The sequence below is a fragment of the Diabrotica virgifera genome, chromosome 5, assembly GCF_917563875.1.
Source record: "Diabrotica virgifera virgifera chromosome 5, PGI_DIABVI_V3a".
Taxonomy (NCBI): Eukaryota; Metazoa; Arthropoda; class Insecta; order Coleoptera; family Chrysomelidae; genus Diabrotica; species Diabrotica virgifera.
In genome coordinates, this window is record NC_065447.1 from 95,881,262 (window position 1) to 96,457,977 (window position 576,716).

Sequence of the window (576,716 nt, forward strand, 5' to 3'; positions counted from 1 at the left end):
AAATGTACTTTTTAACACGCATATCATACAATATTTTTTCTACAAACGTAATTACAGGACAATATCTACAAAAACTTTTACTTGAACTTTACTGACATTCCAGTTTTATATTTTTTTGACATTACATCAAAATTGCCTATACGGTCAATACGAACTGCAGTGCCTTAAAATTTTTTTAAAGCACTAGTGCCTTAAAGTAGCATTTTTAACGCTCGTATGGAATGCTAAAAATTGCATTTTTAACACGGTTGTAGAAAAAATACATTGTTACTTTACGCACACTTTAAACACTTCACGCACTGCTATCTATAATGACAGTTTTCACAAACTAAAAACTTATACATAATATGACATAGAGTAGATAAATTATATTTTTCTTTATAAACAATACATTTTCTCATGTAAAATATCATATTTAATTTTTTTTTATTAGTAATTTTATTTTTCAAAGGTTCAGATTCCAGTTGGAAATCCCAATTTACTTACTGAGAAGGAACTCTAAGCATTCGCTGATGCCGAATAAGGTTTATAACAAACAACTAAATGTATTTTTCAAAAAAAAAATAAAAAAAACTGTTTTAAGTGTATTTCCCTTGTGTCGTACAAAGTACGCCATGCGTGTACTTATGTTATAACTTGATGCGCGGGTAGTGAAAGGTTAAAAATGAACTGGGATATACAATCCATTCAACATTTAAAATTAGTATGATTGAATAGATATTTTCAATATCTTTCAAAAGAGATAAAATTTGCCAAAATTAAAATTATGGGCCAAAGAGGCTCTGTAATGTCGTTTGTCACTGTTATGTCACCCGCTTAAGTGACATAACAGTGACAAAAAAGCCTAGGTCCATTCAGTCCTTCTTTCCAAATTTCAGTATTGTAAGTATACCCGTTCAAAAGATAGGGGAGGGGACTTTTGACTAGAATTGTTTATTGCTTGTTAGCTAAGTATCCTTTGAGAAGAATAATGTACTCATCTATGCAAAAATAGTAATAGATCTCACTTTCCATTGATTACCTTTTTTGTCATTTTTTCACTCACATCCGTAACATGCAAATAGAGTTGCCAATCTATGTCTGCTCATCCCAATATGCGGATTATGTTGATCGATTAAGAGGATTGCCGTGTCCAGTAAAGCCTCAGTCTTGAATAATTGATAAAGTCCGTAATAATATGAAGCTTAACAGAACGTCTCATCACGTGTCCGTAAGTGTTTACATTGCTTCCATTTTTGTAAAGTGAATACATATTTGCCTAACTCGACATTTGAGTAGAAATAGTCCAAATAATAATATTTATTGCTAATAGTCCAAGTAATAATTATTACAAAGGAAAACTACAATTATTGTAGTTTTCCTTTCATGCATTTGGTGACAGATTTAGTTCTCACAGCTTGATAATTATTAGGTACTTACCGGAATTTTTGTTGTACTAGGTAAATCATAAAATTCAGTAAAAAAGGTGGGTAAAAGATGAGAGTACAAAGGGCTGTTTATTATTTACTATTTATTGTTATTTATATAAATGTAGACTTAATTAACCTATGAAATTAGTGGAGTAAACTTGCTTGCGGTTGGACCAATTACAAACAAGCTTTACGCCGCGCTAAATTTGAATTACTCCTCCTATTTAAAAACTGAACCATAGCAGAAGTAAGGGTCGCCAACTTCTTGAAAATTTCAAGATCTTGTCTTGATCTTGTCTTGATTTCAAACCAAGATCAAGACAAGAAGTAATTTTAGATTTCAAGACAGGACAAGAAATTTTATATCAATACCAAGATTTCTTGTCAAGAAAACAAGAAATCTTGAAATATCTTGACTAGTAATGAAAACTCTAAAACGTATTAAAAGATAACATTATTTTAACATAACATAACATATTTTAATTTATTGAACACTTTTTTTGCTAAAACGATTTACAAAAATGCCTAAATTAAAAATAATAGTTAATGATACTTACCTAATCATGTTGAAAAAAAAACTGCAAACTAGATTTTATTTTAAATAACAAATTTAGCGCATTTCTAAATCGAAATTGATAAGCCACGAATTAAGGCAGATAACATTTCTCATCGAGTCAACGCCTAGCAGATTTCTTGGCTTTGTTATTGTTAAAGCTGCTCTTGAAAATAGCATTTCCGCAGGTACAAATGTTGCTGGCGTTCTGAGAAAATCCTTGGCCATTTTCCATAATGACGGGTAGATATTTTCGTGTCTTCTCCACCAATTAAGTATATTTTCAGACCAGTATATTCTGACCTAGGCTCATTTATGTATTTTTCAATTTCATACTTCCCAGACTGTAAGTTATCATTGTCAACTTTCTTAAATAGGTAAGTAATATCTAAATCACATTCGTTTACTTTTTTTTTCAGACTAACTGCTGGCTCTGGTATTGGATTCTCTAGATTGTTTTGGGATTTATTAAAATAGTAAGCTTTAAATATTTGTTCAGATTTTTGTACTACCTCTGATTGTAGAAGCTTTCTTTAAGATGAAGAGGAAAATGCCTCTAATTTATGCCAAGGATCCAAAATAAGAACTATACAGTATATCCAATTAGTTTTGTTATAGTGTTTTAGTATTTTATCTCTCGCAACTTGAATGAAGTAAATAAATTACTCGTCGGTAGTGTCTCTATCAATTTAATTATAAAGTTAATGAGCCCAATATTTCCAGTTTGTCTAAAAGTAAGTTTACTCCAATTACCACCAATGGAAGTGTGCAATTTTTTCCCCTTCGAGCCTTCGAGTATTGAATAAACTGTTTTAAAGCTTCTCAGATACTGACAAAATTTACTGATCAGAACCCATTCATTATCTAATATTTTGCATTTATTTAGATTTTCGATCGCAACTCCCCCCAGTGGCCGTGTTAGCACGCAACGCAATAAAAAGGTCGCCGGGGAATCACCGGACCGCGTAATCAAGGAATTTCAAGATCTTGAAATTTCTTGAGTCAAGACAAGATATAAAATGTCAAGAAAACGTCAAGACAAAATTTTTTTAAATTTCTTGATTTTTTTTTCAAGACAAGACAAGAAGTTGTTGTCAAGACAAGAATTCTTGTCTTGTCGACCCCTAAGCAGAAGGATGGGTGAGAGTTAAGGCGCATATTAGTTATAAAAATAAAATCTCTCAAAACCATTACGTTGTTTAAATTTAGTCATCTGCAATATGGAGATACCTACACGTGAACGAGGCAAACTTCTGCGGCCTTATAAGTAAGGGTAGCAAATGGAGTTGAATTAAAAAAATATTAGTATAAGAAGAAGACACTCATGGCTTCAAATGGTTTGGACTAACATCAATCGAGCTATTTAGAAACGCCGCAATTATAAGGGCACGTGAAGACGAAGAATCTAAGCTGTACATAGATGAAACTATAACTATTGTTTTGGGTAAGTAATATTTTTATAAACATTTATGGGATTTGTTTTGCTATCTAAAGGCAAGAGAAATATAAATAGTTTAGGCAAAAAGGTTATCAGTAAGAGGGGCGAAGTCATTATAAGGATCCAGATAAAACATGAATATATTGAACAAGTGGACAAAATGAAATACTTAGGAGTCTGGATTACGAAAGATCTAAATCCGGAATCAGAAATTCAATTAAGAATAGAACAATTATTAGCAAGAACTAGAACCTAGAACCAAGCTATGGGAAGCAATGTAAGGCATCGAAATCCCACGAAGATTAATAAAAGCAGTAAAAGCACTCTACAAAAATATCACAGTAGCTATCAAAATGAGCAATCGAATACGCAGTCCATTTAAGACGACAAAGGGACTACTACAGGGCTGCTCCAAATCTCTTACCCTGTTCAAAATATTCCTGGAAAAGACCCTGAAACCATGGAAAAGAAAGTGCGAAGGAATGGGTATACCAGTAAGGAATGAATATCTATATACCCTAAGTTTTGCTGACGATCAAATAGTGATCGCACAAGAGATGACCTCAGTTTTATGATGAGGAAACTGGAACAGGAATATACAAAGAATGAGATGGAAATAAACCTAAAGAAAACTGAATACCTAATGTCCTGGAATAAGAGAGATAAAGATTTTCATAAATATTACAATAGGTAGAAAATATCCAATATCGAACTGGGTCAAGATTGTGTAATATCGACTAACATTTACCTTGATTGTTTATTTAAATATTTAGTGTACGAATCTTTGAGCCACGGGTGCTGAATAAGCAACCCGTGTATTTGTAAAAATAACATAGTTCGATTGTCAAATAATACAATGCAAAGATTAGAATAAACTTGGTGTTCGTCGAGGTAAGATGTTTCATTCTCCCTTAACTACTTAACATTGAAAAGAACCTGAAGATTAGAACCACTTTAGTTACCATTGCATTCCACATATATTACATGGCGGTCCAGAAGGTCTTTGTTAAGTAGTTATTGTACTTAGTTAAGTGTACATTTTAAGAAGAAGTTAATTAAGAAATAAGAAGATGGAAAATAAAAGAAAAATTAAAATAAGGGAAACTTAAGTTAGAAAAAGTTAAGTAAATCTAAACTAAAACAATGGGAGCGACGAGAAACTGGAAGAAAAAAAGAAAATTGGGGTAAAGTATCTATCCCCCATAGATATTATTAGCTGATAGATGGAATTTGCGATGCCCACCAGACTAGACATTGGAGACACGTCGACATGGACGAAAATTGGGAATTCTGGAACCATGGAACCAGCCGACGCGGCGTCAGGAGGACGCACATCCACGAAATGGACAGTGGTGGACAAGGACAAAAGTGCGTGATGTGTGAGTAATTTGACTATATTGTATTTATTGCTTTAATATTTCTCATATATTGCATATAGCCTAACATAAGAATAATTTTTATTTTGGAATGCAATAATTATTATTAAATTAGGTCATCAATTAAATTTTTGAATTTTTACTAAGTACATATATAAATATATTCAATAATTTAGATTTAGATGGTTTTTGATCAACTACATTGATACTTGATATTAAGTTTTATTGTTAACGAAAATAAAAGGTTATTTTGCAATTCTTTTAATAGAAAGAATGCAACTATTTGATGATACTATGATACGTAAAAATAATGATTTAATTTTCAATTTTTTTTTTCTATCAAGCAAAATATGCCATTTAAAAATTTTTATTTGTGCGAAGGTATATTTATATTTACATATTTTCAAATGTTGACGTTATTTGACCGTGAAAACACGGATAAAGAAATACTATGATAAGGAATTTTGCTGACAGAAGATATATACACGATTTAAAATTATGAATTGTATTATTATACACTAGAAAAAGGTGTAGAAACAGTTTTATAATAAAACAAGATACCTATTGAGAGTATAATTGAAATAATTATTATTTGGATTATTTATAAGAAAAGGAAAGAAAATATTTTTAAGAAGTTGGAACAAAATGGAAAATCCAACATAATGGACAAGAATAATTTCGACGGAATATTGAGTTCCCGAATAAACTCAAGGATTAAGAAGCAAGATTTAGAGATTTTTTTATTTACCGATGATATGACAAAGAAATAAAACCTAGAAAGGAAAAAATATAGCAAAGAAACTATGAAAAATTATGTAAGACTGAAATGATCGACAATTGATATGATTTTAAATGAATCGATTTTATAATTACAAAGAATATTATCCCATACAGTAACTAACGAAGATTCAAACAGCATTCATAGATGCAATCGGAATAAACTATGAATATTTTGACAAAACGAAAATTTAAGGACAAGTTAGTAAGATGTAAAAAAAAAAAAAATGAAATACTGAATGACAAAAGTTATTGATAAAATAATGAAGTACCTATCTAAGGAGACATTATTTTGAGACATATGCATATCATATATAAATATACTTTAAATTTTTATATTAGAAATATATTTAAATATTTGAATGAATAATATAATTTATGTAAGGCTTTATAACAGGTATAACTAGAGAAATAGAGATAAGACTATTGTGTTGTGACGTAAAAGTGACTATACGCGTGAAGAAACTGAACTTCTATTTAACTAGTAACAAAAATTTAAATTAACTAATTAGGTATGGTAGGTTTTTCTCATTAGTAGTTTTTATGTAAATATTTTAATAGACGTCCAGACTTGATATTAATTAGGTACTCAGCAATTGCAAGCTGAAATTTTCTTTATGTTTATAGGAGATTTCCATGATATTTTTTCCAACAAAATATAGTCTATTTTTATTACCACTTTCTTTCGAATTTTTTCATTAATGAATACTGAAGTTTTTAGATACCGATAACAATCCTTTTTGTTTTGATTTAGTTTTAAAAATTTTTAGATTTCGATTTTTTAATATCGGTCGAATTTTAGTACAAATATGATGTTTAATGTTTTATGATAAATTATTGAGATAACTGATTTTTTTAAATATATTAGAAGCAAAGCTAATTAAAGACAATTTAGACAATATAAACTAACTCTTGTCAAGAAAAAGGTACAAAATGAAGATCAGAAGATTTTAGCATACCCAGTTTTTGTTTTGAAGTAATCCTATTCTCAACTAAGGGGGAGCACTAGGTTCAGACAGGAATTTAGGGATGCGAGAAGTAGAAAAAGATTTTCTTAAGCGCACAACTATCCATTTTGTCTTTTTGGAACTAACCTTCTCACGACTAAGGACGTGCAAAAGGACCGGAAGCAAAGTCAAGGGTATAAAGTTGCGGAAAAATACCCACCAAGTAGGTAAGGGTTAGAAAATGAAGAATTTTTAAAGTAAATGATATATAAATATATAATTATGAAAAATGATATGAATATGTATGAAGGAAGATATTATATGAAATATGAAGTAAATGATAATAAAGAAGAAATATGAATAAGAAGAAGAAGAATAGTACACTATGAAGAAAGTACTAAGTATAAAGAAAATAAAGAAAATATTATTAGTGTGAAGTAGGTACCTGACAAGAAGAAAAAGAAAAAGTAGAAGAAGAAGAAGAAGAAAAAAGAGAGAATTTTTAAAAGCAGAATATGTAAAAATTTGAGAACATCAAAAGAATTGTCTTATAAAAGTCTAGTAACAGAATAAGAATTAAGAGAGTAAATTAAATTTTAAGAGTTTAAGCTGTAATTTCTTTTTAAATCTTTGAGTTAAAGTAAAGTATAAAATATAATTTCTGAGTGTAGAATTTCGCGAGTAATAAGAACAGAAATATGTAAGAATAGACAATATTTTACATTATCGAAGTTTGTGTTTGTAAATTATGTATATGTATTTATGTTTAGGTTTAATTTTTCAAGGTAATGTTTGTGTTTTATTGGCGTATAGAAGTGAAAGTGTAAAATAAGCAAACTTGTACATAGTTTCACTTTCATTTGGATAGGTCAGTATAATAATATGACACAATTTTGACGAAGTATAAAAAATATATTTGTTAGTAAACACACCGTAAAATTTATCCTTATACCAATTAAAATTTTTTTTCATTTCGTAAATTAGATAATAAAAAAAAATCTTAAAGAGAGGAAGGATGGTGTCCTGGAATAAGAGAGATAAAGATTTTCATAAATATTACAATAGGTAGAAAATATCCAATATCGAACTGGGTCAAGATTGTGTAATATCGACTAACATTTACCTTGATTGTTTATTTAAATATTTAGTATACGAATCTTTGAGCCACGGGTGCTGAATAAGCAACCCGTGTATTTGTAAAAATAACATAGTTCGATTGTCAAATAATACAATGCAAAGATTAGAATAAACTTGGTGTTCGTCGAGGTAAGATGTTTCATTCTCCCTTAACTACTTAACATTGAAAAGAACCTGAAGATTAGAACCACTTTAGTTACCATTGCATTCCACTTATATTACACTAACAACCGAGAATACAGAAATAAAACAACTGGAAATAGACGAAGGTAAACAAATCAGAGGAACAGATAAGTAAAAGTATTTAGGTTTTATAATATAAAACAAAGGAACAACTGAGGAAGATATAAAAAATAGACTAGGCCAAAAAGAGACTTCATACGAAAATTGAACCCGATACTGTGGGATAAGAACATCAGCATAAAAACAAAAAGAAGAATATATGACAATAAAAACATGACAAGAAGTATCCTCACTTATGGGTGTGAAGATTGGACAATAAATAAAAAAACCAAAAATAAAATAAGACCAACACAGATGGAATTCCTAAGGAGAAGCTGCAAAGTAACAAGGAGAGATAGAATAAGTAACATAGAGATTAAGAGAAGAATGTTAGTGAACTCAGACATAATAGACTACATCGAACAGAAAAAATTAACCTGGTACGGACATGTCAGAAGAGCAGACCAAAATCGGTGGATAAACCGAATAACAGAGTGGAGCCCGATAGGAAAAAGGAAGAGAGGCAGACCCCGAAGATCCTTCAGAGATGAAGTAGACGAAGCAATGGAGAGAAGAAATCTACACGAAGGGGACTGGCAAGGCAGAAAGAGCTGGAGAGAACGGTTGAGTGAAGGAATACAATGAAAACTGTGGAAATCCTTAGTATATATTATACAATCAACAGCAGCCTTTTTGAAGATGAGGAATTTTCTGAGTAATCAAATCGGATTCTTTAAGAACGAAATGATATTGCACAGAATGGGAAGAGTCAGAGAACTTTCGACCTCTATTAAAACGCGAAAGGTGCCACATATTTGTAAGCATATTTGGGGTAATTACATAGAAATGAATTTTTACAAATATCCTAAAAATTTTTTTTGACATTCAAATCAGCTACTCAAGGTAATGTTGCTAATGCTAATGCATGCTTATTATTAGTACGAAAAATCTTGACGATTGCCTGCATAAATAATAGTCAACGTACATACACATACTTCATAATAGAATACTCGCTTCCTAATTTCCAGCATTCAGCTTTCAGGCATGTACAATGTACATATCTAAAAAATGAAAATATTTGTATAACACAAAGTTTCACTCAAATTTAATTACTAAATTTAAGCGAAACCAGACTTCTTAATTAACACGTTGGAAGGAGAATTTTAATTATAAAAGTACAAAACAGGCAACTTAAAGTAAATATTGTCATTGAAACGCAAACTCTTGATTTTCTATTAGAAGTAAAATTTTAGGATGGTGACCTAACGCACATTCCCAAAAAATTTAATTTGAAGAATGTTCTATTCTCTCTCTCTCACGCATTGAACTCTAGTTCATCTGATTTAATCCAATTATAATGAAAAAGGCTAACAATGGCTGCTGTATCACAAGAAACCTGTAAAACATGAACAAAATATTATAACGTAATTACTGTTAAAATAATACTCTCGGTTCGTTTATACGAATTGTCCCGATTAGCAACTCTAGATGGCCCAGGATGGAGGAATCTACAGGATTCTCCAGCTCTGCATACACCCCTAGAAAAGAAGTAACAGTCTACTGTCTTTGAAGGGTATGACATCTTCGGGTTCATGCAATACACAGTTATTTGTATGCCAGTTTCTCTGAAGATCACTTCAAGCATGCTTCTCACAATCTTCCAATCCAGATTCTCTATTAGATGGCCTATTTTTGGTAAAGCCAAATCTTTGATGTCATAATTACACACGATTTTCTTTAAATTAGTTAGAGCATGCCATATTCTCTCGTAGCTTGGCGTGTCCGTATAAGACTTCCTGGTCACCATATACAGCAATGATCGAAGACCATCTTCCAATCGCAGTACTCTTCCAATTTTAGGCTGCTGATTTCTTAACTCGTCCAGGCGGCCGAACTTTCTATTGAATACGGACGAGATTCCTTTAGTGATCTCGAGGTTTTTGGGCAACACAGTAGGCTAGAGTTACGTTTTTTGGAACATTAAACAGATCCTGCTGAACTTCTGTGGTCACGCTGAATCTAGCACTCTTTCTCTCTGCGTAATTTGACATAAATTCCTTAAAACTTAGTTGTGCGGCATCTTTCATCTCCTGTTGGAGGACTCGTGCTTCTTCTGTTTCATTTGAGCCAGCATACGGTGCAAGACGATTTATGTGAATAACTTTTGATTTACCGTTTAGCAACTTCTTAATTCTGTATATTAAGTCATCTATTTTCTTCTTAACTTCCTACGGACCTTCCCATTGTCTGCAGTTTAGGACACAAGCCTCGACGACGTTGTGGATTATAAAGCCAGACAAGATCACCTACTTCGAAGTTTTCATTCTTGCATCGAGAATCATATTGATCTTTCATTCTGTCACTGGCTATCTGGATGTGTTGTCGTGCAAGTTCATGAATGTTGTTCATTCGTAACTTCAGGCGGTCGACGTATTCTTTGCCTGCAACATGTTCCTCGGAAGGTCTGCAGCCAAACTCTAGGTCGCAGGACAAACGAACTTCACGACCCAACATCAGGCAGGTTGGTGTTTGACCTGTAGTTTCATTCACGGCCGAGCGGTATGCCATCAGGAATAAATGTGTTGTTCCCAATCTCGCTGATGTTCAGATACAACTTTGGACAAGTGTTTAGCCATCGTTCGGTTCATCCTCTCGACCATCCCATCTGATTGAGGATGCAGGGGTGTTGTTCTGGCCTTATTAACACCAATCAATTTACAAACGTTTTGGAAAAGAGCTGACTCAAAGTTTCGCCCTTGGTCGGAGTGGATCTCCAAGGAAACACCAAATCGGATGAAGAATTCTTTAACAAGTACATCTGCAACGGTAGCGGCTTCTTTATTCGGTAATGCCTCGGTAATGGCCTCGGTCCATTTCGTAAAATAATCCATGGCTACCAGGATGTATTTATTTCCAGCATCGGTTTCTGGAAATGGATCTGCAATGTCGGTTGCTACTCTTTCCATAGGACTGCCAACATTGTACTGTCTCATTGGTGCTCCCTTTTTACCAACTGGACCATTACCGGATGCGCACAGTTAACATTTCCGGCACCATCTTCTTACATCATCTTTACAGTTCACTCAATAGAACCGTTCTCGAACCCTTTGCAGAGTCTTCGTGATACCAAAGTGTCCACCTGATGTACCGTCATGCAACTGACGCAATACTTCTTACAGTTTACTTTTAGGTACAATCAACTGAAGCTTAGATTCCGTACCATCATCTTTCTCAAAGGTTCTGTACAGAAGATCATCTTTTAGTACCAGGCAATTCTATTGGCCCCAGTAGGCCTTGACTTCTGGACTACATGCACTAATGCTCTGCCAACTAGGTCTCTCATGTTGCCGCATCCATTCCAATACTCTTTTTATACATGGATCATCTTCTTGGGCGTCTTGTAACTGTTGGGGCTGCCATTGCTCAATAACGACGGTGGTTCGTCTCACAGGGCAAAGCTGCTCCTTTACTTTAAGCCGGTCATTAAAACTTTCACGGCATGGCCGTATCAAGAAAGCATCTGTATTTGAACCAACTCTTCCAGCTCTCTTCATGCGTCTATTCGGCATCGTGTCACGAATCACCCTCCGTACCATTTCCACCAAACGTTCATCTTTTCTCTTATCGCCTTTTTCCACGGTTATTACTCGATTACTTCGTGAAGCTTGGCTAGCTGCTTCGTGTTCCAAGGCAATAGCAAGTGCTTCGTCTAAAACTTTCGGTCTTGCTAGTCGTAAAGCTTTCTGTAGTTCACTATCTTTCAGCCCATTGACGAAGGTATCTACCGCAATTTCTTCTAAAACGCTGTCTGGCACCTCCGGATAAGCCAACTGCACCACACGAGCCACATCTGCTTCAAATTCTCACTTGCTCGTTGACTTCTACTTCGCAGTTGTTCTTTGTATACTTGTTGTAGATGGGCATCTCCACAGCGTTTTTCAAGACGAGTGAACAAGGTCTGGTAACATTTTTCTTGACCCTTAGGAATTGATCTTAATATATCTGCAGCATCACCTCGAAAATCAGCAGTCAAGGAAAAAGCCTTTTCTTGTTCGGTCCAATGATTGGCGGTCGCAGTAGCTTCGAATTTTCTAAGGTATATGGACCAAGAAGTCTTTCCATCAAATGGTGGTAATTTGAATCTCATATTATGCGACATTTCGTCTCTCGGTAGTTCATCTTTCACTGCAGGATCTAAAGCTACTGCATTAACTGACGGTTGCACTTTTGTATCGGTTATCATGCTCTCTAATTCTTTGATCTTCTCTTCTACGGCTAAAACTACTGCATTAACTGAGGGTAGAACCTTCGTATTGGTTACCATAGTCTCTAGTTGTTTGATCTTCTCAAAGTAAAAGTTTTCCTCCAACACCAAATTGTTCTATATGGTCCACGTATTGTTCAGTAAAAAGTTACACCATTTTGAGCGTCCGGTTTGGGGGGGAGATGGGCGAGAAATCGGTAAATTAGTATTTTTTTTAAGTTTTTCGTAAATATTTATAAAACTATACTTTAGTGTAAACAATGTTCTATACAAAAATGCTCTACATAAAATTTAAAATAAAAAAAATAAAAAAGGTTTTACACATAATTGTTATAAAATCAACAGTTGCAGAGTAAAGGAGGGTGAAAAGTGGAGCTTTTCGATAGTTTTTATATTTTTTGGGCCATTCCCTACTGATTTTCTTTAACAGGATTGTGTTTTATAAATCAAATTTGCTATTTTAGTGGCCGATGGTATATTAGTGATAAGCCCTTGAAGAAACGTCAACCTCACCACCCAAAATTATCATCAATTGCCCAAAAAATATAAAAAGTACCGAAAACCTCCACTTTTCACCCTCCGTAACTCTGGAATCGTTAATTTTATAACAATTATGTATAGGACCTTTTTTGTTTTAAATTTTATGTAGAACATTTTTGTATAGAACATCGTTTATGCTTAAGTATAGTTTAAGAAATATTGACGAAAAACTACTAATTTACCGATTTCTCCCCCATCTCCACCAAAATTGGACGCTCAAAATGGTGTAACTTTTTACTGAACCATATGTGGACCATATAGAACAATTTGGTGTAGGAGAAAAACTTTTATTTTGGATGTCTGGGTTAGGCCTTTTTTTGGACCAATTATACTATACTACCTCCCTAACTTTGGAACCGTTCATTTTAGAAGGATTATGCATAGGAACTTTTTTATTTCAAATTTAATGTAGAACATTTTTGTATAGAAGATTATTCATGCTAAACCGCACAGTTTTAGAAATATTGACGAAAAACCTAAAAAACTACGAATTTACAGATTTCTTCCCCCTCTCCCCCAAACCCGACGCTCAAAATGGTGTGACTTTTTTCTGAAAATTATGTGGTCCATATAGAACAATTTGGTGTAGCAGGATAACTTTCACTTTGGATGTCTGGGTTATGCCATCTTTTGGATCAATTCTATCATACTAATATGACTATTTGAAAATTTTAACATGTTTATTTTAATATAAGTTAAATATTCGATTTTCGAAAAAATAGTATGTATACCTTGTAGGAAAAGCCACATTCCCGGACTCTGTATTGCCTTGTCTCGGCTTGTGCCTCGACGGCAATCTACATCGTCCGGAAATGTTAAGCTTTTCCTACTAGGTACACAATGTACCATTGGCATTCAAATTATTATCTCCTCAAAATAATTTTGCTAATGATAATCCTAATTGATACTAATTATTAGCATGAAAAATCTTGGCGATTGCCTGAATAAGTAATACTACTCTGGGCTAATTAGCAAAATACAAGGAAAAGTTATTTACCAGCAATTTTATTGCTAGAATCGAATCTTATTATTGTATGTATTAATAATATAGGTATGCAAAGTCCGCAGATAGTGTGCTACTTTTTTTATAAACAAAATGGCGCCCGAAAATCGTGTTTTTTTTTTTTTCAATTTTTGCTCTATAACTCCAAAGATTTTAACTTTACACCAAAAACACTCAAATAAAAATTCTCCGCAATTAAATTCTACACAGAGACGTGTTTTCCCCGATTCACTTCGACGAAAACTTTCCCCGGAAAAAGCGGGTTTTTCCAACAAAATCTTTAATTTTCAACTAAATCTTTAGATAAGTAATTGTTAATCAACAACTAAATAACTTGGTGATGTAAAAGCCCTTTTTGTATTGATTATAATTCCAGAAGCCGATGGAAATTGATTGAACAGTTTAGCAACAATTGAATTGTAAATTAAAAATTTACGGTCGCTATAATAACGATAATAATTATGATGAATAAGAATAATAATGATTTTTTCAGAAAAAGACACCATACCTATCTAATATACTTTACAGAATTGAAATTTGGCTATTGAAGCGGCCTCAGGAATATTTTAAAATTATAAACAATTTTTTGGCTTATAAACAAATAGAATATCTGGAGAAATGTTAAACCAAATTAAATTGTGAAAACGGTATTCGAAAAACAGCGTCAGGACGCTTCTTTTAAAAGAACAGACGTTTAATTGTGACGAGTGGTTCCTGAGATAAAACCGGTGAAAGTTGACCGGAATTTAAGGCAAAGATATAAACAATAGGATCATAATTTTCAAACATCACCTTTTTATTTTTGTCCTCTTTCTCCATACCAATTTTTATATCTTTAAAATACTCATAACATATATTGTTATAATAACAACTATCGATAATACGTGTAAAAATTGCCAAAAATAGTAAAATTCCAATCAAAAATTAGGTTGGAGAAAATGTAACCCTCAAAAATTTAAAATCGGTATACGTTAAAGAAATGCATTTTCTCGGCTTCCCATGGAGCAATTCCCTTCATTCTTTTTTTGATCCCTAATAACTCGAGTAGAGCCATCGAACTAACGCATTATTAAATGTCAAACTTGCTTTTGTTTTGTTATAATAGATTAATTTATTTATAAGAACAGAAAATTACATATTTTTTCCAGTTGTAGGCTTTTTTTTAGATAAACTTACTACAAGTGTACCTTTTAAAGTTGAAAACATAAATATTCTCATTTGAAAGCTGTATAATTATTTAAATAATTTTTATTTAAACAAATTAAAATTTTGTGTTATAATAAATAAATTAAATTATTATAACAAAACAAAAGCAAGTCTGACATTTAGTAATGCGTTAGTTCGATGGATCTACTCGAGTTACTTGGGAACAAAAAAAGAATGAAGGAAATTGCTCCATGGCAAGCCGAGAAAATGCATTTTTTTTAACGTATACCGATTTTGAACTTTGAGGGTTACATTTTCTCCAACCTAATTTTTGATTGGAATTTTACTATTTTTGGCAATTTTCACACGTATTATCGATAGTTTTTATTACAATAATATATGTTATGAGTATTTTAAGGATATGAAAATTGGTGTGGAGAAAGAGGATAAAAATAAAAAGGCGATTGTTTGAAAATTATGATCTTACTGTTTATATCTTTGCCGTAAATTCCGGTCAAATTTGACTGGTTGTATCTCAGGAACTACTCATCATAATTAAACATTTTTTCTTTTGAAAGAAGCGCCCTGCCGCCAATTTTTGGAATATTGTTTTTACGATTTAATTTAATTTAATGTTTCCCGAGATATTCTATTTGTTTATAAGCCAAAAAATTCTTTATAATTTTAAAATATTCCTGAGGCCGCTTGAATAGTCCAATTTCAATTCTGTAAAGTACATTAGATAGGTATAGTATCTTTTTATGGAAAAATCATAGCTACTCTTATGCATCATAATTATTGTCGTTATTATAGTGACCTTAAATTTTTAATTAACAATTAAATTGTTGCTAAACTATTCCTTCAATTTCCATTGGCTTCTGGAATTATAATCCATACGAAAAGGGCTTTTACGTTACCAAGTTATTTAATTATCGATTAACAATTACTTACCTAAAATTTTAGTTGGAAATTAAAGATTTTGTTGGAAAAACCCGCTTTTTCCGGGGAAAGTTTTCGTCGAAGTGAATCGGGGAAAACACGTCTCTATGCAGAATTTAATTGCGGTGAATTTTTATTAGGATATATTTGGTGAAAACTTAAAATAGTTGAAGTTATAGAGCAAAAATTGAAAAAAACACGATTTTCGGGCGCCATTTTGTTTATAAAAAAGTAGCACACTATTTGCGGACTTTGCATACCTATATTATTAATATATACAATCATAAGATTCGATTCCAGCAATAAAATTGCTGGTAAATACCTTTTCCCAAAAATGGCCTATTCTCCGATAATCAGCCCAGACTATACTGAAAGTTCATACACATTTCATAATAGAATAGTTGGTTCTTAATTTGTAGCATTCAGCTTTTGAGTATGTATAAAAACAAAAATTAAAATATCTGTATAACACAAAGTTTCACTCAAATTCTATTACTAGATTTAAGCGAAACCAGACTTGTTAATTAACTCGTTAAATGCAGACTATTTTAGTTATAAAAGTACAAAGGGATAAAACTTTAAAAACAGGCAACTTAAGTAAATATTGTCATTGAAACGCAAATGCTTGATTTTCTATTAGAAGTAAATTCTGCACCCGATAAAACATTATACTACCAGTTTATTACACGTCAGGAATTTCAAATAAATATTTGCCGATCTTGTCTTCTTCTTTAATAAATAGTAACGCTATTCCCAACCGAAACATCAGTATTTGCTATCTCAATTCCAGGGGAACTGGCACATTTTTTCTTTTTGTTTACTACCGTTCATTTCGATTGCAAACAAATATTTGTAAGAGAATATCTTTGGAGTAGACTTATTGATAAATATTAGTTCAGCCTTTGTGAAAAAAACATCGATTTCAATAATTGAAATCTTAAATCCACTGGATATCATAAAACTGATAGAAAACATATATGTAAGAAATAAAATAGAAATGAAAGTCAATGGAATAATAACAGAACCCATAGAAACAAACACAGGAATCAGGCAAGGATATTCACTAAGCCCTCTACTGTTTAACATAATATTGGATGCAATAATAAAATAAGTGAAGAAAAAAGAGGATACAAAATGGGCAATAGAGAGATAAAAATACTCTGTTACGCTGATGACACCGTGTTAGTAGCAGAATGCGAAGACGACCTACAAAGATTATTGCACGAGTTTAACATTAACGCAAAAGAAATGAATATGAAAATATCAGCCCAAAAAACAAAAAGCTTAGTAATTGCCAAAGAACCAATAAGATGCAAATTGGAGTTAGATAATCAAATTATACAACAAGTAATGACTTTCAAATATCTGGGAATTAATCTATCAGCCGACAACAATATCGAAGAAGAGGTAAGAGACCAAATAAATAAAGCCAGTAGAACGGCCGGATGTCTAAATGACGCAATTTGGAGAAACACACACCAAGATTGGAAACAAAGGACCGAATATATAAGTCAGTTATTAGGCCAGTTATGACTTACACGGCCGAAACAAGACCAGATACAAGCAAAACACGAAGACATCTGGAAACCAATGAAATGAAGATCTTAAGAAGGATTGCTGGAAAAGGACTACAGGATAGGGTAAGAAGTGAGGAAATCAGACGCATATGTGGGGTAGAAAATATAAATACCTGGGTAAAGAACAGAAAAGAAGAGTGGAATGAGCACATAAGCAGGATGTCTGAATCAAGGATAGTAAGATTAGCCAGGGACAAGTCACCGTTAGGCAGGAGAAGTATAGGACGCCCAAGGAAAAGATGGAATAACAACTTAGGGGCAGAATGAAAGGCACCGTTGAAGAAAAACAGGCAGTACTGCCTATATAAAATAAGAAGAAGAAGAAGAAGAAGAAGAAGAAGAAGAAGAAATCTTAAATAAATTTTAATCAATCTTAATGAAATCTTAATTAATTAATGCTTCAGCATTCATCTGGCTTGCAATTTTTAGAAACCATGGAGGTGTTACCAGGAAAATAGTCCAATAAGTTTTCAATTAAATATCTTTTAGGAATATTTTTAATATCTTTCAATATTTTTAGTATTTCTATTAGGTTGAAAACTTTAAAAGTTTGACTTAATTAAATTAATTATGTATTAAAAATCTTATACAGATGTTTAAAAGTCCTTAAAGGTATATGACGAGTGGCTTAAGCTTAATTATAAATCCGTAAAGACGTACAGCTGATTGTGCTTTGTTTTTGTTATCAACAATCATAAATAAAACATTTTTTTGCCTACCGAATGCTTCTTACGATCTAAGATCTACTCTATAGAAGATCATATACCTACAGTGATGAGTGCGCTATTAACCGGCAAAATAACGCAAAAGATGGAAAGCACAATACATTGTGAAATAAAAAGAGATGAAACTAGTAAAGGTGGAAATTATTGATATAAACGTATAAACTAATATTACATTTCATAGTTTCCCACCTTTAGATGTCTTTGACAGGAGTATTTTATAAAATTTTCCTGTCACAGAGACATTAGTCATACTCCTCCGATACGTCTAAAGGTAGGAAACTTGTTAATTTATAAGTTTACATCGATAATTTTCACCTCTACGAGTTTCATCTCTTTTTACATCACAATGTATTGTTTTCCATCTTTTGAGTTATTTTGCCGGTTATTAGCACGCTCACTGTATTCGCTCCGTGCGTGACCATGGTGGGGATACACGAAACTATGCCAGCGTCCGTAGCGGCAAAATATGACAATTTTGGCGAATTTTTGTAATGGCAGTGTCATTATGTTCGTTCGCGGACCCTGTCGGCGACTGTCACGATAATAGGCGAGCGGGAGATACCTCTAAAATGACCAGGTGCTGACCACGGAAAGGTGAATGGCTAATTTTAGACATATTGTATGTTTTTGACGGTGCTGAAAACGAAAATGAGATTTATTTTGAATATTGTGTGGGGGAACATTGCTAAAATCGCAATTTTACCCTAAAAATAAATAAAAATAAAACCATGTTTTTTTGCGTTTACCTCGCTATAACTCTGTTCCTTTTTAATATTTTTTTCTGAAATGTTTACAGTGTATAGCTCTAACATTTCTAAAGACAACGGTACCTGCTCTAAGCTTTAATTCTTATTCTGATAAAGGTAATGAATTTTTCAAAGGAACAGGTGCGGATTTGTGCATTTCAAAGTTTAATCGCAAAAGTTGAGTGACGAAATTTAAAATTTAGCCTTTTAATCAAGTTTATGTTAAAACAGAGGGTACAAAGAAGTTTTCTGGTAAGTTTTAGATCAAAATGTTTTGTAGAAAAGAAATAGTGCAACTTTTATTGTCGACATTAGAAATCCCCAATATAACCGTTATTTTTCGAAATACTACCCATGGGTGGTGAATGGCTAATTTTGGTCTTAGATTATGTTTTTGACGGTGCTGAAAATGAAAATGAAATTTATTTTAAATTTTAGGTGGAAGAATATTGTCAAAATCGCAATTTTACCATAAAAATAAAAAAAGTGAAATCACGTTTTTTTGCGTAAGTCGCTACAAATCTGGTCGATTTTAATATTTTTTCTAAGGTTTGTACACTATATGTTGCTAACTTTTTTGAAGACAACAGTATCTTTGTTAAGATTTTAGTCGTATTCTAGTAAAAGTTATGAATTTTTTAAAGTACAAGTTTATGTTAAAACATAGAGTACAAAGAAGTTTTCTGGAGAGTTAAGTTACAAATGTTTAATAGAAAAAAAAATGGAGCAACTTTTAATATAGACGTTATACATCCCCAAAATAACACTTATTTTTCGAGACACTGGCCATGGGAAGTGAATGGCTTATTTTGGTCTTATTTTATATTTTCGATGGTGCTGACAACGAAAAAGAGGTTTATTTTCAATTTTATCTAAGAGAACATTGTCAAAATCGCAATTTTAACATAAAAACGAAAAAAAAGTGAAGTCACGAATTTTTACCTTTAACTCACTACAACTCTGTTCCATTTTAATATATTTTTTTTTAAATTTCTACAGCATGTATTTCTCACCATTGTGAAGACTATGAACGTAACCGTAGTCTTTCAGTATTTTCTTTATTAAAGTTATGAATTTTTAAAAATAAAAGGTGCAGATTCTTGAATTGTAGAGTTAAATCGCAAGGATGAAGTGACAAAATTTAAATTTTATCTATTTGATTACGTTTATGTTAAACCATAGAGTTCAAAGAAGTTTTATGGCGAGTTTTAGGTCGAGATGTATTATAGAAAAAATATGGTGCAACTTTTAATTTTAAGAAAAACGTGGTTTAACTTTTTTTATTTTTAGGGCGAAATTGCGATTTTGACAATGTTCTCCCACCTAAAATTCAAAATAAATTTGATTTTCGTTTTGAACACCATCAACAACATAAAGTAAGACCAAAATTAGCCATTCACCACCAATGATCAGTATCTCGAAAAATTAGTGGTAATTTGGGGATTTATAACGTAGATATTAAACGTTGCACCATTTGTTTTCTATAAAATATTTTGATCCAAAATTTTCCAGAAAACTTCTTTGTGTTCATGTTTTATTTCTGAATTTGATTTAAAATCTATATTTCAAATTTTGTCAGTCAAATTTTGCGATTAAACTTTGCAATTCACTAATCTTCACCTTGTACTTAACATTCATAACTTTTACTAGAATAAGACTAAAAGCTTAAAGCAGAAACCATTGTCTTAAAAAAAGTAAGCGATATATAGTGTACACACTTTAGAAAAAAATATTAAAACGGACCAGAGTTGTAGCGACCTAAACGCAAAAACACGTGATTTATTTTTTTTTTTATTTTTAGGGTGCAATTGGAATTTTGACAATATTCCCCCACCTAAAATTTAAAATAAATTTCATTTTCGTTTTCATCACTGTCAAAAACATAATCTAAGACCAAAATAAGCCATTCAACACCCATGGTCAGTATCTTGAAAAATAAGCGTTATATTGGGGATTTCTAATGTCGATATTAAAAGTGGCACTAGTTTGTTTTTTATAAAACATTTTGATCTAAAACTTACCTGAAAACTTCTTTGTACTCTCTACTTTAACATAAATGTGATTAAGAAGCTAAATTTTAAACTTCGTCACACAACTTTTGCGATTAAACTGTGCAATGCACAAATCCGCACCTTTTCCTTTGAAAAATTCATAACCTTTACCAGGATAAGAATAAAAGCTTGAAACAGGTACCGTTTTCTTCAGAAATGTTAGAGCTAAATACTGGTAAAAATTTTAGAAAAAAAAATTAAAATGGAGCAGAGTTGTAGCAAGGTAAAAGCAAAAAACGTGATTTATTTTTTTTTATTTTTAGGTTAAAATTGCGATTTTGACAGTGTTTCCCCACATAAAATTCAAAATAAACCTCATTTTCGTTTTCAGCACCCTCGAAAATATAAAATATGAATAAAATTAGCCATTCACCCCTCCGTGGTCAGTATCTCGAAAACTAAGTGCTTTTTTGAGGGTGTCCCGCTCGTGTATAACGCATGAGCACTTTAGTTCCATATTGCATTTATTTAATATATTATCGTTTATTGATAAGTATACTAGTCTACATACATAAATAAAAATTAATGTTTGTATGTATGTATGTACCTTATAGACTCGCAAACTATGCATTTCATCATATGATGACCTGAATCAAAGTTGTTTTACATGAACCCGGGAAGGTTTCTGAGTTAGTACGAGTAACCTAAGTGAAAAGGGGGCTTGCCCACCCATAATTATTTTTTATTTTTTTGGACAAACTTTTCTTTTTTAATTTTATATGATGTAGAACCAAAAGATACATACAATCCTAAATTTTTACTTTTTTAACTTCAACCGTTATTTTTTAATAGCCATCTAAATATTTCCTCTTCTTCTATCTTCTATATAAATAAAAATGAATGTTTGTATGTATGTATGTATGTACCTTATAGACTCGCAAACTATGCATTTCATCATATGATGACCTTAATCAAAGTTGTTGTACATGAACCCGGGAAGGTTTCTGAGTTAGAACTAGTAACCTAAGTGAAAAGGGGGCTTGCCCCCCATAATTATTTTTAATTTTTTGGACAAATTTTTCTTTTTTAATTTTACATGATGTAGAACCAAAAGATACATACAATCCTAAATTTTCACTTTTTTAACTTTAACCGTTATTTTTTAATAGCCATCTAAATATTTCCTCTTCTATATAAATAAAAATGAATGTTTGTATGTATGTATGTACCTTATAGACTCGCAAACTATGCATTTCATCATATGATGACCTTAATCAAAGTTGTTGTACATGAACCCGGGAAGGTTTCTGAGTTGGTACGAGTAACCTAAATGAAAAGGAGGCTTGTCCCCACATGATTATTTTTTATCTTTTTGGACAAACTTTTCTTTTTTAATTTTATATGATGTAGAACCAAAAGATACATACAATCCTATATTTTCACTTTTTTAAATTCAACCGGTATTTTTTAATAGACATCTAAATATTTCCTCTTCTTCTATCTTCTATATAAATAAAAATGAATGTTTGTATGTATGTATGTACCTTATAGACTCGCAAACAATGCATTTCATCATATGATGACCTCAATCAAAGTTGTTGTACATGAACCCGGGAAGGTTTCTGAGTTAGTACGAGTAAGCTAAGTGAAAATGGGGCTTGCCCCCCCCCCCCATAATTATTTTTTATTTTTTTGGAGAAACTTTTCTTTTTTAATTTTATATGATGTAGAACCAAAAGATACATACAATCCTAAATTTTCACTTTTTTAACTTCAACCGTTATTTTTTAATAGCCATTTAAATATTTAACATATATATTGATGTGATCTTGATTATTGATATGAGATAATATTCTTATATGTTACTTAATTTAATCAATGTATTAATACTAATCTAATTAATTAACCAGATCACATATCAATATGTTTTCAATCTCAGGGCGAATTATAAATTAATTACTTACTTTCGTGGCTTCTAAATATTTCTTAATGGTTCCTAATCGGGATAGAAAAGAAAAGAGTAAAAAAAATACACATATGGGTTACAATTATAATCAAAATATTTTTTATTTTATTTAAAAGGCAATCAATGCTTAATATTTGCTATTTCTTATTATTCTTAAACATAACATTTACAAATGGGAATCTTATTTCCTTTTGGTTTGCAATTGAAAGTTTTTATTAACATTTAACTATTAGGAGTTATTAGGAACAACTCTATTTAAGTTTGATGAAGCTTTTCTGATATTATTGATTATGTTATTCAATTTTTTATGTGGAATTTAATACGAAAAACCCATACATTCATGTCCAAACAAATGAGACTGACCTTTTCTTGGTGAACTGAAAATGTCCTCACACAAGACCCGTTTCCTGCTATCCTTGGCTGCGATCAAACCTCGTCCTGGCTTCCAGTAATGTTCTCCTTTGAAAAACTAGCTCGTATAGCTCTCGTTCCTGCGTCTGTCGTGATGCTGTGTTCTACCTTTCTCGAAACTGCTATCAGCTACCGGGACACTCTTGGCTCAAGGAGGTTCTTTTACTCTCGACCTGGCCTACTTCTCGTTCCACGATAGATACTCCACACTCACGGAACTACATCGGCTTTCTCACTCTCCGTACACTACCGTCTACTACTCGACTTCACTTCTCGACAGCTCAAAACATTCTGCTCTCACTTTGTCATCCATTCCCCTACTTTCTAAATATCCCTTCCAGATTCACAAATCAATCTTCCACCACCAACTCTCATTCGTAATATTCCTCAAAACCAATTTTTAATCTTTCTAAATATGCTTAATGGATTTCAAAAGAAAATATTTAATTCCCATTCTAAAATACTTTCTAACTATTTACAAATTTTAATGACCTATTCTCTCTTTCAAATGAGTCTTATTTAGCATAGGCTAATGATCGAAACCTTCCGCGAAAAACGATAATGAACTATCATCTATTTCACTGAGTTTTATTTAGCATAGGCTAATGATCGACCTTCCGAGAAGAACGATAATGGTACGCGTCATTCACTTTGTTTATCTAAGCACATTGTTCCGAGTTTCGTACGCTTATTCTAATCACTTCTTAAAATTACATATAACAATTTGTTGTATACAGGTTGTTTTAAATTTATATGCCCGTGGTTGAGAAAATTGAAAATATTTTATATTAAATTGAATTCTGTTTATAATTATCAAAATTTAATTTTCATATCAAATAGAAATATAACAATATATAAATGTGTAAAATTCTCCGGTCGCAGTCTTTGTTGCCATACTCCTCCGAATCGACTTGACCGATTTTTATGAAATTTTGCAGATATATTCGACCGGACTCGGAGTAAGTTGTTATCTATATTTCATACCCATACGTCATAAAGGGGTTGCGTATGACGTCATAACTCTCACAATAATGACGTGAAAAATACGAAATTAAATAGATATACTCCTTGCTATTACGAGCAGAACCTTACTGAAATGTTTTCTCTAGCGCAATCGGTTTCTGAAATACAATATCTTAAGCCGTAGAAATATTCTGAGGACAGAAGAAGAACGAGCAACACATTTAATCGAAGAAAAGTGCAACTGTTTAACTTTTGGACATAAATTGGGCAAAATATGAATTTTTTAATTTTTCGAAATTTTCAAAAAATATTTCTGAACCGAATTTTTCTGACAAACGGCAATCAGGAGAAAAGTTTTGAGCACACGAAAAAAACAAGCAAAAAATTATAAAATTTTATTTAATTTTAATTAATTTTGTTTAATTTTACTTAATTTTATTTAATTAAAGTATTTTATTTATTTCCGTTTATTTATTTCATTTTTAATTCCATTTTTTTTAAACTTTATTTCATTTTATTAAATTTTATTTATTTGTATTAGATTCTATTAACTTTTATTTAATTTAATTTTTTTTATTTATTTATTATTTTTATTTGATTTTATTCAATTATAAATACAGGGTTGTTTTGAATGTAGATAAAATAAAGCTATTATATTCATTATAAGATAAACAAATTTAAGATTGTAACTGTTGCAGTACAAACTTTATTTTGTTACTTCTAACTAAACTTTATTACTTCAAATATCATGTGTAATTAATTAAAAATAATAATAAAACCTCATTCACATCGAGCATTTTTTGTTTATTTATTACGAATTCCTTTTGTTTATTTTGAGTTTATTGTATACAAAAGTTTGTTTATATCTATTGAGGCAGTACGAAGTCTGCCGGGTCGCGTATTTACGTTTCCGTGTTCATTTCAAGACCGAGTAGTTTTGAAATCGGCACGTAAACGGCGGAGCATATCTGCTTTCAAATACGTGTCCATTTCAAGACGTTTAATTTTGAAATGCGCACTGGTTTGTAAAAGAACTTCGCGCGTAAAATTATCACAAATACGTGTTAAGTTGTAACATTATTGTATTTTATTTGAACTGTTTATCACAAATAGCGCCTATCTGCAGAATAACAAATTATCATTCATTGGATCTGTGGAAATAAAACAATTTTGTTTTTTGTTACCAAAGTTACCTTCTTTTTTTCTTTATAATTGTTCAAAAAACTTAAAGTAGTGCCAAAATATCCTGTCAAAATAAACTATTACGATACGTATACATTTTGTAGTAATGCACAACAATATAAGTAGGTACTAAAAGTGTTATATTAAAAACATATTTTAGTTTCAGCTAAACAATTATTGTTCAGCAAACATATTTTATATTTAGCTATTTTTAAAGCTATTTTTAATGAAGGAATATCAGAGAAAGAACAGGGTATATCAATAAACGGAGAAATCTTGAAAAACATAAAATTCGCAGACGACACCGCTATTTTTGCAGACAGTTTAAAAGCACTCCAACGATAAGTACCTAAATATATTAAATCAAGTCAGTATAAAATATGAACTACGAATGAACGTTAAGAAAACCAAATTCATGATTAATTCTAAGCAACATACAATAGGAAGGCTAAATATCGAGGGAAAAATCATAATTTTTTTATGTAAATATATCATTTGGCATAAAATTGGTATATAGGAGGTATTGGTAGTAAGGAGTCGGTTTGTTATACCTAATGGTGTAAAATGTTTGAAGTATGTAGTATGAAACACAAATAGGTACATTTATTTGAAAGTATTTTTTTTTACAAACGTACATTATAACAATAGTATTAATGTTTCTTGCAACAGATTCATTGTTTTTAATGTTTAATGAAATATTATGTTTCCTTTTTTGGGATTCTGCTTTTGTAGGTCTGCCTGATTGAATTCTTCCACTACAAGGTAAGCCTCTATCTTTGCGTCGAGCGATCGATGTAGGCTGTACATACACGGATTTTTCGAGATCTTATAATATTATTTTCACAAATAAATGATATAATATTCGATGGAGTTTTTAGTTGCGACAAATTAGACGGCAAATGATAATAGACCTATTAGTTCTATGCACTTATTTGTAGAATTCCAACGCCACATGTTTCGGTACAAACCCGTGCACATTTCGGGGGTTGGCGCTTTCAAATCAACACCTTTTTGGAACTAGATATGTATCACCGTTTCGGTGTCCGTTTCAAAACCGCAATGTCTTGAAATGGACACGTAAACGGAAATACGCTGCCGGGTCAGCTAGTATAATAATAATTAATAATATTAATTAGTAGTAAATATACCTTGTATATTTATCTATCAAGAGTATTATTTATATTATTTAAAAGTGCGCATGCTCCACTTGTGGTGGACTAGTCCCTGATTGTCTCCGCGAACACACTTATTGTTTGTATAACAAATTTTATCAAAAATGTTAAATAAATGTTACATATTAACTTCAAATATATCATATGTGCATCATATGCTTAACGTCAAATTGTGGTCGCCAAAAATGTCACGCGACTACGCTAGGTGTCGCGTCAGTCATGCACGGAGCGAATAATAATTATCTGTAGATGTTATATCTATTATCTGTAGATCATAGATATAATCAGCGAAATTCTCAATTACAATGCATAAACAATAATTGATCCAGATAGCTGCAAAAAACCATTATTTTACGTTAATTTATAAATATTAATAACTGTTTTTTGCATATTGACATGTATTATAAGTTTAAATTGTGGCAATTAATGGGTCGTTGAAATGTGCTATGCTTCTTTTCATGAGCATTTTTCAGTGCGTCACAAATGATAGAAAAAAGTTAAGTACGTGATAATATACATTTTAGTGACATGACATTTTAGTTAAATCTGACAGTTGTCACATTTTATTTGCAATTTGGCAAAAAAACAAATCAATTGTGTTTATTGCTTTTATGAAATGGTATTTTCTTTGATTTGTACATACATAATAATCAATTGCCTCTTTTACCATGAGGTGTCGAGGATTCCTCCTTTATATAATACTCTCTGCAAATTTACGCCACTTCTTCCTATCTGCTGCTTAAACTTTTGCTTCTTGCCAGGATGTTCCTCTTTTCTTAAGTATTTCGTTTACACTAGTGTTCCAGCTTTTCCTTTTTCTGCCCCTCGTGCTTTTACCCACTGCTTTGGCCTCCCATGTCATTTTCACTTGTCTGTCGCCACTTTGATTTGTATAGTCTTATAAATTGTTCAGATTATATTCGTAGATATATTATATAATTCGCAAATTATTTTATTTTCGATTAGGGCGCCATCTGTTGACAACTAGAATAAATGTTATAAATGTCACTGACGAAATGTATTCACCGACTTGCGTTTTTTTCTGTCACATACAATTTAATGCGTTAGAAAGAAATCGAAAAACTGTGACGCACTGAAAGATCCTCATGAGAAAAAGCATACATTTTAAATAGATCGACTAAATATTTATAGGTTATTTAATTTGTTTATCCCGCAAAACGACGATTTAAATAATTTTTCCACCTACCTCTACCGAAAGTATACTTTTCCGGATCTGATTGTAGGGAGCAAAGCTGTACTTTTCCTCCCTAGGGAGGAAAACTAAAAGTGACGTCATGGTATTTCATTCATGAAATATAACTTATTGACGCCCTGTACAATATCTATTTTCTATTACGTAAGTATCCATACATTTTAACGTTTATTTATAAAACACCCTATATTTTGCAGAATGGTAAAAAACAGTAAAATGTTATTTTGATTTAACAATGTTTACATTAATAATTTGACTTATATTTGACAATTGACAGTTATATTGTTAGTTTTAGTTTTAATAAATTTTGTTGGTTAGTTACATGAATGAATTAAGTAAAAATGAAAAATGACTTGTTATTAATTTGAGGAAGGTGGAAAAACCATATGTATAACATGGGAGTAAAGTGCCTTTTACTCCTTTGAATGATTACTGCCCTCCGCTACGCGTCAGGCAGTAAACTTCATTCTCGGGAGGAAAAGTAGCACTTTCCTCCCTTGTTATACAAATAGCTATTACCTACTCAAACAGTGGCTCAAACGTTCTTTGAGGCTTCAGTTATATGATATATTAAAAGACTTTAAGATTTTATCAAAATTGATATTAGAGGACACCCACAAACCAAATGGACTGACGACCTGAAGCGTGTTATCAGTAACCGGATGCAAGCGGCATAAGACAGAGATAGATGAAGAGAGCTGAGGGAGACCTATGTTCAGCAATGGACGTGTAAGGGTTTATGATGATGGTATTAAAAACCGTTCGAAAGGGCTGAGTTTTAGCTTATAAACCTGTATAACAACCTTGACATGTCACATGCTTGTAAGTAGACTTGCTTGAAATTACAGTCGAACCCGCTTATTGGAATAGCCTTTGTGCAAGGCAAAAATATTGTTATAACCGGGATATTCTAATAATCGATCATTGGTGGCTAGTCGAAATAAGTGTTACCGAATATACGTAATAATATTATTTACATACTACGCCAATGTGTAGTTTTACATACTATGCCAATAAGTAGTTTTATTACATACTATGCCAATATGTATATCATATATGTACCTACATAATCAGTGTATGTAAATGATTTTAGGTCTGTTTACGTCAATAATACAGTAGTGTAACTAGTACTTATTTATGTATGTGTTAAATACCAAATTACATTACATGTATGTGAATGAATACATTAGGTAATTAATATGAAATGTATGCAATATGTAGATATGTAAATATTTTCTTATTAAAATGCATATATAACAAAATTACTTTTTTTTTCTTGAGAAATTATTGGTAATTATAGCTTTTTCGCTGTTAATCCGTGTGGTCATCCTTAATCCATTGGTTGAATAGAAGTTTTATTGGCGTCAAGAAATGGATTGTTACATTCTTGTTGTTTTCTCTTCTTTTCGAATTTAACAAAGCCATAATTCCATCTTGCAAACAAGTAGGTACTCTCTGAGTGAATTATAAATAAACTGCTTCTAACAATTTTATGACAGGCAACAGTGCCTTTGTGTAGACAAATAAAAATTATTTTATGACCCATGCATTTGTCGGCCTTGCTAAAGATCGAATTGGTATTCCTAACAAAGTAATAAATATTTATTACCCTAATAATATCTAATCCAGCACTACAAACAAGCCGTTGACGACAAACCATAATACCAAACATACATAATTTAAATTTTTAGTAAATTGTAAAAAAAAAATATTCTTTGACCTGCAAAATAAAATATGCTAATAAGCGGTATTATCTAGTTAGATCCTATTCCAATAAACAGATAAATTTATTAAGGAGTAAATGGAAATGTTTCGGGAACTTGAATTTATATTCCATAAACCGGGATATTCCTATAACAGGGATTCTAATAAGCGGGTTCGACTGTATTGTTCTACAATTCACAATTTCTGAGAAAATTTATTGTTATACTAATTAGTGTTCTCTATTCGAGTTTTCTTCAGATCTTTGAGTATCCGATGAGAGCGTTAACTCTGATTATTGGTCACGTGGTATACTCTGACGTCGCATTGGCCGATCTCATAATGTAGGCTTATGTATTATTTACAAAAATAAGATATAATTTAAAATTTTACTATTGATTTTGTGCTATAATATCACTATAATTCGGTCTTCAATCTCTATGAAATATAGATTTTTAGTGATATTCACCAAGCAAAGATTAGGTACTTTTGGGAACCATTGTATTTTGTATAATAAAAGTGGTAAAAGGATTGTAAACACTATAATAGTGAAAGGGGGATATGCAAATTCTTTGTGATTTTAAAGTGTGTCTGGTTGAAATTAAGAGGTGGATTTCAATAATAAAGCAAGAAAATATAGTGAAGAAAAAGAACTGAATTTATCGCCCATTGGAGAGGGCTTTTACATTATGCCACCATGAGAAGCACTGTCGACCCCCTCCATGTCAATTCTCCCAGCGGATACTGGGCAGTCTATTATTATATTACGTTGCACTGATATCGGTATCTGACAGTTGTGGCAAATCGGCTGTGTCCTTTGATATTATGTATCCATGTGTAAATTCCATATTTAATTTGATTTGGGATTTGGCCCACATTTGTGTTTTTAATGGAATTTATTTGGATTTGATGGTTGTATGGACAAAAATTCCGACTCCACCACTGGATATGTGTCGAGTTGCTCCATTTTTTTTATAAGGCTTATGATGAAAGCAACTACGATTTATTTAGAGAGTCCAATTAAATTCATTCTTTAATGGAACTTGGATGGCTTTTATAGCCATATTGAAAACATTAAAATGCTAATCAATGAACTATCACAATTTAGTGTGGGTTTACAATAAATTCGTCTTTCCAACAATCAAGTAAGTAACACTAAGAGGAGATTCATATGGTGGATTTATTTTCTTTATAGTTCTTGTGATAATATTTTTTATGCGTCGATCATTTAATTTTGAGTGAACCATAAGGTGTACCTGTAAGCCGAAAAATCTTCAGTATACCTACTTTTTGCTATGGCTTCAGAAAATTTTAATCCCATTATTACAACGACGCGCGACGTCGCAAAATCCATTAAAATTTTATAGTATATCGAGGGGGTGCTGTCGTTAAAATGTTTTCAATTGGCTTTAATATGGCTTCTACATCTTAAGGCAAGGCGCTCGCCAACGTGGCAACCAAATGGAGTGGCAGTAGCGTGAAAGTGATGTGGTGACCCCTTGGCAGGTAAAATTGCTAAACCTGTATCAACATATGTAGTCGCATGTATCGGAAGGTCGCACTTATGTTTATACAGGTTTAGCAATTCTACTTGCTGCTGGGTCGCCACATCTCTTCCACGTCATTGTCACGCCATTTGGTTGCCACGTTCATGAGCGCCTTGCCTATAGTCTGGGCTGATTATCGGAGAATAGGCCATTTTTGGGATAAGTTATTTACCAGCAATTTTATTGCTGGAATCGAATCTTATGATTGTATATATTAATAATATAGATATGCAAAGACCGCAGATAGTGTGCTACTTTTTTTATAAACAAAATGGCGCCCGAAAATCGTGTTTTTTTTCAATTTTTGCTCTATAACTCCAAGATTTTAACTTTAGACCATAAACACCCAAATAAAAATTCACCGCAATTAAATTCTGCATAGAGACGTGTTTTTTCCGATTTACTTCGACGAAAACTTTCACCGGAAAAAGGGGTTTTTCCAACAAAATCTGTAATTTTCAACTAAACTTTTAGATAAGTAGTTGTTAATCAATAATTAAATAACTTGGTAACGTAAAAGCCCTTTTTATATATATTATAATTCCAGAAGCCGACGGAAATTGAATGAATTCAGCAACAATTGAAATGTTAATTAAAAATTTACGGTCGCTATAACAACGACAATAATTATGATGCATAAGAATAACTATATTTTTTTCATAAAAAGACACAATACCTATCTAATGTACTTTACAGAATTGAAATTTGACTATTTAAGCGGCCTCAGAAATATTTTAAAATTATAAACAATTTTTTGGCTTATAAACAAATAGAGTATCTCGGGAAATATTAAACTAAATTAAATTGTGAAAACGGTGTTCGAAAGACAGCGGCAGGATGCTTCTTTTAAAAGAAAAAATGTTTAACTATGACGAGTGGTTCCTGAGATACAACCGGTTAAAGTTGACCGAAATTTACGGCAAAGATATAAACAATAGGATCATAATTTTTAAACCATCCCCTTTTTATTTTTGTCCTCTTTCACCACACCAATTTTCATATCTTTAAAATCCTCATAACATATATTATTATAATAAAAACTATCGATAATACGTGTGAAAATTGCCAAAAATAGCAAAATTCCAATCAAAAATTAGGTTGGAGGAAATGTAACCCTCAAAGTTCAAAATCGGTATACGTTAAAAAAATGCATTTTCTCGGCTTCCCATGGAGCAATTTCCTTCATTCTTTTTTGTTCCCAAGTAACTCGAGTAGAGCCATCGAACTAACGCATCATTAAATGTCAAACTTGCTTTTGTTTTGCTATAATAAATTAATTTATTTATTATAACACAATATTTTAATTTGTTTAAATAAAAATTGTTTAAATAATTATGCAGCTTTCAAATGAGATTATTTATGTTTTTAACTTTAAAAGGTACACTTCTAGTAAGTTTATCTAAATAAAAAGCCTACAACTGAAAAAAATATGTAATTTTCTGTTCTTATAAATAAACTAATCTATTATAACAAAACAAAAGCAAGTTTGACATTTAATAATGCGTTACTTTGATGGCTCTACTCGAGTTATTAGTAAACAAAAAAAGAATGAAGGAAATTGCTCCATGGGAAGCCGAGAAAATGCATTTTTTCTATGGATGCTATAAAATGTGCAACTTCTCTCACTACTTACATACATTCAAAACGAACAATTTCTCAGGCTGTGAGAAAAGTCGGCCATTGCAGTGAGAAATATTTTTTCTCACGGGTTCCATACGTAGAATCGCGGTTTCCATGGTAACATGCACAATACAAACACAAATATCATAGTGTCAAATCAAAACTTACCAGGAATTACCTTTTAAAACTGTTCAAATATAACTGGTAACTATAATTTTAAATAAATATTCTTCTTTAAGTTCATCTTTTATCGAAGGTTGGAAATCATCATGGCAAAGCGGACCTTGTTGACTGCCGCTCTAAATAGCTCTGCACTACTGCATTCGATCCATTCCCGTAAGTTCTTAAGCCAGGATGTTCTTCGTCTTCCCACATTTTAAATAAATAAAAGTATACAAATATTAAGAATATTAAATACCTACATATGTGTATAATATGTATTTTATTTCAATTTTGGCATATAATCTACATAAAATCACCTAAATTATTTAATTTTGAAGTTTGAACTCTTGACAAAAACGCATCCATAGAAAAAGTACAGTGTACAACACGTGAGAAAACGACATATTTCTCCCTCGCTTGATTTGCGGCCCTCGCCTCGTACCTCGGCTCGTGCCAACAAACTTCTGCGCTCGTGAGAAATATGTCTTTTTTCTCTCTTGTTGAACAATATACTATTGTTAACGTATACCGATTTTGAACTTTGAGGGTTACATTTTCTCCAACCTAATTTTTGATTGGAATTTGGCTATTTTTGGCAATTTTCACACGTATTATCGATAGTTTTTATTATAATAATATATGTTATGAGGATTTTATAGATATGAAAATTGGTGTGGAGAAAGAGGACAAAAAAAAAAGGTGTTGATTTGAAAATTATGATCCTGTTGTTTATATCTTTGCCGTAAATTCCGGTCAAATTTGACCGGTTATATCTCAGGAACCACTCATTATAATTAAACGTTTTTTCTTCTAAAAGAAGCGTCCTGCTGCTGTCTTTCGAATACCGTTTTCACAATTTAATTTAGGTTCATATTTCCCGAGATATTCTATTTGTTTATAAACCAAAAAATTGTTTATAAATTTAAAATATTCCTGAGGCCGCTTAAATAGTCCAATTTCAATTCTGTAAAGTAAATTAGATAGGTATAATTAGATAGGTAATTAGATAGGTCTTTTTATGAAAAAATCATAGTTATTCCTATGCATCATAATTATTGTCGTTATTATAGTGACCGTAAATTTTTAATTAACATTTTAATTGTTGCTAAACTGTTCATTCAATTTCCATAGACTTCTGGAATTATAATATATATGGAAAGGACTTTTACGTTACCAAGTTATTTAATTATTGATTAACAACTACTTATCTAAAAGTTTAGTTGAAAATTAAAGATTTTGTTGGAAAAACCCGCTTTTTCCGGGGAAAGTTTTTGTCAAAGTAAATCGAAAAAAACAAGTCTCTATGCAGAATTTAATTACGGTGAATTTTTATTTGAGTGTTTTTGTTTTAAAGTTAAAATCTTTGGAATTATAGAGCAAAAATTGAAAAAAACACGATTTTCGGGCGCCATTTTGTTTATAAAAAAAGTAGCACACTATCTGCGGACTTTGCATATCTATATTAATAATACATACAATAATAATATTTGATTCCAGCAATAAAATTGCTGGTAAATAACTTTTCCTTGTATTTTGCTAATTAGCCTAGAGTTTTGTCGGTGAGGATTTTTTGGCGCTATAAAAGCTTTATTCCGATTTCTAGTTTCTGAGGTCATCGTGATTATAGCGAACATATTCGAGGAACTAAAAATTATGATGGAGGAACTCGCAGACAGTTCCGAATACGTCGCGTCGTCTTAAAAATAAATTTGAAAAAAACATAAACAATGACAAACACAGATGACCTCAGACGTATAAATGGCAGCTAGATAAAAGCAAATTCACGAATACATCTAGGTCATCATCATCATCATCACCCCATAGTCGTCCACTGCTGAACATAGGCTTCCTCGAAAAACTTCCATTCAGATCTATCCTGCGCTGCTGCAATCTAGTTGGTACAAATCCTCTTTATGTCGTCAGTCCATCTTGTGGGTGGTCTTCCCGGGTTTCGTCTATCCGGTCTCGGTCTCCATTCCAAGACTTTTTTGGTCCACCTATCATCTCTCATTCTAGCGACGTGTCCTGCCCACTTCCATTTAATTTTGGCTATGTGTTTTATTATGTCTTCTACACCACTTCTTCTACGAATTTCTTCGTTTCTTACCCTATCTCTTAACGTTATGCCCAACAATGATCTTTCCATTCTACGTTGCGTCACTTATAGTTTTCGTGCAGATGTCCTTGTTAGGGTGTGTTTCTGCGCCATATGTAAGAACAGGCAGGACACATTGATTAAAGGCTCTTCTTTTTAAGCTGATAGGTATATCACCTTTAAAAATAACACGTAGTTTTCCATATGCTGCCCATACCAGAGTTATTCTTCTTAGCAGCTCAGCAGTTTGATTGTCTCTGCTAATTTTTACCGTATATCCAAGGTATATGTAGCTGTCAACAACTTCAATTTCGACGTCTTCTACCTTTAAAGGATGGCTCGGAACTAAATTCGTCATCATTTTGGTCTTTTGGTAATTAATATTTAGACCTACTTTACGTGCTGCATCGCGGAGTTCATTCAACATATCATTGGCAGTTTTTAGGTCATCTGAAATCAGAACAATATCATCTGCGAATCTTTATTTTCCCATTCCAGTTATTTCAAAGCATGTTCAAGTACATACAGTAATGAACAACTTAGGCGACATAAGCCCGATTTCACCAACGATACCTAAATATTTAAGAATTACCTAAGGGGGTTTAGGTACTTCCTAACTCTAAAACGGAGTTCACCATACGATAAGTATTGCCTAAACCGCTTAAGCATTACCTTACGGTAGGATACGTTTTTAGATCTCCCTAAACTTTAGGTATTACTTATCGTTGACAGTCAGGTTATATTTTTACAATTTTGACTAAAATGTACTTGTGACTTTTGTCAATAATTTGCTTTTTACCTTAATTTTTCAGTTATTCTGTAATATTAGGTTTATTAGTTGCAACTGTGTATTTTATTTTATATTAATAATATATTATGTGTTGGAAAATATAGAAAATCATTTAGAATTTAGAGTTTTTTACAGGTCTATTAACAAAATTATGTAGTCTACCTACTACCTAACAAACTAGTGTTTCAAAAACCCATTCATGATATCACTAAAAGTGTGTCATTAAAAATTAATAATAAAAGAAGCAATTTTCAACATATTATTTATTTTAAAATGATTTCATTAATGACAATTCAACTAACTTTCATTTTTCGTCATACTTATGTGAAATATACAACTCTTTTCTTTTCCTCCATTTCCCTGTACAAATAACATACAAAACTTAATTCACAAATAACTAACTATGTACTAAATAAAATAACTAAACAGTACAAAACTTAATAAAACCAACTTGGCAAACAAACAATAATGACAAATAATCTAAAAAGTAATGTAATGTCATCTGATTCTTCTTTTTATTTATCAAAAATAGTTCAAACGTACCCGAATTAATACCTAGGAAAGAATTTCCTAGATAAGCAGTTCTTTTAGTTGTGAAACGCTATTGTTCTTAAGTATAGACCTAGGAAGTGCCTATCGATAAGAATTACTTAATAAGGCAACTGTTTAGGTATCGTTGTTGAAATCGGGCAATAGTATCCCCCTGTCGAATACCTCTCCTGTATATATCTTATTAGTAGGACCGTGCAGATTTATAGTTGTTGTAGCATTTCTGTATATATTTTCTATAATATTGGTGTACCTATGATCAATTCGACACTCTTCCAATGCCTTAAGTAGTGCGGGTAATTCGATAGTATCAAACGCTTTATGGAAGTCTATAAACGTTAGAACTAGAGGTCTATAACAGACTCTAATGTCTATCTCTAATGACTCTAATGTCTTCTAATGTATAGACTACAATAATTGTATTCAATTGATTTTTCAATCAAGACTTTGATGCACTGTAGGTGGTCATTTGTACCGTAGTTGGGGCGAAAACCAGCCTGTTCTTTTGGTTGGTACAGCTCAAATTTTGCTTCCAATCGATTGGCTATTATTCTGGTGTACAGTTTGTATGAATGGTTGAGTAGAGAAATTGGCCTGTAATTCTCTAGGTTCATGTTGTCACCCTTTTTATGCATAAGAATTGTAATTGAGTTATTCCAAGCTATAGGAATTTTTTGACTATTTATGCAGAGATTTAAGAGGTCTTGTATTTTTTTCAGAAGAGAAGTTCCGCCAAGTTTTATAGCTTTTGTAACTATTCCATCATCTCCCGGAGCCTTGTTGTTTTTCATTTTTTGGAGTGCATATTGTATCTTATCTTGAGTAATTTCTGGAATATCCTCAGATCCCTGGTTTTGTACCTTGTGTCTATTTTCTGGATTTATGACATTGTTAACTTGGTTTGTGTATAATATAGTGTAGAACTCCTCGACTATTCCTAGTATTTTCTGGAATTTCTAGTATTTCTAGTCTGTTGTTATCTCACCATTTACATCTAGGTACCTAGGCCAAATTCTGAAACTTGACAAAGAAAACCAAAGTGTGGAAATCACTAGAAGAGTAAGACTGGCATGGGTAGGATTTGGTAAACTTACTTGGATACTTAAGACCCGCAAAATATCTCAATACTTGAAGAGAAGAGTGTTTTACCAGTGCATTCCATACCTGTTTACCATCATACATGATGACATATAAATGTCAAACATGGACCCTAACCAAGGCCAATATGCAAGGACGCCCATATAAAAATTTTTAGGGGGGGGGTCAAACGTGAAGATGTTGCACATTACATTTTGTATATTTCGGATGACAATATATACAGTAGACTCTCTATATAACGAACACGGATATAACGAGGTTTCGCTTATAACGAGGTACATTAGGTGTGCCATGAAATTCCTATTGAACTATAACGCTCTATAACGAGGCATGTTTGGTTACAACGAGGAAAATTGAAATCGAAGAATACGTGTTTTTACCTGTTTTTAGCGTTGTAATGGTCATAAATAAATAAATGCCTCAACTGCCTGTACATAGAAATGCCCAACATCTGTCTTATTATCGAGGCCAGTGCTCTAATAAACTCGGCCACCTGTAATAAACTTCTGCCTGTTTATCGACCGATATTGAATATTATAGGAAATTTACAATTTATGACGGCGAAGTCTCATTGTTTACTGTTCAGGTTGACCATCGACACCTAATAAACTACGTAAGAGGCATCAAAACAAAGCATCATATTATTGTTGTTTGATATAACGAGATCCGCTTATAACGAGATAATTAGTCCACCATTTCAGTTCTCGTTATAGAGGGAGTCTACTGTAGTTTAAACCACCTAAAAAACCTAGTTTGAACCCTGTTGTGAGAAATTATTCATACATTTAAATACTAGACCAAGTTTTTAAATGGAAATGTCATGGGTACCACAAAAGTTGCGCCTCTCTTTAAAACCCGTTTGAAAAGAATACAATGCTTGCAAAGCCCTGCCTTCAACTTTGGCGAGTAGACTAACCTTGAAAAACCTGGTCTGACTCTAATTTACTCTCTTTTAACGTGGATAAGATAGTAGCATTATCCTATAAAAGTGCTCTTCAACTCCTGCTTGTTAATAACAGCCAGATCTCTACCGTTGATTCTGTAAAATTTCTTGGTATTTTTTTAGACAGCAACCTCAAATAGTCCCTTCATATCGATTTGTTAAGTAAGAAACTCGCCTCAGCCTGCTATGCTATAAGATCTATTTCGAAAGAACTCAATTTAGCATCTTCTAAACTAACATATTTTTCTTTGTTCGAGTCTCATCTTCGATATGGTCTTCTTTTTGGGGTTCTAGTACAGCTGCCCAATTAGATGTTATTTTTAAATTACAAAAAAGAGCAATAAGGTATCTGTTTGGCCTCAGAAGAACAACACATTGCAGAAGTTACTTCAAAGATCACGGCATTTTAACCCTTACATCTTTATATATTTTAAAAACTGTTTGCTTAATTCGTAAACACATGCATGTCTTTCCAGCAAGGCCTCGTCATGACTACTCCACCAGAAATTCAAATTTTGATGTCTATTTACCGATCCCGTCCTCTGAGTTAGTAAAGAAATATATATTATATTCCGCAAAAAAACTATACAACCATCTTCCTTTACAACTCAAATCTGCAACATCTTTCCCCAAGTTCCGTAAAATGACAAAAGCTCATCTATCTAAATGACTAACTAAGAAATTACAGTAATGTACAAGTAACCAAACTTATCTATATTTGGGTGTTACATGCAGCAGCTTAAACTTATTAGTTCCTATGTCTATAAATAGTTTACTTTGTTGTATATTCACTTTGCAATTTCTATAAATTGTTGCAATATATCGATTTTGTTTTTTTTTTCTTTACTTTATTAACTTATATTTTGTATTTATGTATATTTTTTTTATATTGACGATTTATCAAATTTCAGAAAATTGTATTTGTTATTGTTATTGTTAGATATTATTTATTTATTTTTTCTGACTTTAATTAAGCTTTGTCCATAAAATTTGTATTTTCAGTGACAATAAAGCATATTTCTATTCTATTCTATTCTAACCATGAGTATGTGTCGAACCAAGTTTTTACTTTAAAATCTTAAAAAGGAACCCCCTTTTATTTTTGCAGATTTAGAATCCTTATGAAAAATAAGTCACATATATTCCAAACATTTTTAGAATCGTTGATAGATGGCGCAAATTAATCGAATTTTCCGATTATAGCGCCATCCGTCAACAATTCTAAGAAAAGTTTCAAATAAATTTTACTTATTTTTTGAGGAGGAAACCTAATCTGCAATAAAAAACGGGGGTTCCTATTTAAGATTTTAAAGTTAACTTTCACCCCCACCTCCAGAGTGTGGAATGAAAAATCCTGTTTGGTGTCATTTTATAGATTTTTGAAAAATATTAAACACGTGTTTTTTAGTTTTTCATTTGGAAGTATATTTCTCGAGATATTAGACCGTTTCTATAATTTTGCTATGGTATCACGATATATCGTTTTTTCCGATTACAGCGCTCTCTATCCACAATTCGCAAAATGGCTCGAATAAAATTTGCTTATTTTTACAAGGAAAATCCAAATTTGCAACAAAAATTAGGGGTTCCATTTAAGATTTTAAAGTTACCCCCCTCTCCACACCCAGGGCCGAAATGGTGGACTTGTTTAGTGTCATCGCATAGATTTTTGAGAAATATTTAACACATATTTTTCAGTTTTTCGATCCTATGTTCATTTCGCGAATTATTCGACCTTTCCGCTACTTTTGGGACACCCTGTATATAACACTCATTCGTCATGAAAGATCACCTGTTTTTCATTTAAATAAAATTGTTCTGTTCATCATAATGTACACTTTAAAATAATCTACTTACTAAAAAAATACTTTTGCAAATTAAAATTTGACTATGTTCAATCAATTTTAAAAATTATTTTTCAATATGAATTTATTTCTGCTTATGAAGATGATTCTATTCGGTGTACACAAAACTTAATATAGAAAACAAAATATTTTATAATCACTTCACAGATTTTACACTTTATCTTTATAGTGCCAGTTCTTTAAAGACAAATGGCTCATTAGTGATTATCGGTCAGAGATCGGATTTATTGCTGATATGATTTTCTTTGCAGTATTATAAATGATTCATTTAATTTGTAACTTTGGGTGTCGATTACAGTACATTATTATGTTCCCACGTTTCTAATCTCTTTCAATGTTTTCGTTAATAGCATACCGTGACTGTCCGAAATGTGTATTATGCATATTCCATATAGACCGCTGTCGCAGACACACAGATTTTCTGTTAAACTATTAATTACCCAATATGTGAATTTTTTTATTAATAAATAATATGTTGTTTCCAATTTATCTCTCAAAATTATCCAATAATGTTTTGACAAAAATACGTTTATGTAATATAAATTTAATTTTTGTTCTTTCCCGAAAAGCTAGGGGGGCGACGCCCCCCCTGCCCGTGTGTATGGGCGCCTATGCCAATATGAATAAACTGGCTACAACAGAAAGGACAATGGAAAGAGCAATGCTAGGTATACGACTATCAGATAAAAAGAGGAACGACTGGGAAGATAAAAAAGTCGAGGATATCACAACAAAAATTGTCAAACTTAAATGGAGCTTCGAAGGCCACACCGCTAGACAAAAAAAAAACAACGTTGGAATGCCACAATACAGTATTGGAGATCATACGCAGGTAGACCACCAAGAGGAAGACCACAGATGAGATGGATAGATGACATAAAAACAATAGCAGGAACAGCCTAGAAGTATGTTTCTCAGGATAGAAGTCGATGAAACGAGTTGGGAGAGGCCGATCTCCATAAAAGTACGATAGAAGACTAAGAAGAAGAAGATATCAAATTTAACTTTGACGTTTTTCAACCCAATTGTTTGCCCTTTAACCTTTTTGGTGTTTAATCTTTTTGGTGTTTAATCTTATTATATTCTTAGATATTGAAGGAGCATGACTCAGTTTGTTTATCAACCTTAAAACATAAAATGGTAAATTTTTTTCATATGCCAATCGCTTTCGTTAACACAATAATCGACTTCTATACAGATAGGGTAATTTATATCAGAGATCATAATAACAAACTAATAGGACCTCGACATAATTATCACGGTATACCACAAGGCTCAGTATTATCACCAATTTTATTCAATCTGTACACCTCTGACATACATAAGATGCAAATAAACAACATCCCATTTAAAATCATACAATATGCAGACGACTTTTGTGTCTATACAGAAAGCAAGAAATATGAAAGCGGTATTCAAAACCTAAGTAGAGTTTGTAGTTCCCTCTTTCCATGGTTCTTAGAGAACGGCTTAAATTTATCAATTAACAAATCAGCAGTATCTGTCTTTACAAGACACAATCTTCCTATAAACCAAGTTGTATTACTTAGTGATCAATCTTTTAAATTTAAAAATAATGTCAAATATCTGGGCCTCATTGTGGACAAAAAATTAACTTGGAAACAACACATACAATATATGCTGGATAGATGTAATAAAGGTAGTAATTTCCTTAGAATGACAACTAGAGTGTGGTGGGGCTGCGATGTTGAAACATCTTTATTGTTTTATAGAACTTATATACGATCCATTATAGATTATGGTGCTACTCTCTACGGTTCTGCTCCAAAAACCTTTTAAGAAAAATTGACGTTTTCCAAAATTCTGCCTTGAGAATCTGTTTAGGTGCTATGAGATCTACTCCCATACAACCAATACATGTTGAAGCTTCTGAGCCTCCTTTGGAGATTAGAAGAGATTTACTAAGCGAGAAATGGGTACTCAAAGCACACTATACAAATTTCGAATTATTTTCCAGTATATGTCATTTTAACGAATCAGATCTTACTCACAAGTATTGGATTAAAAAACCATCTCCGCCTTTATGGACTGCATTACAGAACAATCCTATTTTTTCAAAGGAATTGAACACAGTAGACAAAAACTTAGACTACTTCGCTCTCTTCCATAAAACTGATGTAATTATACCCACATACAACGAAAACAACATAATCAGCAACAATATCCTGAGATTTATTTTGAACTGCTACAGTGATGCCACAGTTATATACACAGATGCATCTAAATCAAGAGAAGGGACTGACTGTGCTTATTTTTTACCCTCAGAAGGTTGCGAATACAAGTACAAACTTCCCAATGAGTTTTCAATTTTCTCTGCGGAATCATTGGCCATACTCGAAGCGTTGAAATATATTAAAAACTCTTATACTAAAAAAACGTTAATTCTTTCAGGCTGCCTATCAGTTTTACAGAAAATTAAAAACACTTTTTTACCCAAAACATTTAGTAATCCTTACATATTTTTAATAAAGGATATGTTAAAGCGTTTAGAAGATTCTGACTTCAATATAAAATTTATTTGGGTTAAGGCACATATTGGACTCAAAGATAATGAATATGTAGACTAATTAGCTAACTCCAGTATAACATCAGGCACTTTATTGTCATATTCTTTATATGTATCAGACGTTATTACTACTTTTAAAAGAAACCAACTATTGATATGGAAAGATCAATGGAATCTTTACCGCTTAACAAACCCCACAAGATACACCACTTAACAACCAGTAATTCCACAAACTTGGTTTAAGAGTTTTAAAGCTCCTCGTAAATTTATAACAACTATAAATCGACTACGTTTTGGGCATGCTTGCTATCCAAGTCATTTATATAAAATAAATGTGATTGAAGATGATAATTGCAAACATTGCGGAAAACAGGGTGATCTTGATCATATCTTTTTTGAATGTAATAAGTTTCAACAGCATTCAAACTCTCTCTATAAAAATTTCATTAAACGTAATATGCATGCACCATTCAATATCCAGTCTCTGTTGGCTACAGGCTCACAACAAATATACAATAGCATTATATATTTCTTGTCAGATACACTCACGATCCTATAAGATTTGTACGCGGGAGTGTAATTTTTTATGATTTATGTTTAGATTTGCATCCTTTTATCATAAATGTTATATCACTTTATCAGAAATCCATCATTGTTTTATTGTATTTTGTGTTTAATGTATTATTACTGTATTCTGTTATTTATTGTATTAGTATATTGATTCTGTTTAATTTTGTATTAGGGATAGGATTGTATATTCTTTGTTGCAGCTGGCTGAATGACTAATGTCTATGCCATTAAATAAAAAAAAATCTTATTATATTTATATTCATTTTTAAGAATATAAAATAAAGTTATACTTTCCAGCAATCAATGACGGGCTAAAAGGTTTATATTTTACTACTAAAAATTAATTGATTGGTTGACTTACCTGTTAAGGAGGGACAATCATATTTGTCCTATCTTACATTTCGAACATTTGTACTTATGGTAGTGGTCTTTTCGGGCCGCTGATCACAGTTTAAAGAAGCAGAAGAAGAAAAAGAAGATTATTAAGCTTCTTGACAAGTGACGTCCGCGCATCACTGTTTTTTTTTATTTTATTTTTATCGCACAAAACATGGGTGGGTTCAAAGGAATCAATGGGGGGGAGCGTACAAATGTTCGAAATGTAAGATAGGACAATTATGATTGTCCCTCCTTAACAGGTAAGACAACCAATCAATTAATTGTCCTTCACATAACATTTCGAACATTTGTACTTATGGTAGGCTGTTGAAAGATTAAACAATATTGTGCGATAAATAAACAAATGTACATTGCAATCCAAAAATGAATAGTACTTAGCAATTTTTTTTTTTTTAGAAACTTTACACAAAATATATACATATGTATACCTAACTAACATATTAGAGCAATTATTAATTAAGATTCATGTTTATATTTTAATTATTTGAGATGTGTACCTTCAACCAGGTACAAATAAACATAATAAGAAAATTAATGTTCTTACTAATATTAGTAACCTACACATGTAATATAATTACAATTACATACAATTACATGGACTCACCAGACAATACGGTTTTGCAAAGAGTCCGTAATCTTTTGCTAGAGGTTTATTATAAAAAATATTGAATAGTTGATAATTTTCTGTCCATCTCGCCGTCTCTCTAATATCTTCTATAATCCAGTTCTAACTCCCGCTGAGGTAGATGCATGTCTGACACTATACACTTTAAAAATATTAGTGTCTATATTTTTAATTTAAAAAAATGTTATATCCATCTACTCAACGCCTGGGTAGATGTTGCTTTATACGTCTCTTTTTTTTTGTTTTAGTTATAAACAAATTGTCTTCCGATTGAGGACGAATGTTTTAGAAATCTCTAAACACTCTCAACTGTGTTTTTTGTTTTAAATAGGTTGATATTTATTTATTTATTATTATTATTATTTTTTTGGGGAAGTCTTTATCCTATGTTATATCAAAATGTCAATTTTATCTTGATCCATGAAAATATTCTGAATTTTTATTAGGTACAGGGTTTGCAACCTCTGAACTGAAGTGAGTGCAATCAACATTACAAGTTTGTAAGTAAGATCTTTCAGGGAAAGGCTTGTGAGACGAAATAATGTTTCTAAATAAAGTAATACTGGTAGAGGGTCCCAAGTTAATTAATATTTGGGCAATTAAGGTTTGAGGTTATATATACATTTGTAAAAAAGTTTAAAAATGTTTTTATAATATTCTAGGATATCTTCTATCAACACCAATGCAGCACTGTGAATGTTTATACGAGCTATAATTATAATCCTGTTCTACGATAGATTTAATAAAATTAAAATTTGATAATTCATAAGCAAAATGGTTATTATTTTATACTAAACCGTCACCATCTCTTGAAAACTGTATCATACAGATTTAGTGATTTGTTGTAATATATGGGATGGAATCCTCAGGAATGCCTTTTCTTAAAAAGCTTGCCTGACAAGAATATGGAAACCCAAAGGATGTCCTGGATATAAAAGCCCAAAAAAAATTCTAGATTAAATTTTTATCAGGTCCATAATTATCTTTTTGGTTGTGTAAGGTGTGGTGGTCAAAGGTTGTGTACCAAGTCTGAAAAACATAAAATTTAAATTCATGCCAATCTAGAGTTAAGGCATTGGCTTTCTCTGATCCGGGGTCAGGGTTCAAAATTACATACCTTGCACATTTTTTTTAGAATATGTGGCAAACATATCGATTTCTGGAATAAGAAGCTGCTCAAAAATTATAGTAACACAATTATCACTTAAAGAATACCTACTCTGTTTCTATTTTTAAAGATCTTGATTCCGAGTCAGGCAAAAGCATTTTTTTTTACTGTTATAGATGCAAAAATAATTTTTAAATTCCTATTTTCACAGAATTATTAAACTTTATACTTTATACACAGAATTTATTAAACTAATCTTTATTGTTTTATAGAACTTATATACGATCCATTATAGATTATGGTGCTACTCTCTACGGTTCTGCTCCAAAAACCTTTTAAGAAAAATTGACGTTTTCCAAAATTCTGCCTTGAGAATCTGTTTAGGTGCTATGAGATCTACTCCCATACAACCAATACATGTTGAAGCTTCTGAGCCTCCTTTGGAGAATAGAAGAGATTTACTAAGCGAGAAATGGGTACTCAAAGCACACTATACAAATTTCGAATTATTTTCCAGTATATGTCATTTTAACGAATCAGATCTTACTCACAAGTATTGGATTAAAAAACCATCTCCGCCTTTATGGACTGCATTACAGAACAATCCTATTTTTTCAAAGGAATTGAACACAGTAGACAAAAACTTAGACTACTTCGCTCTCTTCCATAAAACTGATGTAATTATACCCACATACAACGAAAACAACATAATCAGCAACAATATCCTGAAATTTATTTTGAACTGCTACAGTGATGCCACAGTTATATACACAGATGCATCTAAATCAAGAGAAGGGACTGACTGTGCTTATTTTTTACCCTCAGAAGGTTGCGAATACAAGTACAAACTTCCCAATGAGTTTTCAATTTTCTCTGCGGAATCATTGGCCATACTCGAAGCGTTGAAATATATTAAAAACTCTTATACTAAAAAAACGTTAATTCTTTCAGGCTGCCTATCAGTTTTACAGAAAATTAAAAACACTTTTTTACCCAAAACATTTAGTAATCCTTACACTTTTTTAATAAAGGATATGTTAAAGCGTTTAGAAGATTCTGACTTCAATATAAAATTTATTTGGGTTAAGGCACATATTGGACTCAAAGATAATGAATATGTAGACTAATTAGCTAAATCCAGTATAACATCAGGCACTTTATTGTCATATTCTTTATATGTATCAGACGTTATTACTACTTTTAAAAGAAACCAACTATTGATATGGAAAGATCAATGGAATCTTTACCGCTTAACAAACCCCACAAGATACACCACTTAACAACCAGTAATTCCACAAACTTGGTTTAAGAGTTTTAAAGCTCCTCGTAAATTTATAACAACTATAAATCGACTACGTTTTGGGCATGCTTGCTATCCAAGTCATTTATATAAAATAAATGTGATTGAAGATGATAATTGCAAACATTGCGGAAAACAGGGTGATCTTGATCATATCTTTTTTGAATGTAATAAGTTTCAACAGCATTCAAACTCTCTCTATAAAAATTTCATTAAACTTAATATGCATGCACCATTCAATATCCAGTCTCTGTTGGCTACAGGCTCACAACAAATATACAATAGCATTATATATTTCTTGTCAGATACACTCACGATCCTATAAGATTTGTACGCGGGAGTGTAATTTTTTATGATTTATGTTTAGATTTGCATCCTTTTATCATAAATGTTATATCACTTTATCAGAAATCCATCATTGTTTTATTGTATTTTGTGTTTAATGTATTATTACTGTATTCTGTTATTTATTGTATTAGTATATTGATTCTGTTTAATTTTGTATTAGGGATAGGATTGTATATTCTTTGTTGCAGCTGGCTGAATGACTAATGTCTATGCCATTAAATAAAAAAAAATCTTATTATATTTATATTCATTTTTAAGAATATAAAATAAAGTTATACTTTCCAGCAATCAATGACGGGCTAAAAGGTTTATATTTTACTACTAAAAATTAATTGATTGGTTGACTTACCTGTTAAGGAGGGACAATCATATTTGTCCTATCTTACATTTCGAACATTTGTACTTATGGTAGTGGTCTTTTCGGGCCGCTGATCACAGTTTAAAGAAGCAGAAGAAGAAAAAGAAGATTATTAAGCTTCTTGACAAGTGACGTCCGCGCATCACTGTTTTTTTTTATTTTATTTTTATCGCACAAAACATGGGTGGGTTCAAAGGAATCAATGGGGGGGAGCGTACAAATGTTCGAAATGTAAGATAGGACAATTATGATTGTCCCTCCTTAACAGGTAAGACAACCAATCAATTAATTGTCCTTCACATAACATTTCGAACATTTGTACTTATGGTAGGCTGTTGAAAGATTAAACAATATTGTGCGATAAATAAACAAATGTACATTGCAATCCAAAAATGAATAGTACTTAGCAATTTTTTTTTTTTTTAGAAACTTTACACAAAATATATACATATGTATACCTAACTAACATATTAGAGCAATTATTAATTAAGATTCATGTTTATATTTTAATTATTTGAGATGTGTACCTTCAACCAGGTACAAATAAACATAATAAGAAAATTAATGTTCTTACTAATATTAGTAACCTACACATGTAATATAATTACAATTACATACAATTACATGGACTCACCAGAAAATACGGTTTTGCAAAGAGTCCGTAATCTTTTGCTAGAGGTTTATTATAAAAAATATTGAATACTTGATAATTTTCTGTCCATCTCGCCGTCTCTCTAATATCTTCTATAATCCAGTTCTAACTCCCGCTGAGGTAGATGCATGTCTGACACTATACACTTTAAAAATATTAGTGTCTATATTTTTAATTTAAAAAAATGTTATATCCATCTACTCAACGCCTGGGTAGATGTTGCTTTATACGTCTCTTTTTTTTTGTTTTAGTTATAAACAAATTGTCTTCCGATTGAGGACGAATGTTTTAGAAATCTCTAAACACTCTCAACTGTGTTTTTTGTTTTAAATAGGTTGATATTTATTTATTTATTATTATTATTATTTTTTTGGGGAAGTCTTTATCCTATGTTATATCAAAATGTCAATTTTATCTTGATCCATGAAAATATTCTGAATTTTTATTAGGTACAGGGTTTGCAACCTCTGAACTGAAGTGAGTGCAATCAACATTACAAGTTTGTAAGTAAGATCTTTCAGGGAAAGGCTTGTGAGACGAAATAATGTTTCTAAATAAAGTAATACTGGTAGAGGGTCCCAAGTTAATTAATATTTGGGCAATTAAGGTTTGAGGTTATATATACATTTGTAAAAAAGTTTAAAAATGTTTTTATAATATTCTAGGATATCTTCTATCAACGCCAATGCAGCACTGTGAATGTTTATACGAGCTATAATTATAATCCTGTTCTACGATAGATTTAATAAAATTAAAATTTGATAATTCATAAGCAAAATGGTTATTATTTTATACTAAACCGTCACCATCTCTTGAAAACTGTATCATACAGATTTAGTGATTTGTTGTAATATATGGGATGGAATCCTCAGGAATGCCTTTTCTTAAAAAGCTTGCCTGACAAGAATATGGAAACCCAAAGGATGTCCTGGATATAAAAGCCCAAAAAAAATTCTAGATTAAATTTTTATCAGGTCCATAATTATCTTTTTGGTTGTGTAAGGTGTGGTGGTCAAAGGTTGTGTACCAAGTCTGAAAAACATAAAATTTAAATTCATGCCAATCTAGAGTTAAGGCATTGGCTTTCTCTGATCCGGGGTCAGGGTTCAAAATTACATACCTTGCACATTTTTTTTAGAATATGTGGCAAACATATCGATTTCTGGAATAAGAAGCTGCTCAAAAATTATAGTAACACAATTATCACTTAAAGAATACCTACTCTGTTTCTATTTTTAAAGATCTTGATTCCGAGTCAGGCAAAAGCATTTTTTTTTACTGTTATAGATGCAAAAATAATTTTTAAATTCCTATTTTCACAGAATTATTAAACTTATCTGCAAATGTTGAGTACTGTACACTACCCATCTTGTTAATGCAAGACAAAGCTGTTGCGTTATTTATTCCTAGCAAAATGTTACAATTCCTATATTCGTTGAAAAAGGATTTCAAGCCACTATATGCTGCTAGTAACTGAAGTACATTTATATGTAGTTGTTGTTCATGACTCCAAAAACCATGAGTTTTGTTATCAATGCAGCATACCCGCCATGCTAAAAGATATATGCATCGCAAAATATTTCAAGTACATACCTAATTGGATTATTTTATATTTTGCTCACTAATTGGTATGTTATTTAACCACCAATTGTAATCGTTTTTAAGTATTTAGGTATGGTCATTTTAGTGTTATAACTATTAGTTTATGAAAGAGGCTACTTTTCTTTTTTATTTATTTATATATTTTTTTTTAGTATAATTTTCCATATTTAACTCCCATAAATGGACGAACTGTTACAAACTGACCGATTAAGGCTGCAAATGATCTTATTTTACATGTACTTTTATTTTTGATGTTCTGAATACTATTAGATATTTTTTTTTGTCAGCAGGTGCAAAATATATCAGGTTCGAATCAAACGTAAAACCAAGAAAAGTTATATTTTGTGTGGGTTAAAGTATACTTTCCTTTTTTTTTATTTATAGTAAATCCCAAGCAGAAAAAACATAGAAAATATTTAAACAATATTTTCTATACATTTTAAGTATGATTTTGAAATTGGTAAATGGTCCTCTAAAAAATTGACAAAAGTAAAGCCTCCTGTTATTAGACTATTTAGGGCTGGTTTTAAAGTTTTTGTAAATATAAAAGCCGAGATATTATTCAAACCAAACGGTAAACAGTTTAATTAATATAAAAAAGTTCTGTACTTAAATTTTAAATATTTTTTAGAATTTGAATGAACAGGAATAGCAAAATAAACAACTTTTAAATCTATTTTGGCCATAACCCTTGAAAATGAGCTTGAGGACTGACCTATTATAGTCTTCCAGCTTAAAATATGTGGCTTCTATAAAGCAATTCAATTGTTTTAAATTCAAAACAAAATATCTGATTTCCGTCTTTTTTGGGCACAAAAAACTAGGCAAAATAAATTGTCCTTTTGTATGTGAAGAAGGAGAAATAATAATTTTTAATTAATTACTTTTCAAATAATTTTTTTTTTGTGTCATACGACCAGTTTGGGTCTATGAGAACTTTTGGTACTCTCTCTTCAGAGGGCGTTGTTTTAAATAAAATATTAAAACCTTAGACCCAACTTAAAACTTTGTTATCTGAAGTAATGCCTTTCCATATTTTAATACAGTTAGCCATATTACTCTATTAATTTTTATTAACCTTTAGTATGACATCCTGGTTGTTCTCATTTGCTTTTGGTACTGCTGTATGTTCGATTGTTTGTATCTCGATGCTAGTAGAGGGTGATTTGAGTACTGACTTTGTCCAATTCTTGGTCTGCTCAAGGTTGGATTGAAGTTTAAACGCTGCTGACTAAAGTTGCTAGATTCTGAAAGAACTCTTGATGGATGCTGAGTGGAAACAGCAGCTTGGCTTTGTGGTAGAGTCTTTGGATAAACAGTGGTCTTTTGTGGCTTCGTAATGACTTCGAGATGACTTAATAAAGCTGATTTTGTATCTTTGTTTAATATTTTTGACAAAACCAAACAAAAATTTATTGTAAGTACACTTAATAACTTTGTAATATCAAGGTAGACGATAAAAATCAATGCAGAATGTGCAAAAAGTAGTTAAATATATTTTATTCTATTCTAAACTTCTGGGCTACTATAAGTAACTCTGCGAAATAGGAGTAGCTCAAAATAAAGATTTTCTGGGCTACTAAAAAAAGTACCCTCTTCTAGTTTTATTGTTTGAGGACAAACCAAACAAACATTTAATGTAAGCAGTAAACTTACTACCCTCCTAATATGAAATCTAGGCAAAATGTGCACAAAGTAGTTGAATAAATACATTTTATTGTATTCTAAACTTCTGGGCTACATTAAAGTACCTCTGATAAATAGAAGCAGATAAAATAATCATAAAGATTGTCTGGGCTGCTAAAAAGTACCCTCTGCTCTAATTTTATTGTTTGAAGACAAACCAAACAAAAAACTTGGTGTAATTAAATTTGCTTGTAATCTTAAATCGAAGTATAATTTACAAAAGTAGTGAAATAAATATAATTCTATTGTATTCCAAACTGCTGGGCTACTGTAAAAATACCTCTGAGAAATAGAAGCAGATAAAATGATCATAAAGATTGTCTAGGCTACTAAAAAATACCTCTGCTCTAGTTTTATTGTTTGAACACAAAACCAAACAAATAATTTAGTGCAAGTAAACTTGCTTGTAACTTGAAATCGAAGTAAAATTTACAAAAGCAGTTAAACTAATATATTTTGTTCTATTCTAAACTTCTGGACTACTGTAGAGTACCTCTGAAAAATAGAGGCAGGTCAAATAATCATAAAGATTTTTTGGGCTGCTTAAAAGCACCCCTGCTCTAATTTTATTGGTAAACCCTTTATTTTGTTCTATTTTAAACCTTTGGGCTATAATTTTATTGTTAAACCCCTAATAATGTAGTCTGTATTACTTTGGGCTATCTTAAGGTATCCTTATTGACACAAACAATATAAATTTTTGCATAATATCATGTCTGTCGGACATTTTGCTACAAAATAAACATTAATAGGAAAACCAGTGCAGTGTGGCAACATAGCGCCTGTTACATCTCTGTGTGTTTTGACAAATACTATTGACGTTTTGAGTATTTCGAATAGGGAAGAAGGCGAGATATAGTAACTATGACAACAGAGAAAATATATTGATAACAACAAAAAAGGACCCCAAGTTTGAATTTGATTAAAATTGTCATTTCGTAAATATTAAATATTTATAGTTCGATCTATTCACACATAATTTAATTTATCTAACATAAAATAATTCAAAAATATCTTATAAATAACTTGGTCTTTTGGGATAAAACCCAAAAATATCATATAAATACCTTAACTCTACCAGTTTCTGTTGCAAATTTTCATATTTCCGCCTCTTTCGGGATACATAATTATTCCCTGATGACTTTTGTGGTATTTTAAACACTTTCTAATAATTTTTATAAAACAATTTGGAAAACACTTCTGATCAGTACACGCACAGAAAAAAAAAACAGTGATGCGCGGACGTCACTTGTCAAGAAGCTTAATAATCCTCTTTTTCTTCTTCTGCTTCTTTAAACTGTGATCAGCGGCCCGAAAAGACCACTACCATAAGTACAAATGTTCGAAATGTTATGTGAAGGACAATTATAATTTTTTGATGCAATCGTTACACCGAAAAATGTGTGTATTTTAAATTTTACTCATAATCTATTTTATTTAAAAAAAACATACGGTATATCCTTTATATTTCTTGGTATGTAGCCTAGATATATCAAAGTAGCCAAAGAAAACATCGGAATTATTTGTAATCCATCTTAAAGTGCAGCAAATGCAGTCGCATTACGTATCGGGCTGCATCTTCTAAGATTTATTACCAGCACACACAAGAAGTGCTTTAAGAACTAAACAGATATTGGCAAGACAAATGTAGTAAAGGTTTGTAATATATGTGCCTAAAATAAATTAAATGTGTGGAGCGACTAAGCAACAATTTAAATTACAAGATTTGTTACATATTTAAATGTAAATGCGTACAACTTTTCATATTGTTCTAAAATTTTACGCAGTATGTCTTTACACATTAAATTAATGATTAAAAGTGCAATTTTAAACGTCCAAGTATAAATAACACTTACAAATAACAAGAAGCAGCAGAAGGAATGGATGATTTAATTAATATATACTTAGTGTTGTATACAGTGTTGCATATGTTTAATGTAGGTAAATATAAATATGATTGTGTGTTGGCTACAGGTGACAAGGGAGTGGTCTTGTCACTTGACGTTGACACTTAGATTTAGATTTAGATATACTTGTAATCTTGTAATACATGTATATACATGGAGTTCATAATAAATTATATTATAAAACAAGATATTTATTTATAATATTTATATTACCAATATACCAGATATAACATAGTGTCAGGTGAAAAATAACAGTATGATATAACTTATAACAGTTATAAGTGTGATGTGAACAATTTACTATAAAAGTAAATTTCAAGGTTCCTAAGAAAATGGAGGGAATGACTATGGTGAAACCACCAAAAAAGTTGATACTAACTGGAGAAGCCGCTAATTGGAAAAAGTTTAAGCAACAGTTCGAAATATATATGAAGGCAACCCAATATAATCAAAAAGATGATGAAACAAAAATAGCAATATTCATGAATGTGGTAGGAGAAGAAGCCCTAGATATTTATAATACATTTGATTTAAGTGCCTCAGATAGAAAGAAATATACAGTACTAATACAGAAGATTGAGGAGTATTATTTACCAAGAAAAAATGTAATAATGGAAAGTTTTAAATTCTTCAGTAGAATTCAGAAACCTGGAGAAACTTTTGATCAGTTTGTAACAGATTTGAGAGTCCAAGCCAAATTATGTGAATTTGGAGAACAAGAAGAAAGGTTGATTCGAGATTAGTTATAATAGGTAGATGATAACGCCTTACAAGAAAGAATGTTACGAGAAATAGATTTAACTTTAAGAAAAGCAATAGAAATGAGCAGGGCTACAGAGGCAGGCAAAATTCAATCAAAATTTTTGCAAGAAAAAGAAGTCAATGCTGTTAGAAAAAATGAGTTCCCACGTAATAAGGTACAGAATGACCCAGAAGGAAGAACTTTTAGCTGTGGTAGGTGTGGCAAAAATCACAGACCAAGAGAATGTCCAGCTTATGGAAGAAAAGGTGCAGCATGTAATGGATGAATCATTTTGCAGCAGTGTGTAGATGATACAAACAAGGTGAAAGAAACACTGGTACGAACACAAGAAATAAGGTATTTGAGTGTACTGAAGAGGAAGAGGACACTTTTTTAGGTTTAGATTCTTTGTTTACAGAAGTAAGTACAGAAAACAACATAATAGATAGTTTTCAAAGACAAAGTCAACAATGGTATCAGAAAGTCGAAATAGGTAATTTAAATATAAATTTTAAGTTAGATACAGGTGCTGAATACAGCGCACTACCAGAAAAGTACTTTTAGAGTTGAGTAAAACGAATAATATAGTATTGGAAGAGACTAGAACAATGTTAGTTGTAGAGAGTATAATGTATAAGAGAGTGTATAATGTGTTCTATAATGAGAGTAGATTTAAACCTTTGGGATCAGTAACACTAGTTGGTAAAATAGGCTCTGTTGAGGCCAATATTAAATTTCTGGTAGTGAATGTGGCATCAGCATATTAGGGTTACAAGAGTGTAAAAAGTTTAATTTAGTTGAACGTGTTAAAGTAGATTCTGTAACTAATAGTCAAAAAAGCCACATGAAAGAAATGGGAAAATTCTTAAAGAAAAATGTTGAGGTTCTTTCAGGGCTGGGAAGTATAGGAAGTTATAAAATAAGGTTGGCTGAAAATGCTGAGCCTGTAATAAAACCAATTAGAAGAACTCCAGAATCAATTAAAGATCAGTTAAAGGTTACTTTATCAGATTTGGAAAACAAAGGTATAATAGCAAGAATAAATACATCAACATTGTGGTGTCACAATTTAGTAATAGCAGAGAAACCCAATAAGACTTTAAGGTTGTGCTTAGATCCTAAGGAATTAAACAAATGTATACTAAGAGAAAGATATTTGATTCCCAGTCCTGACGAAATCTATAATAGATTAGCGGGTAAACAAGTCGTTAGTGTTTTAGATTTAAAAGATGGGTTCTTTCAAGTAGTACTGTATAAGCAGAGCAGCTACATATATAGATTTGGTACTCCTTTCGGTAGATATCGTTTTAAAAGAATGCCTTTCGGCATAACATCAGCACCGGAGGTAATGCAATAATTAAACACCAAGATCTTTGGTGATATACCAGGAGTTGAGGTTTATTTTGATGATATCATTGTAGCAGGAGAAACCAATAAGGAGCATGATGAAATAATGGAAAACGTTTTACTAAACGCAAAGGAACATAACATTAAGTTTAATAGAAGTAAAGTTACAGTATAAAGTGGATCATGTAAAATATGTTGGTCTAATAATTTCTAAAACAGGAATTAAAGCAAATAATGAACAAGTTGAAGCAATATTAAGTTTAGAATCCCCTAAAAATGTAAAATCTCTTCAAAAGTCTTTAGGAATGGTAAATTATCTGAGTAAGTTCATACCAAGATATTCAGAGGATTCATTTCCTTTGCGTAAGCTGCTTAAAAAAGACATAGAGTGGCATTGGGGAGAAGTTAAATAAAAAGCATTTAGGCTATGAAAGAAAAAAATTAGTTGCGCTCCTACACTTAGCATTTTGGACAAGAATAATGAAATAGTGTTGCAAACTGACAGCTCAAATATGGGGTTAGGATCTTGTTTGTTACAACAGGGGAAGCCCATTTCGTTTTATTCACGAAGCTATACAGAGAGCCAAATTAGATGGGCTCTAATTAAAAAAGAGCTGTTTGCAATATATGCAGGAGTGGAGAAATTTCATCAATTTATTTATGGAAGGAAAGTAGTTGTGGAAACGGATCATAAACCATTGATTGTCATAGTAAGAAAATATATAAGTAAAATTAGTACTAGATTGCAGAGAATGGTGCTCAAGTTATTAAAATATGACTTAGATATTAGATATATACCAGGAAGTAAGATGCATGTGGCTGACTTTCTGTCCAGAAACTGCTTAACAAATAATGCTAAGGATGAACCTACATTAGCTGATGTTGTTCATTGTATTGAAATTGACCTTCCAATATCGGAGTCTAGGTTGAAACAGTTACAGTCACATTCAATAAAAGATGAAGTTTTTAAACAGGTTGTTAGTTGGTATTTTAAGGGATGGCCAAAAATAATAAAAATATTGCTGTTACTGAACTGAAAGAATTCTATAAAGTCAAAGATGAATTGCATGTCAAAGATTGTATAGTGTATTTTAATAATAAAATAGTAGTACCAAAGTCTATGAGACAAGAAATGCTTAATCTTTTGCATGCAGGTCATACAGGAATAACTAGATGTAAAAAAAGGACTAGCAGTTTATTTTATTGGGTTGAATCATGTAAGGCCTGTGAAAAATTCCGACCATCAAATACAAAAGAACCTCTTATGTCACATGATATTCCAGAACTGCCATTCTTGAAAGTAGGTGTAGATATAATGTATTTTGATGGCAAAGATTATTTAGTTCTAGTAGATAATTTATCTAAATGGATAGAAGTAAGAAACCTTAGAGATAAAACAGCTCATAGTGTGACTGTAAAACTTAAAAACACTTTTGAAATCCATGGTATTCCTAAATTTATAATTGCTGATAACATGCCATTTGCTAGTGTTAAATTCAAGGGGTTTACAGAAAATTATGGCATAAAAGTTATTAATTCAAGTCCGAGGTACCCAAAGTCAAACGGTTTAAGTGAGAAAGCAGTAGGTATAATAAAAAACATGATAAAAAAATGTAAAGAAAGTAAGTCTGATTTTTATTTAGCATTGCTCAATTACCGTAACACACCAGCGGCTGGATTAGATGTGAGCCCAAGTCAGATATTGATGAGTAGAATGCTAAGAAGTACCATGCCATTCACAGCAGAAATGTTAGAACCTAAAGTAGTAGAAAATGTTAGAGATAAATTGTTAGAAAACAAACAAAAGGTTTTTTTTTTTTTTTGAGTGAATTTGATGGCCTTGGCCGAGCCAATTAGCCAGACATTTTGTTATTTTAAAAACAAACAAATTTGATTTTTCAATCAGAGGAATTTTTTCTGTATTTCTAACTCTAAATACATAACAAACTAACATTATTATCTACAATTATTATCTAAATAATACTCTGATTTGGTTGTTCATTTTTTTTTTGTAAATTTTTATTTTCTTTTGTATTTTTTTTGCATTTTTTTTTATATTGTTAATTTGTTTTTTTTATTAATTTTTTTTATTGTTATTTTTAACAAAAGGTTGAAAAATATTATTATAACACAGCTCATGAAAGAGCTCCATTGCAGCCGGGGGATGATGTGGTCATACAAAATTGGCCTAATAGAACGTGGTCTTCAGCTAAGGTACTAAAGAGTCAAGGGCCCAGGTCATATGTATTAGAAACAGACACAGGTAATACTGTTAGGCGAAACTCAATTCATGTCAGAAAATCTAAACACCATTGTAATGTGTTACCAGATTTCTCTGAGAATGTGACAGAGGTTGATCCTTGCATTAGTGCTGTGGCTGAGCCTTGTAATAATGAAGCTGGTTATGTGACAAGGTCTGGTCGCAGCATTAACAAACCAAGTAGGTTAAAACATTATGTTTTGTAAAAAGGGGAATGTTGTATATAGTGTTGCATATGTTTAATGTAGGTAAATATATGATTGTGTGTTGGCTACAGGTGACAAGGGAGTGGTCTTGTCACTTGACGTTGACACTTAGATTTAGACATACTTGTAATCTTGTAATACATGTACATGGAGTTCATAATAAATTATATTATAAAACAAGATATTTATTTATAATATTTATATTACCAATATACCAGATATAATACTTAAACTTAATGGAGTAACGGGTAAAAATTAAAAATACGCATATAGAAAAGTATAAATAAACACTTACTAGAACAAATAAAAGTTAGATATGTCAGGGAAGCATGGATGGTAAAGAAATGCAAAGAAATATAGGCAATATAGTAAATACACAGTAACATAATACGATCGATTTAACATCCATATAGACAAGGCGAAAACAGCGGGTTAGTTTAATATAACTATATAATCAATGAGTCGTGGGGCAATACCCAAGAGATTGGATGTCGCATCGGAAAGACCAAAAGTGCATTCTTGACTATGAGCTCTGTCAAGCTCTGTGACTGTGAGCTCAAGAGCCATGATCTCACCCTAGAAACAAAAATATAGCTCCTTAAATGTTACGTGTTATCAGTGCTTCTATACGGAGTAGAAACGTGGACATTGAAGGCGGAAACTCTATCAAAAGTTCAGGATTTTGAGCTATGGTTGCATAAAGGGACCCTAAAATACCATGTACAGACAAAGTCACCAATAAAGAAGTGCTGTGGAGGATGAACATAACCGCAGACTTGGTTAACATTGTGAAGGGCCGTAAGCTGCAGAACTTGGGACATATCATGAAAAAGCAAGGCAGATACGAGCCACTCCAATGCATTTGCAAGGTAAAATTGAAGGAAAATGGCCCCAGGATGAAGAAGAATATCCTGACTTGCTAACCTGAGAGCATGGTACAGAAAGACCTCAACACAACTATTTCGTAAGGTAACCTAAGAAATCATAATAGCTAGAATGATCGCCAACGTTCGGAATGGACAGGCACTGTAAGAAGAAGAAGAAGTCTGAATATTAAATGTGCCTGCGGGATCAACTTCCCTAATTACGATTCTCCACAAGTTTCGTTCTTCGGTCATACCAATATTAATTCTATTTGTCGACATGTCCTCCCTAAGCGCCTCCTACCATGTTTTCTTTGGTGTTCCTCTCCTCCTCCTGTCACGAATTGGTTGATCAGCTACTATTAGTATTAAGTGATTAACGTCTTGACTTTGAACATGCCCAAAATTTCTCAAACTGTCTCCTCTTGGCGTCAATCGTTGCCACACCCTAATGTACCCATTCTTATTATTAAGAATATATCAAATATCATATTTTAAGAACACGGAAACAACTTTCGTTTAACCTTTTCCTAGACGAATAGACGGAATATGATTGCATATTGTAGAGCCCCTTTCATCTTCTTTTTTGTCGTCTCCTTGTCTTATAAATTGTAAAAGGCAGAGATTAAGAATGCTACCAGATAGTGGTTCCACGAGAATTTTTAGATTTATTGTTAAGTTCATATTCATTCTTAAGTTTATCAGTTTTTTGTCACTTCATTCATCCATCTAAGCATTCTTATTTACGCTATATGCATTCGATGTTTCTTTCCCTTAAACTGCCTACCATTCTTTTCCGTACATCACAGCTGAACTTATTACAGTTTTATGGAATTTTATTTTCAGTTTCATTGGAATTTTTCTTTCACACAACGCACGACTTGCTTCCTTCCTTCTTATCCATATAACCCTAACTGTACACTGTACAGCATGAAACTCTATCGAAATCTCAATTATTACTCTATAATATCGATCCTAGGTAATTAAAACTGTAAGTTTTCACAATCATTTCACCATCCAAAGTTATCATTTTATTTGTACTTAATAACTCTATCTTTAAATGAACAATTCAAATTTCAAACCCTCATATTTTGTAATAAGAAAAATTCCTATTATTTTACGAAAATTATTTTTTTCTGAATTTGGGGTCAAAAACGAACTCCCTTGGCCTTCCATGTTCCAATTTTATATTAAGTAAATACCGTCTATTATGTTGAATTGTTTGTAAGAAACATTCCACTAGTGAAAAAAAGTTGTTTGTTAAATCTGTGGCGACGTAAATTAATGTATATTTTAAAATTTCTTTAGTTCTACGTTCAGGATGATCATTCCTGTTTTGGTTCATTTGTGATTAAAATATGGTTTACTAATGTTTTTCTACAACCGTGTTAAAAATGCAATTTTTAGCACTCCATGCATGCGTTAAAAATGCTACTTTAAGGCACTAGTGCTTTATAGTATATTAAGTATGGAGAACGGTAAGGGTTTTATACCGATCGAAGAAAATTGTTTGGAGGAGGAGCGGACGACGACTCCAATTGTTGTCTGAGATCGGTTACCCTTAACGTTCGACATGCTTATAACGTTTTTTGCACGATTGATACCATTATAAATTATAAAATTAAACATTTTCGTCATATTGACTAGTTTCATTCAGTTTATCAAGATAGATACTTTGGTTGTTAGGTAGTAACTAGGGTGCATAACAACAATGGAGAATTGAGTTTTTATTTAGTTGTCAATAATTTTAAGTACAATTTTGATTATTATAAATTAAAATATGAGCGAAAGTGAATTTGAAGAAATTGAACGGGCTTGGGAAGAAGGGTGTTCTGCAATTATTCCCGAAAAATCCAAAATCCGTTATCAAAATACCTACCAAGGTTTTAAAAAATGATGCGAAGGCAAGAATTTAAGAATCCAAGAAAAGACTCTATTGGCATATTTCGTTCAAAGACATATGCAGTTGAAAGCTCCTGGAAGCCTCTTGGCAGAATATTCAATGATTAAATCCACCGTTTTTCTTTATGACGGCATTGATATTTCCAAGTTTTCAACTTTGATCGCGTATTTGAAGAGAAAAAATGTTGGCTATAGGCCTAAGAAAGCGAGTATTTTTACACGGGAGCAATTTAAAAAATTTCTGATGGAAGCACCGGATGAAGAATTTCTAGCTCACAAGGTAATATAAGCTAGTTTAGGTAAAAGAAATACTCTAATCAAGATTTTTTCATAATTTGTAGGTCGCAATAATATTGGGAATATCTGGTGCCTGTAGAAGAGAAGAATTATATAATATTACTATGAATGACATCCAACAAACCGATGGTTTAATGATTGTAAAAGTACCCAATACAAAAACGAATATCCAGCGTACTTTTACAGTCGTTAATAAACCAGACGATGAAATTCCATATTTAGAAATTCTGTAAAATTATATAAAACTTCGTCCATTACAAGTAAAATCAAATCATTTGTTCTTAAGATACGCCAAAGGAAAATGTTGTGCTCAAGTAATAGGGAAAGGGACAATCGGGGGCTGGCCTTCTCAAATTGCCAAATTCTTAAATTTGCCTAATCCCGAGAACTATACTGGCCATTCGTTCAGGAGGACATCAGCAACGCTTTTGGCTAATAAAGGTGTTGATGTCCTCGGATTAAAGCGTCATGGAGGTTGGCGTTCATCGACAGTGGCAGAAAGCTATGTAGAAGATTCTCTTAAAAATAAAATAGATTTTGCCGAAAAAATATTGTGCAATACTAGTAATACTACTAATGTATGCGATTCTGCAGGAGTTTCTGTTAGAAGTGAAACCACAGCCCAGACAAGTGGGATTCCATTAATTAATTTAACAAATTGTACCATAAGTTTCAATATTAATAAATAATTCGTTAGTTTTCTTTATTCTTTCAAAAAATAAATTAAAATTAAGAGATTTTTTAACTCGACGGTAAGTGAATTACTTATCGTCGAGTTGGAGTACTTACCGTCGAGTTGGATTACTTACCGTCGAGTTGCTAGTAAATGTCACCTACTGACGTAAAATCTGTCACGATAAACAGTCAAAAATGATCAATCGTGCACAAAAATATTTTTAAGGCACTGCAGTTCGTATTGACCGTATAGACAATTTTGATGTAATGTCAAAAAAATATAAAAATGGAATGTCAGTCACGTTCAAGAAAAAATTTTTGTAGATATTGTCCTGTAATTACGTTTGTAGAAAAAATATTGTATGATATGCGTGTTAAAAAGTACATTTTTAAGGCACTCATGTGTGCCTTTCACATGCGTGCCTTAAACGTGTACTTTTAACACTTATATCATAAATAACTATTATTTATCATTTATTGATACAATACTAATATTAAAATTACGAATACATTATTTTATTTCTTAAAACAACTTAATTTTTTTGTCAGTTGTTGACTTGGGGTCATTTTTTACCAAAAAAGGTTGGTCATCGGATGGTTAAGAGCCTGCCAACACTGTTAAAGTTTTCGTTCTAAATCGCTTTTACTCTTTCCTGTCAATCTTACATGATCAGCATACATTAAGAACTAAGGAAAGTTATTACTCTCTCACATCAGTATTAATACGAGTTAATACTTCCTTATACATCTCGCTCACAATCTTTAAATACGATTACACACACATTCATCAGGAACTCCTTTTTTACTTAGCGCCCACCACAGATTCTCTCGATGAACTCTATCATATGCTTTATCAATAAATACCATATTATGAGCCTTTGTTTCTTTATTGCTGTATTTTTACATCAACTGCCTTACAACAAAAATTAATTCTGTACTTAATGTGTCTTGCATAAAGCCAAACTGATTATCAGATATTTCGGTTTCTTCACGTATCCGTCTATCAAATTACTCTCTCCCATAGCTTCATAGTGTGACTAGGTAGTTTTATAGTTCTGTTAGCCAACTTGTCCCTGTCTCTTATAAATGCTTTTCATAAGTCCCCAGGAATATCATCTGGTCCAACTGCTCTACCTTCGTCGTTTGTTACTTTAGTGACCATTGCTGTTTATGTCATGTTATTTTTACGTTGATTTTTTAGGCTCTCTTCAATATTTTGGTTTAGTTTCGCTTTTTTACATCTACGTCCAGCACAAGAAACGTCTGTTGTTGGCTAACAGTCTCACTTACTATTACCTTACAGTCCTCACATTCACATATGTATATATTCTATTGTTGTCAGAAAATAGTCTATTTGGGAGTGATTTATTCCACTTTTTACGTAATAAGTTGTCTTTCTTTTGAAAGAATGTGTTAGCAATTGCGCTACCTAATTCTGTTGCTAATTTCAGTAAATTATTATCGAATATCTACAGTGATAAGTGCGCTAATAACCGGAAAAATAACGCAAAAGATGGAAAATCTAATACATTATAAAAAAAGAGACGAAACTATTAGAGGTGCAAAATTATCGATAGAAACCTATAAATTGACATTATATGACATAGTTTCCCACCTTTAGACGTATCGGCGAAGTATGACAAATGTCACTGTGACATCAGAATTTTATAAAAATCTCCTGTCACAAACATCTAAAGTTGGAAAACTATGTAATGTAATGTAAATTTATACGTTCCTATCGATAATTTTACACCTCTACTAGTTTCAGCTCGCTCCATTTCACAACGCATTATGGTATTTGCCCAAACGGGAATTTTTGCAGTTACTCGAGCGCGTCAGATTATCATATGGGGAGAAACCTTGTACCCTGTAAATGTACCTCTACTATATATTGGCTCTTAATAAAGGGGAGTTTGTTAAAGGGGGTCCAAAAAAAATCTATCATTAGAAAAACTCGAAATCGTCAGATTAAGATAAGGTAAGTTAAGTACATGCAAAAGAGTGTATATTTCAAAAATCAGAAAAACTAAAAATGCATGTTCAATATTTTTCAAAAATCTATCGAATGATACCAAACACGACCCCCCACGCAGAGAGGTGGGGGGTAAATTTAAAATTTTAAATACGAACCACGCGATATTTCTCGAAATGAATATGGGATCGAAAAACTGCAAAATACACGTATTAAATATTTTTAAAAAATCTATCGAATGGCATCAAACACGACCCCCCACGGACGTGTGATGGGGTGTTACTGAGACCCCAATTTTTATTGAAGATTTGGATTAGTTACGTAAAAATAAGCAACTTTTGTTCGAAACAGTTTTTCGAATTATTATGGATAGATGGCGCTATAATCGGAGAAAACGATTTTCAGACCTACTCTTCACAACCCAATAGGTTCCCAAAACGCTCAAGTAACTGTATATTTAGCATACTTTCCTTCCCTATTATTATGTTTTCCATCTTTTGCGTTATTTTGCCGATTATTAGCCCGCTCATCACTGTATACAGTCAACACAAAAATTATCCAAAGAACTCAATTAAAAATTCTACGCACCATCGCAAATGCCCCGTGGTACATTTCCAACCAAACCCTTCATACAGACCTAAACATCCCGTTAGTCAGCACAGTAATTCAAGAAAGAGCCAACAGACACCACGAGAAATTGGAAGGCCACCCCAACCAATTAATATTACCATTACTGCAGCCACTAAACAACAGAAGGTTGCGAAGATTATGGCCCATAGATCTTCGCTGAAACTGAGGTGAAACCGCTGGGTGATGTACCTCATAACGCCATTTTAGTGTACAATACTACATTGATATAAGTTATTGTACTTGTTATCAAATTAACTCATAGAATATGCAATTCTGATTGTTAATAAATGCTTACGAAAAAAAAACTGTATACAGTCTACATCTTTCATCACTGTACACAGTGATGAGCGCGCTTATAACCGACAAAATAACGCAAAATATGGAAAACAATACATTGTGAAGTAAAAAGAGTTAATACTAGTATGGTGGAAATGATCTATTCTTCTTCTTTAAGTTCCATCTTCTGTCGAAGGTTGGAAATCATTATGGCAATGCGGACCCTGATGACTGCCGCGCTATATACCTCTGCACTACTGCATTCGAATCATTCTCTTAAGTTCATAAGCCAGGATGTCCTTCGTCTTCCCACATCTCGCTTTCCACGGATTTTGCCTTGCATAATAAGTGGTGATAATGATTATTTTTGCCCTCTCATTTCTCAAATTATCAGTAGAATTGCACAAGAGCTCTAAAATTATTGAATTTTTCCCGAGTGACACTTTGACAGTTTTAATTTCAGGAGCCGAAGGCGAGTGAAATTATGCCAAAGTGTCACGAGGGCAAAAATTCTATATTAATTTTAGAGATCGAGTGCAATTTGTTGCGATTATTTCATAAATAAAATTTTTCAACACCAAAATTTTATTGTAATTTATTTATGTAAGTACAAATTTGTACAATTAAACACACAGTTGTTATAAATATTAATTTGACGGGTTGAAAGTCATCACTTTCATAATTTTTAAAACATGAATTGTCATTAATGTCACTGAATGTATTTTTTCGTAGCAACGAAGGGCATCTGACGTAATATACTTGACGACGGGAAATTATCAAAAATTATCGATTTAATTTAGATTTATGTAGCTTTCTATTGGTCAGAATCTCCTATGAATGAAATAATCGATATAAACGTATAAATTAACTTTACTTTAGGAGATTATACATACAGTGAGAACGTTTGAGTTGGAATAAATTCATTATCTCGAGAAGGGACGAAACTGGAGAGAAATCCTAAAACAGGTGGATTTTTATTTTTAAATTATGATTTTTGTATCATGCTAGCGATGATTTTTTTAAATGAGGGTAAGGGTCGTGTGATAACTCACTTGAAAGGGTATTTAATTCTCTATTCAGTAGTATAAACGTTAACATAATTATTTATACAGGGTGTCCAAAAAATTTTTAATTAAAATAATTGAGACAAATGGAAGAATGTATGTAACTCATTTATTTCAAAATACATCTGAGTACCGTCAGAAAACATATCTTCTTCTTCTTCTTTTGGCATCATAAACCTGGATGGGTCTTTGCCTGTCTGGCTATGTCCTTCCATTCAGATCTCTCTTGTGCCCTTCTCCTCCATTGTTTTATATTCATGGTTTTCAGGTCGCCTTCCACGTCATCCAACCATCTCGTCTTGGACATACCTTTATTTCTTCTTCCTACCTGCTTCCATTGTAATATCTTCTTTGTCGTTTTCGTATCTTCTTGTCGCTGAACATGTCCCAACCATGACAGTCTTTGACTTTTCACAAATCTTACAATATCACAACCTTCATTTAGTTCATTAACCTCATCGTTTCTCCTAATTCTCCATGTGCTGTCTTCCTCTTACACCGGGCCATATACTTTTCTTAGTATCTTTCTCTCGAATGTCCTGAGTAGGGCTTCATCTTTTTCGTCATTACCCAGGTTTCACAACCATAGGTTACAACGGATCTAATCAAGGTTTTGTAGATAGTCATTGTGGTTCTTTTATCTAGTAATTTCGATGTCATCATTCTTTTATTAGCATATTATGTAAGATTTCCACTGGAAATACGTGCATTAATTTCGCTAGTTACGGAATTCTTTTGATTAAATTTTGTGCCCAGATATGTGAAGGCATCCACACGTTCAATAGTATAGGCTCTTGCTATATTATTTTCATTCTCAGGTGTTCTTTTGATGGTCATGTATTTAGTTTTTTTCTCGTTTATTTTAAGCCTTCTTTTTTGTGCTTCAGGATCAATTTCCTTCAACGTTTCCATTAGTCGTGCCTTGCTTCTATTAATAAAGGCGACATCGTCTACATATGCAGTAATTTCTACTGCTTTGGTATTCATATGGCTGGTTACATTGGTTTTTCTGATGACTGCCTCAAGAACTAGGTTGAACAGCATGGTTGAAAGTGCGCCTCCCTGTCTTACCCCCATGTTGATGTCAAACAGGGGAGCCAGTTCTTTATCTACTCTAACTGCGGCATTTGAACCTACTGACTCTATTTGGCCTGAATCCATTTTGGTAATCACTCAGAAAACATATAGAAATATTTATTTGGCAAATAAACACTGTATTTCGCTTAAATTCAATGTTAAAACTGCCACCACTTGTCTCCTAGCAGTTTAAACATTGAATTTAACCTAAAAGCAATGCTTATTTTTGAAATAAACATGATTACCTGTTTTTTTGACAGTAGTAAAATGTATTTTGAATTAAATAGTCCTGTCGCCAGGGGGGGGGGTACAACGGCCTCCTTAATTCAGATGGACTTACCCAAGTTTTTTTTATATATTTTGACCCGCAGAAGAATTTTTTGGGTAAAAGTTGATCCGGATGTCGATAAGATTGTTATAGACAAAGAACTTGAGGAATTACATAACAGCGATTTCTCGCAAAACAAAACATCTTTTTGTATTTTCTGGGTCATTTTAAGCAAAAAATATTCCTACAAGTTTTTTCGTAGAATGCATAGTTTTCGAGATAACCGCGGTTGAACTTTCAAAAAATCGAAAAATTGTAATTTTTGAACCCGAATAACTTTTGATTAAAAAATAAAGTAGCAATTCTGCTTACCGTATTTGAAAGTAAGTCAAATTATATCGGTTTTGATTATTTGCACTGCTAAAAATTTATTATTTTATTGTTAAATAAAGCTATAAACACCTAGTATGTGAGTGATGTTTTGTATGATTTCTCATTTAAAATCGAACGAGTAGTAGTTCAGAGAAATAAGGAAAAAAATATCATGTTGGTGACACAACCCCCTCCAGGCCGAGACCAAATTTTTTGAGTAGTGTGGACATCTATAATAATAACCTATATGTTTCCTGCAGCCGATTTGGATGATATACATAGTTATAAACAAATGAAGATCAAAAAACGCTAAATTTTCGTTTTTTTCGTCTATTGCCAAAAGACTAAGCATTTTAAACAAATTTGGAAGTAAAAAACTCATAAATCATATAAAAAACTTTAATATAGCATCCGCTGAATATGTCTATCCTTATTGGTTGCTTAGAAAATTGCCAAATAATTCATAAATTTTGAGTTTTTATAAATATTTATAACTTATGTAAAAATTAACTTAGAACCTTGTTATCACACGGAATGCTGGGACTTCTAGGTATTAAATCATACACTAAATTTCATAATAATTGGTCAAATAGTTTAAATGTTATTTAATTTGTTTATCCCAAATTCATTTTTTTTTGCAACACTATAAGTCAGAAAATGATAAAGTTACAGTAACACTTTGGATAGTTTATAAAAGAAGAAGATTTATACTAATGACTTAATTAAAAAAAATTACAAAAAATAATTCTAAGTATCGCAAAATTATTTTGCAAGAACATGTCGATTTTTTGCTTATAAACAATTAGAATAACTTTTTAACCATTACCCGTAGAAAAATTATTTTTTCATATTTAGAAAGACTGAATTTTTATACAAATTTAAAAAAGAAAAAAATGTCCTAGGACAATTAGGGACGAAGTTGCCCCCCCTTTTTTAATTCACAACAGATTTCTTTATAACAATTACGAAATCAAATCAGTCACATTTGAAAGAACATACTTCAGAGTTTTATTATACCAAATATAAAAAATATATACTTTCAAACAAATCGTCCACAAAGCTTTAAAATGTGACCCTTAAAATCGGCCGGTCTTGAAACTTGGGAGATCGATGAGAAGGGGGAAGGAACTGTTAGCTGTATCTCTTGTTCTCGCCTATGGATTTCGACGTTTCTTTTTTTAATTTGTATGTACTTTTTGCGTACAATACGACTATGCATTATTTAAATAAATTAATTGTTATATACACCATCAAATTTGTTTAAACAATTTTTTTTCAATTTTTTTTAATAATATTTGAAGCAATTTTAATTACAAAACATAAATATTTATGAATAATATAATAATACATAGTTTTTTATTAAATTTAGTAATAATTTAAAGTATGAAAAACAAATTATCCCATTCAATTGTTTCTTAAAATAGTATTGGTCTATGGAAATCAGAAAATCTCAAATAAACTAAGTTTTATTTTTTTGGTAAACATGCTATTAGATGAATGAAAAACTGAACCACCAGTTACAGAACTACCAAACAAGAGATAAACGTAATTGATTGGGGTTGGAAATTAAGCTAAGAACCGTTAGTAACAATCCAATCAACAGATCTTCTTTATACCAGATATTTTATTAAAATAAACAATCTGCTCTTGCAAAACTGGTTGCACCGAGTACTTGTTAGTACAGAGATATAAATAGTTTATGGACTTCGATAACCAAAACCTCAATCTTTCTCTATTATCTATTTTGGAGTTTCTTTTTTAATCTGTATGTACTCTTTGCGTACGTTACGGATATGATTTTTGTTGATAAAGTGGTTATTTAATTAACTATGTAAATTGTGTAAACAATTTTTGGAAATCATTTTACGATATTGTTAGGATAATTTTGTTGGCAATCATAGGAGTGGATCATATGCACTTGACTCTACAATAACTTATAATAAATAGGTAACTGATAATTGTTACTTTTTTCACAAAAATACAAGTATTCCTAGATAAATCTCGTTTAATTTTATTTTAATAGTCTTGTTATCATACCAAAATGTATGAAATATCTTAATTTTTGTTTTTTTGCCATCTTAAAATTATAACTTTCAATGTTGCAAGATAGAATTATTACAATATTGTAGAAAATTTCTGAAAATAATTTTGTTCTTTTTATCCTCTCTCTAATTTTGTTACATTTCATTTTTCGTTTATCTAGCTACTAGCGAGTATTTGGGTCACCTGATGAGAGGTCATAAATACGCATTACTTCAAAATATAATGCAAGGAAAAATAGAAGGAAAACGGAATCCAGGCCGTAGAAGAATGTCGTGGATGCGGAATTTGAGAGAGTGGTTTGGCTGCACCACTAATGAACTTTTTAGGTCAGCTGTAAACAAGGTCAGGGTAGCCTTGATGATTTCCAATCTCCGATGGGAGCGGCACAAGAAGAAGAAGAAGAGGAGCTAGTAGCATGTTTATCAAGAAATAAATCCTAGTTCATTTGAGATTCTTTATTTTCAATTCAATATTACATATAAGCCAATTTTAGATTTAGGAATAATTGGAATAAATAGGAATAAATACAGGTCATAAATTTAATCGCATATTCTGGGACCAAAAATAGGCCGATTGAACTTACTTATCTTAGTATAAATATGCACATAAAAAAAGTTACAGCCCTTTGAAGTTACAAAATGAAAATCGATTTTGTCCAATATATCGAAAATTTCTAGAGATTTTTTATTGAAAATAGACATGTGGTATTTTTATGGCATGAGCAACTTACAAAAAAATTATAGTAAAATTTTGACACCTCATAAAAATTGTATGGGGGTTTTGTTCCTTTAAACCCCCCAAACTTTTGTGTACGTTCCAATTAAATTATTATTGTGGTACCGTTAATTAAACACAATGTTTTTAAAAGTTTTTTGCCTCTCAGTACTTTTTCGAAAAGTCAGTTTTTATTGAGAAATTTTGAATATTAGTCAAATCCACCACATATTTGTATATGGTTAAGTACGATTATGGAGACTTGGTAATCGTATGAAAATTTATTTATTATTTACATTTTTAGGTATATTTTGAACCATATTAAAAAGAAGCCACATCTTGATAAAAGGTGCCTTATCGAAAAAATACTAGGAGACAAAAAAGTTTTAGAAACATTGTGTTTAACTAATGGTACCGCAGTAATAGTTTAATTGGAACGTACACAAACATTTGGGGGATGTAAAGGAACAAAACCCCCATAAAATTTTTGTGGGATGCACAAATTTCACTATAATTTTTCTTTAAGATGTTCCTGTCATAAGAATGATACATGTCCATTTTCAATAAAAAATCTCTAATAGTTTTCGATGTATTGGAAAAAATCGATTTTCATTTTGTAACTTCAAAGGGCTATAACTTTTTCATGTGCACATTTGTATTAAGGTAAGTTAGGTCCAATCGATCTATTTTTGGTCCCAGAATATGTGATTTAATTTATGACCTGTATTTTTGTTACGCTCTGTATAACTAATGTCTACGTTTTACAATAAAGGTTACATCAAATATTATTTAAAAAATTGAAAAAAAATTGTTTAAACAAATTTGATGGTGTATATAACAATTAGTTTATTTAAATAACGCATATTCGTAATGTACGTAAAAAGTACATACAAATTAAAAAAAGAAACAACGAAATAAATAATTGAGAACCAGAGATACAGTTAACAGCTCCTTCCCCCCTCTCGTCGCTATCCAAAGTTTCAACGCCGGCCAATTTTAAGGGCCATATTTTTAAGCTTTGTGGACGATTTCCTTGAAAGGAAATCTTTTGTATACTTGGTACATTAAAACTTTGAAGTATTTTCTTTCAAATGCGGCTAATTTTATTTCTTAACTGTTATAAACAAAGCTGCTGTGAATTAAAAATAGAAGGGGGTTAACTTTGTTCCTAATTGTCCTAGGACAATTGTTTTTCTTTCTGAATGTGTATAAAAATTCAGTCTTTTTAAATATGAAAAAATAATTTTTCTACGGGTAACGGTTAAAAAGTTATTCTAATTGTTTATAAGCAAAAAATCGACATGTGTTTGCAAAATAATTGTACACTATTTAAAATTATTTTTTGTCATTCTTTTAAAATTAACTTAATAGCACAAATCTTCTTCTTTCAAAAACTGTCCAAAGTATTATTGTAACCTCATCGTTTTCTGACTTGTTGCAAAAAATATTAATTTGGGATAAACAAATTAAATAACTTTTAAACTATTTAACCAATTGCTTTGAAATTTAGAATATAATTTAAGCACCAGATGTCTCAGCATTCCGTGTAATAAGAAAGTTCTGACTTAATTTTTAGATAAGTTATGAACATTTATAAAATCTCAAAATTTATGAATTATTTTGCAATTTTCTAAGCAACAAATAAGGATAGACATATGTAGCGAACGCCATATTAAATTTTTTTAAACGATTTATCAGCTTCTTACTCTCAAATTTGTTTAAAATGCTTCACTTTTTAATAATAGACGAAAAAACGAAAATTTAGCGTTTTTTGATCTTCATTTGTTTATAACTATGTATATCATCAAAATCGGCTGCAGGAAACATATAGGTTATTAATATAGATGTCCATACTGCTCAAAAAATTTGGTTTTGCCCTGGAGGGGGATGTGTCACGAGAAAAGTCTTATTTCTCTGTACTATAGGTAGAGTAGCTACAAGTGCAAGCGAGGCAATTTCTACGTAGCATGCCTTAAAACGCATGTATTAGGCACGGGAAACACTATGTGTTTATAGATTAGTTTAACAATAAAAAAATTAATTTTTAGCAATGCAAATAATCAAAACGGATATAATTTGACTTAAACTTTCAAATGCGGTAAGCAGAATTGCTACTTTATTTTTTAATCAAAAGTTATTCGGGTTAAAAAATTGCAATTTTTCGATTTTTTGAAAGTTCAACCGCGGTTATCTCGAAAACTATGCATTCTACGAAAAAACTTGTAGGAATATTTTTTGCTTAAACTGACCCAAAAAATACAAAAAGATGTTTTGTTTTGCGAGATATCGCTGTTATGTAATTCCTCAAGTTCCTTGTCTATGACAATCTTATCGACATCCGGATCAACTGTTACCCAAAAAATTCGTATTCTACGGGTCAAAATATATAAAAAAACTTGGGTAAGTCCATCTGAATTCAGGAGGCCGTTGTACCCCCCCTGGCGACAGAACTAAAATAAATTGCTTACATTTTTCTTTTTGTGTAAATTAATTTAATAAAATTTTTTTTGTACACCCTGTATAAATAGTTATGTTAATGTTTATACTACTGAATAGAGAATTAAATAACCTTTCAAATGAGCTATCACACAACCCCTACTCTCATTTAAAAAAATAATCGATTACGTCATCACGCCCAGATGGATGACGTCACTATTAGTATGATATATATGCCAAAAAGTAATAATTTAAAAATAAAAATCTACCTAAAATACTAGATTTGTTGTAGGAGGTATATTTTAAAATACCCTAAATAAGGGTCACAAGAGAAAACGTTTTCGGATTAAGAAATCCATAATCAGTGTTTCTAAAAGCCTTAAAGTTAATTATGACCTAATTAATCGAGAAAAAGTTAAAAAGTTGACAGGGGTTTAAAAAACAAGAGGCCATACTTACAAAAAATAGCATGCCTGAGCCACCAAAATGTTTTGGGTAAAAACCCTTTAAACGTGATTAATTATGTTTTGTTACAACATGTTAATATACTTTAATATACCTTAAACTATTATATTAACATGAAACACAACATAATTATTGTTCACATTTAAATGGTTTTTACCCAAACATTTTGGTGGCTCAGGCATGATATATTTTGTAAGCATGGCCTCTTGTTTTTTAAACCTCTGTCAACTTTTTAACTTTTTCTCAATTAATTACATTATACTTAATTTTAGGGCTTTTAGAAACACTAATGATGGATTGATTAATCCGAAAACATTTTTTTCTAATGTGACCCTTATTTAGGGTATTTTAAAATATACCTTTTACAACAATTATATGTTTGTGCTTTATGGTATACAGCCAGCTACAGGAAGTTTATTTTCCTCGTGGATTTTTCAAAAGTCTACCTGTGTCAGAATTTCTCTCCAAATTCGCCCATTGTCGAGATAATGAGTTTATTCCAACTCAAACGTCCTCACTGTATAGCTTCCCAGCTTTAGACGTATCGAATGAGTATGACAACGGTCACTGTGACAGGAGAATTTTATAAAATACTCCTATCATAGACGTATAAAGGTGGAAAACTATGTAATAATATAATGTTAATTTATACGTTTATATCGATAATTTTCACCTCTACCAGTTTTATACCTTTTTATTCCACAATGCATTATGTTTTTCATCTTTTGCGTTATTTTGCCGGCTATTAGCGCGCTCATCACTGTATATTATATTAAATAAAATATAAATCAAATATTACTAATACTTGTCCTAAAAATAGGACATGTACCGGGTGTCCACTTATATGTATTTTCCCCCATTTTAACTGCCTATAACTTCTAAACGGTTCAAGATAAAAATATGCAGTTTTCGCTGAAATGTTTTATTTTAGTAAAAGTTTTGTTTGAATTGATTGAATTTTTTATATCGCTTTCAAATACGAAAAAAATGGAGGATTTTTGAAAAAAACGTTGAATTTTTTTTAACGGAACACCCAGTATATTTTTTTTAATTGAAGGAAAGGTCATTCGCCTATCCAGCCATATGAAGTTTTAGAAAATCGGTTGTCAAATCACTGAGTAATTAATTTTTAAAATGAGAGGTGCAACGTAGATATCACATACCTAAATAACATTATAAGCAAACTGATATTATGTTATGTGATATCCACATTACATCTCTCATTTTAAAAATTAATTGCTCTGCCATTTGATAACCGATTTAAAAAAATTTTATATCGCTGGATAGGTAAATGACCATTTTTTTAAGTTACGAAAAAATATACTGGGTGTTTTAATAAAAAAAGACAACAACGTTTTTTTTCAAAATTCCACCATTTTGTATTTAAAAGCGATATAAAAAATGGTCATTTACCTAAAAACTTGAAAAAACGTTCATTAACCTATCCAGCGATATAAATTTTTTAAAATCGGTTGTCAAATGACTGAGCAATTCATTTTTAAAATGAGAGATGCAATGTGGAAATCACATAACATGTAATATCAATTTGCTTAATTATTATGTTATTTAGGTATGGGATATCCATGTTGCACCTCTCATTTTAAAAATTAATTACTCAGTGATTTGACAATAGATTTTGAAAAACTTTATATCGCTGGATAGGTGAATGAACTTTCTTTCAATTTACAAAAAATATACAGGGTGTTCCATTAAAAAAAATCAACAACTTTTTTTTCAAAAATCCGCCATTTTTTTTTTCGCATTTGAAAGCGATAAAATAAATTCAATCAATTCAGACAAAACTTTTACTAAAATAAAACATTTCAGCGAAAACCGCATATTTCTATCTTGAGCTGTTTAGAAGTTATAGGCAGTTAAAATGGGGGAAAATATAAGTGGACACCCGGTATTGTAAATTACAAATTTTTGCTTAAATTACCATAATATTTGTGATATGCAAGCTGAATAGCTTACATTTTAGTTTAATTTTGCAAAGTGCAATAAACATCGTTTCCAATATTTTGTGCAGTAGATTTGATACATATCAATAACGTATTTTCCGTATTTAACAACGGAAACAAATAAATCATTGTAATCTATTGATAAATTTGTTTCATGTCATAAGTTCTATTCATTAAAATTTACATAGGCCAATTCATCGCCAGTACATATTTTATAATATATGTAGGGTATGCTGCAATATTTTATAGCGCTCTGGCAAAATTGGAGTGTTCGAGATCCAAGTTTCTGGAGATGATCATGAATTTGGTATTTTTGGTATTAAGTGACAAGTTGTTGAAGATCGGCTATGTTGTCACAAATTATAACACCATCATCAGCATGTCGTATGTTCTTTTTATACATCGTATCGTATGTTTTTATACAGATTGCTGCCATCTTGGTCATTCTTGTGTCTCGTCTTTCCTCCATTAGTAATAGTATTTCGTCTGTCATCCATTTTTGCTTTTTGTTCTTTTGTACCCTAAGTTTATCATAATGTCTGTTACAGCACTTGTAATCGTATTCCATGTTGTTGCTAGATCTTCGGCAATGTTTGTCGTCAATGTTTGAATTTGTATGTTTATTTCATTGATTATTTCTACTTGCAACATTGGGCCTTTCAGTTTATTCATTGCTATTTGTTGTTGAGTTTCAGGCTTGTTCTTGCATGAAAGAGTGATATTTATGATGGACACAATTAGTACGTGGTCAGAAGGCACATCTGCCCCAGAATATGTGCAAGCTTATTTGACAGTTGTGCTGACTCTACCGTTGATGCGAATGAAGTCTATCTGATTTCTTATTATGTTTTAAGCTCTATCGGCTGCAGATTTCCAAGTATAAAGGCAACAGGGATGGAGTTGTGGAGTTGTCCCAGGGTAGGAAACCATGTTCTCTATATTCATAACTCTCATAGTTTCTTCCTGACAAAATTGTATAAGTCGGTAGCCCCTTAAGTTCCTTGTTTCAAGACCATAAGGTCCAACTACGTCTTCAAAGCTGCCCTTTCCTATTTTGGAATTAAAATCTCCCATGATTATATTGACATCATGTTTCTTTGTCCTTTTGAGCAATTCTTTGATTTCATTATAAAAGTTTTCCATCTCTTCACTTGCTGCATCTGCAGTGGGTGCATAAAACTGTATGATGTTGAGATTATTTGGCTACAAACTCTGTGACAGCTCTCATCAATTTTTTAGTTATCATAATCCCGACACCTTTTCTATGATCGCAGTCATCATTGCCCGAGTACAATAATAAAGTTCCGCTTTCTGTAGTACATTTACCTGTTCCACCCAGTCTTGGGAAAAAATAATGAAGGTGGTATCCCGTTGCCTTCCTTCATGTCACTTCCGGACTTAGTTTTCAGCCGCCCACTGTGGAAGAGACGTCGTTTGCAACCGCCCATTCTGGGTACAGGCGTTGCTATTTTCACCATATATGGCTACCCTTACTTAGTTTAGCCTACAGACCAATGCATTTGCCCAGGGTATGGCACGTTGGGCCATACGTGAAAGTTGGGTGTCTAATGGGGTCCAGTTATTAAGAACCATCTCTCGTCTCTGACGCTCGATGTGGTCGTTCGGACGAAGGGTACTACCTCCATCACACCACCCTACACCCCAACAATTCGCACATCCAGTTCAATACCGCTACAACTGCAAATTTATAAATTTAACAGAAGAGGTAAATGAAAATATGAGTGACGGGTTTTTTCTTCTACAGAATAGATATTTTAAGACAAGTAACAATTGAATATTAGAATATTAGTAATTCAATAGCATACCTATAGATATGTTTTAAAAAAACAAGAAATATTTAACCGTTACAAATATTTGTAGGATATGGAGGTATTGCATTACTTTTTTAAATTAATCAATAACCATAACTGCTACAATTATACACATTAACAATAAAAAACGAGATAAAGTTATACATGGTACTTTACTAAAGGGTGATTCATTTAGAGGTGATATTTTAAAAAGAAAAAACAATGAAAAAATGAATTTTATTTTGAAAATCTTTATTATTGTAAAAAACCATTCCTTACAATTACTTTTTAAAGATAATTTCTTTCAAAGGTTGACCATGACTGCGGTTAAGACGGTCCAGTCTGAAGGTCTAATTCTCGATGACGCCTTCGAGCTTCTCGATTGGTATTTGACCAATGATTCGAGTAATACTGGCCTCCAATGCCTCAGTCGTAGCCGGTTTATACATGTAGACTTTGGACTTGAGGTAGCCCCAGAGAAAAACGACTAGACGTGTGATGTCACAGGATATGGGCATCGAAGTCACTGGTCCGAAGCGTGAAATAAATTGCTCACCGAACCGTTTTCTCAGTAAAGACATGATTTCACTGGATGTATGTCAATTGGCGCCATATTTTTGAAACAGAATGTCACTTAAACTGCGAACTTCAATTATTTCTGGTACCAAATAGTCCGTTATCATGGCGCGATAATGGTCTCCATTCACAGTAACATTCTGGCCGGTCCAAGACATGGACCGACGATGACACTGGTCCATAAACCACACCAAACAGTAGTTTTTTCTGAATATATTGGCAACTCTTGAACCCCTTTGGGTCGCTCATCACCCAAATACGGGCATTTTGTTTATTCACGTCCTCATTAAGAGAAAAACTGGCTTCATCGGAAAACATTTCTTTCGCTCTAAGCGCACGAAACACATTCCTCATTGAATGCCTATTTTCGTAAAACAGCTAAATAATTTCTAGAGGTTGTGCCGAGTTAAGTCTTTCTAGGATGAAATGTCAAACAATACTGAATAAGAAATCAACTTTATAATATTATGATACCATTCATGCACGATCTCCCAACAAATCCTCACCAAAAAAAGTACCTCTTAATGAATTACCATTTACATAAATTTAATAATAAAATTATAATTGTAGATACACCGAGTGTCCACTTATATTTTCCCCCATTTTAACTTCCTATAACTTCTAAACGGCTTAAGATAGAAATATGCGGTTTTCGCTGATATGTTTTATTTTAGTAAAAGTTTTGTCTGAATGGATTGAATTTTTTATATCGCTTTCAAATACGAAAAAAAAATTGCGGATTTTTGAAAAAAATATTGTTGACTTTTTTTAATGGAACACTCAGTATGTCTTTTTGTAATTTGAAAGAAAGGTCATTCACCTATCCAGTGATATAAAGTTTTTTAAAATCGGTTGTCAAATCACTGAGTAATTAATTTTTAAAATGAGAGGTGCAACGTGGATATCACATACCTACATAAATAACATATCTATGAATTATTGATATTATGTTATGTGATTTCCACATTGCATCTCTCATTTTAAAAATTAATTGCTCATTTATTTGACAACCGATTTTAAAAAAATTCACATCGCTGGATAGGTAAATGACCGTTTTTTCGTAAATGGCTATTTTTTATATCGCTTTTAAATAAAAAATTGCGGATTTTTGAAAAAAAACGTTGTTGACTTTTTTTTATTAAAACACCCAGTATATTTTTTATAATTTGAAAAAACGGTCATTTACCTATCCAGCGATATAAAAAATTTTAAAATCGGTTGTCCAATGAGTGAGCAATTAATTTTTAAAATGAGAGATGCAATGTGGAAATCACATAACATAATATCAATTGGTTTAATTATGTTATTTAGGTATTGATATCTACGTTGCATCTCTTATTTTAAAAATTAATTACTCAATGATTTGACAACCGATTTTAAAAAACTTTATACCGGTGGATAGGTGAATGACCTTTCTTTCAATTTACAAAAAAATATGCTGGGCGCTCCATTAAAAAAAGTCAACAACGTTTTTTTAAATATCCGCCATTATTTTTTTCGTATTTAAAAGCGATATAAAAAATTCAATCCATTCAGACAAAACTTTTACTAACATAAAACATTTCAGGGAAAACCGCATATTTCTATCTTGAGCCTTTTAGAAGTTATAGGCAGTTAACATGGGGCATAATATAAGTGGACACCCGGTATTATAAATCACTTACAAGAAATTACCTTAACAAACTGAAATAAAACGACTGGGTACTTTTGCAATAAGCTTTTTTTTGCATAATTCCAGTAAATGCACTTTTGTTTCCTCTCTGACGGTAAGGAGGCTTTTGGTAGGCTGGTTTTAAGTTATATTGCTCTAAAATATTATTATAATCAGAAAAACGACGAGTAGAAAGGTCAGTAGTTTTATAGGTTGTATCGTCAAAGCTAGTTCTGTGAAAAACTTTTGTAGGAAAACACTTTTCTACTTTAAGAAATTGTATATTATTCCATACTACCTTCTCGTTATCGGAATTTTTGGTAAATTTTTGCCCTACAATTTTTAAAATGTCCTTGAAAACAAAAAATTCTTCATTGTTCATGTCGTTCACTTTATAGGGTTTACCGTTTTTTTTTTTGGCAGCACTTATTAGCGGTGGCCACTGAGATGGAACATATAGTTGATTCCAGGAATCTTTACCCATGCGTCATCATTTAAAGCATACGAAATAAGTCGATGATAAGCCGGAAATTGAAATTTAATGTCAGCAAGTGACATACTTTCTCGCTACCCTGTATACACGGTGTTCCAATGAAAATTTGACCCCCCAAGAAACTCAGAGACCAAGAGTTTCTTCACAATTTAAAAAACCTCGTCAATTTATATTGGAAGAGGGATTTTTATTCGAATTTTCATGCAAAATGCATGCCCTTAAATGTAACCCCCTACTGCCCCGCATCAACCCCAGGTTTTTTTACATAGAAAATGTGGTCGAGTGGCAAATTATTTGAAAGGTATTTTTTCTCTCTACATGACACTCCATTCTTTGAAATTTTAGGAATAACTTTGAAGATAATTTTGGATTTAATTAATTTATTTGTTGAACATCATTAATAACTAAAACATAACATTTAATTAAATTAACCAATTAAATGTTGGAAATAATCTCCTCTGGCCTCCATCCAATAACACATTTTCAATTCAGTCAATTTTCAAAGCCTCTTCGTATATTAGCAAATACCTCAATATTGTACATATTATACAGGTTGTAACAAAAATACAGGTCATAAATTAAACCACATATTCTGGGACCAAAAATAGTTCGAATAAACCTAACTTACCTTAGTACAAATATGCACACAAAAGAAGTTACAGCCCTTTGAAGTTACAAAATGAAAATCGATTTTTTCGAATATATCGAAAACTATTAGAGATTTTTTGTTGAAAATGGACATGTGGCATTCTTATGGCAAGAACATCTTAAAGAAAAATATAGTGAAATTTGTGCACCCCATAAAAATTTTATGGGGGTTTTGTTCCCTTAAACCCCCCCAAACTTTTGTGTCCGTTCCAAATAAATTATTTTGTTCTGAAGCTATTTCCTTGTGGCATTTTTATGATTAATTATTTATATGGGAAATAAGCCACAACTAAAATGAAAAAATAATTTTATTAACGTTTCGACGTCAATAAGTAATATTTTGTATTTTGACAACGGCACCCGATTTGGGCGTCGAAACGTTAATAAAATTATTTTTTCATTTTAATTGTGGCTTATTTCCCATATAAATAATTAAAAATAAATTATTATTGTGGTGCCATTAGTTAAATTCAATATTTTTAAAACTTTTTTATTTCTTAGTATTTTTTCGATAAGGCAGTTTTTATCGAGTCGCGGCTTCTTTTTTAATATGTTTACATAAACATTTTATGAGGGTCTTGTTCCTTTAAACCACCCAAATGTTTGTGTACGTTCCAATTTAACTATTACTGCGGTACCGTTAGTTAAACACAGTATTTTTAAAAGTTTTTTGCCTCTATGTATTTTTTTGATAAAGCATCTTTTATCGAGTTGTGGCTTCTTTTTTAATATGGTTCAAAATATACCTAAAAATGTAAATCTTAAATAAATTTTCACATTATTACCAAGTCTCCATAATCGTACTTTACCATATACAAATATGTGGTGGACTTGACAAATATTCAAATATCTCGATAACAACTGACTTTTTGAAAAAGTACTAAGAGACAAAAAAGTTTTTAAAAACTTGTGTTTAACTAATAGCTCTACAATAATAATTAAATTCGAACGTACACAAAAGTTTGGGGGGTTTAAAGGAACCAAACCCCCATAAAATTTTTATGGGGTGTCCAAATTTTATTATGATTCTTTCTTAAAACACTACTGATATAGGAATACCAAATGTCCATTTTCAATAAAAAATCTCTAATAGTTTTCGATAGATTAGAAAAAATCAATTTTCATTTTTTAACTTCAAAGGGCTGTAACTTCTTTTCCGTGCATATTTGTACTAAGGTAAGTTAGGTTCAATCGAACTATTTTTGGTCCCAGAATACGCGATTAAAATTATGACCTGTATTTATTTACCAGCAATTTTATTGCTGGAATCGAATCTTATTATTGTATGTATTAATAATATAGATATGCAAAGTCCGCAGATAGTGTGCTACTTTTTTTATAAACAAAATGGCGCCCGAAAATCGTGTTTTTTTCAATTTTTGCTCCAAACTCCAAAGATTTTAACTTTAGACCAAAAACACTCAAATAAAAATTCACCGCAATTAACTTCTGCATAGAGACGTGTTTTTCCGATTTACTTCGACGAAAACTTTCTCCGAAAAAAGCGGATTTTTCCAACAAAATCTTTAATTTTTAACTAAACTTTTAGATAAGTAGTTGTTAATCAATAATTAAATAACCGTAAAAGCCCTTTTCATATATATTATAATTCCAGAAGTCTATGGAAATTGAATGAACAGTTTAGCAACAATTAAAATGTTAATTAAAAATTTACGGTCGCTATAATAACGACAATAATTATGATGCATAAGAATAACTATAATTTTTTCATAAAAAGACACTATACCTATCTAATGTAGTTTACAGAATTGAAATTGGACTATTTGAGCGGCCTCAGGAATATTTTAAAATTATAAACAATTTTTTGGTTTATAAACAAATAGAATGTCTCGGGAAATATTAAACTAAATTAAATTCTGAAAACAATATTCGAAAAACTGTGGCAGGACGCTTCTTTTAAAAGAAAAAACGTTTAATTATGACGAGTGGTTCCTGAGATACAACCGGTCAAAGTTGACCGGAATTTACGGCAAAGATATAAACAATAGGATCATAATTTTCAAACCATCACCTTTTTGTTTTTGTCCTCTTTCTCCACACCAATTTTCATATCTTTAAAATCCTCATAACATATATTATTATATTAAAAACTATCGATAATACGTGTGAAAATTGCCAAAAATAGCAAAATTCCAATCAAAAATTAGGTTGGAGGAAATGTAACCCTCAAAGTTCAAAATCGGTATACGTAAACAAAAAGCATTTTCTCGGCTTCCCATGGAGCAATTTCATTCATTATTTTTTTGCTACCTAATAACTCGAGTAGAGCCATCGAACTAACGCATTATTAAATGTCAAACTTGCTTTTGTTTTGTTATAATAGATTAATTTATTTATAAGAACAGAAAATTACATATTTTTCCAGTTCTAGTTTTTTTTTCAGATAAACTTACTACATGTGTACCTTTTAAAGTTAAAAACATAAATATTCTCATTTGAAAGCGGTATAATTATTTAAACAATTTTTATTTAAACAAATTAAAATATTGTGTTATAATAAATAAATAAATTTATTATAACAAAACAAGAGCAAGTTTGACATTTAATAATGCGTTACTTCGATGACTCTACTCGAGTTACTTGGGAACAAAAAAAGAATGAAGGAAATTGCTCCATGGGAAGCCGAGAAAATGCATTTTTTTAACGTATACCGATTTTGAACTTTGAGGGTTACATTTTCTCCAACCTAATTTTTGATTGGAATTTTGCTATTTTGGGCAATTTTTACACGTATTATCGATAGTTTTTATTATAATAATATATGTTATGAGGATTTTAAAGATATAAAAATTGGTGTGGAGAAAGAGGACAAAAATAAAAAGGTGATGGTTTGAAAATTATGGTCCTATTCTTTATATCTTTGCCGTAAATTCCGATCAACTTTGACCAGTTGTATCTCAGGAACCACTCGTCATAATTAAACATTTTTTCTTTTAGAAGAAGCACCCTGTCACTGTCTTTCGAATACCGTTTTCACGATTTTTTTTACTTTAATATTTCCCGAGATATTCTATTTGTTTATAAGCCAAAAAATTGTTTATAATTTTAAAATATTCCTGAGGCCGCTTAAATAGTCCAATTTCAATGCTGTAAAGTACATTAGATAGGTATAGTGTTATTTTATGGAAAAATCATAGTTATTCTTATGCATCATAATTATTGTCGTTATTATAGCGACCGTAAATTTTTAATTAATATTTGAATTGTTGCTAAACTCTTCATTAAATTTCCATCGGCTTCGGGACTTATAATACATACGAAAAGGGATTTAATGTTACCAAGTTTTTTAATTATTGATTAACAACTACTTATCTAAAAGTTTAGTTGAAAATTAAAGATTTTGTTGGAAAAACCCGCTTTTTTCGGGGAAAGTTTTCGTCGAAGTAAATCAGACAAAACACATCTCTATGTAGAATTTAATTGCGGTGAATTTTTATTTGGGTGTTTTTGGTCTAAACTTAAAATCTTTGGAGTTATAGAGCAAAAATTGATAAAAATACGATTTTCGGACGCCATTTTGTTTATAAAAAAAGTAGCACACTATCTGAGATAGAGAAGAGAAAATTTAATATCTACGAGACTATGATTAAGAGTAGTTTATTATATGATGCTGAAACTTGGAGGCTTACAGAAAAAAACAAAAACAAAATTGAAGTAGTGGAAATGGATGCAATCAGAAGGTCATTACGTATATTCAGAAGAGAACATATTATCAGAAATGAAGACATTTAAAATCGAATGGGAATAGAAGGAACAATAATGAAAGATACAGAGAGAAGACAACTGATCTGGTATGGACACGTAAACAGAATGAATGACGAGAGACTTCCAAAACAATGTCTGGAATGGTAACCTCCTGAACATCGGAAGCGAGGGAGACCGAAAGTTAATTGGACCACCGGCATCCGGAAAGCGATGAGCGCGCGAGACCTCAGGGATGACCTGTGCCAAAATAGGAAGGAATGGAATTTGGGAATCGGACAACGCCTCAAGACGTTCTAAACCGATCATATATATATATATATATATATATATATATATATATATATATATATATATATATATATATATATATATATATATATATATATATATATATATATATATATATGTAAAATATTATACGGGAAATAAATATTCTACCTTCGTCTGTGCTGCCATCTTGGGAACGTTTTCGCTGTCTACAGCTCATCAGCCAAGCTCTCAGAACAGACGAAGATGCAGAATATTTCCTCCGTATACCCGAGGCCGTAAGACAGCCATGCAGTCCTTATGGGACTAGCGCAATCTGAGTTAGTTAGAAGCAACCTACCTAGGTAGCAACCTACCTAGGTAGGTTGCTTCTAACTAACTCAGATTGCGCTAGTCCCATAAGGACTGCATGGCTGTCTTACGGCCTCGGGTATACGGAGGAAATATTCTGCATCTTCGTCTGTTCTGAGAGCTTGGCTGATGAGCTGTAGACAGCGAAAACGTTCCCAAGATGGCAGCACAGACGAAGGTAGAATATTTATTTCCCGTATAATATTTTACATATTATTTTCATACTTTTTAAAAAGTAGAAAGTTGCGATTATTTCCTGCTTGTTTGACGCCGTAGGTATTTTTCAATAAATACCAGGTGACATCTCGTGGCCTCAAAGTAGAGGCACAGATCGGTTTCGTACCGAAACGAGCAAGGTAGGTTGCTTCTAACTAACTCACATATATATATATATATATATATATATATATATATATATATATATATATATATATATATACTGTTTTCGTGACCTTCTCCGTATGACCTAAGATAGTACTCTACCATAAAAACTTTTTCTGCAAAACTGACAACCATTCTGAAGCACTTAACATTATCACGACATTCACATACGTTATATCGACGTTCGGAAACAACTCAGCGCCTGAAACATACAAATTTGAGGCTGTTTCAGTTATGTTTATTTTGCCACATACCGTAGTTCTTAGTTCCAAACAACTTTTCATAATAACAATTTTCAATATTGTGAAAGCTACTTTACTCTTGAGCGAAATTCATATTTTTTGACATACCTCGTATGATATTCATAAAATTTGATATATGATGGTTGAATCTTAGGTTTTAGACCATGCAGAGCTTTTTATGGAGAATAACTTTTTTTCGTAAAATTATTAATCACATAATCTAGATATACAGGGTGTAACAAAAAGGTGGGTCATAAATAATTAAATCACATATTGTCGGACATAAAATAGTTTGATTGAATCTAACTTACCTTAGTACAAATGTGCACATAAAAAAAGTTACAGCCCTTTGAACTTACAAAATGAATATCGATTTTTTCCAATATATCGAAAACTATTAGCGATTTTTTGTTGAGAATGGACGTGTGGCATTCTTATGGCAGCATCATGTTAATAAAAATAATAGTGAAATTTGTACACCCCATAAAATTTTGTGTGGGTTTTCTTTCCTTAAACCTCCCAAACTTTTGTGTACCTTCAAATTAAATTATTATTGTGGTATCAACCCCGTTCAACCCGTATAACCCAGTTAAACCCAATGTTTTTCAAACTTTTTTGCCTTAGTATGATCCAGAAGATTGTCATGTTAGAATGGAACTGAGCAGGACACATAGGAAGAATGGAAGCAACTGTTGGACAAAGCGAATTCCCGAATGGCGACCAAGGGCAAGCAAAAGAAGTAGAGGCAGACCTCAAACAAGATGGACTGATGATATCCTGCGAATGGCTGGCCACGATTTTTTTTTATTTTTTTAACATCCAACGTTTATTGCAATCTGTCTAATCACAAACAATAAGCAATACATATAATTATTGAAAAATAACACAGATGGAAGCCGCCCAGTGGCGAGCACGCAGTAAGACATATAACATTATAATTTTAAAATAAGACATAACAATTACTTGGAACATAATACATAGATAAAATTTAGTATAGTGGACAGTTCAGACAATAAAAATATGATTATTAAAGGTCTAAGGAACATGAATAAAAATACGAAAGAAGTTTAAAAAATCACTAAAACTAAAACATGATTATTTCACTGCACCATGACACTGCAATCTGTTGTTGCTCTGATGTCCAGATGTACTAGAGGTCCAAAGGGTCAGGTCTTTTTAATCGTCTTTCATGAGAAATGTTGAGCAGGTCCGTGGCGAGTGGATTTGGATGGCAGGATAGTCTGGTCTTATATCTAGAATTTACAGCAGATATTGCTTCGCTAACTGTTGGTAGCTGTAGGTCGTGGTGCAATCTCTGGTTCGTAACATACCAAGGGGCATTGCAGATCTGGCGCAACACTTTTGATTGGAACCGTTGAAGTTTTTGAATGTTGGTGTTACTTGCTGTTCCCCATATTTGTGCTGCATATAGCCACACCGGTTTTAAAATACATTTATAAATCATAATTTTGTTCTCCAGGCTAAGATTTGATTTCCTACTCATGTACCAATACATTTTCCTGTAGATTAGGCCGAGTTTAAGACGTTTCTTCCAGATGTGGGTGCCCCAATTAAGTTTACTATCTAAATGAATTCCCAGGTATTTTACGGCGGTATTGACTGGTAGTGGAGTGTTATTTATAGAAACCGGAGGCGCGACACCTTTTTTTAAAGTAAATGTTATTTGTGTGGATTTTAAACTGTTGACTTGTATTCGCCACAATTTAAGCCAGCTCTCTAGTTAAGTCAGATGATTTTGCAATACCTCGGATGCTTTTGTTGCTATAGGATTTGAAGCCATTATAACTGTGTCATCCGCATATGTAGCAATTGTTGTATTAATGGTGGTTGGAAGATCCGATGTGTATATTAAGTAGAGTGTTGGTCCTAATATGCTTCCTTGTGGAACTCCAGAACATATTGGAAACAGGTTAGTAATTTCCCCTCCTCTTTTGACTTGAAAAAATCTATCTGTCAGATAGGATCTTAATAGTGAACTTACGGGATAAGGAAATATGGATTTAATCTTGGAGATAAGACCTACATGCCAAACTTTGTCGAATGCCTGTGAGACATCTAGGAATGCAGCTGTACGGTAATTTTTGTGTTCGAGCGAATTTCTGATAGTTTTTACTACCCTATGAATTTGCTCGATGGTACCATGTTGTTTCCTAAAGCCAAACTGATAATTAGGTAAAACATTATTGCTGTCTAATGTAGGCTCTAGTCTTCTCAGGAAAAGCCGCTCGAACACTTTGGATATAATAGGCAACAAGCTTATTGGACGATATAAAGATACTTCCGCGTGATCCTTATTAGGTTTTGGGATTAGAACAATTTGAGCTACTTTCCATTGGAGTGGAAAGTAACCTGTTTTTAATATTGAATTAATATATAAGTAATTAAGCTTACACCTTCGTTGGGTAGATTTTTCAGTACCAATCTAGATATTATATCATACCCAGGTGACTTCTTATTCTCCAGATTATCAATTACTTCTTCTACTTCAGATTTCTTGAAAATTTTAATAGGCAGAGCCATTTGATATGGTGCGTTTATGACTTCATGAATATCTTCTTCTTCTTCAGCTGAGACTTCCCTCTGATGCGGTTGAAATACCTCGCATAAATGATTTGCGAAAGTATAAGCTTTATCTTTGTCAGTTTTAGCCCATGTGCCATTTGGTTTCCTGATTGACATATTCATTTGTTCGTTTTCTTTAAGTTTTTTGTTAGTTTCCACAGAGAATAATTTGTATCATCTGAAGGTGAGAGGTTCTTTAAATAATTGTTGATTCCATTGTCTTTATATTGGATCAAGTTTCTTTTGAGTAATCTGCAAGCTCTATAGCTCTATTAAAATTTGTTTTATCTTCTGGGTGCCTAGTGAGCTGCCACCTCTTTCTTAGTTTTTTTTCCAGTATAAGTGTATTTATGTGAGCAGGATACGACTCGGAGTTGTGTGTGTAGGTAATTTCTGGAGTGGACGACCAGGCAGCTTGCTGAATAACTGTAGTTAAGTGAGTGACTGCATTTTCTATGTCCCTGTCACTTTTAAGAGGCAAGTTTAGGTTAATGGATGATTTTATTTCGTCTCTATACCTATCCCAGTTTGTTCTTTTATTACACAGTGTTAGAAGTTTAGGACAATTGTGAATTTGGCTTAGTAGGTCTATGAAGAAAGGGGAATGATCCGATGATAGGTCAAAAGAAGGAGAAATTTGGACAGGGGTGTGTGTTATTCCTTTTAGTATAGCGAAATCAATAAGATCAGGAATTTTTTGTCTATCAGTGGGCCCATAAGTAGGCTGTCCAGTAGAGAGAGGAGTTAAATGATTCACATTAATACTTTTTAATAATTCTCGCCCTCGTGAGGTTATGATTCTGGAGCTCCATTTGTGATGTTTGGCATTGTAATCTCCAGCAGCAATGAAACGGTGTCCGAGTATCTCAAAAAATTCAGTAAAATGATCAGCTTTAATTATTTTATTCGGTGGACAGTAAACAGCAGATAAAATAATCGAATCTTGTGAATCTTCTACCGACACTGATGTGGCTTGAATGTTAACTCTGCTAATTTTGTTTATTTCATGATGCTTAATATTACTTCTTATAATAATTGCCGTACCTCCATGGGCCTTTCCTAATGGATGTTGAGTTACATAGGTTGAATATTTGGGAATGTTAAAATAACTCTTAATAGTCATGTGTGCTTTGGAAATAAACATAACATCTGGATTATGAGAATAAATCAAAGCTTTTACTTCGCGAAAATGATTAGTTAAGCCATTGGCATTCCAACAGCACATCTTAAGTTTAGTGTTGAAGGTTAAGCTTAGATATCAGAGACATTATTAGATCAAACATCTTATCCATTCTTTCCATTAGTTTATGTACCACAAGTTCTAAATTGTTTTGTATATGTTGGGGAGTTGCTGTTTCTATTTCATGAGTAGTCTCATTTGTGTTAGTTGTATTTTTATTATCTTTTCCTGCAGCAATGTTCGCATAACTGATATTTGGTTGAGTGATTGACGAATGTGCAACACGAGGTGGTTGACTTGCGTTTTTTTCTCGAAGCGATGGAAATTTTTTCTTTTGCAGTTCTTTGTATACAGAACATCCCTTGTAGCTTGCAGGATGATTCTCTCGACAATTTACACATTGGACATCTTTTATATTCTTTTCTTTTGGACATTTAGACGATAGGTGATCTCCTACGCATTTTACGCATCGCGGACTCCTGTGGCAATAATTGTGTGTGTGGCCAAAATGTTGACATCTTTGACATTGGGGTAGTTCCCTCTTCGCATGCGGTGCCTCAACTGTGACAATAGTGTTAAGTAATTTCGTGATCTCATATATATCTTTATTATTGCTGTGAATAGCCAGTTCTATATTAAATAATGGCAGATCTCTCTTTGTACCTGTTTGCTTAATATTAGAGATATTCAGTGCAGTATGCCCGTGCTCCAGCAATGCTTTTTTAATGTCTTCTGGATCTGTTGAAGGATGGATATGACGTATAACAACTCGGAATCCTCGGTTTTGTTTTAGTTGGTATGTATGGTACTGAGTATTTTTTTCTGATAGAGATTTTACGATTATTGAGTAGGTTTTTGATGAATCAGCTTGAACTTTAATTGATTGTTAGCAAGACATTTTAAATTATATTTACCTGGAGTTTTCTGCTGTAGTAAATCCTGTAGTGGTTTGATACGCTCAACATTTTGTATAAATATGGGTGGTGGCTGTTCCTCTCTTCGGTCTTCCAACGTTACAACTTCTTCACGAAATGCATCATTTTCAAGTAACTCGTATCTGTTAGATGTATGAATAGTTTTACTCAGCCAATAATCATTGAGTGCAGCTTGTTTGGTTTTTTTCAAATTGGGACTGTCGTCATTGCGTTGACGTTTATTGTGGTGGACTGCTACCCATTCACCATCGCTTTTTGCTGCATCTGCATTTGGATGTTCTTGCATTTTATCTATTTGAAAATTTGATAAATGTGATTGTAGATCGTTGTTGCATGTTTTGACTATTTTCTGCTGTTCGAATGGCGACCAAGGGCAAGCAAAAGAAGTAGAGGCAGACCTCAAACAAGATGGACTGATGACATCCTGCGAATGGCTGGCCACGAATGGATACAAAATCAGCAAATAGATATGAATGAACACATCTAAGGGAGGCTTACCCGACGATGGATTTTTAGTTTAATGTTTATTTTGCAATCTGTTACATCATACAATAACAACAAGCATACATGATAATTGATACAAATCCATCCAACGATGGATGGAAAAGCTGTTGATGATGATGATGATGATGATGACGATGATGATGATGATGATGATGATGATGATGATGGTTATGATGATGATGATGATGATAATGTTGATGATGATGATGATAATGATGATGATGGTGATGAACTTAGTATTTTTTCGATAAGCCAGTTTTTATTGAGATATGTCTTCTTTTTCCATATGTTTCAAAATATACCTAAAATATGTAAATTATAAATAAATTTTCATATTATTACCAGGTCTCTTTAATCTTACTAATCCGTTTGAATTATGGAATGGATTATACAAGTGTTCAAAATATCTCGATAAAAACTGGCTTATGGAAAAAGTAATAAGGGGCAAAACATTTTTAAAAACATTGTGTTTAACTGATGGTACCACAATAATAATTTAATTGAAACGTACACAAAAGTTTGGAGGGTTAAGAGAACAAAACAAAAAGCAAAACAAAAGTTTTTGGTTCAAGAATATGTGATTTAATTTATAACTAGCCTTTTAGTTACACCCTGTATATAATAGTTTATTCAATATCATTGACTTGATTTTTTATTCAATTATAAGTAATCGTTAATGCCGTAAAAATTATTCATTCTTCAGTAAGTTTTTGAAGGATTTTTATCTGTGCTGTAAAATATTTGTATTTTGCAACGTCTCATTCGAATGCATTTCAAAAATAAATAAGCAATTACTGAACATTTCGAGTGGTTTACAGTCTGAGAATTCAATTATAACAAATGAAATCAGATGACTTAACTCTAGAATTTCTCAAACATCTTCAAGAGATGATTTTTCATAGCTATAAAATAATTTGCTTAATACTTCAGTTTTCTTAGCATTTTTTGATAACAAAAATAAAAAATCCCATTCGTGAGAATATAAAAGTAAATTGAAACAATTTTCGAGAAAATAGCTATGCAAATTTTGATGGAAATTGAAAATTCATGCGATAATTTTTATTTAATGTGTTTTATAATATAATTCCAGAAGAAACTCAGTCCCTGGATTTTAATTCCCTCGTTCCATAAATCATAGAGGTAGAAAAATATTATGGAGGGTAAGAAAATGAAAACATTAGGATAAAATATTTTTTTAAGATAGTATTTCCGTAAACCATTTTGGAAGAATAATTGGATGCTTATGTTGAAATAATTTACTTTTATCTCTCTTTTCAACAGAACTATTTTTTATATGGTAGTAGGTATATTACATTTCAGCGTTCTTGACAAATATAGTATACGTACCACTACAGAAATTAGATTTATATTATCGGTCGTTTCTGTGAAGCGTTTTCCCATTGTTTTTTACGGATATGTTTTTATATATATTAAACCTAGGTTGTCTATGTATTATATTTAGTGCAATCGTTAGAAACGAAAATGCCAATGAACCCCCAAAAATCATATATCTGAATTTGCCGAGAATGTTATTTTGTGACCCAAGAAGAGCAAAAGAGTTTTATCTTAAAAAACACTCCTACCTCAATCATTCCTCGTAGAGGGGGGGTATGAAAACATCGATATACCAAGAATCTGTACTCCGTAGAGAAATAATTTTAAACAAAAAAATAGTGTCTTTGTCTTGTAGTGCCTATCCATTTCGGATGTTGGCAACGGCGACCATCATAGCAATCTGTACTTTGCACACTGCTGCTCTGAAAAGATTTTTAGTTGTTGTGTTGAAACCCGTACGTAGAATTCTCAGAAACTACGTTAAACTAATAAAAAAAGTTTTAAAAAAATATAAGCCTGTTTGAATTTTTCCGAAACAATGCATATTTTCGTTCTCTATTGACTCCGATAAATAGATCTCTCGGCAGATTATTTTGATCATGTCTCTCAATTTCTTTGCATATATTTTGATAGTACTGTTTTGTGTCGGCTTTGCACCTTCGTTTTATTTCTTTACTGAGGTTTCTTAAACTAGCTTTTTCCCTTTTACTATGTACACCACTTTAACAAAGATTTCGTCTATTCTAAATGGTTTCCTCTCATATCTAGTCTTTCCGTTTCACATGATTATTTATCTTTGGGCGATCAATTGATGTTGTTACACAATGTTAAACAGTCTTCCATATTTCTTGTGATGTTCCGTTACTAATAGAGTGTATTCTCTTAGGTACTTTTTGGACAAGTTCGTACTTTTTCCTTAGTCCAATTATTTTTGTCTCTCTTCGTTTGCTGGGCTCTTTAAGTTTAAGATTTACTCTGGCTACGAAGAGAGTATGCTCGGAATCGCATATCCCCCTGGATATGAACTGACTATTTGAATTAACGACCTCCAGCGAATATTGGTGAGGATCCAGTCTATTTGTTTTCTAGACATATCTCCAGGACTTTTCCAAGTATAAAGTCGACGTACATAGTGTTTAAATTGAGTATTCATAATGGAATAGTTGGCTTTGATAGTAAACTCGATTAAACGGTCTCCTTATTTGTTTCTCTGCCCTATGCTGAACTTTCCCAGTACATTCGTTAAGACATCATTTTGTGTAGTGTATCCACGGGTCTAGGACGTTTCATCGCCGCCGTTTCGATGCCGCCAGTTCGATGCCGATGCCGGCCGATTCATCGCCAGTCAATTAATAGCTATCTGATATATTTCCGAATTTTCGACAGTTACAATTATTAGTTATTTTTAGTATTAATTAGGTATTCTAGGAAATGCGAGATATGACTGCGATGAAATGGACTGGCGATGAACCGGCGGCATCGAAACGGCCGGCGATGAACCGGCGGCATCGAAACGTCCCATTCCGGTATCCACCTTTTGCTTTAAATCGCCACATATTAAAATCCCTTTATTTGGTATGTTGGCGATTGCCATTTCCAGTTTTTATGCCATCTGATGTGCTGATTGGTGCGTAAACTTGTATGATATAAAGTTTATGTGGTTTTCCTTCTAGTTTAAGGAAAACTATCTAATTGTTCACAGCTTTAAATTCGACGACCGACTTTTATAATCTTGGTGAGACCATAATGGCAACACCTGTATAGTTCTGGGTCTGACTACAAGAAAAGTAAATATAATTGCCATTTTGTTTTCTGAAATGACACTTTCCTAACCAATGAGTTTCAGCTAGTCCAGAGATTTCTATATTGCATTCTGCTAGCTAGGTTTCAATAACTGATAGCTTACCTCTGATCGTATTTAGCCCTTTACAAGGCCCTTTACACTTGCAAAGGGCTAAAGACATAAAATGCAGTTGACAGTAGGGGGAGGAGAGAATGGGAATGAGATGTCTGTGAGGAAGTTAATGAGAATGGAACATGAACGGGACCCAGAAAGAAAATGAGGCTTTTTGATTTGGTTATAATATAGATGAGTGTTATATGTTGGTAATGGCAGACTGAATAGATGGGGATGAGGGGTGGGTTGTAAATAGATGAAAACTTAGATAATATGGATATGTATGGATGATAATATCAGTGATTTATATGTATGTTATGGATGGATGAAAACGGTTTGATGGGTGAAGATGAAATAGTTATTTATATACCTTCACCGGCAGAGAAAACGGGCACAACAAAAAAATGGGTTATTTTTAATGTCTTGTATTTCCTAAACCTGATGTCCGATTTAAGTAATTTGTTTAATATGTTATAGCCTTATTCTTTATCAATATCGCTGTAATAATATTGTTGCTAGACAGGTACATTGTCATTGTATAAAGGGTGTACGAATCAAACTGTGTTTTTTTCTCAAACTTTGGAACACCCTGTGGAATGTTCTAGCTTTTATAAAATACTGAAATTATAATCAAACTATAGCCTTGGGTTTTCTTAACAATCTCTTTTTTGACTCATTCGCTTATGTTGGATAATAAAAAAGTTAAGCACTTTAACAACTACCCCTGTTTTTCGTTAATACAAGGTGTTTTTAAATAAGTACGACAAACTTTAAGGGGTAATTCTGCATGATAAAATAATGACAGTTTGCTTTATAAACGTATGCCCGCAAATGCTTCGTTTCCGAGATAGGGGGTGTTGAAATTGTTCTTACAAACTGACGATTTATTTATTTCTCTAAAACGGTTTGTGATATGCAAATGAAATTTGGTAGATTTTAAGAGGTAGTTATTGCGCATTTTTTTGCATACAACTAAGAATTTTATATTCACCATTGGCGTGCATACGGGTATAAATATTTTACATATATCCCGTATGCACGCCAATGGTGAATATAAAATTCTCAATTGTATGCCAAAAAATGCGCAATAACTAGATCTTAAAATTTACCAAATTTTATTTGCATATCACAAACCGTTTTAGAGCAATAAATAAATCGTCAGTTTGTAAGAACAATTTCAACACCCCCTATCTCAGAAACGAAGTATTTGCGGGCATAAGTTTATTAAGCAAACTGTCATTATTTTATCATGCAGAATTACCCCTTAAAGCTTGCCGTACTTATTGAAAAACACCCTGTATTGACGAAAATCAGGGGTAGTTGTTAAAGTGCCTACCTTTTTTATTATCCAACATAAGCGAATGAATAAAGAAACAGAATGTTAAGAAAATCTGTGGCTATAGTTGGGTTTTAATTTTAGTATTTTATAAAAGCTAGAACATTCCACAGGGTGTTCCAAAGTTTGAGAAAAAAACACAGTTTGATTCGTACACCCTGCATACAATGACAATGTACCTGTCTAGCAACAATATTATTACAGCGATATTGATAAAGAATAAGGCTATAACATATTAAAAAATTTACTTAAATCGGACAACAGGTTTAGGAAATACAAGACATTAAAAATGACCTATTTTTTGGGGTGCCCGTTTTCTCTGCCGGTGAGTGTATTAAGAGCGAAAAGTGATACATTATTGCTTGAGAGTAAGAGTTACCGCTCGACGCGTAGCGGAGAGTGGTAATTACTCCAAAGCAATAATGTCACTTTGCGCTTGTAATACATACAACATTTTTTCTACAATCACTTAATAAAGTGAAACTATTTTTAAATCATTAACTTTATTGTAACTATTTTATATCTGTCAATATAATGTCATAACATTAACTTTTATATATCTTTCAGTTTGAATGTTCAATGTGTTTGTATTGTATAGTTCTACGGTTGCTACGGACGACGACCGTAAAATCAAACTTTACGCGCTAGAGCGTTAAAGTGACGGTACTCAGTAAACGTCAACTTTTCGTTGCCATTGACAAGCGAAAAAGTTTTCTTTTTCAAGTGATTGTAGAGAAAGAATGTTAATGTGGATTGTAACAAATCAATTATTATAAGTGTGAATGTGAACATGTGAAGGAAGCAGTAAAAGGGGGTGGAAAGTAATATTGTAAATGTTACTGTCAACTTCAACTTATGGCAGGTTTGGTTTTAAACCCGTAGGGATCCCGGCAGCCTGCAGGGTTCTTAGAAATTAGTCGCCTTAGTCGGAGCTTGTGTTTTTTAATGATATATACCCCTAGATTATTTAAGACATTTTTACACTTCAGTCACGCTCACTGTGACCTCTTTTTAAACTTACACAAATTACAACAGCTACCAACAAGTTAAATAAATTCGATAACTTTAAATCAACAAAAAAATGCTTTTCTAAATCCTGAGTCTATCGATAATATTTTCGAATACAAATAATTTGTGTAATGTGGTTTGCCTACCAACTTCATTGACAATATACGTGAAGACATTTTTATAACTAAAACATCTAGTTTATTTTAATTTTAATTGATTATTTTTCACAGTGAAGTGAATGTAATTTAACAAGTTGTACACCATAGTCTTCAAATTTGGGAGGTTAAATTTTCAACTCCCTGTGGAACTTTCATTTCTGTCATGTCATCGTTCAAAAGTCCCTATTCATTTCATTGTCACTTGCCACCATACTGTCATGTGAACAAGTCGTATCAGAGCTCAGATGGTACCGAGAGCGTAGTACATGGAATATTTTAAACATCGAAACATCCATGCTTTAGTTAGCATATTTCATCAATGTTTCCTTGACGGATTAGTTGTAAAGGGTTTTTACCCTCATATTTTTGTAATTTTATATTTTGGTGTATAGCATGTTAAATCACGTGAGTATAACTTACAACTTTATTTAACCGTAGTCAAAATTTTAAGAGCTTTGCATCATTTTATCAGGTAATATTCATTTTAGGTAAGTACTGATGATGATTGGTCAACCAATCGAAAACTAGTTCTGTGATGTAGCCCTTTTTAGGGAATTTAAATATATACCTTTTATAAAAAAATATGAGTTTATCCGAATCGTTATACAAGGGAAGGTGAAAGTAAAAGAGGACTGGAGAAATGACGTATTCCTAATTGAAATTTGAAGTAGTGAAGTGGAAAAACAACAGAGAGCTCTTTAAAACTGCTGCAGATATAGTAAAATAGACCATGATGATCGCCAATATCCTTAAAGCATAAGTCACATTAAAAAGAAGACACAATAATTACAACAATATAGCTAACGACAAAACTGATGTTACCTCAAAAATTAGGTGGTTATAGTGGACCGGATATCAGGCCAGAGCAAATGAAATCTGCCCTGCAAGACGTAGTCTGTTGCAAAACCCAGTGGAACTGGATGATGAGGTAGACAAATGTTGAGGTGAATGGATACTAGATAACTATGCTGGTAAAATCTATGTGACAAAGTAACATTAAGGTACTGCAAATACAATAATGGAGACACAAGCTTAGAACGATCTTGGCTTAACTAGGGTCGTATCAACAATATAATCATATGTTATTTAAACGTTCTAAATTTGTGATCCCATGATATTTAACGTGTTATCAGCACCTGTGTTAACCACCGTGTTATCTTTATAAAATTAAGTAAAAACTACTTTCTCCTATATACACAGCTCCAAGAAATTAACGCACCACCTTAAAAATGGGTCATTTTTGATCTATTGAATTTCCCAAATCTATTGTCCGATTTAAGTGATTTCTGTAATAGATATATTATGGCTTTATTTTTCAACAATATCGATGTAATAACATTGTTGCTAGACATTAAATTGTCATTTTATACCGGGTATACACATCATACTGTGTTTTTTTCTCCAAGTTCGCAACACCCTGTGAAATATTCTAGCATCAATAAAATACTGAAATTAAAACCAAACTCTAGCATCTTGTTTTCTTAATATTCAATTTTTGGATTCATTCGCTTATATTGGATATGAAAAAACTTAAGTACTTTAACATCTAACCATGATTTTCATCAATGTATCCTGATTTTCTGCTTAGTTCAATAAACAAGCCTAAAGTACTATAAACAAAATTAACAATTTGGTAAATGTCAAATTGTTATTTAAAGTAAAGTTTTAATTAAGTCCCTAACTTTTTTGTTTTTGTTTATATTTACAACAGACAAATCTTCGGGCTTCGAATTGGCCACCGCATAGTTCGGATCGCATATTTACAAATGCTCTTATACTACGGCACCAGAGTGCCGAAATCGGTTAGCCTTTGAAATACACTATTACGCTACAAACCCTCATTGATTTAGGCACCTAGTAAATTATAAGACATCTATTAAATTATGGTGCCTAAGTTTTTATTGCAATTAATTACAGATTTAATTACTCGTATACAGTGCGTCCATAAAATAATGCATAAATTCATTATTAACTAAATAAACGACATTATTAGAAATTACCGAAATAGGTCGATTTTTGATATTAATTTATGATTTTTTGGTATATATATCATACTAGTGACGTCATCCGTCTGGATGTGATGACGCAATCGATGATTTTTTCAATAAGAATAGGGATCGTGTGATAGCTCATTTGAAAGACAATTCAATTCTCTATTCAGTAATATAAACATTAACATAATTATTTATACAGGGTATTCAAAAACAATTTTTAATTAAATTGATTGACACAAAAAGAAGACTTTGCGTAGTTTATTTAATATAAAATACATTTTAATGCTGTCAGAAAACAGAAATAAAATGTTTATTTCAAATATAAACATTACTTTTTGCTTAATTTCAATGTTTAAACTGCCACCCACCTGCCTCTTGACAATTTGAACATTTAATTTTAACGGAAGGCAATGTTTATTTGCCAAATAAAAAAAATTATTTCTGTTTTATGACAGCAGTAAAATGTATTTTTAATTAAGTAGATTACGCACATTCGTCTTTTGTGTCAATTAATTTAATATAAAAAAATAGAACACCCTGTATAAAAAATTATGTTAATGTTTATATTATTGAATATATAATTGAATTGCCTTTCAAATGAGCTAGCACACGACCCCTATTCTCCTTTAAAAAATCATCAATTACGTCATCATGTCCAGACGGATGACGTCACTAGTATGATATATATGCCAAATATCATAAATTAAAATCAAAAGTCGACCTGTTTCGGTAATTTCTAATAATGTTGTTTATTTAGTTAATAATTAATTTTTGCGATCCTTTATGGACGCACTGTGTACGAGAAATTATATCTGTACCTATAAATAAATAAAAATAAAAAATATTTATTTCTTTTTTATTCAATTTTTATAGTTTTTGTTTTATTTGTTTCTCAGGTTGGGGTCAAAAAACACATTCTTAAATATGCTAGGTTTATTGCAGTTTAGACATTTCTACAGTGCGGTGGAATAAGTGTTGCCCCCCCTGTTAACTTGTTTATTTTAAGAATATAAGCAAAACGCTCGGACAGGTCGATTTTTAAACTAATCATAGTATATCATAGCATCAACGTTTCGAACTTTACGAGATCCCTCTTCAGGTGACAGGCATAACTTTGATTTTTTTTAAATGGTAAAGTCCATCATGTGACACCTCATTTAACAGCTTTTAAAATACTGATTTCAAAAATGTATAATACTTTTTTCCTTTTTGAGATCGCAGGCCCAAAATTTCGGTCGAACTCTTTTTAAACGCATTTATTTTTTTCGAATTCTGAGAAAACTAATAAGTATTTTTGAAAAATTTTAACGCAGAATGAAATATTAGATTATTAAAAGTTTCTTTTGAATGATATATTTGAAATTAAATATCACACTAAATTTTCTCTTTTTTCCACCACTGTGACTTATTAAAATAAACAATATAGGAGTTCTCAGGGACTTTGGACCATCGAGAATACTATAATATTTCATACTGCGTTTAAATTTTTCAAAAATATTTATTAGTTTTTTCAGGATTTGAAAAAAATGATTGCATTTAGAAAGAATTCGACTGAAATTTTGCGCCTACGATCTTAAACAGGATTAAAGTGTTATACATTTTTGAACTCAGTATTTTAAGAGTTTTTAAATGAGGTGTCACATGATGTACTTTCCCATTTAAAAAAATCAAAGTTATGGCTGTCACCTGAAGGGGGATCGCGTAAAGTTCGAAACGTTGATGCTATAATATACTATGGTTAGTTTAAAAATCGACCTGTCCGAGCGTTTTGCTTATATTCTTAAAATAAACAAGTTAACAGGGGGGGGGCAACACTTTTTCCACCGCACTGTATATAAAAAAATAAAAGTAAAGCAACAAAATGTACCTATGTATCTATACAAATAAAAATAATATTGTAGTAGTTATGTTATGGAATAAGAAATTTATGACTATGAATCTGCAATCAATCACAAACAAGTCTGGCTAATTGGCTCTGCCAAAGACATTTTTCAGAAAAGAAAAGACATTTCTATTCCTATTTTCAAGCAATAAATTGAAATATAAATATACAATACTTACAATAATAATATTAATTGCAATAAAAATTTAAACACTAAACACCAAAATTTAATAGAAGTATTATAATTTAATAGGTGCCGAAATCAATGAGGTTTTGTAGCGTAATAGTGTATTCCAAATGCTAACCGATTTCGGCACTCTGGTGCCGTAGTATAGGAGCATTTGTAAATATGCGTCCGGATCTTAAATAGATCAAAAATATGTGCGACATAATTGACAGAAGACAAGACAGCGTTTGCCACCTCCTAGAACCGTACAAGAAGTAGAGTACTTTTGTATTTTATATTCTAGCTGAGTATTATGCTTTTCCCGATAGATTGTCCAGATATGCGTTTATATATTTTAACTAATATTATTACAAATCCTAAACTGATCTCTTTAGATAATAAAGTATAATGACAGATAAAACAAAATACCATTTTAAACTTCTTTTTCAATAATACCGCCCCAATTTTTATCATTATGATAAAAAACGCTGCTTCCAGTTCTATAATCTCTTTTCTTTCTGAAACCCTAAACGCAATGCTCCAGTTAATTTTCCCCGATTTATTCCTCTCTTTGAACAAATCGGCATTTTTCTTTATTCTACCTGCTCCAGCGAGTTATCTTAAGCAATATATCAAGACAGCCCCCATCAGAGAATAAATTTCGGTGACTGTAATGCTGTTTCGGATGGTCCTCTTCCAATCAACGGGTAATTAATAATCTCCATGGAATATATGAGGCTCGAATTAGGCATGCTCTTAGGATTTAATATCGCAAAAACCCTTGAGTGATATATTGTTGGGTCAGATGATTTCGCCTGAAAACCTTCCCTTAATTGACCGAAAATACGGGAATCTCCATCTTCCGTAGGAAATTTATAGCCCAGTTGTAGTCCTATATTTAAAACTGAATAAATTTTATGGATTAATGTTTGACTTTTAAAAACTTAGAAATTACAAATCATTCCGTAATCCGGAGAGAAAGGGATCCGAAAGTAGCTTTGGCCCTCAAAGAGAATTATACGGTGGGTTTATTTTTGATGGAGATATATTTAAAAACTAGTAGATAAGAGCTAAAAAGTTTTCGCATTCGAAAATTTTTTAAAGCTAATTGTATAATGAATATTGAACAATAGGCTTAAATAAATACAAAAAACTTATTTCGTTATTAATTAGAGGAAACTTGTTTGGTAAAAAGGAGTATAGTAAATATGGGTGGGTCGAAAAAAATAATGTTTCATTTTTTTATCGCTATACCGCGGAAAACTTGCCTTTGGATATATAAGTGAAATGCAAAGTAAAATAAAGTTATATATTGAACCCCCAGCTAGCGCATCATACTTAAAATTTAATTTTTTTTTTCAGAAATCAAGACATTTTTCAATTATTTTTACAATCTTAAGCCAATAATATTTGAACGTGCTATAGTGAAAACTGTTTAGTTAATAGTTGAAAAACGCTGGACGGAAGGGCCGCCCGAGGACTTTATCGTACCGATCTATTATCGTTATCGTACTAGATACTGGCATTCTATAAAAATAACAAAGTTACTCGTTATTTTGATATTTTAGAAACACCTTGTATACTTGAAAATATTTTATGGTACGCATCATTAATTCCCGCATTTGAGAAAATGTTCGGGGACACACTATAGATTATTGCATAAATCAATAGAATATTAGTCATACTTTCATTTCAAATTAGTTAATTTTTCTGAGAAATTAATAGTTTACAATATTTGCATTTTACTGCATGGATTGTAATGAAATTTTGGGAGTAGCCCAAGGCCCAATCTCCTAATTCAAAGTCTATCCTATATACTATGGCGCTTTTATCATGGGGGCGGTTCTCACCACTTCTCGGGGATAGAACATTTTTATTTTCGAATTGCATGGAGCAAAAGGAAGAATTTTAAGAAAATTTAAAAATGCGCTCTATAATTTGATCTCATTTTTTTCACCCGTCCAACTTTTTGAAAGTAGAAATAACACTATATTAAGAGGTATTGCAAAAGAAAACAATGCATTTAAATTCTAGTGAATGAGGGGTTAAATGTATGTACTTCTCATTTTTCCTTAAAGTACATTAGTCATATATTTTTTGCACCATATCTCGCTTAGTTTGAATGTAACCGACATTTAACGGTGCTCGTTTTAAAGGCCTTTTCAAACACTACAAAAGCATGAACACTTTGAGCATGCACCAAAAAACAAACTCTTTTTACCTACCATATCTCTTTTTGTATTATAAATAGAAAATTTACGAAGGAACGAATCTCTTTGTTATTTATAATTAAAAAAAAATTTTATATAGTGTTTTTAGTTTGATGCATAGTTTTTAAGGTATTCACAAAAAACCGTCCGAAAACGTGTCATTTTTAAATGAAAATGGCCAATTTTCAACTACGCATAACTCAAAAAGTATTGAGTTCTCAAAAAAAGTATAGATCAGTTTTTGCTTAAAAATAGGTTCTCTAGCCACTTCCATGCTTATTTTGACCAATAAATTTTCCACTCCCTTGAAGGGGTGGGAATTGCCCCAAGATAAAAGCGCCATAGTATATAGGGTAGATTTTGTTTCTTGAGCTATTCCCTACTTACTGTGAAAATATCAAGTACATCGATGTAGTAGGATGGAATTCGGAGGCAAATACCCTCATTGACTGCCCTATAATAATGCTCTGCTATGATCGCGTGAGAGGGGACACACACAAGATTCTAGCAAAATTTCAATTTTCTGTAACTTTTCGAGTTTTTGAGTTACAGCAACGAGTTTTATGTCATTCGAAAAATAATTTTACATTCTTTCAAAATATGTAAAAATATACAGAGCGTATGTAAAAAATTAAGATTTTTTTTTCATTTCCCGCTAAACCGGAAGCCATATTGTGGGTAAAATTTATTATTCTAATAGATAACAAAGTACTATATATGTCTACCAAATTTCAAATTTTAGTTTCTATTACAGAGGTAGTTACGGGCACTCGAATATTTTTTTATAAAAAATTCATAACTCCCCTACTATGAGGAGTTAAGAAATCTGACCAATGTTATTCAATTTACTGATAGGGCATCCAAAATATATCAAAAAATAAACAAATTCGTTGGAGTTATTTTTGAGAAAATTTAGTTCAAATTTATATCAAATTTTGACCCACTAAATATAGGCAACCCATAACTTTTTCTGAAAAACGATAATATTCTTGTTATAGCCCCATCTTTAGGCTATATAAGTGTTTTTTCAAATTAAATTTATCTTAAACAAGTTTTTAGATTGGTAGGGAAATGTATAGGGTGGGCGGTCGGCCATGCTGGCCGCCATTTTGGATTTGGAAATGTCAAATTCCGTATTTCTATTTAACTATCGATGAGCTAACTTTAAGTTAAATTTCATTCGTTTCGGCCAAAATTTGCAAAAATGGGCCCCAAATAACCCCTCTATTTCGGCCCCCCTTTGAGAGGTTTTTTTCAAAAGATTAGTTTCTCGACAAAATTCTCTTAAACTTACTCACACCGAATTTCATCAAAATCGGTCCAGTAGTTTTTGCTGGGCGGTGGCGACATACGTACGTACGTACATACGTACGTACGTACATACGTACATACTTCCTACATGTTTTTTTATTTGCTTTTTAGACTCAGGGGGACTCAAAACGTCAAAAAAAAGTGAAATCTGAAAAAAAAATTTTTCACGATCCTATAACTTTATCTATTATACTCATACTGCGTATGTAGTACGATAAAGTAATATTATACTCATACTGCGTATGTAGTACGATAAAGTAAAATAGGAAGTAAATTTGAAACAGACAATATTTTTTAATTTGCGGTAGCGCAAAATACTCAAAAAATTAGTAAATTCACATATTAGCACCTTAAAAAAGAAGGTGTGGTCTAGTATGATGTGTTGGGTATTAATAGCACAATCGATTTTTTGTTCTTTTACTTTACGCTCCATTTAATTGGAATAGTATTATTATAGTGTGTTTAAAGTTATAAAAGGATATAAATAAAACAACTTATAATTTTAATAACATGTTTAACTGAAACAAAAAACAAACAAAATTGTTTATGGTAAACGCAGAGAACTTCAAAACGCAAACCCCTCCACGGTCTTTATTTCTATGGAAGGAAGGATAACACCCTTGTAATTGAGAAAGTCAACAAAAAACATTTTAGAAGAACAATAAAAGAAGAACATTATTAGATAATAAAAGAACCTGGATCTACTTTTGTTGGCCACGTCACACCTTCAAGGGGATCTGCTCAAAATATTGCTTATAGTATTATCTCTTATATGACTGAACGTGGCATTTTTTTGACTGAACATGGGTTGGAAAAATGGTGTGATTCGCTCAATTGAAGAAAACGTAAAAATACCGCTGCAGTGGGCAATAGGTCTTTTGCAATTCAACGAGTTGCCGCTCCGGCATTTATTTCAAACCCTTGATGGTGAAACAACTAGGCCAAAGTCATTTAGTGGCCCAATTGGCAACCAGCTTAGTAAGTGTGAAAAACATCCAATTGTTGATTTTGTAAGTGTTGATTGTGAATAACCGGACATTAATCGCAATCTTTTGTATAAAGATCAACAGTATCTTCTAGAGATAAGCTGTGCGATAAAGTCAGGCAACTGCCCTGTGGACTTACTTATTTGTTCGAGAACCACGTCCACCTTCCCACTCTCGAGGGTTGACTACAGCTAAAAGAGTTTTGAGACTGTATGTAAGTGTGGAAACGCCTTTAGTTGAACATAAATTGTTAGTATCCTTCATTCTTAAATCATACATGCCTGTATGGTTCAAAATAAAGAACAGCAAATACATAACAGATGGACCTGAACACGTTTTTGAGGTTTCAAAAACGTATGTTTTTTTTCAAAAACGTAAAAAAAAACAGTAAATTTTCTACTGAGTATAATGGTTGATGGCACATAAGAGGATTAGAATGCCGAATAATAACCAAAGCAAGGATGTTGCTACAAAAACAGAAACAATTAGGGTTTTTCGACCTCCAAAAATCAACTTTCATGCGACTGACTATATTGACTTAATTGATTGGAACACCACTGAAATTATACCACCACCACTGTTACGGAGAGCCTCTGATGATGAAGTTTGGGCTAAAATCACTGCTGATGAAACACCCGAGGATTGGGACTTTGTAAAATGTCCATGTCATACTCAAGCCGTGAAACGCTACGTCAAGTTAATGACCGAAGCATCTAAAAAATTCTTCGGTGCTAAGGAACGAGATGCTTTCGTAAGATCTGCCGTAGCATCCAGAGCTTCGATGCCAAAATTTGACAGCAAGCGCAGCTTCAGCATACCCAGAAATAGTGAGTAAAAAACTGTTTCTAAAGTCACAATTTCATTTAATTTGTTGACACTCTTTGGCTACAATTTTGTTTCTTTTTTGTTTCAATTAAATAGGTATGTTATTAAAATTATAAGTTGTTTTATTTTTATCCTTTAAAAGAACAACAAATGGACTCTGCTATTAACACCCAACACAACATACTAGACCACACCTTCTTTTAAGGTGTTAATATGTGAATTTTACCAATTTTTGAGTATTTTGCGCTACCGCAAATTAAAAGATATTGTCTGTTTCAAATTTATTTCCTATTTATTGAACTATTAACTAAACAGTTTTCACTATAGCACGTTCAAATATTATCGGCTAAAGATTGTAAAAATAATTGAAAAATGTCTTGATTTCTGAAAAAAAACTAAATTTTAAGTATGATGCGCTAGCTGGGGGTTCCATATATAACTTTATTTTACTTTGCATTTTACTTATATGTTTACCCCAAAGGCAAGTTTTCCGCGGTATAGCGATTAAAAAATGAAACATTATTTTTTTTCGACCCACCCTAAAGTATGTTTTATCCTAAAACGGGTACCGCCTAAACAGCACCAGGTACGCAGATGACATCATAATCTGAGGACAACCTAAAAGACATACAAGTCCTTATGAACAAAACACGTATTACAGTTTTTTTTTATTTAATGGCATAGACATTAGTCATTCAGCCAGTTGCAATAAAGAATATACAATCCTCTCCCTAATACAAAATTAAACAGAATCAATATACTAATACAATAAATAACACAATACAATAATAATACAATAAAAAAAATGATGGATTTCTGATAAAGTGATATAACATTTATGATAAAAAAAGGATGAAAATCTGAACATAAATCATAAAAAATTTCACTCCCGCGTACAAATGTTATAGGACCGTGCGTGTATCTGTCAAGAAATCTATAATGATATTGTATATTTGTTGTAAGGCTGTAGCCAACAAAGACTGGATATTGAATGGTGCATGCAAATTAAGTTTAATTAAATTTTTATAGAGTTTGAATGCTGTTGAAACTTATTACATTCAAAAAAGATGTGATCAAGATCACTCTGTTTTCCGCAATGTTTGCAATTATCATCTTCAATCACATTTATGTTATATAAATAACTTTAATAGCAAGCATGCCCAAAACGTAGTCGATTTATAGTTGTTATATATTTACGTGGAGCTTTAAAACTCTTAAACCAAGTACTTTGTGGAATCACTGGTTGTAAAGTGGTGTATCTTGTGGGGTTTGTTAAGCAGTAAAGATTCCATTGATCTTTCCATATCAATAGTTGGTTTCTTTTAAAAATAGTAATAAGATCTGATACACATAAAGAATATGACAATAAAGTACCTGATGTTATACTGGATTTAGCTAAGTAGTCTACATATTCATTATCTTTGAGTCCAATATGTGCCTTAAACCAAATAAATTTTATATTGAAGCCAGAATCTTCTAAACGCTTTAACATATCCTTTATTAAAAATATGCAAGGATTACTAAATATTTTGGACAAAAAAGTATTTTTAATATTCTGTAAAACTGATATGCAGTCCGAAAGAACTAATGGTTTTTTAGTATAAGAATTTTTAATATATTTCAACGCTTCGAGTATGTCCTATGATTCCGTAGAGAAAATTGAAAATTCATTGGGAAGTTTGCATTTAAGATGCATCTGTGCATATAACTGTGGCATCACTGTAGCAGTTCAAAATAGATTTTAGGATATTGTTGCTGATAATGTTGTTTTCGTTGTATGTGGGTATTATTACATCAGTTTTATGGAAGAGAGCAAAGTAGTCTAAGTTTTTGTCTATTGTGTTCAATTCCTTTGAAAAAATAGGATTGTTCTGTAATGCAGTGCATAAAGGCGGAGATAGTTTTTCAAACCAATACTTGTGAGTAAAATTTGATTCGGTAAAATGACATATACTGGAAAATAAATCGAAATTTGTAGAGTGAGCTTTGAGTACCCATTTTTCGCTTAGTAAATTTCTTCTAATCTCCAAAGGAGGCTCAGAAGCTTCAACATGTATTGGTTGTATAGGAGTAGATCTCATAGCACCTAAACAGATTCTCAAGGCAGAATTTTGGAAAACGTCAATTTTTCTTAAAAGGTTTTGGAAGCAGAACCGTAGAGAGTAGTACCATAATCTATAATGGATCGTACATAAGTTCTATAAAACAATAAAGGTGTTTCAACATCGCAGCCCCACCACACTTTAGTTGTCATTCTAAGGAAATTACTACCTTTATTACATCTATCCAGCATATATTGTATGTATTGTTTCCAAGTTAGTTTATTGTCCAGAATGAGGCCCAGATATTTGACATTATTTTTAAATTTAAAAGATTGATCGCTAAGTAATACAACATGGTTTATAGGAAGGTTGTGTCTTGTAAAAACATATACTGCTGATTTGTTAATTGATAAATTTAAGGCGTTCTCTAAGAACCATGGAAAGAGGGAACTACAAATTGTACTTAGGTTTTGCATACCGTTTTCATATCTCTTGCTTTCCGTATAGACACAAAAGTCGTCTGCATATTGTATGATTTTAAATGGAATGTTGTTTACTTGCATCTTATGTATGTCAGAAGTGTACAGATTGAATAAAATTGGTGATATTACTGAGCCTTGTGGTATACCGTGATAACTATGTCTAGGTCCTATTAGTTTGTTATTATGATCTCTGGCATAAATTACCCTATCTGTATAGAAACCGATTATTGTGTTAACGAAAGCAATTGGCATATGAAAAAAAAATTACCATTTTATGTTTTAAGGTTGATAAACAAACTGAGTCATATGCTCCTTCAATATCTAAGAATAGTGCTGCTAAGTAGTTATTTTTAGTTAAGTTATTCTGTACATCTACAACAAGTGTTGTTAAAGCGTCTAGAGTTAAAAAAAACCTTTTGTGACCAAACTGGTTTACTGGGAGTAAATTCTCTTTTTGTAACCACCAATCTAATCTACATTTTATAAGCCTTTCTAAAGTTTTAAATATACAAAACAGTAAGGATATTGGTCTATATGAACTTCCGTTTGGGTCTTTTCCGGGTTTAAGAATAGGAACAACTGGATGTTTTTCAAATAATCGATAACTATATTTTTTGGATTATATCATTGAAAACATTTAAAAAAAGTTTTTTAGCAACATCTGGTAGGTCGGTTAACATGGGGTATTTTACGTGATCTATACCAGGAGAAGTATTTATGAGGTTTTTAAGGGTAAAATCTAATTCAGTTTCAGTAAATGGTTTTAACAGAAAGTGATTATTTGAATGATGACTTTGTGTAGAACGTGTAGGTGAATTTTAAGCAAATGGAGGACATACTTTATTAAAAAAGTCGTCTAATAGATTATCATTGAAGGGTTTTATACTAATAGTTGCTTTTCGATTCATTTTGTTGGCTTGTGACCATATCTCCATCGCAATAACAGAGGTAAACAACGTTAATTGTAAGATCAAAACAAAAAACAATAAAATCAAGGAAATACATAAGAATAGATTATATGCTTACTGTCCGAGGACACAGTGAGTGACAGTGAAACGGGAACAGTGTTGATGTAGAACATTTTTTTTGTACCTTACTTTATTTACTAATTAGTTATAGGAAATAAATATTTAATTTTGTATCGATTAAAACACAGTAACCAGTTGGTGGCGCTATTAAACAACAATTTTCTTCCTTGCATGTAGTCAGAAAATTTCCCGAAGGGGATGGATGTAAGGGTTTATCAACATCCAAAATTGAGATCAACACATATTCGTTTAATTCTTAAATGTACTAGAAACGAAAACCAAAACATACACATTTGTTTACATTTTTACTGGGTCACCTAGTTTTGTTAGAAGCACCAGTCGACGATATTGCATAGTCAACTAATTCATATTTTCGTATGTCATGGCCACGCTGAGTCGACAATATAAACAAACTAGATGTTATAAGTTTGTTTATATAAACACGAAGGTATGGTGATTCATTCTAATTCATTTATATTATTAAAAAGAACATTCTTAATCCAGATGCTCTAGCAGATGGTTTTACCGCGAGCACATCAACTATTTACTGTGGTCTTTATAGTTGGTAATAAATAAGCAGTTATACATATTGTTTAATTTAGTAACCCATATTGGTAGGGGGTAACTACCCCCAACTACCCTAAGGTGTTTCCCGAGGGTGCATACCCGCATATCCGTGACATGGCCCGAATTACGAAGTCGTGTCCCGGCGTCCCGGACATGGTTTCCGGGCCATTCGAATTTTCAACGTTTAGGTAAAATTCTAGTTTGAAATTTTGAAAACGTTATTCTTCTAAGAATTCACATCAAATTGAATTGGTGGCACGAAAAAAAGCCGACAATTTCTAAAGTGAAATACTAATACGACATCCAAAACGCATGCATTTCATATCGTGGTTTCATAGTTCTACGAAAACTAAAACGGTAGACTTTTTTTCGTTTCTGTATTTTAATTATGTTCTTCTGAGATAAAAAGGCCCGATTTTCATTGAAAAGTCCCGGATTTCAGGTATTTTTTTCAGCCTTGTCCCGGATTCGACGGAATTGGAGTTGGTCACACTAGGTATACAGCCAACTACAGGAAAACCTTTTTCCTTATGGATCTTTAATAATACATTAACAATAATTTTTCTATTCTCATACTATAATATATCAATTATGATGTCACTACCTGTATCATAATGAACTTCATTATGATAGAGATTTTCAATATGATACAGATTTTTAACCAATAGAATCGCGATATGACATTCGCGATAAAGGTGGCACACGCGCAGTAACCAATGGCGAGTCAAATATATACGCTTTGATAGTTCTCAATATGTAAACAAACTGTCAGACTGACAAACTACTTAATTTGTTTACGTTACAGAATTAATAAAGTTGAATATATTTTTTTGTGAACGATCATAGAAAAAATCGTGTATACAACTAGCATTTAATTATCATTATGAAGATCGTACTCTATACGAAACTAGCCGCTAGACGGCTCGTTTCGTATCCCTTATACTCGCTTCATAATGACCATCATTAAATGCTCGTTGTATAATATACTATTAAAAACCAGTCACATTTTAACTGGCTTTAATAAAAATCGTCTTTTTGTTCTACGAATATTTGACATACCGTATATGAATTTCGCACCAAATAACATTCCAAATACTATAATGGTTTTATTTTTATTTAATAATACAGTAACAAGTATTTTAAAATTAATCTCCTTTTAACAGACTCTAATAAAAACTTATCTTTTTCGGTGTACGAATATTTAACATTCCGTTTATTAGTTTGAAACCGAATAACATAACGTATATGCGTTTGGGACCTCGCCGCCTATTGGTTAAAATATGACCGCGTGCTGAAACGAACCAATAGAAAACTCCTGTATAATATAATTGGTAGGTAAATTCCCTACTATAACCAATAAATTGTAAAAATTGTTTATTTACTTTTATTGCGTTTACTCAGATAAAAATATGATCTAATCACTTAAAATAAAGATGTTACACTTTGCTATTAGATTTGAAAAGTGTGTAAAAACTCCGAGACATTATTCAGGAAAATAATATTTAATTGGATACGATTGTTTTAATGATATACAAATTAATTTTTTGTATTATTCATCTTTGCGGTTATCCTGCCAAGTTGTAAACGGTTTTAGATTAGTGTTTTTTTAAGCATACTCGACATGGTATGGCTCAGAAAATTGTGGTGATATGAATATGTTTGTATAACACCCTGAAATAATTTTGCAGACACACAATTTAATTTTTTTATACGAAATAACTATACAACCATCCTGCCTCTTTGAAAATAGATTTATATTAACCTTCTTGAGATATGTGCGAAATGGCATGACTTAGAAAATCGTGTAATTTTCCACGAATTTTCTTACAAATTTTTTAACTATATATATAGTAAAAAAGGTGTAATTAACATCCTGCCATTTTGAATAATGTCTACTAAAATTATTTGTTTTATAACACAATTTATTTTATGACTTATAAAATCACGAACCAGAGTGAAAATTTTATACAGCATTTTCCAAGAAACAAGTGCAGTTAAACATTAGGTGACGTCATGCCAACATTTTTTTTGGTCATTTTGAAATAAATATGATTAATTTATTAAGTTGGCAGGACTTAGAAAATTATGGAAATTTCATTATTTTCATTACATGTTTGTATATCTGTATACTTCCTTAGTCCTTTTGCAACCGTCCTGCCCAAAAAATTTTCTTCATAAAATAGATAGTATCCTGTTATTCTATGGATATGGCAGGACTTAAAAATTCATCGCAAATCCCAATTTTTTTTTTCGTGGAAAATCTAATTTTCACAGGAAAATGTCACAGGAAACCCGTGGATTTTTCCACAAATTGTAAGTACCTTCTCTAACCTTCCAGTATTGCAAAGGGCAGGACTTAGAAAATCGTGGTTGAACTTCTGTTAATATCTCCCGGTTTATAAGGGATGATGAAAGGGGAAAGTTAGTGCAGTCATTAAAGGTTTTCACCTCCTATTTTGTTAAACCTCCATCGATTTGTATGAAAATTGGTGACTAGTTAGAGCATACCTCAAGAAACAGGTGCCACTTGCACTTTTTCCCTGGTGGTGAATACCACCCCTTCCCGCGGGTGAAAACTATTTTGTTAAAAATAACTCCACAAATCGATAGAGGGACAAATTTTAAGTAAAATTTGTTATATCTTGTTATTAAAATAAATCAATACTTTTTGAGTTATTAAAGATCAAAGATTTGTCTATTTAAGATCATATTTTTATATTATTTCGATATTTAATTGAATTTTTTTTTTTTCATTATAAACTGAAATTTGGGGTGTCCAATAATGGGTAAATTTGACATATTCGAATACACTTTTGCTAAATTTATAATACCGAAATAATATAAAAATAATATTTTAGTAACATACAATTAATTAATATTTTCTTTCTATCATCCGTAACTTCACGCATGTGCTCTTAAACAGACAAATCTTTCATCTTTAATTACTCAAAAAGTATTGATTTATTTTAATAACATGATATAACAAATTTTACTTATAATTTGTCTATAGATTTGTGTGGTTTTTTTTAATAAAATAGTTTTCACCCGCAGGAAGGGGTGGTATTTACCACCAGGGTAAAAGTGCAAGTTGGCACCAAATCGGTTTCTTGAGATATGCTCTAACTAGTCACCAATTTTCATGCAAATCGATGGAGGTTTAACCAAATAGGAGGTGAAAACCTTTAAGGACTACACTAACTTTCCCTTTCCATTCCTTATTGCTACTTCCTGTATCCACTGAGGTGTCAGCCTAAAAGGGGTCATAATTATCAATATACAATAGACACATTTCACATGTTAAACTCCATATTACTTATGATAATGATTTTTTGGCTCTAGCTCTTAGACTATTAGACCGACAGCGGTGAAACTGGTGGGGTAAGAGAGAAGGAGAAGGCAGTTTTGCCAGATTTCTCCCAGCATTTCGCACTCTTTCTGAGCGGCATAGAAAACCTTATTTTGAGAATGACCTTAGCGTTAACATTCCTCCATCGCCCCCTCTTGGATCCGTCGCTGGAAAGAACTGAATATGGATACAAAATGAAAAAGCGATCTTCCAGAAGGGCACTTAGAAATTCAGAAAATACTAAGAAAATAAATTAGCTGTGCGATATATATAGACCACAATAAAAGTTAATCTTTTACTATCAGAAATATAAAATATCAATAAAGTAATGACTACAAAATAATTTATGTTAATATATTTAAGTGCAATTTTATATTAACAGTGCTATTGCTTTTAATGAGAACCAGTATTAGGTATATTATCCTAATGTATTAATAAAAAATAAAATTAGCAAAAATATCCATTTTCTTAAGGTCTTATTTATTTTATTAATTAGATTTATAAATTAAGAACGTTATTGGAACTACAAGTATAATAATGGTTATTATTTATCATTGATTAATATTTAAAATGCTGCTTTTCTTTCATAGAAAAACAATAAGAGCGGTGACAACCGCATGTATATTTTATAAATGTCGACAAAACCAACGATATGTTGCTTATTCAACACAAAAGTATTTAGATGTTTGTTTTCAGAATTCACTACTTATAAAGGTAACTAAAAATCCTTATTTTAATCAACTTTTAAATATTCTAGTTTTACCATCAACGATTAACACGTCATTACACATACCCGCGGCCACTTGCCGCAATTCCAGATTGCGGAAAATTCTTCATATACTTCTATTGTTCGTATTGTAACGGTTTTTACTTTAATAAGTTACAATTACAAAGAAACTAGCGGTTAGTATTTATATACAACTTTATTTATATAACTGTGGAGACGAATTTATTTTACAGACTAACAACTCTTAAAAATTGACATCATTATATATTAAATACAAAAATAACAAACATGTTCTTGAACGTTCCAGAAAAACGGAACCGCCCATCACTAATGAATCTGTGGACTTGACTATAGAATATCGACTATCGAGAAATCGTTTCTTCACTTGTACGGTGAGTCTTTGTTCCAGATGTCTCCTTAAGTGAGTGGCTGTCGAGACGGAGCCTGTTATTTGCGACCCCTCGGTCGGTAATTCGGCACACTACTCCCTTCTTAAGATCTGACCGTACCGATCAGAAACTCTAGATGAAGGCCCAGGATGGCGGAATCTTCAGGATTCTCCAGCTCTGCATACACGATCAAGAAGAAGTAAACAGTATACTGTCTTTGAAGGGTGCGACACCTTTGGGTTATTGCAACACACAGTAATTCGTATGCCGGTGTCTCTGAAGATCACTTCCAGCATGCTTCCCACAATCTTTCAATCCAGATCTTCTACTGCATGGCCTATTTTTGGTAAAGTCAAACTTTTGATGTCATAATTACACATGATTTTCTTCAAATTAGTTAGAGCCCGCCATATGTTCTCGTAGCTTGGCGTGTCCGTATAAGACTTTCTGGTCACCATATACAGCAAAGATTGAGGACCATCTTCTAATCGCAGTGCTCTTTCAATTTTAGGCTGCTGATTTCTTCCGAGATGACGAGATTCCTTTAGTCATCTCGAGGTATTGGGCAACACATTGGGCTAGAAAGACGTTTTCTAGAACACTAAACAGATCTTACTGAACTTCTGTGGTCACGCTGAATCTAGCACACTTTCTCTCTCCGTAATTTGACATAAATTTCTTAAAGATTGTCTGTATGGCATCTTTCATATCCTGTTATAGGACTCGAATTTTCTGTTGGAGGACTTGGGTTTCTTCTGATTCATTTGAGCCAGCATATGGTGCAAGACGATTTATGTGAATAAATTTTGGTGTACCGTTTGGCAACTTCTTAGTTCTGTATATTACGTCATTTATTTTCTTCTTAACTTTATACGGACCTTCCCATTGTCTTTACAGTTTAGGACACAACCCTCGACGACATTGTGGATTATGAAGCCAGACAAGATCACCTACTTCGAAGCTTTCATTCTTGCATCGAGAATCATATTGATCTTTTATTCTGTCACTGGCTATCTGGATGTGTTGTCGGGGAAGTTTATGAATGTTGTTCATTCGTAACTTCAGACGATCGACGTATGCTTCGCCTGCAACATGTTTTTCGGAAGGTCTGAAAGCAAACTCTAGGTCGCAGGGCAAATGAACTTCACGACACAACATCGGGCAGGTTGGTGTCTGACCTGTAATTTCATTCATGGTCGAGCTGTAGGCCATCAAAAATAAATGAATGTGCTGGTCCCAATCTCGCTGATGATCAGATACAACTTTGGATAAGTGTTTACCCATCGTTTGGTTCATCCTCTCGACCATTCCATCTGATTGAGGGTGCAGGGGTGTCGTTCTGGTCTTATTGACACCAATCAATTTACGAACGTTTTGGAAAAGGGCCCACTTAACTCAAAGTTTCGCCCTTGGTCGGAGTGGATCTCCAAGGGAACATCAAATCGGCTGAAGAATTCTTTAACAAGTACCTCTGCAACGGTAGCAGCTTCTTGATTTGTAATGCATAGGCCTCGGTCCATTTCGTAAAATAATCCATGGCTATCAAGATGTATTTATTTCCATCATCGGCTTCTGGAAATGGACCTGCAATGTCGATTTCTACTCTTGAAGAATTCTCAAATAAAAATAATAATGATAAACAAATTATTTGTATGGTTGGTACAATATAAATACCGTTGCAAGTCATTATCTAAGTCAGAGATCTAAGATGACATTATCGCCAAATTACAAAAAAATTTCTGATTTATATTAAATCAAATATTTATATCACATAATTATTGGAGAATTGGATTATAAAACAAAATAAATTAATTTTAAATGTAAATAAATCAAAATATTAGACGTAGAAAACAAGGATTAATTAAAGATATTAAAACACATTTTGTGCCACACATATTTCCCAAAAAGTTTCATGGGGCGCCACAACAAAAAAGTTGTTTAACTCTTGGAGGCCATGTCAGACAGATATTACTGACGAAAATTTTTACGGTGATGCCATGTCGGTCATACATGACTGACAAGATAGTTTTTGAATACCCTTCTATCACTCAAAATTACGTGAGAGTATATGGATTTTTTATGAAATTGTGTTGTTGTGGCGTCCAGTGATAACGGAGGATAAGCGTCCAGAGTCCTTCATTAAAACATTGGTGGCGCTGCAAGAAAAAATAATGAAAAATTAAAAGAAAAATTAGTTTTTACTTTTGCTAGTCAGAAGTGAAACAAAACCAGGAAAATATAAATGTATTACGTATGAATATTTTTAAGCAGTCCATGCACATATAAGGTTGATCAGGACAACCACAGCAATAAGTCATTGCTTTTTTCACCTTCTTTCTGGCTTCCGATCTTCCTAGAGAACCAATCAAATGCCTGTGACAAAGCTTGCAAATACGACGAATTTTTTGGTCTTTGATCAATGCATGGTCTGATTTTTACATGGGTTCTTCTTTTTATGTCTGTTTTATGTCTAAAATTTGTTGAACCATCTGTTCTCTGGACCTTCGTATATGCGTGGCAACGAATGACATGGCCTCTACCAAAATAAGTTTTCGGACACGTCAGTCACAATTGGGTGACGATTTTAAATAAACAAAACTAATGTTTTTTACATGCAATAATTTTTTACCTAAAACATGATAATCTAGACGTAATAGCTATTTGTATAACAAGGGAGGAAAGTGCTACTTTTCCTCCCGAGAATGAAGTTTACTGCCCGACACATAGCGGAGGGCAGTAATCATTCAAGGGAGGAAAAGGCACTTTAGTCCCATGTTATACATATGGTTTTTCCACCTTCCTCAAATAACAAGTCATTTTTTCATTTTTAAATAATTTATTTATGTAACTAACCAACAAAATTTCTTAGAACTAAAAGTAACAAGTAGGTACAATTTAACTGTCAACTGTCAAATATAAGTCATATTATTAATGTAAACATTGTTAAATCAAAATAACAATTTACTGTTTTATACCATTCTGCAAAATATAGGGTGTTTTATAAATAAACATTAAAATGTATAGATAGGTACTTACGTAATAGAAAATAGATATTGTACAGGGCGTCAATAAGTTATATTTCATGAATGAAATACCCTGACGTCACTTTTATTTTCCTCCCTAGGGAGGAAAAATATTTTCCTCCCTAGGGAGGAAAAGTATATAAAAGTATATATAGGAAAAGTAAAACTTTGCTCCCTACAATCAGGTCCGGAAAAGTATACTTTTGGTAGAGGTAGGTGGAAATAGCTATTTGTATAACAAGGGAGGAAAGTGCTACTTTTCCTCCCGAGAATGAAGTTTACTGCCCGACGCGTAGCGGAGGGCAGTAATCATTCAAGGGAGGAAAAGGCACTTTACTCCCATGTTATACATATGGTTTTTCCACCTTCCTCAAATTAATAACAAGTAATTTTTCATTTTTACTTAATTTATTTATGTAACTAACCAACAAACTTTATTAAAACTAAAACTAACAAGTAGGTACAATATAACTGTCAACTGTCAAATATAAGTCAAATTATTAATGTAAACATTGTTAAATCAAAATACCAATTTACTGTTTTTTATCATTCTGCAAAATACAGGGTGCTTATAAATAAACGTTAAAAGGTATAGATACTTACGTAATAGAAAATAGGTATTGTACAGGGCGTCAATAAGTTATATTTCATGAATGAAATACCATGACGTCACTTTTATTTTCCTCCCTAGGGAGGAAAAGTACAACTTTGCTCCCTACAATCAGGTCCGGAAAAGTATACTTTCGGTAGAGGTAGGTGGAAAAAACATTTCCCTATATCTTCTTTTTTTTCTGTGGCCTCCCACGAACTTTATTATAAAATGCCTGTGGTTTCCAGTGAAACAACGCTCTCCCTCATATAAATATGACCGACAAGGCCCACAGCAAAAAATTTCTATCAGTCAATTTTGGGTGACGTGGCAGACAATGTGTTGAAAATGAATAAAAAAAGCAATAAATATATTAAAAAAATTATATATTAGTAAAAAATAATAAAACTAAATTTTAAGTGTCAACACCGCAACAGTCAAATAAGTGTTACCAATGTATGCCAAAATGTCACCTTCGTTCGATCGCAGTTAAAGTGTGATCCGGAGAAGGTGCTTCATAAATAGGCTTTACAATCCAATTATACAAATTAAATAAAACAAGTTATGCTATAAAAATAAAACGGGATAATACCCGAAGGTAGGCTGTATACCATCTAGTTAAATAAAATTAACATGAAGTAAAACACCCTAGTGTAGTGTAGTGTAGTAAACATAATCCGAATGACAAGAATTATAGTAGTAAGGACGGCGAGAGACGGTTCCCCAATAGGAAGACGATCAGTGGGAAGACCACGAAAAATATGGAATGACAACTTACTGGAGGCACATTGAAAAACAGACAGAGTAATGTCTATCTAAAAAGAAGAAGAAGAAGAAGATATTTTATTACATGCGCGTAATAATATTTGCAGATTTCTATTAATCTAATTTAAAAATATGTTATAGCATAACTTAAAATTAATATGAAGTAAAACTCCCTAGTGTAGTTGGTAGATTTAATAAAAATTCTAAAAATTTTTAAAAATCCAAACGGATTACGTTCATAACGTTTTCGGACTTATCAGTCCATCATCAGTGAACCTAAAAGTAAGTAATCTCACTTAATAAAATTGAAAAAGGGGTGAAATTTTGAATGTTAAAATATTGAAAAGTGTGGTTAAGATTACTTACACTCTGTCCTTGCTAAATAGCCACAATGCCAAACACTGGTCAAGATGTATGTTCTAACTACATCTAAACTAACTAACTATGTTCTAACTACTTCTAATTACATCTACATAAATTTCACCATGTAGTTAGAACATACATCTTGACCAGTGTTTGGCATTGTGACTATTTAGCAAGGACAGAGAGTAAGTAATCTTATCCACATTTTTCAATTTTTTAACATGCAAAATTTCACCCCTTTTCAATTTTATTAAGTGAGATTACTTACTTTTAGGTTCACTGATGATGAACTGATAAGTCCGAAAACGTTATGAACGTAATCCGTTTGGATTTTTAAAAATTTTAAGAATTTTTATTAAATATACCAACTACACTAGGGAGTTTTACTTCATATTAATTTTAAGTTATGCTATAACATATTTTTAAAATAGATTAATAGAAATCTGCAAATATTATTAAGCGCATGTAATAAAATATCTTCTTCTTCTTCTTCTTTTTAGATAGACATTACTCTGTCTGTTTTTCAATGTGCCTCCAGTAAGTTGTCATTCCATATTTTTCGTGGTCTTCCCACTGATCGTCTTCCTATTGGGGAACCGTCTCTCGCCGTCCTTACTACTCTATTTCTTGTCATTCGGATTATGTTGTCGTTCCATTCTACTCTGCTGCTTTTCACCCAGTTTTTAATGTTGTCCACCTTGCATCTCCTTCGTATATCTGCACTTCTAACTCTATTCCACAGCGTCTTACCATCGATTTTTCGCAATGTTTTCATCTCTGCTGTTTCTAGCATTATTTTTGTCCTTTCTGTGTCAGGTCGTGTTTCTGCCGCGTATGTCATTATTGGTCTGATGACTGTTTTGTAAATTCTGCCTTTCACTTCTTTTCCGATGTTTTTATTTCTCCATATTGTTTTATTCAGACAACCTGCGGCTCTGTTTGCTTTATTCACCTGATCTTCCACTTCTGTTTCGAGCTCTCCGTAGCTGCATAGTGTGATGCCTAGATATTTAAACTCCATGACTTGTTCTATTATTTGACCCTCCAGCTCTAATTTACACCTTATTAGATCTGCTGTTATAACCATGCATTTAGTCTTTTTTGGGAAAATTAACATGTTAAATTTTTTAGCGGTTATATTAAATTCGTGCAGCATACGTTGCAAATCATCTTCACTTTGAGAGATTAGCATTGCGTCGTCTGCATAGCAGATTATTTTAAGTTGTTTTTCTCCCATTTGGTATCCTTTTTTTGTTCTTACTTTTTTATTATTTCGTCCATGATCAGGTTGAACAACAGAGGATTCAGGGAATCTCCCTGTCTTATCCTATTCTGGATGGATCTTCAATTGGGTCAGTTAGTTCTTCATCTACTTTTACTTTTATTGTGTTTTTCTGGTATATATTTTTGATCGTTTTAATTATTCCTAGAGGTACCTCTCTTGCGTACAATAAATGGATAACGTCCTTTAATTTGATCCTGTCAAATGCCTTCTTAAGTTCCACGAAACATAAGTATGCCGGTTTGTTGTATTCTAACGATTTTTCTTGAATCTGCCTCATTATAAATATAGCGTCGGTGCATGATCTTCCCTGCCTAAAACCTTGTTGTTTTTCTGCTAATGTTATAATTTTATTCAGTTTGTTTGTTATCACTTTGGTCGTTAATTTTAGTGTTGTGTTTAATAAATTAATTCCTCTGTAATTCTCCGGGTCCGATTTTTCTCCGTTTTTGAAGAGAGGTATTAGGATGCTTGATCTCCATTCTTGTGGTATTCTGTTTTGTTCTAAGTATTATTTTTTGGATTAGTTTTAATAATTGTTTGGTCAGGTCTTGTCCTCCATACTTTAGGGGTTCATTCGATATTATGTCCTCTACAGGTGATTTTCTATTTTTTAATTTACTTAATGCTTCCGTTACCTCTGCTTCTTCAATATTTATTTCTTCGTTTGTTGTCACTTCAGGTGTTGTTGGTTCGTTATCGTTATCTTTAGCAAACAGAGGTCGAAAATAGTCTGCCCAAATTTCCTTCTGAATGTGTTTCATTTTTATTAGTTCGTTCATCTCTTTTCTTTGTCCTCTGATCATTCTCCATATTTCCTTTTGTGTTCCGTAGAAGTCGTGTTCCATCTGTTTTGAGAAACTCTCCCAGTGTTCTCTTTTTATTTGTCTGACTAAAGTGTTTGTTTCGTTTCTAATTCTTTTATAGTGGTTGTATGCCTGTTGTGTTTGTTGTGTTCTGTATTGTAAAAAGGCTTTCTTCTTTTCTTCACATTTTATCTTCAGTTCCTCTCGAAACCACGGGGTTTTCTTTTTTGATATATTGGTATTCGTTACTTTCTCTCTCCAAGTGATCCTGTTGCTGCGTTAATTATGTTACTTTTGAGTTTTCCCAGCTTTCCTCGATGAAATTTTTTCCTCGATGAAATTTCCTCGCTTTCTTTTTCTATATGAGTACTCCGTGGATTCCGTACTTAGTCCTTCGATTTTGATTTTTGTTTGTGTTGGTGCCACTCCCTTAGGTGTGAAGCATTTCATGGTGATTCTAATTTTACATAATACTAGGCTGTGGTCATTACCTACATCTGCTGAGTTGAGGCATCTTACGTCAATTATTTTTATGGATGTATATCTCTGTTAGTTACAACATAATCTATCATAGATCTTTGTCCACGGGTATTATTGAATGTATATTTGTGTTGGTCTTTGTGGTAAAAAAGGTGTTGTTTATTCGAAGTTCGTTATTCGTGCAGAAGTTTATCATCAGTTCTCCATTTTCGTTTTTGACATTCTCATTATGTTTTTGTTTAATTCCAGGTATTACTTGGTTGCCTATTCGAGCGTTAAAATCCCACAGTATTATCAACTTTCCTCTAACTTAATCTACTACTTGTTGCAATTGATCATAGAATATTTCCCTTGTTGTTTGGGGCTTACTATTTTCTGGGCCGTGTACTCCGATGATGTTCAGGTTTTCCTTCTCCATTCTAATTTTTGCTGCCACAATCCTTTCTAACACATATTGACACTCTTTGAAGTTATTTTGGTATCTTTGGTGTATTAGTAAGGCTACACTCTCTTTGGTCCTGTTTTCTTTTGCTACTTGTAACGGTCACGTTACAAAATTAGCTCTTTAATTATTATTATAATTATTTTCCCTCGGTCTCCATTTAAATTCTCTAATTTCTCGTATAGGACTACTGGGGTGACGTCATACCTCGGTGATGGAACGTACTCCACCTATCGAGAATGATTTCGTTTTCTGAGAGAATTTGACGTTCACCTTGGCGGAGAAACGTCTCTCGTTCGTCACTTGGTTTGTGGCTGCTAATTAAGTGGGTTGGTTTGGTACTTGGTACTGGTACCATGAAATGGCGAATGAGTTCCATACACCTTATTTTATAACATCTATCCAGTTTTTTAAGTAAAAAGTTACCAGCAAGGGTTGTCTGGAGTTAGGGAGACATGTGTGTGACAACTCCTGTTGGAGCCTAATAGGAATCATTCGCCATTTGGAAGAAACCCTAACATGAAACCGTAGCCCTTTGACCACCTAGGGAAACCACTGCAGCTACGGCCATACGGCCAAGTCACCATTGGGAGTATGTCGATTTGGGAGCAAGCTATGGGAGCGTTTCAGCTCAATTTTCGTCTTGGCACCTGGGCCTACAGGAGTCATGGGGTCGCACCATCCTGGTGCATCATTTTCTAGGATGCAACCGCAACCTCGTTTGGGAACATTTAGTGAGGTGTTTTAGTAACTATTGGTTTTTTTTATATTTCAGACTATCTGTTAAATACACTATGTTTTTTTTCCAGATTTAGGTTACCTCCGGTTTTTTTTGACATATTTGTATATTAGATTATTTGGTTCCCAAACTTTGTATCTACGGTAACTTCTTGTGCACAGGAATAAGCCTAGAGAAAATTAGGTTTTTAATACTTTATTATTGCTTTGATATTGGTTTATGTAATTCGGTTAAATTTATTTTGTAATATAACTTGCTTGTTTCCCAAATATTTTACTGTTATTCGCTTTATTCCATTTGTTCGGTTAATTTAGGTCATCGTCGGTATTTATCTCAACTTCATTTCTACTTTAGTCAATTGTATATTTAACTTTATTTATTCATTATTGTATTTTCCCTTAGTGAGGCTTGGTCCTATTTATTTGTAGTATTTTCATCTTTGTCAGTTTCCTTTAGTTGTACGTAGCAGGCGTACTATAACCATTTGGTAGAAGACTTATGTAATTTTGTACCCTATATATATGTAAGAGGTATTTAAGTTTATAACAGATAACATTATTGTTGATATCTTTAAAATATATATAGCTTCTTGTATAACTTATGTCATTTTAGAGTTACATGATATATGCTTGTCTAACTCAGAGATTGTTAAAAATCTAGTAGTTATTTTAATAAATATTTATTTATTTTGTATATCATGAATTTTACTACTCCTTTATGTTCATTATTACAGGTTTGATATATTTAATATTTGACAGCAGTATAAGATACCTGGGAAAATGATCAAAGATCATTTTCATGGCGCCCATGATTGTTAGATTTATTTATCTTGTTCGTTTTTAGTCATTATTCATCTCCATTCATTTTCAGTACATTATTCTTATTTTATTATTTCATCTTTTAGTCATCATTACTGTCTATATAGAGCTACTGTTCTTCGACAGGCATGCAAACGAGCCGTATCCATCCTTGAGTGTCAAGTTGCTCTCTTGCATCTATAGCTAGCCAACTCTATTCAGTTTGCCTCTGTCTCTTCCCACTTCTACTTCTATCCCTTCTAATCACCCTTTTCTTTACACCCCACTCTTTCTCTTCATTTTTATACCAGTTCTTTTCTATATTCTTTTTCCTTACTTCTGTTGGAGTATATCTTTCTTTTTACTTTCACTCCAACAGAAGTTTTCTTCTTTTTGTTACACTGGCTGCCCAATGCGTGGTGCCAACCGTTTTATGGTTCTAAGACAGTAGTTCTTTTAGTTCAATTTTCTTTTATTGGAATTTTCTGTTTTATTAACTTTTTGATATCTTTGTTACTTCTGATTTATTTTTGGTCTTTAAAATTTTACGAATACTAAACAGGTAGACTTATGCTGCTTTTGGTTTTGATTAGTTTATTTCGATACCTCATTTTTAGTTTTAGTGGTACAGCTCATATCTTAGTTTGGATTTTGTATTTTTATTGGAAACTTATTTATGTATTTAGATTGAGTATACATAACTGACATTATGTTCTATTAGTTAAATTTTTATTCCTTCTACCAATGGTAGTACGTTTGCACGTACAATTAATCATTGACTATATGCATATATTTTTTTTTCTAGTGTGGTTATATTTTACACCTAACTAGAAATTATTTTCAGTATTTAGGTATTTTATTTACTTTATTGATTTGATTATTTATATATTTTGCTGGCATTTTTGATTTGCTGGTGTGTCGCTAATATTTTCTCCATATGTATCTTTGTCTTACAAACTTTAGATTATATGTTATATTTGTTATTTTTGATATTTGGGTTGTTTGGTAAGACAGGCACACACCACAAAGCACAATCAGTCCACAACATTAGCTTCTACACATGATACGTTGAATTCGCATGGTTCGGATGATTACAGATGGTCATCCAAATTATTTTTCTTTAATTGGTAGTGTTAAACATGACAATTATAATTATTGTATGGTAAAGTAGTTCCATTATCCATCTCAGTTTCTAGTTTTATTATTGTTGATAATAATATTATATCAATGTGGGTACCATAATATAATGCTCATAGAAATCAGATACTTTAGGTTGAGATTTAAATATAAATTCTTTATTAGTTAGGAAACATTGATTCTATTTTTCTATTAAGTTATAGAACAATCTTCAGAAGAAGATTACCTTAACAGTGTTGTTCAAGCTAATCTCTTCTTCTGTTTGTCTTTAGCTTAGCTCAATCTTTAGTATGGTTAGAAATTTTAGTCTAATTTTTTTTTCCATCTGATAATGCAGGTACCTACATACATTGCTTGATTTCATCTTTGGCTTAGTTTTGATGACTTTTATTTATTACTTATTAATTTAATTATTATGTAGTACTTTATGTATGAGTTTATTTTTTTTGGTATTAGGTATGGTGCATTTTAATTATTATTATGAGTCAATATTATTAATTGCTAATCCTGTCAGTAGGATTATCCAATTAATAAAAACTTCACTTGTATTTTTGTCTAGTTTTTGCACACCTAACCCCTAAGTTAGAAGGGTTGTTGAGTATTATATATTTATATATTTGGATAGGTGAACTCATACAAGTACCTACTCTTGGTTAATATGGATATTATTATGGAACTATATGTTATGCACTACATGTCAGATTACCTATGTGTTATATATTTTTGAATATTTGATTACCTACTATTTTTTTTATATTATTTTTATATCTAGTTATGAATTTGCCATATTGGAAAGATGTGGTTTTTAATTTGTTATTGGGTTACTCTATTAACATTTGTCTCCAATATCTTAAACACTTTATAATAATTTGTATCCTTATATCCTACACACTATGATTCTGGAATTAGTTTGGAAGTTTGAGGTATGTACGGATTCTTAAGTCTCTAAGTCTGAATGTATGCATGGTATGTGGTTGTACGCATAATGTATGTATGTATGGATGATGTATGTAGGTATGGATAATGTATGTATGTATGAATGATGTAAGTATGTATGGATGATGTATGTATTGATTTCTTCTTTTGGACTAGTTTGTCATTACTCTGTTGATACTCTGATTTGTGAATGCGTGGGTTCGAGGTTGTTGCTCAGCAACTGATCACTGCTGTTCGATTGACTTCGTGATCTATGTCTTTCATGGCTAAGTACGCAGATGTTTTTTTAATCATAATATTTCTGGTCAGGAAATGTTGGCCACATTTCCTAACCATTCTTCTGTAATTAGTCCAATTATTCCAGTTACATTTTTACCATTAGATAGGGAAGTATTTAGTTCATATTAGGTCTTTTACTTCATAGCATGTTCGTACTTTGATAGTTGATGGATAAACATGGATAAATATCTTGCGCACTTGTTTATAAATCAATGCTTAGGCCATCCCTATATATACACAGTAGGTTCGTTAAGTCAGTATTTGGAGTGTTTAGACAGATGAGTTGTTCATTTGAGTATATTCCCACTTCTTTCCTTAGGCATTAGTTTTGTTATTCAGATTCTGGAACCTTTCCTGCATAATTCCACGTATGTGAGAACGCATGAATTTGCAGTTTTATTTAAAATTGTGCTCGTTCTCGTCAATTTTTTTTCCCTATCACTTATCATATTTTTTTTCTTCCTATTATTTATCATAGTGCCATAGACCTTGTAAGTTCACCATTCATTCTGTTTTCTTTCTTACTTATTCTTATATTAGTACCTTATCTGAGTCTGGTTATTCTCATACATCTGTTGTAGCAACATGCTATAGTTCGCGAATACCAGCACGAATTAAGTTTATGTAGTTTCTATAATATCTTAGTCAATACACTTTAGGTATTTATCTTACTTTTGATTTAGTTAGGTTACATCTCTGTTACTTAGTCTGTTAGCAATATTTATTCTGACTTATTTTGATTACTTAGTTTGGATAGGTTCATATTACCGGATGAGGGTGTATGTAGACCTAATTTATTTATTTTGTTCAGTATTAGTTACCATTGGATCCAATAATTTAGTTTATTTAGTATTAGTAAGAATTGGTCCATAAATTTGCCTGATCGTTCTTCTTTGGATACTCCTATATAAATCTGGTGTCCATTGATAGTCCGATTCTGGATAAGTGTCCGATTTTTTATTTATTTTGTGTATTTGGTTGGATAGGTTCGTATTACCGGATGTGGGTGTACGTAGACCTGATCTGTTTATGTGGTTTGGTGTTGTGTGAATTGGTCCAAAAATTTTCCTGGTCGTTCTTCTTTGGATATGCCTTTTATGAATCTGGTGTCCACTGATAGTCCGACTTTGGATTAAGTGTCCGATTCCACATCTATTTTGGTTATTGAGTTTTGGATTCCTTTGGTATGTTTATTATTGGTATTATTTGACATTAGTGAGAATTGTTCCATAAATCTTCCTGATTGTTCTTCTCTGGATATACTATTATGAATCTGGTGTCCATTGTTAGTTCAGTTTTGGATAAAGTGTTCAATTCTTTACTTATTTTAGTTACTGTTTTTTATTCCCTTTGATATATTTACTTGTGATATGGTTCGAATTGGCTCACACCTTTTCCTGGTTGTTCCGTCCTTGGATATATCCTTTATAAATCTGATGTCCATGGATAGTTCAATTTTGGTTTGGTGCCCAATTCGACACTTAGCATTATTATGAACTTTAGTGCAATATTTAGTTTTGTTTTGACTTTTAAGCAATATTATGTTAATATTTGGTAGCAGAGAGTAACATAGTAATCTTTTAGTATGAATTTGAGTAATTTATTTATTTTTCCTGATCATTAGTTTATTCTTATTGGTAATCTTGCGAATCAACGTGGATTGTTAGACTATTGTAAATTTAGTTGTTAATATTTTGAAGTTTAGAAAAAAAATTTTATGGATAAAATTTTTTTTCCCGAGTAGAAGGGGATTGTAACGGTCACGTTACAAAATTAGCTCTTTAATTATTATTATAATTATTTTCCCTCGGTCTCCATTTAAATTCTCTAATTTCTCGTATAGGACTACTGGGGTGACGTCATACCTCGGTGATGGAACGTACTCCACCTATCGAGAATGATTTCGTTTTCTGAGAGAATTTGACGTTCACCTTGGCGGAGAAATGTCTCTCGTTCGTCACTTGGTTTGTGGCTGCTAATTAAGTGGGTTGGTTTGGTACTTGGTACTGGTACCATGAAATGGCGAATGAGTTCCATACACCTTATTTTATAACATCTATCCAGTTTTTTAAGTAAAAAGTTACCAGCAAGGGTTGTCTGGAGTTAGGGAGACATGTGTGTGACAACTCCTGTTGGAGCCTAATAGGAATCATTCGCCATTTGGAAGAAACCCTAACATGAAACCGTAGCCCTTTGACCACCTAGGGAAACCACTGCAGCTACGGCCATACGGCCAAGTCACCATTGGGAGTATGTCGATTTGGGAGCAAGCTATGGGAGCGTTCCAGCTCAATTTTCGTCTTGGCACCTGGGCCTACAGGAGTCATGGGGTCGCACCATCCTGGTGCATCATTTTCTAGGATGCAACCGCAACCTCGTTTGGGAACATTTAGTGAGGTGTTTTAGTAACTATTGGTTTTTTTTATATTTCAGACTATCTGTTAAATACACTATGTTTTTTTCCAGATTTAGGTTACCTCCGGTTTTTTTTTTGACATATTTGTATATTAGATTATTTGGTTCCCAAACTTTGTATCTACGGTAACTTCTTGTGCACAGGAATAAGCCTAGAGAAAATTAGGTTTTTAATACTTTATTATTGCTTTGATATTGGTTTATGTAATTCGGTTAAATTTATTTTGTAATATTACTTGCTTGTTTCCCAAATATTTTACTGTTATTCGCTTTATTCCATTTGTTCGGTTAATTTAGGTCATCGTCGGTATTTATCTCAACTTCATTTCTACTTTAGTCAATTGTATATTTAACTTTATTTATTCATTATTGTATTTTCCCTTAGTGAGGCTTGGTCCTATTTATTTGTAGTATTTTCATCTTTGTCAGTTTCCTTTAGTTGTACGTAGCAGGCGTACTATAACCATTTGGTAGAAGACTTATGTAATTTTGTACCCTATATATATATGTAAGAGGTATTTAAGTTTATAACAGATAACATTATTGTTGATATCTTTAAAATATATATAGCTTCTTGTATAACTTATGTCATTTTAGAGTTACATGATATATGCTTGTCTAACTCAGAGATTGTTAAAAATCTAGTAGTTATTTTAATAAATATTTATTTATTTTGTATATCATGAATTTTACTACTCCTTTATGTTCATTATTACAGGTTTGATATATTTAATATTTGACAGCAGTATAAGATACCTGGGAAAATGATCGAAGATCATTTTCATGGCGCCCATGATTGTTAGATTTATTTATCTTGTTCGTTTTTAGTCATTATTCATCTCCATTCATTTTCAGTACATTATTCTTATTTTATTATTTCATCTTTTAGTCATCATTACTGTCTATATAGAGCTACTGTTCTTCGACAGGCATGCAAACGAGCCGTATCCATCCTTGAGTGTCAAGTTGCTCTCTTGCATCTGTAGCTAGCCAACTCTATTCAGTTTGCCTCTGTCTCTTCCCACTTCTACTTCTATCCCTTCTAATCACCCTTTTCTTTACACCCCACTCTTTCTCTTCATTTTTATACCAGTTCTTTTCTATATTCTTTTTCCTTACTTCTGTTGGAGTATATCTTTCTTTTTACTTTCACTCCAACAGAAGTTTTCTTCTTTTTGTTACATACTTCACTGTACATTAGTATATATTCGCCTAATTTTGACTGGCCTTTTCCTTTCTTTTTGGTCTCCTGTAGAGCGCATATATCTATTTTTTTCTCTTTTAGCTCTTGGGTTATTTTTTGATCTGTAGTGTTAAGCGATCTTATGTTCCAAGTGGTTATTCTCATCTGGGTTTTGGAGGTTTTTCTCTTATCCTTATTTCTTGCCGTGGTCGTCTTCATATTATCAATCCGGTTTCAAGGCTTCATATTGTTTCTTTGAGCAGTATTCGTTTTTACTATTGGTAGGTTGCTAACCTTGCCAATCACCCTCCACATTTTATCCAGGCTTGAGACGCTGTGATAACCGCAGAGCTACTCGATCCACCCCGCAATTACCCTAGGCAGTGTAATAAAATATGCCTAATTAAATTCTAGTGTACTTCGCTAAACGATTCTAAAATGGAACATATAGTCCGTCCGCTATAACTTTTCCCATGCGGTACGATTCATTTTCAATCAAATCAAGTCAAAAGAGAAAGTGAAACGTACGCCGATACGTACGCCAGTATACAAAATGTATACATATACACATCGACGTTTGTTTCAATTTAGGTTTTGACTTAATTTGACTGAAAATGAATCTTTTTTCCGCATGGGAAAAGTTATAGCGGACGGACTATACTTACGTCTTAAATATTTTTTGTTGGTATCATCTGACGTCACTTGCTACGATGCGGTTGACGTGCCACTTTATACTGTATTTGTATTGTACTAACAATGGTAACATAATGTTGGTAACTAAATTTGTCTTAGGTGATCCATTTTGGTGGATGGCTAATTGGGGTACAATATGTTATCGTGGTCCTTTTTGGAGATATATTTCAGGAGTAGTGTTTTATACGCATGCTGTAGTTTTATACGCCATTATTACTTATGTACTAGTAATGAGACCACATGAGGCGATATTCAGAAATTGCGTTGCTTTAAGTGGATGTGCAATATACGTAAGTATTAGCTTTATTTTTAAATACTCTGAAAAGTCTCAGATACAAAATCCGCCATTATAAGAAAAATTAAAATTGTAAATAATTTTTTAAATCTGAAAACTTTTCTTGTTGGATATTCTTTCTGGTACATCCATAATCTGTGACTTTTACAATTTATATGACCACAGACGACGAATATAGAAAACGAAAAGGACTCTACTATATGCAGTCACATTCCGTTTTCATTCGCCTAGGAAAAGACACTGTTTCCTAGACGAAAGACATTTCCTAGTACTCAAATATGACCGTTATGCATGCCGTCGATTCAGAGGTATGCACAATCCCTGGAGAGCTGTTTCTGTCTTACAGACTTCCTCAGCATAGCTAGCGTGCACACCTCTGTAGCAAAACCAAGCCAAACCATCTACTTTTTTGGGAGGTGGAAATCTTCGCAAGACCGTCTGGAAAGGTGTCCCAGGTGTGCCGGATTCGGTCCATCCTATCTGTATCACGGACCGCCTACCGATTAAACCAGCCCCTTTTTTCTCGAGCCGATGGGTCTGGGACCGCTCTTGGTAATCATATCTGACCCGTCGACCTTACTCATAGCTCCCCTGTGGCACTCTTAGCGTGCATTCCACTAATTAGTAGGCCCCCTGGTCGCCCCGCACACCCCGCACCAGGCTGGTCAGCGAAGTGACCGTCTGGCGCAACCCGGGCGCAGGTAGGACGACCGGGATACCCCCAACACCAGATGGAACTAACCAGAAGATGGCAGTTGGCAGCTACGAGTAACTTTAGTCGTTCATATTTTCATATATGCACTCTTTCTCGTCCGCCCCTTCATACTTTCTCTCATTCACCTCCAATCATTCATACTTTCATCTATGCACGCTTACTCATCCACCCATTCAATTCGGAAATTAAAATGGGACGATCTGTGTAGGTCGAATGTAAAAGGCCCTTCCCCACTTACTGTTCCAGAAAACGATACAAAACATAACACAAAGGGAGAAGCCAGGGTGAAAAAAAGAGGAAAAAGAGAAGAAAATAGCAGAGATACAGTGAGAGAAGAGAAAATAAAAAGAAAATACATAAAGAATAAGGAAATAAACAAAGAAAGGACAGAGAAAAAGAAAAGAGAGAAAACAAAGACAGGAAAAACCGAAAAATAAAAATTGTTCGAAAGAACTATAAACTTATATAAATAAATTTAAATAGGTAAATAAATGGGATACGATAAAATAAATAACTAAAAATATGTAATAGTAAAATAAGTAGATAAAAATGGGCAGCCAGCGTGGTTTGGATGTAAAGGATCCATGCCTCCCCCTCGCTGGCTGCTCAACCACAGCACAAACACATTTTAAGAAAAATAAATATAAGCGGTCATCCCGCTTGTAGCCGCCTCTATTTTTCTTCTTTGTGCTTTATTGTCTTTGTGACGAAGGCAATGATCAGTTCAAAGTCTCGTGTGCTGTCGATAGCTCTATCGATCAGCTTATGGGGCTCACCTAGGGGAGATCCCAGGCCCAGCTGCAGTTCGGTACGCCCCGTGCGATACGCAGGGCATACAAACACGACATGCAGCGCGTCATCCACCACCCCACACTCGGGACATAGATCGTCCCTAGTTTTCCCAATACGGTGGGTATATTGTCGAAACGATCCATTCTCCGTCAAAAACTGTGTAAAGTAGTAGCTGACGCGCCGATGCCGACATCCGTACCACCTCACTACATCCGGGTAGGGATCCGGATTAGGGATCTCGTCCAGGCGTCCTTTCCGACTTCGGCTGCCCATTCTCTCTGTCACGTCTCTAAACTTCTAGCTCTCTTCAGTGGCCCTGAACTTATGACACCGTTGCCCCTTCGGTACATTTGGACTCTCTCCCTGGCCAGGATGTGCACCGGCACAGATCCAGCCACCACCTCTAAGGGAATTGTTAATACAGTCCTGTACGCGCTACACACCCTGATCAGGAGTTTCCTTTGAGCCCTCAGAAGCATGTATTTATAGTTTTTCATCCGTAGGACCTTATGGCACAATAGGGCCCCGTATAATATTATGGATAGTACTGATTGTAACATCACTAGCCTCTTCTCAGATCCGGGCCCCCTATATTTGGTATTAGTTTATTCAGCGTTGAGGTCCTCTCTTCCGCCTTTCGAAATGCTTCTATCACATGTCCTAATGTCAATCTGTCGTCCAAAGTTATGCCTAAATATCTTACTGCCCGTTGGAGTCTTATTTCGGAGCCTTGATATCTGAAATCTGTATCATTCCTTTTTCTTGTTCCCCTCAAGGTTATTATTTCTGTCTTGTCTACTGCTAACTTTAAATCGTTTTTCTCTATCCACGCCGAGGTGTTCTCTATAGCTTTATTTACTTTTTCCGTTATAACCAGATTCGTATAATTTTCCACCAGTAAGGCTAGATCGTCCGCGTATGCTATCGCTTTAACTCCTGTTCTCTTGTAAATTTCTAGTACCCCGTTATATAATAATATATTCTAAAGTAAGGGTCCCCTGACTGACCCCTGGGGTACTCCCGTGGCCATTTGTTTTCTTTTTCTTCTTTGGTATGCATACGGGTCTTTTAGATAGATAATCCTTTATTATGTTGGACACAAATTTCGGAGCCCCACATTCGACTATTCGGTCCACCCACTATGAGGCCCCAGTTTGCTGAATTAAAAGCGTTTTTTGTGTCCAACAGAACAACGACCACCCATCTTTTTTTGCTTGCCTTAGCCGCATCCCTTATCCAGGTAGCGGTATCGACTGTCGATTTACAATCAAGAAAGCAAGCAATTTGATTTAACCCGACCTGTGGGAGATGTTCACCCTATCGAAAATGTACATTCGGGTGTAACAATTCATTGGAGCGAGGTGTTTTGACCCGAGTAAAACAGGGATTACCCCACCTCGCTCCAATGCCCCAGGCCATCCCTCCCCCCATAGCACGCTGATGCGCGATGGGGACAAAACTATCGTAACCAAATGCTCTTCACAATGGAATCCTGGGTAATAAGATTCCAATGTGTTGCCCTAATCGAATTTAAAAAAACTAGGCCAGCGTGAAGCGCTCTATGCCTTTATCTTCTGATTACTTATCCGCGGAACTAAAATTGCTTGCTTGGGCCCCAAGACATTGTACCAAGCCCCACTGAGCTCTGTCCAATGACTTGTTGCTCAAGTTTTATGGGTATTTTTTTTATATTTTTTTGGGGGCTTGCGCCTTTTTTGATATTTTTTATAATTGTCTTACCTTAAGGTGATCGTGGTATTGGACCTACGTTTGTGTTAAGTTTTTTTTCGGCACTTGTTGTTTTCGAGCTACGAACTATTCACTGTTTTCACTATTTTACTTATTTATCCCACTTTACACTATTTGTTGTTTAGGACGTTTGTGCTTCCACCGGTGGAAAGCGTCGTACCTTAGCATCTCTCGCAGTATTGGGCTTTGATGGTGCTCCAGCTCCGAGAATTTTCCCCTGGCCTTGTCTGTCATCATCTCCGTGACTCTAACTTGCTGTAGTTCTCTGAAGAGGAATCGTTCGGCTACGTATTTTGGGACTTTGGCTGCTTCTCTTAGGCTGTTGTTGTGGACCGCCTGTATCTTCTTTTTTGTTGTATCACACACGTGTCCCCATGCGAGAGATGCGTACGTTAATATCGGAAGTATTATACTATTTTTATAAGCCTTATTTTAGTTTTCAGTCTTATTTTACTTTTCTTTCCTGTGAGTCCTGTTAGTGTGACTGTCGATCTACCTTTCCTAAACCATCTAGTTATGTGGAATTTCAAAGATCATTTAAAATCCACTTTGGGACGCAATCAACGACATCTCCTTACTAAACTAAAAAGGCTCAGATAGAAAATCCACCATAATAATAAAATTTTTTTTTTTTTTTATATATGGCTTTGGCAGTTTGCCATACAGCCAGTTACATGTTTTTTTTAATCTCATTAGGAGCAATAAAAAGTTTATGAATTATTTTCAATTAAATATAGACTAGAATAGATAAATTTAAAGTTGGAAATCAATACAACAATTAGTGAAAAGAAGAGAAAATTTTATATATATACATACACATTAACAAGGGTCACACGCTTCACGTCCAGGGGCCCATCAGGACATTATAATATAAAACATATACAGGAAAACTAGGCCACGGTAAATAGGATTAAACATATAAAGGAGAGAAAAACAAAGGTAAACAGTAAAAACAAATTATTATTATTTTTTTTTAACTAAAGAAAAATATTACATTTGGCCAAAAAATCGATTATGCAGTCGTAAATTAATCTGTTTTGAGTCGCTAGAGCAGATAAAACGTTAAACGGAGATTTACCGGTAATGTGAACTATATTATTATATAATAAGGTGGATTCCAGATTATTTTTGGCACAACCAAATAATAAAAATTAAAATGGTAAATAATTATTTAAATCGGAAAATTTTTCTTGTTGGAAATTCTTTCTGGTACATCCTTAATCTGTGACTTTTACAATTTATAAGGTAACAGACGACGAATGTGACTGCATATAGTAGAGTCCCTTTCGTTTTCTATATTCGTCGTCTGTTGTCTTATAAATTGTAAAAGTCACAGGTTAAAGATATACCAGAAAAAATTTCCAAGAAGAAAAATTTTCAGATTTAAATAATAATTATTTACCATTTTAATTTTTATTATAGTGCTGGATTCTCTATCTGAGACTTTTCAGTTTATTTAAGAGATGTCGCTGATTGCTTCCCAAAGTGGATTTTAAATCTTCTTCTTCTTCTTATATTAGGCCTCCTGGCCTGTTCTTAACCGATTTTGAGCTTGTATTCGTAGCTGTGATGTTGACTGCCAGCTATCTTGCCACCTTTTAAAGGGCCTTCCTATTGGTTTCTTGCCTGTTGGCTTCGACTCCCTGGCTATACGGTCTATTCTGTCGCTGTCCATTCTCGTCACATGCTGATTTCACTCTCGTCGTTTCTGTATTCCCCACCGAACTATATTACTCCGGTCAACTTACGCATCCGAGGCTACAAAAATTACCATCAAGCTGAAAATTGGCAGGATTGTTAAAAATACCATCCTAAATGAAATCTAAAAAGTCCTCATAAATCCGACCCCTGCTAAAAATTTTACGCGGGGACAAAATTCACCAAATATGGTTTTTAGCGATTTTCAGCGAAACGGTAAGTTTTATGGTAAAATTAGTGCTAACAAAAAATGTAGATTAGATAATTATCTATAAAAAATGCCTTATTACTTTTTTCCTGGGAGCCACCGTTTTTGAGATATAACGATTCAAAAAGTGGTAATCGTCATAATATGCGCACACGTTTCCACACCACCTTTGCGGTAGTGTACTTAGCGCGTTTTTTTAACGTGGCTTCCCCAGTAGGCCTATTCCACGGATCTGTTATGATTCAGTTTAATTTAAAGCTATTTAGTAATTGATATTAGCAAGGGTTAAAAATGATTAAACTTTATAAAGCGGTATAAATTAAAAAAAAGGGAAATTTATCAAACTGGTTCATAATTTTCTAATACTTCTGCTTCCCTTGTTCTTCTTCTCATTGTTCTTCTTCCTGTTCTTCATCTTCTAGTTCTTCTTCTTCTTCTCCTTGTTGTTCTTCTTCTTCTTCTTGTTCATCCTGGGTGCAAGTAAATTGTCCCAATAATGACACATCGCATGGCTCCTCGATAGAATCAAAAAATGAATCCTCAATTGTTGGTGATTCAACATTGGAGCATGACCGGTTTTGACAATTAGTGCATGCTACCGAACAAAACAGTCCAACTTCTTTGCAACCACATTTAGCGCTACATCCCTTTTTACAGTTGCAAAAAATTGTGTTCAGGAGTTTTTCCAGCGCAGGGGGGAGTAAAGTTTGAATGGGTTCTAATGAACTGTCGACTAATTTCCATCCCCAGTCTTTTGGATCTAGCTGATAACCAAGTCACACTTGGACTTGGTAATATACCCGAAAAAGATGTTGATGAGCAGCCGCTGAGGTTGGAGGAAGACAAGATAACTGCACTTGTTTTTTGTTTCGAGTACTTTTAAAAAAACATGCATATCGAAACTTATCTAAGCACGTAGTTTTATTAGGCGCTCCATACATAGAGAGAGAAGAGATGGCCATTTTTTTTCACGCTCTTCATTACATTCCTGGCCGCACAATAAGCATTGTTTTTTTTAAACAAAAAGCTAGTTCACTTACACGTGCTCTAGTAAGAGGAGGACTTTTGGTCGATGTACTGGCTTCTTGTTTTTCATATTGTCTTTTAATAGCTGCAGCAATAGAACACTTTCGAGTATAACTTTTACGACACTCCACATGTATGGTCACAGATTTCTGCTGTTTAAGAAATTCTAAAATTCCATCAGCTCTTTCAGTACTTGCATTGATTAATGTTTTTATACCACGTTCAACAGTAACAATTTCACCTTCAGTTAAAATTTTAGCGCAAATAAAACAATATTCTGACATTTTTGTTATAACAATGAAAATAACACGAAATACACGATAAAAAAATATAGGTTTAACACGTATTTTCACTCCGGAGTAGTACTCGGACTAATTAATACCTCGAGGGTGTCATCTACCTGAAGGATTTCGCCACCCAGGAAAATTACGGTGTAATTTGCATAAGTATTTATTAGTACTTAGCAATAAACATTTTGCCTAGAAAGTTGTCTTTCATTATTATATTCAAACCCTTCTGAGAAGAGAATAGGTAGGGTGATTAGATTAGCTGACGAACGTGTTTATTCCGACAAAACCCATCTTTGCAAATTTAACTAAGGCATAAATAAAAAGAATTATTATAGTTAATACTTTGTCATTTGTTGTATTTTGTTGTGTATTTTTGTTGGGATTAAGCCATAAAATTCAAATAATTCTTATTATTTTCGCGTTACATTATACACGATAAAAAAAATATAGGTTTAACACGTATTTTCACTCCGGAGTAGTACTCAGACTAATTAATACCTCGAGGGTGTCATCTACCTGAAGGATTTCGCCACCCAGGAAAATTACGGTGTAATTTGCATAAGTATTTATTAGTACTTAGCAATAAACATTTTGCCTAGAAAGTTGTCTTTCATTATTATATTCAAACCCTTCTGAGAAGAGAATAGGTAGGGTGATTAGATTAGCTGACGAACGTGTTTATTCCGACAAAACCCATCTTCGCAAATTTAACTGAGGCGCATAAATAAAAAGAATTATTATAAGTTAATACTTTGTCATTTGTTGTATTTTGTTGTGTATTTTTGTTGGGATTAAGCCGTAAAATTCAAATAATTCTTATTATTTTCGCGTTACATTCACTTTGTAAAAATTTTTTTGTTGGCACTGTAATATAATACAGCTTATGGATTGCATCCCTCAGTAGACCGCAAGCTGTATAGTAGAAACATTATCATATTTATAATCTTATATTATTATGTGTAATATAAGTTAAGTTGACCGTAGAATATTATTTTTAATTGTATTACAGCTTCAGTGATGTATATACCTATACCTGGTGTACTAATAGGTACATATATGACGATTAGAATTCTTTCAACTCTTTGAATCGTTGTATCTCAAAAACAGTGCCTCTTAGGAAAAAAACTGTTAAGATATTTTTTATAGATAATTATCTAATCTACATTTTTTGTTAGAACTAATTTTACGATAAAACTTACCGTTTCGCTGAAAATCGCTAAAAACCATATTTGGTGACCTTTGACCCGCGTAAATTTTTTAGCAGGGGTCGGATTTATGAGGACTTTTTAGATTTCATTTATGATGGTATTTTGAAAAATCTTGCCAATTTTCAGCTTGATGGTAATTATTGTAGCCTCACTCCTATTTTTGAGTCTAACTAGACCGGTCTATATCTTGTATGTTAGAGAGATCTCATCGTTCTCAGAGATCAGAGATTCTGTCGTTCGGTATTCTGTCTCTCAGTGTTTTCCCAGTTATTGACCTCAACGTTCTCATTACTGATGTTCTCAGTATCCTCTTGGTTTCTGCTGTGTCACATTTTGTTTCTATCGCGTACGTCGTGATCGGTCTTACACATGATTTGTATATGCGTACTTTCCCTTCCAGCCTCATATATTTGTTTCTCCAGATGACATCCCTCAGACATCCTGACACGTAATTGGATGTATTTATTTGTTTTCGGACGCTTTCTTTAATATCTCCATAACTACATATTTCGACTCCCAGATATTGGAATCTCGAGACTTGTTCAATTAGTTCGTTGTTAATTACTAATTTGCATCTTATGGGTTCCCTTGACACTACCAGGGATTTTGTCTTAGCTGTTGATATTTTCATGTTGTAGTTCTTCGCCACTGTATCGAAAGTTTGTGCCATTCGCTGTATGTTATCCTCGTTATCGGAGATTAAGATTGCGTCGTCAGCATAACAGAGGATTTTTATTTGTTTTTCTGCCATCTTATATCCTTTTCGAGTATCTTTAATGTTTTCTATGATTTTGTCCATTACGAAAATAAAAAGCAATGGGCTCAAGCTATCCCCTTGTCTGATTCCCGAGTTGATGTCTACCTCCGATATTAGTTCATTCTCGACTTTTATTCTGGTTTTGTCCTTCGTAATAATGTCTTTAATTATCCTTATCACCTTGTTGGGCTGATGTTTCTCCTTTAGCAATCTTAGCACATCTTCCAATCTTACACAATCCAAGGCTTTAGTCAGATCTATAAAGCACATAAATGCAGGTTTATTATATTCCAGTGCTTCCTCTTCTAGGATTTTAAATTATCTTTGAAATTCCACATAAATGGATGATTTGGCTTGATTCAGAGGGGTGCACGCTAGTTCTGCTGAGGAATTCTGTAAGACAGAAACAGCTGTCCAGGGATTGTGAATCCCTCCGAATGAAAGGAAAGCATAAACCGTCTTTTTCTTTTCTGTCTTTACTCAGATTTGAGTACAGTGGAACCCCGATAAGTCGGCCCCCGATAACCCGGAACTCCGGCTAACCCGGACCGATTTTTATCAGACAAACATTTCAACAATAAATATGTATTGCTGTTACAAAATCTCGTAAACCTAATTCATTCATTTGGTGACGTCAATATACGAACGAAACGATTGATGAATCCGACATTACTGAAAATATCAGGGCAATCAGGGTGCAGATGGGACCCTGTCGCGCAATTCGCAGCAAATAAAATAGTCGTATGTTTTTGGCTTCATTTTATTTCGTTTATACATACGCATTTTCAAGGTTCACGAGGTTTTGTACCAACTCTATGTAATATAATATTTGAGAGATAATGGAACCGGATTGAACTACATATAACATAGTAAAAATGACTCATGGTACACCACATTCATTGTCGAAAACAACATGCACCTGTATTATCCTTTATTTTTTTGAAACTGTCTGTGTTAGCATTGTTTAGAAAAGACTATTAAAATTCTTTTTTTAACAATGGTCTTAGTCATCACTTTTATTAAATAACATAACATCAGAGACGGTATTATGTGTAGTAAAGTCGTATTATTGTTCGCTTCCGTTTTGTAATCGTTCGTAAATTTATTCAGATTTTGTGTTTGTGTGTCTTTTGCTATAAGGGCAACAAAACGTAAAAATGTTGTAGTGACAATGGAAAAGAAACTAGAAGCATTAAGTAGAATTGATAAAGGTGAATCTTGCAGCATTATATTATGGTGTCGGTACATCTACAGTATCGGATTGGAAGAAAAATAGAACTAAAATCGAAGAATTTTTTTTTCAAAATGATAACAAAAGACAGTTTAATCGGTGCAAAGCTAATAAAGCTAAGAATGAGACTTTTGACGACGCTTTGTATGTGTGGTTTTTTGTGGAATGCGAACGTGGTTTACCAGTGTCTGTGTGACAATTATAACGGAGTTTATCTGTAAGCATACCATATTTTATTAATTTTTACCATTTTCTCCGGCTAACCCGGATTTTCGATAACCCGGATCGGCCGCGGTCCCAATTAATCCGAGTTAACGGGGTTCCACTGTACTAGGAAATTTTTTCTGTCCTTTTCCTAGACGAATAAAAACGGAATGTGACTGCATATAGTAGAGTCCTTTTCGTTTTCTATATTATTTGTCGTCTGTTGTTATAAATTGTAAAAGTCACATATTAAGGATGTACCAGAAAAAATTTGCAACAAGAAAAGTATTCAGATTTAAATAAATATTTACCACGTTAATTTTAATTATAATGGTGGATTCTGTATCTGAGACTTTTCAGTTTATTTAAGAGATGTCGCTGATTGCATCCCAAAGTGGATTTTAAATTATCTTTGAAATTCCACATAAATATATGGTTTGGCTTGGTTTTGCTCCAGAGGTGTGCACGCTAGCTCTGCCGATGAAGTCTATAAGACAGAAATAGCTGTTCACGGATTGTGCATCCCTCTGAATCGAAGGTAAGCATAAACCGTCTTTTTCTTTTCTATCTTTACTCAGATTTGAGTACTAGGAAATTTCTTTCTTTCATTTTCCTAGACGAATGAATATCAATCAGAAGATCAATAATTGACCTAAAAATTAATGAAAACATTATTGTGTTAATTCCTCATCAAATTACTTAATTTTTTTTATAACACCTGTACGATGTTTGCATACTGCTATCTGGTCACAAATGACCAATTATCAGCTATTCTCTGACCTAACTTAATAACAACAAATACTTAAATCTAAGGGCATACCCTATGGCTTACTCTTATTATATCTATCAACTAATGCACTACAATTTACATGCAATAACATCACAGCACTATGCTCTGCTTTTTACACTAAACTGTTACACATTTACACTAACTCAAATGGTTTTGTCCTCTTGAGTTGTCTGTTTAATTCAGTGTTGTCAAGAAGCTGGATTGCCTCGACATTCACATGACTATGCAGCCTCTGCTCGTGACTTGCTGCTGTTCTCTTGATCACTTCGGTCACAGTTTCCATACCCAGGTCCTGGTGGAGGTTGCTGTTACGGATATACCAAGGAGCATCGACAATGTTCCTCAGTACTTTGTTTTGAAATCTCTGGATAATATGTAGGTTACTAGCTTTGGTACAGCCCCAGAGTTGGCACCCATATACTCATATTGGCCTCAGTACTTGTTTGTAAATGGATAATTTATTATGAATGGATAATGCTGAATTTTTTCCAATCATCCAATACAATTTCTTATACCTCATATCTAGCTACCCTCTTTTCTTTTTGACATGAACTTTCCAGCGCAGCCTCGCGTCTAGGGTGATGCAGAAGTATTTTGCTGATGTTGCATAAGGAACTTGGGTATCATTTATTCTAACTGAGAAATTTTCTATTTTTTTATTTGTGAAGTTAATGTGTGCCGATTTAGACTCATTTAATTTTATTCGCCATTTTCTGGTCCAGGTATGTATTGTATTTACTGAGAGTTGCAACTTATCAGTCGCTTTTTCACTAGTGTCTCCTATCGCTAAATTAATTAAATGGAATGTTTTCTTTACTTCCTGAAAGAAGCTGATTACATGATAATATAAATAACAAGATAATATATTACACATCCGGAAGTCGTGACGTAAGTGGAGACCTGCAAGTTCGTAATGGTTCGTAATCATTCGTAATGTCCGATTAGTTTGAATTGTTTGCGGTTGTAAGCTAAGTATACTTTATATTTTATCTTTGACAGTTATTTTGACAGGAATCACGACACTAATTTTTTTTCGAATACATTGAAGTTTAATGTTATTTTAATAATTGAATAATTTCATCACAGAATGCATACAAATCCCATTTAACTTACACAAGAATTCAAATTCAACTTCCGGTCTCCAGTTACGTCATCATGCGTTATTTATCATCTCGTTATTTATAGTATCATGGTTGATTATATAATAATCTAAATTGATGCCTGCAGATATATATTTTTTTATTACCACAAATCGCACCTCCGCTCAAACAGTGTCACAACTAAAAACAAAATAAGTAAAAAACGGTTTTATTGTACCAACGGTTTAATAAAAGTACAAAATATTATCTCAAACATTGTTACGTCTAAAGTTAAAATATTTGTTGTTAGATGACACTAGCGTCGTTATATGTTTAACCAAAATCAACGATGCACTGAACATAAGCAGTGTCACAGCAAGTCATTTGTCCATCTAGCCTTAGGCCGATGTCACATTATGCGTTTTGACCGGATGCGGTGAAAACGCATCCGTTTCCAACTCAACCGGACCGACATGTCACACTATGCATTTAGTCTGGTGCAGTTTGTAAGCGCGTACCGATGACTCAAAACGCATCCGTTTCCAACGCAACCGGACCGATCTGTCACACTATGCGTTTTCACCGGATGCGGCGGAAACGTATCCGGTCAAAACGCATAATCTGACATCGGCCTAATATTCTGTATAAAACGTCTTTTGTCGAGAACAATAATAATCTGCGAACGTGCTCAAGAAAAGTTATACTTTTATTTTGCAGTATTTTTTAGTGTTGTTACTTATATCTGAAGTTAGATTATTAAAAATATAACTCCGGAAACCCGATAATAATATTAATATTATATTCTGCACTAAAAAGACACTTTTAATAAATAATATTATTGTGTAAAGCTTTCGTTATTTTATCTGCGTAATGTCATAACTAAAAATAATATTTTTTTTTATATTTTTAGCAGAATTGATACACTATTTTGTAGAGATTAAAGAACCATTGAAACTGACTAAAACAGTTATTATACTAATTTTAACATTTTTTTATTAAACCCGAAAAAGGTGTAGCCAAAATTTTAAACGTCGTATTCTCTATACTTTGCTTATTTGAATTATGACACTGTTTGAGCGGAGGTGCGAAATGTTACTGGGTCCTTTTTAATACGACTTTTAACCCGTAACTGGTATAGTGATTTGGTTAACTATCTAAGGTATGTTGGGTCAATGGTGACCAGCGAGTCTAAATCCTGCACAATTTTAAATAACTATGCGAAATATATTATGTTGTCATAATAAGTTTATTTTACTAACTGTACGTTTAGGAAAAATAAAAAACAAGAAAATAAATGGATCCAATTTCATCATCATCATTACCTTTGTCTTATCCCTATGAGGGACCGGCTTCCCTAATTGCATTTCTCCACACAATTCTATCTTGGGTCATATCAATATTATTCTCCTTTACCTACATGTCCTGCCTATTCGTCTCCCCCCAGGTCCTCATTGGTCTTCATCTCCTACTCCTTCCAGGAATGTACACTTCAGCAATTCCTCGAATTGGGTGAATAACGCCTCGACGTTGAACATGACCAAACCATCTTAACCTATGCTCTCTCATTTAGGCATTAATTGGTGCCACACCTAGACTTCCCCTAATATACTCATTTTTAATTTTATTCTTTTTTTTTGCCACTCCACTCATCCATCTTGTTCCTGTTTCTTTTTCACTACCAAATATTCAGTTCCGTACATCATAGCCGGTGTTATAAGTTATGACTGTTTTATAGAATTTTCCCTTCAAGCTTCATTGGAATTTTTCTGTCAGACACAAAAATCGCTTCTGTCCACTTCATCCATCCAGCCCTAATTCTACTTCATGCATCTCCATATATTTCTCCCTTACTCTGTAATACCGATCCTAGATACTTAAAACTATTGCTATTCACAGTCATTTCACCATCCAAAGATACCATTTTATTTGTAGTAACTTCATCTTTAAATGAAAATTCCAAATACTCTGTTTTGTCTTACTAAGTTTTAGACCTTTTTCCTCCAGAGCTTGTCTCCACTGTTCCAGTTTTTATTCTAAGTCTCTTTCAATATTTTCTACTAACGCTACATTATCAGCATACATTAAGCACCATGGAATGTTACCCTGTAGTTTCGCTGTTATCAAAAATTAGATACAGATTATATACGTTATTGAATAAACATTGAATCTTTTTTACGTTGATACAAAAACTAACAAAATATTAATAGAAGTATTTAAAAAAAATCATCCTGTAAAAAAAAACAAAACTTAAGACAAAAATGAATAATTATTTTGAATTTCATTGCAACACGAAACTACAGCTGCATTATATTCTAGTTTAATTAGAGAGTGCAGCAAGCACCTCTAACGGTTTCGAAACGTATTAGAGCAAGGACACACCAGGCGACGCGCGTCGAATCGACGTCGAGGCAGCGTAAAACACATGGCGCGGTATAACAGCGGCAGCTATGCTACGATTTAAAGTATTTGTATTTCGTTGTTGCCAAATTTAGTCACGTGTTGGCTGCTGTACGATACGATGTCTGAAAGTTATGACGATTTGGCTTTTGTAATAAATACAAGTTTATTTTATCTTAGATTGAAGAAAAAAAGAAACGCAGATATTGGATACATCCCATCATAAAGGAACGAAATTATAAGGGATTTTTTACACATTATATTAACGAAATTAATATAATAAAGGCCCAGAGATGTTTTTTAATTTTACAAGAATGTCTAAAAAATCTTTTCAGGAGTTATTAGTGAGTATTAAAGAGCTGTGTTCAAGAAATAAAACCGTTACGAGGGAAAGCATATCACCTAAGGAAAACTATTTATAACGCTAAGAGGCTGTCCATTCTATGGTACGCCACTGAGCAAATACAGGTGTTAAATCGATGCCCCTCTATTGTACCCCATCTAGTGGGAAATAGTGATGTTTCACAAATTAATATTATCAAAAAAATTATTCAAATTAAAGCCAAGGTACGTATCGAGAAAGACGAAAACCAGAATATACAAAACCGTAATAAGAACAACAGTCACCTACGGATGTGATACATGGGTGCTAAATAAAAGAGAAGAAAAAATGATATAGAGTTGAGAACGGAACGTACTAAGAGCTATTTTCAGGGGAAAGAATACAGATACAGAAGACGGCTGGCATACAAGCACCAATCAAGAGTTAAGGATGCTTTACAAGGAACCAAGTGTAACAAGATACACAAAGTCATAAAGAATCAGGTGGGCAGGTCATGTCGAGGGGATGGATAAGGAAACAATGCCAAAGATGGTACTGCACAGAAGACCAGTTGGGACTAGGAGACGAGGTAGACCAAGAAAAAGACGGCAAGACAGTTTCAGGAGGGTATAGTATCGATGGAAATTACACACTGGAAAGAGGAGGTGAAAAATAGTATATAGTGGAGAACCGCAGTTCAGCAATTTTTACATAGACATCAAATACAATTATATATAAAATTCTAAATACAAGGCCTGTAGAGCATAATAAATAAAATAATAAATAAAGCCTGTTTTTTTATCATTCTGTTTGAATATTCATCAATACGCATATCCCAAATAGCTGGTCTCATCTGAATTTCATTAATTAATTTTTCTACATCTGTACTTCCCATCACCAAAACACGATCTGACAACACTCACTACAGAATTCGCTAGAAAACAGCTCAAACGTCTGTGTTTCACCACGATACACGCATTTATGATATGCCGTCGAAGTCATAAAACCGATTGGCGGTGGATGGGTTCCAGGATATGTCGCCAGAAAGACGCTGCATCGAAAATTTTAAGTTTTAATTCTTAGAGGTAACACAGACGGGGCGGCGTACGTCGACTGAACCCCCGCTGAGATGTCGACAGCGACGCATCCCTTACTATACTTTGATGCAGTAACACACACCAGACGCTCTTAAAATCTTCGATGCAGCGGCTTACTGGCGACATATCCTGGAACCCATCCACCGCCAATCGGTTTTATGACTTCGACGGCATATCATAAATGCGTCTATCGTTGTATGACACACACGTTTGAGCTGTTTTCTAGCGAATTCTATAGTGAGTGTTGTCAGATCGTGTTTTTGTGATGGGAAATACACATGTAGAAAAATTAATTAATGAAATTCAGATGAGACCAGCTACTTGGGATATGCGCATTGATGAATATTCAAACAAAATAATAAAAAAACCTTATTTATTATTATTTATTATTTTATTTATTTATTTATTATTTTATTTATTATGCTCTACAGGCCTTGTATTTACAATTTGAGATAATACAGGTTATGCTAATAATTTATATATAATTTTATTTGATGTCTATGTAAAAATTGCTGAACTATAGTTCTCCACTATATCCTATTTTTCAGCTCCTCTTTCCAGTGTGTAATTTCCATCGATACTACACCTTCCTGAAACTTTCTTGCCGTCTTTTTCTTGGTCTACCTCGTCTCCTAGTCCCAACTGGTCTTCTGTGCAGTACCATCTTTGGCATTCTTCCCTTATCCATCCTCTCGACATGACCTGCCCACCTGATTCTTTATGACTTTGTGTATCTTGTTACACTTGGTTCCTTGTAAAGCATCTTTAATTCTTGATTGGTGCTTCTATGCCAGCCGTCTTCGGTATCTGTATTCTTTCCCCTGAAAATAGCTCTTAGCACGTTCCGTTCTCAACTCTATATATTTTTTTCTTCTGTTTTATTTAGCACCCATGTCTCACATCCGTAGGTGGCTGTTGCTCTTATTACGGTTTTTTATATTCTGGTTTTCGTATTTCTCGATACGTACTTTGGCTTTAATTTGAATAATTTTTTTAATCAATTTAACACCTGTATTTGCTCAGTGGCGTACCATAGAATGGAATGCCTCTTAGCGTTATAAATAGTTTTTCTTAGGTGATATGCTTTCCCTCATAACGGTGTTATTTCTTGAACACGGCGTTTTAATACTCACTAATAATTATTTTATTAATGTTAATATAATGTGTATAAAATCCCTTATAATTTCGTTCCTTTATAATCGGATGTATCCAATATCTGCGTTTCTTTTTTTCTTTAATCTAAGATAAAATACACTTGTATTTATTACAAAAGACAAATCGTCATAACTTTCAGACATCTTATCGTACAGCAGCCAACACGCGACTAAATTTGGCAACAACGAAATACAAATACTTTAAATCGTAGCATAGCTGCCGCTGTTATACCGCGCCATGTGTTTTACGCTGCCTCGACGTCGATTCGACGCGTGCCGCCTGGTGTGTCCTTGCTCTTAGTCTCTCATCAGGAGGCACATATGCTGCTCCCTCTGACCCAACCAGGACAAACCCCGGCGTACAGTTACGGATTGCAACGAACGAAATGGCAGGGATTCCCAAGCGGCAACTTCTAGCAAAAGACTAAATTTTCAATCTAATAGCACATAAAATAACATCAAAAATATTACTCTACATCCCACCAGATTTAAAACAATGGGAACCTTCTCTGGTTACACCTCCGAGGCTTCTACAATTTGCAAGCCATAACCGATGCTGAGACTAAAGAAGATGAGAGAATTTTAGAATTTATAATTCGCGTCCCATCTACTCAGCGCGGTAAAGTTCCAACGAGAATGGTTCCCTTCGTACTCCAATCAGAGTAAACATGTAAATCAAAAATGAATAACCATTTTTAATTTCAACATGAAACTCTAGCTGCATTATATTCTAGTTTAATCAGAGAGTGCAGCAAGCACCTCTACCGGTTTCGAAACTTATTAGTCTCTCATCAGGAGACACATATGTTCCCATTGTTTTATGTGCTATTAGATTGAAAACTTAGTCTTTTAAAAAATTAGGAATTTCAGTCAACAAGTCTATAAAGTTATAGGGTGTTTTGTACCTTGAAATTATTTAAAGAGTTAAGTTTTCAAAAAATAGCCGCCCGCATGCACAATAATTGCCATAGAGATCAACTGAGGTTACTGTAAAGAATTCATAGCTGGCCAGAGTGACCAGTGCCGTACGCCGATTGCAATATTGGTTAAATTGTCATTTTTTAAATTTTGTTGGTTCAATATTGACCCTCCATACCAGTTGAGGGTTAATAGTGAGCAAAATTGTACGTTTAGTATTTTGACCAAAATCTACCTTTTATATTTGGCCAAAATATGTAGCTTAAATCAATGCTAACTTGTTTTTTTATTCTTCTTCTTCTTTAGCACATTTCTATCCAACTTTGGACATAGGCCTTCCTCAAATCTTTCCATTTCCGTCTGTCCTTGGCTGCGCTTTTCCAGTTAGTTCCTGCAGCTTTAACAATATCGTCCTTCCATCGCATCTGAGGTCTTCCTCTTCCTCTTCTTCCTGTCCACGGTCTCCAATTTTGTATTTCAGCATTCCATCTTTTATCTTCCTCTCTGGCATTGTGGCTCGCAAATCTCCATTTTAACCCTGTTATATGTTCAGTTACATTTTTTACTTTTGTTTTCTCTCTTATCCATTTGTTTGATTTTCTGTCTTGTAGTTTTATTCCCAACATGGATCTTTCCATTTTTCTTTGAGTTATTTCTATTGTGTTTATGTTGGTCTGTGTTAATGTCCATGTTTCTGAGCCATACGTCAGAACAGGAAGGATGCACTGGTCAAATACACGGGTTTTTAGGTACTGTTGTATCTGTGTACTTTTTAGTATTTATCTTAACTTTCCGAACGCTGCCCACTCCAAGCGGATTCTTCTCTGTACTTCAATTGTTTGGTTCTCTTTATTAGCTTTGATTATTTGACCTGGGCATATATATATATACGGTGATGAGCGCGCTAATAACCGGCAAAATAGCACAAAAGATGGAAACCGTATGAAGTTGTGAGATAAAAAGAAAAGAATCTAGTCGAGCTGGAAAATTTAGCGATATTAATCTAAAGATTTACATTATACTGATTGTTCCCACCTTTAGACGTATCAGAGGAGTATTGTCAACTAAAACTCGTCCGATACGTCTAAACAATAAATATAATGTAATTTTTTAGGTTAATATCGCTAAGTTTCCCAGCTCGACTAGTTTCATTTCTTTTTATCTCACAACTTAATAAGTTTTCCATCTATTGTGCTATTTGGCCGGTTATTAGCGCGCTCATTTCTGTATATTCGTCAACAACGTTAATATCAACATTATTTATATTTATATTTATTCTGTCATTTGTATTTGTCATGATTTTTTTTACTCATGTTCATTTTTATTCATATCTTCTCTGATGCGTGTGTTAGTTGAGTCAGCATTGTGGCTAGTTCTTCTTGGTTGATTGTATTAAGGACAACATTGTTTTTTATTACCTTTTCGTAAATAAAAATACAGTTCGGGTGGTTATAAAAATGTTCTAAATATAAATCTACGTCTAATTTCAGCTACTTACAACATATGGCACACTTATGAGAAATTACGAACAAAACGTAAAAGCGATGAAGGAGATTGAAAAACTACATAGTACATTCACTAGACCCCCAAGTGAATTACTTTTAAAGAAGATGATTAGATCTAGTGTAAGATTTCGAAATTTTTCAGCAATATTTGTAGTAATAACAGGTGTGATAAATATATTCAGCTTTATGATATTTGAGGACCGGACCAGAAGTTTCCTTTATATATTTATAAAAAATATCTTCTGTGACAGTATTATACTAAAAATAGCAATTTGCACTTTTATATTTCCACATAGTTGGTGTTTTGGAACTATGCCTATGTTACTTACAAACTATTATACCTGGCATTTTGAGTACAGTTTAAAAATGTTAAAAGAACAAATGCAGATGTGCACAATCAACAAAACAGGGCATGCTCATACTCTTGATCCTTTGGATTGCTCTATGTGCCAAATAACGATAAAAAGTGAGCTAAAATATTTCTTAAAACAATATACTCGTATAAACAGGTACGTTCCTATGTAAATGGTTTTTTCTTAACTTAATTTTTATATAATTAGTTGTTTGTTTTTATAGTTACACTTCTAGTAAAGTTATACTGCTAGAAGTTAGGCGCGATTGGGAGTGAATGTAAATGTGCGCGAATTCATAAAAATTGTTGGTGCCACGCGCAGATACCTTACACGTTCCCTCTGATTGGGTATACCAATATCAAAACTTATCCAATATGGCGGCTGTGGTTAAAAATGTGTTGTTGTCAATTTCGTTGTTATGGTTAAGGTGTGTTTTAAAAGTTGTGAGAACAAAGACAAAAGTGAGTTTACAAACTCTAGCTAAAACTAAACCTATTTACAAAATTCGTTCCTATTTTTAGCCCAGCCGTTATTTCTCGAAGATTCTGCCCATCCCTAGTTATTGTCCCGACATTCGGAGAATTGCTCGTCTTCCGTCCCGCTACATCGCGTCTTATCTAGAAAGATCGGCGTGGAATGCGTGTGTGGAGATGGGACCTGTTATACGAGGGTCGGTCAAAAGTAATCTTTTGTTACATTGCTCCCCTCTTAAGATCTGAGCGTCCCGATCAGCAACTGTAGATGGCCCAGGATGCCGGAATCTACAGGAATCTCTAGCTCTGCATACACCCCTAAAAAGAAGTAAAAATCTGCTCTCTTTGAAGGGTATGACATCTTTGGGTTTATATAACACACAGAAATTTGTACGCCAGTTTCTTTGAAGACCACTTCAAGCATGCTTCTCACAATCTTCCAATCCAGATTTTCTACTTCATGGCCTATTTTTGGTAAAGCCAAATTCTTGATGTCATAATTACACACGATTTTCTTCAAATTAGTTAGAACACGCCATATGTTCTCGTAGCTTGGCGTGTCCTTAGAAGACTTTCTGGTCACCATATACAGCAAAGATCGAGGACCATCTTCCAATCGCATTTTAGGCTGCTGATTTCTTAACTCGTCCAGGTGGCCGAACTTTATTGAATACGGACGAGATTCCTTTAGTCATCTCGACGTCTTGGGCAACACAGTGGGCTAGAGAGACGTTTTCTGGAACACTAAACAGATCTTGCTGAACTTCTGTGGTCACGCCGAATCTAGCACACTTTCTCTCTCCATAATTTGACATAAATTTCTTAAAACTTGGCTGTGCGGCATCTTTCATTTTCTGTTGGAGGACTTCTGTTTTATTTGACCCAGCATATGGTGCAAGACGATTTATGTGAATAACTTTTTGTTTACCGTTTGGCAACTTCTTAATTCTGTATAATACGTCATTTATTTTCTCCTTAACTTCATACGGACCTTCCCATTGTCGTTGCAGTTTAGGACACAAGACTTGACGACGTCGTGGATTATAAAGCCAGACATGATCACCTACTTCAAAGCTTTCATTCTTGCATCGAGAATTGATCTTTCATTCTGTCACTGGCTATCTGGATGTGTTGTCGGGCAAGTTCATAAATGTTGTTCATTCGTAACTTCAGGCGGTCGACGTATTCTTCGCCTGCAACATATTCCTCGGAAGGTCTGCAGCCGAACTCTTGGTCGCAGGTCAAACGAACTTTACGACCCAACATCAGGCAGGTTGGTGTCTGACCTGTAATTTCATTCATGGCCGAGCGGTAGGCCATCAGGAATAAATGAACGTGCTGGTCCCAATCTCGCTGATGTTCAGATACAACTTTGGACAAGTGTTTACCCATCGTTCGGTTCATCCTCTCGACCATTTCATCTGATTGAAGATGCAGGGGTGTCGTTCTGGTCTTATTGACACCAATCAATTTACAAACGTTTTGGAAAAGGGCTGACTCAAAGTTTCGCCCTTGGTCGGAGTGAATCTCCAAAGGAATACCAAATCGGCTGAATAATTCTTTAACAAGTACCTCTACAACGGTAGCAGCTTCTTGATTTGGTAATGCATAGGCCTAGGTCCATTTCGTAAAATAATCCATGGCCAGCAGGATATATTTATTTCCAGCATCGGTTTCCGGAAATGGACCTGCAATATCGATCGCTACTCTTTCCATAGAACTACCAACGTTGTACTGTCTCATGGGTGCTCTCTTTTTACCAACTGGACCATTACTGGATGCACACAGTTCACATTTCTGGCACCATCTTCGTACATCATCTTTACAGTTCACCCAATAGAACCGTTCTCGAACCTTTTGTAGAGTCTTTGTAATACCAAAGTGTCTACCTTATGCACCGTCATGCAACTGACGCAATACTTCTGACACTTTACTTTTAGGTACAATCAGCTGAAGCTTGGATTCTGTACCATCATCACTCTCAAAGGTTCTGTACAGAAGATCATCTTTTAGTACTAGGCAATTCCCAGTTATACTTATACATAATAGTCCAATCTGGACTGAGGAAATAGACGGACGTAGGTTTCTCAAATAGTAATAGTCTGGGCTGATTATCGGAGAATAGGCCATTTTTGGGAAAAGTTATTTACCAGCAATTTTATTGCTGGAATCGAATTATAAGATCCTATATATTAATAATATAGGTATGCAAAGTCCTCAGATAGTGTGCTACTTTTTTTATAAACAAAATGGCGCACAAAAATCGTGTTTTTTTAATTATTGCTCTATAACTCCGAAGATTTTAACTTTACAACAAAAACAATCAAATAAAAAAATCCAGGAGGCAAATAAACTTCCTGTAGCTGGCTGTATACCATAAATCACAAAAATACCAAGTTTCTTGTAAAAGGTATATATTAAAATACCCTAAATAAGGGTCACAATACAAAACGTTTTCGGATTAAGGAATCCATCATCAGTGTTTAAAAGCCCTAAAATTAAGTATAACTTAATTAAATGAGATAAAAGTTAAAATTGACAGAGGTTTTCAAGAACAAGAGGTCATACTTACAAAATTTGCATGCCTGAGCCACCAAAATGTATCGGGTAAAAACCCTTTAAATGTAAATAATAAGGATGTTTTACATATTTATATAAAATTCATTGGATGGTATAGATAAACCTGGATGTTACCCAGGGCAACACAGGACTCTCCTCACGTGGTTGGAACTTTTTTTGGAGAAAACCTCACATATTGGATTTCAATGGCCAACTGACAATTGAATTCAAGAGCAACCCAAAATGACATCAAGAACTGTCAATGTAACCTAGTTGTAATATTACTTCAGCCACAACATTAAAGATTAATTTAAATATTTTAAGATAAAAAACAGTATCAAATTTACAAATAGTAAAAATAAAAGATGTTCACAAAATATGAAAGATTTTATTCTAAAAATAATGCATTAATTAAGTATTCAAAATAGGGAAATGTAATGTTTACGTTACAGGAAGTTATGCAGTCAACATTACCAATAGGTGTTGTATTGGTGGTATAAAATTGTCAATACGATTAGACAAATAATTGTATAGGTCTTATACTAGGAACACAAAATAGTATGTAATGTGTACATATGTGTACGATTTTAAGAGTATTGATGAAATGATGATTGTTTAATGACTGATAACTTTCTTGGTAGTCGAACCCACATAAATTGTATAATGATAGAAAAAGTGATATGATAATTGTAAAAATACTGTTTTGTTTTTATTTGATTTTTATCTGAAAATGAGACTAAAGTAACTTGATGAAACTGAGTCCTCCAGAGACCTGACATCAAATTGGTTAAAAATGAAATGGTTGTAAAATATGGGGGGGAGTAGGACGGTATGAGAAGTCTGACAGAGTATGTTGTGATATTGGACCATGGAAGATGTGTGTCTTCTCTGCTACACCATTCATGACGACCACATACATCTATTTCACTCCCAATTGCCGATAAGCAACATCTTACTTTAACTCTTTAATATTCATTTGTACCTCATCCTCTTACATCCTCATTATTTCACACCAGCTTTAATTTTCCAAAATTTAGCTCCTACATCACATATACAACCACATCCATCAGAATTGAGTCTCATTCCAGCCACCTGCCTTCTTAGCCTCATCTCATAGCTTATAGATTAGATAACTATTATTTCATAACAACACACTACACATCTTCCATGGTCCAATATCACAACATACTCTGTCAGACTTCTCATACCGTCCTACTCCCCCCCATATTTTACAACCATTTCATTTTTAACCAATTTGATGTCAGGTCTCTGGAGGACTCAGTTTCATCAAGTTACTTTAGTCTCATTTTCAGATAAAAATCAGATAAAAACAAAACAGTATTTTTACAATTATCATATCACTTTTTCTATCATTATACAATTTATGTGGGTTCGACTACTAAGAAAGTTATCAGTCATTAAACAATTATCATTTCATCAATACTCTTAAAATCGTACACATATGTACACATTACATACTATTTTGTGTTCCTAGTATAAGACCTATACAATTATTTGTCTAATCGTATTGACAATTTTATACCACCAATACAACACCTATTGGTATTGTTGACTGCATAACTTCCTGTAACGTAAACATTACATTTCCCTATTTTGAATACTTAATTAATGCATTATTTTTAGAATAAAATCTTTCATATTTTGTGAACATCTTTTATTTTTACTATTTGTAAATTTGATACTGTTTTTTATCTTAAAATATTTAAATTAATCTTTAATGTTGTGGCTGAAGTAATATTACAACTAGGTTACATTGACAGTTCTTGATGTCATTTTGGGTTGCTCTTGAATTCAATTGTCAGTTGGCCATTGAAATCCAATATGTGAGGTTTTCTCCAAAAAAAGTTCCAACCACGTGAGGAGAGTCCTGTGTTGCCCTGGGTAACATCCAGGTTTATCTATACCATCCAATGAATTTTATATAAATATGTAAAACATCCTTATTATTTACATTTAAAGGGTTTTTACCCGATACATTTTGGTGGCTCAGGCATGCAAATTTTGTAAGTATGTCCTCTTGTTCTTGAAAACCTCTGTCAATTTTAACTTTTATCTCATTTAATTAAGTTATACTTAATTTTAGGGCTTTTAAACACTGATGATGGATTCTTTAATCCGAAAACGTTTTGTATTGTGACCCTTATTTAGGGTATTTTAATATATACCTTTTACAAGAAACTTGGTATTTTTTTTACTCAAATAAAAATTCACCGTGATTAAATTCTGCATAGAGACGTGTTTTTCCCGATCTGCTCCGACGAAAATTTTCTTTGGAAAATGTGAGTTTTCCCAACAAAATTTTTAATTTTCAAATAAAGTTTTAGATAAGTAATTATAGTCTGTTCGCTAAACTCAGACGCAACTTTCTAGATATCTTAGTCAGTAATTTTGCCAATTTTAATAAAATTGGCAAAAAGTAATTACTAAATAGTTAATAATCACTAAATAGTTAGTAATTTTTCAAATTTTTGCAAAATTGGCAAAAAAAATAAACTATCGACTAAAATATCTAGCCAGTTGCGTCTGAGTTTAGCGAACCGACTATATCTACCAATAATAATCAAGTACAGAAGATACAGACTATTCGTTATGGAAAGCGGTTGAGAACTTAAAAAGACAAAATGAACAAATTCCTCCGATTCGTAAAAGAGACCGAACATGGGCACGCACTGACGAGGAAAAAGCAAATACCTTCCGAGAATATCTGGAGGAAGTCTTTCAACCTCTTCCATCGCAAAATACGCCTGAAATAGATGCTAAAATCAAAGAAACTCTTGAAGCTCCATATCAAATGTCCCAAATTCCAAAACTCTTTAAAGTCAAAGAGGTACATGAGACAATCAGAAGAAGCTTAAATCCAGATAAGGCTCCAGGGTTTGATCTGATCAAAGGCCGTCTTATTAAAGAACTCCCAAGAAAAGGGATTGTGCTAGTAACAACAATATTCAACGAGGTGCTACGATTAGCACACTTCCCTGCCCAATGGAGAGTTGCCGAGCTTATACTTATTCCAAAACCTGGAAAACCAATAAATGAAGTAACATCATACAGACCAATCAGCCTGCTGCCAGTCCTTGGTAAACTCCTAGAAAAGCTACTCATAACCCGACTGACTCCCATAATAGAAGAAAACCACCTGATTCCTGAACACCAATTCGGATTCAGAAAGGATCATAGCACAATTGAACAGATCCACAGAGTAGTGGACGAAATAAATGAAGCATTTGAGCAAAAAAGTTACTGCACGACTGCTTTCTTAGATGTGAGTCAAGCTTTTGATAAGGTTTGGCATGATGGACTACTATTTAAATTAAAAAAATCACTCCCCCACACACTGAACATTATTATGGAATCCTACCTAAAAGAAAGATATTTTACTGTAAGGTACGGACAGACAACATCAGAAATCACATTAATAAAGGCAGGGGTACCACAGGGCAGTGTTCTTGGTCCACTTCTCTCTTATGTACACAGCTGATCTTCCAGTAAGCAACCAAACAATCACAGCTTCCTTTGCAGACGATAAAGCGATAATGGTCAAACACAAAGACCCAGTCATAGCCGCAAGAATTCTCCAACAAAATCTAGTGAAAATTCAGGACTGGACAAGAAACTGGAGAATCAAAGTCAATGAAGTAAAATCAGTGCAGGTTACATTTACCAAATGCAGAGGTACAGTGCCACCTGTTACACTAAATGGACAAGATTTGCCTCAATATGACAGCGTTAAGTATTTAGGGATGCACTTGGATAAAGGACTGACCTGGAGAAAGCACATTTTTAACAAACGAAAACAACTTGGCTTAAAACTCAGCAAACACTACTGGCTATTGGGAAGACAGTCAAAGCTTAGTTTAAAAAACAAATTATTGGTGTATAAAGTATCCTTAAAACCAATATGGACATATGGTGTACAACTATGGGGTACGGCCGCAAACTCAAACATAAAGATATTGGAACGCGTCCAGTCGAAGGTACTACGGACCATAACAAATGCACCTTGGTTTATACCTAACAGAGAAATCAGAGACGATCTTCAAGTAGCCACAGTAAAGGAGACAGTGAGTGAATACAGCAGCCGCTATTTGGTAAAATTAGAAAACCACCCTAATAATCTTGCACTAAACCTGCTGGATAATAGTGAGCAGACTCGGGGACTGAGGAGGCACAAACCACTGGAGCTACCACATAGATTCTAAGCAGCAGTGAAGTGAAGTGTCGTGCAGTGCAGTGCAGTGAACTACTTACCCTTTCAGGCCACAGTTCAATAATTTAAGAGGCTAGTGGAGTCTTTGTTATCATTGGATAACAAATCCAAATTTATACTTACACACCCCTTTGAACAAACAACTAACATGCTTATAATTTTTTTGTATATTGATGGCATGTAGTGAATAACCTATAATAAAAAAAAACCAATAATTAAATAATTTGGTGACTTAAAAGCCTTCTTGGTTTAGATTATAGTTCCAGATGCTGGTGAAAATTGAACGAATATTTTAGCAACAATTCAATTGTTAATTAATAATTTACGGTCGCAATAATAACCAAAATAATTATGATACACTGGTCAAACTTTGAAATCTTATAAAGATGAGATGCCTATTTAACATTTTCTCGACAAAATATAAATTTTTAATTTTTTTTGCATAATCTTTAAATGTTTTAAAAAATATAGTTATAAACAAATTACCGTTTCTCAGAAAGTTTTTATTATATTATAATTTTAAAAAATAGCTAAAATGCGCATTTCAAATATCTTGAAAATTAATGCTTTAAAACCTTTTTGCAACCATTTGCAAAAAAGTTATGAAACAGCAAAATAAACATACGATTACTACGGTGTTTATAATTTTTTTAATTCTTTCAAAGCGTAGAAATGAGTATAAAGTACAAGCTAATTTTTTACAAAAAAGTAACGATTATAAGTTTAATGGCTATATTTTAATTAAAGATTATAAATATATTTTTTTGTAATTTACACGCGCGAAAGTAGAATAATACAGTACTGTAGCTAAAATTTTCACTCGGAGCGACGACTGGCGGTCGCGCGACGTACACTTTTAATAAATAATGTATGCTGCGTGTCAGTCGCTTCGAGTGAACATTTTAGCTCCGACTCTGTATCAGGCCTACTTTTGCGCTAAAAATTACAAAAAAAGTATTTTTAATCTTTTATTAAAATATAACCATTTTCAAGACCTATGAAATACGCATTTTAAGTATGTTTTAAAATTAGAATATAATAAACAATTTCTGAGAAATGTTAATTTGTTTATAACAATTTTTTTAAACATTTAAAGATTATGCAAAAAAATGAAAAATTTATATTTTGTCGACAAAATATTAAATAGGCATCACAACTTTATAATCTTTCTAAGTTTGATCAATGTCTCATGATTATTTTGGTTGTTATTGCGACTGTAAATTGTTAATTAACAATTGAATTGTTGCTAAAATATTCGTTTCATTTTCACCGGCTTCTGAATTTATAATCTATACCAAGAAAGCTTTTATTTCACTAAGCTATATAGTTATTAATAAATAATTACTGGCCCAAAAAAATTATTTGAAAATTAGAGATTTTGTTGGGAAAACCCACATTTTTCGAGAAAAATTTTCGTCGGAGCAAATCGGGAAAAACATGCCTCTATGCAGAATTCAATTGCGGTGAATTTTTATTTGAGTGTTTTTGGTGTAAAGTTAAAATCTTCGGAGTTATAGAGCAATAATTCAAAAAAATACGATTTGTCGGCGCCATTTTGTTTATAAAAAAAGTAGCACACTATCTGCGGACTTTGCATACCTATATTAATAATACATAGGATCTTATAATTCGGTTCGGTAAATAACCTTTCTTTGTTACTAATTAGACCAGCGTATTATAATTATTTTTTTTTTTCAAAATTTAAAGATTATGCAAAAAAAAGAAAAATTTATATTTTGTCGATAAAATATTAAATAAGCATCTCATATTTATAATCTTTATAAGTTTGATCAATGTATCATGATTATTTTGGTTTTTATTGCGATCATAAATTGTTAATTTACAATTGAATTGTTGCTAAAATATTCGTTTAATTTTCACCGGCTTCTGGAATTACAATCTATACCAAGAAAGCTTTGACGTCACTAAGCTATTTAATTATTGATTAATAATTACTTAACTAAAACTTTATTTGAAAATTAGAGTTTTTGTTAGGAAAACCCGCATTTTCCGAGGAAAATTTTGGTCGGAGCAAATCGTGAAAAGCATATCTCTATGCAGAATTTAATTGCAGTGAATTTTTATTTGGGTGCTTTTGTTGTAAAGTTAAAATCTTCGGAGTTATAGAGCAATAATTGAAAAAAATACGATTTGTCGGCGCCATTTTGTTTATAAAAAAAGTAGCACACTATTATTGCTGGTAAATAACTTTTCCATGAATTTTGCTAATTAGCCCAGAGTATCATAACATGTGACGTGATAGTGACAGATGACGTTGGGACATAAATGGTGCTCTGTGACTGCCTCTTCTCATTACTCCATCCGGTCTTTGGTTATAAATGTGTTATGATGACTTCATCTCATACATTCTCTCTAAGTGGCCTAGCCACTGAAGCCTGTTTATTTTGATAGCGGTACAGCTCAAAACAGTAACATCTCTATACCATAATAAACCGTTTTGTTGCACGACTTTATAAATATATATGTCTGAGGATTTTACTTTAGGATTTATATTTTTAGAGTCCTGTATATCAATATTTTAGTTCTTTTTGTGACTGTGTGTGATGTTAAAAGTTTCTTTAATCCATCATCATCATCATCATAATCATCATAATTATTTAACCCGGATCTAGCCACTGCTGAATATAGGTCTCCCTCAGTCTACCATCTTGTTGGCGGACGACCTCTATTTCGATATGCTTCTTGTCTTGGTCTCCAGTGTATTATTCGCTGTGTCCATCTGTTATCCGACATTCTGGCTATGTGTCCAGCCCAGTTCAACTTAGGGTCATAATTCTTGCTATGATATCTGTTTCTCCTGTTCTTCATCTTATTTCCTTGTTCGTAATTAGATTCCTAAAAGAAATGCCTAACATTGAGCGTTCCATGGCTCTTTGGGCAACACAAATTTCATTTCGTACTTTCTGGGTTATTGTTAAAGTTTCTGCACCATATGTAAATACTGGTAATACCCAATGATCAAAGATTTTTTTTGGACACATAAGCAATTTTGACTTAAGGACATAGCTCAGCTTGCTGAATGCCATCCAAATGAGTCCTATGCGGCAGCTTAGTTCGCACGTTTTATTATCTCTTCCCATAACTATCTTATGTCCTAAGTACTTATAAGACGTGGTTTCTTCAATAGGCATGCCATTTACTGAAATCTTTTCACTTAACACAAGAAAACATGGTACAGTTTTTTTTAAGTTGGAATCTCTTTCAAGAAAATTTGCAATAGTTGCACAAAACTTCAGTCTGCTGTCGGTGTTGCCTACCAGCCATTGTTGCTGGTAAATTGACTTTAAAGTGTTACCAATTTTCATTTTTGAAAGTTCGGTGAAGTGCAATTTTTGTCAATCCAAAATTGTTACCTATATGGAGAACTGAGGCAAGAGTAAATTTAATACCACTCAACGTAACATTTTAACGATCATACATAATATATTATTTACTCATCGTGTTTGGCCGTTCTGATCTATACTAAGCGAATCTAAATCGCTTCCAATTATATTAAATTTCCTGTAGACTCTAGTTACGATTGTGTGATTAATGTTTTATTCTGGATATTAGTCATACTTACGGCGAGAAATCAATATTCTTCTTTTTTTACGTGCCATCTCCGCGATGAAGGTTGGCAATCATCATTGTTATTCTAACTTTTGGCACTATAGCACGAAAAAGTTCAGTTGAGCTGCATCCAGCTCAACTGAACTCTTTCGGGCTTTCGGATCTTTTGTGTCCGTCTTTTCGGGTCTTTCGAGAAATCAATGTACATTGATTTTATTTGATGATGTCCAAAGTATGTGCAATGTACAACGAAATCAATGTTCTTCTTTACGTGTCATCTCCGCGACGAAGGTTGCCAATCATTGCTTTTCTAACTTTTGACACTACAGCCCGGAAGAGTTCGGGCTTTCGGGTCTTTCGGGGCGGTCTTTTCGGATCTTTCGAGAAATCAATGTACATTAATTTTATTCGATGGTGTACAATGTAAAATGAAATTATTTCATTAATTACGTACCAATATCATATTATTTTACTTAGACTGCTTGATGATATGATGATAGTAGTGAGACATATACCTTCATTCTTTTTTAGTGCTGTAGCATTTTATATCCACATAGTTAAATGGAGATTCATGGCTATCGTTTCAGCTGGCGCTTACTTTATGGCAACATCGTTGGTGTATATAATGGTAGGTCAAAAACAGTCCCAAAGTTTCATATAGTCGAACCGTTTATTAGAGTACCGGTTATAGGAATATACCGCTTTAAGAAATAGAACATTGAGGTCCCAAAACGTTACTATGTACTAGCCACCACTGATCGGTTATTAGAATATGCCGGTTATAGGAATACTTTTACCTCTTTAATAACCTTCATACCGCATGCGTGGCATAAAGGTTATTCTAATAATCGGGTTTGACTTTAGTTAAATCCGTAACTTGTGGCAATAAATATGCACAAAAAAAGATAAACAAACGTCTGTTGTTCAGAATCGGAAGAGACATTTCTGTGTATTTTTTTTATCAAATCACAAATAGATATTAGATAGGGCTAAAAGAAAACAACAAGACCTACTAGAGCTAAACTAGAACAAAATGGATATGAAAAGAAAATAATACAACAGAGAAACAATTTGCTGGAAAGGGCGCCACTTTATTCGTTCACAGAAACACAAAGAAATTAATGTCCGACGGCTACATTATTTGACAAATAATGACATGATTTCGAAGTCAGTTACGTATGATATAATGCCCTAGGGGTATTAAATTTGAAAAACTAGTTAAATACTCTCAAGCTGACAAATAACAACCTAAGTAAAACTATGGTTGCCACAGTTACGTTACGACTATTGCTGGTAAATGTACTTATTTGAAAACTAATTTGGCCAGAAAATGAAGCTAAAAAAATGGCAAAACCTCGAAATTTTTTCGCCCAGCATCGATTTGTTCAAAAATTTGGGATTAGGCTCATTTTACCCTCTAGATCATTTTATATATTGAGCCGTTGTACGCTTTTGGTTTTTTAAGGGTGAAAACTACACCTAATTGTAAAAACTTATAAAATAACATTTTAAACCTGTATATGATCAACATTTGGTTTTTATTAGGTAAATAATGATTGTTTTATGCTTTAGGATAAAATATAATAATATTTCAACCCTTAAAACCACCCTTGTTGGAGTTATACATAAAGAATTTATTTATCCTAAAAGAATGATTTCGGCTTGCATCGATTTGCATAAAAATTTGGGATTATGATCATCACACCATGTACTTCATATTCTATATCATGCGCAAGGGCGTTGATTATTTTTAGGGGTGTAAACTACCCCTTATTATCAAGAATTATTTAAAAACATTTTAAACCTTAATATGGGTCAAATTTGGTTTTGATTGGTTATGTTGTATTTTCATTTAAATTTGAATTAACTTATTTACACGAGGAAGGCAAATAGTCCCAACTCTAGTTATTTTGCCTTTTATCGCGATAGAAAAGAGGTTTGCTTTAATGAGTGCAAAAACTGGAGCCTAGTAGTGTTCGTCAAAAGTAAGAGAAGCTAGTGCCTCTATAATCAATGGCTCGCAAGTTGTTCTACAATCAACCGCTCGTAAGTTGCCACTCAACCAACGGCTCGCTAGTTTGCCGGTGTAACAGCCTAGCTTGTAAGGCTTTTTTTGTGTACGGACTTGGTGCAGTGTTAAATGCAGGTGAGGGCCCTCTTGAAGACCAAATGCAGGGATTGAATTGGTAAGTGGACCTCTTTGCGCCTCATTTAATTCATCATTTTATTCCTTTTTTGCTCATGTTTAAGTTTTTTTATTGAACCGGTGTCAAAACTCCTTTAGAAAACAAAGAATCAGCCCCTATTTGAGATCGTAACATCAAAGATCGCACATTTTGGTCCTTCGAGCCGGATATTGTTTTTTGAGGTGTTTTGATAGTCGGTTTTTTAAAGAATTTAAACTTTATTGCTTTTATAATTAATTGTTCAATTATTGTTGGGGTGGCTTGTTTTTCCTCGCTTGTATACAAAATTGCTTGTTTACAATTAATTTTGAATAATATAATAAAATTTGCATTTTGAAATAACGCCCAAAAAACATTGCGTACAGTTTTTGCTTCTTTTCCTGTCTAGCAGGTAATGTCAATTGGTTGACCTTGAATGGTTTTCAGGTATTCAATACACAGAATTTTGTGAGTTTTCAAATTTTAACGTCCTCGCCTTTACGGCAGCTTGATAAGGATTCTTGTTTTTTGATAAATTTATTAAGTTTAATTGTTTAGGTCATTAAACTTGTAAAATATTAGCTATTTGAATTTATTTATAGTTAAAATTGCGTTCTCTTTATGCCAGTGGCAGCTCGACCAGGGGATCGTTGATTATTTGTATTTTTAATTTTATCGTTGATTACGTTAAACAAATTTTTATTCTTTTTTCTCCATAATGGCTGATAAATTGAAAAAATATACGTTTCAAAGGAGAATGGCAATGAACGATTTAGAAACGTTATTGCGTTTATCCAGTTCTTCTCTTACAGAGGTTCATAAGCAGTCGCTTTTTCGTGTTCGGTACTCAGAGTTAGACGATGTTTTGGAGAGTTTTAATAAAAATCATCAAAACATCGTTACAAATCTTTTGAACTCTGAACCTACGGATGCTCAATTAGATTCTGAGGACATTATTCGTTCCCAATTTTTAAATGATTATTATCAGATCAAGGCTAATTTCGCGGATCTCTTTGAAAATGATGATAATAGTCAAAAAAATGTGCAAAATATCGCCGCTTCGAATGCAGTACAACCTCCTAGTAATGTTCGCTTGCCGCAGTTAGAATTAGTTAAATTTTCCGGTGATTTTACGTCAGCAATTACTTTTTTTGACTTGTTCGTTGCGCTTGTGCACCGTAGACCTAACGTTGATGATACGGAAAAATTAACGTATTTGATTCAAAGTTTAGAAGGGCCTCCTTTAAGGTTAGCTAAATCCTTGCCTTTAGCTAGAGAAAATTATGTTAGGATTTATGATAAATTAAAAAATAGGTATTTAAATATAATATACGTTTGCGTGCAATGGCACATTGGTGCAAAATTGAAGAAGCTCCCGCAACTATGTTTAAGAATTCTGATAGTTATAGTAATTTAATTGATACCTTTTCGGAAAATTTATCAGCTTTAGAAAATTTGGGTTATAAAATTTCGGATTTTGTGTTAGCTTACAAAATTCTCACCAAGCTTGACGAGGAGACTCACCAACGTTTTGAATTATTACATGGGTCTAGTGAAATGCCTACTTTTATTCAATTATCTGATTTCCTGGAAAGTCAATGCATTTCGTTTGACTCATCCTTGTTGTCGCCTTGTTCTCCCAAGGATTCTAATAGAAAAAATAAATCGCCTTCTAAACACAATGCAAATAAAAATGGTTCTAAAGTCAATAATCGCTATAGTTTTTTTTCGAAGCCTAATGCGACGACTTGTTTGTTATGTTCTGCCGATCACCATTTAAAAGATTGTTCTTTATTTTTAAATAAATCTCCTTATGAACGGTACAACGCTTGTAAGAGAATGCGTCTTTGTTTTAAATGTTTAGAAAAACACGATTCTCGTAGTTGTAGTGTCACCTCTCGTTGTGGTCATTGTAATTCATCCCACCATAGTCTTTTACATTTTAAAAGTTCTGAAAGTGCCACTCACGGCGCTACTTTTGTTGCTGCCGCTCAGACTACTGCTTCTTCTGATGCTCAGGTTAATACTGGAACATTGAGCTCACACGCTGCATCATTAGGTAGTGTTGCCTCAAAAAACTCGAGCGTTTTGTTAGCTACTGCTGTGGTAGAAATTATGGATGGTTGTGGATTGTATCAACCTGTTCGAGCTTTAATTGATGGGGGCAGCATGAGCTCTTTTGTATCTCAGTCTTGTATTCGTCAGTTAGGTATTAGACATTCTTCTGCTACCTTATCGGTACAAGGTATTGGTGCTATAAAAAGTACAGTGGTTGGTCGAGTTGATCTTCAGATAAAACCTGTGGATAAAGTGGATCCTATTTTTAATTGTGAGGCGTTTGTGTTGCCAAAAATTTGTGAGGACCTACCCGTTGTCAGTTTGGATGGTGAGCATTGGTCTTATATTGCTAATTTAAAGTTGGCAGATCCTCGGTTTCATCTATCTGGTAAGGTGGACTTATTGCTTGGAGCTGATATCTTTTCTCAGTTATTATTAGAAGGTAAAGTTCAAACTCCTAGAGGTATGCCTGATGCTCTTAATACCGTTTTTGGCTATGTCCTTATGGGTCCCTGTAGTTCGGTTGCTATGACATCTGCCACCTCGTTGTTTTGTCACGTGGATCAAATGGTTTCGTTGGAGGAGTCTGTAAAGCAGTTTTGGAGTTTAGAAACTGTTCCTGAAGTAGCATGTTCAGCTCCTGAAGATATTCTTTGTGAGAAAAATTTTGTTGAGAATGTTTGTCGAGACGGCTCTGGTCGTTATACCGTTGCTCTACCTTTCAGGGAATTATCTCCTGTTTTTCCAGGAATGGTTGAGTTAGCTGTAAATCGTTTTCTTTCCTTAGAAAAAAGGCTTTTGAAAAATCTTAGTGTTTATCAGGAATATTGTACCTTTATGAAAGATTATTTGGATTTGCATCATATGGAGCTTGTGTCAGAAACTTCTCGTCCATTATCTTGTTACTATATTCCTCACCATGCTGTATTAAAACCTGTGACTACCAAGTTGCGAGTTGTATTTAATGCTTCTGCTCGAATTGGAAATCAGAATTCTCTTAATCAGTGCTTGTTTACTAGAAAGAAACTACAACAAGATATTTTAACTATTTTATTGGGTTTTCGACTTCATAAATATGTGTTATCCACGGATATTAAGCAGATGTATAGGCAGATACGAGTTGAGAAAAGTCATTGTGATTATCAGAGGATTGTTTTTAGATTCTCTCCTGATGAAGAGTTACAGGAATTTCGGCTATTAACAGTAACTTATGGTGTATCGTCTGCTCCTTTTCTTGCTTTAAGGACTTTGTTGCAGCTGAGTGAAGATGAAGGTAGAGAGTTTCCCCTTGCCGCTGAAGTTTTGCGTACGAGTACTTATGTTGACGATATAGTGTGTGGTGGTGATACCTTAGAAATTGCGCTAGATCTTCGGAATGAGTTGATATCCTTGTTATCTCGAGGTCAGTTTGAATTGCGTAAGTGGTCGAGCAATGATATGCGATTATTAGAAGGTCTACCGGAGTCGCATATTGGTAAGAAACCTATTTCTTTTGATGATAATAGTTGTTCGTCACCTCTAAAAATCCTTGGACTTGTATGGAATGCACAGTTGGATTGTTTTTCTTTTGAAGTGACAGCTCTGGACAAATCTTGTACTAAGAGAAGTATGTTGTCTGAATTGGCCCGAGTGTTTGATCCTGTAGGGTTTCTAGCTCCCATGACTTTGTTCACGAAGCACCTTATCCAACGTTTATGGTTGTCCGGAATCGACTGGGATGACTCTCCTCCAGACTCAATTTGTAAAGTTTGGAACCAGTATAAGGAACAAATGTTATCCCTTGCACAGCTTGAAATACCTAGGTGCATGTTCGTGTCCAGGTATATTTGTTGTGAGGTACATGGGTTTTGTGACAGTAGTGAAAAGGGTTATGCCGCTGTTATTTATTTGCGTTTTGTTCTACCAGATGGTCAGGTTTGTGTCTTTTTTGTTTGCGCGAAGTCAAAAGTGGCTCCCATAAGAACTGTAAGCATTCCACGTTTGGAGCTGGCCGCTGCAGTTCTACTATCTAAACTCATGCAATTTGTAGTCAGAGTATTAGATCCTAAACTTAAAATCGCAAAATTTGTAGCTTGGTCCGATTCTCAGGTAGCTCTAAGTTGGATAAAATCCTCTCCTCATCGTTGGAAAACTTTTGTTTCTAACCGGGTTTCATATATACAGGAACGCCTTTCTCCTAATAGTTGGTTTTATGTTCCTTCTGCTCAGAATCCCGCTGATTTGGCTTCCAGAGGTGTTTTACCTGCTCTAATGTTGGAGCAATCTCATTGGTTTGCAGGTCCTGAGTTTTTGTATAACACCGATCCCATTCCAGACGCTTCCTGTTGCTTTTCTGAGTGTGCTGAAATGCTTGATGAGGAGCGTACGGTAACTTTGGCTTGTGTTAATGATGATAATTTTCTTGAGAATCTATTGAATGACATTTCCGATTTCTCGTTTATACGACGACTTATAGCTTGGATGTTGAGGTTTGCTTGGAATTCAAAATTCCCCAATGATAAGAGAGAAGGTCTCTTAAGTTCAAAGGAACTTTATGAGTCGTTGATTATGCTAGTTAAATATACTCAACATCGATATTTTGAAAGGGAGTTCGAGGGAAATGTTTTTTCCAAACCTTTGCGAAAGTTGTCCTGCTTTATCGATGATCAAGGAGTATTACGGGTTGGCAGTCGTCTTAGATATTTGTCTGTTTCGATTGATAAGAAATTTCCTTGCATCCTACCTCGCGAAAGTCCATTAACTTATTTGCTGATTGATTATTACCATAAACGATACTGTCATGCTGGGCTGCGTACAGTTAGTTTTTTGCTTGCCCAGTCATTTTGGATTTTGTCTCCTAAGCGTGCTATACGCTCGGTTTTGTCAAAATGTATACAGTGTTGGAGGCCCAATCCTAGAAATTACCAACCTCCAATGGGTAACTTACCCCTAGTTAGAATTCCCCAGGTTAAACCCTTCCTGAATTCAGGTATGGATTTTGGTGGACCGTTTTATGTTGTGATGAATCGATATCGAGGAGCTAAATCTTGTAAGGTGTATCTTTGCCTCTTTGTTTGCATGGCCACCAAAGCTCTTCATTTAGAGTTAGCTAGTGATTTATCGAGTGAGACTTTTCTCTCTGCTTTGCAGCGTTTCATAGCTCGTCGTGGTAGGGTTGATAATTTATATTCTGATCGTGGCAGTAATTTTGTTGGCGCTGCTAAATACCTTAACCTCATGAAAAATGCTGCTTCAAATGTAAATATTTCCTTCCATTTTAATGCTGAATCTGCTGCCCACTTTGGCGGTTTATGGGAGGCGGGAATAAAGTCAGTAAAGACGCACCTAGCTCGCGTTATAGGCGATCAGATCTTGTCATATGAGGAACTAAACACGGTCGTAATTCATATTGAATCGTATCTTAATTCTAGGCCCTTGACCCCTATAAGTTCTGATCCTAATGATTTGTCAGTTCTAACGCCGGGTCATTTTTTAAATCTAGAACCTCTTTCGGCTGTGTTTGAACCTCTTGATGGAGCGTATATTCCTGCATCTCATTTGATGAGATGGAAGTTAATAAATCAAATGCATAAAACTTTTTGGGAACGCTGGAGCAAAGAATATTTGCATACTTTGCATCAGCGCAGTAAATGGACTTCATCCGATAATTTAAAACCTATCGAACTAGGAACGATGGTCCTTATAAAGGATGATAATATCCCTCCGTCGCAATGGCGTTTGGGACGAATATCCCAAGTATTTCCGGGACAGGATGGAATTATAAGAGTTGCGGATGTTAAGACCACAAACGTAATTCTTCGACGCCTCCTGGTCAAGCTGTGTCCTCTGCCTATCTAAATAATTCCTTAGTTTTTTTGTTGATCTTGTTATTAGTATGATATTGTTTAATTTTTTTTGGGATTTATTCCAAAGTGCCATGATTTAAGTTATTTTTTTTTTGTTTATTAGCTTGTAATAGTTTTAAAATGCACCATTCAAAGCTGCATTTTGGTGGGGGAGAATGTTGTATTTTCATTTAAATTTGAATTAACTTATTTACACGAGGAAGGCAAATAGTCCCAACTCTAGTTATTTTGCCTTTTATCGCGATCGAAAAGAGGTTTGCTTTAATGAGTGCAAAAACTGGAGCCTAGTAGTGTTCGTCAAAAGTAAGAGCAGCTAGTGCCTCTATAATCAATGGCTCGCAAGTTGTTCTACAATCAACAGCTCGTAAGTTGCCACTCAACCAACGGCTCGCTAGTTTGCCGGTGTAACAGCCTAGCTTGTAAGGCTTTTTTTGTGTACGGACTTGGTGCAGTGTTAAATGCAGGTGAGGGCCCTCTTAAAGACCAAATGCAGGGATTGAATTGGTAAGTGGACCTCTTTGCGCCTCATTTAATTCATCATTTTATTCCTTTTTTGCTCATGTTTAAGTTTTTTTATTGAACCGGTGTCAAAACTCCTTTAGAAAACAAAGAATCAGCCCCTATTTGAGATCGTAACATCAAAGATCGCATAGGTTAAATATTGATTGTTTAACCCTTCTCCGGGCAAGGTGGGTCCAACGGGCCCGAGACGCCAATTCTTTTATCATAAACTGATAAAAATAATTTTATTGCATTTTATGCATCACTGAATTTGTTTAGAAATATGTTTACTTCAACATAGTCATGAGCTATTCAAAATATTCATTATCATTTTTGAAATTATTGCGTCGAAAGAATTTTGTCACGTAAACGGGCAACACGGGCACGTCGGACCCTATTTGTGTTTATAACTAAAGTCTAAAATTTTTTTACAGAAGTTAATCTGGCAGTCAGGTAATGTTTTTGTGGATTATCTAAACGACTTTTAGGATTCCGGAAATCCAATAATAAAGTCTAAATGTGGAACAAACAATGTAAACATCCCTTTGATGTGAACATCAAAGAGATGCTTACAATAGGTGTTATATCTATTCTAAATGAATTTTAAAAACTGATAATCATTGGTGGAATGCAATAATATTTTTAGGTAGGTACCTGTACATATTTTGAAATAAATAATGCATCTGCTATCAGTCGTTTGATATCGATGTTAGTGTCGACAACTAAGCTCCTAAAATTATATTGAATTACAGTGAAAGTAGATAGTGCGAATAAGATGTCCCGAAAATCATTATCTGCTGCAGAACTGCAAGATATTGCAAATAAAAAATAAAAAAATGAATAACCATTTTCAATTTCGTTGCAAAACGAAAATACAGCCGAACCATATTCCAGTCCAATCAGAGAGTGCTGCAAGCACCTCTACCGGTTTCGAAACTTATTAGTCTCTCATCAGGAGGCACATATGCTGCTCTCCCTGATCCAACCAAAACAAACCCCAGCGTGCAGTCCCGAATTGCAACGAACGAAATGGCATAGATGCCCTAGCGGCAACTGCTAGCAAAAGACTAAGTTTTCACTCTAATGGCATATAACATATCCCACCAGAATGAAAACAATGGGAACCTTCTCTGGTTACACCTCCGAGGCTTCTACAATTTGCAAGCCATACGGATGCTGAGACTAAGGAAGATGAGGGAGTATGAAGGGAACCAGTCTCGTTGGAACTTTACCGCGCTGAGCAGATGTGACGTGAATTGTAAATTGTAGAATTCCCTCATCTTCCTTAGTCTCAGCATCCGTATGGCTTGCAAATTGTAGAAGCCTCGGAGGTGTAACCAGAGAAGGTTCCCATTGTTTTCATTCTGGTGGGATATGTTATATGCCATTAGAGTGAAAACTTAGTCTTTTTTCTATATTGCAAATAATTTATAGGATTCAGATGATGAAAAATCTCCTGCAGTAGGTGGCATTGAAAGTGACTGAAATGGAAGATCATCTTTCGGAAGCAAGTGAAGAGGATGATCAGCAAGTAGTATTGAGTGATAATGAAGAAGAATGTGTAGCTACAAGTTCCCAGATTTCAGAGTGTGTAATTTTTGAAACTAAGGATGGAATTAACTAGAAGAGTCAACTACAACCGACAGGACGTATGCGATCCTGTGACATAACAAAAAGCAAAGTGCACAAAGTAATGTTAGCCACTGGTCAAAGTGTAGATGATCCTGTTGACTCCTTTTGTTTGTTTGAGGACGAAAAAATTGTGAACGAAATAGTGAAGTGTACAAATAAAGGAGCCGAAATGTTATGGGGATAGAAGACTGGAAATATTGCGACTATACAGAGCTACATATATGCCTTTATTGGACACCTAATAACTTCAGGTAGATCGCTCTCTCCAGGTAGACCGCATACTATAGTAGCACCTAGTAGTTTCTTAGTCTAGACAATTTAAATGTACCTTTAATAAAAAACCAAAAAAGAATATTAGAAATATATGGGTTAATATGAATAGTTCATTCAAGAATAGTGCTGGGCCCAACGGACCCGAGTTGCCCGGTTAGTAAAATGTGTTGCCCGGATAAGGGTTAGGATATAATATAATATTTTAACCCTTAAAAACCACTCTTAATAACATTGCAATTTTTATAAGTAATTTAATAGATTTTTACAGAAAAAAAAACCGTAGAATTACGTACAAAAACATTGATTTACTCAAAAATACGAATTTACAAATACAAATACCAATACAAATAGTTTTTTAGTCATCTTCATCGAGATCGATATCATCTTGCATTTTCGGGCTGGTGGGAGAGCATTTAATGCCAAACTTTCCACCTTTTTAAGAGGAGTGGATGGACATTCAATTGCTCCAAAATATTTATTAAGGACCACTGGAGCAATAATATAATAACACAATTAAAGAGAATTCCTTCGATAATTTATTTAATAAGTGTAGGTACTGTACTGAAGTAAGGGCTGATTCGAACATTCAAAACTGATCGCAATTCTAAATACAACGAGATTTATACAAACATTAAAAATATTTACAGTGCTTCGGGGGCGTACACACACATAGGGTTGAGTGAAATTCAATTTCACACACATTCAGAAGCGCGAAAATCACACTCGTCTTCACCTCAGAGAGGTCATTGTAAGACTGTCGTGATTTTAAACTATGAAGGGTTCACGCGGGGAGATATTGAGACAGAAAAACTAGTCTTAACAACAAATAAAGGTTCACATTAGGGGAACGAAAGCTAGTTTTCAAAACGCGAATACATTCATTTAAAATTTTTATATAAGTTTTAAAATATAATAGTTGGATATATTTAGAATAAAATAAAATAAGTTGTTTTTACAACATACTGCCCCCCGTTTAAGCACTAGCTTTAACATTACAAAGCACTAAGAAGAGAAAAGATAAAGAGAGAATACGAGTAATAGTAAACAACTTAATATAACAATATGAGTTAACATACTAAACCTAATACATAAGATTAACTTAAGCCTTCACTAGGAAGGGGCACAATTTAGTTATTGTGCTTTTGAAAATCCTTAGTCTTAATCGAGGCAATCCGTACGCGGCCATCTTTACCCGGAAAGACTTTAATCACACGTGCCAACGACTAGTAGAGAGGAAGGGTAATATCTTCTTTAACTAGAACACGGTCATTAGGTAGTAAATTTTTAAACGGGAGAAACCACTTTGGGCGATTTTCCATTTGATTTTTCCAAAAAAGCTGCTGGAGTTTAGAGAGATTCTGCCAGATGCTAAGTCTATTTTCCGGGATAGATTTAAACTTCTGGTCGGGGAACAAGGTGAGAGACTTTCCTATTAAGAAATGACCAGGAGTGAGATATGTGAAATCGGAGGAATCGTTAGAGAGGGCACAAATGGGCAGAGAATTCAGTACGGCTTCAATTTGGGTGAGTACGGTAGGGATGGCGGTTTTTGACAAAATACCGGTTTTCGGTTATACCGTTTTTTTTTGCTTACTGTTTAACCTGGCGGTTAAAACCGGCCAAAAAACCGGTTTTTTAAAAAACCGATTTTAGGTTTTTTTAATCCAATAGGTTACAAAGTTACATTTACAATGCACTTTAGTTTGCGATACTCCATTCGACTCGATATCAATATGATCAAAATTAGTACTTTCGAAAGAACATGTATTACTTTTAACACGTTTGTATATTTGCAGAATAGGTACATCTTAACTCATTAAATACTTCCTGTATGAGTGTATCGTTTTGAAAACGTAGGGAAATTTTTGGAGATTCGTATTCGTAATCAGTAATTCGATATTCATAGCCAGCGCATTATTTTTGGTAATCAGAAAAAGTCATTCACCCACTTTCAATGTCAAGAGTTAAGTGTGAAAAATAGATGATGTTTGCGTCTAATTCACCCAAATCACTTCTTATGTAAATATTATGATTACAAATACCTTTTCAAGGAAATATTATAATAAAACTTAGTAATTGTTTCTAGCTGATGTGAGATTGTACTTTCAGTTTTCTTTTGTATTTGATAAAATAAAATAAAATTTGAATTATGGTTTTGTTTGGAATAATTACTTGAGAATAATAATTATGATTGGGATCCAAAATAATACCTAACCTAATCCTTCTTCTTCTTCTTCTTGTGCCACTCCTATCGGAGATTGGAAATCATCAAGGCTACCCTGACTTTGTTTACAGCTGACCTAAAAAGTTCATTAGTGGTGCAGCCAAACCACTCTCTCAAATTCCGCATCCACGACATTCTTCTACGGCCTGGATTCCGTTTTCCTTCTATTTTTCCTTGCATTATATTTTGAAGTAATGCGTATTTATGACCTCTCATCAGGTGACCCAAATACTCGAGTTTTCTTCGTTTTATCGTTAATAAAATTTCTGGGTCTCTTCCTATCCTTCGTATTACTCCAAGATTTGTGATTCTTTCAACCCAACTTATCTTCAGCATTCGACGGTAGCACCACATCTCGAAACTTTCAATATTTTTTATGTTGTTCTGTTTGAGAGTCCAGGCCTCTACACCGTATAATAGCGTGTTAAATACGTAGCCACTTAGCATTCTTAATCGTAGAGGGATGCTTATATCTATGTTGCAGAAGAATTTTCTCATCTTTATGAATTTGGCCCTGGCAATTTCGATACGTCTTTTTATTTCATTGTTTTGGTCTCCAGTTTCGTTTATTAAAGTTCCCAAGTATTTATAACTTGATACTTTTTCAATTTGAATGCCGTTTATACTAATATGTGCTGGTTGTGTCATGATTTTACTGAAGACCATATACTTGGTTTTTTTGATATTAATGTTTATGCCATAATTGTTGCAAGCAATATTTATGTTTGTAAGTAATCGTTGTAATTCTTCTACTGTTCTTGCAACTAGTACAGTGTCGTCTGCGTATCGAATATTATTTACAACCTCTCCATTGATTACGATTCCTTCATTTGCTTGCAAAAGGGCTTCCTGACAGATGCTTTCACTATTTACATTAAATAGCAGTGGTGACAAAATGCATCCCTGTCTTACTCCTCTACGTATTTCTATTGCTTTTGATATCTCGTTTTCTATTTTGATGTTAGCTTTCTGATTCCAATATAAGTTGAGAATTATTCCTAATCCTAATCACCGTAAAAACCTAATAACCGGTTTTTACTTTAAAAAGAAATAACCGGTTATAACCGGGACAAAAAAACAATCGGTAAAATCGGTTATTGCGAAGTAAAAAAACCGGTTTTAGGTGTAAACTGGTAGGTTTTTCCCATCCCTACTAGAGTACGGTACTGAACTCTTCAAGTGTAAGTTTGAGGTTACCTCACAATCTGTAAATGTGATGTTTAGCGCTTTTTATAGCGCTTTCCCAAAGTCCTCCATAATGAGGAGATCGAGGTGCTATTGTTTTCCAACGATTTTGAGAGGAGGCGAGAAATTCCTGGATGGAAGATTTCGTTTCATTATTTTTTAAGAAATTATAGAGTTCATAGAGCTGATTTTTAGCACCTAGAAAGTTGGCCGCATTGTCAGAGAATATAGTCTGTGGGAGACCTCTTCGACTGATAAAGCGTTTGAGTGTTAGAAGAAACGCTTCCGTTGTCAGCCCACTGACTAATTCCATGTGAACAGCGCGTGTGGACATGCAGACAAACAGAGCTATGTACAGGGCCGTAACTACCATTGGGGCAACCGGGGCAGTGCCCCGGGGACCCCGACCAAGGGGAACCCTGTGCGCAGATTATAACGAGGAAAATAAAAATATGTATTTTAAAAACCGATCCCAACGAAATATTGTCAACTGACACAATTTTAAAAAGACCGCAACATAGTTTTAATTTTTTACTGGGGAAATTAGTCTTTTAGGCTAAAATGCAATTGGCACAGAACAGGGCCCCTGAGGCCTGAGCTAAGCTGGGGCCCCCGAGACCTTAACATAAAAATTTAAATTATTGCTTAAGAAATTATTTATTTCGGCGTAATAAAACCTAAAATGCCATTGGAAGAGGGGGGCCCGGGCTAAGCTGGGGCTCGGAGACCTTTCATAAACATATAAATTGTGACTGAGGAAATTAGTTATTTTGGCGAAATAAAAACTAAAATGCAACCGCAATAGGGACCCCAGGTGCCAGCTACTTTGTCTTAATCAATTTACCCCAGACCACATCTTGGTACGTGAAAGGAACCACATATTGAAAAGAAAGGTATACATAAGATAAAATGGGCACATTATAGGATCAGTCCCACCAGTACACTGACCAGCTTCACTGAGTGTGCTTGGCTCGCACTGCAGTAACTTAAGGCACCTTAAGGTGCTTTTAAATCAGAGTGAGAGTGAACACGAACGAAGGAACGAATTCGTAGGTGTTCGCTTGGTTATTCGTTCGGTACAAAGTAAGACCATTTACATTGTAACGAACGAACGCATTCGTTGATAATCCGTCCGCAATATCAGATACAGATGAAGCTGTAATCATTAGCGCTGCTAATTTTATAGTTATTGCAGGACATGCTGAAAAAAAAAAATGAAATAAGAGAGTGTGGTGTTCACATAGGAGAGAAAATGCGCTTTCAAGGGGTTAAATATCAAACATTTTTCCTGACCCCCTCTTGCGCTGGGGGTAAATTCCCCAGACCTCCCGGTAGGGGGCCCCCAGATCACATTTTCCCCGGGGCCCCCAACATCGTAGTTACGGCCCTGGCTATGTATGACTTTATTAGGGGACTCTTACGAAGCTTGGAGGCCTTTATTAGAAAGGGACCGCCAAAATCCCAACCTACATGAGTGAAAACTTGAGACGAGCATGAGCATTATTTGGGTGAATCAGCTATGATTTGAGCTGAGGGCTTGGCATTGAACTTGAAACAAACATGACATTCATGGACTATCCTCTTAATTTCATGCAGACTATTTAAAGGCCAATATCTAAGGCGCAGTTGGGAAAGAGTATTCTGAGGGCCTGCATGATGGAGCCTAAGATGTTCTATTTTGAGTATAAGACGAACAACATGATTTCTTGAGGGGAGGAGGAGAGGATATTTTTGATTAAAGGTGACTTTTGAGTTACTAAGATGTCCACCTACATAGAGCATTCCATCTTTGTCAAGAAGAGGAGCAAGTTGTAGAAGAGACTTGTTACAGATAATCTTATTGCCTTTGAGATCAGCAATTTCTGAGGAAAAACATGAGTTTTTAAGTAATTGTATAATTTTCATATCCGCATTTTGAAGTTCAGATACTTTAAGAGTACCGGATGATTTTTGGGTGCGAGATTTTGCGTTATTAGCAAATCTGAGTAAATAAGCTATAGTTCTTACATACTTCGTAAAACTGGAGTACCTTTCAGAAAGCATGTCTAAAAAATCAACTTGAGCATTTCGAGTGTGAAGAACAATTCTTCTTTCTTCAGGTAATTTATCAGAATTAAACTTGGGACTATATTCAGACAAATTTAGGTCAAATTCTCGTAAAAACTGAGGATCTTGAAACCAAGGAGTGGAATTGAGTATGTTAGAGGGCATCATTCCTCTGGAGAGGATGTCAGCAGGGTTATCTTTAGACTTTACGTGTCTCCAATGAGAATGAGAAGAATTTTCTTGAATCTGAGCTACCCTGTTGGCGAAAAAGTGATTCCATCTAGAGTGATGGGATCTGAGCCATGCCAAAACTATTTCAGAATTGCTCCACATAGAGCTAAGAGAGGGCAATTTATCCTTTATGGTATCAACCACCCTAGTGGTAAGTTTACTAGCCAATTTATCCTTTATGATATCAAGCACCCATAAGTTTCATCCTAAGAAGCGTTACGGTCTTTAAAGGAGCAATACGGCTTTTTGAGGCAATGAGAAAACAAGAGCATTTTTTGAATTGTACATAACCCGTATAAAACAACAAGCCTTTCAAACTTGCGTCAGAAAATGAGTGAATTTCAACAGAACAAATTTCATGACTTGAGAAAATAGGTCTGGGTATACTCATATCCTTGAGAGCAGAGAGATCAGTCACAAATTTTAACCATTCATTTAAAATATTTGAATCTTCGGGATCATTCCAATTTATATTAGAAATCCAAATTTTCTGCATAATAATTTTAGACAGCACTGTCACGGGATTAATGAGCCCTTGTGGATCAAAAGTCTGAGCGATAATAGAGAGTACTTCCCTTTTTGTGTACTTATCCTAGATTGACCATTGAGGTACAGAAATTGAAAATGTATCAGTACTGGGGTTCCAACAGAGACCTAAAACCTTATTAGAAGCATTCTCTGGTGAAATAGCATAGGCAGAGTTTGTGGAGAGAGAAGAAACATTTTCCAAAACATTTTAGAGTTAGAGCACCATTTATGAAGGAAACGCATGCCCTGTTGGGCAGGTCAGTTATCTCAATACGAGCCTTTAGACGAGTTTGGAGTCATTGGCTCCATATAGAATGTCATCTACATAGCAGCCTGTTCAGAGAGCATCGAAAGCCAATGGGTAGTTGCTTTGATGAGTTTTAGCTAACTCCACCAAACAACTGGTACTCTGAAAGCTTGCGGCTTTTGTTCCATTAGTTACGGTTTGAAGCTCAAGACATTCGATGCCCTGTTCTGGCCAATCCCGCCACAGTATATTCTGGAGGAATGTGTGATGAGGATGAATTTGTACTTGCCTGTACATCTTCTGTATATCAAAGGTGAAGACAGACGTATAGAGTCTAAAACGAAGTAGAATATCGAAAAGATCAAGGTGAAGGGTTTTTCCTTTCAGTAGGATATTATTAAGAGAGTAGCCACTAGAACTCTTCGTGGAGCCATCAGAAACCACCCTCAAGTTTTTTGGTTAGTTATTCTTCTTTTATGACACAGTGGTGAGGTAGAAAGTATTTATTTTCTAAGTGAAAATTTGTGAGAGAAAGAGGAACCTTGGAGACAGGAACATGATGTACCCTAAGTGTGTGTTCTGGAGAACAGGGAGTCCTTTGCCCAAACGTATCAAACCGTCTAACAAGAGTTCGCTATATATGTCACTGGCAAGAAGAAGATCTATACAGAGATCAGGGACAGAGTTGGAGGGACTGCGAGAGTGACTGCCGAGGGAATGTTGAATTTATTTCTGTTTATGGATACCTGAGGGAGTCTACAAGTCAGATTATCTAAAATAGCACAGGAGACTTTGAAGCCATTACCGTTTCCTTTGTATGGAAACACTTCCAGATCGACCATTTTGTTCGAGAATAAACTATGTTCAGAGAGAGTAGAGATTTGCAATCTTTTTCTGTAAGGAAAGAGATTCAATTTTTGAACCAACTCTTTAGAGACGAATGACGACTGAGATCCGTTGTCTAAAAAACATCTAGCGTGTATGGTTACGCCATCCTTCTAGTAAATAGTAACTAGAGCGGTTGCTAACAAAACATCCCGCTTTACTGAGAGAGCAGAGAGAGAAGTCATCACATTTGAGACCTGAGAGGTTTGAGATTGACATAGAGAGCCAGAATTACTTGGACCGGCTTCACCATCAGACCAAGCGTTTTTTACATTGCGAGGAGTTGAATGATTTTGTATTTGAGAAGACCTACTAGAAGAAGAGCTATTCCCATGGTCATTGTGTTAGAGTGAATGATGCCTACCATTGCATACATTACATGAGCGTTGAGACGAACAATTTTGAAAAAAGTGTTTAGTACCTAGACAGTTGCGACACATTTTATTTTCATTAACAAACTTATACCTGTCCTGTAAGAGAAGATTAGCAAAATATGTGCATGCATAAATAGTATGTGTAATATTATTACAAAACGAGCATGTTTTAGAGTAAGAATTATTTTTACCATTTACCGAAGAGAAGAGAACCGTTTTAGAGGGAGCTTTATTAACTTTTTTATCGTTATAATCTGAAAAGTTTAACTTTTCCATAATGCCGCATTTTATCTTTTGACCCTACCTCGTATTCGAACGACCAGTGAGTGGTAAAGTCCACTTTTTGTAAGAATATTTCTATAAGCAGGAGATCCCAATGCTCGACTGGTACATTCATATTTTTTAGCGCGAGTACGCTCTGTTTTGCGGTGACCAAAAATTCCCGTCAGGCCTTTGCATTGGCCTAGACCAAGGATGGAATTTTCAATAGCTGTTTATGTAAACTGTACTGTACTGTACTGTACTGTACTGTAAGTGTACTGTACTGAAGTAAGGGCTGATTCGAATATTGAAAACTTATCGCAATTCCAAATATAACGAGATTTATACAAAATAATATTTATAGTGCTTCGGGGGTGTACACACACAGAGGGTTGAGTGAAATCAATGTAACGTTCTACTAATAACAAAAGAGCGGTACATTTCCAAAATACGTAATTTTGCACCAGACCAGAAGCGCGAAGAAACACACTCGGCTTCACCTCAGAGAGGTCATTGTAAGACTGCCGTGCCGTGATTCTAAACTATGAAGGGTTCACGCGGGGAGATATGGAGGCAGAAAAACTAGTCTTAACAACAAATACAGGTTCACATTAGGGGAACGAAAACTAGTTTTCAAAACGCGAATACATGCATTTAAAATTCTTATATAAGTTTTAAAATATAATAGTTGGATATATTTAGAATGAAATAAAATTAATTGTTTTTACAACACGGGATATTTGAATTTTTTGAAAAAAAAAATCGTTTTATTAACACAATACATATTATATTGTTATATATAGCTCCTTCATTTTTAGTGATACAAAAGTTTTTTCACAAATGATTTTGTAGGGATTTTTGAAGAGGTATAAGAATATGTAAATTAAATTTTATAAGATCCCTTAGTTTTTAAGTGAGGTGAGTTTAAAAGGCTCGAAAAAGGGGATGTTTGCTCTTAAATAGAGGATTTAAACAGCTATACATAAAATCTATGTACAGGGAAATTAACTGTTAAAAAAATCTACAATTTAGTAATGTATATTGTTTTCGTATCTCTAATATTTTCGGAGATATTTTGAAGAAAATGGAAAAAATACGAAATTGTAAAAATCAATTTATTTTGTAACTCCAATTTTTCTAAAATTAGGCCTTTTAAATAGGTCAAACTTCTTGAGGCTATTCATAATACATATATAAAAAGAATTCCATAAGAGTCAAGATCAATTTTAATTAGGAGAAAAGTTAGGGGGTTGTTTTCACTGATTTTTTCGTAGAAAAAAAATAGGCACCGACGTTATTTTGATGACAAGTCATTTAGTTTTTATGGTAGAAACTTTTTCCTTCTTTTTTGAAGCGTCTAATGGTAGTCTTTAAAAAAGATTCTGTAAGTTTTTCTCGAAAAATGCAAAGTTTTCCCGTTATTATTCTTTGAATATTTCAAATTATGCATTTGATGAAAAAAGCTAACCTTTTTAGTATTTTGAGTATTTTGACAACGGCACCCGATTTGGGCGTCGAAACGTTAATAAAATCATTTTAATAATATTGTGGCTTATTTCCCATTATAAATAGTTAAAATTGTAAAAATGCCACAAGAAAATAGCTTCAGAACAACATTAAGCTAACCTTTAACATGCCGTATCTCTGTTTTTGATGGTCGTAGAAAAAGAATGAAAAAATAATTTTATTTATGTTTCTAAAAGATATAATTTTGATATCTACAGTTTTTTTGACTAAATGCATATTTTTCGAGTTATTCTGAAAAAAAAAACCTCTAAAAAGTCGATTTTTTCATCGAAAAAATGTTACTTTCAACTGCCAATAACTCGAATAATATTAGTTTTCAGAAAGAAAACGTAAAGAACATTTTTTTTTATAATTACTTTTACCATCGATTTACATGGTTAGGTTCCAAGGTATTAGCATATAGTGGCATGATATAGAAAATTATCCTTGAGCTATTCCCTAGCTTCTGTCAAAATTTAAAGTAAATCCATGCTGAACGAAAAAATTGCGAGCCAGAAAGCTTTCATTTCTTGGCCTAAGTTAATTTAAAATTTATTCAATTTTCTTGCATATAAAGGATAATTTAGTCGGACATTAAACGTTGAAGGCACCACGGGTATTATAGATAATAACGCTTTTAGTCAACATATATATCTCTCCGGCCAAAGGCTTGTAATACCCTTGGTAACTTAATAACTATTTTTTAATTAAAAATCAAATATAGAAATAATTATCATCAAGTGACAAATAATAAATAATATTAGCTCCCTTATTTCGTCCTTTTTAACTTGATAGACCAAGAGAAGATTGATGATTAAAAATTAAACAAGACTAATATTGTTATAATAACAAATCATATTTATTGTTAGTTAAAAATAAAAAAACCAATGTTGGACCTCTTTCTGATCTAATATTACCTATTATGTGTCCAATTAGTACATAAACCATTTACAATGTTAGATACCTCTATTGTTGAAGAGATGGGACATTGATTACTCTACTACAGGCAGATTGGATATGTCCATAAATTAATTATTATCACTTATCTCTCTTTCTCTCTATTGCTTTTCCTCATTATAGAGTATTGGGCGATCTCGCGTTTCTTAGCAAAAAGTGAAGGATGGCTGATTGGCTGCATCAACGCAGTTCTTAGCACTTAAAATACTTTAATTAACTTGGAGAACAAAACAGCTACAAGGACAGATCAATTTTCCATTTTCTTTTATAAACTACTATGAAAATTTTAGCTATTTATGACTTGTTTTTGCAAAATTCATAAACAAAAAATTTCCAGCAACTTGATTTTTATTCAGCTAATTGCACTCTTTACTATATTTCCTGGAACCGACTTAATTTAACATCAACTAATTTTTCACTTGCCTGTCCGTTCCGAACGTGGGCGATAGTTCTGGCTATGATGATTGTTCGATCCTAATTGGTATAAAACATTTTAAATTGTCAATATAAATTAAAATAAAACAAGTACGTATAATATTTCACGGGGGACGAGTAGTTTTTGGAATCGGTAACCCATAACAACAGTCAGTTAATTAAACATCATATCAATCAAATAATTTCAGCCAGAAAAACATATACTTCTGTGGAATCTACGTTCGCTTAGTGCAGTGGAATGCGCTGAAATAAAGCAACTAATAAACCATCTTTAGTTATTGTGAATTTCCTACAGCAGAAACCATTTTGCAAAAGAGATAGGACATCACGAAAAGTGCTTAAAAACCCCGTTGGCTTTTTACATTCCTCCAACGAAGAAAAAGGGTCCAGAGCAAACATTGGTCCTTCGAGCCGAATTTTTTGTCACCCGAAGAAAACATCAATCTCTTCGTCTGAATTTGGTACCTACAGCTTGCAGCATCGAGAGGTAGGGTTAGAATATTTTATTCACATATTTTAATCTTGCTTTGAGAGTATATAATTTATTGGCATATGGTTTTGTTTTTGTTCATATTCTATCTACTTTATCATACAAATATTAAATATTTGGCACATTTCTTTAAAAACCAACTATATTTTTGGATTTATACAGGGTGTCCAGAAACTCTACCGACAAACGAATACAGGAGATTCCTCAGATAATTTTAAGACAATTTAACCCAATTCACCTAGTCCGAAAACGCTTCCTAAGGGAGCTAGAACTCTTTGAAGATGGCGTCTGGTAATTAGTTTTTCTTAAATGTCTCTGGAACGCTTCTATTTATTAAAACAAAAATTGGTATGCATATTTATCTTCCAGAGATAAATCGATTCCATCCATTGCAAATTTCTATTACCAGTCATAGGCGTCCGTTTTGGGTAGGGCAACTGTTATTTTATCACATAACTTTTATGTCTTTAACTTTTGAGCATTTTTGACTCTGGATTATTAAATTGTGAGGTATTCTTGTACTAAAAGGTACTCTTGTTTTAAGTCGTTAGGATACACCGTTTTCTAGAAAAATCAATATAAACAATTTTCGTTTTTTAAATTTCAAAAAAAAACTAATTAAAAAACCGAAAACTTGTACGTTTAATTATATTCAAGAGATAAATCGATTTCATTAATTGCATTAATTGCGACTTTCTAGTATCTGTCATATGCGTCGGTTTTGGGTAGGTAAACGGTTATTTTATCGCATATCTTTTTTGTCTTTAATTTTGAAGCATTTCTAACACTAGATTATTAAATTATTAGGTATCCTAGTAGTAAAAGTTACTCTTGCTTTAAGTTGGTAAAATACACCGTTTTTTTTTGAAAAAATTTTTGATTTTTTTTTAAATTCAACAGACGAAAAATTTTCATATCGATTTTTATAGAAAACGGTGAGTCCTACCGACTTAAATCAAGAGTACCTTTTAGTACTAGCATACCTCACAATATAATAATGCAAAGTGAAAAATGTTTAAAATTTAAAGACAAAAAAGTTATGCGATAAAATAGCCTTTACCCTACCCAAAACGGACGCCTATGACCGGTACTATGAATTCGCAATGGATGGAATCCATTTATCTCCGGAAGATAAATGTGCGTACCAATTTTTGTTTTTCTAATTGTCTTAACCCGCCAGTGGTCGCTATATGAGATTTTCTCTCACGGTTTCAAAAAATTGCACAGAATTTTTTTTCTGGGAAATTATACGCTCTGTAGTTCCTTCTAGTCTCCTAACTATCCTCCCTCGACAATCTAATAGACTCGACCGCTTAGATAGTGACTCAGTTGACCTAATATCACCCAATTGTTGAGTCAGCGCGCTTCAAGTGAGACATTCTCTCATCAAGCGACCACCCGCGTTACGAACTGTACATAAAAGTTAATTTTATTTTGGCACTTAAAACCTGAAGTAGTGTAAAAAAAATTGTAATTATTGTCATCAATCAATTTTTCCAGAGCATTCTTGTTATATTTGTGTGCTGTGCCGTAAATTATCAAGATACGGAGATTGATTAATATTTGTTTAATTCCGATTATTTCTTTTTATTTTATTATATTATTATCTATATTATGTTATATTATTTTTTTCTTATTATTAGTTAATGAAAAAAGTTTAAAAGCTGTTTTAAAAATTTTATTTTGTAAAAAAGGCAAAATTTGGATATGTGAGAGAAAATCTCACGCGCGACCACTCGCGTAACAATCTACCTAGCGACCAATGCCGGGTTAAAATTACCTGAGGAATCTCCTGCCTTCGTTTGTCGGTAGAGTTTCTGGACACCCTGTATATTAAAAAAAACTTACTTCTTTAAGATAACTAACATAAATATTGAGATAAACACGTTATCATTTATTATTTATATAATAATCTACAATTTTATTCATATTAATTAATACATAATATACAACAATCAGTCTACCATAGCAGCACCCATCGAAGGGAATATCGTTTATTTATAATATAATCAACGCATTTCAATTCAATTTACTTATAATAAAGACATCCTAAGCATTATTAATATTTGACCCAACACAGCCATATCACAATCCTTATACTTAATCCACACCTTCAACATTTTATTTTTTATTGTTTACTTATCTTATCCACTTGGTACTGCAACTTATCTAGCAATATTCTTATTAATTAGTATATTCCACAAAACACAGTAAATTTATAACCTTCTCTCAAACCTATTAGCGTAAATTAATTGATAAAAATGGCTAATGCTGAAAACCTTAAACATTTTGCAGCTCCTCGTGGCACTGTTAAATCCACAGTGACTCGTTTTAACACTTTCCTTGAAAAATGTGTAACTCCTTTATCCGAAAAGAAGAATGTGAAGTCCATTTTCAATCTACCACAATTCGTGACGACATTGGACGTGTTCAAGTGAGTCTTCCTCTTAAACGTCAAATTGCACAACAAGGCAAATCTTATGACATAGCTTTTAAACGATTTATATCAATCGAAAGGAAGCTTCAGAAAAATCCCATTCTAAAACAAGCCTATTGCGAATTTGTGTCACAGAACATCGAGTTTGGACACATGTCTAAAATTTCGGATCTCGAACCTGATCCTTCTCCTTCGTATTATTTGCCTCATCATGCTGTCGAAAAGAATGATAGTCTTACCACTAAAACTCGTATCGGTTTGATGCCTTGTGTCCCACTTCTACCTGTATATCACTAAATCATACACTCAAGGTGGACATTGTTGTTCAAAGCGATCTTTTTTCCATATTGCTACGATTCAGACAGCACAACTTCGTATTTACCGGTGACATTGCCAAAATGTATCGTCAAGTATTGGTCGAACCAGCACAGCGTAACCTTCAACGCGTGATATGGCGAAATTATCCTTCCCAGGAAATTACCATCTATCAGTTAAACACCGTGACATACGGCTTGGCAAGCTCATCATATTTAGCTACTAGATGCTTAAAGGAAATTTCTATACATTAAGCTGAACCTAGATACGTATGTCGATGATGTGGTCACAGGTGCTTCAACTGAACAAGGTTTGATTGCTCTTCGTCGAAACAAATTTAATATTAAGTTCCTATGGCTTCAATCTAAGACAATTTTCGTCAAAGAGTACGGCCCTGCTATCAGATATAAATGTAGACGATCACAAAGAAGAATATATAATAACAGTTTCACCAAACAGTAAAACTCTTGGCATATCGTGAAATTCCTTAACTGACTCATTTATCTACAATACAAAGATAACAGCAAATCCATTCATTATTACAAAAAGGACAATCCTATCAATCAGAGCTTCTATTTTTTTATCCTCTAGGTTGTCTTGGGCCCATGATCGTTCAAGCAAAGTTTCTAATGCAAAAATTATGGATTCAGCGACTTAACTGGGATGACCATATTCCTGTCGAACTCTATAAGATCTGGAAATCGTTTATAGACAATTTTACTCTCATTAATTCTTTAAATATAACTCGTCAAGTCACCACGAAAGATCCCACTTAAATTGAGCTACATGGCTTTTCCGATAGTTCAATAAATGCATATGAAGCTTGCATTTATGTACGATCTATTGATATACACGGTTGTATAGTTAGCAATTTACTGTGCGCTAAATCACGTGTTGCTCCGTTAAAGGCTATTTCATTACTAGAGAGCGGAATATATTTAAAGTGCATATAGATGCATATATTGCATATTTTCAGACAACAAACACAACATTGCATATTTAAGCTAAACAGGATTCATTTTGCATATTTTAAAAATAAATTATATAAACAACGTAGAATGAAGTAAACACTTCTGTTGTATATAGGTATATTATAAATTTATTAAAAAATTTTTAAAATTCATCCACAAGGGAGTGGTTGTACAAAACGTTTTCGGTCAAACTGACCATCCTCAGTGTAAACCTGGAAATAAGTGAACCACTTAGATTGAAATGCAAAAGGGTGAAATTTTGACAGTTAAAAAAGAAAATGTGGTTACTTACGTCCAGTGTACAAGTAATTGAAACTAGCCACTTGAATAGGTGTAAAACCTCAAAATAACATTATTGCTACATTATGAGCTGTATAGTAATCGACAATAAGTCGATGTCTTAAGATTAAAAATGTATCACATGTGGATGTATGTCATCCTTGCTCGGAATTAGCACAAGGTTGTGATCAGGTGAGAGGTTAACAACCAACTGATTAGACAGATTGGTGCCTGAAAATTCATGACAAGATGTCAAAGAAGATAGGTGGATTTCTCAAATGTCAACCGAAAAATTTTTGACAATGTGCATTAATATTTAACTTAATTATTCAATTGTGAATATGCAACTATTAAATTTGTTTGATATGAATTCTAAATTGTAAATAAAGGTTAATAAGCTATAATGATATATTCATTAGTGCACCGTAAACAAAAGCAAAATTCTACTCATATGCTGTGACGTCATAGACTGTTTGTCTACTGTATAGGACTGATAATAATTATATTAATTTGAGCAAAGTTATAATGAATGAATATTATTGAAAATTATATAGAAAATTTTTAAAATTTTTTTATCAAAATATGATATTTTAATAGAGTAGCAGCTGTAGAATTGGAAGAAATGCCAATAGGGAATGGTCGGTTGCATATGTTTCAGGGAACCAAGGAATATAATGAGAAAATACCAATCTATAGATCTGTAATGTGAATTATTGGAGGTATTAAAGGAAATGATATTAAAAGAGGGAAGTGGAATTGAAAAAATGTATGTACATATCTTAATCAAGAAATCTTCTCTAAAAATATTTTGTTATGACTGAATGTAAAAAGTTTGTCCCATATAGAACTATTGAAAATCTAAATTTAGAAAAATTATTAAAAAAGGTGATAAGGTAAGTTGCCTATGTTCAGTGGACAAATAAATGAAATATAATTACTGTTTTGAAATTAAATTGTGTGAATTGTTAAATGGATAAAGACTGATATTAAATTAGGAAAACTGCGCTGAAAGAAATGTACATGTTTTGATCAAAGAAGAAAATTAATTTTGATTGTAAGCTCTAAATGTAAAAAGAATATGTCACATATTAAACTATTGAAATTCTAGATTGAATATTGTATTGACCAAAGTTGATATTAAGTAAATTTATTAAATGTTGATAGCTGAGATTTATTTTTTAATTTTAGTCTAAATGAAAAATAGAGTGAATCAATTAAAATGTTGGAAATTCAACAAAATTTTTTGGTTATTGTCTATATTAGAATGTCATATCCGAAAAGATCAAGGGTTCTCTAAAAATATTTTGTTATGACTGAATGTAAAAAGTTTGTCCCATATAGAACTATTGAAAATCTAAATTTAGAAAAATTATTAAAAAAAAGGTGATAAGGTAAGTTGCCTATGTTCAGTGGACAAATAAATGAAATATAATTACTGTTTTGAAATTAAATTGTGTGAATTGTTAAATGGATAAAGACTGATATTAAATTAGGAAAACTGCGCTGAAAGAAATGTACATGTTTTGATCAAAGAAGAAAATTAATTTTGATTGTAAGCTCTAAATGTAAAAAGAATATGTCACATATTAAACTATTGAAATTCTAGATTGAATATTGTATTGACCAATACAATATTCAATCTAGAATTTCAATAGTTTAATATGTGACATATTCTTTTTACATTTAGAGCTTACAATCAAAATTAATTTTCTTCTTTGATCAAAACATGTACATTTCTTTCAGCGCAGTTTTCCTAATTTAATATCAGTCTTTATCCATTTAACAATTCACACAATTTAATTTCAAAACAGTAATTATATTTCATTTATTTGTCCACTGAACATAGGCAACTTACCTTATCACCTTTTTTTAATAATTTTTCTAAATTTAGATTTTCAATAGTTCTATATGGGACAAACTTTTTACATTCAGTCATAACAAAATATTTTTAGAGAACCCTTGATCTTTTCGGATATGACATTCTAATATAGACAATAACCAAAAAATTTTGTTGAATTTCCAACATTTTAATTGATTCACTCTATTTTTCATTTAGACTAAAATTAAAAAATAAATCTCAGCTATCAACATTTAATAAATTTACTTAATATCAACTTTGGTCAATACAATATTCAATCTAGAATTTCAATAGTTTAATATGTGACATATTCTTTTTACATTTAGAGCTTACAATCAAAATTAATTTTCTTCTTTGATCAAAACATGTACATTTCTTTCAGCGCAGTTTTCCTAATTTAATATCAGTCTTTATCCATTTAACAATTCACACAATTTAATTTCAAAACAGTAATTATATTTCATTTATTTGTCCACTGAACATAGGCAACTTACCTTATCACCTTTTTTAATAATTTTTCTAAATTTAGATTTTCAATAGTTCTATATGGGACAAACTTTTTACATTCAGTCATAACAAAATATTTTTAGAGAAGATTTCTTGATTAAGATATGTACATACATTTTTTCAATTCCACTTCCCTCTTTTAATATCATTTCCTTTAATACCTCCAATAATTCACATTACAGATCTATAGATTGGTATTTTCTCATTATATTCCTTGGTTCCCTGAAACATATGCAACCGACCATTCCCTATTGGCATTTCTTCCAATTCTACAGCTGCTACTCTATTAAAATATCATATTTTGATAAAAAAATTTTAAAAATTTTCTATATAATTTTCAATAATATTCATTCATTATAACTTTGCTCAAATTAATATAATTATTATCAGTCCTATACAGTAGACAAACAGTCTATGACGTCACAGCATATGAGTAGAATTTTGCTTTTGTTTACGGTGCACTAATGAATATATCATTATAGCTTATTAACCTTTATTTACAATTTAGAATTCATATCAAACAAATTTAATAGTTGCATATTCACAATTGAATAATTAAGTTAAATATTAATGCACATTGTCAAAAATTTTTCGGTTGACATTTGAGAAATCCACCTATCTTCTTTGACATCTTGTCATGAATTTTCAGGCACCAATCTGTCTAATCAGTTGGTTGTTAACCTCTCACCTGATCACAACCTTGTGCTAATTCCGAGCAAGGATGACATACATCCACATGTGATACATTTTTAATCTTAAGACATCGACTTATTGTCGATTACTATACAGCTCATAATGTAGCAATAATGTTATTTTGAGGTTTTACACCTATTCAAGTGGCTAGTTTCAATTACTTGTACACTGGACGTAAGTAACCACATTTTCTTTTTTAACTGTCAAAATTTCACCCTTTTGCATTTCAATCTAAGTGGTTCACTTATTTCCAGGTTTACACTGAGGATGGTCAGTTTGACCGAAAACGTTTTGTACAACCACTCCCTTGTGGATGAATTTTAAAAATTTTTTAATAAATTTATAATATACCTATATACAACAGAAGTGTTTACTTCATTCTACGTTGTCTTAACAAAGGTATACAGCCAACTACAGGGTTTACCCTTTTAATGTTTTAAATTATATAAAAGTTTAAAATTTTCCTCTCTTAGTTGGAATTTTATAACTTCGATATGAACGAGCTCGTTATTTATCTATCTATCGCTCATTATTATCTATCTGGACTTTCCCATTACTACCTGAATTTAACAATTATGGGTGTTCCCAGAAAAATATTATTTTATTAGCGTAGCAAGTCGTAGGTACCTACCTGCTTCTAAGGGTCTAATATTTATTTTGTCAGTTTCCGGCCAACATTTGTTTAAAGTAAACGTTGTATCGTATTTAGTGTTTTTGAAGTGATTGGTATACATTAAATTTAAATATGTCTACCATTCAAAAAAGTGCTTGGATAAAGTGTTTTCCCGAGTTAAAGCTAAGTGGAGACAAAGTATTTTGCAAGGCCTGTTCCAAAATCGTAAGTTACATTCATTTTCACATTTCATTTTTTAAATGAGGAACTGACAAACAAAAGCATTTTTAATTATAGTTTTTTACCAGATCTAATAAAGTCATTAGAACAAAGGAATTTACAATTAAGTGATTCGGTTAATCTTGTAAACACTTTTTCTGCTCATTGTCAAAAAATTCCCGGAAATACAGGGATTACAATTAGAAATAAATTAAAAAATGTTTTAGAAAAAAATGAGGGCTTCGATTGTTTGAGGAAAGTTGTACGTATATTTGAAGGCAACTTTTCTGAAGATCTTACGACTTGGCAAATTAGTTTACTGCCTAAATTAAAATATTGTCCTATAACATCAGTAGATGTAGAACGAACTTTTTCTGTGGCCAAACACGTTTTTAGTGAGAGAAGGCAAAAGTTGCTAGTTGAAAATTTTGAAAAATATTTGATTATAAATTCATACTATAATTTAGATTCTTAACTTAATTATAATATCAGTTTTTGTGTGTCATTTCATTTGTTTTTATGTGAAAAATAAATATGTATTAAACATAAATGTAGGTTGAATTTTTTAAACATAAATGTTTATATTTAATATATTGTTTTATTTTTGAGTATTTTTAATATGCATTTGCATATTTAGACAAATTTAGAAAAAATACCTGCATATTTGTAGTAAAAGTAATGCATATATATGCGCATATTTTGGTAATGTTGTGTTGCATATATTCCGCTCTCTATTCATTACCTAGACTAAAATTGTGTGGAGCACTTACTCTTGCTCGCCTAACTAAAAACATAATCGAATTTTTAGAACATACTTTCTCAAAAATTTATTTCTATACCGACTCCAAAATTGTTCTATGCTGGTTGGGTCTTGAACCTCGTACTTTGAAAACATTCGTATGCAATCGTGTATCCGAAATCCAGCAATTGACAAAAAGAGATGAGTGGCATCATATACCCTCCAATTTAAATCCTGCCGACATAATATCTAGAGGAGAGCTAATCCGTCCGAATTGCACGAATGTGATTTATGGTGGCTTGGACCTTCATTTTTGTTGCAATCTCAGGATACTTGGCCCTCAAACAATCACATATCGAACTTCACAGCTCATACTCCTGATCCAGATTTAATGGAACTTAATCCAAAATCTATTGTTTTATCATCTCAAGTATCTCCTTCAATCTTAATATCTTCACTAGTTAATAAATATTCTAGTTATACTTAACTTCGGAACGTTCTGGTCTATTGTTTTCGATTTATCCACAACGCTAAGACGTCAAGGAAATTCCCGATAATTGGAGATCTCACCTTAACAGAGATGGTCCAAAGCACACATCATCTTGTTAGACACGTTCAGAGAGAAAGCTTTCCTGAGGATATTCACCAATTAAAGTCTCATGGTAAAGTCAAACCTTCCAGCAAATTAAGCTCACTAAACGTATTACTTGACGACCTAAACATAATCAGGGTGGGAGGTCGCTTAAGACACGCTTCTATCCAATTCTCAGCAAAACATCCTGTTTTACTTCCACATAAGCATCCGCTGACAGAATTAATTATATTTTATGAGCATAAGCGAAACCTTCATCCTGCAGCCCAAGCGAAGCTATCCTTCGTCAGACAATCCTTTTGGCCACTAAACGATAGAAATGTGGTTAGAAATGTTCTTCGTAAATGTATTCCATATTTTAGAAGCAATTCTCAACCCATGGACAATTTAATGGGGGATTTACCTGCCTCTCGAGTCAATATCTCTCATCCCTTTGCGCGCTCTGGCGTCAACTACGCTGGACCATTCAAACTTAAGGAATCGAAATTTCGAGATCGTCGATTTACTAAGGCATATATTTGCGTATTCGTTTGCTTAACTACTAAAGCGATTCACATTGAATTAGCTAGCGAATTAACTTCGGGATGCTTCTTGAGCATCTTAAGACGTTTTGTTGCGAGACGAGGTCTACGCACCAACTTGTATTCAGATAATGGTACAAACAAATTTCACTGGAGCTAACAACGAGCTGCAAGGTATATATAATGTTTTAAAAACAAATGTTATCCAAGATTTTTCTCAAGAAAATAAAATAACATGGCATTTCATTAATGCCAGTTCTCTACACTTTGGAGGGCTATGGGAGAGTGCCATAAAATCAATAAAAACTCACTTATACCGTATTATAAACAATGCCAATCCTTTATCCTATGAGGAATTGTATATACTCTTTTAGTACAGATTGAAGGTGTATTAAAATCTCGACCCCTGCTTCCTATGAGCAACGATCCCAATGATATGGTTCTGTGATCCCGTTTCACATGGTTCCTGCTATAGACTATGAGGATTTTCCGATCAACCGGCCCATCCGATTTGAGTTCTTGCAGCACTTTTGGTCGAGGTGGAAAAATGAATACTTGCATACTCTGCAGCAACGAGCAAAGTGGAGATATACTCCAGATTAATAAGCTAGACACTCGGTAGCTCGGGACAATCAAACATCCAGGTAGCTGACTACTTTTTTAGTTATTGTAGACCTATAGGAAGAAAACCTACCTGTTTCCTGCCTAGAGTTCGCGTCCGTTTATTAATTATTAACAATTTAGTGCAAAAATCGCGATTTTTTCGATTTTTTGCACTCTATTCAAAAGCTAAATAGTTGACATAAAATTACAAAATTCAGTTTTTTTGAACATTGAAAAACCTTCAAAATGCCGATTTTTGAAAGTTAAAAAGTTAATTTGTTGCTACTCGCAAACTGCAAAATAAGTGAAAATCGTTATTTGTTAATAACTTTTACTAAAACTACCTTAGAACTTTAGTGTTTCACCCAAAGTTGGGTATTGGGGTACTTAACAAACCCTCAAAATTTAAAACCGATCCATTAATTAGTTTAAGAGTTTTTCTAATTGTTTATCCCAGAGACCTTTATTTTGCAATAACATAAGACATAAAATAATGAAGATAGGGCAATGCTGCGTATGCCAAATGAACGTAAAAAACTTGTGCTATCAAAATGTATTAAAAAAAGATAAAAAATTATCTAATATAGTCAAAAATCCTAATGCCAAATTTGTGAAATTTTGTAGCTTATAAACATTTGGAATAACTTTAAAAATATTGTCCGTAGAAATCATTTTAAATATTAGAAAAGATGGTATTTTACACGATTTTTTTAAAAATGTAGTTCAATTGGTGACTAGTCGTGGTAAGTGAAGTGGTAGCTGGGAGCCGACAAATGCACGAGTTCAAAAACTAAAAAAGGCAACTTAAAATTTTCTATATCTCGGGATTTACTGAATATATTTTGATCGTTTTTTTATTAACGTAATTTTTCTGTACATTACAAATTATTATGCAATTTGTCTAGACATTTATTAATTAATAAACAGTCTAATTTGTTTAACCAATTTTTAAAAAAATATTTTTTTCCCAAAAACCCATGATTTTAATCATACTATCGTTATTAACCCTCGTAAAGCCGTGCTTAGATTCTTACGTAAACAATGGTGCGAGGTGCATTTGTACGCCATCTGTATATCTATTTTTTTTATATGTGAATATCATGGAAATTGATTTGAAAGATAACTAGGACTTGTTTATTATAGTATAAAACATAATTTTACAAACAAAGTACCATTTCTTCTTAAAAAATATATTATCTTTGCAAGATAAACACATGAAATTTTTCACAGAGTTAGCACCACAAAGATTTTACACATAATACAGTTATGTCGGGACTTTCGGTCTTTTTTCTCTGACGTAAGTAACACCGACCTTATCCCATAGCTCTGTTAGCTCCAAGTGGAAGGAACACCATAAACGTCCAATTCAGGATATTAAATTTTCATCATTTGCACAATACAGTAATTTTTCCAAAAAAGCACGTAAACGTAAAGCGTTTTAGATGCTGCAATGGGTATAATGTGTTCAGAATTGAATTTAATGCGAATAAATAAATGGACAAAAATAAAAAAAATATTAAAAAAGATAGGTGAGAAATACGAGGACTGGGGTGCAGCTGCACCCCGCACCGCCTTACGAGGGTTAATCATAGAAAAAGTTAAGGTATACTTTAATAAATAAATTATCTTCAATAAATAATTATCTAATAAAAATCATTTATTTATTAAAGTGTATTTTAACTTTTTCTATGATCATTAATGATACTATGATTAAAAAAATAGATTTTTGTAAAATAAAATATTTTTTCAAGATTTGTTTAAACAAATTAGACTGTTTATTAATTAATAAACTAATAAACAAATTGCATATTTGTAATGTACTTAGAAATTATGTACATACAAATTAAAAAAAAAAGATCAACATCCATTGAATTAATCCGGTGATACAGAAAATTATGTTCGTTTGAAATTGCATTTTCGGTATTTTAACTCGGTGGATTTGTAGGTTCCCCCTTGTAATCGTTTGAACTATATTTTTGAAAAATCGTAGAGGGTACTGTGAAGGTACAATGTTTGTGCAATTTTTTTAAGAAAAAATAAAAATCCCATTCTTTAAAATTGCATTAATGAGATTCCTTAATTATTATTATAAACAAATTAGCTGTGAATTAAAAAAACATAGCTAACTTTGTCCGAAATGACCCCAGGCTAATTTTTTTATTTTAAAATTCGTGTTAAAATACTATATTTTCGAATATATAAAAATATTTTTTCTACGGACAATATTTTTAAAGTTATTCTAAATATTTATAAACTACAAAATTTTAAAAATTTGGCATTCGGATTTTTGACTGCATTAATTATTTTTTATCTTTTTTTAATACATTTTGACAGTATCACTCTTCTACTTTCATTTGGCATACTCAGAATTGCCCTATCTTCATTATTTTCTGTCTTATCTTATTGCAAAATAAACAAATAGGATAACTCTTAAACTAATTAATGGATCGGTCTCAAATTTTGAAGGTTTGTTAAGTACGCCAATACCCAACTTTGCGTGAAACTCTAAAATTCTAAGGTAGTTTTAGTAAAAGTTATTAACAAATAAACATTTTCACTTATTTTGCAGTTTGCGTAGCAACAAATTAACTATTTAACTTTAAAAAATCGGAATTATGAAGGTTTTTCAATGTTCTAAAAAACAGAATTTTGTAATTTTATGTCAACTAAATATTTAACTTTTGAATGGAGTGCAAAAAATCGAAAAAATCGCGATTTTTGCACTAAATTGTTAATAATTAAAAAACGGACGCGAACTCTAGGCAGGAAACAGGTAGATTTTCTTCCTATAGGTCTACAATAACTAAAAAAGTATTCAGCTACCTGGATCTTTGAGTGTCCCGAGAAAATCCTTATCAATCTGGAATAATATAGCAAAGACACTGCCAAATTACAAGGACAGATGGTGCTCCTGAAGGATGATGGTCTTCCTCCGTATCAATGGTCCCGTAGACGTATAAGTGCTCTCCATCCAGGCAAAGACGAACTTGGCGCGTCGTGAGTGTCTCTACCCCAAATGGAACTATCAAACGTAGCATTACTAAACTGTGCCCGTGACCTGATGAACAATAATAGTCCTGTCGCCAGTGGGGGTACAACGACCTCCTTAATTCAGCTGGACTTACCCAAGTTTTTCTTATGTATTTTGACCCGTAAAACACGATTTTTTTGGGTAACAGTCGATCCGGATGTCGATAAGATTGTTATAAACAAAGAACTTGAGGAATCACATAACAGCGATTTTTCGCAAAGCAAAACATTTTTTTGTATTTTTTGGGTCATTCTAAGCAAAAAATGTTTTTACAAGTTTTTTCGTAGAATGCATAGTTTTCGACATAAACGCGGTGGAACTTTCAAAAAATCGAAAAGTTGCAATTTTTGAACCCGAATAACTTTTGATTGAAAAATAAAATAGCAATTCTGCTTACCGCATTTGAAAGTTCAAGTCAAATTCTATCGGTTTTGATTACTTTCATTGCTAAGAATTAATTTTTTTATTGTTAAACAAAGCTATAAAAACATAGTGATTGAATGATGTTTTCAATGCATTTCTCATTTGACAATTTCTTCGTAGATTACGTACATTAAAACGCATGCATTGGGCAAGGGAAGCACTATGTGTTTATGGCTTTGTTTAATAAATAAAAACTTAATTTTTAGCAATACAAATAATTAAAACCGATAGAATTTGATTTGAACTTGCTATTTTATTTTTGAATCAAAAGTTATTCGGGTTCAAAAATTGCACATTTTAGATTTTTTGAAAGTTTAAACGCGTTTATCTCGAAAACTATGCATCCTACGAAAAAACCTGTAAGATCATTTTTTTCTAAGAATCACCCAAGAAATACAAAAATGTTTTGTTTTGCGAAAAATCGCTGTTATGTAATTCCTCAAGTTCTTTGTTTATAACAATCTTATCGACACCCGGATCAACTGTTACCCAAAAAGTTCGTGTTCTACAGGTCGAAATACATAAAAAAAACTTGGGTAAGTCCATCTGAATTAAGGAGGCCGTTCTACCCCCCCCCTGGCAACAGGACTATAAGCATTCGTTTTCTATTTTTTTACTGTAACTGAAACAACTAATTTTAAATTTTCTTTCATATAGTATTTAGGTATGTATAAGTATTGTATAATAAGTCATTGTAATTCTGCAAGCCACAGCCTAAGCGAGCCGGTTTTTAAGTAATTAGTCACTACCTGTCTTTACTGAAATGTATCCCTAGATAATCCCTTTGACAATTTTTGTTTGTTATACCACATTCGGATTTGAATGGAAACATCTGTACCAATACGATGTTGCCACTTATATATAGTCGGTTTGTAAACCCACAGATTTCTAGAATCATGCAACTCGTTTGAAAAAACTTGCCTTATAAATAGTCCAGGGCGCATCTGTAAAAATATGAGTACATTTGGATGTGGAGAGGGGACTCGTATTTATTGCAGAAATTGCTTGGAACTAACTCATAATAATAATTAAATTATCATCCCACTCAAAAAGGTCCGGAACATTGTTTAAATAATCAAAAGGTCAAAAAATAAAGAATAAACTCGATTTTTTCTTCGTTTTTTGATTATACCTAATTTTAAAACAATTTATTTCGGCGAAAAGCTGCGTCGACATAAAAATTGCGCAATTAAATTTCCGATAAGACAGGATTGGTCAAAAATTTTAAAAATTGTTACCCTTGTTGCAAAATATCAATAATTACGAAAAAAAAAACGTAAAAAACAAGTATTCGCATTTTACTTTTTGTAACCATTTATACTACACTTAGGTACTTTATGGTTTCCCCTAAAAAAACTTTGGAATATGGCTAAATAATATTGTAAATTTTATTACAATAATAGGTTCAATAGATTTTGCAAAACAAATTGTAATCTTTGTTTCTCAAAAAAATGCAATTTTTCAAAATTCTGCAGGACTGAAAATAAAGCAGAGAGCAAGTTGGTTTTTTTACATATAGAAGATCACTGTACCTTTCATTTGCAATTTGCAATTGATGGGATTAGATGCTAAGGGGTACAAGTGACAAAATATTGTAAATTGAGTTAAGTGCACAAAATAATACTAGATATTACTGTAGCAATATTTACTGTAATAACTTATAATTATAATGAAACTAGCGGTTCGTATTTATATACGACTTTATTTATATAACTGTTCAAGTAGTAGTAATATGGGAATTTGAAATCCAAGATGGCGGACAGTTGGATGGCTAGGTGGATGACGAGGTGGCGTTGGGGCTGTAGAAGTAGCCTCTGGATGTACAAGAAGTGTGAAGAAGTGACGTCAGAAGGGGTTGGAGCCGTAGAAGTAGTCTCTGGATGTACAAGAAGTGTGAAGAAGTGACGTGGGGTAGCAAAGTAGCCTCTGGGAGGGTAGCAAAGATGGCGAGGTAGCAGCCGTTGAGCCTCTGGATGTACAAGAAGTGACGTGGGGTAAGTAGCCTCTAGGAGGTAGCAAAATATGTAGAAGTCTGTGGGGGCGACGTTATTTGGTAGCAAAATATGATGGATGGGGGAATGCAGGGACGGGGGACGCAGGGGATGTAGTTACGACGTATATATCGATTCAAGCCAAAGATTCACAACGAAAATTTCATAGTTTATATTTTATTAATTACACCGAGAATATTCTCACGACAAGGCATGTAGTATTACAGGTTTTTTGAAAATAATTTCAGTTTTCTTTAATTCTACTGCCATTAGTGATTTATCGAAAATAACGCAACTATGAAACTTCGGGCTAGCAATCAAATTTCGAGAACCTACGCGTCCCTCCCATATATTAACTAGTTTCACCAGCCCATGCTTCCTCTGGTTTTCCATAGTTTTTCCGAATACAGCTTTGTTCACGAGCTTATAAAGAATTTTTTCAAAGCTTGTTGTAGCTTGAGTCCTCAATTGTGTATTAAGAGCAATGTAACTTTTCAACCAAGTCATTTGCTTGAATCTCAATACCTTATGAATTTTAGTAAGAACTAATCCATGCGATATAGCCTGTTTGAAGTTCCTGTAGTGAATAATGTAGTTAGTTTTATTGTACAGAGTGGACAAAAGTTTAGATTGATTGGAACCGGGAGGTTTGCAATGTTCTACACAAAACAGTAAACCTTTATGGTAGTCTGTAAGTTTTCAGGGTAAGAGAGATCAACTTCAAGAATGAATCCCTCTTTTGCATCGTCAGGTATTGACATAACATCGATATTTGGTTCATCCCAATGGAAACCTCCATAAGGGAGACGTTCACTCATCGCCCAACCATATAGGTTGTTAACATCAAGGTACATGAGATATTTAGAAGGTTTAGATGGATCCTAATTCATCATGTATTTGTTGTTAGCCTCTCCCATATGGTTACAACACTGTGATCTACCTCTACGAATACCCTGTTTATCGAATAAAAGCATATCATCATGTAAAAAATTCATGTAAAATTAATAAATGTTCAACCCATGAACGTTGAAGTAAGTTTAAAAGATGCTACTCAGAAATGTCACATTTATAATGGAAATTTTTTGGATAAGGATCGAATTGTACGAGATCATTGCCATCTGACTGGTAATTTTAGAGGATACACACACAATGGATGCAACTTCAATTATAGAAAATCATTTGTGGTTCCAATAGCATTCCACAATATGAGCGGTTACGATTCTCATTTCATAATAAAGAATTTAGCGAAAATGTACAGAATATCCATTTTACCAGCCAACAAAGAAAAATATATTAATTTCACAGTCTACCATGAAAAGACAAACATTCGTTTCCGCTTCATTGATACTTTTAGGTTTATGGGTAGTTCATTAGATATAGCCGGTTCGCTAAACTCAGACACAGCTGGCTAGTGATTTTAGTAAGTAATTTGGTCAATTTGGTAAAATTGGCAATAAAATAACTACTAAATATTTAATAATTACTAAATAGTTAGTAATTTTGCCAATTTTGACAAAATTGGCCAAAAACAAAAAAAATTACATACTAAAATCACTAGCCAGTTGTGTCTGAGTTTAGCGAACCGACTTTAGCTTACTTTCAACGTTAAAGCCGGAAAATTTTGGAATTTTAAGCAAATTTAGATGATGAAACGTTCAAATTATTAACTAAAAACGAGTGTTCTTTTATGACTATTTAGATAAAATTGAACGGCTGGATGAAACAAAGTTGCCGAATAAAGAAAAATTTTACAATAAACTGAACGATGAGCATACATCAGATGCAAATTATGGTCACGCTAACTTGGTGTGGGAGAGATTTAACATGAAAACTCTTCAGGATTACAGTAATTTATATATGAAGACAAATATACTTCTTTTGGCTGTAGTGTTCGAAATTTTTCGAAATATATGGGTTAGATCCAGGACACTATTATACCATCCCAGGTTTTACATGGGATGCAATGCTCAAGTATACACGGTATCACTTGGAAACTATACAAGATGTTGATATGCTTTTATTCTACAAACGGGGTATACATAGAGGTATATCACAGTGTTGTAACCATATGGGAGAGACTAACAACAAATACATGATAAATTAGGATCCATCTAAACCTTCTAAATATCTCATGTACCTTGATGTTAACAACCTATATGGTTGGGCGATGAGTGAAACTCTCCCTTATGGAGGTTTCCATTGGGATGATACAAATATCGATGTTATGTCAATACCTGACGATGCAAAAGAGGGATTAATTCTTGAAGTTGATCTCTCTTACCCTGAAAACTTACATGACTACCATAAAGATTTACCGTTTTGTGTAGAACATTGCAAACCTCCCGGTTCCAAGCAATCTAAACTTTTGTCCACTCTGTACAATAAAACTAAATACATTATTCACTACAGGAACCTCAAACAGGCTATATCGCATGGATTAGTTCTTACTAAAATTCATAAGGTATTGAGATTCAATCAAATGACTTGGTTGAAAAGTTACATTGCTCTTAATACAAAATTGAGGGCTCAAGCTACAACAAGCTTTGCAAAAATTCTTTATAAGCTTATGAACAAAGCTGTATTCGGAAAAACTATGGAAAACCAGAGGAAGCATAGGCTGGTGAAACTAGTTAATAAATTGGAGAGATGCGTAGGTGCTCGAAATTTGATCGCTAGCCCGAAGTTTCATAGTCGCGTTATTTTCGATTAATCACTAATGGCAGTAGAATTAAAGAAAACTGAAATTATTTTCAATAAACCTTTGTATGTTGGAATGGCAAACTTAGAACTTTCTAAAACCTGCATATATGAATTTCAATATGACTATATGTTACAAAAATTCCCATTAAATAAAGATAAATTGCTTTATGTTAATACTGATGGATTGATTTATGAAACTGAATGTAATGATATATACGAGGAAATGATTAAGACTGACATTCATAGATTTGATACAAGTGATTATCCTTCAAATAATCCTTGGAATATTCCTTTAGTTAATAAAAAAGTGCCAGGTATAATGAAAGATGAGAATAACTCAAAAATCATGACTCACTTCGTGGGTCTTCGTTCAGAGCAATACACCTATTAAGTGACAGGAGAGAAAGACGTTAAAAAGTCAAAAGTGTTAAGATGAATGTGGTAAAGAAGAAAATTAGCTTTGATGATTATTTGAATTGTTTGAAAAAAAGATTTGACAAGTGAATGGAAGCAGAGTTTGGAAGAAGTTGAAGAGATTAGGAGAGAAAATGAAGTAATGAAAACTAAAATTAGGGTGCTAGAATATAAACTTGAAGCTATGGAAAAGAAAGAACGTCGAAATAACATTATTATCACCGGATTTGAAACTGCAAGAGATACTAAAGAGCTAAAAGAAGATATAGAGAATCAGTTGAAAACTTTTCTTGGAACAAACTGTGAGATAAAAGAGATAACGAAACTGAATAAGATAATGTGCAAGTTAAAATTGGGTACATGTGGTGATAAAGCAGACATAATGAAAAATAAAAGCAATGTAAGACATATTAAAGGAAGAACACTTTTTATTGATGACGATTATACGATCCAAGAAAGAGAGATTCAAAAACAACTAAGAGAATATGCAAATGAACAGAGACAAAAAGGTAATGTTGTAAAAGTTAAATACCAGAAGATCATTATAAATAAAGAAATATGGAAATGGAATATGGAAACGGCCACAATTGAAAAAGAGAGCAACAGAGCTAATAAAAAAAAACTAATAAAACTAGAGGCGGACAAAATGATGACAAATTCAGCAATAAAAACGAAAAAAGGAGTGGAACTGAAAGTTATAGATAAAAAAGAAGAGGTATGGAGAACAGCGACATGGAATGTTAGAGGAATAAGTGAAAAAGAGTTATAATTAGTAGAAACCCTTAGCAACACAAACTATGCTGCAATAGCCATCACTGAGACAAAAAAAGGGAGCTGGGACACAAATAATAGAAGATGGAAATCTATTAATATACAGTGGTGTAAAGGAAACTGAATACGCCAGAGCAGGGGTAGCCTGTTTGATACCCAAAGATAAAGTAAAAGGTATAAGAAATTGGGAGTTCATCAATTAGAGACTGTTGAAAGTATCAATGGATTATAGTAAAAGCGATATTATAACTTTGATTGTAATATACGCACCTGGAGAAAGTGACAAAGCTAACGACAAAAATCAATTTTGGGAACAACTACAGCAGACAGTAGAAGATTATGAGGGAACACTCATAATATTGGGAGACTTCAACGCTACAGTGGGAAACGAAAGCATGAAATGGCAAGGAGATATAGGTAGGCACGGAGAACATACAATTAATAAAAACGGGAAAAGGTTGCTAGAGATTTGTATAGATAATGATTTAGTATTAGCCAACAATTTCTTTGAGCACAAAGAAATACACACGATAACAAGAGCAATGTCCAGCAAAAATTAAAAGTCAATAATAGACTTCATAATTTTTTCCTCGGGAAAAAAGGAGTAAAGTTAAAGATGTCAGAGTGAAAAGAAGCTATGAGATAGGTAGTGACCATTATCTACTAGAAGGAGTATTCAAGAATAACAACAAAGTCGAAGACCATAAGCAGATACAAAACAAACACTATAGCGGAAGGATAAGTACCTATAAGCTAAGAAACTTGCAAACAAGAAATGAGTATATAGAAAAAACTGAAAAACAGTTTGCAAGGATTGAAAAGAGAAGACAAAGTAGAAATGTGGAAGAAAAGTGGATCAGATTTAAGGCAATACTATTAGAAATAGCAGGGTAAGTTTGCGGGTATACCAGAAGAAATAATCATAAAAAGCAGACAAGCTGGTGGAACAACGGTATTAAGAAAGAAGTCAGAGAAAAGAAAAGGCTATGGAAAATGTACATACAAAAAAGAAATCAAGAGGCTTACGATAAATACAAGGAACAGCGAAACAAAGTTAAAGTAAGGATAAAACAAGAAAAGCAGAATGCCTGGGAAGAATGTGGAAGAACTATGGAAGAAAATAGTACCCAAAATACAAAATTATTTTATAGAGTATTAAAGAATATGAGAAGTAAAACGGAAATTAAACTACAGCAGGTAAAAGATAGAAACGGAAATTTAATACCTGAGGATGAACCCATCATAGAAAGGTGGAGAGATTACTTCAAGGAACTTTTAAATAATGAAAATACAAGACACAGACAGCAGATCAAACACCTGAAAGAGGGCAAGAAGAAGTTCAGGAAACTAAAATAAAGATGGAAGAAGTTGAATATGCACTAGAAAAGCTAAAAGTTGGTAAAGCAACAGGGATCGACGTAATAGATGCTGAATTATTGAAATAGCTTGGAAAACAGGATAAACAAGAATTACATGACGTACTAAATTTAGCGTGGACAAACAAAAAAATCCCAGAGGATTAGAACATTTCAATAATACTGCCTATACACAAAAAGGGAAACACAAAGGGCACAAAGAGTGCAGTAGTTATAGGGGTATATCACTTCTCTGCTCAGCGTTGAAAATTTACGAAATTATTCTAGAAAAGATACTAGGAGAAATAGTTGAGCCTCGACTGGCAGATATACAAAGTGGATTTAGACCATCACACAGCGTACAAGATCATATATTCACACTACAGCAAATTACTGAAAAACACTGTTAAAAACGATACACTGTACCTGGCGTTTTTAGATATCAAGAAGGCGTTTGACGTGGTCAATAGAGAAGGAATATGACAAAGCCTGATAAACAAGGAAGTAGATTAAGGACTTTTAATTTTAATAAAGAGCTTGTATCTCGACACAAAAAACCAGGTCAGGACAAGTAACTTAATCTCAGGCGAATTTTCTAACAACGATGGGATTAGACAAGGTGGGGTGCTGAGCGCACTGTTATTTATTTCTGTTATGGATGAAGTTATTAAAAAGTATTGGAAAAAAACAAAAAACTGCGCTATAGTGTATAGAAATCGGCAGCAAATAAAAATTGAAGCCTGTGCATTTGCTGATGACATTGTATTAGTTGCAAGAACTGAAAAGGCTCTCGCAGATAACATAAGAATCTGGTCTGAAGAACTAAAAACTACAACTTAATATTAAATATGGAGAAAACTAAAGTTATGACAATAGCCAACAATGAAGCAACTGTAAATATTGAAATCGAAGGGCAAAAAATCGAGCAAGTAGACCTCTTTAAGTATTTGGGAATAATGTTAAACAACAAAGGTACACAAGAAGATGAAATTGGAAACAGAATAAAATTGGCAACGAGAACTTATTATTCACTGTATAAAAATTTCCTAAACAAAAAAGAAATATCGAGAAAAACCAAAATGACAGTATATAAAACCGTATATATGCCAATTACAATATATGGGGCAGAAAACTGGGTACTTAATGACAGACAAAGAAAGAGATTACAAGCTACAGAAATGAGACACTTAAGAAAAATGGTGGGAGCAAGAAGATTAGACAAAAGAAGAAACGAAAATATAATACATGAATTACAGGTAAAATCGCTCAAAGAAAAAGTTGAAGAAAAGAAGTTAAAATGGGCTGGACACATGATAAGAATGAGTGGTGACAGAATAGTGAAAATGACATGGTAGGCCAAAGCAGTGGGTAAAAGCACGGGGGCAGACCAAGGAAAAGCTGGAACATCGAAAAGAAGCAAAAGTTTTAGCAGCAGATAGGAAGAAGTGGCGTAAAGGCTATAGTGGGATAAGATGGTCAAAAATGCCCCCGCACCGATCAGCCCCGCTACTTATGTTTTCGATAAAGGATATCAAATTAAGCCCTCATGCAAATTTTTAGCTTCCCAGAGGTCCTAAAACGTCTTAAATCGAGAAAAGAATAATTTTTAGATTTTATTTTTTGTGAGCGCAATTTTACTTTAAAAAATCTGAAAAAATTCAAGACGTTGTATCTTTCGAATATAAAACAACCTATTTTTTTCAGATTTTTGTAATAAAAAATGAGCCCAGGAAAATTTTTTGAAATTTTCAAAAAATTTTTAGGTTATGATAATATGATTTGGCCAACTCTTTAATAGTATTTTTTTGAGTACTTTTTGCCGTTCTTTTAAATGGCAGAGGCAGAATTTTTAATATCTGAGCGGAAAGACCGAAAAAATCGAAAAAACCGTTTTTGGCTGTCTCGAGATGCATCTCGGGACAGCCAATTTTAGGATTTAGGATCCTGACTATAACAACTGAAAAAGAACTAAAATTGTGAATTTTGTCATAAAATTTGGTATGTGGGGTTATAATAATATTTGGAACAACTTTTCCAAATAACTTTTATCGATATCTGTAACGCGAAGCAAATCGAATCGCATATCGAAAATTCACCCCGTTTGTGGATTCGCAGTAGGCCGCGTTTAAAATTTAAAGTTCAGTTGACTATTTTAAAAATTGTGAACCATCACCCTGTATGACTGTGCAAAATTTCAAATCTGTATATATTTTTATAGCCGAAACATAGGGGTGTCTTCATCTTAAATGCGACACACTGTATCTTATCAATTTGATAATTTATTGCAACTAATATAGTCGTATTTTTTATAGATTCAAAATATACAATCAAAGTACTGACTAATTAACTAATTTTATCATAAAAAGTTCAAATTGATTGTATTGAAGTATTGAACCACTTATTAATATTAATAATTAATGTGTATTAATAATGTGTATATAATTATGTGTAATAATATAATATAATATACAGAGTGAGTTTTATGTATGGAAACCCTCAATTATCTCCGAAATGGCTTGCACGGTTTTTATGGATTGTGGGGTTTTCTAATGTGGCCGATATTATAGTAATACTTACATTGTTGTCAGATCTTCCGTTTTTCTGAAAATCTAATTAACTTTGTTATTTCAAATGGAACACCCTGTATATTTTTTGCGTTTTGAAGTCCTTAACAAATACTGATTATTTTCCATGTTTTATTCCCTATACCTAAAGGCCATAATTTCGGAGATATTGCTACATTTATTTAAAAAACTTTTTAAACAAATTATAAAAATCAATTTTTTCGGCCTGTGTAGACATTATTATACGTTCTTTGGACCATTGGGACCACTGGGAACACAAAAGTTCTCTTGTAATTTTTCTCTAAAGTTAATCGTTTTAGAGTTATAAATAATTTAAAACTGAAAAGAAATCGAATAATGATGATTTTAAAGGTTCAAAAACAAAAATAAAAAACATTATTTTTGAAACTTCGGAGTACACAAACCCTTCTTCCAGGGGCTCGCTATAAAATTTTTTGGCACGATTTATTCTAAAACATTGCTTTTTAATAAATGTTAATGAAGCGTATATGAGAGGACGGGCGATCGGGCTGCATTAACAACTAAAAAACAATATTTTAGAATGAAACAAGCTCAAATTACTTATTGGCAACTGATAAAATAAGGCTTTAGTTTGAATTTCTATACTTGGCAGTTTCAAAAATAATATTTTTGATTTGTGTTTTTTAACCTTGAAAATCGTAATTATTCGATTTCTTTTCAGTTTTAAATTATTTATAACTCTAAAACGATTAACTTTAGAGAAAAATTACAAGAGAACTTTTTTGTTCCCAATGGTCCAAAGAACGTAAAATAATGTCAACGCAGGCCGAAAAAATTGATTTTTATAATTTGTTTAAAAAGTTTTTTTAAATAAATGTAGCAATAACTCCGAAATTATGGCCTTTAGGTATAGGGAATAAAACATGTAAAATAATCAGTATTTCTTAAGGACTTCAAAACGCAAAAAATATACAGGGTGTTCCATTTGAAATAACAAAGTTAATTAGTTTTTCAGAAAAACGAAAGATCTGACAACAATGTAAGTATTACTATAATATCGGCCACATTAGAAAACCCCAACCCACCACAATCCATAAAATCGTGCAAGCCATTTAGGAGATAATTGAGGGTTTCCATACAAAAACTCACTCTGTATATTATATTATATTATTACACATAATTATATACACATTATTAATATACATTAATTATTAATATTAATAATTGGTTCAATACTTCAATGCAATCAATTTGAACTTTTTATGATAAAATTAGTGAAATAGTCAGTACTTTGATTGTATATTTTGAATCTATAAAAAATACGACTATATTAGTTGCAATAAATTATCAAATTGATAAGATACAGTGTGTCGCATTTAAGATGAAGACACCCCTATGTTTCCGCTATAAAAATATATACAGATTTGCAATTTTGCACAGTCATACAGGGTGATGGTTCACAATTTTTAAAATAGTCAACTGAACTTTAAATTTTAAACGCGGCCTACTGCGAATCCACAAACGGGGTGAATTTTCGATATGCGATTCGATTTGCTTCGCGTTACAGATATCGATAAAAGTTATTTGGAAAAGTTGTTCCAAATATTATTATAACCCCTCATACCAAATTTTATGACAAAATTCACAATTTTAGTTCTTTTTCAGTTGTTATAGTCAGGATCCTAAATCCTAAAATTGGCTGTCCCGAGATGCATCTCGAGCCAGCCAAAAACGGTTTTTTCGATTTTTTTGGTCTTTCCGCTCAGATATTAAAAATTCTGCATTTGTCATTTAAAAGAACGGCAAAAAGTACTCAAAAAATACTATTTAAAAGTTGGCCAAATGATATTATCATAACCTAAAATTTTTTTGAAAATTTCAAAAATTTTTCCTGCGCTCATTTTTCATTACAAAAATCTGAAAAAAATTAGGTTGTTTTGTATTCAAAAGATACAACCTTTTGAATTTTTTCAGATTTTTTGAAGTAAAATTGCGCTCACAAAAAAATAAAACCTAAAAATTCTTCTTTTCTCGATTTAAGACGTTTTAGGACCTCTGGGAAGCTAAAAATTTGCATGAGGGCATAATTTTATATCCTTTATCGAAAACATAAGTAGCGGGGCTGATCGGTGCGGGGGCATTTTTGACCATCTTATCCCGCTATAGCCTTTGCAGAGAGTATCATATAAAGGAGGAATCCTCGACACCCATAATGGTAAAAGAGGCAATCGATTACACTCGACACTTTGAAGTTTGTGACTTTAAGAATCATGATCTAGAATTGAATATTTCACCTGAGCTTTGTCAGGCACTTATAGAGTGTGAAGATTTTACAGGTTTTGCAAGTAACGACTACTATTGCTTATGGTTTAGGTACTATAAAATACCGAAATATAATTTGCTACTCTGTCGAATGTGTTACAGAGTATTTAAATTAATTTTCTCTAATCAACAAAAATACCTTCAAGCCGAATCCGATTATTTTCATATTAGTTGCTTAGCTTCAGACTTGCACTTGGTATTTATAGAAAAACGCTGGACGGAAGGGCCGCCCGAGAACTTTATCGTACCGATCTATTATCGTTATCGTACTAGATACTGGCATTCTATAAAAATAACAAAGTTACTCGTTATTTTGATATTTTAGAAACACCTACTTAAAAGTATTTTATGGTTCTACGCATCATTAATTCCTGCATTTGAGAAAATGTTCGATGCCATATTTCGGGGACACACTATAGATGTGTAGATTATTGCATAAATCAATAGAATATTATAGTCATACTTTCATTTCAAATTAGTTCATTTTTCTGAGAAATTAATAGTTTACAATATTTGCATTTCATTCTATTTCGATTACGCCAGTCAATGCGCGAGATTAAGAACAAGATATTAAATCGCGTTTACACGATGGCAATTGGCGAGACAATTGTCATTGGACAATTGTCATCACGTGGTTGCGGATTGTCGGAGGCCAGTCCAGTTGAAAGAGAAGATGTTTACACGGGGCCAACTATTGCCACGGCAGTAGACAGCTAAAACATGGCCGACTGCTCGTCATCTAGAGGGAACTGGCAAAAAACAAGACAGCACTACTGGCCTCCATCGTTCACACGGCGCCAATTGTCGCGACAATTGAGATTTCTAGTGGTGGGGGGCTCACTGGGAATTTTGGGCCAATTGTGAGGGCAGTTGGCAAGGCAATTGGCCTGAAGTGTTTACACGAAGACAATAATTTCATGCCAGTCAGTTGTCTTCTGACAATTGTCTCGCCAATTGCCATCGTGTAAACGCGACTTTATCTCCAAATTCTATTCTACTGCATGGATTTTAATGAAATTTTGGGAGTAGCCCAATCTCCTAATTCAAAGTCTATCCTATATACTATGGCGCTTTTATTATGGGGGAAGTTCCCACCACTTCTCAGGGGTGAAATATTTTTATTTTCGAATTACATGGAGAAAAAGGAAGATTTTTAAGAAAATTTAAAAATTCATTCTATAATTTGATCACATTTTTTACAAAAACCATTCATTTTAAACCCGTTCAACTTTTTGAAAGTAGAAATAACACTATATATATTAAAAGGTATTGTAGAAGGAAAACAATGCATTTAAATTATGGTGGATGGGGAGTTAAATGTATATACTTTTCATTTTTCCTTAAAGTACATTAGTCATATATTTTTTGCACCATATCTCGCTTAGTTTGTAAGTAACCGACATTTAACGGTGCTCGTTTTAAAGGCCTTTTTAAACACTACAAAAGGTGTTGGTAGCATTATACACCTAAAACCTACCGTTCCTCTGTTATTTCAAGTTGAATACACCAATTTGATCATGCACCAAAAAAAAACTATTTTCACCTACCTTATCTCTTTTTGTATTATAAATAGAACATTTACGAAGGAACGAATCTCTTTATTATTTATAACCTAAAAAATATTTTATATAGTGTTTTTAGTTCGATGCATAGTTTTTAAGGTATTTTGGCCAATTTTCAACTACGCATAACTCAAAAAGTATTGAGTTCTCAAAAAAAAGTATAGACCAGTTTTTGCTTAGAAATAGGTTCTTTAGCCACTTCCGTGCTTATTTTGACCAACAAATTTTCCACCCCCTTGAAGAAGTGGGAACCGCCCCAAGATAAAAGCGCCATAGTATATAGGGTAGATTTTGTTTCTTGAGCTATTCCCTACTTACTGTGAAAATATCAAGTACATCAATGTAGTAGGATGGAATTCGGAGCCAAATACCCTCATTGACTGCCCTACAATAATGCTCTGCTATGAACGCGTGAGAGAGGACACACATAAGATTATAGCAAAATTTCTATTTACCGTAACTTTTCGAGTTTTTGAGCTACAGCAATGAATTTTATGTCATTGGAAAGGTAATTTTGCATTCTTTCAAAATGAGTTAAAATATATAGGGCGTATCTAAAAAAATTAAGATTTTTTATTCATTTCCGGTTCAACCGGAAGCCATATTTTTGGTAAAATTTATTGTGATAATAGATAATAAAGTACCATATATGTCTGCAAAATTTCAAATTTTAGTTTCTATTAAGAAGGAAGTTACGGGCACTCGAATATTTTTTTATAAAAAATTCATAACTCCCCTCCTATGGGGAGTTAAGATATATGACTAATGTCATTCAATTTACTGATAGGATGTCAAAAATATATCAAAAAATAAAAAAATTCCTTGGAGCCATTTTTGAGAAAATCTAGTTCAAATTTATGTCAAATTTGACCCCTTAAATATAGGCATCCCGTAACTTTTTCTGAAAAACGATAACATCCTTCTTATAGCCCCATCTTTAGGCTATATAACGACTTTTTCAAATTAAACTTATCTTAAAAAAGTTTTTAGATAGATAGGGAAATATGTCGGGTGGGCGGTCGGCCATGTTGGCCGCCATTTTGAATTTGGAAATGTCAAATTCCGTATTTTTATTTATCTATCGATGAGCTTACTTTGAGTTGAATTTCATTCATTTCGGTCAAAATTTGCAAAAATGGGCCCTAAATAACCCCCCTATTTCGGCCCCCCTTTGAGAGGTTTTTTCTAAAAGCTTAGTTTCTCGACAAAATTCTCTTAAACTTACTCATACTGAATTTCATCAAAATCGGTCCAGTAGTTTTTGCTGGGCGGTGGCGACATACGTACGTACATACGTACGTACGTACGTACGTACGTACGTACATACTTCCGACATGTTTTTTTTATTTGCTTTTTAGACTCAGGGGGACTCAAAACGTCAAAAAAAGTGAAATCTGAAAAAATTTTTTTTGCACGATCCTATAACTTTATCTATTATACTATACTACGTATATAGTACGATAAAGTAATATTATACTATACTACGTATATAGTACGATAAAGTAATATTATACTATACTACGTATATAGTACGATAAAGTAATATTATACTATACTACGTATATAGTACGATAAAGTAAAAAATCCTCCTGGTGTCAAAATGGTTTTTGTGAGACACTCTTCGAACTAAAACATAGATATGATTGTGAGGAGGATTTACATGGGAATCACAATAAAAAAGTAAGATTCTCAGTCAATTAAAATTTAAAACCTTCTTGGTAAAGACGTTCTGTAGATTTCTAGAATTTCTTGTATAACATATTCTTTATACAGTATGCCTAAAAATAAAGTATACCGAAAATGAAATATATAATTGAACAATTAAATAATTTATAATTTATGTGTCTAGAGTGCTAACATTACTTATAAGTAGAGATTATGTGTTAAGTATGTCCTCCTTGAATTACAATAAATTTTTCATATCGCTCTTGAAGATTGTTAATCATTGCCTTACAAAAATTACTTGAAATTTCATTTATAACTCGACGAATGTTATCTTTCAATGTGTTAAAATCATGCGGAATTGGATTTCTGTGAATCTTTTCTTTAAGAATCCCCCACAACTACACATCAGGTGGTGTAAGATCGGGTCAATTAGATGGATAGGGGTAATCACTTACCCCTCGTGGAAAAAAATTTTAAACCAGGCCTATCATTTCGACCTACTCCGTATGAGCGAAAGTAGGTCTCAACAATAAATGATTTTTCTTGAGCACTTAAAACCATCATCAATATAATTGTTACACCACTTTTGTGAGAAAACGTCGAATATTGTTTTGACTTATACAAAATACTTTGATCTCTCCATGGCAACTGTGATCAATAGCTTTCATCTCGGTATACTTTATTTTGGGGCATATTGTATATGTAAAATGTAAAAGTATTGATCATAATCACAAAATAAAAGAATTTTTATAAAATATTGTAGATATCTACATTTTTTTAAACATATTCTTTATAAATGTATGTAAAATGTAAAAGTATTATTTACTTTTCTTTAGTTTTATTGGTCATAATCATAAAATAAAAGACTTTCTTTTAAAAAATATTCTTTATTGTTATTTACCTTTTCCCAATACAAATCCCCATTTAGACATTAATCATTCATAAAATAAATTTACTTTAGATAATAAGGATTTCAGTTGTTTTATTAATCCATTATCAGGACAAGGGAACCCTCACATATTCCAGTTAAAAGTACCTTTTTTAACGACACTTCTTGTAAATTCATTAAACTTGTAATAAATATTTTGCTTTAAGAAATATATATGTCCATTAATGTAATTAAATGCCGATGTAATATCATTTGGTATTCCTGGAAAAACATCACTTATGCGTGCTCTAGAAATAATGTCTTTATATCATTAAATTCAATAAATGAGCCATAGTCCATTGAAATGTTACATTTAGTGTGCATTTCTTAGAGGAGTCAATTTTATTTTTTTAATGGGTAGGGGGGTTCAGTAGAAGCTTAAGTTCAAGTTTTTGGCGTTGAGACCCTTGTCCCCCGGCCGCCATCTTGGAAAAAGAGGTGCAAAGGGCTCTCGCGCTGTATCTCCCAAACTAGCAATCCTACAGAAAAGTTAATGACACATGAAGTGTAGCAAATTAAATTTCCTATAATTTTATATTTATTACTTTTTATCGTCAAGTGACCAACAAAAAAGTTATAAACAAAAATAAGAGAAAATTTTGTAAGAAGTTTCCTTTTGGAAGTTATAACTTTTTTTCAGTTCATTTCACAATAAAATAACATCATAGCGATTTTGTAGAGGATTTTTCAATGAACAATTTTCACTATAAAGTTGTTTAATTTTATTTATAATCTAGGTTTTACAGCGCTCCAAACTTGACCAGATTCTCGAATTCTCATACAAGAATACAATACTTTTCTATCTATATATTAGACGAGCGGCATCTACCGTTATGCCGACCACGAAAATCAAATTTAAGGTGAATGACCAATTTTAGTCCATTTTTTGTTTTCAAGGTCGCTGAATCCGAATATAAAGTTTATTTTTATCTAGAGTTGGTGGAAGATGTTCAAAAATCAAATTTTATACAAACATGCAAAAAATCAATTTTGATGATTTTTCAAATTTACCTCGCTGTATCTTTGGTCGCTGTAAATATTTCCTTTTGAAAATTTTACTGTGTCATCTTCGAGGTAGGTAAATAATAATGAAATTTGTCCGAAATGTTTAAACACATTAAAAAAGGAGTTGTTAATTTTCAATCATTTTGTCATCATATTTCGTTAGTTTCAGGTTTACTTAAAAAAGTTGAGTGACAAACTTTTTAGCTTATAATTTTAACCAACATAACAATAAAACATAATTCATAAAGAAGCTTTTTGGAAAATTTTAAGTCAGAATATACAATAGGAAAAAAGTTATGCTACTTCATAGACAATCGACACACCCCAAAAAACGCTTAGATCTCGAGATCCTGACCACGGTGTATGAATGGCTAATTTTGATCATACTTTATGATTTGGATATCAAAAATCGTTTTTTTTTCTTTTCTTAAGAATTTTGCATTTTGCGGTTGCGTCATTTTTCTTCTGAACCGGCGAATTTGTCCTCAAACAACTTCTTGGGCCTTTTCTATATATGCTTAGGGTTATAAGTTTTATAATGGGGAGAAAGGTCAAAAACAGATTAATAATAGCATAGCAATGTTAAAATCATAATAAATTGTATAAATAAAAAATATATATAGATAGAGAAGTAAACCTAACTTTTGTTTTTATTGTATCCCTATAAGCATTCAAGAATCTGGCCAAGTTTGGAGCGCTGTAAAACCTATATAAATAAATATAATTAAACAACTTTATAGTGGACATTGTTCGCTGAAAAACACTCTACAAAATTGATAAAATGTTATTTTATCTTAAAATGAACTGAAAAAAAGTTATAATCTCCAAATGGAAACTTGTTAAATTTTTTTTACATATTTTTGTTTATATCTATTTTGTTGGTCACTTGACGATAAAAAGTAATAGAAACAAAATTGTAGAAAATTTAATTTGCTACATTTTTTATTTAATTAGATTTTCCATAGAGTTGGTAGTTTACTAGATATACCGCGAAACTCCTTTGCACCCCATTTCCAAGATGGCGGCCGGGGGACAAGGGTGGCGACCCCAAAAACTTGAACTTAAGCTTCTACTGATCCCCCCTGTACATTAAAGCAATAAAATTGACTCCTCTAACAAATGCAAGGTACGGCTTAAAAAATGTAACATTTTAATGGAGTACCATCAAAACAAACAAATTTTTTTCCTGAATTTGTTAGAAATAAACCGTTAATATTTCTTGCTTTATTTACTTCAGGTACCATGTTATCTGTATGAATTCTTAAGCTAGGAAATGCTGCTGCGTATATACGATTCCTGCTTACACCAATCAAATCTCCATTGGTACTTTGAAAAACATGTGCTACGTTCGTAATTCCCATTGGAAAATATCTTATAAATTGTTCAGCATTAATGGATATCTTTTCATTATTTAAGTCATATTTCCATACCAGATCCTTACTTACTATATACATGCGGTATGTTGGAAATGATGGAGCAAATGTTAAAAATATTAAATCTGGGTATTTCAATTCGCATACATTCGTTATTACATTTTGCTTCGATTTATTGCTCCTAAATCTATAAGTTGTGGTCGTCTTTGAAGTTGGTGCACTACTTCTAGTAACTCCAGGTTAAGTTGGAATAGATGTGGAATTACTTTTAGGTCCATATAACAATTCTAAACCTCGTCTGTCATCTTCAGATATGTTGGTAGGTAAGATTTGATACCAAGTATACATTACAGCTTTCTTATCATTACTACCTAAAGTATGACCAACTTCATGAAGAAGGGTTGAAAAGAAATTTGTTCGACCTTCTGCTGTAGAATTCAAACTAAAATTTCAACTAAGATTGCTATTCAAATGAATTTCTATGCATCCAGATACTGGTGGAAAATAAGCATGTGCTAATACACCACTTGTAAATTTAAAAGGACATTCGTCATTGCCCTGACAATTATATCGAAAATAGTGCTCTCTTGGAACTACTGCTATAGTTATATCAGGATTTGGATTTGGCATTTTCAGATAAGTATACTTAAATTTTGATGATTTTTCCCATAGTTCAAATACTCTTTTAGAGACTGTCAATGATTCAGAGGTTGCTTGTGGAAAATACCATTTTTAATCAAATTTTTTTTATGCTGATTTTACAGCAAAATAATTGTGTCCTTGTGTACATCTTGGTTTCTGCATTAACTCCACCGTTTCTCTATTAACTTTTCCATCCACCGGTAAATTATATCTTTCTTGAAACTGTTCTAGTGTTTCAGTAATATCAGTGTTTGCAGTTTCACTTGTGGTGATGTAACCATATATTGTTCTAACCATGACAACGCATTTGTCTCAGTAAAATTTCCACCTAAGCAAAAACGTATGCTGGTTGCGATGAGCAGAACAACCTTATTGATCGAATGATACTGGTTCAAATAAGAAAGTATCAATGTAACATAAGTAAAAATGTTGACGCTTACGAACACTTTGACCCCACTAGCCAGACATAAAATAAAACATCAGATATATATTTTTACAAGCTTTATTAAAAATTTTCAAGGTCATTAGCGATCCTATGTTTACAGAAAAATATAAGTTGCCCTAACACTATATGTTGTAAAAGATATCCTTCACGTGTAAATACATAAAATTTTTGAATGGCGTCTGAAAACGTATAATTTTGATTACTAAAACCATCGCGAACGATATTAAGCGTGTTATAATAAAAATGTGGAAATTCAATAGTCTCTAGCATTGTCAGATATGGTGTTAAAAGTTCACTATTTGATTTCAAAAGGGTTTTCACTTGCATTTCTGAGAGACAAATGTTAATGTCGTGCTTGGTTATTTCGAGGAATTTCATGTTGTCGGAGATTATTGTTGAATTCTGCAATAGTCACCGCACTGAACTTCAACAGGATCATCAGGAAAGTTCACTTTCCCATAGAAAAATCTATTCTCATTGAGTTGGGTAATTAATTATTCCCATTCATAGGTACCGAAAGATATTTTCTGCCATGGTTATTTCCACATAATTACAGCAGGAGTATATGTCCTCGCTGGACTTAGACCACATCCAAGTTGGTATGATCCATTTAACAACTGTGTGTACAGCAGATAATGGGTCTCGTTCTTGGCTGCTTCTTCGTATTTCACAAGAAGAGCATCCAGCTCATGATCGTAGTCTTGACATACGATTGATGTTTCGGATGATGGTGAAAGGGTGACATCATACTTGCCACCGCTTGAGTATCCAGTATCTTAGGTATACGTTTTTACTAGCTAACTATCTGCAACAAACTGAGAATGAAAAACGTGTTTCTACATGTTTTTCCTCAATTTTCCATCTGTTCCCCCACCCTTTTAGATGACGGCTTCATTATCAATCCAACTATTATGTTTTGCATCAAGGCCAAGCCATTTGACGTACATTTTTTTACCTTTACGGCGTAAAACTTTTTCAATTAAGTAAATATCAGGATTGGCTGTTTTTTGTAGCTCTTCATCGTAAAAGGGTCCTTTGATCGGTGCACCTTGCATGTCTTCGAGCATGTACGTTGCAGGGTTGCTAATATTGATTTTGGTAACTTTAAATAATTCTGTTGTCCAACTTGGAACGTATCTCTTGTCGAATAACATTTTGGTTTTGCTGATGTGTACAATGTCACCAACCCTAAATTTTTGTGGACCTGCGATTTTTAAATGCGTATACTTGTTTTTTAAAATCTCCTTTTCATTGGTTTTGTTCACTTGTGACGGTTTGTACCGCGTTTTTGAATGCTTTGTATTGTTGTATTCAGATGTTACTTTGGGTAATATGTCAATCCACTTATAAGTGCCGTGTAAGCTGAAATTCTTGTAAAGTTTGGATTTCAACGTTCTAATGACGCATTCAGCCATGGCTGCTTTCATGGTAGTGAAAACAGAGTAGTGATTTATTTTATGTTGTTTCCTTAAATTTTGAAACTTGTTGTAAAATTCAGTTCTCTGATCCGACTGCAGATTTTCCGGTGTTCGTTTACTGCGTGCGAGGATATCCGAAAATGCTCGAGTCAGCTCCTCACCCGTCTTTGTCTTTAATGGACGAGTTCAAAGATATTTCGAAAAACAATCAGTAACAACTAAAATTAATTTAAAATTTCTATTGTTATGAGATTGAGATCACATTTCAGCCAAGTCCATCTGCCATAAATCGTCTAAGCCTTTAATGCTTGTACGTTGCCTCGGATAATTTTTTCGAGCAGGCTTGTGCAGCTCGTTAACTAGTTGTACTGTCTCTTTGGAATACGCCATGTCTACCTTCTAACACTGTTTACGTTCTAACGCTTTAATTCGTTGTTCAATAGGTTTCATGCAACTCGTCCATCAATTGGCTCTTTAGACAATTTTAATATTTTCGGCGTATTCTTCTACTACCTTAAGACGATTGTCTAAATCATGTGAATTAAGATCTGTTGTTTTAATCTTTTTTCCATTTCCAACGATTTCAATATATTTTGTGCGCTTTGGTTAGCAGCATCTGCAACGTTCTTATTCATTTCACGTTTAAATAAATCTAGATCATTTTTAAACTTGTGCACTTGTTTTGACAAATCGGATATTTTCGCACCATTCACTTTGTTCTCATCAGACAACAAATTAATTTTTTCATTAGAATCACTTTCCATTTTACTGATGGTGTCTAAGATTTTTTGTTCAAGTTGAACATGTTTTGTATTACATTCTTTGCGTAACAAATTAAACTCTTTTCTTACAAATGACTTGACATGAACAATGTGGTCATCTACGTATTTCTTGTTGGAAAGATCTGTACCAGCTACAGGAGGATACCGTTCAATATCCTTATTTACTGTATCTGGTTTTGTACATCCAAAATAGATTGTTTTAAGCCTTCACGTAGCTTTTTACCAGCTTGTTCATTAGAACGATAATGATGGCGACCAAACTTGTCAACACTCATATTGGAAATGATAGTACAATAATCTGACCTGACATTAATATATAATATCCTGCTTCAGGTAATTCGTTGATAATGGCAACAATTTCGTTATTGAGGGACGTGTTTCCTGCTCCTTGGGAAGCAATCAACAAATTGGGACCCTCATGAAGTTCGTTTGGGTCATCCCAATACACATATTCTACATGATCACCGTTGTATAACAAATGCGTCGGTAATCTTGAGCCGACCTCTTCTCCACCAGATACTGAATTACGACGAAGTGATTTATTAAGATTAGGTTTAATAATTTCACCCACTTGCAGGTTTTGGTTCCCTTTAGTGAACCATCCCGTTTTCTATGAACATCGGTTAATTCCAACACTGAAATATATCGTTTAGCATCGTCCTCAGTGTAATAATCAGGTTTTTTGTAAAATATTAATTCATATAGCCCACCAGTTCCAACAACATAGTCTCTCCTTTCGTCAAAATCCAACCATTATGAGTGAAATCAATATCAGTTTTTTCCAAGTTTCCATTTGGCAGTTGTAGGATCATGAGTTGGATCGTATACTGTATCTATTTTATCTAAGTACTGCCAATGATCTTTCAGATAAGGACGAATTAGAGCATGGTATGGTTTTATTGGTTTATTTCTATGTGATCTTCGTATTCTTCATCTGATTTATTATTGTTTTCAAATACCTCTCCATCGCTGATAAATGATGTATTTCTTATGGTGTTGATATCTTCTGCACCTTTTTTTTTAATTTCTTCTTCTTCTTTTTCCATTGGTTCTTCTTTTTTAATTGGCTCCGTTTTAACGTTAGCATGGTATTGTGATGTTTTTGCTAGAACACCGGTTATGGGTTTAAACATTTTTTCAAAGTTTTATCGTCCACAGATTTACCTAGTTTTAAAGCTAAATACTTTTAGCAAATAGCTCTAGCTAATTCCGCAACTTTTCGCTTGCGTAGAAGCACATGTCGAACATGTCGAACTTGTCGAAACCTTTACGATATCGTCCGTTAGAAATGTCAAAATCCTTAACAATAACAAATGTACCATATTTGTCCTTCCAACATTCAGAACAAAATTGTTTAAATTGCTCAAATGTCATGTCAGGAGAGACGTGAGCGTCAAATACGTGTTTTAAATTGAGCTTATCCTGTATAAACAATACAATAAGGTTAGCATTATCACATAGGAGTTGTTTGCTTGCTCGACTCTAGGATTGACATAGGTATGCACAATCGATATTTTTATGGCTTCCCATACAGTAATATTCACGTATTGTTTGTTGCGGATCCGTTGATACATCATCAAATATTAATACAGAGTTTGGTTTGGCTTTACCAGGACTTATTACGGCATCATTGTCTTTAAATGGGAAATAGGTCTCTTTCACAGATGCCAACACTTCCTTCAGAAACTGATACTTGGGTTGAAACAACGACTTTGAATAAACCTAAACATTTTGAAATTTAGCGCCATTCGGGTCAAACAATAGTGCCAACATAGCATTAGTTTTTCAACACCCACTTGGGCCACATATGATAGCACGAAAAGAATGCGGTAGCAATGTACCATGTTTACTGGTTCTTCTCACGTTATGGCTTGATTACACGTAACGAGTACAGTGGCGAGACAGCAAACTGTTACTAGGCCGAGACAGTGGTGAGGCGAGAGATGGTTTATACGTCTAGCCATTTATATTACTGTCTAGCCATCTGACTGGGTCGAGTGCTCGGCCGAGTACTCGGTAGCATGTTTATACCAAATGAGCGTTTATACCGATGAAAGCCAAACGAAAACTCGGTATGGGTGTGAAACGTGGTAAAGGTGTTAGTTCATTTAAGCGACATGTGCTGCAACCAATTATCAGAAGATTGAAACGTACTCCTCCAGCACCAAATCTGCGTAAATCAGCCCTACTTGCTCTTACAGCAGTTATAACAGCCGTTAAGAACGTAGGTGGGAAAAAAATGTGCGGGTTCCAAGAATTATTCCATTTGAACCAAAATCAGGTGGTATTTTACCTTTAATCCCTATCTTTGGAGGCTCATCAGCTCTCGGTAGTTTGAGGGGAGGTGCGAGCGCCATCGCCAAGACAGTAATCGACTCAAAGAATGCTCAAAAGAAACTAGAAGAAGATAAACGTCATAATAAAACAATGAAACATCTAGGCAAAGGTTTATACCTACGAAAAAACGCTAAAGGTGGTTTTGGATTATACTTGAAGAAGTCAAAAAACTCCTGCTGAAGCTACCTAATAGACACTTAGCCAATGTGGACTTGAATTAATTTGCTAAACAATTAAAAATTTCAAATTTTCGTGGAGTTTTTATGAGGGACAATTTACCTCATACCCCCCGTAAACACGAATGTGCTATTATTAATCTTGATATTTCCAAGAACCCTGGTACACATTGGGTAGCTTACCGAAAGATAAATAACAACATTGATTTATATGGTTGCTTGAAGCCACCACGGGAACTAGTATCATATTTGAGTGGTGGAAAAATTTTCTATAATAACGATGCATACCAAACTTATAACCAAATTATATGTGGACATTTATGCTTAAAGTTTCTCTACAATGGAACAATCTAACGACATCTTGAGACGTGCCACATGCATTTTTATGGAAAATATAACGAGCGGTGTGTGGTATAAACTACCTCAAGATATTCGTCTTGCACTAGGAGATCATTTACCTTGCAGGAAAGATCATAATAAACATGAATGGATTGATATTTCCGGCAATATGAAATCTACATGTGTATTGTGTGGTGCCTATGAGAGTGGGATCTATGAGCAAAATGTAAATAAGACAAAACCATGTAACAGTATAATATATTTAACATATATTGATATTTAACTTACTACATCCTAAATTAAGTATCAGTCATGTCTCGATTGTTAACCTTGACAAGTACTACAAACGAATTTTCGTTTACTCCTCAAGTGCTCCTTGTACTTGATCCACTTCAGCAGTGTTATATAGCAGTGTTGAAATTTTATACATTTAATTCAATTCCAAATATCGATGGTGAAAAGTTTTATTTCTATGAGCAAAATGATCGTAAAAAGTTGCGACATATCGTAATTCCATCAGGATGTTATGAAATTACCGATATCGAAGCGTGCATTCGAAATGCATAAAACACTAAATACAATTCAGTTCAGGAGTTCACTTTAAAACCGAACAACAATACGCTTAAATGTGAAATTTTTTGTCACGAGCATACCATTACTTTCGAGAAAGATGATGATAGTCTTGGTAAATTATTGGGTTTCTCCTCCGATAGAATATTGGCACCAGGTAAACTGCATTCATCAGATCAACCTGTAAACATTATAGAAGTATCGAGTCTACTGTTTGAATGCAACATTACCGAAGGAGCCTTCTACGAGGACAGACCTGCGCACATTATTCTACATTTTCCAATAAGTGTTGATCATTGATGAACGTCCTCATAACCCTATATACATACCAGTAAGCAGCAGCATACGTGAAATTACCAAAAGTACCGTTAGTGTAGTCGATGAAGAATTAAGACCAGTCAACTTTAGAGGGGAGAAAAGTACTCTGCATTTGGATTTTAAGGAACAATAGATGGGTTTAGATATATAACACAACTCTACATATCCATATCCATTAGTCTCACACGGATCCTGTATGAAACGTGACGTGTCTGCTGCCAATAAAGTTATTCTTGTTTTCATTGGATTACGGCCGAAGGATGTCAAAACTTCACTATATTCGACGCCAGGTCCAACAGCAGGAACCTCAACCACATATTTTCGATCTTTACCAGAAACGCCGGTTCGACAATACTATTAGAAAAGAAGAATTTCGTACATATACACCTTACATCAAGTCATTTAACAATAGTAACATTGTCGAGTTTATCATAAATCAATCAGATGCATTTTTTGCGATACACGACATACTTTTAGAAATTAAATAAAGTATAAAGAAAGCTTGTACCGGAACTGTTTCTCTTGCACCGAATGCTGGAGCTTTCTTGTTTGATATTTGTACATACATCCAAATTCATATGACATGGAAATCGTTCGATATCCAGGTGTAGTCAGCACTATCCGCAGTTTGTTGTGTTACACACCTGAAGATTCCAATTTTCTCAGTACTGCAGGATGGAACTATCCGAATTCTCTTCATTTATCGGAGGACACCTTTAGTTTACTGATTCCAATCAAACATATTTTTAACATTTTCAACGATTACAATAAATTAACCTATGGTCGTCAAATGTTTCGGTTTGTACGAGCACGTAATGATAGAAACTGCATTGTTGTCCAAGAACCTAGTGGTTCCACAACAGTAACAACAGTATCATTAACCATCGCCAGCATGGAACTCAAGGTCAAACATGCCGTTCCCAATGATGATGTGAAAATCGACTTAATGACTCCGATTAAGAATAATACACCGATAACTATACCTTTTCGTAAATGGGAGCTCAATGAACTACCTTCAGTTACGGCAGGATCTCGACGAGAGATATGGAGTGTAAAGACAACTTCAGCTGTTGAACGTCCACGCTATATCATTGTAGCTTTTCAAACTTCTAAACGAGATGATATTCACGCTGCTCCAACGTGATTCGATTACATTAGAATGTCCAGCGTACGAGTGGTTATTAATGGTGACTATTGGCCTAACGAGAGAATGCAATTGGATTTCGCAAAAAATGATTACGCTATAGCTCAATACAATTTTACTGAATTCTTTCCCAGTTATGCTCGTTCGTCAACACAACATCCCATCTTAGATTACTTTGCATTTAAAAGATATGCTTTGTTTGTTTTTGACTGTCCCAATCAGGATGATACATCATTTAGATCAGGAACGGTTGATGTTAAGTTGGAAATCGAAGCAGATGAAGGTTTTCCAGCATTCACTAGAGCGTACTGTTTAATTGTTCACGACAGCCTACTTTCAGTATTGATCGCCACATCATAAGGATCGCATTAGTTGACATACAGGGATTCACCGTAGATGGGTGCTTTGTACCCAAAGAGCTTACCATTGAAATTAGCCATAAACGATGTCATTATATATTTACGTCTCCACAACCGTTTGCTACATTGAGTAATCAAGATAAGAAGACTGTGTCTTACTTGGAGAAACACCTGCACGGCCTTCGGTATCCTAATGGGGATGTTGAATATTCAAAAATAAATGAAATACTAGAATCTAAGTTGTTGTATGCAGCTGACTACATCTACGTTCACGGAGAACAAAAAGTGGAATTTTTACAAAAGAAATGTCAAATTTTTGGGGTTTTTCCCACCATTATTGACTTTTGTAAATTTGATGATACGGCCCTTGATACTGATATTTTCTTGAACGTTCCAGAAAAACGGAACCACCCATCACTAGTAATCCGTAGCCTTGACGGTCGAACATTCACGAGAAATCGTTTCCTCAGTTATTCGGTGAGTCATTGCTACAGATGTCTCAGTACGTTAGTGGCTGTCGATACGGAACCTGTTATTTGCGGTCGAAATTCATTACACTACTAAAAATTTAGTGGCAAAGAGATACAGGTGAATTAAACTACTGGTGACAACATATCGCAGGTTCTAGTTTGACTACTTACGAAATATTTAAAAAGAGTTTGCGGCTAACAGATATAACTACACTTGAATCCCTTTTCCTGTAAGGTATTGGATATTAAAAAGTGACAAAGTATTAAGTGGCAAAGAGAAACAAGTGTAAAATTTGAAGCAAAGTGGTACAAGTGCGAACGTTTTTTCAAAACTTAAAATATTTTGAATGAAAATAAATATTAACTCTACAAAAGCTTTTACAATAATTAGTTAAAAAAAAAGAATGTATAAAATTAATTCAAAATAAGTCCATAACTGATTAATTCGCTGCAGAATTTACTTTGTAACTTTACTTTGACTTCGATTTTCTCCACTTGACCATTTTATTTGTACCCCTTAGCATCTAATCCTCTCCATTAAATTCGGTTAATTAGGACGGCGCCGGTGTCAGGAATTTATTTAAATTTTTAAATAAAATTAATTTTTTTGCTTATAAACATATAAAATACATTTTAAAATATGCAATCAAATTAAATTTATTAAACCTCATTAGAAATGTTTTTATTAAACGTTTCTTAAAAAAAAGTTTGGTGATAAAATCTATAAAAAAATAAAAATAAAAATTTGCATTTGCAATCGAACCCGTATATATTAGGTTGTGAGTCAAGGTCGTTAAAATGTACCCAATTAGACATGCGATCTGAACGTTTAAAATTTTTTGGCAGTAGTTGGTCATAATATTTGCTTATTCTCTGAATTAATTAAATTAGTTTACTTTTTGTGGAAATAAAATATTAAACAATATATAGAAGAAGAAAATAATAATATATTAGATCAAAATTGGTAGATTTTTGTTGGAAATCAAATTGTGTACCTATTTTACATTTTCCAAACAGAATATAAAATTTTTAATTACAACACTTAAATATTTACACTTACGTACCAGTTGCTTTTAAAAACTATTAAAAAGTCACAAATATAAACTTACTTTTGTCTCTGTCCTCACAACAATAAAAACTAAGTAAATTAACAATTATCAACAACAACACATTTGTTTGTCTACAGTCGCAATATTGGATCATTTTTGACAGGTCATTGGAATGCCCAATCAGAGCAAACGTATCCGCTGTCTTGCGCGTAGCACCAAAAATTAATTTTTATTTAAAAAAATTCCTGACGCCGCGCTGCCTAAAGATTTTAATTTTGCAGATTGCAAACGAAAGGTACAGTGTTCTTCTATATGCAAAAAAATTGAAACTGGCTTTCTGCTTTATTTTCAGTCCTGTAAAATTCTGAAAAATCGCATATTTTTTTTGCGAAAGCTGGATTGCAATTTTTTCTTGAAAAATCTATTGAACCGATTTTAATGAAACTAACATTATTGTTTTATTATATTATAACGTTTATCCGGGTGAAATATGAAGGTTCGAAGTGTAGCATAAATGATTGAAATTTTTGACAGGTCATTGGAATGTCCAATCAGAGCAAACGTATCCGCTGTCTTGCGCGTAGCACCAAAAAATAATGTTTATTTAAAAAAATACCTGACGCCGCGCTGCCAAAGATTTAAATTTTACAGATTGCAAATGAAAGGTACAGTGTATATGTAAACAAATTGCAACTGGCTTTCTGCTTTATTTTCAGTCCTGTAAAATTCTGAAAAATCGCATATTTTTTGCGAAAGCTGGATTGCAATTTTTTCTTGAAAAATCTATTGAACCGATCTTAATGAAATTAACATTATTGTTTTATTATATTATAATGTTTTTCCGGGTAAAATATGAAGGTTCGAATTGTAGCATAAATGGTTGAAATTTTTGACAGGTCATTGGAATGCCAATCAGAGGCAGAAAATTAATGTTTATTTAAAAAAATACCTGAGCGCTGCCCAAAGATTTAAATTTTGCAGCTTGCAAATGATAGGTACAGTGTTCTTTTAGGTAAAAAAATTGCAACTGGCTTTCTGCTTTATTTTCAGTCCTGTAAAATTCTGAAAACTTGCATATTTTTTTTGCGAAACCTGGATTGCATTTTTTTTGAAAAATCTATTGAACCGATCTTAATGAAATTAACATTATGGTAGGGGAGCCCATGCGGGGAATTTTGCAGTTACTCGAGCGCGTCAGATTATCATATGGGGAGAAACCTGGTACCCTGCATATGTACAGCCGGTTCCTAAAAAAACTGATACGACTCTTAGTAAGATTTGATCATGTTGAGCAGTGTATTTGATTGATCTGACATTATATTTATTATGACAGACAAATAATAAAATAAACAAACAACAAACAACTGATTACATATTATGTTAATTCATAAATTGTACTAATTATTAAGGTCTAAATGTTTATATTATTTTGAATTCCTGTATTTTATAAAGAGTATATAAATGATAGTTTTTACATCGAACAGATCACATAATTATTGTAAACGTGGATTATACAACAAAACAAATTAATATTCAATTCAGCCCTGTAACTTATTAAAATAAATATTATAGAAGTTTTCAGGGACTTTCAGCCCTCGGTAATAATGTAGTCTTTCATTCTGAGTTTAAATTTTTCAAAAATATTTATTACTTTTCTCAGAATTCGAAAAAAATGAATACAATTAAAATACATTGAGAATTTTGACATGCGTCACAATTTTGCATTAACCCAATGTAAAATTCTAAACTGTTGAATTCCAGCTTCCCTAATTATTTGACATCAAAAGACATTAGAAACTATTTGTAGAGGATTGAAATTTGTATTAAAAACAACTGTTAAAATTGGTCTACGTAATTAAACATATTCCAAATGTATTTTGTAAAATATTTATTTATTTAATCATGATATTTTGTAAAAATGTAATACATTTCAGTTTTCAGCCCAAACTTAGGCCACACACAATGCAATAATGTTCACATTTTTGAACTGTCAATATTTTTATTTTATCATCTATTGTTTAAAAACAATACAGTTAATAAGATACCCTCAGTTGCGGAGAAAGTATTAATAATAAAGATTAATAATAATAATAACCGTGGAACAGAATAAGCTATCTGACAAATTTTAAGATTTGGCAGTGACATTGACAGTATGTAAATATTAAGTATTTATCCTTCAAAATACACTGCTCAATTTTCTACAAAATACGCTTCAAGAGTCGTATCAGTTTTTTTTGGAACCAGGTGTACCTCTACCATATATTGGCTCTTAACACAGGGGAGTTCGTTAAGGGGGGCCCGAAAAAAAAATCTATCCTTAAAAATACTCGAAATTGTCAGATTAAGATTAGGTAAGTTAATTACATGCAAAAGAGTGTATATTTCAAAAATATGACGATTTGATCGGGGCATAAGGAAATGGGCTAGTCAAAAAGTTTCACAAAAAAAGCGAATATTTCGCGAAATGAACGTCAGATCGAAAAATTAAAAACTATTTTTTCAATATTTTTCAAAAATCTATCGAATGATACCAAACATGACCCCCTACGGAGAGGGGTTGTAACGGAACGTTACTTAATGAAAATATTTTAATTAAAATCAGTAATAATGTAATCTTTATAAAATGTTACTTTTCTATCTGGTAACACCGCCAACACTGCACATTAGTTCCACGAGTAGCCACTGTCGTAATTACCAAAGACTGTCAAATTTTTAAGTTTTACTGTTAGCTCAACCTTCAAGTAAAGAAGTTATTTCTCCAAGTGGCCGATGGCTGTTTAAAAAAAAAAGAAAATTCAATTTTCGTTATTACTTTAATGCAGAATATGGGAATTACGTTGAAGGAGGAAAAAGTATTGTTTTAGTTGTTTATTTAAGAAGAATAGTATATTAATTTGGTATAATTTAGACAATCGCTGTCGGGTGAGTTTTTATCTGAGTTCATTCATGTAGGAAGCCATATTGCCGACCGGTAAATTTCTAATTTTCATAAATTCTTTTCATTCCTTCTTTTCATTATTATATATTTCGACAAATTCCTTATAGGTACAACTTCTAATACCATTCCCAGCTTTAAATAGACATGTTTCTACATAAAATTCCATAAATTTATTCAAGGTAAAGTTTTACCAGATTTTGTACAGAATAACAGTACTTCTTATAATGGATCCTGACCAGTTATTATTGGAGGTTTAACTCCCAACTTAATTCCTGTTACCATAAGATTTAATACCCAAACTAACAATGAGTTTCTATATTTTTAGCCACTTGGCAACACTTAAAATTTCATCCCCATAACACCAGGGAATGAATCAGGAGCTTTAGCAGCAGTCACTGGGTAGCATAGGATATGGAATCATCTTTTTGAGTTGGGTCTTCGGTTATCAAATTTTATTGGACATTTGGAAAGGACTTTACGTTTCTTACGTATTCAGGATTGAAGTCTGTTTGGTGTTGGACAGTGGTTTAAGTATTTTTTTTTATTATTATCAGGAACATTAATTTTTAATCATAGTTGGGACATTAAATATTTATTAAAAATATCAGATTAAATAAGTTTACATTACACTCCACTTAAGTTTATGTTTAACATATTTTTCCAAACAAAAACAAAAGAAACAATTTAAATATTTTCAATTTTTTTAATAATATTAATACCTCCTCTTCAAGGCTTAAATTTTGCATTTTTTTTATCAATTTATTTCTTTTGTTTATTTTCTCACTCGTAAAGGTAATTGAGCTCAAATATCCGGCGAAAATTTGGTGATTGTCTTTTTTATATATTATAACTAGTGATGTGAGTTGTAAAATTACATAACTTACGTTACATAAATTACACGTAACTTACGGTAATATTACATGATACCCGTAACTTAATGTAATTTATGTAATTTTTGGAATTTACGTAATTTATGAAATTTAACGTAACTTATGATAAATTTACATAAATTACCGTAATTTATGTAATTACTGGTAAAATTACATATATTATGGCAACTTATGCGCGCGCAATTGTCGTAAGTGCGGTGCGCCGGTGCCGGCGCGCGCGAACCAGTGGGTGCTATTACGCTCGTCGCTCGTTAGTCGTTCCTTAGTCTGAGTCAGGCAGGTTATGTTTACATTTCTGTTATTGTATGTGTAATGTGTATGTATAAGTTAGTTTTCGACTGTTCTTTCTCTATTCATTCACGCAGCGTTGGTTACTTTACATTTATTTATAAGGAAGCACAGAAACTATAAGGTAAGAAATATATTATTTCTACAAACAGCAAAACACGTGCCGGTGATGTCCATAGCAACCTTAGATTGGGAAACACAGGGGCGGGCCTATCGCATATCGACTGTACGTTAAATCTAACGCGCGTCATTTTATATGTGGCTACAGTACTTAATTCTGAATTCGGTTTACCAAGTTTTATTCGATTTTTTAGATTAGTTTACTGTACAATAACTATAAGAATGATAGGAGCAACGGGGTACTTGTGCATGTAGCATGTGTAATTGAATTACACTGACATAACTTACTAAATAAAAAATTTTGATAACGTTGAGGGCAAAATAATGTAGTTGTCCGATCCAGTATTCTGCTTATTCGAATTTCATTAAATTGTTACACAGATTCAATTTTAATCTTTCTTCTATTTAAGGATGCCTAACAATTTTTTATGCCCTCGTGCCCATCAAATACTTTGAAAAATAATGTTTTTTCCCTTCTTAATGTTTAAGTCTACCTGAATATTTTTTTTAGGTCATAAAACATGGTGAAACGTAAGACAGATATCTGGCTTTATTTTGAAGTGTTACCTGCGGGTTCTTCTAATCAAAAGACCATAAATGTGAGGTGTAAATTTTGCAAGAGTGTACATGCAAAAAATGCTACAAGAATGAAATCTCATCTTCAACAATGCACTTATGTGCCGCATATGATAAAACTTAAATTCAATATTTTAACTCCAAAGTCAAAGGGGAATCACTCTAAATTTCCATTTGAAACATCCATGAAAAAGATCACATCGGCAAAATTGGATAACGATAACACTGATGCTGCTTGTACATCATCAACGGTTTCCACAGCATCAACATCTGCTTCTGATAACATTCATGTGGAAACACCTGTTTGCACAAAAATCAACAGAATACAATCATTTTGTGATCGAATGACACACGAACAAAATAACGAATTGAATATTTTGCTTGCTAGAGCTATTTACACCAGTTCAGCACCACATTCAATTACCGAGAATGAAGATTGGAAATTGTTTTTTAAAAAAATTAGACCTTCATACACCTTACCATCGAGATATATGTTATCAAATCGTCTCCTGACCGAAGAGTACGAGCGAGTTGAAGTTCAAGTTAATGATAAAATTAAGCAAGCTGACAATTTATCATTGCAATGCGATGGTTGGTCCAACTTGCGAAATGAAAGTGTAATTAATTTCATTGTTACAACACCCGAACCGTTATTTGTCAAATCAGTACTAACAAAAGCAGAGAAGCATACCGCAGAATATATAACAAAATTAATGGTTGAAGTTCTGGAGGAGTATGGACCTAAAAAATTTTTCGCTATTGTGACTGATAACGCAAAGAATATGAGGAAGGCTGTGAGACAATGTGAAGAGATGTATCCCCATCTTGTATCATACGGCTGTTTAGCGCACACATTACATTTATTGTGCAGCGATATTTTGAAATTATCTTCAATAGAGACACATTTGTCACATATTATACATATCGTTAAAACTATTAACCAGTGTCAAGTACTGAGAGCTCAATTCACAGAAATAAGAAATGAGATGAAGTGTGGAGTGTCTCTTAGCCTACCTGTAAAAACAAGATGGGGTTCACATGTAAAATGTCTTCAAGATCTGACTAAATGCAAGTCCGTCCTACAACGTCTAGCAATATCTCCAGATAAAACAATTCAAGATAGAATACGCAGCGCAAAAGCAAATTTACTTGATGAAGGATTCTGGATAAATTCTAGCGCTCTTGTTGAATTGCTTAAGCCAATTACTGAAGCAATAACACGTCTTGAAGGAGATTCTTCGTCAATTCATTTGGTTTGTGAAACTTTCGCGAAAATCGGTAGTAACATATCTACTCATTTAGAATGCGTGAAACTAACGGATTGCGAAAAAACAGAAGCGATGGATAAATTTATATCAAGGAAGGAATACGCCCTTCAACCGATCCATTTTGCCGCAGACTTACTAAACCCTCGGTCTGTTGGTGCAAATTTATCATCAGCCGAAAGGATTGAAGCGATGAAATACATTACTACTATGTCAACCACGACCACGATAGAGATTGGTGATGAAGGAGTGTCAAAGATTACTGAGGATTTAGGAAACTATTTAGCTAAAACAGACTTTTTTGGCGAAACATTTTTATGGAACATACTCGATAATGTCTCTTTGGTTACATGGTGGAAAGGATTTTGTGGACATTCATGCCTCTCCAAAGTTGCAGTCAGGATATTGACAATGCCGTGCACTTCTGCGGCAACAGAGAGAAGCTTTAGCTCCCAGAGCAGCATTCATACGAAGAGAAGAAATCGCCTAACAACTCAAAGGGCAGCAAATTTAAATTATATACAATATAATTCAAAATTGCTGAAACGTTCACGACAACATCACATACAAAGTCAATATCCTATAGAAGAGACTGTACAGAACAACGTTTCGATAGAAGGTAGAAACTTACAGAAGGAGATAGAAGTAATTGAAAACCATATTTCCGAAGAGGAAGAATTAGACGAGGTAATTTTAAATTTAGGCATTTTTTAGATATGTGATATGTGCATGTGATATATGCAGTTTGCTTCTTTTCCGATTTTCCAATGCATTCCACCGTTTTCGAATAAAAAATTATAAATCTTATGTTTTCAGACAATATCATCATGGCATTCAAATACAACAGGAAATGGAAATTCCGACGATGATTTTAATTTTGCTGACTTTGCAATGACCGATGATGAAATTGATCAAAGAATGGAAACTAGGGAACAGAGACCAGCACGCATTTTGAGACAAAGCAAAGTGAACATTTTAGAAAACGTCTTAATGAAATCGGTAAATTAGTGTAAACACATACATATTTATTGTTTATATTCCAAAATTATCAATTTCAGGGTAAAGGCACAGAACAACCCCAAAAAAAAACGGAAGTCGAGAAGGATACTTCAGATGCCGAAAACAAGGTAGTTAGATCTGTATATATTATATTATAAACCCATTATTTTTACTCTCTATGTTTACACTTTCCTATTTAATTTCAGGATGCAGTTCTGGATTTGCCGGAGATAAAAAAAATTACACAAGGCTCATTGGAAGAGCAAACAATTGAAACTTCGACGTTTTATAACAAGAAGGTCTCCAGTTGTCTGCGAAAAAGGAAGTTGTGATTTATAAAAGCCGCTTAAAACAAAACTAAAGAACCTATGTTTTCATTTCTTTATTATTTGTATGTATTTCTTATCCACTTTTCTTTATTTCATAAGTATGTAGTTACTTTGTGTTTATTATATTCAATATGAATGCAAACAATTGATTTTTTAATACAATGAACATAAATTACATAAGTTACATAAATTACATCTGGTTTGTAATTTTTGGGTAATTTTACACGTGTAACTTACAATTTCTGAAATTACACGTAATTTCACATCGCTAATTATAACTAATTAACCTTGGCTTTCATCCCCCTCAGGTTAGATTGACCATTTAACTTGCATTTTATTATTGTAACCGCACGCGAAAGTAAGGGGTTCTATCTCAAGTAGCGTGTCGGTTCATTTTTATTTTATAAATTGGATTTGCCACTTCAAACGAATTTTTATGGCTGGACTTAAGGCTGTACATAATTTTATGTTAAAATATTTCTTGGGTTAATTTTAGGGTATACATTATTGGTATAATAATTTATTGTATATATTGATAAAAGTTAAATATACTATTGATTGGGTTGTATAACTTTTTTGTTACCTAGTTTGTTTGTCATGTTCACCTATAGTCACTAATTTTATTCGCATAGCAACTAACTAGCACTAGTGCAAAAATATTAGATACCTGGGAGAGCAATATAGTCAACGCTCTCCTGGCGCCCACGATTTATTGCTATTCTGCTATATTTTCTAGTCTCTGTTCATCTTAATAACTTCTTTTATAGCCTTCATCTATATTCTGTAGATCTACTGTCTTTGACGGTATGAAAATTGGCCGAAACCATCCTTGAGTATCAAGTGGTCATTCTCTTATACACCCTGCTAGCCTAACTACGTTCAGTTTCATCCTTTTACTTCTGTTTCTGTTATTAGTTCATCATCTGACTCTTTTCAATTCTGATTCTCATACAAGTACTACTGCAAAGGTAGTATTTTGTTACATGGCTTCCCAACGTAGAAGTCCCTTCATTTTAATACACTTGCTTTCCTTTTTTTTCCTACTTCTGTTGGAGTTTATATTATGGCAACAAACTTTTACTCCAACAGAAGTTTTTCTTTATTTGAAATTTTAGATACAAATCCCGCGACATTTCGCAAAATAAATATCAGATCGAAAAATTGCAAAACTGCACTTATTCAATATTTTTGAAAATTCTATCGAATGGTACCAAACACCAAGGAGGTGGGGTGTGGGTTACTTTAAAATCTTAAACAGGACCCCCAAATTTTTATTGCAGATTTGGATACTTTACGTAAAAATAAGCAACTTTTATTCGAAACATTTTTTCGAATTATGGATAGATGGCGCTATAATCGGAAAAAACGATTGTTGGAAATGAAAAATAAAATAAAAAATGGAAAGTCCCCACTAAAATGGAAAATTTTACTTAACTTTTTTTGGTTTTAGGACCTAATAATCACAACCCAATAGGTCCCCACAGCGCTTAAGTGACTGCACATTTAGCATACTTTGCTCCCCTACAATTATTGTTTTATTATATTATACCTAACGTTTTTCCGGGTGAAATATGAAGGTTCTAAGTCTAGCATAAATGGTTGAAAAAAGTAAAATGCAAATTCTTGTTTTTTCTTGGTTTTGCAACAAGGGTGACAGTTTTTAAAATTTTTAACCAATTCTATCTTGTATGAAATTTATTTACTCAACTTTTATGTTTGTGCAACTTTTCTCTGAAATGAATACTTTTAAACAGTGTAGGAAACAAAGGTTGAACCTTGCAAAATGGACACAAAACCTTGCAAAAAGGTTGAATCTTGCATTTTTGCAAGGTTGAACCTTGCAAAAAAACTATTTTTTTTTCTGGTATATCAAGGGGTGCTTATTATAAGACTAACTTTTTCTGAAAAAATTTCGCCCCGTAACCTCCCTTTTCCTCCTTTAAAGGGGGTAATTTGTGGTTTTTGCGGAACGTAGCCCTTCCTCTAACTTTTACAAAAAATTTCTTTTATAGAAATATGAAGATGACTATATTTTTACGATTTATTTCCAACACCATCTCTCTATCATCCACCGTTTAGCGGGGGTGGCGCCCTAAAGTTGACAAGTTTTTAAAAAAGATGTTTTTAAAAAAAATATAGTTTTCCCTAACTGTAACGGAAATTAAGAAGAAATCATGAGACAATTATTCACAAATAATTGACTGATTTTTTGGTATAGGTTTCACTTAAGGGTAATTGCCCTTTTTTTAATTACAGGGTGTTACATTTTAAAAAACCTCTTTTTATACCATCTGAACCGTTCATGCTAGAGTAAAAAGACTTTCAGCGATTACCCATGTACTGGTGCTATTTACAAATTTGTATAATGCACCCCCATTTTTTCCCCGGAACCACCCCAAAAAAAAGAAGAATTAATAAATACATTTATTTTCTTGGAATCCTTCACACACAATACCCTTTATTAATATGCTTCATATATCATTTTGTGGACGTTATTATTACCCATACATGGACACCAAAAGCAATTTCCTAGTGCAACCCCTGTAGCAAAAAAAAATAAATAAAATGGGGGGTTGAAAATTTTCTTTTGTTTTTTGCTTTTTAATCCATATGAGCATATGCTTCATCAATAGTGCTTTTCAAAAATATATATGGTTATTGCAACATCTCTGCGAAAACCACCCCTATCCTTGAAAATATACTGCAGAAACTACCCCTATCCCTTGGCGAGCATGTTTTTACGATTTTCTCATTACCTATGTATTCTTTTTAAACAAAACTTATACAAGGTTAAAGACCACTATTTACTCTAAAAATTATGTCGTATTCATTTTTTCGTATAAGCAACCGTTACGGCACAAAGGCGCCGTAAACCTCATATATGCTTTGGCTGGCTCCAGTTTTTGTTTTTTTTTTTCGTCATCTGTTCGTTTTATTGATAAAGTACTTATGCAAAATAAAACAACACAGTGTAACCTACAAATTATGACTTATGCACATTTTACATTCTTTGCTCCCCAAAGCCACAGTGGTGGCCCAAAATAAATTTTTGCCTATTTTCGCCACCTACATGCATTTTATTGCATTAATGCTACCTTAACAGCACAATATTTACCCTTAAGTGGTCGCTACGCAGTGGCGGATCCAGGGAGGGGTAATGGGGGTGACCACCTCCCCCCTCTCATACCAAGTGATATAATATTCAAAGATTATAAAAATATTCATTTATTTTTATAGAAATTTAACCAATTGGCACCCCCCTCTTAACGATGCTGGATCCGCCACTGTCGCTAAAGCATAAAAAGTCATTCTTATAAAAATAATATTAATATAAGTATTTCTATAAAAATAAATGAATATTTTTATAATCTTCAAATATAATATCACTTGGTTTGAGCGGGGTGGGGGTGATCGCCCCCATCGCCCCTCCCTGGATCCGCCACTGCTTAGCGACCACTTAGGGGTGAATATTGTGCTATTAGGGTAGCATTAACGCAATAAAATGCGTGTAGGTGGCGAAAATATGAAAAAATTTATTTTGGGCCACCACTGTAGCTTTGGGGAGCAAAGAATGTAAAATGTGCATAGGTCATGATTTGTAGGTTACACTGTGTTGTTTTATTTTACATAAGTACTTTATCAATAAAACAAACAGATGACGAAAAAATAAACAAAAACTGGAGCCCGTCAAAGCATATATGAGGTTTACGGCGCCACTGTGCCGTAACGGTTGCTTAAACGAAAAAAATGAATAGGACCTAATATTTAGAGTAAATAGTGGTCTTTAACCTTGTATAAGTTTTGTTTAAAAAAAATGAATAGGTAATGAGAAAATCGTAAAAGCATGCTGGATAAGGTATAGGGGTAGTTTCTGCAGTATATTTTCAAGGATAGGGGTGGTTTGCGCAGGGATGTTGCAATAACCATATATATTTTTGAAAAGCACTATTGATGAAGCATATGCCCATATGGATCAAAAAGCAAAAAACAAAAAAAATTTCAGCCTCCCATTTTATTTATTGTTTTTGGCTACAGGGGTTGCACTAGGAAATCGCTTTTAGTGTCCATGCATGGGTAATAATAACTTGCACAAAATGATATATGAAGCATATTAATGAAGGGCATTGTGTGTGAAGGATTCCAAGAAAATCACTTTATTTATTAATTCTTCTTTTTTTTTTGGATGGTTCCGGGGAAAAAATGGGGGTGCATTATACAAATTTGTAAATAACACCAGTACATGGGTAATCGCTTTTTACTCTAGCATAAACGGTTCAGATGGTATAAAAAGGGGTTTTTTAAAATATAACACCCTGTAATTAAAAAAAGGGCAATTACCCTTAAGTGACACCTATACCAAAAAATCAATCATCTATTTTTGAATAATTTCCGCAGCCTTCCTTTTTAATTTCCGTTACAGTTAGGGAAAAATATATATTTTTTAAAAACATCTATTTTAAAAACTTGTCAACTTTGGGGCGCCACCCTTGCTAAATGGTGGATGATAGAGATATGCTGTCGGAAATAAATCGTAGAAAATATAGTCCTCTTCATATTTCTATAAAATAAATTTTTTGTAAAAGGTACAGGAAGGGCTACGTTCTGCAAAAACCATAAATTACCCCATTTAAAGGGGTGAAAAGATGGGTTCCGGGGCGAAATTTTTTCAGAAAAAGTTAGTCTTATAATAAGCACCCCTTGATATGCCAGAAAAAAAAATAAAACCGGACTTGTGTCCATTTTGCAAGGTTCAACCTCTGTTTCCTACACTAAAAGTTAAAATCAAAAAACGAAAAAAAATCCAATTTCTACTTAATTTTTTGATATTTTGCTTATTTGAATAATGCTGCGGACCTTTTTGAGAGGAAGGATAACTCAATTATGATGAGTTACTTCCAAGCAATTTTTGTAAAAAATATGAGTCACCTCTCCATATCCATCGCAAAACAGATGCGCTCTGGACTATTAGTGTTTTCTGCCTTCATTGGAATAAATAAATTTCCGACGCAGATCAAACAGTTGCGAATCTAATATACAAACAAATTTAAAATGCAATTCTTCTTGCACAATCCGATCAGATTCACTGTGTATTTGATATTTGAATGCGCACTGTTGTTGACGTTCGGTTTTCCAAATTTTCTGTTTATTTTGGTAACGTCCCACCAAGTACAATACTTGCATGGTACCAAAATATAATTCAGAAAATCTCAAATACAAAGTGAATCTGGTCGGACTCTAGGAAGCAATTGATGTAATGTATACAGGGTTTAACAAAATTTCTTCTTTCGGATAATTTACAGAATTTAAACAAAACTGAAAAGCCCTTTTTCGGAATTTTTGCAAAGTCACTCTTTCTCTAATAATTTATTATTACTGAGTGTCGTTATTTCCTACCATACGAAGAATTAAGGATAGAGGAGGAGTATAAATTTTATATAAAAAAGTTCATCTGAGAATTAAGAGAATTCATTAAGAGAAAATCAACAATAAATTTTAAAAAAATATAAAATCGGTATCTTAATTTTAAAGTAAATGTCATATAAGTTAATTTATGTTGTATTTTCAGAGCTTACGTTCAAAAGAAGTAATACCGTACTTGGCACTTTTGTTAATAGCAACTCTAGTAGCCTTCGTTTTTTCAGAAGGGGGCGAAAAGATAGAAGAAGAGGTAAGAATATTATGTTTATAATTAGACATGTTTCAATACAAGTTGCTTCTCAGTTTGACTTGACTATTCCTAGTTCGACTCAACTCCAACTAAAACGAGCAGTAAGAGTTGATTTGAAAAATTTAATTCAACTTTTACTAGTTGAAGTAGACTCTTTCTAATTCTTGTTAGTACAAGTAAATCGCGAGAAAAATACAATCAACTCTTACTAGTTTGATTTGACTATTCCTGGATCGATTCAGTAAATGTAGGTTTTACGAGTATAATCTCAAGTGGTTTTTTGATGAGTGTGCGTCCCTTTGTTTTGACCGTTTGAATTACTTATCACGATTTGAACATATCGAGTAACTTTTAATTTAGATAAAAAAAATCGGTTTTAGAATCGGCTGTTTGTGTGAATCAACTCTTCCTAAATGGCATTGGGAAGAGTGTACTTTTTATAGTTGGAGCCTACTTTTACTAGTAAATATATAATAATAATAATAATAATATTAACCTGTGGTATAAGACCATGCAGAAAGCTGTACTACTCGCGACGGCCAGATGCGTACGAAAATTTCTGGGAGATACACCTGTGTTCCAAGTCACCTAGGGCTCGATAACACGGAAAGAGTCCCACCAGAGCTCAATCCTTTTGATACCGTAGGTATCTGGGATGAGTCAATTTTCCCCTTAGAGGGTGTGTGAGCCGTATGGCTAAATCTGGGATAACCTGTGGGAGTTTTTTGTAAGTTCTTTTATCAGGCGCGGCCCCCTGCGAATGGGGGATGCTTTATGGGTATTCGTAGCGCCAATACCCAGAGAGTAGCAGGGATAATTGCCGTGGAACAAAAACTGACACCTGGCAGTAGGTATAAAATGCACACCCATGAGAATGGAGAATCATAATTTAAGTTTAGAATCGCTGCCTGGGGATCGCTAGGGCACGTCTGGAGCCGGCGCTGGACGTGACAGCATGCGGGACGTCGGTGGCAGGGTGTTGAGGAGGCGGGCCCCTGTCATACAATCAACTACAGCCCAACCACAACCACAACCACAGGCGAGCCAAACAACAACAAGAGCTCCACCCGCCGAAGGTACTGCGCTGGATCATCAGCCGGCGCTCACTCAAGCGGGACGACCGAGGCAGCGCATGAAATGGACTGTGTCCATCAATGAGAACATTTTGCGCTTCTACTACAAGGTGACAAACCTCGGTCAAGAAACAATCGGCTACCGACAACGGCTGTATGCCGAATTTTGCAGGACGTACCCAGATATTCAAGTATCGGAGCAACGAGTATCAGACCAATACCGGGTAATTATAAGAAACAACCTTATCCCAGAGACTAGACGCAATATCATCAGAAGCGAAGTCGAACGGGAGATTCATAACGACGTTGTAATTGAAGATCAAGTCCCCAATGAAGTGCATGAGCAGATTCCTGAGCTTGCCATACAAGAAACTCAACCTGACAATACAGAGCAGGAAAACAACGAGCTACATGATAAACTAGTAAGCGAAATGGCACGTGCTGTACAAGAGTTTAATGGAACAAACCCACTTAGCAGACCCCCGCTACCACGAATAAACTCTTGTAAGAGACTAGGTGTGCTTTTACAAATTGTGAACACTGAAGACCTACCCAATTATGTCGTAGAAGCCCACACATTAGAGTATCTGCACATGCTAATCTACTGTGCAGCAACAGCAATGGCTAATGTAATGGGCATTAAGATCAGAACACGACGGGGTTCTAATAACGGAAGGACTGGCAGCAGAATTGCACCCTGGGAAAAAAGACTGCTCGGAGAGATTGAATTGCTGCGTAGGGATATTGGTCAAGTCACAGAATATATACGAGGTGTAAGAAGTACAAGAGTCATCAGGAGAGCTGAAGAAATAATACGGAATACTGCAAGACACTCAAGATACGATCCACAAAACAACACAGCCCAAAAGTGCCTGGATACGTTAAAACAAAAACTCTCAGTTTATTCAGGAAGACTAAGAAGGTACAAAGTGAGTAACAACCGAAAATCTGACAATGTCCTTTTTGAGACTGCTGAGAAGGCGTTCTATCGAAAACTCAATTCCACCGTAGAAAATCTCGATAAGTCTTATCCAAGCCAAGAAGAAATTCATGAGTTTTGGGGAAATCAACTTTCCACACCAGCTGCTCTTAACAACAATGCAGGATGGATAGAAGATACGGCACAGAACTGCCAACAATACACTACTACTCTCTACGAACCCTTCACCACTGAAGAAGTCTCAAATATCATCAGAGAGCTTCATAACTGGAAATCTCCTGGACCAGACGGAGTTCAAAACTTTTGGCTCAAGAAGTTTTGGAGTGCTCATGAATGCTTATCAACATTAATTAATTATGCTATTTCTAATCCGCAGGATATACCATCATTCCTAACTCAGGGAACCACTTATTTAATACCGAAGGATCAAAATAACACCCAAGATCCAGCAAAATACCGCCCAATTACTTGTCTTCCAACTTTGTATAAATTGGTCACATCCTATGTAGCCCGGCGTATCTACCAACACTGCGCGCTGAACAATATCATAGAGCTTCAACAGAAAGGATGCGCTAAGGGTTCCATGGCCGGCAAAGAACAACTTATCATCGACTCAGTCATTTCTAATCAAGCATATTCCAAAAAGAGGAACCTATATACTGCTTTTATTGATTACAAGAAGGCCTTTGATTCAGTGCCGCATGAATGGCTTATAGATATATTGAGAATACATAAAGTCGATGATAATATAGGGACCTTTTTACAACATGTAATGACAGAGTGGAAAATTAGAATTCACCTTCAAATACCTGGTGAAAGTAACATCGAAACTGAAAATATCGCAATCAGCCGGGCCTGTTTCAAGGAGATTCGTTGAGTCCTCTGTGGTTCTGTCTAGCTATGAACCCACTATCTCAGCTATTGAACTCCACAGATGCAGGTTTTAGCATCAAAAATAACAACAATGTGGTGGCGAAGCTTAATCATTTATTGTACATGGATGATTTGAAATTAATGGCTTCCACTCGAAACCAACTCGACGAGATGCTAAAAACTGTAGAAACTTTTTCTAATGATATTAGTATGCACTTCGGACTAGACAAGTGCCGTATTTTAAATATAGTCAGAGGAAAAGTACAGCCCGGAGGATTCGATATGCAAAATGGCCAGAACATCGAGGCCATGGGTGAAAACGATATGTACAAATATCTTGGAGTAAAGCAAGCGCAGAAAATTGACCATAAACAAATGAAAAGAGAGATAACTACTGAGTTTATACGAAGGGTAAAACAGCGGCTTCGCTCACACCTTAACAGTAGACATTTGATTAAGGCACTAAACACCTACGCACGTTCCGCGCTTAGCTACTCATTTGGTATTGTTAAGTGGACAAAAGCAGATATAGAAGCTCTTCAGCGAAAAGTACGAACACACCTCACAAAGGCACAAAAACACCATCATAAAAGTGCAGTAGAAAGAAAAACATTACCACGGAATCTAGGAGGAAGAGGACTTATGGATATAGGTGAGCAATTAGATAAACAAATTGCTAATTTAAGAACTTGTTTTCAGATGCAGGCTGAGACATCTACTCTACATCGCGCTATCTGCGCAGTAGATGACACAACACCGATCAAACTGTGGGAACCAGAAATGAGCATAAACCACCTTACTAAGGACGAAAAAGTGCGCGCCTGGATGGGTAAACCCCTGCACGGGCGATATCCCAATGAGGTCAGCCAAGACTATGTCGACAATATAGCGTCGAACTACTGGTTGACATCAGGAAAGATGTTCCCTGAAACGGAGGGTTCATTACTGGCCACTCAGGATCAGGTTATACCAACCAGAAATTACCTGAAATATATCATCAAAGACCCTCAGGTTCAAAACGACAGATGCCGATATGGATGTCAAGCCCAAGAAACCATCCAACATCTTACAGGGGGCTGCCAGGCATTTGCTGCAACTGAATACAAGGAACGGCATGATGCAGTAGCAAAAATCCTTCATCAAGAGATAGCTATCAAGCTACTACTTCTCCAAACAGACTATCTCCCGTATTATCAATACGTCTCTGAGAGTATGCTTGAGGATGGCAACTACAAGCTATACTGGGACCGCACTGTGCTCACAGACCAAACAGTGGCACATAATAGACCAGATCTCGTACTAGTTAATAAATTAACAAGACAAACAACACTAATTAATGTGGCGATACCTAACAACAATAATCTACGTAGTAAATTTACTGAAAAGATCGCCAAATACAGAGATCTAGAAATTCAAATACAAAGGCAATGGAGAATGCAAAGTACCCAGACGATACCGATTATTATTTCTACTACTGGAGTCATCCCGAATACCCTCCTCGAAAGCATAAAAAACCTGGTCTGAATGAACATCTTTATAAGACCATGAAGAAAGCTGTACTACTCGCGACGGCCAGACGCGTACGATAATTTCTGGGAGATACACCTGCATTCCAAATCACCTAGGGCTCGATAACACGGAAAGAGTCCCACCAGAGCTCAATCCTTTTGATACCGTAGGTATCTGGGATGAGTCAATTTTCCCCTTAAAGGGAGTGTGAGCCGTATGGCTAAATCTCGATAATAATAATAATAATAATAATAAACTCCTGTGGGAGTTTTTTGTCAGTTCTTCTATCAGGCGCGGCCCCCTGCGAATGGGGGATGCTTTCTGGGTATTAGTAGCGCCAATACCCAGAGAGTAGCAGGGATACTTGCCGTGGAACAAAAACTGACACCTGGCAGTAGGTATAAAATGCACACCCATGAGAATGTAGAATCATAATTTATGTTTAGAATCGCTGCCTGGGGATCGCTAGGGCACGTCTGGAGCCGGCGGTGGACGTGACAGCATGCGGGGCGTCGGTGGCAGGGTGTTGAGGAGGCGGGCCCCTGTCATACAATCAGCTACAGTCCAACCACAACCTCAACCACAAGCGAGCCAAACAACAACAAGAGCTCAACCCGCCGAAGGTGCTGCGCTGGATCATCAGCCGGCGCTCACTCAAGCGGGACGACCGAGGCAGCGCATGAAATGGACTGTGTCCATTAATGAAAACATTTTGCGCTTCTATTACAAGGTGACAAACCTCGGTCAAGAAACAATCGGCTACCGACAACAGCTGTATGCCGAATTTTGAAGGACGTACCCAGATATTCAAGTATCGGAGCAAAGAGTATCAGATCAATACCGGGTAATCATAAGGAACAACCTAATCCCAGAGACTAGACGCAATTCGATCAAAAGCGAAGTCGAACGGGAGATTAATAATCAAGAACATGTTTTAGATCAAGTCCCTAATGAAAGCCTCGATGAGCAGGCTCCTGAGATTCCCATGCCAGAAACTCAACCTGATAATACACAGCAGGAAAACAACGAGTTGCGCGATATTCTGGCAAACGAAATGGCTCGTGCCGTACAAGAGTTTAATGGAACAAACCCACTTAACAGACCACCGCTACCACGAATAAACTCTTGTAAGAGACTAGGTGCGCTGTTACAAATTGTGAACACTGAAGTTCTACCCAACTATGTCGTAGAAGCTCACACGTTGGAATATTTGCATATGCTAATCTACTGTGCAGCAACAGCAATTGCTAATGTAATGGGCCTTAAGGTCAAAACACGACGGGTTACTAATAACGAAAGAACTGGTAACAGAATTGCACCCTGGGAAAAAAGACTGCTCGGAAAGATCGAATTATTACGTAGGGATATTGGTATAATCACAGAACACATACGAGGTGTAACAAGTAGAAAAGTCATCAGAAAAGCTGAAGAAATAATGCTGACTACCGCAAGACACTCAAGATATGATCCAGAAAACAACACAGCCCATCAGTGTCTGGATACATTAAAACAAAAGCTCTCCGTTTATTCAGGTCGACTAAGGAGGTAGAAAGTTAGTAACAACCGCAAAAGCGACAATGCTCTTTTTGAAAGTTCTAAAAAGGCGATCTATCGAAGACTCAATTCCACTGTAGAACGTGTCGATAAGACTTACCCACGCCAAGAAGAAATTCATGAGTTTTGGGGAAATCAACTTTCCACGCCAGCTGCTCTTAACAACATGCTGGATGGATAGAAGATACGACACAGAACTGCCAACACTACATTACCACCCTTTACGAGCCCTTCACTACTGAAGAAGTCTCAAATACCATCAAAGAGCTTCATAACTGGAAATCTCCTGGACCAGACGGAGTTCAAAACTTTTGGTTCAAGAAGTTTTGGAGGGTTCATGAATGCTTATCAACACTAATTAATCATGTTATTTCTAATCCGCATAATATACCATCATTCCTAACTCAGGGAACCACTTATTTACTTCCGAAGGATCAAAATAACACCCAAGATCCAGCAAAATACCGCCCAACTTCTTGTCTTCCAACTTTGTATAAATTGGTCACATCCTGTGTAGCCCGGCGTATCTACCAACACTGTGCTCTGAATAATATCATAGAGTCTCAACTGAAAGGATGCGCTAAGGGTTCCATGGGATTGCAAAGAACAACTCATCATCCACTCAGTCATTTCTAACCAGTCATATTCCAAAAAGAGGAATCTTTTTACTGCCTTCATTGATTACAAAAAGGCCTTTGATTCAGTGCCGCATGAATGGCTTATAGATATATTGAGAATATATAAAGTCGATGATAATATAGTGACCTTTTTAGAGCATATAATGAAGGAGTGGAAGACTAGAATTCACCTTCAAATACCTGGTGAAAATAACATCGAAACTGGAAATATCGCAATCAGCTGGGCCTGTTTCAAGGAGATTCGTTGAGTCCACTGTGGTTCTGTATAGCTATGAACCCACTATCTCAGCTATTGAACTCCACAGACGCAGGTTTTAGCATCAAAAATAACAACAATGTGTTGGCGAAGCTTAATCATTTATTGTATATGGATGATTTGAAATTAATGGCTTCCACTCGAAACCAACTCGACGAGATGCTAAAAACTGTAGAAACTTTTTCCAATGATACTAGCATGCACTTTGGACTAGACAAGTGCCGTATTTTAAATATAGTCAGAGGAAAAGTACAGCCCGGAGGATTCGATATGCAAAATGGCCAGAACATCGAGGCCATGGGCGACAACGATATGTACAAATACCTTGGAGTAAAGCAGGCGCGAAAAATTGACCATAAGCAAATGAAAACTGAGATAACTACTGAGTTTATAAGAAGGGTAAAACAGCTACTTCGTTCACAGCTTAACAGTAAAAATTTGTTTAAGGCACTAAACACCTACGCCTGTTCGGCGCTTAGCTATTCATTTGGTATTGTTAAGTGGACAAAAACGGATATAGAAAATCTTCAGCGAAAAGTACGAACACACCTCACAAAGGCACAAAAACACCACCCTAAAAGTTCAGTAGAACGAACGACATTACCCCGGTATTTAGGAGGAAGAGGACTTATGGATATAGGTGAGCAATTAGATAAACAAATTGCTAATTTAAGAACTTATTTTCAGACGCAGGCTGAGACATCTACTCTACATCGCGCTATCTGCGTAGTAGATGACATAACACCGATCAAACTGAGGGAAGCAGAACTGCGCATAAACCGCCTTACTAAGGACGAAAAATGCGCGCCTGGATGGGTAAACCTTTGCACGGGCGACATCCCAATGAGGTCAGCCAAGATTATGTCTACAATATAGCGTCGAATTACTGGTTGACATCAGGAAAGATGTTCCCTAAAACGGAGGGTTCATTGCTGGCCATTCAGGATCAGGTTATACCAACCAGAAACTACCTGAAATATATCATCAAAGACCCTCAGGTTCAAAACGACAGATGCCGATATGGATGTCAAGCCCAAGAAACCATCCAACATCTTACAGGGGGCTGCCAGGCATTTGCTGCCACTGAATACAAGGAACGGCATGACGCATTGGGAAAAATCCTTCATCAAGAGATAGCTATCAAGCTTTTTCCAAACGGACCATCTCCCGTATTATCAATACGTCCCCGGGAGTATGCTTGAGGATGGCAACTACAAGCTATACTGGGACCGCACTGTGGTCACAGACCAAACAGTGGCACATAATAGACCAGATCTCGTACTAGTTAATAAATTAACAAGACAAACAACACTAATTGATGTGGCGATACCTAACAACAATAATCTACGTAGTAAATTCACTGAAAAGATTGCCAAGTACAGAGATCTAGAAATTCAAATACGAAGGCAATGGAGAATGCAAAGTACCCAGACGATACCTATTGTTATGTCTACTACTGGTGTCATTCCGAAGAACCTCCTCGAAAGCATAAAAAGGCTGGGTCTAAATGAACATCTTTACAAGACCATGCAGAAATTTGTACCACTCGCAACGGCCAGATGTGTACGAAAATTTTTGGGAGATACACCTGCATACCAAGTCACCTAGGGCTCGATAACACGGAAAGAGTCCCATCGGAGCTCAATCCTTTTGATACCGTAGGTATCTGGGATGAGTCAATTTTCCCCTTAGAGGGAGTGTGAGCCGTGTGGCTAAATCTGGAATTTTTATAATAATAATAATAATAATAATCTTAGCTACTCATTTGGTATTGTTAAGTGGACAAAAACATAGATAGAACATCTTCAGCAAAAAGTACGAACACACCTTACAAAGGCACAAAAATACCATCCTAAAAGTGCAGTAGAAAAACGACATTACCACGGAATCTAGGAGGAAGAGGACTTATGGATATAGGTGAGCAATTAGATAAACAAATTGCTAATTTAAGATCTTATTTTCAGATGCAAGCTGAGACATCTACTATACATCGCGCTATTTGCGCAGTAAATTACACAACACCGATCAAACTGAGGGAACCAGAAATGCGCATAAACCACCTAACTAAAGACGAAAAAATGCGCACCTGGATGGGTAAACCTCTGCACGGGCGACATCCCAATGAGGTCAGCCAAGACTACGTCGACAATACAGCGTCGAAATATTGGTTGACATCAGGAAGGATGTTCCCTGAAACGGAGGGTTCATTACTTGCCATTCAGAATCAGGTTATACCAACCAGAAATTACCTGAAATATATCATCAAAGACCCTCAGGTTCAAAACGACAGATGCCGATATGGATGTCAAGCCCAAGAAACTATCCAACGTCTTACAGGGGGCTGTCAGGCATTTGCTGCAACTGAATACAAGGAACGGCATGACGCAGTGGGAAAAATCCTTCATCAAGAGATAGCTATCAAACTGGGACTGCTCCAAACTGACCATCTCCCGTATTATCAATACGTCCCCGAGAGTATGCTTGAGGATGGCAACTACAAGCTATACTGGGACCGCACTGTGCTCACAGACCAAACAGTGGCACATAATAGACCAGATCTCGTACTAGTTAATAAATTAACAAGACAAACAACACTAATTGATGTGGCGATACCTAACAACAATAATCTACGTAGTAAATTTACTGAAAAGATCGCCAAGTACAGAGATCTGGAAATTCAAATACGAAGGCAATGGAGAATGCAAAGTACCCAGACGATACCGATTATTATGTCTACTACTGGAGTCATTCCGAAGACCCTCCTCGAAAGCATAAAAAAGCTGGGTCTAAATGAACACCTGAATAAGACCATGCAGAAAGCTGTACTATTCGCGGCGGCCAGATGCCTACGAAAATTTCTGGGAGAAACTCCAACATACCAAGTCCCCTAGGGATCGATAACACGGAATGAGTCCCACCAGAGCTCAATCCTTTTGATACCGTAGGTATCTGGGATGAGTCAATTTTCCCCTTAGAGGGAGTGTGAGCCGTATGGCTAAATCTGGAATAAGGACTTTATTTAAGGGAAAAAAATTTAGAATCAGTTACAATACAAAAAAATATTCCCTATCATGTCCTGGTTAGGCGCAGGTCTAGCTCAAATCTACTTAACTGAACGAAACCAGAACCCTAATACATTTCTATTTTTTGTCACTTAAAGATATGTTACACAAAGGCTTTTATGTTAATTTATACTGAAAAGAAAATTACGGATTGACAACTAATAAAATTGAATCCATGTTTTATTGAAGTTATACTTTTTTAGGCGCGTTGTGAGTAAATTTATATGTGCGCTAATTCATCAAAAGTCTTGGTCCTGGACGCAGCTTGAACGTTATACGTCCTCTGATTGGGTAATTACAATGATCTGTCAACAATTGTTCAATATGTCGGTTAATTTGTTAATACGTCAATGGTTATGGGTAAACAAATTTTGTGAATATTAGTTTTTATTGTTTGGGAGGACAGAGAAAAAGCAAGTTTATAATTGTAGTGACTTTTAAATAGTTTTTAAAAGCAACAAGTAAAAATTACATACCTATTTGGAAAATGTACCTACCTACCTAGTAGGTAATGCTTTGATTTACATAATTTGATTACCAACAAAATTTCTACCAATCTTCTTCTAATATATTGCTTTTTTAGTTTATATTTCGTTCAATTTTAATATTTTAATTCCGCAAGAATCAAACTTATTTGATTAAACTAAGAGGATAAGCAACTGTCAAAAACATTTAAAACGTTTAGTTGCTATATCTTCCCACATTATTCATATAGCTTGGTACCTAAATTCTGTGGTGAGTTCAAAATCTAACAACCTGATAGACGCAGGTTCAATCCCCAATTCAATTTTTTATTTTTTTATACACTTTATGATTGTAAGTATATTTATTATATTTTTTTTTCAGAAAATTAGAATTTTTGTCAACAATTATTGTTTATCAATCATTACTTTGTGTCATTTTTCAATGTGTTTGCCTGTGTTTTACTCTTTTATTTTTTAATTTTTGGTATTGTTTAATAAAAAGTTTTGGAAAGTAGTAAGTATTAACATTAGTTTAATATTTGAATAAAATACAAATAAACTGTTTAAAGTATATTGATTTCGTTAAAATCATATAATAGAAGTAAAATTTCTTACGTGCGTACAAAGTACACACACTTTTTTTTTGGTCTACAAATTAGATAATAAATTAAAAATTGATAATTTAGTTGACTTTTTATGATTTAACAACTGTTTACTTATTATGACATATTTACTTATTTTTACTTTATCGTACTATATAAGTAGTATAGTATAATATTACTTTTTCTACGACCGTTTAATAACATGCTTATTATTCGCTACTTTTTCATAGATAATAGCACTCATTACTGTACCCGTGAGTAATAATGCATTACTCACGGGCTGAAGTTACTTACGGGTCATTACTCACGGGCTGAAGTTAGATTCAAGTGACGCATGCCACTTTGAATATTAATCGTATATAAACTGCAAATAAAATTGCTTAAAGTGGTTTATTTAATACAATAATTATTGTAATTTATTTAATGTTGTTCTGAAGCTATTTCATAAAAAATACGTAATTGTAATTTATATCAATAATTAACTTCGAACATTTTTTAAAGGAATTTTAACTGTAACAATGTCAGTATATTTTTTACGTTTATATCTTGTTTATATCTTGTTTACTAAAAATTTTGACGTTTATCATTTATTTAAGTGAGAGTGACATTAGCTCATTTTGTTTATGTTAATTGGAATTTATAACTAATATTGTGTTTATTTTTCAAGTTATATTGTGTTTATTATGTTATAACATATTATGTATAGTAGTTATATTATTATATTATATAGGGTGTCCCAAAAGTAGTGGAACGGTCGAATATTTCGCGAACTAAACATCGGATCGAAAAACTGAAAAATACGTTTTCAATCATTTTCAAAAATCTTTCCAATGATACTAAACACCAACTCCCACTACACCCTCTGGAGGTGGGGTGGGGGGTAACTTTAAAATCTCAAATAGAAACCCCTAGTTTTTCTTGCAGATTTGGATTCGTTACGTAAAAGTAAGCAACTTTTATTCAAGACATTTTTTCGAACTGTGGATAGATGGCGCAATAATTGGGAAAAACGATTTATCCTGATACCATAGGTAAATTATAGAAACGGTCTAATATCTCGAGAAATACACTTCCAAAGGAGAAACCAAAAAACAGGTTTTTAATATTTTTCGAAAACCTATCGATAAACACCAAAAATGACCCTCCAACCCACCCCCTGGAGACGGGGTGGGGGTAAATTTAAAATCTTAAATAGCAACCCCCACTTTTAATTGCAGATTCGAATTCGTCATGAAAAATTAAGCAACATTTATTCGAAACATTTTTTAAAATTGCTGATAGATGGCGCTAATAAATCGTATTTTTCCAATTAAAGCGCCATCTATCAACAATTCTAAAAAATGTTTCGAATAAATGTTGCTTAATTTCTCATGATGAATCCGAATCTGTAATAAAAAGTGGGGGTTGCTATTTAACATTTTAAAGTTACCCCCACCCCACCTCCAGGGGGTGGGTTGGAGGGTCGTGTTTAGTGTTATTCGATAGGTTTTCGAAAAGCATTAAAAACATTTTTTTTGGTTTCTCATTTGAAAGTGTGTTTCTCGATATATTAGACCGTTTCTATAATTTACCTATGGTATCAGGATAAATGGTTTTTTTCAATTATAGCGCCATCTATCCACAGTTCGAAAAATGTCTTGAATAAAAGTTGCTTACTTTTACGTAACGAATCCAAATCTGCAAGAAAAACTACGGGTTTCCATTTGAGATTTTAAAGTTACCCTCCACCCCACCTCCAGGGGGTGTAGTGGGGATTGGTGTTTGGTGTCATTGGATAGATTTTTGAAAATGATTGAACACGTATTTTTCAGTTTTTCGATCCGATGTTTAGTTCGCGAAATATTCGACCGTTCCACTACTTTTGGGACACTCTGTATATAGTTAAATGTAAATATACATTATAACTATTGAAATACGTCCACCAACAACAGCCATTTCCTTTTATAAGATTAATTGACAGTAGGTACAAATTTAAGATTATAATTTCGGAAACGAATAGAACTTATATTGACTATTTCTAGTTGTATTTTACAATAAATAATAATTTGGTAATAGTAGGCAACCAATTATTCAGCCACGTACTAGGGGTAAATAGCATTTAGGTACTATTGTAAATTATTATAATTTAAATCTCGAGTAGTTGATAATTAAATTTTTTACTAATTAAAATAAAAAAGGTCGTAGAAAAAGTATAGTATTCTACTCGCATGTAATAGCTATTACTCACTCTGATGAAATACGACACTCGCCTACGGTTCGTGTCGCAAACTTCATCATCGTGAGTAATAGCCATCATTACATGCTCGTTGAATAATATACTATTATCGTACTATATACGTAGTATAGTATAATAGATAAAGTTATAGGATCGTGCAAAAATTTTTTTTAGATTTCACTTTTTTTCGACGTTTTGAATCCCCCCCGAGTCTAAAAAGCAAATAAAAAAACATGTCGGAAGTACGTACGTACGTACGTATGTCACCACCGCCTAGCAAAAACTACCGGACCGATTTTGATGAAATTCGGTATGAGTAAGTTTAAGAGAATTTTGTCGAGAAACTAAGCTTTTAAAAAAAACCTCTCAAAGGGGGGCCGAAATAGGGGGGTTATTCATGGCCCATTTTTGCAAATTTTGACAGAAATGAATGAAATTCAACTCAAAGTAAGCTCATCGATAGGTAAATAAAAATACGGAATTTGACATTTCCAAATTCAAAATGGCGGCCAAGTTTTTGTTTTTCTCCACAAAGTTTAGTTTGGAATTATTAATTCAAATACTTAAATTTTTTTAAGAAACTCTGTTTTGCTTTGATTACCAAAAATCTTAACACAAGATTTGTCAAGATTTGGCTTTAAATTATGATCCAAAGAAAGCTGATAAATCGTCTGAAGATCCTGGGTACTCCTGAAATTCTTTATAGTCCTCTAATTCAAAACATACATACATTTGAGTATCGTCAGCAAACGTTTGCAGTTTGCAAAATTTTATAGATTTCAATATATCAAACGTGTAAATAAGAAATAGCAAAGGACCCAATATCGAACCCTGAGGAACGCCAGTAAGTATTTCTGCTGTATTAGAATACATATTATTAGAGAAAATTGATTGAAATCTGTTGCTTAAATAAGATGCAATAAGCAAAAATGATTATTCGCAAAATCCATAGTATTTAAGTTTAGCTACCAGCAACTCATGGTTAATAGTATCAAACGCTTTAGAAAAATTCAAAAGTACCAAAGCAGAACACATTTTATTGTCATATGCTCTAAAGATATCATCCAATCATTTATTGTTAGTGCTACTGATGTTCCAAAACCTTTACGAAAACCACATTGTGAGTTTGGAATTATTATGTTGTTCATAGTAAAATAGTCATACATTTGTTCATAAAGTACCCTCTCAAATATTTTTGACAGAGCAGGGAGAATACTTGCCACATTGTTTGATTTGCTTGTCTAGATAATGTTTAGAAGAAATGCGTTCAATGTGCTTCCCCGTTTAGGATTTTGTCCTCTTCAGGGTTTGAGGTGAATGTATTGTGTTGGCAGCAAAGCAAACAGTCCGAAAACCACACCGGGACAAGCGCCGTGTCCTGGTGTTCTTGGATCCTGGGTTATGCCAGACGGTGTTGTCCAGAAGGCCAGAAGCCAACAGAGAAGAAAGTTTGATGGATTGTTGTTGGTTCCATAGACATTTACGTGTACTGTCCGTGCTTTGCTTTCGACCAAGCTCCCTAGAAACCATTGTACAACGACAGGCGAACCTGCGTCCCTCGTCGGCGGTCAGGAGGTGGCTTTGAGCGCAGCGTGGACAGTGAGCGTTCGAGTGGAGAAAATAGTTGCGGCTATTTTCTTGGGACGAACAGGTATAATTGTGCAATGAAGTTGGGAAACCGCAAAAAACCAACTTCTCCCTGTTCGGGGTAAGGAAGAGGAAATGTTAGAGGTGGGTACGGAAGGCTAACGGGGTAGCCTCAAGGATGTTTTCGTACTCTACCGGGAGTTCGTCAATGCATGTTTGCATTAGAGCGGACGGTACGTGAATCTTTTTGCGTTTGGGCTTTCGGTAGAGTACGTGGCCGGAAGATGAACAGGAACATTTGAGAGATTCTTGTGTGTCGGAAGGGGGGCCGTTGATTACTTTGATTGTGAAGTTCCTGTTCAGAGAGTTTATTCTCTCGGTGATTTTGGGGATGTTCGAGATGTTATGGATTTCGTTTGAGGGATATCGCCAGTGCTCATAGTTACATCTGCGCAAGACTCTGCGCTCCGTCCTCAACAACCTCTCTTGTTTTTGTCTTGAGCAAAGAGAGTAGATACATGATTTGTACTCCATGACGGGTCGAATAAAGGTCTTGTAAGTGTGAATGAGAGTCTTCTTGTGTGTCTTGCCAATTTTTCCCGAGAGAGCGTTGAGAAGTCTGGCCCTGTTCCTTACCCTATCTAAAGTTGCCTTTAGATCTGCGTCCCAGTTGAGAGTCCTGGTAAACAGTACTCCCAAATAGTTCACAGTCGGGCTAACAACAAGCCTTTCTCCCAACAAACTCAGAGGATATTGGTCGTCTTCATTGCGAATGATTCTATTTGACACAGTAGGGGCGCGAAACACAATTGTTGTTGTTTTGTTCGCGTTGAGCGTGACTCTCCACTTACAACACCATTCGCCGACACCGTCCAACAGAGCCTGTGCTCTTCTGAAGAGGAGTCTTGGGTTGTATCGAGAGGTAGTTGAGAGCAGAGTCGTGTCGTCTGCATAGAGAAACAGCCGAGTACCTGGGATATTTTGGTTAGTGATGTCGCTGTTGTAGATGATGTACAACAGCGGCGCTAGGACTGAACCCTGGGGAACTCCAGCTTGTGGAGTGAAGGGGGTGGACTTTTGATCGCATATTTTCACTCTGACAGTACGGTTGTGGAGGTAGGAGTGTACAATTTTGGTAAATTGCAATGGAAGCCCGATGTCCAGAAGTTTCCGAACAAGCCCGTCGTGCCAGACCTGGTCGAAAGCCTTCTGCACATCCAGAAATGTGGCTATGGCGATAGAACCATCGTTGATGGTTTGAGTGACTTTGGTAGTGAAATCTATTAATGCATGTTTGGTAGATTTACCTGACTGGAATCCATATTGGAATTTTGGTATGATATTGTGGTTTTCGAGAAAGTTATTGAGCCTCTCCTTTAGGATTAGCTCAAGAACTTTACCCAGAGTATTGATTAATGAAATTGGTCTGTAGGATTCCACGTCGGTTGGGGGTTTGCCTTTTTTCAAAAGCATGATGGTGTTGGCCACTTTCCAAGGAGTAGGAAAATGGCTGTTTTTGAGACATGCATTGAATATTTTAGTTAGAAGAGGGATGATACTCTCTGGAAGTTTTTTGAGGCACCTTCGGTTGATGCCATCAGGTCCGGGAGCGCTGTTTTTGCCGATTTGGCAAAAGCTCTCCGTTTCCCTGTCTGTGAGGGGGTCCATGATAGGATCATAGACTGGAATGTGGTGGTTGAGAGTAACATTTACAATGTGTTCTGTGTTGAATTTAAATATGCGATCAAAGTTCGGGTTATCTGGCGTTTGAAAATTGTTTTGAAGCGAATTTTTGAATGCTTCGGCTTTCCCTTCTGGGGAATTGACTATGTGATTGTTGACCAACAGATGAGATGGTTGAGATAATTTTTGTTTTGTTAGGACTTTGAATTTTTGCCAGAATTTACCTCCGTCTCTGTAGTCCAGTTTTGAGGTAGTCTCTTCCCACCGGCGAGCCGTTAGGACAGATATCTCCCTCTTTATCCTGGCACAGATTCGGTTGTACTCTGTTTTGATTAGTGGGTTTCTGTTGGCCTTGTATTGACGTAGAAGACGTCGTTTTTGTTGAATTTTGGCAATGATGTATTGTGGAAGTGCCGGTGATGTATAAGTTATTTGTTTGAGTGGAATTGCGTGCGTGATCGCCTCAGTGATGAGGTTCTCGATATTGGTTGCACTGGTGTCGATACTATCGTTAGTATCGAGTTCGCCTAACATTGGGAGATTTTGTGTGATGAAGTTTTGGAATTCAGTCCAGTTAGCGTGACGATAGTCTCTTATAGATCTTGGAGGGTTTGGTTGTTTTGGAGTGAGAATGTCGGTGTCGACAAGAAGAGGTACGTGGTCTGACGTTATCGAATCGCCTATGTGGCATCTATCCCCGAACCGATCCAGAATGTTACTAGTAACTAGGATGTGGTCGATAATAGAGGCCCCATTGGCGTTCAAAAACGTGAATTCAGTGTTGGTGATTCTTGAAATGGGAAGGTCTAGTAGATAATCCGTGAGGCGGATGCCTTCTGGGTTTTGATGGTGATCACCAAACTGTGTATGTCTACAATTTAGGTCACCCATCAACACAGCCTTGCCGAGCCTCGAAAAGTACTCTAGCAAATGCCTGTTGAGTGGTTGACCCGGGTGTTTGTAGTAAGAGACTATCGTGAGGGTTTCGTTGTTGGGGATGTGCACGTCAATTGCCAGGAAGTCCACATCAGGTGGACGAAAATTTTGTGGGAATGTGTGTGTGTTGTGCGGTATTCCGTGTTTCACGAGAATACCATTCCCACGTGAAACCTGACAGCGGCTTCGATGGATGATCGAATATCCTGCGAAGTGTGGATCGTTTTTCGACAGAGTATCTGTGAGTGCGAGGATCTGGATGTTATGCTTCGACAGGATATTCTTGATGAGGGGTCTCTTTTTGGAGAGACCCTGACAGTTGACTGTGCCTAGGGTGAAATCCATAAAGGGAGGGTGTTTAGTGGTTGGAGCGGAATGTCACCGTGACATTGCTCCCGTACCCGTGGACCACTGTCGAGTGGTCGTAGACTTGGCTAATCAGATTAGCCGTGATTGCAGCGATATGCTCACGAAGTTCAGGCAACAAGTTAAGCAACAGAGCGGTCTGAATAGACAAGATGTTTTTTGTTTCTGTAGGGAGTTCGAAAGGGGGGAATGATCTTTCGATCGTAAGTGGCTGAATTTCATGTTGGGCGGAGGGGATGGTGTGTCTTTGAGGACACTTGTTGGAATATGCGGGGTGGTCACCGCCGCAATTCGGGCATTTTGGTTCCTGCTGTTTGGTGCAGGCGCTGGATTTATGGTTGCCGCCGCAGTGGGGGCAGACGAATGCTTTTTGTGGGCATTCGTCGATGGAATGTCCGTTGATGCAGCATTTGCTGCAATATTTTGGAGTGGGTATTGTAGGGTCGGAGCCATGAGGGAGTTCGGCATTATAGATCTCGCCATCTAGAGTTATGCCTCGGCTCAGTGCTGACGTGAATTTTTCCAAGGATTTGGTCACCACCTTGATCACTTTGGAGTCCTTGCCTGTTTTATAGGATTTGACTCTCCACAGTCTTTCGACTGGGAATTGCTGTTCTGTGAGCAAGTCGGTGACCTCCTGCTCGGAGTAATCCACGTCGATTCCAGTTATGCAGAGGAGATAGGTGGGCTCTTTTGCGGAAGTGTTTGCATTTCTGCTACGGCTATGGACCGTAACCATGGTTTGGCCAGTTGCTGTGTGGATTGCTTTCTCGATATCCCCTGCATTTATAGGATTAAAAAGTCGAAGATGTGCGATTCCATGTGAGAGGACTTTGCAAGAGTGAATTTTGTTGGACAAAAGAGTGGTGGCATTTATTTGCCGAAAGAAGGTACGTTTGTTACAAAGATCTTTTGGGAGATCTTTGATTAGATATTCGGACAGTGTGGGATCGTTTATGGCGTTGATGACGTTTTGATTTCTGGCTTGGGTTTTGGGGCGTGGATTGGCTGCGGCATTGGCGTAAGACATTTGTCTTATTTGTCTTCTCTGGAAGACGAAATCGTTGGGTTCAGGATTGTTTGCAGTGCTGATGGTTGCTTGTTGTTGTTGAGAAGAGGGTTGCTGTTGAGAAGATTGTTGTTTCGATTGTTTGGGTGCTTGTTTTGATGGTTGAGTTGGGACTTTTGGTATTGCACCGTGAATATTCCGAGCGCTCTGAAGTTGAGGACCAGCCTGTGCTGGTGTTCTTAGTGGCGGAAAATCGTTAGCATATCGCTGCAGAAGGGGGTTGGAGGCGTCGTCCTGCTCGATGCGAAGGTAGGCCTCGCGATACTTGTTGCGGACGATTTGCATCTCCGCGCTAAGCGTCTCGAGGTCTAGCTCCGCCGTGAGCCGGTTGTAACCTCTGGATGGGGGCACAGTGCCTTCCTGATGCAAGGAAGAGAACTGGTTGGCTGTAGTGGTGGTGGTGGTGGTGGCAACGCTTGTCGCGGTCGTCGTCCGAGGACGAAGCGACCGGGTGGAGCTGACTGACCTTACCGAAGAAGGCATTACAAATGGGTGAGGATGCAAGTCTAGCGATCGGAGGGCACCTCAGCCTCAAGGTGTTCTGGGGGGTAAACCCCAGGGATAAAGGTGGCTTGTCCACCCCTCCGTGCTTTTCCGGCGTAAGACAGTGACTATAATTACCTGGTGGGTGCAGTTTACCCTGCCGCTGGTGGGTCCCTCGTTGAAAGCCTTTTTCGCAGTTAGTTTGGCCCCCTTACTCGCACTTGTTCTTGTAACCGTATGTGAACACTAGGTAGAGTTCGGGGCGAGCGTGCTCGCTCGAGCCCAGGGCCAGAGTATTCCTCTGAAACCCAGTAATCCGTCTACCTTTTGGTTTACACGGCCAAGCGTCGTTGGTTTTTCACACTGGTTCCAAACTAATAGCTTAGGGCTAACCGTGCGCCGCTTCTTCAGCACTTGGTGCTCTCAGGCTTCTCGCTGTTCGTCGGTAAGAGTGGGGTGTGCACGCAGTGACCTTACTCTTCGACGTCCGGGACGAGAATGGGAGAATACTTATAACTCTAATGTATTTATAACTTGTTGGGTTGGGGTTGGACGACTTTGGGAGTGGCCTTCCTACAGAAATTTTCCATTGGTCTGTAAAATAGATTATCTCGATGCAACAGTTTATAATCTGTGTTTAGTCTGGGCAGATTATCGGAGAATAGGCCATTTTTGTGAAAAGTTATTTACCAGCAATCTTATTGTTTTAATCGAATCTTATGATTGTAAATATTAATAATATAGGTATGCAAAATCCGCAGATAGTGTGCTACTTTTTTTATAAACAAAATGGCGCCCTAACGTGTTTTTTTTTTCAATTTTTGCTTTATAACTTCAAAGAATTTAACTTTACACCAAAAATACCCAAATAAAAATTCACCGTAATTAAATTTTGCATAGACATGTGTTTTTCCCGATTTACTTCGACGAAAATTTTCCCCGGAAAATGCGTGTTTTTTCAACGAAATCTTTAATTTTCAACTAAAATTTTAGATAAGTAATTGTTTATCAGTAATTAAATAACTTGGTGGCATCAAAGCTCTTTTCGTATAGATTATAATTCCAGAAGTCAATGGAAATTGAATGAACAGTTTAACAACAATTGAATTGTTAATTAAAAGCTTACGGTCGCTATAATAACCACAATAATTACAATATATAAGAATAACTATGATTTTTGTATAAAAAGACACTGTACCTATCTAATGTACTTTACAGAATTGAAATTGGACGGTTTAAGCGGCCTCAGGAATATTTTAAATTTATAAACAATTTTTTGGCTTATAAACAAATAGAATATCTCGGGAAATATTAAATTAAATAAAATCATGAAAACGGTAGTGGAAAAAAAAGCGGCAGGACGCTTCTGCGAAAAAAAGTTTAATTGTGATGAGTGGTTTCTGAGATACAACCGGCCAAATTTGACCGGAATTTACGGCAAAGATATAAACAATAGGATCATAATTTTCAAAACATTACCTTTCTATTTTTACCCTCTTTCTTCACACCAATTTTTATCTCTTTAAAATAATCATACCATATATTATTATAATAAAAACTATCGATATTACGAGTGAAAATTGCCAAAAATAGCAAAATCCCAATCAAAAATTAGGTTGGAGAAAATTTAATCTCAAAGTTCAAAATCGGTATACGTTAAAAAAATGCATTTTCTCGGCTTCCCCTGGAGCAATTTTCTTCATTCTTATTTTGTTCCCAAGTAACTCGAGTAGAGCCATCTGACTAACCCATTATTAAATGACAAAGTTGCTTTTGTTTTGTTATAATAAATTAGTGTATTTATTAAAACAAAATTTTTAATTTGTTTAAATAAAGATTGTTTAAATAATTATACAGCTTTCAAATGACAATATTTGTGTTTGTAACGTTAAAAGGTACACTTGTAGTAAGTTTATCTAAAAAAAGTCTACAACTGGAAAAAATATGTAGTTTTCTTTTCTTATAAATAAATTAATCTATTATAACCAAAACAAAAGCAAGTTTGACATTTAGGAATGCGTTAGTTAGATGGCTCGACTCGAGTTACTTGGGAACAAAAAAATAATGAAGAAAATTGCTCCATGGGAAACCGAGAAAATGCATTTTTTTAACGTATACCGATTTTGAACTTTGAGATTACAATTTCGCCAACCTGATTTTTGATTGGAATTTTGCTATTTTTGGCAATTCTCACTCGTAATATCGATAGTTTTCATTATAATAATATATGTTATGATTATTTTAAATATATAAAAATTGGCGTGAAGAAAGAAGATAAAAATAAAAAGGTGGCGGTTCAAAAATTATGATCCTACTGTTTATATCTTTGTCGTAAGATCCAGTCAACTTTAACCGGTTGTATGTCAGGAGCCACTCATCACAATTAAACATTTTTTCTTTTAAAAGAAGCGTCCTGCCGTTTTTTTCCAACACCGTTTTCATGATTTCATTTAATTTAATATTTCCCGAGATATTCTATTTGTTTATAAGCCAAAAAATTGTTTATAATTTTAAAATATTCCTGAGGCCACTTAAATAGTCCAATTTCAATTTTGTAAAAAACATTAGATAGGTACATGGTCTTTTTATACAAAAATCATAGTTATTCTTATGTATAATAATTATTGTGGTTATTACAGTGACCGTAAATTTTTGATTAATAATTCAATTGTTGCAAAACTGTTCATTCAATTTCTATCGGCTTCTGGAATTATAATCTACACGAAAAGGGATTTTATGCTACTAAGTTATTTAATTACTGATAAACAATTACTTATCTAAAATTTTAGTTGAAAATTAAAGATTTTGTTGGAAAAACCCACATTTTCCGGGGAAAATTTTCGTCGAACTAAATCGGGGAAAACACATATCTATGCAGGATTTAATTACGGTGAATTTTGTAAGAATTTTTTTGGTGTAAAGTTAAAATCTTTGGAGTTATAGAGCAAAAATTGAAAAAAACACGATTTTCTGGCGCCATTTTGTTTATAAAGAAAATAGCACACTATCTGCAGACTTTGCATACCTATTATATTAATATATACAATTATAAGATTCGATTCCAGCAATAAAATTGCTCTGGTAAATAACTTTTCCTTGTATTTTACTAATTAGCCCAGAGTAGTTATGTATTTATCAATGAACGTATCTACAGTAGTTTAACGTCAGAGGTGAAATTCCATCCATACCGGTTGCATTGCTTTGTATTGAATTAAGAATTTTATTAACTTTATGTACATTCACCATTTTAAATGAAAATTTTAAATGGTTTTCATAAAAGTATTATTGTCATAAAAGTTAATTTTTCCAGTACAGTTTGATTTTTGTTGTAAGAACGTCGAAAAAAACTGGTTGATGTCATTAGGTTCAGATAAACTAGAAGGTATTTCATTATTTTTATTGGGATATATGCCAAGATTTTGTAGAGCTTTCCATTGCTGCATTGTATTACCCGTAACAGAGTCTATGTACTTCTTCTTTTCTCGTCTGACTGCGGCAACCGCCAAATTTCTTAAACGCTTGTACTCTATCCAGTCCAATAATTGAAGTATGGAGTTTTTAAATTTTTGCAGTGCTCGATCTTTTTGTTTTAAAATCGTTTTTATATTTTCCGTTAGCCATAGAGCTTTGGGTTTGGGTACTAATAAGTCTGTAAAAGGTGCATAAACATCATATATACTTGTAATTAAATTATTAAAAATTTCAATTTTCTTTTCAATATTATTTTCATAAATTATATCATCCCATGGCAATTGTTGTAAATCGAGTAAAAAGTTATCCAGTTTAAAGTGCCTAAAAGAACGATATTTTATAATTTTTGGTGTTTTACTTACGTTAAGCAAGCTTAGGTCAAAATAGGTTAGTTTATGATCAGAAATAGTATCTGCAGAATATACTCCAGATTTAACGACTAACGATTTATTGGTTAAGAAAATTGGATCTAACAGAGTGCTTACTGTTCCAGAGATGCGTGTAGGTTCACCAATGATCTGCTCAAAATTATAATTTTCAAAAAAATATATCAATGGATTTTGAAGATTGAAGAGATTAATATTGAAATTACTTAAACAAAAAATTTCCCCAACAATTGAATAAAGATATAAAAAAATGTTATCAAAATCAGGAATTAAACTATTAAAATTAAGCTTAGGTGGTTTGTAAAACACACGCTTATAAATACCTTAGAAATCCTTTTTGTACCTTTTCTATATGATTAATATGAACTTTGGCTTCAGGAGCCCATACCACTGATGCATATTTCAAGTTTGGTCTGACAAAAGCGTTATATAGTCTAATGGTTGTGTTTATACTAATAGTCTAAGAGCTGAGAGCGGATTTTGTGCGTGATAGGTAACATGGAACAACAATACGGGTATATGTTGAATTAGTTGTGTACATGACTTTCACCAACGGCCGGAAACCAGAGTGGGGGCCGAGGGTAGTTATAAGGGGCCAAAGTCGCGGTTTTTATTATTTTTTTTATGACGCTCATAATCGATATAGTGCACCAAAATTTGGGAATAAGTAGGTCATGACGTACCTAAGTAAAATCTCTAGGGGTGCAACGCTGCGTGGCCGACAAAGGGGTGGGGGTAGGGGTGAATATAAAAATATAAGGGGTTTTTTGCGACGTTCGTGATTGAGCTAATGCATCAAAATTTGGATATAAGTAGACCATGACATAAATAAGTAAAATCCCCAGAGCCGGAAACCAGAGTGGGGGATGAAGGTAGTTATGAGGGGTCAAAGTGCCGTTTTTTATTATTTTTTTTGTGACGCTCATGATCGACATAGTGCACCAAAATTTGGAAATAAGTAGGTCATGACGTACCTAAGTAAAATCTCCAGGAGTGGAACGCTGCGTGGCCGACAAAGGGGTGGGACAGGGGTGAATATAAAAAAATGTAAGGGGTTTTTTGCGACGTTCGTGATTGAGATAGAGCACTAAAATTTGGGAATAAGTAGACCATGACGTAACTAAGTGATATCCCCAGAGGCGGAAACCAGAGTGGCGGACGAGGGTAGTTATACGGGGTAAAATTCGCGGTTTTATTATATTTTTTGTGGCGCTCATGATGGAGATAATCCACCAAAATTTGGGAGTAAGTAGGTTATGAGGTAGCTAAGCAAAATCTCCAGGGGCGGAACGCTGCTTGGGGTACAAAGGGGTGGTAGGCAGGGATGAGTATAAAAGTATGTGGGGGTTTTTTTGCCGTTCGTGATCGGGATAGTGCACCAAAATTTGGGAATAAGTAGATCATGATATTACTAAGTAAAATCTCCAGGGGCGTAACGCTGCGTGGGGACAAATGTTGAGCCGGGTCACAAAAAAAATAATACGCACTGCGACTTTGACCCCTTAAAACCACCCTCATCCCCAACTCTGGTTTCCGGCTCTGGGGATTTTACTTAGCTAACTCACGGTCTACTTATTCCCAAATTTTGGTGCACTATCTCAATCTAGCACGTCGCAAAAGCCTCTTTAATTTTTAATATTCACACCTACCCCCACTCCTTTATCGGCCACGCAGCGTTCCACCCCTGGAGATTGTACTTAATTACCTCATGACCTACTTATTCCCAAATTTTGGTGCACTATCTCGATCATCTTCTTCTTCTTTTTATATAGACATTATTCTGTCTGTTTTTAATGTGCCTCCAGTAAGTTGTCATTCCATTGTTTTCGTGGTCTTCCCACTGATCGTCTTCCTATTGGGGAACCGTCTCTCGCCGTCCTTACTACTCTATTTGTTGTCATTCGGCTTATGTGGTCGTTCCATTCTACTCTTCTGCTTTTCGCCCAGTTATTAATGTTGTCCACCTTGCATCTCCTTCGTATATCTGCACTTCTAGCTCTATCCCACAGCGTTTTACCATCGATTTTTCGCAATGTTTTTATCTCTGCTGTTTCTAGCATTCTTTTTGTCCTCTCTGTATAGGTCGTGTTTCTGCCGCATATGTCATTATTGGTCTGATGATGATGATAGTTCTGCCTTTCACTTCTCTTCCGATGTTTTTATTTCTCCATATTGTTTCATTCAGGCAACCTGCGGCTCTGTTTGCTTTATTCACCTGATCTTCTACTTCTGTTTCGAGCTTTCCGTAACTGCATAGTGTGATGTCTAGATATTTAAACTCTATGACTTGCTCTATTATTTGACCCTCCAGCTCTAATTTACACCTTATTAGATCTGCTGTTATAATCATGCATTTAGTCTTTTTTGGGGAAATTAACACGTTAAATTTTTTAGCGGTTATATTAAATTCGTGCAGCAATTCGTGCATACGTTGTAAATCATCTTCACTTTGAGAGAGTAGTATTGCGTCGTCTGCATAGCAGATTATTTTAAGTTGTTTTTCTCCCATTTGGTATCCTTTATTTTTTCTTACTTTTTTCATTATTTCGTCCATGATCAGGTTGAACAACAGAGGACTTAGGGAATCTCCCTGTCTTATCCCATTACCAGCTTCAATTGGGTCACTTAGTTCTTCATCTACTTTTACTTTTATTGTGTTGTTCTGGTAGATATTTTCGATCGTTTTAATTATTCCTAGAGGTACCTCTCTTGCGTACAATAAATGGATAACGTCCTTTAATTTTACCCTGTCAAATGCCCTCTTAAGGTCCACGAAACATAAGTATGCCGATTTGTTGTATTCTAACGATTTTTCTTGAATCTGTCTCATTATAAATAGAGCGTCGGTGCATGATCTTCCCGACCTAAAACCTTGTTTTTCTTCTGCTAATGTTATAATTTTATTCAGTTTGTTTGTTATTACTTTGGTCGTTAATTTTAGTGTTGTGGTTAATAAATTAATTCCTCTGTAATTATCCGGGTCCGATTGTTCTCCCTTTTTGAAAAGAAGTATTAGGATGCTTGATCTCCATTCTTGTGGTATTCTGTTTTGTTCTATTATTTTTTGGATTAGTTTTAATAATTGTTTGGTCAGATCTTGTCTTCCATACTTTAGGAGTTTATTTGATATTCGGTCCTCTCCTGGTGATTTTCTATTTTTTAATTTCCTTAATGCTTCCGTTACCTCTGCTTCTTCAATATTTATTTCTTCGTTTGTTGTCACTTCAGGTGTTGGTGGTTCGTTATCGTTATCTTTAGTAAACAGAGATCGAAAATAGTCTGCCCAAGTTTTCTTCTGGATGTGTTTCGTTTTTATTAGTTCGTTCATCTCTTTTCTTTGTCCTCTGATCATTCTCCATATTTCCTTTTGTGTTCCGTAGAAGTCGTGTTCCATCTGTTTTGAGAAACTCTCCCAGTGTTCTCTTTTTATTTGTCTGACTAAAGTGTTTTTTTCGTTTCTAATTCTTTTATAGTGGTTGTATGTCTGTTGTGTTTGTTGTGTTCTGTATTGTAAAAAGCCTTTCTTCTTTTCTTCACATTTTATCTTCACTTCCTCTCGAAACCATGGGGTTTTCTGTTTTGATATATTGGTATTCGTTACTTTCCTCTCTCCAAGTGATTCTGTTGCTGCGTTAATTATGTTACTTTTGAGTTTATCTCGATCATGAGCGTCACAAATTAGCGTCACAAAAAAAATAATAAAAACGGCGATTTTGACCCCTTATAACTACCCTCGTTCCCCACCTCTGGTTTCCGGCTCTGAGGATTTTACTTATTCCCAAATGTAGTTTTACATTCCCAAATGAAAAGTAGTCATGGTCTACTTATTCCCAAATTTTGGTGCACTCTCTCAATCACGAAAGTCGCAAAAAACCCCTTATATTTTTTGTATTCACCCCTGCCCCACGCCTTTGTCGGCGACGCAGCGTGCCACCCCTGGAGATTTTACTTAGTTACGTCATGACCTACTTATTCCCAAATTTTGGTGCACTATATCGATCATGAGCGTCACAAAAAAAACGGCGACTTTTGATCCTTATAACTACACTCGTCCCTCGTACCCCACTCTGGTTTCCGGCTGTGGGGATTTTACTTAGTAATGTCATGGTCTACTTATTCCCAAATTTTGTTCCACTATCTCATTCACGAACGTCGCAAAAAACCATTTATATTTTTTATTTTCACCCCTACCCACTTTGTCGGCCACGCAGCGTTCCGCCCCTAGAGATTTTAGTTAGTTACGTTATGATCTACTTATTCCCAAATTTTGGTGCACTATCTCGATCATGAGCGTCACAAAAAAAATAATTAAAATCGCGACTTTGACCCCTTATAACTACCCTCGGCTCCCACTCTGGTTTCCGGCCTTGGTGAAAGTCATGTACACAACTAATTCAACATATCCCCGTATAGTTTTTCCATATTACTTATCACGCACAAAATCCGTTTCTATCTCTCCGTCTATAAAGTGTTTGGAATTTCTTATTACAAATCCCAATATTTTGTAGGTCTTATTAACAATATTTATATAGTGTTCATTCAATTTCATGTTAGCCTGTAGGTATATTCCCATATCTTTACATTTGGTTTTCCTAGATACTACACAATTATTGTCAATTGTATAATTATTTTGAATGTAGTCGATTTAGCGAGTAAAATATATGAGTCCACACTTCTTAATATTCAAGATCATATTGTTGTCCCTAAACCATTCTACAACTGAGGTCAGGTCCTCCTGTAGTAACTGACAATCATTTGGAGTATGTATATTCGTAAAAAGCTTAAAATCATCAGCATAGATCCAACTAGAAGAAAATTTAATAGATTGTGGTAGCGAGTTGACAAAAATTAAGAAAAACAAGAGCCCTAAGTTGCTTCCTTGGGGAAAACCAGATGTAGCCTGAAATTTATCTGAAAAACATCTACCAATTTTGACTCGTTGAAACCTTGATTCCACATACGATTTTATAAATGTACAAGCATCATGCGAAAAACCAAACTCATTCAATCTCGATAAAAGAATGCCATAGTCAACTGGAGTTGGTCAACTAATTGGAGTTTATTATGTATTGCGTCACTAGCAAAATTATAGAGAATGCACAGATTACTAGTTGTAGATAACCCAGGCAAGAAACCATGTTGTTCTGGAGCAAATTCATTTTCAAAATTTTAAAATATTTTAGCCATGGAATCAAGGATACCTATAGGACGATAGTTTTCTATACTGTTTCTATTACTTGATTTAAAAACTGGTGTAATGGTACCCTCTTTGAGTTTGTCTGAAAAGGTGTTTTAAGAGAAAGATTAAATAGATGTGATAATGGTTTTTAAAACATATCAGAACATCCTTTAAAGATATAGGCAGGGATATTATCACTACCAGTGGCCTTTTTTGGCTTTAATTTTTTTATACTAACCTTCACATCTTCTTCGCTAATAACTGAAAAGTTAAAAGATCCCTATCAACTACCCTGATGTGTGGATGATACCTGATAAATTGAGCTAAAATGATGAGAGAAAGCCATGTCAATATGCTGAGGGCCTGTATATGTACGATCATTTAAATACGTCTCGTGAGGAAACCCGCTTGCCTGTCTCCTACTTCTTATGAATGTCCAAAAACTATTTGGGTCATGCAAAATATTATCTTTAATATTATTTTGAAGCTGCATAAATTCATTTTTGATTTGCTTTTTAATAGTATTTCTAAGACTCTTGAATTTATTGTTTTCGACAGCACTAGCTTTCCCTATTTTTATGTTTGCTTAATTTGTTTTTTTTTGTCTAATTTTTTTAATAAGATCTATACTAAAATAAGCTGGATATCTCTGTTTGGTCTATTTTATATAATTTTCTTTGGGATGGCTTGATCAATGCAGTCATACAATTTACCGTAAAATTGATTAATACAATCTGTAGCAGTTATACAATTATACATATCTGATCAGGCAGTGTTCCCTTATTAACTGTCAATTGTCAATTAATTATCAAGCCATGGTAAAAAGGAAAATCCATTATTACTTACAGTTTTGATTAGTAAACAATATTGATATATCACCAGAACTATTTTTTTAATCGATTAATATCGGATTCCTCGATTAATATCGGATAAATGCCCCGATTTTGTCAAATCTTCTTTAATAGGATATGCCCGAGTTTTTCAGATGTTTCTTATTTTTTAGCACAGATTGACGAGCTGTGTCCAAAGCAAACCTCACCAACACTGCGGCCGGCTTATTACTTGGATTCTTATAATTAACACGATAGCACTTTTTTAGGTCTCTATTTTGAATGTTTATTTTATTTACTATTTATTTAGTGTTTATTTATAATTTACTATTAAATAAGTTAATTACTTTAGAACGAAGATCTTCACCATTTTCGGCTTTTATTCCCATTATGCGCACGTTCATATTGCGCAGTGACTCTTCCTGTGAGTCTAATATTTTGCGCAAAACTAAGTTATCCTTCTGCAGATCCTGAGATATGCAACGAAGGATTCAATTTCATTTTTTTGAGCAGAAAGCCGTTCCTCAAATTTTCCTTCGACCGCCGAGGCTACCTTTTCGACAATCTCCTGAAGAAACTTTTATTGAATATATTGATAAATATTGTTGTTTTAATTTCGCGCAAGTCAGTTGATGACAGGCCCATTGCAAATAGCACAAAAAATTTAATTTTCCTCAATCTGGCTTATTTATGATTCTTGGAAACTTTTCTAGCAACCTTGACATGTGTTTTGCTAGTAGAACGCCATCTAGTAGTATGATAATTTAAAAAATGTTGAATAAAAATCATCATTTTATACTCATAATCAACTTTTACCAAAACCAGCAGAACTCGAACTAGGAATAGTCAACTCAAACTAGATAATAATTAACTTGAACTGTAACAGATACTTTTCCTCATTTTTTAGTGCAGACAAATTCGGATTACTGCCCAACAATTCAAATGGTATTACTGGAATAAAAGTAATCGTCAGTTACTACTAATGTTTTTGACAATGACAGAACAACCAATATCAGTAACGTGCCATGGATTTGCTACTCAAAATCGCACTCTTTTGTTGAAAGTAAGTAATTAGTAAGAAATTACGTAAGAAATAGGCTAGGAAATGAAGCTAAAAAAATGACAAAACCTCGCAATTTTTTCGTCCAGCATCGATTTGTACAAAAATTTGGGATTGGGATTATTTCACCCTCTTGTTAATTTTGTATATTGAGCCGTTGTACCCTTTTGGTTTTTTATGGGTGAAAACTACCCGTAATTGTAAAAAATTATATTTTAAATTTTAATATCGTCAACATTTGGTCTTTATTAGTTAATATATTAGATTTATGTTTTAGGATATAATATCATAACATTTCAAACTTAAAACAACCCTTGTTGGAGCTATATACAGTAGGTACGTCCCTGTAAGTTGGAACCATATAGAAAACCTTTTTATTATTAATCTTACGAAAACAAGTTATTCTTCATAAAAAATTCTGCATGGTCTAAAACCTAAGATTCAACAAACAGATATAAAATTATATGAATATTATACGAGGTATATAAAAAATATGAATTTCGGGCAACAGTAAGGTAGCTTTACTTTTCACAATATCGAAAACTGTTATTACGGAAAGTTGTTTAGAATTAAGAATTTTATTCAAATATGCAATTACATCCTTCTAATTAAAAAAATTGAAAATTTTTCTTAAATTATGAATATTCAATATTATTTTCGGTTATTTCAATTATGATAACTCTTTTGTTATTAATTTTACAAAAACGGTATTTTTTACAATAGTTTTGCATGCTCTATAACCTAAAATACAACCATCTGATATCAAATTTTATCAATTTTACATGAGGTACGTCAAAAAATATGAATTTTGCCCAAGAGTAAATAAAATATCTTTATTTTTCACAATATTATGGAAAATTGTAATTATAAAAAATGGGTTAGGATTACAAACTATATTCAAATATGTAATTACATCCTTCTAATTGAAATTTTCTGTACTATAAAAGTACTTTCCTCTTGAAAGAAATTCATCTTTCCTGACATATCTCGAATAAAATTAATAGAAGTTGATATAAAGTGGTTGTATTTTAAGTTTTAAAACATGCAGAAATTTTTATGAAGAATAACTTTTTTTCGTAAATTAATAATGAAAGAGTTATCATAATTGAAATAACAAAAAAAATGTTGGTTATCCTTAATTTAAAAAAAATTCAAATTTTTTTTTTGATTAGAAGAATTTAATTGCATAATAGAATATCGTTCTTAATTCCAAACAACTTTTTATAATAACGATTTTCAATATTGTGAAAAATAAAGCTACTTTACTTTTGAGCGAAATTCATATTTTTTGACATACCTCGTATAATATACATAAAATTTGATATCTGATGATTGAGTCTTAGCTTCTAGTTAGTCAATGCAGAACTTTTTATGAAGAATAGCTTTTTTTCGTAAAATTAATAATAAAAAAGTTTTTCATATAGTTCCAACTTACAGGGACATACTGTATAAAAAAATTATTTATCCTAAAAAAATGCTTTCAACTTGCATAAAATTTGAGATTCCTATCATCTCACCCTGTACTTAATATTATATAACATGCTAAAGGGCGTTGATTTTTATTAGGGGCGTAAACTACCCCTCATTGTCAAAAATTATATAAAAACATTGTAAACCATAATATAGGTAAAATTTGGTTCTCATTGGTTAAATATTGATTGTTTTATGTCTGAGGATATAATATCATAATATTTCAACCCTTAAAACCACCCTTAATAACACTGCAATTTTAACAAGTACCTAATTTAATAGAACTATACTCACACACGCAGACATTTGAGCAGATGTTTCTTCTTTTCTGAGTTTCGATTTTAATGGAGAAAGTGGAACATATTATTACCAGAGAACGGCAGTTCTCGCCAGGGGCGCACACCTACACCCGCTACACGCGACACTATATATACACGAAATTTTCGATTTTCTAAATATGACTGAATTAAAAATTGGGCCAACTCTCATCTTAAAGTTCAGGAAAATACTCACCCATTCATATGTCAACCATCTATTTTGGTTCAAGGGTGTGGATTTTACGGCCCTTCCTATTTAGGGTCTGTTTTTCGTTCTCGTCCCCAAAACTCCCAAAAACTTCGAAAATTTAACTCCGACCTTTGCGGCCTCTAATAGAAGCGATCATTACCTTTCCAACGCATGTCTAATTTGGAAAATCGGTTATACCGTTCAAAAGTTACCGAGCTCAGAAAATTCTAGTTTTATTTTAAAAGATTTTTCCATAATATTTGCTAAATTTGAAGTAAACGCGCCACAAAAGAGTAACTTTGATACAGTTTGAATTTTGAAACTATTTTGTGGCGCGTTTACTTCAAATTTAGCAAATATTATGGAAAAATCATTTAAATTAAAACTAGAATTTTGTTTTGCATCAAAAAGGAAATACATTTTCGCGCCACGTAATATTCATATCAGATCTTTTGTAGCTGGAATATTGTATGCGCCACTCATTTTTATGGCGTTTAGCGGTTTTTTATTCTTGTATCAGGAGTTTTTCAAAGTTATTTATAAATTAAATGTATGAAGTTGAATGCAATGTTTCTCGAATACACGTTAAGTTTTATAAATGGTCGCCTTTGTCGCATTACCTCCCAAATGATCTAGTGTCCATCGAATGTTCACTAGATTTTTTTTCTATTCGAAATAGATTTAAAAATATATTGGGATGGCCGGTTAATAAACTCGGATTGCCCGTTGCCAGATCAAATTTAGCGTCGTAACCACTGCAACTACATAAACGGAATAATCGTTAATTGGATTATACTTTTGTAACTTAATAACTTCTAAACGGCTTAACCGATTTTGATCCCTAAACATGAGTTTGAAACATAGTGATAAGGAATATCTGATGCATCGAAGGTCAAGTAAGATAACTGAAGCTATTATTTTACTTCAACTTGGGCAAATATTATGAAACAATCTTTTTAAAATAAAACTAGAATTTTGTTTTGCATCAAAATGAAAATATATTTTCGCGCCACGTAATATTCATATCAGATCTTTTGTAGCTGGAATATTGTATTCGCCACTCATTTTTACGGCGTTTAGCGGTTTTTTATTCTTGTAGCTTATAGTGCAGTCACTGAAGGTGGATATGAGCTATTACCTCCGATTTCGTTAAACCTCCATCGATTTGCATGAAAATTGGTGAGTGGTAAGTGGACATGGTGCCAACTTGCGCTTTTACCCAGGGGGTGGATGCCATCCCTCCTCGGGGGTGAAAATTATTTTATTAAAAATAATCCCACAATTCGATAGAGAGACAAATTATAAGCAAAACTTTTTATATAAAGTTATTAAAATAAATCAAAACTTTCTGAGTTAATAAGGATCAAAGGTTTTTATTTTTCGTGAGCAAAATGCGTTTTTAACCGATTTTTCATAAATAACTCAAAAACTATAAGTTTTTACAAAAAAGTTATAATTATCAAAATTGAGGCTAATAAAAATCAAATAAACTCCTTACTAGAAAAATCTTTATATGTTAACTAAAAGTAAGTTATAGATAATTGAATGTATATTTCTTTCGTCGAATACCCAAATCTAAGTATTCAAGCCTAAATACCGGCAAAATGATGCATTTTATAACATAAACTTATTAAACATTTGTCAAAGTCCATAGAAATATATATCAAATAAGCTCTCGAACAAGTTGATAGCATTAAAATTTATGCACCAAAAATGTTTCAAAATGTATCTTTTAAAATTTTTTCCAAAAAAATGTTATTGTTTTTTTTTTTGTAAACAACTCGGTTAATTTTTAAGATATCAGGTTCTCGTAAAAACTAGTTAAAAGTTGATTCCAAGAGCTACTAAAAAATGTCAAAATTAGTCTTCTAATCCTCTCACTTTTTTAACAATAAAAGGTCAAATGGCCCCGGTTACATGGTTCTCGCAGCAAAATTGAAATTTTAAACGTTTTTATCTCGGTTATTTTTTACTCTACGGAAATAGTAATATGGGTAAAGTATTTGGAATAGAAAAAACTAAAATTTAGTTATATATTATTTTTTAAGCATATTGGGTATTTTTGGAGTTATTATCAAAAGAAAATGAAAAGGACGATAATTTTAAAAATTCTGGTTTTTTTAAATTGTATATATATTTTTTTTTAAATATGCATTCTAAACCAGTGAAAATTGTTGAAACCATTAACTATGTAAACCTAAAGAAAATCTTGTGAGAATTACTACAAATTTTTTTGTGGAAATGGCGTATGTTTAATTTTTCACTATTTCCTAAAAAAATCGAAAGGGCTCTCTTATTTTCATCATAACTTGCTTAATCTTGACGCCATTAACTTCTACTGGAGCTCATTTGATAGGTACTGCGAAGTGCTTTGACAAGTAGGTAATTAACAAGTTTATTCAATAAAATGCATCGTTTTCCCGTTATGTAAGCTTGAATACTTAGATTTGAATACTCGTCGAAAAAAATATACATTCAGTTACCCATAACTTACTTTGAAAAAACATTAGTTTAGTTCTTTAAGTAGGGAGTGTATTAAATTGTTATTGTCTTTAATTTTTGCGATAATAGTTTTTTTACAAAAGCTTATAGTTTTTGAATAATACGTGAAAAACAGCTTTAACATATGCATTTTTTTTAAGAAAAAATAAAATTTTTGATATTTAATAACTCAAAAAGTATTGATTTTTGTTAATAACTTTATATAACAAATTTTGCTTAGAAGTTGCCCTTCCATTTATTTCTGGTATTTTTTTATTAAAAAAAAATTTCACCCCTGAGAAGGGGTGGCATCCACCTCCAGGGTAAAAGCGCAAGTTGGCATCATGTCACCTTTGTTCCTTGAAGTATCTTCTAACTACTCACCAATTTCCATGAAAATCGATGAAGGTTCAACGAAATCGGAGGTGAAAACCTTCAGTGACTCCACTAGTATTACTGCGGAAAAACCGATTCTGTGGTATTATATACATCGAAAATGCTCTATTACACTCACAAGCGTGCTATTTGAATTAAAAAAAAATATAAACATAGCTCCTTTTTTTTCGATAAAATGTTTTTTCTCAAATTATTTTGTATGGTTTTTTTAAGAGCTATAAGACAGTGTAATTGAATTCCGCCAAAGCCTTTAGTTTTTATGTGGGACGAGTTTAAAGGGTTCGCATAAGGGGGTGTTTGCACGCAAATAGATGTTTCAAACAGCCATACCTCGCTAAAAATTCACTATAAAGAAAATCTATTTATAGGAAAAATTTAGGTATTAATAAAACTATAATTTAATACTCCATCATTTTTTTAGTATCTCCTGTAGTTTTGGAGATATTTTGAAGAAAATGGTCAAAAATAAGAAAATAAAAAAAATCAGTTTATTTTTAAACTCCACGTTTCCTAAAAGTTGGCTTTTTAAATGGGTCAAACTTTGTGGGCGTATTGATAATACATATACATATAAAATGAAATTCAGAAGGGTGAAGATCAATTTTATTTAGTTGTATGATTAGGGAGTTGTTTTCACTGATTTTTTCGTAAACAAAAGTAGGTATCAACCTTATTTTGATCATAAGTCGCTCAATTTTTATGCTAGAAAATGTTTTTTGAAAGTTCTAATTGTATACTTGAAAAACAATTCTGTAAGTTTTCCTCGAAAAATGTAAAGTTTTCCCGTTATTTTTCGTTGAATATTTCAGTTTTTTGTTTTTAAAAGATACAATTTTGGTTTGTACAGTTTTCTTACTAAATGCCTATTTTTCGAGTTATTCTCAAAAAACCCTCTAAAAAAGTCGATTTTCTCGTCGAAAAACTTTTACTTTCAATTGAGAATAACTCTAAAAATATTCATTTTACGAAGAAACATAATGAACGTTTTTTTCTTAGGACCATTTTTTCATCGATTTCCATGGTTAAAATGTAATAAAAAATTCCCACCTCCGAGATGGGATACCAACCACCCCCAAGGTATTAGCGTACATCGGCATGATATAGACCATGATCCTTGGGCTATTCCCTACCTTCTTTGAAAATTTCAAGTAAATCAATGCTGGACGAAAAAATTGCGAGCCAAAATGCTTCATTTCGTGAACTAAGAGTAATTTTCGCGAGGGTAGGTGAAAAAGCTCAATGTTTTACGAGCGTCAAAAAATTTACGAATAACCCTTATTCTAGGGTTAATTGAACCGCATCTAAGGGAACCGCATCCAAAGGTCTAAAAATAAGTGAATTATTAGTAGTGGATATGTTACGAGTAAAGCTAGGTTAACGAGTAAGGATATGGAATCATCATTAACGGCCAATACTTAAATCACCTAAGATACGCTGACGATATCGTCATTATCGCTACAGACAAGGAACAACTACAAATAATGATACAACAACTAGACCACGAAGCCAGTGAAGTTGGATTAAATATGAACTACAGCAAAACAAAAGTGATGACAAATCAAGAGGATGAGTTAAGAATCGTAGTTAAACAAAACCAAATAGAGGAAGTGCATGAATACATATACTTGAGACAAATAATGAAATTGAATAGAGACAACCAAACAGCAGAAATAAAGAGACGAACGAAGTTAGCGTGGGCCTCGTTTGGTAAGCTCAGCTTCATATTCAAGAACAAAAAATACCCTCAATATCTAAAAACGAAAATCTACGACCAATGTATTCTTCCGGTCCTTACATATGGATGTCAAACATGGACCTTCACAAAAGCGAATATGGACAGAATTGCGAAAACACAAAGAGCAATGGAAAGACAAATGATCAACGTAAAGGCGCATCCACATTATGCCATACCTTGCCGATCGGTATTGCCGATCGGCAAAACCGATTGGTGTCGCTGGTGTCCACACAATATTTGTAGTGTGTACGTAGCAGTTGTACAGTGTTGCGTGTCAATAATGAGTTCAGAAGAGGATGATATGATTCTTGCGGCTGCAGCTGTTGTAATAATTGCCTCTACTTCATATAAACGTCCCAAGAGGTTTTGGGTTCGCCCAGCCTCAGAAGTCGTAATAGGTACAGTGCCACGGATCTTATGAAAGATTTGATTTCTGACGACGCAGATGAATTAAATTTGGAATATAGATGTGACGCAGGATTCAGAAATTTTTTTCGAATGAACAAAACAGATTTCCAAACATTATTAGATTTGATTGGACCTGTTATTTCAAGAAAAGATACGTTATTTAGAGCAGCAATTCCTGCCTCTGAACGACTTGCAGTTACGCTACGTTTTTTTGCCAGTGGAGATTCCTACCATTCTCTCATGTATACCTTCAAAACAAGAATAAAAAACCGCTAAACGCCGTAAAAATGAGTGGCGCATAAAATATTCCAGCTACAAAATATCTGATATGAATATTACGTGGCGCGAAAATGGATTTTCATTTGATGCAAAACAAAATTCTAGTTTTATTTTAAAAGATTTTTCCATAATATTTGCTAAATTTGAAGTAAACGCGCCACAAAAGAGTAACTTTGATACAGTTTGAATTTTGAAACTCTTTTGTGGCGCGTTTACTTCAAATTTAGCAAATATTATGGAAAAATCTTTTAAAATAAAACTAGAATTTTGTTTTGCATCAAATGAAAATCCATTTTCGCGCCACGTAATATTCATATCAGATCTTTTGTAGCTGGAATATTTTATGCGCCACTCATTTTTACGGCGTTTAGCGGTTTTTTATTCTTGTATCAGGAGTTTTTCAAAGTTATTTATAAATTAAATGTATGAAGTTGAATGCAATGTTCCTCTATTACACGTCAAGCTTTATAAATGGTCACCTTTGTTGCATTATCTCCCAAATGATCTAGTGTCCATCGAATGTACACTAGATTTTTTTTTATTCGAAATAGATTGAAAAAAAATTGAGATGGCCGGTAAATGAAGTCGGATTGCCCGTTGCCAGATCAAATTTAGCGTCGTAACCACTACAACTACATAAACCATTTCGGGAATAATCGTAAATTGGATTATACTTTTGTAGCTTAAAAACTTCTAAACGGCTTAACCGATTTTGATCAGTAAACATGAGTTTGAAACGTATTGACCAGTAGTATCTGATGGATCTAAGGTCAAGTATGAAAATTGAAGCTACTACAGGAATTATTGAGCTTGAGAAACCGTTTTTCCCACAGGAAATAGATTTTATCATACTTATGAAGCCTATCACCTAAAAAATTCAAATTTTCCGGGATATGAGGTATACACCGTTAAATTCGTCTGGTGTACTTCTATAAACGCTAAGTTATTGGCACAATTTTTAGGTTGAAATGTTGAGTAATTGTCGAAAAACCAAAATTTTCAAAGTTTAGTTTTTCAGTTTTTCGGCTATACTGAGCCGTGTGTATGTCTGATTCTGACGGCTTGGACACCATTTGAAAGCTTAAGTCAACACTATTAATTTGATGTATTTGCGGTTCTCCTGGCTCTTCTTGATCCGAATATATATACCCCCAAAACATATGCCGTTTTGTACCTACCAAGTCCTATAGCTGGCTTATGGGTGGTCAAAAGTCACAAACTACACCGGTTCTAAATCGGCCCTGACCCCCTCTTCAAACACAGAGGAAAAATATCAAATCGGTTTAACTTTCAAACACACATACATATATATCCACAAACATTTTCCCTTTTTTAAATAAAAATTAAGTCACATTTCTAAGCTCTATAACTTTTGAATGGTATAACCGATTTTCAAATTTAGACATGCGTTGGAAAGGTAATGATCAGTACTATTAGAAGCCGCAAAGGTCGGACTTAAATTTTTGAAGTTTTTGGGAGTTTTGGGGGCCAGAACGAAAAACAGACCTAAATAGGAAGGGCCGTAAAATCGACACCCTTGGACCAAAATGGATGGTTGACATATGAATGGGTGAGTCTTTTTCTGAACTTGAAGATGGGAGTTGGCACAATTTTCAATTCAGTCAGATTTAGAAAATTGAAAATTTCGTGTATATAATAGTGTTGCGTGTAGGGGGGCGTATTTCTGCGCCACTGGCGAGAACTGCCGTTCTCTGGTAATTTTTTCGATATAAAACTAACAGCTTCGATAACCAATAAATCGAAAACTATTAATTTTATCAAAAAAATGTATAATGAACATTTTTGGCTTATAATTAATATTTTTACCAGCATTTGCGGTCAAAATATAATAAAAAATTTCCACCCTCGAGATGAGGTGGCAACAACCCCATGGTAAAAGCGTCTTTCGGCATCATATAGATTTTGATCCTTGGACTATCCACTACTTATTGTCAAATTTTCAAGCAAATCTATCCATTCTGTAAAAATTGCGAAGTGAAAAATTTCAGTTCCTGGACTAATTATACTTTTGGAGCTCTATAACTTCTGAACGGTTTACCTGATGTTGATCACTAAACATGAATTTGAAACGTATTGACAAGTAGTATCTGACCAGCATCCAAGATCGAGTATGATAACTGAACGTATTACAGGAATTATTGAGCTTGAAAAACCGTTTTTCCCGTAAGAAATAGATTTGATTATACTTATGAAGCCTATAACTTAAAAATTAGAATTTTCCCAGATATGAGGTATACACCGTTAGACGCGTCCTGAGTCCTTCTACAAACGCTCAGTTATTGGTGCAATTCGTAGGTTGAAATTTTGAGTAATTGTCGAAAAACCAAAAATTTCAAAGTTTAATTTTTCAGTTTTTTGGCTATGGCGAGCAGTGTGTATGTCTCAGCTTGATCGCTTAGGCGCCACTTGAAAGCTTAACTCAACCCTATTGATTTGGTGTATTTGCGGTTTTCCTGTCTTTCCTTGAACCTAAGATATACACGCCCAAAAAATATGCTATTTTGTATCTACCTAGTCCTCTAGCTGGCTTACGGGTAGTCAGCAGTCAAAAATTAGACCGGTTCTGAATCGGCCCTCACACCTTCTTGAAACATAGAAAAAAAAATTCAGATCGGTGTAACTTTTCCACACACATACATACATACATACAGACATACATACATACGTATCCACAAACATTTTCCATTTTTTAAATAAAAATTGAGTCATATTTCTGAGCTCGATAACTTTTGAATGGTATAACCGATTTTCAAAATTAAACATGCGTTGGAAAGGTAATGATCTGTGCTATCAGAAGCCGCAAAGGTCGGGCTTAAATTTTTGAAATTTTTGGGAGTTTTGGGGACGAGAACGAAAAACAGGCTTTAAATGGGAAGGGCCGTAAAATCCACACCCTTGGACCAAAATGGAGAGGTAACATATGGATGGACGAGTCTTTTCCTAAACTTTAAGATGGGATTTGGCCCAATTTTCAATTCAGTCAGGTTTAGAAAATCGAAAATTTCATGTATATATAGTGTCGCTTGTAGGGGTGTTGTGCGCCACTGGTGAGAACTGTCGTTCTCTGTGGATATCTAAGCAAACTATTTCAAAATGTGTTGCAGAGGTATGCAAAGCGCTCATAGATGCTCTTCAAGATTACGTAAAGGTAAGAAAAAATAACTATTCATCGTAGTTTGTTATATATTTAAAAATATAAGAAATTACAACGTCAATAAGAGAGTGTGAATGTCCTCATCTTAATTAATAGTAGAAGTTGATGTCGAACTCCGACCACTTAATGTATTGGCGTAATGTCCTAGAGATGGTATTGAATTATGGGCAACATTGAATGATTGCAGTGGATATGCTTGTGGAGTAGATGGATGAGAATGATTTATGAAATGAGGATTATCGTATTTGCCCATTTCTGCTTCAAATAGAACAGTATTAATTATATTCTGAACGGAAAATCTAGCAAATGGCGACACAATTTTTCGAAGCTTCATTGCAACTTGTTCACCAAACAATGAAAATTCATCCTTTTCAGCCCTTTTATTAGTAATAGATCGCATAAGATTCACTGCCTCGTTTACAATTGGTAAATTAGTAGCCATACTTTTTCGACCACGGGACTTCACAATGTTAATTGAGTTTGATTTAGATTGAGATTGAGCTGTTGTTCCAACCTCATTTTCGGAACCATCAATGCTCTGTTCCAATACTTGTAGCGACTCTTCTCCATCGTCTGTTTCTACTTCTTGTGAATCTTCTTCCTTTCGTTTTCGTTTACCCTGAAACAAAATATTAATTTCTAAATTAATCCACTTTTTTGCTTTGCAATTTATAGTTCGTTCGTCTGTTTATGGTATGTAACTTTTATTTTCAGATGACTAAAACTAACGAAAGTTGGTACTTTATAGCCAAGCAGTTCAACGACAAATGGAATTTTCCAAATTGTGTCGGAGCTATGGACGGCAAACATATATCAATACAAGCTCCTATAAATTCAGGAACCGATTTTTTCAACTACAAGAGCTTCTTTAGCATTGTCTTGTTCGCTGTTGTAGACGCAAATTATAATTTTATATATGCAAACGTGGGATGTCAGGGACGAATATCGGACGGGGGCGTATTCAACGATTCATATTTCAAAGAGTGCCTTGAAGAAAATACCCTAAACCTTCCACCTGCTTGTTCATTACTAGGACGAAGCACTGATGTTCCATTTGTTTTTGTGGCGGATGACGCATTCCCACTATCAACAAACATAATGAAGCCATTCGCAGGACATCAGGAAAAAGGTTCAAAAAATAGAATATTCAACTATCGATTGAGCCGCGCAAGAAGAGTGCCAGAAAATGCTTTTGGCATTTTAAGTGCTGTTTTCCGAGTGCTTCGTAGGCCCATGTTGTTGGAACCAGAAACTGCAACGAACGTAGTTTTGGCCTTAATTCACCTACACAATTTCTTGCGAAAAAACACTTCAAGAAATCTTTACACTCCACCTGGAATGATTGATGTAGAATGTTCGGATACTGGAGCAATTAATCCTGGGCTTTGGAAACGAAATGCTTCCTCTAATGAATTGCTCAGTTTTGGCAGAAGGGCAAGAAGGAGTGGAGCTGCGGCACAAAATGTGAGAAACGAATTGGCCGAATTCTTCATTTCTCAAGAAGGAGCATTGCCTTTTCAATATGATAAATGAAATACGATATACCAATATGATTATATCAATATTTTCAAATTTATGTATAAATATGAACTCAATTATTAAGAATGAATAAAGTATCTACTACAGTGTAAATATGATATACATACCTCTGAATCTTGCGTTACAATAGGTTTATTCTTATCCTTCAGAAATTCCATTAACTTATACGCAAACCATTTACTTTTGTAAGTTTCTACGGTTCCATTATCACTTTTTTCTGAATCTTTCTCTTTTTTTACTTCCCGTGCAAAGTGACTTAAGAGATATCTAATCTTTTTTTCGATTTCCTCTTTCTCCACTCCAAAAGATACGCTTATTTCCAACAATGCATCGCGACGTTTGTTCCGGTCTTTATAATCTGCCAATCGGCTGTTCCACAGAACGGGGCGCTCATGATACATTTCAAGTAGGTTTTGTGTATTTTCTTCATTCCACTCAATTTCCCGAATAACAATAAAGCACACAATTATTGTGAATCGACAGGCCACGAGATGTCTTCGTGATCAATTGCACTGATCCCTCACTGAATGCCGACGAGGATTGCCTACAAAACGTACACACTACACTGATCGGTACGGTTCTCTTTCATCGAGACCGCCATCAATCGGGTTTGGAATCGGTTCGGCTTTCGGCCCCGAACCCAAGCCGCAATTGCGTCCGTACTACATGCGGCTTTGCCGATCGGCAATACCGATCAGCAAGGCATGGCATAATGTGGATGCGCCTTAAGACTGCCAGATAGAAAAAGGAATTCCTGGGTAAGAAATATCACAAAAGTTAAAGATGCTACTCGTCAGACAGCTAAACTAAAATGGAAATTCGCCGGTCATACGATTAGACAAAAAGACGAAAGATGGAATAAAATTATTACAGAGTGGAGACCATGGACATATAAACGAAAGAGAGGAAGACCACAGATGAGATGGGTAGATGACCTAAAACACCAAGCAGGCTCAAAATGGATGCACATGGCTCAGGATAGAGAAAGATGGAGGAGCGAAGGGGAGGCCTATCTCCAATATTGGATGTCGCAAGGCTAATAGATAGAACGGGTAACCCTAGCAGTACCCGATTAAAGTGCGACGTACCTGCGACGTACTGATAAAGGTGGGCTCAAGCGACTTGTGTTCTTGGCAAGTACAAAGGTGTTCACCCATTAATTTGGCAAATAAACGAGTACGCCAGTCAATGACAGCAAGAAGAGGATATTACCTCCGAATTCTATCCTACCGTATGGATTTTAATGAAATTTTGGGACTTGCATCTACATATCTCCTAATTAAAAGTCTACCCTATGCTGATGTTCGCTGAAAAATTTTTTGGTCAAAATATTCACCGAAGTAGTTAGAAAACCTAGTTCTAAGCAAAAACTGTTCTACATTTTTTTTTCAAAACTCAATACTTTTTGAGTTATTAGTGGTTGAAAATTGACTATTTTCGGATTTTTTTTTTGCGAATACCTTAAAACAATATGGGTACTATACATAATACTATACAGGGTGTTTCATTAATAATTGACCATATGGTAACTGGAGAAACATTAGTGCAAAATACGAATATTTAACCTCAACCACTTAAATAAAATGTGATTCCTTACTGAATTGCAGGGTGTTTTATATAAAAATTTAAAAACCATTTTTGCTCAGCATTTTAAAACTATTCGACGTATCCTTTTTATACTTGGCAGAAAGTGCGACTACTATACACCCTACTAAACCTTGATAAACAAACGTTTCTAGCTACTACCAGAAGCGTAAGACAGGGGATAGTGTCTAGTTGACTCTTCCCAAATTCTACACCACTGACGAAATTACTATTTTAGTGTAATTTTTTGATTTTCCAATACTTTTTAAGTAAATAATATACTTCTCATTCGTAACGATAAAATGAGTAGTTTTCGAGATATTTGAAATTAAAAAATGAAGCGACACAATACATTATTCAAAATAACCGTGTCGTTTTATTTTTAACTTCAAACATCTCTAAAACTAATGACTTTATCATTACGAATGAAAAGTATATTATTTTTTTTAAGTACTGGAGAATCCAAAAATTGAACTAAAATAGCACTTCCGCCAGTGGCGTAGAATTTGGAAAGGGTCAACCATTCACTTTCCCATGTCGGACGCCTCTGGTAATAGCCAGAAACCTTTGTTTATCATAATTTAGTAGGGTGTATACTAGTGTACAGTAGCCGCACTTTCTTCCAAGTATGAAAAGGATACGTCGAATAGTTTAAAAATGCTGAGCAAAAACAGTTGTTAAATTTTTAGATAAAACACCCTGTATCTCAATAAGGAACCACATTTATTTAAGAGTTTTAGGTTAAATCTTCGTAATTTGTGCTAAGGTTTCTCCGGTTACTATATGGACAATTATTAATGTATTAATGAAACACCCAGTATAAAACATTCTTGGAGATTATAAAAAAATAAAGAGATTCGTTCCTTCATGAATCTTCTACACAATTTATATACTTACACATACACATAATAAATATGCGTACAAACTTTATTTCGCTGAAGAGATGACGGTCGCCAAAAAAATTCTTTTCCCCATCCAAAAGTAGGTTTCACATTTATTTTAAATTTAAATATTTATATACAATTTATATATACATACACATAACATACATACGTATAAAATTTATTTCGCCGGAGAAATGACGGTCGCGATGACGGTCGCCAAATAAATCCTTTTTCCCCATCTTAAAATACGTTATACATTTGTTTTAAATTTATATACTTCTATACAATTTATATACATGTACATACACATAATGTATATATCTACAAAATTTATTTAGCCCAAGAGATGACGGTCGCGATGACGGTAGCGAAATAAATCCTTTTTCCCCATTTTAAAATATGTTTTACATTTATTTTAAATTAAATACCTCTACACAATTTATATATATATATATATATATATATATATATATATATTTATGCACAGATATCAAAGTGAGGTCCTGACATTACGCGCACTTAGTGAGGACCGGTAGAAAACGTAGACATAATCGTTTCAACTCTTCATAGTGACCTTGACAAGTAAATAGCAATTAAAAAATGACGAGTATACACAAAAAAAATTACGTATATGTGCCCCGTATTGTTCAAGTATATTGCCACCCAAGTGAGGCCATTATACGCAGCTATTAAAGTGAGACTGTATATACTTTTTCGTTATGCGCACAAAGTGAGGACAACTTTACGTGTATATTTCCTTACAGCTCATCAAGTGAGGACCATACAGTGTTGTCGATAAATATGAGATTAATCGTTTCTACTGCCTTTTTCTGTATAACACAGTAAGAATTATTATTGTTTCGATGTTTCAGTCACTTGTAGTTATAAGAAGGATGTGGACTCTTTGTTCTTGCTCGTACTGTTTGTTAATTTTATAACATTTTAGTACCTCAGCATTAAATCACGGTAGCCTTATCGGAGACTAGCGTTAATAAAGAAATAGTTTTATATTTTTTAATAATTTACGTTAAAGATGGATAGGAAAGCAAGAATTTTGAAAATAGCGTTAGTTGAGAACAATAATAATCAAAATGGAGGATACAGTGATAGTTCAGTTATGTGAAATTTATATTGAACTTAACATATAAATATAAAAGCCCGACTTTTGATCTAAGGGGAACACAGTTTTTACGGTACATACATATCTGTCATTTGTCAACCCCTCCCTTCCATTTCCCCCACCCCTTATTTTTAAATAGGGAAGAGGGGGGTGTGCTAGCTCATTTGAAAGGATATTCAATTCTCTATCCAGTATTATTAACATTGACATAATTATCTATACAGAGTGTATTTTAGTATAGGTACTGTTGCCCCTGTCGATTTTCATTTTGAAACGACAATTTTCCAACCTTAATTTTAGTATACAAGATGATTTACTTAATTTAATTAAACTTAATGTACTTTTTTACTGACTTAATTTTACAGTTATTCCACTAGATGGCAAATACAGTCAATATGTGCATATGTTTTATTTCGAATAATCATTTTAAAATAGTTTTAGTTTTTTATTTTCTCTGAAAATTGTTGCAAGCTTCTTGTTCTTATACCTAAAATCATGTCACTACAAATTTATACGAGACTACATATTAAGAGTATAGAAAGTATTATAATATATGACATACATGCTTTTTTCCATTTATTGAAGATATTTCACCTTATCCTGAAACAATGCAATGTGACCAAGTGTCCTCAACTAAAAAAATATATCCCACTATTTTGATATTAAATGTATTAGTCCAGAAAGCCACTGCGCATCCGCTAGGAAAAATATTCTAATTCGGATTTTTTGCACAATCTTACTCAAAAAGGACCCCTTTTAACAAATTTGCGTGTTGCCAGGACCAAAAGTTGGTCAAAAATTTTTTAAACGTTTTTTTTTTGTTTTTTTCCTAAAATAATTTTTTTTGCATGGAACAAAATTTTTTTAGGCTTTTTGGATCATTCCAAACAGAAAAGGTCTTTAGTGACTTTTCTCTAAAGTTGATATTTTTTGACATATAAGCGATTAAAAATTGAAAAATTGCGAAATCGGCCTTTTTTAACCCTCAAAAACTATGTGAAAAACTGAAAATTTGAATGTTGCCAAGGTAAGTAGCTATTTTTTAAACATCGATTGATGAAATCCCGAAGAGTTTTTTGCAATACAGTATCAAAAACCCCTTTGTTTCTTAATTGCCAATCAAGCGTGCGCGAGACTATTTTCCACCGTTGCATGTGTATGCAGTATGGTGCAAATGAAAGGATTAAATTCGTTATTTCGTAAACCGGCGACTTTAAGGAAAAATCCCGAAACAGGTCGATTTTTATTTTTAAGTTATGATATTGTGACATATATGGTATACTAGTAACGTCATCCATCTGGGCGTGATGACGTAATCGATGATTTTTTTTTAATAAGAATAGGGGTCGTGTGCTAGCTCATTTGAAAGGTTCTTCAATTCTCTATTCAGTAATATAAACATTTACATAATTATTTATACAGGGCGTCTAATAATTTAATTTTTTTGTCAATTTGCCAAATGATTTAATTTAATAAAAAATTTTTGGACACCCTTTATAAAAAATTATGTACATGTTTATATTACTGAATAGAGAATTGAAGAACCTTTCAAATGAGCCAGCACGCGACCCGTATTCTCATTTAAAAAATCATCGATTACGTCATCACGCTCAGATGGATGACGTCACTAGTATACTATATATGCCACAATATTATAACTTAAAAATAAAAACCGACCTGTTTTGGGATTTTTCCTTAAAGTCACCGGTTTACGAAATAACGAATTTATTCCTTTCATTTGCACCATACTGTATACACATGCAACGGTGGAAAATAGTGTCGCGCACGCTTGATTGGCAATTAAAAACAAAGGGGTTTTTGATATTGTATTGCAAAAAACTCTTCGGGATTTCATCAATCGATGTTTAAAGAATATCTACCTACCTTGATAACATTTAAATTTTCAATTTTTCACATAGTTTTTGAGGGTTAAAAATGGCCGATTTCGCAATTTTTCAATTTTTAATCGCCTATATGTCAAAAACTATCAACTTTAGAGAAAAGTCACTAAAGACCTTTTCTGTTTGGAATGATCCAAAAAACCTAAAAAAAATTTGTTCCATGCAAAAAAAAATTATTTTAGGAAAAAAGCAAAAAAAAACGTTTAAAAAATTTTTGACCAACTTTTGGTCCTGGCAACATGCAAATTTGTTAAAAGGGGTCCTTTTTAAGTAAGATTGTGCAAAAAATCCGAATTAGAATATTTTTCCTAGCGGATGCGCAGTGGCTTTCTGGACTATATAGTTTGTACTATAACCCGTATTGAAATAGATTGCAACATGTGTGTGTGGTTGGGATATTGACTGCGAAACCTAAGGCTTCATTCGCCTAGTCATATTTACCTTTGATTCTTATAACAATAAATAAAATTGATTAACATTTTATATCAATATTATTAGTGTTTTTAAACAATATCAGTGTGATATATCAGTATGATAAAGTCAAGATAAACAATACTATAACAGAAAGCTTTGAGGTCAAACAAGGACTGCGACAGGGTGATCCATTATCGTCTATAATGTTTAGCATATTACTAGAAAAGGTTATACAGGAAGCAAACATTAATAGAACAGGTCTGATCTACCACAAAAAGCATCAGTGCTTGACATTCGCAGACGATTTGGTAATCTTGGCTAGGAGCAAAATAGAACTTATAGAAACACTCATGAAACTCGAGGAGAGGGCAGCAACCAAAGGATTGTATATAAATGAAGTAAAAACAAAGTATATAGAATGGACAAATAAGCAATTCGTTCGGGGGCAATACATAACAATGACAACAGCGAAGGGAACACAGTATAAATTCGAAGAAGTTGAGAGATTTGAGTACTTAGGAACTGTCTTCACAAGAGATCCTAACTGTGAAGAAAAAATATAAAAGAGAATTATGTCGGGCAACCGCGCTATATTTGCTTTTAATGGGTTGTTAAGAAGTAAACATATATCACGAAGAGCAAAACTAAGAACTTACAAGACCGTAATAAGGCCGATAGTAACGTATGCTTCTGAAACATGGGTCACAACAAAAAAACATCAAGAGTTGTTATTAGTTTGGGAGAGGAAAATACTGCGCAAAATCTTCGGTGGGAAAAACTTAAATGGACAATGGGTAAGAAGAACAAATAAGGAACTAACTGAGCTCTATCAAGATCCTAACATACTAGCAGTAATTAAGGCGCAAAGACTTAGATGGTTGGGCCATGTGCAGAGGATGATTCCATCTAGAATTCCCAGAATGGTACTATCTAGTGCATTGGCAGGGAAAAGACGAAGAGGAAGACGGAGGTCACGATGGAGTAATGAAGTTAGAGAAGATATGAGAAGAATTAACTTAAGGAACTGGGAAACAAAAGCGACTGACAAAAGGGAGTGGAAAAGAATAGTACATCAAGCCATGGGCCTACTAGGCTCGTAGTGCTTACATATTATAATATCAGTTTTCTAATATTATCCAGTTCCATATCCAGTTCCGAATCCAGTGGTTATATTTCTTCCGTATTGTTTAGTTTCGCTTCCAGTGATTGTATTTTTTTTCTTGTTTTTTTTTTGAAATATTTATTTATTATTCTATTACTATATTTTTTTATTGTGCTCATAATAGATTGTAACATTGTCTACAGACATGAATGCAGTAACAATAAATAAAAAAATCGGAGATCCACACCCCGGATTTGAAATCGAAACCTCTGCTTTACGAATCCGAGATCCGAGGTCTACCCACTAGGTCACTAGGCTATCGCTCTTAGACAATATTTTTTCCTGAAACGGGGAACTTTTAAAGCCGGGTCTAGACTATGTAACAAAACATGCTAATAACAAAGTTGTACAACTTTGTTATGTAACTTGTTATAATATAGCATGAGTATCCAGACTATATAACAAAAAACAAAACAACAACATGCGCATAAATTTTGCAGCATTTTAGATGGATAGCTGGTAGGTTAGGTAATATATAAAATTGCGTCATATAAGTATGGAGGATCTCTTCATAGCAACAGCAGCTTGTGTAATATTGTGGAGGCGACACCGGCGTGTTAAATTAATATTTTGGATGTGTCCTTCATTAGCAGCTCGAGCAAAATATAGGTAGTGGTACAGCTCTTTTAGCTGATCTGGAAAGAGATAACATAGACCCATCGACAGGAGACATTAAATGTGATGGCAGTTTTAAAAACTTCTTAAGAATAGAAAGTTCTGATTTTGAATTTCTTATAAATGAAATCGGCCATAAAATAGGCAGGAAAGACATTTCGAGATGCAATTCCAGTAAGAGAAAGATTAACAGTTATGTTATTAGCAAAGTATATTTTTTAAACTTTTTACTCATTGTTTCAGAGAGGACGTATAACATTTCTGTAAAATTTAATTCCTCAGTATTATCGTCTTCACCTGTTCATGATTGAGTGTCACTGTCTGTTTGAATTGGTGTAGCTGGAGAAGTAGCGGATGTAGGTGTAGTGGACGGAATAGAAAGGCTCAGATATATTGTATGATTGAGTGCCTGTTTGAGTAGCTGATGAAGCAGTCTGCATCTGTGTAGCGAATGAAGTGAATGTTACAGGTTTTATGTCTGAACACTCTGCTCTGTAGAGAATAGTATTTATGTCAAATTTAGAGTTGATTTGCACCGATTTGCTGTTAAGGTTCCGCGTACTGCTTTTCTTTTGTTGGCTTGAGTTATAGGCGTACGTGCATTAGTTTTAACTACAGTTTCTGTATCTATTTTCACTTCTATTTCAGTCTATTCATCGTGTTTTTTATTTGTTTTTTAAATCAATAAATGTAGCTCATCCCATAGCAATCCCATAATACTCGTTACTTACGAAATAGCTCAATTAAATGAGTAGTCAGTTCTTTCCACAATTTCATCGCGTAAATAACCCTACGTGAACAGAGTAAAGTAAAATCTAGCACAATCACTCCAGAATGAGGCGATATGACTCCAACGGTTGCTGCTCGCGTAGGTACTATGCCAGAGAAATGTTTCAATAACATGTTTTTAGGTGTAGATCAGTCGCGGTGCGGTTTTATAACTTTCTTTGATGTTTACCGACATCTGTTGGATAACATAAAACATGCTATATAACCAGAAAAATGTTATACAACACTGTGTTTTAAAACTTGTTTATTTAAAATTTTGTAACAAGTTACAAAACTTTGTTATTTAACATGATTTGTTACATAGTCTGGACCCGGCTTAATGGTAACTTCTTATAGGTAGTACACTACAATTTCTGAATATTTTTTCTGAAATCTATCGAATGGTACCAAACACGACCCCCACGGAGGTGGGGGGGTGGGTTACTTTAAAATCTTAAATAGGAACTCCTTTTTTTATTTCAGATTTGGATTCTTTGCGTAAAAATAAGCAACTTTTATTCGAAACGTTTTTTCTAAATACGGATAGGTGGCGCTATAATCGGAGAAAACGGGTGTTGGAAATGGAAAATTAAATTAAAATATGGAAAGTGCCCACTAAAATAGAAAATTTTACTTAACTTTTTTGGTTTTAGAACCTAATAATCACAACCCAATAGGTCCCCAAAGCGCTCGAGTGACTGCACATTTAGCATACTTTGCTCCCCTACTATATGTATTATAAATAATATGCGAAGTACTATATAATTATTAACCCAAACAACCATAATTCAACTTTTATTTACTAATAAAGAACTGGACGAAAGTGTCACATCAGCTTTTATGAAACACATGAATATTTACATAAAAAGGTAAGTAATCTGCTTGAAATCGATATTCCCAAAATCATCTAAAAATTGTTTATACTTGAGTACTTTGAGACTCTTGTATGAAATGTGAATACCGAAATACGATTAGGAATCTCCATTATGTAATTTTTAAATAATACATAATTCTTAGGAAATGAAAGGTATTATACAAACGTGTTAAAAAATACTACCTACTGAAATTTTTTGATGGCAATAAATGATGAATTGGTTTATCGAATTTATTTTTAAGGTGATACAGTAGCGATCAACAGGTAGCCAAAACGCGTTCCAAGATTGAGGCTGTAATTTTGAATATTTTTTCGAGATATTTAGCACACGTATTTGTAATATAATAAAGAATGGCGGTACAGAGCCCAATTTGAAAAATATATTAATATGTGGAAATTACTCTGTAAATAAATACAATATTAAAAAAACGAGTCTGTACCGCCATTAAGAAGAACAAAAAAATACACTTTCTTCAAATAAACTTTTTTATCAGATGCCTAGATTTTGTTTCATTTTGGAACTACTAATGAAATAAAAAATTTTAGTAGTTCCAAAATGACACAAAATCTAGGCATCGGATAAAAAAGTTTATTTGAAGAAAGTGTATTTTTTTGTTCTTCTTAGTGGCGGTACAGGCTCGTTTTTTAATATTGTATTTAATTACAGAGTAATTTCCACATATTAATATATTTTTTAAATTGGGCTCTGTACCGCCATTCTTTATTATATTACGAATACGTGTGCCACATATCTCGAAAAAATATTCAAAATTACAGTCGCAATCTTGGAACGCGTTTTCGCTACCTGTTGATCTCTACTGTTTCCTCTTAAGTAAAATATGTCATTTGGATATTTTTTTAAACTCGATAGATCCTAGGGACATGTCGGTAGATCGGTAGGATCATCACTTTTGGGAGTTTTGGGAATATCCCAATTGACAACGCAATATACACCGACGCCGTCTACAACGAGCGACGAATCAGAGATGCCAGATTGGGGTACTTTCGAACATTTTTAGGGTAATTTGAAAGCACATGGGAAAATTTTTATAGGTTGAATTGGTTGGGGAATTTTTCGGGAGGAAAATTGAGCAAACTGAATTGCAATATAAATGTAATGTAACATATAACATTATATTAACATTATAACCTATCGAGTATTTGCTTCTGATTAAAAAAACCGAAAAATGGTTTTTGGAACAACCGCTTTTTTTGACCAGTTATAACCGCCAGGTTAAACCGTAAGTAAAAAACCGGTATAACCGAAAACCGGTTTTTTGTTCAACAACCGCCATCCCTACCTTGGTTGTTACAAATACAGTTCGCTGTAATAAGTTTTACCCCCCTTATTAACTTATTTATTTTTAGCACATAAGAAAAACGCTCGGATAGGTCGATTTTTAAAACAATCATAGTATAATATAGCGTCAATGTTTCGAACTTTACGCGATCCCTCTTCTTCAGGTGATAGGCACAACTTTGATTTTTTTAAATAGGAAAGTAAGTACATCATGTGACACCTCATTTAAAGGCTTTTTTTACAACCGTGTTAAAAATGCAATTTTTAGAACTCCATACGTGCGTTAAAAATGCTACTTTAAGGCAGGGCCGGTTTTAGGGTTCTGAGCGCCCCTGGCAAAATAAAATTTGGCGCCCCTTCATATAAGAATATACAAATTTAATGCAAATATGAAAAATAGGAAAAAATCAAAATTTTACCATAAAGAACTATGTAAAAATATATTTATTTAAAAAATAGTAGGATAGTTATTACTTATAACTTATCCAACATAGGGCATAGCATAGCGAGCACATTCAAGCGACCAAGAAGCGAGGTAAAAGATAAATGCACATTATCAACAACCAGTAAAAAATGTGTATAAATAACTATTTAGATGGAAAATAAGCCACAATTAAATTGAAAAAAATAATTTTATTATCGTTTCGACGCCCAAATCGGGTGTCGTTGTCAAAATACAAAATACTACTAAATTAAACAAAAATGTTGTTGCTTAGTAAAAAATTCGTCTAATAATTTATTTAATCTGACTCATTTATAGCATTTAATGTGTATAAATCTTCTACAAGACCAAAAAACATGTTGATTGTGCGCAAGATAAAGCTGCATCCCCAATAACTAAATTGAGGGAGTGGCATCCACTTAGCATAAAATAGCATGCGGATATTCTTTGCAAACGCGAGCTTGTACATCTTTATTTTTTCTCTTCCTTTTAGAGCCGTTGTGATATCCTTGGCCTTACAATCATCTATGCAAATTCAAATAAAATCATTCATTATTTTTTTTTATTATCTCATGAGCTTTTTATTATCTCTATGACTCGATACCTATAGAACCAAACTATGGTTTTAGGTATCGAGTTACTAGGACAAACAATATGCTGCATACTAAAATTAAACCCGGTACTGTGGGATAAGAACATCAGTATAAAAACAAAAAGAAGAAAATAATATAACACCATGACAAAAAGTATTCTGAATAATGGGTGTGAAAATTGAATAAAAAATACGAAAACCAAATGCAAAATAAGAGCAACAGAGATCGAATACCTAAGTAGAAGCTGTAGAAGGGATAGAATAAATAACATAGAGATTAAGAAAATAATGGTAATGAATTCAAGGGATAATAGACAACATAGAACAAAAGAGATTAACCTGGTACGGGCATGGCAGAAGAGCAGACCAAAATCGTTGATAAACAGAATAACAGATTGGAGCCCGATAGGAAGAAGGAAGAGAGACAGACCCCGAAAATCTTTTGGAGATAAAATGGACGAAGCAATATTAGAAAAGAAACCTGCAGGACTGGAAAAACAGAAAGAACTGAAAATAACGGTCAAGTGAAATAATACAGGAAAAACTATGGAAATCCAGGGTGGTCAAGAAAAAACAGGATGTTTCTAAATAAATGCGACAAACTTTAAAGGGTAATTCTATATGAAAAAATAATGACAGTTTGCTCTATAAGCGTATGTCAGCAAATACTTCGTTTCCGAGATATGGGGTGTTGACATTTTTCTTACAAACTGACGATTTCTTTATTGTTCTAAAACCGGTTCAGATATGCAAATGAAATTTGATGTGTTTTAAGAGTAATTATTGCGCATTTTTTGACATAAAATTAATAATTTTATATCTACTGTTGAAATGGTGTGAATTTTTTTAAAGAAAAACATAGTACGCCACTAAGATATTTCAAATAACAAATCATTTTGGAATTACTCGTTCAATTTATGATATATACAAAAATCTATTATTCCTTTTTTTTCATACGTCGTTCGTGCCGCTTTTATGCAAAAAGTGAAACATCTTAACGCGTACAAAGTATTCGAAATGAATTTCTATATATTCATATTATGAAAAAGAACTTGTCAATTCTAATTCATATAGATATACCTGGTTTGTTTTTTTTTATTTCAAATTACACACCCAAGGACACACGACAATGTTGATAAAGCAAAGTTTACAGAACAGGAAGACAAAACTATTTAACCATTGAGGCTATAATGACAAGCAGCAGTATAATAATATCACTGACTATTCATAAATTTGTTGATACTTCGTAAATCTGATCTTCGTGTATTTTAAGTATGTATGTATAACATTGTAATACCATAAAAGTGATAGGTATTACCTGACAAATGACCTTTAAAAGCCATAACAATTTTTAGGTTGCATTATTTTTATTAGAGAATTTTTGTGAGCTAGAAATAGTTTTCTTATTGTTACAATTATTTAATATTAATTGTCTTAGGAGTAATCTTAGCCCAAAGATAATCTATAAAGTCCAAAAAAATAGTGAATGTAAAAAATATTATATTTTTTGTTTGTTTAGCTAATGCCTCGACAACTAATGGCCATTGGCATGGTAGGTACGGTAATTTTGAACAGTTAGGTACCTAGTGTCATGTGTAAGTAGTGTGTGTGTTGAGTAAGTGGCTTGTTACTTTGCAATGTCGACGTCATTGTCTTTGCAAAGAGACGCTAATTGTATCCGAACGTCTGCCCCGAACGTCTATTTACCCCCCTCCACGGAGGGGGGTAAATATTATATTTATATATCAGCGTCTCTCAAAATTTGGCGCCCCCAAATTCTGGCGCCCCGGGCGGTCGCCCGGCTCGCCCGCCCCTTTATCCGGCGCTGCTTTAAGGCACTAGTGCTTTAAAAATTTTATGGCACTGCAATTCGTATTGATCGTATAGGCAATTTTGATGTAATGTCAAAAAAATATAAAAATGGAATGTCAGTCAAGTTCAAGTAAAAGTTTTTGTAGATATTGTCCTGTAATTACGTTTGTAGAAAATTTTTTGCATGATATGCGTGTTAAAAAGTGCATTTTTAAGGCACTCATGTGAATTGCAGAACTCGCTGTCGCTCATTCTGCAAACTTTCACATGCGTGCCTTAAACGTGTACTTTTAACACTTATATCATAAATAACTATTGAAATACTGATTACAAAAATTTATAGTATTTTAAGCCTTTCTGAGAGCATATGCGCAAAAATTTCGCTCGAATTATTTTTAAATGCGTTCATTTTTTTCGAATACTGAGAAAACCTTAAGTGTTTTTAAAAAAGTTAAACGCAAAGAAATATTATTGTATTATCCATGGTCGAAAGTCCTTGAGAACTTCTATAATATTTATTTTAATAAGTCACAGGGGTGAAAAAAAATAGTCTGATTTTTAATTTTAAATATATATTACAAAAGAAACTTTTTGTTCATTATAAGGGACTTTCTGCCCTCGGGAATAATGTAGTCTTCTATTTTGCGTTTAAATTTTTTAAAAATACCTATTAGTTATCTCAGGAATCGAAAAAAATAAATGCGTTTAAAAAGAACTCGACCGAAATTTTGCGCCTCGCTCTCAAAAAGGATTAAAGTATTAAACATTTTTGTACTGTTTGAATTTATGCGACGATTGACGATCCACTGTTTTAAAGATTGGTTGAACAGATGTTGCCAGTTGTATGGTCCTCACTATGTGTATCGTAAGTTATTCAACAGGGTATAGAATATACATGGTTAGAAAATATACGCCAAAGTCAGCGCCTCTATGCGGAAAATCTCTGAACTAAAAATTGATGTGGACCATACAAAGTGAGGTCCCACTTTTTTTTGTAAAAAAACAGTGTTTGCTATCAGTACATGTCTACGAAAAAGTCTTACATTGATTGACTAAGTGAGGTCCGTATACTGGACCTCACTTTGTACAGGACCTCACTTCAACCGCAGTTTCTTTTGATATGTGGCTCACTTCATACGCTGGGAGTAAATATATATATATATATATATATATATATATATATATATATATATATATATATATATATATATATATATATATATATATATATACATCCTACTATCAATTTGGCATCGATACATTATGCATTTACCATCGATTTGGCATCGTCTTGCAAAGTGGCATCTGTATATCGATGCCACTTTACACTACCTTAATAACTTTATTCCTGTACTTGCTACCAGAAGTCTAATCAGCTCGGTAGTTAGAGATTTGATTCCTTGATGTTACTTTAATATATCAGCTTTCTTTGTTTACCTCTTACTAAGTTATATAAGTTTATTCCATAAAATGTTTGAGGCCAAAATGATCGTACAGTGAAAATATTATATACATTTAGTTCAGTGTTTTACCGTTTTGTCGCTGCCGTTATATACATGAAAACGTATATCCCACTTTCATTATCAATCATTTTGGCATCAGAAATTTGGCATCACTGTTGAATACAATATTATTCGCAACGAAAAATAGACAATTTGAGAATGTATATATTATTTTCATAAAGAAATCATTCTGGCATCATGTTTTATTTAAAAATAGGGCATATCAGAGATATGCCTTAGGCATCATAGAAGACAATGACACAGAAAAATCAAACAAGCAATATGTCAAAAGGGCCTTAGTTATGTATCTTCGGTCCTGTTGGTCCAATCGTGATGTATAGCACCTCAAATGATAGGATTTGACAAACAGAATACAATGAGAGAAAAATCAAATACAACAGCATGTCAAAAGGGCCTTAGTCGCGTATCTTCGGTCCTATTAGACCAATCGTGACGTACGGCATCTCAAATAATAGGACTTGACAAATAGAATACAATGACACAGAAAAATCAAATACAGCAATAAGTCAAAAGGGCCCTAGTTATGTATATCTAGTCCTATTGGTCCAATCGTGACGTACAGCAGCTCAAATGGTAGGGTTTAATGAACAGAATACAATGATACAGAAAAATCAAATACAGCAATATGTCAAAAGGGCCTTATTTACGTATTTTCGCTCCTATTGGTCCAATCGTGGCGTACAGCACCTAAAATAACTAGAGTTGACTAATATAATACAATGACGTATGAAAATCAATTACAGCAGCATGTCAAAAGGGACTTAGTCTTGTATCTACGGTTCTATTATAGACATAGGCCTCCCGTTCACTGCATATACCCGCTGCTTTCTGACTCTGTGACTTGAGAGGATAGGATTTAACGAATAGAACGACAAAGAAGACTAAACAAGGCCGCTCACGGGAAAAACACAACTGTCCGTTTTATACTCTACAGGGAAGCATCAAATATTCAACGTAAGAATATATTATAACGGTATGATAAATCTTTTTCTTTTTTTTTTCATTTAGTGCATTCCGTACGTTTTTTAAACATAATCAGGAGAAGTTGTTGAATTTCTGAAGTCTATAAAAGAATTTCTTAACAAACCTTTTTTTAATTGTGTTATGGATTATTTTTAAGAATGTGTTTAAAAGGTAGCTCGCAGGCTTATTGTTCAATGATCTTATCACTTTCAAGCGCCTCTCTTTTTTGTAGGACTATTAATTGTTAATTGTGATTTCAATCATTCTAGCGGGGCAATGCCTTTGTTATCCATTTAATTTTTTTCCTCAATTAATTGAATGCCTCCTACTGGTGTTTGGTCTAAGCTTACCGCTTTTCCCCATTTAAGCTAACGTGCTCGTCAAAAGTTAGGGATATAGAAAATTATGCTCATTTTCATAGCTAATTTTTTCGAGAACACATTAACGGATTCCATAATTTTTTTTAATATTTTAGATTTTTCTTTAGTATTTACACAGTTGTGCAAAGGTTTACACAAACTTCTTTTTTGTACTTATACCGAGTGGTAGGTATAAGTACAGAAAAGAAGTTTGAGTAAACCTCTTGTTAGGTATTAGTTACGTATCTTCACTCCCATTGGTCCAAACGTGTCGTACGGCGGCTCAAATCATTGGAACCAGCCAATAGAATACAATGACTAGGGAGCGGATTTATATGCGATCAATTTTGATGAAATATGCGCATATATATGCGGTAAAAAATTACGAAATATGCGCAAGATATGCACAAAAATTCAAAAAATGCGCATTTCGGGAAACCACAAATTTTCTGTCTTATTTAGCAATCTTATTTATTATCTTTCAAATAAAATCTTTTTTTATATATGCAATTTATTCACAGTTTTTACAAAAACTGCTACCAATAGTTACCTATTTAAAATAAAACAACAATATCACTATAAATATTATCTTCGATTATAATTCACTACAATGTGTTTTTCCAAATTCTTTACGAGGAAACATATTCTTTGATCAGATAAAATATTTTTATAACTTGAAAAACTCCTTTCAACATGAATAATTGGTGCGTATTTAAAATAACTTGTTAATTTCCGTTAGAAAATCGTAAATGTATGGCTAGTGTAAATTCTCTTAACAATAGAGGATTTAAAAGAATCACCAGAATTATAGGTACCTACTAAATATAACACAAGTAAATAATATTCGGATTTCCGTTTAACCATCCTTCGTCATTTTAACATCCTACAATCATTTCATAACGGCGTACTATCCTATAAGTACTTTGTGTAAAGATCGGGTATTTTCTAAGAAAAAATGAAAGGCAGTGAATGAGCTGTCTCTCTTGGTTCTCGAATTAATAGAGACGACAGCCTGTGCGGGGAAATATTTTGTCGAATTAAAAAATTTAAATTTTGTTTTGGACTAATGAAATAAAAAATTTTAGTAGTTCCAAAATTACACAAAATCTAGGCATCGGATAAAAAAGTTTATTTGAAGAAAGTGTATTTTTTGTTCTTCTTAATAGCGGTACAGGCTCGTTTTTTTAATATTGTATTTAATTACAGAATAATTTTCACATATTAATATATTTTTCAAATTGGGCTCTGTACCGCCATTCTTTATTATATTACGGATACGTGTACCAAATATCTCGAAAAAATATTCAAAATTACAGCCGCAATCTTGGAACGCGTTTTGGCTACCTGTTGATCGCTACTGTATCACCTTAAACAATTTATTAAACAAATTCACAAAAATAATTTTTTCATTACGAATGATTTTTTTAGATAAGTTGGGTTATTCTGAGCAAGAAAGGTATCTTGTGATTTTTCTCTAAAATTGATTGTTGTCGAGTTATATGGCCATTTTCGCATTTTTCAGGTTTTAAATCGCGTATAACTCGACAACAATCAATTTTAGAGAAAATTGACAAGAGACCTTTTTTGTTCAGAATGTCCAAAGTTATTAAAAAAAAATTTGTTCAAAGTGAAAAAATTATTTTTGTGGATTTGTTTAAAAAATTGTTTAAACAATTTTTCGACCACGCCACCTTGTGAATATGTTATAAGGACCTCTTTTTGAGTAAGTTGGTGCAAAAAAATCGAATCGGAATAATTTCACTAACGGGGGCGACGATAAATCCGGAACTATAGCGCTAATTATTAATAATTAAAAATAACAGCTTTGTAATAAAATAATGACAAAAATCTCTTCAGGACCTTGAAGCAGGGGTTTGAAACTTGATCTGCTCACTTTTTAATTTCATAATAATAACTTTTAATCGAGTTATTAAGACTTGAAAATGGCCATTTTCGCATTTTTCAAATTTTTAATCGCATGTAACTCGACAACAATCAATTTTAGACAAAAATGGCAAGAGACCTTTTTTTGCCCAGAATGACACAAGTTATCTAAAAAAAATTGCTCGAAATGAAAAAATTATTTGTGTGAAGTTGTTTAAAAAAAAATTGTTTAACCAATTTTTCGACCAAGGCACCGCCCGGCACCCTGTGGATATGTTATAAGGACCTCTTTTTGAGTAAGTTTGTGCAAAAAAATCGAATCGGAATAATTTCGCTAGCGGGGGCGACGATACTGCCCGGTCTACTTTTGATGCTGATGGTGATAGAATAGATACTTTTTAAATAACAAAAATATAACTTTTTTTAAACACTTTAAAAAATTTGTGGCGGGTTTTCCCCGAAAAGTGCGTTATTTTTTAGATATTTTACGTTGAACTAGTAGATTTGGAATTTGACGAATAAGAACCAACTTTTGATCAGCTCCAACTCTGTTTTTATTGTGTGTTCAGACTTCATACATACATAATTTTTTTTACTGTTTTATAAGCTTTATATTTGCTAAGAATAGTTTTTCGATCAAATACTTACTTATTGATTTATTTGCGAAAAACCATCTAAAAACAAAAGTTACAAGGAATTTAATTAGTTTATCCACTTACGGACTTATTTGGACCTATATTTTTTCACACTTGAGAAGGGGGTGGTACTTATCCCCAGAAAAAAAGCACACACTGGCACAATATCACTTTTTTCTTTGACATGTAGGCTTATGCCAAATTTCATGCCAATCCAAGCGATTTTGTAAAATCCAAAAAAAACAGTGAGTAAATTGTCCAATGATATCTTTAAAAAAAGACTAGTGCATTTTACAAAAATTTAGGTCAATAAATACACACACCGGCAAAATTAGCCGAACACCTTAAAAATGGGACATGTTTGATGTCTCGAATTTCCTAAACCAGTGATCCGATTTAAATGATTCTTTTAGTATGTTATAGCCTTATTATTTAAGAATATCGTTGTAATAATATTATTCCTAGACAGGTAAATATCATTTTATACAGGGTGTACCAATCATACTGTGTTTTTTTCTTAAAGTTTGGGTCACCCTGTGGAATATTCTAGCATATGGAAAATATTAAAATTAACGCTCAATTGTAGATTTAGGTGTTTTTAACATTTTCCTTTTTGATTCATTTACTTTTGTGGGATACTAAAAAAGTTATGTGCGTTAAGAACTATCCATGATTTTCATCAATAAATCCTCATAGTAGTAAGAAGGAGGTATGTTAAATTTGCAGTTACTCGAGCGTTATGGGGACCTATTGCATTGTGAAGAGTATGTAATAAAACCAGAAAAAGGTTTAGTTAAGTTTTCCATAAAGTGGGGTTTTAATTTAATTTTGCATTTGAAACAATCGCTTTTTTCCGATTATAGCGCTATCTATCCATAATTCGAAAAAATGTGTCGAATAAAAGTTGCTTATTTTTACGTAAAGAATTCGAATCTGCAATAAAAATTTGGGGCTCCTATTTAAGATTTTAAATTAAATCCCCCACCCCACCTCCGCCGGGGCTCGTGTTTGGTGCCATTCGATAGATTTTTCAAAAATATTGAATACGTGTATTTTGCAGTTTTTCGATCTGATGATCATTTCGCGAAATATCGCAGGGTTCGTATTTAAAATTTTTAATTTACCCCTCACTCCTTTCCGTGGGGGTTCGTTTTTGATATCATTCGATAGACTTTTGAAAAATATTGAACACGTATTTTTTAGTTTTTCGATCTGACGTTCATTTCGCGAAATATTCGCTTTTTTTGTGAAACTTTGTGACTCGCCCATTTTCTTAGGCCCCGCTCAAATCGTCATATTTTTTAAATATACACTATTTTGCCTATTCTTAACTTACTTTATTTTAATCTGATGATTTCGAATTTTTCTAATGATAGATTTTCTTCGGACACACCTTAACGAACTCCCCTGTATCAAGAACCAATCTCTTCACAATCCAATAGGTCCCCATAACGCTCGAGTAACTGCAAATTTAGCATACTTTCCTCCCTACTATGAGGATTTATTGATGAAAAACATGGCTAGCTGTTAAAGCACATAACTTTTTTATTTTCCAACTTAAGCAAATGTATCAAAAAGGAAAATGTTAAGAAAGCCTAAGTCTATAATTGAGTTTTAATTTTAATATTTTATATATGCTAGAATATTCCACAGGTTGTTCCGAACTTTAAGAAAAAAACACAGTATGATTGATACACCCGGTATAAAATGATATTTACCTGTCTAGCAACAATATTATTACAACGATATTCTTAAATAATAAGGCTATAACATACTGAAAGGATCACACAAATCGAACAACAGGTTTAGGAAATTTGAGACATCAAACATGTCCCATTTTTAAGGTGTTCGGCTAATCATTTTGCCGATGTGTGTAATATGAAAACAGCCGAATAAGAATCAATGTTAAATGTTTTTACAAAGTATTGTTTATTTTTCGCTACTCGAAGTGAACTATTAAACTGGTTTAACAAAATACATGACCAGCTCGAAAAGCCGACCGATCGTTAAATGATACAATCCGACATTGTAAAACAAAAGTTACTTGACCACCTCAACTAATTTAGAATTTTGTTTATATTTTCTTCAGACATTCCTTAAGCTAACGCTGTCAAGATATTTTTGTTTTATGCTTATTTTTTGTTTAACAATAATAAATATGTTGAATTTTCACCCTTTTTTGCAAAACAATTCTTTGTTTAGACTTCTGATTGATATCAAAAAGTCAAAATTAGATAAAACTAAAAAACTCGACAGCGTTACCTCGAGAAACTCATAACCTAATAAAATTTTTTGAATTTTTGGTTTGAAATAAATGGCGACTCGATTCTAGTTTTCTGTTGACCTAGATATCAAAATATCAAAAGGCACCGCTGGGAAAATATTCCAAAAATGCGGTTCAGAGAAACTATATGAAACGAGTCTTTGTACTCTCATACAGAGTATGGCATTAGTAAAAATACAAAAATAGACGGTTTAGTTTTGATTTAAATCTGTCTCCTGCCATCCCCCGATAGCGCTATTTCTAGGTCTACCTTTTGTCAAGGAGGCTATGCAAGAAGACAAATTTAAATCAAAACTTCCGTAGTTCTCGGTATACAATAAAACTATTTATACCGGAGTAAGGTTAGAACGCCCTCTAACGGGGAATAAGTGAAATAAATGGCGACTCGATTCTAGTTTTCTGTTGACCTAGATATCCAAATATCAAAAGGCACCGCTGGGAAAATATTCCAAAAATGCGGTTCAGAGAAACTATATGAAACGAGTCTTTGTACTCTCATACAGAGTATGGCATTAGTAAAAATACAAAAATAGACGGTTTAGTTTTGATTTAAATCTGTCTCCTGCCATCCCCCGATAGCGCTATTTCTAGGTCTACCTTTTGTCAAGGAGGCTATGCAAGAAGACAAATTTAAATCAAAACTTCCGTAGTTCTCGGTATACAATAAAACTATTTATACCGGAGTAAGGTTAGAACGCCCTCTAACGGGGAATAAGTGAAATAAATGGCGACTCGATTCTAGTTTTCTGTTGACCTAGATATCAAAATATCAAAAGGCACCGCTGGGAAAATATTCCAAAAATGCGGTTCAGAGAAACTATATGAAACGAGTCTTTGTACTCTCATACAGAGTATGGCATTAGTAAAAATAACGATGAGTTTTGATATCCACCGCAAAATTCATTATATTTTGAGGTGTCTTTTACAAATTTGCTGCCGTTGGCTTATTTTTCAGTAGTACCTACTCTTTGGATTTCTTCTTGAGTAATCTACGAATTATACTGAATATGCCTATTTAATTTAGAAATAAAATAAATCTACCATACTTAAAAAAATGGTGTTTGGAATATTGGTTTCAACCCCTTCGGCCCCCTTAAGGATATCTATGACACGATTTTGATAGGCAACCCATGCTAGAAATATTTGTCTATGTATGAAATTTAATAAAAATGTTTCATCCTGCAAGCAGATGGGTACAGGTCGACCTATATTCGGATCCCGTACTACTAGCTCCACATAACATTTGTAGTTCTGCAGTAACTAATCAATATTTTGACACATTAAGTTTTTGTTTTGTCTTCACTACTCGATTTTAAATCATTTATTATAAAAAATATGCAGTATTTCTCTTGTTTTTATACAAAGAAGAAATTTCTAAATTTAAGACGAAATATTTTTAAATTGATTTATTATTACAGACATTTATTATCCTTACATTTTCTGGCGCTTTTCCTCGCAATTTTTAATTATCCACATGCAGCAATGATTTTTGCACGAGAGTTTAATGAAAGGGTAACAAATAAATTGGAAGTTCTGTCTGACAAAATACATGGAATATTTTCGTAGTCTTACGTTTCAAATTTTTAACCTGTTCCACAATTAAAACTTCCCATGTTCCAGTGTTCCCGTACATCAAAGTTTGTCCCACTAGACACCGTTAAGCTATTAACAAATTTTCAGCTTGCTATTAATCAACTTTTTTTGGTACTATACCAGGTCTATAAGATTTGACTAATTTTGAGTAAGGTTTGCCCAACTTCCAGACAATTTTTTAACCGCATATGACATCAAAACCAGAATTAAAAATTCGGTTTCGACTTCTTAATACACGTAAATTGATCAAGTATATTTTTCTGTGACTATGTGTGTCACTTCCGGGTATACCATTTTAACCGGAAGTGGTATAAAAACTAAAAAAGTATTTCTTTTTTCTCATTTTTCTAATGCGCGTTAAATTTCTAATCGCTAGTACCATCTATGGGTTATATTCTTTCATTCGACCTCATCATGTCATTATATCTGACAGACGGACGGAGACAGGCATAAAACCGGAAGTATATATTTGTTCTCGTCTTTCTAAGGCGCGTCGAATAATACATAGTTTGTACTATTTATGCGAATTTAGAACAATACTTCGGGTTGCAACTCTTTATCCTGAAGTCGGAGGCCAAATTTCTCACCTTTAGTACCATCCTTGGGTTATAAGCTTTCATTCGACGTCTAATTTGTCATGTTTTACCCCAGCATCCGACAGGTGAACTTTTTTGCCACTAACAGACAGGTGGGGTGTGACAAACCCCAGCAATAAAAGAGTTAAAGAATCTCAAAAAATATCTCTACGTTTAGATTAGTTAACAGAAACAGTAAAGATGCAGTAGAAATAAACAAACCAAGACACGTTAAATGATACTAGGAGCACCCCCGAATCATAATTTACAATGTGTAAACTTTGGAAATCATGACTTGCAATTTACAATGTATATACATTGTAAATAATTATGATTCGGGAGTGCTCCTAGTAGCATTTAACGCAAATTTCTACGTATTATGCCTGTTTCTTGTTGAAAATAAAGAAAAAACTTTACCAATTATGGTTTCATTTCGAAAACAACATACGTTCACAAACTTTAAAATAATATCAAAAAAATACGCAACATTTAGACTTTTTTGGTCTTTCAGATAGATGCATTTATAACCCATAATACTTATATAAAATATAGTATTACTATCAGAATCTTTAACTGCTAATGGAAATATTTTTACGTTTCCTGAAAAATTTACACATTGTAACATATAGTGCGTCCATAAAGTAAAGCATAAATTCATTATTTCGTAAACCCTGTATAAATAATTATATTAACGTTTATATTATTGAATAGAGAATTACATACCCTTTCAAATGAGATATTACATGACCCCTAATCTTATTTAAAAAAATCAACGATTACGTCATCACGCCCAGATGGATGACGTCACTAGTATGATATGTATGCTAAAAAATTGTAATTTAAAAATAAAAATCGACCTGTTTCGGTATCTTTCCTTAAAGTCCCCGGTTTATGAAATAATGAATTTATGCGTTACTTTATGGACGCACTGTATATTGTTTCGCAATGACCCATTCAATTATTATAAATGCAATTAACCATTCACTATGTCATGAAAATGGCAATATAAAATTAATTTTTCAAATGTCAAACTTTAAAATTTGTTTTTGTTAACAAAAAAATAATTTAAATAGCTATTATGAAATTCGTTACAAACAAAATCTGATATATTTCAACTAAATGAAATAAAATGCCAAGTGAATTATTAAACTCGTTCAGGTACCCGTTCAGACCCAAGAGCCTACAATGGTTTTTTACCTGAGTGCGAATGGAATACTTTTAACGTGAAACGATCGTTATTATGTATCTAACTAGGTACTGACTTTTCCGTAAAATATATATCTTGGCAACATCCTGTTGTTACCAAAATGATGTTTAAGCAATGTTTTTGACCTACGAGAGTCAAATTGTCTGTATAGTGTAAGGAATAAAATATATAAATAAATCGGATTACTCAAAATCCGACAACGGTGCCAAGCCATATCAAGGCGAGATCCGTTTGTATCATAAGCTATACAAGATGAGATCCGTTTTGCAATGCGAGATCCGATTTTGGATCTCACCTTGTATTCACGTGTATATAGTGACATCTCGATGTAACAATGGTTAGGGTACAAGGAAATCGATTTTTGTCTGGACCTCATTTTGCACCCCTTTTGGTGAATTTTATATTGCAGTGGTTCCACTAAATCCGCTGTAGAGGGCAGCGCGCGCGATCCGTTGTGTATATGGTAAATATATATTTTGCAGACAACCCGAGATCCGGTAAATTTGGAAACATCGCAAATGAATTTCACGGTCAGCTCTCTCACTCGGCTTATGTCTAGCTTGAATAAGAATGTTTACATTATTTAAGGGCTCTGTCCAGAAAGGCGATTGTCAAATATCTCGAGAACTAGACGGCATATCGAAAAAACTTTGGAATGCTTTTTGAATGGTTTTTCAAAATCTATATACTTATGCAATAGCAGGGTTCTTATTCTGCCTGCGAAAGCGGTGGGTGTAGCAACTTTGAATTTTCAACTGAAACACTTTATTTTTAATTAAATAGTTGAAATTTAGAATTAAAAATACACAACTTTTGTTTGAATCGATAATAGCTTCTTTAATCCAGTCGGAAGAGCTTCAAAATCGTCGTTTTGATGACATTTTTAGGGTTTAGGGGTACCTCAGGTAGTTAGCTTAAAACGTAAGAAATAAATTTGAATAGTTAATGTTTATTGATAAACAAAGCTCCAATTCTATTTTACTTCAACTCATTTTAAGGCTATTTCAATAAACTAATCGGTTCTTTTTTCAGTTTTTTGGTAAAACATTGTAACTTATAGACGAAAATTCTTAAAATCGGCTATTTTTCATTTAAATTGTCAATAAATAATTAAATTGAGAAAAAATTGGTCAGATGTACATAAATTTTGTTATTCCGTCCATATAGAAACTAAAACAATTGTTACGTAGTTACACTGAGTGTCATAAAAACCGTGTATTTTTACTCATTTCTTTGAGGTATTTCACGTAATATCGAGATATAAGTTGTATTTTTTACATAAGTTATATTAACGTTAAACTGACTTAATTTATAGTTTTATAAGCAACAATTAAGTATAGCGAAATTTATAAAACTTTGTTTAAATTGTTTTACATGCTCTATAATGCGGTTATCTTAAATTTTGTTTTGAATGTTTTTCTTCTTACTGGTAGACAAAAAATGGCAAAATGTGCATTTTTGACATCAAATTGTTGATAACCAACATAGTTACTACTCAAAATATTAAAAAAACTAACCGTCGGTATAACAGGTTGCCTGGAAACCAGATGCAGAACAGTACCATAAATGTTTTAGACTTTTTAGCACTTTCTTTAAGTGAAATTTAAAATCATTTACCACCCATGTACACTCATTACGGAATCTGTTACAAGAATTTCAGCGATTTCAGCCATTTTTTCAAAATGTATTTGGATTTTCTCTAGTAATCCTTCCAAAAGACAATACATAAATGGTGAATACCTTTTACACCAACTTCAAGGAGGATAATTTATACAGGTACATACCTGGAATTATTATATGGACCGTTCACTCTTGTTAGAGTATAGTTCGATCAAATATGAGCTCTTTTAATCCATTTCACGCGGTAAATTAGTCCGCTTTTCCTTTAGGTCTTAGTTCATAGGTTGTGATGTTTTTTTGCCCTCTCTACTATCTTCTTCCACTCTCTCCGGTCCTGAATCTTTTCTCTCCAGTTTGCAATTTCCATCTTTGATATATCGTCTAGCAGTTGATCTTCCCATCTAATTTTTGGTCTTCCTCTTGGTCTATTTTTTACTGGTTTCCAGTTCATTATCTTCCTGATCATTTCTTCTACGCCTCTTCTTTGTGTGTGCCCAAACCATCTGAGGCTTTGTGCTTTAATGAATTTTACTATATCTTCTCCTTTATTTATATTTATTATTTCATGGTTCATCAGCTTTCAATATTCCCCTGTTTTTGTCTTTACTGGGCCATGTGTCCTTATAATTTTTCTCTCAATTATTTTTAACTTTTCTTCGTCTTTTTTCGTAAGGCACATTACTTCTGCTCCATAGGCTATCACTGATCTGATTGCTGCTGTGTATATTTTTGATTTTGTTTTTTTTTGCTCAGGTTTTTGTCCTTGAGTAGTTGGTGATATTTCCAATATACTCTATTACCTGCTTTAATTCTGTCGTTTATCTCTATACTCCTTCCGTTTTTGCCGTCCACCATCACCCCCAGGTATTTGAAGCAATCTACTCTCTGGAATGTATTTTCACCTATCTTTATTTCTGCTATTCTGTTTACATTGTCTCGTGTGCTTATAAGATTTTTTGTTTTATTCTGATTGGTTATTAGTCCTCTCGTCTTTGCTTCTCTTACCAGGGTTAAAAGTGCCTCTTCTAGTCTTTTTTTATCTCGTGCTACCAGTCCCAGTTCATCTTCATATCCTATGATCTGTGTTGAGCTTTGAATAATTGTCTTTTTCAGCCCTGTGTCCCTAATTACTCCTTCTAGAGCGATATTAAATAGTGTCGTTTGTCGTTGACAGACTGTCTCCTTGTCTTACTTCAAGTTCTAATTTGATGTCATTTGTATCGCCCTCATTTGTTTTAACTTTTGCTGTTGAGTCTTTTATTGTCATTCTAGTTAGTCTTATTAATTTTGCCGGTATCTCCATTTTTTTTTCATTTCTTTTAATAATTGTTGTCTGTATATGCTGTTGAAGGCCTGTTGGAAGTCGATGAATAGTATGTGTAATTCTATGTCATGTTCATAGCTTTTTTCAATTGTTTGTGCCAGTACGTGTATTGCATCTATTGTTGATCTTCCTTTGATCTATTGTTCTAAAACCCTGTTGATATGGTCCTATAATTTTTTCTGTGTATTGATTTAGTCGGTTTCTTATAATTGTGGTCAATTTCTTATACGTTGTATTTAGTAGCATAATTGGTCTGTAGTTGCAGCACTTAGTTGGATCTCCTTTCTTAAAGATTGGTGCGATGTGTCCGTTTTTCCATTCTATTGGCATGCTTTCGTCCTTCCAAATTGTAACCATTAACTTGTGCATTCGCTTCGTGAGCTCCTCTCCGCCGTTGATGATCAGTTCGTTGTTGATTTCATCTGGCCCTGGCGTTTTGTTTAGTTTTAGTTGTTTTAATACCTCCATGAATTCCTAATAAGTAGGTGCGACTTCCTCTTCATCTCTGTTATCTCTTATATCCTCATCCTCTGAATATGCCTTATTGTCGTTTTTGTATAGGTCCGTGAAATGTTTTTCCCAATCTTTTTTGTTTATTTTTGTGACAGATTTGTTGGTACTGTGTTGTTGTTTTATCTATTCGAACAATTTCTTGTTGTCTTTATTATTCGTTTCTAATTCTTGCATTTGTTCAGAGATCCATGTGTTCTTCTTTCTTCTATAGAGTTTCAATTCTTCTTGTTTTTCTTTTCTATATTGGTCCAGTTGTTCCTGTTCGGCACTTTGTAGCCATTTGTTTCTTGCGAGGTGCTTCAGTTGACTTTTTTGGTGACATTCCTCATCAAACCATTCTTTCGATTCTTTGTTTTTTTGGAATCCTATTATTTGTTCTGCTGTCTCTATTATGCTGTTCTTTATGTTTTTCCATTCTCCTTCTATTTCTATGTGCTCGTACTGATCCAATTTCTGTTCCAGTTGTTCTGTATATTGTTGCTTTGTTTCTTGCGTTTTCAGATTGGCTATATTCCATTTCCTCCTTTTTCCTTCCTTATGATTATTTGCTTTGATTATTTTCATCTTAAGTTTTGCTATCAACAATATGTGGTCAGTGCCTCCATTTGCCCCTCTATATGACCTTACGTCTTGTACTATTTGTGTCCACTTTTTCGAAATTAGAGTATGATTTATTTGGTTTCCATCCATTCTTCCTGGTATCATCCATGTTATTTTGTTTTCTTTTTTATGTTTATGCCCAGTACTAACTATATATGTATTTGTTGCTGCTGCTAGGTTGCAGATTTCTCCTCCATTATCATCCGTAGTTTCATGAATAGTTTCTTTGCCAGCTACATTACGATTATAGTCCTCCTTTTCGATCTTTGCATTGAAATCACCCAATTTTATTAATATGTCATTCCTCGGAATATTTTCACAGGTTTCTTCCAGGATGTCTTAGAATTCTGTTTTATCTTCTTGGTTTGCTTCTTCGGTGGGTGCATAGCAATTGACTATCGAGATGTGGGCTTGTTTATTTTCTTATGTAAAATATCCTTTCATTAACTGCTTTGAATTGTATCAGTTTTTCCCTCATTTTTTTGTTCACCATAAATGCCGTACCATTCGTTCCCTGTTTGTTTTCTCCCGAATAATACATGCTAAAGTTTTTCTTCTCAATTTTTCCTTCTTTCTTCCATCGTATTTCCTGTACGGCTAGGATTTCTAGTTGGTATTTTTTCATTTCAAGAGCTATTTCTTGCATCTTACCTGCTGCCAGCATGGTTCTAATATTCCAAGAGCCCATTCTAATGGGTTTTGTTCTTTTCTTCTTATTGAGATTCTTTCTTTATTTTGTGTGCGTTATTTTGTTTTCGTTAACCGTTTGCATTTCCGAGTCTTTTTTTGCCATGTCAATATCATATTTCAGCCGCTGTTCTTCGTTTATTAGTTTTTTGAATTTTCTATCAGCTGTTCTCTCTCTTCGTCCCATATCTAGATTTTGCCATTCACTATTAATTTCTTGTAGCCGATTTTCGTTTGCTTACCTTTGCTTCTTTCGTCCTTTGCTATTTTAGTTATTTCCTTTTGTATTTCTTTTTCTTTCGATGTCCAATCGTTGTTTATATAGATACGATCTTTATGCTGTTTTAGTTTACGTTTCTTGTTTAGGATTTCCATTTTATCCGTGAGGGCTTCTGTTTCTATTGCGCATACTCTTTCTCCTATTTTTTTTGCACTTCTTAGTTTTATTTGTATTTGCAACTCTTGGGCTCTGAAATTTTTCATTTCTTCTTTTAATTTCTTATAATCATTTGTTTCTACTTTCAACCCAGTTACGATCAAGCTTTTCTTTTTGCTAAATTTCTCCAGTTGCTCCATTCATTCATGTAGCTGTTTTACTTCTTTTTTTTAGTTTTTGTTTCTCTGCTTTTACACCCATTAACTCTTTATTGGTTTGTTGTTATTCTTTCCTTATTGGTTTTATTTCCTGAAGCATTTCATCGTTTTTATTCATTAGCTCTTTCATTATTGTAATCATAACATTTTCCATGTCTTCCTTGTTTTCGTTGCCTGCTTTGCTTGGTGACCGTTTTTTAATTTTACTTCTATTAAAACAATCATCCAAGTTTTCTCTTTTGCGTTTCGTTTCATCATCGGTTTCACTTCCTGTGACATTTTTTCCATTTTCTAGGAGTGCAGCGCTAAATACCTGGAATACCGATATTAGATTATCAACAATACTTAAAAAATGAAAGTTACCAATTACCTGCTCACCAGAGTTGCCAGTTGGTCTGTAATTAGGATGGGGATTAAAATAGATACGAATTCACCGGGACCCGGAAATATGCACACCCTGATATTCTAGTTACGTAAGCTCGTCCGATTGGCGCATGACGTTAACAACAGAGTAAAGCATAGTCCCGTCTATGCGTTCGTAATACGAACGCGAATGAAATTTGAGAATAGCACAAATGAATGAATTATGACTAAAAGAAACTAAGTGATTTTTATAGTTTAGAGGAAAATTATTAAACTATTTACTTTTATTTAAATTGATTTTCAGTTATTTGTAAAGTTCCCAGTTTCTTGATTATATTGGTATCCGAAAAATAAAAATATTCATATAATCGATATCTACTAAAATTATTATATTTCGTTAGTTGGCAAAAATTGATTAGTGGCCTACACATTAGTAAATATAATTTTTACCAAGGGGAAGAAAAGCCCAAAAATAAAACCATAAATTTAATGGATTGATAAAAAAACAAAATTTTTTACTTTTTAAATAATGTATTTCATCAGATTTAAGTAAGAGGCGTGGAAAAGACAAAAATAAGTTTTACAGTTTTCATGCCATGCACTTTATTTAAATTTTGTGCATGTGAAATAGACGTACATACAGCAACTATGTAGCAGTTTTCATAATTTTTCTTTTACGCAATGTCAGGTTGTTAAGAGACTTGTTTAATTCTTTAATTCGGAAGTACATCCGAGACCTAAAAAATAACTTGTTCGCTTTGTTAGAACAGTCTACAGTTACACTTTTGGACATAAGGTTTTCTAAATAATTTTTAGTTACCAAAATGGAATCACCATTCATGTGGAAGGAAAAATTGTCTCCAGTTACTTAATATATGACAAGAGAGTGACTGATGGTTTACATAAACCACACTTACTCAAATGATCAACCCACGTGTACGTTGAAACATCTTCGGATTGAATACTGGAGTCCTTCAATTTATGGCAGATATAACCAGCCAAATTATCCAAACCATCATACTCGAGGTCACTAATGTTTTTTCATTCTAACTCTCATTGAAAACTTGAAAATCCACAACTGTTTCGTTGTTAGAATCCAGCCTTTGGATCAATTGTCCAGAAATTGGTAAATCTGGGATGTCGTCTGTTTAAACGTTCGAAAATTCGTTCCGTTGTCTCTCCTACCCGTATATAACTTTTATAAAATAAAATAAAGCTTTTTGTTAACACTTTAAAAAAATTGTAATGGGTTTTCCCCGAAAAGAGCTTCATTTTTTGGTACTATGTATCACGTTAAAATATTTGATTTGGAATGTGAAGGATAAGATCGTCTTTTTTATGAGCTACAAATTTACTTTTACTGGTTCTATAGACTAAGAATATACCATTTTTTCGTTATTTTTATATGCTACATTTTTTCCAAGAATATTTTTTCGATATAATACTTAATTTTTGAGTATTTGCGAAAAACCGCCGAAAAACGTGTTTTTTTTTGTTGAAAAGTAAATATTTTTAGTCGCAAGTGACTCTAGTACCTACTACTAAATTAACCTAGTACCTAAGTTAAAAAAACTCTATAGAACAAAAGTTGCTTAAACTTAGTCAGATCTGTTTCCGGACTTATTTTAAACGTATATTTTTTCACCCTCCAAGTAAAAGCAATCAACGGCACAAATTCAACTTTGAAGTGGGGGATGGGTAGAATCTAAATTCAAATTTTCATGCAATTAGGAGTTGACCCTGAAAATTATGTGTGTTTCTGTTTATCTTTTAAATCATTTTACTTAAAATCATTTTTTAACTATCAAATAATAATTACATATTGAGTTATTTTATTTTTTAAACTTTAATAATATTTATAAAAAATTTTACTTTCTTGTAATGTATTTTTAAAACAAGCAATCATTTAAATAATTATTTTGTAACAATTTGTATTATTTAAGAATATAATAATTACATTTTGGTTTCATAGTAAGTGTTTTTTAAGAATATTAATGTATAGTTCTAAAATATTGTATTGCAAATAATTATCATTATTAAATGGTTATTATTTGTCAAGTATTCTTTTTCTTTTTTCACACCCTTATGTATGTAATAAAACTAAGGGACTTTCTGAAAGGTCAATCGTAGACTTTAAAGACACAAAAGAAGCGATACTTAAAAGTTACGCCCATTATATATCTTTATATCGTGGGAAATATACAATACAACACGAGCTCCAACCGCTCGACTAATACTCTTTAGAGCTGGTATCAGTGTGTGATCTCGCGTTGAACGGTAAATATCTAAAATTTCGTATATAAGTCCTCCCCTTTACTTTTCAGCGACGGATCTCGTTTCGCTGTAAATTTATCAGAAAAATTTAAGTACAAAAATCTTTTCCCCTCTAAGTGTGCCATGATTAATATGTTAATTATAAAGATACTTATGAACAATATACTCCAATAATTAATTTCCTATTGGTGGATCTCGGGTTGTCCTCGATTTAGTCGGATCTCGCCTTGATATGAAGACGTATATATATATTTATTTATATATATACATAAACATAATATATAGCATAAGCGATGACGGTCGTAATGACGGTCGCGATGACGGTCGCGAATTCCATGCTTTTTCTCCTATCCAAAAAGTGCACAAAGTCCCTAAAGAAGTTTTCACTTAAAAAAAAATTGAAGGCACTCGTGGGAGTGCCGACAGAAGTGAAAACTTCTTATAGTATATAAATTACGAGCTCAATGCTTTTTCCCCATCCAAAAAGAAGTGTTATACCTATATCATATACGCGATGCGTATGCCTTATGCTATTTATGTATACATACATATAATTTATATACGTACAAAATTTATTTCAGCGAAGTGATTACGGTCTCAAATTCAATACTTTTTCCCCATCCAAGAAGTGCACAACGTCCCTAAAGAAATTTTCAATTCAAAAATTTATTTCATCAAAGCGATGGCTGTCGCTAATTTAATACTTTTTCCCCATCCAAAAAGAGCACAACTTCCTTAAAGAAGTTTTCACTTCAAATGTATATTTCGTCGAAGCGATGACGGTCGCTAATTGATAACTTTTTCCCATCCAAAAAGTGCACAACGTCCCTAAAGAAGTTTTCACTTCAAAAATTTATTTCGGCGAAGTGATGACGGTCGCTAATTTAGTAATTTTTCCCCATCCAAAAAGTGCACAACGGCCCCAAAAAAAGTTTTCACTTTAAAAATTTATTTCGCCGAAGCGAAGACGGACGCTAATTCAATACTTTTTCCCCATCTAAAAAGTGCACAACGTCCCTAAAAAAATTTTCACTTCAAAAATTGATTTCGTCGAAGCGATGACAATCGCGATGATCGTCGCTAATTTAATACTTTTTCCTCATCCAAAAAGTGCACAACGACCCTCAAGAAGTTTTCACTTCAAAAATGTATTTCTTCGAAGCGATGACGGTCGCCAATTAAATACTTTTTCCCATCCAAAAAGTACACAACGTCTTTAAGAAGTTTTCACTAATAAACGATCTTCTAAATAAAACCCACACTGCTCAAACATTTTCCCTTCCAGACCCTGAAAATCTAAATGAATACTTTGTTAATGTGAGTAAAAATATTAAATCAACTATTTTGCCACAACAAGATCCCATTTCCTATCTCCCTAATTCAAGAAAGGTCTCGAATTCATTCTTTATAAACCAGTCGATAAATCTGAACTGATCCAAACAATCAATAGTATCAAAAGCAAATCTTCCTGTACTACACTGATGGTCTATCGATAAAAATTGTTTCTAATCTTCCAGAAAATGTGTTAGAAGTCGTCATCTCACTAATTAGTGATTCTTTTGAGGAAGGTAAATTTCCAGAGTGCCTGAAGGCAGCCATCATTATTCCTCTTCATAAGGGTGGTGAAATATCTAATACCTGCAATTATAGACCTATTGCACTACTACCGGTACTCTCCAAAATCATTGAGAGACTCATAAAAGACCGACTTATGTCCTTTCTAGTTGAAAACAACATTTTATCACAAAATCAGTTCGGCTTTTTAAATAATAAATGCACCACTGATGCCATGTTTTCTGTACTACATGAAGTTTATCAAGCACTGAACAATAATCTTCACACTGCCACCGTTTTTTGTGACTACGCCAAAGCTTTTGATTGTGTAAATCACAACATTTTGATAAAAAAACTAAATTTCCACGGAATTCGAGGTATTTCTTTAGATTGGTTCCAATCTTACTTGGATGATAGGAAACAACTGGTTAGAGCAAAATATACAGACTCTAGTCTCAAAAACATGGTATGTGGGGTACCTCAAGGTTCAGTATTGGGTCCTCTACTTTTCCTTATCTTTATTAATGACATCACTAATTTAAAAATCGATGGAAAAATCTTTCCTTTTGCTGATGATACCAGTATCACTTGGAGCAACTCAAATATTGCAACTTTTCATGCTACTAACACTTCTGATCTACTTAAAATAAAAACCTGGTCTGACTCAAATTTACTCTCGTTTAACGTAGATAAAACAGTAGCATTGTCTTATAAAGGAGCTCTTCAACCCTTACCTCTTAATAACAGCCAGATCAGTACCGTTGATTCTGTAAAATTTCTTGGTATTTTCTTAGACAGCAACCTTAAATGGTCCCTCCATATCGATTTGTTACGGAAGAAACTCTCTTCAGCTTGCTATGCTATAAGATCTGTTTCGAATGAACTCAATTTAGCATCTTCCAAAATAACATATTTTTCTTTGTTCGAGTCACATATTCGTTATGGTCTTCCTTTTTGGGGTTCTGGTACAGCTGCCCAATTCGATGTTATTTTCAAATTACAAAAAAAGTGCAATAAGATATCTGTTTGGCCTCAGAAGAAAAACACATTGCAGAAGTTATTTAAAAGATCACGGAATTTTAACCCTTCCATCTTTGTATATTTTAGAAACTGTTTTCTTAATTCGTAAACATCTACATGTCTTTCCACCAAGACCTAATCATGACTACTTCACGAGAAATTCTACGTTTGACGTCTATTTGCCGACCCCGTCCTCGGAGTTAGTAAAGAAATCGATATTATATTCCGCAAAAAAAATGTACAACCATATCCCCCTACAACTAAAATCGGCACCATCTTCCCACAAATTCCGTAAACTGACAAAAGCCTACCTGTCTGAAAGACCATATTATTCAGTAGAAGATTTTTTTAGTCAATAACTGAGAAATTACAGTACCCTTTGCACAAGTAGTATTTTTATTATTTTTTATCTATATTTGGGTGTCATATGCAGCAGCTTAACTTTTTAACTTTTAAACCTTTTTTATTAATTATTAGGTACACTATGCATTTGCAATTTATTTAAACGTTTGCAATTGATTATTTATGTTTTAACTTCATTATCAGATTTAGCCATACGGCTCACACTCCCTTTAAGGGGAAAATTGACTCATCCCAGATACCTACGGTATCAAAAGGATTGAGCTCTGGTGGGACTCTTTCCGTGTTATCGAGCCCTAGGTGACTTGGTATGCAGGGGTATCTCCCAAAAATTTTCGTAGGCATCTGGCCGTTACGAGTAGTACTGCTTTCTGCATGGTCTTATAAAGATGTTCATTAAGACCCAGCTTTTTTATGCTTTCGAGGAGGGTCTTCGGAATGACTCCAGTAGTAGACATAATAATCGGTATCGTCTGGGTACTTTGCATTCTCCATTGTCTCTGTATTTGAATTTCCAAATCTCTGTACTTGGCGATCTTTTCAGTACATTTGGTACGTAGATTATTGTTGTTAGGAATCGCCACATCAATGAGGGTTGTTTGTCTCGTTAATTTATTGACTAATACGAGATCTGGTCTATTATGCGCCACTGTTTGGTCTGTGAGCACAGTGCGGTCCCAGTATAGCTTGTAGTTGCCATCCTCAAGCATACTCTCAGGGACGTATTGATAATATGGGAGATGGTCGGTTTGTAGAAGTCCCAGATTGATACCTATCTCCTGATGAAGGATTTTTCCCACTGCGTCATGCCGTTCCTTGTACTCAGTTGCAGCAAATGCCTGGCAGCCCCCTGTAAGATGTTGGATGGTTTCTTGGGCTTGACATTCATATCGGCATCTGTCGTTTTGAACATGAGGGTCTTTGATTATATATTTCAGGTAATTTCTGGTTGGTATAACCTGATCCTGAATGGCTAGTAATGAGCCCTCCGTTTCAGGGAACATCTTTCCTGCTGTCAACCAATAGTTCGACGCTGTATTGTCGACATAGTCTTGGCTGACCTCATTGGGTTGTCGCCCGTGCAGAGGTTTACCCATCCAGGCGCGCACTTTTTCGTCCTTAGTAAGGTGGTTTTGTGCGAAGTTCTGCTTCCCTCAGTTTTATCGGTGTTGTGTCATCTACTGCGCAGATAGCGCGATGTAGAGTAGATGTTTCAGCCTGCATCTGAAAATAAGATCTTAAATTAGCAATTTGTTTGTCTAATTGCTCACCTATATCCATAAGTCCTCTTCTTCCTAAATTCCGTGGTAATGTCGTTCTCTCTACTGCACTTTTTGGATGGTGTTTTTGTGCCTTTGTGAGGTGCGTTCTTACTTTTCGCTGAAGATTTTCTATGTCCGTTTTTGTCCACTTAACAATGCCAAAAGAGTAGCTAAGCGCGGAGCATGCGTAGGTGTTTAGTGCCTTAAACAAATTTCTACTATTAAGGTGTGAGCGAAGAAGCTGTTTTACTCTTCGTATAAACTCAGTAGTTATCTCTGTTTTCATTTGTTTATGGTCAATTCTCCGCGCTTGCTTTACTCCAAGATATTTATACATATCGTTTTCACCCATGGCCTCGATGTTCTGGACATTTTACATATCGAATCCTCCGGGCTGTACTTTTCCTCTGACTATATTTAAAATACGGCACTTGTCTAGTCCGAAGTGCATGCTAATATCATTAGAAAAAGTTTCTACAGTTTTTAGCATCTCATCGAGTTGGTTTCGAGTGGAAGCCATTAATTTCAAATCATCCATATACAATAAATGATTAAGCTTCGCCACCACATTGTTGTTATTTTTGATGCTAAAACCTGCGTCTGTGGAGTTCAATAGCTGAGATAATGGGTTCATAGCTAGACAGAACCACACTGGACTCAACGAATCTCCTTAAAACAGGCCCCGGCTGATTGCGATATTTTCAGTTTCGATGTTATTTTCACCAGGTATTTGAAGGTGAATTCTAGTCTTCCACTCCGTAATTATATGCTCTAAAAAGGTCACTATATTATCATCGACTTTACATATTCTCAATATATCTATAAGCCATTCATGCGGCACTGAATCAAAGGCCTTCTTGTAATCAATGAAGGCAGTAAAAAGATTTCTCTTTTTGGAATATGCCTGGTTAGAAATGACTGAGTCGATGATGAGTTGTTCTTTGCAACCCATGGAACCCTTAGCGCATCCTTTCTGTTGAGGCTCTATGATATTGTTCAGAGCACAGTGTTGGTAGATACGCCGGGCTACACAGGATGTGACCAATTTGTACAAAGTTGGAAGGCAAGTAATTGGGCGGTATTTGGCTGGATCTTGGGTGTTATTTTGATCCTTCGGAATTAAATAAGTGGTTCCCTGAGTTAGGAATGATGGTATATCCTGCGGATTAGAAGTAACATGATTAATCAGTGTTGATAAGCATTCATGAACACTCCAAAACTTCATTATTATTATCCAGATTTAGCCATACGGCTCACACTCCCGCTGAGGGGAAAATTGACTCATCCCAGATACCTACCGTATCAAAAGGATTGAGCTCTGGTGGGACTCTTTCCGTGTTATCGAGCCCTAGATGACTTGGAATGCAGGTGTATCTCCCAAAAATTTTTTTACACTTCTGGCCGTCGCAAGTAGTACAGCTTTCTGCATGGTCTTATAAATATGTTCATTGAGACCCAGCTTTTTATGCTTTCGAGGAGGGTCTTCGGAATGACTCCAGTAGTAGACATAACAATAGGTATCATCTGGGTACTTTGCATTCTCCATTGTCTCCGTATTTGAATTTCCAGATCTCTATACTTGGCGATCTTTTCAGTAAATTTACTACGTAGATTATTGTTGTTAGGTATCGCCACATCAATTAGTGTTGTTTGTCTTGTTAATTTATTAACTAGTACGAGATCTGGTCTATTATGTGCCACTGTTTGGTCTGTGAGCACACTGCGGTCCCAGTATAGCTTGTAGTTGCCATCCTCAAGCATACTCTCAGGAACGTATTGATAATATGGGAGATGGTCCGTTTGGAGAAGTCCCAGCTTGTTAGCTATCTCTTGATGAAGGATTTTTCCCACTGCGTCATGCCGTTCCTTGTATTCAGTTGCAGCAAATGCCTGGCAGCCCCCTGTAATATGTTGGATGGTTTCTTGGGCTTGACATCCATATCGGCATCTGTCGTTTTGAACCTGAGGGTCTTTGACGATATATTTCAGGTAATTTCTGGTTGGTATAACCTGATCCTGAATGGCCAGTAATGAACCCTCCGTTTCAGGGAACATCTTTCCTGATGTCAACCAATAGTGCGACGCTGTATTGTCGACATAGTCTTGGCTGACCTCATTGGGATGTCGCCCGTGCAGAGGTTTACCCATCTAGGTGCGCAGTTTTTCGTCCTTAGTAAGGTGGTTTATGCGCATTTCTGGTTCCCTCAGTTTGATCGGTGTTGTGTCATCTACTGCGCAAATTGCGCGGTGTAGAGTAGATGTCTCAGCCTGCATCTGAAAATAAGTTCTTAAATTAGCAATTTGTTTATCTAATTGCTCACCTATATCCAAGTTCTCTTTCTCCTAAATACCGGGGTAATGTTGTTCGTTCTACTGCACTTTTAGGGTGGTGCTTTTGTGCCTTTGTGAGGTGTGTTTGTACTTTTCGCTGAAGATTTTCTATATCCGTTTTTGTCCACTTAACAATACCAAATGAATAGCTAAGCGCGGAACAAGCGTAGGTATTTAGTGCCTTAAACAAATTTTTACTGTTAAGCTGTGAACGAAGCAGCTGCTTTACCCTTCTTATAAACTCAGTAGTTATCTCAGTTTTCATTTGCTTATGGTCAATTTTCCGCGCCTGTTTTACTCCAAGATATTTATACATATCGTTGTCGCCCATGGCCTCGATGTTCTGGCCATTTTGCATATCGAATCCACCGGGCTGTACCTTTCCTCTGACTATATTCAAAACACGGCACTTGTCTAGACCGAACTGCATACTAATATCATTAGAGAATGTTTCTACAGTTTTTAGCATCTCTTCTAGGTGTTCTCGAGTGGAAGCCATTAATTTCAAATCATCCATATACAACAGATGATTGAGCTTCGCTACCACAGTATTATTGCTTTTAATGCTAAAACCTGAGTCAGTGGAGTTTAATAGCTGGGAAAGGGGGTTCAAAGCTAAACAGAACCACAGTGGACTCAACGAGTCTCCTTGAAACAGGCCCCGGTTAATTGCGATATTTTCGGTTTCAATATTTTTTTCACCAGGTATTTGGAGGTGAATTTTAGTCTTCCAATCTCTCATTATATGCCTTAAAAAGGTCACTATGTTATCATCGACTTTGTATATTTTCAAAATATCTATTAGCCATTCATGCGGTACTGAATCCAAGGCCTTTTTATAGTCAATAAAAGCAGTAAAAAGGTTCCTTTTTTTAGTGAATGCCTGGTTAGAAATGACTGAATCGATGATAAGCTGTTCTTTGCAACCCATGGAACCCTTAGCGCATCCTTTCTGTTGAGGCTCTATGATATCGTTTAGAGCACAGTGTTGGTAGATACGCCGGGTTACACAGGGTGTGACCAATTTATACAAAGTTGGAAGACAAGTAATTGGGCGGTACTTGGATGGATCTTGGGTGTTATTTTGATCCTTGGGTATTAAATAAGTAGTTCCCTGATTTAGAAATGATGGTTACTCCTGCGGATTCGAAATAACATGATTAATTAATGTTGATTATCACTCATGAATACTCCAAAACTTTTTAAGCCAGAAGTTCTGAACTCCGTCTGGTCCAGGAGATTTCAAGTTATGAAGCTCTTTGATGACATTTGAGACTTCTTCAGTCGTGAATGGTTCGTAGTTAGCAGTGACGTAGTGGTGACAGTTGTGCATCGTATCTTCTATCCAGCCAGCATTGTTGTTAAAAGCAGCTGGCGTGGAAAGTTGATTTCCCCAAATCTCATGAATTTCTTCTTGGCTTGGATAAGACTTGTCGACACTTTCTACGGTGGAATTGAGTTTTCGGTAAAACGCCTTCTCAGAGTTCTCAAAAAGTGCATTGTCACATTTTCGGTTGTTACTAACTTTATACCTTCTTAATCGTCGTGAATATGTGACGTTCCGCCCCTTATAGAATCGATTATTGATGGGAAGATATTATTTAACTATCCAAAATATTATTTAATTATTTTCAGAATTATTTTCTTTCAATGTTTATTCAAATAGAACTTAAACCCATCTCAGAATTTTTAAATGCTTGATGACGTCACATTTAAAACGTGGCAACATTGGTTTCCCCACTTTGACAGCCAATGCTTAGTCGAGGGGTACGAAGGATTCAGCTGTGAACGTGAGCCTTGGATTGCCATTGTTTCTCGAGTGTTCGGTCTGAATCGTAGTGTGCGGGGTCATTAGACTCAATTATTCACCTCTAATTCTCAGTTCCAAATTGATTAAATATTACAATAAAAGTATAGTGAAGTTATCCAGCAGCAGTGGATTTGAAGAATTTTAGAGCATACTATATCCAATGAGTTCTACCCCGGTAAATACACATTTTATTAAGTATTTTATTCAGCCATTTTGGAAGTCCTTGACATTTGCTAACTAAGTTTCACATAGTCTATTTTCATGGTTTTTATGTTTTATTTTCATGGATCAAACTCATCTAGAGATAATTCAATATTCGTTGTTAATTTGTGCTTCCAGTTGGAAAATAGAGCTAATTTAAACTCCATTTTTTATATTCCTTTCAAGTCTACAGAACTCCTATCTTTTGAACGATGATCAAATAAGTATCCATCGCTTAGTCTTACTATATTTCATCCTTGTATAATATATCTATATACCGGTGTATATATTATAATAAAATATTCTTTCACAGTAATTATATTTTGTATTTCAATTGGAAATTACTTGTGTTATTTGACCAAGGTCATCTGATAGCAACCTGATAAAAGGTCAAGCTGTCTAGTCATTCAAGTTTTTGGACTTAATGACCTATTTCTTCTTATTCCCATAGGAATAAAAACACCTCCTCGTATCTCTTGCTTCTTTTTTTTGACATTGGTAGATTGGTAGTAACACCACACTGTGTTTTTTTTAGCACCTACCATGAAATCTTAAAGCCACCCTACAACAACACCAAGGTCAGACCACACAGAGAGAAACAATCAATAGGCGACCAGCCTGGATTATTTCCACATTTTCTTTTTTTGAGTACCTCCAGCTGCTTTCCAACAGTTTTGAGTACCTTCAGCTGCTTTCTACCAGTCTTCCTCTCCTGTACCTCCAGCAGGACAGCTGCTAGCGAGAGTTAGCACCCTTGGGTGCTCATTACATCAACTTCAAGATTAGGAAAGAGTGGTTTGTTTGGGAACATTTACTGTGCTCTTATTAAAGACAGACTGGTTTTGTGATATTTAGTACATTTTTTTTTATAGTTCAATTGCACACACATTTTTCCTGCTTTATATTTTTTATAGGTTTTTTTTTCTTTACAACATAATATTTAATTGATAGCGTTCCCCAACACTCTGCAATCTATAAAGGTATAAATTTCTGAGCTCAGATATTTTCCCTGATAATAGTAGTCGGTACTCTTATCTTGATTATTTTTAGGCTGTGTTCCACTTTTGTATAATTATTTAAACTCATTCCATTATTTTAGTATATGTTTAATTAAATTTTTAAAAATTAACTTCACATATTAGTCAAAATTGTAATTATTAACTTTATTTAACTCGAACTTATTAACTTTACTTAACTTTAACTTATTAACTTTATTTAACTTTAACTTTAATTTATTAAATTCATATGAACTTCTGGATTCTAATCCCTCAGATTAGTTTTTGGTTTCACTTGTTATTATTACTATTATAAACCACGAGTTAGGAAAAGGATCTGTGTATCCACTCGTAGGTTTATTTATTCAATAAGGCTTGTGCCTGTCCCACTCACAGTGAGGTATTTATATGTTATATATAGTATCAGGTAGTATTTAATTAAGGTGTACGTATTATAAACGTACAATTATTATTTGGTGAGGGTTCTACTAACCTAGTTGTAAGTTGTACTTCCTGTATTAGAGGTACCCGTAGTCAGTTTTTCTAACCTTATAAAGAGTATTCTTAGATCATAGTTGTATGATGATTTTGTAATTGACTTTCACTAGTATCACTTTTTCCTGTCATGTTAGAGTTACACACTAGTTACTTGTCCTAACTCAGAGATTGTTAAAAAGATCTAGTAGTTACATTCAATAAATATACATTTATTGTGATTTTTTTTTTCTTATTACTCCTTTATTTTTAGTAGTATATTTTATAATTTAATAATCTTTAATAACTTTTCACATACTTGTACTACAAATTTAACATACTCTATAGCAGCGTAGAATACCTGGAAGAGCGTTAACCTAGTTATCCTTCTTCTGGCGCCCAAAAATTCATTCTATTTTCAGTATATTATTATATTTACTCTATCTATTTTCTGAACATTATCTTCATATCTTCTTTTCGAGCCATCATTGTCACTTCCTTTAATCTATTGTCTGGCCAAAAATAGCCGTGCAAATTGGCCGAATCCTTCCTTGAGTGTCAAGTGGCCCTTCTCATACATATTTAGCTAGCCATTCAAGTTATATCTATCTATTAATGATTTCTCATCTCTAGTCCTGTATCAATTCGATATTCTTTGTCTTGGCATCCTTCCATACAAATACTACTACAAAGTTGTATTTTAGTTACTCCAGCTTCTTCAACGGAGAAGCCACACATTTTTGTCCTTTGGCTACATTAAGTAGATCTTCTTCTTTTTACTACTTCTGTTGGAGTTTACCACTCCCTTTTCATTCACTCCAACAGAAAATTATCAGCCAGTTGTTACATCGGCTTTCCAACGTGGTGGCTTTATTTTTGGTCTGAGACAGTATTCATTTAGGTCAATTCTTCTCTTTTATCTGAAATCTCTTTGTTATTTCCGTTTGGTATCCTATACACATATTGTTACTTATTTATTTTATTTTTAATTTCTGATACATATCAGGTATTCTTAAACGCTGTTTTGATTTTTGTTTATATTTTGGGACCTCATTATAGTATATGTTTGTGCAGCTTACATTCTGGGTTAGATTTTGAATTTTTATTGGGAACTTATATTTAATATTGCTATTAATAATATAATTCATATAACAATTTTATTTCTTCAGTCAATAGTGGTATAGTTGGAGGTACAACTAAGTGTTGATTATTATTATTATTATTATAGATATATATTTTTTCTAGAGTGGTGGTAAGTTACATATAAATAAAAAAATTTACTTCCAGTATTTAGGTAGTAGGTTTACTTGAGTATACAATATTTATTGGATTATTTATCCATTTATTTGATCTTATATATTTATTTGATCTTATTTATTAGATTATATACTGCATTATATATATATTTTTTTTTTGCTGGCTATTTTGATTTTGTTGGTGTGTTGCTGATATTTTCTCGGTTTATATTATATATATTTTGCGTGCAAACTTTCATATTTTCATATTTTTCATATTTCTGTTCTTTGGACTATTTGTCAATAACTTTGCTCTCATCATGTGTGCTTTTAAAGCTGAACATCTTCTGGTGGATGAATTGGATTATGAATTAAAGATTCGGGACATAATGCCAGAGGAGTCGACAACTGTCGATAAAAAACGCAATCTTTTGAGAGGTGCTTTGAAACAAGAAGCTGGCAATAGAAGTTTTCTCCAAATTTCAGCTGTATCCCTTCCTTTTGAGGAACAACAAAAAGGAATCACTGAAACATTGGACAGCTTGTCTAAAAAAATCGAAAAGTTTAGGGGAACTGTAAAGGATACAGAGTATGCGCGATTAACATCTCGTCTAGGCCATATTTCTGCCCGTGTACACTTGCTACACTGTCCTTCTGAAGAACAGGAACCGTTCAAGAGGTCTGTTTCTCTTAAAATATTAACACTAGAGGGTGAACTTGATTCTAGAGTTAACCCCATTGCTACCTCTACTCCTAATGCTTCAGTCAATGTACCTAGCTTTACGTACTCCAAACCTGTTCAAGTACACAAATGGGGTATTTCATTTTCAGGTGAAAAACAGCACACTGATGTGATGTCATTTTTAGAAAGGGTTGAATGTCTTCGAATATCTAGAGGTGTTTCTGAAGAGGATTTGTTTGCTGCTTCTGCTGAGTTGTTCACCGGGACCACTTTTACATGGTTTATGAATAACAGGGGTAATTTTTCTTGTTGGTCTGATCTGATTAAAAAGTTGAAGTCGGATTTTCTTCCGTATTCATTCCAGGATGATTTATTAGATCAAATTAAGAATCATAAGCAGAAACCTGGGGAATCTGTTACTATGTTTATTAATACTATATTAGGTATGTGTAGTCGTTTAGACACTCCTTTGTCAGATTTAGCTAAAATTAAAATCATCCTTAAATGTCTATTGCCCTTTTATCATCAACAATTAGCTCTTATGGACATTCAGAACATTGATGACCTTACTATAAAATGCAAACGTTTGGAGGAAACGTTATCCTGGTCTTCTCAACCTCCATCCACATCTCGATCCTCTTCTAACTCTTCTTCTCAGCCAACTTCCTTTAGGCAACGTTCTTGGCTAAATAAGGGTCATGAACATAATGTTTCGGTTGTTAGTTCTCTTGTCTGCTGGAATTGTGATCAGCCTGGTCACCCATTTTACAATTGTGGGATTCCTCAAAATCGTATTTTCTGCCATGGTTGTGGCCGAGAGAACACCCTTAAAAGAAACTGTTCTAAGTGTTCGGGAAACGACACGTCGGAGGTCCGTCCCCTGAACGTTTCTCCGTCCAACATCCAATCAGGGAATCAAACCCCATCGTCAAACGAAACTGCTGGACCAAGCACATCCAGCAACCCAAACCCATCTTCACGAAAAGGGAAAGGGGTGTCGTTCAAGAAAGCAGCACACACCACAAAACAAAATTAAACCAGAAATTTATTTCTATAGATAATACGTTAGATTCGCTTGATTCAAATGATCACAGATGGTCATTTACAAACGCTTCTTTGATTGGTAGTGTTCAACGTAACAATAATAATTGTGATAGTAATGTGGTTCCATTATCTATATTAGATTCTAGTTTTGTTAATGATGATGATACGTCTGGGTTAGTTCCATATAACGGTTGTAGACAACCAAATACTTTAGATCTAGATATTAATTCGTTATTAGTTAGGAAACAAAATGATAATAGGCCATATCTTCCTATTCAAATTTTAGGACAATCGTGTTTAGCTTTGTTAGATAGTGGCTCTAATATTTCATTGATAGGGGCACATTCGTTAAATTTATTGAAAAATTCTAGTATTCCCATTATGCCCATTTCATCTTTGCAAGTATCTACTGCAGATGGTACAGTTCAGTCCATTACGGGCAAACTCCAAATTAAAATCACAGTGGCAGATTTATGTAGGGAAATTACATTTTATGTTATTCCTTCCGTGCAGAATTCTATAATTTTAGGTATGGACTTTTTCAATGCTTTCAATAGTACCTTAAGTTGTTCTGATTTTTCTTTTTCCATATCTGAATTTAATTTATCTACCCTTAGTGCTATTCACGATTTTGCTAGTTTATCAAGCTCTGAACAAAGGCAATTAGAGAGTATGATCTCTAAATTTACTACTCTTTCTTCAAAAGACAAACTAGGTCGTACGTCGTTAATCTCTCACACTATCGAAGTGGGAAATCCCACTCCTTTCAGATTATATCAGTACCCCATACCTCAAGCCTGGCAGGCAGACTTAGAAAAGGAAGTAGATTCGATGCTTGCTTTAAATATCATAGAACCTTCAACATCGTCCTACTGTTCTCCGCTCTGGTTAACGAAGAAGAAGGATGGATCCTTCAGGATCTGCTTTGACGGTCGAAAACTAAACAGTATCACAACTAACAGGGATGCTTATCCTATCCCCAGAATAGATGTGATTTTGAGCAAACTTCAGAATGCCAAATACATCTCTTCTATTGATTTGTCTAAGGCCTTCCTACAGATCCCACTGAGTGAAGAGAGCAAGAAGTATACTGCTTTTGCTGTCAGTGGTAAAGGATTATTCCAGTTTGTCACCATGCCTTTCGGTCTTGTTTCTGCTCCTCAGACAATGTGTCGTCTGATGGATTTAGTCATTGGTCCACCGTTAGAGCCCTATGTTTTCTATTATTTAGACGATATTTTGGTTGTCACTCCTGATTTTTCCCTTCATATGGAAATTTTAGATAAGTTATTTTTACGTCTTAAGGAAGCTAATCTAACGGTCAATCTGGATAAATGTCAGTTTTGTCGCCCTAGTCTTAAGTTCTTGGGTTATGTTGTGGATAACCAGGGGCTGAGGACTGATCCTGAGAAAATAGTTGCTATCAAAAATTTTCCTATACCAAAGACCACCACCCAAGTCCGTAGGATATTGGGAATGTGTGGCTATTATCGGCGATTTGTACCGTCCTACTCTACTTTGTTGTCACCTCTTACTGATCTTTTGAAGAACAGGAAAAAGGGACAGACCATTACTTGGACTCCTGAGGCTGACGAAGCTTTTAGGCGCGTTAAAGATGCTTTAACGAGCGCTCCGGTTATGATGTCACCTAATTTTGATGAGCATTTTTATCTAATGACAGATTGCTCTAATACAGCTTCTGGAGGCGTATTATTTCAGTTGAAAGATGGCTCCGAACACCCCATAGCGTACACTAGTAAGAAGTTGAACAAGGCCCAGAAAAACTATTCAACTACGGAGAAAGAACTCTTAGCTATCATCCATGGGTTAGAAGCTTTTCGTTATTATCTGGAAGGTCGTAATTTCACTATAATTACTGATCATAGTTCCTTAGTATGGCTTCATAGTATGAAAAACCCTTCACAGAGGCTTTCTCGATGGATATGCAAACTGGCTGCCTATTCATATAAGATTGTCCATAGAAAGGCAAACGGGGTAGTGGTCGCAGATGCTCTTTCACGTGTCCATGATATTAATGTCCTAGATCTGTCCTCTTTAAGTCCTGATATGTGGTATCAGAATATGATTGATAGGGTCACTCAAGACCCACAAAAATATCCTGATTTTAAGGTAGAGAATAATATTCTGTACAAACACATCTTAAGTCCGATAGAGTCCTTATCCAATATGTCGGAGTGGAAAATAGTTGTACCTACGCCAAATAGGGAAAATATTCTGCATATGTATCATGATGAAGTTACGGCGGGTCATTTTGGTTTTTATAAGACTTATCACCGTATTGCCGAATTATATTATTGGCCTGGTATGCGGAAGTCTATAAAAAGGTACATTTCTAAATGCATGGTTTGTGCTACTTGTAAACCAAGTAACCTACCACAGGCTGGACTTATGGGTTCCTTCAGGAACATAAATTTTCCTTGGCAGATGATCTCAATGGATCTCATTGGACCTTATCCTCGGAGTTACAAGGGTAATACCTATTGCCTGGTAGTTGTGGATTATTTCACTAAATTTCCTTTAGTTTGTCCCCTTCGCCAGGCCACAACTCCAGCAATTTTAAAATATTTGGAGGAACAAGTCTTTTTGGTGTATGGTGTTCCTCAAATTGTGTCATGTGACAACGGTCCTCAGTTTGTATCGAAGGCCTTTAAAGATCTTCTAGCTAAATATAAGGTTCAAAAGACCTTTTATAATGCTGCCTACCATCCACAAGCAAATCATACTGAGAGAGTAAATCGCAGTATTGTCACAGCTCTAAGGTCCTATACTTACCCTGATCACAGAGCTTGGGATCAATATATTCATTCCATAGCTCAAGCCATAAGGACTTCTGTCCATGAAGTTACCCAGTGCTCTCCAGCATATTTGAATTTTGGTAGGAATGTGGCTTTATCAGGTGATTATTTTGGTGTAATTTCAGACAATTCCGAAAATCTTCCTCAAATATCTGAGAAACTTCATCGCTTAGATGATCTCCAGACGTTACCTCATATTTTCGCAGACATTAGGAAGAAGTTAAAAACTTCTTACCTAAGGAACCAGCAGCACTATAATTTGAGGAAACGAGATCTGCGATTCTTTGTTGGTGATCGAGTCTTAAAGCGCAATTTTGTCAAATCCAATAAGGGTGATGCCATTTCTGCAAAGTTTTGCCAGAAATATGTCCCATGTACTGTCTCAAGGGTAATATCTCCTTTGATTTATGAATTAAAGGACAATTCGACTAATAAGCGAATTGGTCAATTTCATGTAAAGGATTTACTGCCTGACAACACCATGGACGATGTGGATTCTTCAACTTCATCGGAAGAAGATTAGCTTAACAGGGTTGTTTAAGCTAATATCTTCCTGTGTTTGCCTTTAATTAGTTTTATTATGGTATAGTATTTTAGTTTAAATTGTTAATCACCAGATAATGCCTGACCATAGCAATTTTTATCCTTCGGCATGGCTTGATGATTTCTCACGTATTAGTTATTAGGTACCGAATTCTTGGGTAATACCGCTTGTATGAGTTTATTATTATTTTTTTTGTATTATAGATTGCATTTGAGTCATTATCGACAAATATTCTCAAATACTAATCCAGCCAGTAGTATTACCAAGTTAATAACCACCACTTGTACTCTTAGTTTTGTACTCAACCTCTCAGAATAAAAGGGCTGTTGATTATTATATATTAAGATATTTGGATGTGTGGGCTCATACAAGTATTCTTGCTTAATATAGATGGAGCTATGTTACACTACCATATTTTAGATTATGTGTTATATCTTGGATATTTGATTACATACCTATTATTTTTTTTTATTGTTTTTATATCATGTCATTGGATTTGCCATATTGGAAAGAAGTTGTGGTTGTTAATTTGTTATTGGGTTACTTTATTGATATTTGTCACAGGTACCTTAAATACTTTATATTAATTCGGATTCTTACTTCCTCCACAGGATGATTCTGGAATGAATTTGGAATTTTGATTTATAAATGAATTCTTGAGTCCTTCATATTTCTTCTTATGAACTAGTCTGTTAATGCTCAAAGTTGGTGAATACGTGGGTTCGAAGTTCAGCAACTGATCACTGCTATCCGATTTCGTAATCCATGTCTTTCTTGTCAGAGTAGGCAGATGTTTATCCATGATAATATTTCTGGTTGGGAAATGGTGTACAACACTTCCTAACCATTCTTGTGCAATTGTTCCAAATATTCCAGGCACATTTTCACACGATAATAGGGAAGTCTAGTTTGCTTATTTTATGTCTCTTAGTTCATAGTATATAGATGCTTGACTTTCCATAGACGTAGAGTCGTAATGTTAGTGATTAACCCACTGGGACAAATTATTGATTTTCTTTTTAGTAGATTCCCTCTTCTTTCCTTAGGCATTAATTGTTGCTTAGATTCAGGAATATCTCCTGGATAATCCTATGTATGTTCACATGAATATACAGTCTTATGAAAGATTGGGAGCTCGTTCCCGTCATATTTTGTATTTACCATGGAGTCATAGAACTTATAAGTTCATCCTTTATTTTTACTATTTAGTTTCGATAGGCTCATATTACCGGATGAGGGTAGATCTAGAGCTAATTTAGTTAGTTATTTAGTATTAGTGAGAATTGGTCCATAAATCTTCCTGATCGTTCTTCTTTGGATATGCTCCTATAAATCTGGTGTCCATTGCTAGTCCGATTTTGGATTAAGTGTCCGATTCTTCACTTATTTTGTTTATTTGGTTGTATAGGTTCGTATTACCGGATGTGGGTGTACGTAGACCTAATTTATTTATATGATTTAGTATGGATGTGAATTGGTCCATAAATCTTCCTGGTCGTTCTTCATTGGATATGCTTTTGTGAATCTGTTGTCCATTGATAGTCTGACTTTGGATTGAGTGTCTGATTCCACATTTATTTTGGTTAATGTGTTTGCATTCCTTTGGTATGTTCACTATTTATATTAGTTGGTATTGGTGAAAATTATTCTATAAATATTCCTAGTTGTTCTTCTCTGGATATACTATTACGAATCTGGTGTCCATTGCTAGTTCAATTTAGGATTGAGTGTTTGATTCTTCACTTATTATAGTTATTGATTTCATTGGTGACTTTAGTATATGTACTTGCGTTATGGTATGAATTGGCTCTCACCTTTGCCTGGTTGTTCGTCCTTGGATATACTCCTTATAAATCTGATGTCCATGGATAGTTCAACTTTGGATTTACTGCCAATTCGACACTTATTTGTCATTATAAATTATGTCTCATCTTTAGCACTTTTACTAGGACTTCGGGTCATATTTTGCAATTTCCGTTATTTGCTGCAGTGACCATCCTACTTTCCCTTGATTATTAGTGGTGATTATTTGTAATCTTGCGAATCAACGGGGAATGATACACTAAGCACTACTACTCTAGTTTAATATTTTGAAAAAAAAAAAAAAAAAAAAAAAAAAAAAATTTTTTAAATAAAATTTTTTTTTCTGGTGGTTGAAAGGGAATGTGACGTTCCGCCCCTTATAGAATCGATTATTGATGGGAAGATATTATTTAACTATCCAAAATATTATTTAATTATTTTCAGAATTATTTTCTTTCAATGTTTATTCAAATAGAACTTAAACCCATCTCAGAATTTTTAAATGCTTGATGACGTCACATTTAAAACGTGGCAACATTGGTTTCCCCACTTTGACAGCCAATGCTTAGTCGAGGGGTACGAAGGATTCAGCTGTGAACGTGAGCCTTGGATTGCCATTGTTTCTCGAGTGTTCGGTCTGAATCGTAGTGTGCGGGGTCATTAGACTCAATTATTCACCTCTAATTCTCAGTTCCAAATTGATTAAATATTACAATAAAAGTATAGTGAAGTTATCCAGCAGCAGTGGATTTGAAGAATTTTAGAGCATACTATATCCAATGAGTTCTACCCCGGTAAATACACATTTTATTAAGTATTTTATTCAGCCATTTTGGAAGTCCTTGACATTTGCTAACTAAGTTTCACATAGTCTATTTTCATGGTTTTTATGTTTTATTTTCATGGATCAAACTCATCTAGAGATAATTCAATATTCGTTGTTAATTTGTGCTTCCAGTTGGAAAATAGAGCTAATTTAAACTCCATTTTTTATATTCCTTTCAAGTCTACAGAACTCCTATCTTTTGAACGATGATCAAATAAGTATCCATCGCTTAGTCTTACTATATTTCATCCTTGTATAATATATCTATATACCGGTGTATATATTATAATAAAATATTCTTTCACAGTAATTATATTTTGTATTTCAATTGGAAATTACTTGTGTTATTTGACCAAGGTCATCTGATAGCAACCTGATAAAAGGTCAAGCTGTCTAGTCATTCAAGTTTTTGGACTTAATGACCTATTTCTTCTTATTCCCATAGGAATAAAAACACCTCCTCGTATCTCTTGCTTCTTTTTTTTGACATTGGTAGATTGGTAGTAACACCACACTGTGTTTTTTTTAGCACCTACCATGAAATCTTAAAGCCACCCTACAACAACACCAAGGTCAGACCACACAGAGAGAAACAATCAATAGGCGACCAGCCTGGATTATTTCCACATTTTCTTTTTTTGAGTACCTCCAGCTGCTTTCCAACAGTTTTGAGTACCTTCAGCTGCTTTCTACCAGTCTTCCTCTCCTGTACCTCCAGCAGGACAGCTGCTAGCGAGAGTTAGCACCCTTGGGTGCTCATTACATCAACTTCAAGATTAGGAAAGAGTGGTTTGTTTGGGAACATTTACTGTGCTCTTATTAAAGACAGACTGGTTTTGTGATATTTAGTACATTTTTTTTTATAGTTCAATTGCACACACATTTTTCCTGCTTTATATTTTTTATAGGTTTTTTTTTCTTTACAACATAATATTTAATTGATAGCGTTCCCCAACACTCTGCAATCTATAAAGGTATAAATTTCTGAGCTCAGATATTTTCCCTGATAATAGTAGTCGGTACTCTTATCTTGATTATTTTTAGGCTGTGTTCCACTTTTGTATAATTATTTAAACTCATTCCATTATTTTAGTATATGTTTAATTAAATTTTTAAAAATTAACTTCACATATTAGTCAAAATTGTAATTATTAACTTTATTTAACTCGAACTTATTAACTTTACTTAACTTTAACTTATTAACTTTATTTAACTTTAACTTTAATTTATTAAATTCATATGAACTTCTGGATTCTAATCCCTCAGATTAGTTTTTGGTTTCACTTGTTATTATTACTATTATAAACCACGAGTTAGGAAAAGGATCTGTGTATCCACTCGTAGGTTTATTTATTCAATAAGGCTTGTGCCTGTCCCACTCACAGTGAGGTATTTATATGTTATATATAGTATCAGGTAGTATTTAATTAAGGTGTACGTATTATAAACGTACAATTATTATTTGGTGAGGGTTCTACTAACCTAGTTGTAAGTTGTACTTCCTGTATTAGAGGTACCCGTAGTCAGTTTTTCTAACCTTATAAAGAGTATTCTTAGATCATAGTTGTATGATGATTTTGTAATTGACTTTCACTAGTATCACTTTTTCCTGTCATGTTAGAGTTACACACTAGTTACTTGTCCTAACTCAGAGATTGTTAAAAAGATCTAGTAGTTACATTCAATAAATATACATTTATTGTGATTTTTTTTTTCTTATTACTCCTTTATTTTTAGTAGTATATTTTATAATTTAATAATCTTTAATAACTTTTCACATACTTGTACTACAAATTTAACATACTCTATAGCAGCGTAGAATACCTGGAAGAGCGTTAACCTAGTTATCCTTCTTCTGGCGCCCAAAAATTCATTCTATTTTCAGTATATTATTATATTTACTCTATCTATTTTCTGAACATTATCTTCATATCTTCTTTTCGAGCCATCATTGTCACTTCCTTTAATCTATTGTCTGGCCAAAAATAGCCGTGCAAATTGGCCGAATCCTTCCTTGAGTGTCAAGTGGCCCTTCTCATACATATTTAGCTAGCCATTCAAGTTATATCTATCTATTAATGATTTCTCATCTCTAGTCCTGTATCAATTCGATATTCTTTGTCTTGGCATCCTTCCATACAAATACTACTACAAAGTTGTATTTTAGTTACTCCAGCTTCTTCAACGGAGAAGCCACACATTTTTGTCCTTTGGCTACATTAAGTAGATCTTCTTCTTTTTACTACTTCTGTTGGAGTTTACCACTCCCTTTTCATTCACTCCAACAGAAAATCATCAGCCAGTTGTTACAAATAGACGGAGAGTTTTTGTTTTAATGTATCCAGACACTGTTGGGCTGTGTTATTTTCTGGATCGTATCTCGAGTGTCTTGAAGTGCTCCGCATTATTTCTTCAGCTCTCTTAATGACTTTTCTACTTGTTACACCTCTTACATATTCTGTGACTTGACCAATATCCCTACGCAGTAATTCAATTTTTCCGAGAAGTCTTTTTTCCCATGGTGCAATTCTGTTACCAGTCTTTCCGTTATTAGTACCCCGTCGTGTTCTGATCTTAACGCCCATTACATTGGCAATTGCTGTTGCTGCACAGTAGATTAGCATGTGCAGATATTCCAATGTGTGGGCTTCTACGACATAATTGGGTAGGACTTCAGTGTTCACAATTTGTAACAGCGCACCTAGTTTCTTACAAGAGTTTATTCGTGGTAGCGGTGGTCTGCTAAGTGGATTTGTGTCATTAAACTCTTGTACGGCACGAGCCATTTCGTTTTCTAGACTATGGCGCAACTCGTTGTTTTCCTGCTGTGTATTGTCAGGTTGAGTTTCTGGTATGGGAATCTCAGGAATCTGCTCCTCAAGGATTTCATTAGGGACTTGATCTAAAACTAGCTCTTGGTTATTAATCTCCCGTTCGACTTCGCTTTTGATGGCATCGCGTCTAGTCTCTGGGATAAGATTATTTCTTATGATTACCCGGTATTGATCTGATATTCTTTGCTCCGATACTTGAATATCTGGGTACTCCCTGCAAAATTCGGCATACAGCTGTTGTCTGTAGCCGATCGTTTCTTGACCGAGGTTTGTCACCTTATAATAGAAGCGCAAAATGCTTTCGTTGATGGACACAGTCCATTTCAAGCGCTGCCTCGGTCGTCCCGCTTGAGTGAGCTCCGGATGATGATCCAGCGCAGCACCTTCGGCAGGTGGAGCTCTTGTTGTTATTTGGCTCGCTTGTGGTTGTGGTTGGGCTGTAGCTGATTGTATGACAGGGGCCCGCCTCCTCAACACCCTGCCACCGACGTCCCGCATGCTGTCACGTCCAGCGCCGGCTCCAGACGTGCCATGGCGATCCCCAGGCAGCGATCCTAAACACAAATTATTACTCTCCATTCTCATGGGTGTGCATTTTATACCTACTGCCAGGTGTCAGTTTTTGTTCCACGGCAAGTATTCCTGCTACTCTCTGGGTATTGGCGCTACGAATACCCAGAAAGCATCCCCCATTCGCAGGGGGCCGCGCCTGGTAGAAGAACTGACAAAAAACTCCCACAGTCGTGGGATTATATATTGGGATAATATTATTATTATTATTATCCAGATTTAGCCATACGGCTCACACTCCCTCTAAGGGGAAAATTGACTCATCCCAGATACCTACGGTATCAAACGGATTGAGCTCTGGTGGGACTCTTTCCGTGTTATCGAGCCCTAGGTGACTTGGTATGCAGGTGTATCTCCCAAAAATTTTCGTACACATCTGGCCGTTGCTAGTAGTACAGCTTTCTGCATGGTCTTGTAAAGATGTTCATTTAGACCCAGCCTTTTTATGCTTTCGAGGAGGTTCTTCGGAATGACTCCAGTAGTAGACATAACAATAGGTATCGTCTGGGTACTTTGCATTCTCCATTGCCTTCGTATCTGAATTTCTAGGTCTCTGTACTTGGCGATCTTTTCAGTGAATTTACTACGTAGATTATTGTTATTAGGTATCGCCACATCAATTAGTGTTGTTTGTCTTGTTAGTTTATTAACTAGTACGAGATCTGGTCTATTATGTGCCACTGTTTGGTCTGTGAGCACAGTGCGGTCCCAGTATAGCTTGTAGTTACCATCCTCAAGCATACTCTCAGGAACATATTGATAATACGGGAGATGGTCCGTTTGGAGAAGTCCCAGCTTGATAGCTATCTCTTGATGAAGGATTTTTCCCACTGCGTCATGCCGTTCCTTGTATTCAGTTGCAGCAAATGCCTGGCAGCCCCCTGTAAGATGTTGGATGGTTTCTTGGGCTTGACATGCATATCGGCATCTGTCGTTTTGAACCTGAGGGTCTTTGATGATATATTTCAGGTAGTTTCTGGTTGGTACAACCTGATCCTGAATGGCCAGTAATGAACCCTCCGTTTCAGGGAACATCTTTCCTAATGTCAACCAGTAGTTTGACGCTATATTGTCGACATAGTCTTGGCTGACCTCATTGGGATATCGCCCGTGCAGGGGTTTACCCATCCAGGCGCGCACTTTTTCGTCCTTAGTAAGGTGGTTTATGCTCATTTCTGCTTCCCTCAGTTTGATCGGTGTTGTGTCATCTACTGCGCAGATAGGGCGATGTAGAGTAGATGTCTCAGCCTGCATCTGAAAATAAGTTCTTAAATTAGCAATTTGTTTATCTAATTGCTCACCTATATCCATAAGTCCTCTTCCTCCTAAATAACGGGGTAATGTCGTTCGTTCTACAGCACTTTTAGGGTGGTGTTTTTGTGCCTTTGTGAGGTGTGTTCGTACTTTTCGCTGAAGATTTTCTATATCCGTTTTTGTCCACTTAACAATACCAAATGAATAGCTAAGCGCGGAACAAGCGTAGGTGTTTAGTGCCTTAAACAAATTTTTACTATTAAGCTGTGAACGAAGCAGCTGTTTTACCCTTCTTATAAACTCAATAGTTATCTCAGTTTTCATTTGCTTATGGTCAATTTTCCGCGCCTGCTTTACTCCAAGATATTTGTACATATCGTTGTCGCCCATGGCCTCGATGTTCTGGCCATTTTGCATATCGAATCCACGGGGCTGTACCTTTCCTCTGACTATATTCAAAACACGGCACTTGTCTAGACCGAACTGCATACTAATATCATTAGAAAATGTTTCTACAGTTTTTAGCATCTCTTCTAGGTGTTCTCGAGTGGAAGCCATTAATTTCAAATCATCCATATACAATAGATGATTGAGCTTCGCTACCACAGTATTATTGCTTTTAATGCTAAAACCTGAGTCAGTGGAGTTTAATAGCTGAGAGAGGGGGTTCAAAGCTAAACAGAACCACAATGGACTCAACGAGTCTCCTTGAAATAGGCCCCGGTTGATTGCAATATTTTCGGTTTCGATATTGTTTTCACCAGGTATTTGGAGGTGAATTTTAGTCTTCCAATCTCTCATTATATGCCTTAAAAAAGGTCACTATGTTATCACCTACTTTGTATATTTTCAATATATCTATTAGCCATTCATGCGGTACTGAATCAAAGGCCTTTTTATAGTCAATAAAAGCAGTAAAAAGGTTCCTTTTTTTAGTAAATGCCTGGTTAGAAATGACTGAGTCGATGATAAGCTGTTCTTTGCAACCCATGGAACCCTTAGCGCATCCTTTCTGTTGAGGCTCTATGATATTGTTTAGAGCACAGTGTTGGTAGATACGCCGGGTTACACAGGATGTGACCAATTTATACAAAGTTGGAAGACAAGTAATTGGGCGGTACTTGGATGGATCTTGGGTGTTATTTTGATCCTTGGGTATTAAATAAGTAGTTCCCTGAGTTAGAAATGATGGTAATTCCTGCGGATTAGAAATAACATGATTAATTAATGTTGATAAGCACTCATGAATACTCCAAAACTTTTTAAGCCAGAAGTTCTGAACTCCATCTGGTCCAGGAGATTTCCTGTTATGAAGCTCTTTGATGACATTTGAGACTTCTTCAGTCGTGAATGGTTCGTAGTTAGCAGTGACATAGTGGTGACAGTTGTGCGTCGTATCTTCTATCCAGCCAGCATTGTTGTTAAAATCAGCTGGTGTGAAAAGTTGATTTCCCCAAAACTCATGAATTTCTTCTTGGCTTGGGTAAGACTTGTCGACACTTTCTACGGTGGAATTGAGTTTTCGGTAGAACGCCTTCTCAGAGTTCTCAAAAAGTGCGTTGTCACATTTTCGGTTGTTACTAACTTTATACCTTCTTAATCGTCCTGAATAGACGGAGAGTTTTTGTTTTAATGTATCCAGACACTGTTGGGCTATGTTATTTTCTGGATCGTATCTCGAGTGTCTTGCAGTGCTCCGCATTATTTCTTCAGCTCTTTTAATGACTTTTCTACTTGTTACACCTCTTATATATTCTGTGACTTGACCAATATCCCTACGCAGTAATTCAATTTTTCCGAGAAGTCTTTTTCCCAGGGTGCAATTCTGTTACCAGTCCTTCCGTTATTAGTACCCCGCCGTGTTTTGATCTTAACGCCCATTACATTGGCAATTGCTGTAGTTGCACAGTAGATTAGCATAGTCAGATATTCCAATGTGTGGGCTTCTACGACATAATTGGGTAGGACTTCAGTATTCACAATTTGTAACAGGGCACCTAGTTTCTTACAAGAGTTTATTCGTGGTAGCGGTGGTCTGCTAAGTGGATTTGTTCCATTAAACTCTTGTACGGCACGAGCCATTTCGTTTTCTAGACTATCGCGCAACTCGTTGTTTTCCTGATGTGTATTGTCAGGTTGAGTTTCTGGTATGGGAATCTCAGGAATCTGCTCATCAAAGATTTCATTAGGGACTTGATCTAAAACTAGCTCTTGGTTATTAATCTCCCGTTCGACTTCGCTTTTGATCGTATTGCGTCTAGTCTCTGGGATAAGGTTGTTTCTTACGATTACCCGGTATTGATCTGATACTCTTTGCTCCGATAGTTGAATATCTGGGTACTCCCTGCAAAATTCGGCATACAGCTGTTGTCTGTAGCCGATCGTTTCTTGACCGAGGTTTGTCACCTTATAATAGAAGCGCAAAATGCTTTCGTTAATGGACACAGTCCATTTCATGCGCTGCCTCGGTCGTCCCGCTTGAGTGAGCGCCGGCTGATGTTCCGGCGCAGCACCTTCAGCGAGTGGAGCTCTTGCTGTTGTTTGGCTCGCTTGTGGTTGTTGTTCTTGTTGTTGGGCTGTAGCTGTTTGTGTGACAGGGGCCCGCCTCCTCAACACCCTTATTATTATTATTATTATCCAGATTTAGCCACACGGCCCACACTCCCGCTGAGGGGAAAATTGACTCATCCCAGATACCTACGGTATCAAAGGATTGAGCTCTGGTGGGACTCTTTCCGTGTTATCGAGCCCTAGATGACTTGGAATGCAGGTGTATCTCCCAAAAATTTTCTTACACTTCTGGCCGTCGCAAGTAGTACAGCTTTCTGCATGGTCTTATAAATATGTTCATTGAGACCCAGCTTTTTTATGCTTTCGAGGATTTTATTATTATTTCCAGATTTAGCCATACGGCTCACACTTCCTCTAAGGGGAAAATTGACTCATCCCAGATACCTACGGTATCAAAAGGATTGAGCTCTGGTGGGACTCTTTCCGTGTTATCGAGCCCTAGGTGACTTGGTATGCAGGTGTATCTCCCAAAAATTTTCGTACACATCTGGCCGTTGCGAGTAGTACAGCTTTCTGCATGGTCTTGTAAAGATGTTCATTTAGACCCAGCCTTTTTATGCTTTCGAGGAGGTTCTTCGGAATGACTCCAGTAGTAGATATAACAATAGGTATCGTCTGGGTACTTTGCATTCTCCATTGCCTTCGTATTTGAATTTCTAGATCTCTGTACTTGGCGATCTTTTCAGTGAATTTACTACGTAGATTATTGTTGTTAGGTATCGCCACATCAATTAGTGTTGTTTGTCTTGTTAATTTATTAACTAGTACGAGATCTGGTCTATTATGTGCCACTGTTTGGTCTGTGAGCACAGTGCGGTCCCAGTATAGCTTGTAGTTGCCATCCTCAAGCATACTCTCAGGGACGTATTGATAATACGGGAGATGGTCCGTTTGGAGAAGTCCCAGCTTGATAGCTATCTCTTGATGAAGGATTTTTCCCACTGCGTCATGCCGTTCCTTGTATTCAGTTGCAGCAAATGCCTGGCAGCCCCCTGTAAGATGTTGGATGGTTTCTTGGGCTTGACATCCATATCGGCATCTGTCGTTTTGAACCTGAGGGTCTTTGATGATATATTTCAGGTAGTTTCTGGTTGGTATAACCTGGTCCTGAATGGCCAGTAATGAACCCTCCGTTTCAGGGAACATCTTTCCTGATGTCAACCAGTAGTTCGACGCTATATTGTCGACATAATCTTGGCTGACCTCATTGGGATGTCGCCCGTGCAAAGGTTTACCCATCCAGGCGCGCACTTTTTCGTCCTTAGTAAGGTGGTTTATGCGTAGTTCTGCTTCCCTCAGTTTGATCGGTGTTGTGTCATCTACTGCGCAGATAGCGCGATGTAGAGTAGATGTCTCAGCCTGCATCTGAAAATAAGTTCTTAAATTAGCAATTTGTTTATCTAATTGCTCACCTATATCCATAAGTCCTCTTCCTCCTAAATACCGGGGTAATGTCGTTCGTTCTACTGCACTTTTAGGGTGGTGTTTTTGTGCCTTTGTGAGGTGTGTTCGTACTTTTCGCTGAAGATTTTCTATATCCGTTTTTGTCCACTTAACAATACCAAATGAATAGCTAAGCGCGGAACAAGCGTAGGTGTTTAGTGCCTTAAACAAATTTTTACTGTTAAGCTGTGAACGAAGCAGCTGTTTTACCCTTCTTATAAACTCAGTAGTTATCTCAGTTTTCATTTGCTTATGGTCAATTTTCCGCGCCTGCTTTACTCCAAGATATTTGTACATATCGTTGTCGCCCATGGCCTCGATGTTCTGGCCATTTTGCATATCGAATCCACCGGGCTGTACCTTTCCTCTGACTATATTCAAAACACGGCACTTGTCTAGACCGAACTGCATACTAATATCATTAGAAAATGTTTCTACAGTTTTTAGCATCTCTTCTAGGTGTTCTCGAGTGGAAGCCATTAATTTCAAATCATCCATATACAACAGATGATTGAGCTTCGCTACCACAGTATTATTGCTTTTAATGCTAAAACCTGAGTCAGTGGAGTTTAATAGTTGGGAAAGGGGGTTCAAAGCTAAACAGAACCACAATGGACTCAACGAGTCTCCTTGAAATAGGCCCCGGTTGATTGCGATATTTTCGGTTTCGATATTGTTTTCACCAGGTATTTGGAGGTGAATTTTAGTCTTCCAATCTCTCATTATATGCCTTAAAAAGGTCACTATGTTATCATCTACTTTGTATATTTTCAATATATCTATTAGCCATTCATGCGGTACTGAATCAAAGGCCTTTTTATAGTCAATAAAAGCAGTAAAAAGGTTTCTTTTTTTAATGAATGCCTGGTTAGAAATGACTGAGTCGATGATAAGCTGTTCTTTGCAACCCAGGGAACCCTTAGCGCATCCTTTCTGTTGAGGCTCTATGATATTGTTTAGAGCACAGTGTTGGTAGATACGCCGGGTTACACAGGATGTGACCAATTTATACAAAGTTGGAAGACAAGTAATTGGGCGGTACTTGGATGGATCTTGGGTGTTATTTTGATCCTTGGGTATTAAATAAGTAGTTCCCTGAGTTAGAAATGATGGTAATTCCTGCGGATTAGATATAACATGATTAATTAATGTTGATAAGCACTCATGAATACTCCAAAACTTTTTAAGCCAGAAGTTCTGAACTCCGTCTGGTCCAGGAGATTTCCAGTTATGAAGCTCTTTGATGACATTTGAGACTTCTTCAGTCGTGAATGGTTCGTAGTTAGCAGTGACGTAGTGGTGACAGTTGTGCGTCGTATCTTCTATCCAGCCAGCATTGTTGTTAAAAGCAGCTGGTGTGGAAAGTTGATTTCCCCAAAACTCATGAATTTCTTCTTGGCTTGGGTAAGACTTGTCGACACTTTCTACGGTGGAATTGAGTTTTCGGTAGAACGCCTTCTCAGAGTTCTCAAAAAGTGCATTGTCACATTTTCGGCTGTTACTAACTTTATACCTTCTTAATCGTCCTGAATAGACGGAGAGTTTTTGTTTTAATGTATCCAGACACTGTTGGGCTGTGTTATTTTCTGGATCGTATCTCGAGTGTCTTGCAGTGCTCCGCATTATTTCTTCAGCTCTTTTAATGACTTTTCTACTTGTAACACCTCTTATATATTCTGTGACTTGACCAATATACCTACGCAGTAATTCAATTTTTCCGAGAAGTCTTTTTTCCCAGGGTGCAATTCTGTTACCAGTCCTTCCGTTATTAGTACCCCGTCGTGTTCTGATCTTAACGCCCATTACATTGGCAATTGCTGTAGCTGCACAGTAGATTAGCATATGCAGATACTCCAATGTGTGGGCTTCTACGACATAATTGGGTAGGACTTCAGTATTCACAATTTGTAACAGGGCACCTAGTTTCTTACAAGAGTTTATTCGTGGCAGCGGTGGTCTGCTAAGTGGATTTGTTCCATTAAACTCTTGTACGGCACGAGCCATTTCGTTCTCTAGACTATCGCGCAACTCGTTGTTTTCCTGCTGTGTATTGTCAGGTTGAGTTTCTGGTATGGGAATCTCAGGAATCTGCTCATCAAGGATTTCATTAGGGACTTGATCTAAAACTAGCTCTTGGTTATTAATCTCCCGTTCGACTTCGCTTTTGATCGTATTGCGTCTAGTCTCTGGGATAAGGTTGTTTCTTACGATTACCCGGTATTGATCTGATACTCTTTGCTCCGATACTTGAATATCTGGGTACTCCCTGCAAAATTCGGCATACAGCTGTTGTCTGTAGCCGATCGTTTCTTGACCGAGGTTTGTCACCTTATAATAGAAGCGCAAAATGCTTTCGTTAATGGACACAGTCCATTTCATGCGCTGCCTCGGTCGTCCCGCTTGAGTGAGCGCCGGCTGATGTTCCGGCGCAGCACCTTCAGCGAGTGGAGCTCTTGCTGTTGTTTGGCTCGCTTGTGGTTGTTGTTCTTGTTGTTGGGCTGTAGCTGTTTGTGTGACAGGGGCCCGCCTCCTCAACACCCTGCCACCGACGTCCCGCATGCTGTCACGTCCAGCGTCGGCTCCAGACGTGCCCTGGCGATCCCCAGGCAGCGGCCCTAAACATAAACTATTAGTCTCCATTCTCATGGGTGTGCATTTTATACCTACTGCCAGGTGTCAGTTTTTGTTCCACGGCAAGTATTCCTGCTACTCTCTGGGTATTGGCGCTACGAATACCCAGAAAGCATCCCCCATTCGCAGGGGGCCGCGCCTGATAGAAGAACTGACATAAAACTCCCACAGGTTATTATTATTATTATCCAGATTTAGCCATACGGCTCACACTCCCTCTAAGGGGAAAATTGACTCATCCCAGATACCTACGGTATCAAAAGGATTGAGCTCTGGTGGGACTCTTTCCGTGTTATCGAGCCCTAGGTGACCTGGTATGCAGGTGCATCTCCCAAAAATTTCCGTACACATCTGGCCGTCGCGAGTAGTACTGCTTTCTGCATGGTCTTATAAAGATGTTCATTCAGACCCAGCTTTTTTATGCTTTCGAGGAGGGTCTTCGGAATGACTCCAGTAGTAGACATGATAATCGGTATCGTCTGGGTACTTTGCATTCTCCATTGCCTTCGTATTTGAATTTCTAGATCTCTGTACTTGGCGATCTTTTCAGTGAATTTACTACGTAGATTATTGTTGTTAGGTATCGCCACATCAATTAGTGTTGTTTGTCTTGTTAATTTATTAACTAGTACGAGATCTGGTCTATTGTGTGCCACTGTTTGGTCTGTGAGCACAGTGCGGTCCCAGTATAGCTTGTAGTTGCCATCCTCAAGCATACTCTCAGGGACGTATTGATAATACGGGAGATGGTCCGTTTGGAGAAGTCCCAGCTTGATAGCTATCTCTTGATGAAGGATTTTTCCCACTGCGTCATGCCGTTCCTTGTATTCAGTTGCAGCAAATGCCTGGCAGCCCCCTGTAAGATGTTGGATGGTTTCTTGGGCTTGACATCCATATCGGCATCTGTCGTTTTGAACCTGAGGGTCTTTGATGATATATTTCAGGTAATTTCTCGTTGGTATAACCTGATCCTGAATGGCCAGTAATGAACCTTCCGTTTCAGGGAACATCTTTCCTGATGTCAACCAGTAGTTCGACGCTATATTGTCGACGTAATCTTGGCTGACCTCATTGGGATGCCGCCCGTGCAGAGGTTTACCCATCCAGGCGCGCACTTTTTCGTCCTTGGTAAGGTGGTTTATGCGCATTTCTGGTTCCCTCAGTTTGATCGGTGTTGTGTCATCTACTGCGCAGATAGCGCGATGAAGAGTAGATGTCTCAGCCTGCATCTGAAAATAAGTTCTTAAATTAGCAATTTGTTTATCTAATTGCTCACCTATATCCATAAGTCCTCTTCCTCCTAGATTCCGTGGTAATGTTGTTCTTTCTACTGCACTTTTAGGATGGTGTTTTTGTGCCTTTGTGAGGTGTGTTCGCACTTTTCGCTGAAGAGCATCTATATCTGTTTTTGTCCACTTAACAATACCAAATGAGTAGCTAAGCGCGGAACATGCGTAGGTGTTTAGTGCCTTAAACAAATTTCTACTGTTAAGGTGTGAGCGAAGCAGCTGTTTTACCCTTCGTATAAACTCAGTAGTTATCTCTGTTTTCATTTGTTTATGGTCAATTTTCCGCGCCTGCTTTACTCCAAGATATTTATACATATCGTTTTCACCCATGGCCTCGATGTTCTGGCCATTTTGCATATCGAATCCTCCGGGCTGTACTTTTCCTCTGACTATATTTAAAATACGGCACTTGTCTAGTCCAAAGTGCATACTAATATCATTAGAAAAAGTTTCTACAGTTTTTAGCATCTCGTCGAGTTGGTCTCGAGTGGAAGCCATTAATTTCAAATCATCCATGTACAATAAATGATTAAGCTTCGCCACCACATTGTTGTTATTTTTGATGCTAAAACCTGCATCTGTGGAGTTCAATAGCTGAGATAGTGGGTTCATAGCTAGACAGAACCACAGAGGACTCAACGAATCTCCTTGAAACAGGCCCCGGCTGATTGCGATATTTTCAGTTTCGATGTTACTTTCACCAGGTATTTGAAGGTGAATTCTAGTTTTCCACTCTGTCATTATATGTTGTAAAAAGGTCACTATATTATCATCGACTTTATATATTCTCAATATATCTATAAGCCATTCATGCGGCACTGAATCAAAGGCCTTCTTGTAATCAATAAAAGCAGTAAATAGGTTCCTCTTTTTGGAATATGCTTGATTAGAAATGACTGAGTCGATGATAAGTTGTTCTTTGCAACCCATGGAACCCTTAGCGCATCCTTTCTGTTGAGGCTCTATGATATTGTTCAGAGCACAGTGTTGGTAGATACGCCGGGCTACACAGGATGTGACCAATTTATACAAAGTTGGAAGACAAGTAATTGGGCGATATTTTGCTGGATCTTGGGTGTTATTTTGATCCTTCGGTATTAAATAAGTGGTTCCCTGAGTTAGGAATGATGGTATATCCTGCGGATTAGAAATAACATGATTAATTAGTGTTGATAAGCATTCATGAGTACTCCAAAACTTCTTGAGCCAAAAGTTTTGAACTCCGTCTGGTCCAGGTGATTTCCAGTTATGAAGCTCTTTGATGATATTTGAGACTTCTTCAGTGGTGAAGGGTTCGTAGAGAGTAGTAGTGTAGTGTTGGCAGTTCTGTGCCGTATCTTCTATCCATCCAGCATTGTTGTTAAGAGAAGCTGGTGTGGAAAGTTGATTTCCCCAAAACTCATGAATTTCTTCTTGGCTTGGGTAAGACTTATCGAGATTGTCTACGGTGGAATTGAGTTTTCGATAGAACGCCTTCTCAGCAGTCTCAAAAAGGGCATTGTCGGATTTTCGGTTGTTACTCACTTTGTACCTTCTTAGTCGTCCTGAATAAACTGAGAGTCTTTGTTTTAATGTATCTAGGCACTGTTGGGCTGTGTTGTTTTCTGGATCGAATCTTGAGTGTCTGGGAGTATTCCGTATTATTTCTTCAGCTCTTCTGATGACTCTTGTACTTCTTACACCTCGTATATATTCTGTGACTTGACCAATATCCCTACGCAGTAATTCAATCTTTCCGAGCAGTCTTTTTTCCCAGGGTGCAATTCTGCTACCAGTCCTTCCGTTATTAGTACCCCGTCGTGTTCTGATCTTAATGCCCATTACATTAGCAATTGCTGTTGCTGCACAGTAGATTAGCATGTGCAGATACTCTAATGTGTGGGCTTCTACGACATAATTGGGTAGGACTTCAGTGTTCACAATTTGTAATAGCACACCTAGTCTCTTACAAGAGTTTATTCGTGGTAGCGGTGGTCTGCTAAGTGGGTTTGTTCCATTATTATTATTATTATTATTATTATTATTATTATTATTATTATTTAAATATATTGACGATTTATATAATTTTAGTAAATTGGATTGTTACTGTTTTGTTTTTTTGACTATTTGTAAGCTTTGTCGATAAAATTGTAAAATTTTTCATGGCAATAAAGCATATTTATTCTATTCTATTCTATTCTATTCTATTCTATTCTATTCTATTCTATTCTATTCTATTCTATTCTATTCTATTCTATTCTATTCTATTCTATTCTATTCTATTCTATTCTATTCTATTCTATTCTATTCTATTCTATTCTATTCTATTCTATTCTATTCTATTCTATTCTATTCTATTCTATTCTATTCTATTCTATTCTATTCTATTCTATTCAATTCTATTCTATTCTATTCTATTCTATTCTATTCTATTCTATTCTATTCTATTCTATTCTATTCTATTCTATTCTATTCTATTCTATTTACTTCAATACATATACGTACAAAATTTGTTTCGCCGAAGAGATGACAGTCGCGATTACGGTCGCGAAATATGTAAATCCTTTTTCCACATCCAAAATAGGTTTTACATTTATTTTAAATTTAAATACTTCTATATAATTTATGTATAGATACACATAATATAGATACGTACAAAATTTATTTCGCCGAAGAGATGACAACCGCGATGACGGTAGCGAAATAAATTCTTTTTCCCCATTCTAAAATCGGTTTTGCATTTATTTTAAATTTAAATACTTCTATACAATTTATATATACATACAAATAATATATAGCATAAGCGATGACGGTCGCAATGACGATCGCGATGATGGTCGCGATGACGGTCGCGAATTTAATGCTTTTTCCCCTATCCAAAAATCGCACAACGTCCCTAAAGAAGTGTTCACTTCAAAAATGTTTTATTTGGAAAGCAAATGGGTACAGGTCGACCTATATTCGGATCTTAGACTATAATGGTACCATAATAATACTTTATATTAATTGGAACGTAAAAAAACATTTGGCGTAGTTTAATACGGCATCCGACAGGTGAATTTTTTTGCCACTAACAGACAGGGGGTGTGACAAATCCCAGCAATTAAAATAGACAAAGAATCTCAAAAAATATATTTACGTTTAGTTTTCTGTTATATCTGGAAAGTCAACATCTTGAAGCTGGTCACGATAGTCACTATTTACACTAACATTGTCTATTTTGTCACTTATGTCCGAATTACTCTTGTCAATACATTCGTCACTGTCTGCTTCATCCCTTAAGGCCTGAAGGCGTGCTTGTTCTCGTTCGTAATTCATTTTAGCTTATCCTCATAAAAAATATGGTAAAATCTATAATAAGTATTATTCACGTATTTTATACTTACTTATTCATATGACTAAAACAAAATAAAAACAATTCTACAGAAGGTACAAAATCCGACACGTGGGATATGCACACTTTCAATCGAAATGTACTTGCTGAAACTAGACAGGAGACTAAAAACTATATGTCATCGCATAGATCAACATGCAATAGAAAGCTATCTAGCCGCTACTGCCACTACATGCACAATTTCCTTGTTTTAGGCGATTCAGTATTGTTGAGGCACAGTATATGGAGGTTCCATAGAGTGGTTGGGGTGTACTACACCGCACCTGTCGGATGCCGGGTTAACGGAACAAAACCCCCATACAATTTTTATTGGCTTCACAAATTTCACTGTTATTTTTTTGAGCTGTACTTGCCTTAAGAATGCCACATGCCCGTTTTTAAAAGGTATACAATCTCTAACAGTTTTCGATATATTGGAAAAAATCGATTTTCATTTTATAGCTTCAATGGGCTGTAATTTTTTTTTTCTGCACATTTGTACTAAGGTACAGAATATATGATTTAATTTATGAGTATGACCTACATTTGTGTTACATCATGTATATTAGTGTTATCAACTTACTGAAATATCAAATAAGATGTTACAAAAGTTATAATGAGTTCATAAATTATTATAATTTAAAACTTACTGTTTTGCTCCACATTTAATTTCTTTTAGGTTTGCAGAATGATACACGCTTACGTAACGTATATACAGTCATCAGCTACACATTAAAAAAATTGTGTATAATTTTGGGAGTAAATTATACGTTACGAGGAAAATTATGTTCCACTTCACCTATATACTAAAATTTTTATATTATATAGCATATTATAATGTGAAAATGTAGACTTAATAAATTTTGCAATAAAAATAATCAATAAAATAGTATATTATAAAAAAAAATTAATTTTATCCACTTTTGTATATGAATAGTCGATATTTCCACTTTTAAAAATTGTAGTAAAAAATAGTCTGTCGAGTAATAAAGTTTCTTGAATCATAATATAATTAGCAGCATAATTTAGTCCGAAATCTTAAGTTCCCTATGTACAAACACTGGCAAAATTAGCCGAACACCTTAAAAATGGGACATGTTTGATGTCTCGAGTTTCCTAAACCTGTTATCCGATGTTAGTGATTCTTTTAGTATGTTACAGCCTTATTATTTAAGAATATCGGTGTAATAATATTGTTGCTAGACAGGTAAATGTCATTTTATACAGGGTGTAAAAATCATACTGTGTTTTCTTCTTAAAGTTCGGAACACCCTGTGGAATATTCTAGCCTACATAAAATATTGAAATTAAAACTCAATTATAGATTTTTCTAACAAAGGCTTTCTTAACATTTTCTTTTTTGATTTATTTGCTTATGTTGGAAAATAAAAAAGTTATGGACTTTAACAACTAGTCATGTTTTTCATCAATAAAACCTCATAGTAGGGGAGGAAAGTATGCTAAACTTGCAGTTACTCGAGCGTTATGGGGACCTATTGGATTGTGAAGAGTGGGTGCTAAAACCGAAAAAAGTTAAGTTAAGTTTTCCATAAAGTGTGGGACTCTCCATTTTTTAATTTAATTTTCCATCTCCACCAATCGTTTTTTCCGATTATAGCGCTATCTATCCATAATTGGAAAAATATTGCGAATAAAATTTGCAAGAATCCAAATCTGCAATAAAAATTGGGGGCTCCTACTTACGATTTTAAAGTAACCCCCCACCCCACCTCCGTGGGGGTCGTGTTTGGTGCCATTCGATAGATTTTTGAAAAATATTGAATACGTGTATTTTGCAGTTTTACGATCTGATGTTCAGTTCGCGAAATATCGTATTTAAAATTTTTAATTTACCCCACACCCCTCTCCGTGGGGTGACGTGTGTAGTATTATTCGATAGATTTTTAAAAATATTGAATACTTATTTTTTAGTTTTTCGATCTGACGTTTATTTCGCGAAATATTCGCTTTTTTTGTCAAATTTTGTGACTCGCCCATTTTCTTACGCCCGCTCAAATCGTCAGATTTTTGAAATATACACTATTTTGCATGTACTTTACTTACCTTATCATAATCTGACGATTTCGAGTTTTTCTAAGAATAGATTTTTTTTCGGTCCCCCGTTAATGAATTCCCCGGTGTTAAGAACCCATATATGGTATAGGTACATTTACACTATTTACAGGGTACATGGTTTCTCCCCATGTGATAATCTGACGCTCTCGAGTAACTGCAAAAATCCCTGCTTGGGCTCCCCTACCATCATTATCTGCTTAGTTAATAAACAAGCCTAAAGTAATTCAATAGATTTATTAAATAAATAAATTACTAAGCGATGTAAGCGATGTCACAATGACGACCTCCCGTGGATTTCAGCTGAACTAGCTTCGAGGGGGGTTTTAATGTCAAACGCTGAGCGCACATGCATTTGAATCAAGTATGTAATATTTAGTATTTATTTTTGCATGTTTTATTTACAAATTTTATATACAACATCGACGAAAAATGAACATCAGATCGAAAAACTGCAAAATACACGTATCCAATATTTTTGAAAAATCTATCGAAGGGCACCAAACACGAGCACCCAGGTAGGGGGGGTGGGGGATTTAATTTAAAATATTAAATAGGAGCCCCACATTTTTGTTGCAGACTTGGATTCTTTACTTAAAAATAAGCAATTTTCATTCGACATATTTTTTCGAATTATGGATAGATCGCGATATAATCGGAAAAAAACGATTATTTCAAATGGAAAATTCCGTTTTATTTTGTGCCCTTATATATGTGTCGCAAGATTTTTCTTTTAAAGGTGGCTAGCAATGTTTCCTCTCTTTTAGTGAGTGTCCAGGTTTCTGAGCCGTATGTGAGTACCGGTCTGATTAAGGTTTTGTATATTTGTCATTTTGTTTTTCTTGCGACGTTATCTGATCTTAGTTGCCGGATTAAGCCATGGTAACTTTTATTGGCAATAAATATTCGCCTCTTTACTTCCTCCGCAACGTTATTATCAGACGTGACTAGGGATCCCAAGTATGTAAAGTTTTTTACCCCCACAATGTTGTATTCTCCTATTATATTGTTGTACCCAATGTTGTATTGGGGTGGCCCAAGTACTATAAGCAAAACTGTCTGTCAGTTGACTCGTATGGTTGTGGAGTTACTAGAGAAATGAAAAAACTTTTGATATTGCATCCTTCATGCATGATTCAAGAAAACCTGGTTATGTTGTAGCACGTGATTTTATTGACACAGTTGTACAGTTTGAATATCAGTTAAGTAAGACCAACTCAAAACCTATCCTCCTAAAGACGGCAGCATATCCAGAAGGGCATATATCAATTACAATGAAAAAATGAGAGATCTACAGAAGTTAAAATCCTACTTTACAGATTTTTGATGGCCAGTAGTAGACAAAGATGACACACATGACGTTCTTGATTAACTTTGTATTTACGACATTATTTAATGTATGTAACTAAATAAACATCTTACTTCTCTGCAAATAATACATTTTATTTTAGCCTGTAATTCAGAAACACCGTAAGTACAGCGACAAAATCTCTTTGTAAAAAGAACTGGCAAAAAAGAACTGGCTACCATTTAAATGGGTGCGTCTTTGAGAAAGAGGTGAATTAGTCTCTAGGCACAGGGTGAGTTCTATGCACTTTTGGTACAAACACGTGTCCACAATAGGGGAAATAAGTCGGAGTCGTAAGTCCCCCTCAAAGGGCCTCCGACTTATAACATGCAAGGGGCTACTCAGTTCACCCCCGGTCCTCGCCCATATTCCTCGTGAACGGCATCGCTGGTCCCTAACCCTCCTGGGTTAAGGCTATGGCATCCTGCCATGGGGAATGCGCACCACGCCTTGAAACAAAGGCGAGTGCAATGTGTACCGAGTTCTAATAAGAACTCGATACACAGTTTCTTACATTTTACAAAAACCTAAAACAAAATACGGCTACGGCTGAAGATTTGTACTGAGTTCTGCCGTATCCAGAACTCAGTACAGTTCTTACACTTAAGAACTACTGCTACGTGGAGAGACTTTGGCTGGTTCTGAAAAGAACCAGACCAAAGCTCGAGTTTTCTTACATTGTAAATTGAAATAACCTAAAAAAGAAGCACTACTAACTACTGGAACTATACTAAATAAATAAAACAACTTCTTGCTATCGTAGAACCACCCCAGACCACAGAGTCAGGGCAGGGTAGAGTGCAGCGCCCCAGGCTGACGGGACAAGCCCGTGCAGGCCGGAGGACGACTGCCGACTGAGATATCGAGGTTCGTCTCATTGTTTGATTTGCGTGTATAGAATAAATTGCTATGTAGAAATGCTATCAATGAGTGTCTCCGTTTAGGATTTTGTCCTCTTCAGGGTTTGTAGTGAATGTAAAATGTGGCCGTAAAAGCAAACAGTCCGAAAACACACTGGGGCAAGTGTCGTGTCCTGGTGTTTCTGGTGTTCCTGGGTTATGCCGGATGGTGGTGTCCAGAAAGCTAACAAGACGACAGAGAAGAAAGTTTGGTGGAGTTGTTGTTGGTTCCATAGACATTTACGTGTACTCTCCGTGCTTTGCTCTCGACCAGTCTCCCTAGAAACCCTTGTACAACGACAGGCGAACCTGCGTCCCTCGTCGGCGGTCAGGAGGTGGCTTTTGAGCGTAGCGTGGACAGTGAGCGTTCGAGTGATGAAAATAGTTGCGGCTATTTTCTTGGGACGAACAGGTATAATTGTGCAATGAAGTTGGGAAACCGCAAAAAACCAACTTCTCCCTGTTCGGGGTAGGGAAGAGGATGTGTTATAGGTGGGTGCGGAAGGCTAACGGGGTAGCCTCGAGGATGTTTTCGTATTCTACTGGGAGTTCGTCAATGCATGTTTGCATTAGAGCAGACGGTAGATGAATCTTTTTGCGTTTGGGCTTTCGGTAGAATACGTGGCCGGAAGATGAACAGGAACATTTGAGAGATTCTTGTGTGTCGGAGGGGGGACCGTTGATTACTTTGATTGTAAAGTTCCTGTTCAGAGAGTTTATTCTCTCACTGATTTTGGGGATGTTTGAGATGTTATGGATTTCGTTTGATGGATATCTCCAGTGCCCGTAGTTGCATCTACGCAAGATTCTGCGTTCCACTCGCAACAACCTCTCTTGTTTTGCTCTAGCGCAAAGAGAGTAGAGGCATGATTTGTACTCAATGACGGGTCGAATAAAGGTCTTGTAAGTGTGTAGGAGAGTCTGTAGTCCAGTTTTGAGGTAGCATCTTCCCACCGGCGAGCCGTTAGGTCAGATATCTCTCTCTTTATCCTGGCGCAGATTCGGTTGTATTCTGTTTTGATTAGTGGATTTCTGTTGGCCTTGTATTGACGTAGAAGACGTCTTTTTTGTTGGATTTTGACTATGATGTATTGTGGAAGTGCCGGTGATGTATGGGTTATTTGTTTAAGTGGGATTGCGTGCGTCATCGCCTCGGTGATGAGGTTCTCAATTTCTGTTGCACTGGTGTCGATCCTATCGTTAGTACCGAGTTCGCCTAACATAGGGAGATTTTGCGTGATGAAATTTTGGAATTCAGTCCAGTTAGCGTGACGATAGTCTCTTATAATTCTTGGAGGGTTGGGTTGTTTTGGAATTAGTATGTCGGTATTGACAAGAATTGGTACGTGATCTGACGTTATTGAGTCGCCTATGTGACATCTATCCCCGAACCGATCCAGAATGTTACTAGTAACTAGGATGTGGTCGACAATAGAGGCCCCAGCGGCGTTCAGAAACGTGTATTCAGTGTTGGTGATTCGTGAGATAGGAAGGTCTAGTAGAAAATCCGTGAGGCGGATGCCTTCTGGGTTTTGTCGGTGATCACCAAACTGTGTATGTCTACAATTCAGATCGCCCATCAACACGGCCTTGCCGAGCGTTGAAAAATACTCTAGAAAATGCCTGTTGAGTGGTTGATCCGGGTGTTTGTAGTAAGAGACTATCGTGAGGGTTTCGTTGTTGGGGATGTGCACGTCAACTGCCAGGAAGTCCACATCAGGTGGACGAAAATTTGGTGGGTATGCATGTGCGCTGTGTGGTATTCCGTGTTTTACGAGAATACCATTCCCACGTGAAACCTGACAGCGGTTTCGATGAATGATCGAATATCCTACGAAATGTGGATCGCTTTTCGACAGAGTATCTGTGAGTGCAAGGATTTTAATGTTATGTTTCGACAGGATATTCTTGATGAGGGGTCTCTTCTTGGAGAGACCCTGACAGTTAACAGCACCTAGGGTGAAATCCATAAGGGGGTGCGCTTAGTGGTTGGGGTGGAATGTCAGTTTGACATTGCTTCCATGTCCATGTACCACTGTGGAGTGGTCATAGACTTGGCTAATTAGATTAGCCGTGATGGTCGCGATGTGCTCACGGAGTTCCGGCAGCAGATTCAGCAACAAAGCGGTCTGGATTGACAGGATGTTCTTAGTTTCTGTGGGTAAATCGAAGGGAGGGAATGATCTTTCGATCGAAAGTGGCTGTACCTCCTGTGGTACGGTTGGAATTGTGTGCCTCTGTGGACACTTGTTGGAGTAGGCAGGGTGTTCGCCGCTGCAATTTGGGCATTTTGGTTCTTTTTGATTGGTACAGGCACTTGACTTGTGGTTACTACCGCAGTGAGGGCAGACGAATGCTTTTTGAGGGCATTCGTCGATGGAGTGACCGTTTGTGCAGCATTTGCTGCAATATTTGGGGGTGAGTATTGTTGGATCTGAATTGTGTGGCATTTCGACGTTATAGATTTCGCCGTCGAGGGTGATACCTCGGCTCAGAGCAGTGGTGAACTTTTCGAGTGACTTCGTCACCACCTTGACCACCTTGGAATCCCGGCCGAGTCTGAAAGATTTTACTCTCCAGAGTATACAACCGAATCTGCGCCAGGATAAAGAGAGAGATATCTGACCTAACGGCTCGCCGGTGGGAAGATGCTACCTCAAAACTGGACTACAGAGACGGAAGTAAATTCTGGCACAAATTCAAAGTCCTAACAAAACAAGAACTATCTCAACCATTTCATCTGTTGGTCAACAATCACATAGTAAATTCCCCAGATGGGAAAGCTGAAGCATTCAGAAATTCGCTTCAAAACAACTTTCAAACTCCAGACAACCCGAACTTTGATCGCTTATTTAAACTCCACACAGAATACATAGTAAATGTTACTCTCAACTACCACGTTCCAGTCTATGATCCTATCATGGACCCCCTCACAAACAGGGAAACGGAGAGCTTTTGCCAAATAGGTAGAAACAGCGCTCCTGGACCTGATGGCATCAACCGAAGATGCCTCAAAAAACTTCCAGAGAGTATCATCCCTCTTCTAACTAAAATATTCAATGCATGTCTCAAAAACAGCCACTTCCCTACTCCTTGGAAAGTGGCCAATACCATCATGCTTTTGAAAAAAGGCAAACCCCCAAACGACGTGGAATCCTACAGACTAATCTTTTTAATAAACACTCTGGGTAAAGTTCTTGAGCTAATCCTTAAAGAAAGGCTCAATAACTTTCTCGAAAACCACAACATCATACCAAAATTCCAATACGGATTCCAGTCAGGTAAATCTACTCAACATGCATTAATAGATTTCACAACTAAAGTTACACATTCCTGGATGTGCAGAAGGCTTTCGATCAGGTCTGGCACGACGGACTTGTTCGGAAACTTCTGGACATCGGGCTACCATTACAATTTACCAAAATTGTACACTCATACCTCCACAACCGAACTGTCAGAGTAAAAATAAGCGATCAAAAGTCTACCCCCTTCACTCCACAAGCTGCAGTTCCCCAGGGTTCAGTCCTAGCACCACTGTTGTACATCATCTACAACACCGATATCACAAACCAAAATATCCCAGGCACTCGGCTGTTTCTCTGTGCAGACGACACGGCTCTACTCACGACAACCTCTCGATACAACCCATTACTCATCCACAGAAGAGCCCAGGCTCTGTTGGACATGATCGGGGACTGGTGTTGTAAGTGGAGAGTCACGCTGAACGCGAACAAAACAACAACAATTGTGTTTCGCGCCCCTTCTGTGTCACAAAGAATCATAAAAAATGAAGACGACCAATATCCACTGAGATTGCTGGGAGAAAGGCTTGTTGTTAGCCCGACCGCGACCTACTTGGGAGTACTGTTCACCAGGACTCTTAACTGGGACGCAGATCTAAAGGCAACTTTAGATAGGGTAAGGAACAAGGCCAGACTTCTCAACCCTCTCTCTGGACGAATTGGCAAGACACACAAGAAGACTCTCCTACACACTTACAAGGCCTTTATTCGACCCGTCATTGAGTACAAATCATGCCTCTACTCTCTTTGCGCTAGAGCAAAACAAGAGAGGTTGTTGCGAGTGGAACGCAGAATCTTGCGTAGATGCAACTACGGGCACTGGAGATATCCATCAAACGAAATCCATAACATCTCAAACATCCCCAAAATCAGTGAGAGAATAAACTCTCTGAACAGGAACTTTACAATCAAAGTAATCAACGGTCCCCCCTCCGACACACAAGAATCTCTCAAATGTTCCTGTTCATCTTCCGGCCACGTATTCTACCGAAAGCCCAAACGCAAAAAGATTCATCTACCGTCTGCTCTAATGCAAACATGCATTAACGAACTCCCAGTAGAATACGAAAACATCCTCGAGGCTACCCCGTTAGCCTTCCGCACCCACCTATAACACATCCTCTTCCCTACCCCGAACAGGGAGAAGTTGGTTTTTTGCGGTTTCCCAACTTCATTGCACAATTATACTTGTTCGTCCCAAGAAAATAGCCGCAACTATTTTCATCACTCGAACGCTCACTGTCCACGCTACGCTCAAAAGCCACCTCCTGACCGCCGACGAGGGACGCAGGTTCGCCTGTCGTTGTACAAGGGTTTCTAGGGAGACTCGTCGAGAGCAAAGCACGAAGAGTACACTAAATGTCTATGGAACCAACAACAACTCCACCAAACTTTCTTCTCTGTCGTCTTGTTAGCTTTCTGGACACCACCATCCGGCATAACCCAGGAACACCAGAAACACCAGGACACGACACTTGCCCCAGTGTGTTTTCGGACTGTTTGCTTTTACGGCCACATTTTACATTCACTACAAACCCTGAAGAGGACAAAATCCTAAACGGAGACACTCATTGATAGCATTTCTACATAGCAATTTATTCTATACACGCAAATCAAACAATGAGACGAACCTCGATATCTCAGTCGGCAGTCGTCCTCCGGCCTGCACGGGCTTGTCCCGTCAGCCTGGGGCGCTGCACTCTACCCTGCCCTGACTCTGTGGTCTGGGGTGGTTCTACGATAGCAAGAAGTTGTTTTATTTATTTAGTATAGTTCCAGTAGTTAGTAGTGCTTCTTTTTTAGGTTATTTCAATTTACAATGTAAGAAAACTCGAGCTTTGGTTGCCTATATTCTAACTAACTAAAGCTAAAACTACCTCTTAAAACCCTAAAAATTTCATTTGCACATCTCAACCGTTTTTCTTCTTCTTTAAGTACCGTGCCCAAATTTTTAGGCGTAGGTAGCTTCCATAACAATTTGCCGATATCGTTCTCGATCTTGTGCGGCATGTAACAATTGATCTGCTGATAAGCCAGCCCATTGACGAAGGTTTCGGAGCCATGAATATTTCTTTCGACCAATTCCTCTTTTTCCGTCGATCTTTCCATTGAGTATTAACTGCAGCATCCTGTATCTGCTACCTCTCATTATATGCCCCAGATATTCAAGTTTTCTCTTTTTTATCATCTTCATTAAGTCACCTTCGCCTTGACCTACTCTGTTTAAGACTTCTCTGTTTGAAATGCGTTGAACCCAAGATATTCTGAGCATTCTACGATACGACCACATCTCAAAGGCTTCTAATTTGTTCATCATGTTAACCTTCATGATCCAGGTTTCACATCCATATAGTAATACAGGATACACATAACATTTTAGGAACTTGATTCTTAGTTGTAAGTTCAGCTGAGAGTTGCTCAGAATAGATCTAAGTTTCATAAATGCTCCTCTTGCAATTTCTATACGAGTTTTAATTTCTTCATCCGGATTTAGTGTCTCGTTTATCCAACATCCTAGGTATTTAAAATGGTTAACTTTTGTTATTGATTCATCACTGACAATTAGTTGCATAGGGCCGACGTGTTGTTTACAACCGTTTTTAGAGCAATAAATAAATCGTCAGTTTGTAAGAAAAATTTAACCCCTACCCCCCGCCTTATTTGGTAAATAAAGCATTTATAAAGTAAACGTTTATGAAGCAAGCTGTCATTACTTTTTCGTGCAGAATTATCCATTAAAGTTTGCCATATTTTTTAAAAACATTCTGCATTGATGAAAAACATGGCTAGTTAAAAAAGTACCTAACTTTTGTATTATCCAATATAAAACATAATGTTAAGAAAATATGAGGCTACAGCTGGGCTTTAATTTCAGTATGCTATTGCATGCTAGAATAATAAGTTAGCATAATGCTACAATATTCCACAGAGTGAGAAAAAACACAGTTTGATTGGTACACCCGGTATACACTGACAATAATTGACCTGTCTAGCAATAATATCTATTATGTATTACTGCGATATTTATAAAGAATAAGACAGAATATTAAAAAAATCACTTAAATTGGACAACAGGTTTAGAAAATTTGAGACATTTAAAATGACCCGTTTTTTAAGGTGGTGCGTTAATTTCATGGAGAAGTGTATATCGTTAAAATAATACATATTTCCGTATTATGTTACACGATACCCGGCATTATCTCTATACTTTTGTCTGGTTATGATACTTACAAATAATAGCCGCGCTGTTTCGGCAAATTTTGTTTAGCCGAGTGACCTCATAACACAGGACACATCAGTCTACATTATTATATTAATACTATCATGTATTGTTTTTGCTGACTGTGCAGCAGAAACACTACATAATACACACATACACAAACACTACATAATAGTCTTACTATAATAATGTATACTGATAAGATTTCTGGTTAGATTCCTTGAAAACTAATAATGAAAAAATTATTTATGTAAATTTATATAAGTGCTAAGGTGACATATTTTTAAAAATTTGGATGCGGTATTCAATATAACTGTATAGGTCTGGATCCCGCGTATGAAAATAAAGTTATTTAATAGCAAGCTGAAAATTTGTTAATAGCTTAAGGGTGTCTAGTCGGACAAACTTTGATATATGGGAACACTGGAACAGGGGAAGTTTTAATTGTGGAACAGGTTAAAAATTTGGAATGGTCAGACCACGAAAACGTCACATGTATTTTGTCCGACAGAACTTCCAATTGATTTGTTACCCTTTCATTAAACTCTCATGCAAAAATGAGACTGCCATTTATCACCTGTCATAATTCCTCTCATTTGACATATTCTACGTGTTCCACTCATTATAATTCCCATTTGGTGATAAATAGCAACCTGATTGTGCATGAGAGTTTAATGAAAGGGTAACAAATTAATTGGAAGTTCTGTCGGACAAAATGCATGTGACGTTTTCGTGGTCTGACTGTTCCAAATTTTTAACCTGTTCCGCAATTCAAACTTTCCCTGTTCCAGTGTCCTATATATTAAAGTTTGTAAGACTAGACACCCTTAAGCTATTAACAAATTTTCAGCTTGCTATTAATCAACTTTTTTTTCATACGCGGGATCCAGACCTAGTAGGCGTCGCAAAGCAGGAACGTTGTGTTATATGAATATGATTAGAAGACGACTATTTTCAAAACCGGGACAATTAATTTCAGAGCAAAGGAGTCGGCTGCTGAGACAAAATGTACTAAAAAATTTTATTTTTACATTATAATAATGACCTCTGATTACATGTCAAATGTGTCCAGTTTTCTTTTAATAGATATTTTGACTCGCTATGTATGTTCATGGTATTGTTCGTAAAGTCCAATTTTCAAAATTGTTGTTACAATTTTTTTGTTTCTCATAGAGTATCTAAGAGTATAGCCGAACTTACATACTCCCTAAAACGACCCTCAGTTCTAACTGCAAGACGCAAAAGTCTCGCAGACTTAGTCTTGTTGTCAAGTCTTGCAAGGTAAGTCTTGGTCTTGGTCTTGCGAAAACGCAAGAACAAGACCAAGACTGCAAGACCAAGACCGATTTTGGGCAACACTAGTTTAATATATGTTTTTGTCTGTGCTAATCTGCCGGTTATCTCTTGCTCTGTGTTTCCATTCTTTAAGAGTGTGAATATTAAAAATATTTAAAATTTTCAGTGCCGTTAATTTCTCTACCATCGTCCATTTTCCAAGTTTCTCACTGGTTTTTGTTCAGTTGTTAAGTATTCGGTCTTTTCTAAGTTTACTTCCAGTCCATATTTTGTGTATTCCTCTACTAATTTTCGGAGCATATAGATCTTCTTCTTGAGCCGTTACCACTTAATGCTCTGCAAAACTTAATGTGTACAAGAAGTTGTATGGATTGGTATTCCCATCCTTTTACATTTCCTTTTCCATGGTTTAGAGCATTTCTGCAATATGCCTTCTGTGGTCTTAAAAAATTTCCAATGACTATATTATATGTAAATAAGATTATAGCGAAGAAGATCTTATTCCATTAGGAGCAAATATCAACAATCAAACAATAAAAACGTCAAAATTAGTTTTTTGCTCATAACCTAAAAACTTGTTTATTTAGAGATTTAACGTCCACAGATAAAAAAAAAACAGAAAAAACAGATAAATCGATTGAGATACGCTAAATGAAAATCGGTTAATAAACAAGAAAGTTATTGCAAAACGGACGACAAAATCGCTGTTTTTGAATATTGTTAATAACAATTTTATTGTTTTTTAAAATATGTTTAAATATACTTAAACTTGAGGGCATTATGGTGTTTGAATGATATGCAAAAAATGGTCCAGACTTGTTAAATAATTTTTGCAAAATTGAATTGGCTTATAATAGTTATTTATGAAGCAGTTCGTGAAATATGCTTTTTGCGAACGCATGCGATATTTAGAGCACGAGCAACAACGGAGCGAGTGCTATACATCGCATAAGTTCGCAAAAATTACTTCACGCACAGTTTCATACAATATATTATTTACAATAAACAAATAAAAAAACTGTAACCCTTCGTCACTGGAATTCATTTGTATTCTACAATTTTTTGAACTTTGACATTTAAAAATCCTAACTACTTTCAAACCACAAAACTGTCAAAAATTTTGTTGTAAGTCATTGCTCATATTGTCATCACCATGACAACGCGAATGTTAAGGATATTTGATTATATGAAAGTGTGCCAAAAAGCCCATTGAAAGTGTGCGAAAAAGTAAATCCCATTTAAAAGACATTATTACTTCACGCACACTTTAACCCTTCACGCACTGCTATCTATAATGACAGTTTTCACAAACTAAAAACTTATACATAATGTGAAATAGAGTAGAAAATATTTATTTATGAAACAGTTCGTGAAGTATGCTTTTTGCGAACCCACGCGATTTTTAGAGCACGAGCGACAACGGAGCGATTGCTATACATCGCGTAAGTTCGCAAAAAGTGCTTCACGAACAGTTTCATACAATATTTTATCTAGGATCAACAAATAAAAAAAACTGTATCTCTTCCTCACTGGAATTCATTTCTATTCTACAATTTTTAGAACTTTGACATTTAAAAATCCTAACTACTTTCAAACCACAAAACTTTCAAACATTTTGTTTTAAGTCATTGCTCATATTTTGATCACCATGACAACGCGGAAGTTAAGGATATTTGATTATATGAAAGTGTGTCGAAAAACCCATTGAAAGTGTGCGAAAAAGTTAATCCCATTTAAAATACATTGTTACTTCACGCACACTTTAAACCCTTCACGCACTGCTATCTATAATGACAGTTTTCACAAACTAAAAACTTATACATAATATGACATAGAGTAGATAAAATATTTTGAAAAACCCGCTAATTTCTGAGGCTGCTCCAGTTATAGACCTGGATCCCGCGTACCAAAAAAAAGTTGATTAATAGCAAGCTGAAAATTTGTTAATAGCTTAACTGTTGTCTAGTCGGATAAACTTTGATGTATGTGAACACTGGAACAGGGGAAGTTTTAATTGTGGAACAAGTTAAAAATTTGGAACGTCAGACTACGAAAACGTTCCATGTATTTTGTCGGACAGAACTTGCAATTTATTTGTTACCATTTTATTAAACTCTCATGCAAAAATCAGACTGGTGTTTATCACCAACTGCGCATTATAATGAGTGGAACACGAAGAACATTTAAAACTTCCCCTAGTCCAGTGTTCCCGTACATCAAAGTTTGTCCGAGTATACACCGTTAAGCTATTAACAAATTTTCAGCTTGCTATTAATAAACTTTTTTGGTACGCGGCATCCAGGAGTATTAATTTGATTAAATGGATCTCAACAATCCGGTGCTCATTTTCTTCGCAAAGGTGTATACTAATAGCCTATGAATAAAAAAAGTAAAAAAATTACATGTACGTACACAAAATTATTTGTTAATAAACAGTAGTTTTTACGCTTATAAACAATTAAAATAATTCCTTAGAAATACGGAAAACTGGTTAAAATACACAACTTTTAAAAAAAATTAGAGGTTCTACGACCTTTGGGGGCTGAGATGGCCCCTTTTTTGAAAAAATCACTGTTACGTTAATTAACAACACTAAAATTTTAAATTAACCAATATTTTATAAAGAAATTCAAAGTTTTTAACAATGTTTTCAGCAAGAAAAAATGTTAAAAATTTCTTAAACAAAAGTGTTATAAACAAAGAGTATTTTGCTATCCGACTGAAGTAAAAAATGGTGGGCGTAGACGAATGAGTATAAATTCGCGTACTACCATTCGCTACACCGTTGCAGCTCATTTTTCACATTGACAGTATACGGATTTGAAGCTTAATATTATAATATATATTTTGGTAGAAACTTGAACCTTATGAATATTTTGTTGTAAATTTTTTTAGTAGAATTATATTTTAAATAAATAAATTTAAAAAATAACAATAAAATGTACAGTTCAAAAAAGGTTTATACATCCCATTAGCTGCTTCGGTTTGGATAATTTTGCAATGCAAATAAGATAAATATTATTATTATAAAGTAATACCATAGATAAAAAAAATTAGTAAACTTGGTACAGTAGAACCCGATAGGTATAGGCCATTTTTTCCGGGCGCTCTATTTTGAATCCGTGTGCATTCCGGGCTGTATCGTCGACCCCGTTAGGTAAATTATTCCGATTCGTATTTTTGCACAAACTTACTCAAAAAGAGGTCCTTATAACAAATTCAGAGGGTACCGGGAGGTACCGCAATCGGAAAATTGTTTAAACAATTTTTTTAAATAAATTTAATTTAATTTTTTTAGATTCTTTGGGTCAATCTGAGTAAAAAGTGTTTTGTGGTTTTTGTTTAAAATTGATAGTTGTCGAGTTATATGCGATTTAAAATTTGGAAAACGCAAAAATGCCCATTTTTAAGACTTAATAACTCGGATAAAAATTATTATTATGAAAGTCAGAAAACGACTAAACCAAAGTTTAAAGCCCCTCCCTACATGATCCTAAAGAAACTTATGTCATTAATTTATCACTAAGATGATGTTTTTATTTATTAACAATGAGCGCTAAGAGCGTATTGACGCGGCCATCAATGTGAGAGCGAGTAAAATGTACCATTGGACTGCCGGAATGGCGTATCTCTTTCGCATTCACCATGTATGACCGCCTAATACGCTGTTAGCACTCATTGTTATTAATTAAAAGTAACAGCTTAGTAACAAAATAATGATAAAAATTTCTTCAGGATCTTGTAGGGGGTAAACTTTGCTTTGGTCACTTTCTAACATTCATAGTAATAATTATTAACCGATATTAAGCATTAAAAATGAAAATTTTCGCGTTTTTTAAATTTTAAATTGCGTATAACTCGACAACAAACAATTTTAGATAAAAATCACAAAAGACCTTTTTGCTCATAATGACCCAAAGAATCTAAAAAAAAATGTACAAAGTGAAAAAATGATTTTTTAAATTTATTTAAAAAAATGTTTTACAATTTAACAACTTTTCGTCCGCGGTATCTCGCGGCACCCTGTGGATTTGTTATAAGGACCTCTTTTTGAGTAATTTTGAGTAAAAAACGAATCGGAATAATTAACCTAACGTGGCGACGATACAGCCTGGACTAGTGATCGACTTTTTAGAGAGCGCGGCTAGCCGTAGGCGAGCGGCGCAATCCTAATTTTTGAGGCTTAGAAATCAAAAAAGCGATCATGATAGGTAAATGGTGATTTTGATCAATTTTTATGTTTTCGAGGTCGCTGAATCCGATAATAAAGTTTATTTTAATCTCGAATTGGTGGAACATATCCAAAAATGAAATTTTGTGCAAACATGCGAAAAATAAATTTTGATGATTTTTCAATTTTAACTCGCAGTATCTTTGGTCGCTGTAAACATTTCCTTTTTAAAATTTTACCCTGTTATCTCTAAATTATTCGGATAACAACGAGATTTGTCCGAGATGTTTAGATAAATTAAAAGAGGAGTTGTTATTTTTTTAAACATTTTGTCGTCAGATATTATTAGTTTCATATTTACCTATAAAAGTTGGGTGACAAACTGTTAAGTTTATAATTTTAGTCAACGTAGCATTAAAACGTAGGTCATGAAGAAGTTTTCTGAAAAATTTCAAGTCATAATATGCAACAGTAAAAAAGTTATGCGAACTTATAGACGAGTGGCACTCCCCCAAAAAAACGCTTATTTCTCGAGATACTAACGACGGTGTGGTAAATGGCTAATTTTGGTCTTACTTTACGTTTTTGACGTTGTGTTTCTGAAAACAAAAATGAGGTTTATTTTGAATTTTAGATGGAGTAACATTGTCAAAATCGCTAGTTTACCCTATGTAGAAATAAAAAAAATTAAATCACGTTTTTCTTAAAATTAAAAGTTACACCATTTTTTTTTCTATCAGTTTGTTCTTTGTAATCTGGATTTTAATATGAACTTGATTAAAAAGCTAAATTTCAAATTTTGTTACTCAACGTTTGCGATTAAACTTTCCAATTCAAGAATCTGGACCTTTTACTTCAAACAATTTATTACTTTTTTTTAGTAAGACAGAAAGATTAAAGCAGGTCCCATTGTCTTCATAAAGGTGAGAAATATATAGTATAGAAAATTCAGAAAAAAAATATTAAAACTGAACAAAGTTTTAGCGAATTAAACGCAAAAAAATGTGATTTTTTTTTATTTTTAGGATATAATTGCGATTTTGAAAATGTTCTCTTATATAAAATTCAAAACAAACCTAATTTTCGTTTTTAGCACTATCAAAAATATAAATTATGACTAAAATTAGACATTCACCACACCGTGGTCAGTATCTCGAAAAATAATCGTTTTTTGGGGCGTGGCGCTCGTCTATAAAGTCACATAACATTTTTCCTCTTGCATATTTTGACTTAAAATTTTTTAAAAAGCTTCGTGAATTATATTTTATTGCTATGTTGGTTAAAATTATAAACTAAAAAGTTTGTCACTCAACCTTTTTAAGTAAACATGAAACTAACGAAATCTGATGACAATATGTTTAAAAATTAACAACTTCAATTTTAATGTGCCTGATCGTTATGGACAAATCTCATTGTTATCCAAATGCTTTAAAGATGACAGTAAAATTTTTAAAAGGAAATATTTACAGCGACCAAAAATACAGCGAGGTAAAATTTTAAAATCATCAAACTTGATTTTTCGCATTTTTGCATAAAATTTGATTTTTGAAATGTTCCACACATTCTAGAATAAAATAAAATCCATATTCGGATTTAGAGACCTCGAAAACATAAAGAATGACCAAAATTTGTCATTCACCTTAAAGTTGATTTTTGTGGTCCGGAATAACGTAATTTTAGGGGTTGCTGCCGCTCGCCTACCGCGCCTACGATTCAGTCAGACGGTTACGCACACTATTTTTTATTTTAGTCGGAACTCAAAATACTCCTTGTTTATAACACTACTGTTTAAACCAGGGGTCACCAATTGGCGAATCGCGGTGCGCATCCGGACCGTAGGGTAGTTTTGTGCGGACCGCCATTAAATTCAGAATAAAGTGTTTGGCAATTTTGAAAATGTTTGGCCATGAGATTGTGTATTATGTTTGGCTCAACTTAAATATGCGAAGCCGCTTTATCAATAATGAACTTTATTATAAAATACGCATTTTCGAGGCTTGAAAACTCATGTAAATTATTAGATTTCAGGTTGCCAAGTAAAATTGATGTTTATACATTCTATTTCAATATTCTTGGTGGTTGGGTATTAGCTGCTTTTCCACGAGGATTGGCTGTAATCTGTCTAGTAAGAGTTTTTCGTAATCTGTCTAGTAAGATAGGTCTATAGGACTTAACTTCTTCTAGAGGCTTGCCTGGTTTGGGTATTAAGATGATTTGTGCCACTTTCCACAAAAGGGGATAGTAACCAGTTCTTAAGATGGCGTTAAAAATCTGTGTCAAATATTGCACTCCTTTCTTGGGAAGTTCTTTTGAAAATTCTTGCAGTGATTAAGTCGAACCTTGGGAACTTTTTCGGATTCATATCTGTTTGGTTTTTGTTGAAAACTTGTTTGGCTGTGAATTTCTCCAACGGTGCTTCTAGTTGGTATGGATATTCTAAATACAATTGAATATTAGCTTCTGCATCAGAGTGTTGTTTTGGGCATGTGGTTGAAACACTTCCTCCAGGTATTTGGCAAAGACTGTAGCTTTTCGTTGTTACTTTTAGCCCATTGTCCGTTACTGGCACGGATAAGTGGATTAGAGAGTTGTGGTCTGTTAATCTTTCGTGTTGCCTTTCATAGCGAGTATTCGGAGGTTTCCGTGGCAGATAGATTGTGTAGATATCGTTTTATGTCGTTGTTTTTATTGTTGTTTAACAAAGTTTTTAGTCGCGCTCTAGCTTGGTTTAATCTATTTTTATTCTGGGGTGCTCGGGTTCTTTGCCATACTTTCCTTAGCCTTGATTGTGGCGTGATTGTAATTGTTCTTGGTTGTGTAGGCGTTGACTGCCAGCCAGCTTCCTGAATTATCCTATTTAATTGATTTACTGCTTCGTCAATTTCGCCATCCGATTTTAGTGGGATGTTCAGATCCAGTCTCTCATCAAGGATAGCCCGGAATTTAATCCAATTGGTATATTTACAATAGCATACTTGGAAGTATAATCACATATGGCAGTGAAGTTTGGCCACTGAAACAAAGAGTGCAGAAAATGTTACTAGTAACAGAAATGGACTTCTGGAGAAGAGCAGCAGGCAAATCAAGAAGAGATCGGATACCGAACGAGAGAATACGAGAAATGATGGGAGTAACATATACAACAATTGATGACATAAAAATAAAACAACTGGTATGGTAAGGCCATGTACAGAGAATGCCAGATGACAGGATCCCTAAACAGATTTAAGCATGGACCCCACACGGGAGAAGAAAAAGAGGAAGGCCGAGAAGAAGCTGGAGGGAGGGAATTGAAAAAGAACTAGAGGAAAGAGAAATCCCTTCAGGTCTATGGTTAAACAGAGAAGAATGGCGGTTAGGAGTCGGAAGGCGTCGGAGAACGCTGTAAATCGATAGTAGTAGTGGTATATTTACTACTTAGATATGGTGGAGGTTCTGTTTCGAGGATATTCGTGGATATCATGACCAAGACAGGAGAGTGGTCGGATGAAAGATCGAAACAAGATTGTGCTGTCTGGGATCCAAGTGGTATTCCTTTCGTCACACAGAAATCAACCAAATCTGGAGTTTTGTTTGTGTCTGTGGACCAATATGTGGGTTCGCCAGTAGATATGTATTTAAGGTTGTTGGTTTCCATTGGCATGTATAATTGCCTACGTTTCGGGGTTATTAGCCTGGATCCCCAGTGAGTGTGTTTTGCGTTATAATCGCCGCCTGCTAGAAACCTGTTTCCAAGTTTGTTGAAGAATTCTTGGTATTGATTTTTGGCTATAGTATGTCGTGGTGGACTATATATTGCAGTTACTGTTAAGGGACCATTCCAGTCTTTTATGCTAATACTTGTTGCTTGTATGTAGTCTCTTTTAAACTTATTTAACCCGTGGTGTTTTATCGATGACTTAAATATGATTGCAGTTCCTCCATGTGCAGTGCCATCTGGATGTTTAGTGTTATATTGCATAGTTGGGGATTCTCAGATAGATTCTATTTGTAAAGTGTGTTTTAGATATTAACATTATGTCGATGTTGTGTATTAGTATAAAAGATTTAACCTCTTGAGCATGATTTGTTAGCCCGTTGGCATTCCAAATAGATAGAAATTTTTAAGAATTTGATCATTTTGTTAATTTAGTGACGACGGTGGTGAGAAGATTAAACAGTGTACCCATTGGAGGTGTAAAATTCATATTTTGAAAAAGCATATCTTTTTTAAAAATAGTCCTAGAACTTTTTACAATAAACCATTTGAAAGTCAAGAAAATAGGGATTCCTTTCTACTCAACAATGCATATACCTAAATATACAATAAAAAAGTTATAATAAGAAATTTAAAACTAATCATAAAATATATCAAAAATCATTAAAAGTATAAAACTTTGAACAACCATATCTTGCTTAAAATAGTCACACAGTCTTCTACAATACACAATTTTAAAGGTAATTGACTTTACTCATATGTAACATTAACCCGCCAGTGGTCGCTATATGAGATTTTCTCTCACGGTTTCAGAAAATTGCGCACAACTTTTTTTCTGCGAAATTATACGCACTGTAGTTCCTTCTAGTCTCCTAACTATCCTCCCTCGACAATCTAATAGACTCGTCCGCTCAGATAGTGACTCAGTTTCAGTTTACTTAGTATCACCATATTGTTGAGTCAGTGCGCTTCATGTGAGAGATTCTCTCATCAAGCGACCACTGGCGTCACCAACTGTGTATAAAAATTAATTTTAGTTTTCCCCTGAAAACCTTTAGTTTTCCCCTTAAACGAAAGATTAACAGACCACAACTCTCTAATCCACCTATCCGTGCCAGTAACGGACAATGGGCTAAAAGTAACAACGAAAAGCTACAGTCTTTGCCAAATACCTGGAGGAAGTGTTTCAACCACATGCCCAAAACAACACTCTGATGCAGAAGCTAATATTCAATTGTATTTAGAATATCCATACCAACTAGAAGCACCGTTGGAGAAATTCACAGCCAAACAAGTTTTCAACAAAATCCAAACAGATATGAATCCGAAAAAGTCCCCAAGGTTCGACTTAATCACTGCAAGAATTTTAAAAAGAATTTCCCAAGAAAGGAGTGCAATATTTGACACAGATTTTTAACGCCATCTTAAGAACTGGTTACTATCCCCTTTTGTGGAAAGTGGCACAAATCATCTTAATACCCAAACCAGGCAAGCCTCTAGAAGAAGTTAAGTCCTATAGACCTATCAGTCTACTTTCAGTGATGTCAAAGGTTTTTGAAAAACTCTTACTAGACAGATTACAGCCAATCCTCGTGGAAAAGCAGCTAATACCCAACCACCAAGAATATTGAAATATAATGTATAAACATCAATTTTACTTGGCAACCTGAAATCTAATAATTTACATGAGTTTTCAAGCCTCGAAAATGCGTATTTTATAATAAAGTTCATTATTGATAAAGCGGCTTCGCATATTTAAGTTGAGCCAAACATAATACACAATCTCATGGCCAAACATTTTCAAAATTGCCAAACACTTTATTCTGAATTTAATGGCGGTCCGCACAAAACTACCCTACGGTCCGGATGCGCACCGCGATTCGCCAATTGGTGACCCCTGGTTTAAACAGTAGTGTTATAAACAAGGAGTATTTTGAGTTCCGACTAAAATAAAAAATAGTGTGCGTAACCGTCTGACTGAATCGTGGGCGCGGTAGGCGAGCGGCAGCAACCCCTAAAATTACGTTATTCCGGACCACAAAAATCAACTTTAAGGTGAATGACAAATTTTGGTCATTCTTTATGTTTTCGAGGTCTCTAAATCCGAATATGGATTTTATTTTATTCTAGAATGTGTGGAACATTTCAAAAATCAAATTTTATGCAAAAATGCGAAAAATCAATTTTGATGATTTTTCAATTTTACCTCGCTGTATTTTTGGTCGCTGTAAATATTTCCTTTTAAAAATTTTACTGTCATCTTTAAAGCATTTGGATAACAATGAGATTTGTCCATAACGATCAAGCACATTAAAATTGAAGTTGTTAATTTTTAAACATATTGTCATCAGATTTCGTTAGTTTCATGTTTACTTAAAAAGGTTGAGTGACAAACTTTTTAGTTTATAATTTTAACCAACATAGCAATAAAATATAATTCACGAAGCTTTTTAAAAAATTTTAAGTCAAAATATGCAAGAGGAAAAATGTTATGTGACTTTATAGACGAGCGCCACGCCCCAAAAAACGATTATTTTTCGAGATACTGACCACGGTGTGGTGAATGTCTAATTTTAGTCATACTTTATATTTTTGATAGTGCTAAAAACGAAAATTAGGTTTGTTTTGAATTTTATATAAGAGAACATTTTCAAAATCGCAATTATATCCTAAAAATAAAAAAAAATCACATTTTTTTGCGTTTAATTCGCTAAAACTTTGTTCAGTTTTAATATTTTTTTTCTGAATTTTCTATACTATATATTTCTCACCTTTATGAAGACAATGGGACCTGCTTTAATCTTTCTGTCTTACTAAAAAAAAGTAATAAATTGTTTGAAGTAAAAGGTCCAGATTCTTGAATTGGAAAGTTTAATCGCAAAAGTTGAGTAACAAAATTTGAAATTTAGCTTTTTAATCAAGTTCATATTAAAATCCAGATTACAAAGAACAAACTGATAGAAAAAAAAATGGTATAACTTTTAATTTTAAGAAAAACGTGATTTAATTTTTTTTATTTCTACATAGGGTAAACTAGCGATTTTGACAATGTTACTCCATCTAAAATTCAAAATAAACCTCATTTTTGTTTTCAGAAACACAACGTCAAAAACGTAAAGTAAGACCAAAATTAGCCATTTACCACACCGTCGTTAGTATCTCGAGAAATAAGCGTTTTTTTGGGGGAGTGCCACTCGTCTATAAGTTCGCATAACTTTTTTACTGTTGCATATTATGACTTGAAATTTTTCAGAAAACTTCTTCATGACCTACGTTTTAATGCTACGTTGACTAAAATTATAAACTTAACAGTTTGTCACCCAACTTTTATAGGTAAATATGAAACTAATAATATCTGACGACAAAATGTTTAAAAAAATAACAACTCCTCTTTTAATTTATCTAAACATCTCGGACAAATCTCGTTGTTATCCGAATAATTTAGAGATAACAGGGTAAAATTTTAAAAAGGAAATGTTTACAGCGACCAAAGATACTGCGAGTTAAAATTGAAAAATCATCAAAATTTATTTTTCGCATGTTTGCACAAAATTTCATTTTTGGATATGTTCCACCAATTCGAGATTAAAATAAACTTTATTATCGGATTCAGCGACCTCGAAAACATAAAAATTGATCAAAATCACCATTTACCTATCATGATCGCTTTTTTGATTTCTAAGCCTCAAAAATTAGGATTGCGCCGCTCGCCTACGGCTAGCCGCGCTCTCTAAAAAGTCGATCACTAGTCCAGGCTGTATCGTCGCCACGTTAGGTTAATTATTCCGATTCGTTTTTTACTCAAAATTACTCAAAAAGAGGTCCTTATAACAAATCCACAGGGTGCCGCGAGATACCGCGGACGAAAAGTTGTTAAATTGTAAAACATTTTTTTAAATAAATTTAAAAAATCATTTTTTCACTTTGTACATTTTTTTTTAGATTCTTTGGGTCATTATGAGCAAAAAGGTCTTTTGTGATTTTTATCTAAAATTGTTTGTTGTCGAGTTATACGCAATTTAAAATTTAAAAAACGCGAAAATTTTCATTTTTAATGCTTAATATCGGTTAATAATTATTACTATGAATGTTAGAAAGTGACCAAAGCAAAGTTTACCCCCTACAAGATCCTGAAGAAATTTTTATCATTATTTTGTTACTAAGCTGTTACTTTTAATTAATAACAATGAGTGCTAACAGCGTATTAGGCGGTCATACATGGTGAATGCGAAAGAGATACGCCATTCCGGCAGTCCAATGGTACATTTTACTCGCTCTCACATTGATGGCCGCGTCAATACGCTCTTAGCGCTCATTGTTAATAAATAAAAATATCAGCTTAGTGATAAATTAATGACATAAGTTTCTTTAGGATCATGTAGGGAGGGGCTTTAAACTTTGATTTAGTCGTTTTCTGACTTTCATAATAATAATTTTTATCCGAGTTATTAAGTCTTAAAAATGGGCATTTTTGCGTTTTCCAAATTTTAAATCGCATATAACTCGACAACTATCAATTTTAAACAAAAACCACAAAACACTTTTTGCTCAGATTGACCCAAAGAATCTAAAAAAATTAAATTAAATTTATTTAAAAAAATTGTTTAAACAATTTTCCGATTGCGGTACCTCCCGGTACCCTCTGAATTTGTTATAAGGACCTCTTTTTGAGTAAGTTTGTGCAAAAATACGAATCGGAATAATTTACCTAACGGGGTCGACGATACAGCCCGGACTGCACACGGATTCAAAATAGAGCGCCCGGAAAAAATGGCCTATACCTATCGGGTTCTACTGTACCAAGTTTACTAATTTTTTTTATCTATGGTATTACTTTATAATAATAATATTTATCTTATTTGCATTGCAAAATTATCCAAACCGAAGCAGCTAATGGGATGTATAAACCTTTTTTGAACTGTACATTTTATTGTTATTTTTTAAATTTATTTATTTAAAATATAATTCTACTAAAAAAATTTACAACAAAATATTCATAAGGTTCAAGTTTCTACCAAAATATATATTATAATATTAAGCTTCAAATCCGTATACTGTCAATGTGAAAAATGAGCTGCAACGTTGTAGCGAATGGTAGTACCCGAATTTATACTCATTCGTCTACGCCCACCATTTTTTACTTCAGTCGGATAGCAAAATACTCTTTGTTTATAACACTTTTGTTTAAGAAATTTTTAACATTTTTTCTTGCTGAAAACATTGTTAAAAACTTTGAATTTCTTTATAAAATATTGGTTAATTTAAAATTTTAGTGTTGTTAATTAACGTAACAGTGATTTTTTCAAAAAAGGGGCCATCTCAGCCCCCAAAGGTCGTAGAACCTCTAATTTTTTTTAAAAGTTGTGTATTTTAACCAGTTTTCCGTATTTCTAAGGAATTATTTTAATTGTTTATAAGCGTAAAAACTACTGTTTATTAACAAATAATTTTGTGTACGTACATGTAATTTTTTTACTTTTTTTATTCATATGCTATTAATATACACCTTAGCGAAGAAAATGAGCACCGGATTGTTGAGATCCATTTAATCAAATTAATACTCCTGGATGCCGCGTACCAAAAAAGTTTATTAATAGCAAGCTGAAAATTTGTTAATAGCTTAACGGTGTATACTCGGACAAACTTTGATGTACGGGAACACTGGACTAGGGGAAGTTTTAAATATTCTTCGTGTTCCACTCATTATAATGCGCAGTTGGTGATAAACACCAGTCTGATTTTTGCATGAGAGTTTAATAAAATGGTAACAAATAAATTGCAAGTTCTGTCCGACAAAATACATGGAACGTTTTCGTAGTCTGACGTTCCAAATTTTTAACTTGTTCGACAATTAAAACTTCCCCTGTTCCAGTGTTCACATACATCAAAGTTTATCCGACTAGACAACAGTTAAGCTATTAACAAATTTTCAGCTTGCTATTAATCAACTTTATTTTGGTACGCGGGATCCAGGTCTATAACTGGAGCAGCCTCAGAAATTAGCGGGTTTTTCAAAATATTTTATCTACTCTATGTCATATTATGTATAAGTTTTTAGTTTGTGAAAACTGTCATTATAGATAGCAGTGCGTGAAGGGTTTAAAGTGTGCGTGAAGTAACAATGTATTTTAAATGGGATTAACTTTTTCGCACACTTTCAATGGGTTTTTCGACACACTTTCATATAATCAAATATCCTTAACTTCCGCGTTGTCATGGTGATCAAAATATGAGCAATGACTTACAACAAAATGTTTGACAGTTTTGTGGTTTGAAAGTAGTTAGGATTTTTAAATGTCAAAGTTCTAAAAATTGTAGAATAGAAATGAATTCCAGTGAGGAAGAGATACAGTTTTTTTTATTTGTTGATCCTAGATAAAATATTGTATGAAACTGTTCGTGAAGCACTTTTTGCGAACTTACGCGATGTATAGCAATCGCTCCGTTGTCGCTCGTGCTCTAAAAATCGCGTGCGTTCGCAAAAAGCATACTTCACGAACTGTTTCATAAATAAATATTTTCTACTCTATTTCATATTATGTATAAGTTTTTAGTTTGTGAAAACTGTCATTATAGATAGCAGTGCGTGAAGGGTTAAAGTGTGCGTGAAGTAATAATGTCTTTTAAATGGGATTTACTTTTTCGCACACTTTCAATGGGCTTTTTGGCACACTTTCATATAATCAAATATCCTTAACATTCGCGTTGTCATGGTGATGACAATATGAGCAATGACTTACAACAAAATTTTTGACAGTTTTGTGGTTTGAAAGTAGTTAGGATTTTTAAATGTCAAAGTTCAAAAAATTGTAGAATACAAATGAATTCCAGTGACGAAGGGTTACAGTTTTTTTATTTGTTTATTGTAAATAATATATTGTATGAAACTGTGCGTGAAGTAATTTTTGCGAACTTATGCGATGTATAGCACCCGCTCCGTTGTTGCTCGTGCTCTAAATATCGCATGCGTTCGCAAAAAGCATATTTCACGAACTGCTTCATAAATAACTATTATAAGCCAATTCAATTTTGCAAAAATTATTTAACAAGTCTGGACCATTTTTTGCATATCATTCAAACACCATAATGCCCTCAAGTTTAAGTATATTTAAACATATTTTAAAAAACAATAAAATTGTTATTAACAATATTCAAAAACAGCGATTTTGTCGTCCGTTTTGCAATAACTTTCTTGTTTATTAACCGATTTTCATTTAGCGTATCTCAATCGATTTATCTGTTTTTTCTGTTTTTTTTTTATGTGTGGACGTTAAATCTCTAAATAAACAAGTTTTTAAGTTATGAGCAAAAAACTAATTTTGACGTTTTTATTGTTTGATTGTTGATATTTGCTCCTAATGGAATAAGATCTTCTTCGCTATAATCTTATTTACATATAATATAGTCATTGGAAATTTTTTAAGACCACAGAAGGCATATTGCAGAAATGCTCTAAACCATGGAAAAGGAAATGTAAAAGGATGGGAATACCAATCCATACAACTTCTTGTACACATTAAGTTTTGCAGAGCATTAAGTGGTAACGGCTCAAGAAGAAGATCTATATGCTCCGAAAATTAGTAGAGGAATACACAAAATATGGACTGGAAGTAAACTTAGAAAAGACCGAATACTTAACAACTGAACAAAAACCAGTGAGAAACTTGGAAAATGGACGATGGTAGAGAAATTAACGGCACTGAAAATTTTAAATATTTTTAATATTCACACTCTTAAAGAATGGAAACACAGAGCAAGAGATAACCGGCAGATTAGCACAGACAAAAACATATATTAAACTAGTGTTGCCCAAAATCGGTCTTGGTCTTGCAGTCTTGGTCTTGTTCTTGCGTTTTCGCAAGACCAAGACCAAGACTTACCTTGCAAGACTTGACAACAAGACTAAGTCTGCGAGACTTTTGCGTCTTGCAGTTAGAACTGAGGGTCGTTTTAGGGAGTATATAAGTTCGGTTATACTCTTAGATACTCTATGAGAAACAAAAAAATTGTAACAACAATTTTGAAAATTGGACTTTACGAACAATACCATGAACATACATAGCGAGTCAAAATATCTATTAAAAGAAAACTGGACACATTTGACATGTAATCAGAGGTCATTATTATAATGTAAAAATAAAATTTTTTAGTACATTTTGTCTCAGCAGCCGACTCCTTTGCTCTGAAATTAATTGTCCCGCTTTTGAAAATAGTCGTCTTCTAATCATATTCATATAACACAAAGTTCCTGCGTTGCGACGCCTACTAGGTCTGGATCCCGCGTATGAAAAAAAAGTTGATTAATAGCAAGCTGAAAATTTGTTAATAGCTTAAGGGTGTCTAGTCCTACAAACTTTAATATATAGGAACACTGGAACAGGGAAAGTTTGAATTGCGGAACAGGTTAAAAATTTGGAACAGTCAGACCACGAAAACGTCACATGCATTTTGTCCGACAGAACTTCCAATTAATTTGTTACCCTTTCATTAAACTCTCATGCAAAATCAGGTTGCTATTTATCACCAAATGGGAATTATAATGAGTGGAACACGTAGAATATGTCAAATGAGAGGAATTATGACAGGTGATAAATGGCAGTCTCATTTTTGCATGAGAGTTTAATGAAAGGGTAACAAATCAATTGGAAGTTCTGTCGGACAAAATACATGTGACGTTTTCGTGGTCTGACCATTCAAAATTTTTAACCTGTTCCACAATTAAAACTTCCCCTGTTCCAGTGTTCCCATATATCAAAGTTTGTCCGACTAGACACCCTTAAGCTATTAACAAATTTTCAGCTTGCTATTAAATAACTTTATTTTCATACGCGGGATCCAGACCTATACAGTTATATTGAATACCGCATCCAAATTTTTAAAAATATGTCACCTTAGCACTTATATAAATTTACATAAATAATTTTTTCATTATTAGTTTTCAAGGAATCTAACCAGAAATCTTATCAGTATACATTATTATAGTAAGACTATTATGTAGTGTTTGTGTATGTGTGTATTATGTAGTGTTTCTGCTGCACAGTCAGCAAAAACAATACATAATAGTATTAATATAATAATGTAGACTGATGTGTCCTGTGTTATGAGGTCACTCGGCTAAACAAAATTTGCCGAAACAGCGCGGCTATTATTTGTAAGTATCATAACCAGACAAAAGTATAGAGATAATGCCGGATATCGTGTAACATAATACGGAAATATGTATTATTTTAACGATATACACTTCTCCATGAAATTAACGCACCACCTTAAAAAACGGGTCATTTTAAATGTCTCAAATTTTCTAAACCTGTTGTCCAATTTAAGTGATTTTTTTAATATTCTGTCTTATTCTTTATAAATATCGCAGTAATACATAATAGATATTATTGCTAGACAGGTCAATTATTGTCAGTGTATACCGGGTGTACCAATCAAACTGTGTTTTTTCTCACTCTGTGGAATATTGTAGCATTATGCTAACTTATTATTCTAGCATGCAATAGCATACTGAAATTAAAGCCCAACTGTAGCCTCATATTTTCTTAACATTATGTTTTATATTGGATAATACAAAAGTTAGGTACTTTTTTAACTAGCCATGTTTTTCATCAATGCAGAATGTTTTTAAAAAATATGGCAAACTTTAATGGATAATTCTGCACGAAAAAGTAATGACAGCTTGCTTCATAAACCTTTACTTTATAAATGCTTTATTTACCAAATAAGGCGGGGGGTAGGGGTTAAATTTTTCTTACAAACTGACGATTTATTTATTGCTCTAAAAACGGTTGTAAACAACACGTCGGCCCTATGCAAGTAATTGTCAATGATGAATCAATAACAAAAGTTAACCATTTTAAATACCTAGGATGTTGGATAAACGAGACACTAAATCCGGATGAAGAAATTAAAACTCGTATAGAAATTGCAAGAGGAGCATTTATGAAACTTAGATCTATTCTGAGCAACTCTCAGCTGAACTTACAACTAAGAATCAAGTTCCTAAAATGTTATGTGTATCCTGTATTACTATATGGATGTGAAACCTGGATCATGAAGGTTAACATGATGAACAAATTAGAAGCCTTTGAGATGTGGTCGTATCGTAGAATGCTCAGAATATCTTGGGTTCAACGCATTTCAAACAGAGAAGTCTTAAACAGAGTAGGTCAAGGCGAAGGTGACTTAATGAAGATGATAAAAAAGAGAAAACTTGAATATCTGGGGCATATAATGAGAGGTAGCAGATACAGGATGCTGCAGTTAATACTCAATGGAAAGATCGACGGAAAAAGAAGAATTGGTCGAAAGAAATATTCATGGCTCCGAAACCTTCGTCAATGGACTGGCTTATCAGCAGATCAATTGTTACATGCCGCACAAGATCGAGAACGATATCGGCAAATTGTTATGGAAGCTACCTACGCCTAAAAATTTTGGGCACGGTACTTAAAGAAGAAGAAAAACGGTTGAGATGTGCAAATGAAATTTTGTGGGTTTTAAGAGGTAGTTTTAGCTTTAGTTAGTTAGAATATAGGCAGGGATAACTTAGATCGTGGGTTCAAACCCCACCCGGTGTCAGTTGTTTTGATATATATTAATTTGGCTAGTCTTTACTATGGCTATGATATTCAAGCTTAAAATGTACCTCTTTGTTACGTTGTTCTAAGATATGCAATAGGCTAATGGGCAACTGCGAGACTTGCCAGACTCTTGCTGCAAGACCAAGACCAAGACCAAGACCGGGAGCGCAATACCAAGACCAAGACCAAGACCAGGTATACTGGCGCAAGACCAAGACCAGGACTGTCTAAGTCTTGTCTTGGTCTTGCATTTGGGCAACACTATATTAAACAAATGAACGAGGTACTGTGGGATAGACAGATTACCAGAAATACAAAGAAGAGGATAATATAACACCTTGCTACATGGTGTAATGACCGATGGAACAGAGAATTGGGTAATAAACAAACGAAACAAGTCCAAAATTACAGCAACTGAAATGGAGTTCATGGGAAGAAGCTGCAGAGTAAGAAGAATATATCGCATTACAAAGGAGGAGATAAACGAGGAATGGCAATAGAACAAGACATACTCAACTCATCGAAGAAAAACGTTTAGTTTGGTATGGAAATGTGAGAAAAGCAGATCAAATAAAAACATTACTAGATATCAACTTTAATAAGTAGCATATGCAGATGATCGAATAACCATAGCGAAGACGAAGATGACACATATAACAGCAGTTGGAAAATAATTAGATCAGAAAGTGAAAGGAATTGGACTATAGATAAACCAGCATAAAAGAAAATACATGACGATAGGAAAGGACGACACAACAACCCAGAAATATCTAATAACACAGAATCATAAATTTGAAACTGTACCTACCTTTAGTTACTTGGGAGTAACAGTTGGAAAAACAGAAAAAGAGATAACAGGGGAAAGAATGCTGAAAGGCAAGAAACATATGGAATGAATATAAATCTGCTGAGAATCAAGACTAAAAGGGAACAAAGATGAACCTATATAAGACCTTAATGACCTGTTGTGACATACGGAATAAAAACAACGACGATTAACAAGAAAAAGGAAGATAGCCTTCTGAAATTTGAAAGAAAAATAATAAGAACAATATTGGGCCACAATGTAACAAGAGAAGGAGAAATAAGAACGAAATAAAATGCTGAAATTGAAGAAGAATTAAAGAGAGAAAGTATAGTCAGATACATAAAATCAACCCAACGTAAATACGGGACATTTAGGCGTCTCAAGACTTATTCGGGACCTCGGGACAAATCGTTAAAAAACGGGACAATCCCGTTTTTACGGGACGCTTGGGCAACCTACAGTAACATAGAGACACTAATTATTGTATCCTAACGTCTAAAGTGTTTGTGTTTCAGTGTTAGTGTTTCGATAATCAGTATTAAATTATTTCATCGTTTAGTGTTAATTTTGTAACTAAATTAATGTCAATAAACTAAACAGCTAACGTATTTTTATTGTTAATATAACCCTGTTAGTATTGCAAACCACGTAAAACGATGAATCAATTAACATGAAAAATCATATAATATCTTAAATATCTAATATGAAAACCACCTATATGAATAACTTGTAAATGAACACCACATAGGTCAGGTAAAAAAATTAAATATTATTAATATATAGTACAAAATATGCATAACTACCTAAATGTGTTCAAATTAAAAATACGTAGAGCTAGTTTTTATGTTATACTATTCAGAATAGTTATTTATGAAGCATTTCGTAAAGTATGCTTTTTGCGCACGCACGCGATATTTAGAGCACAAGCGCAGCGAGTGCTATACATCTCGTAAGTACGCAAAAAGTACTTCACGGACAGTTTCATACAATATTTTATCTACGATAAACAAATAAAGAAACTGCAACTCTTCGTCACTGGAATACATTTCTATTCTACACTGTTTAGAACTTTGACATTTAAAAATTTAAATTTTTTCAAACCGCAAAACTGTCAAAATTTTGTTGTAATTTATTGCTCACATGTCACCACCATGACAAGGCGAAAGTTTAGAATATTTGATTATATGAAAGTGTGCCAAAAAACAGTGCGAAAAGGTAAATCCCATTTAAAATACATTGTTACTTCACGTACACTTTAAACCCTTTACGTACTGCTACCTAGAATGACAGTTTTCACAAACTAAAACTTATACATAATATGAGATAGAGTAGACAAAATCAGTTGTTTGCCTCTCCTGTAAAATTGTAATTTAGATTGGAGGTTTTCACACTAAGCCAACGATATAAAATATAAACGCAGCGTCAAAATTATTAACGCAACACCTTAAAAATGGGACATTCCCAGTTGTCCGATTTGAGTGACTTTTTAGTATGTTATAGCCTTATTGTTTAAGAATATCGCTGTATAAATATTGTTGCTAGACAGGTAAATATCATTTTATACCGGGTGTAACAATCATACTGTGTTTTTTCCTTAAGGTTCGGAACATCTTGTAGAATATTTTAGCATATATGTATTATAAAATATTGAAATTAAAACCCAATTGTAGCCTTAGGCTTTCTTAACATTTTCTTTGTTGATTAATTTGCTTATATTGGATAATAAAAAAGTTAGGTACTTTAACAGCTGGCCATGTTCTTCATCATACAGGGCGTTTCTAAATAAGTGCGACAAACTTTAAGGTGTAATTCCGCATGAAAAAATAATGACCGTCTGCTGTATAAACATAATATGTCCTCAAATGCTTCGTTTCCGAGATACGGGATGTTGAATTTTTTGTTACAAACTAACGATTTATTTATTGCTCTAAAACCGATGGAGGTATGCAAATGAAATTTGGTAGATTTTAAGATGTCGTTCTTGCGCATTTTTTGATATACAACTAAGAGTTTTATATTTACCATTGGCGTACATACGGGATACATCTAAAATGTTTATACCCGTATGCACGCAAATGGTGCATATAAAATGATTAGTTGTATGTCAAAAAATGCGCAATGACTACCTCTTAAAACCTACCAAATTTCATATGCATATCTTAACCGGTTTTAGAGCAATAAATAAATCGTCAGTTTGTAAGAAAAAATGCAACATCCCGTATCTCGGAAAAGAAGGATTTGCGGATATATATTTATAAAGCAATCGGTTGTTTGCCTCCTATATAAAATTGTAATTTAGTTACTCGGTTTTCACACTAGGCCCACGATATATACAGACTGCGGCAAAGTCAACGCAACACCTTAAAGATGGGACAAGTTAGATATTTCGAAATTCCTAAACCTTGTGTCCGATTTGGATCACAAGGTCAGGTCTTGGTAAATAATCATTACAAATAATTGCATCTTAAAATTTGATAGGGAATAGGATTGCTAAAATTTATGTCGAGGTTTTTAAAGTAGGAAATATGTCTAATACGGTTTTTTAAATATTTATAATATAAAGAGTACTGACAAACTCATTTATATGACTATTATTTTTGCTAGGTGAGATATTAATTTTTTTTGCAACCGTAGATATTCTTTTCGTGTATCTCATCTAGTCAAGTTATTTAGGTAATATTACTAACTTTTACTTGTAAGACCATTTTGCTATTCTAACGGACTTTGTTTTGGATTTCGATATTAATACCTTTGCTTGGCACAGTGGTAGTGGTTATTTGCTTGTTAGCGGCTATTAGGTCCTGTTTGATATTTACATTTATTTGCTTTTATATGTTAATTGTTTATAGATATATAAAATATTTTTTATAAATATATTTTTTATTAGTAAGGTTGATTTTTATTTCAGTCTCTATTATCAGTATATAATATAGCAAGACAAGGTTAGTATTGAGCATTTTTGTATTTCAGGTGATTGTATCCAGTGTCATTTATTTCCTGTCGTTCGTTACTTCAAAAATCTCGAGCTTTTCAAATTTCCAAATTTCAGGCCCAGAAAGTAGGTTTTTTTTGCTAAAGGAAAAGTAAAGTAAGCTTTTTCAAATTCTAGGCCCAGAAAGCCCGAGTTGGCGTCCATCTTCTTCTCTCCTTGTCATACTTTTCATATCACTCTATTTCCATCGTTCTTATCAAGTTGCCTTCCATTTTTGTATTAACAGGTTTTATTTTCTTCCTTTTTTCCATCATTTCATTATCCCACCTCTCTATTTTTATGTCTCAAAGCCAATATTCAGTGTATTGAAGCTAGCCCGAATACTCACTTGAGATATAGTGTCTCTCTGCCCATTTGATTTGTTCTTCCGAGCTAGGCCACTCTTCATTAGTATCTTAAATCACTTTTCTTCCAGTTTTCCCCTATTTCGTAAGTTCTTCCTCTTCAAAATCTCAATACCCAGAGTATAGAGGTTTTAATTCGTATAAAATAATCGTTACTATTCAAAAATCTTATTTTAATACTCAGTTTTATCGAATTTATATTTCTCTCAAGTTAAAATCCTCTTAATTATATTTTCAGTACAAGTAATTAATCTATGTATTTAATGACAATTTTATGTGCCTTATGCATCTAATTCTGAAATCATTCTTCATTGAAATATCCATATTTTATTGTTCAAATATTCCTTTACCTGTATCTAAATGCCTTTTTTAAATTAAGGCCATAGAAGTCGACGATAAAATCCAATCATTAGCACTTCTTGCTCCAGTATTTCTGCCATTTTTTTTATTACAGGATTATCAGACCCCTTTTTCATTTGCACTCAGAGGAAACAAGCTGATCGAAGGTTTTCTGTTTTCTTTTAGTCAATGGAAGAAGAAAGGAGACGAGTCAATTGTTAATAATTTAATAATGGAATAAGTAATCATTTTGGTTTTTGGGTGTTGGTTTATTGGTTTTTGGATGTTATGGAATAGTATGTTAATTTTCCGGTACTAGGGGAGTACCTCCCCTTCGCTTGCAAGTACCCCCTCGATAGCATCTAGGGTTGGGAATAGCCGGAAGTTAACTCATCCGTCCGACTGCCAGTGGCGTAGCAGTTCCTAGGAGAACTTCGCTGTCAAACCTTGAGAAGCGTCAGGTTTTAAAATTAAATTTTTATCTAATTTTGTTTTATAATAATATATTTCAACCTTTTTAAATCTTTTCTTAATCAAGCTTGTAAATTAACCTTAATAATAGCACAAACTCAATTTTTCTAATATATGTATAATGAATCTAATAATATTCAATATTTTTCTTTAAAAATATTTTCAACATTTAGGTGTTTTACCATAATTATTTAGAACAGGGTGAGGGTTGTATAACGTATAACCATATTATTGTAAGGTCGTTGTGCACAGGGATTATTTGGTTTTTTACAGCCTATACTAATATAATTGTTGTTCAATCAATGTTCCTTCTGAACAGTCTAATCTAGTCAGATTTTCAGGTTCACCGATTTGAATCAAATCCGAATTTGTCAACTGATATTTTAAACCGATGCCGATGGTAGGGTTATAATTTTGTATATGTATACAGGGTGTTTGGTAAAAAATGGGCCGTAGCTTAACCTTAGATTGCTGAGCTTAAAATAGGTCGATTTAAGCTAACTTACCTTAAATTAAATTAAACTTTTAATTTAATTAAACTTTTATTTTATTTATTTTTGAATATTTCTGACAGGCATGGGAAACCAACACGAAATTTGGTAAGTGGTGCTGGTATTGTATAATCTACTAAATTATGTTAAACAAACGTTTCTGGCTACTACCAGAGGCGTACGACAGGGGAAAGTGAATGGTTGACCCCTCCCAAATTCTACGCCACTGATGAATTTGCTATTTTAGCATAATTTTTAGATTCTTCAATACTTTTAAAACGAAGGAGCATAATACATTAATCAAAATAAGTGTGACTTTATCGTTACGAATGAGGAGTATATTATTTGCACAGAAAGTATTAGAGAATCTAAAAATTATCCTAAAATAGCAGTTTCGTCAGTGACGTAGAATTTGGAGAGGGTCAACCATTCACTTTCCCCAGTCGTACGCCTCTGGTAGTAGCCAAAAACGATTATTTAACATAATTTGGTAGCCAGGTATCACACAGATATGTCAAATTATTTTAAAGTATTCTTTTTTTTTAATAAATTATTCTTTATTTAAAACTTTAAGAACTATGTGTGCCCGGTGCTATAAAACTATTTGACATAGCCTTATGGTACTCAGCAGAAAGTGTAGTTACTCTACACCTTACTAAATTATGTTAAATAATCGTTTCTGGCTACTACCAGAGGCGTACGACAGGGGAATGTGAATGGTTGACCCCTCCCAAATTCTACGCCACTGATGAAACTGCTATTTTAGCATAATTTTTAGATTCTTCAATACTTTATATTCAAATAATATACTCTTCATTCGTAACGATAAAGTCATTAGTTTTCGAGATATTTGAAATTAAAAATGAAAAGGAGATATTTGAAATTAAAAATGAAAAGGAACCCTTCTTTTGATTAATGTATTATGCTCCTTTGCTTTAGCTTCAAATATCTCGAAAACTAATGACTTTATCGTTACAAATGAAGAGTATATTATTTGCATACAAAGTATTGGAGAATCAAAAAATTGCACTAAAATAGCAATTCCGCCAGTGGCGTAGAATTTGGGAAGGGTCAAACATTCACGTTCCCCGTCGTACGCCTCTGATAGTAGCCAGAAACGTTTGTTTAACATAATTTAGTAGACTGTACAATATCAGCATTACTTACCAAATTTAGTGTGGTTGTCCCATGTCTGTCATAAAATATTCAAAAATAAATAAAATAAAAGGTTAAATTTGACACCCTGTATTTAGGTTATTATCATTTCTGTACTAAGGTAAGTTAGCTTACCGTAGTCGGAAATATTATTGTAGACTTTAGACGGAATTAGACGGAATTAGATGGAAATATTATTGTAGACTTAACAGAAAAAATTAATAGATTGAGTGAATACATAAGAGAATTGTTTGAGGACAACAGAAATAACATTGACAAGGTAAATGGTGAAACGGGACCTGAAATCCTAAAATGTGAAGTAGAAATGGCACTTAGAAATTCCAAAACTGGAAAGGCAAATGGACCCGATGAGGTTCCTACTGAATTACTAAAGCTCTTGAACGATGAATCAATAGGTATAATATTGCACTTATTTAACACAGTATACAATATTGGTATTATACCTCAAGAGTGGCTGCTGTCTACATTCGTTACACTGCCAAAGAAATCCAATGCAAAAGAATATTCAGAACATCGAACAATATCTTTAATGAGCCATCTACTAAAGATATTTCTAAAAATCATCCACAACCGAGTTTATCAAAAGTTGGAGTCAGATATTAGTAATACACAGATGGGGTTCAGAAAAGGACTAGGTACTCGAGAAGCTTTCTTCGGTTTGAATGTTCTTACACAAAGATGCCTAGACGTTAATCAAGAAGTACATGCATGTTTTATCGATTTTGAAAAAGCGTTTGACAGAGTACGCCACGATTGGCTAAGAGACATTCTTGAAAGAAAAGACATAGATAATAAAGATCTGCGAATAATCCTCAACTTATATTGGAATCAGAAAGCTAACATCAAAATAGAAAACGAGATATCAAAAGCAATAGAAATACGTAGAGGAGTAAGACAGGGATGCATTTTGTCACCACTGCTATTTAATGTATATAGTGAAAGCATCTGTCAGGAAGCCCTTTTGCAAGCAAATGAAGGAATCGTAATCAATGGAGAGGTTGTAAATAATATTCGATACGCAGACGACACTGTACTAGTTGCAAAAACAGTAGAAGAATTACAACGATTACTTACAAACATAAATATTGCTTGCAACAATTATGGCATAAACATTAATATCAAAAAACCAAGTATATGGTCTTCAGTAAAACCATGACACAACCAGCACATATTATAGACAAGGCGAAAACGGCGGGTTCGAAGGGAAAAATATTCCCATGAGATTTTTTTGCATAATCACATTCGTGAGACATCCCAGAATAAGGTTCAAAAAGTCGCCCATGTGAAAAGTGGGCCAATTTTTTTTTAACAATTTTTTTTAATCAAATTGCAAGAATCAATATTTTCGGCCTGAACAATTTTTTCTTTAATTTTTTGGACCATTCTGGACAAAAAAGGTCTCTTATAATTTTGCTCTAAAGTTGATCGTTTTCGACTAATAAGCAATTTAAAATTGAAAAAAACGAAAAATGGCGATTTTCAAGGCTTAATAACTAATTATTAATTATATTTCTTAAGTTAGTAGGATAAAATTATTATATTCTCTATTAAAAAATTTTATAATATATAATTCTAATATTAACAATTAAAAATATATTTAAAATTAAAAACAAATATAAATAAATAAATATTAATAAATAAATAATTTAGTTTATTTATTATTAATAAAATTAATTTTTATATAAAATAGCTTCAGAACAACAGCTTAATAACTCGGTTAAAAGTTATTATTATGAAAGTCAAGATATGACTAAATCAAAGTTTAAAGCCCCCCCTACAAGATCCTGAAGAAATTTTTGTCATTATTTTATTACGAAGCTGTTATTTTTAAGTAATAATAATAAGCGCCATGCACGTGTGCGAGGCTGTAAATGCTGAGTGCGAGAGAGAAGCCATTCCAGCAGTCCAATTGTGCATCTTACTCGCACTCACATTTACAGCAGCGTCAATACGATCTAACCACTCATTTTTATTAATTAAAAATAACAGCTTAGTAGTAAATTAACGACACAGATTTCTTCAGGATCATGTAGCGGCGACTTTAAACTTTGATTTAGTCACTTTCTGACTTTCAAGATAATAATTTTTGACCGAGTTATTAAGTCTTAAAAATGGCCATTTTCGCGTTTTTCAAATTTTAACTTGCTTATAACTCGAAAAAGATCAACTTTAGAGAAAAATTATAAGAGACCGTTTTTGTCCAGAATGGTCCAAAAAACGTAAAAAAAAATTAGTCCGGGCCAAAAATATTGATTTTTGCAATTTAATTAAAAAAAAATTGTTAAAAAAAATTGGCCTAATTTTCTCGTGGGCGACTTCTTGAAACTTATTCTGGGATGTCTCACGAATGTGATTATGCAAAAATATCTCATGGGAATATTTTTCCCAACGAACCCGCCGTTTCCGCCTTGTCGTATAAACGGCATTCAAATTGAAAAAGTATCAAGTTATAAATACTTGGGAACTTTAATAAACGAAACTGGAGACCAAAACAATGAAATAAAAAGACGTATAGAAATTGCCAGGGCCACCTTCATAAAGATGAGAAAATTCTTCTGCAACAGAGATATAAGCATCCCTCTACGATTAAGAATGCTAAGTGGCTACGTATTTAACACGCTATTATACGGGGTAGAGGCCTGGACTCTCAAACAGAACAACATAAAAAATATTGAAAGTTTCACGATGTGGTGCTACCGTCGAATGCTGAAGATAAGTTGGGTTGAAAAAATCACAAATCTTGAAGTAATACGAAGGGTAGGAAGAGACCCAGAAATTTTATTAACGATAAAACGAAGAAAACTCGAGTACTTGGGTCACCTGATGAGAGGTCATAAATACGCATTACTTCAAAATATAATGCAAGGAAAAATAGAAGGAAAACGGAATCCAGGCCGTAGAAGAATGTCGTGGATGCGGAATTTGAGAGAGTGGTTTGGCTGCACCACTAATGAACTTTTTAGGTCAGCTCTAAACAAAGTCAGGGTAGCCTTGATGATTTCCAATCTCCGATAGGAGTCGCACAAGAAGAAGAAGAAGAAGTTAGCTTAAATCGACCTATTTTATCCTCAGGAATCTAAGGTTAAGCTATGACCCATTCTTTACCAAACACCCTGTATATTTGATATAAGTTAAGGTTTTGGTTCCAACTAATAAATTAAATTAAACTATCTTTTTAATAAATTGTATAATTAAACTGTAAACAGGAGGTTATTGTTCTAGTATGTCAGGGTATTTAAGGTAAATTGTTTATAAAATTGTATATAAGATCATTCAAGGTATAATTAATTAAATTGGGTTGTACATAATTTTACGTTTTTTAATACACTACCTTGTACATAATTTTACGTTTTTTAATACACTACCTTTCGTTAATTGTATTAATTGCAGAAGTATAAGTCACTAGTTGAAGTATCTAGTAAATACTTCCCTGGCGCCCAAACCATTCTTGTTTAGTATCTTCGTAGTCAGCATTTCTATTTCTCTTCATTGGTTCTTATTTAAGCTTATTTTATTTAATATCTAATGGGCATGCAAATTGACCAAATCCCCTTCTGAGTATCAATTGGAAAGTCTCTAGCATCACCCGCTAGCCTAGCTGCTTTAGTTCTATCTATTTTAACTAATTGGATATCGGGATATCTTTCCTACACTTTTCTAACACATTTTTCACCCCCAGAGCTTACCGAACTTCATTACACTCCGTTACTTTTCATTACACTAGTAAAAAAATAACATCATGGCTGAATATTTTAAAACCTTGTGACGCAAAATAAATTTCAGCATTATTTAAAGCTGCTATCAATAAAGTCGTGATAGCAAATATGGTAGCCAATATGATGTCCAACTATCGATACCGGTCTTGTAGATAAAAGAAGAAGAATAAAGTGTTTTTTAAATTTTTTATAAATATTTTTAGAAGACCGTCCTTTAGAGCTTTCAACCGTGTAATGCCGTGTATTAGTCTTTTAACATTTATTTCCTAACCTATGAAACATTAAAGAAATAACTTCCAAATTTCCTTAATTTGACTTTAAAAGAGTAGATGTTTCACGAAGGGGAAGAATTTTCATTAAATATAGTTAATATAATTAATTAATTTTTGTTTCTCTGACAACAAGACAAGGGCCTTATTAGAGTCTTCTGAACAAAGAAAAGTTACTGTTCCTTTTACAGAAAAATAATTTAGCTCATTCACTCTTTTTTTACAAAATGTTTTTATTTGTTTGAACCTTTTATTTTCGACGAAGTCAATGTACATATTTGAAGTATAATGGCTTTTTGAGATGTAATATTGTTTGATAGCAATTGTCTTTTTTTAATATACCTACCGTGTTGTTTGTTGTTTGGCAAATGAAGAGAATAAAATTAAATAAACGAAATAAAAAGGATATTTGCTGACCGGTAATTTTAAGGTTTTTTTCAGTTTAGAAATTGTTTGTTAGACAACAAACGTGACGAAAATATCTCTTTTATATGGGATTTTTACTTTTTTTAATGAATTGTGCATTAGCTTATAACGGTATATGAAAAAATCATTATTAAAATAAAATAAACTGTGGAAGGCAACGAAGACCGTAACAGCAATGACAACGAAAATAACAATAGGGAGGAAATGGTTCAAGCATTTAATAAAATAAAGAAAGGAAAATCAGTTGGACCAGATGATATTCCTACGAAAGTTTGGAGATCATTAGGGAAAACAAAAACAAGTAGGAAGCAGGTTTATTTAATAGATGTATAGAAGTTGGACAAATTACAGACGAATAGAGAAGCAATATATTAGTACTTGTTTACAAATACAAAGGACATATAAAACAATTTACGATTTACAGGGCCATAAAAGTACTTAGTCATACTATGAAAATATGGAAGAAAGTAATTGATAGACGGCTACGTGAATAAATTGAAATATCCAATGATCAGTTTGGCTCTATGCATGGTAGATCAACGAATGAGGATGTGTCCATGCAAGCTGTTGCTATCTGGTACACTTAAGGCTCAAAAATATCGGAAGGTGTGGAAGCTGGAATAGTAGGGACAAATCAAGGGATACATATCCCGGTAAATCTAACTGAGGATGCTACAGTTTTCCGGGTGGAAGTAATGGCAATCCATCTCTGATTAGAAGAAGTAGAAAGCCAGGAAAAACGATATCGTTGAATTATCAACAGATAGTCAGACAGCGCGGCACTCAATTCTGTAGAGATCAATCAAGTTAGCATGAGATTGTGTGTGTGTGTGTGTGTGTGTGTGTGTGTGTGTGTGTGTGTGTGTGTGTGTGTGTGTGTGTGTGTGTGTGTGTGTGTGTGTGTGTGTGTGTGTGTGTGTGTGTGTGTGTGTGTGTGTGTGTGTGTGTGTGTGTGTGTGTGTGTGTGTGTGTGTGTGTGTGTGTGTGTGTGTGTGTGTGTGTGTGTGTGTGTGTGTGTGTGTGTGTGTGTGTGTGTGTGTGTGTGTGTGTGTGTGTGTGTGTGTGTGTGTGTGTGTGTGTGTGTGTGTGTGTGTGTGTGTGTGTGTGTGTGTGTGTGTGTGTGTGTGTGTGTGTGTGTGTGTGTGTGTGTGTGTGTGTGTGTGTGTGTGTGTGTGTGTGTGTGTGTGTGTGTGTGTGTGTGTGTGTGTGTGTGTGTGTGTGTGTGTGTGTGTGTGTGTGTGTGTGTGTGTGTGTGTGTGTGTGTGTGTGTGTGTGTGTGTGTGTGTGTGTGTGTGTGTGTGTGTGTGTGTGTGTGTGTGTGTGTGTGTGTGTGTGTGTGTGTGTGTGTGTGTGTGTGTGTGTGTGTGTGTGTGTGTGTGTGTGTGTGTGTGTGTGTGTGTGTGTGTGTGTGTGTGTGTGTGTGTGTGTGTGTGTGTGTGTGTGTGTGTGTGTGTGTGTGTGTGTGTGTGTGTGTGTGTGTGTGTGTGTGTGTGTGTGTGTGTGTGTGTGTGTGTGTGTGTGTGTGTGTGTGTGTGTGTGTGTGTGTGTGTGTGTGTGTGTGTGTGTGTGTGTGTGTGTGTGTGTGTGTGTGTGTGTGTGTGTGTGTGTGTGTGTGTGTGTGTGTGTGTGTGTGTGTGTGTGTGTGTGTGTGTGTGTGTGTGTGTGTGTGTGTGTGTGTGTGTGTGTGTGTGTGTGTGTGTGTGTGTGTGTGTGTGTGTGTGTGTGTGTGTGTGTGTGTGTGTGTGTGTGTGTGTGTGTGTGTGTGTGTGTGTGTGTGTGTGTGTGTGTGTGTGTGTGTGTGTGTGTGTGTGTGTGTGTGTGTGTGTGTGTGTGTGTGTGTGTGTGTGTGTGTGTGTGTGTGTGTGTGTGTGTGTGTGTGTGTGTGTGTGTGTGTGTGTGTGTGTGTGTGTGTGTGTGTGTGTGTGTGTGTGTGTGTGTGTGTGTGTGTGTGTGTGTGTGTGTGTGTGTGTGTGTGTGTGTGTGTGTGTGTGTGTGTGTGTGTGTGTGTGTGTGTGTGTGTGTGTGTGTGTGTGTGTGTGTGTGTGTGTGTGTGTGTGTGTGTGTGTGTGTGTGTGTGTGTGTGTGTGTGTGTGTGTGTGTGTGTGTGTGTGTGTGTGTGTGTGTGTGTGTGTGTGTGTGTGTGTGTGTGTGTGTGTGTGTGTGTGTGTGTGTGTGTGTGTGTGTGTGTGTGTGTGTGTGTGTGTGTGTGTGTGTGTGTGTGTGTGTGTGTGTGTGTGTGTGTGTGTGTGTGTGTGTGTGTGTGTGTGTGTGTGTGTGTGTGTGTGTGTGTGTGTGTGTGTGTGTGTGTGTGTGTGTGTGTGTGTGTGTGTGTGTGTGTGTGTGTGTGTGTGTGTGTGTGTGTGTGTGTGTGTGTGTGTGTGTGTGTGTGTGTGTGTGTGTGTGTGTGTGTGTGTGTGTGTGTGTGTGTGTGTGTGTGTGTGTGTGTGTGTGTGTGTGTGTGTGTGTGTGTGTGTGTGTGTGTGTGTGTGTGTGTGTGTGTGTGTGTGTGTGTGTGTGTGTGTGTGTGTGTGTGTGTGTGTGTGTGTGTGTGTGTGTGTGTGTGTGTGTGTGTGTGTGTGTGTGTGTGTGTGTGTGTGTGTGTGTGTGTGTGTGTGTGTGTGTGTGTGTGTGTGTGTGTGTGTGTGTGTGTGTGTGTGTGTGTGTGTGTGTGTGTGTGTGTGTGTGTGTGTGTGTGTGTGTGTGTGTGTGTGTGTGTGTGTGTGTGTGTGTGTGTGTGTGTGTGTGTGTGTGTGTGTGTGTGTGTGTGTGTGTGTGTGTGTGTGTGTGTGTGTGTGTGTGTGTGTGTGTGTGTGTGTGTGTGTGTGTGTGTGTGTGTGTGTGTGTGTGTGTGTGTGTGTGTGTGTGTGTGTGTGTGTGTGTGTGTGTGTGTGTGTGTGTGTGTGTGTGTGTGTGTGTGTGTGTGTGTGTGTGTGTGTGTGTGTGTGTGTGTGTGTGTGTGTGTGTGTGTGTGTGTGTGTGTGTGTGTGTGTGTGTGTGTGTGTGTGTGTGTGTGTGTGTGTGTGTGTGTGTGTGTGGGTGTGTGTGTGTGTGTGTGTGTGGGTGTGTGTGTGTGGGTGTGTGTGTGTGTGTGTGTGTGTGTGTGTGTGTGTGTGTGTGTGTGTGTGTGTGTGTGTGTGTGTGTGTGTGTGTGTGTGTGTGTGTGTGTGTGTGTGTGTGTGTGTGTGTGTGTGTGTGTGTGTGTGTGTGTGTGTGCCCCAAATAAGCTAGGAGACCATAGACATGTTACGTTAGCCTGGGTACCGGGGCACGAGGGTCATAAGGGCAATGAAAAAGCAGATGAAATGGCAAAACCAAAGGTAGTAACGTAATTAAATGGCATTGCAAATGTAGTAACAAAAACAGCTACAAGAAAGTGGTTAGCTCACAAATCCTTGAAATGGTGGAGGAATTCACCAGGAAAAAGACAGGCAAAAGAGTTCATTACAGAAAATTTGCCAAAATTTACGGCAGACATATACTAAATTTACAATTAAGATGCAGTAGAAATAAACAAACCAAGACACGTCAAATGCTACTAGGAGCACTCTCAAATTATAATATACAATGTATATACATTGTAAATTATGAGATTCGGGAGTGCTCCTAGTAGCATTTAACGTATCTGAGTTTGTTTATTTCTACTGCATTTTGATTTTAAATTAAGTATAATAAGCAAAGACAGGAATACAGTCAAAAGCGTAGTAGATCTGCTAACAGCGCACTCTAGGCTGAATAATAATATGAACTTAAAGCTAATGAGATTGTCAGATGATAGGATGTGCAGATTCTGTCACCTGAAAGAAAAAAGAGCAGAGCACATTCTATGTCAGTGAGATAGTCTTACAAATATGCGGATCTTTGCATTAGGAGAACAAAATTTACCGGCAAATAGCTACATGGAAGATTCAGTCTAGAAGCTATTAGATCTTTTAAAAAGGGTTAGTCTGGAGAATATCCTCTGGAACTAGAGGACCACACTAGATCTGAAAAGGTCGCAGTGGAATAGGCCGAAAGGCCACCTCTTTTAATCTATCGATCTATTAAGCATATTTGAAGTATAATTAAATGGGTTTTTGAGATGTAATCTTGTTTGATAGCGATTGTCTTTTTTTTTAATTCCTACCATTTTGTTTGTCGTTTGGCAAATGAAAATAATAAAATTAAATAAACGAATAAACTGGTTATTTGCTGACAGGTAATTTTAAGATTTTTTTCAGTTTAGAATTTGTTTGTTAAACAACAAACGTGATGGAAATATTTCCTTTTACATGGGCTGTTATTTTTTTTAAATTAATTGCGGATTAGAGTGCCATGGTATAAAAAAGAGATGGATGGGAACTTATAGAAGAGCTGGAAGTAAATATAAAGAACAGTGTAGAGCTATATAATCACGAAACAAGAAAAAACAACATTTAAGATTAATATCAAAATATGGGAGAAGCATTACGATGAGTTATTTAAGGCTAAAGAAAGTACTAACGAATGTATAGAAGAAACATACCTTGATGATAAAAACGAAATTGAAAATCGACCATATGAGGATTTTTTACGCGTAATAAGAATCCTAAAGCCAAAGAAAGCAACAGGCCCAGACGAAATCCCAAACGAGCTAATAAAACTAGGCGGAGAAGAACTACAAAGGAAAGTATACGACCTAAGAATAAGGATTTGGGAAGAAGAAAGAATGCCAGAGGAATGGAAAAGAGGTTGGATATATCCTATTCTAAAGAAAGGTGACATCACACAATGCGACAACTACAGAGGAGTAACATTATTAAATAGCTGTTAGAAAATATTGACATCATTAATAAAAGACAAAAACTCTCAAAACACATTAAAACCAAAATAGGCGACAACCAGCAGAGATTTAGAAAGAGAAGAAAACACTCAATTGATTATTAAAACATGAAATCGACTTACACATCCTTTTCATAGAATTCAAGCAAGCATTTGAGAGCTTAATAAGACCCGACCTAATAGAGGTCATGAAAATCCTAGATATCCCAGCTAATCAGAAACTCATGAAACTTACGAAGATGACGATGGAAGGATCGACGACAGCACTAATAACAGATGACTCCATCTCCAAAAATAGAGAAATAGAAACTGGAGTACCACAGGGCGACTCTCTATAACCGCCACTATTTATTGTTGCTATAGAAGGAACAATAAGAACTAGCGAAATAACAGGTACAATTATTCGTCGGCTTAGGGACACAAAATTGTATCTTAGTACGCTCGTTAACGGTAAAATATTGCAAATCCTCTAAATTCTAAAGAACCGCTCCGAATTAGAAAAAATTTTGCAAATAAGCTCATCTTATCCTTCTCTTCCAAAGTGATATGACTACAATGTGTGCTTTTTATTTTTAAGGGGTGAAAACTACCCTTTTTTACCAAAAATTAAAAACAGCCGATATAAGTGGTATTTAAATCTAAATTATGTATAGGTACGTTAAATAGTATGTTAAATATAGGAATTTGATTGTTTCTCATATTGAAATGTATTTTATAGTTTATAACTATTTTTAAACCCTTAAAAACTACCCTCTAAATAAGAATTTGTATAAAAAATATTTTGTAACTTTAAATTAGGTAATGATGTATTTTGTAGTGATCTAAATTTTATTTTATATTTGCAATTTAGTTTATTAAGTATTTAATATTTTCAACCCTTATAAATTACACCTACAAATAGATTTATTAGATCATTCACTCACGGTAAAATATTGCAAAACCTGTGAATTTTAAACATCCGCTGGGGTTGACATGAAATTTGGCATTCACAAAACTAATAAGTTAAGGAAAAAAAGTAATATAGTACCGATGTGTACTTTTGCCCAGGGGGTGAGTTTCACCCCTTCTCGGGGGTGAAAAAGTGTAGGTCCAAAATAAGTCCGGAAATGGATAAACTGACTAATTCTAAGAAACTTTTGTTCTATACAGTTTTTTCACTAAGTCAATACTTTTCGAGTTATTTGCGAGTGAATATGTTCATTTTTCAACAAAAGAATCACGTTGTTAGACGGTTTTTCGCAAATAACTCAAAAAGTAAGTATTTTATTGAAAAAATATTCCGAGCAGAAATATAGATTATGAAAAACTAAAAAAATCTGTGTATGTATGAAGTTTGGAGACCTAGTAGAACCAGAGTCGTAGCTAATGAAGTTCCAAGATACGGGGTGTTGAGATTTCTCTTACAAAATGAAGATTTATTGATTGCTCTAAAACCGGCTGGGATATGCAAATGAAATTTGGTGGGATTTAAGAGGTAGTTATTACGCATTTATTCACAGACTTACTATTAAGAATTTTATATTCACCATTGGCGCGCATACGGGTACTACTTTGAATTAAAAAAAAAATAGTACGCCACTGAGGTATTTCAAATTATAAAGCATTTTTGAGTTAATTATCTAATTTATGACAGAAAATACATCTTCTCTTTTTTTCATACGATTCGCCTTTTTCATGAAAAAAAAAAAAAATAAAATACTTATATCAACGCTTAAAAACTATATTGAAAATTATGTCGAATACTTTTTAATAAAAAGTATTCGACATAAGTTTCAATATGGTTTTTTAACGATAACTTCTGAAATTTTCAAGATATTTCATTGTTCAAAAGCTTATTTTATGGGGAATTTTAAGTGCTAAAAGTATTCAGAAGCTGGACTTTCTGGAGATCTTTGATTTTTCAAGCATGCGATTCAAAAAGCTTAGAAAACTCCTTCTCACACTTACGTGCAAACTTAAAATATAAATCTCTCACTCAGTGTTTACCATAGAGACATTGAAAAAACTGAATAAGTTTTAGTATAAAAACTACTAGATTTTAGTATTGATATATATTTTTCAGATTTCTTTTAGTTTTCAAGTAATTTTGGAAAAATTGGAAACATTTATAAAATATCAAAAAATAATTTAATACTAAATTGAAATTTTTTTCAAATCTAAGCACTTTTAACTCGTTAAAATCTCAGAACGCGTGGTCAGGCTATAAATAAAATTAATTGTTTGTGGAATAATGTTAATTTTTATTTTTGTGGAAAATTGATCAATTTAAGTAATTATTCTTTTGATTTTTCAACGACATAATCGTTTTGTTTTTGTAATAACTTTTTAAAGGTATCAGTAAAATATTTAAAAGATGTCTCCATAATTTTTTTCTAAAAATCTCTATTTCTTGCGTTATTTAATGATAAAATGTTTGATTCAAGGTTAATTCGAAAGAACCCTGATTTTAAGTAGGCTGTAACTTAGGTTGTGTTATTGCTATAATAATTTAAAGAACACCACTCCATTCACTAATTTAATAGGTGTCTTTTTGATTATAATGACTTTTTCGTAAAATTGCATAATTTTAGAGATATTTTTGAAAATCCACTCAAAAACTTGCAGTTTTCATGTAGGAAATCATCAATTTCTATTGTGAATAACTTGCTAAATATTAATTTAACGAAAAAGTTGTATATAAGATTTTTTACTCAGAATTGAAATATCTATCAAATTCCGAGGTTATTTTGAGGTTAAATATTTCCATCCCCGAGAAGGGGTGGTACCCACCCCCAGAGCAAAAGCACACATCGGCACAATATCACTTTTTTTCTTTGACATAATATCTATATGTATGCCAAATTTCAAGACAATCCAAGCGGTTCTTTAAAATTTACCGCAAAAACCGTCAAAGAATGGACTATCTCAGAAATGACTACTTTTCAGTAGAGCTTGTTTAAAGTTTTTAAAAAAGTGATTTGCATTTTGTAATGATCTGTAGTTTATTCTCAAATTTTTTGTTCCGAATTATTAATCTTAGAAATGTTTACTTTAAGGTAATACAATCACACTCAACAATGGATAAATTATGTTCTCAAAATAACAACATTTAGATAATACCTAAGTGGTGAGATACATTTTTGTGTCCCTAAATGAAAGGTCTATTATTATAGATATTTACTGTTGGAATCAGTAATCTATTTGTAATTCTTTGTTACTATAGTATTATAATCTAATTTTACAACTGAGGGTTACCCAATTTTCTAATAATAATAATAAAAATAATAATCATAATTCATTATCAATACGTCCCTGAGAGTATGCTTGAGGATGGCAACTACAAGCTATACTGGGACCGCACTGTGCTCACAGACCAAACAGTGGCACCTAATAGACCAGATCTTGTACTAGTTAATAAATTAACCAAACAAACAACACTAATTGATGTGGCGATACCTAACAAAAATAATCTACGTAGTAAATTTACTGAAAAGATCGCCAAAGTACAGAGATCTGGAAATTCAAATACGAAGACAATGGAGAATGCAAAGTACCCAGACGATACCTATTGTTATGTCTACTACTGGAGTCATTCCGAAGAATCTCCTCGAAAGCATAAAAAGGCTGGGTCTAAATGAACATCTTTACAAGACCATGCAGAAAGCTGTACTACTCGCAACGGCCAGATGTGTACAAAAATTTTTGGGAGCTACACCTACATACCAAGTCACCTAGGGCTCGATAACACGGAAAGAGTCTAACCAGAGCTCAATCCTTTTGATACCGTAGGTATGTGGGATGAGTCAATTTTCCCCTTAGAGGGAGTGTGAGCCGTATGGCTAAATCTGGATCATAATTCATTTTATAACTTTATTTAAAATCACAAAATAAAATTAATCGACTTTAGATATTGATAGGACTTTTTATTTAGATATTTTTTTAAATAAACACTTTAATTGTGTTAATCACTTTGTACACCTGATTGATTGTGATACGCTCTGCTGAAGAGTAGTCATTTCTGAGATACAATTTTGTGTTCCTAAGCCGATGAAATTATCAATTTATTCACTTTTTTACGCCTTCACAGTTGTAACAGATCTGGAAATTCAACAGACCACGCTACAAAATATGCGAAACAAATTACTAAATCCATTGTTCTGCAACCACCATTCAGTGCAATAAAAGTTATGCCACAAAAATGTAACTCAACAACATCAGTCAAAACATAGTATCACAGAAATGAAGACCACTTATGTACATTTATGTGACACTCAAAGATTGCTAAGAAATGTAGTTACGAAAACTCCTTACTGGGGTTTAAGGTGTTCGGAGAAATACAATTTTGTGTCACTCAAAAGAACTCAATAAGGTAAGTTCAATGGTGTAGATATCTCAAAATGGAAAAAAATGTAGTTACATTTTTGTGTCCCTAAGTCGACGAATTATAACATCGCAGTCGCAACTTGTGACGTAGGTAAGCTGATAACATTACATTGATTAGTAACTTAAGTAACTTTGCATTGTCTCTGTTAATTTTACTTAATTGAAATGAAAGTTGTGTAAAACAATTTTTAAAAGTAAATTTAATAAAGACTAAGTGCTGGATTGCTTGGTAACAGACACTTTATATGGTACTATCCATTCATCCCAATCAGCTTATCTTCATAAGGGTTGTGACAATTTGACACTCTCAGAAATAATGGTTAAAACTACAAATGCAACCAATTTATACAATATTGGGACCGTGCAAGTTCGGAAAAACCACACCTGGTTCCATAACTCAGCAACATTTGTAGCACTTTTAATAATTATATTGACCAATTATATTACTCCTGGTTGCTGGATAATTACCAAGGCGATCGCCCAAAAAAAAAGAAGAAAAAGTATGATTGAGGTTATGTTATTAAAAGGTAAACATTGTGTGTAGCAAATTAATTATTAAAAATTAATTATTAAAATGCAGTACTACAAGCAATTGCATATCATATCAATATTGTGGAGCCACACATAATTTTCTTTCTTCGATGACAGTAGGTATATACGTCATATACACGTCAAATATACGTCAATTTGACAATATGAATTATTTAAGAAATATGTTACGAAAGTTGCAAGATTTCTCCGCTATTCGCGTACGATCGTTTCTCGTATCGTCTCCAAGTACTCGCACACAGCGAATAGAAGCTGATCATGAACTGCAATAACTTGAGTTCACATTAAATAAATAATGAATATTTTTCCCTTTCAATTTTTTGTTTTCAATAATTAGTTTGTTTATTATATTGTTTATTATACAGGGTGTCCCGGAAAATAGTGCGTTCCTTAAAGGTGTAGGTAGAAGGCACCATGTAGAACAAAAAACTCTTATAACATTTTTTTCTAAATGCAACCGTTTGACCAAAAAATTAAAATGTATTTTGGTAGGCAAATTTAAATCTGACAACTATGTCCGGTACGCAAATTTAAGCATAGACAGTCCCATGTAAATAAATAGAGATAGAAGATAGATAGTAAACAGATAGTTTTAAAGAATCCTGTTTAGTGTCAATGCCGAAAATGTTTTCGAATAGTGAGTGTATTACCTATTATGTTATTACCTATGAATGGTGTTTGTGAAAGGTTACTTGAAACATCTATTCGGTATAATAATTATTTTCAAGTAAGTACAACTTAGTTATTTCAGTTCACAAGTAAACAAATTACTGAGACATTATCTGGTGTATTTAAGTTCCACTGTAAACTATTAAAACTATGTAATTCAGTTAAAGCCCTCAGCAATACTCAGCATTCAACCCATTTAAACCTTACTAAATACATAATACTAGTTCAGTTAAAAGATGTGTTTTTATGTTAAAGGATGTGTAATTCGTTTAAAATTATGCAATAGGTATTTCAATACATTTCAAAAGAAAATAATTTTAGTAAACAAATTAATAGTAAATACATAAGTATTACCTACTATTAGGTTGGATTATTTTAAATAGTGTTAATCACAATTACAAACGAGTTCTTATTATGTTATTATTCCGTAGTGCGTACGATGTTGCCAGTTTATTAAAATTTCCAAACATTAAAATACAGGTATATGGAAAACAATGTTAACTTTTTTTGGAAACGGCTAACTTTAGAAAAAAATGGTATAGGACTTTTTTTGTTCCAAATTGTGTATTCTCTCCATACCTTAAAGGAACGCACTATTTTCCGGGACACCCTGTATAGGGTGTCCCAAAAGTAGCGGAACGGTCGAATATTTCGCGAACTAAACATCGGATCAAAAAACTTAAAAACACGTGTTCAATCATTTTCAAAAATCTATCCAATGACACCAAACACCAATCCCCACTACACCCACTGAAGGTGGGGTGGGGGGTAACTTTAAAATCTCAAATAGAAACCCCCAGTTTTTCTTACAAATTTGGATTCGTTACTTAAAAGTAGGCAACTTTTATTCAAGACATTTTTTTTAACTGTGGATAGATGGCGCTATAATTGGGAAAAACGAGTTATCCTGATACCATAGGTAAATTATAGAAACGGTCTAATATCTCACGAAATACACTTCCAAATGAGAAACCGAAAAAGAGATTTTAATTTTTTTCGAAAACCTATCGAATAACGCCAAACATGACCCTCCAACCCACCCCCTGGAGGTGAATGAAAACTCGTTATTTATACCCCGTTTAGGCTTAAGCCTCTTCAGGGTGAAGGATCCTCCTTTTCAGGAGTGTGGGGAGATTGCGTAAGATTTTGAATGTTAGGTGATGTGTGGAGAGGCAAAGTTGCCAGTGGATGAGGTTAGAAGGTGGTTTTAGTACAGAAGCTGTAGAAGCGAAAGATAGAAGTTGCCGTAGCCCAGTAAAGCGACCAGTCAGTCAAAAAAGGTTCCAAATCTGTCACCATAGAGGAACGGCTGTTAGATCAGCGTGTGGGGATGCAGCTTAGTTATCTGCGATACATTAAGGGAGTTTGTTCTAGAATTTCGTAGTACTCATCGGGTAGTTCGTTTCTGGCCAATTGTAGAAGATTGGCCGGAGGGAATGGAACTTTGTTTTTTGGGGGCCCGGTGAGTATGTGACCTTGCCGATGGCAAGGGGTAGTTAGGACATATTTTGCTCTGTGGTTGTTACCATTAGTCGTACGAATGACGTATTTGTTGCTGAGAGAACGTATTCTCTCGTTGATAGGGGGCATTTTTGCGAGTGGGTGTACCAATACCGACGGATATCTCCAGTGCTTCCTGAGGCACTTTCTAAGAATTCTACGTTCGCGTCCGAGGATTTTATTGGTATATATTTGATTTAGCGAGGCATAGAGGAGCGCCCTGTAGTCGATAATGGGCCTTATGTAGGTTTTATAGGTGTGTAGGAGAGTCTTGCTAGATGTGTCTCCAAACGTTCCAGATAATGCTCCAAGGAGTTTAGCTCTGTTTCTTACCTTGTTTAAGGTGTTCTGAATGTCAGTGTTCCAGTTGAGCGTCCTGCTAAAATGGACTCCTAAGTAGACCACCGACGGGCGATATTCAAGAGCCTCTCCTTGAAGGGTTATTCTGGCCCTTTCGTTTCTAGAACTATGAGGGTGTCTGAAGGCTATCATTTGAGTTTTGGCTGGGTTGAGGGTGACTCTCCATTTATTGCACCATTTAACGACCTTGTTTAGTAGTGTTTGGGCCCTATCGAAGACAGAGGGGTGCGTCAGCGTGCCTCGTGCAGTACCTGCAGTGAGCAGTGCAGTATCGTCGGCGTAAAGTAAGATTGACTCGGTTCGATTAATGGGATGGGGGATGTCACTGTTGTATGCTGTGTATAGTATAGGAGCTAATATGGATCCTTGTGGTACTCCTGCTTGAGGAGTAAATGGGGTGGATAATTGGTTGGCGACTTTGACGCGAATTGTTCGATTTGAGAATAAGTTTGATAAATGATATAGGCAGTCCAAATCGGCGGAGTTTTTCGATCAGACCTGGGTGCCAGACCTGATCGAAGGCCTTTTGGACGTCTAGGAAGATGCCTACTGCATATTTTCTATGCTCATTAATGGTTTGGGAGATGAAAGTGGCCGCTTCAATCAATGCGTTGCGTGTGGAATGTTCAGCTCTGAATCCAAATTGAAAACTGGGAGAATGTGGTTTGTCTCTAGGAATTCTACGAGTCTCTCCTTGAGGATCCTCTCGTAGACTTTACCTAGAGTGTTAAGTAGAGAAATAGGTCTATAGGATTCTGTGCTGGTGGGTGGTTTCCTAGGTTTAGGAATCATGACTGTGTTGGCTACTTTCCATGAAGTTGGAAAATAGCTCAACCTAAGACATGCATTGATTGTGTTTGCAAGCGGCGGGATGCTACTCTCTGGGAGTTTTTTGAGGCATCTTCTGTGGATACCATCTGGGCCAGGAGATGTGTTTTTACCTATGTTACACATCTGCCTGACGGTTTCCTCCTCCACAGGAGCCACCATCGGATGAGGGTAGGCTGCCATGTGTTGGGGGTTTTGGAGTATTTCTTCCACTCTCATTTCGACGTTGCGTCTGTGTCGCTCATTGAAGTTTGGATTATTGGGTGAGATGAAAGCTGCTTGGAGAGAGCTTTTGAAAGCTTCAGCCTTATCTAGTGGATTATTAAGGATGACGTTATTGACTACAAGATGTGAATGAGGTTTAGACTTTTGTTTAGTTAGGATTTTAAACTTGTTCCAGAATTTACTCCCTTCTCTATAGTCCAGTTGGGAAGTAACATGCCTCCACTGAGCTTGTTTCAGCCTGTTAACCTCCAACCTAATGGACGCTGAGAGTCGGTTGTACTCTGTTTTGATGAGGGGGTCTCGAAATCTTTTATACTCTCTGATAAGTCGTCGCTTTGTTTTGATGTTAGCGATTATTCTGGGAGGTAGAGTTGGAGCATATAGATTGTATCGAGTTACTGGAATTGCTAAGGATGAGGCTTCCTGAAGAAGGCTCTAAATTTTAGAGATTCCCGTGTCAACTTCATTGATGGTTGATATATTAACTAACTGAGGAATGTTATGATTGATGTAGTCTTTGAATAGTTCCCAATTAGCTTTACGATAATCTTCCCTATATATGACAGGTCTTATTTGTGGAGGATCTGTGAAGTTACTTTTCACTAACAAAGGAAGGTGGTCAGAGGTTATTGAATCAGCAATGAAGCATTCATCATCGAACATACCCAGCACATTATCTGTGCAAAGGATATGATCAATGATGGACATTCCGGCCGGTCCAAAAAACGTGACTTCAGAGTTGGTGATTCTGGATATTGGCAGATCAAGAAGTAAATTGGTGAGCATTCTGCCTGCTGGATTTATTGTAATATCACCGAATTGGTTATGCCTGCTATTAAGATCACCCATTAACACTGCTGAGTTGAGTGTGGAAAATACTCCAACAGCAGGTTGGATAGGGGTTGATTTGGATGTTTATAATAGGAGATTATCGTAATTTTGATGTTATTTTGTACATAAATGTCAACTGCCAGAAAATCCAGGTCTGGGAATTGGATATGGGGAGGAAGGATGTGTGGAGAGGTAGGTATGCTGTTATGTATAAGCAAGCCATTTCCACGGCTGACCTGGCTTTTGGGAAGGTGGTATGAAGTGTAGCCTGTAAAATTAGACGTGGTTTTTGACAGGGTATCGGTGAGGGATAGGATTTGTATATTGTTGTCGAAGAGTATTTGTTTGATTAAAGCTCTCTTTCTACCAATCACCTGACAGTTGACTGTACCCAATACACAGTTGAATGTGACTTTTTATAATTAGTGGATGGGAACAAAGGTTATTTCTAACCTATTGTTCTTAGGATGTGGTACCATGCGGTGACCAAAGTAGGCTGTACAGAGTTCAGATGCAAATTTGCCAATGGAGTCTCTCCTGTCAGGAAGGACATTTAGCAATAGCATGGTGATGATTTCCATCACCATTTTTGCATCCTCTGTGAGGTTGGTTGAGGGAACCTTTCTCTCAGCAACAATTGGTTTTAGCTCCTTGTATGAAGAAGCAGGTTCCTGCCTTTTGGGGCAACTCGAATGCCAGGCAGGGTGTTTGCCCTTGCAATTCGGGCAGGTCGGGTTGGACTGGGTTTTACACTCGGTGGACTTGTGCTCGCCACTGCCGCAATAAGGGCAAGTCACTTATCTCTTGGTACACTCTGGACACCCCTGGAGGTGGGGTGGGGGGTAACTTTAAAATCTTAAATAGCAACCCCCCTTTTTATTGCAGATTCGAATTCATCATAAAAAATTAAGCGATATTTATTCGAAACATTTTTTAAAATTTCTGATAGATGGCGCTAATAAATCGTATTTTTCTAATTAAAGCGCCATCTATTAACAATTCTAAAAAATGTTTCGAATATATGTTGCTTAATTTTTCATGACGGATCCGAATCTCTAATAAAAAGTCGGGGTTGCTCTTTAATATTTTAAAGTTACCCCCCACCCCACTTCCAGGGGGTAGGTTGGAGGGTCATGTTTGGTGTTATTCGAAAGGTTTTCGAAAAAGATTAAAAATCTGTTTTTTAGTTTCTCATTTGGAGGTGTATTTCGTGAGATATTAGACCGTTTCTATAATTTACCTATGGTATCAGGATAAATCGTTTTTTCCATTATAGCGCCATCTATCCAGAGTTCGAAAAAATGTCTTGAATAAAAGTTGCTTACTTTTACGTATTAAAATCTGCAACAAAAACTGGGAGTTTCCATTTGAGATTTTAAAGTTACCCCCCACCCCACCTCCCGGGGGTGTAGTGGGGGTTGGTGTTTGGTGTCATTGGATAGATTTTTGAAAATGATTGAACACGTATTTTTCAGTTTTTCGATCTGATGTTTAGCTCGCGAAATATTTGACCGTTACACTACTTTTGGGACACCTTGTATATGTCTTCGTTTGTTTCTTTTACAAAACAATTAAATATATTATTTTTGGATAGTTTATAAATTTTTTGTTTAATATTGCTTAACAATTTGAACAACGGCATACGATTCTGCGACAAAAATATAGCTGCAAAACAAATGGGTTTTGTTACCACGTCTACTAGGTAGTACCGCTATATCGTTTAAAATTTAAATATAAAAGTTCTCTCATTTCCTATCGTTTAATTAAACTGTATACCCACATTAGATTCTTTTCTGTACCTACTGTATATCGTATAATACATTTACTTTTCACAAAAATTAAAAGGTTAACTAAATATTCGAATGATAAGGCTAAGTTGTAAAAACATTATATTAATAAGTATTCGACAATAATAAAATCTTCGACAAAGTCTGAAACTCGGGACAGTAAAATAATTTTGTCATTATCTCTCGAGAAAAATAAGAGCTAGACATTCAAAAGTTAAGCTCTAAACTTAAATATCACCTCAGCTTAAAAACTGCAAATACACCAAGAAAAGAAAGCAGACTGTAGAACATTAAAAAGCAAAATCCGAGTCAAATGGCAAAAGAAGTGAAACGTCAACAAACTTTCCGCGGTTTCGGCTCGTTTTCCCTTACGATTTTAAATCAGGATATTCCTCTTCGGCCATTCTTTTTTAAATTTTTTAAATTAAGAGACTCGGGCGAGCAATCAAAGAGATTAACGCAAAAACACTTTTGTTTTAAAAAGACATTTTGGGGGATGTGGTGAATGGTCTCATTAGAATCGGATACTAATTAAAGGGTTTATTTTGAAGTCTGAAAATAATTTATATTGCAGAAGTAATATTAATGTCTGCATTACCATAAAAGTCATTAATCTCAGTAAAAGGTTCTCTGAAGTTTTTGTTTGCTTGTTTTGTTTTTACCAATAAGGCAGTTTGGACCACAATGCTAGTAAACAATTATTGTAGAAGGATCAATTTTAAATGAGATGTTTTAGTACCTACTCTTTATTTTAGTTTTTTTCCTTTTAAACAACCAACTTCTACATGAAAATAAATGAGAAGTAAATGTGACTGAACATTTTTAAGCATGGAAGGAAAAACATCTAATGATGCTTCGCCTTATACGTTTATTTCATTTTTATAATGAATTTTGTGGCCACGTTCGCTGAAGCCATCTGATTGCGGGTCCTTTCTTGTAGGGATCCGTTCGTTGGCGTGGTTTCTTGATCGAGGTTCACGGTTGGTCGCTGTAAGTCGTGTTTCATTCCTTAAAAAGGAAATATTCAGATCATTCTGAATCGTGAGATTACGGACATATTATCAGGGTGCGACAGTAATTGATCTATTTTTATTCTATTCTGATATTCTACCAAGGAGACAGTACATACATTTGTCTGAATTTAAGATCCAACTGCCTGCGTTTCATTTGGATGTCCTTGTTCCATGTAAGCCTTTGGTTGATATGCTATCCGAGGTATTTCACTTCTATGCTGACGGAAATGTGTGTATTGTTAAATGTGAGTGAAGGACAGATTTCTCGGCTAGTAGTAAATGTTACTTGTACATACTGACTTTTTTCAGATTTTTTGAATTTAATTCTCAATTCTACGAGTAGCTTTAGGTGGTTTGGACATGATAATAAGCATCAAATGAATTATCCTTAGTTGATAATACAGCAATGTCATCTACAAAGAATGCAGTTGTAGTATTGTGCGTTTCTTCTAAATCCGCTGTGAAGATCAGAAAAAGTAGTGGACCCAAAACACTGCCTTGTGGACCCCCGATTCGATAATGCAAATGGTGGATTCAGCGCAATTATGTATAACGGAAAAGCTTCTACTGAATACGTCTGATCTAAGTATGACGTACATAGTAGTTACACGATAGGGTCTTTTTAAATTTAAAGAGCAGTCCAGGGTGCGCTAACTCTATCGAAAGCTTTTGAGATGTCAAGAAATACGGCGTTGCTATATTTATATTCTTAGAGGTTATTTGCAATTTCATTAACTATCCTACGAACTTTTGCTGTCGAGTGGTTCTCACCAAATAAAGAGACCAGTAAGTGTTAAAAAATTAAGAAATTAAATCAAAAGATCAAAGAGGTTAACGCAAAAACACTTTGTTTTAAAAAGACATTTTTGAGGAAGTGGAATGGTCTCATTAGAGTCGGATACTAATTAAAGGGTTTATTTTTAAGTTTGCAAATAATTTATATTGCAGAAGTAATTTACTGTCTGCATTACATTAAAGTCATTATTCTCAGTAATGCTTGTTTTGTTTTTTTTTTACAAAAAGTCTGTTTGGACCACAATGCTATTAAATAAATCTAAAGGTTCAATTTTAAATAAAATGTTTTAATACCGCTTAATTCCATTAATACCATTCTTTTAATTTACCGTTTAATTTAATTTTGTATAAAAGATACATTGACTTTTATACAATACATACCAGACGACGAGTGAAGGGAAACGGCATTAGCTGTAGACAACCCTTTATATATATATATATATATATATATATATATATATATATATATATATAATTTAATTTTACAAGAGCATCCAGAATACTACCTATATAATTATATCTATATCTTTATAGTAGAACATATTTTGCGTTGTCTCTAGTTGTTCTCTTCTAAAATTGGATAGGACAGGTCTTAAAAGTTATAACATTTGGGGATTCTTAATGTTGCTCATTTTTCATTTGATTTTGTATTTACGCATGTATAGATCCTTTTATTCAGTATGTACAAGAAATTCAACTTGGCTACTTAGCGACTTATATAAAAAAACTAAAACAGTGAAGACAATCTCTTATAGAAAAGAGTTTAAAATGGCTTCTTCTTCTTCCTCTTTATAAGCAATTCTGCTTGTTCATTGGCGGATTGGTACCTCTATGGGAGGTTGTCACTCCATCTTTTGCGCGGTCGGCCGATACTTCTACCGATTGGGGATTGATTTGACCACACGTGTCTCCCCCATTCCTCTTATGTAATTATTCCATTCTTTTTTCTATTTAGTGTCCCCTCGTTTATGCGCTGAGCTTATTTTCTGCAATTCTCCTAAGTACTCCCATCTCTGTCATTTTCTCTTTGTATTGTGGTTGTATCGGGTTTTGTTTCTGATGTCGTATATTATTATGTTACTGTGAAAGTTTGAAATTGGTTTATATCGACATTCACCGGTGAATGTCGGCACACACCAAATGCCTTGGTGAAAGATCGAACATTTATAAACTTTATTATATTATCAGATTATCACGGGTGTATGTCGACAACCGCAAAAGAGTTTCGGCAAATATCGGTAATAAGCGGCTGTAACTAGTTTTTAATGTTGTAATATTGTTTCAAATATTTGTAAATATTGAAACTAAGCAACACCGAAAGGCCTATTTGAATACTTTTCAAGACAATTCGATTGGAACAGATCCGCAAACTAGCTGTTTTCTGTCTTGCTGTATAACTGTGAAAGTTGGACAATGGACTCTGAAACAGAAAACATAATAGATGTCTTTGAGATGTGTCTGTACATACGGATGCTGAGAATTCCATGGTTACAAGTTTCTACCAATGAGGTAATTTGGCGTATGAACAAGCAAAAATAGTTACTAAGAATAACCAAAGAAAGAAAAATACAATACTTGGGTCATGTGTTGAGAGGGAAAAGATGTGAACTACCTAAAATTATATTGGAAGGTAAAGTACAGGGCAAAACATTAGTAGGAATATTGTTTGAATGCTCATTTGCAGAAATTTTTCGAATCTAAAGACTGAAATAGTTTTGTACATACTTATGACTACAGGTCAACAGGGAGATGAGTACTTTTTAAGTGTGTAAAATCAATAATTCCCAGCTGAGCGCTTTCGGCTTATAAAGCCATCTTCAAAGCTATGGTCAAAAAGTTCAAAATACCACTACGGCAGGGGAGCCCAAGCGAGGATTTTTGCAGTTACTCGAGCGCGTCAGATTATTACATGGGGAGAAACATTGTACCCTAAAAATGTACCTCTACCATACATTGGCTCTTAATGTAGGGAAGGTCGTTAAGCGGGGGCCGAAAAAAAATCTATTCTTAGAAAAACTCGAAATCGTCAGATTTCGAGTTTTTCTCGAAGGTAAGTTATGTACATGCAAAACAGTGTATATTTAAAAAATCTGGCGATTTGAGCGGGGCGTAAGGAAATGGCTGAGTCCCATATTTCACAAGAAAAAAGCGCATATTTTTCACGAAATAAATAACAGATCGAAAAACTAAAAAATACGTACTCAATATTTTTCAAAAATTTATCGAATGATACCAAACACGACTTCCCACGGAGAGGGGTGGGGGTAAATTTATTGTTGTTCTGAAGCTATTTCCTTGTTGCATTTTTATAATCAACTATTTTTAATGGGAAGTAAGCCACAATTTTACCAAAAAAATGATTTTATTAACGTTTCGAAGCTCAAATCGGGTTTGGTTGTCAAATTACAAAATACTACTAAAATGAACAAAAATGTTGTTGCTAAGTAAAAAAAATTCTTCTAATAATTTATTTAATCTGTCTCATTTATATTGGCAATTCAGACGTATATTATACATTTTAAAGTAGAAGACTTTAAAATGATATAGCCAATATTTATGAGTTGCGTTCCTGGGACGACTTTACTAAAAGATAGTTCATTCGATTACATGAAATCAATCCCAACTCAAGAATATCCGTCACAAAAAAATCATAGCATGTGATCTGTCTTCAAAAAGACAACCAAATGCAACGATGACAGTAAAATTCTCGCATTAGAGATTCCATAGAAAATCACGAGGGAAAACCAGGAAAAAACCTCGTGATACTATCCTGACATCGTAAGTATTTAGTCTTACATTTAATTTACTTTCAAAAAACTAATACCAAATTCTGACTCTGATATGTTTAAATTATAAATAATATTAATAATTTATAGATATACAATAAGTAATACTAAAACATAAAACTTTTACTAACTCGATGTGTTATTGACTTACTAATCGTGGTATTTTCTTTCTATTAACTTCCTCTTTCAGTATGGGTTACCAAATACTACTGCATTCTACCGAGGAATTTGCGACACAATTGGTCTCATTTAGCATAATTAGAGCCGCTTCTTTGATTTTTCTCTTTTTACTATCTGATTCTTTCAGGACTATACTTGAACCTCTCCGCTGAAATCTATGTTCATTATCCCATGCGTGTTGATATATTTGAGATCTATCAAATTCTCTGTTTTTAATATAAGTCTGATGTTCACTTATTCTAAAGTTTAATGGTCTTGATGTTTCACCTAAATAAAATTGTTCGCATTCACAAGGTATTTTATAAACGCAATTCTTTGTTCTTTCTTGTTCATTGTTAGGTTTAGTTTTAGATAGAATAGATCTCAATGTGTTTGTTGTTTTGAATGTTGGTGAAATGTTGAATTTATTTCCTATTGTTTTAAGTTTCTCGGATAGTCCTTTTATGGTATATGGTATTGATATTTTCCTCGTATTATTTCTTATGAACGCTGTAGGATCCCGTTCTAAGTTGTTCTGTTCCATTCGACCCAATCTTGACAACTCCTTATTTATAAACGATAAAGGATAATCATTTTTTAATAAAACATATGTTAACAATTGTTTTGCTTCTAAAAATGAATTTTCGTTAGAATTATTATTTTAAATACGAATAGGTATAGATATAGGTAAATTTATTATTTTAAATACGAATCCCGCGATATTTCGCGAAATGAACATCAGATCCAAAAACTGAAAAATACACTTATTCAATATTTTTGAAAAATATACCGAATGGCACCAAACACGACCACCCACCACGGAGGTGGGGTGGGGGTTACTTTAAAATCTTAAATGGGAGCCCGCATTTTTATTGCCGATTTGGATTCCTTACGTAAAAATAAGTAACTTTTGTTCGAGACATATTTTCGAATTATGGATAGATGGCGCTATAATCTAAAAAAAAAACGATTGATGGAAATGGTAAATTAAATTAAAAACGAACACGTCCCCACTAAAATGGAAAAATTTACTTAACTTTTTTTGGTTTTAGGACCTATTCTTCGCAACCCAACTCTCGAATGACTGCAAATTTAGCATACTTTGTCCCCCAACCACTATGAAGACACATATGTATCCCATGTACGATATAAAAATACTTCTATATCTTATGCAGTTTTTTTAATTATGGAAAAAAACCTTGTCTGTCTGTTGAAAAAATTGCTCGATTTTGCTGTTGGTTTTTGTAGCCCGAAAAGTTAAAAACATCAAATATGAACACAAAGGACTTTGACACAAAATTACATTACATATAACGAATATTTGATCATGGTAAAGTCAAGAAACTCTACCATCTAAAGTGTACGGTGTCAGCATGCAGAATACAGACATTCTGCATGCTGACACCGTACACTTCAGATGGTAGGGTTTCTTGACCTTACCATGATCAAATATTCGTTATATGTAGAGAGCGGAATATATGCAACACAACATTACCAAAATATGCGCATATATATGCATTACTTTTACTACAAATATGCAGGTATTTTTTCTAAATTTGTCTAAATAATCAAATGCATATTAAAAGTACTCAAAAATAAAACAATATACTAAGTCGTAAGATCTTCAGAAAAGTTGCCTTCAAAAATACGTACAACTTTCTTCAAACAATCGAAGCCCTCATTTTTTTCTAAAACATTTTTTAATTTATATCTAATTGTAATCCCTGTATTTCCGGGAATTGTTTGACAATGAGCAGAAAAAGTGTTAACAAGATTAACCGAATCACTTAATTGTAAATTCCTTTGTTCTAATGACTTTATTAGATCTGGTAAAATACTAAAATTAGCTTTTATGAACATAAGTTTTTTAGCAATTTGTACGTTACTTAAAGAACAAAGTACGTTACTTAAGCTGAAGAACAAAAGCGGAATTGTCTACAATTTGATGGATTTTTGTATTATGATGCTTCTCTCTATGTCCGTCTTTATAGAAGTAAAAGCGAATTTGTCGAATAAAAACACTCTTTCCAGAAAAATTTCTTTTGTGGGACATGATGCTTTTGTTTGTCAGTTCCTCATTTAAAAAATGAAATGTGAAAATGAATGTAACTTGCGATTTTGGAACAGGCCTTGCAAAATACTTTGTCTCCACTTAGCTTTAACTCGGGAAAACACTTTATCCAAGCACTTTTTTGAATGGTAGACATATTTAAATTTAATACATACCAATCACTTCAAAAACACTAAATACGATACAACGTTTACTTTAAACAAATGTTGTCCGGAAACTGAAAAAATAATTATTAGACCCTTAAAAGCAGGTAGGTACCTACGACTTGCTACGCTAATAAAATAATATTTTTCTGGGAACACCCATAATTGTTAAATTCAGGTAGTAATGGGAAAGTCCAGATGAGCGATAGATAGATAAATAACGAGCTCGTTCATATCGAAGTTATAAAATTCCAACTAAGAGAGGAAAATTTTAAACTTTTATATAATTTATTTTTAAAATATGCAAAATAAATCGTGTTTAGCTTAAATATGCAATGTTGTGTTTGTTGTCTGAAAATATGCAATATATGCATCTATATGCACTTTGCATATATTCCGCTCTTTAGTTATATGTAACGTAATTTTTGTGTGAAAGTCCTTTGTGCTCGTATCTGATGTTTTTAACTTTTCGGGCTACAAAAACCAACAGCAAAATTGAGCACTTTTTTCAATAGACAAGGTTTTTCCATCATTAAAAAAACTGCATAAGAAATAAAAGTATTATTATAAAAAAACTCCAATATGAAGTAAAATGCATACTTCTATGTAAAAGGTATATTTATTAAAATTTTAAAAATCCCAATGGATTAAATAAAATAGGTTCATTGAGAACGTTTTCGGACCTATCAGTCCATCATCAGTGAATTCATATTATACTTGCTAACTAGCCCCAGAACCAAACAATGGTTGTACTTATAATTCAATCTACATTATAGTATTGTGAAATTGGAAAGGCTAAACGCCGATGTTAAAAAAATACTTCCGGGAACATGGCAGACCTCGTTGGCCCAAGATGGTTGTTAGGGTTCTCGTTTAGAGTCTCACCATGTTCGCGGAGGTATTCTTTTAACATCGGCGTTTAGCCTTTCCAATTTCATAACACTATAATGTAGATTGAATTAAAAGTACAACCATTATTTGGTTTTAGGACTAGTTAGCAAGTATAAATATATGAATTCACTGATGATGGACTGATAGGTCCGAAAACGTTCTGAATGAACCTATTTTAGTTAATCCATTAGGATTCTTAAAAATTTATTAATTATAGTTTTACATAGAAGTAATTTTATTTCATGTTAGAGTTTTTTACCTATATGGTATACAGCCAACCCAGGGAACTACCCCTTTTAGTTTAAGTATTTTTATATCGTACATGGGATCCATCTCTCTTCGTAGTGGTATTTTGAACTTTTTGACCATAGCTCTGAAGATGGCTTTATAAGCGGAAAGCGGTCCTAGCGATGGCTAGGAATTATTTATTTTACACATTTAAAAGTACAAATCAGAATAGCAGAAAAAATCAGAATAACAAAGGAAGATTTTTATAAAAGAAAATGTGAAGAAATAGAGCAATTGCAGGCAAAACATGATATTTTTAATGTACATAAAAAAGTGAAAGAACTTGCAGGTACACAAAAACGTAAGCAGCCAAATATCCTGTATAATGTAAACGGAAACATAATAACAGAACTAGAAGAACAGTTTGAAGACATGGAAAAACTATGTTGAAGAACTCTTTGCAGATGATAGACAACAATCTGAACTAAGTAACATACAAGGAGATGAAGGTCCAGAAATAACGGAAGAGGAAGTAATGTACGCAATAAAAAGAATGAAAAGCGGTAAAGCCTCAGGTCCAGATGAAATATTAACGGAAATCCTTAAACTGATGGAATAAGACTCGATCAACATTTTAGTTGAACTTTTCAATAGCATTTATACATCAGGAAAAATACCACAAGAATTGCTTTTATCCACCTTTGTTATTATACCAAAAAAGATGAATGCCAAACAATGTAGTGATTACCGTACAATCAGTTTGATGAGCCATGTACTGAAAATATTCCTGATTATTTTTTGATGATTTTAACTTCCAATCGTAGAGTAAAATATTTGATCACGTGCTTAATTCTGTCCAATCAGATTAAAATTATACTGAGAATTATCTACTGTAGAAAATTACCGATAGAATTTTTTTAAGTGGATTGTTTCTGTTTAACGGCAACCAGTTTCCTAGTTTTGACAACTGTCACATTTAAGAAAATATCCATAATATACGTATTAAAAAATAATCTTACGAATATCACACCACACTAAGAATAAATAAGAAAATAATGCTTCATTTTTATTCAAATTTGTTGTCATTGGGCAATAGCCACTCCAGCCCTGCTGGCTCTCGTGTCTATTGCCAGACAACAAATTTTCGAAAAACTGTCGCATTATTTTCAATTTATTCTCACTCTCTTGTGATATTATACCCGAAAATTATACACACTAGAGTACACAGAAAACTGGAAATGGACATCAATGATACCCAGTTTGGATTCCGAAATGGACTCGGAACAAGAGAGGCGTTGTTTGCACTGGACGTTATGTCTCAAAGATGTCTTGACATAAATCAAGATGTATTCATGTGTTTCATAGATTATAAAAATAGGCCAGGGTAATAAGACAAAAATATACCCTGTTCGTGACACTTCAGCAGCCAGGGTACTGAAGCGCTTTTTCGACAGGTAATACCTATAGGAACAAATTATAACTATTTCCTGCGTAGGATCTGGCGGCCATTTTTATTTATAAACAATTAACTGTCAAAAAATGGCATTTTCCCCTTTTTTTTCAAATCAACGGAAAACAATGACACTTATGATTTTCTTAGTACAAATATCTTCGAGATTATGGAAAAAGATTTAAAATGACATATTACAAAGTTTGATATACTCATTTATTTTTAATATAATTGCGAAAAAAAGTCAGAATTGCAAAAAAAATTATTTTCTCAATAACTGTTGTAAAATTACTGTACAGCTTTGAAATTTTTGTCAAATGAGGGTTCTTTGGTGCTTAATGCGTGATAAAAATTTCAAAGCGACTCATTCAATTGTTTAAATTTTATTCAAGGAGCATTTTTTTGCAATAACATAAGTCAGAAAAAAATGACCTTAAAACCATTCCACAGGTGCCAAATTAAAGAGCATGAGGTACATTTTTAACTTGGTTTAAAAAAGTGAATAAAATATGCATTTATTAGTAATAAATATTTATGTAAAAGTATCGTCAATTTTTCTTTATAAACTTTTTGAATAACTTTTTCCAAAAAAATGAACTTGTTTACCCTGTTTTAAGTTCACAACTACCAAGTAATGTTATCTATATCATAAGTGATAAAAAATTGTAATAAATATGTATAATTTCTTATATAACAAAATAAAAAGTTTATAAGGGAAGATTTACGTTACTTTTGCATAATTATTTATTACTAATAAATTATAAATTTTTTACTCACTTTTTTTAAACAAAGTTGAAAACATAGCTCATGCTCTTTCATTTGACACCTGTGGAATCGTTCTAACGTGATTTTCTTCTGACTTAAGTTATTGCAAAATAAATGCTCACTGGGATAAACAATTTAAATAAAATTTAAACATTTCAATGAATCGCTTTGAAATTTTTATCACATATTAAGCACCAAAAAACCCTTTTTTAACAAAAATTTCAAAGCTGTACACTAATTTTTACAACAGTTATTGCGAAAATAATTTTTTTGCTATTCCGACTTTTTTTGCAATTATATTAACAACAAATAAGTATATCAAACTTTGTAATACGTCATTTTAAAGCATTTTCCATAATCCCGAAGATATTTGTACTAAAAAAACCATAAGTTTCCCTGTTTTCCATTGATTTGAAAAAAAAGTGAAAAATTCCATTTTTTGACACTTAATTGCTTATAAATAAAAATAGCCGCCAGATCCTACGCAGGAAATAGTTACAATTTGCTCTTATAGGTATTACCTGTCGAAAAATCGCTTCAGTAACCTGGCTGTTCAAGTGTCATGGAAAAAACCTTCTTACCCTGGACTACAAGGCCTTTGATAAAGTGCGGCATGATCATCTAATCAGACTCCTGGCAGAAAAGAATTTAGATAAACGAGACATCCGACTAATAACAAATATGTACTACAATCAGAAAGCAGTAGTGAGAGTAGAGAATAATACCACTGAAGAAATTGAAATAAAGCAAGGTGTGAGACAAGGGCGTATACTGTCACCAACCCTGTTTAATCTCTATTCCGAAGACGTAATGAATATAACACTCTCTGAGCAATCCATAGGTATTAAAATAAATGGTGTTAGATTAAACAGTCTGAGATTTGTCGACAACACCGTTCTGATCGCAGTAACACTTGAAGAGCTACAGATATTGGTGAATAAGATAGCAGACTGCAGCGAAGAATATGGACTATCTTTGTACATAAAGAAAACTAAATTTATGGTAATATCGAAATCAACACGAAATGTCCAAAATTTATATTTACACAATGAAATTATCGATCGAGTTAGCAAATACAAATGTTTCTTTAATAAATGAAGACAACGATAGCTCAGCAGAAATCAAAATAAGAAGAGAAAAGCCAGATCCATATTCACTAAAATGAAGACAGTGTTCTGTGGAAGAGATTTGAGCCTTGAAATGAAACTTCGCCTCATGAGATGTTACGTACTTTCTGTGCTGTTCTACGGAATGGAGTCATGGACGCCGAAAAAGATTGATATCAAAAAATTAGAGGCATTTGAACTGTGGATGTATCGCAGAATCTTGAGAATATCATGGACGGAGAGAGTCACAAACGTCGAGGTCTTGAGAAGAATGAATAAAGAAAAGGAAGTCATGTTTAAGATCAAAAAACGAAAACTGCAATACTTGGGACACATTACAAGAGGCGAAAGATATGAACTGCTTCGAATAATTATGCAGGGGAAGATAGCAGGAAAAAGGTCCATAGGAAGAAGACGAAACTCCTGGCTAAAGAATCTACGGGAATGATATAACTGTAGCAACAACGAAGTGTTTCGGTCAGCAGTTTCGAAAATACGTATAGCCCTGATGATCGCCAACCTTCGAAACGAAGGTGGCACTTGAAGAAGAAGAAAAATTACACTTCTCCCTGTTTACCTGTAGAAATTTTTCGTGCAGCAGTTTCCAAAGCTACAATTGCCGTTTGGATCGCCAACCTTCGAAAGGAGACAGCGTAATAATAAGAAGAATATAAGTCTTTGTCATAATTATTTTTAATTTGCGCAACAATAAATATTTTTATATGACGTAAGAAACAGTTGAAATCTTAAAAAATTACCGAGTTTGTAGTTAGCAGTTTGGAAAATATAAACTAAAATCCACAAAAGTGTTAGCAGATAAATCAAGATCCAAAATAAAATATTAACTCACTGCACAGTCGCTTTTATTTTCACCTACCACGAAATAAACTTATCCATCTTTGCCGTACTCTGTAACTGCCTCCAGTATTTGTTTCACGGGTTCAACTGTTACAATTTGACCTGTTACAAATATCAGGAATAACTCATAGTGAGCTTGCAAGGTAGAAAATAAATTTAAAGTGTCAGGCTGACCTCGGACTTATATTTCAAGCGGTTTACTCTTTAAAAAGTGTCACGCCAGTTGTTGGTCGCACTTTTTCCAAGAATTATCAGACAATATTCTATCGTTCATTTTCGCCCTCAACTCTTCACGTTGAGGGAGACTGACAAGTTGATTTATATATTTCTTTCAAGCGGTTGTTCAAGAAATTTTATAAAGGGAGCCACTTTTGTATAAAGCACGTTTTGGGAAGTTAAAGTTGATGCAATAGGTTAAAGTGTTGAGCATTAAAGCTGACTTTAATTGGAATTTTGCTTTCTGTTTATAAAAAAAAAAATACAGAAAAATGTAAAATATAAGAATATGAGAAACTCCAAGTAAAGAAATACAGAGGAGCATTTGTTATGGGATCACTACTAAATAGAAGTTTGTATTATAGTTTTGGTTCATTTAGAACTTCATTTTTAATTATAATTATTCTGGAACTTAGAGAAGAATGTTATTAATATACATAAGAATGAATTAACTATATTGATGGTCTTGATTTAAAGATAGTTAGTATACAGTGATGAGCGGACTAATAACCGGAAAAATAACGCGTAAGATGGAAAACGTATTAAGTTGTGAGATAAAAAGAGACGAACCTAAAAGGGGTGCTAAATTTAGCGATAGTGACTTATAAATTGATATTATATTGATTATTTCATTCATAGGAGATTCTGACCAATAGAAAGCTACAGAAATCTGAATTAAATCGATAATTTTTGATAATCTCCCGTCGTTAAGTATATTACGTCAGATGCCCTTCGTTGCTACGAAAAAATACATTCAGTGACATTAATGACAATTAATGTTTTAAAAATTATAAAAGTGGTGACTTTCAATCGTCAAATATTTATAAAAACTGTGTGTTTAATGGTACTTACATAAATAAATTACAATAAAATTTTGGTTTTGAACAGTTTTATTCATGAAATAATCGCAACAAATTGCACTCGACCTCTGAAATTAATATAGAATTTTTGCTCTCGTGACAATTTGACATAATTTCACTCGCCTTCGGCTCGTGAAATTAAAACTGTCAAAGTGTCACTCGGGAAAAATTCAATAATTTCAGAGCTCTTGTGCAATTACTACTGATTATTTCATTCATAGGAGATTCTGACCAATAGAAAGCTTTCCCTAATAACTTTATTACTAGTAGACCAGGTAAGCGGATACATATTTTATATCTCTATTACAACATTTTACTTCTCTGTTTTAAACACAATACCGAAATTTAATCTTCTCCTACAAGAAATAATAGTTTCTAATGATTTTTCAAGGATATAGTAGTGTTAATAGTTACATTAGTTGGAGTTTTCATTCTGCATCGAGGACTGAACTGTTCTAGTAAAGAAATAAGTACCAAAGCGAGTTTGTGCTAATAAGTGATCAAAATAGTAGCTTATTGACTGGTAAACATGAAATTTAGTTTGTGAGTATCTACTTAATACCACTATAACAGTTGAATATTTTTGTAATGATAAATTATTGGCTTGCTGCCTGAATTTTTCTAATAAATGAGTCTATAAACTCTTAATGTGGTGGAACAAATCAGCACTATTATAGTAACAAGGTACATCATGCCATATAAAAACAAAAGTCTTCACAGCAAAATGATTCCCTAAGCTTCTCACCTACTACCTCACAATACCAGTTTCCTTTCAAGTATAATTTTTGTACATTAGACAGTACTCCTCTACAAAATTACCTTATTTCATTAGGAAGCATAGTTCAACCAAAAACTATTAAAGGCAAGGCAAAGTTTTCAATCCTAATACCGATATTAATAATATTGGAAAATATTAAAAATATTACTAAAAGATTTTTAAATTGAAAATTTATTGGTCCATTTCCCTGGTGACACATCCAAGGCTTCTACAATATGTAAGCCAGATGGATGCTGCAGTGAAGACAAAAGGGAAGGAATTCTTCACTATGCAATTCACAACACCCGTCTGCAGCTTGGTAAAGTTCCAACGGAAAATGGACCTAATTACTCTATAGGAGTAATACTAATATAAAAATAAAAATGTATACCATTTTTATTCAGTTGCAATGCGTAGGCAAAACAATCTTATTTTTTACTTAGAATGCGGAGCGCAGTCCAGCTCTCGGAATCGACGATTTTCGACTCATATTGGAGTCTCATCGGAGAGACGTAGGTCTGCTGCTTCATACTCTAAGTGACCAACACCGAAAGTTTATCACCCACACCGCAACTGACGTGAATGGATTAGATGACTAGCGTCATCTGGCAATTGAAAGACAAGGCAAAGTTTTCAATCCTAATAGCGACATTAATAATATTAAAAAATATTTAGTAATATTTATAATAAATATTTTTCAATATTATTAATGTCGCTATTAGGATTAAAAACTTTGCCTTGCCTTTCAATTGCCAGATGACGCTAGTCACCTAATCCGTTCACGTCAGTTGCGGTGTGGTGGATAAACTCTCGGTCTTGGTCACTTAGAGTATGGAGCAGCAGGCCTACGTCTCTCCGATGAGACTCCAATATGAGTCAAAAATCGTCGATTCAGAGTGCTGGAATGCGCTCCGTATTCTAAGTGAAAAATAAGATTGTTTTGCCTTCGCATTGCAACTGAATAAAAATGGTATACATTTTATTTTCAAAAAATATTATTTTCTGAAGCCGTTTATTCCACAATAGAATATGTGTCTACCTATCTAGCAGGCACATAGTAGGTGAATTTATAAATAACTATAGAAACATTAAAATGAAAGGGGCCTTTGATTCTGCAAGATGACTCATATTTCCACCCCAACTGCAAGGTGAATACAGAGAACCATAATTTTTTACCTCTAGCAAGTTCAAAGAAACCTATTGATATCCACCTAACCAACACACTACTCTCTACATAGAAACATAGAAATATACTCAAAAAACGAACTACATACTTAAAACTGTAAATAAAGGTACTTCTTCCATTGCCAAACGTGCTGCAATTAAACGAAATGTTCTCTCCTGAAACCAATCCTAATAAAACAGTAAATGTCTCTATTGTACCTAACATTTCGTGAACAAAAACAAAAAAAAAAAAAAAACAAAACGAAGTAACTTCCCCAGTGACCAAGAACAAACTCAACATTCCAAATCCGATCTTTCAGTCACTACTGGACCAATAAACGACTTCATTAACAACTACATACTATTTCCCATCTTTTACGCTAAATTTCTCACAACTTTGTCTACTTTTTGGCAGTGTGGTAGGTTCCAAGGATCCTATAGCCACTGTCCAGGAACATACAACAGGCTTGTTACCCTTAACTGATATGTTAAGCCAAATATATCCGCTCTTAAAACAAAGATCTCTAATAATAAGAGTAACCAAACTTGAAGAAGAAAACCTTAATTATATCGGCGGAAAAGTAGTTACATAATACCGAATGTGATATAACCCGATCCTAATAATTATTCCTTTCGTTATATTTTAATTTTCTAGTAACATTCAGCTCGATTGTTTAATGAAATTTAAACGGATTCTTTCATCGATAAGCAATGTTAGAGATAATTATCAGTAGTAATTGCACAAGAGCTCTAAAATTCTATATTAATTTTAGAGATCGAGTGCAATTTGTTGCGATTATTTCATGAATAAAACTGTTCAAAACCAAAATTTTATTGTAATTTATTTATGTAAGTACAAATTAGTACAAACACACAGTTGTTATAAATATTTGACGGCTGAAAGTCTTTACTTTTATAACTTTTAAAACATTAATTGTCATTAATGTCACTGAATGTATTTTTTATTAGCAACGAAGGGAATCTGACGCAATATACTTGACGACGGGATATTATCAAATATTATCACTTTAGTTTTATTTCTCTAGCTTTCTATTGGTCAGAATCTCCTATGAATGAAATAATCAATGGTATACCCCGGTTATAAATAAGCTACTAAAATTGGTGACGATCCCATCCAGCATCGACATCAAGCGAAATAAAGCAGCAGATATGTAAAAGTGCACGATAAGAGTGAAGCAACGAGTAAGGATAGTGAAATATTAAGTGAATACTCACCATATTACATAAAATCGTGGCTTCGGGTCGAAGGTATTGTGCTTAGCGAAACGCGAGTTGTACGAATCTCTTTCTAAACTTGGATTTATTAAAAAATACATAATACCTTGGTGTCAAAACACTGTCAACAACCACTTCCAAACACTGCTAACCAGACTACGCCTAGACATTCAAGACTACCACACTCATACCTTTTCAGAAACAGTAATCGTTATAGTGACCTATATATTTTATATATCTTCTCCTTCTTGATGTGCCTATCTGTGACGAATCTTGGCAATCATCATGAAAATCTTCAGTTTACCTGAAGCAACGCGAAAAAGCTGCACAGATGTTGTGTTGAACCAGGTTCTGAGGTTCTTTAACCAGGATGTTCTTATTTTTCCTGGACCTCGCTTTCCAAATATTTTTCCTTGCAGGATGGCTTGTAGGAGTGCATATTTGGATTCATTTCGCATAATGTGTCTAAAGTATTCCAACTTTCGAGATTTGATGGTAGTTAGTACTTCTCGGTTCTTCTCCATTCTTCTAAAAACCTCCTCATTTGTGACCCGATCAGTCCATGGGATTTTAAGAATTCGCCGATATAGCCACATCTCAAATACTTCCAATTTTCAGCACATATCCTCGTTCAAGGTCCATGATTAAACACCATAAAAAAGGACAGAGAAGACGTAACATCTCAGCATTCTTACATTTATACCAAGAGAAAGGTTGTGGCTCTTGAAAAACGCCCCCATACGGTTGAAGATTGATCTAGCTTTTCCGATGTGCGCTCTTTTTTCTTGGTTATTGGTCCATTCTTCATTTATTATGGTGCCGAGGTAGTTGTAGTGTCTCACTCTTTCTACAGGGATTTGGTTGATATAGAGTTGACACTCTGTTATCTTTTTCTTGCTGACGATCATAAGCTTTGTTTTCTTTACGTTTATGTTAAGTCCATATTGTTGACTGTAATACGTGATTTTATCAATGAGGACTTGTAGGTCTTCTTACATTATTTAGCCGGTACCCGTTTATTAGAATACCTTTTTCAGTTTCGTGCAAAGCTTCGATAAATATTTTTTCAGAGTAAAGATTGAAAATTAGGGGGGACAAAATGCAGCCTTGCCTCACTCCACGCATGATTTTGACATATTCGGTGAGTTCATCGTCAACTCTGAGGTTCCAGTAAAGGTTTCTAATTATTTTCAGATCTTGGTTGTTAATTCCTGCTTCTTTTAGTATTTGCATCATCTTGGCGTGTTGTACTCGATCAAACGCCTTTTCGTAATCAACAAGACATGCGTATACGTCGCAATTTACGTCTCTGCATCTCTGGAATAAGACTTGGAATAAGACTTGTATAAAGCCTCTCTCGTACCAACAGCATTTATGAACCCGAATTAGTTGGGCGAAATTTGACTTTCACATAGCTTGTAAATTCTCGTATTGATTACCTTTAGGAACAATTTTAGGAGATGACTCATCAGGCTTATCGTACGGTATTCTTCGCACCTTTTGGCTCCTGGTTTTTTTGGAAGTGCAATAAACTCAGACTTCAGCCATTCTGTAGTTATTTGTCCAGAGTGGTATATGTTGTTGAATATCTTTGTGATTATTGCTATTGATTCGTTGTCCATCAGTTTGAGTCGTTCTGCTTGTATATTATCGGGACCTGCTGCTTTGCTATTCTCTAGCTGTGTTATGGCAGAATAAACTTCCTGCTGTAATATTCTTGGTCCATCATTTACCTCCTCTTCTAGCTCAAAGGTGTTATCTCTTTGGTCTTCAAATATATTTTCTAGATATTCTTTCCACGTTCTAATATTACTCTGTTTATCTAAGATGATGTTTCTGTCAGAATCAGTTAGACTTCCTCTCTGTCTCCGTCTTAGTCCACCTGTGAGTTCTTTAACTTTCCTATGTACATTGTGACTATCGTACTCTGATCGTAGAATCTTAATTTCTTGGCATCTCTCCATTGCTTCTTTTTCTTTCGCTTCTCTAATTTTCCTTCTTATTGAGATATTGATTGTTTTGTATATGTCGGGGTCATTTTTGGCATTTCTTATTTCGTCCATTAGTTTCAGGATCTCATCTGTCATCCATGATTTCTTCTTGGTTAATTTATCTGCCTTTAAGTGTCTATCCTTTACATTTTGAACTATTTCGGTCATCTGTTTGATCATTTGTTCTTCGTTCGACGCGTCTCTAATTGCAGTCACTTGCTCGTTTAGCGTGGCTTGGACCCTCATTTTCGTGTCAGGGTCTTTTAGCATACGTAGGTCGTATGATTCTGATTTCTTTTTATGCACTATTTTGAGTTTGACGCGAAATACTCTCACCAGTGAAACGTGGTCCGTCTCTAAGTCTGCTCCAGGATAAGTGTTGACAGATGTAAAGCTGTTTCGGAATCTTTTGTTGACTAAAATGTAATCTATTTGATTTCTAATAATTCTCCCGGGTTTGTCTTAAGGGGATTTCCATGTGTACAGCTTAAGAGGTGGTAATTGGAAAAATGTGTCAGGGACAACAAGTTCTGAGTCTTCTGCGAATCTTTCTAGGAGGTCTCATCTGTCGTTTCTGACTCTAAGTCCATGTGCGACGATGTACTGCGTCTTATCTCCAGCTCCAATCTTAAAATCTCCCATAATGATAAGAACTTCCTGTCGTGGAATTTTCTGTATAATTCTGTTGATATTCTCATAAAACTTAATAGCTTCTTCCTCTTCTTTGTCTGCAGTGGGAGCATAAACTTGGATAACATTTATATTGACGGGGTTGACTTGTACTTGTAGTAACATCACTCTCTCTGATAATGGCGTAAAGTTAGTAACGCATTTGGCAAATTTGGGTGATACGATAAATCCCAATCAATATTCATGTGATCCATCACTTTTTCCCGAGTAGTATACCTTGTAATTTTCCAGTTGAATTTCCGCAGAATGTGGCCATCTCATTTATGCTATTCCCATGATTTCAATATTCATTCTCTTTATCTCCTGTATTGCACTGTGGATTTTTCCTGCTATATACAAGGTTTTGACATTCCATGTACAGATCTTGATATTCTTTCTGCATTTTAATTTATTATCTTGTGGTGAACTCAAAACTGTCCTCCCCGGAGAACCGATCGGAGGACTTACTCCGGAATTTATTTTAGTGTTGAGCATTACCATGATTGATTAAATAGTGCGTATCGCTCTGGATCATTAATGGGGTATTTGCCCTACTTTTGCTTCCCCATCCTTATACCGTTGACCAAATATTTGGTTCATCCGCCTTCGGGCCGATTTCACAATCTCAGGACAAAAGGCTTCCCTACCACTTACCACCCCATCCGCCCGATGCCGTTGGTCAGTAAGTGGGGGATTGCTTATACCGGCAATATTTTGGGTGAAGAATATGTAGTAGAAAGAAATAAAGCGACCCGTCCGCCTTCGGAAACCCAATCGCCATTCGGGGTCGGAAGAAACAAGAGTTAGCCAAGAGAGGCTGATAGGAAAGATTAAAGACATTTCACTCAAGAAAACTTGAAACAGAGCAAAATGTGAAGGCCCTTATGATCCGCCAGGTGCGTTTCATAAGCGTATGAGTATTGATACACCATGTAATCCCGCTAATACTTCGGGGTGTTGACTACAGACTGTATGGCTCGTCCAGCATGCCATAGCATGGAGAATAGGGTGCACGCCATTTTAACAATGTGAACACCCCAATTACATGGCCTGACCCCACATTTTATATATCACAATGCACAATACACCTTATGTAGTCGCTAATAACCTATGGTTAATGCGCCATTATTTAAGTAAAAATAGAGCTAGCATGTGATTTTATAGGTCAAAATATAAATAAACTCAACACCAAAAAACATTTAAGACGTCAAATAATTTTAATTGACGCCTGTCAAAATTTTCAATGTATTTTAAATGTAATCATTTTTTTAAAATCCTGAGAAAACTAATAAGTATTTTTGAAAATTTTTAACGCAGAATGAAAGATTACTTTATTACCGAGGGCCGAAAGTCCCTTAGAATGAATAAAAAGTTTCTTTTAAATGATATATTTAAAATTAAAAATCACACTAAATTTTCTTTTAGTTTTTCACCCCTGAAACTTATCAAAATAAACATTATAGAAGTTTTCAGGGACTTCCGGCCCTCGGTAATAACGTATCTTTCATTCTGCGTTTAAATTTTTCACAAATACTTATTAGTTTTCTCAGGATTCGAAAAAAATAAATACCATTTAAATAGCATTGAAGCCGAAAGTTCGTACCCATCCCCTTAATCGTATTTTCAATTATGATCATAATCTACCATATTTTATGGGTGCACCCCATAAAAGCTCTATTTTAAAAATTAAAACTGTAAAAATTATTAAAAGTAAGTTGTAAAAAGTGATACTGAAGTTATATCTAAGACGATCAAACACATAATAAACGTATCACAAAATATTTATAACATTAAACTTTGCCACCAACTAACAAAGTATAGATAAGAAGTTTTTCTCTTCTAACCCACTTTAAGTTGTCTCGTAGAAAATTCAGTGTTGTTCGGTGCTCGTAAGTCAAGAAAAGCTGATCAAAAGTAGTATAAAGCTTTAATCTTAAGATAAAATATTGTAAAGTTCTGAAGATTACATGTAGACTACAAATGAATGGGTAAATACATAAGTGAGTAGGTCAACGGAACTTTTAAAATAATTCTGGAACTCATCCAAAAGTTAATAGGGTAACTGAAAACTGTTTAGTTTTAGTTTGTTCACTTTAAGTGCAAATTTGATACATGACAACATTAACAAGTCTTTTTTTTATTTTTAATAATTTATAAATAAACTAACCCCAACTATTTACAAAAATAACTATGTGTAACTTAAGGGCGTAGGCGCAAGATTGCATTATTACCGAGGGTGGAAATTCCCTGAAAATTTCTATAATGTTTATTTTAATTAGTGACAGGGGCGAAAAAATAATGAAAATTTAGTGTTATTCTTAATTTCAAATATCTCATTCAAAAGAAACTTTTTGGTTATTCTAAAGGACTTTCGGCCCTCGTTAATAGTTTATTATTTCATTCTGCGTTTAAATTTTTCAAAAATATACAGGGTGATTGAGTAGTAGGGTACAGCTCAATAGCTCAGCTATAGTAATAGATAGCAATAAAAGTTAATAACAAAAATTTTAGCCACCTTTGAGCTTCACATTACAAAATTAGTTAGAATGTTACAGGGTGTTCGATAACACAGTGACAGACATAATTTATGTTTTTTTAAACAAAACAGCCTATATTATATTTTATATTCGAAATCCTGTTAATTTCTCAATCCCAAAAATATAAAGGTTTGGCAAAAAAATTCTTGACATAAAGAAACTTTATTAATATTTAAGAAAGATCGACTTGGCATATTGCCTAAGAAATATATCTTTGTATGTAAGATATAATTTTCTAAAATATTTCAAATAAATTCTACTATAGCCAAAGAAATATATCTTAAACATGATTGAACTATCACTTTCTGGCAAACTTCAAACCCATTTATCAGAAAGAAATTACACTTGATGTTAATTAATTTTATTAGTCATAAAAATATATTTTCTACACATTACAAAACTATTCTTTCTGAGCAATAATATTTCTTAGTAAGGAATATTATTATCTTACTAATAATAATTAATGTATTTAATGTTAAGAAATATATTTCGCAGAGATAAACGTGTATTTAGAGGTAAGTTAATATTTCTTGAAAATAAAGTTATATTACATACGGCGAAATAAATTATTGTGTTAAGGTAAAATCATTATTTATTAATAAAAACAAGATACAAAATGTTATTATTACATACAAATATTTTCGCCACTCTTAAACCACTGGCTTCTACACAAAAATAAAAGGATGGAGAGGCAAATCCAACTTCCTCAAAGTTTCCTTCTTTTGTTACTAGCACTTTGTATATCAGCAATTCACTAAAACAAAATCGTTATGTAGAAAGAGAAAACTTACTTTAATAAAATTCTCTTATAAAGATATAGATATTTATTTTGACAAATTTAGGAAATACAAAAAAAAAACAAATACACGGTCCCACATAAGAACTATTAATACTAATAATAATCAATCATATTTAGTTCAAACATGGCATTATTTAACCTATACACATCTTTGTTTATTTTTTTATTTTTGTTAATGAAATATTAATTATTTATCTGTATAATATTAAGTCACACAATAAACATTGTTTAGCTAAAACAAGAGGGAAAATACAACCAATGTAAAACATTGAAGCAGACATAATAATATGTAATTTTCTTTATTTTTATAATCTAACCCAAATAAACCCATCCCCTTAATCGTATTTTCAATTATGATCATAATCTACCATATTTTATGGGTGCACCCCATAAAAGCTCTATTTTAAAAATTAAAACTGTAAAAATTATTAAAAGTAAGTTGTAAAAAGTGATACTGAAGTTATATCTAAGACGATCAAACACATAATAAACGTATCACAAAATATTTATAACATTAAACTTTGCCACCAACTAACAAAGTATAGATAAGAAGTTTTTCTCTTCTAACCCACTTTAAGTTGTCTCGTAGAAAATTCAGTGTTGTTCGGTGCTCGTAAGTCAAGAAAAGCTGATCAAAAGTAGTATAAAGCTTTAATCTTAAGATAAAATATTGTAAAGTTCTGAAGATTACATGTAGACTACAAATGAATGGGTAAATACATAAGTGAGTAGGTCAACGGAACTTTTAAAATAATTCTGGAACTCATCCAAAAGTTAATAGGGTAACTGAAAACTGTTTAGTTTTAGTTTGTTCACTTTAAGTGCAAATTTGATACATGACAACATTAACAAGTCTTTTTTTTATTTTTAATAATTTATAAATAAACTAACCCCAACTATTTACAAAAATAACTATGTGTAACTTAAGGGCGTAGGCGCAAGATTGCATTATTACCGAGGGTGGAAATTCCCTGAAAATTTCTATAATGTTTATTTTAATTAGTGACAGGGGCGAAAAAATAATGAAAATTTAGTGTTATTCTTAATTTCAAATATCTCATTCAAAAGAAACTTTTTGGTTATTCTAAAGGACTTTCGGCCCTCGTTAATAGTTTATTATTTCATTCTGCGTTTAAATTTTTCAAAAATATACAGGGTGATTGAGTAGTAGGGTACAGCTCAATAGCTCAGCTATAGTAATAGATAGCAATAAAAGTTAATAACAAAAATTTTAGCCACCTTTGAGCTTCACATTACAAAATTAGTTAGAATGTTACAGGGTGTTCGATAACACAGTGACAGACATAATTTATGTTTTTTTAAACAAAACAGCCTATATTATATTTTATATTCGAAATCCTGTTAATTTCTCAATCCCAAAAATATAAAGGTTTGGCAAAAAAATTCTTGACATAAAGAAACTTTATTAATATTTAAGAAAGATCGACTTGGCATATTGCCTAAGAAATATATCTTTGTATGTAAGATATAATTTTCTAAAATATTTCAAATAAATTCTACTATAGCCAAAGAAATATATCTTAAACATGATTGAACTATCACTTTCTGGCAAACTTCAAACCCATTTATCAGAAAGAAATTACACTTGATGTTAATTAATTTTATTAGTCATAAAAATATATTTTCTACACATTACAAAACTATTCTTTCTGAGCAATAATATTTCTTAGTAAGGAATATTATTATCTTACTAATAATAATTAATGTATTTAATGTTAAGAAATATATTTCGCAGAGATAAACGTGTATTTAGAGGTAAGTTAATATTTCTTGAAAATAAAGTTATATTACATACGGCGAAATAAATTATTGTGTTAAGGTAAAATCATTATTTATTAATAAAAACAAGATACAAAATGTTATTATTACATACAAATATTTTCGCCACTCTTAAACCACTGGCTTCTACACAAAAATAAAAGGATGGAGAGGCAAATCCAACTTCCTCAAAGTTTCCTTCTTTTGTTACTAGCACTTTGTATATCAGCAATTCACTAAAACAAAATCGTTATGTAGAAAGAGAAAACTTACTTTAATAAAATTCTCTTATAAAGATATAGATATTTATTTTGACAAATTTAGGAAATACAAAAAAAAAACAAATACACGGTCCCACATAAGAACTATTAATACTAATAATAATCAATCATATTTAGTTCAAACATGGCATTATTTAACCTATACACATCTTTGTTTATTTTTTTATTTTTGTTAATGAAATATTAATTATTTATCTGTATAATATTAAGTCACACAATAAACATTGTTTAGCTAAAACAAGAGGGAAAATACAACCAATGTAAAACATTGAAGCAGACATAATAATATGTAATTTTCTTTATTTTTATAATCTAAAAGAGACAGCATACCTAATCATTAAGAAATTTTATTACGGGAAAATATTATTAGTTTACATCTTAAGTCATTTAATATATATTAACTAATTCACGGTTTTCGGCAATAACATTTCTTAACCATAAACATATATTTCTTTTAGACTAACTGATTTCTTTATCTCAAATAAATTAACAGAAAACATCCTCAGCGTTGCACCCGCCATGTTTGATATAGCGTTGTATTGTATATTTTTATAGAAGACGATACATTTAAAAAACCTATTATAGTTGATACAAAAGTATACACATTTTTAAAAAGGTACTTACATGTATGAAGTTTTACCATTTCTGGAAGGCCCCGCAGTTGGTTAATAACTCCTTTCTTAATATTGTTCTGAAGCTATATATTATATCATTTTGTCCCAGCTTTAAATTGTGGCTTATTTCCCAGTTAGAATATTAAGCTCCTTTATTTCAGAGTTGTCCATCATTATACCTAAAAAGCATATAAAGATACTATTATGTTTCTTTTATAACCATTTGGATACGCAACAATTTTATTATTACATCTTAAATTACTCAATTTACTTTTATTTAATACCTATATATGTACGTACCTTCAAAATATCCGTTAATTTTTAAAGAACACCAATAAATCAAAAATCCATCTATATGAACATAAACATATCACGCCATCTTGACAAACACTGACGACTAAATCATAAATAGTTAATCTGCGCAATTCTTTTGTGGAAGAAAATCTATTTGCAAGTAATATTTTCGGCATTAATTTTGGAGAAGGTTTTAAAATCTGTAAGGCAGATGGAACACGACATTTTTAATATATCGTCAGTTTTTTTCGGCTCTTCTTCAGATGAGACTATCAAGGTTGAAATCCAAGACACAAATTCAACTGAGATTAAGTTGGGATTAGAAAGGCTCTCTTCAAATATCGGTGAAATGTCAAATCAAATGAGCAGTCTTACAAAAAATCTATCTAATATACCAACTAAAAAAGGGATATTGAAGAAAAATACATCTTATGCCACCGCAAGTGCCCAAACTGAAGAGCCCCGACATCTCGAACCAAGTCCAGAGCAAAAGCCAAAAATTACAGAAGATAAATGTCACTTTGTAGTTATTAGTAACTTGACCCCAACGTACACCCCTATACAAGTTGTGCACTATATCAAAGAGAGGCTAGGCATTAAGGAATACATTAGATGTTACACACTCCTTAAAGATGTCGACACAGCAACTGGCTCTTCGTTCAAAATAGGTATAAAATCTAGAACAGCTATTAAACTATTATTTAATAAGGAAATTTGGCCACCTGGTGTTAACATCAAATGGTCTATAGAATCATCCAATTCTGAACCAACGCTTTCATCTGAGTCACATAAGAATCCGAAAAATCTCAGAAGTCCTGTCACCTTGGAAAATCCAATTACCAATTCTCGCAAGAACAAAGATGAAGTAGAAAACACAAACATAAGTACAGACAAGCAGGCCATCGAAGTTTGTAAATCTAAGAATCCGTTCCATTCGCCTGTAAATTTCATTAAGAAGGATACTTTAGAACCTTCGATAAATCTGGATCCTTTGACCCCACCAAGAGTTAGATTAACCAATAACTCGAATAGTCGATATCTTCTAGCCAGATTAAGGGAACCGGATATCTTAAAAGCCATTAAACTTCATCTTGCTTATCTACACGACCAACCAGCTTCAGTGTTTTACGATGGATCTACCAATACAAGCGTTAAACTCTTTTTGGCTTCCGAGGGACTTCCCACTAAGACTGAAGATCTACGACGAATTCTGCTGGAATTTAACAATGCCTATGGGATTGGTCCAGATGAGGTGGAAGTTGATCTTGATGCTTACAGATCCTTTCTCACTTCTGAAAGAATTATTCACCTGCAGAAATCAAGGGAATGTCACCGAAATTACTATTCCGCTGCCTCTCCAAAACGAAATTTTTAAACATCACGACGTGTTCTGAGGGACTAGAATCCTCAAATTGTTTTAGTGATAACAACTTTAGCATGGTTCTGATTAATATTCGTTCTATAAGGTACAAAACTGATGAATTATTTTTGTTCCTAGAGGAATTAGGATTTCCCCCTGTAGTTGCGGTTACAGAGCACTGGCTTGAAGTCAACGAGCCTTTTTTTGTAGAAAAATACACCAAAATTGCTAGGTATGATCGTCCAAGCTCAGCTTACGGAGGCACCCTAATTCTATCTACGAGCACTGATTTTTCTTCGGTAACAAAATATGACTTTCTGCTAAGTGAAGCCTTCTTTGAGTTTTCGTTAATTTACAATAAGAATCTTAATCTTTATATTATTTGCATTTATAGATCACCTAACTCTTCCGTGGAACTATTTTTTCAGAACCTGCTAAATTTGTTAGATGACCTGCCCCATAAAAGTAGAAAAATTTTATGCGGAGACTTTAACATTGATTATGCTGCTGCTAGTGCTACACAAATATCCTTGGTAAACATATTTGAATCGTATGGTCTAACAATGCACGTTGATTCTCCTACAAGGATTACAAAAACTTCATCTACCATAATTGATTATACTGTCTCAGATTTTTCACCCCTTGATGTCCACTCTACAATTATTAATGCTGGACTATCTGATCATGAAGCAGTTTATACGAAGTTTAATATCTTGAGCAAACCTTCCTCGAAAACCCGACGTTTAGGCAGGATTTTTTCCACCCGGAACTTTCGTAATTTCCAAAATTTATGCTTAACCTCTGAGTGGCGCTTTCCTGCTATGGACGTGGATAATAATTTCAGTACTTTTTTGGATAAGCTTGTCCGTATCTTCAATAAAGCATTTCCTTTAATTGCAATTAAGCCAAAACATCGCAAACCCTGGACTACTAAAGGTATCCGAATATCTTCCAAGAATATGCGTTCTCTTCTCTATATCAGGAAATTTACTATCAACGTTTCTATCACTGAATATATCACCAAGTACAGGGCAACCTATCTTAAACTTATAAAATCAGCTAAAAAAGACTACTACCATAACCGTTTGGGAAGCTCAAAAAGTGTTGCAAAAGAAACTTGGTCCATAATAAACGATCTTCGAAATAAAACCCACACTGCTAAAACAATTTCCCTTCCAGACCCTGAAAATCTAAATGAATACTTTGTTAATGTGAGTAAAAATATTACATCAACTATTTTGCCACAACAAGATCCCATTGCTTATCTCCCTAATTCAAGAAAGGTCTCGAATTCATTCTTTATAAAACCAGTCGATAAATCTGAACTGATCCAAACAATCAATAGTATCAAAAGCAAATCCTCCTGTAGTACTGATGGTCTATCGATAAAAATTTTTTCTAATCTCCCAGAAAATGTGTTAGAAGTCCTCATCTCATTAATTAATGATTCCTTTGAGAAAGGTAAATTTCCAGAGTGCCTGAAGACAGCCATCATTATTCCTCTTCATAAGGGTGGTGAAATATCTAATACCTGCAATTATAGACCTATTGCACTACTACCGGTACTCTCCAAAATTATTGAGAGACTCATAAAAGCCCGACTTATGTCCTTTCTAGTTGAAAACAACATTTTATCACAAAATCAGTTCGGCTTTTTAAATAATAAATGCACCACTGATGCCATCTTTTCTGTACTACATGAGGTTTATCAAGCACTGAACAATAATCTTCACACTGCCACCATTTTTTGTGACTACGCCAAAGCTTTTGATTGTGTAAATCATAACATTTTGATAAGAAAACTAAATTTCTACGGAATTCGAGGTATTTCTTTAGATTGGTTCCAATCTTACTTGGATGATAGGAAACAACTGGTTAGAGCAAATGATACAGACTCTAGTCTCAAAAACATTGTATGTGGGGTACCTCAAGGTTCAGTATTGGGTCCTCTACTTTTCCTTATCTTTATTAATGACATCACTAGTTTAAAAATCGATGGAAAAATCTTTCTTTTTGCTGATGATACCAGTATCACTTGGAGCAACTCAAATATTGCAACTCTTCATGCTACTATAACTTCTGATCTACTTACAATAAAAACCTGGTCTGACTCTAATTTACTCTCGTTTAACGTAGATAAAACAGTAGCATTGTCTTATAAAGGAGTCCTTCAACCCTTACCTCTTAATAACAGCCAGATCAGTACCGTTGATTCTGTGAAATTTCTTGGTATTTTTTTAGACAGCAACCTTAAATGGTCCCACCATATCGATTTGTTAAGGAAGAAACTATCCTCAGCTTGCTATGCTATAAGATCTGTTTCGAATGAACTCAATTTAGCATCTTCCAAAATAACATATTTTTCTTTGTTCGAGTCACATCTTCGTTATGGTCTTCCTTTTTGGGGTTCTGGTACAGCTGCCCAATTCGATGTTATTTTCAAATTACAAAAAAGAGCAATTAGATATCTGTTTGGCCTCAGAAGAACAACACATTGCAGAAGTTACTTCAAAGATCACAGAATTTTAACCCTTCCATCTTTGTATATTTTAGAAACTGTTTGCTTAATTCGTAAATATCTACATGTCTTTCCACCAAGACCTAATCATGACTACTTCACGAGAAATTCTACGTTTGACGTCTATATGCCGACCCCGTCCTCTGAGTTAGTAAAGAAATCTATATTATATTTCGCAAAAAAACTTTACAATCATCTCCCTCTACAACTTAAATCTGCAGCATCTTTCCCCAAATTCCGTAAACTGACAAAAGCCTACCTATCTGAAAGACCATATTATTCAGTAGAAGATTTTCTTAATCAATAACTAAGAAATTACAGTACCCTTTGCACAAGTAGTATTTTTATTATCATTTTTTTTTGTGTATATTTGGGTGTCATATGCAGCAGCTTAACTTTTAAACTTATTAATTACTAGGTAGACTATGCATTTGCAATTTACTTAAATTTTGCAATTGACTACTTCTGTTTAACTTCATTATTATTGTTATTATTGTAAATATATTGACGATTTATGTAATTTTAGTAAATTGGATTGTTATTGTTTTGTTGTCTTGACTTTTTATAAGCTTTGTCGATAAAATTGTACAATTTTTCATGACAATAAAGCATATTTCTGATTCTGATTCTGAAAGTTTTTATTTTATAACCACAGTTACTACAGAGGGTATTTCTGAAGAATTATTTCTTGCGGTTTAAAATATTTATTTGATTGCAAGAAAATTTCTTGTTCACAAAAATATAAATATGCATTAACTTAACATTATATTTCTTATACTGCAAAATATTTGTAGTTTTCAATTTAAGAAATAAAAACTTTAGGATAAGAAAATTAAATGTAAACATTAATGCATTTCTTAGTATTGAAGAAATTATCTGTAAGAAATTATTGAGTTGTGTTTAAAAAACTCGTTTCTTTATATGTGAACCGGTATGTTTAAGTTAATAGGATATGTTAACTTTTAAGAAATATTGCTCAAAGAAATCGGTGTTTTAGGAGAAAAGAAATTGTTCTCTCGGTGTAAATCACACAAGTGGTGGCATAGAATATTTTTTTATTTTGTGGATACTTGCGTCGTAAACGCATTCATTCTATTTCAGCTTAGAAGCCAATCCAAAAGTATGTCTTTGAAAGAATTCCGACTCTCTGTGATTAGAGGCCTCATGGAGCTCCAGAACAACTTAAAAGGGGAAGACCATCAGCAGAAAAACCTGTGAGTAAATTTAAAAGGCATATTCCCTTGGAACTGCGCCATTCAAAGTCTGCTCATATGCCCCAAAGAACTACTTCTTTGAGATATGCCAACTGAATGAATGAAATGAAATGAATTTGTTTCAAGAATATACTAAAATAAATTAATTTCACAAAAATCTTGTTTTTTTAACTTAATAAAAATTGGGCTTCAAAGGGTTAAGCAATCAATATTATAAATAAAAAATAAAAAATCAAATAAAAAAAAATTCAAAAAGAAACTGGTTAGAAATTGTAACAATTTATCGGTTTTGTGGGTCTGCTAAGCTTTTAACACATTTAAACTATAATTAAGTTTCCCATTACAAGAAATTACATAGCAAAGTTTTCCTGTGAACTTATCCTACACTATAACCATAAATTTTTGCAACACTTTAACTACTCTGACATTCTAGCGCTAATCTCATTATATGGTTTAATCTTCCATTAAATGCTTCCTACGACTTTGCTAATATTAAAATAAATACTAACATACTATCCATTTAAACCCCTTTATTGCCATAAAAATATCTTGTTGTTTTCGTTTCGCAAGAAGCTCCACTATTAGGACCTCACTCGAAACTCTAAGATAGAAATATGTCGTTTTTTTACAAGAAAATGCATTAAGCTGGAGGAAAATGCGTTCGAGTTTTATGTGTTTTCCGTTAGCGTTGCAGATATTTTTCAAGATTATGCTTGTAATGGATCTCACTGGATGTTCTTTATTAGGTCCCGTAAATTGTGGTATTTATTTGTTTATTATACCTTGAAGGAAAATTGATACAATGTTTCTTTAGCTAATATTATACTAGGATGGTCCGATAAGTATTTAGCTTACAACAGAAAAACGAATATTTTGGGAAAAGTGGTGATTTATTCCTGTTTCATTGACTTCGAAAAAGCGTTCGACAGGGTCCGACATGAAAAACTAATAGAATTATTGAAAAACAGAGATATAGACAGACGAGATTTACGAATTATCAACAATCTGTGTTGGAATCAAAAGGCCAATATAAAGATAGAAGAACAAGAGTCCGAGAATATTGATATAAAGAGAGGAGTAAGACAGGGTTGAGTTCTGTCGCCGCTACTGTTTAACCTGTACAGTGAAGCCATATTTCAGGAAGCGAGAGCGGAGCTAAGTGATGGAACCTCTATAAACGGAAAAATAGTAAATAACATAAGATTCGCTGATGACACCGTTACAATGGCAGACACCCTAGAATCGCTACAAGAATTGTTAAATAGAATTAACGATTATTGCATTCGATACGGACTAAAAATTAACAAGAAAAAAACTAAATTTATGATTGTCTCAAAAACAGAACATGGAAATGAAAGGTTAATGATAGAGCAAACCCAAATAGAAAAAGTTAAGACATACAAATATCTGGAAACCTGGGTTGATGACAAAAATTACCAAAGCAAAGAAATTAAAGTCCGAATTGAAACTGCAAGGCAAGCATTTATAAAAATGAGGACACTGCTTACAAACAAAGACCTTCAGTTGCCTCTCAGATTGAGGGCTCTAAGATGCTACATATTTTCTATATTGCTATACGAAATGGAAGCTTGGACATTGAAGAGAAAACACATAAGAAGAATAGAAGCGTTCGAAATGTGGTGTTACAGAAGAATATTGAAAATTCAGTGGGTTCAAAGGATTACCAATGTTGAAGTGCTACGACGTTTAAATAAGGAGTTATAAATTATGAAGAGTATAAAAACTAGAAAACTGGAATATTTGGGTCACATTACCAGAGAAGAAAAATATGAGTTGCTGAGAATTATTATGCAAGGAAGGATCCAAGGAAGAAGAAGCATAGGAAGAAGACGTATCTCCTGGCTGAGGAACCTTAGAGAATGGTTTACCTGTAGTTCATTACAACTATTAAGAGCAGCAGCCAACAAAGTGACCATAGCTATTATGATATCACCTCCGATAGGAGAGGGAACTTTAAGCAGAAGAAGGTGATTTATTTATGAACATAGTCTTCTTTTAGCTTGACACACTTGACGTACCGATGTCTCAACTTCTTTAACCCTTTTGAAAAATACGTTTTCTCGAGGTCTGCAAAGTAGGCTTGTGTGGCGGGGATGAACTTCCCATACGGCCTAAATTTCTGCCTAACAAGTGAATTTTTTAGGTTTTGAAACACAACTACGTCGTACATGGTCAAATCTGGAGAATACGGTGGATGTAGCAGCAGTTAGTAGCCCAATTGGACCAATTTAGCCATGCCGACGGCAGAGATATGAGCCTCTGCGGTGTCATGGTGGAAGACATTTTTATTTGCTAATTTCGACTGTTTTTCTAGAATGTGTAACCGAATCAGCCCAATAATTCGAACAGTAAAGCCCTGTGATCGTTTTGTCCGTTTCCAGATAGTTGTGATAAATCACACGTTATAAATCTCAGCAAACAGTCACCATCATGGTTCGCACATTCGGAAGAAGTTCACAGGCTGACGTCAACTGTTACGCTTTCTTTGGTCTCTGGTGTGTACCAGTACATCCGTGTTTCGTAAATGGTTATAAAATAATATAGAAACTTCTTTAATTAAGCTTAAACCGTCTCAAACGCTACTCTGAAATTATCTCATGGTTGCACTAGTTGTCATGAGTGAGCAAATGCGGCACCCATAGAGGGTCCCGTGGGAAATTCTAGCACGCCGAGATTTCATGGTGGTATTATAAGTTTTTTGGGTCACTGAATCCAATGGAAGTGATCTGGAAGCCCAAATATGGTGCATTTAATTGTTATTAACAAATTACGGTAAAATTAGGTATTTTTCAGCTATTATTAGAAGCTATGTAAAGAAATTGATAATGTTAAGGTCTTGGTCGCTGAATCGAATGCGACTAGTCGCGATTACTCAAAATATATTCTTATTTTGTTAATAACAAAATAATTAAAAAAAAACTAAGCTTTTAATCTAATAACACATAAACTAACATATAAAAATTGTTACTCTACATCCTACCAGATTGAAAACGATGGGAACCTTCTCTGGTAACACCTCCGAGGCATCTACAATTTTCAAGCAATAACCGATGCTGAAACTAAGGAAGATGAGGGAATTTTACAATTTATAATTCACGTCCCATATGCTCAGCTCGGTAAAGTTCCAACGATTGGTAAAGTTCGGTAAAGTTGGCTCAGTCGGTAAAGTTTCAACAAAATAATTGTTTATTCGCCGAAAAGCTTGAAAAAATGCGCTGTCTAGAGCAATTTTGTAGTCTTTTTCATAGTATTTTTATACGATAAGTCGCTTTTCACTATAGGGGAGTGCATTTAGATTTTCACTTCGGAAAAAATCAAACAAGATAAAACTTTTTGTAATTTTATTAAGAAATGTTTAATAAACAACATATCAAAAAGTTCTACTCGACAAGTGGGTGCTTCATTTTTTATTAAACAAATGAACAGCGAAGTTAGATGTTTTTTTAAATAACTCCAAAAATATAATTTTTAGAAAAAACTGACTTGACCATTGAAAAATTCAGAAAATTTTACAAAAAAAACCTTATATAAAGATTTTTCTAAAATTAAATCTCTAGCTTCTGTAATTTTTTATTTACAACGCTAAAGTCACCCTTCTCACACACATTGGCGCACTGTAAACTAGCGTTAGAAGAAGTGCACGGTTGAGTTTTTTTAATGTAATTCTTTAACTAATGGATCAAAAGAAATTTTACAAATTGGATATGAAAGAAGATGAAATAAGCTATCTTACGGTTGTAATAAAGAGAAATAAAATATATGGACATAAGTACGGTGTGGGCGGAAAGTGAGCCTTACATGAATTTTGTTTAAAAATGATTTAAAAATGTGTAACTAATACAATTTTACTTATAAAACTCTCAAATTTGCGCAACTTACCACTCAATCATCTTACTAAATGATGTTTTATTAAAAAAAAATCTCAAAAATTTAATTCGAATAATACGCTGTCTCAAAAATGTAATTTTTGAAAACTTCGTAGTTTTACAGAATTCCCACCAATTTAAGACGGTATTACTCAAGTTTGAATAAATCTAATACAATTTTTTTAATATTTTTTTAAAGCTTAGGATGTAATTTTTAAAAAACACTGAATTATTTTAGTTTAAAGATAAAATAAACAATTTCTTTTTGAGAAAACTAAGAAAGATAACAAAAATGTAATACAAAAACCGAAAATTACCAGCTGAAAAAATGTATATACAGAGTGATCAAAACTTTTTTCTGTACAATTTACCTAAAATATATTTAATAATAAGCTTCAACAATAATAAATGTTCAACAAAAAAAATTTTTTTTAGCTCTTATACAGTATGTCTGCGTAACTTGGAACCTATTGATAACTTTTTTAATATCAGTTTTACGAAAAAAAAGTTATTCTTTATAAAATATTCTGTATCATATATGCCATAAGATGCAATTAATTATCAAATATCAAATTTTGTTAATTTTGTACGAGGTATGTCAAAAAACATGAATTTCACTCAAGAGTAAAGTACCTTTATATTTTACAATATCGAAAATTTTTTAAAGAAAAGTTGTTTGGAATTAAAAACTATGTTTCAATAGGTAATTATATCCTTCTAATCGAAAATTTGTTTTTTTTTAATATTGTTTCAAATTAATTATACCCAACATCATTAAATTTTCACTTATTATTTGTGATAACTGATTTATTATTAATTTTATGAAGAAAGTTATTCGTCATAAATAGCTGTGCATGGTCTAACACTTAATATGCAAATATAAAATATTATATTTTATCAATATTATACGAGGTATTAAACAAATTATATTTCGCGCAAAAAATATGTACCTTTCAGGCTATTGATTATTATATTGTATTTTGATTACATGATTACATTATTAAATTTAATACATTGTACTAGGGAAAGGAACTACAACGTTAACGGGGTTTTATTATTTCATATGGTCAATGAATCTCTATATATGAAAAAACCGCGGAGTGCTACCATTTAAATGGGTGCGTTTTTGAGAAATGGGTGAATTAGTCCCTGGGCACAGGTTACATTAGGGTGAGTTCTATGCACTTTTGGTACAAATACGTCTGCATAAAAATTGTTCCTGGTTAAATTTACTATCTAAATATAACTTTTTAAAGTCAAAGATACTTTTTTTTACGAAAATACATTCAAAATAAAAAGCACAAAGAAACCCAAAAAAAGAAATTTTGTTTTTGTCCCATAACTTTTGTCTACGAGAATATAGGTATAGATATTGCTTGACAGAAAAAGAACTTACATATTTTCTCTTTAAAATGATGTTTGGCAGAGGTCATTAGGATTTACAGTTTTCGAAATATGATTTTTCAAAGTTCGCCACTCACAGACATTTTGGGCAATTTTCCTTGTTTTTTCGCAAATATTGTTCTGTAACTTTTTTCTTCGTAACTTTAGGTATATGCAATGGTACATGTAAGAGGAATAGAAATCAATTACCTTTAAAATGGTCTACTGTATAATGTTGTACGACTTCTTTTAAATAGGTTATTTTTTCAAGACTTTATACATTTAACGAGTTTTTATATTTTTTACGATTATTTTTAAATTTCTCATTATACCTTTTTTTCTATATGGTATATATTATATAATAAAAAAGAAAGCTTATCCTATTTACTTTAAAATGGTGTATTATAAAAAAATCTGGGGTTATTTTTGAATAACATATGCTTTTTCAAATTGTAATAAGTACTAGCAACGATTTTTGATTTTAGGATTATTTTTTAAATTCCTTATTATAACTTTTTTATGTGATTGTGTGTAATACTTTTAATCCACTTGACTCGGCCGGGCAAACTTCAAAATATGGATTAATTCCAATATTTACTGTCAAAGCTCCTGCACCACAAGCTTTGCTTGAAAAAATAGCATGTAAATGTACCAAAGGATGTCCAAAAAACTGCGGTTGTAGGAAGATAGGAATTAGTTGTTCAATATTCTGCAAAGGGTGCATGTGCATGGGTACTAATTGTGGGAACTCTAAGATAACTGAGGTGTCATAGGAAGATATTAAAGCTAATGCTAACATAGAGATGGACTTTGATTTTGAAATTTTTTTAAATGTCAACGTTTAAATAATTTTAACTAAAGTGATGTTTTTTAAGACTAATGTTTATGTAATTTTTGTAAAAGAAATAATTTTAAATAATACAGTTAAAAAAATATCAAAGAATCACTCGCTTTCCATTATGTATTTAAATATAGATAATACACCATTTTAAAGAACAGAAAGTAAGCCCTCTTTGTTGCGCAATATATAGATAGTATATTGTATATTCATGTACAAGAAAAAAAAGTTATAATGAGAAATTTCAAAAATGATCGTAAAAAATGTAAAAAATAATATTTTTTATACTAGGTATTATATAATATATAATATATTATATAATAATTTTATTTTATTTTTATATTATATTATAAAAAAATCGTTAAATGTATAAAACCTTGAAAAACCATAATCTCTTTAAAAAAAGTCGTACAACGTTATACATTAGACCATTTTAAAGGTAATTGATTTCTATTCCTATTAAGTGTACCATTGCATATACCTACAGTTACGTAGAAAAAGGTTACAGAACAATATTTGCAAAATAACAAGAGAAATTGCCCAAAATAGCTGTGAGTGCCGAACTTTGAAAAATCATATTTCGAAAACTGTAAACTCTAATGACCTCTACCAAACATAATTTTAAAGATAAAATATGTAAGTTTTTTTTCTGTAAAGTAATGTCTATACCTGTACCCTGTGGACAAAAGTTATGGGACAAAAAACAAAATTTCTTTCTTTTCGGTTTCTTTGTGCTTTTCTTTTGAATATATTTTTGTAAAAAAAAGTATCTTTGACTTCAAAAAGTTATATTTAGATAGGAAATTTAACCAGAAACAATTTTTATGTAGACGTGTTTGTACCAAAAGTGCATAGAACTCACCCTAATGTAACCTGTGCCCAGGGACTAATTCACCCGTTTCTCAAAAACGCACCCCTTTAAATGGTAGCACTCCGCGGTTTTTTCATATATAGATGTCCATTGTCCATGTAAAATAATAAAACCCCGTTAACGTTGTAGTTCCTTTTAGCTATCTTATTTTGAATATAATCAATAGCCTATTTATAGTTCACAATATTTCGATTAGAAGAGTGTAATTGCATATTGACACAGCGTTTTTAGTTCTGAACAACATTCCATAATAACAATTTTCAGTATTATGAAAAATATAGGTATTTTACTCCTAACTGAAATTTTTATTTATTGACATATCTTAACAAAACTGATAAAAATTTATATTTTATGATTGAATTTAAAGTTTTAGAATGTGCAGAGCTTTTTACTAAGAATAACTTTTTTATTTATGATCCCATTGCAACAATTTTTTGCATATTGAAGAGATAGATTTTGAATAATTTGTTCTTTCTTTCTAATACATTTTAATTTTTAATATAATTGTGAAAATTATTTGTTTATCTTTTTTTTTTTTAATGAAATTCCATATTTGTTTGATTGGATTCTACTTGTTTTTCATTTAATTATCCGCCATTTTGGATCCGTCATTTTGAAATTTAAATATTTAATCTTTAATTCAGATTCAACAACCTGTTAAAAATAAACACAATAAATGTTTTAGAAAAATGTTCTTTTTTATGTTCTTTTTAAAAAATCCGCATTTTGGATCCGCCAATTTATAGTTTATAATGTTAACATTTAAGTTAGGTTTATCAAAGCTCTCAAAAATAAATATATGTAGAAATAAATACATTTTGTAAAAAATTATGATTTAACAACTATTTTTTAAGTTATCCGCCATTTTGGATCTGCCATTTTATAATTTAAATTATCAAAATTTGATTCAGGTTCAGCAACCTCTCAAAAATATCCACATATATGTAAACAAACAAGTTTTATAAAAAAAATTCGGATTTTACAACTGCTTTTTAAGGATTTTTAGGAAAAAATCCGCCATTTTGAATCCGCCATTTTGAATTTGCAAGTTGTAATGTCAGATTCGGCTTCAGCATTATCAAAACTAAAATAAAAATATTTTTTATCAAAATAAAATGTTGAATTCACCAATATTCTTAACATTATTTTTACAAAACAATTGTTATTGTTTAAACAATTAATAAACAATTAGCGGCGAAATTTGTGAGTAGAACTTTTTACTTTAACATATTTATAAACTAACAAAAATAATTTTTGAAAAATATAACCTTGTTTGATTTTTTCCGAATCATTGTATCTTTTCGTTCTAATTGCACTCCCCTATAGTCGTGATAGTTTAAACCACTTTCCGACTTTGTTATTATTAAATTATTGCAAAAATAATAGCATGAGAGCAGGCATTTTTGAGTAGGTATTTTAGGCAATCTGAAAAATTTTCAGGTAACTCTTCCATGATAGCTTAATACAAAAATGCCGGTTGGGCTGGAGGGTAGCGATTATTTTCCTTAAAAATCCAAATTTAAAAAAAAAAAAAATAATTATTACAAAAAATATTTTTGACCTGACTTTAAAGTAAACTTATATATTCAAATATAAGGAAAATAAGCAGGTCAGGCGATTTGCGAGAGATTTTAACTCTGCAAGATGCTTGCAAGGGCGTCCCAGGATTATTTTCAGGGGGTACATCTGAACTTAAGAAGATTCCATCTGAATCTGTACATACTTTTAACCAATATAAAATATACAACTATACATGCACATGCATGGCTATGTACTTTTTTCGGACAGGGGGGTGTAATTGTTATTTTTACAGGGTATTTTTAATATTCAAAAAATAAATATTCTAAAAAGGACAGATCTTTTTGGTGAAATTTATTAACTGTCGGGTGATCAAACAAGTTATGCGTGAATGTGAATAAAAAGCGCTATAGGTCAGCAGCACTGTGAGAAAAAGCGTATACCGAGAGCTGTTTGCGTCCTTTATCGCAGCGAGTCCATTCGCTCGAGCAAAAACAAGTGACCGGGCGATACCCATGTTATTGTGCCTCAAAATAGGAGTAATTATTATATACACATTTTAGATTTTTAAGTAACTTTTTATAAGTTAACCTTTAACTACCCGCGCACTAAGTTATAGCATAACTACACGCGCGGCGTACTTTATACGCCACAAGAGAATACACTTAAAAACAGAGGATTTGTTTTTTTTTTTGAAAAAATACACTTAGTTGTTTGTTATAAACCTTATTCGTCATCAGCGAATACTTGGAGTTCCTTCTCAGTAAGCCAATTGGGATTTTTAACTGGAATCTGATTCCATGATAAGATAAATAAAATAACTAATAAATTTTTTTTAAATGTGATTTTTTAAATGAGAAAAAGTATTGTTTATAAAGAAAAATATATTTTGTGCCATAATGACTAAAAAACAATTGAAAGATCCGAGTACATAGCTATGCATGTATAGTTGTATATTTTATACTGGTTAATAGTATGTACAGATTCAGATGCAATCTTCTGAAGCTCAGATTCACCCCCTGAAAATAATGCTGGGACGCCCATGCAAGCATCTTGCAGAGTTAAAATCTTTCGCAAATCGCCTGACCTGTTTATTTTCTTTATATTTGAATATTTAAATTTACTTTAAAGTCAGGTCAATGATATTTTTTGTAATAAATATTTTTACCTTTTGTTAACTTTGGGAGGATTCTTGGGGAAAATAATCGCTACCCTCCAACCAGACCGGCATTTTTGTATAAGGCTATCATGGAATAATCACCTGAAAGATTTTCAGATTGCCTAAAATGTCTACTCAAAAATGTCTAACAGCTCTCAGACCATAACGGTTACGGTACGTTTACGGTTATGGTACGGTACGTTTACTCACGGTTTTTGCTCTAAATTTTAAGAAACCACTTGGATTAACAAGAAATTTGGTATATACGTAGCTAACATGTCAAAAAAAAACAAGTAATATTGTTCCGATGTGTGCCTTTACCCTGGCGGTGAGTTTCACCCGTTTTCGGGGGTGAAAAAAGAAACCTTCCAAAAATAAGTCCGGAAGTGGATAAACTAATTAATTCTAAGCAACTATTGTTCTATCCAGTTTTTTCACTAAGTCTATACTTTTCGAGTTATTTGCGAGTGAATATGTTATTTTTCAACATAAAAACCACGTTTTTGGTAGTTTTATAAGCACTTTCGAACTGATCAAACTTACAGATTATAATAACAACATAAGTAAAGCATCTTGTGAAGCGGTAACGACTAATTTCATTTTCTTTTGAGCGTAACTTGCTTATTTTTGATACTAGATACTTTTTCAAAAAACCAGAATCAAGTTTTTTTAAAGCTTTAAAAAAGTCGTAATGAGTTTTCCTCAAAAAGTGCTTCATTTTTTTGGATGTTTTAAGTTGAAATATTTGATTTGGAATTTGACGAATATGAACCTGTTGTTCATCAGCTACAACTCCGCTTTTACTGGGTCTACGGCCCTCACACATACACCATTTTTTCCTTTTTTTTATAGTCTATATTTTTGCTATAAAATTATTTTTTAAAATACTTATTTTTTGAGTTATTTGCGAAAAACCGTCTAAAAACGTGGGTTTTTTTGTTGAAAATAAACATATTTACTCGCAAATAAATCTAAAATTATTAACTTCGTGAAAAAATTTATAGAAGAAAAGTTGCTTAGAATTAATATTTTATCCATTTCAGGATCTATTTTAAAAGTTTCTTTTTTCACCCCGAAAAGGGGTAAAATTCACCCCCAGGAAAAAAGCACTTATTGGCACAATATCACTTCTTTTGTTTGACATGTTAGCTACGTGTATGCCAAATTTCATGTCAATCCAAGTGGTTTTTTAAAATTTAGAGCAAAACCCGTGAGTAAACGCACTATAAACCGTTATTTTTGCAATAATTTATTAATAACATTTGTCAGAACGTGGTTTAAGCTATCAGGACTAGTGGAAATCGATTTACCGTATAAAAATACTATGAAAAAGACTACAAACTTGCTGTAGATAGCGCATTATTTCGAGATTTTTCGGCGAATAAACAATTATTTTGTTATTAACAAAATAAGAACATATTTTGAATAATTGCAACTAGTCGCATTCAATTCAGCGATCAAAAATACATCAGAGAAGACCCTAACACTATTTATTTATTGCTAGGGCTTCTAATAATTCCTGAAAATACCTAATTTGAGCATAGTTTGTTAATAACAACTAAACGCACCACATTTGGGCTTCCAGACCACTTCCATTGGATTCAGCGACCCAAAAAACCTATAATACCACCACCAAATCACGACGAGCTATAATTTCCCAAGGAACCCCCTATGTTACGTCTAGACTACACTTCCACACTGTGTGAAAAAAAAAACTACTAGTCCGATTACTTCCCTTTCTCCTCAAATTCCGGAATGATCAACGAACTTCGAAATTAATTACTGACAACTATTTCATTCTCTGACTTTATGTTGATTTTAAAATACAACCAGAAAATTCGTTCGACTTTCGCGATAGTATAATTTATAAACCGAGTATATGTAGTGATATACATTAATAACTCAATTTTGCATAAATGTCGAGATATTAAGTTATGGCTACTTACTACAGTCTACTAGGTATATTTTAAAGGGGTGACACACACGCGAGTAAGTATGCGAACTTATGGCTCGACGACCTTTTTCGCGCGTGAGTCACCGCAAGTACAAAGTCCGTCGAGTAAGTACACGCCGTCGATCCAACAAGTTTGAAATCTTACTCGTAGCCTGTACGTGTATCACTGCGTCGAGCCACGAGCCGCTAGCCGTTATTTTATTGTGTTTAAGTTACACCCATATTTTCACTAATTAAGCAAATTTCCTATAAATAGTTGATTCGTTTATTGTTGAAAGGAGACAAGTTACATTTTATAAGATTTTAGAAAACCGTAAAAGACTATTTTAAACTGTTATACTAAATTATTTTAAATTATTTTGTTTTTGAGTAAACCTACTTATTTATAGGCCTTATATTTATAAACCTTGTATTAAATTATAATAGATCAAAAACAAGTGATATATTTCACATCATAATTTTCACAGCTTACCTCACTTACAAAAAATGAACGAATAAATGAACGACGGTGGCCTATTAGGACAATTAAAAAAAAAACGATATTTTTTGTAAAATATAATGTAAACTGAAGTGTTCATTTTAATGAAACATAGGTACTAAAAATACCGACAATTTACCTAAGTCTGCCGTGTGTCACCGACGGCGAGCCGAGTAAGTCTAATATTGCTAGCGGTTTTACCATCTTATCCAGGTGAATTCAAGTGACAGCCATAAACTTCAACACTACTGTATTGGTATTATTGATAATAAAACCTGAGTCAAAGAAGTTCAGTAGCTGGGATAGAGAGTTCATCGCTGGGCAGGACCACAGTGGATTCAATGAGTCCCATCGGAATAGGCTCCGGTTGATTGGGATATCTTTAGATTCCCTACTGTTTCAACCAGGTATCTGGACTTAGAACAAAAAATCGAACCGTCAAAGCTTAACTTAAAGACTGATTTAAATCGAAGATGTTCTTTAGCATGGATAGCATTTGGTCGATTACAAACAGTTTTTAAATATTTTAAAGGCAAAAACATTCGAGCAGTAATACGTATTTCCGATTCTAACATATGGTACTGAAACATGGGCTTTTAACAACAGCGTAGTCCAGAAACTTGAAGTTACTCAGAGAGCTATGGAACGGAGTATCCTCAACACTAAGTTCAGTCATCGCAAATTCAATAAAGTAATAAAAAGACGACAAAAAGTAACAGATGATATCCAGATAAACTGATGACATACATTGAACAGCTGGTCACGAATGGATTGAAAAGCGAACAGAAATGAGGAAACACCTAAGAGACGCTTATTTCTGACGATGGATGGAATAGCTGTTGACAGTGATAATATTTATAAGTCATTTATGCTGCACTGAGTCACAGGCCTTTTAGTGGTCTATGAAATTTGTAAAGAGGTTTACTTTCTGGTGTATTTTTGGTCAAAAATCCACTCTATACTTTTTAGAACACATTATTGGTAGGTACTCTGGGTTACACGGGATGTGACTACTTTACACAAAATTGGAAGACAGGTAATCGGGCGATACTTGGCTGTAAACTTGTTATTTAGTTCAGAGAAATAAGGAAAAAAAATATCGTGTTGGTGACACATCCCCCTCCAGGCTGAAACCAAATTTTTCGAGTAATATGGTCATCTATAATAATAACCTATATGTTTCCTGCAGCCGATTTTGATGATATACATAGTTATAAACAAATGAAGATCAAAAACGGTAAATTTTCGCTTTTTTCGTCTCTTACTAAAAAATTGGGCATTTTAAACAAATTTTAGAGTAATAAACTCATAAACCGTATAAAAAACTTCAATATGGCGTTCGCTGAATATGTCTATCCTTATTGGTTACTTAGAAAATTGCCAAATAAATCATAAATTTTGAATTTTTATAAATATTCATAAATTATGTAAAAATTAACTTAGAACCTTCTTATTACATGGAATGCTGAGACTTATGGTGCTTAAATTACACCCTAAATTCCAAAGCAATTGGTCAAATAGTTTAAAAGTTATTTAATTTGTTTATCCAAAATTAATTTTTTTTGCAACACTGTAAGTCAGAAAATGATGAAGTTACAGTAATATTTTGGATAGTTTATGAAAGAAGAAAATTTACAGTATTAATTTAATTTAAAAAAAAATGACAAAAAATAATTATAGATATTGCAAAATAATTTTGCAAAAACATGTGAATTAAAAAAATGGGGGGGGCTAACTTTGTCCCTAAATGTCCTAGAACAGTTGTTGTTCTTTCTAAATGTGTATAAAAATTCAGTCTTTCTAAATATGAAAAAATAATTTTTCTACGGGTAACGGTTAAAAAGTTATTCTAATTGTTTATAAGTAAGCAAAAAATGGACATGTTTTTGCAAAATAATTTTACACTGTATAAAATTATTTTTTGTCATTTATTTTTAATTAAGGTAATAGTATAAATGTTCTTCTTTCATAAACTGTCCGAAGTATTATTGTAACCTCATAATTTTCTGACTTATAGTGTTGCAAAAAAAATGAATTTGGGAAAAATAAATTAAATAACTTTTAAACTATTTGACCAATTGCTTTGAAATTTAAAATATAATTTAAGTACAAGAAGTCTCGGCATTCCGCTTAATAAGAAGATTCTAAGTTAATTTTTACCTAAGTTACGAATATTTATAAAAACTCAATATTTATGATTTATTTTGCAATTTTCTAAGCAACCAATAAAGTTGGACATATTCAGCGAATGCCATATTGAAGTTTTTTATACGATTTATGAGTTTCTTACTCTCAAATTTGTTTAAAGTGCTTAACTTTTTGGTAATAGACGAAAAAAGCGATAATTTACCGTTTTTCGATCTTCATTTGTTTATAACTATGTATATCATCAAAATCGGCTGCAGGAAACATATAGGTTAATAATATAGATGTCCATACTACTCAAAAAATTTGGTTTCGGCCTGGAGGGGGATGTGTCACGAGAAAAACCTTATTTCTCTGGACTAATTATTTTGATCCTTCAGTACAAGTTGTTCCCTGAGTTAGGAATGGTGGTATTTCCTGAGGGTTAGAAGTAATATACGATGATAAGCACTTTTGAATACTCCAAAACTTCTTTAAATATAAGTGTTGATCTCCATGTGGTCCAGGTAACTTCTAGTTATAAAGCTCTTCAGCATTGAAGGGTTCATAAGGTTGGTAAATTATGCAGTATTAACAGTAATTAGGCTTCGTATATTTGATCCATCCAGAATTGGTGATACGAGCAGCTGGCATGAAAAATTAATTTCTTCCAAACTGATGAATATTTTCAACGCCTAGATACGATTTATTGGAATTTTCTACAGTTTAATTGAGTCTCCTATAGAGCGCTTTATATGCATGCTCAAAAAGTGTATTGTCGCATTTAAGGTGGTTTTTTTGCAAGGCATATGTATTAATCATTCAGCCAGTCTCAATCAGCTTATAATGTAATGTGTAGTGTGTAGTGTGTAGTGTGTGTGTGTGTGTTAAATAAATATCATGTTACTTGGTACAGTCGACTACATTGTGTCTCTAAAGAGAAGCATATTGTACCTTACGAGCATTTGCGGCCTCTCAGGTGAGTACCGATCCCACAAAGATAGAAATTAGTTTAATTATCCTACCCAGCTGAGATTCTAACTCACAATCCTTGGGACCAAAGATATGCTGTTTTACTACTGAGCCACACACCCTTCTGTGGCTTTGAAATTGTTATGTTTATTATTTTTATATTGTATATTTATGTTTGGTACTAAACTATAGGTTATTTTTAGGGAAATATTTTAAGTTATATTTCAGCCAAATTTTTCATACGTAGGCAATATTTAACGGCATTCAAGCCATTATTGCTTCAAGTAACACCAACACTAACAACGTAAATTAAAGCTTCTTTCCAAAATGTTATCCTTTGCTCATAAACCATAAATTATTACCACATCAGCTACCTTAACAAATCTTTACAGGATTTCCGCTAAAAACAACCTATCCAGAGACGAATAGGGACACATTGTAAATGTTCCAAAATTATAATATTAATACACTAAGGTTAACCTTATAATGCAGGAATACTCGTTAATAAGCGGCACAATATATTCTGTTGTATTCACAAAAGCATATAAACAACAAGCTTGGGTATAGTTTCAGTGATGTCATGATTCAATTTACGACTAATATCCATGGGCGTCGGGATCATTACTTTTTCAAAGAAATATAATATGTATATTACTGAGACCTTCTATTTGCTTATTTGGTATTCTTGTTGGTACTTATTACTCAGTCTGTGGCGTAGTTAACCTGTTTTTGTAACTTATGACTGTATGGCACTATGCATTTTCTTGTATCGTTTCTGATATCGTTTCTGATATGTCCAAAAAATGCATAGTGTCATACACAGATACAAGAAACGATATCAGAAACGATACAAGAATTTGTGTCAGGCACAGATTCTTGTACAAGAAATGCGCCAATTTCTGCGCAAAGAGTAAAAACGTAAAACCTGCTGGTAAAACATCTAAATGTCGTAATGGCGGCTAAAAATGGGATCTTGATCAATTTATTTGTATTTTTGTAGGTATTATTTATAAATCTTTTATTGATACTTAATATATGGACCACTGTTCTACTAATAACCATATATTTAGCTCTTGGTAAAATTCAAACTATAACTTTGGATTTCATGTTGCATAATTTTTTAATAGAGGAAAATGCAATAGTTCTTAATTTGGATCAAACTGAAGATAATTCTAATGCAAATATTTTAGCACAAATATCAAAACAAAATAAAAACACAAATAATCAACCTCAAACAGTCAACGTAAAAATTCTGGTTAAAATTAAAATATTGAATTTATATGTTTTTAAAAGTTTATAAATTTTATAAAATACTTAAAATCAGATGTAGACGCAGTTAACGCAGTACTACAACTACCATACCAATTAACCAATATGACATGACACAGGGTGACAAACAAAATTTTGACCAATCACGTGCCGAATTACAGACAATTTTCGATACAAGATATATATATATATATATATATATATATATATATATATAGCATAATATCATACATATAGTGTCATACAGGGCACAAATGTACAGACAAGGAAATGTATATAACTTTCTAATATCAGAAACGATATTAGAAATGATACAAGAAAATGCATAGTGTCATACAGCCTTTACTGTTAAATACTGTTAAACATGAGTTTAACGCAAATTTACCGAAGTATTTCCGTATTTCACAGTACGCCACAGTTAATGAGATGTTATGGCCATTCAGAGGTCGGCACGGATTCAGAGTACATACTGGTATACCTTCCAAATAAAATGGGTAGGGTAGAGTCGGCTAATTGTGCGCGTCGGGTAATTGTGCGCATCAATGTTTCTAATCTCTTATTTAATAAAATTGCAAAAACCATATTGTCGAGCCATCCAGTAGCAGCTGCCATATCTATCCGACACAAACGAACGTCGGTCGGGAGGTACTTTACCGTTTGTCAGCTATCGTTTACATGTTTTCGCTTGGTATGATATTTGTGTCTGAGAAAATAAGCGATAACTTTTTTTCTTGACAGAAATATAGTTTAAATAGTACTTATATTATTTATTTACCATTTTAAACACTGATGTAGTTAGTTTTGCTCGATTCTTTTTTGTTTTTATCAAATTTTGTGTTATGTGGTGAAGTCTAAAGTCTGCTAATGGTGCGCATTACGCACAATTAGCCGGCAAGGTATATGAAGGCATTTTTTACTTTTTTTGACTGCGCCATAAAACGTAAACAAGCGTTAAACAACCGTCAAAGTAGAGAAAGAGGCAAAGAGAAAACCACAAAATTGAAAAATGGTACAAAAAGGAAAATTTTTGAACACAACAGCTCCGAATTTATTTCAGAAAGTGAACTGTGCAATGATGATGAGTTGGACGATCTAGTGTCAGATCAAAATGACTTCTGTGTATTGCGGTGATGGTAGCAAAAAAGACGAGGTATGGTGCAATTGTTCGATATTTTGTCAAAGGTCTCATGTGTATACGGCAGGACAGTTCAAAAGGATATATTTGTGACTTCTGCAATACTTAGATTTTTTAAAATATCTGTAACTTGGTTCCTTATCGTTTTCCGTATATTTGTTTGTCCATTTAATATTATTGTTCAATAAGCTACATTTTCGAAGGTCATTTTTAAGTTCCATTATTGCGCACAGTTTTCCGACATATGCGCACCATTAGCCGAATAGGTCGGGTAATTGTGCGTATTACACTAATTGTAAATTTCGCCTCTCACTCTTGTACTGTTCAACCATACATTAAATGAGGTCCCTACTAATATACCTAAGCCTTTGAAGTATATCTTCAAATAATTTGGAAACTGAAATGTTTCAACTTTGTGAAATATCCTGAATTAGCCTTAGGTGCGCACCAATACCCGACTCTCCCCTATGGGTTGGATATTTACTCTATAGCTTACGCTAAAATGTTTAATACGACAAAATTGAGACTTATTATTTAAAAAACAGCCAATATGTCCGTATAAGCAAGATACGTCTAATATTTCTACAGTACCAAGGCTATGTCAACCAATATAAGGAACAAAACGTAATGTAATGACGGATCATTTTTTTACAAGCACTCTTTTAATGGATAAACAGCTGAATAATCATGGGCTCACCATAATTGGAAGTCTTATGAAAAACAAACCTCAAATTCTAGCTGAAATAAAAATGAATTGGACTAAACAATATATCATCTTTGCATTTCAATACAAAACAAAGTTTCTTACATTAAGAAAACATAAAAGTTGATGGATTCGACCGTTACTTGATGGAAGTTCATTTTATCTAATAATAAAACACTGAAAACGTTTGTTTTCTATACTTACACAGAATTTATCATAACTAAGTGACTACAGCTGTTTCGGCAGAGTGCCTTTCTCAAGTGATATAGTTTACAATGTGTTTGCCTTTTTAAGTCTTCAACTGAAGAGGTTGAGGAGTGGGGAGCTGTTTGTCTCGAGTTGGTCATTCAGAATTATATCTGTATTTTTCAGTTTATTAATTTCCATAGATTCTAAAAAAGATAGCTTAAGGCCTTTATTTTGAATATGCAGAATTTGAAACTTTTCATTGAAAGAATGATTATGATCTAGAAGGTGAAGTGCGTATGTAGAAGTGTCTGTTTTTCTATTGTTGAATGCCCTTTTGTGTTCTGCTATCCGTTTGTCCAAAGTTCTGCCAGTTTGACCGATGCACGTTTTCGGACAGTCACCACACGTTAGTTTGTACACACCACTCTGTAGTTGCTTTCTCTTTCGGATTTTAACATAAAAGTGTATTTGTTTTTTTCACAATGCTCATGAAATAGACATGGGGACCGGCAAATCAGATATAATTTGTCATTATTACAAGAAGAAAGGAGGTGTGGACATGGTCGACAAATTGAAAGCAGCTTATAACTTTACTGTGCACGAATCACAAGACGTTGGCCGATGGTTATTTTATACACGATACACGTACAGATACACGTACGATACACATACAGACGGTATGCCGATATTGGCGCCTAATTCCGTCCGTTTCGCGCACGACGTCAGCTTCGAGGACCCATATAGTTGCCACTTGACTTGCAGATGCATTTTTACTTGCATTTGTGAAATTCTTTACACATGATAGTTTTACGGAGCGGAGAATATATTTTGTTACTTTTAATCATTAAATAGTATTGAACGTGTTGATATCAAATTTATTATTTGTATTGTTTTTGATATCGTGTGGGTCTGACATAAATTTACAATGGCGGATTGTGCCATATGCAATTTCAAAAACTGTAATAAAAGTACAAAAGGTAGAAAAATAAAATATACTATAAGGGAAGTTCCCTAGGTTGGCTGTATACCATATATTTAAAAAACTCTAAGAGGAAGTAAAAACCACTTCTATGTAATTGGTATATTTATTAAAATTTAAAAATCCCAATGGATTGACTAAAATGTGTCCAATTCAGAACGTTTTCAGACTTATCGGTCCATCATCAGTGAATTTGAATACTTGCTAAATAGCCCTAGAACCAAACAATGGTTGAATTTACAATTCGAATTACATTATGTCAAATTAATATTGAACAGGCTCAAAGACGATGTTAAAAGATATAACCTCCAGGAACATGCTGAAACCCTACCAGGAAACTTAAACAACTATCTTAGGCCAACGTGGTAGTCAACGTTGGCCTAAGATGGTTGTTTAAGATTTTATATATTTTTCATATTTTTCGGGTTTTAATTTAGTTGTACGTAGCAAGCGTACTATAACCATTTGGTAGAAATCTCACGTGAGTTGTACCCTATATGTAAGTAAGAGGTATGTAATTGTGTAACAGGTAATTGTTGTTATCTCAAATATAACTTTTGTATAACGTATGTCATTTTAGAATCACATGATATGCACTTTGTGTAACTCAGAGATTGTCAAAAATCTAGTAGTTATTTTTAATAAATATTTACTTATTTTGCATATCATTTCTTATTATTCGTTATATTTACATTTACCTACATATTTAATATTTATGTAAGATACCTGGGAGAGCGATCGAAGTTTATTTTCTTGGCGCCCATGATTTGTTAGTTTTATTTAATTGGTTCTTCTTTAACACTTACTCATTTTTATACATTTTCAGAACATTATCCTTATCTTAGTATATACCTTTTCTAGTCATTATTATCTACTTTTAGCTACTGTTCTTCGACAGGCATACAAACGAGCCTTATCCATCCTTGAGTGTCAAGTTGTTCTCTTGCATCTCTTGCTAGCCAGCTCTATTTAGTTTGCCTCTGTCTCTTCATACTTTTACTTCTATCCCTTTTAAAATCCCCTTCTCTTCACTTCTACATCCTTCCATTTTCCTTCTCTAATACTACTGGAAAGTAGTATATTTCCTACTGCGGCTTCTCAACGTAGAAGCCAATTCACTCTCTTCTTTACATCCCATCTATTTTCATTTTTGTCCCACTAGTCATTATTCTTATTTTCCTTACTTCTCTTGGAGTATATCACTGTTTTTACATTCACTCCAACAGAAGTCCTTTTTGTTTCACTGGCCTATCAAATTGGTAGTCAACGTTGGCCTAAGATAGTTGTTTAAGTTTCCTGGCAGGGTTTCAGCATGTTCCCGGAGGTTATATATTTTAATATTGGCTTTTAGCCTGTTCAATATTAATTTGACATAATGTAATTCGAATTGTAAATTAAACCATTGTTTGGTTCTGGGGCTATTTAGCAAGTATTTAAACTCATTGATGATGGACCGATAGGTCTGAAAACGTTCTGAATTGGACACATTTTAGTCAATCCATTAGAGTTTTTAAATTTTAATAAATATACCAATGACATAGAAGTGCTTGATACTTCATGTTAGAATTTTTTGAAAATAAAATACTTCAGCTTTCCAAAGACAGATAATTTATCTAAACAATGGAAACCTGCTCGACCAAACGATGGTATTCATTCAGTTTATAAGAGTCGATGAGCACATAAAAATGATTCCCATTCAAAAAGTAATTTTACTAGCAAGTAGATCAATGTCTCAAATGTACGAATATTTAAAGAGCAGTTACGATGTAGCCAGGCTAAACAAAGATGTTCTTGAAAATTTTTTGGGTACCTTCGGGGCATGGGTGCTAGTAATGATCACCATTCTCCTCTCGAAATTCGGTACAGACTTCTATGGTACATTCTGGGCAAAAATTCGGCAGCAATTTTCACAGAAAACCGAAATACACCAGATTCTAATGAGGAGTGTTTGTTGGATATTCTCAAGGCCTCTCAGGGCGTAACATCTGATCCAGAATCAGAAGAAGTTTGCTTGACGCAGGAAATGTGTTGAACCTTGCAAAAATTGACGAGCCGCTCGAAACAAAAAATATGCGGAAAGAGAAATTGTGACCAATTCTTTTGTAGAACCAGATTATTTGCACGAAGAATTTATCGATAACGAAATCATCCAAGATTTAGAGGTGAAAGAAAAAGTAAGTCAGGAATCATTGATATATGTAGCAGGATTTATATCATGCGAATTTAAAAAATAAATACTCGTTGGAAAAGCCTACTGCGGATATGGACATGAATAGGGCCCCTGACTGAATATAAGTTGTTCTAGAAGTTCTCTTTTACATCCAAATAATGATTTATGGGAAGTTGCTCTTAAACTGGAGACTGACTTCCATAAAATGCATGGTAAGTGTTTATCTAAAGAGGAGAACATTTTTTACAAATTAGTTGATAAAACAATGTCACAAATAACAACCACATCAGTGCTTTACAAAGTAGTCCTTTACTTCGCTAAAACTCGAACTTATATTAGGCTACGAGAGTTAAATAGAAAAATTAGTTTTAAAAATGCTCAAAGGAACCTAGAGAAGAAAATGTCAAAATTTACCAATTTTAAAAAATAATAGTATTTTATTTTTTTGTTTTCTTCCAATACTTATTCTATAAAATGTCGGCATTTTTTCTTTTTTTTGTGGTAGGACGACATATAACTAATAGTATTATTTATGACATCAATGTTTTCTTTTCTTGAAAATATTTTTTAATTATCTGGCAATTTAAAAGAGAAAACATTTCAGGAGGTTAATAAAATAATACTTCAAAAAGTGCTTTTATTATTCTTGAACTAAAAATCAAGGCTTATTATCTTTGGACGTATTTCCTCGCCAATAATTTTCAAATACATTTTAATTGAACAACGTTTATGTGGACAAATTGTAAATGCCTAGGAATAATAATAGTATTCTCCTTTTCATGAACATTTTTCAGTGCGTCACAAATTATAGAAAAAAAGGTAAGTCCTTGATAATACACATTTCCCACATAACAATGATGTTCGCATCATGTTCTAAGCATATCCTACCAACATTCGTCGAAGTATATCCTTTTTAGTATATGCGTAGTACAAGCATAGCATGTACCATAAAAAACATTCTAAATTTCAAGTTCTTTGCATGTGCCTCAAAGAATATTCTTGCACCGAATATACTGAGCACATTCGGGTACGTAGTATCTCGGAATGTTCGTAAAAGTTTATTCTTAGAATATACCTTAATCGAATATTCTTAGTATATGCGTAAGTATATGCAAAAGTATATGCTTAACACATACTTGTATATACTTTTAAAATATCTTAAAAATAATATACTGTATGTACCTATAGGAAGAAGAATAATGTTAGCCTATAGATTATCAACTTCGCGTTAAGAATAATTAATCAAATTTATGTATTTTGGTATTAGGTACTAGTGAACTATCTAATTCATTTTTTAAACCGTTTTAATTGTATGGTAAAAAGTTTAAAACTTAATTCTATTGAAGAAAAATGAGAAATTCTCGTTTCGTTTTCAGTTGAAATGAATATACCATTTTGATTTGAGTTTATACCATAAGTATTTTTACCTATAATTTTCGGGAATCCGGAAACGGCCATTCATTGTCATTCTGACCCTTGCATTGCATTTTATACCTGCACAAGGGAAGGGGGTAGGTAACAAAAGAGCAGGGTTGCCGATTTGTACATAATTATCAGATTATAACATAATTTTTATGGCATTCTGATAATAAATATTTTTTTAACATAATTGATAATTTTAACATAATTTTATACGGATAGATTTGGCAATAGAGTTTAGTAAATTTTCAAGAATTCTTCAATTTGTTTGTATTTGCATTTACTAGCTTGCGACTTGCGACACATGTTCAGCAGATACAGATATCAATTTTATGACCACCTTTGTCCTTTTATATTTGATTTTGGGACTAATGTACCTACCTGAATAGTGAATACTATTGAGGATTGTGGTTTTCATATAAAAAATATCATTAATATCAAACTAAGTAACTTATGGATTAAAAAAAATGAAGACAATTGCTTTATAAAAAGCCGAGAAAATACATTTTTAACGTAAACCGATTTTTATGATGAATGATGATTATTGATCATCATATTATGACGAAGGTAGTTTATTTTTGAATACTTGTACCTATAGAAGTATAATAAAGTATCATTTTTTTGCAATGTGATAGCAAAAGAAGTAAAAAATAAAATCAACCGAAATTTGACGACTTCTACCGAAAAATTAGGATCAATTCTACTGAAATTTTGTCCAAGTTCTGTCCAAAAAAATTTTAACATAATTTTTGGCAAAATCTGATAATTTTAGCAACCGCTTAACATAATTTCATATCGTGACATCGGCAACACTGCAAAAGAGCAAAATATGAAAATAGTTTGCAGTACAGTTATGCATTTATGTCTACGCTGTTAGGTAGGACCAAGTATTTCTAGCTACAAGGACTAAAACATTTTTAAGAACATAAAAAGCAGTTTGAAAATAATAAATTCATATTGGTACTTCAATATTTCCTAAATACCTAGTAAGTAAAAGTATGTATAATATATATAGATACCTATAAATTTTAGTAATTTACATACATATTATATAATATATTTGGCTATTATATAAGCAGCATTTTTATTTTGATGTGCACATAATAACTAAATATATTACTTATATTTTATATATAGGCTACTTACCCATATAATATTTATTATACATAGGTACCTATATAACTAACTAAAGTTTATATATTTTATACTTACTTTTTACGTAATATTGTAGAATGTAATAACTACATTCTCATATGCAATTAGAATATGTAAATATAATATATTGGTAGAACCAAAGAATACTAACACACCCAGTGGGTGTGTTAGTATTCTTTGGTAGAACCTATAGGATGAGATTGGGTGATGTTGAAAACATACTTCTGAGAAATACAGCACATCCTTGGAATATTCTTCCCATATACTAAAAATATGTGCGATAGTACATTCTAAGTATATACATAGAAGGTATATAGCACTTCCTTGGAATATTCTTCCCATATACTAAAAATATGTGCGATAGTACATTCTAAGTATATAACTAGAAGGTATATAGCACTTCCTTGGAATATTCTTCCCATATACTAAAAATATGTGCGATAGTACATTCTAAGTATATAAATAGAAGGTTTATAGCACCTCCTTATAATCTTCTAAAAAGTATGTTCTTGGTATATTCTGAAAAGAAGTGCGGTAGTACATTCTAAGTATATACATAGAACGTTTAAGTACTGTAATGTAGTATATACTCAGTATATGCCCTGCACATTCGCAATGGTAATTACGCATATTCTAAGTATATACTTTTTCTGAAAAGTATGTTCTATGAATCTACTAAGAACATGAAATTGTTATGTGGGTTATGACATTTATTCTAACGTGACATTTTAGTTAAATCTGACAATTGTCAAATTTTATTTTCAATTTGGAATAAAACCCAATCAATTGTGTCTATTGCATTTATAAAATGGTATTTTCTTTCATTTGTATAGTCTTATAAATTATACAGATTATATTGATAATATTATTATTTTATTTAATAAATAATTCTTTTTTGATTATGGCGCCATCTATCGACAACTAGAATAATCACCGGACTAAAATAATTACCAAATTATTCACAGACGTGCCTTTTTTTCTGTCACATACAATTTAATGCGTTAGAGAGAAATCGAAAAACTGTGACGCACTGAAAGATGATCATGAGAAAAAGAATACATAATAGTTATTTATGATATAAGTGTTAAAAGTACAATTTTAAGGCACGCATGTGAAAGTTTGCAGAATGAGCGAAGCGAATTCTGCAATTCACATGAGTGCCTTAAAAATGTACTTTTAACACGTATATCATACAACATTTTTTCTACAAACGTATTAAAAATGCAATAATACAGTTTAAATTAAATTTTAAAAAACCTTTCTGCACGATTTATCATTTTTGACTGTTTACCGTGACAGATTTTACGTCAGTAGGTGACATTTACTAGCAACTCGACGGTAAGTAATCCAACTCGACGGTAAGTACTCCAACTCGACGGTAAGTAATTCACTTACCGTCGAGTTAAAAAATCTCTTAATTTTAATTTATTTTTTGAAAGAATAAAGAAAACTAACGAATTATTTATTAATATTGAAATTCTTAGGCCTATAGCCAACATTTTTTCTCTTAAAATACGCGATCAAAGTTGAAAACTTGGAAATATCAATGCCATCATAAAGAAAAACGGTGGATTTAATCATTGAATATTCTGCCCAGAGGCTTCCAGGAGCTTTTAATTGCATATGTCTTTGAACGAAATATGCCAATAGAGTCTTTTCTTCGATTCTTAAATTCTTGCCTTCGCACCATTTTTTAAAACTTTGGTAGGTATTTTGATAACGGATTTTGGATTTTTCGGGAATAATTGCGGAACACCCTTCTTGCCAAGCCCGTTCAATTTCTTCAAATTCACTTTCGCTCATATTTTAATTTATAATAATCAAAATTGTACTTAAAATTATTGACAACTAAATAAAAACTCAATTCTCCATTGTTGTTATGCACCCTAGTTACTACCTAACAACCAAAGTATCTATCTTGATAGAATGAATGAAACTAGTCAATATGACGAAAATCTTTAATTTTATAATTTATAATGGTATCAATCGTGCAAAAAACGTTATAAGCATGTTGAACGTTAAGGGTAACCGATCTCGGACAATAATTGGAGTCGTCGCTCCGCTCCTCCTCCAAACAATTGTCTTCAATCAATATAAAACCCTTACCGTTCTCCATACTTAATATACTATTACGTACTTAGTTTTTAATTTTACTATTAATATACTATTAATACATTGAAAGTTTTATTACGCTTTTCATTAAAGAAGATAGTTTTAAATTGCATCGTATATTACGGACCTTAGCAACCATTGTTGACTTAATTGTTTACGGAAGTTTTGAAGCACCTGTCAGACGTCTGTTAGTTTCTTAAAACGCGTTAGTTTTAAAACTTTAAAAAGTTTTACACTCTTATGAAGTGCTAAAAATTGCATTTTTAACACGTTTGTGGAGAAAACAATTTTCTCTTAAAATTAGTTTTAATAAAAAAAAATCAGACGCTTTCGTTTTAAATTCGATAAAACTGGAACATAATATCTCCTAAAATCATATCTATTTACAAAACATTCTCCTCGCACGTGACGTCACACCAGCGACAGAGATGCGCCACTACAGACTGCCTGTAGGTACGTGTATCGGGATTTTATATAGACTGTTAAAAATATAGATGGTATCAACTCATTTATTGTACTTGACAATAATTTAACAAAAAAAAGAGTACAAAAAGTACTAGTACAATTTAAACTCATTAGTACAAAAAAGTAAAGTACTAGTACACTTTAGAAGACCAAAAATAAGCATGTTTTCACGATTTTTTTTCTCAGAACCTTTATTAGAAATGAACATAAATCTTTTTAAATACTAATGTCTAACTCTTAGAGAATACAAAAAATAGATCTTTTTTTGTTCATGCACGTACAATAATATTGTAGAGGGCGCCAAAGTCGCTGCCTCGAAAAAAAGTAGTTCCGATGGTGGACAGTTAATCTCAGGATTGGGATCTCTGAAACAAAAAAATCATACGGCATTTGAAAAAGAAAGGTCTTTTAGGTGAAAATTTACCACCGTAGTGAAAAATTCCGCAAAAAAAGATTTTACGGAAATTTGAAAAAATTTGTAAAAAAATCGCCCGTTTTTCTTCAGTTTTCAGGGTTAAAAATATTCATTTTTTATTTTTGGTCAAGTTGTGGTAAATTGTCACGTAAGAAACCTTCCTTTTTCGAATGCAGTACGATTATTTGTTTCAGATATCCCAATCCTGAGATTAACTGTCCGCCGTCATTTTTCGAGGCCTCGACTTTTACGCCCTATACAATATTAGTGTATGTGCATAAATGAAAAAAGATATATTTTTTGTACTCTCTAAGAGTTAGATATTAATATATAAACAGTTTTATGTTATGTTCATTTCTAATAAAGGTTCTGAGAAAAAAATTCTTGAAAAAATAATTAGTTTGGGTCTTCTAAAGTGTACTAGTACCTTAAAGAACTAATACAAACGGTCGATATTTGATTTGATCCGGTAAGAAAAGCAGAAACGCGAGATTCACTTGTCATCGTAGTAAACATTTCAAATAATTAGAACATGTAACACTACCTGCAAATATTACATGTGGAAGTTCATATTGCGCGATAAAGATAAAAAAGCATTAAGCACATTTATTTCGTTTGATTCTTCTATCGGATATGCTTGGCCATATTTTGAATATACATTTGAATATACAATAATCGTAAGAAATTTTTATTAGTACATTCTTTCACGGTTTTTGCTGTAAATTTTAAAGAACCGCTTGGATTGACATGAAGTTTGGCATACGCATAGCTAATATGTAAAAAAAGTGATATGGTGCCGATGTGTGCTTTTGACCTGGGGGTGACTTTCATCTCGTCTCGAGGGTGAAAAAATATATGTCCAAGATAAGTCCTGAAATGGATATACTGCAATACTTTTCCAGTTATTTGCAAGTGAAGATGTTCATTTTTCAACAAAATAACCATGTTTTTAGACGGTTTTCGCAAATAACTCAAAATGTAGATAAGCATTTTGTGAAAAGAATATTCTTAGCAAAACTATAGCCCATAAAAAAGTGAAAAAAATGATGTATATATTAGGTCCCTATACCTAGCAAAAGCAAAGTTAGAGATAATGAAAAATAGCTTCATATTCGAAAAATTTAAAACAAATTAATTTAATGTGAAATATCCAAATAATGAAGCATTCTTGGGGAAAACACATTACAACTTTCTTAAAGTGTTTAAAAAAAGCTTTATTTCTGTTTTTATAAAAAAAATTTCTAGCATCAAATATAAGCAAGTTACGTTTAAAATAAAGTTGGTCCCTTTTGTTTTGGCAAAAAAAAATCAAGAAGATCACCCCCCAATTAGTAATTTAAATGAAATTAATTGTTACCGCTTCACAAGTTACTTTACTTATGTTGTTTTTATATGATCTGTAAGTTTCATCGATTCAAAGTGCTTATTTTTGAAAAAATTTGGTTTTAGAGTAAAATTTTTAAATATTTTAATTTTGAAAAATATTTTTATTTTTTCAAAATAAATTAAAAATTGTTAGAGATACCAAAAATCTTTAACAATAAAAAAAGTCGGCTTTACTTTTCTGAATATTTTCTATTTTTTTGTTTTTCTGTATGACAAAAATTAGTTAATATTCGGTGTTTCAAAATTTGCATACACTCGTAATAAGTGACTCGTTTAACCTTTAACTACGGGCTACGGTGTACACAGTACACCATGCGTGTTAAGTTGGTTGCCGTTTCTTAAAACTATTTTCTGCGTTTACGGCGCTCGACGTAACCTATCAGTATAGTATCAACCATTGTCTGTTACAGTCGATACGTGATTTTTGATCGAATAGTTGAGTTGTGATAAAAAATATCAAAGTGAGTTCCCGAACGGTGCCTTCAGTGGTGTCGCGAAAAAAGGTCGCCAACAATTGGTCGAGCGAAAAAATGTCGCGCACATTTGAGCGCGTATCAAAAGGTCGCCGGCGAAAAAACAGCGCCGACGAAATAAGGTCGCGTGCAATTGATCGCGCGAAAAAAGATCGCGTCATGTTTTACATTATTAAAACCATTCAATTGGTTTTCAAAAAGGTTCTAAGGAAATTCTATTTGCATACTTTAACTTTATGCATTATGAGCCGATTAGTCTTGGAATTCCATCTAATTACTTTTTAATGTATTTTGGATGTATAAGAAGATGGGAAAAATAACGTATATCTAAATACTTTTTAATGAATTTTGGATGTGTAGGAAGATGGGAAATATAGGAGAATGGGAAATTATTTCATATGGAATTTTCAGGTTATTCAAGTGAATATACTTGAAAATTGAACAATTTTTAACATGAAGAAAGTATTTTTTTTGTTCTACGTGAATAATTTTAATATATGGATCTAAATTCAGAAAGGTACTTTCCTTCACACTTTTTACAGGCTTAGGACTGTCAGCAAAAAACTGGCGTGTTTAAAAGTGTTTGCTCTTCCTAATCGGATATCGTTAAAAATGTACAGTAATAATAGTTCTATTTACAGTATATATTACATACAAACGAATACCAGGTACCAGTTTACCTATTTTTGGTATTTTCAGAGACCGGTAATTAGCATAATTGGTTCTTAGTAGAAAGTCGTTATGCAGATTAGTGAAGAATAAGTAGTTTAGATAAGGGCACCTTATTGTGTAGGTATTTATTAGGAATTCCATGAAGTCATTACGATAAGACATTATTGGAAATGCTAAAATAAATATTGTACAAAAGTTCTTTGTCTAATTGTGCGTTATTCACTAATGTGGTAATTATTATTCCATATTCGTGAAACGTACTTTTATTACTTTTTAATGTATTTTGGATGTATAAGAAGATGGGAAAAATATCGTATATCTCATTATTCATTAGCTTGTCGATTTGTCAAGATGGTCTTAACTTACGTAAAGAGTCAAAAAGGTGCCAATATGTTGGTGTATAATGGATATATCCATAGAAAGGAAAAAACGATTGATCAAAAGACAATTTGGAAGTGCGCTCAGTACAATAAGCATAAATGTACCGGGAGAGTTCACACAGTGGGAGATGAAGTAGTGAAAAGTACAAGTCACAACCACGTTGCCGATGCGTCAATATTGCATCAAGGAATCATAGCTACCGTTTCACAAGAAGTGTCTGTGGGTGCAACTGGGCAGCTACCTTCTATTTCATCCCTAAAGCGAACTATTCAGAACACACGCCAAAGAGTGGAAGCTATTCCGGCAAATCCAAGAAGCTTAACAGAGCTTATTATTCCGGAAGAATACACCAGAAACAATAACGGCGAACCGTTTCTTTTATTTGACAGTGGTCCAAACGAACAGAGTATTTTAATATTTTCCACTGAAAGAAATTTAACTTTGATGGCGAGCTGTGAACACTGGTATGCCGATGGAACATTCACATGTACTCCTCTATTGTTTGGTCAGCTGTATACAATACATGGCGTACAGTTAGCAACGTTATTCCAACTGTTTTTGCTCTACTTCCTAATAAAACTCAGGCAACATACACTCGACTCTTCCATGAATTAAAAACGTTACGACCAGGTTTACGTCCTACAACAATAATGGTGGATTATGAAAAAGCAGCAATTAATGCTTTACAACAAGAGTTTCCTGAAGTCAGAATCCGTGGATGTTTCTTTCATTTCACACAATGTTTGTGGAGAAACATGCGAGGTACAGGACTGCAACAAGTTTATACAGAAGACGCGAATTTTGCTCTATATCTGCGACAATTGGCAGCCCTAGCCTTCGTACCTGAAGTAGATGTTGTTGCAACATTCGGAGAGCTACTGGACAGCGAGTTTTACACTCAAAATGAAAATTTACTAACACCTTTAATAAACTACTTTGAGGATGTATGGATAGGCAGATTGGATCGACGACAACAAAGAAGACCGCCAATGTTTCCAAGGAATCTTTGGAATTGCTTCGAATTTATAGAGGAAGATCTACCGCGTACTAATAATGCTGTCGAAGGTTGGCACAACAGCTTCTCCTCGATATTAAATGCAGCACACCCAAATCTATGGAAGTTTATTACGGGGCTAAAGAAAGAAGAGAGTTTAAATCGATTAAAAGTGGAGCAATACATAGCTGGAAACCAACAACCTCAAAAAAAAATTTATAAAGATACAGCGCGGCGAATAAAAACGATTTGTTTGCAATACGGGAACCGGCCAAATCTAGAATATTTAAGAGGAATTGCCCAAAATTTTCAACTGCAAGTATAAAAAACTAAAAAACAATTAAAAAAAAAATTTTAAAAAAACAAAAAAAAAAAAAAAATTAAAAAAACACAAAAAAATAAAAAAAAAAAATAAATAAAAATTGGAAAAAAATAAAAAAATTAAAATTAAAAAAAATTTTAAACACGCCAGTTACTAACTGCCAGTCCTAAGCCTGGATAAAGTGTGAAGGAAAGTTAAAGTATGCAAATCTGTTATTAATATAAATGTATTCTTTAACTATGATATCTTCAATAAGTACTCACCAGTGACAATGTATTAATGAAATTGTGCCTGTTATATAATTTTTAACCACAATATCATTATTTTATTTGGGAAATTTTATTTTAATAAAGGTAGCCCTTAACCTACCCTATCTATATGTAGTATAGACCCTGTAAAATATATTAAGCTTATATTAAAACTTACTCTTAAATAACCAAGGGTAAATTTTGCGACACTGCCAAGTCGTGAAATAATACCTCTAGGTACTTTCCCTACAACATTTACAGTTAAAATTACCTTAATTCGACCATTAAATTGGTCGAACATTTTACATGATCAATTTCAAATAGGATTATTTACTTCCAATTATTTTCCTATTATTTAAAGTGGAAAATAAAACTAAAGTCATTTAGAAGTCAATATTGGGTTGACGAAATATTTTTTACCAATAGGTTAAAATGACTAATAAGAAAATATTTAACTGTTTGGGTCATTATTTAACAGCAATCCTTTAGTTCTATTGCATCATCTAAATCTGACCTAAGCCTGGATTAAGTGTGAAGGAAAGTTAAAGTATGCAAATGAAAACATATTTTCTGACGCGATCTTTTTTCGCGCGATCAATTGCACGCGACCTTATTTCGTCGGCGCTGTTTTTTCGCCGGCGACCTTTTGATACGCGCTCAAATGTGCGCGACATTTTTTCGCTCGACCAATTGTTGGCGACCTTTTTTCGTAGATCCGCCTTCAGTACACCACGCACATAGTTATGTAAGTAAATTTAACGAATGTTAAACTTTAAATTACCTGCAAACGAGTTATTTTCTGTGTAGTAAATGTTACATTGCACTTTTTATACAAAAATGTGAAATGGAAACTTGGAGAAATATTTTTTATAGGGATCGAGTGCGTGTTAGAAACCCTAAAAGTCTCACACAAGATGAGCTTAGAGCTATGGCTGAAGCATTGTTCGAAGAAGAACCTGAGGAAGAAGTTAGGGGAGAAGAGGATGCTAGTTCGTCAGAAGAAGAGGAAGAAATTACGGAAGACAACGATTATAACACTGAGTCGGAGATAGAACTAAATGATAAAGAGTCTTCTGATTCAGATAACGCGAGCGATGGTGAGAGTTTAGAAAGCGATGACGATGAGTATTTTATAGCGAAAGATAAACAAAGTGGTATAAAAATTCAGTGGTGAGCAAATTCAGCAAAACTTCCAGCAAAAATGTTGTAAAAATACTTCCTGGGCCAAAGCTGAGTGCTAGAGATATTACCAATGAGAGAAGTGCTTTCGAAAAAATTTTAAGTGACGACATTATTGAAAATATAGTTGAGTGTACAAACTTGAAAATTGCAAATATGCGAATAAAGTATAACCGGCCGAGACGGGCCAAAGACACAACAAAAACAGAAATTATGGCATTTATCGGACTAGTACTTCTTGCAGGAACTAAAAAGCAAAACCGTACACATTTTCTTGAATTGTGGACTAAAGACGGAACCGGCTCAGAAATATTTAGAGCGTGCATGAGTGCTGATCGATTTTTATTCTTGCTTGCTGCTCTAAGATTTGATGACAAAAATAGTAGAGGGATACGCAAGGAAACTGATAAGCTTGCTGCTATTCGAGTTACACTGGATCGTTTTGTGGAGAACTGCAACAATAACTACTGTTTAGGAGAAGAAGTAACAATTGACGAAATGTTAATACCTTTCAGAGGTAGATGCAGTTTTATTCAATATATCCCGTCCAAGCCTGCAAAGTATGGGTTAAAAGTATTTGTATTATGTGATGCCCAGACATTTTATGTTACAAATTTAGATGTGTATTGTGGTAATCAGCCACAAGGACCTTATAACAAATCAAATAAACCTGCTGATATTGTACATCGTTTACTTCAAGACTGGAAAGGGAAAAACCGGAACTTGGCATGTGATAATTGGTACACAAGTAACGCATTGGCCAATGATCTTTTGAAAGATAAAGTAACAATGGTTGGCACACTAAAGAAAAATAAACGGGAGCTGCCGTTGGAGTTCCTACGACATAAAGAAAGAGAAGTTGGATCGTCCCTTTTCGGATTTCAAAAAGAGGTAACTATAGTGTCATATGTCCCTGCAAAAAATAAAGCTGTGCCTTTGATATCAACCATGCATAATGATTCTGCAGTAGATCCGGAGAAAAAAAAGCCAAATGTAATTTTAGATTATAATTCTCACAAAGGAGGTGTCGACACAGTAGATAAAATGTGCGGTATACATACTCGGTATCAAGGAGAACGCAAAGGTGGCCGATGGTTATATTTGTTTGAGCTCCTAAACATCGCAGGAATTAACAGCCAAATCCTGTATAATGCTGCAAATATAAACAATCCTCAAAAATATAGAAGGATATTTTTAAAGGAATTATCTTTATCTTTGTTGAGACCACACCTTTCAGAACGAGCTGAAATACAGAGTTTGCCCTTAGATTTAAAACTATTCCTGAAGAAATGTAAAGCTACTGTAGTGGAACAAGAAGAAGAAGAACCACCAGCAAAAATACGAGGAAGGTGCTATTGCTGCGGAAGGCGTAAAAATAGAGTGACAACCATTTCGTGTCAGACATGCAGGAGAATGGTTTGCAAAGAATATTCCACCATTATTTGTCCTGAGTGTATTAACTCAAATAACCAGGAAGAAGACGAAAGTGAATAAAGACTCGTATGTGTTTATTTTTCTACCTAGTTCAAAAATTTAAAAATTTTCGCATATTTTTTTAGGTTGGTGTTTCAATATGTAATAAATTACTGTTTTCGTTTTTTGTCACTGGTTTAGATACCATTTTGAATAATTTTTTAGTTTTATGTTTTATTATATAATAACTAATTATTGATTAAACACAAGTTGTGGAATTTAATATAGTTCTAATTATTAAAGAAATTTTGTTTCTGTAACTATTTGTAACTGGTGTATAGAGTACACCGCGCCCGTATTTGAGATTCATGGTTGGGCGCCCGTAGTTAAAGGTTAAGCCCTTTTAACTACAGCTCTTTCAAAAATAACGACTTTGAACAGATGAAACTTAAAGATCATATGATCAATACATACGCCAGTAAAAAACTGGTGAAGTGGTAACAATTTAAGTTCATTTGAAATGCTAGTTAGGGGGTGATTTTCCCGATTTCTTACCAAAAAAAGGGACCAACTTTATTTTGAGAGTAACTTGTTTACTTTTTAGGCTAAAAAATTTTTTGAAAAAAAATAAGCATTTTTTAAACACTTTAAAAAAGGTAAAATGAGTCTTCCCTAAAAAAGTGCTCCCTTTTTTGGTTATGGCACGTTAAAATATACGATTTGAAATTTGACGAATATGAACCTATTTTTCATTAGCTATAACTCTGCTTCTGCTAGGTATAGTGCCCTAATATATACACCATGTTCTTCACTTTTGTACGTGCTATATTTTTGGTAAGAATTTTTTTTCGACCAAATACTTACTTTTTGAGTTATTTGCGAAAAACCGTTTGAAAACGTGGATATTTTGTAGAAAAATTAACATATTCACTCGCAAATAACTCGAAAAGTATTAACTTGATGAAAAAACTTTATAGAACAAAAGTTGCTTAGAATTAGTCATTTTATCCTTTTCGGGACTTATTTCGAAGAAGTATTTTTCACCTCCAAAAGGGGGTGAAACTCACCCCTAGGGTAAAAGCACACATCGGCACAATATCACTTTTTTCTTTGACTTCTTAGCTATGTCTATGTCAAATTTCATGCCAATCCAAGAGGTTCTTTAAAATTTAGAGGTTTTGCAATTTTTAGCTTTAAAGAACGTACTATATCCTTTGGCTTGAAATTTGTCTACAAAGACGATCTCTATTGGTTCTGTTGGAGTTGGTGTAATATTGATGTATAAATTTAGGCCTTATTGGATATCTATCATACTCGTTAGTGTGGTACGTATGACAAAGGTTGATTAAGTTGGAGGGTTGAAAGGTTAAACAATTGAGAATTATTATAGTAGTTCATATTTTTAAGATAACATTTTCATTATTTTTATTATTAAAGCACAATCCCTATATATTATTTTATAAACGTGAAGACGCTATAATATAAGCATTTATTTGTAATATTCATCGAATAATTTATTCCTTTTTTGAAGCTATCTGTACACCTATGTCAAACCGTATACCATATTGTTTACCTGATCAAATTTACAAGACTCTCCAGAGATGTTATTATATAGTATACCTCTGAAAATAATACTGCGTTCAAAACAATTTAGTATGCCCTTAACAGGTAGTTCCACAATTAGTTTCTGCAAAATAAATTTATCTATTTCAAGCGAATAGGATATTAGAGAGAAATTAATAGGCTTTGTTTTCTGCAGAATCATCTATTATTCAATTTTATAGCTTGTTCTAGGATACTCTCTTTTATTCATGTATTAATTCTACATACTACTGACGTCTGCTGGCGTACAAAGTTATTTGGTATCAATGTTTTATACAACCGGGAACGTTAAAAATGATGATTTTATTTTAAATTTGTAACTAAAGTTATTCTCTCTAATATCGTTTGAATCCTGATAAAAATAGTAGTTTTTAAAAATAATTTTTAAACGTTTTGTAATTAATTTGTTCATTGTGAATATTTACGGAAATGATTGTGAATCTGATTGTTTGCCCTATGAGTGATATTTCACCCTTCACTGAGGGTGATTTATTAAGAATATCCAATCACTGAGTTGAAAATTAGGACCTCAAAATATTAGGATTTAACCCAAATCACTTAAATAAAATGTGAATCCTTATTGAGTTACAGGATTTTTTATTTAAAAATTTTATAAATATTTTTACTCAGTACTTTCAAGGTATTTGCCATATCCTTGTCACACTTAGCAGCAGGGGTAGGTAGTATAGAGCCTACTAAATTATAATAAACAAAAGTTTCTGGCTACTACCAGAGGCGTCCGACAGGGGCCAGTGAATTGCTGACCCTTTTCAAATTCTACGCCACTAGCGGAATTGATATTTTAGTGCAATATTTCAATTTCCCAATATATCCTATATAAATTATATGCTCTTCATTCGTAACGATAAAACCATTAGCTTTCGAGATAATTGAAGTTGATAATTAAACGGAACATCTATTAATTCTGGTTAATGTATATTTTCATTTTTAACTTTAAATATCTCGAAAAGTAATGATTTTATCGTTACGAATGAAGAGTGTATTATTATTTGCATGCAAAGTGTTGGCAAATCTAAAAATTATGTTAAATAACAGTACTGCCAGTGGCGCAGAATTTGGGAACGGAAAATCATTCAATTTCCCTGTTGTACGCCTCTGGTAGTAGCCAAGTATGATAAGGCTATGTTAAATACTTTTATAGTACTAGATACACATAGTTAATATTTAACAATAAAAAATGACTACCAGAGGCGTACGACAGAGGAAAGTGTATGGTACACCCTTCACAAATTCTACGCCACTGATAAAATTGCTACTTTAGCATACTTTTTAGATTCTAGAAAACTTTCTATGTGAATAATATACTTGTCATTCGTAACGATAAAATCATTAGTTTTCGAGATATTTGAAGTTAAAAATGAAGGGGAATAATACGTTAACCATACTAACTGTGCCGTTTCGCTGACGTTTTAAACTTCAAACTAATAGTACGAAGTAAAATCTACTCCCAGTAAAAATTAACATTTTTAGCCCAAAAAAGTACTATTTAACTTTCATACGAGTTGAAAAAGTAACAGTTTTGGTCAGTGAATAAAATTGTATACTTATTTATATAGGTAAACTTTAAAATTTTAGTGAAAAGTCAATTAAGAAGACAAGTGTATTCTGACAACTAATAAATATCGGTCCCCGATGGGGTACAAAATTACACAACCGACGTCTTTTGTGACGACAGATGCTGATATGGATAACAGTATTTTAATTTCAAGTGTTACTAGTAATATTCCAAGTGATAGTAACCTCCAGAAAACAAAGCAGTTAGAACCAAAAACTTTCAATATTCTTTCCGATAAGTACAATGTACAAAATATTTGGGTATACATAGAAAGTAGATGCATGCAATGACAGTTGCCCATATCCTTTTTAAAAAATTTAAACCTAATAACATTTTGGAAATAAAGAGTACAGGCCGAAACCGGATTCAGGTTTTATTAAAATCATTATTAGAAGCAAATAATTTAGTTAACCCTCCGTTAGTCGCTATCGGTGTCACACACCGACGACAGAATTATTCATTCGGGATTTACAAAATAAGTGGTTTTTTCTATCGCCACTTTCTGTACCTCTTCCTATCAACTAACCTCGTGTTAGTATACATTCTTACCTACTTGGGTACAGTTGTGCGAGTTTTATAGCTATTTTCGGTGCAAGACTCCGTAGCGACTAACGGTGTGGTTATTACTTTATTGGCATAACTTGCAGTTCAGGTAAAGATTTAGCACTTATTATTGCATTTTATCGGTAAGTTTTGGTCAAATCTTATTTATAGATCTCCTTTGAAGCCGGACAAAAACGTTTGTTGGAATTATGGGAAATGGTTCCTAGAGAATAATTTTATATTACAAATAACAATATGTATATTGTTATACTAGGGTTTTTCATTTTATATTTGTTGTTTTTCAATAAAACATTTTCAAAAATATTTTTCAGTCATTCCTATACACAATATAAAATATTTGTATGAATTTTATAGCAATAACTATTTTTTTTAAATTGTCGTTCTCTGACACCGTAGCGACTCTTGATGCTACGTTTATCCTAGCGACTAACGGAGGGTTAAACATCCCCTCCTAAAGTCAGAAAATTTAAAAGCATTTATTCCAAATCACTTACTTGAAATTAAAGGGTTAGTAAGATATGTTGATACTCGTTACGATATCAACTATCTTATGGAAAATATAGAATCACACTCACGTGTCACTAATATCTACAGATTAAATAGAAAAGTCCAAAAAGAAGACAAAACATTTGAATTTGTACCAAAAAAACTATTGTTATTAATTTTGAGGGGAATATTTTACCTGATCGAGTAGCTTTTAATCGAGTCTTTTTTCCTGTCAAACAATTTGTAGGAAGAGTGGCCCAATGCTTCAAATGTTTTAGATACGGGCATGTATCTAAGCAGTGAAACAGTACTGAAGAAAAGTGTATCAATTGTGGAGAAATTAAAGACGATAAACATAATTGTGATAAAAATTTAACTTTTTGTATACACTGTAAAAGCAAAGATCATATTTCTATCTCAAAAAAGTGTCCCTCTTACGATAATCAAAAAAAAATTAAAAATATATTGATACAGCAAAAAACCTGCTTTAAAGAAGCTAAAGAAATTTCTGAAAACTCCTTATCCAGTCTAGTAAGTCACAACTCTGTTTCACCGCTAACAAATTATGACCAAAATTTTCCAGTTCTTCCTAACAACCATCGTATGTCATTATCACAACCTAATCAAATCCCTAAAAATACCAATTGCAATGAAAATAATTTCCTTTCCCAACCCAATCCTGTAAGCTTTAGTCCTCCAATGAAAAATAAGAGAAAATCAAACTCTCCCACTACCCACTCACCTATCCACGAACCATTATTTCCATTCTCCTTTGGACCTTCACAACCTTTCCCGATAAATTCAAATAAACCGAACTACGCTTGTTTGGAAACCAAGAAGAGTAATATAGCTAGCAACTTATCCATTTTTATCGTGGACTTTTTAAATAAAATTCTCTCAAGTAACAATAGACAACCTATTGATATTAAATTAATTACAAGTAGCATAGAACAGGTATTGGAGGATACTTTGAAAACCCAATAAAATGCCCATAAAACCAATAAAACCAATTTAAATATAATGTAATGGAATGCACGTTCTGCTATATCTAACAAAAATAGTCTGGTACAATTCCTTTAAGATAAAAATATTGACATTGCTATTATAAGTGAAACTTGGTTCAAAAGAAATCAAAAATATAGTTTTAGTGGTTTCAATATAGTCCGCAATGACAGAAACGATGGCTACGCTGGTGTGGCCATTTTGGTACACAAATCTCTTCGTTTTGTTGAACATAAGATCAATATAAATTACAATGAAAATATTTTAGTGTGTGCTATCCAAGTTAAATATGGAACTTTATTGTTAAATTTTTTATCTATTTATAAACCTCCAAAAATACAAACAAAATATGACCATTGGACTAAAATTTTTGAACAATTTGAGAGTTCTTTAATTATATGTGGTGACTTTAATGCACACCACTCTACATCGGGTTGTCATAATAATGATACCATAGGGTCACAACTTATAAATGTCGCAGATGATTTAAATTTAACAGTTTTAAATAATGGCGAACCTACAATTTTGAGACGTCCTGATCAACAAGATTCGGCAGTCGATGTAACTTTTTGTTCACCTGAATTGGTTAACAAGACATCTTGGAATGTCATTCCTGACACTCTAGGATCAAATCACTATGTCATATCTATAGAACTTCTTTTTGCAATTAATGAAAATGAAATATCTCCTAAAAATAAATGGAATATTAAAAAAGCCAATTGAGCTTTATATACCTCTACTATTCAAAATTTACACGATACAAACAAATTTCACTGGGATAATCTACTTGATAAGTACTCTTTCTTCATAAATAATATAAATACGGCTGCGGGAGCAGCTATTCCCCAATATAAACCTTATAAATGTAAAAGGCACCCACCTACTTGGTGGACTATTGATTGTGACAATATTATCAAACAACGAAAATTGGCTCTAATAAATTACAAGTAAAAAAGTAATTTTGAAAATTATGTTCAATATCAAGAGATCGCAACTAGAACCAAAAAAACATTAAAAAGTATAGCCAAAAAGCATTGGATTGAATGGGTCTCTTCGCTCAATAAAAATACATCAGCTACAACTCTTTGGAATCAAGCTAAAAAACTTTACAGAGAACCGGTATCAAACATAAAATCTTTAGATCAGAAATGGATGGATGACTTTCTTATTAAAGTTGCACCCCCAACTGCGAACCCTGAAATAATTCCCAGCTCCATAGCATCAACCCCAGCTGATAAAAATCATTTTCTCTTAAAACCTTTCACTTACAATGAACTAATTTTCGCTATAAATAATCGTAAAGATAATAGTCCAGGATACGATCATATCAAATACTCCATGCTTTTAAATCTTCCAGAAGTAGCAAAACATTTTCCATTGGACCTTTTTAATCGTATAGTTCAAGACAATTCTGACGTAAATATTTTTAAAGACATAATTGTTATTCCGATCCTAAAGCCTACAAAAGATCCAAATTCAGCCGAATTTTATCGACCCATTTCTCTTTTTTCGTGTGTATTTAAAACTTTGGAACGTATGTTAAAAAACAGACTAGAATGGTGGGTCCATACTAAAAAGTTACTACCAAACAATCAATTTGGATACAGACGAGGATGTGGAGCTTTAGATGCTCTAGCTACACTTGTAGCGGACATACAGAGTAATTTTTCTAGAAATAATTATTTGCCAACTTTATCATTAGATATAGAAGGCGCTTATGACAGTGTGTGTTTACCTCGATTAAAAGACAAAATGATCAATCAGTTTCAAATACCCATAAAACTAGCACAAACTATTCTTAATTTCTACACTGATAGACGCCTATACGTTAGAAACCATAAAAATGAACTTCTTGCACCACGTTATAATAGTTGCGGATTACCTCAGGAATCAGTCTTAAGCCCTTTTCTTTTTAATCTGTATATGGCTGATTTTCATAGCCTTAATGCACCAAATATTACTTACAAAACAATCCAATATGCGGATGACTTCCTCATATATACAGAAAGGACAAAATATGAACCCTCCCTTACAATCTTAAGAAAATTATATGAACATTTCTCAAAATGGCTTTGTGAAAATGGTTTTAATTTATCCACTAGTAAATCTAATTTGTGTATTTTTTCACAACATAATATTCCTAACAAAAATACTATTTTATTAAACGGCCAAACTTTAAATTTCTGCAAGTCAATAAAGTATCTAGGCATGTTTCTAGATCAAAAGCTAACTTGGAAATTACACATCGAGTATATGCTTGACAAAAGCAATAAAGGTCTAAACTTTTTAAAATCCATTTCTAAAACTTGGTGGGGAGCTGATGTAGAAACAGCTTTACTATTTTACAAATCTTACATCAGATCTATTCTGGACTATGGATGTATACTTTATGGATCAGCAAGTAAACAAATTTTAAATAAAATTGATGTATTTCAACGTACTGTTCTACGTACTTGTATGGGAGCAATGAAGTCTACTCTGAGTCTTATCTGAGTGAAAAATTTGTTGTGAAAATTGAATGTATCAATAATCCCTTGTATTCTAGCATAAGCTCACTAAACACAGATGATCTAACAAACAGTTACTGGACTCATAAAAATACACCAACCCTGTGTACAGCCTTTAGAACCATGTGCAACAATAAGTATATCAACAATATCAATAACCTTGATACTAACGACTATTTCGCATTTTTTTATGAACCTGATATACATATACCGACATATTATAATAGTTCATTATTAGATTCATGCATCTTGAATTCCTGTATAGACAAATGGCCTAAAGCAACTGTAATCTATACAGATGCATCCAAAACATCGGAAGGGACCGGATGTGCTTTCTACATTCCATCTAAATCAACAGAAAAAATGTTCAAATTACCTTCTAATTGCTCAATTTTTAGTGCAGAAGCAATTGAAATTCTTGAATCCTTGATATATTTCGATAGTTTAAACAATAATTTTGTGTTAATAATATCCGATTCATTGTCAGTTTTATTATCTCTGAAAAGTTCAAAGTTACCCAATTATATTTCTAATCCTTTCATTTACCAAATTAAGAACATGCTTCTCAAGCTTAAAAATAAAAATCAAACTACTAATTTTATTTGGGTAAAAGCTCATATTGGTACATATATATAATGAGCATGTTGATTCTTTAACTAGAGCTGCAATAACCTCTTCAGCTGAAATTGTACCAGAGGAGAGAATTTGTATTCCTGACACTTTTTGTATCTCTAAAAGAAATCAAATAGATCGTTGGAAAACTTATTGGCAAACTTTTTGTAACCACTCAACAACACAATATGTTTATATACAACCACAAATTCCAAATTCGAGATGGTTTAAGAAATTTAAAAACATCGGTAAATATATAACAACCTTAATAATATTGAGATTTGGTCATGCTTGTTATCCTACTCATCTTGCTAAAATCAAAATTTACAATTCAGACTTATGTGAAACATGTCAAGAACAAGGAGATCTTAATCATATCTTTTTTAACTGTTTCAAATATATTCAGCATTCAGGAACTCTTTTAAGCAGCTTGCGAACGCTGCAAATATTTCCTCCGTACCAAATAAATAACCTATTGGCTACTAATTAGGAATGGGAAAAACCTACCGGTTTAAACCTAAAACCGGTTTTTTTACTTCGCAATAACCGGTTTTACCGGTTGTTTTTTGTCCCGGTTATAACCGGTTTTTTCTTTTTAAAGTAAAAACCGGTTATTAGGTTTTTACGGTGATTAGGATTAGGTTAGGTATTATTTTGGATTCCAATCATAATTATTATTCTCAAGTAATTATTCCAAACAAAACCATAATTCAAATTTTATTTTATTTTCTAAACACAAAAGCAAACTGAAAGTGCAATCTCACATCAGCCAGAAACAATTATTAAGTTTTATTATAATATTTCCTTGAAAAGGTATTTGTAATCATAATATTTACATAAGAAGTGATCTGGTTTAATTAGACGCAAATATCATCTATTTTTCACACTTAACTCTTGACATTGAAAGTGGGTGAATGACTTTTTCTGATTACTAAAAATAATGCTGTGACTATGAATATCGAATTACTGATTACGAATACGAATCTTCAAGAATTTATCTACGTTTTCAAAACGATACACCCATACAGGAAGTATTAAATGAGTTAAAATGTACCTATTCTACAAATATACAAACGTGTTGGTTGAAAGTAATACGTGATAAATTTTTTTTGATGGTAGTAAAAATAAAACAAAATTGCATTATCCAATTTATTTTTAAGTAAGATATTTATGTTGATATTATTTTTTTTTAATCCCATTTCAAAGAGTCTGGGAAATTTTTTATAAGTTGAAATGGTTGGGGAATTTTTTGGGTTTGGGAGGAGAGGAAAATTGGTGGGTATTTTAGAGGATTATATTTTTAAATGGTAAATTAAATTTGCATCATTAATTGAATACAATTATTGCATATTATATTGTACTCTCATATATATTCAATGACGATAGAATCTGAATTATTTCAGCGCTCTCTGTTGAGCAGTAGTATAATAATTTTGGTTTACTGTTCTCTACATCTGGCTACTGAAATTCACAAATCTTTGGGATTCACACAAATCAAATTTTATTTCGATCCAATGTATATATTAATCTTACGCTATATTATATTTAAAAATAATCAATAAATATTTAATAATAAAATAATAAATAAATATATTAATTAATAGCATAAAATGGTTTTATTAAAAATTGTGTTTTATTTATATTGATATTGATGTTCTTTCGATAGTACTAATTTTGATCATATTGATATCGAGTCGAATGGAGTATCGCAAACTAAAGTGCATTGTAAATGTAACTTTGTAACCTATTGGATTAAAAAACCGAAAACCGGTTTTTTCAAAAACCGGTTTTTTTGGCCGGTTATAACCGCCAGGTTAAACCGTAAGCAAAAAAACCGGTATAACCGAAAACCGGTGTTTTGTCAAAAACCGCCATCCCTACTACTAATGACAAAAGAGTATATGATTGTCTAATCAAAATTATACATAGTACAAATTTATATCTGTAATCAATCTTATCCAATCTCGTTAACCTTTTTTTTACCCAATTGTTTATTTTTCCTCCTTATCCCTATTTATAGTAATGTCTTGTAGGAATTTTTAAGAAGTTTTTTTCTTTTGACTATTATGACCTGTTTGCAATAGTAGACATAGATAGACACTTTTTTATTTAGTATTAAGTAAATTAGAATAATATGTTTTTCTTTTTAATAATTTGTATTAGGTTTAATAGTTTTTTTTTTGTATTAGTATTAATTATTATCAATAAATAAAGATACAACTTGTATCTGGCTAAATAGCTAAGTGCTAAAGTCACAAATAAAAAAAACTGTGCCGTTTCATTTTCAACTTCAAATATCTCGAAAACTTTATGACTTCATCGTTACGAATCAGGAGTATATTATTTACAAAGAAAGTTTAAATTTATTTATTTTATTTTGAAAAATCGAAATATGACAGACACTAAAGTAGCAATTCCGCCAGTGGCTTAGAATTTGTGAAGGGTCAACCATTCACTGTCGCCTGTCGTACGCCTCTGGTAGTAGCCAGAAACGTTTGTTTATCATAATTTAGTAAAGTGTATAGCGCCTACACTTTCTGCCGAGTACGACAAGGATATTTATGTCAAATAGTTTTAAAGTACTGGGTAAAAAGTAGGGAAAGTAGTTATTAAATTTTTAAATAAAACACACTGTAACTCAGTAATGAGCCACATTTTATTTAAGTGATTTGGGTTAAACCTTAATATTTTGAGGTCTAGAATCTACAAATCTTGGACATTTTTAATGCATCACCCTGGATACTAATGGGTCGCTCCAGGACAGAGTATAAAGTACCTAATATGAAATGATATTTATATTGAAATCAGCAGCAGCTTTCAAGAAAGCGCTTATTAACACATTCCTTCAAAAGACAGAAAGTCAGCTTTTTCTTCTTTAAGTGCTGTGCTTGTTTTCAAGCGTTGGCTATCGTCGTATTAACAAGCTGATTAAATTTTTCTCGGTCGGCAGCTATATGAAACAAATCCTTGACCGTTCGACCTGTCTATTTTCTGCTGTTACGCAGCCAGGACAATTGTTTTCTTCCAATTCAGGGTTTTGCTTCGATTTTGCCCTGAATAATCAACCATTATATGACCCAAGTAATGAACCTTTCTCATTTTTATGAAGTTGATCAATTCTCGCTCTTTGTGCATGGTCTCCAGCACACGTTCGTTGAATATGTGTGCTCTTCATGGGATTCTGAGCAATCACCACAACTCGAACGCTTCTAATTTGTTGAGATTCTTCACTTTTGTTGTCCAAGTTTCACATCCATAGAACAAGACGGACCAGAAGTAGCACTTCAATACTCTTTTAGGTGTGGTCAATGAAAGACTTCTACTGGACAATACAGAACGCCAGCTTATAAAGCGTTTTCGTGCGAGTTCTATTATGGCCGAAATTTCCTCACCACTTTCAACCCTGCAGTCAATCCAGCTACCCAGATATCTAAATGTTCCTCCCTTTCCAGGATTTTGTTATCTAATTTTAGTACTGAGTCTCCGATATTAATTTTTCCGACCACCATCTATTTTGTTTTCTTTGCGTTGATTGTTAAGCCCTTTGCAATGCATTTGTTGTTTACACCGTTCAACTGGGTTTGAAGGTCTTTCAGCCTCTGCCATTATGGCGGTGTCATCTGCGTATCTGATGTTATTAATGATTTCACCACCGATTTTAACTCGGTGTAGGCATTGAACAGTGTCATTGACATAACACATCCCTGTCTGACACCACGCTTAATAGAAACTTTAGCTGAAACTTCTTGTTCAAACTTAATACAAGCGGTCTGATTGTAATAAAGATTTTTGAGCAATCTAATGTCGTTAGTGTCCAGTCCAACTAAGTCCAAGCATTGAAATAGTAATGTGTGTGGTACTCTATCAAAGGCTTTTTCGAAATCTATAAAGCATACGTAGTTATTTTTCCTAAACACAATGCTCTTTGGAAGAGTATTCGCATGAGCAAAAGAGCTTCCCGAGTACCCATACCGCTTCGGAAACCAAACTGTTCATGACCCGTTATCCTCTCATAGAGATTGTATATGCGAGAATGCAGTATTTTCATAAAAATTTTGAGCGTGTGACTCATTAAACTGATAAGTCGATAGTCACTACACTGTCTGGCATTACTTTTCATGGGAATAGTTACAAATATTGATTCTAACCAGTTGTCTGGTAATTTGCCGCTGCTGTATATCTTGTTAAAGTAGGAGGTGATAATCGCAACACCCTCATTATCTGATAGTTGTAACAATTTTGTGAGCATTTCTTCAGGACCAGAAGCGATCCTTCGTTTCGCTTGGTCGATGGCCTTTTGAACTTCTGAGATTACGATGGCTGGACCTGTATCTTTGGTAGCTCGTATTTCTTCGTAGATTCTTTTGTCATCTATAAATAAATCTGTTATGTAATTTTCGGTCACGACGGTCGGTCACGAGGGTCGGTCACGACGGCTCAGTTGGAAGAGGATCGACAAGTTTAGTGAATTTGCGATCGACGGTTCGAGCCTTAGCCAGGTCATTTGAAATTAATATAACGCCAACGTCGGTAGTAAAAAATTCAATAGAATCTACGACTTGGTCTGGAATAATCTGGTGTCTGATCGGCCTATGGAGGAGCGGTTCGGCAAGGGATAAGGGCTTGCGGCTTGGTGATATTCCTCCATAGATCCCTACCGAAGGGCGTTGACGCTTAATAACGGTGTGTATATAATATGTAATTTTCCCATTCGGTAAAGCGCTCTTTAATAAAGTCAGCTTACCAAGTACACAAAAAAATTGACCAAGTCACTATCGAACAGTTTATCTTATAGCCCAATAAAATAAAATAAAATTAAAATGTAATTCCGTACAGGTTGGAATAAATTTTTTATTAAACTTTAGGTCAAGACAAAAGATATTTTCAAGAAAGTATATGATTCATATGAGGGGATCATTGTTTAAATAATTTAAAATTGGTAATTTTTGCACAAAATTTACTTTTTTAACTGCTGCGGCAATTCTTGTTTTTATTAAGGATTTTTCAATTTTTTTCTGCAAAGATGAACAAACAATCTTTTATACGAGATTTACTAAATTAAGTTTGACCCGTAATTTATTTAAATAATTTTAAATCAAAATTGAAAAACAAATTTCCAAAAAAATATTATTTGTAATATAAATAAGCACTATAAAATATTTTGTTTGACAGAAAAAATTGCACTATGATATCACTATAAATTGACAAAAAAATTGGTTGATAAATATTGAGTAGTTTATGAGAGATTTAATTTGTTTTTAAAAAATTACCATTTTTTCAATTGCAAAAACGCGGTTGTTGCCGATAGAACATACAAATTTTTAGGGTCTCATTTTTTTTGCTTTAATGTATATTTTCGATAAATGTATTGAAAAATTAAAACTTTAATTAAAAACTCCTTCAAAATGCGTTTGAAAATTGGTGTAATTTGTTTAAAACTTGTTTTTTTAATAACATCACCGGGATTAAAAATTTTGAAATTTTTTTTCGATATTCTTGTTCCTAGTAGTTCTTGATACACTTAAAAGAAAAAAATTTCTAGATCCATTTTTTGCCGAGATAGCTTTTCCAAGTTAAAAATTCATAATTTGTTTATTTATCAATATTAACATTTTAAAGTTCGTGAGATACATCTATTAACCCTACTACTTAACAATGTCATTTATACAGAGATTCAAAATTTTAGAATATTTAAAAAAATGCAGAGTGGTGCAGTAGTACTTTGCAGTAAATTCCTTAATAATGGACCAATTTTAATGTTTTTATTTTAGTTTATGGTAGCTTATAAAAATAGTAACATCTAAATGACACTTTTAACAATAAATATTCGTCAATTCGTCAATAAACATTTTTTCAATTTTTTTTTATCTAGATGTGATAAATAAAAATTGACACAAAAGATTTTTTATAAAAAAATTAACAAAATAATACTAAATTAGCATTAAAAATTTGTTAAAAACTTTTTGCTTTGTACAATATTAAAATATACAGTAAGCACGTAAAAGTTGGAATAAATTCATTTTCTCGAGAATGGAAGATTTTGGAAAAAATCCCGAAACAGGTCAATTGTTATTTTTAAATTACGACTTTTTGGCATATTATATTATACTAGTGACGTCACCCATCTGTGCGTGATGACGTCATCGATGATTTTTTTTAAACGAGAATAGGTGTCGTGTGATAGCTTATTTGAAAGGTAATTCAAATCTCTATTCAGTAGTATAAATATTAACATAATTATTTACACAGGGTGTCAAAAAAAAATTTTAATTAAATTTATTGACATAAAAAGAGGAATGTATGTAATTTATTCAATTCGAAATACATTTTACTGCTCTCAGAAAACAGAAAAAAATATTTATTTAACAAATAAATATTGTCTTTTTGCTTAAATTCAATGTTAATGCAGCCACCGACCTGCCTCTCGACAGTTTGAACATTTAATTTAAGCAAAAAGCGATGAATATTTTTCAAATACATATTTTTTTCTGTTTTCTGAGAGCAGTAAAATGTATTTTTAATTAAATAAATTATATTCATTCTTCTTTTTATGTCCATAAATTTAATGCAAATTTTTTTTTTGGACACACTGTATAAATTATTATCTTAATGTTTATACTACTGAATAGAGAATTGAATTACCTTTCAAATGAGCTATCACACGACCCCCATTCTCATTTAAAAAAATCATCGATGCCCAGATGGGTGACGTCACTATTATGATATATGTATATGCCAAAAAGTCGTAATTTAAAAATAAAAGTTAACCTATTTCGGGATTTTTTCCAAAATTTTCCATTCTCGAGAAAATGAATTAATTCCAACTTTTACGTGCTCACTGTATATATGTATTTTACATTTAATTTTATAATCTTTTTAACAGGTAATACACTAAAAATTGTGTATTTATTTGTTAATTTTTATTCACTTATATACAAATATTTATATAGAGGTTGTCCTCCATTTTTTTATATATATTATATTTTGTATTCACATTATCTTTGCAAGATTTTGACAATCATTTGTACAAAGAAAAAAGTTTTTATGATTCTTTAAGGAAAATTTTCGATTTTGTTAAATTTTTAAAATAAAAATTTGTTTTAATACTCTTTTGTGATTATCTTTGGTGCCAACTTTTGTTTATCACAATACCAGAGAAAAAAAATTGTTTATAACTAATTATTGATTATTTATGGCAAAAAGGGTCATGCATATGCTATTATTTTTATATACTACCCCAAATTAAAAGAAAACATTGAAATTAGCCCATTATTAACAGAGATATTGGAAACTACGCCTCCACCAATTTTCAGACAAAAAGTTTTCATTTAAGGTGCTACGAAAATCACCATTTTTCAAAATATTCTACAATTTTGTTATGTGTATAAATGACATTGTTAAGTAGTAAGGTTAATAGATGTAGTCACGTACATACTTTTAAATTCAATATGGATAAATAAACAAATTATGAATTTTTAAACTGGGAAAAGCTATCTCGGCCAAACATTCTCCTAGAAATTTTTTATGCTTTTGTGGATATGTCAAAAATTACCAAGAATACGAATATCGAAAAATAGTTTCAAGGTTTTTAATCCCGGCGATATTATTAAAAAAAAAATAAGTTTTAAACAAATTACACCAATTTTCAAACGCCATTTTGGAAGGGTGTCTAATTGAAATTTTGATTTGCCAACACATTTATCGAAAATATACATAAAAGCAAAACAAATGAGAACTTAAAAACTTGTATACTCTATCGGCAACAATTGCGTTTTTGCAATTGAAAAAATGGTAATTTTTTATAAAAAAATTAAATATTTCCTAAACTACTCAATATTTATCGAGCAATTTTTTTGTCAATTTATAGTGATATTATAGCGCAATTTTCTCTGTGAAACAAAATATTTTATAGAGCTTGTTTATATTGCAAATAACATTTTTTTAGAAATTTGTTTTTCAATTTTGATTTGCAATTATTTAAATAAATTAAGGGTCAAATTTAATTTAGTAAATCTCATATAAAAGACTGTTTATTCACCTTTGGAGAAAAAGACTGTAAAATCCTTAATAATAACACGAATTATCGCAGCAGGTAATAAAGTAAATTTTGTGCAAAAATTACCTATTTTTAATTATTTAAACAATGATCCCCTCATATACATCATATATACTTTCTTGAAAATATCTTTTGTTTGGACCTAAACATTGATAAAAAAGAGTTTGTGTACTTGTATATGCACGTAAGAAGTTATACTTTTTTGTCGTCATAAAAAAACATTTTTTTTAGATACTTCATACAGAATTGATAAAATTTGATATAAGGTGGTTATATTTTAGGTTTTAGATCATGCAGAACATTCTATAAAGGATAACTTTTCTTTCGTAAAATTAATAACAATAGTTACCATAATTGAAATAACAGAAAATAATTTATTTTTCAAGTAGAAAGATGTAATTGCATATTAGAATATAGTTCTAATTCCAATTAACTTTTCATAATAACAATGTTCAATATTGTAAAAATAAAGCTACTGTTCTCTTGAGTGAAATTTATATTTTTTGATATACCCTGTATAAGTGTATATTACTAAAATTATTAAAATTTACTATCTGATGGTTGAATCATAGATTCTAGATATTGCAGAACCTCTTATGCAGAACAACTATTTTTTGTAAAATGAATAATAAAAAAGTTTTCCATATTATCGTTCCAACTTACAGGATGACAAAAATATTTTTAAATCAGTAGGCAAGTCAAAAGTGTAAACTTAACTTTAATTTAACACGAGTTATAATCGGTTCTCTAAACTCAGACACAACTGGCTAGTGCTTTTAGTAGATATTTTTTTTTGTCTTTGGCCAATTTTGCGAAAATTGGCAAAATTATTTATTAACCATTTAGAATTTTTTTTTGCCAATTTTACAAAATTGGCAAAATTATTTACTAAAATCACTAGCCATTTGTAGTAACACTAGTGGTACTCATTATTTTCTTTTAAAATATCATACAATATATTATTTACAAAAGTATATACAAATCCCGTATAATATTGCTACTTTATAGCAATTTCAATATCTTCTGTAAGTCCAAACGCTGAGTTTCCAATTTTTTTTTAAGGCGTCCAACTTTCTTTGAAGCGAAGCTCAATTGTTCAAATTAAAAAAAAAACTCTCCTGTGGTGTTGTCCGTATGAGATGATATGTCAGTCGCTAATGCATCATTGTCCTCTATGTTAAATTTTGATTTATCTGTTAAGCCTACAAAAAAATTTAATCCAATTTAAATTTTAGATCACAACTACACCTGATATGAATAACATTGTAACTCCACTTATAATGTTTTTCAACTATTGCTTAAATGACATCTATAAAGGACAACTTTCATTCTGATCTAAAAACCTTTATCCTATCTTATGTACCTAATAGGTCTGGATCCCGTGTATGAAAAAAAAAAGTTGATTAATAGCAAGCTGAAAATTTGTTAATAGCTTAAGGGTGTCTAGTCGGATAAACTTTAATATATGGGAACACTGTAACAGGGGCAGTTTTAATTGTGGAACAAGTTAAAAATTTGGAACGGTCAGAACACGAAAATGGCACATCTATTTTGTCTGACAGAACAGACATAAACTCTCTGAACAGATATTAAACTCTCATGCAAACATCAGACTGCTATTTATTACCTGTCATAATTCCTGTCATTTGACATATTCTACATGTTCCACTCATTAAAACGCCAATTTGGTGATAAATAGCAATCTGATTTTTGCATGAGAGTTTAATCTCTGTTCGGAGAGTTTAAGTCTGTTCTGTCGGACAAAATACATGTGCCGTTTTCGTGGTCTGACCGTTATAAATTTTTAACCTGTTCCACAGTTAAAACTTCCCCTGTTCCAGTGTTCCCATATATCAATGTTTGTCCGACTAGACACCCTTAAGCTAATAACAAATTTTCAGCTTGCTATTAATCAACTTTTTTTTCATACGCGGGATCCAGACCTATAAATAATATAAAGTTTTTTAATAAAATAACCTCATTGTAAGTGCAAATTTTGAATCACTCTGTGGAAAAAACTTTGTAACCAATGTTACTAACACAATTAATTTCTATAATTGATGAATATTTTTATAAAAACATTGTAACATCTATATAATTCACGAGTGAACTAACTTCCACTGATAAAAATAAGGTACCTGATGTTCACAGTGAATTACATGTTTAAGAAGCATCAACAGCGGAAACCCCTTCATGCATCACAGGCCTTAGTTGATTATTAGATACGCCTGCTAAGAAAAAATTCCCAAAGAAGGAAAATCTTGGAAAGAAGAGACAAAGAGGTCCAAGTGTTTCCAAAATTAATATTTTGAAGAGACTGAGGAACTCTGACCAAGAATACACTAGAAAAACTGTAAAATTAACGTAAATGAGAGAATTGGGGCCTCGATGTAACGATAAATGTAACATTAAATGTAAATCGAAATTATCTAAAAAAGAATGATTTTTGAGCAATAGCTGATCATTTTAAACAGAGTGCATACTTTTATTTATCTAGAGCATACTTATGCAGATATAGTCCGTCCGCCATAACTTTTCCCATGCGGTACGATTCATTTTCAATCAAATTAAGTCAAAACATAAATTGAAACGAACGTCGATGTGTATATACATTTTGTATACTGTATACTGTACTATATACTACACACTTCGGCGTACGTTTCACTTTCTGTTTTAAATTAATTTGATTGGAAATGAATCGTACCGCACAGGAAAAGTTATAGCGGACGGCCTATATGTTCCCAAACAATAGAGAAAAGTTAAATGAAACCACGTGAAACTGGTAGATATGAATATAATTTGCAGTTAGTAGAACACTAACACCAAATTCGTAAGAAACATTTTTGAATACTTTAAACATAACAGATATATGATTAACTACGCTATTCAAAAAAGTGGCATTGCAACTCGACTTAAATCAGAACCATTAACTCTAACAACAATGTGATACATGAAAGCGAAAAGCTGAGGAAAAGTTATAAAATATGGATTAAGCAAATTGTAGCTGGAGCATCACATGAGCTGATGGTTTATTGCATAGAAGGAGACAGTCTATTACCACCGCATTTTTTAACAAAAAATCAAAATATTTAATCTGTTATACTGGAGATGAGAAGACTGTTTTTAAAATTGTTCAAATCACTCAAAAACTTGTCATTTGTATACAAATTTGTCAACATTATTCATTATTTATTTTTTAGTTGTTATATCCACTTGAAAAAGCATAAGATAAATGTATTTATTGTATTTCCTCACTCTCAATTTACTTCTTCTTTCCAATCTTCCCATTTTTTCAACATCATGTTACCTACGCAGTTTTTGAGGCACGCGTACGTACCATTTACTGTGATGGAACTTGATCAGGATGATTTTCGTCCTCTAAATAAGCAGGTTCGTCTAAAATTAATAGATTTATGTAAAATATTGTTATGTGAATGTACGAGATAGCCACTTTACACGATGCAACTAACTGCGCAATTTCTTGTAGCAATAAAAATTGCATCGTGTCATACGAGAATTAAACAGAAAAGCTGAAATCACTTGCAGCAACTTTTTGCTGCAAGAAGTTGCAGCTAAACAAAACATGTTCATGCAATTTTTTCTGCAATTTGGTTATATCTTTAGCAACTTTTAAGGCTACACTCTTTGTTTTGACATTCTGTCAGCCTAAATTTCAAACTAAACAATTTTTAAGGAAACTATAAGAACTTTTTACCAATTTCACGCTTCACAGATAACATTATTCTGGTGGATAACTTTAATTATACAACATAAGAATCAAAGAAACGATTTTCTATTTTTATTTATTTTGTAACAACTTGTTTCCTTTTGTAAATGAATAATTTATTATAGGTAATACTTGCATTAGGTATTAAATGATTTTGTTAGATATATAATACATATTATAATTTTCTCAATAGTCTAACATTTTTAATCTAATATCTGATAATTCTACTCAAAAAATCACATTTGATTTATAAAAACAACATAACCTTAAATTTTAGGGTAGGTCAAATTGTCTGTTTATTTCATGTCAGTTAATGCAATTACTTGCACCCTATAATAATTTTATTTCAGAAAGCTAGTTGCAACCTATTGCAGAAGTTCTTGCAGCAAGAACTTTTGCAATAAATTTCGCAATCACTTGCATCGCGCAAAGAGGCTATGTTCAAATATCATAATAAAATTTGATCAACTATTTTTAAAACACTTACCAGTGTAAGATTCTTTAGCTTTGAATAAGCGAGATCGTAGATCGTCCCGGTTGATTGTTGTTATCCACAGTTATCTACGCCTTCGAGCTAATAGGTTTTTTATCAGTAATTTTGCGGCACTCATACTAGTCACAGTTGGATGGGCTTTCACATTGGCATGCAACAATCATCTCTTCTATGTTAATAAGTCCAAAAATATAATATGAAAACTATTTAAAAATGCAGTATAACCATTAACTAACTTTTTGTTTGTTGTTTCTCTCCCTACAAATTTTAAAACGCAACAACCATACATAACCAAACCACAGTCCCACAGCTATGCCACAGCTGCCATATTGGATAATTTTTGTCATGTCATTTGAACATCCAATCAGAACAAATTTGTAATGCGACTGCGCCGGGATCAAAGGTTTTAATCCTATTAAAATTCACCCTCATATCGCGCGTAAAGAAGTATAACTTCAAAAAATTTATTCCAACCTGTACGGAATTACATTTTGATTTCCATGTAGTGCAATTTTATTTGATCGGTCTATTATGACAACAAAAGTAGATATGCGTCAATATAAACATACCAAGAAAATAGTAACATAAGCTGTTAGTACAATTTGGAGTAATATGGCCAGTGTTGCCAGATATACTGCTAATTTAAAAATTCAATTAGAAGAGAAAACTGTATAAACAGTGGAAAGAAAATAGGTCGGACACAGGTTTTTAAATCAATGTCTCTAACAGGAAAGCGAAGTAGCTGTAGCAAAAAATAAATAAATGAAAGTGATACATATAAAATAGACAGATATAGGACACAGAAACGAAACGATTTTAACGAAATTAGATTGTACAACATGAAAATAATGGGGGTTCACCACACGCGGTTCTGATTACACGAAAATAATAAAATACTAGTTTATGAAAAGGATTTCAAAAAGAATGGTAAAGGTATGTAAGTATGAGGAAGTAATGACTAGTGATAATTGTAGAAAAGATCCATAAATTTGATGTGAAAGTAGAGCTATATCAGAGCACAGGGCTTAGTATTTTTTTAAATGGTGTTGATTTAAAAAACAAAATAACATTCCTTGGTGCTTATTGTATGAAAATGATGTGGTGTTGGCAGGAAATAGTAAAAGCGAGAGAACAAAACTAGAATAGTGGAGACAAGCTCTTGAAGAGAAAAAGGTTCAAGGATTAATGAGAGAAAAACTGAACATTTGAAATGATAAATTATGATGATCAAATGGTTGTGGGAAGTAATAGTTTTAAGTACCTTGGTTCAGTATTACACATTAATATAGTCTCCCGTTTTATACCGCTTTTGTGGCTTTGGGATTATAGCAGAGTAGGGTGCTATATCTAGGGCCTACGGTATAAAAGGAAAGTAACAGAGCCAGTGCTATGCTTCAACCGCCTATTATTTTCATTGGTTTTACCCAAGGTACTCATTTTATTCAGGTTGAGTCGACCTGGGGCATACAGACATTTTTAAAAATGTCTAGTTGTTCTTGTCGGCGCTAGGATTTGAACCCAGTCCTATCAATACTCGAGTCAAGCACACTACCGCATGAGCTACGCCGGCTAATTACACATTAATGGGAAATAAATTGAAGAGCATGTACCAGATTTAGGGTGGTACAGATAAAGTGAAAGAAAAGAAGTGGTGGGTTGTATGCCAGAACCATTCCAATAAAACTTAAAGAAAAATGTTATAAAACTGGTATACTACGAGCTATGACGTAAGAAACTAAACACTTCCTTACATCATAGAAGTTAGCAAGATAATTAAGGAGAAAGAGAAACACCGAATCAGGGTTGCCAATCGCCGTATAATTATCCGATTTTCGGATCTTTTTTAAAGTTGTCGTATCTTCTTCGTGTCTTCAAATAAATCGGATATTTGTGTATATTTTTCAGTGTATCTATTAATCTACTACAACCGACTGATAACAAAAATAAATTAAAAAAAAATCCGTTTCTCATCCATATTATATATTCCTAACAACACATTAATTATTTTCTTTGGTTCCACCACAATTTTTATAAATATCCTATTGGATGAATGTTAGCGACACCCGATAGTTTTCATGGTAATTATCTAAGTAGGGACAGATAAGAAGGGACGAAAGGGACCTGTGCGAATTATTTGAATGCACTTGAATGCAAAAATATTTCCACTTATTTAGGCATACTGAGCCAATCCAAATTTCAAAATTAGGGATTCTGCCGTCCAGTTTTACTACTTAAGGTCAGTTCTCACTATACCTGCCGTTTACTTTCCATATCCGTGGCATTCCGTTCCCATAAAATGTTATTAAATACAAATCATAATAGAATAGAATCAAATAAAAATTAATTACTTAAATCAAATAAGAATGAATAAAATTAAATATCAAACAATAATAGTAGGTAAATACATGAATTAATTAGCTAGGATACGAGATTTCAATCTATAAACGAAAATTTTTAAAATTTAACGGTAAAACAGAAAATCCAGCAGATTAAAAATTATTCTCTAATAAGTAGTCAGATAAAAGAATAACATTGGCAACATTGATTTTAATTACAGAATAATTTTTGACGTAGCGTATCTCAGCGCGGATCCAGGGGGGGGGGTTCACGGGGTCACGACCCCTCAAATATCAATTCAATAATCCTAAAAAAAGAAAAACCGAGAGCTGTCAAATAAAAAAATTTAGGCCCATTCAAAAAATAATTGAAAACCCACTTATCCTAGGGATGGTAAGAATAGCTTGCATTAGAGAAAAGTAATTAAATCACCCTCGAAATCCATGACCTCCGCTCCCAAAAAAAAATTCTGGATCCACCATTGACGTATCTTTTTGTGACAAATCGGATCTTTTTCGAGTGATCATCGGATAATCTAGAATCTAGATCATCGGATAATCTTGGCAACACTGCACCGAATGCATAATGGATGGGCGGAATGACAAAAATAATAAAGTTAAAAATGAGTATATTACGGGAAGTCTAGGGTGGCAGCAATAATAATAAACATCCAAAAGCAATGGTTAAGGTGATTCGGTAATGTTCAATTTTGAAAGAAAAATAACAACTAATCATCCAAATGCAAAGAATAGCCCGATTACGAAGTTTCTGGCGGAGGCGCTGGGAAGACGCTAACACAGGACATTTATCGCTAAATGGAATTGATTAATCTTTAGGTGACTTAAGATAGAAACTTATCGAGATATACAGGGTGTAACGAAAAGGCTGGTCATAAATTACATGGGATCCAAAATGTGCACATAAAAAAAGTTACAGCCCTTTGAAATTACAAAATAAAATTTGATTTCTTTCAATAATGTATATCGAAAACTATGAGAGATTTTTTAATTAAAATGGTCATTACGACATTCTTATGGCAGGTACAGCTTAAAAATATAACAGTGTTAATGTTAATTAAGAACATTTATTTATAATTTACATTTTTTATGTATATTTTGAAACATATTATGCGTCAGTGGTATGGAGACATCAAACGAATGATTATTTTTTACCACATGAGGCCGAGATACGTGCTAAAAGTACCGTTACAAGTGACTATTTGTACACGAAATGGATGAGACAGAGGAATACTCCACGCAGATTACAGAGTACAGGGTGTCGTTTTGTACACAGACGGGTCTAAAATTGCAAAATACTCGGATATAGGAATAACCAGTAGTCTTGGAAGCGATTCTACTGGGATTTCTATTCCAGTAGGAGAATATACATTTGTACATATTTCAGGCAGAGTTTTTTTTCAATTTTGCACTGTGTAAGAGATATTTACCTTAGGGATTTCGAACTAAAGTGGATTAATATATGTATCGATAGCCAAGCAGCTAAAGGCTATCTCGTAACAGCCTTGTTGGTCTTTAGGCTAGTGTAGACGGGACATAACATTGTTACACTAATATAAGTTTCTGGTTACCAGGAAATGTTAATGAAATTATATTAATGAAATAATGAAAAGTTAATGAAATTCCCAGAAGAGCATCAGCTACGGAATAAATCTGTCTAGAGCCGGCCGTGAGAACTCAAGAGTTTTTCTGGCATATTCATTAATCGATTATTGATGTCAAAGGACCCCGCAGAAACCTTATGGGAAATGGGTCCCTGTCAAATGTTCTGAGACTTTGAGTTCTGGTAGCCGTTGACGTGCAGAACAAAAGACTCAATGGACGCATAGCTCCAAAAATTCATGGTTTTAAGATATAAGCCTCTGAAGTTATAGGTACAGTGAGGACGTTTGAGTTGGAATAAATTCATTTTCTCGAGAATGGGCGACTCTGGAGATAAATTACAAACCAGGTCAGGATCATACTAGTGACGTCATCCATCTGGGCGTAATGGCGCAATCGATGATGTTTTTTAATAAGAATAGGGGTCGTGTAATAGCTCATTTAAAAGGTTATTCAATTCTATATTCAATAATAAAAACATTAACAATATTATTTATACAGGGTGCCCAAAAAATATTTTTGAATGAAATTAATTGAGACAAAAAGAAAAATGTATATAATTTATTTAATTCGAAATACTTTTACGGTTGTCCGAAAAGAGGAAAAAAATGTTTATTTGATAAATAAATATTGTATTTCGCTTAAATTCAATATTAAAGCTGATACCCACCTGCCTCTTAGTAGTTTGAACATTTAATTTTAGCGAAAGGGGTCGTGTGATAGCTCATTTGAAAGTTTATTTAATTCTATATTCACTAATATAAACATTAACATAATTATTTATAGAGGGTGCCCAAATTTTTTTTTTGAATTAAATACATTGAGACAAAAAGAAGAATGTACATAATTTATTTAATTCGAAATACATTTTACTGCTGTCAGAAAACAGAAAAAATATTAATTTGAAAAATAAACATTGCTTTTCGCTTAAATTTAATGTTCAGACTGCTAAGAGGCAGGCGGGTGGCAGCTTTAATATTGAATTTAAGAGGAAAACGACATTTATTTATCAAATAAACATTTTCCCTGTCTACAGACAATAGTAAAATGTATTTCGAATTATATAAAATATGTACATTCTTCTTTTTGTCTCAATTAATTTAAATCAAAAAAATTTTTTGGTCACCCTGTATACATAAGTATGTTAATGTTTATATTATTAAATATAGAATTGAATAACCTTTCAAATAAGCTATCACACGACCCCTATTATTATTTAAAAAAATCATCGATTGCGCCATCACACCCTGATGGATGACGTCACTAGTATGATATAAACTTACGTGCATAGAAATCGGTCCACTTAAAAATTTGGTCATTTTCGATGTCTTATATTTCCTAAACCTGTTGGCCCATTTAAGTCACATTTTGAACATGTTATAGCCTGCTTTTTAGCAATAGCAATGTAATAATATTGTTGCTAAACAGGTAAACTTTCATTGTATACCGGGTGTACCAATCAAACTGTATTTTTTTTCAAAGTTTGCATCACCCTGTGAAATATTCTAGCATTTATAAAATATTGAAATTAAAACCCAACTATATCATCAGGTTTTCTTAATATTCTGCTTTTTGATTCATTCGTTTATGTTTGATAATAAAAAAGTTAGACACTTTAACAACTAGACATGTTCTTCATCAATACACGGTATTTTTAAATAAGTGCGACAAACTTTAAGGGGTAATTCTGCATGAAAAAATAATGACAGTTGGCTTTATAAATGTATGTCCGCAAATGTTTCGTTTCCGAGATACAAGATGTTGAATTTTCCTTACAAACTGACGATTAACGATACAAATCACTTAAATCGGCCAACAGGTTTAGGAAATATGAGACATCAAAAAGACCAAATTTTTAAGTTGGCCGATTCCTATGTACGTGAGTTAATATGCAAAAAATTTTAATTTGAAAATAAAAATCTACCTGATTTGTAACTTTCCTCCAGAGTCGCCCATTCTCAAAAAAATGAATGTTTTCCAACTCAAACGTCCCCACTGTACCTATAATATCAGAGGCTTATATCTTAAAACCATGAATTTTTGGAGCTATGCGCCCATTGAGTTTTTTGTTCTGCACATCAAGGACTACCAGAACCCAAAGTTTCAGACCATTTGACAGAGAGCCATTTCCCATAAGGTTTCTGCGGGGTCCTTTCAGTATAGTATAGTTGATCCAAAAGATGGCATAACCCAGACATCCAAAGTGAAAGTTATCCTTCAACACCAAATTGTTCTATATGGTCCACACAATGTCCAGAAAAAAGTCACACCATTTTGAGCGTCGGGTTTGGGGAGGGGGGGGGAGAGGGGGGAGAAATCGGTAAATTCGTAGTTCTTTTAAGTTTTTCGCCAATATTTCTAAAACTATTCGGTTTAGCATGAACAACCCTCTATACAAAATTGTTCTGCATTAAATTTGAAATAAAAAAGGCCCTATGCATAATCTTTCTAAAATTAATAGTTCCAAAGTTACGGAGGTAGTATATTATAACTGGTCCAAAAAAAGGCCCAACCCAAACATCCAAAGTAAAAGTTTTCCTCCAACACCAAAATGTTGTATATGGTCCACATATTGTTCAGTAAAAAGTTATACAATTTTGAGCGTCCGGTTTGGGAGGGAGATGGGAGAGAAGCCGGTAAATTGGTAGTTTTTTTAAGTTTTTCGTCAATATTTCTAAAACTATGCTTTAGCGTAAACAATGTTATATACAAAAATGTTCTACACGACATTTAAAACAAAAAATGTTCCATACATAATTGTTATAAAATCAACGGTTGCAGAGTTACGGAGGGTGAAAAGTCGAGGTATTCGATACTTTTTATATTTTTTGGGCAATATTTATGATATAACTATACCAAGAACCCAGACATCCAAAGTGAAAGTTATCCTCCAACACCAAATTGTTCTATATGGTCCACATAATGTTCAGAAAAAAGTCACACCATTTTGAGCGTCGGGTTTGGGGGGGAGAGGGGGGAGAAGTCGGTAAACATAAAAAGTATCGAAAACCTCCACATTTTACCCTCCGTAACTCTGAAACCGTTTATTTTATAACAATTATGTATAGAACCTTTTTTGTTTTAAATTTTATGTAGAACATTTTCCTATTGACGAAAAACTTTAAATAAACTAGTTATTTACCGACTTCTCCCCCAACTCCCCCCTAAACTGGACGCTCAAAATGGTGTAACTTTTTACTGAACAATATGTGGACCGTATAGAACAATTTGGTGTTGAAGGAAAACTTTTACTTTGGATGTCTGGGTTAGGCCTTTTTTTTGACCAATTATACTATACTACCTCCGTAACTTTGGAACCGTTCATTTTAGAAGGGTTATGCATCGGGCCTTTTTTATTTCAAATTTAATGTAGAACAATTTTGTGTAGAGGGTTGTTCATGCTAAACCGCTTAGTTTTAGAAATATTGACGAAAAACTTAAAAAACTACGAATTTGCAGATTTCTCCCCCCTCTCCCCCCAAACCCGACGCCCAAAATGGTGTGACTTTTTCCTGAACATTATGTGGACCATATAGAACAATTTGGTGTTGGATGATAACTTTCACTTTGGATGTCTGGGTTTGGGTCTAACTATACCATACTATTTCCCGTTAATTGAGTTCACGTAAATTTATGAATATTCTTGTGCTAATAGTATTCATTCATTATCATTAAATTCGTATGATCACAGAAACTTATTAATCTTTCACTATATTAACTTATTTTTTCTTTTCCAAATGGACCGACCACTTAACTTTTACTTTACTTTTCTTGAGGTTCTAGTATTTAAGTCATCTATTAGAATTACTTCTTTCCTAGTTCCAATAATCTCTACTAACTCCATTCATTAGTCGTAGAATTTATCCTTTTCCTCGTCTTTTTCACCTTCAGAAGATGCGTATGCGCCTACTACCACTATGTCACGCCCTTTTAGCCTTATTTCAACTTTCGTCTTTAACACTTAAACGCCCAACGTTTTTTAGGTTCCATGTACGCCCGAGGGTGGGTAAAGAATGTCCACCTCGAAATAGCTAATATATTTATTGAGAGTTGTTGGAAATGGATTAAACTTAAGAATCTTACGCTTAATAAACACAGCATCTTCTAAAATATCAATATAAACAATTTACAAACCTTACAACAAAATTACAATGTACATTGTACATCGAAATTAACATACCAGTAAAAGCCAGTAATTCAGATTTGCCTATTTTCTCCACATTCTTCCTTTCAGCCTCCTCATTGGCGGATAATTATGTAGATTATGTAATTATACGTCGATAATTATATGGATTATTTTCCTACCAACGAGAAATTATATAGAAACCTTTAGGAACAAGTCTTACCAAGGGTGTACTTTTTATGCCTACCCATATTTTACTCAAAATGCTACTTTTATTTTCAAAAATATCAGTAAAACCAAATTAACATTCCATAAAGGTCTGTCTTTTTAAAAATAAATAATTTTTTAACAAATTTTAAACACGTAATAAATATATTACAAGGGAATACGCATTAGGTGGACATTTTTTACCCACCCCTAGGCGTTTAAGGGTTAATATATTTTTCCCAGTCCTTAATATTTCGTGACAGCATTTTGTTGCTCTTCTCTTTTTTCCTATTCCACTATAGGCTCCGCATTCCATTTATTTTTTGATTATGTAACGACTGTTACATCTAATTTAATTTCCCTTATTCTAAAATCTTTTTCTAATTTCTTTCGACACCCCATCTAGTTAGTTCGAATACTTTGTACATTCCATTTACAAAACTCATAAACTTTTTTCGTAAGATGGCCGATTTCCGTTAGGACTGCCCGCCGTTTTCTTTCTAGGATTTTTTGCAAGAAATTTTGTTCCATATGTTGGATCACCTGGAACAAATCTCATGTGATGTGAGATGTGATTATCACCTCAACCTCAAATCCTGGTGGACCGGTAAGATTTGTGTAGAGGCCTGCTACCTTGATGACACTCGTGTGTGCTGGTTATTTTTCAATTTGTTTATAACTAGTTTTGCTATTGGTAAATGATAACGCACTGTAAATCACAGCAGTATAGAACATGTGATTTGATTTGCCAAATGTTCTGTCTAGCTACAAGGTTTTGAAGTCAGGAAATTTAATATTATTTAAATAAATGTTAGTTGTCGCAAGACAAAACGAATTAATGTATATGTTACTTAGTTATTAATGTCAGTTTTTTATTAACACATTGATGATTAGTTTTTATGTAAAGAATTTCTATAAAACATTTATGCACAGAAATTTTCTCCTTTTTTTTTGAAATTAAATGAATGATTTCTATGAGTTGCATTGTGCTACTAATGCACATGTACTCTTATTCTTTCTGAAGTTACTCTTATGTAACGTAAGTCTGCCTGTCATATATCTAGATGTCTGTCCTATGTATGACATAAGAAACAAACAAAATCAAACACGTCATGTTGTCGTGTGAAGAAAGTGAGTATTTTAGAGAGATATTACATACCGACACCACCATCAAACAAGGTTGTAACTCAAGTTAGACCTTTTTCAGATTTCAACGCAGGCGAATTCAGCAAAAAATTGCGCACACGCCAATATAAACGACATAGTTTAATTCTCAATAGTTTGGCTTATACTCCATTGAAAAAAGTTGTATTTTAACTTACGTGTGCCATTTTAGCGTGAAAAAGGCAGCAACACTAGATACTCCCTATGTTAAATATTTACTTACCTTATACTTGACGATTAACAAGAATTTTAAATGAGTTACAGCTTTGTTGCATGTATGTTTAATTTATACACTATTCAAACATATGGTGCATCTCATAAGTCAATTTATCGAAATATAAGTAAAAAAGGATTTAAGGACAGTTTTTTCCTTTTTTTATAGTTGCAGTGGACAAAATAAATATAGAATAGTTTTTGCTTTTTTTTGCTACGTACTTCTATGTAGTGAGAAAGTTTAATATATTAACATTACACATGTATTTTAGAAATAACACATTCACAAAACGGGGGTGATTCATGCATGCCCTTATAGAAAAACGGAAAAACATGAAGTCCTATATGCTCCACACCAATGGATAACCATGATAGGATATGCCAAAGCCTCAGGCAAGCCTAAATCCGTAACTAAAATAAATGAGAAGAAAATTCTAAATTTTAACCTATTTAAGGACACACATGTTAATTTTGAAGTAATATTAATAGTAAAAGAGTGAAGTAAAAAAGTAAACTGGTTTAAAATTAAATATTTACAGATACGCAAAATGCGAAAAATTTGAGATAATTTATACCGTTATTTTCATAGTGATAGAATATTATTGTTATTGTAAAATTTACAGTTTCCAGTTAAAATTGTGTAAACTGTGAGTTGATATTTTGTTTAAATATACCATAAAAACTAATTTTCTCCTAGCTATATTGCAAATAACTCAAAACATACAACCGTTTAATAGTTAAACGGGAAAAATAATTAACACGGAGAGTGTGAAATGGTTGTTAGGCGAGTTACAACCTTTTTCTACGAATACTCATGTTGAATCTCAAGGTTTTATCTCACTCAAACTCAAGATTTTCAATAGTTAATAAAATTACAAAACATACATCTCACAGTAATCCCTTATTATGTTATAAATATCATATCATATTAGTGTAAAATAGTTAATCATTTCGCTACAAATTTTTAAAAAGTCATGTTTTCGTTTTTTGCCTCTTCTGTACAATCGCTAAAAATGAGTTGCAACCTTGTTCGATGGGTGTGTCGATACATTGATTTTACATGCATGCGATTATTTCTCTCAGCCTGTCTTTAGTTCATATATGTATATCATGAGTGTAAATACGCTTTTACTATCTATTACGTATATTCTTGTATAATTATATATACTCTTTTAATATTCTATGTTTATGTCTTTGTTATGTTCCACAAGGAACTTTCTTATTATAATCTCGCTTAAATTGAATTGAGTTCGCTTTGAAGCAGACAATATTATATTTAATTGTATCGTATTGATCTTTGCTAAAGTTTCCAGAATATTATGATTCTGCAATTCATAATACCGATGACTTCGACAAACTATTAGAGGGAATTATTGGCTTGATAACCGGAGCACTAGATCCTGAAGTGGCTAACCACATCAAATAATTGTATTGCCAGTTTGTGGACTATTGCGCTTCAACTCAGCGAATGCATTTTCCACATTTGGAAAGTGCGGTTCGGCTATTCCATCTGACAAAGCTCCCGAATTGGAGGCATTTATCAGTGTCAACGACCTATGGCGCAGCGTTACGATTAATGGAACTTACATGAATACCAAGGATGGAGGTATAAACAACTCTAATGGAAAACAAACCTGTACGGGTCGGTTATTAAAAGGGAATACGCTATTATTGTTCGGCAGTGGCTATACCGGACCCTTCTACCATAAAGCGTATTGAATGGCTGGATTATAAATCAAAACTCTCGCGCTTAAAGCCCAAATTAAAAACCGCATCGAGAATCGAGAAAAATGCCACCCCTTGTATCTGATAACGCAGCATGTCAGGGCCGAATTAAGTTTCATTTTTCAAACCGATATAATATTCCAAAAAATAATATATCATATTATGTCTTAAAGTTTGTAATAATACATTTGAACTTTTAATATGTACATTAGCTTACAAGCCAGGGACTTATATAGTTTCCTCAAATTTCTTTCTATCTTGTCCATTGCATTTCTAATTCTTGACTTTTGCAAATTTCAGATCATTTAATATTGATTACATCTATAATTCTCGTGGACATCTCTATTTTATTTTCACGCCATATGCAGTGTTAGTTAATTACTTCGCCATTCTAGTACTTATCATTCGAGCTACAGGCTCCAGCAAGCTCACTATTTAATTTTTTACCTGTAATTATTTTTGTATGTACATGTAGTCGCGTTATTCCGTTGTTATTTTTCATCACTCGTTACCTTCTTTAAGAAGTAAGATTTTTTTTTTGCCACTTTTCTAAGATTATTTCAGCATCTTTTTTACTATTCAAAGTCTCGCTTGCCTACAGCTTCATAGATCGCACAATCGTGCTTCCTGTTTAGACTTTTAACACTCAAACCAGCTTTGGCCATTCTCTTTTGGATTACTTATTTAATTTCTCTTACTGTTATTGTCTAAAAATTTCTAAATTACAATTTTTTATTTATATAAGCTATCTTAATCCTATGTCTACTGATTGAGTCCAATAGCCCCAGATAGTCCGTTCTTTAACGGTAAAATATTGCAAAACCTCTAAATTTTAAAGAACCGCTTGGATTGACATGAAATTTGGCATACACCTAGCTAACAAGTCAAAGAAAAAAAGTGATATTGTGCTGATATGTGCTTTTGCCCCGGGGGTGCTTTTCACCCCCTCTTGGGAGTGAAAAAGTATTCGTCCAAAGTAAGTCAGAAAATTGATAAACTGACTAATTTTAAGTAACTTTTGTTCTATAGAGTTTTTTCACTAAGTTAATACTTTTCGAGTTATTTGCCAGTGAATATGTTCATTTTTTCAACAAAATAACCACAATTTTAAACGGTTTTTTGCAAAAACTTCAAAAGGTACCTATTTGGTCGAAAAAGCATTCGTAGCAAAAATATAGCCTGTAAACAATTTAACCCGGGAGTAGTCGCGCTCACTTCTGTAACGTCGATAGTCGCGTGTGAGATTCTATCTCAAAATACTAATTTAAAACAAATTTTTATTTTGTACTATTTTTATCTACTTTTTATATTAAAAATATATATTTCCAACAATTTTATTAAAAAAACCTGTGTTAACGGCCACCTGACAACATCGGCCACCTGTCCTAACGGCCAGTTTAAAAATTCCCTTCTTTCATTTTTAGTGGCCGTTACTGACAAATTTTACTGTACAGTAAAACCTGTGTTAACGGCTACCTGCCAGCATCGGCCACCTGTCCTAACGGCCAGTTTAAAAATTTCCCAAACTAGTTATATGTAGACTACAAAACTGGCAATAGCGGCCACCTTTCTATATCGGCCAATAGTTCTTTTATTTTTAGTGGCCGTTACTGACAGGTTTTACTGTATTACGAAAAAGGATGAAATGTGAGATTCTATCTAACGGCGCGACTACTCGCGGGTTAAAGCTAATTGGCTCTCCCCAAAGCCATAAATTCCACAGAAAGAAGAAGAAAAAGAAGAAAAAGAAGAAGAAAAAAATTCCTACGCATTACTACACCCTTCCTGGAGGCACTTACTAAATTTTTTCAAAATTGCAAAATTTTTCATCAAGTTATCGCGAAAAAGGATAAAAATTGAGATTCTATCTCACCGCGCGACTACTTGCGGGTTAAAAAAATGGTGTATATATCACGTTTCTATACCTAGTAGAAGCAGAGTTATAGCTAATTAAAAATAGGTTCTTTAATGTTGTTCTGAAGCTATTTTCTTGTGGCATTTTTACAATTTTAACCATTTATAATGGGAAATAAGCCACAATATTATTAAAAAATGATTTTTATTAACGTTTCGACGCCCAAATCGGGTGCCGTTGTCAAAATACAAAATACTATTAACATAAACAAAAATGTTGTTGCTTAGTAAAAAAATTCTTCTAATAATTTATTTAATTTGACTCATTTATATCGGCAATTCAGATACATAATATGATATATTTTAAAGTAAAAGACTTTAAAATGATATTTCCAATATTTATGAGTTGCGTTCCTGGGACGACTTTACTGAAAGATAGTTCATTTGATTACATGAAATCAACCCCAACTCAAGAATATCTGTCACAAAAAAAATCATAGCATGTGATCTGTCTTTAAAAAGACAAACCACATGCAACGGTGACATTAAAATTCTCGCGTTAGAGATCTCATAGTAAATCACGAGGGAAAACCGGGAAAAACCTCGTGATACTATCCCGACATCGTAAGTATTTGGTTTTAACATTTAATCTACTTTCAAAATTAATACCAAATTCTGACTTTACTATATTTTGTTTAAATTATAAATAATATCAATAATACATGGGTATATAAGCAATACCAAAATATAAAATATGTACTAACTTGACTATTGACTTACTAATTGTGGTATTTTCTTTCTATTGACTTCCTCTTTCAGTATGGGTATCCACATCCTACTGCATTCCACCGAGGAATTTGCGACACTATTGGTTTCGTTTAGCATAATTAGAGCCGCTTCTTTGATTTTTCTCTTTTTACTATCTGTTTCTTTCAGGACTATACTTGAATCTCTCCACTGAACTCTATGTTCATTATCCCATGCGTGTTGACATATTTGAGATCTATCAAATTCTCTATTTTTAATATAAGGTTGATGTTCACTTATTCTAACGTTTAATGGTCTTGATGTTTCACCTATATTAAAAATATATAAAACTAAACCTGACAATGAACAAGAAAGGACAAAGAATTGTATTTATAAAATACCTTGTGAATGCGAACAGTTTTATATAGGTGAAACATCAAGACCATTAAACGTTAAAATAAGTGAACATCAATTTTATATTAAAAATAGAGAACTTGATAGATCTCAAATATGTCAACACGCATGGGATAATAAACATAGAGTTCAGTGGAGAGATTCAAGTATAGTCCTGAAAGAAACAGATAGTAAAAAGAGAAAAATCAAAGAAGCGGCTCTAATTATGCTAAACGAAACCAATTATGTCGCAAATTCCTCGGTGGAATGCAGTAGGATGTGGATACCCATACTGAAAGAGGAAGTCAATAGAAAGAAAATACCACAATTAGTAAGTCAATAGTCAAGTTAGTACATATTTTATATTTTAGTATTACTTATATACCCATGTATTATTGATATTATTTATAATTTAAAAAAATATAGTAAAGTCAGAATTTGGTATTAATTTTGAGAGTAGATTAAATGTTAAAACCAAATATTTACGATGTCGGGATAGTATCACGAGGTTTTTCCTGGTTTTCCCTCGTGATCTACTATGAGATCTCTAACGCGAGAATTTTAATGTCACCGTTGCATGTGGTTGCCTTTTTGAAGACAGATCACATGCTATGATTTTTTTTTGTGACGGATATTCTTGAGTTGGGGTTGATTTCATGTAATCGAATGAACTATCTTTCAGTAAAGTCGTCCCAGGAACGCAAATCATAAATATTGGCAATATCCTTTTAAAGTCTTCTACTTTAAAATGTATCATATTATGTATTTGAATTGCCGATATAAATGAGTCAAATTAAATAAATTATTAGAAGAATTTTTTTACTAAGCAACAACATTTTTGTTTATGTTAATAGTATTTTATATTTTGACAACGGCACCCGATTTGGGCGTCGAGACGTTAATAAAAATCATTTTTTAATAATATTGTGGCTTATTTCTCATTATAAATAGTTAAAAATAGGTTCATATTTGTCAAATTCCAATTGGAATACTTTAACGTGAAAAAACCAAAAATGAAGCACATTTCGGGGAAAACTCATTACGACTTATTTAAAGTGTTTAAAAAAAGCTTCATTTTTGTTTTATAAAAAAAATTTCTAGCATCAAAAGTAAACAAGTTACGCTCAAAAAAAAGTTAGTCCCTTTTTTTGGTAAAAAAATCGGGAAAATCACCCCCTAATTAGTATCTCAAATGAACTTAATCGTTACGACTTCACAAGTTTCTTGACCCTTATATGTATTTTTTATATGATCTGTAAGTTTCATCTGTTCAAAGGCCTTAATTTTGAAAGGGCTGTAGTTAAAAGGGGTTGAATCATCCCAAAAGGGGGCGTCACGAATGTATGCAAATTTAAAAACACCAAATCTCTATCAATTTTTGTCTAACATAAAAACGAAAAAATACATGATATTCAGAAAAGCAATGCTGACTTTTTTTGTTTTTCGAGATTTTTGGTATCTCTAACAATTTTTAAGTTATTTTGAAAAAAAAGCATATTTTTCAAAGTTTATATTTTTAAAAATTTTACTTTAAAACCAATTTTTTTTTCAAAAAAAGCACTTTGAATCGATAAAACTTACAGATCATATAAACACAACATAAGTAAAATAATTTGTGGAGGCGTAACGATTAATTTCATTTAAGTTGCTAATTAGGGGGTGGCCTTCCCGATTTTTTTTGCCAAAACAAAAGCGACCAACTTTATTTTGAGGGTAACTTGCTTAAATTTAATGCTAGAAACTTTTTATAAAAACAGAAATAAAGTTTTTTTAAATACTTAAAAAAAGTTATAATGGGTTTTTCCCAAAAAGTGCTTAATTTTTTGGATATTTCACTTCGAAGTATTCTATTTGAAATTTGGTGAATATGAATCTATTTTTCATTGGCTGTAACTCTGGTTCTACGAGATCCAGGGAACTAACGCGTACACCATTTTTTTTTACTTTTTTACAGGCTATATTTTTGCTAAGAACGTTTTTTTCGACAACATATTTACTTTTTGAGTTATTTGCGAAAAACCGTCTAAGAATGTAGTTATTTTGTTGAAAAATGTTTTATTTTGTTGAAACATATTCACCCGCAAATAACGCGAAAAGTGTTGACTTGGCGAAAAAGCTCTATAGAACAAAAGTTACTTAAAATTAGTCAGATTATCCATTTCCGGACTTATTTTAGACTTATATTTTTTCACCCCCAAGAGGGGGTGAAAGTCACCCGCAGGGCAAAAGCACACATCGCCACAATATTACTTTTTTTCTTTGACATATAAGCTATGTATATGCCAAATTTCATATCAATCCAAGCGGTTCTTTACAATTTAGAGCAAAAACCGTGAAAGAATGGGCTAAGAAGCGTTTATAATTATTTAATACATTTTTGAAGCTTTTGTATCAAGCACTTTCCGTCCAAAAGTCCGCCACTGAGTTTTATATTTCTCAACAAAATTCATTGTAGCACATTCTCCAAAATTTCTTCTTCTTATTGCGCCATCTTCTCTCGAAGATTAGGGATCCAAATCGCAATTGTAGCTTTGGAAACTCTTGCATTAAAAATTTCTGAGGATTAACAGCCAAAACATCTTCTCAGGTCTCTCAATCACGTATCCTGGCGTCTTCCTACTGACTTTTTGCTCTGTACTTTACCTTAAAAATATGATTTGAAGTGGTTCAAGTCTTTCCTCTCGCAACACGTGGCCCATGTATTGTAGTTTCCTTTTTTGATTTATTCATTGTAATTTTTTTGTTTGTTCATGCACTGAAGTACCTCATTGTTAGAAATTTTCGGTGCTCATGGAATTCTTAGCATTCGTCTGAATATATACACCTCAAAGGCATTTATTCTCTTTTCTGTTTGAGAGTCCATTGTCCAAATTTCACAGCCATACAGCAAAACAGAAAACACATAATATCTGATCGTTCGGATTCTGAGCTCCAGACTGAGGTTTGAACTTGTTAGAAATGTTTTCATGTTCTTGAGTGTTTTATTCGCTTGTTAGATTCTTGATAAATTTTTTTTTTCGGCTACACTGGCTATTGCCATTTGCTCCCAAGTCCTTTTAGTTTTGGAAATGTTTAAGTGTAAACCAAACATTTCGCCATGAGGAACTACCGATTTTTTTGATTACTGGCATTCGTTTGGTTTTTCTGATGCTCAGTTTGTATTGTGCATTTGTTCTTTTTATTATACCTATTAGGAAACTCAGCTCCTCCATGTAACTCGCAAGAATCACAGTGTCGTCAGCATATCTTATGTTATTAATTGTTTCTCCAATTTTCTTTGCGTCTCCTATGCTTTCCTCTAGCGCTGTCTTAAATACTTCTTCCGAGTATATGTTATAGAAAATAGGAGAAAAGATCCGGCCATACCCCTTTCTTGATTTCAATTTTAATTGTCAATATAGATCATTTTTACTTTGGCTGTTTAACCCCAATAGAGACTTGCTATTGTTCAAATGCCTCTGTAGTCGACTGCGATTTTTTAAAGTTCTTCAATTATCTTTTCGTACCTTACATTATTGAATGCTTTTGCGTAGTCTATAAAGCCAACATACACGTCTTTATTGATATGTCTGGATGGATAAGTACCTGTGTTGAGCCTAAAATGTCTCTTATAAGAAGGGCCTCACGAAACCCAAACTGCGAATCTCCAATATTATCTTCACATTTCTTGCTGCGTATTCTCTTATACAGTGCATTCATAAAGTGTGCAAGCGGTCTATTATCTCATCACTTAATTATTTTCAGAGATAAAGCTCTGACAGGTCAATTTTTATTTTTAAATTTTGATCTTTTGACGTATATCCCATAAGAGTGACGTCACCGATTTGGGCGTGATAACGTCATCAATGGTTTCTTTTAAATAGGAATAGGGGTCTTGTGGTAGCTCATTTGAAAGGTGATTTAATTCTCTATTCAGTAATATAAACACTAACATCATTATTTATAGAGGGTGGCCTAAAAATCATTTTTGAATTAAATTAGTTGACGCAAAAAGAAGAATGTGTGTAATTTGTTTAACTTAAAATACATTTTACTATTGCCAGAAAATATAAAAAAGATGTTTATTATTTCATAAATTAACATTGCTTTTCGTTCAAATTAAATATCAAACAGCCACCCACCTGCCTCTTAGTAGTTTAAACATTTAATTTAAGCGAAAAGCAATGTTTATTTGTAAAATAAACATTGCTTTTACTATTGCTTCTTTTCTCTTATTTAATATGTTTTCTTTTTTAATATGTTTACATAAAAAATGTATGGGAGTTTTGTGCCTTTAAACCCCCCAAATGTTTGTGTACGTTCCAATGAAACTATTACTGCGGTACCATTAGTTAAACACAGTGTTTTTAAAACTTTTTTGCCTCTTTGTATTTTTTCGATAAGGCACCTTTTATCGAGATGTGGCTTCTTTTTTAACGAGGTTCAAGATATACCTAAAAATGTAAATCATAAATAAATTTTCATATTATTACCCTCCATAATCGTACTAACCATATTATACAAAAATATGTGGTGGATTTGACAAATATTCAAAATATCGCGATAAAAATTGACTTTACAAAAAAGTACTAAGAGGCAAATTTTTTTTTAAAACATTGTGTTTAACTAACGGTACTACCATAATGATTAAATTGGAACGTACACAAAAGTTTGGGGGGCTTAAGAGAACAAAACCCCCATAAAAATTTTAAGGGGTGTCCAAATTTCACTATATTTTTTTTAAGATACTGTGCCATAAGAATGCCACATGTCAATTTTCAATAAAAAATCTGTAATAGTTTTCGATGTATTGGAAAACATCAATTTCCATTTTGTAACTTCAAGGGGCTGTAACTTTTTTTATGTGCACATTTGTACTATAATAAGTTAGGTTCAATCGAACTATTTTTGGTCCCTGAATATCTGGTTAAATTTACGAGCTGTATTTTTGTTACACCCTGTATAAGTAGAACTGTGTATTACTCTCACGGGTATATACGAAATACTGCTACCCAAATTTAAGAAGAACAAAAAATTATGTTCCACACCCCTCAGCACGCTGGAAAAATAAGAGAAAGAAAACATCAAAAGGTAGCGTAATATTTAATTTTAAATAAATACACAGTTAATTAAATTTGTTCCAATTAAAAACTACATAACAACGGTTGAAAGGTTGTAACCCACAAATCAACTTTTTTCAGGAAGTAAAAAAACGCTCCATTTAATTAATTATATGAGAAATTAACCTAACAATTTTTTTCATTAATTTATAAAGAAATTTTTAATTTACAAATTAATTAAACAAATTATTGGGTTAATTCCTTATAAAATTACTTAAATGGAACGTTTTTTCTACTTCCTGAAAAAAGTTGACATGTGGGTTACAACCTTTTATCTTTCAACCATCGATAATATTTTATTTATGGGTTACGCTATATGCTTAACAATTTAGTCTGATTATAAACAATAATTTCCCAGTTTCCCAGTACCAGAAACTTATTAACAACAAAACAGAAAATTACTATACAAATTACGAAGTAGAGGAGCAAACTGGCTTTAGAGCTGGGCGGTCCACAGTAGACCACCTATACTCTATTACGCAAGTTATTGAGAAAAAACAGCCTTCAATAAACAAGTTCACGTGGTGTACGTAACTTTACAAAAAGCATATGACAGTGTGCAGTGTGACAGTATGACAGCAAACCGACATTAAACATGGTCTTATCAAAGCAGTCCAGAGTTTTTATAATGGAACGACTGCAAAAATTAAAACTGGATCAAGGATATTTGAGGTATTTAATCACGAAACGATTGAAGCAGTGTTACTGTATTTCACCTACCCTTTTCAAAATTTATCTGGAACAAGCAATTAAGCTATGGAAAAGATAATGTAATGGCATGGGAATCCCTCTCAATGACGGGAAAACACTATACACTTTTTGCTTCGCTGATGACAAAATTCTGATTGCTCAGGATCATGACGACATGCAAATGTTATTATGTAGTAACATAAACTGACTTCTGGAGAACAGCAGCAGGCAAATCAAGACGAGATCGGATACCAAATGAGAGAATACGAGAAATGATGGGAGTCACACAAAATAACTGACAACTGACATAAAAATGACTGATGACATAAAAACAAAACGACTAATATGGTACGGCCATATACAGAGAATGCCAGATGAGAGGTTTTGTAAACAGATTTTGGCGTGGACATTACAAGGAAGAAGGAAAAGAGGAATACCAAGAAAAACCTAGTGGGAGGGAATTGAAAACGAACTAGAGTAAGGAGAAATCCCTCCAGGTCTATGGTTAAATAGAGAAGAATGGTGTCCTAATAAGTGAACTAATAATGGTGAACCTAATAAGTATTGATTTATTTTAATAACTTCATATATAGTCGGTTCGCTAAAGTCAGACGCAAATGGCTAATGATTTTATTACGTAACTTTTTTGTTTTTTGCCAATTTTGACAAAATTTGCAAAATTACTAAATATTTAGTAATTATTAAATATTTAGTAATGATTTTTTTGGCAAGATTATCAAATTGGTAAAATTACTAGCTTAAATCACTAGCCAGTTGAGTCTGAGTTTAGCGAACGGACTATAACAAATTTTCCTTAGAATTTGTACCTCTATTTTTTTGTGCGGTCATTGTTAGTAAAGTAATTTTCACCCTCAAAAAGTGGGTGGTATCCACCCCAGGGCAAAAGCGCTAGTTGGTACTATTTCACTCTTGTTTATACTGGTATCGTCTAACCATTCACCAATTTTCGTGAAAATCGATGGAGGTTGACTGAAATCGAAGGTAATAGTAGTTGATTTTTACCTTCAGTGACTATTATAATGCCCCTATTCTGCAAGCTCATAAATTAGTAAACGATATGTAATGGCAAAATAATTATTATACATGCAATAAACTAATATTTAGATATCATTTACTAATTTATTTTAAATGTATCTTATTGTGTTTATGTTATAATAAAATTAACGCGCCAATTCGATGAAATTAAATTATTTTGACATAATATTCGAAAGTCAAATCAGTAGAAAATAACAGTGGTTTGAATCGTCGTCATGGAAACCAAGATCGTCGTCATGCTAACCAATTATATTGAAAAATTGGTTTTGACAACCTTGTCAAAGAATTAATTTGTGTATGTATTTTCATATTAGTTCAATTAATTGACTAAGATTTGGTCATTTTTTAAACGCCCCCCGTAGAAAAAATATTGTTCCTAACTCTTGCGGAAAGTCTCTTTTCCGCACTCGACGGCTTGCCGAACTCCGCTTCGCGTAGTTCGGCAAACTAAATTCGCGTGCGGAAAAGTATGAATTTCCACACCTTTTAGGAAAATAACTATTTCCACCTACCTCTACCGAAAGTATACTTTTCCGGACCTGATCTTAGGGAGCAAATTTGTACTTTTCCTCCCTAGGGAGGAAAGGTAAAAGTGACGTCATGGTATTTCATTCTTGAAATATAACTTATTGACGCCCTGTACAATATCTATTTTCTATTACGTAAGTATCTATACATTTTAACGTTTATTTATAAAACTATATATTATACAAACGTATTTTGCAGAATGGTAAAAAACAGAAAATTGTTATTTTGATTTTAAAACGTTTACATTAATAATTTGACTTATATTTGACAGTTAGTCGAAAGTTAGTTTTAGTTCTTATAAATTTTGTTGGTTAGTTACATAGATAAATTAATACTCTGTGCTAATTAGCAAAATACAAGGAAAAGTTATTCACCAGCAGTTTTATTGCTGGAATCGAATCTTATGATCGTATATATTAATAATATAGGTATGCAAAGTCCGCCGACAGTGTGCTACTTGTTTTATAAACAAAACTGCGCCCGAAAATTGTATTTTTTTTTCAATTTTTGCTCTATAACTCCAAAGATTTTAACTTTACACCAAAAATACCCAAATAAATATTCGCCGTAATTAAATTCTGCATCGAGACGTTTTTTTTCCGATTCACTGTGACGAAAACTTTCCCCGGAAAATGCGGGTTTTTCTAACAAAATCTTTAATTTTCAACTAAAATTTTAGATAAGTAATTGTTTATCAATAATTAAATAACTTGGTAGTATAAAAGCTATTTTCGTAAAGATTATAATTCCAGAAGCCGATGGAAATTAAAGTAAAAGTTTAGCAACAATTCAATTGTTAATTAAAAATTTTCGGTTGGAATAATAACTACAATAATTATGATATATAAGAATAAATATGTTTTTTTGGTATAAAAAGATACTGTACCTATCTAATGTACTTTACAGAATGGAAATTGGACTATTTAATTGGCATCAGGAATATTTTAATATTATAGACAATTTGTTGGCTTATAAACTAATAGAATATTTAGGGAAATATGAAATTAAATTAAATAATGAAAACGATATTGGAAAAAGCGGCAGGACGCTTCTTCAAAAAGAAAAAACCTTTAATTGTGATAAGTGGTTCCTGAGATACAACTGGCCAAATTTGACCGGCATTTACGGCAAAGATATAAACAATAGGATCATAATTTTTGAACCATCACCTTTTTATTTTTGTCCTCTTTCTCCAGACCAATTTTCATATCTTTAAAATATTCATAACATATATTCTTAGAATAAAAACTATCGATATTACGAGTGAAAATTGCCAAAAATAGCAAAATTCCAATCAAAACTTAGGTTAGAGAAAATGTAATCTCAAAGTTCAAAATCGGTATACGTTAAAAAAATTAATTTTCTCTGCTTCCCATGGAGCAATTTTCTTCATTCTTTTTTTTTGTTCCCAAGTAACTCGAGTAGAGCCATCTAACTAACGCATTATTAAATGTCAAAGTTGCTTTTGTTTTGTTATAATAAATTCATTTATTTATTATAACAACAATTTTTAATGTATATAAATAAATATTGTTTAAATAATTATACAGCTTCTAAATGAGAATATTTGTGTTTTTAACGCTAAAATGTACACTTGTAGTAAGTTTATCTAAAAAAGTCTACAACTTTAAAAAATATGTAGTTTTCTTTTCTTATAAATAAATGAATCTATTTTAATTAATTTTTTCCATTTTTCCGCATTTTTTCCAATATAGTTTTCATTATTTAATTTAACTTAATATTTCCCGAGATATCCTATTTGTTTATAAGCCAAATAATTATTTATAATTTTAAAATATTCCTAAGGACGCTTAAATAGTCCAATGTCAATTCTGTAAAGTAAATTAGATAGGTACAGTGTCTTTTTATACAAAAATCATAGTTATTCTTATGTATCATAATTATTGTAGTTATTATAGCGACCGTAAATTTTTAAACAATTGTTGCTAAACTGTTCATTCAATTTCCATCGGCTTTTGGAATTATAGTCTATACGAAAGAGCTTTTATAATACTAATTTATTTAATTATTGATAAACAATTACTTATCTAAAGTTTTAGTTGAAAATTAAAGATTTTGTTGGAAAACCCGCATTTTCCGGTGAAAATTTTCATCGAAGTAATTCGGAAAAAACAAGTTTCTGTGCAGAATTTACTTACGGTGAATTTTTATTTGGGTGTTTTTGGTGTAAAGTTAAAATCTTTGGAGTTATAGAGCAAAAATTGAAGAAAACACGATTTTCGGGCGCCATTTTGTTTATAAAAAGTAACACACTATCTGCGGACTTTGCATACCGATATTATTAATACAGGGTGTAACAAAATTACAGGTCATAAATTAAATCACATGTTCTGGGAATAAAAATAGTTCGATTGAACCTAACTTACCTTAGTACAAATATGCACACAAAAATTTATAGCCCTTTAAAGTTACAAAATAAAAATCGATTTTTTCCGATATATCGAAAAGTATAAGAGATTCTTTAATGAAAATGAACAAGTGTCATTCTTATATCAGTAACATCTTAAAAAGAAATTATAGTGAAATTTGTGTACCCCATAAAAATTTGATGGGGGTTTTGTTCCCTTAAACCCCCCAAACTTTTATGTACGTTACAATCAAATTATTATTGTGGTACCATTAATTAAACACAATATTTTTAAAACTTTTTTGCCTCTTGCTATTTTTGCGATAAACCAGTTTTTTTCGAGATGTGCCTTCTTTTTTAATATGTTTACATACACATTTTATTGGAGTTTTTGCCTTTAAACCCCCCAAATGTTTTTGTACGTTCCAATGAATCTATTATTGCGTTACCATTAGTTAAACACAGTATTTTTAAAACTTTTTTGTCTCTTAGTATTTTTCCGATAAGGCACCTTTTATCGAGATATGGATTCATTTTTAATATGTTTCAAAATATACCTCAAACTGTAATAATTTATAAATAAATGCATATTATTACCAGGTCTCATAATCGTACTTAAAAGTATGCAAATATGTGGTGGATTTGACAAATATTCAAAATATCTCGATAAAAACTAGCTTTTCGAAAAAATAATAAGAGGCAAAAAAGTTTTAAAAATATTGTGTTTAACCAATGGTGTCACAATGATAATTTAATTGAAACGTATACAAAAGTTTGGGGGGGGGGGGAGTTTAAGGGAACAATACCCCCCTAAATTTTTATGGGGTGTACAAATTTCACTGTAAGTTTTTTTTGAGATATTTCTATCATAAGGATGCCACATGCCCGTTTTCAATCAGAAACCACAAATAGTTTTCGATATATTGGAAAAAATCGATTTTTATTTTGTAACTTCAAAGGGCTGTAACTTTTTTTGTGTGCACATTTGTACTGAGGTAAGTAAGGTTCAATCAAACTATTTTTGGCCTCAGAATATGTGGTTTAATTTATGACCTTTATTTTTGTTACACCCTGTATATACAATCATAAGATTCGATTCCAGTAATAAAATTGCTGGTAAATAACTTTTCCCAAAAATGGCCTATTCTCCGATAATCTGCCCAGACTATAAGTAAAAATGAAAAAATTACATGTTATTTGAGGAAGGTGGAAAAACCATATGTATAAAATAAGAGTAAAGTGCATTTTCGTCCCTTGAAGGATTACTGCCCTCTGCTACGCGTCGGGCAGTAAATTTTATTCTCGGGAGGAAAAGTAGCACTTTCCTCCCTTGTTATACAAATAGCTATTTCCGCTACATAATATTCATGTCAGTTCTTTTGTAGCTGGAATATTGTGTGCGCCACTCATTTTTACGGCGTTTAGCGATATTTTATTCTTGTTTCTTACTTCATAGCATTTTACTAAAAATTTTAATCAAAGTAATAAATACATTTTTGTTTTACAAATGCCGGAAATTAAACCGAAGCAGTATTAGTTAACGAAATATACTCGTGGTAAAATTAAATTAGGCAACAATAAAAATCCGCTCCTGCAATTTAACCTTGTTGCCCTTTGTATCTGATAAAGCCGTTTTGGAAATTTAATGGCTTCATTAATAACACTCTAAGTTTTTTACGAGAGTTCTATTTAATCTCGCACGTGGAATCCTCTCGCAGTCATTTGCATAATGTCGTCACGTTACTTTCCTGCCTCGTGGTTTTTTATAACAATAACCTGACAACCGAATCATTTTTCACGTGGAGACAAAAAGTGTCGGAAGGGATTTCTAGCAATTTTTTGGACGAGAGGGTGCATCGAAGCCAAACGAAGATGGATGGGTTAACGTATGGAAGGAATTGCCCACGCATAGTGCGAATTGACGTATCACCTTTCAAAACAAAATAATCACTAACTATTACATTTCTGACGTAACATCTCAATTTTGATGTAAATATATTTTATCTACTCTATGTCATATTATGTATAAGTGTTTAGTTTGTGAAAACTGTCATTATAGATAGCAGTGCGTGAAGGGTTTAAAGTGTGCGGGAAGAAACAATGTATTTTAAATGGGATTTAATTTTTCGCACTGTTTTTACCTTTCGTGTTGTCATTGTGACAATCCTTACTTTTGTGTTGTCATGGTGATGTCAATATGAGCAATGAATTACAACAAAAGTTTTGACAGTTTTGTAGTTTGAAAGTAGTTAGAAGTTTTAAATGTCAAAGTTCTAAAAATTGTAGAATAGAAATGAATTCCAGTGACGAAGAGTTACAGCTTTTTTATTTGTTTATCGTAGATAAAATATTGTATGAATCTATGCGTGAAGTACTTTTTGCGAACTTACGCGATTTATAGCACTCGCTCCGTTGTCGCTCGTGCTCTAAAAATCGCGTGAGTTCGAAAAACCATACTTCACGAACTGTTTCATAAACAACTGTTTTGGCAAATATAATAGTAATCTAATAGTTATTTATGATATAAATGTTAAAAGTGCAATTTTAAGGCACGCATGTAAAAGTTTGCAGAATGAGCGAAGCGAATTCTGCAATTCACATGAGTGCCTTAAAAATGTACTTTTTAACACGTATATCATACAATATCTTTTCTACAAACGTCTTATATATCAACAATTATAATTTAATCATTCTCAATTACAGGACAATACCTACAAAAACTTTTACTTGAACTTGACTGACATTCCATTTTTATATTTTTCTTGACTTTACATCAAAACTTCCTATACTGTCAATACGTAAATCATAACAACTATAGAATAACATCTACTTTTTTTGTTGTATATTTTAATACATTTTAATATTTTTTTGTACAAACGTGCTCAAAATGCAATAATACAGTTTACATTAAATTTTAAAAAACCTTTTAAACCACCTTTTTCAAATGGCGCAAGTTATACTATTAATATTAATGTTAATAAATGAAATATAAATATTTTGACGTCTCACAATTTGACAAATCACTTTTAACTGCAGTGCCTTAAGTTTCTTTTTCCGTTGACCGTCCATTTATTATCAATTTTAACACCCTCAAAATCATTGATTAATGACCCCTATTAATGAATGATTTTCTATTAATGAACGATTTCATTATAGGAAACATAACATACATTAAGAAAAGAAAATAATCGTTTTCGTTTTGATTCAATTCGAGTCTCTTGCCGTCCTCTTACACCGTGTTTCGGGGTCTCTACCCCTTATCAAAGAGGCTATGCAAGTAGACTGAATTGAATCAACTCGAAACGAAGAAGAAATGCATATATTAAAATATCTGCAGCAGAGTGTGGTTAGACTGTCCTCTAACGGGGAATGACAAAATAAATAAAAATAAATTTCGACCACGAGTCAGGATTCTGTTAACCGAGATACGATAGTACCAAGCGGCGCCGCTAGGAGGAGCACTCCAACAATCCGTCTCAGAATACTTTAACGTGGTCGAAATTTATTTTTATTTATTTTATAACATACATTGCTTGCATAAATTAATTAAACTCCCTGTGATTGGCAGTGACCTGTGGTGTAGGCAACCAAACATATACTTATTTATATTCCCACTAAAAAATTAATAATCTAGTCGCCGCTGTTAGTACTGTCTGTCATTGTATGTCATTACTTACTTTATTGTTTAAAATTCTGTGTATTTGAAAAATGAAAAAAATGGATATATCTTTATTTCTGAAAAATACGGTCGACGGAAAAGTTTTGTAGCGAACTCGTGAATTAAAATGACGATTAACAATCTCGAACATTAACGCGCTCTTTCCGCTGACGCGCTAAAATATCTCAATTGTTAATCGCCCTTATTAATACACTTGTTGGTTAAAAAACTATAAAGCACTAGTGCCTTAAAGTAGCATTTTTACCGCTCCTATGGAGTGCTAAAAATTGCATTTTTAACACGGTTGTAGAAAAAATATATATTAAAACTTTTAATAGTTAATTTATGATAGAAGTGTTAAAAGTAGAATTTTAAGGAACGCATGTTAAGGTTTGCAGAATGAGCGAAGAGAACTCTGCAATTCACATGAGTGCCTTAAAAATGTACTTTTAAAACGTATATCATACAATCTTTTTTCTAAAAACGCGTTAAAAATGCAATAATACAGTCTAACGCAAACATCATCTATTTTTTACACTTAACTCTTGACATTGAAAGTGGGTGAATTAGTTTTCCTGAGTACCAAAAATAATGCTCTGACTATGAATATCAAATTACTGATTACGAATACGAATCTCCAAGAATTTCCCTACGTTTTCAAAACGATACACCCATACAGGAAGCATTAAATGAGTTAAAATGTACCTATTCTACAAATATACACACGTGTTAAAAGTAATACATGATAAATTTTTTTCGATGGTAGTAAAAATAAAAGATAAATTGCATTATCCAATTTTTTTTTAAGCAAAATATTTATGTTGATATTATTTCTTTTAAATCCCATTTCAAAGAGTCTGGGAAATTTTTTATAAGTTGAAATGGTTGGGGATTTTTTTGGGTTTGGTAGGAGAGGAAAATTTGTGGGTATTTTAGAGGATTATATTTTTAAATTGTAAATTAAATTTGCATCATTAATTGAATACAATAACTGCATATTATATTCCACTCTCATAATATATATTCAATGACAATAGAACCTGAATTATTTCAGCGCTCACTGTTGAGCAGTAGTATAATAATAATTTTGGTTCACAGGTCTTTACATCTGACTACTAAAATTCACAAATTTTTGGGATTCACACAAATCAAATTTTATTTCGATCCAATGTATATATTAATCTTACGCTGTATTGTATTTAATAATAATCAATTAATATATAATAATATTAAAATAATAAATAAATATATTAGTTAACAGAATAAAATGATTTTATTAAAAATTGTGTTTTAATTGTATTGATATTTTTTATGTTCTTTCGATAGTACTAATTTTGATCATATTGATATCGAGTCGAATGGAGTATCGCAAACTAAAGTGCATTGTAAATGTAACTTTGTAACCTATTGGATTAAAAAAACCGAAAACCGGTTTTTCCAAAAACCGGTTTTTGGCCGGTTATAACCGTTAGGTTAAACCGTAAGCAAAAAAATCCGGTATAACCGGAAACCGGTGTTTTGTCAAAAACCGCCATCCCTTACACCTAACTAAATAAATAGAAAACAGCCATGCTAAAATGCTCCGGTCAAATTTGACACTAGGTATCTCCCGGGATACAAGAAAATATCGTAGAAAAAGATCAATTTTAAGATATAGAGGTAGCGGCCAGTCGACTGGAAACTCAATTATTTCTACTCATTTTGCCTTAACCATGGAAAATGGTAAAACTGCAGTGCAAGAAATTCATTTTTCAAATTGAGCATTATTATTAATGGCAATAAATAAAATATAAATATTTTGACGTTGACTTTCAAAATTTGACATTTGAATTTTAACTGCAGTGCTTTAACAATTTTAAAGCAACCAGTGCTTTAATGTGACATTTTTAAGGTTCCTATGGAGTGCTAAAAATTGCATTTTTAACACGTTTGTAGAAAAACATATTTAAAAAAAGTAAGACGTTTTTAATGTGCTTAAGTAAAAGAATATAGGAATTTTTAAATTAAAAAACTGCTGACATTTTAGGGAAAATCAAGCATTACTTTGATTATTTCATGCATGCTCATAGAGATCCTGACCAATAGAAAGCGACAGAAGTAAAAATTACAGCGATTATTTCATTTATAGGAGATTCTGTCCAATAGAAAGCTACAGAAATAAAAATTAAACTGATAATTTTTGATAATATCCCGTCGTCAAGTATATTCCGTCAGATGTCCTTCGTTGCTACGAAAAAATACATTCAGTGACATATGAAAATTAATGTTTTAAAAATTATAAAAGTGATGACTTCCAACCGTCAAATAATTATAACAACTGTGTGTTTAATTGTACTAATTTGTACTTACATAAATAAATTACAATAAAATTTTGGTTTCGAACAGTTTTATTCGTGAAACAATTGCAACACATTGCACTCGATCTCTAAAATTATTATCGAATTTTTGCCCTCGTGACACTTTGACATAATTTCACTACCCTTCGGGTCGTGAAATTAAAACTGTCAAAGTATCACTCGGGAAAAATTCGATAATTTTAGAGCTCTTGTGCAATTACTACTGATTATTTTTTTTTAATTTTAACTTCCAATCGTGTAGTAAGATTTTTCATCGCGTGTTTAATTCTGACCAATCAGATTATTATTAAAGTGGGAATTTTTTTAAGTAGATTGTTTCTGTTTAATTTCAACCAGTTTCCTAGTTTTGACAACTATCACGTTTAAGAAAATATCCATAATAAACTTTTAGTTCTGCGTCTAATGTCAAATTGTCAGAAGGAGAACACAAATCGGCAAATGTAAGCGCTCGAGTTCACGTCGGTAAGATTCTTCATCATAATCCAGCCTTCTGCATCCAAAGTAGAACATAGGCCACCCCTAATTTCTTCCAGTTTTATCGATCTTGGGCTTCCTGTAACCAATTCCCAGCAATCCTTTTGACGTCGTCTGTCCATCGTATAGGTGTTCTACCTCTACTTCTTCTGTCTTCTCTTCGTCTCCACGCTGTAATTTTTTGGGTTCACTTCCCGCCCTTCATTCTGGCTACATGGCCCGCTCAGTTCCATTTCAGCCATGCTACTCGCTCTATGACATCTATGACGCCTGTCCTGCTTCTGATTTCTTCGTTTCGGGTCAGAAACGAAGAAATCGGTAAGATTATTTCATGTATGAATAAAACTGTATTTATAAATAATTTTAACAAATATTTTATTAATATGTTCATCTAAGTATTTGTTAGACTGTGCTGTTCACTTTGACAAGTTAAAAAACCTGTGTCACATTAATTGGGATCAATGTCATTGACTGTTTTTATACAAAGACTTGCATTTTATATGTAAGTTTTAAAAAATAACCTTACGAATATCTCACGCGAGTAAGAATAGATCAGAAAATAATGCTTCACTTTTTCTCAAACTTGTTGTCATTTGGCAATAGTCACAGTCAATAATATATTGCCAGACAAGTTTTCGAAAATTTTTCGCATTATTGTCAGTTTATTCTCACTCTCTTTTGATATTAATGCCGACAATTTTTGATAATCTCCTGTCGTCAAATATTACGTCAGATGCCCTTCGTTGCTACAAAAAAAATGAACATTCAGTGATATTAATGACAATTCATGTTTTACAACTTGCTAGAGCGAACACCAGGAACAGGTTATTCAAATATTAAGGCGAAGATATCAATAAGATATTAGTTGAAATGGTTTAGAAATCCATTTTATTCATGAAAAAATCTTATCAACTTACACTCGAACTCTTAAAAATTATCGATTTTTTGTGCCGTATTTAACATAATTTCTGTCAAACTGTCAAGACAAAATTAATACTGTCAAAGTGTCACTTGGGATACAAATCGATAATTTTAGAGCTCTCGTGCAATTATTACTGATTATTCCATTCATAGATATTCTGACCGAAAGAAAGCTACAGAAATAAAAAATACAGCGAAAATTAAATTTACATATTTGTCTACTCAACAATTATCGCTTGATTACAGCGATAATTGCATAGTAGAAATTGCACTCCCATATTTTTAATTGCTGAATTTTATAACCACATAATATATGTATTAACAACATCTTTGTTTATTTAATACGTCAGTTCGGCATTTCATATATCTGCAAATATTTTTCTATAAAAAGCGAAGGAAGGAATTGAAGGAACAGCAACTCATAAAAATAACTGGGCATTCCAACAAAAAATCCATATCTTCCTACCTGCAGATGGACCAGGAACATCATAAGATGATCATTCAAGAAATGAGAACCAATACAACGGAGCCCCAACCTAGTTGTTCCAAAAATTTAAATCCACATCCAAAGGAATCGGAAAAAAAGTAAACAATTATTATAACTGTGTCTTTAATAATTATTAATTTTTTTAATATTGGGTTTTAATGTAATGTTAAATAAATTGTTTAGAAAATTTTTATTTCTTCATTTGATAGTTTCACTTTCTTCGAATAATTTTCTCCCTAAATTACACTCCTGCATCAAAATAATCGAATAATTTTGCTTTGAAGTGAAATTTTTTTTTAAAACTATTCCCGTTCATTTTCACATTTTGGAGAAAGAGCCCTCCTCTTACTCCTAGTAGTTTTTGAACTCCATCGAAAATGAACTCCTAGTAGGTCTGGATTCCGCGTATGAAAAAAAAAAGTTGATTAATAGCAAGCTGAAAATTTTTTAATAGCTTAAGGGTGTCTAGTCGGACAAACTTTGATATATAGGAACACTAGAACAGGGGCAGTTTTAATTGTGGAATAGGTTAATAATTTGGAACGGTCAGACCACGAAACGTCACATCTATTTTGTCCGACAGAACTTCCAATTGATTTGTTACCCTTTCATTAAACACTCATGCAAATATCAGACTGCTATTTATCATCTGTCATAATTCCTGTCATTTGACATATTCTGCGTGTTCCACTCATTACAATTCCCATTTGGTGATAAATAGCAGCCTGATTTTTGCATGAGAGTTTAATGAAAGGGTAACAAATCAATTGGAAGTTCTGTCGGACAAAATAGATGTGACGTTTCGTGGTCTGACCGTTCCAAATTTTTAACCTATTCCACAATTAATACTGCCCCTGTTCCAGTGTTCCTATATATCAAAGTTTGTCCGACTAGACACCCTTCAGCTATTAAGAAATTTTCAGCTTGCTATTAATCAACTTTTTTTTTCATACGCAGGATCCAGACCTATAGTAGTTTTTAGATTATTTCATTCATAGGAGATTCTGACCAATAGAAAGCTACAGAAATCTGAATTAAATCGATAATTTTTAATCTCCCGTCGTTAAGTATATTACGTCAGATGCCCTTCGTTGCTACGAAAAAATACATTCAGTGACATTAATGATAATTAATGTTTTAAAAATTATAAAAGTGATGACTTTCAATCGTCAAATATTTATAAAAACTGTATGTTTAATGGTACTTACATAAATAAATTACAATAAAATTTTGGTTTTGAACAGTTTTATTCATGAATTCATGAAATAATCGCAACAAATTGCACTCGACCTCTGAAATTAATATAGAATTTTTGCTCTCGTGACACTTTGACATAATTTCACTCGCCTTCGGCTCGTGAAATTAAAACTGTCAAAGTGTCACTCGGGAAAAATTCAATAATTTCAGAGCTCTTGTGCAATTACTACTGACAATACGCTTTCAAGCAAAATTATCGATAATTTTGATGCCCTTGTGTAATTACAAATACTGTAATTAATATTGTATATTGATTATACAGGGTGTAACAAAAATACAGGTCATAAATTAAATCACATATTTTGGGACCAAAAATAGTTCGAATGAACCTAACTTACCTTAATACAAATATGCACATAAAAAAAGTTATAGTCCTTTGAAGTTACAAAATGAAAATTGATTTTTTCGAATATATCGAAAACTATTAAAGGTTTTTTATTGAAAATGAATATGTGGCATTCCTATGACAGTAGCATCTTAAAGAAAAATTATAGTGAAATTTGTGCACCTCATAAAAATTTTATGGGGGTTTTGTTCCCTTAAACCCCCCCAAACTTTTTTGTACGTCTCAAATAAATTATTATTGTGGTACAATTAGTTAAATTTAATATCTTTAAAACTTTTTTGCCTCTTAATATTTTTTCGATAAGGCAGTTTTTATCGAGTTGAGGCTTATTTTTTAATATGTTTACATAAAAATTTTATGGGGGTTTTGTTTTTTAAACCCCCCAAATATTTGTGTACGTTCAAATTAAAATATTTCTGCGGTACCATTAGTTAAACACAGTGTTTTTAAAACTCTTTTGCTTCTTTGTATTTTTTCGAGAAGGCACCTTTTATCAAGATATGGCTTCTTTTTTAATACGGTTTAAAATATACCTTAAAATGTAAATGATACATAAATTTTCATATTTTTTATTACCTGGTCTCCATAATCGTACTTAATCATATACAAATATGTGGTGGATTTGACAAATATTCAAAATATCTCGATAAAAACTGACTTTTCGAAAAAGTATTAAGAGCCAAAAAAGTTTTAAAAATAACGTGTTTAAGTAATGGTACTACAATTATAATTTAATTGGAACGTACACAAAAGTTTGGGGGGTTTAAAGGAACTAAACCTCATAAAATTTTTATAGGGTGTCCAAATTTCGCTATAATTTTTTTCTTAAGATGCTACTGTCATAAGAATGCCATATGTCCATTTTCAATAAAAAATCTTTAATAGTTTTCGATATATTGGAAAAAATCGATTTTCATTTTGTAACTTCAAAGGGTTGTAACTTTTTTTATATGCACATTTGTACTAAGGCAAGTTAGGTTCAATCAAACTATTTTTATTCCCAAAATATGTGATTAAATTTATGACCTGTATTTTCGTTACACCCTGTATTATAGTAATTATATTATATTAACTTAATATGAACAGTCCATAGTATTTGGTAATCAATTTTGGTATTTTTGTATAACTTGATATAGTGGGTTTTTTCTAATATTGATACAACTCATATGTGTATCTTACTCTCCACACACCCTTGTTACCAGTGGGTCCCAATAACGTTCTCAATTTTTTTTAAAGGTATTGATAAGTTTTGTTGTTTTTTCTGCATCGATCCATTTGTATGACTCATGTGTGGCTATTGGTCGCGTGATGTGCCTCAGAGCTTCGGAATTATGTTATTTCTGGTTTTAAGCTACTCGGAAACAAGACTTAACCCTTAAACACCCAACCTTTTTTAGGTTCCATGTACGCCCAAGGGTGGGTAAAAAATGTCCACCTCGAAAATAGCTAATGTATTTATTGAGAGTTGCTGGAAATGGATTAAACTTAAGGATTTTATGCTTAATAAACACAGAATTTTGTAAAATATTAATACAAACAATTTAAAAATCTTACAACATATTCTTCCTTTCAGCCTCCTCATTGGCGGATAATTATGTCGATTATGTAATTATACGTCGATAATTATATGGACTATGTTGCTACCAACGAGAAATTTTATAGAAACCTTGAATAACACGTTTTACCAAGGGTGTACTTTTTATGCCAACCCATATTTAAGTTAAGCTATTACTTTTATTTTCAAAAATATCGGTAGAAACAATTTAACATTCGATAAAAGTCTGTCTTTTTAACAATAAATAATTTTTGAAAAATTTTTAAACACGTAATAAATATGTTACAAGGGAATACGCATTAGGTGGACATTTTTTACCCACCCTTGGGCGTTTAAGGGTTAAATAATGCTCCCTAAAGATTAATATTAATTTATATAACTTTTTATCCAAAGGCACGCCTAGGTATGTTGGATGTTTATTGTGGATTATTTCATTCATATGAGATTCAGACCAATAGAAAGCTACAGAAATCTAAATTAAATCGATAATTTTGATAATTTCCCGTCGTCAAATATATTACGTCAGATGCACTTCGTTGCTACGAAAAAATACATTCAGTGACATTAATGATAATTAGTGTTTTAAAAATTATAAAAGTGATGACATTCAACCGTCAAATTAATATTTATAACAACTGTTTGTTTAGTTGTACTAATTTGTACTTACATAAATAAATTACAATAAAATTTTGGTTTTGAACAATTTTATTCATGAAATAATCGCAACAAATTGCACTCGATCTCTAAAATTAATATAGAATTTTTTCCCTCGTGACACTTTAGATATAATTTCACTCGCCTTGAAATTAAAACTGTCAAAGTGTCACTCGGGAAAAATTCAATAATTTTAGAGCTCTTGTGCAATTACTACTGATAACTCGTGTATTATCAAATTGAACGGTCCGTGTTCTTGAAGCTAAATTGTTGTTTAGGTGGATGTAGGTTACTTCAGTTGCTTTGGTTCGAAGTCCCCATTTTTAAAAGCAACTTGTCATAACTTCCCTTAGCAGAGAGACAAGACCTGGTTGGAGCAACCATGATTTGGTTTAAAATCGGCTTGTTCGTTTGGAATAGTTTTGAGAAACCGTAAAATATAGGGTAAAAATTAATATTTAGAGTAGTTTATACGTTATAGACAATAGAGCTATTGGTATATAGTTTTTTGATTGGTCAGCTGATTTACTTGATTTCACTATTGCTATAACTATTCACTATTTCTATATATTTCACTATTGCTATATATATCGCTTATGAAGAAATGTGTCAACCAGCTTTTTGTGTATTTCCCACAATTGTGTATGAGCTGTGTATGAGAATTCGAGTTGGATTCCGTAGAAACCTGGAGCTTTTCTTGGAAAAAAGTCTCTAAGAACGATCTTTATTTCTTCACTTCTAAAAGGGCGGTCTTGATTGAATGCCTTTAAAAGGGTATTCAATGTTTCTTCACGTATCGTTTATAAGCTGTGTGTATTTCGATTCGTTTAGCCCAGCCGGGATAGCATTTGACCTTGCAGTACGAGCTGCCCCAAATTTTATTTTTGTAATCTTTAGGGGAGTCAATGGTAGTATAAATTTAAAATTTCGACTGAATTTGACTGTTGCATTAGCCGCCATCTTGATTTTAAACGAGAACCGTTTTTGCTCAATATCTCCGCCATTGTCAACTTTTCCACAAAAAGTGAAGAAACTGAAATTGTTGAAAATTCGATTTTCTATAATTTAGTTTATTTTAATTTTTTTTATGCGGTCGATATTTTCTGACTTATGAAGAAAAAATAGTGACAGTTAGAGCATAATTATTGATTTACAGAATTATCTATTTTATTATTAGTTTTACAACAAATTTGGATCTATACAAAAATGAAGAGAATTAAATATTGTACAATTTTTTATCTTTCATTTTTTCGATATAATCAATATTTAAGGTAGTGCGTATGCGGTAAAGGCGCGAGCGTAAGACCTGATTGATTTTATAGCAATTGTTTTTGTTCAATATCTCCGCCATTTTCAACTTTTTGGCAAAATGTGTAAGGACTAAAGTTGTTGCAATTATGATTTACTAAAATTTTTCGAGAGAACCAGTGGCGGGTCTACGAGGGAGGGGAAATGGAATATTCCCCCAGCAGGGTACAAAATTTAAAAAAAAATTGTTGAGATATTAAAATCTGATAGCTGACATAAAACCTAATAATCGACAGACAAATTCAACCAATAAAACTTGCTAGTTAATAAAATTAAGTGAACTTAATGCATATAAGTTATTATTTATGTCTTTTATGTACTTAGTTTGATTGGTGTTTCATTGGAAGTTTAAAAAATTGTATAAAATATAATTCTCTTTATTTTTTTTATGTACAATTATGTCGTAAAATTGATAATAATTGAGACAATTCAATAATTATGCTTCCCCTCCGCTTCGATTATTTTCCCCCTAAACTCGGAGAATATGGATCGCATAAAAAAATTGTGGAAAATGTATTGTAGGAAATTGCGTTTCCAACAATTTAAGTTCCAACCGTTTTTGTCGAAAAGTTGAAAATGGCGGAGATATTAAGCAACAACGGTTCTCCTTAATAATCAATATGGCGGCTAATTCATCCGCGGAATTCAGTCGAGATTTTAAACTTACACTACTATTGATCTCCCCCAAAGGATAGAATTATAAAATTTGGGCCAGCTCGGAAACAAGATTCAATTTAGTATTTAAGCTCCCCCACCACTTTTTACTATTTTCCCACTTAACTCGGGAAATATCAACCGCATGAAAAAAATTGTAGGAAATTATATTTGGAATAATTTTAGTTGAAAATGGCGTATATATTGAACAAAAACAATTGCTACAAAATCGATCAGGACTTACGTTCGCGCTATTATCGCATACGTACTACCATAAATATTAAGTTTAGCAAAAAAATGATGCCTTAACTGTCTCTAGTCGGACAAGCTGTGATATATGGGAACACTGGAACAGTCTCTCTGTGTTTCTTCCGCTTAGGTGATTACTGGTCTGATGACTGTTTCGGTTATTCTGCCTTTCATTTCTTTTCTGACATTTTTATTTCTTTCTTCTTCTTAACGTGCCCTATCAAGTCCCCTTGACGTTGGCGATTAACATGGCGAAACTGTCTCTGTCTCGAGCTATTCTAAATAGGTGTTCTGCTTTCTTTATTCCTGTCCACTCCCGGATATTCTTCAACCAAGAGGCCTGCTTTCTACCAATTCCTCTGCGTCCTTCGATTTTACCCATCATAATAAGTTGAAGAATATTATACCGGTCTCCCCTTACTACGTGTCCAAAATAGGCCATCTTTCTATATTTGATGTTATCAAGCAGCTCGCGGGTAGCATTTGCTCTCTTAAGGACTGCCACATTTGTCAGCATAGCCGTCCATGGTATTTTTAGAATACGTCTGTGCAGCCACATTTCAAAGGCCTCCAAACGGTTAATGGTGGATATTTTTAATGTCCATGCTTCGACAACATACAAGAGGACTGACCAAATGTAGCATTTAATCATGCGCTTTCGAAGTTGAAGTTGCAAGGTGCGGGCTATCTCTATTCTACATTTTATCTCTTTATCTGGATCTAGTTGTTCAGTAATATGGCAACCAAGATATTTAAAACTGGGTACTCTTTGAATCATATGACCATCAACATATAACCGTGAATCTTGATGGGCCAAACGGCTAAATACCATGTACTTTGTTTTTGAACAGTTTATATTTAGGCCAAACTCTCTTCCCACTCTGTCAATGGCATTTAAAAGGTGTTGTAATCCATTCATATCATCACTTAAAATAACTGTATCGTCTGCATATCTGATTGTATTTATCAGAATTCCATTAACCTTCACACCCCATTCCAAATTATGCAGCGCTTCCTTAAATATTCTATCTGAATACAAATTGAACAACAGTGGGGACAGTATACAACCCTGTCTGACGCCTCTTTGTATTTTGCATATTTCTGTTGATTTTCCATTTATGCAAGCTGTCGCTGTTTGACGCCAGTATAATTTTTCTATGATTCGTACATCTTGACTATCAACTCCTTTATCCTTTAGTATTTTAATTAATTTGTGATGTTGTACTCGATCAAAGGCCTTCTCATAGTCAATAAATACAGCAAAGACGTCTTTCCTTTGATCTCGGCATTTCTGCAATAACACATTTAGTGCAAAGAGTGCGTCCCGGGTTCCCAGTCCATTTCTGAAGCCAAATTGTGTTTCATCCTGGTCTTCTTCACATTTATCTCTGATTCTACTGTGGATGATACGTAGAAAGATTTTCAAGGTGTGGCTCATAAGGCTTATCATTCTATAGTCGCTACAGTTTTTCGGACGTTGTTTTTTTGGTAGGGTTATGAATTCGGAATTTAACCAATCTTCAGGGATATCACCAGTCGAATAAACATCTTTGAAAACTTTAACTAGTATTCCAATGTTTTCCTCATTTATGAGCTTCAACATTTCTGTAGGTATGTTGTCGGGACCAACGGCTTTCTTGTTTTTTGCCAATTTTATAGCATGTTGTATTTCTGATTTTAGTATTTCTGGTCCTTCACCTTCATCTAAAGTGTCCAGTTCTTCGGGTCTATCATCATTATACAGTTCATTTATATAATTATACCAGGTAGTTCGGATTTCGTGTTCGTCTATTATCATTTTTCCCGACGAATCGGTTATAGTATGTGGAGTTTTCTTATAATAAAGACCAGCTACTTCTCTAACTTTTTTAAACATATTAAACGTATCATGTTTTTCATTCAACTTTTCTAATTCCTTGCATTTATCCTCCATCCATTTTTCTTTAGCTACCTTTATTTTTTGTTTAATTAGTTTTTGTTTTTCTTTGTATTCTGTTTTGTTATCTTTCAGTTTTCTTCTCTGCTCCATCAATTCCAGGATTTCATCAGTCATCCATTGTTGTTTTTTGTGCCTCTGCATCGTTGTCGTATATTTTTCCATTACTTTCCAGGTAAGATCTTTAAACGTGTTCCATATTTCTGTATTGTTTTCATTTGTTGAATTCTTTAGCTGATTATTCAGGTCATTTTCTATTAGCGTTTTGTTGGATGCTGATATATGTAATTTTGGTGTTTTGGGGTTTTCTTCGACTTTTTTGAGCTTCACTTGGATGTCAGCTATTAGAGGGTTATGGTCTGAACCGATATCTGCACCAGGATATGTCGTTGATCTCTTGACACCATTCTTAAATCTCTTGTTTACTAGAATATAATTTATCTGATTTCTAATTATATGAAGCGAGTTATCTCCTGGTCCCTTCCATGTATATAATCTTCTTTTGTGTAATTTGAACCATGTATTTGCGATTATCATGTCATGTTCTTGACAGAACTGGTATAATCTATCGCCTCTTTCATTGCTCTCCCCTAGTGCATATCCACCTATCAGGTCAGATCTTCGTCCTTGACCAATTTTTGCGTTAAAATCTCCAATAATATATGTGATTTCGTTCCTTTTTAGATTGTTAAGTGTCTGTTTTAATTGACTATAGAATGATTCAACATCATTGTCATATTTCTTTTCTGAAGTAGGGGCATATATCTGGATAACATTGACATTAAATGGTTTACTATTTAATTGGAGTATCGCTAATCTGTCATTTACAGGCACAAAATTTATTTCTTTACATTGTTTTATTCACGCAACATGCGGCTCTGTTCGCTCTATTCACTTGATCTACCACTTCTGTTTCGAGATTTTAGTAGCTGAATAGTGTGGCATAGTTATTTAATATCCATCACTTACATATAGTACTACAACATACATTAACATGAGATGGAGGAAGTAGATATTACATTCCATTCTGCACGTGTGGAAGTATCAGCACCAATACTTCAAGAAGTAAGGAATGTGTTAACATATCTTCAAGATCACAAAGCGCCAGGAAATGATGGTATACATGTAGAATTGGTAAAAAGGAGGAAACTTTTTGCTTTATACATCAAGAAGAAGGCATATTGCTTATTAGTACGCCATATAAAGTTCTATCAACGATCATGCTAAACAGGCTCATTCCGTATTCAAGATATTCTAGGTGACTATCAATGAGGATTTTGTCCTGGAATGTCAAAAATAGATCAAGTATTTACAATCTGACAATGATTAGAAACAAAAATTGAGAATCCAAGCGAGATGTACACCAAATTATATATTTTCAGAATGATTCGATAAAAAAACAGACTATGGCTGGTAATACAGGAAATGGGAATACCAAGAAAATTATTAGTGTAGCTAACTCGACAGACTCGTGACAGACTCATATGCACAGATAAAGATAGAAAGCAGAATATTGGTGCCAATTAGTATAACAGGACTTAGACAAGGAGACCCTTTATCACTGTTACTGTTCAATTTGGCCTTAGAATATGCAATAAGTAAAATACCATCTGAGCTGACAAGGAGATTTTTTGTGAATCGAAGATCAAAACCATTAGATAATGATCTAGATGAGAGTCTAGATCTAGATGCAGTCGCTCATTCTACAAGAGGCGTGAGAGAGGAGTTTTCACAATTCGAGGAGGAAACAGATAGTTTGCGTCTTCGAATAAATAAAGAGAATACGAAATATATGCTAGTAACCAAAAATCCAAAACCAAGTGTTGGGCAGAACTATTAAGACCACAAATTCGAAGTAGTAAAAGAGTTTAAATATCTGGGGCGGTAATCTCAGGTCACAACCACATAGAAAAAGAGGTCGCAACAGGGAATAGAACAGTATACTCCCCATCATTGTTACGATCTAAAGAGGTAAAATAACAATCTAAATTCAGACTGTTCTGAAGCTATTTCCTTGTGGCATTTTTATAATTAAATAAGTATTTTCTATGGGAAATAAGTCACAATTTTACTAAAAAATTAATTTATATTTTAGTAAAATTGTGGCTTATTTCCCATAGAAAATACTTAATTAAATTAACCTTTAACTACACGCGCTGGCGTATTTTGTACGCCAGATATAAGAATTCTACTGCAAATATATTTAAAAATTTAATTTTTGACCTTGTTTATCTCTCTAACCTATCGCCGGAATGTGCTTTAAAATTTGGTTTTAGTTTCGTTATAATCGGCGTTCTGGGAAGATCGTAATTTACAGTTTATTATTTGTTGTTTCCGGTGGTGGACAATATACGCCACGATTATATTAATATAAGTAGTAATATAATTACATATTTCAATTGTTTTTATTCATTATGGCACAAAATATATCTTTCTTTATAAACAATACTTTTCTCCTGTAAAAAATCGCATTTCAAAAAAAATTTATTAGTAATTTTATTTACCATGGAATCCAGTTATTCCATGATTCCAGTTATAAATCCCAATTGGCTTACTGAGAAGGAACTTTAAGTATTCACTGATGCCGAATAAGGTTTATAACAAACAAGTAAGTGTATTTAAAAAAAAAATAAACAAATCCGCTGTTTTTAAGTGTATTTTCTTGTGGCGTATAAAGTACGCCACGCGTGTAGTTATGTTATAACTTGATGCGCGGGTAGTTAAAGGTTAAGACTGTAATGTCAATTATTTTCCCAGTTGATAAATATTGATTTAAACGTGCAATAAATTCACTGTTTTTTTAAATATTTTATCATTAATCATGTCTTCTAATTCACTAGAGAGATCAGTACTACTACGATATACAGTGTGTAAAAAAGGCCACACTATATTCTAATACTATCAGGAACAACACTGCTATTGTATAACTGACGTTTTTAGTACTTGTACAATTTTTTCTTTTATTTTTCTGCCAGCAGTTATGCCATAACTATTTCTACTGAGGCTTTTTTTACGTACCGCACTTTCTATCTCTCACTTATTTACATGTACAGTAAAACTTGCCATATCCGGTTAAATGTGGCGACAGACCGATCCGGATATGAAAAAATCCGGATATCAAGACCACTTCTTTTATAGTCTCTGAAACGTTTTCTCCTTCATACATTCCAGTAATCAACGCCGTCAATAACTTTCATCGACAGACACGTTTTAAAGATTCTATAATACCTTGATCTATAGGCTTACAGAGGGATGTCACATTTGGGGGCAAAAAAGACACTTTATTTCGCCATCGTTTAGGGTCGGCCTGAGAGGGTGCGTTATCCAACAGCAGGACTGCCTTTCTCGGTATATTTCGGTAGATGCGGACGGCAGAACCGTTCGGATATGGAGAGGTCCGGATATGCCTGATCCGGATGTGGCAGGTTGTACTGTATTTGGTATTCTGTCATTTCTAGTTAAGACCTTAAATGCCAAAATATTCGTAATCATCTATTTAATGCTACCAGTTGCTCCGTGTCCTTGTCTTTTCAATTTCCATCTCCATTATGCTATCCGGATTTTATTAGCCTATAATTGTGTTGAGATATGGTGCAAAACAACGTACTTTGACAAACAATAAAAAATAAAATAAGATTTACACAAAACGCTATGGAAAGTTCAATGCTAGGTATTACCATCAGAGATAAAGTAGAATACCTAGAAATAACAAGAACAATAGGAGTGAGGGATGCAGTTGAAAGAACATCATCATCACCATCATGCAACCTCTTCTGTCCACTGCTGGACATAAGTCTCTCCCATTTTTCGCCACTCTCCACGGTTCTGTGCGTCTTGTTGCCATTTCTTGGAAATCCGTTTAATGTCGTCCATCCAGCGTGTTGGTGGTCATCCTCTGCTTCAATTGCCTTTACTTGGGCGCCAGACAATTAGTTTTCTGGTCCATCTGGAGTCTTTCACTGCGCCATCTATCAACAACTAGAATAAATGTTATAAATGTGTATGTATCACGGACGTACATTTTTCTCTGTCACTTGTATCGCACTGAAAAAAGCCTCTGAGAAGCACCATACCAGAGGTGTATGGCAGAGAAAACTGACTGGTTGACTCTTTCCTAATTCTACCCCATTGACGGAATTTCTACTTTATCATAATTTTTAGATTTTCCAATAATTTTATCTAAATAATATATTAGAGATATTTGAAGTTAAAAATTAAGCTACAAAATACATTAATCAAAATAACTGTGCCATTTTAGTTTTAACTTAAAATATCTGGAAAACTAATGACTTTACCCTTACCAATGAAAAGTATATTATTTACATAGGAAGTATTGGATAATATAAATGGATAATATAAAAATTGCGCTAAAGTAGTAATTCCCCAAGGCCGTAGAAATTGAGAAGTGTCAACCATTGTTGAAGGTATGCCTTTCCTCCAGGCATGATAACGATGCGTCAAACAGTTTTAGAGTACTGGGTAAAAATATTTTTTTCATTTTTAAATAAAACACCCTCTAACTCAACTAGGAGCCATATTTTATTTAAAAAAATTGGGTCAAAATTTAATATTTTGATATCTAGAATCAACTCAAGAGATTGAACATTCTTATTGAAACACCCTGCATGTAAAATAATTTGTTTATTGAAAAATATCATATACGCAATTTTTTGTTAAAAGTTTAAGCCATTATTTTTTTATTTTTGTAGACCATATAAATATCTGTCCTCTTAATACATAAAAATACGCTAACTGACATATGGAATATATTGTCCCAATTTTGTTGTTCTCTTGGCGATATGATTTAGGATCGAACATCATTCGTCAATCAGTGCTTACAAAAAATACCGTCTGTCTCTAAACAAGCCATATATTTTATCCTACAAGTCAAATAAAAGCTTAGAAAAACATTCGTAATCGATTTTTATCTCAATCTGCGAGAAAAAAAGAGCCGAACAAATCTCCCAAAACTTTCACTTCAATCTAAAGTACGTCTGAAGATTTGTCTCCTTTTATGGATGAGATTAAACGCTTTCAGACATATTACCTGAAACCGAAGTCGGTAAAGTAGTGTTTTCGTAACGAGAAATTAGTGGTATTATATTAAGCTATTGAAGACTAACAGTAATCCCTTCCGTCTTTGTTTTCTAATACATGGGAAATTTTGAGGCTGACCATTATTTTGTACATTCAGACAATAATCCAAAAGTTATAAAGTGATGAGTGCATTAATAACCGGCAAAATAACGTAAAAGACGGAAACCATATTAACTTGTGAGATGAAAAGAAATAAAACTAGTAGAGGTGGGAAATGAAACGATAGAAACCTACAAGCTTACCTTGTATTGATAGTCTGGGCTGATTATTATCGGAGAATAGGCCATTTTTGGGAAAAGTTATTTACCAGCAATTTTATTGCTGGAATCGAAGCTTATCATTATATATATTAATAATATAGGTATGCAAATTCCGCAGACAGTGTGCTACTTTTTTTATAAACAAAATGGCGCCCGAAAATCGTGTTTTTTTCAATTATTGCTCTATAACTCCGAAGATTTTAACTTTACAACAAAAACACTCAAATAAAAATCCACCGAAATTAAATTCTACATAGAGATACGTTTTTTCCGATCTGCTCCGACGAAAATTTTCCTCGGAAAATCCGGGTTTTCCCAACAAAATCTTTAATTTTTAAATAAAGTTTTAGATAAGTAATTATCTACCAATAATTAAATAATTTGGTGACTTAAAAGCCTTCTTGGCTTAGATTATAATTCCAGAAGCGAGTGAAAATTGAACGAATATTTTAGCAACAATTCAATTGTTAATTAATAATTTACGGTCGCAATAATAACTAAAATAATTATGATACACTGAACAAACTTTGAAATCTTTTAAAGATGAGATGCCTATTTAACATTTTGTCGACAAAATATAAATTTTTAAAAATGAATAGGTAACCATTTTTAATTTCGTTGCATCACGAAACTATAGCCGCATCATTATTCCAGCTCAACCGGAGAGTGCAGCAAGCACCTCTACCGGTTTCGAAACTTATTAGTCTCTCATCAGGAGGCACATAGGCTGCTCTCTCTGACTTAACTAGGACAAACCCCGGCGTGCAGTCACGGATTGCAACGAAACGAAAATGCAGGAATGCCCTAGCGGCAACTGCTATCAAAAAACTAAGTTTTCAATCTAATAGCACATAAAACAACATCAAAAAATGTCATTCTACATCCTACCAGACTGAAAACAATGGAAACCTTCTCTGGTAACACCTCCGAGGCTTCTACAATTTGCAAGCCATAACGGATGCTGAGACTAAGGAAGATGAGGGAATTACAAGATGGGAGACTAATAAGTTTCGAAACCGGTAGAGGTGCTTGCTGCACTCTCTGATTGAACTGGAATAATGATGCGGCTGTAGTTTCGTGATGCAACGAAATTGAAAATGGTTATTCATTTTTGATTTATGTTTACTCCCATTGGAGTAGGAAGGGAACCATTCTCGTTGGAACTTTACCGCGCTGAGCAGATGGGACGTGAATTATAAATTGTAAAATTCCCTCCTCTTCCTTAGTCTCAGCATCCGTTATGGCTTGCAAATTGTAGAAGCCTCGGAGGTGTTACCAGAAAAGGTTTCCATTGTTTTCAGTCTGGTAGGGTGTAGAATGACATTTTTTGATGTTGTTTTATGTGCTATTAGATTGAAAACTTAGTTTTGTGATAGTAGTTGCCGCTAGGGCATCCCTACCATTTCGTTTCGTTGCAATCCGTGACTGCACGCCGGGGTTTGTCCTAGTTGGGTCAGAGAGAGCAGCATATGTGCCTTCTGATGAAAGATTAATAAGTTTCGAAACCGGTAGAGGTACTTGCTGCACTCTCTGATTGAACTGGAATAATGATGCGGCTGTAGTTTCGTGATGCAACGAAATTGAAAATCGTTATTCATTTTTGATTTATGTTTACTCCCATTGGAGTACGAAGGGAACCATTCTCGTTGGAACTTTACCGCGCTGAGCAGATGGGACGTGAATTATAAATTGTAAAATCCCCTTATCTTCCTTAGTGTCAGCATCCGTTATGGCTTGCAAATTGTAGAAGCCTCGGAGGTGTTACCAGAGAAGGTTACCATTGTTTTCAGTCTCGTAGGATGTAGAATGACATTTTTTGATGTTGTTTTTTATGTGCTATTAGATTGAAAACTTAGTTTTTTTAAATTAGTTATTTTTTTGCATAATCTCTAAATGTTAAAAAAAAATAATTTTAAACAGATTAACGTTTATCAGAAAGTTCTTATTACATTCTAATTTAAAAAAATAGTTTAAATGCGTATTTCAAATATCTTGAAAATGAGTGTTTTAAAATTTTTTACAACCATTTGCAAAAAAGTTATGAAACATCAAAATAAACATACGATTCTGCGTTGTTTATAATGTTTTTAATTATTTCATAGCGTAAAAGTGAGTTTAAAGTACAAGCTAATTACTTGATTAATATTGATTATTAGTTTAGTGGTTATATTTTAATTAAAGATTATAAATATATATTTTTTTAATTTTCACGAGCGAAGGTAGACTAATACAGTATTGTAGCTATGTATTATGTATTATACCCGTCCACATATACAAATCGCGCGAGTTTAAAGCGTGTCAGTCGTTTCGAGTGAACATCTCCGGCTCTGTATCAAGCCTACTTTCGCGCTAAAAATTACAAAAAAAAGTATTTTTAATCTTTGATTAAAATATAACCGTTGAACTAATATTTGATATTCTTTGTGAGTAACTAGATTGTACCACAGACTCACTTTTAAGCTTTGAAACAATTAAAACAAATTATAAACAACGGAGCAATCGTATATTTATTTTGCTGTTTCATAACTTTTTTGCAAATGGTTGGAAAAATTTTTTGAAGAATTCATTTTCAAGACTTTTGAAATACGCATTTTAAGTATTTTTTAAAATTAGAATATAATAAACAATTTCTGAGAAATGTTAATTTGTTTATAACTATTTTTTTAACATTTAAAGATTATGCAAAAAAATAAAAAAATTATATTTTGTCGAAAAAATATTAAACAGGCATCACATATTTATAATCTTTCTAAGTTTGATCAATATCTCATGATTATTTTGGTTTTATTGCGACTGTAAATTGTCAATTAACAATTGAATTGTTGCTAAAATATTCGTTTAATTTTCACCGGCTTCTGAAGTTATAATCTATACCGAGAAAGCTTTTATTTCACCAAGCTATTTAGTTATTGATAAATAATTACTTGCCCAAAAAATTTATTTGAAAATTCGAAATTTTGTTGGGAAAGCCCACATTTTCCGAGGAAAATTTTCGTCGGAGCATATCGGGAAAAACATGCCTATATGTAGAATTAAATTGGGGTGAATTTTTATTTGGTGTTTTTGATGTCAAGTTAAAATCTTCGGAGTTATAGACCAATAATTGAAAAAACACGATTTGGGGCGCCATTTTGTTAATAAAAAAAGTAACACAGTATCTGCGGACTTTGAATACCTATATTATAAATATATAGGTTCATAATATTCGATACCAGCAATGAAATTGCTGGTAAATAACATTTCTTTGAACTTTACTAATTAGACCAGCGTATTATAACTATTTTTTTTTCAAAATTTAATAATTATGCAAAAAAACGAAAAATTTATATTTTGTCGATAAAATATTAAATAAGCATCTCATCTTTACAACCTTTAAAAGTTTGATCAATGTATCATGATTATTTTGGTTATTATTGCGATCGTAAATTGTTAATTTATAATTGAATTATTGTTAAAATATTCGTTTAATATTCACCGGGTTCTGGAATTTCAATCTATACCAAGAAATCTTTGATGTCACTAAGTTATTTAATTATTGATTAGTAATTACTTACCTAAAACTTTATTTGAAAATTAGAGTTTTTGTTGGGAAAAGCCGCATTTTCCGAAGAAAATTTTCGTCGGAGCAAATCTGGAGAAACATATCTCTAAGCAGAATTTAATTGCGGTGAATTTTTATTTTGGGGTTTTTGTTGTAATGTGAGAATCTTTGGAGTTATAGAGCAATAATTGAAAAAAATACGATTTTTCGGCGCCATTTTGTTTATAAAAAAGGTAGCACACTATCTGCAGACTTTATATACCTATATTATTAATATATAGGATCTTATAATTCGATTCCAGCAATAAAATTGCTGATAAATAACTTTTCCATGAATTTTGCTAATTAGCCCAGAGTATGATTGTTTCCTACCCTTAGACGTATCGGACGAGTTTGGCAACTACCACTGTGACAGTGACAGTTTTAGTTGACATAATCATCTGATACGTCTAAAAGTGGGGAACAACCAATTTCAGGTCAATGCATATGTTTCTAACGCTAAATTTATCACTTCTACTAGTTTCAACTCTTTTTGTCTCACAATATTATATGTTTTCCATTTTTTGCGTTATTTTTCCGGTTATTATAGTATATTGCCGGTTATTATATTAGCGCGCTCATCACTGCGTATTTTATTATTATAAATGCTAAGATGCGTTTAGTATACCTATTATCTGATGTACCTATGTAGAAAAAAATGTGTTTTTTCCTTTTTTTAGGTATTAATAAAATAAATTTGTTTTTTCTTTTCTAAGACTTCTTCTTCTTCTTCATTTTGTATAGACATGATTCATCATCATTGCATCTACACTCCTAGCGGAGTGATTGCCGCCCTCTTTGGGCTCTTCCGATCCATTTATCGCGGTGAATCTTAGCATCTTCTACAAGTTTTCTTAATTTGCTCCTATTTTCCTTGTGGTTACCCATTCTCTAACTCCCATCTTCTTAAGTTCCTCGACTATCTGATTTTCCCATCTTCTTTTTGTCTTTCCTCGTGGTCTGCCTGATACAGGTCTCCATTTGGTAAATTTCTTTATAACGGCTTCTGGATTTCTCCTTTCTGTATATGTCCCATCCATCTGAGTATCTGTGCCTTGATAAATGTGACGATGTCTTCTCATTACAACAGTTCTCTTACTTCGTAGTTCATTAGTTTTATAAAATCAGTATTACGTACGTTTAGTGGACCTGCTATCCTCCGAATTATTTTCCTTTCTGGGATCGTCAATCTTTTTTCCTTTTTCTGTGTCAGACATATTACTTCGGCACCATATGTGATTACTGGTCTAATTGCTGCTCTGTAAATTTTCAGTTTAGTCTTCTGAGTAAGCTTCTTATCCTTGAGTTAGTTGTTGTTTTTCCAGTAGGTTCTGTTTCCTGCCTGGATTCCTTCATTGATTGCTTCTATCATTAGAGACCCTTAGAGACCATATATTCATTAATTGAGACCCCGAGATATTTAAAGTGTTCTACCTTTTCAAACTCATATTCACCAATATTTAAACTTATCATATTAACTCGATTTTCTTTGGGCATAGTGGGTATTTTGGATGCTTCCTTACATAACTTCGTAAATTCTTCCTTTACACTGTTTAGGTTTCTGCTAATTAATGCTATGTCGTCAGCATACGCCACAAATTGCGACGTCGGTGTTATAGTAATTGTGCCTTTTATTTTTGTAGCTCTTATTATTTCTTCTATAGCTACATTAAATAGTGAGATTGATAGAGAGTCGCCTTGTCGTACTCCAGTTGCTAGTTCTATATTTTTGGTGATTCCGTTATATGTAATTATTGCTGAAGTCGATCCTTCCATTGTCATTTTCGTAATCTTTATAAGTTTCATTGGGATATGTAGGTTTATATTGTCTTCTATTAGGTCGGGTATTGTTAATCTGTCAAAGGCTTGCTTGAAATCTATGAAAAGGATATGTAAGTCGATATCATATTAGTAACATTTCTCAATTGACTGTAGGATTGTGTGTAGTACGACTATTATTGAGCTTTTCTTTTCTAAATCCGTGCTAATAGTCTCCTATTTTAGTTTCAATGTATTTTAAGAGTTTTCGTCTGATTAATGATGTCAATATTTTGTAGAAGCTGTTTAACAGTGTTACTCCTCTACAGTTATTGCATTTTGTGGTGTCCCATTTTTTTAGAATCTGAAATATCCATCCAGTTTTCCGTTCTTCGGGCATTCTTTCTTCTTTCGAAATTATTATTATTAGGTCGTATATTTTCCGCTGTGGTCCCTCTTCTCCTCGTTTCATTAGCTCGTTTGAGATTTCATCTGGGCCTGCTGATTTCTTTTGTTTTAGATTTCTTATCACACGTAAAAAGCCCTCATATGAAGGTTTTTAGATTTACATTTCATCATCAAGGTATGTATCTTCTGTATATTGTCTTATGTATATTCAAGAGAACTTTCCATCTACTTAAATAACTCTTCGTAGTATTTCTCCCATATTTTGGCATCAATCATAACTGTTTGTTTCTTTTTGATTTGTGATTTTATATGTATATTTATAAACTCCTATACTCTTAAAAATTATCTTTCCTACCTCTCTTCAGCCATTTCTTTCGAGATAGATTTTTTTCCTGGTTTCTCTTTCGCAGTCTTCATTGTACTATTATTTTAGATTTTTTTATTTCTTTGTATTCTATTACTTTTTCCGCTGCTATCGAAATATGACCTTTTATTTCTTTTCACCTTTCTTCTATGTTATTAGAATTCGAAACTTTTAAATTGGCTTCAAACTCTTTTTTTTTCTTTTTTTCTTTTCGTGTATTTCTTTGTGTCATTAACTATTTTCATTTCCATATTTCCTATTCCTAGGGAGTGGTCAGAATCTACATTTGCACCATAATACGACCTGACATCTTGAATTGTTTTTCTTTACTTTATTTAAATCCAAATATGATCTTTTTCATTACCCTAAGTTAATCCTGGTATTAGCCATGTTACGTTATGTTATTTTGTGTGTTTGAAGTGTGTGCTCATTGTAAATGTGTCTGTTACTGCTGCTAGGTTACAAAGCATTCTCCCATTAGTATTCGAAATTGTGTGGAGAGTTTCCTTACCAGCTTCGTCTTTGCTAATATCTTCTTTTCCTATCAATGCGTTGAAATCGCCTAGTAAAATTAATCAGAGTCAATCAGAGCCTGAAGAAAATACCGTCTGTCTCTAAACAAGACATATATTTTATACTACAAGTCAAATAAAAGCTCAGATAATATTCCTAACCAATTTTATCTCAATCTACGAGAAAAAAAAGAGCCTAACAAATCTCCCAAAACTTTCACTTCAATCTAAAGTACGTCTGAAGATTTGTCTTCTTTTATGGATACGATTAAACGCTTTCAGACATATCTGAAACCAAAGTAGGTAAAGTAGCGGTTTTGTAACGAGAAACTAGTGATATTATATTAAGCTATTTAAGACTAGCAGTAATAGGTTCCGTCTTTATTTTTTTATACATGGAACATTTTGATGGTGACCATTATTTTGTACATCCAGAGAATAATTCAAAAGCTCTATTATACCATTATAAAGGTTAAAATGCGTTTAGTACGGGGCTGGTTGACGCATTTTTTACAATTTTGTCCCTAGATGCTAAATTAAAAGGTTTATTACAATTTTTTGCTCAATATATGTTTTTTTTTTAATTTTTTTTATTTGAATCTTGCAAATTTACAATCTACTCTGAACAAAGGAGTATTAAGTAAAACTGATAAATTGTGTAATGTTTTGTAGATGTTGCCGGCCAGTGCTGGTTCACTTTATTCACCACTGTATTCACTAACACAAGTGTCACTCACACAAGTCTTCTGGCCATTGTCTCTTGGGTCTCCGAACTGGTAATGGACGATTGATAACCGTGGAAATCAGCCCGTTGTTGTGATTAATACTTCTTTTTCCATGATTGGTCGCATGCAGTCCTATTACGTTTTTTATGAATGGTATTAAGTCCTCATGTACTGTTTGGTTTGGAATATACCAGGGTGCATTTGCAATGATTCTTAAAGTTTTTGATTGTTATGTCTGCAGAATTTTGGTGTTTTATGATTTCGTACATCCCCATATTTCAATCCCGTAGGTCCATATAGGTTTTAGTATTTTGTATATTGCCAGTTTGTTTTCTATGGATAATTGTTATCTTCTACCAAGAAGCCAATTCATTTGTCTGATTTTTAATTGGAGTTGTTGTTTTTTTTTGCTTAAATGTGCGCTTTCCATGTTAGTTTCTGATCAAGGTGAATACCTAAATATTTGACTCCTGTCTTCATTGGGACAACTTGGTGGTTTATTGTAACATGTGGACAATTTACATGTCTGTTCTTAAATGTTATGTGAGCTGATTTTTCGTGGTTTACTTTGATTTTCCATTTTTGGAGCCCATTTTGTAATCGATCTAAATGTGTTTGTAGCTTATTAGAGGCCACTACTGAATCATGGTCAAGCGCAATTATTGCTGTATCATCGGCAAACGTGGCGATAGTTGTTTCGTCAGTAGTTGGTATATCAGTAGTGTATCATAAGTACAAAAATGGTCCCAAAACACTACCTTGGGGTACTCCTGCCTTTATGACCTGGTAGCTTCTGTTATCTTTTTCCATTTTGACATCGAAATGTCTATCGTAAAGGTATGATTTTAGAAGTAAGTAAATCTGACTCGGCATGTTTGTTTTTAGTTTGTATAACAGCCCTTGGTGCCAAACCTTATCAAAGGCTTGCTGAATATCTAGAAATGCTGCAGTGCAAATATTCTTGTTTTCCAAACCGTCTCTGATTAAGCTTACTATTCTATGGCATTGCAGATTTGTGTTGTGTTTTTCCCTAAAGCCAAATTGATGATTTGGTACTAAATTATTAATCGAGGTTATACTATTTATTTTACTTTGCAGTAGTCGCTCAAATATTTTAGAAAGTATAGGCAGCAGGCTTATAGGTCTGTAAGAGGCAGCTTCTGCTGGACGCTTTCCAGGTTTGGCAATCATGATAATTTCAGAAAATTTCTATTGCGTTAGGTAGTAGGAAAGGTGAAGAATTCGGTTGTGTAAAGTAGTGAGAAGCACGATAGCTCTTCTTGGTAAATCAGTTATTAAAGATCAAAAATTTTAATTATTCGTGAAAAAAAAAATGCATGTTTTGAAGCGGTTTTTCGTAAATCACTGAAAAACTGTAAATTTTTACAAACTTACAGTTTTAAAAAAGTTAACAGTAGTTTAATTCGTATAGCTTATCTACTAAGAATAAACTTTTAAATCACGCGCCTTTCGATTATTGAGCTACAACCCCTTCGCAAGAAAACCATCCCATATTCCCGGCTTAAGAGAGAGTTGTACATAGAATAATTTAAATTAATTATTTGGCGACTAGATATCTTTTAATAATGTATGAGCTCGCAAAATATACGCATCTCAATTATTGAATTGCCAGTTTCTTTCTATAGTGCAGTCACTGAAGGTAAAAATCAACTATGACCTTCAATTTCGGTAAATCTCCATTGATTTTCACGAAATTAGTGAGCGGATTTTGATGCTATCAACTTTTTCTGGAGCTCATGTTTGATAGGTATTTCTAAGTACTTTGAAAAGTATTTAGTACCTAAGTGTTATAAAATGCATCCCTTTCCCGTTATTTAAGCTTGAATCCTTATATTTGAACAGTCGCGGAAAAAATATACATTTAATTACCAAAAACTTACTTTAAATTAACATTAAAGGGTTTTTCAAGTAAGCAATTTATTATATTTTTTTATTAGCTTCAATTTTAGTGATCAAAACTTTTTTGTAAAAACTTGCAGTTTTTGAGTTATTTATGAAAAATCGCTTTAAAGCATGCATTTTCTTTCACAAAAATTAAAATATTTGATCTTTAATAACTCAAAAAGTATTGATTTATTAATAACATTATATAAAAAATTTTGCTTAAAATTTGTCCCTCTCTCGATATGTGGGGTTATTTTTAATAAAGTAATTTTCACCCAGAGAAGGGGTGATATACCTATACCCCAGGCTAAAACCGCAAGTTGTTGTTGTCAATTCGTGAAAATGAATGGAGATTTACGAATGGGATGGTTTTCTTGCGAAGGGGTTGTAGCTCTATAATCGAAAGGCGCGTGATTTAAGAGTTTATTCTTAGAATATACGCTATACGAATTAAACTACTATTAACTTTTTTGTAAAAACTTACACAGATTTTCAGTGATTTACGAAAAACCGCTTTAATACATGCATTTTTTCACGAATAATTAAAATCTTTGATCTTTAATAACTTAAAAAGTATTGATTTATTTTAATAACTTTATATAATAAATTTTGCTTTAAATTTGTTCTTTTATTGATTTGTGCAGTTATTTTTTATAAAATAATTTTCACCCACGAGAAGGGGCGGTATCCACCCTCAGGGTAAAGGCGCAAAGTGGTACCATGTCACCTTTGTTTCTTGACGTATCCTCTAACCACTAACAAATTTTCGTGAAAGTCGATGAAGGTTCACCGAAATTGAAGGTAATATTTGATTTTTACCTTTAGTGACTGCACTATACAAAATAAATTGCAATTTACTGATCTAAATGCGCGTAATTTGGAAGCTTATAAATTATTAAATGATATGTAGTCTCCAAATAATTAATTTAATGCATTTTAAATACAACTTTCTCTTAAGCCGGGAAGATAGGGTGGTTTTCTTACGAAGGGGTTGTAGCTCAGTAATCGAAATGCACATGATTTAATAGTTTATTCTTAGAGTATATAAGCTATAGGAATTATATCCGCAATACGATATATTTTAAGTTTTCTCAGCATTTTTCTCTTAAGTTAAATCAATTAAAGGGTTGTTTGGGGGTGAAGGGGATGAGCTCAAAAATCGAAACTATATAATTTCAAGAGCTCATAAATAGCTCGTAATTCTGCCGCAAAAACAGATTCAATATTCTTATTTTTAAGTAGTGGGTGGGGCTGACTCAGCCCCCCCACTAAAGTATTAAATTCCTGCTCAGTGGAACGAGCTCAAAATTTTTAGTTTGCGGAATATGAAAGCTCATAAATAGCTCATAAATCAGGGCTATTTGTTTTTTAATTTTTTTGCAAGTGGGGGAGGGGGGGCAGCTCAGCACTGGTCAAGAAAACTGTTTTTTTAGGAGGTTTTTGGGGATTTTCTCCATTTTATAGACTGCAACATAGATCAACTCAAGGTTTTGTTAATAGATTATGTATAATTTAAAATAAGTGAGTATATTAGGATTAAACCCCCCAAAACCATGTTTTTTAAAGTTCTGTAAGGATTCTGCGGGTCTAATTATATTTTTTGTGGTCGAAAGAGCCTGAACATATTTTTTATTTTTTTACGTTCTATATGATTTTGAAAAATTAGGACTCACCCTAATTTTGGCCCACTTCCCTTATTCCCCCTCCACCACAGCCAAAAATATCAATTTTTCGATTTTATTTTTTTTTTAATTTGGTTTGCAATTAAATTATGAATGTTATTCTATTTCTTTGTGGCATTTTTTTAATTAACTATTCTAAATGGTCTAATTTTTTAGTTAAATTGCGGCTTATTTCCCATTTAGAATAGTTAATAATTATTAAATTATAAATTACAAAAAATTCACACGCACAGCTGAGGTTTTTACAGAACATCAATTTTTATGGACCCGAAGGTTGAGTGTACATATTATAACTTCTTTTTTTCTGTTTTTTAAAAGGGTACGTATATTTTTTGGGTGATGGATGCATGTCTACTTTTTGTGTTTTTTGTATTTTATTAAAAACTGTATTTCTGACTTTTTTCATATTTTTGCGTAAGGTGCGCCATCTTCAAAAATCTGCAAAACTGGTTTGTTCGGTGGTTTTCAGGGATTTTCTCCAAGTTATAGACTTCAAAATAGATTAACTCAGGATTTTTTATAGGTTATGTAGGTATAATTTGAAATAACTGAGTTTTTAGGGATATTTTATATAATTTGCTATTGAATAAACTTAAAAACAACCTGATAGTTTTCGCAATCATAAACTTGTCGGGATGACACGTTTCACAATTAAAATTACGTTTCACAATTAAAAATTCCACTGTTTCCATACCTACATCAAAGTTTGTCCGACTAGACACCGTTAAACTATTCACATATTTTCAGCTTGCTATTAATCAACTTTTTTGGTACGCGGGATCCAGATCTAATATTTTTTGAGATCAATAGAGCCTGAATATTTTTTTTATTTTTTTACGTTTGATGTGCTTAAAAATAAGCCTTAGCCCAATTTTGGCCCTCCTCCCTCTCAACCTGCCAATAAATCATCATTTTTTCGTTTTAATTTTTTTTCTCAGTATATCTTTTGCTCAGTTAGTCCTCAAGTAAACTACATTTAACAAAATAATGTCAAATTTTTGCAATATTTTCATATAAAGTAAAGATTTTTATTTAAAGTAAAGATGGCATTGTGATATCTTTTGGGTAGGATACAAAAAACAAAAATAAAAAATAAAACAGAATAATCAATTTAAGAAAAATACATTATTTTAATATATCCTACTTCTTGTCGTTTTGTTAATCAAAACATTTTATTCTTTGTTCATTAGTTTGTATTTAGTAGGAACCCTAATATTACTTTCCATTATACATATTCTAATTATTCAAACATGTGCTTGTACCATCTACATAACCCATATCTCTGCTCTGCCTATTAAAATGTCATTTTGCTTCACGTTTACTGCCACGTAAAACACAATAAAAAGAATAAGGAAAGTATTACCAAAGAATATATAGCTCCGTATATACTCGGAGATTATTCGGAGAGTATATTCGTTGGTATTACACTTAACAGTTCTAAAGTCTTCATCGCTGTCTTCGTCTATTACGGGTATAACATCTGTATTGTCAAAGAGTTTTGTAAGATATTTTGCTGGCTTCATGATTTTTGTAAAATATCTTCCATGCGATAAATAAATATTATATTATGGTAGCTACTTGCGAACAACAGCCTATGGTTATGTTGCCGTTTGCGCAACTCGCATCTATAACAGTATCTATCGTTTAATGTTTTCCAAACCATCTTCGTTTGGCTCATAATGCAAATAGTCCATGCTGTATGCTTGTCCCCATTAGGTAAAGTATTCCGATTTATTTTTTTGCACAAACTTATTCAAAAACAGGTCCTTATAACAAATCCACATGGTGCCAGGCAGTACCGCGGTCGTAAAATTGTTAAACAATTTTTTAAACGAATTCAAAAAATCAGTTTTTTCACTTAGGATAAATTTGTTTTTGATTTTCTGGATCAACTTGAGCAAAAAAGGTCTCTTGTGATTTTTCTATAAAATTGACTGTTGTCGAGTTACATGCAGTTTAAAATTTGAAAAACGCGAAAATGGCCATTTTCATGGCTTAATAACTCGACGAAAAATTATTATCATGAAAGTCATAAAGTGATCAGCTCAAAGTTTAAAGCCCCCCTGCAGGAGCCTGAAGAAATTTTGGTCATTATTTTATTACTATTATTTTTAATAATTAAAAATGAGCGCTAAGCACGTATTGAACCGGCCGTCCGCGTCCGCGAGAGAGATGTACAATTCATTGGACGTTTTAAAAAAATATCGATCGGAAGTCAAAAATACGCTTTAAAAAAATAAAAAAGGAATTTTGAGGTTATATGTATTGTACACTCGACCTACGGGTCTATAAAAAATAGATATGTTTTGTAGAAACCTCATAAAATTTTTAAATTAATTGCAACTTAACTAAACAAAAAAAAATAGAAAAATTGACGTTTTTGGGGGGTCAGGGGGAGGGGGTGATGGGCTAAAAATGCGATTAGTCTCGCATGTGTTTCGCCCTGTGTGTTACTTATACGTGTTTCGCCCAATTTTTGAATATCCTAATATACTCAATTATTTTAAATTATACATAATCTATTAACAAAACCTTGAGTTGATCTATGTTGCAGTCTATAAAATGGAGAAAATCCCCAAAAACCCCCTAAAAAAACAGTTTTCTTGATTGTTCAAGATGGCGCACCTGACGGAAAAATCTGAAAAAAATCAGAGAGATAGCTTTTGATAAAATACATAAAATGCAAAAAATTTGACCTACAGCCCCCTCCAAAAAAAAATTATAAGTTTTAAAATAGTTAAAAAAAAATGTGAGGTTATGTACACTCGACCTATGGGTCCATAAAAATGGACATGTTTTGTAAAAGCCTCAGCTACACGTCTGAATTTTTTGAAATTTTTAAATCAATTTCAACCCAACTAAAAAAAATTAAATCTAAAAATCTACGTTTTTGGCAGTCGTAAGTGGGGGGAGAGGTAAGGGGGGTGGCGAGCTGAAAATCCGCGTTATCTCATTTTTTAGTTGCATATAACGTAAAAAAATTAATAAAATTGAATTCTGCTAGTGGGGGCATTTTGCCTATCTTAACGGGGGGTACCCTTTGTCATATCACCAAATAATATTTTATACAATAGTAGACATATCAATTTATATACTACTTTTTCAACATAGATAATCTGTTGTTGTTTTTTGTTGATAACAAACATCAAAATATGATGTCCATTGTAATGGACAACAGGTCAATATTGATATTTTTGTTACAAGTTTTAATCCGGATATTCCAAAAGATCAAAAGATTTTAATATTCTTTTTATATGATGATGATGAATTAGAACAATTTTCTGATAATGTGCTATCTCAAATTGAAGATCAATCAGAGGTCAATCTCATTGAAGTGGGAAAATCCATAAAACAAGCATTTCTCATCCCAAAATATCAACTGAGAATTCTCCCCACCATCCAAAAAGACACAGAGTTGAAATTAGACAATTGAAGGAAATACGCATAGATATAATAGATGATATACCAGATTACGATAACAAAAATAAAGCATCCAGTTAAAAAATGTTGGGTGTAAAGGGAAAACTCATGTTTTGTGTGAAAAATGTAATGTACATTTATGTTTTGTAAATGACAAAAATTGTTTTAAATATTTTCATTTAAATTAATTAACGTTTTCTTGATGTAAATATAATAAGTTTAAAAAGATATTATATGTGACTATTCTACTTCCTTATTATAGTCTTAATGTCCATTACAATGGACATTCTGTCAAATGACTACCTATTCAACAAAAATGTCTGTTTCCTGCAGAGAAAAAGTCAGGTCTGAAAGATTTACTAACTTACCTTAGTACGAAAGCGAAAGTTGATAGTAACCGAAATACAGGGTGCCAAAATTAAACTTTTATTTTATTTATTCCTGAATATTCCCTGACATGCATGGGATAACAGCACGGAATTTGGTAAGCGGGGGTTTTCAGGGATGAGAAATCTAAAGGCGCCACCAAAAATGATGTATTACTCAGAGGGAGCCACATACGTCTTTCAGCGCTCATTTAATACGTTCAGTTGTTTTTTATCCCCACTCTACATACTTTGTGGATCAAATTTTTTATTCTCTTAATATTTTTGCTTAAAAAAGGTATACTATAGACTATATTTTTTTCGCTAAATTCAACTGTTTTCGAGATAAACGCATTTTAAATGTGCGATACAATATAATTTTTTGCCTAATATGATTGTAGTTAGACCCGAAAAATAAACTTGAAATCATAATAATTGTGCCAGTTCTCATATTTATCTCATTGCGTCACAAATTCCATTTGAAGAAATTTGTGACACTTATTGTAGATTGTTATGGTTTTAAGTTATTTTTTAGGTGTAACTACAACGATATTATGCAAAAGATTATGTTGCCTTGCAGATTTAAAACGCGTTTACCTCGAAAACCGTTGAGCTTAGCGAGATAAATTTGGTATACCTTTTTTAAGTAAACATATTAAGAGAATAAAAGTTTTAATTCACAAAGTATGTAGAGTGGGTAATAAACAAAAATTGAACCTATCAAGTGAGCACTGAAAGGCATATGTGGCGCCCTCTGGGTAATACATTATTTTTGTTGGCGAATTTAGATTTCCCGTACCAGAAAACCCCCGCTTTCCCAATTTCGTGTTATTGTCTCTTGCCTGTTAGTAAATATTCGAGAATAAATAAAATAAAAGTTTAACTTTGACCCCCTGTATTTTGGTTATTGTCAACTTTCATACAAACGTAAGTTAGATTAAATTGACCTATTTTAACCTCAGAAATCTAAGGCTAAGCTATGGTCTATTTTTTACCAAACATCCTGTATATCTCTACTTCTAGCTCTGCCCTAATAGTTACTTACCATCAATTTTTGCTGCTTCTAGAAATCTTTTTGCCCTCTCTGGGCCAGGTTGTGTTTCTGTTACGTATGTCATTATTAGTCTGATAACTATTTTGTCTGGCTAATTGGCAAAGCCAAAGCCATTATAAAATAAAAAAACGATTTTGTAAATTCCGCCTTTTATTTCTCTTCCGACGTTTTTATTTCTTCAAATTGTTTCATATAAGTAACCTGCGGTTGACTTGATGTTCCAGTTCTGTTTCGAGCTTTCCGTAGCTACATATTGTGATGCCTAGATATTTAAACTCCATAACTTTATCTATTACCTGAAAATCAAACCTGAATCAAATAAGTAATACAATCCTCGCTTTATCATCATCATCATCATTCAGTCAATCGCGTCCACTGCTGTACATAGGCCTCCCTTAGTTCTTACCAGTGTTCTCTACACTGTCATCGGTCCATCTAGTCGGTAGTCGTCCTCGACTTATTTTATAGTTTCTGATCCTCCATTTCATGATTCATCGTGTCCACCGTCCATCTTACGTTCTAGCTAAGTGCCCTGCCCAGTTCTACTAAGTTTTCAATCTAATAGCACATAAAACAACACCAAAAAATGTTGTTCCACATCCCACCACACTGAAAACAATGGGAACCTTCTCTGGTAACACCTCCGAGGCTTCTACAATTTGCAAGCCATAACGGATGCTGAGACTAAGAAAGATGAGGAAATTTTGAAAATGGTTATTCATTTTTGATTTACATGTTTACTCTGATCGGAGTACAAAGGGAACCATTCTCGTTGGAAAATTACCGCGCTGAGCAGATGGGACGTGAATTATAACTTGTAAAATTCGCTCATCTTCCTTAGTCTCAGCATTCGTTATGGATTGCAAATTGTAGAAGCCTCGGAGGTGTTACCAGAGAAGGTTCCCACTGTTTTGAGTCTGGTGGGATGTATAACAACATTTTTTGGTGTTGTTTTATATGCTGTTATATTGAAAACTTAGTCTTTTGCTGGCAGTTGCCGCTAGGGCATCCCTGCCATTTCGTTCGTTGCAATCCGTGACTGCAGGCTGGGGTTTGTCCTAGTTGGGTCGAGAGAGCAGCATATGTGCCTCCTGATGAGAGACTAATAAGTTTCTAAACCGGTAGAGGTGCTTGTTGCACTCTCTGATTGAACCGGAATGATGATGTGGCTGTAGTTTCGTGTTGCAACGAAATTGAAAATGGTTATTCATTTTTGATTTACATGTTTACTCTAATTGGAGTACGAAGGGAACCATTCTCGTTGGAAGTTTACCGCGCTGAGCAGATGAGACGTGAATTATAGATTGTAAAATTCCCTCATCTTCCTTAATCTCAGCATCCGTTATGGCTTGTAAATTGTAGAAGCCTCGGAGGTATTACCAGAGAAGATTCCCATTGTTTTCAGTCTGGTGGGATGTGGAACAACATTTTTTGGTGTTGTTTTATGTGCTATTAGATTGAAAATTTAGTCTTTTGCTAGCAGTTGCCGCTAGGGCATCCCTGCCATTTCGTTCGTTGCAATCCGTGACTGCACGCTTGGGTTTGTCCTAGCTGGGTCAGAGAGAGCAGCATATGTGCCTCCTGATGAGAGACTAATAAGTTTCGAAACCTGTAGGGGTGCTTGCTGCACTCTTTGATTGAACTGTAGTGATGATGCGGCTGTAGTTTCGTGTTGCAACGAAATTGAAAATGGTTATTCATTTTTGATTTACATGTTTACTCTGATTGTAGTACGAAGGGAACCATTCTCGTTGGAACTTTACCGCGCTGAGCAGATGGGATGTGAACTATAAATTGTAAAATTTCCTCATCTTCCTTAGTCTCAACATCCGTTATGGCTTGCAAATTTTAGAAGCCTCGGAGATATTACCAGAGAAGGTTCCCATTGTTTTCAGTCTGGTGGGATGTGAAACAATATTTTTTGGTGTTGTTTTATGTGCTATTAGATTGAAAACTTAGTCTTTTGCTAGCAGTTGCCGCTCGGGCATCCCTGCCATTTCGTTCGCTGCAATTCGTGACTGCACGCTGGTTGTCCTATTTGGGTCAGAGAGAGCAGCATTTGTGCCTCCTGATGAGAGACTAATAAGTTTCGAACCGGTAGAAGTGCTTGCTGCACTCTCTGATTGAACTGGAATAATGATGAGGCTGTAGTTTCGTGTTGCAACGAAATTGAAAATGGTTATTCATTTTTGATTCCTTATCTTTGCCTGATTTGTTGGTTTATGTGGTCTCGAAGGCTCACGTTCAGCATTGCACGTTCTATGGCTCGATGTGTAAGTCTGAGTTTATTCACGGATTTTTACGTCAGTGTTAAAGTCTCTGCTCCATAAGTTTGAACAGTCAAAACACATTGGTTATAAAACTTACGCTCGACACACAGGAGAATTGAACTTTTTAGAATATGTATTAGTTCGCCAAATGCTGCCCATGTAAGGCCTATACGCTCCTGTATTTCATGTGTTTGATTGTCTCTGCTTATTTTGATCTCGAGTCCCAGATATTCGTAAGTGTCTGTTTGTTGTATGGCATTATTGTCAATAGTTATATTTTCACTCATTACGAGATTTGTCATAAGTTTAATTTTCTCAAAGTTTATTTTTAATTTTGCTCTCTTAGACAGCGTTTAAAGCGAATGTATCATAGAACCTGCATCTTGTAAGTTTTCTCCGATTAATACAACATGTTGTATTAAATCGTCGCTTATGTAGACAATAAGTTTTTTATGACGAAAACATAATAAATCAAAACAGATAGATTGCTTTTACAGTCATAACTTATATCAGACAGCTTTCAAGCCGTGTGGAATGTTCTCGACCCTAAATAACCGTAAAAATTGTTTACAAAAAAATGGTCTGAATGAAGGTCAGCGGCAAGTATGTCGTAACAATAGTTTAAAAAGTTGTGTCCCCGAAAATTCCTGATTTTTTGGTAATTTCACGTTGACATATTCTATTTGCAATTTGACGAATAAGAAGCTACTGTTCATTAGCTACAAGTATGATTATAACGGGTCTACAAACTTCATACATACGCAACTTTTTTCACTTTATTATACTAAGAATTTTTGATAACGATATTTTTTTCTTTAGTTTTGGACCTTGTTAGGGGGGGGTGAAATTTCCTCATTTTCCCTCTCCGTAGATCCGTCAATAGCCAGGGGGCATCTGGGCAGAGGGCATTTAACATCTGTTTTATCGGGAACGTGCGTCGTCGTAAATCACGTTTGCAAGGCTGTATCATGTATACTAGATATATAAATAATCATAAACATTTCAAATATTCATTTCAGTACTGCTTATTTTGCCGCATACTCTACTAACTACTTAGGGGAGTAGAAGTAGCAAATTTTCTGCATGTAATTGGGGTCCCGAAATTGATATTCTCAGCAAAATTCAGGAGTTTGTATGAGTAATATTTTTAGAGTATCAGTGGTATTTTCGTAATTACGGTAAGGTAAATATTACTTGGCTTTTTGGCGCAGTCTTTGGATATAAAGTGGCTTTTTGTTGCTTCATAATAGAGCTGACTTGAGCTGACATTGTATTTTTGTTTTCTTTCAATCTTTCAATCAAATTCTCCCCAAATAAATATTTATCTATAGGTTGCTGATCTAATAATTTTTAAAGTTGAAGTTTAATGTTTTTGACAAAACCAAACAAAAAATTGAGTGTAAGTAAACTCGCTACCCTTGTAATGTGAAATTAAAGTAAAATTTGCAAAAGTAGTTAAATAAATATATTCTATTCTATTCTAAATTTCTGGGCTACTGTAAAGTACCTCTGAGAAATATCAGCAGCTAAAATAATCATAAAGCTTTTTCGGGCTACTAAAATGTACCATCTGCTCTAGTTTTATTGTTTCAAGACAAACCAAAAAAAATTAGTGTTGTAAGTAAACTTGCTACCCTTGTAATGTGAAATCGAAGTTAAATGTGCAAAAGTAGTTAGACAAATAAAATTTTATGGCCAACCGTCACTAAAGTCATTCATTATTGTACTCATTTGCCCTTATTTAAGGCAGTAAAGTAACACTTTATTGTACTGAAAGAATAATTTTACTTCACCTGCCGCGATTAATCAAATTAACCGAGATATAATGTAAGTGGTCGATGGCAGTAATCGCATGGCGAGTATTTGAGTGAACTTACAATTTATTTAGGTAATTTAATTATTAAAAATATTGTACGCAATTTGCGATATTATCAATTAAATTTATGTCAAATAGTGAAATTCTGTAGTATTTTGTAATTATATTCATATAAAATAAAAAACTTTACCGATTTAGTAATTATTCAATATTGATAACTATCGATTAAAAATCGAAAGCGGCCATCTTGCAAGTTATCTGTCATCACTGTCATGAAATTTTTATGACGTCTAAATTTAAAAAATTCTTAAATTATAAATTGTAAGTAATTAAGTGTTAAAACCAATATCAAATTATGTTGGAAAATATTATTTTCTATCAATAAAACATATCTTAAACAATTGTCAAATATACCAGTAAACGAGAAGTAAACTCACCCTTTCCAGGGACATATCTGAGCTTCTTAGAGACAATGCAAATATCAACAAATCATACAGTTTTTAACGGAAATAAGATTAAAAGACATTTAATTGTACCACAAATTTTTCAGGTATACTTTTTGTTAGTACATATGTATTTACTTAATATTACAATCTCTTTTTATTTTTAATAATATGTATTTAACATTGTTGTCGTTTATAACCGCAGTGGTTCGGACGACATTAAATTAAAAAAAATATATGTTGGCGATAAAATTTTGTATGGACCACGTCAGTAAAGACTCTTTATCGAACTCGTCTGTTACTCGCCTCGCTCGCTACGCTCGCTCTTCCAGTAATATTAGACTCGTTCGATAAATAGTCACTTTACTGACTTGGTACATAAATAACTATTATTCTAATCTTCTGGGCTACTTTAAAGTACCTCTGAGAAATAATAGCAAGTCAAATAATCATAAAGAATTTCTGAGATACTAAAAATACCCTCTGCTCTAGTGTTATTGTTAAATCCCTAATTATTTAGTCTGTATTACTTTGGGCTACCTTAAGGCACCCTTATTGAGAGAAACAATATATATATTTTTGCATCATGTCTGTTGGGACATTTTTCTACCAAATAAACATTAATAGGAAAACCAATGTAGTGTGGCAACATAGCGCCTGTAATATATGTATGTTTTGTGCTTGCACAGGCAAGGTGGCGAAATAAAGATACTATGTCAACAGAGAAAAATATATTGATAACAACAAAAAAGTCTCCAAATTTGAATTTGATTAAATTGTCATTTTGTAAATGGTTACTAAATATAGTTTTATTTATTCACACCTAATTTAATTTATCTAATATAAGAAAATCAAAAAATATCGTACAAATAACTTGAACCCTTTCATTCATTTCCTCTCTGAACTTTACCAGTTCATGTTGAAATTTTTGATATTTCCTCTTCTTTCGGGATACATAATCATTCTCTGATGACCTTTTTGGCATTTGAAATGCTTTTTATCAATTTGTATACAAATATCTGGAAAACACGTCACGTGTCACAAAGCTTAATATCTTATCTTTTTTTGCTTTATCCACCCATTTTTTGCCAATATTGTAGGTATTTTCTAAAAATTTCTTGCGTCTTATAAAATCGAGTTTTTTTATATCGTATTATTTATTAATGGTTCGGTTTTCATTTGTTATATTAGCTAGGGATGTCATTTTAGTATCATCGACAAGAAGATATTTCTGGTAAAGTAGATTTCATGTCATTAGAACAAACTGTTCTCAAATAAAGGTTCTCGTAGATTATGCTATTAATATAGTAAAAGGATCAAATGAGATAAAAGTATTAAATACGGTTTTATTTTAAAGACATTTTTCTCAGTGTCGCTTATAAAATTTTTATAAGTATCAAATCCCTTTTCTAGAGACAAAGTAGTTTATATTCAAAACAAAAGTGACTAGCTCACAAATTTCTTTCTTACAGTGCATCGCACATAATGCATTTTAATGCCAAAATTTCAAACTCAAACGACACTTTGTAAACAAATTGACTTAGATTTACTGCAACTAACAGCAAACATGTCGTTGTTTTAATCTGATCTAGCATAGTCTTGAGAACAATGATTGATCGTACTAATCCTTGACTTTTTACGAACATGTTTCAAGTGCAGGAAATTAGAAAAATTACAGTATGAATTATTAACTTTAGAAAAGATACTATCTATGGATTAATCGATTAAAACTTTGCAGAATAAACATTTTATTTTAGATTGGATATTTTTTTGTAAAAATCCATAAGTACATGAAAATTCAAAAATGGTTTTAGAAACATCGATAATTTTCTGCATGTTATTACGAAAAGATACATTAATTAATACAGTAATCTAACCGTAGTAACCTATGGTTGTGAAACTTGGGCAATGACAAAAAAAGATAAAGCCCAACTTCGAGAGAAAGATACTGAGAAAAATATATGACCCGGTGCAAGAGGAAGACGGCACTTGGAGAACCAGGGGAAACGAGAGGGTAATGACTTGAGTGAAGGGTACGATATTATAGGATTTGGAAAACATAGCCAGACAGGCAATGACCAACCAGGATTATGATACCAAAAGAAGAAGAAAATCATATAGCTAATAAAGATGGTTACTATACTTTCCGTATATACTACCTTATTTTAACTACAATTCTCACAACTTGACGTCAGTACGGATGCGCTAATTATGTATTTGATGTTCGAGAAAGAGTTTTTAAAGAAGTATCTTATTTTCAACATATAAATCAAAATGCGAAACAACAGAAGTGTTAAACAAAACTGAACTAAGTTAAGCAAAAGTTGAATACAAGTAGCAAAAAAGTTATAACGATCTGAAAGTCCCTCTATTTATAAGGTATTATTGTGCAGATTCTAGTATCCTAGAATCTGCAGAATCCAGTGGCGTAACTCCTCCCTCACTGAGTCCGAAAAATAATTGAGTTATTTTTGGGATGCTGGTTGCTGGTTGCTGGATCTTCTTCTTCAAAGCCGGAATCTTCTTGTAATTCTATTTCATTCTCGTTCCGTTGCTTTGGTCTTCTTTGTTTAATAATATATAGAATTATCAGGATTAGGATAACTGCTATGACTGAGGTTGTCACTAATGGAGTTGTATGCAATGTAGTATTTGTTTCTCTTATTGGTACTAATTGTTTCGCCATATTATTAATTGCGTAAAGATTTTCAAAATCAATGTTGGTAATATTATGGCTTTGGAATTTTCGTAGATTTTCTGTAGAAAAGTATTTTATTTTTGGTAAAATTAGAGCTTTCCCTCTGTGTATTTTAATATTATTATTGAATTTGGTCTTCGAAAATTTGGTCTCTCTTGCACTTTGATTGGACTCGTTCAGATGTGGATGGCATTATCAATACTTCATTATTGGTTACTTGTTCGATAATGGATTCTTGAAGAGTGAGTTCTGTGGTAAAACATTGGGTTGAACTTTGACCATTGAGGAAACGTAGGGTACAATTGTCTTGTAGTATGGTGTCTTCTTTACAATAATATATTTCTTCTAAAATTGGGCACTCGTCTTTTTCTAGGTGCATTTCGTCGAAGGTTCGTGCCAAATAAGGGTATGTGGGAGTATACGTTTTGTTCTTTTGGATTATTGGGTATATATGATAAAAATCAAGAACTTTTGGTTTTAGAATAGGAATGTGAGTAGCAAAGATCAGTTTTGAACTTGAAAAAGTTACTTGTGTCCCTAATAGCATGTAATATGTTAAAATATTTGTAAATTTTGGGATTTGAGAAGGTTGATAAATACTGTGCAAATATTCAATCCTGTCTTGAATTTCCTTACTTGAAATAATTGAACTATGCAATGAGTTTAATTTGGAGAACATAATTCAGTTTGCGATATTCTCAATAAAATCTATCATATTTTGGCAATATAAATTTATCTGACTTATGGTACCTTGAAAAGTAATATAGTTTCCTAAACTATTCATAGTGCTTTGGATTTCTAATGGGAATTTCTGTAAGTTACGTTGCAGTTTTTCTTGGTTTTGACAAAGTGTGGCTAAAGATTTGTTGTAATGATCGATTAGTTTTTTATACAAAGATATTTGTAAGTTCGTCTCATGGATAATATGTTTCTGATTATTTTCCAGGACTTCTATCGCTTTATCATATCTATTTCCCTCATCTGAATCTAAGTTTCCAAATACATATTTATTAACTTTACCTATGCCATCAATTAGGCTTCTTTTTGATCGAATATGGGGATAGATATTTTCTAATTTTTTGTCTAATGTATTAATTAAAACTTCTGTTCTTTCTAACATGCTTTCTGCCAATCCATGGTATGAAATAGGATTTGAGGCATTAACTTTTACTACACTAGTTTTTATTATTCGATAATTATCTTTAAGAGATTCTACTTGCCTAACTATTTCGTTTAAGTTAATATAATGGATACATGTATGTTTACTATAAATTAATCTACATGTGCCTAATTTAATTAGGAGTAAAAGGTTTTCAAGGGGCGTTATATTGATATCGATGTCATCTCATTTAACCTGGTGAGACGTCCGGTATATCACTTGTATCAGAGTCAACACGATTATCGTCTTCATTTTGTTGAACCTGCAAAAAGTTTTTTCTATTAGATCTTGGTTTGCGAGCTGTGCTTTTGTGATAAACCCGTTTATCAGTCTGTAATGTCAGCTTATCATCTTTAAGAATAGTTGTTTGTTTAAACTTAGGAAGTGCCTTGCTACGGTTTCCACTTTTAATATAGGCTTTGTCTTCATTTGTGTATTCATCAGGTTCTGACCTCGATAAATTGCGTTTATCTATCGGCTGAGTTTTCATGTTGGCATTCCTTTCGTGTATTTTCCCGTATAATATCTTGCATTGTTCTTTATGATTTTGCACGTATTGTGATAAAATAAGATGATCATTGTTATCGAATGGATCTGGGTTATTTATATGCCATTTTATAATTTCGAACGGCGTAAATTAATAACAGAATGAATGGAATTATTATATGATAATATACAATGTTTCATTAATTGTTCAACTGACATGTCTTTATTTGTTTCTTTAAGGCATCTAAAATGTTCTATTAAGGAAGAATGAAAGCGTTCTACCGGAGAATTCGAATTACTATTTTCAGGAGTGGTAAAATGTAATTCTATTTTATGTAATTTGCAAAAATCTTCTAAGTCATAATTTTTGAATTCAGTGCCGGAGTCAGTTGTTATTTTATAGGGTAATCCATGATGTGTGATATAATTTAATAAACCATCGACTACTGAAATTCCACTAATGCTAGGAATTTGATATGCTTGTCCGTATCGAGAAAATGTGTCGATTATTGTAAGAAATGGTGTATTGGATATTCTAAATACATCCATATGAATGTGATCAAATGGCTTAGAAGCCGTTGGCGTAAGATTAAATTTAATGACTGGTGGGTTTCTATCGTATTTATTTTTTAAACAAACTTCAAAATTATTGACATACTGTTCTATATCTTCTGACATATTGGGCCAGTAGTATCGTGAACTTAATGACATTTTTAGCTCATTCATACCACGATGTCCTTTTTTATAAACATGATAATAATTAAGTTTTTCTTTCTGTTCGTCGGTAGTCTCAATATCATCTAATATTTTTGTACAGTGTACACATTTGAATGCAGAATTTTTAAAATAATTTTGTAATGAAACTACAGGTGTTTCAGGTGATAGCGTTGCTCTAAAATACAAGACGTATAATTTTCTTGGGTCTATATAATCTTTTACAAAATTTATTATTCCTTTTTGTAAATTTCTTTGGGGTAAGATAACAAATAGTCTTGTGTTGTCGAATATCTTTTCTCTTTTAGTTTTTATTTCGTCAATTTCTCCATAAGTCAGTAAATTTTGGTTCTTGTATAAGTTCAAGGCTCGATCTGTTATTGGTATGCTAAGAATTGGATTTTCGGCTGAAGTATGTACTGTATTTCCTTCGCTATCTTCGTTTCCACTTTGATTAGCATCTGGAGCTCTAATTTGTACATCAGATATTACGTTTATCCTTTTTTCTCGTTCATATTTGTCTTTTTATGTTTCAGAAATGTCTTCATTACTTAGCTCAGGTAAATAAAGTTCATTTGGATCAAATAATTGATCGGTAATTTCCTGATTTGCAATTGATAAGTTTTCTATCTATTTTTGTATTATTTCATCTATGTCATCTAGATTTACACACAAAGATTCAGATTCTAGTACATTTATTTCATTGTCGGTGTCTATTCGTGAAAGACAATCTGCAACTTTGTTAAGGGTTCCTTTTTGGTATTTAATTGTATAATCAAATTCTTCGAGTTGTAACCGCCATCTCACTAATCGTGAGTTAGGTTCTTTTAATGAGAACAACCATTGTAATGGTTTATGATCCGTAAAAATTATAAATTCTCTTCCAAATAAGTATGGTCTAAAGTATTTGCAACTCCATACTATAGCTAATAATTCTTTTTCAATAGTGGAATAATTTATTTCTGCTGAATTTAGGGTCCTTGACGCATAAAAAATAGGATGTCCATCATGTGATAATACTGCCCCGATGGCATATTTGGATGCGTCTGTCATTATTTCGAATTTTTTATTAAAATCTGGGTAGGCTAGAATTGGTTCTGATATTAACAAATTTTTGGAAGTATTAAAGCAATCGATAAATTCTTTTGTATGTTCTATCTTGTGGTCTTTCTTTAAGCAAACTGTTAATGGGTTTGTTATTCTAGCAAAATTCTTTATAAATTTGCGATAATATCCTAAGGGACCTAAAAACGATTTAATCTATTTTTGTGTTTTTGAATTGGAATGTTCTGTATAGCTATTATTTTGTCTATATTGGGTTTAATTCCTTCTGGTGTCAAAACGTGACCAAGAAATTCAACTTCTTTTTGTAAAAATTCACATTTGTCTAGTTGAATTTTTAAGCGTGCTTCCCGTAGTTTATGAAATACTAGTTTTAAATTTTTAATATGTTCCTGTAAGCTAGTGCTAAATATTATTATATCATCCATATAGACCATGCATGATTTGTTCTGCAAATCTTTTAATACTTCATCCATTACGCGTTGGAATGTTGACGGCGAATTTTTGAGACCAAAAGGCATTCTTAGAAATTCATAGTGACCGTTGTCTACGTTGAATGCTGTTTTATTTATAGATTTTGGATCCGTTTCGATTTGGTGAAATCCGCTGGCCAAATCTAATGTGCTAAAATATTGCGCTTTTCCTAATTTGTCCAAAATTTCTGTAATATGTAGAATTGGATATCTATCCGAAATTGTCTTCTCATTAAGTTTTCGGTAATCTATAACTAGACGGTATTTCTTCTTGCCTGATGCGTCTAATTTATTGTTTAAAATCCATATAGGCGAACTCCAAGGCGAGCAACTTGACCTTATGATTCCTTTGTCTAACATTTCTTGAATTTGTCTTCTTACTTCTTCTTTATGGCAATAAGGATATCTATAAGATCTTGAATGTATCGGAACTTCGTCTGTAGTTTTTATGGTGTGTCTGACATTGGAAGTAAATGTCAAAGGATCTCCTGCTTTTAGAAATATATCTGAAAATTCTCTACATATTTTAATAATGTTTTCTCTTTCTTCTGAATTCATGTGGTCTGTTCTTATTAGATTTCCTAAGTCTGTTTTGTTTTTCTTGCTCCATTTCTCATTAGGATGTTTGTTAAAATAATTCATGTTATATAGTTCATAATTTTCGTTTTCAAATGGGTATAAGTCTATTGGTCTTAGTAAAGTTATCTTCAAAGTTTTATCTGTTGCGTTTATTATTTCCATTATAGCATAGCCATTTCTTGCTACTGTTAATGTTTCGGGTATATAAACTTTGTCTAAATATGTTTCTTCTATTATTATTTCTCCATTAGGTATAGTTACAGGCAGAGGATAAAGCATTCTGTCCTGTGCTCATATAGTAAATTCAAATTTAATATCCATAGGTCCTCTAAATTTAACTGGTATCATTACGTTATTAGTATAAAGTATTTTATTAGTAAAATCTCTAACTAAGTTCATTCTCATCATATCTTCTAATCCTAAGATTCCATCAAAATATTCGTGAAAATCGTATAGGATATAATTGATATAAAAGTCCCTTCCGAATTCTGGAAATGCTGGTATTTCGGCTTGATATTTAATAGTCTTAGTATAAAGAGCAGTATTTATGTCTACATTTGACTGGTAAATACAATTAGAAACATATTTTTGGGCAATACTTGGTCGGAGCAAAGACCTGGCACTACCGGTATCAATTAATAATTTTATTTTTAAATTTCCTACTTCAATATATGGTAGGGGATTATTTGAGTTTATTTCGATGTTGACTCTTTTATTTCCGAGGCAACTATCCGAAAATTTTGGTCGTCTTGACCGTTTTGTTGTAAATCATATTCAGGGTTTTTAAAATATTCAAGTTGACTAGTATGTTGAGGCTCTCTTGAATTAATATTTTCGTTTTGATAATTATTTGTGTATAGCTCTTCATCTATAGTATCATGAAATCTTCTTGGAAAATAATTTTTTCGTTAATTATTTTATCTATTGGAATTTGATCTAGAGTTTGAATTTAATGTATTTCTGGATGCTATTTCCATCGGTTGTGGCTTAGGCAACCTATCACTAGAAATTCGGTTGGGCCTGAAGACGTTACTTTTTGGTCGAAAATTTGTGGAACGATTCTGAGATGTGGACCGATTTTCAAAATGTCGGGGTCCTGAAGAATTTTGGTCTTGATAACCTTGATTACGATTAAAATAATTAGAAATGAAAGGGTTTTGATTTTGATAAGTATAGTTTGGATTTGTTTGGTATTGATGTGTGGGGTTCGAACTTAAAGGTAGATAATAGTTGTTAGGCTGAGTTTGCCTGTTAGATTGATTAAAAGAATTGGGTGGCTTAAAATTATGATTATTTTTTGGAAAATTATTACTGGAATATCCGTATAAATTTTTAAAATTATGAAATTCGTCCACATATGCAATGGCATCTTCAAGAGGATTTGGTTTCTTAAGGTGCATATTATTCTTAAGAACACCTGTACATCCCACAATAAAAGTGTTTAGTGCGATCTTGTCACAATGGTTAATTTGGCATACTTTATCTGCAAGTTCTATACTAGTATCGTTACTTATTCTTTGGGCTTGTTGTATTACTTCTTAAGAGTTGTATCCTTGTTCCAAAATTATGGAGGCTTTCATTTTTATATGGTTTTGTTCGTGTCAGTTCTTGCATTAAGCAGTCTAAATCACGTCTATCTGCGAAGCATTGTTGTAATGCTTTCTTTATACTATCCCATGTCGTTAATTCTATGCGATTTCCTACTAGTGCTTCTGATTTTCCAACTAGTTTATCCTGTATGCATTCCAAAATACGTTTATTTAAATCTGCATCCTTATATACAGTATATGTTCGCATTAATTCATCGCATCTTGAGATAAATTTGTTCAGATTATTAGAATCTCCGTCGTAGGGTCTAATATTTTTTAGTTTTGATTTGAGAAAATCCCAATTAAGGGAAGTTTGAGTTTGAGCTTGAGCTGCAGTAGCCATATTGTCAGATAAAATATAAATTCAAAATATCTAACAAAATTATTGTAGGTAAGCAAATATGTAAATAAATAAAAATATATATGCAATATAAATATTTTTCAAATATTTCAAAAAATTATTCAATAAAATTCAATATTTGCAACAGTATAAAAATATATCAAAAATGTATCAGAAATGTATCAAAAATGTATTCTTTTTCAAAATTCAAAAATTAATCTATCTTTCCTCACAAAGATATGAAAGGAAAGGCGAAAAGGAAAGGCACTTACAGTTATCTGGAGCACCTGGTTCTCTTCTCCGAACTTTTGCTTCTTCTGGAACTCTGCTCCTCGCTGGATACCACTGTAGGATAGAGATTCTTTCGATACGCGCTGCGATGTAAAACACCAAAGACCGAAAAAGTTCTATCACTGTATGCGTAAAATTGTCTTTTCCGATCCCGCATGTATCCTACTGACTGCGCCAGTTATGTATTTGATGTTCGAGAAAGAGTTTTAAAAAAGTATTTTATTTTCAAAATATAAATCAAAATGTGAAACAACAGAAGTGTTAAACAAAACTGAACTAAGTTAAGCAAAAGTTGAATACAAGTAGCAAAAAAGTTATAACGATCTGAAAGTCCCTCTATTTATAAGGTATTATTGCGCAGATTCTAGTATCCTAGAATCTGCAGAATCCAGTGGCGTAACTCACTAATGACTAAAGACCGGATTATATGTTTTTTGCATATCGATAACCATCAAAGATTCAATCAAACGTTTCAGGATGTGGACGAATTATGATAATTAAAGGCGTTTGACACTAATTTAATTTTACATATTTAGAATATTTTCGGTTTTTTAACATATTTTGATGGTTTGAACATATTTTCGACCGTTTGACATATTTTGGCATATTTTTAATATATTTTGGCATATTTTAACATATTTTGGCATATTTTGACATATTTTTGGCTGTAAACAGCTTGACACAGTACACAGTTAACCATGTAACAATGGTTAGGTTTATAAATGATGCTTTCATGAACTTTTTCCTTCCCGACATTGTTCCAACTAACAAAATCTTGCTTATGGTTTCCGATGCTGCGTCATACATGGTCAAAGCTGGCCAACAACTAAAAGTTTGGCGCAGGGTTTAAACAGAGTGGCGGAAGAAATTCGAAATTCATTTCCTACATTTAATAATTTAATTAGCAACGTGAAAAAAATATTTTTAAAATCGCCTGTAAGGATTCAGATATATAAAGAAAAATTACCAAATACTTCTTTGCAACCGGAGCCTATAATCACAAGTTGGGGAAAATATTTAAAAGCTGGCTGTTTTTATGCGGAACATTTTCTCCCTATAAAAGAACTAATTTTATGTTTTGAAGAAACAAATATTGGTGCGATTTCAAAATGCAAATCAATTTTAGAAAACAGATCACTGCACAATGAGCTTTGTTTTATTAAATCGAATTATGAATTTGTTTAAAAAACCATCCTCAATCTTGAAACTGAATCGTTTCCACTACAAGAGTCTCTTAATTTAATTTAGAAATTTAAGGAAAACGCTGAAGAAGTTTCTGGAAAAATTGGACAATCAGCAAATAAAAAATTTATTGAAACTTTACAGAAAAATAGTGATTTAAAATTATTATTACAGGAAGCAAACCAAATTATTGGTGGCGATTTTGATTTTGATGTTAATGCCAATTTAAATGCGGAGATTAATGTTATAAAATTTGCACTAATAACATCAGTTGATGTTGAACAAAGATTGTCAACATACAAATTACTACTAACGGATAGGCGACATAATTTTACTATTGAAAATATTGAAAAACATTTGATTGTGAATTGTTTTTATAAGAAGGAATAAAATGTAGAAACGTAAGTAATAGTAGTAGGTACTAGATAGGTATACATTGGTATATTTAGGTTAATTTTTTCACTATATGTACCTACTTACCGTTATTTAATAAAACTTTTATACATTTTTTAACGCATATTTTCTTGTTACTTTAAAATGTTTTTCACATATTTGGAACATATTTTAAACTCTTAGGGAATATTTTCAACATATTTTACTTATATTTCAGACATATATATGCACATATTTCAGTCAAAACAGAAACATATAATCCGGTCTTTACTAATGACACTAATGATATGACACCAGAATCAATCACGTTCACGGTAGGAGACATTGAAACCGATTCTTCCACGTACTCCCATGTGGTAATCAATGTGAATCGGCTTCAATATCTCTTCGTGTAAACGTGATTCCAGCAGTATGTTACGGCTCTAGCTCCTCCCAAAGTGTTTTAATATTTAGATTTGGTGTGCGAAAGGGCATTATATTTTGACACACTTACAATATTAGAGTATGCGTACTTACGTTAGCTTGTCACCTTGGAATCGTAGAAACGCGGTAGTGGAGAGTACTATAGTAACCCCGTTTTTACCTAAGTATCATCATCATCATCATCATCATCATCATCATCATCATCATCATCATCGTCAGCCTCTCTCAATCCACTGCTGGACATAGGCCTCCCCTGTTTGTCTCCAAAGTGTTCTATCTTGTGCTTTCTGTATCCAGTTTTTTTGTCTTTCGTAAGTCGTCTTGCTATCGTGTTGGAGGTCTTCCTCTGCTACGTTTATCGGCTCTTGGTCTCCATTCAACTAGTTTGCGAGTCCATCTTCCGTCCTTTTTTCTGGCAACGTGTCCAGCCCATTTCCATTTTAAGTTACAACGTCTTACAATGACGTCTATGACTTTGGTCTTAGCTCATAGATCTTCGTTTCTTATCCTGTCTCGCAAAGTGGCCCCTATCATTGATCGCACCATACTTCTCTGCGCTACTCTTAGTTTATGTGCGTTTTTCTTTGTGAGCGATAATGTTTCTGCACCATAGGTCATCACCGGTAGCACGCATTGGTCGAAAACTTTTTTCTTCATGTTAGCTGGAATGTCACTCTTAAAAATGTTCCTAAGAGCTCCGTATGCTGTCCATCCTTGTATAATAATTATACCTTGTATTATAATTATTTACCTAAGTCTACGGCCTCAAAAACTGAGATTTGGTGGATGCGCTTACGAATTAGCATCCTCGCATTCACCAAAATCTAAGGTCCATTCTAGTCATCTTTTGAACGTTTTGTGGTGGGGATAGAACGGATAGTCAAATCATGACAATTGAGCCCTCGTTAAAAAGAGGGTAGCTCAAGAAGTACCTATATATTAAATAGAATAGAAAGTGGATAACTAAACAGAAAAATCAAACGTAACTGTGACAACAGGCATTATGCCATGCACGTTAATAATTCTCCTACAAGGATTACAAAAACTACATCTACCATAATCGATTATATTGTCTCCGATTTCTCACCCGTTGATGTCTGCTCTACAATTATTAATGCGGAACTATCGGATCATGAAGCAGTATATACGAAATTTAACATCCTCAGCAAACCCTCTTCGAAAACCCGACGTTTAGGTAGGATTTTTTCCGCTCGGAATTTTCATAAATTCCAAAATTGATGTTTAACTTCTGACTGGCATTTTCCTTCTACGGACGTGGACTATAATTTCAGTTACTTTTTAGAGAAGCTTGTCTGTATCTTCAATAAGGCATTTCCTTTAATTTCGATTAAGCCAAAACATCGCAAACCCTGGGCTACCAAAGGTATCCGCATATCAACAAAAAATATGCGTTCACTACTTTATATCAAGAAATTGACTACCAACGTCTCTGTCACTCAATATATCACCAGTTACAGAGTCACATACCTAAAATTCATCAAATCAGCTAAAAAAAGCCTACTATCAAAATCGTCTGGGAAGATCCAAAAGTGTTGCAAAAGAAACTTGGTCCATAATAAACGATCTCCGAAATAAAACCCACGCAGCTCAAACATTTTCCCTTCCAAACACTGAAAATCTAAACGAATACTTCATTAACGTGAGTAAAAATATAACATCAACTATTCAGTCTCAACAAGATCCCATTTCCTATCTCCCTAATTCAGAAATCGTCTCGAATTCATTCTTTATAAGACCAATCTATAAATCTGAATTGATCCAAACGATCAATAGTATCGAAAGCAAATCATCTTGTAGTACTGATGGACTATCCATAAAAATCTTCTCAAATCTCACAGATAATGTGTTAGAACTCCTCGTGCCACTAATTAATGATTCCTTTGAAAATTGTAAATTTCCAGAGTGCCTAAAAACAGCCATTATTATTCCTCTTCATAAAGGTGGCGAAAAATCTAATGCCTGCAACTATAGACGTATTGCCCTACTACCGGTACTCTCCAAAATTATTGAGAGGCTCATAAAAACCTGACTTATAGCCTTTCTCTTTGATAACAATATTTTATCACAAAATCAGTTCGGCTTCTTAACTAATAAATCTACAACTGATGCCATGTTTTCTGTACTTCACGAGGTTTACCAAGCACTAAACAATAATCTTTATACTGCCACTGTTTTCTGTGACTATGCCAAAGCTGATTGTGTAAATCACGACATTTTGATTAAAAAACTAAATTTATATGGAATTCGAGGTATTTCTTTGAATTGGTTCAAATGTTACTTAGATAATAGGAAACAACTGGTTAGAGCAAATGATACTGACTCTAGTCTCAAAAACATTGTATGTGGAGTACCACAAAGTTCAGTATTGGGTCCTGTACTTTTCCTTATCTTTATAAATGACATTACTAATTTAAAAATCGATGGAAAAATTTTTCTTTTTGCTGATGGTACCAGTATCACTTGGAGCAACTCAAATATTGTAACTTTTCATGCAACTATAACTTCTGATCTTCTTACGATAAAAACCTGTTCTGACTCTAATTTAATCTCCTTTAACGTGGATAAAACGGTAGCATTATCATATAAAGGTGCTCTTTAACCCCTGCTTGTGAATTGTAGCCAGATCTCTACCGTTGATTCTGTAAAATCTCTTGGTATTCTTTTAGACAGCAACCTTAAATGGTCCCTTCATATCGATTTGTTAAGTAAGAAACTCGCCTCAGCCTGCTATGCCATAAGATCTGTTTCGAAGGAACTCAATTTAGCATCTTCTAAAATAACATATTTTTCTTTGTAAGAGTCTCATCTTCGATATGGTCTTCCTTTTTGGGGGTCTAGTACAGCTGCCCAATTTGATGTTATTTTCAAATTACAAAAAAGAGCAAGAAGATATCTGTTTGGCCTCAGAAGAACAACCCATTGCAGAAGTTACTTTAAAGATCACGAAATTTTAACCCTTCCATTTTGTATATTTTAGAAACTGTTTGCTTAATTCGTAAACACATGAATGTTTTCCAGCAAGGCCTCATCATGACTACTCCACCAGAAATTCAACTTTTGATGTCGATTTACCGATCCCGTCTTGTGAGTTAGTAAAGAAATCTATACTATATTCCGCAAAAAAAACTATACAACCATCTCCCTTTACAACTTAAATCTGCAACATCTTTTCTCAAGTTCCGTAAAATGACAAAAGCCCATTTATCTAAAAGATCATATTATTCAGTAGAAGAGTTTCTTAATGACTAACTAAGAAATCACAGTAATGTACTAAATGTACTAAATGTAATGTAATGTACTAAAGTGTATTTATCTATATTTGGGTGTCACATACAGCAGCTTAAACTTATTAGTTCCTTTGTTTGTGTTTTATTATATTATATGTTCAATTTTGCAATTTACAGCAATTTTTCAATATATTGGTTTTATTTTCACTTCACTTTTTTAACTTGTTTATATTTTTTTTATTGACGATTTATCTAATTTCATAAAATTGTATTTGTTATTGTTATGTATATCATTCTCTGACTCTATGTTAAGCTTTGTCCATAAAATTGTATAATTTTCAGTGACAATAAAGCATATTTCTATTCCATGGTGCTAATAGAAAAATACATATCGCTCAAAGAGTGTCATAACTCAAAAAATTTTAAAATCGGTTTCATTTCACCAACAGTTTAATAAAATATAAAGTTTTAATAAACTCCTATCTCACAAACTGTCACGTCTATGGGTCAAGTATTTACCATTAGATACCACTAGTGTCATTATACGATTATCCAAAATCAACGATGCACCGAACACAAACACTGTAACATATCGACTTGTGCAAAGCATTTGTCCATCTAAGATGTGTATGTGTATAAAGCCTCGTTTGTCGAGTTAAGACAATATACATATGTGATTAGTTTATTGAAAACAATCTGCTTATGTGCTCAAGGAAAGTGACACATTTATCACTTATTTATCTTTCTTTTTGAAGTATTTTGTGTTTATTGTTTTTATTTGTATTTAAAGTTACATCATTAAAAAGTATAAATCTGTTAACCACATAATAATAATGATATTATACAGTGCGTCCATAAAGTAACGGATAAATTCATTATTTCGTAAACCGTAGACTTTAAGGAAAAAAATCCCGAAATAGGCCGATTTTTATTTTTAAATTTCATTTTTTTGGCATATATATCATACTAGTGACGTCTTAATCTGGTCGTGATGACGTAATTGATGATTTTTTTGAATGAGAATAGGGGTCATGTGATAGCTCATTTGAGAGGGTATTCAATTCTCTACTCACTAATATAAACCTTAACATAATTATTTATACGGGGTGTCCAAAATTTTCTTTTTAAATTAAATTAATTGACACAGAAAGATGCATGTATGTAATTTATTTAATTCTGAATACATTTTACTTCTGTCTGAAAACAGAAAAAAAATATTTAAAAAATAAACATTGATTTTTTTCGATTAAATGAAATGTTCAAATTCCAAGAGGCAGGTGGCATAATGTAATAACAAATTGTATAAATAATTATGTTAATGATTATATTAGTGAATAGAGAATTGAATACCCTTTCAAATGAGCAATCACATGACCCCTATTCCCATTTAAAGAAAAATCATTGATTACGTCATTACGTCCAAATTGATGACGTCACTAGTACAATATATATTCCAAAAAATCGAAATTTAAAAATAAAAATCGACCTGTTTGGGGATTTTTCCTCAAAGTCGCCAGTTTACGAAATAATGAATTTATGCGTTAATTTACGGACGCACTGTATTCTGTACTGCCAGTGTCACTTTTTATAAATAATATTTTGTAAATTTTTCGTTATTTTGTCTGTACACTGTCACAACTCAAAAACAAATTTTTTTTAAATATTTTTAATATGCTTAATACGCTATTTTATAGAGCTTCAAAAACTATTTTAACTGAATAAAATAGTTATTATTCTAATTTTAATAGATTTTGAATTAAACTCCAAAATGTTGTAAGAAAATCTTTGAATGTCGTTTTTTCAAAACTTTGCTTTTTTGGCTTATGACACTTTTTGAGGGGAGGTGCGATATATCTAAACCAGTTAACGTACAAGGGGATTACTACACTTTCGACTATAGTGTTTTAACTACCATTCCAAGGTCACTAGATAATGTAAGTACGCATAAGCTAAAATTATACCTATGTCATAATATAATGCATTTTTTTTCCACCAAATCTTAAGATGAAAACAATTTGAGACGAGCTATTTCCATAAACTATGACGTGAGAATCACGTTCACAGTAGGAGATATTGAAGCCGTTTCATATTAATTATCAGATAGGAGTAATTGGACGAAACAGCTTTAATAATTGCTGCTACTCTGAAAATGATTTTGGCCGTAGGTTACGGCTCTAGCTGGTCTCACATTATTTTCATATTTAGATTCGCTGGGCGAAAGGGCATTATATTATGATATGGACACAACATTAGCGCATCCGTTTTTACGTCAGTTTGTGACCTTAGAATGGTAGTTGAAACCCACCAGTAATTATATTAAGCGTACTTACGTTAGCTTGTAATCTTGGAATCGTAGAAACGCAGTAGTCGAAAGTATATCGTCATCGTCCCTACGATTTCCAACTATCGAATGTGAATAATCGGGTCATTCAGATTCGATACCTTGCCCTTGCGCATTATACGTGATACATCTTGTGGCAAATTCTCATTATTGTAGCTTGATTAGGAGCGCGGGAAATATGCTGTTTAAACTATCGAATATGAACATTTTTTCATTTGGTTGACTGCAAACTGACAAAAATGGTTGTATTCGATACTTTTGTTTTGGACTATTTGTATAAATATAACAAAAGGTACATTTGTACATCGCTAAATGTCAAATGTGTCACATTCGTTAGTTTGTGTTGTAATTTATTCAACAGTTAATCAATTATAATCTGTAAACTGTTGAAAATGCTAAACTACTGAAAGGAATAAAATGTAAGTGTTTACAATTTGTACGAATTTTGTTTCAGTATCGCTCCCAAGAAAATATTGTGAGGCAATTTATGATTTCATTTTAACGGATTTTCATTATTTGATTATACAGTTATTCGCTATTATACATTCGCTACTTTGAATCATCGGACCGAAATAAATCTTTGGCTAATACAAAAAGTAAAGTAACGAATGTGATTTTTTGGAAGGAAAAAAAATGATAAGCAGTTCAGATTTGTAATCAATCTAACAAGGATTAAACATTACATACAAAAAATATATACATTTTCCCATTTGTCAATGAGCTGATATAGGAGTCTCTAAAAAAGGGTTATTTTGCTCACCTGAAAAGTATCACTTTTCACATTCGATAGTTGGAAATGGCAGGGACATCTTAAGATGCCAACTATTTGAGACGAGCTAGTTCCATAAAATAAGACGTGAGAATCACGCTCACAGTAGGAGATATTGAAGCCGCTTCATATTGATTATCAGATAGGAGTACTTGGATGAAACAGCTTCAATAATTCCTGCTACTGTGAACGTGATTTTTGCCGTAGGTTACTAGTACGTTCTTTAACGGTAAAACATTGCAAAACCTTTAAATTTTAAAGAACCATACACATAGCCAAAAAGTCAAATCAAAAAAGTGACATTGTGCCGATGTGTGCTTTTGCCCTGGGGGTGAGTTTCACCCCCTATTGGGGGTGAAAACATATATGTTCAAAATAAATCCAAATATCGATAAACTGATTAATTCTAAGCAATTTTTGTTCTATAGAGTTTTTTCACCAAGCCAATACTTCTCGAGTTATTTGCGAGTGAACATGTTCATTTTTCAACAAAATAATCACGGATTTAGACGGCTTTTCGGAAATAAATTAAAAAGTAAGTATTTTATTGAAAAAAAAAAACATTCTTAGCAAAAATATATCCTGTAAAAAAGTGAAAAAAAAAATGATGTATATACTAGCTCTCCATGCCTAGTAGAACCAGAGTTACAGCTAATGAAATATAGGTTCATATTCGTCAAATTCCAAATCGAATATTTTAAGGTGATATAACCAAAAAATTAAGCACTTTTTGGGAAAAACTCATTAGAACTTTCTCAAAGTGTTTAAAAAAGCTTTATGTTTGTTTTACAAAAAACATTTCTAGCATCAAAAGTAAACAAGTTACGGTCAAAATAAAGTTGGTCCATTTTTTTTGTAAAAAAATCGTGAAAATCACCCCTAATTAGCACCTCAAATAAACTTAACCGTTACCACTTCACAAGTTTCTTTATTCGTGTATGTATTGTTAATACCATGTGTTAACCAATTTTTGTTTTACAGAAGAACAAAAAATATAAAATATTTAAAAAGGCACAGCCGACTTTTTTTATTATTTGAGATTTTTGTATCTCTAACACATTTAAAGTTATTTTTAAAATTATTTTTTTTTCAAAAGTAAAAATTTTAAAAATTTTATTTTAAAACCAATTTTTTCAAAAATAAGTACTTTGGATCGATAAAACTTATAGATCATATAACCACAACATAATTAAAGTAACCTGTGAAGCGGCAATGATTAATTTAATTTAAGTAGCTACTTAGGGGTTGATCTTCCCGATTATTTGTGCAAAAATACAACTGTAAAACTTTATTTTGAGCGTTACTTGCTTACATTTGATGCTGGAAACTTTTTTTATAAAAACAGAAATAAAGCTTTTTTAAACACTTTAAAAAAGTTCTCTACTGAGCGTTCCCCAAAGTGCTTAGTTATTTTGATAATTCACATTGAAATATTCCATTTGGAATTTGGCGAACATGAACCTATTTTTCATTATCTATATCTCTGGTTCTACTAGATGTAGAGACCTCAGGTGTACACCATTTTTTGTACTTTTTTTCAGGCTATATTTTTGCTAATAATGTTTTATTCGATAAACTAATTAATTTTTGAATTATTTGCGAAAACCTGTCTAAAAACGTGGTTATTTTGGAAAAAATTAACATATTCACTCGCAAATAACTCAAAAATTATTCACTTGGTGAAAAAACTCTATAGAACAAAAGTTGCTTTAAATTTGTTAAATCATCCATTTCAGGACTTATTTGGGACATATATTTTTTCACCCACAAGAGGGGATGAACGTCACCCCCGGGGCAAAAGCACACATCGGCACAATATCACTTTTTTTCCTTACCATGTTAACTATGGGTACGCCAAATTTCATGTCGATCCAAGCGGTTCTTTAAAATTTACAGCAAAAACCGTGAAATAATGTACTATGCGGCTCTAGCTCGTCTCAAATTATTTTCATATTTAGAATCACTGGGCGAAAGGGCATAATAATATAACATAGACACAATATTAGCGCATACGTACTTACATTAGTTTGTGACCTTAGAATGGTAGTTGAAACCCACCAGTACTTGCTACCAAAAACTTTTTTGATCTATCTTGGTTGTGCAACGTTAGCGTTTTCAAGTTTAGAGAACTAAATCAAAGGATCAAATCCCGCGAAGGAAACATATTAAAATAATAACATTTATTTGGATTATAAAAATAACGGATGACTAGTGACGACCAGCGAATACTATTTGAACTACAACATTATTATTACCAGATTTAGCCATACGGCTAATGATTGAGCTCTGGTGGGACTCTTACCGCGTTATCGAGTCCTAGGTGACTTGGAATGCAGGTGTATTTCCCAAAAACTTTCGTACACTTCTGGCCGTCGCGAGCAGGACAGCTTTCTGCATGGTCTTATAAAGATGTTCATTGAGACTCAGCTTTTTTATGCTTTCGAGGAGGGTCTTCGGAATGACTCCAGTAGTAGACATAATAATCGGTATTGTTTGGGTACTTTGCATTCTCCATTGTCTCCGTATTTGAATTTCCAGATCTCTATACTTGGCGATATTTTCAGTAAATTTACTACGTAGATTATTGTTGTTAGGTATCACCACATCAATTAGTGTTGTCTGCCTTGTTAATTTATTAACTAGTACGAGATCTGGTCTATTATGTGCCATGATTTGGTCTGTGAGCACAGTGCGGTCCCAGTATAGCTTGTAGTTGCCATCCTCAAGCATACTCTCAGGAACGTATTGATAATATGGAAGATGGTCCGTCTGGAGAAGTCCCAGCTTGATAGCTATCTCTTGATGAAGGATTTTTCCCACTGCGTCATGCCGTTCCTTGTATTCAGTTGCAGCAAATGCCTGGCAGCCCCCTGTAATATGCTGGATGGTTTCTTGGGCTTGACATCCATATCGTCATCTGTCGTTTTGAACCTGAGGGTCTTTGACGATATATTTCAGGTAATTTCTGGTTGGTATAACCTGATCCTGAATGGCCAGTAATGAACCCTCCGTTTCAGGGAACATCTTTCCTGATGTCAACCAATAGTTCGACGCTACTCGTATATT

At 33.4% G+C, this 576,716-nt stretch overlaps 1 protein-coding gene across 1 annotated transcript; it reads left to right on the forward strand.

The window, feature by feature from the left end:
* The first annotated feature begins 222,189 nt into the window (after window positions 1-222,189).
* LOC126885408 (uncharacterized) lies at window positions 222,190-222,750 on the forward strand. The gene has a single exon (XM_050651975.1). It carries the CDS (start codon window positions 222,190-222,192, stop codon window positions 222,748-222,750), a length of 561 nt encoding a protein of 186 aa, XP_050507932.1.
* The last annotated feature ends 353,966 nt before the right edge of the window (window positions 222,751-576,716 follow it).

Coding starts and splice junctions, on each gene's coding strand:
- LOC126885408 (XM_050651975.1), top strand. CDS start 222,190: ATGGAAATCGTTCGATATCCAGGTGTAGTCAGCACTATCCGCAGTTTG.